The sequence below is a fragment of the Rhinolophus hipposideros genome (genome assembly GCF_964194185.1).
Source record: "Rhinolophus hipposideros genome assembly, chromosome: 2".
Lineage (NCBI taxonomy): Eukaryota > Metazoa > Chordata > Mammalia > Chiroptera > Rhinolophidae > Rhinolophus > Rhinolophus hipposideros.
In genome coordinates, this window is record NC_138048.1 from 94,708,230 (window position 1) to 95,284,945 (window position 576,716).

At 38.2% G+C, this 576,716-nt stretch overlaps 4 protein-coding genes across 36 annotated transcripts; 2 read left to right on the forward strand and 2 right to left on the reverse strand.

The window, feature by feature from the left end:
* Positions 1-5,161: 5,161 nt before the first annotated feature.
* JAM2 (junctional adhesion molecule 2) lies at positions 5,162-57,277 on the forward strand. Of its 16 annotated transcripts, XM_081073274.1 has the most exons (11): positions 5,162-5,976; positions 32,285-32,350; positions 37,825-37,932; positions 39,341-39,493; positions 41,709-41,911; positions 44,564-44,663; positions 48,520-48,627; positions 48,755-48,780; positions 50,408-50,423; positions 53,182-53,221; positions 54,835-57,277. In XM_081073274.1, the coding sequence occupies exons 1-11, from the start codon at positions 5,910-5,912 to the stop codon at positions 54,860-54,862; spliced, it is 915 nt and encodes a 304-aa protein (XP_080929400.1). In that variant the 5' UTR covers positions 5,162-5,909; the 3' UTR covers positions 54,863-57,277. The 16 variants fall into 16 exon arrangements, 12 of the variants coding, with proteins under 12 accessions (XP_080929400.1, XP_080929403.1, XP_080929401.1 ...); XR_013994926.1 differs by lacking the exons at positions 48,755-48,780; positions 50,408-50,423 and having other exon boundaries at positions 48,520-48,647; positions 54,835-54,959; positions 55,555-57,277; XR_013994928.1 differs by lacking the exons at positions 48,520-48,627; positions 48,755-48,780 and having other exon boundaries at positions 54,835-54,959; positions 55,555-57,277.
* Positions 57,278-59,856: 2,579 nt separating this feature from the next.
* On the reverse strand, positions 59,857-69,424 carry ATP5PF (ATP synthase peripheral stalk subunit F6). 6 transcript variants are annotated; one of them, XM_081073403.1, is made up of 6 exons: positions 68,877-68,943; positions 67,937-68,065; positions 67,529-67,609; positions 65,756-65,932; positions 60,589-60,713; positions 59,857-60,038 (listed from the first exon to the last, which is right to left on the reverse strand). In XM_081073403.1, the coding sequence occupies exons 4-6, from the start codon at positions 65,917-65,919 to the stop codon at positions 60,001-60,003; spliced, it is 327 nt and encodes a 108-aa protein (XP_080929529.1). In that variant the 5' UTR covers positions 65,920-65,932; positions 67,529-67,609; positions 67,937-68,065; positions 68,877-68,943; the 3' UTR covers positions 59,857-60,000. The 6 variants fall into 6 exon arrangements, with proteins under 6 accessions (XP_080929529.1, XP_080929531.1, XP_080929527.1 ...); XM_081073405.1 differs by having other exon boundaries at positions 68,800-68,885; XM_081073401.1 differs by lacking the exon at positions 67,529-67,609 and having other exon boundaries at positions 68,877-68,937.
* On the forward strand, positions 68,975-105,445 carry GABPA (GA binding protein transcription factor subunit alpha). 8 transcript variants are annotated; one of them, XM_081073180.1, is made up of 10 exons: positions 68,975-69,091; positions 74,481-74,583; positions 77,840-77,984; positions 81,082-81,166; positions 83,150-83,395; positions 91,550-91,744; positions 95,692-95,745; positions 96,685-96,825; positions 97,055-97,247; positions 101,580-105,445. In XM_081073180.1, the coding sequence occupies exons 2-10, from the start codon at positions 74,507-74,509 to the stop codon at positions 101,806-101,808; spliced, it is 1,365 nt and encodes a 454-aa protein (XP_080929306.1). In that variant the 5' UTR covers positions 68,975-69,091; positions 74,481-74,506; the 3' UTR covers positions 101,809-105,445. The 8 variants fall into 8 exon arrangements, with proteins under 8 accessions (XP_080929306.1, XP_080929312.1, XP_080929305.1 ...); XM_081073186.1 differs by lacking the exon at positions 101,580-105,445 and adding an exon at positions 100,828-100,975; XM_081073179.1 differs by lacking the exon at positions 68,975-69,091 and adding an exon at positions 69,202-69,585.
* Positions 105,446-180,443: 74,998 nt separating this feature from the next.
* Positions 180,444-431,515, reverse strand: APP (amyloid beta precursor protein). 6 transcript variants are annotated; one of them, XM_081064205.1, is made up of 18 exons: positions 431,097-431,515; positions 370,789-370,956; positions 351,218-351,347; positions 326,076-326,188; positions 323,968-324,161; positions 291,365-291,567; positions 275,921-276,088; positions 273,587-273,643; positions 261,642-261,775; positions 255,937-256,011; positions 255,068-255,226; positions 239,144-239,272; positions 238,191-238,290; positions 207,403-207,624; positions 199,979-200,032; positions 193,773-193,873; positions 190,842-190,988; positions 180,444-181,669 (listed from the first exon to the last, which is right to left on the reverse strand). In XM_081064205.1, exons 1-18 carry the CDS (start codon positions 431,151-431,153, stop codon positions 181,568-181,570), a joined length of 2,313 nt encoding a protein of 770 aa, XP_080920331.1. In that variant the 5' UTR covers positions 431,154-431,515; the 3' UTR covers positions 180,444-181,567. The 6 variants fall into 6 exon arrangements, with proteins under 6 accessions (XP_080920331.1, XP_080920332.1, XP_080920333.1 ...); XM_081064206.1 differs by lacking the exon at positions 199,979-200,032; XM_081064207.1 differs by lacking the exon at positions 273,587-273,643 and having other exon boundaries at positions 431,097-431,486.
* Positions 431,516-576,716: the final 145,201 nt, after the last annotated feature.

Below are 576,716 nucleotides of genomic sequence, written 5' to 3' on the forward strand. Positions count from 1 at the left end.
TCTGGTAACCACTGATCTTTTTACTGCCTCCATTGTTTTGAATTTTCTAGAATGTCCTATAGTTGGAATCCTACCACATGTAGCCTTTTCAGATAGACTTTTTTTCACTTAATAATATGCATTTAAGTTTCCTCCACATCTTTTCATGGCTTGATAGCTTTTCTTTCTTTCTTTTTTTTTTTTTAGCTCTGTATATTATTTCATTGTCCTGATATACCACAGTTTATTCACTAATCTACCGAAGGATATCTTAGTTGGTCCCAAGTTTGGGCAATTATGAATAAAACTGCTATAAGCATTTGTGTGTCAGTTTTTGTGTGAACAAAAGTTTTCAACTCCTCTGAGTAAATACCAAGAAGCACGATTGCTGGATCATATTGAAATCGGAGACCAAACGAATCCAGGGCTCATGCTGCCTGTGCCTCTCAGCCAATAGACCGACACAGAAGTTGGGTCATAGAATAAGCGTTTATTATCAGAGCACCGGTGGTTTGAGAAGGCAGCAGGTTAACACCTCCCAAAACTGCCTTCACATTCTCAGACTAGCCTGGGATATTTAAGGGAAAATCTGGACATTCCTCCAGAGGAATGTGCCTCCACACGTGATGTGCCAGGGGTCTGCATGACACCTTCCCTCAGGTGGTGTGACGTTCCATCATGGTCATCAACCAAGAACAGTGATGGCAGTAACCTGGAAAGAATGCTAGGCCATTGAGATTGTGATCAGTGGGTAAAGGGTATCATGACCATAAGCAAGCACAAGTTTCAGGGTAATTATCTAAAGCAAGGAACGGGGCAGGGGACATTTCAAGCTCAAACCACAAGGAGGGGGATTTTCAATTGTTAAGCTCTAATGCAGGGAGACGCGAGGCAGGGACATTGCAAGGCCTCTTTTCTGGGGGTCCAAACTGGGCCCTGTTTCATCAATAGGGCATTTTTGCAGAATGACCTCCCAAAATTCAGACCCGTGTGCCCGATGTACTAGCAAGCCAAAACAGTGAGACACAGGGGCTTGGAGATAGAGAAAGGTTTATTCGATTTGGCCAAAACCAGAGGATGGGAGAGCAAAATTTCTCAAATCCATCTCTCCCAAAAAGCAAAAGTAGGGAGTTTTTATGCAGCTAGGGAGTAGAGAAGAGAGAAGTTCCAGGGAACTGAGAGACAAGTCTGTGTTTCTTTAGTCATAAATAACACTTTTTCATATCAGACTTCTGGGCGCCAGCAGCCAATCGCAGCTACCTTGGAGATATTCTTTCCTTCTGCAAAACAAACTCATAAATTCTCCTCAAGACCCTGAAGTGATCTTCTCCCACCTGACAAAGAAACAGTATATCAGCAACACAAAATTATGAGAACAAAATGTATTGAGGATGAAGAGCAGTTAACATGTGAACAAAGGCCTAATTAAGAATTAAATTGTTTAATTATTCTAGCTGCCAAAAATACTAGAGGCATTAAAATCACACGGGGCTTGGCCACAATATGTTAAATTAATTAAACAAGGGGGACATTAGACTGAGGTGGCATGAATGCTGTGATGGCTTAGGTAAGCAAACCAAAATCGAAACCTGTAAATGCTTTCAAAGTTATGAAATCAAAAAACGCTAAGGACAACTAATCACAAATAGCCAATCAGGCTGCAGGCTACAGACAGTCAAATAATTTCCTTCCTTTTCTTCCACACCTCCTCCATAGAAGCCTTTTCCTTAGCTCCTGTCAGTGAAATGCCCCTCCTGTCAGTGAAATTCCAGTTTGATGCTGCCCTATTTGAATCTATTTTTGCTCAAATAAACTTCTCAAATTTTTAATATGTCTCTGATACTGTGATACAATAATATACATTTGGTCTTTCTCCTTGGTTCCTTTCACAGAGGTCCTAAAATCCCTGTAATTTACAGAGTAAGGTGGGTCTTTTGGTGGCTGAGGGCTAAACAAGTTCAGGATAGGGATCGGTCACCAGAAAGACTTAGGCATGATTAGAGGGTGTGACTTGCAGTCCCACTCCCAACCTCCAAGGAAGAGAGAGGGGCTGGAGTTTGAGTTAATCACCCATGGCTAATGATCTCATCAATCAAGTCCCTGTAATGAAACCTCCATAAAAACCCCTGAACTACAGGGTTCGGGGAACTTCCAGATTGGTGAACACATCCACAAGCTAGGAGGATGGCACATCCCTACTCAACGGGGACAGAAACTCCTGTGCTCAGTACCCTTACAGACCTCGCCCCATGGTATCTCTTCACCTGGCTCTTCATTTATGTTCTTTATAATGTCCTTCATAATAAACAGGTAATAGTAAGTAAAGGGTTTCCGTGAGTTCAGGGAGCCATTCTAGCAAATTTTCAAACCTAAGGAAGGATTTGTGGGAACTCACAACTCTGTAGTCAAGTTGGACAAAGGTGTGGGTATCCTGGGCACCTAATACTTGGCACTAGCATCTGAAGTGATGGCAGTGCCGTGGAACTGAGCCCTTAACCTGTGGGGTCTGCACTCATTCTGGGCCTTTAGTGTCAGAATTAAGTTGAATTGTAGGAACCCACTTGATTTCTGGAAAGTTGGAAAATTGGTTGGTGTGAGGGAAGCAACACCCACACATTTGGTGTCAGAAGTGCTGAGGGTAGAAAGAGATCATATATGCTACGAGTATGTTTGGTTTTGTAAAAAACTACCAAAGTGGCTATACCATTTTGCATTCCCACCAGCAATGAATGAGAGTTCCCTTTGCTCCACATTCTCATCTGAATTTGGTGTTGTCAGTGTTTTGGATTTTGGCCATTCTAATAGGTGTGTAGTGGTATCTCACTGTTATTTTAATTTTAATCTCCCTGATAACAAATGATGTGGAGCATCTTTTCATACGGTCATTTGCCATCTTCTTTGGTGAGGTGTTTGTTGAGGTCCTTGGCCCATTTTTTAATCAGGTTGCATCTTACTGTTGAGTTTTAAGAGTTCTTTGTATATATTTGAGAACAGTCCTTTATCAGATATGAGTTTTGCAAATACTTTCTTCTAGTCAATGGCTTGTCTTCTAATTCTCTTGAAATCGTCTTTTGCAGAGCAGAAGTTTTTAATTTTAGTGAAGCCCAGTTTGTCACTTCTTTCTTTAATTGGTGTGCCTTTGGTATACCTAAAAAGTCATCGAGAGGGTGAGGGGAAGGGTGGGCACAAAAAGTGAAGGGGATTATGAGGTGCAAACAGCCAGTTGTAAAAATAATCACAGGGATGTAAAGTACAGCATAGGGAATATGGTCAATAATATTGTAATAATGTTGTATGGGGCGAGATGAGTACAAGGCTTATCATGGTGATCACTTTGTTTGGGTACATAAATATCTAATCACTATGTTGTACACATAACATTAATATAATATTGTATGTCAGCTATAGTTAAAAAATAAATTACAAAAATGAAAAGTCATTGCCAAACCCAAGGTCATCTAGATTTTCTCCTGTGTTATCTTCTAGGAGTTTTATAGCCTGGCATTTTACATTTAGATCTGTGATCCATTGGAGTTAGTTTTTTTATGAAAAGTGTAAGGACCGTGTCTAGTTTATTATTTATTTATTTATTTATTTATTTATTTATTTATTTATTTATTGCGTGGGTCCTTGTATTGCATTTATTTCCATATATTATCTCTAGATAAATATTTACTTTTTTTTCTGATTGATCTCATTCATTCACAGTCACAGCTTCTCCTGTCTTCTAGAAAGGTATTCACATACCAGCCTGGACTAGTTGCATCAGCACCAACAAGGGTGCTTATGAGAAGTACAGCTTTCCAGCTGCCTGAAATTGAAACTTCTGGGACTCAGAATTAAGCAAAGAATCATATTTAAGGATTCTAGGGGAATCTGACGAGCAGACAATCTTGGTGATCACTGTTTTAGGAGATGCCGATGAAATTTATATTTATTTCTTTAGTTAATCCTGAGGGTTTCCTGAGCCCTGCCTGCACCCCCAACAGAGGAACATCCTCTTATCCTTGACCTTGAACAAGACATTTACTATCTCTCAGCCTAGTTTTCTCATCTGTAAAGTGAGAATGATAACATTTTCTCCCTTCCAGAGTTGTTGGGGGATTAAGTATTGCACAATTCAGAATCCACCACTGAGAAAGCACTCAATAAAAAGCAGCTATTATTTTCTGCCCTCCTGTAACACTTATCACGTGGTATTAGAGGTCTTTCCAGACGGGACTCACTCTCGCTCTCCTTAAGACTGTGAGCTGGTTAGCAGCAAAGACGCAATCTTGTTCATCATTGTTCGTCTGTATCTGGCACATTACAGCCATTTGACAAATGTCTTGACTGGGTGACAAATAAATAACTGAGTGAATCAATTATTCAGATGGGACGTCACAGAAAAATTTTAAAATATTCCTTTTGTGTGTGTGTATCTTTGGGGAGGAGCAAGAGACATATAGTTGTGGCAAGAATGAGAAAAGAGGATGTCAACAACTTCTCCTGTAAAGCATTACATCTTTCTTGTTACTGTCCAGAAAAACTGGCAGAAGTCTGTTAAATCTGTGCCCCTTTTCTTTGCTTGACTGGAGTATGAGCTCTAAAATTTTTGCCATTTTGACTTTCCTTTCTGGGCCCACTGGATCCTCTGCTCCTCTCCCCACCTTGGGTCCGGGTACTAAGCTTCCGTCACTGTCACCAAGGAAACAGCAGAGATGCCTCATTCCTCACAGCTCTGCATATCTAAACTCTGGTCGCCTTTGTCCACTGAGCTAGCTAAATTCTTTGTGTGCACACCACTAAATCAACTGTCTTCTATGCAGAACTTTATCCATTATTCTACCTAAAAAAAAAAAAATGTATAACAGTTTCTTTTCTTGGGAATGGCTTTTGTCCAGACCTGTCAGTACTCTTGAATGCAGCAGACATTTTTGGTCCCTAGGAGCAAATATAAAAATTGCCTGTTTAGCCTTTGCGGTGTGGGTCATGTAAGTGCGGGTCAATTTTAAAACAGGCAACAGAGCATGCATAATGGGTTTCCCATTTAAAAGCACGGTAGACCAAAAATAAACCTGACAAAGGGCAGCTGTAGAGTTTTAACATGTGGAAAACTCCACAGGCAGCAGTTACGTAACTAGAAAGAAACATGATAAATATTTCACACCGTTAGATGAACTTCCAACGCTGACACGTGAAAAGCAAAGAACACACCTTAGCTCTCCAAGGAGCAAAAAGCTTACAGTGAGAAGGGGCCAAGACTAAAATCTGAGACCTGCCTTCCAGCACGAGTCTTGATTGCTTCCCGCCTCCCCCCCCCCCCCACCTCCTGTCCAAGGCTGAGCGGCGAACCCCATCTCACCAGAGCGCCTCGCCGGTAGCTTCGCTCCACCGCCAGGAAAAAATTTCCCCAAATCTCCATCTCTAGGTTGAAAACCCAAAAAAGAAGTTTTGCACCAAGGAGGGGAAGAGAGAAGTTGGAGCAAGGCAGGCGGAGTTCCCCTCCACCGTGCCCCCCGCCCCCCGGCTCGGCGCCCTGGGAACAGCTGGCAGCTCCGCGCGGGACCAGACACAAAGCCGATTAATCCCGGCGGCTCAGGGGTGGAACGCCGTCCGCCAGGGCTTCCCTTCGGCTCCTCGCCTGCTGGGGCCCCTTCGTTAGGACCCAGCCAGCACCTTGTCCGACTTGCACACCCCTCCCCCCCCAAGGAAGGCCCAGACCCCCCCATTCCGCGGGTTGGGGGACCTGCCTCAGGCTGCCAGCTGAGAAAGCGCCCCAGGCCGGGGGAAACTGACGTAGCATCAGGGGCCGCCCCTCCCCTCCGTCGGCGGCACGAGTCTGCCCTGCGCTCCGGCGCCAGAAGTTCAGGGGCCCCTGCCCGGCCTCCCGCGCTCCGGCCGCGAGGACCCTCAGTCGCGGAGGAGCGGACAGCTCGGCCCCAGAGAAGATGGCGAGGAGGAGCCGCCACCGCCTCCTCTTGCTGTTGCTGCGCTACCTGGTGGTCGCCCTGGGCTGTAAGTGGCTCCGTTACCTCCCCCCTCCCTCCCGCTCCTGCTGGGACCAGCTTCCCCAAACCTCCGGCGCTCGGCGCGGCGCTGGCGCGGGGCTGCCTCCCGGCTCCGGGCGTTGGGGCGGCCGCGGGGCATCCAACTTGGCCCCCGGAGACCCGGGAAACGGCGGTGCGGACGGGCGCGGGGGCGCGGGGGCGCGGGGGCGGGGGGGGGGCGAGGGCTTCGGTTTCTTGCCCATAGCATCTGATTTTGTCAGTTCTAGTCAGAGAAAAATTAGGGGTCCACAGCAGCAGGTTCTCATCTTGCAAAGTTGGGTTAAGTTTTCCAAGACAGAGGGACGTGATTAGAATGCAAAACTCACTAACTCCTTGTAAGATGCTAACATCCCAAGATGGCATCACTCGGAGGCAGGCGCGGGCCACACAAAGTACAGGAGGAGGGGACAGTCATCACGTCTTCTGGGCTTCTGAGGGTCCCCATTGTGCCGGGAATATCAGTGCACTCGTGGGGCGGGGCGTGGGGGGAAGTGGTGGCAGCTGAGCCAGAATTACTTTGATCCTCTCCACCTGCACACCTTCATTCAGGTAAAGCCTGCTCTGGGGAATCTAGCCAAGCCGCTGTGTCCTCGGACGCCCAACAGAACGATTGTTAGAAAGATGCTTGCAGCTGAATGACTGAGTAGCGGGTGAAGGGAGGGACGTGTCCCAAAGCCAATTTCACCGGATGGTTCTAAATAGCATTTTCAAGGATTCTGGGCTCATAAATAAACCTGGAAACGCTTCCTATTGTTTTATTTTAACCACGTTAACTTTTTAGGAAAATGGAGAAAATTACACTAGATCTTAAGCACGTAAGCAGCGAAGTCCTCTTTCTTTTTGTCGCTTTTCTCTCTCGTTTATCTTTCCTTTTTTAATAGAGTGAGTTATTATTGTTGCTCTTCAAGTTCTGGTAATATAATACTCAAAATAACCCGCGGGATGAGTGTCTAATACCGTAATACAAGGACTTTTCCTCACGCCCTCATTGCGGAAGTGAGTATTGCTCAGCTCAACGTGATGAGAGAGCTTGGTTCCTTGGTTGAGGGAGGAAGGTGCAAGTTGTTGCCAGTGAAGGATAATGTGCTGACTGACCTATTTTATCGAAAATCAAACCAGGAAGGCAAAGCTTCACAATAAAACCATTGTACAATTTTGAAATATCAATTGGTATCATGTTAAACATGTGCTAATGCTGAAAAGCAACAAAGTGTCAGGCTAGAGGAATTGTAGCAGAACTGGTGGGAAAGTTACCTGTTCCACTGACAACCCTAAATTTAAAATAAAAAGACCATGACTTTAGTGTAGAGTTGTCACTAATTAAAAACAGAGAAAATAGGTTTACTCTGCTATTCATATTCAGTAATCAGAATAGAAACAATATACCCTACATTTGAAATTGTAGCCGAGAAACAACCAAGGGGCCAACACAGGCTTAGATAGATGGGCAGAATAACCTCTTCCTCAGGCTTTGGGTAAACAAATGTAACACATTGGCTCTTCTATCCCTGACTCCCATAGGGGATTAATTAGGAAGTGTATGGGGATCTTTTCTGTATTGTTCCTGGGATGCTAAATGTCTGGCATTACAAGAATGTTTTCTTTGTCTTTTTTAAAAATAAACTTTAAAAAAAATTATAACAGTTTAGATTTAAAGAAAAATAGCAAAGACAGTATAGAGAATTTCCAGATACACCACACCCACTTTCCCCTATTATTAATATTATAATTAGGATGATACATTTGTCACAATTAACTGACATTAATACGTTATTAACTAAAGTCCACGCCTTATTCACATTTGCTATATTCTTATCTAATGTCCTTTTTTTTCTTCCAGGATTTTATCTAAGACACTGCATTACATTTTAGTAGTGTTGTCTCCTTAAGCTCCTCTTAGCTGTGACAGTTTCTCAGATTTCCCTTATTTCCCTTGTGTTTTATTACCTTGACAGGTTTGAGGAGTATGGAGTACTGGTGAAATATTTTGTAGAATGTCCCTTAATTGGTATTTCTCTGATTTTTTTTTTCTCATGACTTGATGGGTTTGTGGGGTATTTTTGGAGGAAGATCACAGAGGTTAAGTACCATTTTCATCACATCATATTTAGGGTACATACTATGAACATGACTTGTCGCTGTTGATGTTAATCTTCATTACCTGGCTGACATAATGTATGTCAGGTGTCTCCATAGGTTGTCCCTTCTTTGCCCTTTCCACACTGTATTTTTTTGAAGGAAGTCACTATATACTACCAACACTTAAGGAAGAAGAGTTACTATCCACCTCCTTGTAGGTGGAGTATCTCCATAAATTATTTGGAATGCTTCTGCTTGGAAGATGTGTCTCTCTTCCTCATTCATTCATTCATTCATTTTTATGTCAGTATAGGCTCATGAATATTTATTTTATACTTTGGATTATACTCCAATACTATTTTATTTTAGTGCTCAGATTATTCCAGCTATGGCCATTGGGAGTTATTATTAGTGTGTGTGTGTGTGTTTTAGCACTTTTACCACTTCCTTATTTTCTGGCACCACAAAATGCTGATCTTGTATTTACGTTTCCTGCTCCAATCCTAGAATCAGCCATTTCTCCAAAAAACCATGGTTCCTTTTACTGGAGAATATTATTAGAAACCAAAATCTGGATAGTGGATAAGCTACTCATTGCTATTAGGGTTTGTTGAAAAACAAGAATGTTTTTCATTTTTTTGGGCTAAGGCTCACTTACAGTGCTATTTGTGATCTATCCACTCAGGTTTCATGTCCAGATTCAAACACAGTATACCGAAGGCTTTTGTATATATCAGACACTGTTCTAAGGACTTTCTTGTATATTATCTTTTTAGGGTTTCAATAAACGCATGAGATAGAACATATCTTCAACTTACAGATAATAACCCCAAGGCTGAGGAAAGCTGTTGCTTGTCCAAACTCACTTTTATAGGCTCAAAAGAGATAGAAGTAGGATTTGAAGATCTGAGAATTTGTTCCATAGATAGCTGGATTTTACTCCTCTCCTTATTTTTCTATCTGAGTGCTTTATCCTTTTGCTTGTCTTCATTCAAGAAGAGAATTAAATGGATTTAGTGGAATTAGTGGGTTTCTTATGCTCTAATTACATATTCTTCTTAATATTCATCCCAAATATAACTGTTCCAGTTTTTGTCCCAGGCCCATCATCTATAATCTCATGTGTATTCCGTTATTTCCTTTTATTTCTGTTTGTAGTCTGTTTCTTTTTGTTGTTGCTGCTGCTATTTAAACTGTGCTTTCAGTGTACCTGTTGATATATGGACATTTATTTGCATTAGTTGAATTATCTTTTTGTTTCTCACCAAAATGGAAACTCCATAAGGGAAGGGATTTCTTGATGTTTGCTCACCACTGTATGTTCAGTGCTGAGCAAAGAACCTGGTTAATAGTACGTATAAACCAGGTACATACCTGTTGATTAGATGGGAAGAGGATAAGGTAGAGTAGATGGAAGAAATGGATGGGTGGAATGAATGAGTACAATATAAATCATTAAGCCCTAAATAGGTGGGGTGTCAGATTTCTCTGACTTGACATTTAAGCTGATACCTCAAAAAACAATAGAAATGGATGTTCCTTATCGGGGCAGGGGAGGAAACTGTCATGCATTCTGGGATCTTTCAAAGCCAAGGAGTTGAATGTGAATGAAAGCAGGGTGCTGTTCTTGACACCACATGGCTGGTAGCCGCTGGTCCTCAGGTCTAGACTGGAACCCATGTGCTGACCTCGTCTGGTTAAAGCATTTCAAGAGTCTCACTCTTAGCTGTCTACTGTCTTGGCTCAAAAAGTCCTGAGCAAGAATCCTTATGAGCCTAACAGACAGAGGAGTTTTAGTTCTTAACTGAAGAACTCTCCTTCTTATGCCATTGGCATCAAGTTTTTATTTATTTTTTTAAGTTTTCTGTTTTGTTTTAGTTTTCAAAATTTCTCACAGCGACAGTTTGGGAAAGATTTGTGTCTCTGTACAAATAGGAGGAGTGGAAAAGCCTCGCCAAGTCTTTCTCCTTTGTGTGAGGCATTTCCACTTTGCTTGCTCTCATTTTGTCACAAGAGTCACCTGCTGTTTTTAATTTTAGCTCTGCTCACACTATCCAAACTTGGTAAATACCTTATTATGGACATAATTAAAGAGAAAAATCGATCATTTTAAAATGCCTTTCCTTACATGTTTAAAATAATATGTGTATATGGTAAATTCCGACTGTACAGAAAGGTTATAAAATAAACAATACATCTCCTTTCCAGCCCCCCTGACTTCTACTCCACTCCTTATAAGTAACCCATTCTTAAGTTTCTTGCATATAGTTTCAGAAAAACGGGGGGAAAATATAGTTGCATTTATGATATAGTTTCTTTAAAAATAAAAAGAACTAAAGGACTTTACCTGCAAACATCAAAGCCAAACCAGACAAGAACAGGAGTTTGCAGCAAAGAAAGAAAGGTTTATTTAGGGAACTGGCACCAAACCCAGAGAAACAACTCAGCGCTCAAAGACCTTGATCCCCAGTGGCGTGTAGGTTAGATATTATAAAGAGCAAACTCACAAGACAGGGTGGGTTAGGGGTTCAGGGTCGTGCTGGAAGCTGATTGGTCAGAGAAAGGTAAGGGTAATGAATCATTTCTTCAGGTCTTGAGGACAGTTCTGAGGTCTTTTCCAGTGTCCCTCTGTCTGGTCTCATAGGAAAGTAGCCAGGGGGTTGTTCCACCTGAGGGCTCAGGAGCTCAAACATAACTTAGGTAAGGATGTTATCTTTAGCCTGCCAGAGGTCTAGACAGTGTGACCATTTGAATCACATCCAGCTACACTGTTCTGCTGCCAGGTAAAATGGCATAGATGTTCACTCCCTTACACCCTTACACACACACACACACACACACACACACACACACGGAGCACAAAAGAACCTGACTTGTTCTGGAACTAAAAGCATTGGTGATTAGGCTAGGTCTCTGAGGGCCAGAGATAGAGAGATGGAGATAGAAATGAGAGAGAGAAAGAGAGAGATGATTTCTAGAGCTAGGATTCAAAACTAAATTTAATCAAAGTCAATGATCCTCGGTTTCATGCTTACTGTTCTGCACCTTCCAACAAATCAAATCATATCATATGCAGTGTTATGTGCCTCCTTACAAACATTTATGTTTGCTAGTGGTTGAGCCACAGCCCAAAGCCAGGTCTCACAAACAGTACTCATGATGATATCCTACAGAAGCCTTTAAAACCCTAGGCCAAAGTGCAGAGGGGCTGCTTTCTAGTTAAAACCACCAACAGTGAGGAGTGAAACAAAGTGGTAGAACAAAACAGAGAGAAATACACTCCCAAGCCAGTGACCAAATCTAGAAAGGGAAAAATTCCAACCCAGACCCAATGAACACATCTGGGGAAGGGGTAAGTGCCAGCACCCAGAAAGGAAAGAGACACCAGCACCAGCTAAGACTCACAGACAAGTGCAACCTGGTTCTATTTTTAAAGGAGACCAAAGAAGACCAAAAATGACCACAAATAAAAAAGGAACATGTTGAACTACTGGGGAAGTGCTAAATTTGAAAAGGGAGAATTGTGCTAATGTTTTAAAAACTGCTCTGTAGACACTTTAAAATAGCAAAGGATTCTAATCAGAAGTAGAACTGACACCGTGGAATAAAGAATAACTCCAGTGTAAATAGACCCTAATCTATTTAGTCCAATAATCTCCTATTAGTTAATGTATTATTTAATCCAATAATGTAAACATGCAGCCAGCCATATCATAAAAAATAGGACAAAAATTCTACAAGAGCTGATTGGAGCCATAGAATGAGTGTACTTTGGCCCTATAGAATGCTTTTGGTCCCAGAACAAGTCAGGTTCTTTTGTGCTCCGTGTGTGTGTGTGTGTGTGTGTGTGTGTGTGTGTGTGTGTGTAAGGGTGTAAGGAAGTGAACATCTATGCCATTTTACCTAGATACAATGTTTCTCCTTTCCAACCTCCATCTTTTCTGTGTTATTGTCATAGTTAAAATGTTCTCCATGTGGCCAAATGCAATTACTCTTTGAAGATCTAAATTCAAAATCCCTTACATCTTGTCTTAAGCCTTCCCAAGTCATCCATTCTTCAAAGCCAAAGTCTACTGCATATTGTGCTTCTGGTGCTCTTGGTATGTCCCTGGTTCTCTTAGGGCACTTTCTGGGTGGTCCTATTCTTTCTACCTGTACATCTCTCTGCGTGTGAGGTTGTTGAGAGACAACACACCTTTGTGTCCCTAACACCTAGTCTCGTGCCTGGCACATAAAGGTTCTTTAGTAATTAGTTCAATAGAAGTAAGTAACAAGGAATTTGCTTATTTGTTTCTTAGCTTCATAAAAATCACATTTTAATAACAAAAATCACAGGACACATGTAAACAGTCTCTTGTGAATGCATAATCTTACTGCTCTCAGAACTCCCTACCCCTTATTAACCATGGCCTCCCTAGAGTTATAAGGAACCATAGAGCGTGGTCTGCCTTTTAGAGTTTTGAGACATTTTACTGATTGCCTGATGCTTCCTTGTATCGGAAAAAACACATAAGCTCCTCTTGAGTTAGTAAGCATTGATTAAAAACTCAGGTGAATCAAACAATACCTCCTCACAAGTTACCTGAGATATAACACAACATAGGAGGTTAGAAAATTATAAAGTTACTCCCTGGAGCAGGGAACTGCAGACTTTCTCCTCAAGAGTCCAATCTCTTTTGACACTCAGTTGATAATCATAGTAATCTATGTCCCACAATAGGCAAAAATTGATTAAGAAAAATGAGAGGAGAGGGCCTGATAAAGTAATCTTTATTTCCAAACCAAAGGTGATTGTCCTAGGCATTCTTGTCTTCATAACATAACAACATCTTCTTGTGGGATTTTGACACCTGTTCATTGGCACTAAAAAAGTTTCCCTGGATTCAGGAGACTCATCATCTCATTCCAACGGTATCATCTCAGAGTTTAAAATTCCTCAACAACAAAAAGGATAAATAAAGTACGTGTGGCAAAATCTTTATAACCATTGAATTCGGATAATAAATACAGCATATAATCATTCTTTTCTTTATTTTGGTGAATATTTAAAACTTTTCATGATAAAAACTATTTAAATCCATAAAAACAGAAAAAAGAGCAGAGTGTGATAAATATAGTATAGAAATAATAATATTTCTTTACTTCACACCTCTGAGTTTTCTTGTAAATTCCATCTTAGAGTCCACTTGTTTGAAGAGAAAATAAATAGATCAAAGTGAGTCTACTTGAAATATGTGAAATATCTATTCTCTCAAACTCTGCACATTAACCCAGGTGGTCAGTATAAGAAACCCAAAACGCTGGGTTATACAACAAAGTCCGTCAGCAAATCCACTGTGTAACAGCTACATTCTTATTCATGATGTAGCGTAGACCTTTCAGTTCATTTCTTTGGAAAGGGACTTTAATATTTTATTTCCTAAAATGTATAAGTACATATTAGATGAATGCATGTCATATTCATAGCCTCATGGCAAGAAAAGGTAAATGTTAAAAGAGAGAGTTGATTAAATTCCTAAAAGTTAAAAGTTTTCTCTTGTACTTATTTAATGGAGGCTGATTCAGTCAACGCTCCGGCTCTTGTAAAGAACAAAAGAGAATACTTGCAGGCTTCTTATAGGGTAAGGACGTATCCAGCATTGAACATATCAACCAAAACATACTTCAGAACTGCTCATACTTTCTAAAATATTCATTTTTAGAAGCCTGAAGATCCTGAGGCTCTAAGGATTTTCTAGAGAGGACTGGTTGTTGGGACAAAATGGAAGAAGTAGAGGCATCTAGCTGCCCATTAGAAGCAGTCTGGAGTCTGCGTTAGCAGCTCATGCATACTATCAACGTAGACATTTATGTCAGAAGTTACTTCCATGCTGGATAACACTTCCCCCAAATATACCATGAATTTATGAGCAAGAGAATATAGATGTTAATAGAGGAAAGAGTTTCACTTCTCCTCCCATTCCATTATCTCTTAGTTTTAGAGCAGAAGAAAGATTGTACCCTAGCCCTGTAATAGAAATTACATTTAGAGTCCTAATGTTTGAACAAACAAGTTAGAGCTCTCTTGCACCATTTCATACTTTCAACTATTTATCTTTAGCAGCAAGATAACTAAATCTGCTGAGTAATGATGAGACCAGTTAGACCAGCCTTTTTCATTATGTGGACTAGAATGTCGGAGGAAATTTGTTTCTAATAATTAGAAGATTATAGGACAAGTAGTTTTGGAAGCAGGATACAGAAATATTTTCTTTATAGATCAAAGTTATCTCACCAGTGATTGTGTTGAATGCAAATGTTTCTTTTCAGAAAACAATAGATTCTCATCTTTTACCTGAAAGAATATTAGTTACATCTTCCCCGACAGGGTGACTCAGGGACATGTTCACGCTGACTGGGATGGTGGGCAGAATCACCCTCTCTTTTTAAATTGATTACTTTTATAAGTTATGCTTCTAAGTAGATTTGATAGTGGTACATTATTAAATTCATAAGTTAAATGTCCAGGCGAAATACCTTTACTGGACGTTTAAAGGACCTCCTTATGCTTTAAAGCATAAATGTCAAGTTTATTCACAAATCAACAAAAAGTATGATATAAATAAAACGGAGCTTGGGAACCAAAGAACTAAGATTATACCAGTTCCGCTCTTAGTAATGTGGCTTTAGAAAATTTTACTTTATGACAGTCTTGTTTTCCTTATTTGTAAAATGAGGGGGTTTGAGTTAATGATGATTAGAGTTCTTCATTATTTAACACTTTATGTTTTCAAACAGGAGAAAAATGTACCATACTTAGATGATAAAATTATTTTATATGGAGTTGAGAACATGTTCTACTGTTAAATTGCTGATTAGAACACAGAGTTCTTACTGATTAGAGTTCTTACTGATTAAAACACAGAATTTATTTTGAAAAGGAATAAAATATGGGCTCCAAAAATGGTTTGGTATTCGTGGACTTGGTTGTATATTATGTATAAAGTTTCTATTTGATGCAGCAGGCATCAGGAAGTTGCTGGAAGTTTTAAGTGTGAAGCAACCTGCCAACAAAATGGCATTTGGGTAAACAATAATTTTGACCTTTACATACAGGGTAGACTTAGGAGAAAAGAGGTGACTAGAGCCCAGGTGGTAGGTAATTGGGTCCAGGTTTAAGGTGGCAGCTGTCAAAATTGTTTAGGAAGAGTTAAATCCTGAAGACACTGAAAATAGAAATTGGTGAGGTTTAGTGGTTGATTAAATATGGGCGATGACAAATCGATCAAAACAGTAATTCCAAGGTTGTAAACTTGAAGAACCAGAGAAATCATAGTATTTAAATTGAGAAGGAATGATTAGTTTCTATAATCCAGGAGGCAACAGACTATCCAACTAAAAATGTCTCTATAGACCATTGGAAAGGGGATGAAATGCGTAAATGATTTGTAGCTATCCCCTGTACTTAAGTGGTAAGTAAAAATAGAAAGATAGGTTTACTCTGGGAGGAACCATGGAGGTAGATTAGTAGAGGGGCAAAGGACTGAACTCTGGAGAATATGCTCTGTTAAAGAATATGAAAGAGCAGAGACAATGGAGAAAAAGTGCCCAGAGAAATAATAGACAAATAACAGAACCAGTGCCATGGAAGTGGGTAGGAATTTTGCCAAGTCAGTGGTTAACTAGTGGCCTGAAAGAATGAAAGGAAAAAGTGAAGTCATGAGCCAGCTAAGGGGTTAGAAAGTAAAGAAAAATAAAATGAGTATTTGAATAGAACTTTAGGATTGACATTCACGGAATTGTATTACTTAACTCTCATGTTAATATCCTGGTGTGGTACCTAGAACTATTTTTATTACAGTCTCATAAATGAGAAACAGGCTTAGCATATTTTTAGGGATGTACAGAGACAGACAGGATTTAAAGATGTTAGAACTGCTGACTCCAAATCCTGTTTCTCTCCTGTATGGGAGATGAGGATACTAGAAAGAGTAAGGGAAGGTAGAAGGCTGGGATTTTAGGACAAACGAAGGTGCTTTTTGCTGGTGTTCACTTCAGCCTCTGAAGGCCCAAGAAGAGGAGAGAGGGCACCTCTGTCCTGTTACATGTAGATTTAGAATTGACATGCTGTATCCCTCAGGAATACTGAAAGGATGACTAATGTTTTCTGGCATAATGAGAGAATCATTTGAGTGTTCTGTTTAGAATGTGGTTAACAGTTTAAATATCTTAATGTGGTATTAAAATACTTTTTGACATTTAGGATATTTGTAGTGTGGTTGTCTCAACATATATAAATGTCTTCCACATTCACAACTCAAATTGAATTCAGAGCAATATTAATCTGAAGGTAAGCTGTAAGTAAGCCTCTAATAAATAGTGCATGATCTGAAAATATTGTTTAACTAAGTGGGGAAAATATCCAAACATGAGCAGATCCACTACCGTGAGGAATTCACTATCAAATGTGGTCGCTATCACGGCATCCCATCAAAGATCATTGAAAAGGGAACTAGAAAAAGTTTCCCATAATTGTCTGGCCTTTTTTCTAGAAGTTAATATTAAAAGAAAAACATTAATTTGTTTTAAGCAGAAGTAAAGGTTGCTATTTATTGTGCATTTCCTAGATTTTGTATATGCATTATTTTTTAAGTTACTATGTGCTATGTGATAGTGGGACACAGGATTTGTTTTGTTTTGTTTTAGCTAATTTCTTTGGTATCATTTTGTAATTTCTTTTGTCTTTTCCTACTTCCCAACTTCAGTTTCCATGGGAACAGGATCATTCATTCAGAAAGTTATTTGGGACTTTTTCAGATTGCTGAGTCCAGGATTCCTAATTAGGCTTCAGGCACTTATAGATTAATTAATATGAGTCTGTGTGTTATATCTTTTGTCGGCGTGAGAAACATCCAAACCTGTAGAGAATTTGTATGAGTTTATTTGAGCCACACTGACGATAATTGCCGGGAAGCAAAATCTCAATGGATTGAGAAAATGTTCCAGAGAATGGCAGTTTTTTGCAGCTTATTTTATACATTAAAAAAAAGGAGGACACACAAGGGAGGAGTTACATGAAATTTATTTGTGGTAGATTAGGGAGGTGGGAGAAAGCGAAGCAGGGAAATCTTTGGGATTGGATGAAAAGCAAAATGGAGAGACATGTGCTTCTTTTATATTGGTGGGTACAAGAGGTTACGTGGGCAACGAGGTAACAATGTGGGGCTCTGTGGTAACCTGCTCTGGGGCGGTGGGAGTCTGGAAAAAGAGATTACTATGATATTTCAAAGGTATGTTATCTTAGATGCAAAATGACAATAGACAGGCTCACCGAAGGTAAAGACTGACCTTTGTCAAGGAAGCTACAGGCCTAGGACGTGACTACCCACCATGACCCACTTTCAGTTAGGAATTTTTATGTCCCGAGCATTCTGTGTGGTTCCTTTCAGTCTCTGTAGGAGCCACCATCTAGGCCTCCCCTAAGCTTCTCAGGTTTAATATGTGGCCCCTTTTTTATCTACACTTTGAAGGTGGAGAAAACTGGGGTATGATTTCACGATAGGTTTGCGTTTTCAGATATTTTTTTTAAAGATTTAGATCAAAGAGCTTTAAAATCACTTAAAAATGTGATAGAACATGCCTGAAAAAAATTAAATATGAGTATTTTTACACATACTATTCTCTTAAGGAAACTTAAGAGACACCAGTTATCCCACTTAAACTCATCAACATTCGTTCAATTTTTCTTAGCTGAAAATGTTATCCTTTGAACGACAGTATAATATTGTGAGTGAGAACAATTATATTGGCCTACGATTTAGAGCAGTGAGTCAGTAAAAGTCAAGAAAGGTCAGAGAAAATAACAGAATTGAAATGCCTCCAAATTATACAAAAACATTCTTGAATGAATCCTGTGTCCTCTCCAATTCCTCTTTGGTAGTTGTGTTGTCACCAATGGAATATAAGGCAGAACAGAGGTTTTACTCTTAAAAAATTAACTTTATGTATAAGTGGAGAACATCCTCAATTTATAAACAAAGCTTTCAGGTATGTGTTAACTGAGAGTAAATTCAAGGAATTCAACAGGGAATGCCCAGCAGTGCTCCAAGGGGTGTCGTGGAGTTATAGCCAACCTATTTGATACAGTGATGGCTGGGTGCTATGCATTGGCTGGGCCGGGTCCAGGCTTGATAAATATCTGTGTGCCAGATGATGGGGAAAACAGAGTATGTAAAAGATAGTTGTAATGATAATAAAAAAAAAGGCTTATAAAGAGTGCTATGTCAGATAGAGGAAGGACTGACTATGTATGGATGGACATAGCAGCCGGGGAAGGCTCTACCTTTTTTGACATTTGAGTCGGGCATTGAATTATACAGAGAAGCTCACTATTCGTCAGGGATTGTTGGAGGGAAGGGATTCTGGACAGAGAGAATGGAGAATGCAAAGGCCTGTGGAGTGCAACGAACAGCGGGAGCCCATGGTGGGTGAGCATAGGGTTTAGAGAGGGCAGTGATTGAGGGGGAGGCTGGAAAGATAGGAGCTAGTTCTGAAAGGCCATTTGAAGGAATTTGGAATTCGTCCTGAAGGCAAAGGGGAAGCCTCTGAAGAAAGCCACCATAAGATGATAATTTAAGAAGCTAACTCCCGTGGGAGAGTGGCAGATGAATTACAAACTGGTCCACGTCTACATTCATCCTTAGCTGTCTCTCTTCCGAATTAAAGGAAGAGGAGTCTCTCCTATTGAAAGCTGATTTCTCACCTGTGTTTGTGATGTTCTTCCAGTTTCCCCGGGTCTTTTGCTTCAGCAGCTTATCCCCTCTCTCATAGATCTTCATCTTATCTGCATGACTAGCTGTCTTATCACAGGCTGCAGACATGCTCAACTCTCTACAATTGTGAGAGGGAAAAAGAAAAAGCCCACCCTGATTATTTAGCCTACCTTCTTGAATCAGTGATCTATATTTATTTTCTCCATTTTTTTGCTGACCATCCAGCCCACTTCAGACTGCTCCTCCCCATGCCATTGCTATCATTGTATCACCAATAATTTACTAGTTTCTAAATTCACAGCCTTCTTTGACTCAAAACCTTACTTGACTTCTCTGGGACATCAGACATTGTTGATGCTTCCTTCTTGAAAGTCTGCCCATCCTCGACTTCCATGACATCATTCTGTCCTAGTTTCTCTTATTTCTCTGATTGCCTCTTCTCAGTCTTATCTTGGACTTCTCTTGATGTTCTCTTGGACTTTTTCTCTCTTATTCTAGAGTTCTAACCATGGTTGGAACTATGGAACTCTAGTGCTTCATGCGCTAAATTATATTTCCCGCTTGGAAAGTCACAATGCTTAGCATGTTAAAGACTCTAAAAAGTCCTAAAATAGAGAACTTTGTTTAACTTGTAAACCCAGGGTTTCTCACTTATTTACAACCATGGAACCCCTCATCCTTCTAGGAAATGCTGAAAGTCAAAGGACAATATGAGGGAGAAGAGGCAGAAAAGGAGTATCAGAGAAGAGAAACAGGAGGGAATGGTGTCACAAAAGCCACCAACTGTGACAAATCATAAATGCTATTTAACTTTATCAAAGTGGGTTGGAAAGGAACGTTCCATGGGTAGTTAAGATATTATTTAGAGTTTTGACAGAAGAATATCCTAGAGATAGTGAGAGTTAAGAGGGGCCTTGAAGATTTTTCTAGGAAAGAATTTTAATGGAGGGAAGACAGAGCTTATTCTTCTGCCCACACTTCCCCTCCAAGTGAAGACTGTGTACAAAAGGATAAGGAAGATTAAATAAACATGTCTTTGTTCTTGAAGCTATAGACATGCCTCTGAGAAGGGTGTTTGTTAAGGTTTAAAGGGAAGTAATTAACTATGTAAGGTTGTTCTAGATCAGCTGTCTTAGAACATAATAGACTATGGAACATTTTTTAAAAATTACAGTGTATTGTTGAATCCCCAAAAGGAACTCCTAAGATATAAAGCACACTTGTATTAGACTCCCCAAATTTGATGTATTACTGTAATTCATTATAATGATTACATTAGTCAGAGTTCTCCAGAGAAATAGAACCAATAGGATGTGTACACAGTATATAAAAAAAGATTTATTTTAAGGCATTGGCTAATGTGATTAAGGAGGCAGGCAAGTCCAAAATCTGCAGTCTTCTAGCAGGATGGAGATCCAGAAAAATCCAGTGCTGCAATTCAAGTTCATAGGCTGTCTGCTGGCAGGACCCTCTCCTGTTCCAGAGAGATCAGCCTTTTATTCTCCTCAGGTCTTCTGATTGCATGAAGTCCACCCACAGTATGGAGGGTAATCCCATTTACTCAAAGTCCACCAATTTAAATGTTCATCTCATTCAAAAATACTCATAGAAACATCTGGAATAATGTTTGACCACATATCTGGACAATGTGGCCCACTCAGGTTGCCACAAAATTAACCACTGCAATGCTATTTTAACTTGTATATCAAAACTTTTAAAAAGCAAATGATTTTATTTAAAAAAATACAACTTCTCACTTTGTTACTAAGATTAGAATTTCTATTAAATGTATTTTTAATTTTAGATGACAAAGATATTTTTAAAACAAGAAGACTGATTTATGGCACTTAAAATCATGTTTTAGGTATCTATGCAGCAAGATATTTTAGGAGTTCACTCGTATTATTTTTTAACATCAAGTGTATTCATATGTTTAATTTTTTATTGAAGCATAATATGAAAATTGATTCTGCATAGCAGTGTTGTGACAAACTACATATTTATAATTGCAAATTGGCTGCTTCACAATCTTTCCTTGTTTAATTTTGTGCAGCTCATCTCTTAATTATAAAAATTAAGCATAGCTCTTTATATTCTATTTCATTTGCTCCATAATTCACTTCCATGCATTTGGAAAATGTCTACTGACTATTATACACCTAGCATTATTCTTGGCCATTGGGAGATTGGTAAGGAAAATCAAAGCCCCTGCACTCGATGCGTAAATACCTAGTATATAGTATGTTAGAAGCTATAGAAAGGAGAAAAATCAAGGTAACATTAGGGAATCAGGCGTTTGGAAGGGAAAAGGTCAGATGAAGGTAGGGTTGCGATACGAAATAGAGCAATTGGAATGGACTTCAGTAAGGAGGTGTCTTTTGAGCAAAAATGTAAAGAAAAGAGGGAGTTAATAGACATCTGGAGGAAGAGTCTTCTAAGCAGAGGAAATACAGCATGGCCAGCTTTGAGGATAAACATGGAGGCTAGTGTCCCTGGAGCAGAAGGATGGAATAATTGAGGATGGGAGGTCTGAAAGGCAATGAGGCGAGATTGTATCGGGCTTTTGATGCCGAGCTAAGGACTTTTACCTTTACTCTGGGGGAAACAGAACTAATCCAAGGCTGTGAGCAAAAGAGTGCCATGATCTGATTTAGCATTTTAAAGGATCACTCTAGTGGATGTGTTCAGATTCAAGTTTAGAAGTGCTGGATAGAGTAGAAGATCAGTCAGGAGTGATCCAAGCAACAGATTATGGTACTCAGACCAGGTGGCAGCAATGGAAGTAGTGGGCAGTGGTCGGATTCTGGATGCGTTTTGAAGGTAGAGCTAATAGGATTTGCTGATGAATTGGATATGGGCTATGATTAAGTGGAATCATTAAGGATAACTACAAGGTTTTGGGCCAGAGAAACTAGAATAATCATTTGAGGTGGAGGAAGGTGGAGCAGATAAGGAAAGAAATATGAGTTTTGGGCATAATGTTTGAATGTCTGTTAAACCTTCAGGTGGTTAGGTTGAATAAGCATTTTGATATGAGTCCATATTCAACAGAGCCATCTAGATTGGAGATATATATTTGAGAGCTGTTAGCATCAGAAAGTGTTTAATGCCATGAGTGTGGATCATTAAGGAAGGAAGTATAGATAGAGAAGAGAAGATGACCCAAGATAAGACCCATCCTGGGAAAGTACGTGGGTGTAGTGAATTGTGTCAAATTAAGGCAGTTAGGGAAGGCTTCATTGTCATAAACCATATTTTACATTAGATGATGAAACACAGCTCAAGAGGTTGTAACATTCCCAAACATGTCATAGCGAGGACGAACGAAGAAATAGGGATTCGCACTCTAAGCAGCCACTATAATGAAATCCCATTAACCATTTTTAAAAGGAAGAAACAGATGTAACCCTAACTAGTCATTTTCTATTTTGATGATCCATCTTAATACGTGATTATTGTAATCATTTATGAAGCCTAATTTGCAGCACCACATTGCATACATGTGGAGTGAGTAGAAAAGGATGAAAAATAAATACTTGTAGAGAACCTACTATGTGCAAAGAACTAGGCTAAGCAATCATGTACTTTATTCACTTTAATCTTTACAACCAATAAGGAAGGCATTATTAGCTTCATCTTACCTAAATGAAAACTAAAGTTTAGAAGATTAAGGCTGTAGCTGGCCCCTGGCTGTGTGACTAGTTATTCATAGCGCAAGGTTTTAAACCTTGCTAGGTCTCATTTCTGCTTTATTAATTATGACTTCCTGAAGATGAACAATGAGTCTGTTTTCATCTATAATAGACTTAGGCCACATTTATAACAGATTCTCCTTTCCTCACCATCTGTACTTTAATGTGTGTGTGTGTGTGTGTGTGTGTGTGTGTTTTATTTTAGATAATAATTAGTCAAAAAGCCAAGCTGTTGAAAATGGTGCTTGTGGTACAATACTATCTAGTTCTTTATCCCAATAGGTGAGAAGTCAATTCTGATACCGCCTCATCACCAACTGAAGTGCTAAGACTGACTACATAATATCAAAATATCTGGTTGATTCTGTCATAAGTCCAGTCATCCTACTGCTATACAGGATAGCAAACAGCCATTTTGCCTGAATTATGCTATGACAGTTAGACTTTTGCATGCGAAATTTGGACACAGATAACTTTGTCCATCAGAAGCTGGATCTCTAATAGTACATACTCATTTTCTGACCATTTTACGGTCAGCTCTGAAGGTCCCACTGATTTGAATGCATGCAGATTATCTTACGCAGTTCAAGGTGCTGTAACAAAAATAACATAGACTAGGTGGCTAAAACTACAAACACTTATTTCTCACAGTTCTGGAGGCTGGAAGCCTGAGATCAAGGTGCTGGCAGATTTGCTGTCCGCTGAATCTGCCAACTTCTCATTGTGTCCTCACATGGCTCATAGAGCTAGCTAGCTCTCTGGAGTCCTTTTTATGAGGTTATAAGGGCACTAATCCCATTCGTGAGGGTTCCATCCTCATGACCCAATCACCTCCCAAAGGCCCTGCCTCCTAATACTATCACAGTGGGGTTAGGATTTCAACATACGAATTAACGGGGGACACAAACATCTAGCCCACAATACAGGTGTTCATTAAACCATTTCTTTTACTGGTCTGGTTGACTGACCCTAAAAGTTGCATTTTGATGTTAGCTTGCAGTTGGTTGTAGTAAAACCAGTTTTGAAGTAAAAAAAGTGAGTCAGAGACTTGTCTTTACCAAAAGAAAAGGGAAATTATAGTACTTGGATTTAGAGCATCAGAGAAATCAGAGTAATTAATAAGAGAACAATCTTGCCCGACAGTTGTAAAGTGCTACAGTTAAAGCATGCCAAACCATTGTTTCCATGTTCTGCACTTCAAAATAAATGGTTCTGTTCCTTTGGCTTCCTGAAGACTAATCAAAGGAAACATGAAGCAACAATAAGCTGGGAAGGTTGCCCTTAGTTTTCAAATCTCTTCTGGAAGCATTCATGGTAATAGAATTTAATTAACAACATGTATGAAAGGTAAGGGCTAAAGTTTTTATGAATTATCCATCAGGAGAGTTGAAAAATAAAATTCATACAATTCTCATATTTCAAGGATTGACATTTGAGAGAGAGCGAGTGAGTGTACATGAGCAGAAGAGTGCTAAGTTGTTGGTCATATAAAATCCTTAGTATTTTAAAGGTTGAACTATCAGGTAATGGACTCTGGAGACCACTTTATTGTGGGTGGTCAAATCTTAAAAGCTAAATAAACTCATTAATAAGGAGAAGTCCATAATTGTGTGCAGGGATGGATTATTGGTGCCCCCACTAAGAAAAATTGAACAAAAATTTTTATTTTTTCAAATTTTACAAAATGTACTTATATTGGCAGTCTCTCGCCACCCCTCACCCCAGGGCCTTGTGAGGTGCCCATGCACGTGAGAGCCCTAAAGCTTTTAAATTCCTGGTCATTCTGCATCCCTTTATGTGTTTATTCATTATATTTTATAAAACTTCTAATTTGGAGAAGGATTGAAAACATTAGTAGTGCACAGTCTTCATTTGAGAAATGATGACTGCATTTGCAGATAATAAATTTAACAAATTGGTGATGTTAGAGAATCTTTTTGACACTTTATACTAATCTCTGTAAAACACTATTTGTATTCAAATAGTGAACATGCTGTACTTTCAAAAAATAGCATGCTGTACTTTCAAAAAATAAAAACTTGACTCCCAAAATTCACTTAGTAAGGCCAAGAAAAAAATACTCTGAAGGTATTAAGAAAATCTAAAACAAACACCTGTGTCGTGTAGGAGGTGGAGAATGCTTAGTAGATGGTAGAGTGCTATCTTCTCACATACGTTGCTTAAGTGGGTTTATAAATATCAAATAACTGCAGAATAACCATTGCACTCTCCCCTGACCCCAATAGCCACTGAGTAATCTGTTAGAGGACACTTTGTGCAAGAATTCTCAGATTGCCACACCTGGGTGATTCAAGAACCAGAGTTGAGAACACAGGGTCAGAAACTCTGTTTTAGCTATTTGCCCACAGCTGATCAAAACTCTGCAGAAATGATTTACATTGCCTGCTCTCAAAAATTACTTATTTGGCAATTACCTTAGCATGTTCATTTCTGCTGAGAAACATAACTATTAAATACTGGACCTTTAACCTTGAGAAACCATATTGAGGTTTAGGAGTTACTAACTATAATTTCAGATTGAAAGGCAATGAATGAATGATTTTTAATTGAAATGTCACCAAACTTTCAAAGCTTGATGCACCATCTCCACTGTAAGGACGTGTCAGAGACACAACCCAGACCACATGAGACAGTGAGTGGGGAGAGACCCTCAGGTTTGTCATTCTTCACCTCTCCCATTTTAGTGCTCTTTACATTATGTGTCTACGAGTATTCTGATATCTGACATCTTTAGTAATGATTTCTTATTTTACACTAATAAAAGTTTAGGGCCATTGTTTCTTGGCACCTCAATCTTAGGGAGCACCAATGAGAACATAGAGTGGTCAACAACCATGCCTTCCATTGAATATTTGATATTTATTGGCATCGATTTTAGAAAATGACATTTCTTCATCTTGTCTTGAAAGTCTGCTGGATTTGAGTTAACTGTTGTCATCTATTTAACATCTATAGTTAATACCACTGGTAAATGAGTTGTATTTGGCTGAGATTGTCACTTGGATAATATCACAGAAAGATCTCAGAATCCTAAAATGGCTTCTTTTATTTCCTCCTGAGCAGTCCATGGTAAGAAATATAGCCATTGATGGCTTTCTGATGCTATCAGCCACCATTGAACACTTGAAGATGTGCTGAAGGCCATGTCTTTGACATTTTTGAGAATTTATTTTACTGTAAGAAGTTAATTTATCTACTTCATATCTAAAATCACCTGAAAAATTTTATTGTCTAGTTGTTTGGGTAACAGAATGCCTTAGAAATTTCCCGAAATTTACCAATGCATATAACGTATATGAAAACAACTTTATATTCAGTCCTGAAACACCAGTTGTCCTTCTTGTATGCAGATGATTTAAAAAGCAGATATGGAGAGGGGGCATAAAATTTTGAGCAGTATATAATAAACATAAAAGGTTTATTCAAATTAGTTCATTCATCATAAACAGTTGCCCATTAACGCTTGTTCTGTTAAAAATGGCAACTGATTAGATACTCTCTGAATAATATCTTTACAATCCTAAGGCTTGAAAATGGATGTGAAGCCATCTGCAGAGTGTCTGGCCTTACTGGGTTTGACACTACTTTCTCACAAAGCCTTGCACCGGTTGAGAATGGCAGCAGGGGCAAGGGGTCTGTGGAGCCACACTAACTAGATGTAGATGAACATCTTGTCTTCCGTGCCTTCTAGGGCTGTGACCTTGAGCGAGCTACTTAACCTCTCTCAATGCTCACATCTGTCAAAAAGGATATTAACACAGTGGAGTCACATTTTGCTCAGATGCTAGGTTCTTAAGGGGAAAATTTATTCATAGTCAAATCACCCTTAAATTCTTTAGGTCATCATTAACTCACCAGGACATCAGCCAGGGTAGCTCTAAAGCTAAATAGTCTTTTATTTTTCCTTGCAGTTTATGTAGCTTCCTTTTCTCTGAAAATAGGTATGAAAATCTCATTAAGAGGAAGGGCCAGAATATCCTGTTTGAGAGGCTAGAAGGACATGTCTGTCTGTCTCTCTGTCTGTCTCCCTTGTCCTCCTCCTGCACCTCCCTCCTCCTTCCCTCCCCACCCCTCTCCTTACTCTAGACTTACTATGGTTGAATGATAGTGAGATAGATGGGTATATTATCTAACTTCTAATTCCTACCTCACTGGGTTACTTTCTATCCATATAAAATGTATCCGTAATAAATAGTGGGTGGTATTATTTTATTTGCTACTTCTAGCCTTGTGCATAGTTGTTAGTGTAATAATTGTATATCAGTGATTATAAAAACCACATGGCTATTCATTTTTAGTTTTGAAAATGTATGAAATAATGTATGTCCAGTTTTTATAACTAGCTTTTGTGCATGGTAGTCTCTGTAATGTATTTAAAAAACAAACCAACCTCTATAACCTGTCAATTTTTCCTACTCATGTTTTTAATTAAAAGTGTTCATTTAAACAACACTCTTCTAGTAAGTTTGTTTTTTAAAGAAAAAAGTATTTATTTTTAGTCAAATCAGATTGTTTTAGATAAGTGAGACAATATAAGAACTTTTATTCTTACAGTTGGAGGGGAAAGGAACACAAAGGTTTCATGTGACTTGACTGGGAGTTGTTAACAGTTATGGAAATAATCATCTCTTAGCCTCCTATTATGAACTTCTGCCAGTGACTCTGGCACATGTCCATACTATTAAAGATGTTTTGTAACTCATTTTAAAACAATTGTTGACCTCAACCAGTGGACCTACATGACAATTGTTTGTTTTCGTATTTAACTGATTCTGGAACAGTGAAGACAAAATAAAAGTCAGTTCAAGAAAGCAGCCAACAGAGACTATTCCTAACATCTGTTAGTGAAATATTGATACAAAAGCCAACGTTTTGTTTTCATAAAAGGAGTTATTGGGTGCAAGTTAAGAAAAAATAAAGCTGATTTCCAAGACTAGAAAGGCTGAAACAAGGTAGAAATCTTATAATAAGGAAATGTTTTTTTAGAAGATTTAGAACTAGCTGTTTAAATAAGTTCAAAATAAGGACCATGCATTTTAATTATTTTTACCTTATTAACAGCAAACCTTGAAGTAAATAGAATTAGAGGAAGCAAGGTAGCTAGGAGGACACTTAAAGTGACAGAAATAATTATTCAGCTACCAAGAAATAGTATCTATTTATTAATTCTTTAAAACTATTCCTTATTAGAATTTTTTTACCTTTATTGTTTTGCCAGTTCAACCAATCAATCCTCACTTTTTTAGTGTCTGGGACACACTTTTTTTTTCCTATTCAAATATATACATATAAAATTTATGAAGAACTTAATAAAATCTGGTTAATAGCTGTTGACACTTTTAAAGTGATTTTTGAAAATTTAAGAAATTTTTCTCAAAGGAAGTTTAAACAAGTAGAAAAATTAAAAAGGAAGGAAATGATTTAACCCAGGCCTAAATCTTCCAGTCTCAGATTGGCCTAACGTTTGCCTCTAATGAAAGAAGACCCAAGTGTCCTGAAGAAAATAAACACTGAGTAGGCAGCGCGGTGGGTGTTTGAAAAGTTCAAAGATAGCATGGTATGGTGGGAACAAAGATTGTCTTTTCCTATTTTGTCCAAGTTTTTTCCTCGACTGGTTTCTAGGGAATATGAGCTTTCACTGTTTTATCTAAAAAGTACTAAAATAGTTCAAAAATCACAAGAAATGCCAGTCCTAATTGGAAATTCTCCGAGGGCACTAATTTACACATTGCTGAAGGAGAAAAGAGACTTTCAAAGTGCGCTTTGAAAGTTTCACAGAATAATGGTTTGAAATGAGACTCATTGGTAAAAACATTCATATCTTTTAAATTTAGGTCTAATATAACAACAAGAACACATGAAGCCCTGTCTTTTTGCCAGCTCACTTAGGAGGATTCTGGCTTGGCCAGCTTAGTCTCTTCCCTTCCTCTGCTCTCTGAGGATCTGGACCCTCCCTTTGGTCTCTACAAAACTAAATTGGGGAAGGAGTGGTGGGTGGAGAAGCTGGAAAAGAAAGGCATGAGGCAGTGAGGGTGGAGTTCAGAGGAACATGGGACATATTCTGCTATGTGACAGAGTGACTGAAAAGGAGAAAAAGGATATTTTAAAAGATTGTGTGGGCCCCTTCATGGTTTTTGAAATACACAAACCAAAGAGTTATTTTGAAATTACTCTTTGGTGGCCCTGACACCTCTCTACAACTGAACCACTTGGGTCGCTGTTTTATGCAAATAATATTTACAGCTGTCAATAAAAAGGATTAGTTCAATCCTACATTCTTCATGTACACAACAGGTTTGCCAATTTCTCTAATGAAGCTGTTTACGAATTAAAAGTATAGAACCTAAATAGTTAAATAATGTTCCACATGGCAGCTAGATATTCGAGGCCTGTAGATTTTTGAGCTTTCCGTTTCACAATGTGCTGTCCAGGCTTCTAAGTGAGAGAAAAGAAAAAAATATATATTCACAATAGCGGGTTCCTTAGGAGTGATAAAGTCTAGTACAGTGAAAGACTAATTTCCATCTTAATGTACATATAGATAAATAAATCAAAAAAAAGATGCTATCTTGTGTGAAAGATTTTTCTCTCCTTCCCAGAAGTGGAATAGATTATTTCATAGTTCAAAAAATCTGATAGGAATTCCTCATAGGAACTTTCAAAGTCCTTAAACTCATGGTTCTTTGCCTTCCTTTAGTCTATTTGTTTATTTTTATTGCTGGTTCTTCAAACCAACCTAGCTGTAAGTCCAGAGCAGTGGTTTTTCAGCCAGGTATGATTTTCCCACCTCTATCCTTAGCATTTGGCAATATCTAGAGACATTTTCGGTTGTGATGACTCGGGGTGCCATAGGTGGGGGATGTTCCTGGCATCTAGTGGGTAGAAACGAGGGATTCTGCAAAATATCCTACAGTGCACAGGGCAGCCCCCACAGCAAACAATGATCCCGCCCCAACGTCAATAGTGTCACACCCGGAGCCTTGGCTCTGAGATTACCTTGTTGTCCTAGTTCTCCCGTCACAGCCTCTTAGTTTCCACCTTCTGTTGTGCGTCAGAGGCAGTTCCTTGCCTTCATTATAACCACTATTTTCTCAATGGTGCTTTCATCTTCATTAGACCAATGGACCTTTCCACCTTTCATGTGCAATCTTTGTTAATATGCAACTTTGCTCATCGTTTAGCGTGCAGGGACATGATGTGTGGCCCAGTACAGTACAGTAATAAACTCAGTGGGCTTTAGGTAGAGATGGGCTAAGGTCAAATCCCACCTCCACTGCTTACTACTTGTATAACCTTGGCCAAGTTTCTTACCCTCTCTGTGCCTCAGTTTCCCCACCTGAAGAAAGTGTGGATTAAACAATGGTACCCTAACCACAAAAAAATTGTTGTGAGAATTAAATAAGTTAATCCTGGTAAAGCACTGGGAACTTTGCCTAAGATCTAAATGCTTACTAAGTGCTAGCTATTGTTACTCTTTCTCAAGAGCCTACTAATATCTATCCAAGTTCTCCAACTCACTTCCTCCTCTCTACCCTTTCGCTGGGGAGAAGGTATATTTTCCTGAGGACGATTTTTCTTAAAATTTTGTGTAAACTGTGAGACATTTCCATTTCCCTTGTGGCTAGGGTTTCTAAATGTGGAAAGGCAGGAAGTATCCTCCTCTTCTTTCTCTGGTTTTAGCCACCTACATTCCCTCCTGAGGCATGAAGGTGGGGGTGGGGGGCGGGATATCCCAAAACATCATGCTGGATGACACACAGCTGTCAGTGTATAGATGGAAACTGACGAGTACATGGATGGGAAGATGGATGCATCATGGGCAACACCTGACATGAGTGACCGTGTGGTATGTGGTGCCTTTCACTGTGATGGGATTTGTAGAAAGGAAACAAAGTTTGGGGGTAAACCTATGAGGTTATTTTTGCCCATGAGTTTGTGGTGCTTATAGGAAATGAAGATATAGATATTCTGTAGAAAGAAGAGTTTATGGATTTATTCTCAGGAGAGAAATTAGCTGGAGGTATAGATTTAGGAATTTTGAGCAAATAAATGGTAGTCGAGTAAATGAGATCATAAGAGATTATATAGAAAGGAGTTAGTTGAGTCAGAAAAGCAGTTCCTGGAAGGAAGGATGGATGGATGGAAAGAACAAGAAAGAACCCACAAGGGAGACAGAGGGAAAACTAGAATAGAGTCATGTCACACAATCTAAGGAAGTCAACAGAGTCAGATGTCATAGAGAGATCAAGTAAGAAAAACTGAAAAGTGTCCATTGGATATAGTGGCAAAGATTTCTGCCTTGGTAAAAACAAAGTCTGTAGATCATATGAAGACAGAAAATAGAGAGTAGCATGAGCAGAGAAACAGCATTTCCAGTAAATTGTAGAAATGTGTCTTCAAGAATAACCACCTATAAATTTTTATGATCAGTTTAATTTAGTCAGATTATTTCATGTATGTTTTTTTTGTGAATAATGAGAGACAACAGCTGGATTGTTTTGCCTACATTGTTTACTCAAGGTAATCAATAAGAACACTTTGCATTATGCTTATTTTGAAATAATTAATACCAATCAAATATTATATACTTACAATACCTTCCAAAAAGAATTACTTGCCTTCAGGAACCCTTCATCAGTGTCATTTTGTTCTGACCCCCTTTTACTGGATTCTTCTCATTAATATACAATAAGAGTGGTATAATTTATTTGTTCAACACATATTTATTGTGCCTTGCTTTATGTCAGGCAGTGTTCTAGGTATTCAGGCTGTATCCGAGAATGCAACACGCAAACTCTGGTAAAACACGCAAAATCTGGTAGGATTTGCATTTTAGAGATAAATACTTATAGGAGTGATATAAATTGTTATAAAACATGGTCATTCAACTGGACTATAGAATGATATCCATAACACAAAGTGAAACATATCAAATATTGAATTAGAAAGTTTTAATTCCTGGTTCTGCTACTTTTGTTGCTTAAGTCTTAGTAATGTCTATTCATAAGGTATGTGAATGTATGTGCTGTACTGTGCTGTACACCTGAAACTAATATAATATTGTATGCCAATTGTAATTGAAAAATAAATTTAAAAAACTGTAAAAGAAACTAATATCTAGCCTGAATATTGAATTTCATAGAATAAAAAAGTATGTATAAGCACTTTTTAAAATGCAAATTTTATAAAAGATTATGGGAATGATATCACCTCCACCATCATCATCATCATCATCATCATCACTATATAACTATCAGATCACATTAGCCATCATAATCACCATAGTGACTCCTTTCTATACGATCTAGGTATAATCAGGGATAAATTTGTAAACAACTTATACCCTTGAATGAGGTGCTAAAAATTATTAGCTTTTATTTGGGGTACAGTACCCGGTGACATTCGATTGTATATTAGCTGATTTAAGGACATAAACTCTTGTTTAACAATTGGGCTTGGGAGAATGTGTTGCCTGCGGTGGGTCCTTAATAGATTCAGGGGTTCTCCTTTGGGAAAGGCTTAAAGGGCAAAACCACGATGCAGAAGATGGAAGAGACAAGTAACGGTTTGGATTCGCTTTTCTTATTTTGATACTTTAAAACTTATGTGTCATGAATTGTGTGAAACTGTCACCAAACTTGAGGCCAGTTTTCTTTAATGTTGCATCCCATTCACACATTTAAAAATGGCCTTTTGTACTATTTTAATTATCCTATCTGTTTTAATCTTCCAGATCATAAGGCCTATGGATTCTCTGCCCCAAAAGACCCTAAAGTAGTCACAGCAATAGAGTATCAAGGTAGAGTACCTTACTGATTTTCACAGACTGTATTGTTTAAATGACTTATGAGAATGACACATGTGATATTGTCTTTCTATTTGTCCGGACCCTCTGCCTCACCTCACACTAATTCTACACCTACAATGCTGCTCCCTGCTCTTTCTGCCTTGAGAACTCTTTCTCAGTGGAAATTTTGGACATTTGCTGAAAGACCTGATGTACAAAGAGGGCCTCTTACTACGTAAATTATCTGCAACAAAGCAAATCTAATTTGTGAAACTGGGAGATGGAGATTTTGCAAAGTTTCCAGCCAGCTAGACAGGGTAAATGGAAATTAACACTGCGAATACTTAACGTATTTAAGATGGCATTAATGTAACCTATTTTGGGATGCCATTTTGTTATTTATTTTAGCTTCTTAAAATATTTATGAGAGTTAGTACTGAATGTGTGTAAAGTTTCAGTTTTTGCAAGATGGAAAAGTTCTGGATATTGGTTGCCCACCAATGTGAATACACTTAACACTACTGAACTGTACAGCTAAAAATTGTTAAGGTGGTACATTTTAAGTTATGAGTATATTACCGCAACTTAAAAAAAATGTAAAGGCTCTGATAAGCAAGAAAAAATTTATAAGCGCTTTTATAAGTTTACTTCAAATATTGTGTCAAATACTTTTTCAAAGGATCTTTTACCTAGAACGCAATTAATAATGCTAGGCAAGGAGGAGAATGACTGTTTCTTGAATGTGGTGCAATGGTTAGGCCAGAGTTTGTAAACATTTAAGAAACAAGTCCTGAATGCCTGATCCCTCTTTTCAGGCATGTCTTAGGTTCCTGGGTTTGGAGAGAGAGAGGCTTGAAGGAAAGAGACAAAGATTAAAGAAGAAGACCACGATGGGTAGGAATTAAATGAATTAGTATTTAACCAGCATTTACAATAGCACATAATAAGTGTTACATGTGCTTATTCAGTAAAAATATGCTATAATAAAAATCAGCCCATCATTTACAAATAATAAATCACTTAAATAATTATTTAAGTTAATCAGATTCTTTTAAGTCCTAATATTTTACATGATTAAGCTAATAAAACACTCACTCTTTATCATGACTTAGTTTTAAATGGAGAGAGGTAGGAAAAGGAAATTAATGATTGGGAATAATTTGGAACTATAGAGCGCACTTATAGGACAGATAAGCAGGGCTGGACAAGGTGCCAAAGAGACTGGAAAGCCCAAAAGAGTGAGCGTAGTGAGGAAAAGATGGGTCAGGATGTCTATGAGGGACAAATGAAATGAAGTTAATTTCACTTACTTTTTACTTTTCTGGAGGTTCTTCCTGTTGGGTCCATCCAATTAGATACCATGGATGTAAATCACTGTCTTCGCAGGCCCTATGGCATGATATCTAAATTAGGATGCCAAAATTATATTCTATAGTCTTACATTAAGTTTTAAAAACTGTATTGAGGTGAAATTCACATAATGTTAAAGTGAACAATTCAGTGGCATTTAGTACATTCACAATGCTGTGCAACCCCCACTTCTGTCTAGTTCCAAAACATTTCTATCACTCCAAACTAAAATCCTGTACCATTTACATTACTTTTCATTGTGTGCTTTGTTTTTAGTGTAGAAAATCCTTTCTATTTTATTGCAAATGTTAGTTTTATTTATCCCCAAGTATTTTCTATTTTTCAATTTTATCTCTGCTCCTTTTAATCAGGGATTACATTTTGATTCTATTTTATATGTGCCCCAGACACCCCAACTTGGCTCTCCATAAAGCAAAAATAAATATCCTCTTCCATATTTTGGTTTTAGGATATTTTATTCAGTAACTTAATTTTAGTTAAAGTCTAAAATATTTTATGATTTGTGTATATGTGTCTTCCACCCAATTCATTCATTTTCTTTTGTCTCTTGTCTCTCTGATGTCAATAAATCGTGAATTAATTCCTTCTTTTTAGTGCACTGTTCTGTCACTTCCGATAGTGGTGCCAAAAACAGAATGAGACTGAAATGAAGGCAGTTCTGCCAGCCCCATAAATTATATAAGCAGTCTTACACAGAGTGTCCAGCCTCGAGAGCTACAAATCAGAGCCTGCTTTTCTCCAAGAAGTAATTTCTGGTAATTCTTTAGAACTACTTTGGTAGCATCAGTTCTCTCCTTGTAAGATTTTGATTAATTATTTATTTATTTATTTATTTATTTATTTATTTATTTACTTATTTATTTAAGGAGAGTGCAGCTCACAGTGGCCCATGCGGGGATTGAACCCGCAACTTTGGTGTTATTAGCACCACGCTCTAACCAACTGAGCTAACCGGGCACCCCAGATTTCGATGACTTTTAACTTGAGCACAGAGAATAAAATAAAAAGGTACAGTCCAGAATCCTAAAAGATTTAAAATTCACAATGAGTCTACATGATTCCTAAAAGTGACTATTTTGCTACATGCAAAATAGTTGTTGCTAATGCTTTTTCTAAACAAAAAATTATTTTTTTCTCAATTGAAATGAAACATATTTTTGGCAATTCATCTTACTGGAACAACTTGATGCATATTTCTGTTTCAATATGCATTACTTTGAGAAAATACGATTTATCTCTATTATTTTCTTTGCTGTCTCAAACAGAAGTAACATTTTAGTTCAAATTTGAATGATTTTTAGGTAAGTGTGTGACTCTGTAAAGTGTGGAGTTTTATTATGTCAAGGCAAGTTTACAACTGCAACTAAGAGAAGTTTCTCATGGATGAAATGAATAATGACCATTTATGGAATACATGCTATAGGCAAAGTACCATGTGTACTCAAGTATATAAAGCACCATCTCTCAATCCTTACAACAACTTGGCGAGATAAGTACTGTTATTTTTTTTTCTTTTCATTTTACAGATGTGAATATACTCTTCAAAAAAAAAGTTATTTGCCCCAAATCACACACTTAGTATATGGCACAGGTCCGACTCCAAAGCCTGTGCTTTAAGCTACCGTATTACGGCAGAATAACCCTAGGGCTAGGTGCAGAGTTATGCTGGCCCCAAGGGTTGTCTTTTGGCTGAGAAGAGAGAGGAGAGTCCATGTTAGTTAGCTTCTAAGTTCACGAACTTTGTCCCCATGATTCCAGTAGATCTACTGTTTCCCATAGTTCTGAAGGTCAAGATATTTTCACCTTACGATCTTGGCACTGGCTAGTCCCTTGCTTGGAACACTCCCAAAAAACCACATGGCAAATTCTAAATTCAAATTTTAGGGTGTTCTAATTTGAATTCTAAGGAATTCGAATTCCCTCTTTTAAGTCTTTGGTCAAATGTCACCTTCTAAATGAGGTGAACTCTGACTACCCTAATGTTTTAAATTGCACCCCCTCCCCCAGCACTCTCAAACCTCCTGTGCTCTGATCTACTCTAGTTCCATAGCACTCATCACCTCCTAACATACTATATAATTCACTTTATGATGTTTCTTATGTGCCTGACCCCCCACGTAAATTGTAAGACCAAAAGGGCAGAGATCTTTGTTTTGCTTATTGATGTAGCTCAAGAACAATGCTGGACATGAAGTAAGTACTAAATATATTTTGGACAAAATGGATAGAACATTTCTCCACATTTTACATGGTTAGTGTGAGTGAGGCAGGAGTGGAGTCACTGCATTTACGAAAATCATGGATTATATTTTTGAATATACTATCTATAGAAGTTTTTCACAGAGCAATGAGGACACAAATTAGGAAGAATTGCCAAGAGATGTGTTTGTGTGTGTGTGTGTGTGTGTGTGTGTGTGTGTTTAAATAAATGAAACAATATGATTATTTGCATATAAATTTATTCCTAAGAAGGAGTATGGTCTAAAAATGAGTGTGGGTGTGTGTTTAATTGTTGGAAACTCAACAAAATACGGGAAGGAAACCTATCTAAAACTCAAGACTCCGGAAAGTCACCACCCATTTTCCTTAATCAACAGAACAGAACTGTGTTTCCTCAGACAAGTCCCTCAGCACACATTTGTCTTTGGAGCATAACTGTAAACACATCTATAAAATGTTGTCTCCTTGTAATGTAAAACCTGCCTTTAAAACTTTAGACATTCTTAAAAACAACTTTTGGGGTTTTTGTGCATGCCTTTCTTTGTCCTACTTTCAATTTTCTGTTATCTTTTATTCTATTTCTATATTTCTAGCAATATCTGTAACTAAACAACTACAAACTACATATAACAAAGGGAAAGATCATAATTATATTATACAGAAATCATCAATGGGTTAATATTTTCATACACATTATACAGACTTTTTGTCCATACCTTTGTGTACATTTTTAATAAAATATGGGATAATATTTAAGTATCACTCTCTAATCTACCATATCACGTAATATCCTGAAGACTTTTTGAAAATGTCATTAAATCTGTTTAACATCAAAATCAGAAATTATATTTGAAAAAATTTTAACATAATTCCTCTTCCAGTAAAACATACTGTGCTTTTTGGTCAAACTATGTATATGCATAGTTCCTGTATATGCAGGAACAACAACAACAAAAATCTCAGAAATATGAAGTTGAAACTCTGGAGAAACTGGCTAAAATATACTTTAAAAATATTTAGACCTGGAAGTTTTCATTTGGCAACTTGAAGCAGCTGGCAGTCAGGCACTGGGTTTTACCCCCTCAATCATCCTGTTTAGACAGTTAAAAAGAGGAGGTTCCAGGAATTCTTTAATGATGTAACTGGAGTAAATTTCTTGTAATAAAGTGACCTTAGTGAGCTACACTGAGGAAGTTAAGCTTGATGCCAAGATTAAATATTTCAATACCTTATCTGGATTGAGGTAAGCGATAGGAATCAACAATTTATTAGTAGACCACATTGGATTTGTAGGCATGTATTCGTAGATGGTTATCAAAGAAGGGATCTGAGTGAGAATGTAGCATGTTGAGGGAACGTTTGTGGGTTTCCACAGTATGGCCTGGGCTGGCCTAACATGCTTTTCTTAGGCACTAGGTGGGAAGCACCCTCTTCTTATCTCCATCCTTGCACTCATCACATTGGACTGAACTTATGTTATCTTTTTGCCTCTTTCCCAGCCTATAAAATCCTTGAAGACTGATACTGGTAAGAATAAGATAATTAATCATAGCCGCCATTTTAAAGTACTTACTATGCATATATTATTGTATTTGAAGATTCACAAGAATTCTATGAGATACTCTCTTATTTTACAGATGGTAACTGAGGCTCAAGAATTAGGGAAAGTAGCATAGTGTCACACAGTTATTACGTGGAAGAGCTATGATGCTTTCAGTTCAAATTTGGGTTAAGCCAACATGATACCTGTTGAGGTAATTTATGAATGAATGAATGAATGGATGAATTGAAATATAAAGGAATAACTTAAGGATGTTAAACATTCATTGCTTAATTAAGTAAAATATAATTTCAGAGGATAATTAGCAAATAAGTATTTTTGTTGTTGTTTCTAGAGGTTATTTTAGCCTGTAAGTACCCAAAAAAGACCATTGCCTTCAGATTAGAGTGGAAGAAACTGGGGCCCAGTGTCTCCTTTGTCTACTATCAACAGGCTCTTCAAGGTAAGAAGCTGTGGACTTGAGGAAGCCAGAGTGAGAGAACAAACACCAAGTACAGCCCAGATGCTTTAATTTTCAAATGAGAACAGGACATCGCTGATAACTGAAAATGTGTTTTTCTAAGTGTGAGATGAAACCAACAGGGAGTGACTGAGACCTAGAACACAACCCCAAAACCAGAGAACAGAAAACAGAAGTAGGTGAACCAATGAGGTCCTGGATCTTTCATGTCTCAGCTCAGTCCTAGAAGCTATAAAATGCAATTGTTCTTACTGGCCCAGTACATTAAACTCTCGAGAGAAAAGATAATGCAGGTTTGGGATGGAGTGTCACTACTCAGTTATAATAACTTGCCATATTTCCAGTTCTCCATCTAGAAAGCTAGGCCCTTACTGGGTGGCTTAGGGAGGGTAAATACAACTACCTTTATCCATTACTTTCTTTTTTAAATTTGTTCTACCTTTCTTTTTACTCCCTATTCTTCCCATTGAATATATGATGAGCTTTTTAATTTGAAGTATTGATAATGATGAATGAAAAGCTATGCTGTCTGGGATTTGCTTCAAAATAATTCAGTGGTGAGAAGTATGGGTGAAATAAACAGGCCATGCATTGATTACTGTTAGCTGGATGATGGGTACATTGAGGTGCATCTTACTATACTCTCTAATTTTGTGGATGCTTGAAATTCTCCATTACTAACATTTTAGAAGTTGGAAATATAGTTTAACAAGTATCAGAAACATGTCATTATTTAAAAATACTATGTATTACTTTAATTTTAAAGAATTAAACAAGCAAACAAATGTTTAAAGTTCATATCAAATGTAAAATATCCCTCTGATTCTTATCCATGAAGATAAGGCTATAGACTTCAAGGTGCTCATGGCACAGCTATCTTTACTTGAATTTTCTACAGTTGCCAATTCTGGTATCTGAACATTACACAAAACACTATTTTAATTCTGTGCATATTAATATCAAAAACTAACCAAATGAGTGTTTTTAGGACCCCCCTCACATTTTCTTTCTGGCAGTGTCATGTGGGTCACACAGCACATAAAGTTACTATCCCAGCTAGTGAAACTAGGCTCTCCAGTATCCTTGGAAGACAGGAATATTTTTATAAGCATGTTAGAAAGGAAGTAAGGCAGGAATGAGGATTGAACTCTTTCAAATAAAATATGGGAAGATGGGAAGATGAAACTGAATATTCTTTGGTGAACAGTATGTCATTCTAAAAGAAAGAAATTTGAAGTAGCAGCACCCATATACAAGTTCTAAGTTTTGACATCGAGTTTGTTAATAGGAAAAGAAATGCTTTGGTTACTGAATGAAGCGACTTGAGGAAGGCAGTATACAGAAGGTTACGTGCATTATTAATAACATCATTGTCTTCTTTTTCTAAAAGGTGATTTTAAAGATCGAGCTGAGTTGATAGATTTCAGTATACGGATCAAAAATGTTACAAGAAACGATGCCGGGAACTATCGTTGTGAAATTAGTGCCCCGTCTGAGCAAGGCCAAAACCTGGAAGAGGATACAGTCACTCTAGAAGTATTAGGTGATGTGCTTGTATCTGTGTGAACACTGTTCCCCACCCCACCCCCATCACCCAGTCCCAGGGGCAATGAGGCAACTCAGGGGCCCCAGTCAGTCAAGTTACGGAGACCACCAGAAGCACCTCTCCTGCAAAGTCTTGGCCATTTCTCACTTCACCTCATTGGCTGCTGAAATTTTACTAGTACTAATTCACTATCACAAAATCTCTTTTTGTTTAAGATTGAGGTAAATCTTAATGGTCCTACTCTGTACATAGGAGCATGCTCCCCAAGAGTTTACTTTGCAATAGCATTCAGCATATGTAATATTTCTCCTACCACATAAAATAATATCACATGAGATGATAGAAAAGCAATAACACAAAACAGTAGATGAGGGGGAGTATTAGGAATAATTTGGTAAAGAAAGGAGATCAGCATTTTATTGTGTGGCTGGTATGTGTTAGGCCCTTTCACATGGGTAATTTTACTTAATCTTCACAGACAACCTGATTGTCACAGATGAGGAAATAGAAGTTAAATGATTTTCCAAGGCTAAATAGCTAACAAGTGTTTGGACCAGGATTAGGATCTCGATGGAGTTAATTCTAAAGCCAGTATGTATAGTGTTTATAAGCACCATTGGTAGATATTAACAGCTCATGATGACAATTAGAGGGACATGTTCTTTTTCCTTCATAGATGTTAGTATAAATTACCCACTAAAAGGAATGAAATAACTCCTCTTCCTTTTCTTATATAGTCCAGGCTCTTTTTAAAATAATAGTAATGTGTTAATATAGAAGAAATTCAGAAAATCTTGCAGGAGACTCAGCCGGTGTGTTAGTCTTCTGTTAGTTGACATAACAGATGATCGCAAACTTAGCAGCATAAATCACCACCCATTTATTAGTTCACAATTCTGCAAATCAGAAGCCCAGCATGACATGATGGGGTTCTCTGCCCAGGGTTTCACAAGGCTGAAATCAAGGTGTCCTCTGGGGAAAGGTGGCTCGGGGGAAAAAATCCCCTGCCAAGCTCATTCTTGTCATTCATTGGCAGGTTTCAGTTCTTTGTGGCAGTAGAACTAAGGTCCCTGTTCCCTATTGGCTATGAGCTGGGTGCCACGTTCAACTGCTAGTGCCACTGCATTCCTTGCCACGTAGCCCTCTCCATCGTCCATCCATCAAAAGAATGTCTAATCCTTTTGTGCTTTGAATTTCTCATTTTCCCTTTTGTGACCAGCCAGGGAAAACCACTTTTAAAGGGATCATTGTTTATGTCAGTCTATCTATTTAATTTCCCTATCATACAGACAGTGGATTTGAGGTCTTAATTACATCTCAAAAATCCCTTCAGAGTAGTACCTAGATTACTGTTTGGTGGAATGAGAGAAGCTGTATATATAGCAGGGCTGGGAAACTTAGAGGACCATCTTAGAATTTTGCCTACCACTTTAGAATTCTGGGTTTTCCTGGAGTTAACTCACCTGGTAAAGTCTGGTTTACTTTACAAATCCCTGGGATCAAAATAACCCTAACTCAGGTATTCTCTAATTTGGCAGAGTCTAGGCAGAATAGGATTTTAGTTTAAGTATTGGGTCTGAAAAATATGCTCAGGTTTGACTTTTTTCCAATGTAGTTGGTAATGTAACATTAAAACCACTGGTGAGGAAAAAAAGTAGAGATTGTTTATCTAAAAAAGAATTGTTGTTCTATAAGCTAACATGATGCTTTATATTATAACAAAAGCACTCTCAGTGAGTGGCTTAACATAAAGAAGTTTCTTGTATACGTAAAGTCTGAATAGTTGGGGCTGAGATCGTAATGGAGCTATGTTATTGTACTTCATGAAATCATTGCAAACCCAAACTAATGTAGGTCTGATACCTTCAATACATGGCTTTCTGAAGTCACTATGGGTGTTGACACCTACTTGGTAGTGGGAGGAGGTGGGGAAGGAATGAAGGGTGAATTATGCAGGAGGCTTTTTTGTATCAGCCTGGAAATGGCATATATCACTTTTCCCCACATTCCATTGGCCAGAACCATGCATATGACTACATCTGGCAGCCCAGGAGCTGCCAAATGAGCTGTGTGCTCATGAAAAAAGGAAATGGGGCTCTTGAACAAATAGCCAGTCTCTATCACAGGTGTCTGATAAGTCAGTCTTTACCTGGCTGTTAAAATCCTTGTTGAGCTTATAAATAACCAGTACCGTTTGACTGCCATCCCTCAGTGGCTCCAGCAGTTCCATCATGTGAAGTACCCAATTCTGCTCTGAGTGGAACTGTGGTAGAGCTGCGGTGTCAAGACAAAGAAGGAAATCCACCTCCTGAATACACGTGGTTTAAGGATGGCATCCCCTTATTATGGAATACAAAATTTGGCTCTCAAAGCATCAACAGCTCATACACAATGAATACAAAATCGGGAACTCTGGTAAGGTCATTTCGAACATTGGCCTAGTAACTGTTCTGCATTGAGAGGAAAAATAAAATATTGGAACTGAATTGAAGGCTAATAGAGGGCTGAAACCATTGCTTGTTAAGTGGAGAGAGAAGGGGGCGGAAGGAAAGATGGTGGTCCATGCACAGTGAAGTGATGGAAAGCGATGCTACAGGAGATGGGAAGGCAAGAGAGAAGCAGGGAGCTGAGTCTCTATTGAGTCTCAGGGAGAGGTCTGCACATGCACCTAAAGCCGCCCAAGGCTGATTCACGTTGGTGGATCAGGCAGTTCACTACAGCGGCCTTCCTGGCCTGGAAAGGTACTCAGTGCAGTCTCATAGTGAGAGTATCAGGGAAATGCATAAAAACTTTCTTGGGGATGCCCAGCCCCCAGTGCCAGCCATGTGAGAATAGTGACTGTCACCAAACTATGGTAAGTTGTTCGTGCCGTGAAACCTTTCCATGACTAGATCAACAATTGACTCTGTGACTTGAGTGTTTACTCCAAATTTTCTGACTGCTTACCCCTTAAAATACTCTGATTGAAAAGTTTTCTAGGGATACTGATGGAAACCTATAAATAAGTTCTTTAAGGTTAATGACATTTAAAAAAAAAAGTATCTTTTACTTCTTTGCCTCTGGCTTTTCAAAGATCATTAAGCTTGAAGCCTTTTTTTGTTGTTGTGCAAGATAAAATAATGGGTCAGTTTAAAAATGTCTGGTGTCCATTAATACCGAATCACCACACCATTATCAAAAAATCTTAAAGGCATGTTAATAATAATCATTTTAATGAATTTGCAAAGGAGGTATAATGTTTCCGTTCATTTCTTCAGTCTACAAGCACACAAGAACATTGAAAACAACTAGATCCTCTGGTAAATAACAAGGCATATTGATTAAGGTGTTAAATAATAAAGCACATCAATGGATGCGACTACTCCCTGAGAAATGCCCGCTCCGGCCTCTCGGCTTCAGCAGGCTCTGTCATTAGGTCCCAGTGAATTTACACTGAGTAATTGGGCAGAAGACCTGCTGTCACACTTTGCTATATTTACTTTTCAAATTTATGTTTTCTTGGAGCATGTGTTACAAGCCTGAAGGCAAGTCTGAAATTATATAGGTTCTCCTTACTCAGCCTCAACCTTTGAAGTATCTTGTGATGTCAAAGGGATTCACAGGGCAGAACTAGGATGGGTTATTTTCTAAGAAATGAGCAATGGACAAAGGCTCCAGTGTATATAGATGACAATGATGTCCTTTTAATGACCCCGTATAATGTTCTGGAAGATCATTGTTGGTTTTAGTCTAACTTATTGTTTACACATAACTTTGGCCTTGAGCTCATGGTGAGTAATTTAAAAGTAGTCTGTTTGGAGCTTGAATCCCATCATGTTGAAGTATACAGAAAGGAGAAGTATGTGGGTAGTGGGTAAAGAAAAGTGAGCGAGGAAAGGGAGTTAATGAAACAACACCTTGCTTATTTTTAGGAACATATCTTGCATGAGGATCAAAGACAGTGAGGAGGTGGTCCTCAGAGGTTCTTGGCTCTCATGGATGCCGTCAGCACTGACCACTGTGGGGGTGTGACACGAGGGTACTGAAAGAATGATTCTGAGCACCCCTCTTATGCTCTGTGCTGGTCCTGGCAGGGTCCTTTAAGGTGTCAGGGCCCACTGCTTTCATCCCTTCCTCCCTCCCTCCCTTCCTTCCTCCTTCCCTCCCTCTCTCTTTCTTTTTCTGTCTTCCTTCTGTCTTCCTTTTAGGCCTGTCTGCCTGCCCTTCTGCCTTCCTTTCAGTCTTCTTTTCTGTCTTTTCAGTATTTTCATTTTCATCCCCGTCTTCTTTCTTTCCTTCTTTCCTCCCTCCTTCCCTCCCTCCCTCCCTCCCTCCCTCCCTCCCTCCCTCCCTCCCTCCTTCCTTCCTTCCTTCCTTCCTTCCTTCCTTCCTTCCTTCCTTCCTTCCAGAAATTCCCCCAAGAGTTTAAAACTACTAGTAACAAATATGAAACCTAATATATCAAAGTCTTACCTTTCATTTGCTTACCTTTCAGCAGGGAGTGGCAGGAGCAAAGGTTGGACTTTATGTTTTCAGAATTTTCAAAAGTTTTACAACCGATAGAATTTATAATCCTACGAACTACATTGATTACGATTTTCCTAGGCACTGCATTACTTCCTGGCAGTAACTCTGGTCTTTTGAGGAAGTGGTAATGTTTGCTGCTGCAGAGAACTCATTTGTGACTTAGGAAAGTGGATCAGCCCTTTGAGGCCAAGAAGGCCTTCACTTAGAAATGGCATTTTTTAGGAGAATAAGAAATACCTAAAATACTTACTACTACAATATGCTATAAACTTAAAAAAATGCCCACTGTCTTCCTGACTATACCACTTTCATAGTATCACACACAAAAAAGACACTTCTCCACAAGTCGTTTTCTGTCAAATTAAATAGGAAACTTAGCTAGCTATTTAGTCTTTAAAGGCATGGAAGATGTTAAACTTCATAGTAAAGATATAAAGTTTTAAGTCATTGAAAAGGAAAGACCAACTTACTGCTAAAATTCAAGGGACATGGTTATTTTAGGAGTCTACTTTTAGATTTATTGTTCAAAAAAATGCATTTCTTTTTTTCTTCCCCAAATAGCAATTTAACACTGTTTCAAAACTGGACAGTGGAGAATATTCTTGCGAAGCCCGTAATGCTGTTGGACATCGCAGGTGTCCTGGGAAACGAATGCAAGTAGGTAAGCATGAACTTTTGGGAGGAACAAATGGTTTGCAATTACAACGTGCAAGTATTTACGGGTAGAAGGAGTAAGGGTTAGAAAAGATGAGTGATTGGAAGGATAAACTGGAGGGAATCTTTAAAACTAGCTTGACATAATGTGTTGCAAGGAGCAAATGTTGTTTCTAATCTAGCTCCCAAACAAGCCAAGAATATTTAGCATTATACTTTACAAATTTTTGAATTTTTCAAATAATTGTTTTGAAATGACGCTCGACTGAACAATCTTCTTTCAAACAAAAGCCAACAGTCTTATAAATTAGTCAGGGTCAAGAACTCAGTATGGGGGTTCGAATTCCATCTCTGCCACTTACTAGCTACATACTCTTGGGCAAATTATTTAACATCTATGCCTCAGTCTCTCCAAAATGGAAATACTAATATACCATCCTATAGGGTTGTTATGAGGATGAAAATAATATCTGAAAGTGTTAGAATAGCGCTGGCATGCTGTGAGCACTACGTAAGTATTGACTATTTTATTTGTTATCAGGTTGTTGTTAATTTTCTTGATCCCCTAAAATACTATACTTAGACTTATTGCAGAGTAGGCACTCAAAAAAGACATGTTGAATATAGTTATGGATCTAGGTTACTGTAAATGATAGCTGCCATATATTATGTTATACAAAATAAAATCAGTAAAATCAGTGCTCAAGAACCTTTTCAGATTATGTGAGTTCAGAGCAAACATATTATTTTCTTCATTTTATTTTTAATAATTTGGTTTAATTCTTTCTTGTGTGAAAGCATGTGTTTTGAAAATGGTTGTGTAATAGAGAGGGATGAGCTTAGATGGTACCCAATGGGTTTAACGGTCACTCAGGAGGGCTGCACCCCAAAGGAGAATACTGAGGGCTCCCTCAGTTCAGGAGTTTCTCCTCAGCTTTGTGGGGTCAGAAACTCATTTTTCCAGTGTGCTTAGAGGTATGCAGATACATCTGCAATAATATATATTGTCTATGTGCAGTTAAACTCAGCATTTCTTTTTAAAGAAAATATAATTTTATTAGACTTCAGGATGTTCTTAGAATAAAATATTCAATAGTATATTCTAATTTCCACAAGTAAGTTTGAATTTCTGGTCTCTTTTAAGTTCAGAGGTACATATCATCCACCAAATTAATTCAAGTGTTGACATTTATAGTCAAACATAAGCATTTGCTTAAATTATCAGAAACTATCTCCTTCAATGCCGCTTTGGAGTTATTGGAAAAATTCATTAGAACCTGTTTAAAAATTAATGCATTCATCCAGTGTTTTCCTAACTTCATTCATTCACATACCATCCTCATGGTTTTCACCATAACCTTGTACTCCCTACATTATTACTATTATTTTTTCTCTAAATGGTCATGTTTAATTTTAAGGCCTAATTTAGCCTCATCTTAAGAAATAGTATCTGTGATATCATGGTTTTGACATCCTACTTACATGCATTTTTCCTAGCACACAGTAAATAAATATATAACGAATAAAATTTATGGTTTGTATTTTGCTGATAGTACTACTTTAATTTGAATATGATTTCTACATATCTACTCTTTCTGCATATAAGTTAGCTTAAAAGTTAAAATTAGTTTGCTTAATGCTCATCACTGATCTTAGGTGTCTCACGCCCTTGGTTTGGAATTTACATCTTTTGAAACACGTAAGAATTCATGAAATCTCATGTTCAGTTTTCTTTGTGAATTATCACTAATAATTTGTAAGCAAAAGCAGAATCTGTTAACTGTCTTTAAGAACTTCTTTTTGAAGTATAGAAAGAAAGTAAATCTTGGGTTTGTTAATTATCACAAGAAAACCCCACTCACACATAGCATTTTAGCAGTTTGGTTCCTTTCCATTTGGTTATAATAAGGATGCCTTCTTTTTATGGTGGCTTTTCTTTTCTTCTAAAGAAAGAATGCAAAATGTTTTCATACGTGTTGCTACATTTTTCTCTTGAGCGAGGTGTAAGATGGTTATGTGACTTTGTCAATATCTCACAGTATATGGCAAATGGGATGAAACAACTTACCTCTAACTTACAGGTCTTCTAGCTTCCATTTCATTGAAGAAAATAAAATTTATATCATGACTTAGTACTTATAGGGCAAGACAGTTTTGGGTTGTTTTTTTTTTTCTGTCAGAAGTTGCCTCTAGGTTGAATCCTTCATAGATGTCACATTCATTGACAAAGTACAGTACAGTTTTTTGTCATATAATAGCTCTTGGGTTGAACCCTTCATAAATGTCAAATTCACTGACTACTAGAAATAAAATAGCAGGCACAATTCGGTTCTCAGGAGTTTCATTTAGTTACTAATTTAATTTGCCTTAGATTGTGATTATTGTGGATTTTTTCCCTCTATTCTATTTTTTATTCAAATAAATAAAAAGCTGATCTCATTGACCGCCCAATGCTCAAGCAATTATGAACTGAGTTTGTACTAAGCAACAGTTATTGTTTTCTACTCTGGTCAAATTACTAAGCCTTTCAAAAAATTTGTCATGGTTCCTTAAAAAAAAGTCAGTTAATATTTCAGTGGTATCTGAGAAAATTAATAACACACTTGAATTAGGGAAAAACTTGCAGACCAGACATGTTTATGAAAAGCAGACTCACTTAAATAATATTTCTAAAAATAAATATTTCCCAAAATATACTGTGCTTTAAAAATATCTAAAATTACTATTGAGAAAAATAATAGCTAATATTCTCTCCACATTATTAAGTAAGATACTAATTAATACTTACTTTAAAAATTGAGACCCCCTTGAGGAACTGCTCTTTTAAAAAGCACTAACATACACTTTAATCAGTACATAGGAAGCATCTAAATGACGGAAGGGTGTGGCTCATGAAATCCTTGTAGAGAAGATTGAGAAATGTGATCCAAATTAAATATTTACATGGACTCACACATAGTGGGATCTCACACCCAGAGCATGCTAATCAATTGCATTGTATGAAGGGAGGTCATATATACATTTAATAGCCTGTTACATAGTTCTTTCCCTAACAAAGTTATGTTCATCATTTTATTAGTGACTTGAATGAGAGTATTTTTGATGCAGTTCCCAACTGCAGAACTATTAACCTTGGAAGATGAATAATCTAATTCTTGGGCAACAATCCGTATCTGAAAAAAAACTTCACAAGTTGGTAACATAGTGATTTCAAACTTGGGCCCAAAACATCCATTTGTATGAGTTTAGAGACTATTTAATAGCAACAGGCAAAATCTTGGGGTAATTTAATTCACTTAAAATTCAATGGAATGACAGTTTAATGACATATACATAGTGGCATATATGTACACTCACACACAAGGCCATATAAATTCAAGAAGGAAGATGTTTCTGACAGCTTTATAGAACAGTGCCATGGGGTTTCTTTGAGGCTGAATGAGTTTCCATGATTTGTGAAATTGACACAGATGATCATATAGAAGAATTTTAAATAAAATTTTTGGGGGTAGTAGTGGAATACTTGAACTCACTGAACTTCAAAGATCTCTTCCTATATGATATTCAATCCAATGAATAATTACATCTCCAAATGAATGCAAGAGAATACCATACGTTTTATTTCTGGACCATAGAACTTTTTAAAATTTAAGAGTCTTGCAAAACTTAGTTCTGTTAACATTTTCAATCAATTGTGACCCATGTTCTGGAAGTGAGTTAGTTGAACAGGCTTCAAAAGCATGAAACTCTCCATGTTTATTGTATAGCTGCAAATGGGATCTTTGTTGAATTTTTCCCATTTAATGGCTACATCTGTCCGTCTATTTGACATGAATTCATGCATAGTGTATTTTGCATTCTAGATGATCGCAATGTAAGTGGCATCATAACAGCTGTAGTAATTGTGGCCTTAGTTATTTCCATTTGTGGCTTTGGTGTGTGCTATGCTCAGAGGAAAGGCTACTTTTCAAGTAAGTGACTTTCACCTTTCGTTGTTAGACAATTTCCTGTGGATACAGAGTTTTCTTAGTGAGATACTGTTTCTCTTAAGAAGTTCTAACAAACTCTGGAGAATATTTTTCATTGCTTTTTCTGCAGTAGAAAATATCCAAGATGACATGCAGGTGAGTCATGGAGCAAACGGGGAGGAAAAGCAGAGCTTCCTCAGCCTAGTATTCCAGGAGACACCACAGAATATGCAAGAGGAACCCTGGAGTGGCATAGAGCAGTGATACTGAGATAGTCAATATAGATGGATATTTATCGTACATGTACATGTACTTAAGATCCTTTTAATTTAGGAATTGTATATCTCAAGTGGTAAACTGATTTCTAGTTTTATGACAAAAAATTTTATTGAAATAAATCTATGAAATGTTTTATCAGTATAGAACAGTTGAATATTGAATGTCAAATTTAGCACAACTGTATTTAAAAAAGAATTGTTCAATAAAAACTAGAATTGTTCAATAAAAACTAGATAACTATTATATTAGAGTTCTTTCTGAAGGTTTTTAGATCTTTAGATTCAGACCTCTTGTCACTCTAAATCCCCGTTTGGCAACAGGTTTGATGTAAATGAGTGAGATTAAAAAATAATGTTTTATTGTCTTAATGCATGTCTTTTCTCCCAGTATTTAAAATTATCTGAAAGTTCAAAAGCTGCAGAACTCCATCAACTCTATTGGGAATAATGTATGAAGTAGAATTTGTTAATGGGATAATAAATTTATGACATGAACAAGTTTTAGACCCACTGTTTTTACAGTGAACATTGATTTTGCAATTTAGGTTTAAAATTTTTTTATACCAAAATAAAACTTAAATTTAAAACGGGTTTCTAAAATACCTATAATTAGGTATTAAGTGTCATAAAATGTTTCCGTGAACATGGTTTCAAGGATATTCCCTATAATTAAGAAAATGGCTCTGTGAATTAATAATAGTTGTTCTTTCATATGGCACTCCAATCTAGTCCAGGGTAATTTTTATGAATGAAACCAGTTGAGACCCCCTGCTGGTCACAAGTGGAAGTACCAGACAGATAAGATGGCTCACTCAAAATTCTTATCATCTGTATCTTTATTTGCAAAGAATATCAGTATTTTTATTGAAGATGCGGTAAACAAGTTTTCCTTAAAATGCTGAGTTAAAGATCTGACTTGGGTATTAATAGTTCACTAGCTAAGAATGTTATTCCCATGTTTATCTGACAGAAAATCTATCCAAGAGAATCATTTTCTTGAACTTGCATTTTGAACAGGGGTTGGCAGAGTACAACCTGTCGACCAAATCCAGTCTGCCACCTGTTTTTTATGACGCATGAGTTAAGAATCATTTTTACAGATGAGCATTTGCAATCTATCTGGTAACAGGGAATACAAACTTTGAATCCCAATTAACAGAAATGTTATCCCGCAAATAATAATTCCATTCTAATTAGTAGACCGGTACTTTGATGATTGTTATATTTTGAATTTTATCAATAAAAATTTTGGAAGTTTGTTCTCTCTTATTACATAATAACCTACATAATATCCTCAATTTTATCTCTTGGCCCACAAAGCCTGAAATATTTGCCACATGGCCCTTTTCCGAAAGAAAATATGCCAACCCTTGATTTAGAAGGTACAAATGCCAACCAGTGAGAACCAAGATTGAGAAAGAAAATTAAGCTTAAATTCAGTTTTATATGAATCTGTCATACCATATGAACTCTTGTATTAATGATATATACTCATTCTTTTGTAGAAGAAGCCTCCTTCCAGTAAGTATGCTTTCTTAAAATGCATGCCTTTATCCCCCAGCAACTAATTTTCTGTTACTCATCTGTTTAAAGTCCAAAGTGGGAAGTTGAGTTATTTGTGAAGGCTTTTAATCTATGGAAGATGACTCAAATTCATCAAGAAGTACATCCCACCTCATGCCTGCCTACTTGTCAATGCTATTTAATTATCTGGAGGACAAATACAGCATTAATTTGACTTCATAGGCATTTCCATAGTACCACTTTAAAAAAAATATTTGCTGTAATTTGCTAAATTGAAAATTTTCAAATAAAATTTTACTTAACAGTCATTTTTCCATTTAATGAAACACCGATTCTGTGCCCAACACTGTCCTATGGACTGGCAATACAGCAGTGAACAAAACCAGTCAAAAACCCTTCTGCTTTATGGAGCTTACCTTCTAGTAGAGAAAGACGGGAAGGTAAACAAATGTATAAACTCCACAGTACATCAGATTGTGAGAAGTATCATGGAGAAAAAGAAAGCAGGTTAGAGAAGAGAGAATGCATGGGGGAGGAGTGGAGACTGCCCTTGTACCTGGGCTGTCTAGGATGCCTCACTAATGAGGTGATGTTTGAGAAGGAGCCGAGGGAGCAAGTCATGTAGATATCCATGAGAAGAGTGTGCAAGCCCAGGGGAGAGACCTCGAGGCCAGGCATGTCTGGAGTATTTGAGGAATATCAAAGGGACCAGTGTGACTGGAACAGAGTGACAACAATGAAAGAGAAGACAAGTGCACAGAACCAGCATGGGCCAGATTATACGGAGCCCCTTCTAGGCAGGTGTGAGGAGTTTGGCTTTGGTTCTGAGTAAGATGGGAAGTCATTGGAGGGCTTTGAGCCGAGGAGTAGCCTCAACTTACTTAATTCTAGAAGCTCACACTGGCTGCTCTGTTGAGAATAAACTATAAGGTGACAAAGGGTAGAGAAAGCAGGGTGACCAGTTAGGAGACTAGTCAATAATCTAAGATGAGAAAAACAGCAGCTGGTTCCAAAGCGGTGCTTTGGAGATGTTTAGAAATGATAGTATTCTGGATATGTTTTTAACAACTTGCTGATTGATTGAATGTGGGCTTTGACAGAAAAAGAGAGAAATCAAGGATGGCTCCAAAGCTGTGAGAAGGATGGAGTTACCTTTTCGTAGTGTACAAGATTTGAGGAGAAGCAGGTTTGAGAGTGGTGATGGGGGTAGGTGGGGGAGCTCTGGAGTGTTTTGGAATTTTCCTATCTGAGTTGCCCATTACACTTCCAAGTATGTAGAGATAATCAGTAAGCAACTGAATACATGAATCTGGAGTTCAGGGAAACATCCTAAGTAGAGTTAGAATTTAGCAGTCATTGATGAATAAGATCACCAAAGTCCCCAGGTTATGCACACTTGACTTGTGACTGTCGTTCTTGTATGTATGGAATTGGCACACGCAATTTTGAGTCTATGGGCATTCCCTTCTACTCTCAGCTGCCGTGGCTTCAGATACTTTCTCATCTCCCAAGTCCTTTGAAAACTTAGCTGCCACTGGTTTCCTGTTCCCAGACTTGCTGCTCAGTGCTGATCTGGGATCCTCCTAATAGCTCAGTACAAGCCTAGGATGAGGTCCAAGTTCTCAGGACTAGCAGTCACAAAGTGGGTGAGTTCAGAAGAGCAGAGGAGCCTGACAGTGTAGCCCCACCCCCTTCCTGATCCAGGCAACTGTGAGGATTTCCACCTTTATTAAGATGGAAAGTAAATGGAGGGTTTTGAGCACAGAAGAGGAATCCTCTCATCTATGGAAAAAGGCTGGCATAGCTGTGGTGAGGAAGGTTATTCTTCCCTTCCTTCAGTGTCTGCTATTAACCCAGGCAGCAATCCGGGAGGCAATATCTTTATTCCTACGCATGTCTCCCCTTTGTCAAATCCATGGCTCTCAAAATATGTCAGACAATGAACTGGATGTTATGTTAGTTTGTCAGGCTGCCATAACAAAGTGCCGTAGAGCAGGTGGCTTAAAAACAGAAGTTTGTTTTCTCACAGTTCTGGGGGCTAGAAGGGCAGGATCAAGCTGTCGGCAGAATTGGTGCCTTTTGAGGGCTCTGTCTGGGCCTCTGTCCTTGGCTGATAGGTGGTCTTCTTATCTTCATTTCTTCTTCCTTCTGTCCACGTTTATGTCTAAATTTCTTTTGGCTCGTTATAAGGACACCAGTCAAATTGGATTAGAACCCATCCTAATTTCCTCTTTTTAATTTAATCACCTCTTTAAAGACCCTATCTCCAAATACGGTCATATTCTGAGGTACTGGGTGTTGGGACTTCAACATTTGAATTTGGCGGGGCGGGGAGGACACAAGTCAGCCCATAACAGATGATCGGAACCTTAGTCACCACATAGAACCTGTTTTCCATGGAAAAAGTGAAATTTGAGATTATAATCTCAAGCTTTCGAAATGTTAAATGTTACTAAATTGATAAAAGTTCCTAAATCTGTTTTGCATATTCCACAAAAATCTTTAGTATACTAGCCCTAGGCTCCAATTAGATACACAGGACTTCACACACACTGATACTTTGCTGCATGGCTTTCTCTGTGAACATTGTCTATAAGAAATTCAGTTAGGATTGCTGGCTTTTTTTGTACCTGGCTGAGATAAATGTTTTCTGCTGAGAAAAATCTATGGAGGTAACGTTGACTAAAAGAGGATATGTATTTCAGAATTGGAAGTGCTAATGTAGTAAACATTGTCTTTTATATTCCACAAACAGGAAGAGTAGTTCTGCATCTAAAGACTCTACGAGTGAAAATGTGAGTATTTTTAAAGCATATTTATAGAACGGATGTGTTTAGGGCATAGGGCAAGGAAATGTAGTAATTGTGTGGAATTGATGGATTTTCACTTTTAATATACTTTGTACTAGTGTCTACTGCTGGTCTTTAGAAGCTAAATAAATGTTAGCTTCCATCCCCTGTCTGGGATGGCATGATGAAGAAAGGAGGCTTTACCATACCATTATTTCTTCTCATGGTGTTTTCTATCATTAGTCAGCCTCTTAGTATCGTTGGGTCTGGCATTATCAGCTCCAGCTTACAGACGAGAACATTAAGACACAAATTCTCAAAGGATTACAGTGGCCAAGCTGAGAGCCAGATACCTTGACTTTGCCAGCTTGACCAAGCAGATGGCTTCTGCAGATCTGTGGTTCCAGGACCTTCCTCTGGTTATTCAGAGCACTTAGAAATTTTCAAGATATGGAATAGCCTCTATTGCCGAAGGAGTATCTCAGAAATCCTTGAACAGATGCAGCCATTCTCTCTCTCAGATGGTTAAGGGAATATTTAGACCTTTGGATCCTGGTGTGCTTTTGCGTTCATAAACACGACAGTGAAGCAGTAAATACCATCATTGCTCAGGTTATGTACTCTTTGGATGAATATTCAACCTTGTAGATTATTTTTCTGGACTGTAGTGTGTGGAGATGATAAGTTGTGCCATGTTTTTAGAAGCCTAAGTCTTTCTCATGAAATGGAGCACTGGTTCTCTGAATTCCTTGGGCTTTATGGCTGGAATTCTTACAGATTTCCTTTTTTTACTAGAGTGGGGTGGGGGCACAGACATCAGTATTTTAAACACTTAAGTGATTCTGATGGACACTAATAGTGAAGACCCATGAACTGCTCCATAGCGTTTTCTGTTAACTCTCTTTTTAATTGTCTACTCCAGAATCTGTCACAGAAGTCACTTATTTTGTAGTTTACTATACTGAAAGCATATTATTCTTTAATCAGCAAGCAAGCAATATATTAACTCCATATTTGTTCCTACAATTTGTGGAAAATATTCCTTGAATGAAATAAAATAATCACATCCCATCAAACAGGAAGAGATACTTTGTGGCCGAGGTGGAAGAAAAAAAGCCTTTTACTTTTTGTCTGCCTCTCAGTTGCTCTCATCAGCTGAGAGCTAGTCTCCAATTCTAGTCTTGCCCTAGAACAGGGTTTTTCAACCTAGACACTATTGACATTTTCTTATATTTCTCATATAAGAAATGACTATCATTCTTATATAATGAATTCTTATCATTTCACGTAATTCTTCATTGTGGGGGGCTGTCCTGAGCAACAGAGAACGCTTACCAGCACCCCTGACCTCTACCCACTAGAGGCCAGTAGCATACTCCTGGCAGACAAAACTTCTGCTCTAATTCCCACTCCTATTTCCTTATTCTTTAGGCAAAGTTTCAAAGACTGTCGCTCCTAGTATAATTACTTAATTTCCCATAAAACAGATTTAATTAAATATATGTTGGTTTGTACTTGTAAGATTCTTATAGGGGACGTAGCTTTATACTCACAGGATTTATATTTCTTTAATTATGAATTAATACATATTTAAACTTGGTATTTCTTTCTTTTCCTAGGATTTCAAGCACACAAAATCCTTTGTAATTTAAAAGAATTCCACCTTTGAGATACACCAAAACTACAGTGGTTATACAAGTTATTAAAAAATTATAAAACTGCTTTGTCTTACATTTGCAAAGAGGTACATGTAGAGATAAAATTGGTATCTCATTATACTTTTTGTGACCACTCAATCACTTGAAGTTGTTAAACAAATAGTCTGTCAGCACCTAAAATACGGTCTGGCTTCTTGTGTCTGGGCTAAGTTAAAAGAAACAAAATACTCTGTAATATTCTGAGGTTTGTGAAATGTTAAATGTCCTAATTTCTAGAGAAAGTTACTGAGATATGTCATATATTGTGAATTAATCCACGTAGCATGCAAATATAAATTGCATGCAACCTCTGTGTGAAAGTCTGATTTAGAAGGTTCAGAAAATACTCTGACAGATGCAAAAGGAACCTCTGGTCTCTTTCATACCTAAATCCTCTTTTCTCCCCTAATATAATCCTTCTTCTGCTGCTCATTTATCACTGACATATCCACAGAAGGGATGTGGCGGGAGTGGGTCTTAAACCCAAGGATTTGCACTGTTTACCTTCATTTCTGAGAACCAAAAGCAACATGGAGAGAAATACCTAATGACCAGAGCTGACTCACCTGGTGTGTGCCATTGATTTCTTCATTAAACATAATTTTGAGAGTCCAACCCAAGTGTCTTATTTCACCCCCATAGCTGCCTGTTGCTATTTCCTTCCCCCAAGAACCATCTGAAGAGGATCAGTGACCTTGACATCAGAATTTGCCAGTGGAGCCTACCCACAGCACCCTGCAGAGACCTTCCCTTCAGCATGGAAACTTCACATCTCTGTATAGGCCAAGTCCCCTGCTCTTATTTATGGTCAGTGGACTCCCAATCCTGCTTATCACAAAGCCAGGGGCACAGAGGGAAGAAGCGGTTGTGTGACAGATAAAATGAGTTGAGTTCATGGTGGCTCCCTGCACTTGGTGACCCTCTTGCTACATAGAGGGTACAGGAGAAATAGTGCGTGAAATGGAAAATGGATCTAATCATCTGGTTTCTCAGCTGATTCCCAGGCTTCCAAGAAGCTCGTGTTATAAAGTGTCAATTCCAACGATCCATTTAATAATAAGAGCAGCCAGACCATGTTAAAGGCATTATTATTTATAACTTATTTTGATTATGCATATTAAACACAAAATACGGTGAGGACATTTCCAGTTCTGGGCAAATTGGATGCAAAGGTCACTCGCTACCTTCGACAACTTTAAACATTGTTAAGCTGCTTTTCAAGGAGTCCATTCTTTTTGCCCAACAGGCAAAGCAAATCCTCAGGATTCACTGGACAATCAAACGCACTAAGCACTCACCAAGTATCTTGCATGTGCCTGGACACTGGGTCACTGGGAAGACACCTGTTGTTAGACTGTCCCCTCATGCTTGTCTGTTGCATTCACTACTTCTCACCAATCCCCTTCAAACATTTTTTGTAAAGGGCCAGATAGTAGGTATTTTAAGCCACCCAGGCAGTATGGCCCATTATAAGTACTCAGCTTTACCACTGTAGCACAAAAGCAGCCATAGACAATAATAAAGAAATGGTCATGTTTGTGTTCCAATTAAACTTGATTTATAAAAACAGCAAATATACAGAATTTGGCCCACACACAGTTTCCCAACCCCTGGTGGTGAAACATGAAAAAATACCAATCTATAAGCTTTTGTAAGATATTAGGCTAAATGTTGCCCATGCTTTGATTTGCTTTGGTTTGAGGAATGCTTTCCTCTTGCATTGCCAAGTGCCAAGGGGATATGTGAGTCTCTAAGATACCTTTTCAGGCATACCTACTAGCACACAAGACGAACTTCAATTTAAATGACAAATCCATTTTGTGGGGAAAAAATATGTAGTGCCTTAGCTTTACTAATAGATGAAAGCTTCTTAGCCATACAGGCTAGAGGATTCACCATAGGCAGTGTTAACATCTAACACGTCATATCAAATAACAGTAAACATTATCTTAAAATACTGTATACAGCTAAATAAAAATTGCTGTGTGAAAAATGTTTTCTCCCACACAAAGGATACAGTACTGAGCACTCATTTTCCAATTATTAAAAGTATATCTGCCTGTGTCTGGGCTTGTGTTTCCAATCGCTTTTATTTGAGGGACTTGAATAGTAACAATTGGTAAAATCCCATTATAATTCTTAGAACATTTTATTTTCATACAGTGAAATTGTTGTATAAGGAATAAGGCTCTAGAATCTTTAATAGCAAGTTTTGTTTTAATTATTATTGTGGTTATAACTAGGTTTATTTTTAGTTGGGGGTTTAACCTAACTAAATCTGGAACAATTGGTTGTTTTTCAATACAGCTTTGTAAAAAACTTCATCTCACATATGGTTTTATTAAAGTTTACATTAATAAAAATAGCTGAACTTTGTTACACTTTTTAGCCCCATTTAACAGTGCAGGGGAAGAGTCATCCACCAATTGTTAATAAAACCCAGGAAACTACACCCTCTTACCATCTGTAGCTACAAGGCTAGTTCTTTAGCTGCCTGAGATTAGCATCTCATTTCTCAGTCTGGATGCCTGCCAACCTCTCAAATGAGTGTAAAAAAATAAAAGAAAAAAATTCTGAAAATAAAAAGCCACAACTATTTATTGAACACTTTATGTTACAGGTAGGGGTAGATGGAGGAGAGGGTGTATAAAATCTCATTCATCTCGACGATATTATAAAGTGGACAGTGTCGCAATTTTACAGCTGAAGAAACAAGACTAAGGGTTCAAATAGACTGATTGCCAAGTTCACAGAGCTAAATGAAGAATCAGGATCTACGTGCCCCAGGTCCATCTGATAACAGGGTATTTCCCACTAGATGTTTTATCTCTGCGCTCAACTTTCCTTCTAGTAAATTCTCATTCTCTGTTACCACACCTTTCCCTCATCCTCAGTAATCTCTGGCCCATCTACCCCTTCCTAGTCTGTCTTCTCTTTGTCCCCTACCTAGTCTAACAGCCATGGTGGGCCATCCGCTCTCCCCTCACCACATATGCCCAACTTGAATCTTTTTGTTTTTAATACTGAAGCTAACATGATGAATACATTTAAATTATATCACTACCACTACTACCCTCCCTATCTCTAAATCTCCCCATCTTTAACCTCTCATTTATTCATTGGCTCCATCATTCATTGACACATTTGATGATCGTCACAACTTTTTATCTCAGGCATTTGTTACTATCTCACTTTTCTGGGAACTTCCTCCCTAAAGTACCCTCTCTCTTAGTCACTATTTCAATCTCTTCTGTTCTAAAGGCTTCTTTGCCCTCTCATCTCTCCCTTCCCCCACCCCATGAATCAGTTACTGCCAGATTACCCTCTAAAACAATGTCAACTCCTTTCTCTTTTCTCTCTTCCCCTTGCTAAAAAACCTTTCACTTTTTTCTTTACATAGTCTATTACTGAAGTCTAAACTCTTTAGCCTGGAATTCAAGGCCTCCCAATCAGTATCTAATAAATGCTGAGTTATTTCTTTAAAAGCACTTGTCAAAGGGCAATTTAAAAAGTATTGATAAAATTTCTCCATCGATTTAGTTGGAATATTAATACTGTATTCTGGTTACTACAATCCAGTTCATTTATTATGCAGTTAGACAAATTATTGCTCCATGAATTAAGGCTAGACAGAAATTATTCTTCTTATCCACCTCCTTTAGGTATTAGGTGTTCACTTCCACATAGTTCTTAAAAAGATCTTAAAATATTTTCCAAATTTTCATGTTTGAAAATTTAATTTTCTTGTTCTGTAAGTGTTTGGGACAATTTTAGTAGTAACAACTGACCAGGAAATTGGACACTTTTAGTTGTAACAACCGACCAGGAAATTCAAGGTAAACTATAAACTCTTATTTGTTGATACTTTCTATTTAATCTTGTTTATTTTTAATACATGCCATTATTTTTATTTGACCAAATTAAAAAAATATATACTAAGACATACTAGAGTATAAAATATCTACTTTCTATTAAGAAAATGCTGTCAAAACAAGTGAATACTTGTGTCAACAACGGACCTATTTAACTTCTTTAAGACTGAGGGTAGACTGTTTTACACCTACATTTTATGATGTTTTCAGCATTGATGTGCTTTAAGTGCTTCTTAAAGATGGTGTAAAAACTGAGATTTTTCTATGATCTGCAGTTAGATTAGCATCAGTAAATCAAACAAGGATGTGGCGAGGATGTGGAAAAAAAGGGAACCCTCATGCACTGCTGGTGGGATTGTAAATGGGTTGTAAATGGGTGCAGCCACAATGGAAAAATAAAACATTTTTAAAGAAAACCTTTAAAGGCTCCCTAAGACCCGTCTTCATTGACATACGTCAGAGAGATTGTCAGATATAAAAAGGCACAGATGTTTTTCCTTTTTCTTTTAATATGTGAGAACTATCTACAGTTACTAAAATTTTGACGTGCCTGCTATGTCACTCATACAGCATGTATATGCTGGATCTTCCTTCACTTGGGCAAAATATAGCTTAATCTTTTAAAGGGAAGTTCCTTAGGAGAACCTTCCTCTCCACCAGCCTCTAGCTTTCCCTCCTCTGTACAGCACTGTAACAGACTGCGACCATAAACTGTAAGGGAAGAAAGAGCAAAGACCTGGGTTACTGGGATAAAAGCACTTAATACTTGAGATGGAAGTTAAAACAAAATGGATATTCCTGTACATGTTCAAAATTACACTTGCGTTTCCTGAAAAAGCTATGAAAAGGATTTACTAACCCTTCCTATTCTGGTATAAAAATATTCCTTAGGTCAGGCTGGCTCCCCTCAGGCAGTAGGTCTCCACAATGAAAAGTATAACCTGCACGTTGAGAAGAATCTGGCAGTCAACATGCAAGTTGTACTTACTTTACCCAAGTTCCCCATCTGCTTTGTTATAACCAAATGGGAAGATTTAAAAACAATGCTAAAACACAATTCAACACACTCAAGCATATACCCAATATCACCAAATTTATTTGGAATCAGAATTAAACGAACAGTTGGCAGTTGTGAAATGTATGTTTATTCCGATACTTCTGATCAGTTGTACAACTTATTTAGGACAAATTACCAGATAAATTTTACATCATTTCTTCAGGCCTGGGGTTTATCAATGACTTCAAATTTGGGATCTAAGAAGAAAAAAAGGTTCAAGCTTAGCCATACTGCAATAAAACACATTAATCGAGAGGGCTTCAATATTTAACTCATCAATCTTCTGATTTTTTTTTTTTTTAGTGAATATCTACTGTTTCTAATCATCTATATGGAAATATAACGACTGCTAATGATGTATTCAGCACCTATGATGAGCCTGACTATTGACTTTACATAGGTCACTTAACTATAACCACCAGATGAGGAAGATCTTATGATTCTCCCCAAGTGCCAGATGGGAAACAGGCACCAATTAACTACCTAAGATCACACACTTCCTAAGTGGTATTGTCAGGATTCAAGATGAGGGAGTTTGATTTCACCATTTAACCTCTATGTTATGTGGTTTCCTATACCAATGGCAAATGTTTATCCCAGAGCTTCCAAGCACACGTAACTGTCCCAATAAATACACATGTAACTGTCATTTAATCCTGTAAACAACCCAAGTAAGTATAAAAATACAAACATTTTCCATTTAAAATGATCTCCCACAAGAATGAATCCGTGATTAAAGAGACATACCTTCAAATTTGAAGTCAGGGAACGTATTCATGTCTGCTTTACCATACATTTGCTTAAGCTTAAAAAGCTCCCTCTCCAAATCCTGCTGATATTCTGGACCAGTATCAACAGGTCCTCCAGACGACCTATGTATAAATGAGCAAGTAAAAACTCATTTTATGCACTACTTTACAAAACCCAAATTATTTTTCACCATGAAGTTTCAATAGATCTTTTAAAGAAATTCATGTAGGGAAATACCGTGTTTCCCCGAAAATAAGACCTAGCCGGACAATCGGCTCTAATGCATCTTTTGGAGTAAAAATTAATATAAGCCCGGTATTATATTATATTATACCTGGTCTTATTTTACTATAAGTAATTTTTTACTATATAGTAATTTTTGCTCCAAAAGACGCATTAGAGCTGATTGTCTGGCTAGGTCTTATTTTTGGGGAAACATGGCATAAACTTTTCCAGAAGAAAACAAGTATTTCCACTTGAATTTCAATTCAAACTATTTTAATATGACAAGGCTTCACATAAATGAGACAGCATCAAACAAACCTCTAACAGTCAAGGACTGTTAGCATGAAGGATATTATCAAGTCAGTTTCTCTCTCAGGGTCTAAGCTGCAATGAGGAGTAACGGCCAAGTCCATGGGCTCTGGAGTCTACAACTACTTCCACCTGAATGTCAGCTCAACTAACCGCGTAAACTGGAGCGAGGCAGGATGCACTCCGAACTTCAGTTTCCACATCTAAAACTCAAGGTCCTCCCTAATGGTGTTCAGAGCATTATAAAGATAACGCACATGTACCACTTGGCGCAGTGCCTGGCACACAGTGAGCACTCAGTGCTATTACTATTATCTGACTGAAATTAGCCACCACCCAATGGCTTTTTTAAAAAGATCTTCGTAACTTTAAGTCTCCATAATAGGGGCCTAACGTAACGAGGAAACAGATTATTTCCTACCCTTCAGAAATTTCGCCATTTAGAAGAAAAAAGCAACATGTTTATAAACATTTATGCTGTAAGGGAGTCATGAGCTTCAAAGACATAGTTTAACAAAAAGCTACTCAAGTTGAGAGCACTATTGCTGAGTTAATCAGAAAAAATTTCATTTTAAAAAAGTGGCATTTGTGACAAATCATGCATTTGGGTCCAATTTTAATTTGAGATAGCCTAAGTCTGAAAAAGCCAAGATGTGGAGGTGGGAAATTACTGGCTGTGTGTGGGGAATACTAAGTAGTCTGGATGGCAAAGTGAGAGGGATCCAGGTCACGAGAGGCCCAAAATGTTCAGCCGGGGAGTTTGTATTTCATTTGCCAAGCTATACAATGACAAAATTAGAGTTGTGCTCTGGGAAGATAAACATAGCACCATGGACCAGCAATGGAGCCAGTTAGTATACTTAATTCTTTGCACAAATTCTTCTGTGACTGTCATAATGTTATTGTCTGCCTATCATTGAACAATTAACAAAAATTTTACAACTGAAAATTCCATCAAGGGTAATAATATTTTCACACGTCTATGAAAAAGGCAAAGGGTCTTAGTTATGTGACAGAATTTCCACAAAAAAATACAAAGAGTTCTGATTTAAGAACTTAGTAATGATATTTCTTGGCATGAACTCAATTTCCTTCTAGATTAGCATATACGATGAAACTTCTGTGATCACAGAAATGCTCTGTATCTGTGCCGGCTAACATGGTAACCACTAGTCATAGTAGCTAGAGAGCACTAGAAACGTAGCTAAGGCGACTGAGAAACTGAATTTTTATATAAACTGAATTATAAGTAATCAGAATTTGAATAGTCATATGTGAAAAATAGCTCTACTGAAATAAACAGTGCAGTTCTTCATAGAGCCTTCAACAGACACTTTGATGACTGTCAAGCTCTGGGATCCACAAGCTTTACCAATTGCTTTGAGAGGACCCAAACAGTCTCACACTGGTTTCTAAAAGATGATGGCTGTGACTTTAGTATGTACTCTTATGACAGAAAGGGGGCAGAAATCATCTGCCTCTTCAGCTGACTCTAAGTCTCCCAGCCCATCTAGTTTATTATTATATCCCCAGGCTCTAGCATGGTGACTGGGACAAAGTAGTCACTCCAGGGAGACTTGTTTATTTCACTTAAAAAATACTAGGCTCGCTCATTTATTGAATCACTTAATCTTTATAACATCTTATGAAACAAGTACTGTTATCGTCATTTTATGTATGAGGAATCTGAGGCATGGAGGTTAAACACCTCCCAAGGTCATAGAGTTAATAAGTGGCAGAGCTGGGTTCCAGCCTAGCATCCACGCTCAGAGCACTTCTCCATGCTGTTGTTTGCACAAATGAAAGCAGCAGACTCCTTAGATGCTGGGTATACCTAAGTATTGACTTATATAACAGGCTTTTAAGGACAGTTAAAATGCAAACAGCATCAGTACCTCTGAACAGAAGACACTCAAATTCCTCAACCAGTCCTGCACACCTGCTTATTGCAGTGATTGTAGGCAAATTCTAATCCTTAGCCTACTTTTCTCATATATAAAATGGAGATAACATCAATAAGGTTGCTGTGAGTTCCATAACAATGTCTTCATTTTAATCCCTTTACTCTCCCTCCTTAGTTTTGAGTAATGACAAAACCTTGTTAGTCACCCAATCTCAAAAGTCTCAGTGTCTTGACTCTGTCACTTTTATATCCTCACTGCTATAAAGATAAGATTCTCATCAACCAACGCTTGGATTACTACATTTTTCTAACATGTTTGTTTTCTTTCTTTTTTCATCCCAATTTCCCCAATACACTATGATTAAAATTATCTTTCTAATACAGAGTACTTTTGTTCCACCCCACCATTCTACTCAAAAACTTTTAATTGATAAACGCCTTTGATATATCTTAATTGTCAAGTCTATAATCCAGGCCTTCCATAATCCCTCATTCTAACCCCATGTTAGCTTTACTGCTCCCTAACTCCTCATACACTCTACAGTCCTGGGAAATAGCACTACACAATTCCCCAAATATGCTCTCTAGTTTTCATGTCTTAGCCCATTCTTTGTTTTTTAAATTAAAGTTTATTAAGGTAACAATTGTTAGTAGATTTACATAGATCTCACATGATTGTTTCCTCCTAAAAGATACCCTCCTCCGACCCCCATTTATCTATCCAAGCTTCAAACAAATTGTAACTGGGGGTAGACCCCTGGGTTTATCTATTGATTTCCTTCTGTGGGTTTCAAGCTATAAGCAAAATTGTGAGTAAATTATTCACTTCTTTTTTTTTTCCAATTGGGTAATATTGGGGAACAGTGTTTCTCCAGGGCCCATCAGCTCCAAGTAATTGTCCTTCAATCTAGTTGTGGAGGGAGCAGCTCAGGTCCAAGTCTAGTCACCGTTTTCAATCTTCAGTTGCAGGGGGCGCAGCCCACCATCCCATGTGGGAATTGAATGGGCAACCTTGTTGTTTAGAGCTCGCACTCTAACCAATTGAGCCATCCGGCCTCCCCTGCGGCAGCTCAGCGGCAGCTTGTTGGCGTCAATCTAGTTGTGGAGGGTGCAGCTCACTGGCCCATGTGGGAATCGAACCGGCAACTCAGTAGTTCAGAACTCTCGCTCCAACCAACTGAGCCATCTGACCGCCATTTTGGTATATATATATATATATATATATTTTTTTTTAATTAGAACAATGACCCATAGATGTCCATGACATTCTCAACAGGGATGAATGACCTCAAACACTGCCTTCAAATTCAAAATAAAACATTCACTCTTATAACACACTCTCTAAAATGCCTCCAGCTAGAAAGGAGCAGTTCTTCCTGTGAACTACCCAAACATTCAAAGTGCCAATATCTCAGCATCTAACCCACTTTATCTTATAGCTTTCTAAACTTGCTTACAAGCTTTCCACAGCTATCAAATATTAAGAATATTGAAATGTAGTGTGGCTTCTTTCTTTGTAGCTCAGTGCTAAATATAACAAAACAAACAAGCAAATTTAACTATGAACTATAAACAAATTTATGTGTACTACTTTTCCAAAGATTTGGGGGTTGAATTTGATGATGGCTAAGGTCATTATTCATCTCTAAAACTGTATGGTTCTGTAATCACGTTTTTCCTGCACTTGCCTTATGCCACTTCAGAGTCTTCTGTCCTTTGATATTCCCAGAAATATATATGTATGAAAAAGGCATTAAAGAAAAAATGCTATGTTTAACATTTCCCCTAAATCATGATGCCACGGAAAGGGCACTAAATTGAGTTAGAATATTTTGATCATATATTTCCCCCCCAATTAGTTTAATGATTTAAAGCTAATCAATGTCTAAAAGACTTATAGTTTTTTCAAATAACAGTAGTCCCCCGTTATCTGTGGTGGATACATTCTGAGACCCCCGTGGATGCCTGAAACCGTGGATAGCACCAAACCTTATACATATTGTTTTTTCCTGTACATACATACCTATGATAAAGTTTAATTTATAAATTAGGCAAAGTAAGAGATTAACAATAATAAAGTAGAAAAATTACAATAATATACTGTAATAAAAATTATGTGAACGTGGTCTCTTTCTCTCTGATAACCGATCTGTAACTGAGATGGCTACTAAGTGACTGACTGGAAGGTAGCATATACATCATGGATACACTAAACAAAGGAATGATTCACACCCTGGAACTGATAGATCAGGGCAGCAAGAGATTTCATCATGTTACTCAGAAAAATGTGTTTAAATTTCTAGAATTTTCCATTTAATATTTTGGACCTAGGTTGACTGCAGGTAACTGAAATCACAGAAAGTGAAACCATGCATAAGGCGGAATTAATGTGTAACTCCTAAATGAGTTACAAAATCCTATGTACTTCTATGAATTGACTCTAGTTTATAATAAATGACATAAAGTAAGGATATATCTTAAATGACAATAAATTTAATGGGACTCTCCTTTGGAACCCACATAAAAAAAGATAAAATTTGGGACTTAAAAAAAAATCACGATCTTATTTCCTTTTTTTGGAGCACCTCATGAACCCTGTTAGGAATCATCAGCTCAGTGAAGGTCTTAGACACTTTCAAACACCAAGTAATTTTTTAATTACCATCTCAAAACTTACATACTTTTACTATTTACATTTACACCATGGTTGATTATCTACCCACTTACTGTCGCTTAGTTCTGTATTCTCTAATCTTGTCCACGAAGAGTTTCTGTACAGGATCAAGTTCCTTATTAAATGCCACTGCTGTAACACCAATATTCCTCCTCAAATGGACTGAGATTGCAGACTGAATGATAGAGGAGAACCTGAAGAGCCTCTGAAGAATCATGGTGATTCTGTTACTGAAAACAAGCACCAGAATGTTCATATTCTTTAATATGTATGTAATTGTAAAGTGCCTTTAAATACATTATAGTGGAAATGTAATTCTACTAATTGCAACAGAACTTAAAGCACATCAGAACTCAGTGAATGCTAAGAACACTCATGTGACCATAGCTCCATTCCCCCCTCCACTCCTCACTGCATGTTTTTAGTTCTTAACCAAAGGCTCTGGGACCTAGAAACAGTTAGGAACTCGGGCCTGTGTATGGCTCCACTATGGTGAGATGCAGAAAGAAAGCACAACATATAGGAGGGGTGTTTCTTCTCCATGAACTTAGTGTTGGACCAGAGGAAATAGTCAAGCTACGATGTTAGAAAACTGCCCATACCCAGCAGGAAAAGGACAACCCTGGCCCCAAAATAAAAGTGCTAGGTTTCCCGGACCCCCTCAAAAGGCCAAAAGAGGGCTGGGCAGGGACACTGGAGACAGTTGCCTCAACCAAGATCTCTGCAAGTTTCTACTTCACAGACCCACAGGGGAAGAAACTGCTGTGCCTGTTAAAATGGCAGGATTCAAGGCATTCTGTAACAACCAAATCTAAGTCCAAAAGAACCAGAAAGGAAAAATAGCAACCAGCCCAAGGGAACCCACCAACAAGAGAAAATCAAGGGGTACAACCTAATCAGTGAAAAAAGAATTTGTAAAGGAGGTGAAAATCTGATTTTTAAAAATAAGGACTTAAAGACTTCCTTGAACTCCTTGAAGCTAAAAGACATGAATTTCTAACTAAAAAATTTCAGGAGATAAATTAGAGGATGATCTCAGTTAAGACCGCATTTAGTGTTTTGAAAGATCAAAGGCAAAAAAAATTCCAAATTACAAGAAACACTATCTAAAAACAGGAATTCCAAAAGAAAAGGGATAAAGAGACCATAAGTAATTGGAAGAAATTTCCCTTGGATTAAGAAAGACAGTGCATTTAAGTGAAAAGGCTTACCAAACCCTATTTTTGAATGGTGGTAAGATTCATACCTCAATATAGCCTGATAAAATTTCTGAACCTTCACGTGACAATCTGACATGTCACCATGACTTCCATGCCCCCCCAAATTACCTAATAATCATAACAATACTCGTCATCATACCGATTCTGGACTTCCATTAAGTGATACCACTACAGCTCAACGTGTGGTCGTGGACCAGCGGTGGTACACAAATTGTGTTTCTGGTCTATAGTAATACAGAAACTGGGAATAAGCATTTGGAAACCTTTAAGCAATTTGACAGCATAACATATTACTGTTAAATTTAACAGCAATTAGAGTTTGTATTTCGTGTCTTCACTGTTTGGTCTTTCAGCTCATTTTTCTGATTATTTTTATTGTGTTCTTCAAAAGTATCCACAGGGTTGGGGGGCAAACGGCCCTCTTCCAGAGCTTGAGAAGCACTAAGCTGGAGGGCAGTAGCGGAGCACTGTGATTCTCAGAGCGGGGGTCTCCTCCAGGAGACACCCGACAAAGCCTGAAGACATTTTTGGTTGTACTGGATGGAGTGTCACTAGCTTCCAGCGGGCAATCACTAGGGATGCTGCCAAACATCTTATAACACTCACAGTAATAACAGCCGCTCACAACAAGAATGATCTGGTCCAAAATGTCAATCGGGCCAAGGTTGAGAAGCCCGGGAATAGCCACTGAAAACGATCCAAAGAAATCCCACAATCAACAAAATATCCTTTACCAGCCAGGGTGAAAGCACACTATTTGAAAAAAATTAAAGAATTCATCATGTATCATTCCTAAACCCCCGCCAGAGAAAAACACCCGACAAAAGACTCCAAGCCAAAAACAAATGACGCTAAGGTGCTACGTAGTATCATTCCCATTTTACATACAGAAACTGAGATTTAGCTGTAAATACCAGGTCAACGGTTACACAGCAGAATCTGCCTGACACAAATACATTTTAAAACTTGTGCAACCCGTTGTGTCTTTTCCCTTCTGGCAACGGAAGGACGTACTTAACACTCAGCAACAACGTCCTCTGACGTCTGTTCAGTCCTCCGTATTTCGCAAAGTACTTCCATATTCTCCTTGTACCCGACGGCACTACTACTGTTCAAAATCGGTGAAACGTGTTCTTATTTCTCCTGTGACATAACAAAACGATGTCTAAGGAAAGTGATTAACTTGCTCACGTTCCCGGTGAATCCGCCCTACGTCTGACTGCAAACCTCATGCTATTCCTACTGCAACATGGTGCAACGGCTGACCCAAGGGTCGTCCTTCCGCGGCCTCTTTCAAGCGCATCCCTAAAGTCAACCCACAGTCCACCTAACCGACCGGCCGCCTCTCCCCCCCGGAAACCCTGTGTCGCATGCGCACTCCGCTTCTCCCGCGGGTCAAGCCCGCACCCTCTCCGACCCCCCCGGGCAGTGTCCTGCTCCCGGGGGTTGGGGAGGTGTGAGCTTGTGCGGGGGAAGCAAAGGCGGTGCAACACCCGCTGCCTAACCAAGTGTTAGCGCTATCAACATCTGTGGGCTGCACACTTGGAGGCCATCACCCTTTTCCTCACGGTGTACATTCTGCTTTGCACGGTTCAGAACGACCTGCTGCGCGTCCCAGCTGGGCGGGCCTGGCGGCACAACTGCCCCGGGAGCGTGACCTTGGGCTGCCCCAGCCGGGTTGCGGGTCCAGGAACCTCCCGCCTCCCCGCAACTCGCGCCACCCTTGTTGGCCCTCAGAGCGGTATTATCAGGGTTATATTTTAAGTCTACCGCAAACTTCAAGGCCTAGAAACGCCGAGGTCCGCCGTGACCCCGGGCCAGGACACGAAGGTGCCTGGGACAGACAATTGCTCTCCCCTGAAGGGCTGAGGTCATACGCTGTCGAGGCCCCATGAAGAAACTCAGAATCTTAGTCCCAAGAGGCCAAGCTAGTCCAGTTACCCGCCCCAGTCACCTTGCACTCAGTCCCGAGCTGCCAGAGTCACCACCGCCGCCACCGTTCAACTTCCGGCCCTGGCTCCGCCCCCACCCGCCTACCCGCCATCGCAATGCACTATGGGTCGCCGTTTCAGTCGGTCGACACTCACCGGACAGGAAGCGTCTCGGAGACAGTCTGCGACCGGACGGCTCTAGGTGAGACAGAAAGCAAACAGGAGGAGGAAGTGGAGGGTAAGTGCTTCCGGGTCCCCTAGCGACGCCTCCGCCATCTTTCCTTCGCCAAACTTGACCTGCTTTTTCCCTCCTGGAAACCTTGCTATGTACGCATGCGCACTTGGAGTGGCCTTTCCATTAGTTCAATCCCTCCCGCCCCAAACCAGCGTCCTGTTCCTTGGGTTATCGAAGTGTATGAACATACAAAGTGACAGTGTAAAACAAAGGGGGACTGGGGCGTTGTTACTCCCTTGTGCGACTCCATTGCCTCGGGCGTTCGTATCGCACAACCTGCTGGGAGTTGTAGTCTTGAAACCGGAGGTGCCTGGCAGGCGGGAGGGGGGTTGGGAGTTTCGGCGCTGATTCCGCGGGAAGGGCCCAGGGGCCTCACACTTCGAGTCGCGGGAGCTGCACGTTTTACCGGGAGAGACGCTGCACGTGGAGCCCGCGTCGCTGCTGGTCTCAGCGGGCTGTGGAGTGCGGGCGGGGGCCACAGGGTCGACTCGGAGCGGGTGAGTGCGGCCGTAGGGGAGGAGGGGAGTGCGGGCCCGCGCAGGCCGGCGTCGTTCCGGGGCCTTCTCCCCCAAAGCAGCCCCCCCGCGGCCGCCTCTGTGTTTTGTTTCCGCTGGTCCCCGGCGCTGTGACTCCCATTTCCGTTCGTGGAGACTTGAGGGAGTCGGGTGGGGAGGGGCGGGGGAGGCCGTGCGGGGAGCGCAGGGGAGGGGCGGGGGGCGCGGGGCTGTGGGAAGCGCGCGCCCCCGGGCCCGGGCGGTGCCTGTCGCCTCGGGCGCCTCAGTTCCCTCACTGTCCCCCAGCGACTGTCGGCCGCGGTCCGCCGTCCCCGCGGTCGGGATTTCAAAGGAAGATGCCAGCCGTCTCGCCGACTCAGCGATTCGCTCTCGTTTCAAATCCAGTTGTCTTTCTAGAATTGTCCCATAGCGCCTCCAAGCCCTATACACACAAGTACATATGGTGTCTGTCCATTGGGTTTCTTTTAAAAAGAAGCAGTAAGACAAAGGGAAAGCGACGTGTCAGTGTAGCTTGCCAGCGTCTTTAGCTTTGTTGTGGGCTGGAGGACAAAAGGCGCGGGTTTGTAGTTAGGGATTCTAGTCTGATGAGGTTAACGGCAGGGAAGAAAATGCCTAATACTGACTGCATTGCAAGGTAAGGACTAGTAATTTAGAAACACACACAATAGGTCCGACTCGTGGGAGGAACAGATGTGGAACCGCTCACTTGAGGAAAGTGCAGACCTGGGCAGTCATCACATTCGCAGCTACCGTGTTGTCTCGTAAACTTCAGAAGAAACTGGCCAACTCTTCCCAAACTAAAGGAATAAACCCTCCCAGGCTTTGAGCCAGACTTTCCGAGCTTATTTAATTTTAGACGCATTCTGACTCTAGGTGAACTTCAGTCCATTTTACCTAGATTGCGTATACGGGACTGTATGTTATGAGGGATGTAGTCTTGAAATAATAAATACTGAGCTAGGTGTGAAATTAATACAAGTCATGAGCTCAGATATGGGGCTGAGTGCTAAATGAAAGCTGTTTAATATCCTCCCTCCAATTTCTATGTATAAAACTTCAAATCTACAGGAAAATTGAAAAATTACGCAATGAACACCTTTGCTGGCTCGGTAGAGGGGTGGGTACCCAGTGTTAATCTTTCTCCACACTTGCTTTCTCTCCCCCTCCACACATGCACACATTACTTTTCTTCACAGATGTATGTGCTTTATTTTCTCTTGACTGCTGGCTTTGTTTTTAAAAGAGAAAAATGTCTTTTAATTTTTTCAGGTATTTATAAGTATTTTTTAACTTGAGAAAATGCGCAGTTGATCAGGCAGGTACTTCCAGATTACACTTATATATAATATATTAAATACATATTTTGTGTATATTATATATTCAAATTTTGACAAAGAATCCTGAGGAATTGGTTCCAGAGAAAGAGGAGCTACCCACTTATGCAATGATACCAAAGATCTGGACAATTTCCAAAACCTCTCCTTTGCTTCTCTAGGCTAAATTTAGAGAACTGAGAAAGATCAACTTAAAGACTATGAATGTTTTTTCCAAAAGTATATGAAGTTCATTTTTTTTTTCTTTATTCTGCACCTCGGGACTAATCTATAACTTTTGGAAGATCACAGGGTAAGTTTCTTTTTTTAACAACCCCCTGTTTTAGTGCTTGTATTTTGGGGGACCACAGTTATCCTTGCTAGTAAGCCTTTTAGGGCCATTTCTCAGCCTCCGGTTACTTCCTCGTATACTTTTGTATTTTTTTCAAAGTTCCCAGAAAATTCACTTGTTTTCTAATGTTTGTGTTTTTTTTTTAAAAAAAAAGATTACGAAGATAGGAGTGGATCTTCTTCTAGGCCTAGAAAATTAACCAAAGATCTTCTAAAATTCTGTTCTGCTATAAACCTTACTGTTCCGCTATAAACCTTACTGTTCCTTACTTTTTTTTTTCAGTACGGAACAGTTTTTATGATTCTGTTTGTGTACATTATTTCCTTGTTTTTAACAGCTACCAAAATTCCATGGTGTATGCTTCTTTCCCTTTTTCTTGTATCGCAATACTTTCTTGCTATGGATACTTGTGTTGGCTCCAGCTTCCACCTATCACCAACAAAACTGCCATAAACATCATTATCAATCAATATGGTACTGTCTCTGGAATGCTTATCTAAGAGTCATAGGTATAAGCATACTTGATTTGGTCAGGTACTGCCAGAATATTTTCCCCAGAATAGCTAGACCTGTCTGTACTCCATCAAGAAAAGCGCAGAGGATTCTTATGCCCCCATGTCCCTGCTAAGTCTTCTCAGTATTTTACATTTTAATTTTTGACACACAGTATAAAGTGTTAGTTCCTTGTTTTAAATTGCATTTTTGAATGATTTGAATTTGAACATTTCTTTATATCCTTAGCCATTTTGGTTTCCCTTTATGTAAATTCCCCCCCCCCCTATATTTTACCTGCTTTTCTAATTTGTCCTCCTTTTGGGGGGTTGTTAACAACTTGTAGGAGTTCACTGTCTATTCCAGTTATTAGTCCCTTTTCACTTTGGGATATTGGAAATATCTTTTTCCACACTGTAGCCTATCTGTTGAACAGAAATCTTAATTTTCATGTAACCAAATCCATCAGTTTTTTCCTTATGGTTTATGTTTTTGGAATTTAAGAAATTCTTTTCTATCCTTAGACCACAAAAAAATCCTCACCATTTTCTTCTTTTAGCTTTATAGCTTTACCTTCCTTTCACGTTTAAGTCTTTAAGGCATCGAGTCAATTTTATATGGGGTGTAATAGTTCTTATAACATTTTCATTTTTTCAACACATTAATAGAGTGCCTAGTAAGGGTGAGGTATTGTTCAAAGTACTTTGTATACATCTGTAAACAACCTCGTCCTACAAGATTGATACCTACCTACTGGGTCACCACTGTTTTGCTGTAGTGCTCAGGATGACTTTCACAGCTTAAAACATAGTAATCTTAAGGAATAGACTTTACTGGTGAAAGGGAAGACTTACAGGCCAAGGTCAGAAGAAAAGAAAACCAAAGTCCTTCATTCTTATTATTCCAAACAAAAGTCTGCTGGTGTCTAGGCAGTCTGCTGGGGTCTAGGCGGCCTGCTGGGTGTGCATGATGTGTATCTATTCTAGTGGAGAATTCCACCTTATTGGTCTTCCTTCTTACACGGGAGGTGTGAGAGCGACCTTGATGTGAGAAACATCAGAACATTTTTGTACCAGGCAATCTAGATTTGGATGCCAGCTATTTATAGCTAATTTGGCAGAAAACCAGCTCCCCAGTAGTTGGAGATATTGGGACCTGAGGAGAGTTACAGCCCTTTCAAAAGTAGAAAAAAGACATATTAGTTTCCTAGTGCTACTATAATAAATTTCTACGATAATGTGCATATTAATAATGATTCTGTTACTTTATTTTGCTGTTTTAGAATACTATACTTGCACTTAGAAGATACGTAATTTGTAACACAAATCAAAGCTATGATAAACTTTAATTTTTTATCACTCTGTCAGTACAATGCTAATGAAGTACATTCTTTATTCTGCTAATAAAGTACAGCTTTTAGCTGAACAATTGTAGTTTATTTCCATGTTGATTTTATTTAAGGTGCAGGTTTGAATCTGTTATTAAGACTAAGTTGCTGTAACTTAGTCTTACATGCTGTAAAGGTATGTAACTTAACATACCTTTCACTTGATTTTGAAGTTATTTGAGTTAATTTATTGACTGAGATTGGGCTGAAAAATATCCCAACAAACCCAGTGGAATGATGAAGTCATATCAAGCTAATAAACATCATCTAAACAAAACTAGTTTATACAAGGTATGATAAAAAATACAGTGAATGTTTAAATTTTAAAAAATTATTACACTAAAAGACACATTACCATTAACCCCCCTCAAAATACTCCCTCTTACTTTGAACACACTTATCCATCGTCCTTGTTGCTTTCTGAAGCAGTTCTGGAAGTCCCCTTTCGTGAGTGTCTTTAGTTGCACTGTGGTGGCTGCCTCCATGTCCTGAATCGATTCAAAATGTTTGCCTTTCATAGTCATTTTGACTTTGGGGAAGAGCCAGAAGTTGCGTGGTGCTGGATACGGGGAATAAGGTGGATGAGGTTCTTATCTGATAGAAATTGCCATATACCAGAAGCGATGTGTGACACGGAGCATTGTCATGGGGGAGGATGATTTACAGCACACTTAAAACACACCTTCTCAACCATAGCTCACACCTGACTGACTGCACCAAACAAGTTGAAACTTGTCACACACTGTTACTAAGGTTCAACGCGCCACTTCCCATATTGAAGATCCCTGCCTTTCCATTGGATGGCACTCAGTGGCAGCATTCATCATTTTTTTCAGTCACAAGGCTCCATGTCACACATCGCTTCTGGTACAGCAATTTCTGTCAAATAAAAACATCACAGTGTGTCCTCATCCATCTTGTTCACTGGATCTGGCATCGTGCGACTTCTGGCTCTTCCTAAAGTCACAATTATTAATCAGGACATCGAGGCAGCCATGACAGTGCAACTAGACATGAAAGTAGACTTCTAGAACTGCTTCAGAAAGTGGCAAGAATGATGGGATAAATGTGTTAGAAGCAAGAGGGAGTAGTTTGAAGGGGATTAATGGCAATGTGTCTTTCACTGTAATAATTTTTTTTAAATTTAAATATTCACTGTATTGTTTGATCACACCTCATAAATATCATATGTGGGTTTTCTTTTTATATGTGAAGATTACTTCCTCTTCTTCTATTTACTCTCTGCTTTTATTTGAATTGGGTTTCTAGTTCTTGTGTATCATTTCTGTTTGTGCAAATAACTTCAAAATGTATTATACTTTAACTCTTACAGGACTGAGCTTTTGACATACTTCAACCATGACTAAAAGAGAAGCAGAGGAGCTAATAGAAATTGAGATTGATGGAACAGAGAAAGCAGAGTGCACAGAAGAAAGGTTGGTATTTTCTGAGTTTACCACCTTTTACGTTGTCAACATACCTAAATAAAATTAAGAATCAAGCCAGAGTTCTTGGGGGGGGGGGGTCTTGTTTTGTTTTGTTTTTTTCTCAACTGACCTCAGCATTTTGGGGCTTTTTCACCCCCTGACTTAATGAGTTTATAGCTGAGAGGGAAAACATTTTAAATTAAAGATAGTAATTAGCATAGCTGATAATGATTAAGCAATTGATTGTGATCATTTTTATCCCTTACAGCACTGTTTGACTGTTTTTGTTTTTGTTTTTTTCCTTTTGTCAGTTCTGGTTACTTTTATTTCAGAAAAAGCTTAATTCACAACCTGAACTAATTTAACAAATATCTATAAGTAACTGCTATGAACTAGTAACTATCAGGAGTATATGAGTATATAAAACAGTAACCTGTTCTTATAGAGGCCACATTGTATTTGAGGAGACATACAGGTGTATAAGTAATTATATAGACAGTACTAAGCATATGGAGTAGTAAAAAGTGTTAGTTCTTGGAATACTAATAGAATATTACTCCACTAAGGAAGGAGGGCAGTCGTAATAAGTTCAGAATCCAAGGGGAGAAAATGGGTAAAAATAGAGATTTGGGAGTCAAGAAGAAGGTTGAGGAAGGTTAGGGCTCTTGGTCCTACTTAATATGTTAAGCAGGAGATGAGATAATGTGCTGAAAATAAAACAGTACTATAGTAGCATATGTTTGGAATAGTTAGTGGGAATGGACAAGATTACTGAGGTTGAATAGGATGCTGAGAGTTAAGACTGCAGCTGAAATTTAAGGCCTTAATTTTTTTAAATTCATTTTATTGTGATAACAGCACTTAACATGAGATCTACCCTCAAAAGATTTTTAAATGTACATACAACAAAGTGTCATTAATTATAAGCACAGTGCACCACAGATCTCTAGAACTTATTTGTCTGGCATCACTGTGGTTTTATGCCAGTTGATTAGCAACTCCCCATTTTTCTGCCAGCAGGCTGTGGTTACTCACGTCACCTCCTCTTCTGCTCAGAGGAGAGGTCTGGTTCTAGCTCAGAAGACTGTGTGTGTGTGTGTGTGTGTGTGTGTGTGTGTGTGTGTGTGTGTGTGTATTTCATTCATTCATTCATGTAACAAATTACTCCCAAACTTAGTTCTGGCTTAGGTTATTTCATAAGCTTGCAGTTAAGCTGTCCGTCTGGCTGCAGTCATCTGAAGAGCTGAATGGGGTTATCATATCTGCTTCCAAGATCACTCATGAGACTGGTGGCAGAACCACTCACTTCCTCACCACATGGGCTTCTCCGTAGGACTGCTCTCATGACATGGCAGCTGGCTTGCCCTAAAGTAAATGGCCTGAGAGAGAATGCTCAATAAGATGGAAGCCGCAGTGTCTTTTAAATAACCTAACCTAAGAAGTGATATATCACTTCTGCCTTAGTCTTTTGGTGACACAGTCCAACCTTGGTAGAAAGTGGGAGGGAATTATAAAGAGGTGTGAGTATTAGGAGGTGAAGATCATTTTGTCCATTTTGGAGCCTGACATGCATATATTTATTTTTATTTTCCTCTCTTTCTCTCCCTCTCTCTCTCTACAAAGCGTAAAGTTTTTACTATTTGGCCCCTTATAAAAAAACTTTGCTCATATCTCCTGTAAGAGATAGTAGTGACCATGTTGACCTGGGGAGTAGCTGTGTAAAGGGAGCTGTTGTTACACAGCTGTAGCAGATTGTTGCTGTGCACCAATTTAGGTTGAGTGATTTGAGGCATCCAGATTTTTTCAAGAAAAATTGGTAATTCATATTTTTGTATTAAGTCTTCCAAGGCTTAAATGGTGTCAACAAATTGTTTTAAAATGTTTTAAATGTTGAGTTTATGTAAAATAGGTCTTTAAAAAAATCTCTTAAAGTTGCATCTGACTTAAAGAATCATTGTTAACAAAAAAAGAAAGATATAACCCACTGTGCTATAGCTGAAGAATTTGACAAAAACACAGAGAATGGCAAAAAAATATATTTTAAGAAAGGAAAAAACTTTTAAAATTTTAATACTTTTAAACTTTTAAACTTTTAAAATAATACTGTATATACCGATAACAAAAGATGAATACAAGTCATGTTTGACTTGTGCAATTATAAGAGGTGTTCAAAGTGGTTACCATCAGAAGCATCCAGACACTTCTGATTACAGTGAACTACTGCTTGAGCAACGTAGACCAAAGTGTGCACTTGTATACATTTTTTTGGCACCTCCGATATTTAGTCAAAGACCCAATTATTTTACTTTAACTAACAATAATAGTTTACTGTTACTTAAAAATAATGTGTTGTTAATCTGAAGTCATCTATTTTATAAATTTTAAAAATTTTAGAAGGAGTTTAATTTCTATACATTCATTGAATGTATATATACTTGGAATTTATGTAAAAATGGAACTTGACAAATTTTTAGGTATATACTGTTTTGGATAACTGCAAGTGAGATTTAAATCATATTTAAATTAAACATGTGAAACTTAATTGAATTTACCAATTCAACAAATAGTACTTGGTGTCTATCTTCTATTTGCTCCCAAATAAGGATTTACAAAAGATACATAGAATTACTTATGAAAGATTTTATCTTTAAGTACCTTAGAGTTTCATAGAATTCAAAGTATGAAATAACATGAAAGAGCCCTAACAGAGTTTTAAAGACAGAATGTAATTTTTTTAATGTGGAGCTATGCTGACTGTAACCAGTAATTTTCAGATTAAATTAAGTGGAAAGTATTTTATATAACTTCTATTTTCATCTTATAGTTTACATTTATTTATTTGTATTTATGTTGGGAAGGGAAATTGACTAGTACTGTTGGCTTACAAATTTTGAGAAGACTTTTAATCTTCCTTTCTGGGCCCAGGTTCTTCAGAATTACTTGAAAATATAACAAATGCAAACATTTCCCCTTAAATATTCTACATGCAATATTTCTATGTATATACATATGTATGTATATATGTAATGTAATACATTTGCAGGGGTGCTTTAAATTTCAAGTTAGCATTTCTTTGTGCAATTCAGTATTCAGTTTGGCAACATTAGTTGGTTGATGAGTCTACCACTGTGAATGGTATCTATGCAGAAATGAGTTTCAAAGACAAGCAATGTTTTTTGGTATTGAATTTTGTTTTGAGCAAATTATTATTTTAATACCCAGGGTAAAAATGTAATTGTTAACCATTATATCCTTTAACATTTAGCATTGTAGAACAAACCTACACACCAGCTGAATGTGTAAGCCAGGCCATAGACATCAATGAGCCAATAGGCAATTTAAAAAAAATGCTAGAACCAAGACTACAGTGTTCTTTGGATGCTCATGAAATTTGCCTTCAAGATATCCAGGTACTTGTTTTTTATATTTGTATTTCAGCATTTAAGTCTGTATCAGAAATATTTTTTTTGTTGGCTTTTAATCTCTATAGCTGTAGCTTTTCTCTCTCTAACTAGATTTGACCTGTATTATTATAAAATTTAAGCGTTTAGAAATAAAAACAATTCTTTCAGCACGATTTTCTCCATTTAAAGTTATATTTAAAAGATTGACTACTAAATCAAACATGTTGTTGTTTTTTTTTAATTCCATAAATTAAAATGAGAAGTTTAAATTTGAATCAGAGCTTAATGATAGAGTAATGGGAAGCACATTGACCTTGGAAGCTGAAGAAGCATGTCCTCACCCTATTTGTAAATAGCTTTTAACTTCTTTGTGCATTAGTTTCTCATCTTTAAAAGGAGATAATTTTACCAAATGATTTTTACATTACCTTCCATCTTTGTTTCCTCCAGCAATAAATTTTGGATAAGAATTTAAATACCAATGTTTATATTTATTGGAGTTTATTTGCAGCAATAGGATTTTACCTGTGGTAGTAGTATAAAAATGTATTATGTTTACAGAATATTTATAGTCTTTTTTTTTTTTTTAAATAAAAGGTAGTAGCTAGATTGGATTGCTGAAATAGTTTCTCCAGACCTTCCTTGATCATACACAAGAGTTTTATACTGTTTCTTAATACCAACTTGTACTAATGTATATTGTGTCATCTTTTTATTTTTCACTTCTTCCCCTCCTATATATTATAGAATTTTTGCTTTCATTTTTTTAAAAATTAAAATCTTATGTCTACTATTTTTATGTAAGATTTTAATGTACAATAAATTGAAATGTTTTAATGAAATGTGTGTATTTTAGTTGCCATTTAACCATACTTTTATATTTTCCTTTCAATAAGTATAGTAAATGTTGGGGGAGGTAGGAAATTGCTCTTCAAAATCGGGAGAATGTAGGTGGGTCGAATATAATAATTTCAGGATTTAAGGTTTTCTTCTGTCAACGGTGAAAGAATAAAGTAACGCACCTTTTTGGGAAAGTAATTTAGCATTTAGTGTCCATTAATCTTGAATGTGAAATAACTAGCAGTTCCCCTTCAGTGAATTGTTCGTACAGAAATGCTCACCTGCCTGAGCAAAGGTATATGTAGGAGATGTTCATTGGATGATTGTGCAGAAGCTAAAAATTCAAATTTGCCAAAAATAGCGAATTGGATAAATAAATTTTATAGATTGGAATCCGAGGCAGCCATTAAAAATTGATGAACTAGATCTATATGGGCAGTTTACATTGAATGAAAAAATAATTGCAGAACACTCCTAAATTGTCATATTTAATCTTCACATCAGTCTTTGAAGTCAGCATATTCTTAATCACATTCTGGTGATACAGAAACTGAGATTTAAAGAGGTTAAACAATTTTCCCAATCCAATGTGTAGCTACAAAGGGCTGCAGTGGAATTCGAACCCAGGCCTGTGTGACTCTGAAACTCTTCGCTTGTTTGAGGCAGATTTTTAAGAAAGTTCATATTGAATAATTCAGTGTCACTGGACTTTACCTGATTTTTCTCATATGTAAATTAAGGGGAATCTGAACTTCATCTCTTATTGTCTTTCAGCTTTAACATTTATTGGTTTTTATAATACCTGGCCTAACCAAAATGAAAGTATGACCTGCAAATACCCAACCTCTCATAGATTCTCAATAAATATTTGTTGAATAAATAGAAATATGCATAATTCATAGTATCATAAAATTCAGAGCTAACCTTAGGTCTAAGTCATTTTGCATACCGCCGTCCCCCTTCCTCTCCTCAGAAAGGACACGGAGAGTACCTTCTGTTCTCCATGTCAGTTCATGCAAACATAAACATACATTTGGAGTGAGAATACCTGCTGCTTGGGGTAATGTTTTTGTATTTTCAGATGAATCCTGACTTGAAAGCTGGTGGAACAGCTGAGTTGCACTTCTTTGAGGAGTATGACCCAAGATCAAATACCATGTTTGAGTTTTGTCCTCGTGCCAGGTCTTACTGAACTCGCTAGTGTTTTCAGTACTTGAAAGCTCACTTTCAGAGTTACACATGCCGTACTTCTACTGGATAATACCAGTGTGTACCAGAGAGGGGAGAAATCTTGATATTAAGAGAATTTTTAAAAATGTCAGGGAGAGACTATTACATTAAGGAGTGAAACTGCTACATTTGACCTGTCTCTGGGGGGGGGGGGGTTACACAGTTTGTCTGGTCCCTGATTAGGTTGGATGTGTTAGTCATCTTAGGGTTTTAGGCTTTATATGTATATATTTTTAATATTAGGAAATGTGTTTGTACTACTACTACAATATTGACTGAATTCTTGAGAGTGAGAGTGGGGGAGCCTTGTGACGCCAGCTGTATGATATTGCAGACACAGAGATACACATTTTTCAAGATAATTACAATGGAAGCCTGTTTTTAAACTGGCAACAGAAAATGTCTAGAAGTCAGAATTACTTTTTGTCATCAATTTGTCCCTGTGTGAAATGCATTCACTGTAAAGAAATATGAAGGAAAAAAAGCACTGATATTGAAAGGATATAGAATTATAATTAAAGATGTTCATAACTAGATCAGTAGTAAAGTCATAAGTCTTTTAACTTTATTAACTTTGTGATCAGAGATTTAGTTAACCCTGATCTTAAATGTGTCATGGTTTACAAGGGAGATAGGCAAATATTCTATTATTAAGTTTATATAAATTGTGCCCCACTAGTTAAACATGCTTGCTTTTTCATGACAGATAAATTGTATTATCTTCTACTTTAAATACTTTTACAGAATAAACAGTTGCCTTATGGCATTTTTTGAAATTCTAAACAAGACTTCAGAGCTAGAGAAAACCACCATTTTTAAAATAAATTCTGTTGTTTATATTGTCCTTAATTACCACCACAGTGGTTAAAATATTTTCAATTTTGGCAAATAATTAAATGATATGACAACTTGGATAATTAAATGTGTTCTTATTTAATCAGCATGCCTCAGTAATTAAGTCCTGTTTGGTACATCCATTTTTATTAAACCAGATGATTGTGTTAAAATAATCATTCATTTTACCTATATTTAGCTGGATCCAGAACGAAGTTTATTTGACCAAGGAGTAAAGACAGATGGAACTGTACAGCTAAGTGTACAGGTAATTTCTTACCAAGGTAAGTTAATTTTAGTGTAGTTATTTAAAAGTTTAATTCATATTTTTCTAATATGAGAACTCAATTTTATAAGTTTTAGGTGTTTTGGATGGTTGTCTAAATTACTTAATGTTACAAACAATGTTTTGATTTGATTATTTTCTCTGTCAAGGTGACGCAGACAGTTTAACATATTCTACCTAGTTTAATCAGGTAGGGATATATTGTAAGTTGGTAAATAACAGGATCACAGAGAGTGTTGAAAGAACAGGTTCTGACTTTACAAGAATGCCTGAGCCACATGGCAGAACTGGACTGCCAAGGAATTTGCTGCCCTGCCATGACTGGAACATGCCAAATCTGAAAGCCACCACTATAGCTATCACCTTGGAACCATGCTCTCTTTTTAGTAATCCACAGTAGCCAAAAAATAGATGTTATGTGCTTATTTATTCTCTGTTAACTCACTTCTAAGTAGGAGGCTCATGCCAGTGATTCTAGAGCCTAAATCACATCTGGAACTCTCACTGTAGGGAAATCTAGTCTCTGCAGTTTAGCAGAAAAAGAGGAATTTGAAAACGGTGTTGATTGACCCAGTCAGCCACATCCTCACAGCATTTCACTAATCTTTGCATAAGTACACAAGTTAGAAAGAAAATTAGGAAACTATTTTTGGTGGGTTGAATTTTAGTTTTTTTAAATGTGGCTTGTTGGGATTTCTAACCAGAGTTTCAGACTAATTCTCATCTCTGAACATGTATTGCTTACAACTATGTTTCACAAACCGGAGTTTTCTTCAGACTGAAAACAGTAGTTACCTACTTTCGATCCTTAATTTCCCTATGATTCACTATTGCAGGGAATAGGAAAAAAAAAATCTTTATTTTTATCTTTAAAAGCCTAGTGACCTCTCAGTGCAAGTATTCATCAAGAAGAGTTTACTTAATGAAATTTGAATAGAGGATTAAAGGATAAGTCTTAAGAAAAATATTTTTCAAAAATTCTGATTTTTTTATCATGTATATGTTTTAAAAAAGTGACTTCTGTTTACACCACCTAATGAATGATAGCTATATATTTTTTATAATACTGATTTTCACAGCAGTTTGAAAGTTTTTTTTATTTCAAATGCATTTTGATTACATTTTGATATAGATTGTAACAGAATCAGTGAGCAAACAGAAGCTGTTAAGCAGTATGATAGTTTCTTAAAGCTGTCGTTTTAACAGAAGTATCTGATATATCATCAAGGGCTAGTTTATTCTGTTTTGAATATCGTAAGGATTTGGGTTTTTCTTCCTTCAACTGACAGTGAATGTCAGAATTTAGTGATGTGAATTCCATTTAACGAACTGTGTTTTTAAAATATGTACTTTGTCCTTTAAAAAGAAAAGCAGTCAGTAAATAATTTGTTCAGAAGAGTGAATAGCTACTCATTTATACTCTCCCTAGTCTAATTTTTATTTTCTATTCCACGTTGGCACTTTTTCTCCTATGTTTGTAGGTAGGGGTGTGTGTGTGTGTGTGGCGGCAGAGGTGGTGGTGTTTATAAATCATTTCAGACTTACTGAAAAGTTGCAAGAGTAGTAAAACGCTTACTAGGTATCCTTCATCCAGGTTCCCCAAATGTTAACTTTCATTGCATTTGCTTATTCTCTTCCTCACCCCCACATTTATTTTGACCTGTTTACGAATAAGTTGCAGATGTGTTCCCCTTCTGTTCCTAAACACATAAGTCTGTTTTCGAAAAACAAGGAATTTTTTTTCAGTACAATTATCAAACTCAGGAAATATTGATTGACACAACACTGTTATCTAACCTACCAAAGTTGTGTTGAATTGTTTTTATCATTTAATAGGAATCTGTTGAATTCTCATACTGCTAAAAATATTTAAAGTGGAGTTTTGCTCTACCATTTGAGAATATATAAAATAAACTAAAGTTTATTTGTTAGTGCCTTTCATGTTTTCATTTAGATTTCTTTTTTTTAATTCACTGTTAAGGAATTGAACCAAAGCTCAACATCCTTGAAATTGTTAAACCTGCGGAAACAGTTGAAGTAGTTATCGATCCAGATGCCCACCATGCTGAAGCAGAAGCACATCTTGTTGAGGAAGCTCAAGTGATAACTCTTGATGGCACAAAACACATTACAACCATTTCAGATGAAACCTCAGAACAAGTGACAAGATGGGCTGCTGCACTGGAAGGTTATAGGAAAGAGCAAGAACGCCTTGGGATTCCCTATGGTAAGAAAATACATCATTCCATGTCAGGTAGAATTAATCTTGACATAGAGGATGCTGGGGTATCTGTTTTAGATGTAGAATTTTTAGGAAAAACACTGATTTTCTGTATTCTTTTTTGTGGGGGGGACTGAATACTGTCCATGATGGACAAATACTGTCCTGGGTTCTGGGGATAAAAAATACAGTCATGCGTTGTTTCACGATGGCGATGCATTCTGAGAAATGCATAATTAGGTGATTTCATTGTTGTGCGATCATCATAGAGCGCACTTAACACAAAGCTCGATGGGATTGCCTACACACCTCGGTTATATGGTACAGCCTATTGCTCCTAGGCTGTAAATCGGTATAGCTTGTTCCTATGCTAAATACTGCAGGCAGTTTTAGCACAATGGTAACTATTTGTGTATCTAAACATAAAGGTACAGTAAAAATACAGTATAAAAGGTAAAAATGGTGAACCCATATAGGGCACTTACCATGAATGGAGCTTGTAGGACCGGAAGTTGTGCTGGGTGAGTCAGTGAGTGAGTGGTGAGTGACTGGGGGAGTCTAGAACATTTCCGTAGTGTACCGTAGACTTTATAAACACCATACACTTAGGCTGCACTAAATGTACATTAAAATATTTTTGTTTCTTCAATAGTAAATTAACTTTAGCTTACTATAACTTTTTTATTTTATAAACTTAATTTTTTTTAACTTTTCAGCTCTTTTGTAATAACACTTAAAACACAAACATTGTACAGCTATACTAAAATACTTTCTTTTTTTAGGTCTTCTATAAACTTTTAAAATTAAAAAGTTTGTTTTACTTTTTAAACTTTTTTTGTTGAAAACTAAGACAAACACACAGGCCTAGCCAGGCCTACACAGGGTCAGGGGCATCAGGATCGCTGTCCTCCACCTCCACGTCTGGTCCCGTGGGAAGGTCTTCAGGGGCAGTGACACAGGGAGCTGTCCCCTCCTGTGATGATAATATCTTCTTCTGGGACCTGCCTGAGGGCCTTCTTGAGGATGCGTCACTCTTTTCAGAAACATGTCCATGGTGGTTTGCTTGGTTGGTTTCTTTTTTTCGTCATTGATTTGCTTTGGGCAGTTAATGCACCATGAACATTCCTCTTTGTTAATGTAAACCTTTCTGTGTTGGGGTCCATGTTTTCAAACTTTCTAAGGAGCTTGTTGAGGTCTGCAAAAGCTTCTGCCAAACCCTTCGCTGAATTTCTTGGGGGTTCTTTTTCCTCACCCGCAGTTACCTTTACTCTTGCCTCTTCTTCAGCTATGCTTTCCTGTTCCAGTTCCCTCAACTCCTCATTGGCCGGTTCCTCAGGCACCAGCTCTAGGAGCTGCTCCAAGTCATACTCACCCACACCCACGTTAAGTTGTTCGCCGTGTCAGCCACAGCCTTGTGGATTTTTCCAGTGTTTGTACTATGACATTATGATGGCTACAGCATCACTGGGTGATAGGAATTTTTCAGCTCCATAATTTTATGGAACCACCATCATAAATGTCCATTGTTGTCCAAAACATCACATATATGTAGTACACACATATGTAGTATGTGACTATAAAAAAAATTTTCTGCCCTTAGGGTGTTCTCAGTGTAGTTGAAGAGAGAGAAGATGGATGAAAAGAGATAATTGCCAGAAAGGTAACATGTTTTTAGCTGCCAGAAACTGGTATAAATGAAATATGCTGTTAGAATCTCAGAGGGCTCATAGTGTCCTGGGGGAAAATTGGGAAAGGGTTTATTATGGACAAAGAAATTGTTGGGCAGAGAAAGACATTGTAGACAAGAAATGTATGTACAAATCTAAGAAGTAGAAGTAGGAGTATACATGAGTAGTGAGAAGATTTAGTAGGCAAAGAGATATTTTGCAGCATTATAGAACTGTTTTTGATTGATGAAAATGACAATTGAAAATGAATGTGTTAGTGGTATGTGGCGTAATTTGGAGCAGGGAGAGACAGTGAGGGGAAAATGAGAATATTATTGTACTTGAGGTGTGACTACGTGATAAGGTGTCGGTTAGCCTAGACTAGGTGATTTCTGTGGGAATAGAAAGGAGGAGATACCAAAGTAGTGATAGGACTGAGCAACTGACTGATGGAGTTTTGTGAAGGTAGAGGGGAGTTTCAAGGATTAACCTAACGTCTCAATCTGGGATGGTAAAGATGGTATCTGGGACTCAGTCACATGAATTTACATTGAAGCCATAAAAGGCTATACAACCTCTGATGGAGAGAGAAAATGGAAAAGAACACAATGTTAAAGACTGGTTCCTGGACCTCCTCAATATTTAGGGTTGAAGAAAAGGAAGGGAGACGTGGAATAGCTAAAGAGAGAGAAGAAAAGTAAGAACCGTATATAGTGTCACTGAAATTAAGAGTTTTTAGATACTCAGAAGTCTTGATGCCACCAAGAAAGTCAGAGAATGCTAACAGAGTAATGGCTATTAAATTTGGTAATCAGAAGCTCATTGGTATTTTAGGTAAAAGTGACTATACAAGTGGAGAGATAAAGCTGAATTATAAAAAATAAACATCAGAAATGGAGAAAATTGAGTATTAACTTTTGATGGAGGGCAAGTGGGAAGAGTGCTGGGGGAATAAGTAAATAATATTGAAGGTTGAAGAGCTGGTGATGACCTGAGTATATTTATAGATAAATGGTGTGGAACTAGTAGGAGGAGAGATTAAAGCAAGGAGAGGGGTCATTAATTGGAGCATAACATAAAAAAGGACCAAGTTTGAAGAGTGAAATCTAGCCATTCCTTAGAGATAGGATGGTTGAAAATATTGTTATTTTTGATATGTGGAAGTTAGTATGGATGGTGTACTTGACCTTAGTGTTAGTAAGTTTTCTCTTGAGAGGAGAATGCTGAGAAGGAAAGAAGGTAGCATAAAAACATTTCAAATAATGTTTTATAGTTTGCTAGACCTTCAACAAGAACTCTTCAGTAGTAGAATCTTTTATAGAAAGTAATGTATAAAAATGAATTAGAAATAGCAGGATTATAAACTCTGACAAAGTTCCTACCAAGAATGTTATTTACTTAGAATGAAAGCTCTTTTAAGATTTTGAGATTTATTTAGTTATAGAAAGACTTTAAAATATCACTGGCGAGTTTTCTCATGAAATTGTTACCTATTAGAAAGTTTTAGAAATGATTAATATTTTCTTAGGGAACTACCATTTTAGGTTTCTATTTCTGTACCTAAGGGTAGTTTTTTTGCTAATTGCTTAATTCCGTGCAAAATTGAAATATGGTTAATTGGTCATAACTACATTAAATCTCTTTGAAACATTCATCCACATTGGAAAATTTCCTAAAGTTCACTTCACACACATCAATTTTATGTCTTGACAGGAGCTTAGAGTCATCCCTTCATATTTTCATATATATTTACATATATTCATTTTTTTCCCTTCAGTTTTAAATTTTTCAGGACTTTGCTTTTCCTGTTTATTTTACTTTTTTTTTTTTTACTATTTTACGTTAAACAACTGGACAAAACTCAAATTAATGAATTTATAGTAGTTAGAAGTCAAATTGATGAATTATAGAGAATGTTAAAACTTACTAAGAGTAAAATTAGAGTAAATATATTATTCTTGTTCTTTATTAAATAAAAATATTAAAAGATGAATATGCTGAGATTATTTTTATTTTTTCTTCCAGTTGTTTGAATAATTAAAAAGAAGGACAGATATTCATGTTTTTGGCTCGCAGCATTGTCAGATAGTGACATTTAAAAGTATTATATGTATATTCAAAAAATAAAACAGAGATATAGTTTGTTTGTATCTAACTAGCTACCTAGTTCCATAGCTCTCCCATCGCCATGGGTAAGCTCTGTCAATTATTATATATCTTTCAAGTTTGGTTTAAAGAAAGTCTTAGGAAAAACAGTAGTTCTCTAACATGTCTTTTCTTCAGTCCTACTCCCCAGTCACAACCACTTTTTGCTTTGCTACTTTTAATCATTAACTTCCTAGTATAGTAGATGAGGTAAAGTTCTTTTATACTTCTTTCCCCTGCAAAACAAAATTAAACCTTGTCTTTCCCCATTTTCTTAATTTTGTTATGTAACTTTTGTCATTAGTGATTGTGTGCAATATGAGAATTTATTTGTTGCATGACCATGATTACATTTGTACAGCTTTTAGTTTTCCGAAAGTTCAAAGTTCACTTGTCTTTTAGTTGCATAGGTTTCTATGTATACCAAGACTTACTTCTCCCATTTCCATCAGTCTGTTTTGTGCCTATCGTTAGTTTTTCCCAAATTCTCATCCATCTCTGGGTGGGATTTTTCTAGGTCTGCCACAAAGCTGTCACCCGAGGACATCGTGACTTTCCTGCAGGGCTGGGTCCCCCATTTTCCCTTGGATCTCCTGTTTTCCTTTTTCTTAGTTATATTCTCTCATTTACTCGTTATTCTCATTCCCTTTTAATAAGTTCATTAAGAAAGAGCACCTGGGAAATAAATAAATATATTTTTTTACTTTTTTTGGTGTGTGTGGGGGGGTGGAGACCACGCATATTTGAAAATGTCTTTTATTCTGCTCAGGTAGTTTGGGTGTAGACTATTAAATTGAAAACAGGGTTTTGAAGACCCTGTTCCATTTTGTTATACTGTAAGGTATTCAGTGGGGGCATTCTTTGCATACCCTATTTTTTTCTTTCTGGAAGCTGTTAGGATCGTCTCTTTATCTCTGGTCTTTAATGGGTTTAGTGGTATGTAGTTTTTTTTTATTTGCTATGGCTTTGTGGTGCATAGTGTAGCGTTTCAGTCTGGCCCTGCATTGTCCAATGCAGTAGCCACTCGTCTCACGTGACCACTTGAAATGTGCCTGGTCTGAATTAAAATGGGCCATAAGTATAAAATACCCAGTACAAAAAAAGAGAAGAATGTATAAAATCTTACTAACTTTTTAGATCAATTACATGTTAAAATGATAATATTTGGATGTGTTAAGTTAAATGAAATTATTATTAAAGTGAATTTCATCTTTCTTTTTTAAGGTAGCTTTTAGAAAATTTAAATACACAGTGGGCTGCATTATATTTCTATTGGACAGTGTAGTGCGGATCTAGACAATTGTATCCTTCACTCCTGGGAAATTTTTCTGAATTATTATTTTGAAAATTTATGTGTTTCTTGTTCTTTTTCTAGAACTCCTGTTGAATTTCCTGGGTTGATCCTACATCTGTTTTCTTCCGTTTTTTTCTCCTTATCTATTTCTACTGCCTCTGCCAATGTGTTTTATCTTTATATTACAACCTGTCTGGTTTTCAATTTATAAGGGCACTTTATTTTTGGTTGTTACTTTTCCATAGCATTGTGATCTTATGTTATGAATGTCATGCTTTCTCTTACCTCTCTGAGTATATCAATTATGGTGGGGGTAGAATTGTTTTTTGTGTGTTTTTTAAAGTTTGTTACTGCATTATTTCTGCTCTCTAGTTGTTCTGTTTTTCCGTTTATTTTTGTTTGTTTAATGGTTTGATGTTAGCCTCTCAACTAGCTGATTACTCTTGACCATACGTAAGAGGGAATAACTTTAAAGCTGATTAGTTTGAAGTTCTGGAAGGGATTTACTGACTACGTGCTGGTGAGGGTGGGGTATTGGTTTTTTCATTAAAAGATTTTCAAGTGTCATTATGTTTCGATATGTTTCCTGGGTCTCTAGCTTCTCTGGAGAATTGGCCAAACACTTGTCAGGAGTAGAAGGTTGAGGTGAGAATTTAGGATTAATGTGTATGTGAGTGCTGCGTTCTGGAAGTGGAACAGGACATGGAAGGAGGGAGGGGGAAGAAATGAAGGGGGTCTCACTCTTTAGTGTGTAGACTCTTCTTTTTGAGGTCAGTTCTCTCCGTACCTGCTTTGTGATTCTCCCTGATCTAAAGTGTTCCCGTGTCCCCACCTCATTTGTGGGGATGCTTTCATTCAGTTGGGTCCTGAGAATGAAGGAGAGGCCCTGGAGGTTCTAAACATACCATACTTTAAATCAGTCCCTCGTTTGTCACTGAAACCTCTCCTGCTACCTGGAAGCACCACGACCTGAGCCAATGAGGGGGCTCCGTCGGCAGGAATACTTCCACTTCTTATAGGCATCCTCCTTGATAGGTGTTTAGGTCACAGCTTCTCCTGCTCTGCTGGATTTTCACTCTGCTTACTGTCTTCAAAACAATATGTGGAAATCTCCCATCCTTTCTGTTGATTCTCACTCGTGTTCCTATGAGTTTACATCTTTTAAAAATTCCTTTACTATCATTTTACTAGGTTCTCAGAGAAAAGAGACAAGGAGAACATTCATGGCCAATTAGTAATGTTAGACCAGACGTCCTGATATTATTTAGGAAAACAAATCAGACTAATTCTGTTACCTCCTAACTTTTTTGATCTTGACACTTTTTGTTTATTATGTTTATGAAAAATGAGCTTTCTTGGATTTTTAAAAGGATGTGGTTTAGGATAGCTTCTCTAACTTTCCTGAATCCCTCTTCAGTTGTTTTCAAGTAGCATTAAAAAAAGAGAACCATTTGCTTTTTTGGTTCCTGCCTGTTCCCTTACACCACTTTTATCTGGACCTTCCTTATCTTTTCCTTCATGTTCTTGTGGTACTCAATTTCGATTACACTCCCACTCTCCTGGAAGTGGTCTTGGCTCAGTTTGAAAAACTCAGAGATGCTACACTGCTCCAGCCTCTTAAACCATCCCACAGACCTTTGTACTCAGCTGCTATCGGATGGGGCAAAACTCCTTTGAGCTGCTCCTTTCACCTTGGCCTGTTGTGCTTTTAATGACTGCTTCCTGGCTATGTTCAGGTTTTCCTGCACTCACAGTGGAGAACGGGTCAGATGTCCCTTTGCTTTAGCTGCAGATGCTGATACCATGGAGGTCTTGTGGCTATTATTGCTTTGTCTTCACCTGCATGTATTTCAGGGTCCGTGGGGGTACTTGTCACAGGATTTTGTTGTAAATGTTCACGGATTTTTGGTTTTGCTCTCTAGTTGCTTTTGGTGACTTTTTTTTTTTAATTCAGAGAAATTTAAAAACATTGTTGTCCTTTTCTCAGAATCCTCCTCCCTTAACTTCTCTGTGAAAAAATCAAATAAAAAAAATCAATTCTGTGGCTATCAGTCCTGTATTCTTATGTTGATTCGTCTTTACTGTAAACTGGCTCTTGATAACTACCCAAATGTTATTTTCCCCTGTGTTTTCTTACTGAATGGCATGCATCTTGGCAACATATAACTATGTTTGGGTAGATCATATTTTCCATGCATTAATACCTATATACAAAATCAATTCAGCTAGTATTTATTAAACTTCTCTGGGTAGAGTGCCCCGTTAGGGACCAGACATATAGCAATGAAGTATTTGTACATGTTGGCCATCCTTTTCATTTGTGAATTTAATTAGATAATTAAAAATGATGAGGAAATAAAATTATTTCTTACAAAAATCTTGACTTTTTGTAAGATTCCACAAATATTGCACAAGGCACTGTGGTAGATTTTGAAGATAGAATGATTTACAAGACACAGTCCTTGTATTTAAGACCTTGATGTATTATAGGGGAAGACAGCTGAGTAATAGGCAATTAACATGTTGTATTGTTAAGTGCCACCATAAGGGTAAACACAGGAGCAACCAGAATTGGACAAGAAGCAAAAGGGAGGAAAGAGTCTATTGTTCACATTTTGGAGACTAAATCTAGCTCCCTAGAATCCCCTTTTATTTTTTTCCCATGCACCACATCATACTCTGCTATGAAATAATTTTTAAAACTCAGATAACTTACTCATTCCTTCCAGGATAATCATATATTTTATGCCATCTGGCCCACTGGAGAGCATTTTGCATTTTGTTTTTCTTGGTACGGTTCCAGACTAATTGATGTAGAACCAAGTGAATCCATCAAAAATTGAGATTGAAAAGGAACTGAGGAGAAAATGTAGCATAAAAATCTTTTTACTTCATATACTGAGTTTACTTACTTGGGGAAAACAAGCTGTCTGGATTTTATCTGTGTATGCGTGTGTGTGCACGTGTGTATGGGTACGTGTGTTGATAAGTTAGCTGTAAATTTATATAATATCTAAGATGGAACTAGCCTAATGGTGATATTTTTCTTTTCAGATCCTATACAGTGGTCTACAGACCAAGTCTTGCATTGGGTAGTTTGGGTAATGAAAGAATTCAGCATGACTGATATAGACCTCACCACGCTCAACATTTCAGGACGAGAATTATGTAGTCTCAACCAAGAAGAGTTTTTTCAGCGCGTCCCTCGGGGAGAAATTCTCTGGAGTCACCTGGAGCTTCTCCGAAAATGTATAAAATCAGAATTATTTTCTGTTTACATTGTAACTTAAGTTTAATTTTATTTCTTTATAACTTTGTTATTGTGATTGTTAATTGATAATAGCAATAGTACTTAACGTTTATTAACTGTATAAGGCTGTGCTGAGAGCTTTATATGTAGTACCTTATTTAATCTCTGTATCAAGGCTGTAAATCATTACTTTCCTTATATTTTAGATAGGGAACTGAGGCTTAGGAGCCCCATAAAATCACAGAGCTAGGGAGTGGCAGAGCCCGGATCCAAACAGGCTAACACCAGTCTTACCTTAAATAAGATGCTGTGCCCTACTCTTTGCTCTCTCGTATGTTCTAGTTGTTGACTTCTGTTTCCCCTGTCACTTCTTCCAGGTACTGCTCATCTTCTAGAAATTTAAAATTTTTCACAGGTGACTTCCCTCTCATTCTCTTCATTATCAGTGAGATTAAATCATTTAAAATTTCTTTTAATTGAATGGGGTTTCAAGAGAGAAAGGAGAAGTGCAAGGTTGTAACCCACTGTCTTGATTTGGAAGCCACCGGTTATAAGTGTTTCCATGTTTTCCACAGACATTATTATTATGATTAGGTGACTATATACAGAAATTAGGAACCACTCAGTTGTCAAACACAAAGCTCAAATAAATGTAAATTTTTTTTTGGAATTTTAATCCATTTTATGTTTCAGTGACTATCTCTTAAAATATCTTAGCTAAGTAACCCATTCCCTAACAGTGTTTTGTAGATCACAAATGCTAGCCAGACCCACATATTTTTCAGAATGTATAAATAGGACAAACTCTGACTTTGTTTTTGTAATGGCTATGGATGAAATAGTAATTGGTAGCATTTTGTTCTATTTGCCCGGTAAGGGGAAAGCTTCGGTGGAGGGATTTTCCATAGTCATCTATCTACTGCTTAGGGTTTTCATCCAGGCTGCATTATCTACTATTGAATGAGAAGTGAGCTCTGGAGAGAAGCTTTCCTTCATTGTTTATATCTGTAGTTTCTCTCTTGTATTGATTCTCTTAAGTATAGGGGGAGAGGAATATCTATGACATTAGAAGACTTAGTACATTCATTACATTTATAGGGTTTATTTCCAGTTTCAGTTCTTATTAGATAAGTAAGTTGAACGTTCTGTTTGAAGGGTGGTCCTTGGCTTCACAGGTTTTCTCCTCTGCAGATGAATAAAATAAATTGTGAATCATTTCAGGTACTTAACATGCGAACCATGTTTACTTAACACATGTTCTTGGGGGATCTTTCAAGAATAGGAAAAGAACAGCACTTGGATTAGTTTAGTTTTTTGCAGATTCATGGTTTTCGCTGTCACTTCCAGGTCAGCACTTCGTTCTGGTTGTCTCTTCCTGGTTCTCCTAGGTAGGCTTTCTCAGACTTCAGAGCTCATTCAGAGACTATTCCTCGTACAGGGGGAGAGCGATGTGTATCTTTCCATTTTTTTGGTGGTACAGTGAGTCTTCTTCAGAAGAGCTCTGCTCTGCAATTGTTTTATTTTCAAAAGTAACAAAGCCCCACAGCTTAGGTAAGTGTTTCAGGGAGTTCCTTGCCTGTCCATCCATGATTCTTTGCTCTGCTCTGGCAAGGAAATCCCATCTGGTTTAGGAATCTAATGCTCAGTTCAGAATTTGGTGATGGGCAGAATGATACGTAAAGCTATTTCTGGCAGACTTTCCATAATTCACAAGCCTGACTTCTCAGAACAGGCTCCTTGGGGCAGTGTAGTACTCTGGCCCCTCTTGTAGAGTGAAGTCTACAGCATATCTCTGAAAGGTTCAGTCAGCCTGGCGTATCTTGTCTCTTCCTCCTTAATGGTCTGTCAAGGAGAAGTTAGATACTTGCATTAGACTACCCACCAAGCCACTGCCTTTTTGTGGTTCCCTTTGTGTTGAAACTTCATCCAAGCTCTGCTATATGTGGGGAGACAATTAGGAAATGTTCCCAGTACCACCAGCTCTGTGATGTGCTTCTTCCTGATGTGAATATCTTGTCTTCTGTCACCAAAGGAAAAGCTCAGTGTGCAGAGCGTTTCTTTTCTTTTTTTTCCTTTTTTTAAATTTTATTGGGGAACAGTGTGTTTCTCCAGGGCCCATCAGCTCCAAGTCATTGTCCTTCAGTCTAGTTGTGGAGGGCGCAGCTCAGCTCCAAGTCCAGTTGCCATTTTTTTCAATCTTTAGTTGCAGGGATCCCATGCACCATCCCATGCGGGAATTAAACCGGCAACCTTGTTGAGAGCTCGCGCTCTAACCCACTGAGCCATCCGGCTGCTCCCGGAGCATTTCTTTAGGAAAGGATTGCCTTACAACTTTAGTGTCCAAAGTTTCTTCATAAAATGGCTACGTATATCCTAGAGCTCTGCCTCCTAGGACTTTACTTCCTTTGTGCATAGCAAGAATGTGAGGGCTGCAGGGGAATAAGTTGGAGCTCCTAGATAGTCTTAGACCAAGCTTTCAAAAACCCTGTTGCTATATCGTACCTTCTGTCTTGAGAGTTCCCAGGAAACAGACCAAACTCTTTCTGTGAATCAGGACTTAAATGCAGCTCTTACAGGTTCGTCACATCTGTGCTGTGTGTTGTGACTCTCTGTTTTTCATCTTTTTAGGCTAGGGCTCCTTTGTTCATTTGCAGTCACCAGTGGAATAAATACAATTTCTATAGCACTTTGCCTCTTCAAGTTCCTTTTATAAAGTTTTGGGTTTTTTTTTTTTCTTTAAGAGAGACAACAGTTCTTGGGGAGAATGTTCAAAACTAAGAATCTGGATAAAACAGTGCTTCTTAAAAGCAATTTCCTATAATCCTCACCAACACATGAGGTGGTGTGGTTGGTGTGGGGGTATCTCACTTAAACGTGCGAAAATTAATTTTCAAGTTGGTCGAATAATTTACCAGTCACACAGCCAGTAACTGAATGCTCAGATCAGAACCCACCCAGATCTATCTGAGACTAGTCCCACATAATCATTTAAACCCACAAACTCAGGAACCCCAAAGAAAGCTCCCATCTGACAGGTAGGACTCACACCTCTTTTTAGTTCCCCAACTCTGTGTGTCTGGAACTAGATCCCGGCATGGTTACCAAAGTAGAACTGTGTTGGGAGCCGGGACACAGGTGACTGCTGGTGGGTACAGTTTCAATTTCAAGAGAGAAGCATCATGCAGTGATAGGCAGTAAATAGGCTAAAGCAATAGAGACTGGGAAGTGTGCCTCTTGTTTGACAAGTAAAGAGTGGCATTTAAGTAGGGAACAGCAATAGGTGAGTAATGAATGGTTGTCTAAAGGGTGATATTAGGGCCTTCTCCAATGTAACTCTTTTTTGAGAGCTATATTTGTAGACATATTGAATTATTTAGTTCAATTGTGACATTTAGGAAAGCTACAGTTTTATTGAAAATTTAGCTATGTTTAAGACGGAGTGTTAAAAATTAAAGCAGTATTATTCAAAGTGGATGTTAGATCATTAAATTATGAAGATTTTTCAGATCATCTTGAGGGAGCCTTTTTGGTGACGAATGTATATCTAAATACTTGCAGCATGGTGTATATTCCCATCTAACCTGACCCTGAAGATTTCCATCTTTTATGTGGTTTTATGTAGGTAGATTATTTGACTTAGATATAGGCATCTACATTTAGAAAACCATGGTTCCTTGAATAGTGAACTCTAAAAGAAATTGGGGTTTTCCCTTTGTCACTTCTCTTAAAAATATCTGTTCCTTATAAAGTGACTCAAATATTTTTTAGGTTATCATGTCAGTAAATTTCAATTGTTTGATGTTTTGCTTTTTTGTTTGGTTGATTTTGGTTTTAATTGTCGAGTTTCTTTTTAAAAAATCGTGTTCATGAAGTTCAGTTTTACTGGATTGGGGTTTGCATTTCTGGTTTTCAAATGAAAACAAAATTTTCTATGTGTGTTCTTCAGATGTGTTGGCAAGCCAAGAACAACAGATGAATGAGATAGTTACAATTGATCAACGTGAGTATACATGCCCATAATACATGGTCCATTTATCAATAAGAAATGTTTCCTTTATTCCATATTGCGAAGTAGTAAAAAGGAAAACTGATTTTTAAATTTTGTATGAAGTATTTGAAATATACAAAGAAACAATAAAGTATAACATCTGTGTACATTGTAACACCATACACTATTAAGAAATAAAACTTTATATATAAAATTTACCTGTTGTAGATCCTGAACTTGAAATTTGTCATTCTATGCATATTTTATATTTTTACCAACTGTGTAACTATAAACACTATAGCATTGTTTTGCACATTTAAATTTGGGGGGTAAAATAATAATATACTGTGCCTATCGTATTATAACTTGCTTTTTTGTTTAAAAGTTGAGACTTACCCATGTTGATACTTGCAGCTTGAGTATTATTCATTTTCACTACTGTATATTAGTTTTAAAACTTTGTGAACATCACTGAATTAGTATATATCAGAATGTATATGTGATTCTCTGGTTGTAATACCATGGGGTTTCTACCTTTTCAGTCTTACTAGGTATTAGCAAAGTTGTTATATCAGAGTGGTGGAATGAGGCTGTACTCTCATAAGTAGTGAAATACAAGTTCTCATTCATCCACATTTTCTCTCAACATTTGATAAACCATTTTTAATGAACTAATATTTTATAACTGTCTACTAAGTTATTTCAAAAATAAGACCAACTTTTATTCAGTAAGTTAAGATTCACAAACTGGAATGCAAACATACTATCTTATCCTCTGAACTTTTTTTGTAATTTTTTTCAAAATTGTAGATTAAGCCTTTTTGAAATGAGACCTTTTGTTGAGGTAATGAGAGGGACAGTAAACTAAGTGCATTTTATGTCGTTCAGTAGTTTTTTTCACTGTTTGTATTAGAAGGGAAAAAAAAACTTTCCCCTTGTGTTTCTCTGCAGCTGTGCAGATTATTCCAGCCTCAGTGCAGTCTGCTACCCCAACCACCATTAAAGGTATCAGCAGTAGTGCAAAGGCAGCTAAAGTACAAAGAGCTCCAAGGATTTCAGGAGAAGATAGAAGTTCACCTGGGAACAGAACAGGTATTTTTGCATTGTCATCTGATATTTAGAAAGTTTTGTCATATTATGTATATATTTTGTTTGATTTCAGTGTGAGTATGGACTACTTATCTGGCAGTGCTTAGACAGCATTTGGAAAAACATTTGTGTTCTTAGCGTGGCTGAAATAGGAACCAGAGAACCTGTTTGTTGCCTTTTGCCCTCTGTTAATTCATAGCGCTGTGGTCATTGCTTCTCCCTTTCAATTTAGGAAACAATGGCCAAATCCAACTGTGGCAGTTTTTGCTAGAACTTCTTACTGACAAAGATGCTCGAGACTGCATTTCTTGGGTTGGTGATGAAGGCGAGTTTAAACTAAATCAGCCTGAACTGGTTGCACAAAAATGGGGACAGCGTAAAAATAAACCTACGATGAACTATGAGAAACTCAGTCGTGCATTAAGGTAAGCATTTATTACCTTTTTTTCTTTTTAATATCAAGCCTTTCTAAAAATGCCTTCTTATTCTAGGTATAAACATTGTTATGTAATGATTTTAAAATGCTTGTTCATAAGATGATGTTTTCTTTATAATCTAAAAACTAAAATTTTCAAACTTATGTTAAAAAAGGCTTTTTCAAAAAATCTTTAGTAATAATTTTTAGTAGAATTTTGAGAGTTTTTTTAAATATTACTCTAACATTATTTTTTTGTTTGTCAGGGAAAGCTTTTATTTCTCCTTCATATCTGAAGGCTAAGTTTACTGGATAGATTATTCTTGACTGGCAGTTCTTATCTTTCAATATTTTGAATATTTCATCCCATTCTCTCCTGGCCTGTCACATTACTACTGAGAAATTTGCTGATAACCTACTGGGGAAAAGTTACTTGTTTTTAATCTGATTTAAAAGCATATACTACTCTGTTTAAAAACAACATGTTTTCTGTCATTTAAGTTACAGATAAAATCTATCGTTTGCATAGATGAACTGAGTGAAAACTTGAGCAGATATGCAGATATTTTCAACTTTTATGTTTAGATGCAAACTGTTGACCCATTTTCCTATTTTTCCTCCCCCTACAATCTGCCTAAATCTTAGTATTCATCAGTAACTAAAATTTTCAGTGTGCTTATCATTTAATCTCAAACACATGGCGAACTATCTAAAGATCTTTTTGGTATAATCAGAATTAAAACTGTCATTTTTGATAGTTGATGTGGCATACATACAAATCCCCTCAAAATTATTGATGAATTATTAGAATTAATAATTAAGATGTCGGTTCTCCCTAGATTGACCAAAGTTTCAATGCAGTAACCATCTGAATAAGATTTTCCATAGAACTTGGCAAGGTATTTGTAAAATTTATTTGGGAATAATAATGTACCACGATAATCTGAAGAAGGTTGAGTTTCACTATAAAGCTGCAACAGTAAGAACAGTGTGCTGTTTGTTTAAGACAGACAAATAGACCATAGATTAGCATAGATAGCTCAAGAAGAACCAAAAATATAAGAGCATTTGATTTAAAAATGGCAGTGGAAAGAGGACATGTGGAAAAGAAATACTTTTTAGTCAGTGGTGCTGGGACAATTGACTGTCCATTTGGGAAAATAAAACTTCCTCACATCATAGTAAAAATCAGTTCATATAACTTGTAACTCAAAATGTCAAAAGTAAAATAGGAATCTAGAAATACCTCCATGAGTTTGGTAGATGAGGAAAGACAAAACTAAAAGCACTAACCCTAATAGAAAAAAGATCAATAATTGGACCACATTAAAATTAAGACCATCTGCTCATCAGAAACCATCATCAAGAGAGTGAAAGGCAGGCCACACATAATCTGATGTAAGATGTGTATCTTGAATATCTAACGAACTCTTACAGATTAATAGGAAAATGAAAAATGGGCAAGAGACTTATACACTGTAGAGATTTTCCAAATGTCCGTTAAATGTATGCAGAGGTGTGCAACCTCGTTAGTAATTAAGGAAATGCAATTTAAAGCCACAGTTAAATGGTACAACACACACCCCAGAATGTCTAAAATTAAAATGATTACTAGTGCTAGGAGTGTTTGTGAGGATATGAAGCAGTGGGAATGCTTCTACACTTTTGGTAGGAATGTGAATTGTAGCCTGTAACCCAGCAGTTTCTCTCCTAAATATTTAACAAATGAAAATGTACTTATATGTCCACATGTGCTCATAACAGCATTATTTATAACATTCAAAACCAGAACCTACCCAAAAAACAGGTTTCCCCCACTATCCAAAAGTAGAGCGTTCCTGTGAAGTCTTTCATAAGCCAAAATGGCATAAAGCGAAGAAGCAGTTACCATTAATTTATATGGGAGTTTCTGAGCGTTGCCAGACCCTAAAAGTAACCTACCATATCATACCAAATGACACGTGAAATCTAAAACAACACATAACACATAGTAAAAACAGGAATGCACAGAATAAATCGAGATAAAGCACAGATGCTCCCAGACAGTTCAAAGCTTCGGCAGTTCCTCGGAAGGGGCTCGGAGAGTACACACTGCCTCTAAAACGGCTGCTGCAAAACAAATGCTAAGCACTATTTTGCTTTTCGCCTTTTCTTTGTAAAATGGAAAATACTCTGAATGTTTCTTGATTAGCAAAAGCAGGTAGTAACACAGGTCTTTCTTAAGTGAAGGGGCAGGATGCAAACTTTCAGAATGTACAGGATACTTGTAGATACAACGGTAGTGAATAAGTAAGTTGTGTCCGGAGAATATACTGTGTGTCCATAAGAATGAACTACTGCCAAAAGCACTGATATTGGTGAACCCAAACAGTGTATACACTGTAAGTTCGAAAAACAGGAAAACTAAATTACAGCATTTAGGATGCAAGTTTCGGTGATAATATAAATAAAAGCAATGAAATTACTATCATGAGACAGATTGGTGTTTACCCTTTAGGGGAACGGGTAATGACTGGAGGAGCCCTGGAGGGGGTTCTAGATAGGGGCGGTGTTTCTGTCTCTTGACCTGAGTCATAGCTATCCGGTGAATGTTCACTTTTGTGTCCTCTCTGTGTAATATATATCACAATTTAAAAGGTTTTTTAAAAAAAAGCTTCAAAGAAAGGGAAGAAATCATATCCATGAAAATACTGGTATTGTGTCCCTTTCCACTTTCTTAATTATAGAGAAGGAACAAACACAATGAATGCTATTATATATAGTTGTATGATTTATCTACTAGATGGAAGGAAGTATTAAGTAAAATTAAACTTAATGTGTATTTTTTATCACCTCTTCCCAAGAAACTGATAAGAGTAAACCAACTTCATTTTCCTGCTTGAAATATAACTACTTTCCTTCATTCTTTTTTCTCAAGTGTCTATTTATTACAGCCTTACATATTATGAAGAAATTTTTCTTAAGAAATTGAAATGCCAGTAGCATTTTAAACTGAATGACAAGTATTTGGTGGTTTATGGGCTGAGATCTAAACTCTATATTAACATAATTGGCACAAAAGGAAACACAGGACTGGCTAAAGCATGTGTGTTATCGCTCTTAATGGGAAAGTGAATGTAACTATTACAGTTTTGCTTTTCTGTAACTAGAGAAAGATTACATAATTTCCTGTGTATAGGTCACTCTTTTCATTAATACATTCGATTAAACTGAGGGACTTTTATGATAAATCCTGCTACGTGTGGTCATTTACACCACTGGTACTTTTGCCAATAATTGTTCCTTTTGTAATAGCTCTGTGTCAAATGGGTGCAAATGGGCAGTGTAATTTTAAAATACAGGCTTCACAGTCTGCCAGCCCAGGAAAGTCTTTACTTTTTTCCCCCATTACTGGAATTGGCAGTGTATAGTGATAAATAAAGTCTGTTTTCCAGAGTAAATATAAATCCTACTCTATTTCCATCTCCATAGAAAGCAGCAATAAACTAGACTTCTAGAGGGATTTCCCCAAATGGAAGCTGTGTAGGTTTAGGAACATTGTTCTTTATGATGTCCTGTTTCCTGTGTTTCTGTGTGTCTCTTTCTTCTAGCGCTTTTACTTATACTTCTGAGGCTCCCTATTGGATTTAGAGAATTTCTCTGAAAGGAAAGCCTGTCGTAGTAACATGATGTAAGTAAAGGCGTAGCTATATAATATAGGATTTTATACAAGACAGAAAAGAAGTGGCTATTCCAACAAGCCATAGCATATGTATATTAACAATTTCTTCATACCACTTGTATATGGTTAACATAGCTTATATTTTATAGAGGGTTCTGTGCCAGTCTTTGTGTGCTAAGCACTTTCCAAAGATAATCCTTTTAGTCCTCAACAGTTCTTTGAGGGTAAGTACTGTTTTTAACCTCATTTTATAGATGAGGAATAAAAGCTTAGAGAAAATGGCTTTCTTATGGTCACAAAGGTAATAAAGATACTGGATTTTGAATCTCTGCATTCTGACTCCAAGCCCTTGTTCTTAGGTTCTGTTACTGCTTCCAAGGTTTTTTGTTTTGTTTAATAATACCTATTTTTAAATCAGTGAATTTATCCTGATTGTGGAAAATATGCTTTGAAAATTTAGTACATAAAGTTTTAGAATTCTGAGCATTGAAATTTTAGTTAATAATGCTTGAAGTTTCCTTGGATAGTAACATCAAACATTTCTGTGTAACTTGTGTTAATTCCTATTATGGTGGATGCAATACTCTGCTAGCCTTCTCCTTTTAAAAGTGACTGTGAAATGTAGGAAGGCCAAAGTTTTTATTTTTCATATAGTATTGATGTGTTTCTCTCTCTCTAAAGGTATTATTATGATGGGGACATGATTTGTAAAGTTCAAGGCAAAAGATTTGTCTACAAATTTGTCTGTGACTTGAAGACTCTTATTGGATACAGTGCAGCAGAGTTGAACCGTTTGGTCACAGAATGTGAACAGAAGAAGCTTGCAAAGATGCAGCTCCATGGAATTGCCCAGCCAGTCACAGCAGTAGCCCTGGCTACAGCTTCTCTGCAAACAGAAAAGGATAACTGAGCCCAGGACCTTCTGGGAGTTCCAGGTCTTTCTTAAATATTGGAGCAAGTACTGCTCTTACCTTTATTACTGAATTGGAATCTTCTTTTATTTCTAGACTGTACAATCTGATGCATGATTTTTTTATAAATATTTCATACTCTTGTGAATTTGGATCTTTTTACTTTGAGCATATATTTTAGAATATGTATATGTTAAAGGATCACCACAATGGCTTCAGTGTGAAGGCGGGTTCATTGTGAACAGTCAGGAAAGCTGAACTGGTCAGTATTAACGTCTAGCCCGACCAAAAATAGCCAGTCGCTTCTGAAGATGAAAAGTAAATGAAGTATCTGCAGGGAACAGTCTGGCTTAACTATTTTTGAAAATGTTACTGTTTCCCCTCTGCTGCCCTAGATGTCACTTTACATAGAACCGCGACATGGAGATTTTACAGCTAAAGCATGTGTGCCTCTTTCATCTAATCAGGCAGAGCCAAAATAGTCATATCAAATAAAATTATATATTAATAACTAAAATAAGAGTATCAAGTTATTAAAGTAATTTATATATTCGCAGCAAAGGACAACAAGAAGCCGACTGGCAGAAGAGCAGTGCTGAGGAAGGAAGTACAGGTTTAAATCTGGCTTACCTCAAGCCACTTTTAAGGATTTTCTGTATAGATTATTCATAATGTCAGGCCAAGAATTTAAATTATTTTAAGAGAGAGGCATTTAATTCTAATAAACCAACTATTACAAAAATTCTGAAATGATCTCTGTTTTTCCAGTCAGAGATTTAAAAAACTGAAAAGTATACCTCAGCCAGAAAATTGGTTTGGTTTGGATTTCTACTTTTTTTCTTTTTTTCTTTTTTTTTTACCCTATAGTGCCGGTTTAGTGCGCAAAAGAACTTACATAGTCATTGTGTTTCTGATGAGATGAAGACTTTAAATCAGTCAGCAGTTCTTTGCCTTTCAAGACGTTAGTAAGTTACAAATACAGAGGGTGCCAAAAAAATGTATACACATTTTAAGAAGGAAAAAGCTATTAAAATTATAATACTCAATATATACCTGTAACAAAAGATGAATACAAATCACGTGTATACATTTTTTTGGCATCGCTGGTAGTTTAAAAAGGAAATTTTGACCTCCAGTACAGGCAGTCTTCTCTTAAAACAAAATTTCCCATTTATTTAATTTTCTCCTTTTGAATATTTGTATGTGTGAATATACAAATATCTGTATACATGTCCATTTGACCATTTCCTATATAAAGATACACACATAAATGAAGATAGTAATATTCAAAAGGAAAGATATTTCAAAAGGTAATAACTCATTTTTAAAATTCTTTAATAAAGTAGTTCTTATATATGAGCAACGTTTTACTTACCACAAGCTGACACTAAACAGAAATGGCTAGATATGTCTTTCTTTTTTGCTCGCTCGCTCACATGCTTTCCTTGTTTTTCGTTTGTTTGTTTTAAGGTATTATGTACAAATTATGATATGAGATGTTGGCAAATAGCTTCTAATCCTCTTATAACAGAAGATTCTCAAATATTACTTTATGTACTTTCTCCCTCATCAACTCCTTTAAATTCGTCCCCCTAAACAGCTTTATAAGAGGCAATGCTTTTGAGTAGGAGGAAAGGGCCAGGGTACTAGAGTCAGGGCAGCATTGTTAGCAGTTGTTGCTGCCAAGACTAACTAGTGGTGTGGCATGAACCACAGGAGGAGGCAAGGCTCTTAGGAACAAGGAGGAATCTACCATCTCCTTTTCGGACAACCTCAAATCATAATTTTAAGTGCTGTGCTGTAGGACTACAAAGTGCAGTATTGGCCCGTTTATATTACTGTATTAAGGCCTTTAAGACTCTGCTGTAAATATCTGAGGAAGAATAAAATTTGTAACTTTCATTTTTACCTTTTGATAAACACATACAAAATAGACCGACAAATTATTAGTATAATTTGGGCACAGGGATTCCAAGAGTATCTGAGTGGAATAGCAATTTGAAATAATCAACAGAAGCTCTAGTTTCAGGTAACAAATAACTGCAAAGGTTTTGCATCATCTGCTTTTGGCCTGGGGAGTTGACAAGTAACTTACAGTTTCAAGAAATAATAAAGTATACTATTCTGTTATATTATCAAAAGCTTAAATTCTTCACTTTTAGATATAAAATGCTTTTGGTGATACTGTTTTAAGTTTTAGCCAAGATTGCAGACTTCCTTTATGTCTCAATCATAGGTATATATTTTTTTAAGATAAGAAACACCCATATTTATGTTAGATTCCCTAAGACTATTACCCTGTTTCCCCAAAAATAAGACCAGGTCTTATATTAATTTTTGCTCCAAACGATGCATTAGGACTTTATGTTCAGGGGATGTCATCCTGAAAAATCATACTACGGCTTATTTTCCGGTTAGGTCTTATATTTGGGGAAACATGGTATTTCTTTTTTCCTTCAAGCATTCCTGAGATGCTTTAAAAATATAAATAAATAAACAAAACACACTTTCTATCTGTTTTTCTCCTTTGGCAGTTTTCATTTCTCATCATAATTTGAAAAGAGGTAGTTCTCATACATGATTAGGTGCTTTTGTTTTTTCTTCTTCGCCTCTCACTATCATTTATGCTCCATAACATAGGTAATGAGACCAGTTTACCAAATTGATTTAAGATGCTTTCGTTGCTTTGTCTCAACTTATATATAAACTATTTCCCATTGTCCTTACTAAGGTTACAATTACCAGAAAGTCAGGTAGTCTTTTATTAAAAGATAACTTAGGGAAGAAAATATTCATGCCATTCATGCTTGGCTATGTTTTTCTGAATGAATTTTCCATAGGAGAATTTACAGTATATTCAAAGGAAGAAATAAAATTATTGGTCATATTTTGTACCTTATAAGTACAAGAATAATGAAATTTTTACTTTTGTTTTAAAACTTGTTTTCCATGTGAGGTTTGTATTGAGCCAACTTTCATGGGTATCTTGCTATCCTAAAGTTTGGAAATTTGTGTCAGCATCAGAAAATCAAACAAATGAGTCAGAATTGCTATGTGTGGTTGATACTCATATGAATCAGCTCATCACATTCATTTTTGAATCAGTCTATGTCAATCAATGAGGAAAAACTGTTTAGTTGTTTTTTTCCCCCCGATTAATGATAAAAACTCAAGCATATTTCTTTAAAGGGCTGTACCTTCCAACATTTTTGTTGAGGTCTGAGGTCTGCTATTTTCCATCTTCATTCTTTTATCCTACTGCCTTCTAAAAAGAACTAGCATATCTTCGAAATAGCACAAATATGTTTTTAAATTCATAGTTGCAAAACACCTGTGACTAACTTAATGTCTTCATATCTAGAGGGTGTAAAAATATTGATATTTCAGTGATATTTCACTTGCCAGAAAAAAATATTCTCGGTCTTTTGTAAAAGGGAGGAGGATTTTTGCATACATTTTTACTCTTTAAATACAGACACTTATACTGTCATAATAACAATTATGTATTTCTTTGTGGTTTTTATTTTTTTTGTAATTTTACATAAAACAGTTATTTTCTATTTTTACTCAGATAAAAATATTTGTGCATAAAATGTAAAAATAGTAAAATGAGAAAAATAAAACTATTATACAGTATATTTCTGTGTTGTTAGAAGTTTTATTCCTGCAAACAAATAGTCTCAAATTCCAGGGGTATTTGCTTGGGTGAAAATATGACAGTCCACATATGATGTATACGAAGTCAAACAATTTAGTTTGTGAACTCATAGAAAAAGTTCTACATACCTCATTGCTGAAGTACTCCCCTGGTAAGCTATGCACCAACGCCAGCTCCTAGTCCACCCTTCAAAGCAATTTTGAAACTTTCTGGAATGGCCATGAGAGCTGTCGTCATATTACCCTTGATGTCCTGAAGGTCATCAAAATATCTTCCTTTCAATAAATCCTTTATCTGCAGATAAAGAAAGAAGTCATTAGGCAGGTCAGGTGGGTAGGGAGGGTGTTCCAATACAGTTATTTATTTACTGGCTAAAAACTCCCTCACAGAAAGTGCCGTGTGAGCTGGTGCATTGTTGTGATGCAAGAGCCATGAATTGTTGGAGAAATGTTCAGGTCGTCTAACTTTTTCACACAGCCTTTTCTGCACTTTCAAATAGTAAACTTGGTTAACTGTCCAGTTGGTACAAATTCATAATGAATAATCCCTTTGATATCAAAAATTAGTAACATCGTTGCAACAAGTTCGTGAAGTTAATTTTCAGGCCTTCGTATGTCATTCCCATATACTTCAAAACTATCAATTTGTGAAGAACAGATTTCATGAACAAAAATTAGGTGGTACAGTAGTCTTTTTTAAGAAAATAAATTAAATCCCATCCACAAACCCTAACTGTTTAAGAATAATAACAAGAAACGATAAGATAGTACTTGCCAAAAGGCGAGCTGGTGATTGGTAAACTAGATATTCTTAGTAAAGCTGTTCTTTTGTTTGTTAATTAAAAAGAAAACTACCTGTCCACGTTGGCTAAATAACAGGAAGAAGAATGAAAGGGGACGAGAAAATGAGACTGGTTTTGTTTGTGGTCCAGCCAGTGGTCACACTGCAATATAACTATAAAAAATTATGATTTGAATGAAATAAATTGCTTGAAAAACACAATCTAATTTTATCTAGTTTGAAATGATGAAAACCTTCATTTAGGAAACTAATGAGGTATATTTATCTTCTGTCACAAAAAAAGACACTGATTTTTTTGTGTGTAAGACTTAAAAGCTTAGTTTGCAAGCGAAGCACATGTTAAACATGCTTTTCCTACTAGCAAACCAACTGATTTAGAACACTGCTTTTAAAACTTTCTGAGGTAAAGGACTACTGTTTATTTCCAGTTGGTTACAGACTGAAATTATTATAAACTAAAAAATGAATTAAAAGGGGAAGGGGGAAATGGAGAGTTGTTTAATGGGTCCAGAGTTTCAGTTTTGCAAGGTGAAATAGTGGAGATATGTTGTACAATAGTGAATATACTTAATGATACTGAATTGGACACTAAAGCATGGTAAAATGGTACATTTTATGTTATGGGTATTTTAGCACAATTTAAAATTTTTTAAAAAGTGAATTAACAGAATTTTTAAAATCATGTAATTCACCAAATTAACACAGGGCTGGGGGAACATGGTCATATCAATACATGCAGAAAATAGTTACAATAAAATTCAATATCCATTCGTAATAAAAACCAAACAAACTAGAATTAGAAGGGCGCTTCCTTAATCTGATAAGGAGTATCTATGAAAAACCTACATCTAATATACATAATGTTTTTTCTCCTAAGATTTGGCGAAAAGCAAAGAGCTACCTATTGTCACCATTTCTGTTCAACACTTACTGAAGATCCAACCTGTGAGATCAGGCTAGAAAGAGAAAAATAAAATATTGAAAGAAATAAAACTCTGTAGAAGATATGATCAAATGTTGAAAATCCTAAAGAATAAACTACTAGAATTAATGAGTTTAGTAAGGTAAGGTACAAGGTTAATATACAAAATTCAATTTTATTTCTAGCAACATATTATTGGAAATATTGAAAAGCTACCATTTACAATTTAAAAACATGAAATAATTAGGGACAAATAAAATGTGTGCAAGACTAATCCAAGGGAAACTACACAAAATGCCAAGAGATGAAAGAAAATCTACATATTTTTCCCAACCCTACATATGATAAAACCCTTAACTTTTTGCAATGTGACAGGTCACAATTATATTTCATTATTTTGATTTCCATTTCGTTAAAATGGAGAAATGCCAAATGAGGTGAAGTGATTTAATTAGGATTATACAGAATGCCAGGGACAAGGCTGAGCTATAACCTGGTCACTTGGCTCTTAATCTAGGACCAATTCTATGTGATGTAAAAGGTTTTGGGTTTTGTTGTTCCAGTACTTGTGTGGAGAGGAGGGATGGAGCTGGTGGACCGCGAGGCGATTGAAGATTCTTAATCATAGGCAGTAGTACAAGGGAGGGTCATCTTTCAATGAATGGAAAATTGGGGCATAGTTCAAGCATAAATGAGAGAAGAACAAGCATGAAATATACCTCACTGTGTAAGAAATGCATAAGTTATGTGTGGCATTGGTTCTCCAAACACATGAGTTGCGTGTTATATCACAAAGAAAAATTAGTGTACTAGAGAACTGCCTTTTTTCTATGGTTATTTAGGATATAATTCCATAATTCCATTGAAACTCGATTCTGCCATTAATGGCAACATCAATATAGCATAGGGAAATAAACAGATTGAGAATTCCAGAAATAATCTTATTGATCACATACATTTATCCACTTGATAGGGAAATCATGTCCATTTGTTGATTTTAAAAATACATTTGTGTTAAGATGTTTTATTTTCCTGACACAAAATAATCAAATGTGTGTGGAATTTTTTTTTAGACTGCATGGTAAGGGAAGGCCTGCAGTGGCAGGCTTTACAAACTCAGACCACATCCTAAGTAACCACATAGGATGGTCTGAACAAAAAATTTCCTAACTAAAAGCGATTCATGGCAGGCAGCCATGTCCTAGGCCAGTAGCTTCCCTGACAGAGGTCAGTCTTTGAGTGAGCCTGTCTGTTGCCTTTTTGCGTGTAAGATAACAGACCTCTGGAATGACAGAGTCATCCCTTTTTATCAGACCCGTCAAGGCACACCCACCTCAGCAGAGCAGGAGACCACAGAACTTAAAAATGTTATCTTGTTCCCTGAATATAATTTCTGTGTGCTGTACATGTTAATCACTAACCATCCTGTACCCACCAATGGGAAAGAAGCATGTGTTGCTCCATTTTACTTTTTATCCAATCCCAGAGATTTCCCCACTTTGCTTTCTCCCATCTCCCCAATCTACCAAAGAATTTCATGTAACCCTCCTTACGTGTCCTCCTTTGATTCTAATGTATATTTAAAAAGCTGCAAAACTACCGTTCTCCAGAGCATTTTCTCAATCCGTTGAGATTTTGCTCTCCCGCAGTTGTCGCCAATTTGATTCAAATTAACTTACAAAAATTCCCTACAGCTTTAGACGCCTCCTATGTTGACATAGAACATGCTCAGTAGAGGGATTCTTATCTGGGTAAGGAGGGTAGACACAAGGGAAAACAGTCGTTCACCATTTTCATGCTTAATTCTTTACCAGAATATATTTGATTTTCTTATGACTTCTAAAATCAATCTGAGACGTAACTTTGTAGAAACTCTTTTGCATTCAAGTATTTTCTCCCAAATAGAATGTTTAGGTTGTTACATTGATTGATTCCCAAACCTCATTATGAAAACATCAATGGTTTAGGTTTGAAAAAGTGAAGGGGATCTGATGATCTGTGGTCTTTTAATTTTTAAGTCAAGATTTTTGGTGCAGAGTTCCAGAAATGGCAGGATTACCCTCCAGCTAAGATACTATTCAGGGACTCAAAAATTCATACTAACCTTTCTTGTTCCATAAGTTGATAAAAAGCAGCTGCCACGCAGAATTCTTATGACAAGTTCTTGTCAGATTCTCAGTATGGAAGCAAAGCAATGAACTATTTGAGAGCAGTAAGCTTCAGAAGAATTTAGCAAGCGGAAATCAGGAATCTTTCAGAGGAGAAAACATTCACCTGGGTGGGTTTAAGGGTTGAAATATTCTATGATATATATTGATAAACTTTCACGCTGCTGAAAAAACCATTCTCCCTCATATTTACTTCTGTAAATATTAGCTCATTGCATCGCTGTTGAGAAATAAATAATGCCACATATCTTTGCAAAGATAAATCAAAATAAGATTGTTTCCTACATTTTCACTTCTGCGTGAAGATAGCAGAATTTCCTGTGGCTATTTAGTTTTCAAGTCATTGGCAATATGTTTGAAACATAAATGATCCCAAGGGTTCTCTCTCAAATGAGAAATAGTTGAACTTGTATCAGCTGGGGGATATGTCGAGAGTAAATTAGATACATTGTGGAAGCTGGATATACTACTGAAAATCAGTAATTATCTCAGCTTGCCACACAGTCGTCCTAGGAATCTGAAGGAGTTCTTGTGTTTTGAAAAATCTTTAATCCAGGATACTTCAGGAGAAGTAAATCTTTCTATACATTTTTTTCCCATTCCCCCAAAAGTTGATAGCTAGAAGATCAATTTAGTGTCTCTTTTGGGGTGAAGCATGATTAAGAACTTATTTCTTCCTTCTTTTCCTTCTGATTGAAAAGCTTTTTCTCTTTATCCTTCCTTTTTCTCCCACTTCTCTGCCTGGCAAAAATCTTATCATCCTTTATAGTCCTAAATTGACCATCTCCTCCTTCTTGCACACACTGCCTTTGAAATTACACTCACCTGATGTTCCCACCTCAATGGTCCCTACTTTATTGGCTCAGTACTTCCTGGACCCGCTTGATTTTCAGAAGGCTAGCGACGAAAGGCTGCCTTGGTTCCACCTAACAAAGTTTAAAAAGCAAGTGTAGTTACAGAACAAAACTTAACATTACTTATGGGAATAAAGAATAACAAAGTATTGCTTATTTGCATTAGTTTAAAAAATCTTACTCCTTTAAATTCCAACTAAAATGCTAACTGGTTTTCTTTAAATTCTTGGAGAATTCTTTTATGACAGTTAGCACAGCCTATGTTTTATGGTTTTTATCCAATTATATTGTGAATGGTTTATCCAGTTGTATTATAAATTCCTAGGAGATAGAGAACACCCAAGATTCATGCATATTTCTAGTTCTCTTGCATTGTTGATGCCTTCCATACCTGATTTTATATATATATATATGTGTATATATATTTGCTTAATAAATGAATGACTATTCCAATAAAGTTTATCCAAAGTATTAAATATTAATTGTCTATTCATTTTTATAATAAATTTATTTAGGAATTTACTATTTGAATATGTGAAGGCCAACCTAAGAATCACTCATATTATTGCCAGCCTGTTTCTGAAGTATGAGTCAAAAAATATGGACTAGTTAGTTCCCACGGTTATTTCTATAATAATAAACAATTATTTTAATAATTTAAATAGGAATTTGAAATGTCCTTTTTCAAATCCAGCTGGGATTATTTCTGTGGTACTTACACAAGGATTATTTGAGTAGTACTTGTAAGTAATGTACCAAAAATATGTCATGCTGAGGGGGTTCCAGTTTCAACTTTTTCCAGTTGTGGACAGAAAAGGAGCCACATGTTAAACCTAACAAGCTCAGGAGACTGAAAATAACCATGTAGGATGGCGTGAACATAAAAATTCCTAACTAAGGTGGGCATGGCCGGAAATCACATCTTTGGCCTGTAGCTTCCTTGACAAAGGTCAGTCTTTACCTTAAGTGAACCTGTCTGTCTTCTTTTTGCGTCTAAGATAGCATAACCTTGGGATGTCAGAGTAATCGCTTTTTCCAGACCCCCCAGGGGGCACAACCCACCACACCAGAGCAAGAAACTACCAAATCCCTCACTGTTATCTTGTTCCCCAAATACCATCTCTATGTGCTGTAAAATGCTCTTAACTATTCTGTACCCACCAATGAAAAAGAAGTATGTCTCTCCATTTTGCTTTTTGTCCAATCCCAGAGATTTTCCCACTTTGCTTTCTCCCACCCCCTTAATCGACAACCAATGGATTTCATGTAACCCTCCTCCTTTGATTCCAATGTATAGAATACATTGCAAAACGGCCATTTCCCAGAGCATTTTCTCAATCCGTTGAGACTTTGCTTCCCAGCAATTGTCGTCAGTTTGACTCAAATAAACTCTTATAAGCTTTCTCTTAGGCTGAATGGTTTTTTCATTGACACAGTTGATGTCACTATGGCAAAGGTATCTTAAATATCTGGCATAAAGCAGTAAAAGGAAGAAGATATAAATCTAATAATGTGGCTGAATGGAGAGGCATATATTTTGGGGGATGCTGCTAAAATGGGGGTGGGACACAGGGAAAAACAGCTGAATGCAGTTCTTGGAATCAGAATGGCTGAGTGACTGCACCTACCTGATCTTATATTAGTCAGCAAACAAACACACGAACAAACCTATAATGAATTTGGAAGCTGCTGATATTGCTGCTCTTTGAGATGACACAGCAAGGAAATCCTCCGGCTCTGAACTGCCACAGTGCCATGATGGTAGCTTATGACAGCCTTTAGTCTTGCTTCTCTGCTCTTTAGAAAGTAGTAAATGGACCTCTTCGAACTGCATTTCTGGCAAGGGGCTGAGATACTGTCTCTCCCTCTGCAAGAAACCAGGACAGATAACAGAGGAAATCCAAAGGAGTGATAATAGTTCAGAGTGTCTGAAAAGTAACAGAAACTGGAATAAAAATGGCTCCAAAGTAAATAATATGTCCTTGCCTTTTAGCAGCTGTTTAGGGACTCCTGTATCTTTTCGTGTCAAGTTTACGTGGCAAGGTAAAGGCACTTACATAACTAAACACTGTTCTTCAACGAGTATTTCCTGGGTATTTTTCCAAAATGGGAAAACAGATCTGTTTTCAGATATTATTCAGCTGTGCAGGGAAGCAAACAGATGTATTCATTAACACTCCCTGCAGAGCATATTGTGATATTCAGAAGTGGAAAGTGCTCAAGCTGAGGGTTTTCTGTTGTGAAACCTGCCTCCACGGGACCACAATTTTCAAGGAGAATCTCAATTTAGACCATTTCCCGTTGTCACACTTGATATGAACAGCGATTTTCCTAAGATTATAAGTTGCATTTTACCTTGCTTTAAAGAATGACTGTTCTGTCTTGTTGTTGCTTTGCCTAAAAATAGGATACCTAACCTGTTTAAAATTTAATTTTCTGTATCAGATAGTGAAGAAAAGGGTTTTGTAAAGTTGAAGGTAATTCAATGTCATACTGTGAGATGTCACTGGTACTAACGCCAGAACTACGCACATGAACTAAGAATTACTGTTTGTGTTTTAAACCTACAAACTGGTGATAATGATGACCATGGAGGACAACATTTATCTGAAATTCTGCTCGAGAAAATTACAATTGTGCAACTGTCATGCAGGGATTCAGCTCCCGCTCCCCACACCAGAACACAGGACATGGCGAGGCCAAAAGAGAACACCAATGGAGCCATGGATAGGGGGTTCATACCATTATAGTCTCGTTGGCAGCTGGGTTGGAGACAGAGGAAGCAGGCTCCACAGGATGCGCAATCCACCAGCCACTTCTCTGCCAACCAACAAACCAACCCAACTTGCTACCTGCAATCCGCCATCTGCTTCTCTGCCAACCAACCAACCCCTTGCTAACTGCCATCCGCACTTGCTAGCTCAGCCACGGCAGCTATATCAGTGGCCAAATGGCTATCTGGTTACAGCTGATGGTCAACTAGTCACAGCTGATGGCCATCTACTACCCGAGCCCACACCTTTCCACGTGAGGTCGAGAACCTGGAAACTGCTCTCTGAGACTCTGTCCCCACAGCCACCCTTCACCACCCACAGCTTTGGGTGCTGATGTGTTATGTTGGTGAGGTCGTGGTGCCCAGAGAGAGGCCTGAGGCAGGCCTTACGGGGAAGGCACTCACGCCTGAGATGGGGAAGTCAGTCTCCCAGTTCTCTCTAGGTATTCCCCAAACAGGCATGGAAACAATGAAATGGGTTTGAAAGGCACAAATAGGACCTGGGTTTCCGTGGTCTTGACCAGAGCTTGGTTGCAAATGGGCCTCGAATGGGATTTCTTGATAAGGTGACAGGAAGACACAGTTGGTTCCTAGAAAGTATCTGCAAAGTAACTTCATGCCATGAAGGAGACAGAGAGAAAAATTCCCTGAATTGGGACAATACTAATGACAAAAGTGAAATGAAGAAAGGAAAAAAAAGAGGGAATGTTGATTCTGTTACCAGAGAGTGGGCTCTTTTCAGCGTAATGTCCAGGTTCTTGGCGTCTCGAGCAAAGATTTGAACGAGACACAGAAATAAAGTAGTGAAAGAATAGTTTATTAGAAGAGATAGTACGCTCCAAAGAAATAGGAGTGGACCTGAGCAGCAGAGAATGGCTCAAGGGCACATTATTAAAAGAAAAAATACACTCCAAAGGGTTTAGAGCGGGCCCCTAAGCAAAAGCAAGGTTCAAAAGGCCCAAAGGGCTCGGACTGGCAAGGACTTGGAATTTTTATCCCTTTTTTTCTCTAGAATGGGCTGTCCCTTTCTGGATGTGGGACCACTTGATTGACATTTGTGATTGAAAAGTGGCTATTACCTCATCGTTTTAGACTGCGCATGTTCCTTCTCAGAATTCAGTCAGTTATAATGATATTAATGAACTTCCGGGCATATGTATGATATTATGATGGTATAATGAGGCCAAGGTGAAATGAAGGTCATTGTGGCCTTTACTGCACAGGTGTGAGTGGCTGGTTTAATCTAGTTGGGTATTTTGTATCCATTTGTTCCTCATGGGGTAGATAATTACAACGAAAAGGGGAAGTTTTGGATAGAGAGGGGAGGTCTTTTGGGCGGTAATGCAGAGACCCGATGCCTATCTCTAACTGCCTGCCTTGTTTTCCCCTTGAGAGACATGATCCGCATAAAATTTATATGGGAAGTTGAGGAACAGGAGGTCTTTTCTTCTGTATCTGTTTCCTGCTGGACAGGGGCGTAGAGCTGTCCCTACCTACTGGGGGATTCGCAGAACTCTCGCCCTATCTGATCTTGGATGAGAAGAAGGGGTCCCGAGATCCACCTGGAAGACTGTGTTGGCTTCTTTGGTTGCAACTGGCAATCTTGCTGGGGTATCCTCTGTATTTCCAAATCCCCTAAATGAGGAAAACTAGATTTTAATTAATAAATCCATTAGCTCTATAGAGCCTGTGGACATTCAATCAGCCATTCAGGTGTTGTTAATTTTGCAGGAGTTAGGCCCGGAATGGGTAGGAGAGAACACTAGGCTTCAATGATTACAATCAACAAGTATGAATCACAAGTTTTAAGGTAGTTATCTAAAGCAGGGGGTGAAAAACTGGGGGAAAGGAAACTTGAGAAGGAAACTTAAAATTTCTATAGGAAAGAAAACTTAAAAATTTTCCAGGGAGCCGGGCGGGGTGGGGTGGGGGAAGTGACTTGTTGGCCCATATCAATTCCTGTTCACAAAATAAAGTCTACAAAGGAAAATGGTCCTTGTGAAACAGATTGTGTCAAAGTGAATCTTGGTTTTCAAATGTGGGTTTAATACTGACTGTTAAGACTGTTGCCAGTTTGTCTGCTGGGAGTGTGTTGAAGTATTTTCTTAATTAAACTTTCTGGGAATTTTTTCTGTATCCCAATTTTCAGCAAATATTGACTACATATCTACTTAGTACTAGGAGATACAAAAGAAGCATTTGTCACCCCTTTGCAAGGCAAAACTGTTTAGTCATTTGCAAGACAAAACTGATCCATGATAAACTGAGATGAGATCCTTAAAATTTTGGGATTTCATGGAAGGGAAAAAATTACGAAAACAATTCAAACGACAAAATATTGTTTTGCTAGGGCCACCATAACAAAGTACCACAGACTGGGTGATTTAAATAACAGAAATTAATTTTCCCACAGTTCTGGAGACGGGGAGTCCAAGATCAAGGTGTCAGCAGGGCTGGTTTCTTACGAGGACTCTCTGCTTGGCCATCCCCTCCCTTTGTCTTCCCCCTGGTGTGTCTGTGTTTTAATCTCTTCTTATAAAGACACCAGTCATATTGGGTTAGGGTCCAACCTAATGGACCCATTTTAACTTAATTACCTATTTAAAGATGCTGTCTCCAGATAGAGTCACATTTAGAGGAACTGGGGGGTTAGGACTCAAATATATAAATTTGGGGGGAATACAATTCAGCCCATAGCAAACAACAACCAACCCACAAAACAACTCTAGGTGGATAACACACAGTTTTAAACTTTTACTTTGCCGAATCAGGAAATTAAAAAAAAAAACAACAACACGTGATTTAATCATAATTTAATAAGACATAATTTATTAACAGAAGTAAAGAGGTAATCGGGATATAATCAAGGAATAAAGGAGTATTTTTTAAATTATATGCATTGACCTTTATAAACATCTCACAGATATGTCCTTATTTTTAGGACCAGTGAAATCTTGAAATCTTTATTAGTGACTGGTACTAATCTGCCAAAATAGAGGACAAAGTTACTGTGCCTTGGTGCCCTAACTAAAATTTGGTTCCAATATCTTCAAAACCTTAATCACAGTGGTGGAAACCTTGCAGGAAGTGAAGACCTGAATGTATCCTGAGGCCTCTGTTCTGCGGAAAGGAGCAGAAGAAATTATTTGGCTCTGCATGTATTAAACAGATGCCATAAACCGGAAAAGGAGCTCCTCAAGAGGTAGAATGGTCTGTGTAATAATAATTGAGAGAGAGAGAGAGAGAGAGAGAGACTTGTTCTTGTTGCTTCTGTTATGTGAGAAACTGTTGGTCAGTGTCAGGAGCTGAGACTTGATGTTGGTGAGAACTGTGTGAAGCCCGATCTTCATCTCACAGGAAGAGGGAACGACACTACCCAGATGGAGCTCAGTCGTCCCGTGCTGTTGATGTTCTGCTTTGTGGGGCTGTTCAAACAGAATCATATATATTGGGGGGAAATGTGCTGATGTTGTACTAAGGTGTTCTGATGTCATTTCTCGTGGAGGCCTTATTACAAACCCAAAGCCCTATAGCCAAGACTTTCATTGAACAAACAGGGTATTCTTACTATCAGTTACCCCAGAAAGGAATGCATTCTAAACTAGGAAAGGAGGGCTGATAATTCAGTCCTTAGGTTAGCTTGGAATCTAAGCCATTCTAGAGTAAGACTTGAGGGGGAAATGGATGGACCCTGGCTCTGTTGTGTAGATCTTCTGCTGGTAGGATGGGACATTAATATCAGGACATAAGCTCAAGGTTACTCAGTGCAGGTAAGACGCCGTCTCCTCCGGCAGTTTGGGCCAAACCACCTGATGAGGATGATTCTTGTCTGAATAGTTCTGAGAGCGGTGTACCTACGGACAGAGTAAAACTTATCTATTGCATTGCAATCACTTTCTGTAGCCCTTGAACCTTGAGTGAAGTCTTACTAAAGACTAACCTGTCTCAGCTGTGCTGTGAGCAATGAGAGTTGGTTCCATGCTTCTCCCATGTGTGAAGGATTGCAGTTTTAGACAAGATAGTGTATTGATTCTGATGTCATTTAAAACTTTTACATTTTATTTATCATCAATGTCTTAGCATTCATTTTAAAATTTTTGTATTAAAATACTATTTACCTCAAGCATTGGGGTTTCGGTGCCTCTGTAAACTTTGCACCATAGTATCAGTTCTGATTTTTTCAACTCGGAAATCCCAGGGTCTGTTTTACAATGAGTCAAGGAACTTTAAGATTCCAAATTCACAGAAAATGAAACAAGACATGTAAAAATAAGTTGTTTTTTTTTAAATCACAATAGGAAACAGCTTAACAAAACACATAAAAGTATTTCATGACCCTAAGAGCTGTCAGTGTGTGTGTGTGTGTGTGTGTGTGTGTGTGTGTGTGTGTGTGTTTCTTGGTAAATGATATTCAGCATTGGGCATGGAGGAAAGAAGAGAGAGAAAAGGAAAAACTACAGCATTTGGGGTGGAGATGGCAGTCTAAGTATGACAAGCACATCAACAAATCAAGGGCAGCATGAAATTTTTGGCCTAAAATTCCTCATTCTGATATGATGTGTTTATGATTATTTTTGGATATGGTATGGGGGCAAGTTGAAAATATTTCTACCCACACTTGGGATAAATCATTACTGTGGGAATATTAAGTCACATTCATGGCTTCTTCTTGAGTTTAGAAGAATAAAAAAATTACAATTAAATATCTGGAGAATTTCTGGTTCCAGCTTTGACATGTAGAACTTGGAAGTTGTCATTCCTGTCCTTACAATAACAAAAAACTGAACAAACTGAAGATCTATGCCTTTTCTTACACCCACCGAGAGCTGTAGTCACAGGGTGAACTGCCACCCCAAATCTAAACAGATGAGTGAATTCAGAGTCATAGCCAGTATCTGCTCAACTCCAACAGAAGATGGTGGAGCTATAAACTAATTAAAACACTTAACTGGTAATTTTAACTGCTAAAGGCTGCTGTGGACTAGCTGGAGAGTTAAAAACTTTCGGGGCCCAGTATAATGGAGACCCCCACTGTGTCATAGGTTTTATCTCCAGAAATCCCATCAGATTCTTATGATGAAGAGCCAAGAAAGAGACCCTCCTGACTCTGGAAGAGAGAGAGAGAAAGAGAGAGAGAGAAAGAGAGAGAGAGATTTATTTTTTTAAGATGGGGTAGCTCTATTAATTTCAGACAAAACAAACTTTAGAGTAAGGAAAATTATCAGAGGTAAAGAGGGGCATTATTTAAAGACAAAGAGGTCAATTTTCCAGGAAGACAATGTAATCTTTAATGTTTATATACCTAACAACACATTGTCAAAATACATGTGGCAAAAACTGAGAGAACTTCAAGGTTAAATAGACAAATCCACTAGTGTAGTTGGAGACTTCAACACTCCTCTTTTTGAGTAACTGGTAGTTCAAGCAGTCAGAATATCAGGAAGGGTGTAGTTGATCTGTACAGTACCATCAATCAAGTGGGCCTAATTGATAATTACAGAATTCTTCACCAAAACAGCAGAATACACATTCTTCTTAAGCTTACATGGAACATATGTCTATATCAGGTAGACCACAGAACACATGTGACAAATTAAAGAACAAAAATAAGAAACATACGAAGTATGTTCTCAGATCACAATGGAATTAAACTAGAAATAACGATAGAAAGACAGCTGGAAAATCCTCAACTGTTTGGAAATTGAGCAAAATGTTTCTAAATAAGTCATGGGTCAAAAAGGAAGTCTCAAGAGATACTCAAAATATTTTGAACTCAATGAAAATGAAAACACAATTTATCAAAATTCTCGGAGTGTAGTTATTAGAGGAAAATTTATAGCATTAAAGGCATATATTAGAAGAGAATTATATCTAAAAATGATCTAAGCTCCCACCTTAGGAAACTGGAGAAAGAAGAGCATTTTAGGCTAAACTAAGCAGGAAGACAAATTTAGAACAGAAGTCATTGAAGTTGAAAACAGAAGATCAATAGGGGAAATGAATGAAGCCATTTGAATGAACTAAATGAAAAACTGCACTTTAGTTAATAATGTGGTATCACCACAGGTTCGGTTCAATAGTTGTGACAAATTGCTATACTAATTAATGGAAGATGTTAATAAGGGGAAACTGAGTGTAGGGCATGTACTGAATACTCTATACTATTTTTGCAATTTTTCTGTAAATCCAAAACTGTTATAAAAATATAGTTTGGTTTTTTTTAAATTAAATATATGGCTCAAGAAGTTGACCTCATTACTAAGCAAGTTGGCAGGACCTGCTTTTTAAAAGAGCTGCGCGAGTAATACTGATACCCACACAGGGATAGCTCAGATGACACCTGGCCAAGACTCAGGCCAGGCATATTTTGGGTTCCTTGAGTATGAAGTTGTCTAAGATCTCTAAGCAGTCATCTCTCATCCATTTCCAAATGGGGCAGGATATAAATAAGTTTAGAGCTTTTTAAAAGATCAGGTGTACAAGAGACACCAAAGCAAGGGCGTAGGGAAAAGACAGAAAGGTTACCTCTGGAAATAGCATTTATAAAGTGAAAGTTCAGCATGACTGGAGACTTGCAAAAACTGCTTAGGTTAACGAAAGCTGGCCTCTCTATTTTTCTTTTTTTTAAATAAACTAATTTTGAAAGAAGGATAAGAGGAACATGGACCACATAAATCGGCTTTAGAAAAGATGAGGTATTATATTGCTGTATCTTCTAGTTTGGGCTTCTAGGAACAGGAATACCCCCACTTAACAGGAGCTTAAACAAAACAGAAAGCTCATTTTAGTCTCCTATTAAATTTGGACGTAGACTGACCAGGGCTGGGTTTCTTCACCTGCAAAATCGATGACATCAGTACCTGATTCATGGGCTGTTCTGATGATTACATCATCATTTTAACTGTTAGTCAGACTGAGTGGGGGATGGGTTGGCCATATACGCAATGGACAAAAATGAGTTTCATGACTCGGGCAGAACTTTCCTCTTGTGGGGACTGGGTTTATACCCCTGTGCCCTGGGATACTGGTTAAGGGTTGAGAGCAAGATAGTCGGGGAGGTGGTTCTGGGAGGTACCACCCGTGCTCCATGGGCTAGGACAGAGGGTGGACCACTGATTAATTTTCCTACTTCAACTTCATCTTTCTTACAAACTGTGGTATATCTTTGAGATTCAGGCAACTGGTTGTATGTCAGTCTTGGTTTTCAGTGTACTGTGAGTTTTTATCATTGTCAGTGATTTTTAATGCCAAGTTTTTCAGTAACTGCATTAGGAGTTGCTTTCCAGATGTAACTTTAAATTTGAAGTTCATTTTTAAATGACTTGCTGTAATTATTAAAGGGTTTTTCCACTGTAAAACGTGTTGACATGTTATGTTACCTAGCCCTTTGTCTAATGAACGTTGGGATAAGTGTCTTTTCCTGATGCCATGTCAGAGAGTGGTTAAATAGAGAGCTAATGATCTATAGGAGTTTTACTAGGTTACATCCAAGGGAAGTGGGAAACGATGGAAGAGTTCAGGAAACAAAATTTCTCGACCAATATCCACCAGCTACAGCTAAGTTACATTAGATAGGACTGCTTTTTCCAGACAGCCCAGACTTCTTCAGATATCCACTTTACACTGCAGGTCACTTATTTTCAAACTCATACATGCGCATATTTTCTTATTCTAGTGGTGTCCTCGTTTCTGGATGTGTTGTGGGCCAAAGAGCATTGACATCACGCAAATGTTCAGGCCAGAGATCATCGCTCGTTTACATGTAAGGAAACGCATGAAAGGAAGTCCACACAGTCAGAGTTGACACAGTGGGCCAGTGGCAGGGACAGGGTTCTGACTACAGAGACCTGGTTCCAAAGCCGGTGCTTTCTCCCTCAGAACATACGTCCTCCCGGAAGTGCTGCTATATTTTGGCTTTCAGTCTGAGAGGCTTATGGGTTTCACTGTTTCCCTTTATGTTAAGCAAGCAACTTTATAGCATTTTTTGCACAATTAGCAATCCAATAGCTAAAGACAGGGATGTGGGAAAAAAAATCTGTAAAGGATTTTTTAAGAGAAGCCGGTTTAGGATGTTTATTTTTTACAGAGCTCTCTCAGCCAATATATGTGTCATGTATGTGTGTGTTTGTGTCTATATTTAAACTCACATATATCCACACAACATCCACGAAACTCCCTTTGAAAAAAAGCACCAAAGTTCTTTTAATTGACAGCATCCAGAAGCATACGGCTCACTGCTTATAAAAGAAATAACTCTTGAACGCACTACAGGAAGATGGAAGAGTTGAAGATAATGGCAACCTTTTTATAACTGGGACCAATAGCCACGCAGGGATCTTATTCACATTCCATGTCTCCTGTCATATGAACAGCAGCTTGTTTAGTACAATTAGACTAAACTCATGCACCATCGTTGATATGCTAATAAGCTAGAAAAAGTATGATGACCTCTGAAAATTTCTCAAACATAAGGTTTTGAGTTATAACAAGACATTTCCATTGTATTAATGTTTTAAAATTTAGAATCTTAACATTTCATGAAATACAATGTAAGAAGTGCATACGTCAAGGAAAGTTTCCACCTTGGCATGATTTTTGTCGAAGAAACTGTCAGGAGCGTCATACCGAGACAGTTTTAAAAACAGCATGAAGCTAAAACTAAAAATATGTTTTTAGAAAAAAAAATCATTCCCTGTGACATGGATTTTTCTTTCTCCCCATAACCAATTGCTATAAGAAAATAAGGTGCCATTCTCCTAGCAACCTCCAAGGAATAAGATCATCCATTTGTCTTCTGATATATATATATATATATTTTTTTTTTTTGCTGCTTCTTTCTGTACCTGTTGCTGGTTTGATAAAATATTTGCCCTTTGAAGTTTTTATTTTCCTCATTGGTTGTTGCCATTCTTGAGAAAGTGAAAAGACTATGAGTCTGGATATAAATCCAGTTTTCACAAAGAAAAAAACCCACAAAATACGATAAGATGTTTAGTGGGCTATTCCTACACAGAATCTTTTAAGACACCAGCTGTTAGCCACTGTACACAATGTTGTTAAAAACTCTTATTTATCACAGCGCATAGTTACAATGCCTTTCAACACTTTTGAAAAGCAACAATAAAATATTCCAACCACATATTTCCACTTAAGTCCTTTGATCCTGAATTAATACAGAATTTGGATTTTCCAAGTGTGTGCTAACTTCACTCTTTTGGACATCCTCTGTTCCAAACACACAGCAGTGGTAGGTAAGGAGTGAAGCGGAAACGTAAAAAGACAGAGTTATGCTCAAAACCATAATCAGGATTACATGGGTATAGAGTAAGAACCGGCAAGAGGTACGTGAGCTGAAAACCCAAGATTGTGGTTCTGGAACCGGGAAGAGAGAACGGGGAGTTTGGTAAACTGTTCTACAAAAGACAGAGGCCCGAGTTAGCTCACTGTTAAAACAAAGGCTACTGTGGATCCTCTGCCTCTGAAATATAATTCAGAATTTCTGCTACTGACCGCTGCTTGACACCACGGGTTTCTGTGAGGACACAGGCTCATGCGAGGGAGCTGCACGAAAGAAGCCACCTAGTGGCCAGCGACTGAACTGCACTATGCCCGGTGGCATCTCCGTGAAATGATTGGCTGGAAGCAATGGCCAAACCACTGTATAGAGAGAGTGAAAAGAAAAATAAAAACAACCACCAAAGAGGGGACAAACCGAATATTCAGAATGCACGAAGAAGTACAATGCCAAGAAAAACAACAGAAAATCATCGTGAAGTGAATGTGGTCCAGATAAATTAAAAATAATAGGCTTTAAAAAAAGAAGGCTTTAAAATAAATATTTAAAGGTATTTAATGAAAAAATTAAGGGAAACATCAGAAAAAAATAGGCATAAATGAAGCATGAATGGATGGATATGTATCATAACTACCGTGTTTCCCCCAAAATAAGACCTAGTTGGACAATCAGCACTAAGGCGTCTTTTGCAGCAAAAATTAATATAAGACCCAGTCTTATTTTACTGTAATGTAAGACCAGGTCTTTAATATAATGTAATAAATATAATATAATATAATTAAAATAATATAATACCGGGTCTTATATTATTTTTTGCTCCAAAAGACGCATTAGAGCTGATTGTCCGGGTAGGCCTTATTTTCAGGGAAACAGGGTAATTAGAAATATTAGAAATGAAAAATGTAGTCATAAACGACCTTAAAAAATGGGATAAACTATTGGACATAATGGAAGAAAAAAATTAGTTAATGGAAATGTCCAGAAACAGTGATTAGGTCGAAAGACTTTCCCATATCCTTGTAAGAATGTATAAAGAAAGAATATGAGAGAATGGTGGAGAAATTATATTTAAACACAGATTAGCGAAAGTTTTCCTAGAATTGAATTCAAACATAAGTTTTAAATTAAAAGAGTAGTTCAAGTACCAGAAAGATGAATAAAAACAAACCCAATCAATATATATTATAACTCTCTAAGAAAACTTAAAAGTTACCAGTGAGAGAGGTTATCACATGTTAATAACCTAAGAGTTATTATCAACAAAGATAGATACTGAGAGACAGTGGAATAGTATCTTACATGTCCTAAAGGCAAATAATTATAAGCCTAGAGTTCTACATTCAGAAAATGAGGGGTATACTAAGAATTTATCATACACACATTTCCTTAAAAAAAAAAAAAGTATTAAAGGATGTACTTCAGTGGGAAGAAAACTGAATCCAGAGAAAAGGCATTGGGATACAAGAAATAACTGTTAAATTTGAAAATGTAATACTTTTGTGAGAGTAATACAAACTATAAAAGTAAAAATTTTCCCTATAAGCAACAAGAAAATGAAACAGCAGGAATAGGAAGCAAATAGAAATTGTGGTGAGCAGAAAAAATAAAGCAAGGAAAGAAAGACAATAAGAAACTACAAACAATTCCAGCTATATAAATAACCACTCAAAAGGTAAACAATTAAACTCACCTTTTAAAATGACCGAAATGATCAGATTGGATAAAGAAACAAAATCTAGCTGTATTTTGCTAATAAGAAGCATAGTTTAGAAATTTGAAATAAAGGGACGTATAGTTATGTAAGATGTGAACGTGGAGGAAGGCTGAGTGAAGGGTGCACAGGACCTCCCTATACATTTTTTTGTGTGTTGTTGCAAATTTCTGTGAATATGTAATTATTTCAAAGTAAAAAATTATTTAAAATAAGAGATGGAGAAAAGATATATCATTTAAATATCAACCTAAAAAGGGGGTGTAGCAATATCATCATACAAAATCAAGTATAAGACAAAAACAATAACAGTAAGAATCAATTCTTAATAACTGAAAGAACAATCCCAAGAAAATATAATACTTATGGGCTTGACTATACCTGTAACAAAATCCAGAAATGCGTAAAGGAGAGTCTGATAGAATTATCAGGAGACACGGACAAAATTACAAACATAGTGGTAGATTTTAATATATTTCCATCAGAGTCCAATAAATTAGACCTAAAAATAGTAAGGATCAGAAAATTTACAAAATAAACCTTAAATTATGTTTGTTTAAAATAAACAAGAATAATCGAAAAGAAATAAATTAAGAAGTTGTCTCAAGAGCTAGATAAATAAATAAGGGAAGTATAAGGACAGAAATAAAAGCAGAAATAGAAACGAATGAGATATAAAACAAGAAAAAACAGAGAGTCAAAAAACTGGAGCTGGATCAAATAAAAGAGAGAGAACAAAAATGAAAGGAATTTAGAAATCATGAATAAGTATTTTGAGCAATTTTGTGCCAATAAATTTGAAAAATTACACAACATTTGTAATTATCCAGAAAATATGCATGAAAATTAGCTCAAGAAAAGCAGAAAAACTCAAAAAATGGATAAGCATTTTAGATTCACTGATATCATCAAAACCTCCCTTGATAAGTATTTAAATGGTGTCAAATATGAGTCTCAAATCAAAGGTCACAAAAATGCTGAGAATTGCAGGTAGTTATTTGAGACACACACATTTCATGCATGGGCAATTATGTGTAGTTTGTTCCCCAGGAGAGAAGTAGAGCTACTTCATTTAAAGATGGTTAATTATTCTCTGATTTATCCTGGGGAATCCAGCTTGTTATAAATAATACTGGAACAAGCATTTTTTTGGTCAGTAATCTTTGTCTGCAGTACTGGTTATCTGTTTAGGAGAGATTTTCAGCTGTGAAAACGGGATGTACTGTCACCCTAATCATGACCCACGTTTCTCCATAAATCTAACTTGATCCTCTACTTCTCTCATCCTCACCTATATCCATAGTGTTTTGCTGTGCCCTCTAGGTCTGGAATCAGCAGATTCTCATACATTTAGTCTCTTTGATAAATATGTCTTCTATTTCCTGAATTTGCCTGAAATCTGGCTTTCCCTGTGAATACTCTTCTCCCTTCAAACCTCTCAAATGGAGACTAATTTTTGTTCTTATACTCTTTGTATCTCAGGGAAAGAATATGAGACTCAAAGGTCTCCTCTTTGCTTCTCGCTGCCATTCCCAAACCATTTCTCCACCTTTCCTGAAGGTGGCGTGGGGAGTGGGGGAGGGTGAGATTCACCTGTACCTTTGAGGCTTAGGCTACCTGACTTGATATTCTCCCCCCTTTTTATTGCTGTCATCTCTGTTGCTTGTCCTCATGTCTTGGAAACCAACCTCTGCCTGTCAACCTTTATCTCCACATCGACTCCTATCATAATGAACGGCAACTTCAACCATCAATGTGACTGACTGGATATTTAATGATATTATGTAGTTATTGTTATTTGTTTGAAATGTAATAATGTAACATGGATATGGTTTTTAACAGAGTCCTTATTTTGTACAGATGCATTCTGATATATGTACAGATATAAAGATAAGGTGTCTGGATTTGCTTCCAATGATAATAGAAGATTGGCCATGAGTTGAAAATTGTTGAAGATGGGTGACATATACATGGAGGTTTATTATACCCTCTCTCTGCTTTGTACATGCTAAAAGTTTTTCACAATAAAGCAAATGAAATCTCTGTAAATGTCCCAGCCAACACCATGGCCCCTCAGTTCCCGGACTTCTATCCCACTTGAACCACTCTGCAACATGGTCATACTTAACCTTGTCAACACAAATTACCACCTCCAAAATCTCCATTTCAAGCCCTTCACTCTCACACCACTCCTACCTGTATTTCAAGCTCACTTATTCTAGTAAATTCCAACATACTCAATCACGTTAAGTTCTCCATTTCACTGACAACAACTTTCTCCCTCGTCTTCCAGTCCCTTTCTGTATTTACTTTCCTCGTGGTCCCTTAGACGACATTATGGGAAATCCTTGAAGTGCCCTCAACTCTCTTGCTTTTTTTTTTTCTTACATACTTGACTAATGAAACCCCAGCACTGGCTGAAATCTACAATCTGCCATCTTTGGGCCAATTAAAAAATGGGCAAATGACTTGAATAGATGTTTCTTCAAAGAAGATACACAAATGCCCAACAAGTACATTAAAAGATGCTCAACATCACTAATCATTAGCGAGATAGCATGTTGTACCCATTAGGACGGCTACTATAAAAAAAAAAAAAAACCACCATAAAATAACAAGTGCTGACAAGGATGCGGAGAAATTGAAATTCTTGTGCACTGTCGATAGGAATGTAAAATGATACAGCCAACATAGAAAACAGTATGGTGGTTACTTAAAAAAGTTTACATAGTTTTATAATCTAGCAATTTCACTTCTGGACATATAGCCAAAAGATTTGAAATTGGGATTTTGAAGAAATATTTGTACACCCATGTGTTTTGGCAGCATTATTTACAATAGCCAAAAAGTAGAAACAAACACAAGTGTCCATTAATGGATGAATAGATGAAGAAATATGGTATATACATACAATGGAATATTATTATTATATTCAGTCTTAAAGATGAAGGTAACACGAATGATACTTGAGGACTTCATACGTGAAGCAAAGTAAAGCAATCACAAAAAGACAAATATTATATGATTCTACTTATATGAAGTACCTGGAGTTGTCAAATTCATAGAGACAGAAAGTAAAATCGTGGTTGCAGGGGCTGGGGAAGGGAGAAATAGGGAGTTGTTTAAGGGATACAGAGTTTCAGTTTTGGAGCTCGGTGGCACAACAATGTGAATGTACTTAAAACTATTAAACTGTACACTTAAATGATTCATATGGTAAATTGTATGTTATATGTATTTTACCACAACTAAAAATAAAGGAAAAAGTTTAAAAACGGTATGGTACAACCACTTTGGAAAACAATTTGGCACTTTCCTATAAAGTTAAACACATGTGTTACAAAAGACCCAACAGTTCCACTGCTACACTTTTATCCAAGAGAAGTGAAAATATGCCTTGTACACAAAGGTTCACAACAGCTTAATTAATAGCCCCAAACTGGAAAAGGCCCAGGTATCCATCAAGGAGTAAATGATTCAACAAATTGTGGTATTCATAACACTTTTTGGAGTCAAAAAGGAATAAACTATTGATACATCAACATGGATGAATTTTTAAAGCATCATGCTGAGTGAAAGAAGCCAGAATCAGAGAGTACTTACTATATGATTCACTTATATGAATTTCTAGAACAAACTTAATCTACAATAGTGGAAAGCAGATCACGCCAGAGGCAGGGGCCATACAACTGCCTGCACAGGACACTGTTTAGGATAATGGAAATGTTCTAGAGCTTCTTTTTGTTGGTGACCATATCTGCAATTAGCATTGGAGGAAGCAAGCAATGCTCTTTTTCCATCAAGTGGGTGAAAGCCAGTTTCCCAGATTCTGATAAAGGCAATGAGAGATAGTAAGAGATTTTCTTCCATTTTCTCCTACTAACTGCGTGGCTTTCTGTAGGAGTATTGATTTGTTCCCTGACATTTTCAGTGAGGTGCTTGTAGAATTCCCACTGAAACGGTTCACATATGTGAAACCTCAGGGTCGGTGTAAGGTCTTCCCAGGTACCATTTGCTGACATTTACCCTGGATCACGTTGTAAGAGTCCAGCATGATGCCAGCGTTCTCAGTAATCTTCAAGTCTTTTATTCCTTTTTTCCCCTTAACTTCCCATCAGCTCTGCACCGTGGGTCCCTGCCTCTGTCTTCAATCCCACTTCTGAGTCCAGAGGGACCAGAGACTGACATAATTCACCATCAAGCCCTGGTCCATTGACAACTGCCATTGCCTGGCTTAAAGTTCATCTTCCTGCATCTCAGAAAATTTTAGATTCATCTCTTTCCTCACGGTGACCCAGGTGGAGATTGTACCAGACATGCTCTCTCCCTACCCTTCCCACCGCTGGTCTTCCTGCCAGCAACTTTGTATCCAATGTGAGTCCATCCAGTGTGACTCCCTGGGTTACACACCTTCAATCCTTCACTCTTTCATGCTTCTGCAATGCCAGCTTTTCCAGCAGCCAGATCTTTCTCTGTGTTCACTCCTGATGCCATTGTTGCCAGTGGGGTCCATTCCACATTTATGCTATTCATTGTCATCAAGGCCTTCATCCCCCTTTAAAAAATTTTTTAATTCCATACAAAAATATTTCAGAACTTTTACCCAAAGCCACTGTTGCAATTTGCCAATTGTACCTGTTATAGCAATTATACCTAGTTTCTTGCCTGCCAACAATATGTGAGAGGGAATTTCATCGCACTACCAGTACTGTATTACTAAGTTCAGGCTGCTATAAGAGAGCACCATAGACTGGGTGGCTTATAAACAATAGACATTTATTTCTCACAGTTCTGGGGGCTGGAAATCAGGGTGCCAGCACAGTCAGGTTGTGATAAGGACCCTCTTCTGGATTGCAGACTGCTGACTCCTTGTTCTTTTCATGTCAGAAAGAAGGTCAGACAGCTTTCTGGGGTCCCATTTACAAAAACACTAATCCCATTTGTGAGGGCTCATGACCTAATTGTCTCCCTGAGGCATCTCCTAATACCATCATATTGGGGGTGAGAATTTCAACATATAAATTTGGTGGGTGGGGGGACACAAACATTCAGTCTATCGCAAGTACTTGGGAAAGCAGTACACCCTAATGGTTCAGACAGCTCAGCCAATTACTAGTCAGATGAACCTTAATTAAATTACTTACATTTCTGTGTCTAAGTTTCCTTATTTGTAAAATGGGGGATCATAATAATACCTACTAATATTGAATCGTTGCAAGTAGTAAATGACTGGCGGATGTAAAGTTTAGAGTAGTGCTTAATAAGTAACATAGGTACATTAAATCTGTGCCCATTGATAGATGAAAATGGTTTCTGTGATGGATGTCTGACAATAATGTTGAAAATTGATTCACGTTTTTGGTCTGTTTTCCCTTATGGAACATGCCTGTTCAAGTCATTTTGCCAAATTATAATGGCCCATCAATGTTTTCTCATTGACTTTAAGTTCTTTATGAACTAAGACTGTTAACTATTTCTATTATTCTGTACTTCATTATTTGAAAACACATGTTCATCTGTTACTGGTGTTTCAATTCATTTATAGCATCTTATTTTTCATCTGTGCTTAGAAAATTTTCCCCCATTATTATATGAGTTAAAGATTCTATTTTCTGTATTTTCTTCTTCCCACCCCCAATCTGGCAACTAATATCAGTGCTTTGAGCCCTTTGGAAGTGAGTACCAGTCTCAAGAGTGCTTGTTATTCTTTTGGCAGGGGCTGTTTAGCAAATAAAACTAATGTTTCTAAAGAGATAACTTGGAACTACACCTGGAAATCAAAGGATTTGTCTGTCATCTGGTCTTCTCAAACAGTGAGGATATTATTTAAAAAGTGCCATAACTGTCTGAGAAAGTTGTACGTTTGAAAAGCCAGATATAATGAATCTTAAAAAAGAAGCTTCCTTCTCACAATTGATTACTACTGTTTTCTGTAGACTTCCTTCAGGAACTCAACCATCAGGAATTGTTGCTGTTGGTCCCTTTGCTTCTCTTGCTGTTTGTAAAGCAGAGTAGAGCTTCTGTGTGGTGTCAATCTCACCTCTGACAGAAGCTTCCTTATTACCTACCTGGTCCTGTTGCAGACCAGTACCTGGAGACAGACGTGTTGGCCACCATTGCTTCTAGAGTTTTGCTGTAAGTTGTCTCTAGGAAGCCATGAAAATCTGGAATTTTCCCAACGGGCAAGCCTCAGATTTCCAGCCCTCTACCTTGAGCCTTCAACAGCTGGCAGTGGAGTAACAGCCATTATTCAAAAAGTCTGGAAGGAGTTCATGTCTACTCAGGGTCATCTGACATTTGGAAGATACGCTGGAGTTAGCCAAGATGTTTCTATCTGAAAATCATTTCTGTCTTGTCATTCTGCTTCTAGAGACTGTAAAAACAGCAAAAACTGATGAACTGTGTTTTTGTTGTGGTCTACTTTCCTATTTTTGGCTCCACGCAAGGCTCTATCTTTGCAGCTGTGTTCTTCAGTGCTGTTCCATCATGGTGTTTTGGGGTATGATATGGCCTTTGATACGCAATCCTTTTCCTAAGCTGCTTCACCATGACAAGTGTTCATTTTGTCCAGGGGTTCTTAGTCAGTTTGGGTGAATGTCAGGCAGAGACTCTGCTCTTTCAAAGAGAAATGTTAGAGCCGACTAAGAATGAGGAAAGCTACCTTGCCAGAGGCTTTCTAATAAAAGGAGTCTTTTGTGTTAATGTGGATGTTTGGTGGCCCTGAGAGTGAGTTGAGTGCCAAATATATTATTCAGAGGTTACCTTGGTTTTCAAATTAATAATCAGTCTGTTAAAGAAACACTTCCAAAGGGCTTGTTCTTAGTAGTCTTCAGATTACAAATCTTATTATTTTATTTATAAGTCTAGCAAACTTTAACAATGACTCTTAATGTCATGTCTCCCTCCGCAAATTCATGTGTACCTGGAACTTCGGAATGTGACCTTATTTGAAAATAGAAGCTTTGCAGGTGAAATTTAGGTAAGGATAAAGATGAGATTAGACTAAATTAGGACAGGCCCTGAATACGAGTGTCCTTAGCGAGACAGAAAAGATACAAGAGAAGAGTGTCATGTAAAGACGAGGCAGAGATTAGAGTATTGTGACCACAAGCCAAGGAAAGCCAGGAACCACCAGAGAAGCTGGAGGAGGCAAGGAAGGATTCTCTCCGAGAAACTTCAGAGGGAACGTGGCCCTGCTGAACACCTTTATTTCAGGCTTTCAGCCTCCTGAACTAAGACAATAAGTTTCTATTGTTTTCAGCCACTCAGCTTATGGTAAGTTGTTACAGCGGCCCTAGAAACTAATACAGGGGCGTTTGATCTTTTGTTTCATTTATAAACTTAAACTTCTTTAAACAATTGAAACTGCAATATACATATTTGATTATCTTTTTAAATACTTCAATTAGGTGACAAACACACCTTTCAAGATACTTAAATTTTTATAACTCCAATAGTTAAAATTTATTACTATGATATGATGTATCCTAGATCCTTTTATAACTTCAACATCATATGCTCAGTAAGACTTTTTGTCATTCTTTTGAATTCATTTATTCATTCTCATTTAACTCATTAAAATCATGACTTCAGATCAATGAGTCAATTATATGTTTTAAGTCAAAATCACAAGGCTGAACTGTGTCTGGAACAGGCCAAATTTTCTTAAGCATCCTAGTTTATAAGTACCAAAAACTATGTGTATTTTTCTTCAGCACAATACAAAAAAAATATTAATACCATGGGGCTTGATTTTCTTAAACATTTCTAGACTTAATTCTAAAACTTGCCCCCCCAAAAAACTGGTTGATGTGGCATGACAAGCAGAAATACTGGCCAGGATGCTGACTGCATTGATTCTTCCCCAATCCCAACCACTAAACCAGCTTTTTCAGTCACTACATCACGGTTTCCCAAGTCAAAGACTGGTTGTTATTTTCCCTGGTATACGAGGCAGGGTTCTCCAGAGAAACAGAAACTTAGGTTGGTTTCAAGTTGATATTCACTAGCTGGATTATGTAATTTTCATTTATAAACTCTCGATGCCTCAGTTTCCTTAGCTCTAAAGTGGAGGTAACAATAGTACTTACTTGATGGAGTTCATTAAATGAATTTAACGCAAAGCAATGCTTAGAACAACCCTGAAACTAGGAAGCAATATCTAAATGTTAGTTATCACTTCTTTAGGACTGTTAGTAGGGAACAAAGCTCTTTTGTATCCCCAGTATCAAACTACAGTGTCTAGTAAATAGTGGTGCTCATAAATGTTTGTGAGTGACTTAATAGCAGTTGAATGAATACAGGGAGTAACTGACGACAAGGCTTTCACCTTGCCTTCTTGCCCTGTTTATTTATTTCTCTCTCTCTTTTTTTTTTAAACTTTGGAGTTTAGGGATTAAGAGCAGCTGGCTGCTTCTGTTCATAACCCAAACACAAAAATAACTCAGCAGGTCCTAGAGGGAGATAGTAATGTCCTGTAACCACCACAGCTTAGACGGTGCAAGTTTGTTTCCACACTAGCTGTTTTCATCAATGGAAATTGCTTATAACATTATTTTTGAAGTATTGGACAATGAAAAGACTGACTGCAAATCCATAATTTTCACAACCATGCTCCTGACAATTCCCTTTACACTTATAACTAAAGAATGAAAATAAAAGTAGAAGTATATCCATGTGTGTATAGAAATCCCTCTGCATTTGGGAAGTCTCCAGTCAAGACTTCAATTAATTTGCTGCAATAACTTATGATTCCCTTCTCAGAGTTAACTTCCTGTTTCTCTTGAATTGCAGGCAGACATGCAAGGTGGACAAGGAGATCAGTGGAGTTGAGTTCACTCGGATCAATAGTCCTAGCTCTGATGGTTGCAATGGATCCACTTGGTTCCAAAAGCCCATCTGCAATCTGGTAGCTTAATTTGAAGTGTATTTTCCCAGAGTAATGATGTGAGGCATTAGGTTCCACAACCAGCCCAAGGAATCCTATTACTCTTACTACTTACGAAGGGTAATTTAGTATGAATAGTGCTAGAAAATCCAGCCAGCATTTGTAATGATCTTTGTATAGGATGTGTTTAGACTCTTCATTTAGGGAGCCAGCAATACATTTAGGGAATGAAATTAGGGACCACACTTCTCTCCAACCTTCACTTGCTGTCTATGAGAGTCATGATGCATTCATTCTCCACCTCAGCAGGAAGTGGCTCCTCTGGAGCAGACAGAGAATGAGAATGAAAATGAGAAATCAGGGGCAACAAGGAGCCCTGGAAGATAAGAACCATCTTCAGGGTAACTAACCTCTGAACTTAGTCTGGCTTTCTCGAGGTTCCCAGGGCTTCATCTACAGCATGCTACAAACTGCTGTTATTATTGTTTATTTCCAATTAGATCATGTGATACTTACCATGTTTCCCCGAAAATAAGACCTAGTTGGACCATAAGTCCTAATGCATCTTTTGGAGCAAAAATCAACATGAGACCCGGTCTTATTTTAATATAATATAAGACCCGGTCTTTATAATATAATATAATATAATATAATATAATATAATATAATATAATATAATATAATATAATATATGACAAGGCCTTATATTACTTTTTACTCCAAAAGATACATTAGAGCTGATGGTCCAGCTAGGTCTTATTTTCGGGGAAAGACAGTATTAAATGATGAGTTCCTAGAAGACTGATCCTTGATAAACCCTTTATCATGACTGTCTAGCCACATTGTCTGTCATGGACTAGAGGCTATATAATTCTTGAAATGAAATTTCTCCAATTTCTAACCACTCCTGACCCATGAAGGAGAATTGTGTAATTTGATAGATGCTCCTCTACCCCTTTTGTCTGTCACTGAAGGAAGAATTCAGCTTTTTTGATGCATCTTGTGAATTTCACTGCAAACCATTAAATAAAAATAGAACATTTAATTCAATCCATAACCTGTAGGGAAAGACAAGCCATAAATCTGATAGGTGCTTGTTTGTGTAGACCTTGGCCTTGTAAGGGGAGGGGCAACAATATTTAACAAGAAAATCTTCAGCCTGTGGTTGATTGAATCATAGACCAGTCAGTCAAGTGACTCACAATGGTGGATCCCTGTTGGGTTTCCAGAGTACACTCACTGTCAGACTGTGCACTCCATGCCTTGGTGTGTCTGAGATTCTGCTGTGTCTTTTCAGTTACTATCCCAACTCTTATTTCTTTTTTTGAGCTATGATGTCTGGGATTCAGTTTCTTGAGACAAAAATATCTTGACCAAGACAACCCTTGAGCTAGGGTTGTTGTTCAAGACAATGGGTCTTTAAAGATGGAAAGAAGTCCCAAAACAAAACAAACAAAAACACAGCGCTGTCTTCTACATTTCAGAGGAAAACCCTATACAGGCCTTTATAAGGATATGAGGAGGAGATCAGGGCTCTGAGGTCTGTTGGTACCTTTAAGAAGTAAGTAGTGGGGAGTGCTGAGGTAAAACAGAAAGAAACCTTAATTTGTAGTGTTTGCTGATTTTTCAAGTATAAATACTCCAACTATGATGATTTAAAGCTACTAATAGTTTAACAACCAATTTACAAAATTTCTGTAAATTTAACAACAGATTATTGCAAGTGTACTACAGATGGACTAGGGGTTGGAAAGAGAAAGATCCTCAAGGGTTTTCTCCCTTCTGTTTCTTCATTTCTCAGTTTGACCTGAGTGGTGAGAAGTAGGATCTCAGTCAGAGGAGAATGAGTTATCTAAAAAGTGAGTAGGAATGAAATAGCAGATAACTACTGGTAGAGAAAGACAGTGTCCTGTCAGTAGAGAAGGTGAATAGAATATTTATTCTAAGTAAAGAAGGTTAGTGGTATAAGGAGAAGAGACATTAGCTCTTTATCTTATTCTTGGTAGAGCCAAGAAATAAACTTGAGAAATAAACATGGCATACCAGTGGGCCCCTACTTAAAGTATTTATCCCTTTTGTACATTTTAGCCACTAGAGGCTTGATTGGGTTGATCATTTCTACTTGTAATGTGTTACAGGCCAGTAGTTAGAACAATTCCGGAAGTACTCATGTTGTGTTCTGAAGGAGTTCAGGACATACCACCCCCAAAATATGCTGCTTCGGTATATTAATTATTTTGAGCTGAAGGCATTTGAAAAATAGCAAATGTGGGGAGATGTTTCTCCAAACTCCCCTTATCTTCTTAAAGACAGAGCCTCCCAAAGGCTGTCATAAATCCCCTCTGGGAGTTTCACTGACCAGGGCAGATTGGCTCTTATCAGAAGAGAGGAGTTTAAGGGTGGCTGGTTAGTTCAGTTGGTTAGAGCATGGTGCTAATAACTCCAAGATTGTTGGTTCGATCCCTGCATGGGCCACTGAGCTGTACCCTCCTGGAGAGAGAGAGAGAGAGAGAGAGAGAGAGAGAGAGAGAGAGAGAGAGACAGACAGACTAAAGTGGATACCACACACAACAAACTTTGTCACAAACTACCAAACCTCCCATCTAGTCTTGTAAGGGTCCATTCATCTTTCCTAAAAATCATTTCCTGTCCTTTAAGTGGCCTCCATCACTCCCCTCTCGCTATTAAGACAGTGTACAAGCTCTCAGATATCACCGTTTGGGGGATATTCACTTTTTAACCCCTGTGATGCCTCTCTACACATAATACTAAAAGTTAATAAATCTGTAAGCTTTTTGCCCTGCTGATCTACCAGTTATCAGTTTATTTCATAGGCTCACCTTTGGGCCTTGGAGGGTGGAGGGAAAATACTCCCTCCCCTACAGTTCTGTAGGAATGATTTTCCCACTTGCCCACTTTGTGTGAATAGAACCCTCTGCAACTATACAACATGGGAGCCCTGTGTATAAATAACATAGAAGAATGACACCTATTGGTTGTCTACACCTTGATGTTACTCATCTGATCCATTTTCTCATCTTAACGATTTTAACCTGTGTGAAATGGAGTTTTCATTGATGGATGAGGAAGATGGTTTTTAGAAGGAATACAAAGAACACCAGCATAGATCAATTTCTTTGTCTTGACTTCCATTATTGAAAACATTCTAATTGAAGTTTTAGTTTTAGAACAGGTTTAGAGATACAGAAAAGCTGCCAAGGTATTGCAGAGAGTTTCCCTATATCCCACACCCAGCTTCGCCTATTCTTAGCATTTCACATTAATATGGTACATTTGTCAGAATTAGTGAACCATTGTTAATATATTATCAACTGAAGTCCATACTTTCTTTAGATTTCTTTAGTTTTTCCCTAATGTCTTTTCTTTTGTTTCAAGAACCCCATCCAGGGAACCACATTACATTCAATCATCATGTCTTACGACATGTCTTACGAGGCTTCTCTTGGCTGTGATAGTTCCCAAATTTTCCTCTTTTTTTTGATGATCTCGACAGTTTTGAGGAGTATTGGTCAGTTATTTTGTAGAATATCCCTCAATTGAGATTTGTCTCATGTTTTTCTCGTGACTGGACTAGAGTTATGGGTTTTGAGGGGAAGACTGCTGAGGGGAAGTGGCATGTTCGTTGTATCATATCAAGGTACTAACAACATAACTTGTCACTGTGCATGTTAACCTAGACCACCTGGCTGAGGAAGTATTCGTCAAGTTTCTCCACTATAATGTTACTCTTCATTTTGACTGCTACTTTTTTATTCTGGGGATCTCTGACTGCAAGGGATGCCATATGTTTCCTGATATGCTCAATAGTCTAACCTCTGTATTGAAGCTACTTTACTCGGGATAGAGTTCTTATGCCTGGCTGACCATAAAAGTGACATTGCAGTTTTAAAAACACACATTCCTGGGTCCCACTCCCTGAAAATTCTAATTCGTTTGGACAGGGTGGCCCTGGGCAGTAACACACATTATTAACAAGCACAGGTAATTCTAATCCACTGGTCTCAGAAAACAAAACCTAAACTGTAAAGGGAAATTAAGAACTTCTGGGTATACTCAAAAGTTGCCATTTCCATGTACATATGTGATGCTGAAGTAGAGGAAAATTTCCTTTGGAGTTGCCCTTTTCGGCATCATCCCAGGGCATAACATGCAATTAGTATCTAACCCAGTGCTTTCCTCTGGTTAAAAGTATTATACTTTCGTACCCTCACTGGATGGTCAGGGCCACTTTCCAATGTGCTGTGATAGCATTTTGTTAAAACCAACATCTTACATTCATGCAACTATTTGTGGGCTCATACAACAAAAATAGATGAAGAAATATATCCTATATTGCAGTGGGAAGAAAAATATTATTATTAAAGTAAAACCTCCACAAACTAGCCACATTTTTATCCTGTAAGGATAGCAGAATTCACCTCATGGAGTTTTATTCTTTGGTTTAGAAAAACTGTATACTGGGCCCTTTGGTTATAAAACAAAACGACTTGGGCCAGTCTGGATTAGAGAGAAAGTAACAAACGGAACTGAACTGCTCTTCATGACAAATTAAAATGTGTCGTCTCTGGGGATGGAGAGAATGACGTGAGATGGCAACTGCTATGTGGCTTTCCTTTGACCAGGCTCCAAAATGAGTAGGTTAGAGATTTCTGGAACTTAGGGAAGACAGGGAGAGAAGGGCTGAAGTGTCGGGATGGAAAAATGGGAGGTTAGAGGAGATAGCAAGACATTCCCTGGAGCAGGAAATAGTGGATTGACTTTAATATCCATTCTGTCTGATTCTGCCCATTGCAAATTACTCTTTTTAACAGATAAAAGATAAATTGAGACAGATTTAATAGTTTAAGAGTTGATTTGAGCAAAAATCGATTCATGTTGGGTGGCAACCAATCTAGCAGACAAAAAGGAGCTCTGAGGGACTGTACAAAATGAAAGACAGAACAAGGCGGTTACACTAGGCAAAACAAGTGGGTAGGTTATTGCAAGGTTACTTTCCTTTAGGGCATGATGGTAGGGGCCTATCAGACAGATTACCTCACTCGTGCTGATCAGGCGATTCCTGATTGACTGTTTCAAGTTTCCAGTTCTGGGAGAGTTGAAACTGTAACTAAGTTAAATCTCGATTTGGTGATGGAGGGCTTAGCACAAATGACTCTATTTGGGAGTTCGTGTCTTGTTTTTAACAGTTTAATCCTTCACACACTGCAGCCTTGTGTTAGTGGGTCACATTTTGGAGCTTAGGAACAAGGCAGATCAGACACCTCAAGCAACGTAAGGAGGTGGACTCAGAAGGCCAGACATGCTAGAGGAGCTGGTAGGAGCACGGTTTGGCCTGAGACTCCTCAGAACAAGAAGTGAACTGCTGGAATCACAACGCTTGTATACATGGGCTCTGTTATTTGATCTGTAGTCATTTAATGACTGAAAGACTTAAGGACTTACATTACTCAAAGATACCCTAAAGAGTCTCAAGTCTTCCTGCAGATCTGAAAGAGGAATCTCCAAGGAAACTTTGATAACAGATGGCTATCTCCTTACAATTTTCTCCCTGATTGTATTTGCCAAGTTCTCTGTGATTCTTATTGTCAACACAGTGTTGAATTTTCAAATGAAATGAATAGTATTTCATCATTTATGATTTTGTTCAACTTTATCTAATCTAAACACAAAGTAGATATTTCTTTTGTTTTCTATTGCTGACAGCAAATTTCTCTTGCACGGACATATTTCGTCACACAGACAAAAGAAGTTGAGGGAAGTGTGCTCATTTAAGTTGAGGAGGATGGATAGAACGCCTGCTGTAATGTAAGAAACCAAGAAAAATTGCAAGGCAACAGAAACCAATCTACAAGCTGGCAAAAATAAGACATAAGCATGAAAATATAGATAATTCTTCCTTTAACCTTAGTGCTATCTATTATTTGAAAATAGTGAACAGCAGGAGAGGAAAATTTGTTTTTTGATCCTCTGGGAAATTTTAATGAGGCCTTTTATGTGTGGGTTTGTGTGTTCATGGGGGAAAGGGACAATGGACAAAGGAGAACATTATATTAAAATAATTTCTTATAGACTGGTTGCTCTATTATTTCTAGCTTTGATAGCTGGAGTGGAGGCTGGTGAGAATTTTGCAAGGGTAAAGTGTTTTATGGATAGCGATATTCTAAAAAAATCAATGCTTTCATTATTGTTTTAATGTTTATCTCTCTGGGTTATATATTAGTTTTCTATTGCTGTTGGAACCAATTATCACAAACTTAGTGTCTTAAAACAACACAAATTCATTGTTTTACAGTTTGGAGGTTAGAAATGTGACATGACATGGGTCACACTGGGCAAAAATCAAGGTGGCCATAGGGCAGGGTTCCTTTCTGGAAACCATTGAGAAGAATCTATTTCCTTGTATTTTTTCAGCTTTGAGAGGACACACATTTTTTGGCTCATGGTCTTTTCCTCCATCTTCAAAGCAATCACCTGATTCCTTTTTCTGTAGTCAGAGCTCCCTCTGGTTCCATCTGGGAAAGGTTCTCCACTTTGCGTGGACCTATGAGATTAGATTGGGCCTACCCAAATAATCCAGAATAATCTCCTCATTTCAAAATCACTGATGTAATCATACCTGTAAAGTTTCTTTGCTAGATAAGGTAACATGTTAACAGGTTCTGGGGATTATGACATGGACATCATTGAATGGGTGTTATTCTTCCAACCACAGATAAACTATAGATTCCGTGTTTCAACTCATCCATTTTCTCACCAGAGTGGCGAAGAGTCACTGAATAAATTTTTTAATGTGAAGTTGTAGAGAAGCTTGTAGCAAATTAAAATTTTATGATTCCTTGTCTCCAATGAAAAAAAGTTAAGGATTAAGTCAAATTGACATCTACCTCCACTAGTTATTCAAATTGTCTCATTTGATAGCCTCAGGATGTAACTGATGTTGAATAATTTGATTCTTCATTTGAATCTTTTCCTTGATTTACTCATTTTTATAATTGTTCTTATCTACTTCAGTTTGAAATATACACAATGGTCATGACTAGTTTCCTGTGAAAAGAATTGGTTTGTTTTTTCAACCCATCACTGAAAGATACCTTGTTGAGCTATCAGACTAACAAATATCATAGAAGATGCATTTGTGGTAAGATCTTCCCAGATTTAGAAAATCATGACAGCCAGCAACCTCAGGAGAGGAAAAGTTGGTTTAGAGGCAGGAAATTAGGGACTCTCTTTAGAGAAAGAAAGGGTCAACTAATAATCTAGATCAACACTATCCAAATAGAAATATAATGTGAACACACATGTAATTTTAAAGTCTTCAGCTGCCACATTAAAGTAAAAAGGAACAGGTGAAATCACTGTTTAAAATATATCCAAAATTTTTAATATCTCATCAATAATTTCTTATGTTGAAATTACTGATATTTAAAAATAAAATTTTTTTGTATTACAGGTTTGGGATCTGGTGTGTATGTTACATGTGGAGAACATCTGATTTCAGACCAGCTACATTTCAAGTGCTCACTGGCCCCATGTCGCTGTTAGAGACTACTTCAGTGGACAGAGCCAAGATGCTTCTTTTACTTAAGCATCTACTTTTAGGGACCTTATCCATTGAGTCCTTCACAGCATCCTGTACTCTTATATTCAAAAGCGTGACTCCCTTACAGCATATGGTAGTCACTTCTGTCTATCTCAACAGCTTGGTCCATGGGACCCTTCTCCCTTAGCCAACATCCACTAGCGAGACAGGAAAACTAGCACTCACCTCCCCAGTCTTCTTTGCAATTGCGGGTGGCCATTTGACATTGTTCCAATCAATGAGAGATCAGAAGAATTATGATTAAGGGTCTTGGAGCTGGTGCTGTCCCTTCTTCCTTGTAGGGGCACTGAACGGAACCATAGCAGCCCAAAGAATCCCCAAGACACATGCCCTGACACCATTAAATAACCGAACCAATGCTCACAGCCACCTACGCCCAGGTTTTTTCTGATTAAAATAAAAAAATCAATCCTTATTTATTTAAGCCACTGGCATTGGATTTCTCTTTGACTGGCATTTTGTTTCATCCCCAAGTGATGCAAACTGCTTTCTGGATTCTGCTTTGCACAAATGGCAATCCTCCTTTACCTCCTGATGTCCTCCAGTTCTGACTACGAGGGGCACTAGAAAGAGAGTGAGAAGAGAAAGGAAAAAAGACTCCCCTTTTCTCTTTTTACTCCAAGCAAGATCGTCCTGAAATACCTAGCGGGGGTTTCTATTTTCTGACTGGACCGTGATGTATTAACCCCCCTGCAGTCTCTTCTCCACATGGCAGGCAGAATAATTTTAAAACATAGGTCCCATCATATCTGAAATGGCATCCGGTGTCAATACAGATAAAAGCCAAAGTCCTGCTCTAGCCTATGGGTCCTGCGTCCTGTGGCTTTGTGCTACTTATCTGACCTTTCATACTACCATTCTCTCCTTGCTCACTCAGTTGCAACCACTCCACTCCTTAGTCTTCCAAGTCAAACCAGCCTGACAGACTCTCCCCTCAGGAACTCTGTTCGGGCTTCTCCCTCTGCCTGGAATAGTCAGTCTTTTCCCAGATACTCACCTGGCTCCATCCCTCTCTTGCTTCAGCTCTCTGCTCAGATGTCATCTGATCAACAAGGACTTCCCTCAGTACTCATAAAAACACACATCTCTTTATCACTGTCGATCTGCTCCCTGTGCTCCATTTTTCCCCCCGGAACTTTTTTCCCACCTGATGTTTTACATGCTTGGTCTTTTATTTATTATTCACTCCCCCCAACTAGAATAAAACTCCATAGGGTAGGCACTTTGGCTATTTCATTCTTTGCCTTATCCCCATCACCTGGAACAGTTCCTGAGCTAGGAATCACAGGAAAAGGATCAGGTGGGAACTGCAGGCAGATGATATAGTTTTGAATGTGGTGATTTTTGAGTTGCATATTGAATATTCCTGTGGACGTGTCCAGCTGACCACTGGGGCCAGATTAGTCTGGAGCTAATGGGAGAGATGTAGTTAGTCGAATTAGATTTGATTAAAGCCATAGGTTGACAGGCTAACATCCAGGAAGAGTTTACAGAAAGAGGAAAGTCAGGATGAAATTGCACAAGACACAAATATCAAAGTGAGATACAAGATGAGCTTTGCAAGATATTTAGTGTCAGAATGGAGGGAATACTCCCTCTGGAAAGGTGAGGAAATGCCTTGGCAAAGTCAAAAGACATCCCAATTAAAACAGCCCTCTTGGTTTGGTAACTAAGGAAGCTTTGTCAATGTTGATGAGAGCTTTTGTGGAGTGATCAAACGAGCATTTTTTGGAAAGCCAGGTTGTCATGAATTGAGGAGTAAACAAGAGATGGGGGAGTATACACTTCTCTTTCAAGAAGAATCTCTTTGTAAGGAGGAGAGATGTCCTGACTAAAGGAGAGATTGAGCCAACAGAAAATTGCTTCTTTTAAAGATAAAATATTTGGATATGCCACACAGCACTGGAAATGAGCAATTGTCACTGAGGTCAGGGCTGACTCTGGATCATGCACTATACATGGGGACCATTTCCAGACTCAAAAAGCACATCTGGGTCCAGAGAGGTGTCTTTGCTGAATTATTGGCACCAGAGATGATAGGAAAAGCCTTTTGCTGAAGTGTTCTTTTGAGACAAGTGTTCAAAGTTCCTTTGGACCCTTTTGCTGTTCGAGGCAGGGCTGACCCCTGACCCACTTGTTGCTATTCAATTTTGCAAGCCTGGCACCTAAAGAACTTGCAAAAATTCATATCTTCCTCTTTTTGTGTCCTCCCTACACGCCCCAGGCCACATATTTAAACAAGATCTTTGGAATGAACAGGTTAGTATTACTCAGAGTCCTCCAAGATAAATAAGCAAACGAAGTTCTAATAATTACCAGAGTGAGGTTAATAACATTTTTAAAGGAATGAACTTTGTTTTGTTTTTAAATATTGGGTACCCTTATCCAATTTCAGCCTCGGTAACTGTTTAATTTTTTTTGAGGGTGTGTTGATATGCATTGATACATACTAGTACACCATGAGTGCATAATAATTTCACAGACCTCTGGTGGTAAGAAATGTCTCTGTATAATGTATTGTGTATTATATTATGTTGTGCATATAATGTGTAGTGATCTGAAGCCGGAGGACTTGTGAGTGTGGTTAAAATCAGTCTGAGTGTTTGGCCCACAGTTACTTCTTGGGTTCTAGCAACCACACCCTGTGTGTGTTGGCATAAGAATACAGAGTGTGTATTCACAATCTTACTGGTATGTCAGCAATTACATAACAGAGCTCTACTTTCACTGAAAGTAATAGCAATAATAATTCCTTCGGAGAGCTGTGCTAGAAATGACCAGAAACCAACTTTAAACAAATTCTGAAGCAATCCCTAGTAGAAAGTGTATTAGTTTCAGATGACTGCCGTAACAAATTACGGCAAATTAGGTGGCTTTAAACACCAGAAATATAGTCTCTTACAAGTTATGGAGGTCAGAAGTCTGAAATCAAGGTGTTAATGAGGTTGGTTCTTTCTGGAGGCTCTGAAGGAGAATCTGTTCCATGTCTCTCTCTTAGCTTCTGGTGTTTGCCAACAAGACTTAGCATTCCTTGGCTGGCAACTGGATCACTCCAGTCTCTGCCTCCATCATCTGCCGGTATTCTTCCTGGGTGTCTCTGAGTCCCCTATGTCTTCACATAGTCTTCTGATAAGGACAACAGTCATTGGAATTAGGGCCCATCCCAATCCAGTATGACCTCATCTTAATTCGATTACATCCACAAAGACCCTGTTTCCACTTGTGCCAGAGGTTAGGACTCTAACATACCTTTTGGGGGGACTCGATTCAACCAACAGAAGGTTATTGAGAAATAGGTATTTAGATGAGTTCAGCAGTAAAGTCCACACTTAGCATGCATGAAGTAAATCTGATGTACTGAGTAACAAATTATGACTTTTGTATATTCAAGCTTTGGTCAAAGCTGGGACCTCTCTGGGAAAATTAAAAATCCCACAGATTTCTTATATCCTGAATTTTTTGGTAGTGGAAAACAGATGAACTTACTCTGTCTAGCATCAATAGTACTTTCCCCCTCTTCAAAATTGGGCAACTCTGGCCTGTAAACTGGACAGCCCAGTGGAAACAACTCTTAAAATTCCTCAAACCCCAGAAAAGCTGTCAAAACTGTTGTAATTTTTAATATACTGTACCTTGGGAGGGCAGCATCTCTTTAATTAGAATATCCAACTCTCAGGCTGCTCTTTTATGTGCATCAAGGCTACAAAGGCATTTTCTTGATGACCCCCTTCCCCCGCCCCATGGTACCCGGACTCTCCAGAATTTGTATAGCTTATTTTAGGAAATTTGCCTGACCTCAGGCTTTTGTATTTATGGGACTTGCAGATGAATAGTATTAAGGTCTTTAAAAATAAACTGATTTTTGTTTTCTTTTCTCCCAATTAGAATGATTTGGCTCTCAGAGTTATACATTACATTAAGTTTCCTTTGGCTTCATTTTGTTTCAGAATTTTTAAAACTCTTGTATTATTGTACATCTGTGTTATTATTTTCTTTGGATTCAAAGAGGTCACAGCAGACAGAACTCTTTCCTGAACTGAATTTCTAACACTAGGGACTTGCATGTTTTGTAGCTGGCTAGAACTAATCATTTTCATTGTACCAGCTATCATAAATAATTCAGTCTGCTAAATTCCAGTACATTGTCAGAATGGGTGAGACGTCCCTTGAAAGGAGAATTTTCAATATCAGTCTTCTTCCCTCTATAGCAGTGTTCAGAAATCCTAATTAAAACATTTTGGGAAGCAGACAAAATTGGTAAGTAGTGGAATTAGACAGTGCTTTCCACATTCCCATTTCATACTGATCTGCATTTAGATGGAAGTGAAGACTCCGTTTGTATTTCCTGAAGTCCTGGTGTGTGCAGAGCAATGCATTGGAGACTGTGGAACTGACAGAGGATCTAGGCTCTGAAGTATCCCTGTCCTCTGGGATCTTATTGCTTCAACTCCCAAGAATTGGAAGTTGACCAATTATAGGAATAGCAGAACGCTGGGAATTGTATTAGTTTCCCTTTGCTGCTATAACAAAGTACCACACATTTAGAGGATTAAAACAACACAAATTTATTATCTTATGATTCTGGAGGTGAGAAGTCTCATTGGGCTTAACTGAGAGTATTGGCATGGCTGGATTCTTTTTGGATTCTATAGGAAAGTCTGTTTTCTTGCCCCTTTCCAATTTCGGGATCCTGCATTCCTTGGCTCATGTACCCCTTCCCTCTTCAAAGCCAGCAATGGCTGGCCAAGTCTTTCTCATAACTTATCACCTTGACATTGATTTCTTCTGGCTCCTTCTTCCACTTTTAATGACTCTTGTGATTACACTGGGCCAACCCAGATAATCCAGGGTAATCTTACTTTGAGACCAGATGATTAGCAACCTTAGTTCCATCTGAAACTTTAATTCCTCTTGCCATGTAATTGACATATTCACAGATTCCAAGGATAAGAAAGTGGACATCTTTGGGGGACCATTCTTCAGCCTACCACAGGGAACAAAACATACGCCAACGCTCAGTTATATGTCCTTTTCTGATCAAAAAGGTAGGAAGGTTTGTCTGGAATTGTCCTGCTAAGTAAACACACTGTACCGAATCATTCTAGCCCTGGGTAGAGTGAGGGACAACTCAAATATCAAACTAGGTCAGTTTTTGCTTTCTTTTCTCCACCATCCCTCCTACATCTGAACAGAGAATTGTACTAGTCTTTTCTTTCAGCTGGTCAACCTTTGATTTTACATAGAAAATCTAAAGATATTAAGAAGGGCATCAAGCAGACATCCGATTAATTCTTAGAAACAATTTTGACCCATTCAGACAGAAATGGACAGTGAAAGAAAAGTTCTTTCAAATGCATTCCAAGAGATTGCAGTGCGGTAATAACATCCTTTATACGCGTAATACTCTTCTTACAGAGACTGCCCATCTTTTTCTTACAGATAATTTGGTTTTTCTATTTCTAGTAGATGTCCTGTAGAAATGCCTGCCCAGCACCCCCCTACCTATCACATACACAACCATGGCCACACTCCCACCTCACAGAACCTGTTCTTAGCTGTACTGAGTGGGCAGCAGACCCAGTGGTCTCACCCCCGGTTGTAGTGAACACCTACTCAATGAAGTCCACTGGATTGTCCCATCTAGGAATTTGGAATTGAGACTCAAAAACTCTGTCTGTCCAACACAATGAGTGAGCCCTAGTGTAAACTATGGATTTTAGTTCATAATAATGTATCAATTTTTGGTTCATCAGTTGTAACCAATGTACCACTGCAAAATATTAATAATAGGGGGAAATCCTATGTGAGAGGAAAGGGAGGATGGGAACTTTCAGTACTTTTCTATACTGTCTAGCCATCTCCTTTTAGGTGCCAGGTATGGGGGCAACTTAAACGTAGGCTATGAAAGAAAAATGAAGCATGAAGCTATGGAAATACATGTTTCCTTTGGGAGCACATCCAGATTTGTGACGCATATACCATGTAGGGGGCCTCTTCAAGGAAACACACACACACACACACACACACACACAATGGAGTGTGAAATAAAATACATTTTTGGAAGAGGCCCTGCAAGTGAGAGATCCTTAAGGTTCATTAACTAGGTGACAAATCTACCATGGCTTGTGCATGCTGGAGCAAAGAAAGTGAGTCTTTCGAGGGAGGACGGAATGGAGTAAGCAAGTCAGAGAGATGGAGAAAAGTCATTTGTGCCCCTCATTTTCCAGTTCTGTTTTATTCTCTTGTGAAGCCTTGATTTGTTATTTGTGGATATTACCATCAACTTACCCTTTTTACTTTAAGTTAGTCTATTAGAAACAAGCAACCAGCAGACACAACATCCCCAGTGAGGAGGGGAGAAGGAAGTTAGAAGTGGTCCTAGTGCCTGGGGACCTCATTACTTAGTCCCTGCCCACATGACTCATTCGGAGAGCCCTTGAAATTCAATTCTGTCATCATTGGAGGTTGAGAAATAATGAACTATGAGTGAACAGGAGTAAGTGTCATCAGAAGATGACACTTTTTGACAGTATGTCCAGAGGCCACTGTTCATTACGGTTGCGTATTGAGACCCTCTCTTGCCTTCTACTGGAATGATTTACGATGAGGGTATTTTTGAAACTTTCCCTCCGGGAAGTTTCTTTCACTCTTTGATGTGGCAAAGGAAGCGAACAGCCTTAATTTAAGCAGAATTCAATTGTAGGTTCCTTAAGCCTCAGAGTTAGGAAACAATTGGACAATGTGGCAAAAGATGTATTAACACACATCGGAGACTTGTGAGAAAGAACGCACACAGCGAACATTGTCCAATTATTCTGGCGTTACCCTGGGTGGTGTTGTTTTATGCTGTCGCTCTATCGTTAGCCATGGCCACTGCATTTGCTATTTAAATCCAAGGAAGTAGTTTAATCCCTTTTTCCTGTGTGTATCTTGGCAGCTGCTAACTACAGCCTAAGAGCCTAATCTCTAAGGGCAGAGAGAGAAACACGTTGCATGAGCATTTTCTGTGTTCTCATGCATTGCACACAGCAGTAAAGAATAAAACCTCACCCTCTTTTTATTTTCTTTTATAGAATTTATAATACTTTCAGGTCAGTGTCGTGAACCTATACATTAGCACAAAAGTCCTGAAAACAGCCCTCCGAAGGAGGAGTGGTCCCTTTCTACACACAGGCAAGGGGAGATGGAAGCAAGGTGCATATGGTTGGGAAGTGGCAACTCTAGAACTTGAATCCAGGTTTCTCTGACTGTTGGGACCCATTGACCATCCTCTGCTCAATCCTCCATCATATTACCATCCAAATGCCTTCTCAAGTGGGGTCCTTGGGCACCTAGCTCATGTCATTCATCTTTGCATCTGTAACATTTATCTCAATGCCCAATTGCTCAATAAATGCTTCTTAAATGAACTGAAGGAATGACTGCATTTTTTTTAAGGGTGGCACAGCTCACAGTGGTCCATGAGGGGATTGAACCAGCAATCTTGGTGTCATCAGCACCATGCTCCAACTAAATGAGCTAACTGGCCACCCCAGGAATGACTGCATTTTAACCCCAGCTTTGACTAAGTTACTCAGACTGGAGTACAAGGTGGCCACTGGGCATTTGGGGTCCTTTCTTGTGCTAGAAGTGTTTCTTGAAAGTTAATGCCTCTCCGCAAAGTAATTCAAGTAGCTTTGTGAGTCGGTTCCTCCTTGACAAGGGTCCATCTGTAGGAATCAATGGTTGGCCTATCTAGAGGACATATTAGTCCAATGTCACTGTTCATTTTTGAGGGACAGGCTATTGCATCCTTGTCAAAAATCAGTAATTTGCATTTTAGCTTCCTTGCTTTAGTACAGAGGGATTTGAGTTTGTAAGTGAGTGATTCGGCACTTGGTTGATCAACCATTCCACATGACATCAATATTTTTAAATTTTTGAAGTAATTTTTGTGGATTCCTCTCTGCTTTTCTCTTGTTTAGCACCTCCTACTTGGTGACTCCATATCCTGCTGCTTGTTCTTCTTCAATTACTCCTCCACATTCTCCTTCTGCCATTTGATAAATCTCTGGGGAAAAACTGCCTCTCAAGGTTTCTATGTTAAATGTTCTCTGGAATGGAGCTGATTTTCCAGGTTCTTAGTCCGGAGAAAGTGTATTTCATTATTGCTCTATTATATTTGGGCATGTTCCTAGTCTAAAATATGAGGGTGGCACTAAATTTGCACTCCCTTTTTAGGTGTATTGACTCTCAATTATATAAGCAAGCTTAAGTGTGCTTTTTTAAGGCTGCATTTTTATCAGTTTTCATGTTCCCTTTTGGTTGTCCAGGGTAACAGGTGGCCTCACAACAGTGATTAGGGTAGAAGACCTAACTTCTCTCTTGCATCCATAACTTGTGAATTCTGCTGCCTTTTGTGTGGGGGAGATAACACTCAACTTTTAGATTTATTCACATAAGTAACACAGAAATGACCATAGAGGCAGCTAAAGGCTGCCCTCTGATTCTAAGTGGTCTTTATTTAGTAGCATTGAGTGTGTGGGCATTGATAGATTCTAGAACTTGACTTTTTATTTATTTATTTTTTTATAGCAGCAAAATCTTTTTCTCAATGAAAATCACATAGAAACCCAATAGGAAAAAAAAATAACTGAGGAAGGAAATGTTCTCCTTCCTTGTGGGGATCCCTCAGGGACACCCAGACAACCTCTTGGACTTGCAGACTTCAGTTGGAAACCCATTCGGCAAGGTCCCACAAAGATGAACAGACTACAGCCCCTTCCCTTTGGGAGCTCACAGTTAACTATGGGAAATGCTCTGTGCTTCCCACACAACCAGCTGTCACCCAAGGTGACAGTTGCTTTAATAATAGTAGACTCTGAGAAGCAGTGCAGTATGACAGATAAAACCGTGGGCATTGGTTCCCCGTGGAACCACAATCCTGCTTCTTCATCTCTCACTGGGACCTTGAGCAAATGAGTGACCCTCTCTAAATCCTAATTTCTGATCTCTGAAATAAAAATGATACTACCTACTCAATTTTTCCAGGGTTCTAGAAATGATTAGGGATAGAAGAAGCTATGATGACTGTAAAATACTTAACTCAGTGCCTGGCTTGTTGCAGACAACCATATCGATGAAGATCATGTACAGGAAAATAACAGCTACTGTTGAGTGATTTCTAAGTAGTAGTCACGGTGCTAGACAGAACTGGTTTTATGTTATCTCAGGGTCTTACTAAATTTCTTTGTGACTCAAAAATGTACTTAGTGTCTTATTCATTTGTGCTTTCACTCATTCATTGGACAAATATTTATTGGGGAACTCTTAAACACCAGGCACTGTCTAGTTTTGGGGGATACCTCCGTGATCTCTGCCCTCACAGAGCTTGCATTCTGATGGAGGAAACAGACCATAAACGGGCATGTTAGTTGGAGGATGGACCAAACAGAAGTAAATCTCCAGGAAAATAAATAATCATCTTGGCATCCAGAGGACAGAGAAGGAGTGATTCCTGGAGCCAAACCAGGCATCGATTATCAGGTGAAGCTATCAAAATTAAAACCTGATCATCCTCTCAGAGATTTGCTTCTGTGTTAGAGATTAGAAATCAAAATTTGTCTCCTCCAAAGAGTCCTTTCACATCTCCTATGAATGCAGTGCACTGACGATCTCTGTTTCAGACTGTAAGGGGCCAGAGAAGATGTAAACTCATTAGAGTTTACCCATCTCAATGTTTATAGTCGCCCTTAATGGCCTTAAAAAATGCCATTTGGCTGTGAAAACAAGCTACCACCCGTCAGAGCCAGATGGAGATGTGGGTGCCACAGGCAGAAGAATAAGTCTGGCAGTCTTTCAAACAAAAATTATTTAATCTTTTCCAACATAAATAAAGAGGGGAGGCCAAGTGCTATGAAGGAAAAGGAGGGGGACACAGCGGGTCCATGCTCAGTTTCTCTGCTACTGCTCCAAGCATCTCGGCTTTGGCCTCGAACTTGTCTAAACCATGTTGCTAAACAAACCGTGCAGGTTACCACATCCACCTGAAGGTGGCTCTGGGCCTTGTCTCACCCCTCAATCCATCAACAGCAGCTCCTCCAAGTATTCCTCCCCATCACGTGATGCATCCTCCGAGAGGTACACTAATTGGTACCTTCTTCTCCATCTCAGTTCATGTCTGGTAAGGTTTTCATTTCCCCAGGCATATTTTAGTGTCCCTGGTAGACTGAGGTCTTGGGGAGAGGTCTCAGGCCCACTTTTCAATCTTTCTGTGGATAAGAATCTCATTTATGTGACATATTTTATCTTTCAATTCTCTAAACCTATATATATTTTTTTACATTAAGCTTCTAGAAGGGTCCTTGGTGACTTTGTCCTGAAGTCCACTTCTACACTCTTGTTCTCAGTTGGCTCCTAGACACGTCCTCTTCCTCTGTTGATCCATCTATGTTCCACTGGGCTCTTGGCCTCACATCTTCACCATGCAGTACAGTCCCCAGGGCCTTGCAATCACACACTATATCCGTACTGCCCTGGGACGCCTGGTCCAGCCATGGTGCCGAGCGGCATAACCCCACACTTGTCACCTCCTCCAACAGCAGGGAAGCCTGTGCCACCCTCTCCTGTGGGGTTAGTATCCTCTGCAGCTGGGTGTGACTCTCATAGCCAGTTCTCATCTCTTTCAACTCATTCTCATCTACGTCGTATCCTTGATTTCCTCTCTCTAACATAGATTGTGTCCTTAGGATATTGCTTTATCTGCATCCCTCTCAAGTCCGGGATACATATTTTTCTCTATCCAAAACCTCAGTCTAGTCAGTGTTCAAGTTAGTGAGTGCCCTCCTGCTCTCAGGGCGGATCTCAGGCCATCACTCCACTGCCCCTTTATAAAACCGCAGCCCCCTTTCAGCCTGTGGCATCTGGATTTTCTATTGCCCACCCCTACTTTGTTCTCACTTCGGCTGTTCAGTAGATTTTTTGCCCTTGACCCCAAAACTTCTCATCCGACTCCTGTCATCATCCTTGGTAGAGCTGACATGCCATCCATCACTCTAACTTCTACGTTTCTTTGCCTATCCACTCCCAAACACTTTTTCACCCACTATTTTGTATCCACATGGCCAAGAATGATCACAGTCTGGACCTTGTCTTCAACAGAAACATTAATGTGAACATTGCACGTTCAAAGAGCAACTGCTGATTTTGATAGCTAACTTGCTTAAAAAACGCCATGGAAATAATTCTTTTCTTTCATTGGATGTAAAAGTTAGCTTTTGCTACATAACCAACTCTCCCAAAACTTAGCGGTTTAAAATGAGAACCCATTTATCCCAGCCATGAGTCTCTCTGTTGGCAATTGGGCTGGGCTCACCTGGGAAGTTCTTCAATTCTTGGCCCAGCTCAGTTATCTCTTGGCTATGTTTTCTCACGCACCTGTGGTCAGCAGTTGGGGTGGCTAGAACTGCCTGCTTTACGATGATCGCAACTGGATTGACTGGGACTGTTGGGATGACAGGAGTCTCTATGTGGCTTCTCCTAAGGCCAACTTGGGCTTGTTATGTGTAATTGAAGAGTTCCAAAAGCATCAAAAGAAAAAGCATTCAAGGCTCTTGAGGTGTAGGCTTGGAACTCGCACATCACTTCTGCCATGCTCTGTGTATCAAAGGAAGTCATAATGCTAGCACAGATTTACAGAGAGAGAAAATAAACCCCACCTCTTGATAGAAGGAGATGCAAAGAATTGTGACCAATTTTTCTATATACCATAAGGATTCCATTCACTGATGCTATCTGTTTCTCTTTATCACTTCCTGGTTTTACTTTCCCCCCTTACCCAGCTTAGATGTTTGAATTCCTCATTGTAATCACTCCTTTGAATCTACACCCAAATGACTTATCCTTCTTTCCATGCAGTACAACCAGTTTCATAAATCTACAGCCCTAGAAAACCATGCCTTTTTCCTGTGCCTATGTACATGCTACTGACTATTACTCAGGAGGGGATGGGGGCAGAGGAAATTGTGTAACAGAGCCAAATTTAATATTTGTGGATAGAGTTTTGAGTTGTTTTAATATTCACTCTTAATATTTTCTTAAATAATCCATGGTCCAGAGGGCCTTGACCTTTTGTTTTCTTTCTCTCCCTGTTCTTCTCTACTGTAATAAAAAACTTGGGCAGACTGAGAGGGAGATGAACTCACTTTTATATCACTTCAATATTGCCATACAGCTTTCTCCAGAGGCCATGCTGTAATTATGTTTGCTTGGTTGATAATTTCTGAAAGGCAAAATAAATTCGATAGCTGTCTAGATAAGCTTAAAAAATAAATCCAAAACTTGATATGTATGAGGCATGCCTTGAACCCATGACTTTCCTTGGAGCTAACCCAATGACAAATGATCCTAATGGTGTAGACAAATTCACCACCGTCAACAAGAAAATCATTCTTCTCTGTCCTGTGCCTACATTCTGACATTCCTTTCTACTAGAGAACGAGACTGTCTAGTCCCAAAGCGTATAGAAGAAGTTAGTGGTTGCCTGGCAACATTATTCCCAGCACAAGCTTGTGGCTCTCTACGCAGAAGAAGGGGGGAAAACTTCCTTGCTCACTCAGCAACCCTCGAGTCTCTTGTATTCTCTTATTATGTTGCTCTCTGGGCAATTAAAATCATATAAGTTGATATATGTAAAAACTTGCAGACAGTCAAGTGTGAATACAAAATGGGATTATTATCTCTCATTAAAACCCATTCTAATCCCCAACTTAATGCAGTATCTTGGCAGCCGGGATATGAATCACTGGTCTCCAATTTCTGGTATATTCTTCTGCTACAGACAGAACTACAAATGTCAGTCCCAACAAGCAAATGAATCATCCCCTAAATTCTTTTGTTCTTTCTTCTGGAGATAAGTGGCATCTGTTTTGCAGTCTGTTCTTGGCTCCTGGTCTTTCACTTCCCAAAGCCCTGCAAGGTTGGTTGGTTGGAATCCGCATTTGTGATTACTCTTCTATTTTCCAGTGAGTTTGATCTACTTTGTTTATTTATTTTAGCCATTACTACATGTATTTGTTGATCCACTTTAATTCTTACTCTGTATTTTTATGTTCTTAAAACTGTTGTGTCATGCACATGCCAAGTCAACGCCAAGAGTTCTCTAATGTCACTTGAAAATGGCAAAAGCATGTAATTGTTGGGAGATACATCTCCATAGGTCATTCTTGTTTCTACCTGTCTCGTGAGCAGAGCTGTCTTTGTTCCAGTCTGTCTTCTCTAGGATGTTTGTTTTGGTAGCTAGAGACATCGTTTCCCTCCAGAGCAAAGGGAAGGTTTGCTTAGCTTGGGAAGATACAACTAATAGCCCCCTCTGGAACAAAGGAACAAGTTTGCTTAACGCTCATTGTAAAATATATGGGTTCCGTAGGTTTGGGGCTCCTCTCCTTTAACACATTCCGTTGCTTATATAGGTGTCATCTGGCTCTCTTAACATTGTCCTGTGGGAATTGGGTTTTGGGGAACTGGCACAAATGTCAATGCTCTAGCTGCTGCTATTGCTATGAGTAATAGAGTACTTGGTCTCTGACCCAGATGCCATGTGTCTGCTGTCCACATGTCTAAAATTGTGGCAGGACAACTTGTTGGCTAGAAAGTAGGGTAAAGTAGGGTGCCGGACACTTCACAGTTCTCATCAGGATCTTTGTAGCTTGATGCTCCCTAGTTGAGCAGGCATGTGTATTGGAACATATTTTAAATTGGTCTCAAGATGCATTTCTTTGAAGGAACAGGTTAGAGATTTTAGAGTACCGAGGCACCATATGAGTTTCTACCAAGGGAGGAGCAAATTCGGGGTTCTTTTATAATAGTGCAGCTATGGTCATAGCATTTTATTGAAAAATTTTGCTTAAATCCTAATTTCCAGTAAAACTGAGTGAAAATTCCTTAGCCGGCAAGCAATAGCCAAGAAAATATGGATTTGGCTTACCTTACATTTCTATATACACTCAAAGATTCAGAAAGTGCAAATGTTGAAAGTAACTAATCGACTGCACTAGACTGTTCTTTTTATTTCTATCAGTGGATGGCACGCTAATCTACTGGCCATCCAAAAACTACCTAGCAGTCCATTATTCTTCCCTTTTGTTCATCATCCACATCCAATCACTCATGTTACATATATCTCTAGTGTCCTAAATATATTCCCTGTTCTCAACTCTTAGCATCACAACTCTATTCATTTGTCATTGAGTCATTCCCATAGCTTCCTAATTGGTTTCTCCGATTCCTGCTTGTGTATTTAAAATCCATTCTCCAAACTGGTCTCCGATCAGTGTGATCCATCCAAAATAAAAAAATGATGCTGTTTAAAATGCTTTGGCGGTCCCCCTTCCTACAGAGAATAAAATCTGCGCACCTTAGGATGGCCTCCATAACCTGACTATTCCATGTCTGCCCTTATGTTTATTTTCTGTTCTGTGGGAGGCAGTGTGGCTAGTGAGTAAGAACAAAGGCTCTGGAGTTGAATGTCTGTATTGTACTCTGGTTGTTTCATCTATGAGTTGAGAGACCTTGAATAAATATAATTAACCTGTGACTTAGTTTGTCCATCTGTAAAATGGAAATAAAAATAAAAATGAAAAATAAAACAATTTTTATGAAACACCTAGGAAAGTGTCTGGCACATAATAGATGTTCTATAACATTAGTTATATTAACACTGGACTGCTTGTTTCCATCATACAACATGTTATTTTTCAACTCTTTGTCGTGCTTTATTCTGTTTTCTTTTGCTTGAAATTTCCTCCTCTCTTCACCTATGATGTGGTGGTTGAGAGCGTCGGCTTTAGGGTGAGATTGAACTATGTTTAAATTTAGGTAAGACACTTCTATGTATTAACTATGTGACATTGTAAAGAGTTCAGCATGGTGCTCAAAAAGTGATTGTTATTATCCTACTTATCCTTCAAGATCCAACTCAGGGGAAATCACCTATGTGCCAGTTATCAGGCTATTATGTTTAGCTCCAAACTCACCCTTGTATAGTCGGCCTTATGATGCTGGGGCCAGGATTCTGTGACCTGCATTTTGGCTTTGCCTTCAGGCTCCCTGTTAGACTTTACCTATAGGGGTTGGTAGAGGGAGCCTGCAGGGCTGGAAGAAGAAGTAGGGACGCCCAGCCCCCCTTCCTGTTGGTTTCCTGGGTGTTGCCCTCTGGCTGTCAGCTCCTATGAGCCAGCAACATTTCTTCACCTGTGATAACTCAGAGTTCTCATTTTACCTTTTCATGGGGTAGGGACTAGGGTAAATTTAGTGAGGCACTCTCCTCAGGTACAAAATTTGAGGGACACCAAAATGCTCCGTATTCAGATTCTATTCTATTCTAATGCAATATTTTAAAAAAATCAAAATTAAATGCAACAAAGTGATGATGAACAAAATATCAAAATTTTAGAGACCAGTGCCATGCCAAGTCACACTGGAGCCTGAGGCAAAAAGAAAAATATGCTCCACTGGCTTTAATAGGAAAGAAGTCATAGAAGTATTTTCTTTTTGTTTTCCCCCTTCTTCTGTCACCACACCCCCCACTCCCAGTTCAAGTTGTGTGTCATGCGGGGTCTCAGCTCCCGCTCCCCACATAAGAACGCAGGATATGGTGAAGCCAAAAAGAAACACCCAAGGAGACAAAGATGGGGGAGTCATACCACTATATTCTCGCTGGCAGCCGGGCAAGACACACAAAGTAGGATCCACACGATCTGCATTTCACTGTCCACTTCTCTGCCTGCCTACCAACCAACCAACCAACCAACCAACCAACCAACCAACGCAGTCACGGCAGTTATATTAGTGCCTAATTGGCTAACTGGTTACAGCTGATGGCCATCTACTACCCAAGCCAGCACCCTCCCACGTGAGGCCGAGAGCCTGGAAACTACTCTCTGGGACTCTGTACCCATACTCCACCCCTCCAGGGTCTCACCTCACAATCTACGTGACAAGCATCTTCCACGAGGGGCCCGGTATCAGGAAACCAACTCATGAGAAAAAGTTTCAGTCCAGTTCAAGTAATGTCCCGGGGGAGTCCCTCGATGTCCACCTACTTCCTGGGCACAGCCAGGGTTCTCAGGGTACTGCCAGTCTTTCTGGGCACAGCCAGACTTCCTGGGCACAGCCAGGGTTTCTCATAAATAAGACTGCAGTCTGCGCCTGTGTCAACTAGGGCCAAAACCCTCTGCACATTAGAAGGGAACCAATGTATGGACAGTTCCATCTGGGGCCTCCAGTCTCTGCTCGTCCCCTCTGACAGAGTACCTTGGCCCCACCTCTAATCAAGCTGAAAAGAGTCGGCCTCAAGCGGCTGCATGAAGTCCTAGAGGGACACAGGTCGCGCTTTCCCAGACTTCTCCTTTAGGCTTTGCCGGAATTGCTGTTCCAGATGCAACTGTTTTCAAAGTTCCAACAAGAGTGTATTGGGGGGCTGGCCTGGTGGCTCAGGCAGTTGGAGCTCCATGCTCCTAATGCCTAAGGCTGCCGGTTCGATTTCCACATGGGCCAGTGGGCTCTCAACCACAAGTTTGCAGGTTCAACTACTCAACTCCCACAATAGATGGTGGGCGCTCTGCCCCCTGGAACTATTATTGAACGCCTGCAGCTGAGCTCCCGATGGCTCAGTTGGTTGGAGCGTGGGCTCTCAAACACAAGGCTGCCCGTTCGATTCCTCGACTCCTGCAAGGGATGGTGGGCTGTGCCCCCTGCAACTAACAACAGCAACTGAACCTGGAACTGAACGGCATCCTCCACAACTAAGATCGAAAGGACAACAACTTGACTTGGAAAAAGTCCTGGAAGTACACACTATTCCCCAATAAAGTCCTGTTCCCCCTTCCCCAATAAAAATCTTAAAAAAACAAAAACAGTACATTGGGTTGTCGGTCTATTTCTTCCCAATCAATCTCTGCTGCCACGAGATCATGCCACATCTGCATGCATGTTACTCTCTGAGGCCTGCAATCTAGCCCCCTTACTTTTGATCTGGGCTTCCAGGTCTTAACTTCTCGGACCTCCTGTCTTAACTTCCTTTGCCTCCGGCTTTCAACATCCTCTAGGGTGGCCATGGCAATTGTAACTTCATGGATCTGCTGCCCCACATAGGGTGTAAGAATGGCAACCAAGGGTCCAAAAGCACTCGCAGGTGCAGTACCCAAAACCAGACCTCTCACGCTGGTTGTAAAACGCTCGTTATCCAGCCCCCACATATTAGGGTTGAACATAGCATGTCTCATACCAATTTCATGGATGATTTGAGTGAGTTCAGTATATGACTGCCATTTACTCACAGTGTCTGGCAGCTTGCCAGCCTCTCCCCATACTCCGTGTACCACAGCAGTGAGACACTTCATTAGAGTGTGGTTGCCCTGGTCGTGGGCCAATCTATGGCAATTCTGTAACCTTTGTTGCAGGGATGGATGCCCCATCATGAAGGCTAGCTTTTCCATTTCGCCTGGGGAGCTGAGAATGCTGTCTGCCCCCTCATCCCATAAACACGGTAGCCAAACTGAGATCCGCCCTCTCATCCCATAAATGCGGTAGCCAAACTGAGATCGGCTCTCCAGGGCACTGTTGGCACCGCCTCCCCAGCTCCTGCAACTCAGTGGGAGTGTAAGGGGTGTAGGTTGTGAACTCAATCACAGCTGGGTTACCGGCAGCAATGTCCCCAGGGCCCAAAGGTTGCTCATGCTTTATCTTTTGCTTCACTAGGGGCATACTGTGGGGGTTGGAAGCTACATTGTCTCCACTCATGTCATCCGCCTCTGCCTCAGTCTCCACTGTGGGGCTCCTCCTCTAACAGGTGGACTGGGCTTCCAGCACCTCCTACCGGGACACCTGGTCCCACACCTGGGTTATCCCAGCAAGCACTTCCTCTGAGTTATGACACAACTTGGTGACGACCTCCTCTAACTGGCGGTCCCGAGCTTCCAGTGCCTCCTGCCGGGGCTACTGGTCCAAACCTGGGCTATTTAATTAAACATGTCCTCCATGTTATGACGCAAGGCGGCGAGGAACATCCAGCCCACACGGCCGACTGTACCCTTCTCTTTCTCCAGCACCCGCTCAGCTAGAACCTGCAGGGCTCTCTCCACACTGGCCAGAGCGCTATCCATGTCCTCCCACCCCCTCTTGGGGGTCCAACTCCTGAGGACCAGTGGCTACCGGGTACCACATATTGTGTGGGGGCCACACGTCCTCCTGCCCGGAGTCAGACTCCATTCCTACCTCATCGGAATCCTGCTCGCCATGCCAGGTGTCTGAGTGGGTGGAGTCCTCGGTGTAAGATGTCCACAACTCTAGGAGCCCACGGCAGCAGCAGACCACCAAGAGGAAGATGACGCTTGCTTTGGGCAACAGGGCGGCGTGCCATCCAGAGGCTTCAGAGGACCACCAATTCACCGAGGGGCCACATTTCTCCCAAGCAGATCGTGTTTTCTGTTCCCGGCGCTGCTCCTCAGGGGTTTCCCGAGACTGAGCGTTCATATGCACAAACTGCTCTACCATGCTTTGGAAAGTTCTGGCCGGCACTGTACCCTGCTCCCTGCACCTTGTGTCGTACGGGCTCTCTGCTCCCGCTCCCCACATAAGAATGCAGGATATAGTGAAACCAAAAAGGAACACCAATGGAGCCATAGATAGGAGAGTCATGCCACTATATTCTCGCTGGCGGCCCAGCAAGACAAACGAAGTAGGATCCACATGATCCGCAATCTACCGTCCACTTCTCTGCCTGCCAACCAACCAACCAACCAACCAACCAACCAACCAACCAACCAATGCATCAAGGCTGTTACATCAGTGGCTAGTTGGCTAACTGGTTACAGCTGATGGCCAACCAGTCACAGCTGATGGCCATCTACTACCCGAGCTAGCACCCTTCCACGTGAGGCCAAAAACCTGGAAACTGCTCTCTGGGACTCTGTCCCCATACAGTTGTTTCTCAGTCTAGTTGTGAAGGACACAGCTCCCTGGCCCATGCTGGTATTATGAGCCTTGCGGCAACCCCCGCTGAGGTAACTGGTCGCCGGTCAGCGGTCAGCCACTCACAACAGCTCACGGCAGCCCTCACCGGCTGCCAGCCTTTCATGCTGGCTGCTGGCCACTCACGCTGGCCACCAGCCACTCATGGAAGCACACGGTAGCCCACGGCTGCACACAGTAACCCACTGCAGCTCACGCTGGCTGTCTGCCGCTCATGCTGGCCACTGGCCACTCATAGCAGCCCACGCTGACCTCTGGCTGCTCACGGCAGCCCAGCTCCAGGGAGAGCTGTTGTTCACAATCTTAGTGTAGGAATCTAACTGGCGATCTTGGCGTTAGAATCACAGTGCTCCAACCACCTGAACCACCGGGCCAGCCCAGAAGTATTTTCAAAATCTACTTTTTTGCTTATTTCATTTTCTTTTTTTAAAAAGAGTATAATATCATTTTATTATATGGCTATGAAAATCTTGAAATGTAATATGTATTGGCATTGAAATACGTATTCAAAATATTGCTAGTTGAAAAAGCAGCTTAGTTCATTTTCAGTTGAGAAAATTAACCCGTTTGACCATTTCTCCTTTCTAAGGGATGATCTTGAATCATTTTGAATTACCTTAAGATTATGTTACAATTAATTAGGTTTGGGTATAAATAAATAATTTAAACTTAAAATAACATTGTGAATTTTAAAACATCTACTTCCCAATTTTTCAATATTTTTTCAACTACTTTAATGTTCTGGAAAAATTCACCATTTGAAAAATACAGGGTGGCCAGATGGTTCAGTTAGTTAGAGTGTGAGCTCTGAACAACAGAGTTGCCGGTTAGATTCCCACATGTGCCAGTGGGTTGCGCCCTCCACAACTAGATTGAAGACAATGAGCTTCTGCTGAGCTTCTGGAGGGGTGACTGATGACTCAGTTGGTTAGAGCGCAAACTCTCAGCAACAAGGTTGCCGGTTCAATTCCCGCATGGGGTGGTGAGCTGTGCCCCCGCAACGAAAGATTGAAAAAAAAAGCAACTGGACTTGGAGCTGAGCTGCGCCCTCCACGACTGGGTTGAAGGACAATGACTTGGAGCTGATGGGCCCTGGAGAAGCACACTGCTCCCCAATATTCCCCAATAAAAATCAACAACAAAAAACCCCACCTAAAATTGGGGTGGCCAGTTAGCTCAGTAGGTTAGAGCATGGTGCTAATAACACCAAGGTTCGATCCCTACATGTACAATGTGAGCTGCACCCTCCTTAAAAAAAAAAAAGAAAAGCCATAAATTCTTCCAATAAATAAACAAATAAATAAAAATACATAAAATTATGTTTATAGGGGTGCACATTTTTTCCTTTTGCCTCAGGCCTCAATATGGTTCAGTACAACACTGCCTTTTCACTTAACTAGTTCAGAGTTTTATATTAGTTAACTGTTTTTTTATATTAACTTCTCTTTGTCAAAATAGCTGATGTGGTTTTTCTCTCCTGAACAAATCCTGAATGATACAACCTCCAAGTAAGAAATGGACTTCTTCCTGTTCTCTTTGCCACTCCAGAGCACTTTCCTACATTTGTCATTTGTTCCTTTTCTGTTTCACAAGAAATACAGTCCTCCCTCCCCTACGCATACGTTCATCTCCTCCTGTGCAAATCTAATCCCTTCTTCAAGATCCATTTCACATGCCGTGAAGTCATTCATCTCCTACAAAATGAATATGTTTTCTCATCTCACTGGATCTTAGAGCAGTTTGGGCATTTATGCCATCATATTCTGCTTGATGTTATTCTTGCATATTTCTTATTTCTCCCTTACCAAACATCTAAATGTTAGATCTTTGAGGATCAGGAAGAGCTCTCCTCGTCTTACTCATCTTTGATCTTTGGGGCACAGAGAGAATGGGAGACTGGGCCGTGAAACCCTGGGCTTTTGCACAGAGGCAGAAGGCAGTAATATTAGATACTTAAATTATTTTTCTTTACTTTCCCAATGCTCTAAAATCTTTCTTCCTTTTTCTGCCATATCTGCTCAGTGCTCAATTTTGATCTTTAAAAGGGATAATTAACTAACTCCTCTTCTCTGCTTAACCTGCTGAGCATAGGGTGTCATTTAAAACAGTCATGAACAATCTCTCCCAAGTTCGAAAGATAGTGGTTTCCAAGAAGCAGAAGGTCCCTGTGGGATAATCATTGGTGGGAGCCAAACAGTCCTGGTGTGAGTGGCTTTTCCTCACAGAAGAAATAGGGTGTTGGTAGAACCCATTAATAAAGGAGGCATGGTAATTGGGACCAGTGGGGGATACTCTACTTACTTTTATAACAATAAAAGCACGCCCCACAAAATCAAAACATTAGGAATGGCCCATCTCTAGCCCCCCACAGTCTCCAACTTTGTTCTTTTAGAAAAACTCTAAGCCCACTTGACACTGGGGGTATTTTCTCAGAAGTTTGTTTGTTTATATAGTATAAAGATGATATCTTCAAGCTGGAAACTAACTGACTTCAGACTACAAAAAGAATTTTCCAAAAACAAATCTACAAGGTCAAGTTTCAGCATCACAGAAGGGGTGATTTAGGCAAACTTGGCCAACGACAATAGACGATGGCATATTAAATGACTGCTGTGGAAAAGGGATTTGTGTTTAGAGACCTCAGGCAGCCCCGGGCCCTTGAGTGCAGTCGGAGCTGAGAGCTTTTCCTGAGAAGCTTGCATCTTTGTCACACTGAATAATGACCCCCTTGAAACTCTTTTCCCAAAATGGTAGAGGGAAGGAACAGAGTAATGCAGGTTGTAGAAGAGATTCTTACACCTTGGTGTATTTATGGGCCTATTGGTGTGCATTCCTTCCCAGACTAAGGCCGTGGTTGATTTAATGCTCAGCCTAGCAGTATCATTTATTACAGAATGGATAAAAGACCCAAAGTATCACAGTGGTTTCTAGTCCTATAAATATCACTTCAGAAGCTCGGTGGGATTGTCTTTGAGAGACACATTAACTCTCCTGGATCACGAGGATGCTCTTTGCAGTATACTGACATAGGTAAAAGAGACCTGATACATACCTAGAGAAATCCAAAGAAAATAAATCCCTATCTCCCTAGGTGGATTTCTTTCTTAGTTTGCTTTTTCACTCATCCACCCATCCAACCAAGTACTAACTAAGAGCATACTATGTGCTAATACTATGCTAGGAGATGGTATGTAGCATAAATAGGAAATACATAATTGCTGCCCAGGAAACAGTCTCGCCTCTCCGAACATTCAAGCCTCATGTAATTAACGTATTCCCTGATATTTGGGAGGCTCTCTTAAAGTGATAGGGCCTCACATAAAAAGCTTTAGATGTCCTCCATGAGCTAAGTCAAAACATCAGAAATTTGGGCCTGCAAGTTTCACGCAAAAATTAAAGGTACTTTTAAAGTATTCTAAGTGGCTCCTTATCTTCAAAACAAAGACAAACCCAGTGGTTTCAACCAGGGGTGATTCTGCCCTCCAGGGGACATTTTCCAATGTAAAGAGACATTTTTGATTGTCATGACTGAGAAGGGGGTGGTATTAGCGTCTAGTGGGTAAGAGGTCAGGCATGCTGAACAAGCTACAGTGCACAGGACAGTACCTCCAACAAGGAATTATCTGGTCCCAAATGGTAGTAAGTGCTGTTTGAGAAACTGCGTTTTTAACCAATGTAGCCATACTAACTAATTTTTTCCTATGTTTAATTAAGATGGATAACTTTATTTTGAAAAACCATGTTATACTCGCTGAATTCAAACTTACATTTCACATTAACGATGATAAGCTGTAACTGGAATTTAGTCCTGCCTGATTCTATAGCTCGTAAGCAGGCAACCCCTTTTGATTTTCACCTTCCTGCCTCTAATGGCCTTAGCAGAAAAATTCTGCGCTTCTGCCCCAAGTCACCTCTCTGCCTCTTTTTTAGAAAAACTATCTACTTTAGAGGTATAGAATCTGAAAGCAAAGGTAAGGCTCACTCAAGGTCACCCAGCAGGGCTTCCACACCAGCTTTCTGCCTCTCCTCAACTGGCTCATTATTCACTCGCCCCTGAAGGAGAAATGTACAATTTAATCACAAAAGACCACAGCCTTTAGTCCACTAAGTGTGTGAGGGTTAAGTTTAATCAGGCAGGTGATTTATACTCACTTATTTCCTTTAAAACCTCTATGGAGAATTAAGAGAGCTTTCAGCTAAAATGACAAAGAAGGAAATCCAATATTTTAAAAGCGCTGCTGTTGTTATTCTTCTCCAAGTATGAAAATATTATTCATTTAAAAAGTCTGTGTGCCCAGAGAGGCTTGGATCAGAATAAATTTTTGTGGAGTCATTAACTCATCACAGTTTGATCAAACAGAAGAGTTTGGCATTGCATCTATAAGAATCTCATAAGTGTCAAACTATCCATCTAGACCAAAGAAACTGTTCTACAAAAACAAAGGTCAAGACGTCTAATGAGGATTGTAATATATCAATTGTTAGAGAGTTTCTAAAAAAAATGACATGAAAAGACTCGGTTTGGTTATAAGGATCATAAATTCAAGTGACAATCTTTATAAAAGTAATGGAATTGCCAGCTTAGTCAGGCTAGTCACTTCCTTTCCTGATTCAGGAGGGGAAAATTACAATTTACATTGTATATAAACCAGGAAGAATCCTCCCTGTGTCCTTTCCTCTCCCCACCCCTGCACCTCTCTTCTTTCTTCCTACTTGCCTTCTTTTCTTCTGAGTTTTCTTCTTTCCTTTCCTTATTTTTGTGACCACCACAGTTCAAACAATACTTGGGGTCAAAGACATTCTTAGTGTATTCAACATGTCCTAAAGCCTTCAAAACACGATCCAGGGAGCAGTAGCTTTTGTTAGTGATCTCATGGGGAAATGGAGATTGAGGTAGTTATATTTCAGTGCCATATTGTGTGGAGCGTGACAAAACACGTACTTGCAATTACTGCAGTGAAAGGTGAATTACTACAGACTGGTTTAGAAGTCAGTAGCTTAGTATTTGGTGATCTTCATTATCTTTACTTCTCCCCTCCTCCTCCCGTTGTCATCTAGGATTGATTTGTATTCTCATCACGGGAACCTGACTCAGGATTCAGTTACATAGTTCATGGAAAAGATCTCTAGTTTTTCTTAACATAAGTTTAAAATGTAAATGAATTTTTAGTGGTGAATAAATTTGATTTAGTGGTAAGTAAATTTCTTTTTCTTGGGTAATAGAAATCTGTGTGCCTAATTTCATGACAAGACAAATCAGCAACCAAGTGTGCTTAATTATCTTTCCATCTGAATGTTGCCTGCTCTAATTTCTTTAGCTAAAAATGACATATTTAGTAACCCAAAGATATGCCTTCTAAACGTGGTTTTCCTAAAAGCTAAATAACTTAATGATGCATTTTCTTCTTTTGGCTGAAACCAGTGTTCTCTCAGTGCAATTCATAATTGTTTTCTGTTACAAAGCATGACTTTGTGTATTAGAATAGAATTTAACCAAGTTTAATATGCCCACTTTAATAATTAACTGACTTTAATAATTGTTCAAGGCATGAACAATTAAATGGGATATACCCAATGATTCAACTATATGACTCAAAGAAAGCACAGGTTAGTGGATTTCTGTCAGAATTTATCATACATTAATATTAGCATTCCAGAAGACAGTTTAGTGATTCTTTGAAATAATCTGGAATTAACTAATGTAGCCCAATGTTTATCTGTCTGCATCCCGTTTTGATAAATTTATGAATTATAGGTCCACGGCTCAAAAACACAGAGCAAAAGCTCTGAAATCTCAAAAGGGGTGGCAACAATGGTCACAGCTGGTACTGAGATATACTAAATTGCATGGATATGTTCATAAATATTTCTTTTAGTTATTTCTTTTTTAGAGGGCGAAGGCCCACAGTTTTCAACACAGTCTCAGGTGTTTAATTTCACGAGCTGAAATTAAAAGCCACCTCTGAACAACTGTGTGATAACTGATATATACTGTACTAACACTGGAATGTAAAGTTTATGAAAGCAGGTATTCTGTTTTGTTCACTGTTCTATCCCCCGTACCTGGAACAGAGTAGGTACTCAATAAATATTTGTTAAATGAAGTAACGAATCATACAAAGGCATTGGAAGAACTCAGTGTTCTATTAAAGAGCTAAACAAGACTAAATTTTATTTAATAAGAATTAAGTGTCATTTATTTTTTAAAAAACTGTGAATCCAAATCTGATTAAGTTTAATTAAGCAGAATATTCAAATGGTTAGAAACTCTAATTTTGCAAATATTTGGCTGGTTGGCAATTTCTTCACTTTTAATTTCATCCATTGGCTCATGTTGACTAAGACCTGTACTTTTTGCTGTGTCTTGTAATATCTGCTCATTTATCAATTTTCTTCAAGACTGGACAAGATTAAGCAGTTCAGTTAGAACTTCCTCTTCCCATTGCCCTTGGAGTGACTCCTTGTGGCAAACCATTTGAAATTTCATTTATTCATCCATTTATTCATTTATCGCTAACATATTTTTCAATAAGAATGTCATGATACCCTTGCTGTTGAAGGATTTAGAAACTGTTGTAAAAGAAAATGTTGTTTTTTTCTCCAAACTCTACACTCACCTCTTTTCCAGTTCTCAGATGACTTATGGTACCTCAATTTGGGGCAACAGAACATGCATTTAGTGTTAGTTATAAATTTTTAATAATTAGAACATTAAGAATGCCAAGGAGCATAATATGTGTATAAAAGTATTTAGAATAACATGTATTTGTTTTGTTAACAAATACAATTTATTAATTTTTGATTTTAAACATCAAATGATAAAAGATGCAATAGTATAGATGATCAAAGACTAATGGTACTGAAAATTAAAAAATGTATGTTAAAATACTTCATGAAAATTGTTTAACATTGTTGCTGTTACAGAGATGGTAAACATTAATGGAAGTTCAAAATTAGTGAATTGAAGGGAAAATGGGCAGTTGCTTAAAAGTAAGCAAGTTGGTCAGAAGTGAACGACAAAGACCATGTAAAAAGTACAGGAGCCCAGGGGTGGGCGGTTTGCTCAGTTGGTTAGAGCGCAGTGCTGATAACACCAAGATTGGCGGTTTGATCCTCGAATGGACTACTGTGAGCTGTGCTCTCCTTAAAAAGAAAAAGAAAAGTAGTATAGGAGCCCAAAGATATCCATTTTGGGCCAATTCTTCCCCCTATAAGCCTGCTAATAAAATACATGCAACAGTGAATTTAACTTTTCTTTCTCAGTCTTTGTATTATCTTTGTTCTTGGAGAACTGCTTCTTTCTTAGTTTATGCTTTATGTCATCTCAATTGTTAATCTCAATGGATTTAAATTGTGACACCTTGAGGTTTTCATTGGCAATAGCAATTGAGTCCCTGTGAGAGTATTTAACTTTTTATAAACAATGATAGGGATTATCCACAAGTCTTACCTTGATAACTATCCAAAAAAACAGACAAGGTCCTACAGACTGAACTGTTATACATCTCTGCTAACTTCTTTTAAAAGTCTTGTACCATATAATTCTGGATTTTAATCTTTTGTGTTGAACAAAAATGTTCAAAGATAGAACAGAGCACTCCATATAACCTTCACCCAGCTTCCCTAATGCTAATACCTTACGTTTTATCATGACATGCTTATCAAAATCAGGTATATAATGCTATCTCAAATTTAAAATAATCTATCCTTGCTGAATGTGCCATGGCTATACTTTTCTTCTCTCATCTCATTAGATCTCCATTTCTCCACTTCAGAAAAAGTGAAAGAGAAAAAAAAAAGAGAGAGCAATCTGTTCCTAACAGGCAACCCTGGGGGATGAACTCATCCTTCAGCGCTCTGTTTTTAGCTAGATTCTCCCTTTTCAATAGCACTGGGCTTTTGGATGCCAAATGTCATCATTTTCTCCTGGGGCTCAGAATACTGGCTGGTTGTTTCTGCATTAAGAACTCTTAGAATCTTCTTGTCTGGGGCTCATATGAATAATCCAAATCTTGATCTCATGCCAGTGCATTTTATCTACTTAATACAAGATTTATCTCCTTTCCAGTTAATACCATTCATATATATATATATATATATATATACATACATACATACATACATGTATATATACGTACATATGTATACATACCAACATACTATATATATATATTTAGATCATGGAGATAATGTGTTCAGCTTTGACATTTATTTCAAGATGGTTCCAAACTCTAGCCTCCGGTTTGTTTTAGTGATTTTCATAATGCTTAGCTATGGTGACTATTTCTAAAAACACCCCAAAGTTTATTTGAAGAGTCACATTTCTAGCTCATGGGTTCTGTTGGTGTACTTCTTCAGCCTTGTTCGCTGTGTGTGTGTGTGTGTGTGTGTGTGTGTGTATGTGTGTGTTGAGAATGTGTGTGGCATCTTACAGGGAGCTGTTGGTTTGGCGTCAGTGCCATCCATCTCAGTTGTCTCCCACATCAATGGCAAACACAAGAGGGGCTTCGTGTTCTCCATGGCAACAGCCCAATCCCTCCTGAGAAGTCCTTCATCGTGGAGTACAAGAAAAATCCATTAGAAGTTTCGTGTTGACCTTTCATGCTTACAGAGGTTTGTTGGCAGGAAGTGCCTTGGTTTTCTTGATGGGAGAAATGAAGGAGAAAGCCAAATGTGAAAAGTTCAAGGATCAATTTGCTATTCAGTTTGGAAAAGATTTATTTACAAGAATCACATGTGGCCTCTCTAAGCTCTTTCTACTTACCTTACCATAGTACCCCCTACTTATTCCAAAAATAAAATAAAATAAAGGAAGAGAAAACCTTTGAGGTCTGTTGTCTGGGTTGTTTTAATACTCATCAGAGCCTCACTGCCAGCAAAATGATTAGAAATCACTGGGTTGTGTATGGTGGAGGCAACTTGAGCCTCTGGCCCATCTGAATTTAATCTAAAAGGGCTCCACACTGGTAGTTGAGAACAGATAATTACTTCATTGTCTTTTGTAATGTCTGTGGCACTCGCATTGCTTTCTGAAGGTGCCATTCTGCCACAGGGAGAGAAAAGGAAGGTCTAACAAGGCCATTCATGCCTTCCAAGTTTTCCTTTTTTTCCATGACAAGAAACATTATTCTGATTGTGTGGGTGAGATCCAATATTCTATCACACTAGGATAGAGAGACTCACCCGCTGAGCAGCCAGCGTAAATATTCTCCAAGTCTTGGCTGGTCTGCAAGCCCAGAACCTTCACTCTATTCTCCTTAAACCTTTGCCACCTTTAGCCAAGAATTATTTTTATTGTCATGTTCTTTTCTTTCCCTTATATGAACCCACTCTTATATATGAAAATTACATAGATTTGTGTGTAGTGAATTACATATGTTTGCCAGACTTGTCTGTATTCTTAGGGAATTTTAGGGAAGATGTAGGGGATGGTATAGAGAAAAATATTATGCAAGAGACATTGGATTGTTTAGGAAATGTCTCTGCGGAATTGAGGTCTATTATTGTTAAAATGGTGAAACCAGCAAAGGCAACACACATGAAAACAAAACTCATGTAGTTCTGTGTTTGAAACTGCAAGCAGCAGGGTGCTTTTCCATTCATTACCGTCATCATAATAGTTTCATCTTTTTGTCTCTGGGCATTAAAATGAAACTAATCCACCACTCCCCAAACCCATTAGCATAAACAGTGAAAAAATGAATGGTCGGATGACACAGTAATAGCACTGAAATTAGTTTAGTAAAGTGCAGATAAAATAATAATGCTGATGTCAGAGCAGTTGGCATTATAATAGAATAAACCATTTTTAAAGACCTTAAATCTGGGTTCTTTTATATATATGGCTATTGTGTGTGTGTGTGTGTGTGTGTGTGTGTGTGTGTTTAATAAAACATTTGTGTTCTGTTAATTTTTTATTTCTTTGGTATTTTTTTTTGTTTGTTTTTGGTTTTGCATTTTTCTCAAAGTTTCTGATGTTAGAATTTTGTTTGCTGTCAGAGTGAGAACATTCTAATTGTTTTTACTCTACAAAACCACGTGCTGCCATGAAAACGAGCATCCGACAGAGATGTCAGGCAGTCTGCTGCTGTGGTTGGGCCTCCATCCGAGACAACTGCCAACGTGCCCTTCCTTCCAGCCTTGAGGTCTGAAAGGCAAAGCTAAGAATGTAAGCCCCTCTCAGTAGTGCAGGGACAACCAAGGTGTCCTGCCCATGGCAGCTGAGACGCATGGTGCCCCTGCAGCTTTATTTTAACTAAGACAACAAAATGCTTCCTTTATCCTTCTCCAGGAAAAAAAAGGGGGGGGGGGGAGAATACCGCCATGATATGCATTTTCTTTCCTTACCTATTTGTTCCTGAGTTTTTGCCTTTTAGACAATAAAATTATTGGAAAGGTGTTTTTATTTTTATTTTTTTTTAAATTCCTTCTAGTAAATTATCATGAGCAATTTTGAGTCCCAAGCTAGCCTCTATGGCCCTTTCAACAATTTCACACCATGTTATATAATACATCACAGTAAAAAGTGGGTACATGAGCCAGTCTCCAGACCCACTGAAATCACATTTACGTAGCTAGCTATGTTGGGGATGGGGTGGGGAACTTCATAGCATGAAGCTAATAATGTAGGATGATTATTTCAGTGCCCTATCTGTGTGGTCTATTGAGAGGCGACTTTCTACTTTACCTTATTCGTACTTTGAAGTTAGTCTTTTTCTGCCATAATTTGAAAGCAATGCATAATGTACTTATACAACTGGGCTGTGGCATCTTTGATGAATTTGGCCTTGGCAGTCTGACATTTACCACTGTGAAATGTAGCACACACCTAGGAGAGAAATCAAATGATACTCTGGTTCTCTCTCCCACATGGGTCATTTCTCCTGGTGAGATTACCCTAGGTGTTGTTGGGTAAGTTTCCTGACCCAACTCGGGGCACCCCGCACAAACGACTGGGGAGGGATGAAGTAGCAGCTGGGAACTAGCTAGATGGAGGAGACAGGGCAGAGTTATGGTGGAACCAAGACTTCGTTTTAAGGGAAGGTATTATCAGCTGTGAGATTCTATATACATCTGCCCCTGGGTCCTGGCTCAGAGCTCCTGAAACTCTTGTGATTTCCTAAGTGAGAAGAGCACCAGCACCATCTTTTGTTCCATTGAAGTGACTCTGGGTGGCTCCTGGGTGGTGGCTGGATAGGGGATGCTCACCAGAAAGAGCAAGCCATGGCTAGAAGCTTGGAATTTTTAAATACCCTCAACCCTTCTCCAGAGAATGGAGAGAGGCTGGAAATGCAGTTAATAATTCATCTTGCCTACACGAGGCAGCCTCCCTAAAATCCCAATAGTATGGATGCTGAAGAGCTTCCAGGTAGGGGAACACATCAACACCAAGAGAACAGTGCACCCCAACTCTGTGGGGATAGTAGCTGCTGCACTCAGGATCCTCCCAGACCTCACCCTAATTATCTCTTCATTTGGCTGTTCATCTGTATCCTTAACATATCCTTTAATAAACTGGTAAACATAAATGAGTGTTGCCCTGAGGTCTGCAAGCTGCTTTAACAAATTATTCAAGCCCAGAGAGTGGGTTGTTGGAGCCTCTTACCTACAGCTGGTCGGTCAGAAGTAGGGTGATAATCTGGGTTTCTGACCGGCCTCTGAAGTGTGTGTATAGAACAGTCTTAGGAAACTGAGCCGTTAATCAGTGTGACATGATGCCAGCCCTGGTAGATAGTGTCAGAACTGTGTTAAAGTGTAGGACACCCAGCTGATGTCACAGAAAATTGTTTGGCTTGGGGAAAAACCTCCACATGTTTGGTGACCAGAAGTGTCAGAAGTAAGGTGTTCTGTGTGAGTAGTAAAGAAGACTCGCAGAAGAGAAACGCACAGCAGGGAAGGACTGTGTTTTTTCCCTACACAGCAGGTGGAAAACTGAAGTTTTTCTTATTTATAAGCCCTAATATGGAGACTTCGGGGGGGGGAAAAAGAAATGGGTGTCCTTGAGAGCTGGTGGTGAGAGAAGTGAAGAACGCAGCACAGTTCCATGAGCTGCAGGAAAGTCACCTCACATTGTTGAACCTTAGTTTCTTTTCAGTAAAATAAAGGAATCCATGTAAATGATTCCTAATGGCTCTTTACCTTTAATACTTTTTGATTTTACATATGTACCACTATGTTTACTGCAATGTTATTTGCAATAGCCAAGATGTGGAAGCCACCTAAGTGTCCATTGGTAGATGAATGGATAAAGAAAATATACATATACATATGTATATGTACATATTCATATGTATAAATATATACAATGGACTATTATTCAGTCATAAAAAAATGAAATCTTGCCATTTGTGACAACATGGATAGACATAGAAGAAATAATGCTAAGTGATATAAGTCAGACAGAGAAAGATAAATACCACATGATTTCACTTATATGTTGAATCTAAAAACAAAAACAAACAAGCAAAACAAAAACAGACTCATAGATACAGAGAATATTTTGATGGTTGCTGGATGGGAGGGGGATTGGGAGATGGGTGAAAAAGGGGACGGGATTAAGATGTACAAATTGCCAGTAATAAAACCAGTCACAGAAATGTAAAGTGCAGCATAGAGAATATAGTCAATAATATTGTAATAAAGATACATGGTGTCAGATGGGTACTAGACTTATGGGCTGATCACTTCATAAGTTATATAAATGTCTAATAATTACGTTGTGCACTTGAAACTAATATACTATTACATGTCAACTGTAACTGAAAAAGAAAACAATTACTAAAAAATATTTATTGGCCTTAAACATTTGGGCAAAATTTGTTCACTAGAGTGAGACAGGTAGCTTGAGGACCCAAGGAGTATTTTTTCATTCATGTTTTTAAGACAGCCATCAAGTTTAGTGTAATACACTCCTCTTGGAGACAAAGACACAAAATCTTTAGCTAGAAACATTTTCAGAGACCCTCGGAAGAGTCCCTTCGCTAGGCCCTGCATGCATTTTGGCCTCTGTCACGGAAAGCTCAGAGAGGACAGTGCTGAGGTCTCTGCTGAGAGTCCAGTGTTCTTAGATTATCTTTCTGTTTGAAGAAGAATCTGCCTACTATCTAGGCAGAGCACTTATGAGTAGCCAAAGCTGAAAATGAGCCAGAAGAGACCAGACATGTGATTATAAATATACTGAAATTGACAAGGTGTTGTTTTGGAACTCCGTTTCACTTAGGCCCATTGCTTTGCAGATAATTTTGCTTCCTCCATTCTTGGAGCTTATTAAAGATTCTATCCTGTACATGCCTTTGGATGAATACTCCTGAGGTGCTTCTCTTGCTCTGGGTTTGTCATTTTTCTCTCTCCTATCAAGTATCTATATTTCATGGTGCAATTCACCAAAGCTTTTATATAATTTCTAAGAGGAAGTAAAATTCTCCAGTAATAGGTGTAATTTTCATCAAACGATTGCTTTCCTTTTCTTATTGTTGGAGCTCTATCACTTGATGTGAAAGTGTAGCTGGCTATAGATAAAACCCTCTGGTTTGGAAGGATGAATAAAAACGATGAAGCAATTTTGGAGCTTGTTTTTTGCCACACCGGCTCATCAGAAGCCTGTTTTCTCTGCCAGGCCCTTCCAGCCCATTTCCCCCATACGGACATGGAGGAAACTGTCATAGGAAACAGATACAGGCACAGACATTTTATTTAGGCCCAGCCAACATACAATGAAGAATATTAAAAACTAGCTAGTCTACTCATATGACTGGATCTTGAGAAAATAAGATATATAGCTTTGTTGGTTCTCTCTTGCTTTTATATAATATTTGAATAAGTCATTCCCCTTCTTCCCATTTCTCCTCCTCTTTGATATTTTCTCTGTACTAGTTGTGACAAAATGTGACAACACGAATCTATTCATTGAGCAAATAGTTATTCAGCAATCATCATGTATGAAGCACTGTTCTAGGCACAAAGAGTTCATCAGTGAACAAGATAGACAAAAATAAAAAAATCCCGCCTTTATGGAATTACTGTAGTGAGAGGAGAGTAATAAGCAAATAAAAGTAAGGCGATGCCAAAGAGACAAAGGAAGGAGGAAAGGGGTGTAGGAAATGCTGGGGACAGGTAGGGAGTTTAGTTTTAACCAGAACGGTCAGGAACAACATCGTCAAAATGACATTTGATCAATGGCCTCAAGGTGACAAAGAAATAAAATGGATAACCAACCAGTGGGTTGTGATTTTTGGCCTAAACAACTGGAAGAATGGATTTGTCAGTTATTGAGAAGGGAAAAGCTAAAGGAGAAGCAAAACATCTGGTTTGATGTTGAACATGGTAAGTGTGTGAAGTCTGTTAAATATTTGAATGGTGATACCAGCAGGCAACCAGGAATGTGCTGTTCAGTAGAGAAGTCTAGAATGGAAAATATTAAAACAAAAACAAACAAACAAAAAAATCCGCCCTACCCGAGAGAATTAAGCCACATCCTTGTACATCCTAAGCAGTCTTTCATTACTAGTTAATTACGCTAGGCAGATAAAGAAAGGGGAATGTCACCTCTACTTATTCTAATAGAATATGTGTATTTTCCTAATGTGGTGGTTTTAAAACATGTCCACAAGTTCTTTGACATGCTTCTCATCAAGAGATGGCATCCATGTCCCATCCCCTTGACCTGGGCAGACTCTTGTGACTGTTCCAATGAATTGGGTATGACAGAAATGATGTCATGGAACTTTTGAAATTAGGGCATAAAAGGTGATACAGTTCTGCCCTCTCTTTCGGGACATTCACCTTTGGAACTCTGCCACCATGCCAGGGAAAGCCCAGGCCACATAAAGAAGCACAGGCGGAGAGGAACTGAGGCTCCCAGCTAAACTCCCAAGCTGACAGTTGGCACCACTCGCCAGCCATGTGAGGGTGCCATCTTGGAAACAGATCCTCCAGCCTTGAGTTGAGCTGCCCCAGTTCTATGTGGAGCAGTCATGAGCTTTCCCTACTGAACCCCACCCAAACTGCAAATATGTGGCAGAATAAAAACTGCTGGCATGCAATCATTATTTGGGATAGTAATGGTTACTTAGAGACTTGTAAGGTCTTGAGAGTAGAATGCCTATTAAAAAAAAACAACCCACTGTACCCCCTGGATGTTATCTAAATGCATACAGTAGGCACTCAATAACTGTTTTAAATGAACAAATGACACAGGATGAAGCTGCTGTGGCCATCTCACAAAATGAAGGAGGGAAGTTTGGGATCATTAAAAAAGGTTCCTAGTTTGAAGAAACAGTGCAGCTTAGGAAAACTCAGTTCAGGGTGGTTGAAAATTGTAGTATTCTCTAGAGCACATAAAACAGATTCTCCAAGAAAACTCACTGACAAATAAAGTTATTTGCTTTGGAAGTTCCTCTAAAACCTTGTCAAATAGAGCACTGTTCGAAATGAGGCATTGCCTGCTGGTTAGCCTCAGAGCCTATTAGTTGCTGGAGGAGATGGAGGAGAGTTTTTGTTGCTTTACTAGCCACAATGGAGCTTCGTATTTTGATTTGATCTGAAAATGTATTCCACAAAGTAAATATATATAATGAAAGCAAGGGAATTATGTAAGTTATTTGTGCTCCAATTTTTCCTATGTGCAGAAAATCACACCACTGCAGGGCCTTTGTTTGTGGATAAGGGAGAGGGAATAAAAGAGAACCGGGCTCAGAGATATTCCAAGAATCCTCTGCAGGAGAATTATCCCCGAATATGCAGCCTAATAGGAAAATAGCGTGTACAGTTCGGCCAAAATTAGTGTCTGTTTTTCACTTCATCTTGGTGATGCACGACATTACCCAGGTGTTTCTTTGTCTTGTGGTACTTTGGGAAGGCACTCACATATATAACTGATGGAAGTGGGACCTTTTTGTTCGAAATCAATTTGGGATTCTAAATAAAGAGATAAGAATTAAAAATACCCTTCTATTTTTTGGTCACTCTTCTGAGTAACTATTACCCTTATATACCATTTACTACATAGCAGACAATGTTCTAAACACTTTATGTATATTAACAAATTTAATCATCATGGCCACTGTATGAAGTACTATTATTATCGTATTTTACAAGCGAGAAAACCGAGGCCTAACTGAGTCCGAGCCTGGCTCAAATGCCTGCATTCTGGAAGCAGATGCTGAACCGCCTTTTATTAAAAAACAAAAACTAAACAGACCAATAGTAAAAAATTTACAAAAAAGATGAATATGTTTATGTTGTCATTAGAAATGATTAATCTAGGGAATTTTTAAGTGACATGAGAATATGCACATATTAGAACAAGTGCACATATTAAAGCAGGATATGGGCTACAGTATATGAGAAAAAATGGCAAGTAAGGTAAGTGCATATATACTTCCAGCATTTTGTGTTGTTAATACCTTTGTCTTAACACTTTTGTATTAACAATCTTTCTGAATGGTGGGATTATGAGTGAATCCTTTTTTTCTGCTACATTCTGTATTTTCTGCATTTGTAATCACAATGCATATTATTAAAACAAAAATGGAAATCTGAGCCTGCAACTCAGGGAAAAGATCTAGGTTTGAGCTTCTGCTTTGCATTGTAAACTTTCCACATGGCTGAGATTACCCAGAGACAGTGTACAGAAGAGAAACAGGAGGGCTGGAACCTTGGAGTCCACCAATGTCCAAAGCAGTGATTCTTATGACCTTTCATGGTTTATATAACCATGGGGGGAGAGGAGCTTACTAAAATTGCAGACTGCTAGGTCTCCCGTGATTATTTAATGAGGACCACAGATGGGATCCAGGAAACTGCATTTTTTTGGCAAGGCTTACAGGTAATTCTGTTGCAGGTGAATGAGAGAGACCTTTGGGAAATACAGATCTGAAAAACAGCACCCCATGAAGGACTCAGGTAGGAGGCAAACAACCCAGTCATGGCCAGAGGAAGCCAAGGGACTTTTGAGACAATATGTGTAAAACACATTAAAAGCACATTGTGATACAAGTGGTTGTCCACCCTGGCTGGATATTAGAATCACCTGGGGGAGCTTTTAGAACATACCAGTGTGGGGATTTGCTAGTACTGGTAGTTAAATCTCCCTCTTCGGCATTACTAAGAGGAAGAGCAACTGCAACCTGCAAATTATTTCTTAGAGGAAACACAAAATAACCAAACTCCAACAGAGTGCCCCCTGCTGGCCTGCTGCAGCCACCACAACCTGATGGGTGCAGAAATCCGGGAAGTGGAGGGGAGCAAGGCACTTGGGGAAAAATAATAGACAAAACCACTCGGAAGAGAAAAAGTGAAACAATATATACATATATATAAAAATAGTGAACACACTTGGGGCTTGGTAATTCAGTCCTGGCTACAGAGCGGCGGCCTGAAAGTGGGTAAGACCAGAGGTTCAGACTTGGAGAAGCCCTGAGCAGGATATATGGAGAGAAGGGAGTGTCGCGGGGGACAGGCAGTGAAAGAAAAGAAGGAAATAAGGAGCAATGAAGGAGCCTACCGAAAACAGGAACAAGACGCATCAACTCTTTTCGTCCTCTCCGTGTCCGAACGCCAGCCATGAAAGACGTTGCACAGAAGAACCGACAGAAGGACGTGCTCTTCCCTAGGCACCCTGCCCATGAAATGAACAGGAACAGGAAACAGCAGACCATTTCCATAAGAGCGACCGCAAAAAAGTCCCAGGTTGTGAATAAAAATTCTCTGCTGGTGAAGCCTCCCATCCCCACCCCAACAACCATAAAGTTGAGGAAAACTGTAACACAACACCCAATATTAAGTAAATATTCTCCATCATGCATTTGGATACATAAGGCAAATACTCTGAACAAGACATACAAAAACTGAAGAAGAGAAATGAAGAAAAAAATAACAGGAAGAAATGAAGCGAGAGCTGATGGAACTCAGAAAAGAAATAGGAGAAAATCACATAGTCGTATCAGTAATAAAGAACAGATAACAAGGTGCCCAAAGGGTTCAAATAAAAACTTAATAACGGGTACTGAATAATAGAAGGAAAACAACCAAGAGAATGAAAATGAGATAAAGAAAATAAAAAGGATCAGAAACAAAGAGTTTGAAATGGAAATGAAGCAAAGGAGGCTGAAAGTTTGTATTACTCGTGTCTCTGAAGAAGAAAATAAAAATAATGGAACAGAATATAAAACTAATTCAAGAGAAAGTTCCAGAAATGAATGAATCAAATCTACACATTGAAAGGGCTCAAGAAGGTACCTAGGAAAATTGACCATGAATAATCAACTCTGAGAAACAGCTTTGCAAAATTATTAGACTTTAAAGATTAAAAAAACTCTTAGGTCCTTCAGGCAAAAAATGAAAAAAAATTTTATAAAGGAAAGAATTTTAGATTGGCCTCAGATTTCTCAAAAATAACATGCAAGGCGAGGGGAGAGCATGGAGCAGCATTTTTCAAGAAATTTAAAGAAAAACAAGCTGCCCTTCAAGTTTTGAGGTGATAGAAAATCAGTTTTGAATCTGCCAGAAGTCCAGGAATTCTAAACACCTGGGCTTTTGCAGAGGAATTTACTGGAGGGTGAGCTTCATCCCTCCAAAAGGTGTCTGGGAATGAAGGACTGACAGAGAGCATTTCACTTATTCAATTGCATAGCTAAGACTAACATAGGGTAGGTTTGTGGGTTGAAGAAAAATATGTAAACATTCATGTAAAGTAGAACAAATGCAACTGAAAAAATGGGAGAGACAAAAGGGAGACAGTAGAGGAAGAGCATTGATTGTTTTATATGTGGTACCGTGTTTCTCCGAAAATAAGACTAGGTCTTATATTAAGTCATGCTCCAAAAGACGCATTAGGGCTTATGTTCAGGGGCTGTCATCCTGAAAAATCATGTTAGGGCTTCTTTTCCGGTTAGGTTTTATTTTCGGGGAAACACAGTAGATCGGAGTCAAAGAGTATCATTTAGAAAAGACAGGAAAAAGTTAAGAAGGAAAAAAGATTGAGCACTACAAAAAGCATTAGTACAAAAGTAACCACTAGAATAAAAATACAAAGCTTCCTATCACATACACACGCACACACGCGTGCATACCAAGAGCCCTACCCTGACAGAGACACAGTAAATATAAAAACGCTCAGTAATTACAACATGAGATATGACAGAATGGAGAGCAAACATAGCAGTCATATCATAGAACTGAACGGGCCTAACTTGCCTGTTGAAAGATTTTCAAATTGGCTCATATAGCAAGAACCAAACTGTGTGCTATATATAAGATACACACTTAAAATGCAAAGCCGAAAATAAAGTAGAGAAATATTAACCAGGCAAATGAAAACAGTAAGACAGCAGGGGGTTGCGATCCTGATGGCAAAGTAGACTTCAAGGGTCCTTGACCACATAAAAGAATATCCAACATCTAGACCATCTGGAGAATCCTTTCCAAATACCTCAATTCGAGAACCAAGGCTGTAAGCCATTATCTTTTCTTTTCATAATTCTTTTCATATCCGACATATATGTGCTTAACATGTTTTTTTTTTCATTCGCTCTAATCAGAGCTAAAGCTTGCAGTTACCGGGACTGAAGGCTGGCTTGGGATAATCCTATACTTTTGAGAAAGTTGGATTTCATTTCATTAGTGTCACTGGAAATGTACTGCTCTATCAGGGCTAATTTTTACCCCATTAGCTACTTCTCTTTGGATCAGGCAAAATCGAACTGTAGCTCATACATATAAATTGTCACGTGTTACACATCTTCATAGAACAGTCATGTCTAATTTGTTCTCATGAAGATAGGACACGCTCAGACGAGTTTTCACTGAGCCTGTTCATCTTGCATAGTGACATGATGAAATGATTTTGATCAATTTTCTGTGCTGTGTTTTTGTTTAAAAGGTTGCAATCCAAAGTGAAAACGTGCTGGCTGATTGTCACGGTCACCTGGTACCAAGCACAACACTGCAAAAACACGAGTCGATGTGTTCTTAGACCTTTGAAATAAGTTGTATAGGCTTCAAGTAAAAATCATGTACATATGACATTGTTTTAAAATATAGAGCAATGGTTCTTAAATAAGGGTGATTTTTGCCCCGAGGGGCATTTGGCAATATCTGGAGACATTTTCCATTATCATCACTGGGAAGTGTCACTCGCATTTAGTGAGTAGAGACCAGGAATGTTGCTCAACATCCTGTAATGCTCAGGACAGCCCCCTAATCCCCAGAAATTATTCCCTACATGTCAATAATGCAGGGTTCAGAAATCCTGCTTTATAGAAAACTACCAGCTGGTCTTAATATTTTTATTTCCCTGAAACTTTTCTCTTCATACCTTATTTGGGACTATCATGGTCTGTCTGAATATGTGCTCCCCTCCAATTCCCATATTTAAATCTTAATGCTCATTGTGATGGCATTAGGAGGTGGGGCCTTTGGGGGGGTGACTGGGTCATGGGGGGTGAAATCCTAGTGAATGGCATCGGTGCCTGATAAAAGAGGTTCCAGAGAGGTCTCTTACTCCTTCTATAATGTGAAGGTAGGGTATAAGAAGTCTGCGACCTGGAAGAGCCTTACCCAACCCTACTGGCACCCTGATCTGACTTCCAGTCTCCACAACTGTGAAAAATAAATTTCTGTTGTCTATAAGGCATCCAGTCAGGAGGATTTTGTTATAGTAGCAGCCAGAACGGACTAAGACACAAACCTGAGGACCAAGAAGATACATCAGCAAAGTACGTTGGACCCAATAAAACAGAATTAGGTCTACCAAGTATGTTATTAGCACTGGGAGATGCAGGTTGGCCCCAATTTCCTTCTCAAACTCGCAGCTTAGACACAATAAATATGGATGCCCACCATTAGATTCCATTAGGTTTCTCCCTATTGGAAGTTATTTAGATGACTAAATAACCACAATATTGTCACTATAAAATCATTCACACCAGAACAATGGCGCTCCTCCAAGAATGTATTTATTTACATGAAAACACCATTTGATACAAATTGAAGAGAAATCTTAAAAGAAGGATTTGTTCAGGCATGCCTTCCCCATTCCCTGATTTTGCCCCTTCCCCTTTCCACTTTTGGTGTCACGAATAAAACGTTTTAGACTGGTAAAGCAAAATGAATCTGCCTCTTTTCCCCCACCTAAAATTACTCTGAATATTTAATGTCCATTGTCATTCTTGAAAGAAAACTCTCGCCCAGGATTATTTTATTTAATTTATTTACGTAATACAGTGTAGAAAGCTATCATGGTCATAAGCAATGACTGTACAATCATCCTGCAGAAAATTTTGGGGGGGAATTCTTGGTAATTTGAGACCAGCAGAGCACTCCCTCCCCCCACCCCCCACCAAGAAAAGTGCTTACAATGAACAGGGATTCATTTCTTTATCAAAGATCCAAAGATCCATGGACCAAAAGAATTTCAATTCTGAGTGCCTGATGTGTGCACATAAAACAGGCACAAAGGAATAAACGTATATCCTCATAATTCCTATATCACAAATATAGCAGAAGCAGCAATCTGTACAGTAAAATGCAATCATGGAAAAAAATTCTCTAAATCATCTGGAATACTTAAAAATGTTTTAACTTTCAAATGCATAGTGATCAGAAAAAGAATACTTAGGCAAGAGAAGCAGCTACACTCCCACGTTCATCACATGAAGCATCCCCCATCGATTCTTAAAGCATATTTCAAGTAGGACTTAATTGGGTCACCAACCACAAGAATAATATACAACGGGCTAAAGGGCTACGTGATAAATAATCAGGAGAGAAACCTAATCATGCACTAGTTTGATACAGCTAACTTCTTTACAGTACACAAAACCCATTAATAATGTAGTGTAGAGACCAAAATGGAAAGAGAGAGAATACATTACTGATTTGTGTATTAATTCAAGTTCAGGCATCTACTTGTGTTACAGCACAGCTGTCAAAAGGCGATAATGAGTAAATAATAAAACGAAAGGGCTTGTTTTTTCCCCCCACATTATTCTATAAATGAACACCGATGGGTAGTGAAGCAATGGTTTTGCTGTCCAACTTCAGAGGCTGCTGCGGAGGTGGTCTAGTTCTGCATCTGCTCAAAGAACTTGTAAGTTGGGTTTTCGTAGCCGTTCTGCTGCATCTTCGAGAGGTGGCGCTCTTCTGGGGTCACAGCAGCGTCCACCTGAAAAGCAAGCACCAGGAAAACTGAGTTAAAAAAAAAAAAGAAAAGCAACCCAATCATTAAAGAGTGCACATGGAAAAGCTGTAAGAAGATATGGCGCACGGTGCTCTTCTTTTGCCAAGATTGCAGAACACCCACTATTTTCCTTTCGTCTGCACTTCGACATCTGGAGCCGAACGCCTGTGCCCAACAATTACGCAGATGCTCCAAATAGCCACGAGGTGGCGCTTAAAAACCTTGACGTGCTGGCTGGGCTTGCAAAGTGCTCATTGGTTGCTTCCCTAACTCAATAGTAGTAGTAACTGGATACATCTAGGGCGGAAAATATTTTTTTTTTCTTCCTTGTTGGCTCAATAAAAGACAAAAAAACCACGATGGAAGAAGACTGCTTTACTTGAAAGTGTGGTGGTAAACTAGGGGAAAAATCCAAAAGTATCATGAAGAAAAATTCATGCAAATTATATTGGGAGATACTCAAATCCAAATCTGGACTGTTTAATTTGTTTAATTTGGACACGTTTAGTTTAATTTGTCCCTGTTTTACTAATTTTAGTATGTTGATGACAGCTGAGAATCTTTCAACTAAAATAACGGTATCAAAGGTTCATTATTTGGCACAGAAAAAAGGCAAGATATAGGAAGGACATGCAGTTCTAGATTACAGATTTTTTTTTTTAAATGAGAACTAACATACTATGTAAGTATATTTGGCTAAAGGTTTAAAAATAGATCCTCACTGTGGATGTGGTGCTTTATCTTTAAGATCAGGACAGCAGTTGTAAACTTCTTGTGCCCATTCCCCTCTGCCTCCTGCCCCCCCACTGTCAAGGACAGAGCTGTGTGGGTCCATTTACTCTCTGCACATTGGGCAAGGTGTGTTTATCTTTATACTGCGGGGAGTGGCCCTTCAGGTTTCTAGTACATTTGTTGTACAGCTCACAGTGCATAGAAAACAGGAAGTACTTAATTCTGCTGAATGAATAAAAGCTTGGTTTTGTTCTTCTTTAAAAATTTCTCTTCTGAGAAACCATTAGAAGATGAAGAGAACACATATTTAATCAGAACAAAGTAGCATATATTTTCCAAAGAACAGTTAGGATGTAGTGCGCAGAAGATGGTTTTTCGAAGGGATACTTTCTATTCTGTACATGATAAATCTGAGGTTCCCATACAATTTCCAGGAGAAGAACGCAGGCCTGTTCCCCACTGCTGAGTGCTGCAAAGCGACCTTCAGCTCCTTATGCAGTCCCCCCTCACCGATAGCCAATCTAGGATGGTTCTGACCCCACACTGCTATTCCACTGCAACCCAAGGCACAAGAGCGGATGTGCCGGCACTAAGACACCAGGGGTAGGAATGGGACTGGATGTGGCACCATGACTAGACCACACTGTCTAATGAATAATTTAGACTAAAGGATTGGTGCAGTCACTATGGAAAACCGTATGAAGGTTTCACAATAAACTAAAATAGAACCACCATATGACCCAGCAACTCCACTTCTGGGTATATATCCAAAGAAATAAAACCATGACATCAAAAAGATATCTGCACTCCCATGGTCACTGCAGCATTATTCACCATAGCCAAGACATGAAAACCTAGGTGCCCATCGATGGATGAATGGATAAGGAAAATATGGCATGCCCATGTGCATGCACACACACAATATTGTTCAGCCATGAAAAATAAAAATAAAATCCTGTCATTTGAAACAACATGGATGAGCCTTGAGGGCATTATGCTTAGTGAAATTAGACAGAAAAGGACAAAACTATATGATACTAATTATGTGTGGAATCCAATAACTCCCAAACTCATAGATGCAGTTTGGTGGTTGTCAGAAACAGGAGGTGGGGATGGGTGAAGGTGGTCAAAAGATACAAACTTCCGGTTATACGATCATTAAGTCCTGGGGATGTAATGTACAGCATGGCGACTATTGTTAACAACACTGTATTGTGTATTTGAAAGCGGCTAAAAGAGCAGGTCCTAAAAGTGAGGTGATGGGTATTGACAAAACTTATTGTGGTAATCATTTCAAAATATATACATATATCAAGCCATCATGTTATACATCTAAAACTAATAACTAATACAATGTTATGTCTATTATATCTCAAAACTGCAAGAGAAAACATGATTTGTCAATATCATCTGGTTCCCCCATGGTCACTGAGTATGACCCCAAAGCTTAGGCAGATTGGTTCTTTTCTGTCTGGGCATGGGCTGGAATTACCGTCTTGGCTAATCCCAAGGCAGCAGGGACAGGAAAGGGTACAGCTGCCTCGTGCTATTGTGTCCTGATTCTTAAGTTCCCATCCACGGAACATTTTGTCTTGTTAGAGTTGCCTGCATTTTCCTGCAGCAAGTCCCCAATTCTTCCAGTGACAGGTCTGGGCATTTCCCTGTAGAACAAAGTCACCAACAATCTCTTGTCAAGAGTCAGTACTCAGAGGACACTGTTCAAAAGGATACTCAGCATCACTGTCCTTATGGGAATAATCAGAGGTTTTCCCCATCCTTTCCTCTGTTCTGCTCTGTTGTCAACAAATGAGGTCACCTAGCTTTAACTGGCCATTGTGTAATTAGCCACGGACTTATGAGTTAAACACCATCATTAAAGGTTAGCACCAGCAGAGAGATTTCACTCACTCTCCAAGTCGCTTGCCAGGACACAGCCTGTCTGCTGCAGTATGCTATTGAAACTTGGGCCTCTCTGCTCTGTGCCACCTCTTAACTGAGATTTCAAAGAACACTGAGGTTAAAAAAAAAGCTGCTGTTTGAGTGTAGGAAAAAAAACCATAATGATGCTTGATTGCTGACATATTATAGTTGTGTCTCCTCCAGGAGCCGCATCAACCCTCACACTGGCTGTCAACAGCCATCTGCATTCATCAAGGGCTGAGGAACACCTGGTAATTTAATAGTTTATCTCCTCTTCAAAGTCCAAAGCCAAACGCGTCTGAGAGCCCTGCCAGAAATGTGAGGCTCAGAGGCTGGCGTGCAATCCAGGCATCTAACGTTCTGCCTTTTCATGGCCTCTTTCCTACTTGTAATCCTCTACCTTTGGTCACTGGCAGGGCAGCCAGTGTTCCACCATTCCTGCAGTGGGTGGCTTGGCCCTCAGACCTCAGAGGGCTAGGAAGCTACAGGAGAAAGGATTCTCTTTACAAAAATGGCACCCAAGGAGTTTGGATTGTAGCTTTTTATCCCCAAACCCTTGAAAGTGGACAGTGAAACACTGAATACTCATGTCCACAGACAGACTGAGCACTAAAGGAAGAGGGAGCATCGGGGAAGGGGGAGCCTTCCTCGGCAGCAAGGCTCAGTGACCTGTCACTCGCGGCTAAGCGGCAGCACTGTGTGGGCCATCATGTGAGGGCCAGCCATTACAACCCCTTGCAGACTGGGCCTCTGCACTGGCACCTCAGTATTATTTCCCTTAAAGTAGAGCTGGGGGAAGATGGAGCCTTGTTTGGGGTGCTTGTTTGGAAGGAATAACAGAACAATTAAGTCAGGGTCAGAATCCCTACCTGCACATGGGGCAGGAACAGCTGTCCCCTACTGAGATGAAATCACACAGGCTCCTCTCCTCTGAATATTCCCTCTCCCAATAGCAGACGGAAGCAGTCACTACTTGGAAGTCTTCGACTGGCTCTTGGTGCTGTGTCTTCAGCAGAGTCTCCGGGGTCCCCTGCACTGCACCCTGGTGTCACACTGTTGAGACACTCATTGCTGAGCCCACATAGCCTGATCTGCCTTGTTCCAACGGCCGTGGGTAGAACTTTCGAACACTCTTTGGCTAATGTCCTCTTCCTACTCCTTTCTCTTTGACCTTGATTCTTTGGAGCCATTTGTCCCTTCACTAAATCCATAGGAATTTATAGCTCAACTATCACGCCATAGAGATAAAAATTCTATTTTGGTCTCCTCCGTTTCCAGTTTTCCCATGTCGTCTCTACTGTAGGTACTCTAAGCCAGCGAACACCACATTTTACTTTTATTCTGGATAGTACCCAGCAGGATGAGTGTTGATAGGTGTCCCTTTAATGAGTGGCACCGAGTTAGACCAAACCACAGAATCCCGACCCTGACGATTTTCCACGTCAGGTCATCGAGGTGGTAAGGAAAGGAGGATAAGATAAACTAAAATGTACATAATGACGACAGAGTGCAAGAACATCAAAGGAGCCAGTAATATGGGAAGGAAAATAAAAGCAAAGCAAAGAGCAACCAAGTGTTTCAGCCTCCATTCATCCCTCTTAGTGACCTGGTTTTCTGCTCAACTGCGTCCACCTTCATCTCCTTCATTATAACTCCATCTCTCTGTAAGCAGTTCAATTGTTTAATGCCTACATGGAGTATTTCTTCAGGCAGGCTCTGAACTCCTTTGCTATGCTTTTGTAATCATTTTTGATGCTTTCCTTTGACCTTCCAATTTCTCTTCCTGTCGTTTGCTTCAAGCCATGTGCGGTGTGAGTCCGCTGTCACATGTTCTAATGTTTGCCTCCCATTTCACCTGACCATTCTGTCCAACTGCGCTACAACCCCTATGTCAGCGGTCGGCACCTCCATCCTGGAGGGTCACCTTCTTGCCAGGCAAAAAGGACCCCTCAGGACAGAGTCTTTTTATGTCACCAGTGTGAGGGCACATTCATTAGAAAAAGTTATATACTGTAACTCCATTAAAAAGCTAAATAAGCAACTCTTTGCTAATATATTTAGATCATGCATGAGATGACCGGGGTGTGGGGAGACTTCTCGTATTCCAGTCATCAGACCTATGAAAGAAGTTTTTCCCACCCTATAATCAGGGAATTCGTTCCCTTTGCTCCCTTCAATTTTTAAAATGGAAATATATTTGACATATAATATTGTGTAAATTTAAGGTGTACAACATGCTAATTTGATACACTTATACCCTGTAATGTGATTGTCATTGTAGTGATCATTAGTACCTTTATCAGGTTAGAGAATTATCCTTTCTTTTTAGTGGTTGAAACAATTAAGTTCTAGTCTCTTAGCAAGTGTGATGATTATAATACAGCATTATTGTCTATCATCACTATACTGTGCATTAGATCTCTAGGACTTCTTACTACCTGTTGCAAGTTTGTACTCTTCAACATCTGTCCATTCCTTCTACTCCCCTCCCCTTATTAAAAGTGCGGTTTCCATTTAGGAGGAGGAGTGGAAAAAGCTACAATGTACACATTTTCAAATATCCAGTGTCAACTGAAAGCAGTGTGAACAAGTCCCACCAGCTACTAACCAGAATCTAGTTAGGGTCAGGGGGCTTTGCAGGACCCTAGTAAAGCAGGAGCAGTGGTGGATAATTTGGCTGGCGCCAGGCTCTGCTTCAGTCACCAGAGGGGGCGGGCACATTGGGGAAACCGTGTAACCAAGGGCGATGGTGTCACTGGTTAAGGCACAAATAAAGCATAGTCCTCTCCTTGGGAAAGTGTGGTTCATGGCTTACAGAACAAATCTCTGGCCTTATGGCTAAGCAAACCATCAAATCAGTGTTTATTGCTTATTTTTTTAAAAACCAAAACCAGCAACTGATCATTTCCAGCTGGCAACAATTCTATTAATAAAAACCCTAGGCTCGTTTTCATTTCTACATCTCTGTGATCTTCTATAGGCATCTTTCCCTCTAAGAACGAGACACTTCCTGGAGACCAGTGCCTCATCATTTCTTCTTCACGCACGGATGGTTACATTCTGTCTGGCAGACACAGGCCAGTACAATTGGAAATATGCATTTATACATTTTTGTTCTTAGTGAAGTAGGGTTACTCATTAATGAATCAGAGCTGGAAATAACCTTCTTCCGGGTACTTGAGTGTTGAGAGCCTGCTAACTAGGCAGAGAGTGTTTGTAGGAAGAACTTCCATTGAGTGTAGACTCTGGTAGGATCTGAGAGAAATGGGACTCTGAACCCCTACAACACTGTATCACCTGGGATGAGGGAGACAGCCTAGGTGCCTAGGCTGGGTTGCAGCTCTGTGTGCAAGTTTGAGCACCACAGCTAGAGTATAACCTTGAGGGCAGGGATGGTGAATAGCACCTTAGAGGAAGTTCTGGTCCAATACTGCTCTACACAGCTCAACACGGAGATGGACAAAGTGAAGCCTGAGAAACACAAAACGAGGCGGGACACTTACTCTAGAGATGTTTCTTGTTGCTCTCAAGTAGCTAGCAAAGGGAGTAGGAAAAGAAGAGCGGAATAATCTCTACAATTTTGCTCCTTCAAGGATGGTTTAAAAATTACTTCCTTTTTTTCAGAATCGGTGTTGAATTGTCAACTTCTTCTCTGATATTCTAAATCCAAAGAGGCTTTCCTTGGTAACCAAAAGAAATATTTAACCTAGGTAGCTATAAAAAAGGCCTAAAAGGCATAAACATAGATAACTAGTTATCTTGGAGACAAGAATGACCATTTTCTTTTCCCTGCGGTTTACTTAGACAGATAACTCAAAGGAAGGAGTGTTAATACCATGTATCAGTGAGTCTCAAAATTGACTGCACATCTGATTCAGTAAGGAAAATTTTCAACACTCAGCTTCCCAGTGTCCTACTTGGAAAATCTGGTGCCCTAGGTTTGGGGCAGGACCTGGGACGTGTCCTTTCAGATAAGTACCTGCTAAGTCTCAGGTACAACCATGGCAGACAGACCCCGCGAGAGCCTTCCTGTTCTGCCCAACATCACCGAGCTCCGTTATGGGCCAATTGTATCCCCTGAAATTCGTATGTTCGAGTCCTAACCACCTGTATTTAGAAACAGGGTCTTTACAGAGGTAATTAAAGTTCCATGAGGTCATTAAGGGTAAACCCAAATCCAATACTGGTGCCCGTCCTTACAAGGGGAGGAGATGAGGACACCGACATCCAGAGAATGAAGACCACGGGAAGGCACAGGGAGGCCATGTCCAGACCAAGAACAGAGGCCTCAGAAGAAACCAAACCTGCTGACACCTTGATCTCTGACTTCCAGCCTCCAGCACTGTGAGGAAATAAATGTCTGCTGTTTAAGCCGACCAATCTGTGGCTTTGTTACAGCGGCCCGAACAAACTAATACACCAGGTCTTCGAATAATGTAGTTTCCTTTAACGTGGTTTCATGATAATGTTGAGATGCTGTAGTAACTTAACTCTTGTTTATATTAACTAGCCAATTGTTAAAACTGGTTTTGTGATACGTTGTTTTGCTTAAAGTCGCCTATCAATGATGTTAAGTGAGGAGGGCTCACTGCACAGTCTATGGCTTTTGGCACTAAACCCAGGCACAATTAACTGCTGAAAAGGAAGCTGCCCCTTGATAGATTCTTCAGTCCAAGGCACATAAAACATACGATTGTATTACAGAAATTAAAAGGGGCTTTTGAATTATTCAAGTATGAAAACACTTTTAACTCCAAACATGGAATTAAAATGAAAATTAAAAAAAATCGTTTTGAGGAGAAATGAGATACACGGACGCTAATAATAATACATCTTATGCTGTTTCAAAGGACACAAGCTTAGAAATACAATTACGGAAAGTGCAATCCCCCCTCCCCCAAACTTGATGGCATTGTCATGGCTTATTTTAGGGCATCGCACTCTCGTCTGTCAATCACTCAGTTCTTTTACATCTTGCATCCTGTTTCCTGACTCATTCATTTCACTGCTCTTGAGCACACCCATGCCCATGCGGACAGGGAAAACAAGACAGAACCAGTTTCCATCAGCAGCTCCTGGAAACAAGTAGCCTGGAGATTTTAAGTGTTGAACAAAGCGAGGTTTATGGCTTCACTGCGAATTTAACATATTTAAACATCTCCTGCTCCCCTATAAGCAAGAATGGTTTGGAGTGCATTTCCTTGGGGTTAGTGAGAAGTGTAACTTGCTGGGAATATCTGAATTTTTCCTGATGGAAAAAAACAATGGAGAGGGTGTGGGGAAATGTGTACTTTGACCTTGGCCCTACTTAGTATGACATTGGGTGAACACTTCTGTCTGGGTCTCTCTTTTCACCTATAAAATGAGAAGATCAATTTGATTGACCACTGAGATCTCTTTCAGCCCTAAAAATCTGATACCTCTCAAGATGTATTAAGAAACTGCAGATACCATAAGATTCCCTCCCCACCAACTGTATACAGAGGGTGACAAAAAAAACATACACTTTAAGATAGGAAAAAACTGTATTAAAATCATAATACTCAATATATACCGATAACAAAATATGAATACAAGTTACGATTGACTTTTGCAATTACAAGAGGTGCTCAAAGTGCTTACCACCAGCGTAATTTTAATACAGTTTTTTCCTTTCTTAAAATGTGTATACATTTTTTGTGGCACCCTCTGTATTAAATGCATAAAAAAACCTTATTTGTACATTTTATTTTCCAATGTTTTGTCTCATGGGTTTCAGAAGTCATATTTGAACCTGGTCACTTACACTCTTGTTGGTGCGACCCACTGCTTCTGTGCTGTACACACTCTTGTCAGTCAGACTGGCCTCTGAGGAGAGTCTCAAGGAAGCAAAGCTATGCAATAACCATGACCATCACCAGTTGGTCTCTGCCTCTCTACTGCAACTACCCTAACAGCTTGAACAGTTTGAATAACCTTGTATTTTCTACTCAGCTGTTTTGTAGAATATGATTTTTTTGCAAAACTTGAAAGGTAAGACTCTTTGCTGAAAATTATTATTTTGTTTTTAGTTAGAGGTCAGATTATTTACGACATGCGCACACATGCACACACACACACAAATCCAGGAATAAATATGTTGAAGTTTAATTTTTGAAAAGGCAGCCTTCCACTTCCTTTTTCATTTTTAACTCCAGTTGTGTTTTTTTCTTCTTTTAAATGTTTGAAGGTCATCACAATATTTTAAGCCAGGCATTATCATTAATAGTATTTTGATATTTCAATACAAATTTAAGAATTTGGGGTAGCAGTGTACAACCTCAATGCCCTGATTATAGTATTTATAAGTCAGAATGAATAAACAACAAAGAAAAGAGCTGCAACTTGAGTTCCATGCAGGAATATGGATTTTGTTTTTTTCAAAGAAGAGATACTTGGATGGCCCTTTGTATAACGCCAAGCAAAAATATTCCCTGGTCACCTTTCTTTAACTCCCACTTGTAAACATGCTGCCAAGTTTACCTACCTCCACCACACCATGATGGATGGACGTGTACTGTTTCTTCTTCAGCATCACCAAGGTGATGACAATCACTGTTGCTATGACAACACCGCCCACCATGAGTCCAATGATTGCACCTTTGTTTGAACCCACATCTTCTGCAAAGAACACCTTGAAAACAAATCAAGAAAAGGGATTGTAAGTGTAGGAGTCATTTGCATGAGGTACGTGAAAAGTTTTAGTACAGTCAGGATGTATCTTACGCTGGTCACTCTATTATTTGATGCTTACCTGAAAAAAAGAATCACACATTCTGCTTACTAACAATGACATCTGTAGTCTATAGAACAGTGTACAATGTGTGGCTTCCCCAGTTCTTTCCCCCATGTGTCCCTAGAGAGGTAACAGAAGCCAAGAGGCCCCTGAAACACTTTGACAGGTGGGAAATTTGGTGAGAGGTGGGACGGTAGCCTTTGGATCTATCAAAAGTTGTAAAGACATGAATCATGGTTATAAAAGGAGGTCAGCATTTTCCCAGTCACAGCAGGTTTAAAAATGGGAGACCTGATGCATGGTAACTAAGCTTCAGGTGCTTTTCAAACCCACAGGTCCTCATTTCCTTAGAGGGGCATTAATAATACATAGGAACAAGCATTCTGAAACAAAGGAATTAAACAGAAGAAACGAGACGTCGTGTTACCTACTTTTATCCACAATAATTCAATAGGGCACTAATTAAGTTTGAAAAGCATAATGCATAAAAGCCAGTTATTTCAAAGGGAAGTAGTAGGCAACAAGGTAAGAATTTTAATAGTCACACATAACGCATGCATTCTTACTATGTTATCTCCAGAATCCCAACTAAAAATGTTGCTTGATTTTCGCTGTTTATTTACATTAATTATAAAAGAATTTGGAGGCCATTGTAAAGAAGAAATTTATTCAGTGTGATAAATATATTTGTACTATGTTCCTTCATATTGTTTATAAAAGCCAGTCATTATTTTTCAAATTTATCTACTTAAATGGAATTATAAAAGCACACTGCAACTTATGTCATCCTGTTATATAAAGAGATGATCTCATGCCAGCTCATTTGGCCAAAGACTACTAAACATATACCACATCTGCCATATAAATTAATGAAAATAATTCGCTAAAAATTCTTTTAACATAATCTTGATAGTAAAATTACCAATTTTCATAACTAAAACTAACATCCTAGCAATCTGAAAAGGCAATTATAATATAGAGCCAAAAAAAGCAAATTTCTAAGCGTTTTACTCATGGCATATTTGCAACAAAATTAGAAACTGTTCATCATGATTCCCCTTTCTAAACAAATATGCTAGCTCAACATATTTATAAAAAGCAAAATCATTAATTAGCTAATCATACAAGTGTGAGGTAATCAGGAACAAACGCAAGTCTGGACATCTTCCCACGTCTTTATGAAAATACTGTAATTTTGTAATATTCAATGCACTAATTATAGTGCATTATCTTATCAACTAGTTCAGCAGAGAGAGCTGATTCTCCTAATTGCTGCCACTGCCATTCGTCACTGTCGCATTACAGGAGTTCGTATAATTTCGGTGATGGACTTTTATGACACAGGCACCAGAAAACGCAAATCTGCACATTAATCTTCTTCAGGCCCAGGCCCCGCCAACCCCACCTCTGCAGCAGATACCCCAGCTTTCCTTTTAACCTCTTTAACACGGGCAAGTTAATCCAGCATCAGTTATTATAAAATCAGGGGCGCCCCTGATTTTATAATAACTGATACTGGATTAACCTGCACATGAAAAATCACGCTCCGAAAAGCTAAATGCCCTTTGACAAAAAAGATTATGGGAGTTGAAATGCAAATCTAAATCTCAAGTCAGTTTTTGATTTGTTCCAATTATTTAAAAGGAAAAAGGGGCATAACTCATACTTTGAAGGCATTTCTGTGGGAATTTAATACTTGGATATATAAATTGTATTTATATTTATAAATTTTGGAAAGACATGCCCCTTGAGAGAAGACACACACATACAAACAAAATAAATGAAAATAAGTCCGTGAGTGTGAGTACTTCTCAAGCATAATTATCATGAGGATTTTATTACCATTTCTTGTTCACCACTGAACATGCAATAAAACTGTCCTCTTAATTAGTTTAACCCCCTTTACTGTCCTTACTGATAAAATGGAGGGAACCCTAACATAATGCAGGATTTGATTTATCTGAAGCTTTTGGTAAAGGATTTTTATATAAGGACTAGAGTTGCCTGTAAAAGAGATGGTTTTTTATTTACTCCAGTTCTAACATTAGGGGGGAAAAACGGTGTGTGGGGGGTTGATTTAATCTGAAAAGTAAGCTGCCGCCTTCCTTGCCCAGCCTGTTAACAAACAGCACTGCTGGCAACATCCTGCTCACCTCCTGCCTCCACTCACCTGGGTAGAGACCCAAATATCCTACCCAAGATCCTACCCCTCCAGGAGAACTTAAAATGTGGGAGCTGGGGGAAGACCAGAAGGATGAAAGGGCGTGAGGAAGTAAAATGGAGAGTCACAAATGTGCACTTAAGTGAATGGTCATAAAAAGTGTTTTGTGAAACCAAGGAGTGTTCGCATGAATTTGAGATTTTGATCCTTCAAATAAATCTATTATAAACCTGTTTTCCTAAAAAAAGTAGAATGGAGGTTAATTTAAATGGCTCCTACAATCGACATTAATTCTACGTTAAGCCCTGTGTGGCCTTAGCTGCCTTCGAGACACAAAGAACTTCTATATAAAGAGCTTCTTTTGCTTTCCTTCATGGTTTCATGACAATTCTGTAAGCAGGCGTTTTATTTTTGTTTGTATCTTTTCCTTAACTTCTGGCACAAGATTTCTGGCACAGGATAGACAAGATTTAACAAGTAATTTAGCAAACAGTGGCAGAAGAGGTAAATTATTTACATACCAATTTTTGATGATGAACTTCATATCCTGAGTCATGTCGAAACTCTGCATCCATCTTCACTTCGGAAATCTCTTCTGTCTTAATATTTGTCAACCCTGAACCTGCATTGTACCATAAGCATTACACCATAATTAAAAGGCATTCCTTTTATTGACAAATGTTATAACACAAAGGTTACCAACAACTTCTTTCTAGGCCTGAAGTTAGATGAAAATAAATTTATGACATTCTTTAAGAAAAATGACACCCTATATTTAAATCTGAACCACTACCTATTTTAAACAAAAAAAGATTAAAGATTAAAGAAATTTGAAGTTAAGGCTTTTATTGTTTTTAAACACATGATATATGTATATCATGTGGGGAAAAACAGAAGTTAAATGCTAGCTGAAGGGTTGGCAAGGTTTGTTCCTGGAATATGCTGGCTTTGTTTAGAAACATATTGTTTAGTCTTTTTCATGCATTCTCATTCCTTTAGAAAAAATAATAAAAGCCTTTAAAAGTGAGCATTAATAATCTGGTAGAACAAAATTGCTACTTTGGGGCTTTGTTCCAATTACAAATAAATTATGTTCATGTATCGATGTAGTGAAGCATTGTAAAAATCCATTTATTAAGTGATTTAGTTGTAGATAGAGAATATCATTGGTTCAGTTGCTGAATAAAGAGCTGCAATACATAATTTTAAAAAATGCTTCTTTAGGACTTACCAACTCTTCCTTCTCTATAAATTGTTGTATGATTCTTACACTAATTGTTATAATGAATTTCATTTTCAAATAATAATATGAAGCTTAAAAACAAAATACAAAGTCATTTTTAAAACAAAAACTGAAAGTGTAAAGTGTAAGTTTCTACACTGCAGTATTTAAGTATCAAAAGTCAGAATTTTAGGATGAGAAGGGCTTTTAAAATCATTTTCTCTCCCGTGTTCCCAATCAAGGGTCAGCTTTCAACTGCTGCTTGAACAAAGAGGAATATAGCAGTTTGCCTCCATTTCTGGATATCTCTGCCTACTAGAATGGCCTTTCTTCCATGAAAACAAATCAGTTTCCCTGTAACCTGTTCAGCACAGAATAAGCCTAAACCCCCCACCCGCAAGGAGAGACATCGTGTTCCTGCCGATTCTCCTCTTACTCAGGCTCCACATTCCCAGTTCCTTCAGCTCCCATGGGACCCAATTTCTTGCTCTTTCAGTCACTTTTACCGTCTTGTCTATAAGGTGCTGTGAAACTTGTCACACACCTAGCTGAGACAGAAAAGCACCATGTCCACAGCATATCATATGTTGGTCTAACTGCACAGTCCACACAAAAACAAAAGGAGAATAACTGGACAAGACCTTGGGTAGCCATGCTGGTCGTGACATATCACTGATTCCTTGTCCAGTTGCTCACAAAGCTTCAATTTAATATCCTACCCCATGCTGTGGATACCTGATCATGGCATTGGACACCAGAGGCTGGACATTAATGAATGCCAACTATAATTTTATATATATAATGTGATGGTTCGGTGTGGGGTCAGAGGGATGGTGGATGGGGGGAGGGGGGTTCACAGTGTGAGGGATATGGATGATGAACGTCTAAGTATTACCTTGTTTTGTACACCTGAAACTAATAAATAAATAAATTTATGAAAAAAAAAATTTAATATCCTACCCCAAAAACAGACCCAAGGTCAGTATCAATCTACACCTGGCTGGTAGATTGTGATACTCTCTTCTCTCCCTCCTGCTTGTCAGAACTACATTTTCTTATCCCTATCTTCCCAGCACTTCTGCTCTGCAGCATTCCACAAAGATCATGGAGAGAGTTCTGATTTCACCCTCAAGTTCTCTTAGCTTGCCATTTATCTGGGTCATAAGGACTTGAACTTGGGTAGAGAGGGGTGACAGTTTTAAAACATATTCAAAAATTTGTTGACACTTCTCTCTTCAAGAGGTGCGACTTAATTCTCTTTCCTTGAGTGTGGACAGGATGTAGTGACTTGCTTCTTATGAATGGAATATGGCGAAAGTAATGCTGGATGACTTCTGAGACTCGGTCAGAAGAGGCATGGTAGCTTCCTTTTCATTTTTTCCCTTGGTCTGAGGAAAGCCAGCTGCCATGCTGTGAGGACACTCAAGCAGCCCGATAAAAAGGTTCACGTGGTGGGGTACTGCAGTCGCCTGCCAACAGCCGTGTATGTGAGCCATCTTGGAGACAGCCCCAGCAGCCCCAGTCAAGCTTCAAGTGCTCAGACGGCAGAGCTTTGGTTAATATGCCTTGACTGCAACCTGCTGACAGACCTTGAGCTGGACGCACCCAGCTGAACCATGCTTGAGAAATCCTGAGCATTACAGGAATTTTAAGAAACTTAAGTGCTTGTTGTTTGAAGTAGCTATGTTATGGGGTTATTTGTGACACGGCAATAGATAATACAGGAGGCTAGTGATTTCCTTTCTTGATTTATCTTGAGTTTTAATTTCCTTTTATTAGAAGGTCATTCTCTTGAATATAAATGCAAAAGACAGTTTCCCTTTTCTTTTAACTGGTCCTTTCACTGATTGATGTCCCCAAACCCCCACCCCACCGTGAGCTGGTTTCTCACCCTATCTTGAGAGTTGCCCGGCTCTCTATTTTTATTTATTTTCTTGTTTCAAATTATTAGCATTTTCTCCTAAGTTTTACCTCATTGGGCCTCTAATATTTCTGACACTAATTTTTATTAGGCCGTGACACTAACACGCCTTTATTTCTTACTGGTTGTTTATTTTTATCTTTCTACAAGCCCTTTTAAATCTGATATGCTTGTAGAACCACAGTGATTTCTTTATACTTCACCTCTTTTCTGTCATCAGGTTCTAGCAATGCAATACTTAAAATTACATTTCTGAGATTTTAAGAAAACTCTTTTGAGTAGTCCTTTCTTTTAGCTTTGTGAGACCACATAATCACATCAAAAAATAAGTAAAGAATGAGCTCTCCACTCAAAAGTGTAAACGCCCACACTATTTCTGAAAAAATACCAATAGTTTTGATCACCAAATAAAATTCAAATCCATGTATCCAGTCAGAACAACAGATAATTATAGCTTAATGGTTTATGAGACTCTCAGCAGAAAGAGTTCTTGCTATTTCCTTTTTGTACAGCATGTATAGTCCTTTAGTGAAAAGACTTTCTATACATTAAACCAATCTCACTAAAAGGGGAGAGAAATTAATAAGTTTGCACATAGGGATAATAAGCTGATATTGTATGTAATGAAATGTGATAGATTTAAATAAATCTCAGGGACTTTTGCTTATAGGCTCAGTAGATGCATTTTCTGAATTGTGCTAATTCCATTTTAAGCCCTGGTATGACTCAGTTCTTTTAGTCATGGTGAGGAGAGAGCCTGTTGTTCATCTGAGGGAGGAGGGAGGCACATCCTTCATGAAACCTTTCCCATGGCTTGGGGTCAAGGACCTGGTTTCTTTATTAGGACTGGAAAGGGTGGTAATAAATTATAGTGGAAAGGGTGAACACTGTGAAGAGCGTGCTAATGTATTTTTATTCTTTATTCTGGTCAAATGATGTAACTTGTCCTTCAGAGCCTATTTTGCTCTGGAAATAAGCTAAGGGGACAAGCGGTAGTAGCCAGTGTACTCAGAAATCACCCCTGATATTGCTGTGCTCCCTACCTGACTCTATCCTCGAGAAGTAACAGTGCTCTAGTATTTCAGATATGAAAATCAAGGAGAAGCCCTTTTCCTTAGTCGTGATTATACAAAAACCCTTTCTTTACTCGTTTCAGAATGACAACAGTGATTATTCAAAAACAATGCCATCACCTGAATGACATGATATGACAATCCTGGGAAGGGTTTCAAAGTTTGGGAAATCTAAAGATATCATTTGGCACATTATAGACTTCAACATGCAGTCTTAAAAAGAAATCCAAACTAACGCTACAAAATGGGAAGTTGGTCTAAACGCTCGACAGAGTCACTATAAGCACAAAAATATAGTCGTAAATCTCCCAGCAAATACAGAGATTCATAAACATACCTTAAATAGAATCTTCCTCACTTCGTGTCTGAGCATTCTTTCCCAGCTATGGCCTTCTTCTACTGTGGGAACCTAAGCCTCACAAGGAATCTTGGCCTAAGCCATTCCCTCCTCTGGACAGAATTATTCCCTGCTTCTTTGCCCACGCATGTGCTTTAAACTGTTCAAAGCCCTTCTCGAAGCTCATCTCAGGCAAATGCCCGGTTAACACACCCCTTTGTTAGTACCTATCAGCTCCCCTCACAGACATCCTGGTTTATACTCCCTGCCTTTCCAATTGCATCTCATCCTTCTAAATATGCAAATTGTGTATTCCTTTATCACATTTCAAGCTCCTGAGAGCAGGGAACTTATTTAATTTCTTTCTACTCTCCACAGCACTTAGTGCATCGATCTTCGTGAAGAATCAAAATGAAATATTGCTATTGTTACAACAAAGACTTTAGATAGTCCTTCCTTCCTTATGTACATTACCTCTAACTATTCTCTAGCTCTTCCCTTGGAACAGTATGCTTTTGTTTGGCAACATATGGAAAATTCCTTTTCATATTAGATTTTTTTTTAAAAAAAAGGAAGAAAAATCAGACAGTGGTGGTGTCCCCACTTCTTGGATATTTTGATAAGAACATATCTGCCCACAGTTTCCTATGTAGGAACTTAATAAAATCGGACAAATGAATACTTTGAATTCACATTTTATGCTTATAATTGAAAAGCATCTCCTTTTAAAAATAATGTAGGGAACGCCATGAAAAAAATGGCCTAAGGCAAATGACCACCCTGGGCTGGTCTTGGTTGCAGTTAGAATGAAACTGACCCTCAGCCTTAGGACCCACCTATGGGCCGAACAGGATGTGAGTGTCAACTGTTGGCTCCTTGAAATTCACTTGTGTGACACTGGCAATAAGGAAGACATTCAGAGAGTCAAAGCTGTGTCTGACTTACTATAATTTAAGTCCCTCTGAAAAGCCCTGCAGGCAGAGATTCATAAAGTCAACGAAATCAGCTGTCAAGATGTGTCACTCCACTGTCCCCGCTGGACTGTGAATCACAGCACAGAGGCATGAAGACACCACAAGTCAGACTCTGAGTTCTCATTAATGACTGTGATTGGGGACTGAAGTGGCCCGAGCCTGAATTGGCAGTTGAGAGCCAGGGTCTGCTCCTAGCCCCACAATGATTGTATCTGAACTAGAGGGCCTCCGTGTGTTAACATCTTCAAGTGCGATTAATTTCCTGTTCCTTGATTTATTGCAGGGGGACATTATGCGGATAAAGGAAATAAATATGGAAAGGTGTGCATTGTTAAGAGCAAAATCTCCCAAGAATACACAGATTTGTCAATTTAGTAACGTCTTTCCTCTTTTTGAATCAGTGAAAACATGGGCTATTGATTGTCAGCTGGATGAGGTGCATGGAGTCAAAATCTCACATGGATGTGCTTCTTGTGTGACACTATTCTCAAAGCGAAGTGTGAGACATGGACAACTATAGAAGAAAGAGTGAAAAAAATATTTCTGCTTAATGCTTGGGAAACTATAAAAAAAAAATAGAAGTATCCATTTTGGTGTTCATGGGAATTTTAAGCAGTATGAAAAATAAAGGACGTGTACACAAAATGGTGCACGTACATCTGTTGGGTCATTTTAGCCACTCATTGAGAATGAGTCTACACAACCCACAAAGAAAAAATGTAACTGTGGCTGGGCTATGGAGGTACTCCAAGTCTGATCTTTTTAGAAAGTCACATGTCCTTGAGGAACTGATGGAAGTCTGAGCCCAGTTCAGTTAGACAAGGAGATGTCCATCATAGTAACCAAATTGCCACTAGACAGTCTGCATCTGTGTGGGTTCCATTTCTGAGGACAGACAGCCTCTATATAATCCTTTCCACTAAAAAAAGAGATGGAGGAAAAAAAAGTTAGAAGGACTGTCTTTTATTGTTTGAAAAGGAAAACTCCAAAAGAAAAAAACAAACAAACAAACAAACCAAAAACCAAGAAAAGAAGTGTAAGGAAAAGCCAAGGGAATTCTAAAAAGGATGGTTTCCACGGTCATTTCAAATTCTATTTCTCAAAAGTTGAACTTCAGCGAGGCTAATAATGAAGAAAGGGGATGGCGTCTGCTCAAGCTCAAGCGAAGGTGCTAAGAGGTCAAAGGTAACCGGGTTATACCTGGTCGAGTGGTGAGTCCTCGGTCGGCAGCAGGGCGGGCATCAACAGGCTCAACTGGGCACAGGAAGCAAGAGACACAGAAAGCAAACAAGACAAATCAAGATGGTAAGTTGTGGCTCCTGAACAGAGCGGGGGGGGAAAAGCATGAGCAATACACAAGTTATAAAAAAGGAGCAGCTAGAGGAGAACCGCAGTGAGTTAATCCTGAGCATCAAGGAGTGGGAGGGGTACCACTTCAAAAGGCTTATCGCTATTGATGTGCCAATCCTACTCCTTAGTTTTCCCATAAAAGCATTCACCAGGATTCACAGCAACATCAAAGCAGAGGGGCTGCGGTGGGCGAGGGATTTTTCTCTCAGCGAGTTTAGAGATAGTTTCTTGGCTTTTGATTAGAAATAAAATATATTATACCCAGTCCAGAAGAAAAATCTTAAAGATATCTGCTTTTACCACTGTCCAACCTTGTCTTATTTTACAGTTAATTAACTACAAAAGGCCTCCGTTAAATCCTCAGGGGAAACGCAAATATGAATTTATCGGGCGAGGCAAGTTTCGCCACAGAATCTCCCAAATCAAATCAAGTCTGTCCCAAGTTTGAGGGTAAAAGAGGTAAACCAGCAAGTGAGTCAGTGAGTCTCTCTCCCCTCCTCCCCTGCCCCTGTTTGGTTTCTATTTAATAGGTGACATACAGGTGAAATGCGTGAAATGCGAATATTTCTTGTCACATTTGTTGACTTCCACACTTTTCCCTTTGTGAGTATTCTGGGTCTGGCCCCCAGAAAACAGTGCAAGCAGAACAATAGTGTGCCCTATTGTCTACCATTAGGTGCAATTTCCAAAATGCTTCCGCTTCTCAGAAAATATTAACTTGAATTTAAACACTGGTCTTCAAAGAAACAGGCAAGGGAGAAAAACAAAACTTTTACGCTTAAAAAATGGACACGAGGCAAATGAAGCCGAGAAAGGGGGAAAAGTCTCTTCAGTAAGGTCTGAGACATATGAAAGTGAGGAAAAGGAAGCAAAGGTGTCCACGGGAAGCTTACAAGGTGTGCTTGACGAGATGGCTTTTGGATCAGCAATTTCAGGAAGAGCATCCAGCTTGCTGATGCGCACAGCCCGGGCAGGCAAAGATGGGATTATAAACCCAGATCGATTCTGAACACCACACATTGACAGAACAGTGAGGGGAAAAGTGACAGCATGCCAAATCTTCAAAATACGAGAAAAGAATATTTCTGAGGATACTAAGGCATTTGGATGAATCAAAAGAGGAATGTGGTTTGCGCCTTTCTCTGGCAGACGGGTAGAAGCATATAAATCCATTTATAATGTTAAGTGACTGTGGACAAATGAGCACTCCTGAGGCCATTTCTTCATACGTAAAATAGGAATAATAACATCTGTATCTTCTAATTGTAGTGAGGAACAAAAAAAAAATTGTAGACTTGTTTCAGAAACTCTCAAATACTCTTAAGACTGCATTTATTAAATATCCTGTTTATAAAATATTCTATAACAAGTATTGCTGTGAGAACGACTAACCTCTAGTACTTTATTTGTGTATTAGATTATGACATACTCCCTTCTGCAACTCACAAACACATTTGAACACTATATTTTCTCTGTGTTTCATCTTTTTTCCCATCTACAACCACATACAATAAGGGACTGTATTACTCCTTGTAAAATGGAGTTAATTGAAAAATTATTGCACTTTTTGAGTTTCCTCACAAGGGCCGCACACAGTACTTCAGCTGAAAATAAAAACACACGAAAGCACATTTACAGAGCAAAAAGGTAACAAAGTGGTGACCACATTCATCAATGGTTAAACCATCAGAAACCGTATGGAACTCAGCGAAGCAGGTGAATCTGGGGTGTAAATACAGGCTGAAGAGCTGATCCAGTACCAGGGTCAACTGTAATTCCACCACTTATTTTCTGTCATCCTGGCAAGCCACATTCTTTTCTGATTATCAGGTTTTGTCACAAGTCAACAAACAGTTTTTCCAGTGCACACGTATGTGAAAAAACCTTGTAAATTATTAAGCACTATTCCACAATTACTTAAAGGAACACTGAAAAGTATCAAATGTGCATAGGAAAAAGTTTGAAAGATATCACCACAAAAAGCTGTCATTAGTCATTTCTGGATGAGGAGATTGTTCTTATAAATTTCTCTGCCTTCCCCTCCCCCCAGTGTTCATGTATTATTTGAAAACAGTAATAAAATAAAACCTTTTCTTGTTTTTAGGAAGATAGAACAATAATAGGTTTAGTGACTTAAACCCTAGCTTGCTTTAACAATTTGAGGCTGATTCAGTATGAATTAATACTTTTTTTTAAAAAAGGAACCCTTGTGTTCAGTAAGGTGACATCAATACATTTTTAAAAAGACAATTACAACATCATTGCAAAAAAAGAACACCCATGGACAAGACAAGGCAGTGCATTATTTCCCAATCTACCACAAATACTTTCTAATTTTTCTAATGGACAATTACTCATTAAACCAGAAGGTAACTTGAATACAGTGATCAAAGCATTTTACATTAGCTGTTTAGTAAATTAAAAATAAGAAAAGGATCATCTTAAAGAGTTAAATCTGTTATTTCCTTGCCTTCAGCAGCTTTGAATCACAACCTTCCCCACAAGAGGAGATAAACAGAATTAATGAAATTCTGGGGCTTTTGAGTTTGGTAATTCTGGCGTTCCTTGTAGTAGACCAATCTTAAGCTAAATGCTGCCTAGCACAACCTCCCCACCAGGCGTATGATGATGGAGGAATCAGCAGGAGATCAGTTTTACACATAGATGAGACAGGCCTAAAAAGGACTGGGTTTGCAGGTTTAATGAAAGACTTTATTTAATCTGTTTCACCACTGACAATGATCTGCTCATTGCTTTTTTATGACTAAGTAAAAACATACCAGAGGGCAACTTCGCGTTGCAATTACAGACATACAATCCTACAAGACCTGTCGTGCCTCTTCAAGAGTATTTTATGTATGTATTATATACAAAAAGCTGATTGCTGGCCATGGCATTCCATATTGATTTCCGTGGCTGGCTTGCTCAGGCAGTCATGAAAAATCAGAACACACAGAAGTGCTATTAACACAAACGCGTTCAGCCAGATGATTTCGTGATGCATGAGAAAAACCGTGTTATAAATAACAGCTTCACTTCAGTTTAGACCATTAGGTTTTGTGGATTGGAAAAAGAACCCCATAGAATAAAAATTTCTTCAGGGAAATCGCAGCTGGTCGAACAGCCTAAAATATTGGAAACTGTGTTTGTGATATGCTTATTTTTTCAAGGTAAATCAAAAGAATGCCTGGGTGTCTGACCCTCTCTCTGGACTTGACTGATTGTTCTTAAGAAAAACAACGCATGTTTGGTAAGTGTTTGAAGCTATGATGATAAGGACTGCAGGAAGAAGGCAAGGAAATCCTCTGAGAATTGTAGGTATTTTCAATCGCTCTGTATGTGAGGACATGTCTGGAATAGTAACAAGAAACTGGGCTCTCGGGAGAGGGAGGGAGAAAAGGGAGATGGGCAGGCGAGGAAGGCTAAGATTTTAGGACTGTCTCATCATATGGCGTGTGATAGTCATTAGTTTGAAGACTATACTGTTTGGGTCAGGGAATGACAGAGTAATTCTCCTTGAGACAAGCAGGCAAACACTCTCTAATAAAATCCTGGATCTGTTTGGAAAAAATAAAGAAAAGCTGAACATGGTACCACTGAACACGTAGCATGCTGGAGGCCTTTTGCGAAGAGCTTCATCTTACATCTATTTAATGCTTGCACCCTATTTCTGAGTTAGGAATTATCAGCATTACTTTCTACTTTCTAGGTTAGGAAACAGCCAGAGAGGCTCTGTAAGTTGCCTACCCAGCAGAGCTGGAATTTAAACTCTGATCCATCCACATCATTCAGATGGTGGTGGGGAATGTGGAGGTGATTTTGGATGTCACTGTGACTGCGGGCAGGAGTTGGGTGTGGGCGTGTGACTATTGGCTCCTAGTGGATGGGGATAGGGGATGTCAGATGCTGGGTACAGGATAATCTCACACAAATAAAAACTGTCCTGCACCCTCCATGATTAGGTGAGGCCAGAACCTAACTCAGTTTTATATACAAATGTACAGCATTGTTGCACAGTTATCTTATAACCAGGATATTCCCAGAGCTTACCACTGGATCAATGGAAGGAAGATCGTATTATTTAGGGCTCTCCTAAGAGTTATTCACTGGTTTAGAAAATCACGTCATTGCTGCTCATAGGCCCCGAATCATTGAGTCTACCATCCTATCCGTCTGCACCTGCCATTTGTCACATCCGTATAGGACAAGCACCTGACCATGCCAGGGTTTCCAGCGGCCCAGCCTGAACACTTATATTTTGAAACACTTACTGTAAATTACATTCCTTGTATTGATTCACCCCCTAAATGTTGTCAGTCCATTTTAAGATTCGTCATTAAGGAGGCTTTTCAAAATGTTATAACGAGGGTGTTTAGTCTGATAACTGGGAGAACCTGAACTCAAGCTCTGAGATCTCAGATTTTTTTCTCCTCCAATTCTTTTATGTAAGATTTTGCTATCTATCAGTAATAGGCCTTAATTATTTAACAACAATATCAGCTCTTTGGATGAGACCTCGGTAACGCAACAGCTGTATTGCATCTGGGTCAAGAATCAAGGACTTTGCCAAACCGGGCATCTTGGCAACACACAAGGGAAGGGTGTGTGTGCGCGTGTGTTCGCGTTCTCACACTTGTGCACAGGGACACTGTCTCCCAGGACAACTGCTACAATATGTGCTATCAGGAACCAACGTCCACGGGCCATTCTTGGAGCCCACTTCCGATCAGAGGTGTTTAGTTCACTGCTGCACGGGGGGACCTCCAAACTGGATTGTTCTTGGCCGTCCGAAATGTGATCACTTTGGGGAAATCCCACATAGTTAACCCAATCTTCTTTCTTTGGGTTATTTGGCAAGAGGAGGGAGAGGGGGAGATCACAGCTTGCTTCCCAATTTGGACCAAGACTTTTTTGTTTCTTATTTGATTTGGGGTGATTGTTAAGGGACAGAAGACCAGGAAAATAGTGGAGTGTTGATGATGGCATCAGGATTTGGATTTTAGTATGCTGCTTTGCTGACATGATTCCTCTCTATTATAAAAGGAACAATCAGTATCTTTCCATTTTTTTCCCCTACACAAAATGGATCAATTTGGCTACTACTTAAACTTTTTAATATATGCAGCATGCTTAAGACAATGCTTATAATTTTTAATGGAGATCACATAGATGCATATGAATTCATACAAGTCAAGATAAAATGCTTAGGGAATATCAAGGCAGATTTGTTTAACTGTTGGTGTTATTTATCCTACTAATATGATAAACGCCAAATTAAACCGACCTCATTAAAGACACCAACGAAATATGCAGGTTGATATTCATATATAAATAAGTTAAGCTCTCAATATCTGATAGAGTGATAAAGGGAAAATTTGAAATTCAGAATATGCAGCGCCTTCTAGGATGACATATAATATTTACCTATTCGATGTTACATATGCTATGTGGTACTAGGCTCACTGCATTTCACTGTATTCACTAAATTTGAAAAATTAACCTTAAACCAAACATACATAGTCATTTCTGTAAATTCATTTTCTCTGCTGCTTATTCAGATTCCTTTGGCTTTCTAAATCTCTTTCCATAAACTTTACCATAAACAAATGAGAATTTCTAGTCTATTATTTGTGTGTGTGTGTTCATAAAAATGATTTAGTTAGGCACTGAACTGTGTTTTATCTTACTTTTCCAAAAATCAATAAATAATGTAAAATATTCAATGGGAACATTTCATTTATAGAAACTACATATTTGAAAGACAAAAGGTTTTAAATTATGAGAAATTAATAAGGAATTCTTTATAAATATAACAGTATAAGCTATATAAATTTTTTCATAGAAAACTAAGCCTTGGACATAAATGACAAACACACATTTAACATTATTTGGTATAAAGGACATTAAGGGATGTATGTCATTTTCTACCAAAGAAAGTTTGTTTGGCTTCAGACATGTTATTTCTCCCTCAATTAAACAACCGAATATTCTAAAGGAAACAAGGAAATCTTGTGTAATTTACAAACGAGATTGGACATTTTTCAGAAACAATTCTCATTAGAGACTGAGTGATGAGGATTTTAAATGGCAAAAATGTATCTATCTATAAAAAAAAAATGACACAACACTCTGTTATAATTTAATAAGCAAGTCACCCTGGTCTCTGGTAACTGAAGTCCTTAATTATTTCCCCCTCTATGTAAGAATTATTTTTATCAATGGTAAAGTCTTAATTATTTTTATGTCATAAATGACACTGCTGTTCGTATCTGTATTATTACCAGAAGGTACCCTTTTTCAAATTAATAAAACAAATTAGGGGTGATTACTCCCCGTAGAGAAACAGTGTATATGAAGATATTCTGCAATGGTTCCTTAAAAAAAAAAAAAAGCTTCTTTAAAAAAAAAAAAAGCTTCTCCAGACTTAAAGTCTAATGTTGGAGTCAGATTTAGTTTGAGGAGGAGCTGACAGATTTTGAGTTACCCATATTACGAATATCCATTTTACAAATATTGCCACCATCAAAAGTTGCCACCATAACAAAGAAAAGCACAGGTAAAATCCTGTTGTATTCTTGAAAAACCTGCTATTAGTATCTCAAAATCAAGGTGGTCCTGTATTTGTAATTTTGTACTTCTGAACATGTAAAACTGACATGGAACGAAAAAAACCCTAAAAGATGCTCTCTCCTCGATAGATATTATTTGAAAGTTTCTGCTAAGAAATCCCTGTGAAAGAAAGTACATCATCCATTTAGCAAATCTGTTGACAAGAGAAAATCTTAACTATCATAGGAAAAAAACATTTAGACCAATGTGCGTCTTAATTTTGACAACTGCCTCATATATAACTTTTTAAGTACAAAATTGTGGAACTCTTAGGCAAAATTACTCTTCATTTGTAAGTGGCTCTCTATCTTTGCTTTTAACATTTAATGCAATCTGAAATTTAATGCACTAGAATAAATAACCAGGGAAGGCTATTTTAGTGCCTTTCAAATCTCCATTTATGCAGCATCCCCATCGAAATGTCTCCTTTCACTTTGGGAACTGTGATTTCTGTAATTTCGTCACCTGTCTATTGTTTTTGAAGGTGGGCATTCTAGGCCACTGTCTCATAAACACAAACTGAATATTGTGTTTGAATTCCAGCAGCACCAAACACCTCACAGTGAGACAGTAGTTTTAAAAATTTGTATTAAAAGTTCCCCCTTAAGAACATTAGAGAGCTGTATATGTACCAGAATGTTCTTGTTCCCCCTGGGGCCTCTTACCTTCGTTTTCTGTGTTGGCGGGCACAGAGTCGACCGCAAAAGGATGCCAGGGCTGGAGATCGTCCAGGCTGAACTCTCCATTCACAGGAAGAAGCTCCACCGTGGTTTTGGTTTCAGTCAAAGACGGCATGAGGGCATCGTTTCCATAACTGATTCTTGGCTCACTGATCATGTTGGCCAAGACATCGTCAGAGTAGTTTTGCTCTTTCTGCAGCAGCTCATCTAAAAGAAGACAAAAGCAGGCACGATTTCACCAAGAGCCACGAGGTGGGTTCCATCATCCTCTCATTCTTACAGGCGTGAAAACGGAGGCACATGGTAGCAAAGCCACTTGTGCAAAGTCATAGCAAGCAAGTGCCCGAGGTGGGATCTGAGCCCAGAGAGAATGGTTTAGACCCAGGCTGACACCCTGAACAGCGGTACTTCTCCTTCCAGTCGTGAAGGACCTGGAGAGTTAAATTGCCATTTCCTCTTCTGACACAGTTAGAATCGCCTAGTAAACTATGATCACAGGGGAATCAACACTGTGCTTTGGTGTTTACAGTGGAATGGTGGCAGTATGCAAGTAAGATTTCTTTCAAGCCGAAGGACATCCCAGTGAATCCCTAGTCTTTCTTTGAACATGTGTCAGGACAAGAGACACCAAACCGACGTGCAGCCTGCTCCGTTCTTGGACTATTCTCATTGCTTTGCCTTGAACAAGCCTGCCTTCCCCAGAGGCTCCCTGTTGCAGGATCTCTGTTCTGAGGTGACAAAGAAATAATTCCCTTGCTCTTCCAGTTGTAGCCTTCATACTGAAGCTCTGCTCCAGTCTCCTCTTCGGTGGGGTAAACGTCCCTGCCTCCCAACATTTCTCATGTGATCTCAAAGCAAATACCCTACCTTTCTCCTCTGCTGCTTCTCTTTTCAAAAAATGCTACCAGTTACCCCCTTTTAAAACCAATTAAGCAAAATCAACTTTATGGAACATAACTGACTTACTTAAAGTTCTTGCAGACTAGGAAAATTCCCAAATCAATCATTTCATTATTGAAATGTGTTTTTACAGGCAAGAGCATGGACTATAACCCCGTATCAAGTGTGATCATTGCTTCAAACACAAGGCCCCACAGATACGTAAACTTCCTGTTACGCTGCCAAAGATTCACCAGGTTTTTCTGTGTGATATATTTTTAAAAATTTGATATTCATAAATAGCATATGTGCTATTAACAATATTAGGCTAATCAGAATATCTCATTTTCCAACCATATACCTGTCAAGATTTTACTGTATTATATATTTCAAACCAATCATCGGTTAGTATTATTGCTATAGAAAAATGAAGAAAATAAAATCAGAATTTAAATTTGATCTGTAACATTTTATTATCATCCTTCACATTTTCTTTTAAATAGACAAAAAATTTACCTGAAAACTAAAATTCTGTTCAAATATATCTATTAAAACAATTTGACAGAATGGCATTAAAGCACGAGATTAATATCCCCCTATAGAGTCAGTTTTATTGCAAGATATTATTTTAAATGATGAAATCCCAAGCACATCAGTTTTTTGAAGTCTAGTTTGAGTTATATATCTATCCGTGGTGGCACCATTCTAAAATTCAATAGTTGATGCTTGCAGTGACCTTTCCCATACAGATAAAAGACCCTCATTAGATTTCTTCTGACTTTTTCATGTCTTACAGAGTCACAGGTAATGGCTAATAACATAGCAATACCTGCTTTAATAAATTAAATGGGCATTTCTTTTACATAAATCTTATTCCTGTGACTGTTAAGCACTTACTGTACTAAAGATGGGCCTTCTGGAATAATTATTGGTGCTTCTACGTTCATCTGAGAGGAAATAACCTTCACCATGATCCGGTCGTAGCCTCACTTGGTCCCATGGTGTTCTTGGTGCCGTTGTGGCATCATCATAACTTACCCTCCTCCTCCGTGGGGAAATGTTTTCTCTTTGTCCTACACACACTGTACTAAGCTTGTTCCCTGTGGCTTCTCTGAATAACTCTTCTTGTTCCTTTTTTTCTAATCTCTTCAAAACTATCATTTTCTTTTTATATCTCTTTTTCTTTCTGTAATTCTCCCTTTGGAAATCCTATCCACTGTCAAAGCGGAGGATCTCCTCCCTTTGGACGGACATGAAATGTATTTCCACAGCTCTGACGTCTCCCTCCCGCTGTAGTTTATGTACTTATAACAATTTGCTGGATCTATTAACTTAGATCTCCCATGAACTTAGTATGTATGAAAGTGCACTGAAGACCCCTTGATCTCCTGACGGCCTTTCCATCTTCTAATCATGGAAGAACTATTCTCCCAGCTACAGGTTTAAAACATGCAGAACCATCTATATTTCTCTGACAATATTTTTAAATTCCATTTCTGATTCTCTCTTACTCATGTCTCACTCCCCCTTTCCACTACCCACTTCCCTTGAACCATCATTACCTTTGCCTGGATAATTGGGATGGTGTCTTCATTGCTCTCCCTTCTCTAATTCTTAACCCTGTCTGTTCCCCATATCTCTTCCTGATACTGAGGAATGGCTCCACCCATGCCAGTGGCCCCTCAGTTCTTTGCTGTCCACACCTGTGATAGATACTGTGATTTGCAAGAAGGAATAATATGTTTGGTCTTCATTGGCAGAGTTCCTAAAACCGCTGGAATTTCTTACGTGATAAGAGCTGCAAAGGTTATCTTTTGTTAATGAGGTGACTATGGGAAAACCTGTAGGTCACTTTAGGATTGAGGCTGGTTGCTAGAAGAGCCAACCATGTGAGAAGAGGGTTGGAACTTTCAGTCCCACTCCCCAGACTCAGGGAGAGGAGAGAGGCTGAAGACTGAGTTCAATCATCAGTGGCCAACGATTTAATCAATCATGACTAGGTAATGAAGCCTCCATATAAACCCAAAAGGACAGGGTTCAGAGAACTTCCAGATTGAACTTTGGAGATGTGGGATGAGTGGCACCTGGGGAAACTGCGCCGTTCCCCATACCTGGACTCTATGCATTTCTTCCATCTGGAAGTTCCTGAGGTATATCCTTTCACAATAAACTGGCGATCTAGTAAGTAAAATGTTTCTCTCTGTTCTGTGAGATTCTAGCAAATTAATCCCAGGAGAAAGTTGGAACCTCCAATCTATAGCTGGTCATCAAAAGCCCAGGTGATAATTTAGACTTGAAATTAATTGGCTGGGGGTTAGGGGGAGAAGGACGGGCAGTCTTGTGGAACTGAGCCCTTAACCAGGGATCTGAAGCTATCTCCACGTAGATATTGACAAATTTGGTTAAATTATGGGATACCCAGCTGGTAGCGGAGAACTGCCCGTGGTGTGGGGAAATCACCTGTGCATCGGAATTGGCGTCAGAATCGGAACACATCTCTCACAGATTGAACAGCTTGGATGTCTTGGATTAACCCCCAACGGGAACATGCATTCCCATCAGGACACCTTTGCTCTCTGTTCCTGCTATCTGAGAAGTCCATCTCTGCTTACTCAAGTATACGAACTCTCTAAAGCCCACCTAGAATGCCCCCTTCCTCTGTAATTCTCCTCTCACTAGCTTTATAAGACAGGCATTATTATCTTCACGGGACAGGAGACGGAGGCTGGGACATGTGAACAAATCTCAAGGTCCCATGGCCTGTCAGTGTCAGTGTTGACCTCCACATCCTGGGCTGCACAATACCAACCTCCCCGCAGTGAACCCCTAGCTCTCCAGCCTCCACAGTACCCGAGGACGGGCTCACTCAGTCTCAGCACTGGACTGCTCATTTACTGAGGAAATGGAGAAACTAGGCAACAGAAGCATCACTGTTTCATAACGTCTCCACTCTTATAGGATTGCAAGCTGACAAACATCACTAGCTCTACGGAATGATGAGTGCTTTTGTCCCTCAAATAGGCATTTTCCAGGCATGAGAGCTGGAGGGAATCCTGTACCCATCGCAGCCCATGGTAGTAAAAAAGTAGAGTAGGGAACTGTCAGTGGAAAATCTTACATCTGTACCTCATAAAATATCCAAGGCATTTCAGGTTGTGGCAAATTGTAGTGCTGCCTTATCTCTTTTATCTCTTATATACTATTGGCAGGAAATTTCCTCTAAATGGCCATTCCAATGTTGAGCCCCATTGTGGTTAATTTTCCTGGTTTATTATATTCATTTTCAGAAAATGGGAGAATGAAATATTCAAGAAATGTTACCTTTTTTTTTTGGCAGAGTGTAAAGCACGTGTTTTTTTTTTGTGGGGGGGAGGGATTAAATAGCAGAAATCCATGTTTCCATGCCAATTAAATGCAGGAGGTTTAGATACCACCACCTCTGGTTATCTCATTTGGAACAATGAAGTCAGTGTGGATTTAGGGGACTAAAAGAGGGTGGAAATGAGGGATTTCCATTAGCTGGAGTAGGATTCAATTTTATGATCATGAACCATCTTGGGCAGCTAGCGACCTCTTGATGTTATTAAGGGCTCAGGATTTTACCAACAGCTAACACAATTGGCTCTGGGAAATTCTGCCTGTGATAAAAAATCCAGAGCCAAACATGATTACGTATGCTCATTCTGAGTGGAATTTTATCTTTGAATTCTGGGTGAGACTAATCACACAGAAACCACACTTCTATGTTGGGGGCCATGATGGATTATCCTTTTATTGTAATATTTTATTACAGTGATTTGATGGCATATATTGGGATTTCCAAAGCTTTTAAGCACCTGCATTTGCCAACTGCCATATTAAACAATAAGTCTAGGCACATTTTTTTCCTCTAAAAGCTAACTGTTATTGTCCAAAATTGTAGCAGTTACCTTTGGAGTCAAATATTTTCTTCTATAATATCCAGGCACATGAGCCTTGCAATTAAAAGTGGAAATATTTAACTGAGTTCCATGATGGTAATATTTAATCTACAGTTTCAATAATAACAGATATTTAATGTCAAATATTAAACATACAGCAAAACCTCCATCACGAGAACTGACTCTGGGTGTTGAACACACAATGTGACATATAGATGATGTAATACAGAATTGTACACTTGAAACCTATGTAACTTTATTAACCATTTTCACCCCAATAAACTTTAATTAAAAACAAAAACAAAAACCCTCCATCACCTTGCCCTTTAAAAAATGTGTTGAGGATATATATTAGGTATACTTAAGAGTAAATAGAACAAAACAAAAATACCTCATCACTTAGCTATCACTGAAAATATTTTAAAGAAAGTAAGATCAAAAGAAACACTCAATAGCAGTTTGATCTTCAAATGGCTAAAATATTTTGTTTTTGGAGAAGCAACAGACTTCCATGATTATTCAGAAAAATAGCCTCATAAAAGAACTGCTAAGTGGGAAACATGAGTTCTAGATAACTCATCTAATATTCTTCTTTAATTATTAATCCACTAGCCAAACTTTTTCTAAAATTTTAACTGCCACATTTTAGCTTTCAAGAAAATAAAGTTTAAAAACTGACTTTAAGTCAGTTTTCTTTGACAAGCTTTGGTTGTAATTACTGGGCTACCTCTTCCATCCTATAAACAAATTGGGGGTGGGAAGACAATTTCCTTCATATAAAGAAGGTTTCACCTCGACCTTGACCTGTGTAAAACACAGCAATTAAAGGTCTGATTTGGAGACTGGTGTCATCCTGAGGTCCCCTAGGCTTGCTGGTTTTTCTTTTGTGTAGGATTGAAGCAGCATTTCTGTATGGCTTTTCTATTTTCTGATTCTTCTGGTTCCTGGCATAAAAATACATATTATCGGCAGGCAGCCTTTCCTCCAAACAGAAATTTCCGTTCAACCTTATCTAACAGGGGATTCTCATATGAACAATTCTTATCTTTTAAATATATACTTACTTATGCATCTGAAAGGACCTAGGATCCCCACCTCCACACAAAGCAACCCATCCCCCTCAACTGTCACAGCTGCACTGAAGCAGTTATAAAAGGGATGTCATTTTTTTCCCTATCAAGAAGCACGACTATAAATCTGTCCATTCTAGGCATTTTGCCCACATCAGGGCTATGAGATCAGATTTAATTTTCCAATCACAGTTCTGTGCATGTCTGATTCACAGTTTAGGATATAACTGCCACACTGTTCATTATACTTAACGTGGCCATGGCCTCTGACACTCCCTAAGAAGCCACGCGCTCCTCATCCATAAAATTAGGGGAGGTTGGAAGTCGCTCATTGCAGTTCCTTCCCTTTGAATCCTGTTTGCTATACTCTTGCTTGCTATGTGGGTGTCCCCTGGGAGTGCGTTGACGTACAGACTCTCAGGCCCCACCCAGGGCTAGGGAAACAGAATCTGGAGGACAACGTGATCCGCAGGCGATTTGTAAGCACAATATGGTCTCACAACCACCATAAGCTGTACAAAGGCATCACTACATAATGGCTTCAGTGATTCCCTTCACAAAAGACAAACAGACCTCAGAACAATGTGGCAAAGATGCATGTGGCCAAGACACAACACTGCCAGAAGAAACCTTACTCCAGAACACCTCCAAGTCAGGTTCCTAGAACCCAACCCACTGTTTTGCCTGGAAGCTATTATTCCTGATAACAGTTCTACACCAGAAAGCCACAGGAAAGGAAAGACTACTTGTGAATTTCCTTTTTTGCCACACCATTTGTCAGGCAGGAAATGACATAGAAGCCAGGGAAGTGTTCAGGAAACAGGTCCGTGTTTTCAGACTTTGAGAAAGAGAATGTACTTAGAAGTGTAGAGGGCACCAGAGGGCACGCCTCAGTGCTGAACATGGGCGCGGAAGCTGCTTGAAATGCTGAACTGGGGGACAACCTCCGTCGTCCTCAAGTGGTTATTGTACATTAAGACATACATATTTTCTTTCTTCTTTTTTTTTTTTTTTAGTTTCAGGTGTACAAAACAATGTACTAGTTAGACATTTACACCGCTCACAAAGTGATAACCCCCCTCCCTAATCTACTACCCCTCTGACAGCATATATGGCTGTTACAATTCCATTGACTGTATTCCCTATGCTGTATTCCATGTTGCGTGACTATACATATATATTCAATTATAGTTGACATTCAACATTATTCAACTTCAGCCTCAGGTGTATAGAGCAGTGGTCAGGCATCTACACCGTCCAGGAAGTGGTCTCTCTAATAAGTCCAGTGCCCATCTGGCACCCTACATATTTTGATTAGTGTGGGACAGCCCTACTGTGATGGAATTGTGCCATGTTATGACATCTTGATACCATGAGATCTAGGTCACCAATGACAACCTCCACTTCTGTGTCCTATTGCTATCCCTTAGCTCATTTGATGTCCACTAATCTTTATAGTGGGATTACTACCCTCTGACAGTGGAGCAAACTGTAACATCCACCTTGAGAAATACATCTGAAGTTATCAAAGCGGCAGAACTGAGATCCGAACCTGAAAATCCTGATTCCTTGTGCAAGCGTCTCACTATTCCATGAATATGTCCATGTTAGGGAGAACATGGCTACTTAACTCTGATCAGTAACCAATATTATAGAAATATATATATACATCTATCATCACAAGCATGCTGCTTTACAAACATTATTTTTGATAGAGTTAGAAAGTGATGAATTCAGTGATACCTTTTTTCCACGAGGAAACCAAGGGAAGAGGTTTTAGCCATAGTCCAAAGTCAGAGCTTCCTGATGGTGGAGCACAGCTGGAAAGCCAGGTGGTTCCTAGCTAGACAACCATGTACTCCTCCCTCATCTAAGCGAGGCTTTACCTGTCACTTCCATTTGACAGCCCATCCTCAACAGCAGTTTCCCTTCTGAACACCTATCCTCCTTCTTTAGATTTCTCTTTCTCTGGAAGATGGGCATAAATGAAAACTCCATGAACTGTCATTAGGTTTCATGAAGTCTGAGTCAAATTTAAGATAATTTAGGTTCCTTTGGATCTTGAGCTGTTTAAAATGGTTGAACAGTGGATTGGTTCTGCATACTCAGTCACCCCAAACATACTTTTTCATCAAGGGTGCCAGGACTAGAATACTTCTTTGGCCAAAAGTAAAACAGCCTGGTATGATGCTGCCACATTTTCCAACTTGGAGAAAAATATTATCGGCATATTATCATAAAGCAATGCTGCTCTATAAATCTAGTTTTTATTTTGACCTCCAGAAAATTGGGTCAGTCCTCTTATTTTTAGGCACACTATCAATCTTGAGAAAATCTGTCACAGTATTAAAATTCAGACTCCATGTCTGAATGCAGGTTTACTTTTCTTCAGTAGTTTCTTGGGCACGGATTTTAAATGGAGCATACTTTGTCTACTTATGGCAACAAATTGTCCCTAGAGGGGATACAAACGTGGCTACACATCACTGGTGAGCATATTCCTTATTGCAAGTGACATGTTCCGTAAGTATGACTTGTCTGGCTTAAGACTGAGGGTACAGAAGAAGTCCCTTTCTTATGTAAGACACATTTCCTTTTGCCTTTTAAGCCACGTGGGTCAAACAACTTAGATCTACCAATGGCATCAGTCAGAAATCCAGATAAAAGTCAGCCAGGCCCCCTGGCATCTAAAAATAGAGGAGAGCTCCTTCTCCATGTCTACTTGTGGAGCTTGTGCCAATGTCTCAATCCTATTTCTAACTACATTAGGCATCTTGGTCGTGCCTGGATGGTCAGGAGCCTAAGCTATCCCGAGGGGAAAAACATTCTAAAGCTTACAAGAAAAACCAAGTTTCTTTATTATGGGAACAATCACTGAAAGTATGCCGTGTTGAGGTTATGATTCACACATATTAAAAAACGTCCTTGCTTTGAGGAAACACAGTGAAGAATTTAAGTGTAAACGGCTAATAAGTCTGCAAGTTACTTTCAAAAGCAGGAATTTGATGCAATATTTTCAGAACTTTTCTTTAAGTCTGGAATTATAATAAAATACAAAGTTCAGTACTGTGTCACTAAAACTTGTAGCAACTTTCACCTGTATATATCTGATGTTTTCCTCTGGTCCACATATATAATGTGAAACGCATATATGAAAACGCATATATGACCATTAAAGTAAGCAGATACAAACTAACATCCTATGCAAACTAAAATAAAAATCAATATGATTTTTATGCTTCATATCCCTTAAATATAAGTCAATTATTCATGTGGTCTTCAACCCAGGGAACAGTGGTCTCTTCAGATGCTAGAGGAAAAACTTGCTATCTCGGAGTAGTTGAGAGAGTGTACTCTTATGGCTAAGCATAAGGAGTTGCAAACTAATTATGATTTTATGTGGAATTCTCTCCTCAAACCTGTCTTTAGGAGCCCACCCTTGCGGCATAAGCGAGAACTTCACTGATTCCTCCTTTATATAAAAATGTAACAGTTGGTACTCATTGCAAGAGTAACATAAATTCAGTGCAAAAATTGTAGAAAACAGAGGAAATAACAATAATTCACTTGCAATCCCACCACCAGAAAAAACCAAGAGTAACGTTTTTTTTTAAACAGTTTTATCCTTTACATAATTAATTATTTCATCTCTTCCCATCATCACTTTATGACCTAATTTTTTCAACTGTGCTCAATGAGCATAAATTTTGAGAGGCTCCTAAAGCACGCAGAGGCCCTTGGGATTGCAAGTATCAGGTCTGAGGACAGAGATGGAATCACGAGGATGGATTTTTCTCCAGTTACATTCTATGGTACGTATTCCCCAATTTTCTGGTAGGTTGTTCTCCACAGTTGGTAGTTCTTTTTTCTCTTTTTTACTTCTGAGTAAGTTCTCAGATACCGAGTAAATTGGAAAAATGAAATAAAACCTGAGGTTTGCTCTATCTGGGTCAGGATCACATTTCATTTGTTAAAAGCTGCTGATGCTTTCAGTAAGCACAAGAAAGTACAATGAGGAAGATTAGTTTTTAAAAAAATACTCAAATAACAGTTTTACTGTTCTTGCTTACGTTTTTATAAAGGCAAAACCATTCGGGCGACGGTACACAATCTGAGCCCGTACGCCCTAGGAGCCTTCACTGCTGTGTTCGGGTGTTCTGAGAACCAATTCATAATGTCCTCCTTTCTCCACCTGAGCTTGGCAAGAATTAACAGAGAGCAGGTAGAGGTGAAAACGTCACCTTTACATCTGATCAAGGAGAGGCCCTTGCTAACCCACATGTTGTTTTCTTTGGGGAGTGAGTCACATACAAGGCACATGGCTTGTCAAACTGTGTGTAGACTGGATTTCAGCTCCAACTTGTACCCTCAACTGCACACGACAAGGGAGGGGGTCCGAGGGATGCCCCTAAAACTTGGTCCTGTCCAACCTGCACACCCTCCCAAACTTGTACAGTCTTTCTTATCTGAGTAAGAGATATCCTGGGGTAGAGCAAAGGAATGGGAAACTGCCCCTCTCAACAGCTAGCAATCATTCTCTGCTATGTTATGAAGAAAGCGCATTCTAATTGATTCCTCTCTGGTAAGTGCTTGATTGATAGAATTCTATCTTTAGAAGGATGGAAAGTATTGGCTAGCAGAGCGGGCTAGCTCATGGTAGAAAGTAAAATTTTCAGCATCCAAACTTAATTGCACTCAAAGAGTCTAAATATTTATGCTGATAATTATAAGGGGCAGGGCAATGTGGATAAGATCAGCACACATATAAATATACATATATATATATATATATATATATATATATATATATATATATATAAAGATGATCCTGCAGCCATCACGTTCTGTTTGTGTATGGGATTGCTTATTTGAAATGTTTATTTATGCAGATTAAAAAAACCCACACCGACCCTCTATGCTCTTCTGCACACTGGCCTGTCTGTGTTTTAACATAAAACTTGCTCTGCTGTGCACATTTCAAGAAGAGCAATGGTCCTTTCTCTTTTGCATTAGCCGATTCAAGCGATCCCTTAACAATGCATGGGGAGACCGAGCCTTGTGATGGAAAGCGCTTGGAGATGGATGGCAAGTGTCTTCCAGGAAGCAGACACTGTTAATCAGTGCAGAAAAGTGGGACAGGTTGAAAGGACTCTTGCTTTAAGGAAAATAATCTGGAGCCAAGAAAAATAAAACCGGTTTTTCATTAATGAGTCCGTTCATTCATTCATTCAACTGTTCAGCAATCCAACCACGTAGCATCGTCCAGACCAGTACAGGAAATATCTAAGGCCATTTCTTTTTACTCAGAGCTCACGGTCCAGAGGAAAGATGTGCATAAAAATAATTCCCATACAAGTGCTATGGTAAACAGTATAGACAGAGAGAGAAAAACACAAGCTGGGAGGTTTGGGCCGGGGACAGTGACATTACAGATTTGCTAAGGAAGAGAGACTGCTGTCCTGGTAGATGTCAGTGCATGTACCAAGGCACAGAGGATGAGTTTGAAGAGCGGTGCGATTCCTCTAGATGTTGAGACACAAGGGAGGTGAAAGGAAGCAGCTTCAAAAGAAGCCAGGCCTTTAAGTGTATGGGATACAGATAGCAGAGAAATACGCTGAGCTGCCCCAGGACCATGCAATTAACAAAATCCAGACTATGGGAATTCTATGGGTTAAGTGGCCAGCAGTTCGTTAATAGGTCAACTGTAAAGAAAAGCATATGGGGGGGTGGGAATGAAGGTGGAAATCTGGGGATTATAAGAGACTTAAGAGACAAGTCATCATTAAAGATCGGGGAAGAGGATATTGGGAAGGATGTCCACTAGAATGATCAAGCCAGAAAGACCTTTAAGGAAGGGATACAAAGAAGGATAGTGAATTTGATGGTGGTGGTGAAGATGGTGGGGGTGCAAGGGGAGGGTGTGACTGGGACAGGGGAAAGGTGTTATCGGGTGGCTGGTTACATTTTTATTCTTGACCTGAGTTTTGTCTGTCCGAAGAGCAAATATGGGGCAGAAGTTTAGGTTTTAATTATACATATTGAGTTTGCAATATTTCAACACATCATGGAGATATCCTGGAGCCACTGGAAATATGGGCCTGGAGAGCTCATGTCCATGCTGAAGCAGCCCCCAGAGAAGCACTGGAATAAAAATGGGAGTTTTCCAGTTTCTAGCAGAATTCTGCAGATGATTTGGGGAAAAAGCCCACGTGAGGTTCCCCCAAAGGGATTTGTTATATATATAATTTTGCTAGATAATGAGTAGTTCCACCCACAAAGAAATGCCATGTCCTTGTTGAAAATTCTTTATAATGTCTAACTGTGGAGCTTATTAACAATAACATTAGATTGGTGGTTACTGTTAAGAATACAAGGAGCAAGGTATTTCTTATCCAAATAAAGAGTTATGGGTCTTTTTTTCCCTTAAATCATTTCAACATTCACCTCTAAGAGATGATAAAAGAAACAACAACCTTATTTTTTATTCTGCAAGAACAAAGGAGAAAATCATACAGGAGATGAAAACATTAGCAGACCCAACCTTTTCACTGTTTTAACTGGAAATGCTCTCCCTTCAAACGATGATGAAATGGGGTGGTGTCACTGAGGCCAGCTCTTCTTCAAGTTACCTCGTGAACTATGGAGCCTGGTGCGAGGTGTGTTTCACTGAACATGCTGGAAACCGACCCCAGATGGCCCCTTCCTCACCAACAATGGGTAACCCATTTTGCTGCCTGAGGGAATTGCTTTCTACAATGAAGCACAGCTTCCAGCCTCATAGGGGAGATCTTGCTCCCATGTTTTCTTCCAAACTGTCTCTAAAATCTCCACACTTTACAGTCTCAGCACTAGACCTCATCCAAGCCCCCGATGCTGTTTTGAAAATTTACATGGAATTCCAGTAATTTCCTTTCTTTAAAATGTTATTTTCATCTCAGCACAGTTAACCTTTTCCCACCTCTACTACGCACTGAAAGGTCTTAAGTTAGAACTATTACATGGTTGGTGCAAAAGTAATTGTGGTTTAAATGGTTAAAAATAATTGTCAAAACCGCAATTACTTTTGCACCAACCTAATAAAAACAAAACAAACCCTGACTTCATCTCAAATTAGGAAATACTATATAGTGTTATCAATTTTGATTTGAGATGTCTACTCTGTTCTTTTTACATAATCAGACTACAATTATAACTGCCCTTCTCTGAATATCAAGTATTAAAACATGACCATCTTCAATGATACGTAATTAATTCACCTCAAAATGCAGAGCCCTTCCCACTAATTTACATAGTGCTCTAACAGCCTTTCTTTTTTTTAATGTGATGTAAGTGATCTTTATTTGAATATATTTTAAGCTGCGACATCAAATTAAAAAATGATTCACATTATGGTGCATTTACACATGTCTTTTCATCTTCCAAGTGCAGTAAACATTAATTAACCCTGGCTAATTAAAACAGCCACGGTTTACAAATCTACTCATTAATCAGCCGCAAGCAAATGCAACGCATTTAAAGCCTTTCACTATTTGTACCAATTAAGGATGGAAATGATTTTTTTTTCAAACGAAGAGGTCATCAATTCAAGACAAGCAGTCCTTTCACTTAAAGTTGATGTTTCAGCAAGAAACTTGGACAATATTTGAAATTTGTAGAAGTCAAAAGAAAGAAAACACAAAACCAAAAACTTCTTGTTATGGCTTGAATTGTATTCCCCAAAAAGATACGTTGAAATCCTAGCCCCCAATACCTGTGAATGTGACCTCATTTGGAAATAGGAACTTTGCAGATGTAATCAAGTAAAGATGAGATCATACTTGAATAAGGTAGGAGCTCAATCCAATATGGAGCAGGGTGGACCCTTCTGGAGTAAGATGGGCTCTTCTCCATACTGGAAAAAACACACACAGACAGACAGAGGGGAGAATACTATTTGAAGATGGAGGAAGAGATGGGAGTGACATATCTACAAGCCAAAGGAATGCCAAGGATTGTAGGCGGCACCAGAAATAAGAAAAAGGAATAGAATAGATTCTCCCTTAGACTCTTCAGAGGGAGCATGAGCCTGTTGAATCCCTTGATTTTGGACTTACAGCTTTCAGAATGATGAAGAAATAAACTATTGTTTTAGGCCACCCAGTATATAGTAATTTTTTATGGCAGCCCTAGGAAACTGCACACTGCCCATGAGTGAATATTAACAATTTGATGACAACCATTTCTGGCTATAATAAACACACTGGAGTAAAACGTAGTGTCTCAGTGAACTCTTTATTCAAGGCCAGGATGGGTAGATAGGGGAGAAGAATAAAGAGCTCTAACCTAAGAGTTTAATTTAGCCCCATTAGTGTCTTCCCTCTAAACGCCAGGAAGTGTTTAAGTGGAGAATAACTGGTTCCTTAGTTTCAGCTCTCAGCTCCTCTCTCTCCACGCAGTGAACGCCATTGATTCCCTTTGTTGACCATCAATGGCGGCATGTCTTATCCTGATAAAACCATGGGGATTTTAGATACCAGCATCAACTCTTAAGCTCAGCAAGGAAGTGGAAAGACCTGTTTCAAACACCTTGGAAACACAGAGGTTATGTCATGTCCTCTTTAAGAAGCCAGAAGCTGAGGTGTCCCTGGAAGCAAAATGCATGACTAATGCCTGGCTGGTTTAAGGTTTTACTAACTCCAGGGTGATGACAACTACTGTCTCTAATGCCAGAAGTGAGTCTTCTGTCATACCTACATCCAGCAACTCAAGGGGCTTAAGTTGTGACAGTGGAATCATCTATAAAATTCAGCACATCCGTTTCACTTTAGGGCTCAGATTTGAAAGTTGGTCTTAATAAAATAATTCTCCAATAGCCTAAGAGTATAGATAAATTAGTAAAAAGAGAAATTTAAAAAACCCACCAAATCTCTCCATGTCAAGTATATGCTTTCTATACCAAAAATGTCTTATGACTGAAGTTCATAAGAGCAGAGTGAAAGCTGCTGAAGCGAAACCTGATTTCAATGACTTATGGTGCATTAGTAGGAAAAACATCTTCCATGGCTTCCTCTGACTTTCTCATGATAAAGAAACCACGTAATCTAAATTGATGGTTGTTTTGGAATACCAAAGAGAGGGTACATTGGATCTATCCAAAAGCACGATGGAGCCAACTGTTACGGACACCCCTACCAATCCATATGTTGAAGCCCTAATGCCCTACATGACTGTATTTGGAGATACGACTTTTAAGGAGGTCATTAAAGTTAAATGAAGTCATAAGGATGGGGCACTAATCCAATAGGACTGAAGAGAAAGACACAACAAAACTCTAACTCAGGCACAGAGAAAAGGCCACAAGAGGACACAGTAAGAAGGTGGCCATCTGCAAACCAAGGAGAGAGGCCTCAGGAGAAACCAAACCTGTGAAGACCTTGATCCTGGACTTCCAGCCTCCAGAACTGTGAGAAAAAAAATATTTCTGTTGCTTAAGCCACCTGACCTGTGGTATTTTGTCATGGCAGCCCAGGCTAAGACACCCATCTCGTCATACCCAGATAAAAGGAAGAGCAAAGGTCAGAACAGCTTTCTGAAGGATTTTTGTTTTTCTTCTTTTTCTTTTTTGCTTTTTCTTTGAAAAAGAGATAGTTGAAGATGAGAAAAGGAGCGTAAATTACTGATGGGTCTGCAGGAACGTGCAGGGAAGTTCATGTACTGCCCCTTTCACAGAAATTACAAGGAAATGATCTATTTCAGTGAGGTTTAAAAGTGTGCTTTGAGGCTTTTCACTTTCTTTATATTTTATGGCCATTTGCCATGAAAGTCCTCACATGCTCTTCTCTGCTCCCTTCCTTCACTAGGCAGAAGGAAAACTCCAAATGACAGTTTTCCCATATCTAGGACATTTCCAGTTATGTGGGCTATTCGTTTTGAGGAAATAAAAAAGGAGATGATATATGATTTCTGTGCCAAGTCACTATATAACACAGTTTCAGAAGCAAAGGAATATAATTTTCTTTCCTTTAAAACCCATAAAATATGTATACTATTGCTTAACAGAATGAGTTTCCTCCCAAATCTGGCACGTGGCATTGGCACTCAGCATGCCTTTCCTTGTAAATTTTTTGGTCAATTCTCTAAGAAGACACATGCTTCCTGAGCTAACGTTAGGCTCTGTGACAGTCTCCAAGAGTAAGCTTTCAGTGTTTGTCATTTATAAGGCTGACAACTCCAGGCGTATTTTGTCCATTTTCCCTTTCAGCCCTTATTAAAATAGTATCATTTTGGAACGGAAGAGAGCCTAAATGGATAATTTCTTTAAGTGAAATTCCAGTATTAATAATACAAAGTGAAGAATTTAAAGAGGGAGGAAAAGATTTTGGTAAATAGCAGATTTACAATTGCTGAAAAAGCCAGTAAAATAGCAAATGGGGAAAATGTTAGGAAGGATGGCATTTTCTAACGGAAGCCTGCCCTGTACTTGTATCATTCATTCCTTTAAATATAGTTAATCAAAGTTAATAAGCAGTTTATGCCAATCCCTTTTCATAGCTAGTAAGTCTTAACTTGGCTAAATAAAATACAGCCATCAACTGTCACACCTAAATAAATTCTCCATGTAGTTGAACTTCAAGGCTAATAATGCTTCACTATAGTATTTTCTATAATCACAGCTTTGGTAATAAGCACCACTAGAAACCACATGGCTAATTTACCAGGATATATTCATTTTCAATGACAATGACTGCCAATCTTCTTTGTTCAAGGCCAACATTAAACATAATCTAAGTCTGTAAGAATCCTTGAATTTTTACAACTTTGGATAATCATGAGTTTTAAGACTTCTGAATATTGAAGAATCACATGAAGAGATAAGGAAAATGCAGATTTCCGTATGTCTGAGCTAGGGCCCAGGAATCTACTTTTAACAAGAATTTCTCCAAATGATTGTGCTTCACCTGGCCCCAAGAACACACTGAAAAACAAAAAATGGTTTCCAGAACAACAATGTTCACAGGGAGTTCTTTTTTCCTAGAATTTCAGAGGACTTCTCAGGGGCCTTTCACATCCAAGGGCTAATGCAAGCAAACGGAACACATAAACAAACGCCAGGTACTCTTCTCTGTCTATTGCCCGATCGCACAACAGTGCAGAGAGCACATAAGGCAGTGAAGAAGGCTCAAAGTATGACTGGAGTCAATTAAGTTCATCCCACCAGCCTCCCGTTAGCGGGTTCTAAGGACCTAAAGCCCATATTAACATGGCCTCACATAAAACTAAAATATTTTCAGCCTCCCACAATTCTGCTTTAATGACCCCCCCCCTTTTTTTAAAGAAAAAGCATGAAAAGCAAAGTATCTTCACACTCAAGTATTTGAAGACCTGCTTCAATTTCAGAAGGAGTTTGGCAAGCCGTGTTGACCATTTTGATAGCACATTCAGTCTCTGATTCTGATCAAGCCACGTGACCACCGAGAATCCGTAATGTGAAAGCCGAGAGGTCTGATTCCATTTCCCTGCACCCTTGAAGAGGTGTTGGCAGCAGCGTGATGCAGGTCCATAAAGAGGGAAGGAAAGGACCCATTCCGTCATTTCACATCAAAGAGATCTAGGAAGCACAGTCTGTCTTCTACTTTCCTATAATACTTCACTTAAACACGCATGCCACGTTAATCAACAGATAGATTATTTAGGCTTTTTTTAGGGGGAGGGAGGGAGATAACTATTTTCAAATATCCACAGATACTCTCACCTTAATTTCTCTTCTTATACCTGAAGGAAGTCCTTCAGGTGTAAGCAGCCTTCTCCTTTAAGATGGGAAAGGCACTCAAAGTGTCGAGAAATTGGTTTTCTGCCAAAAGGAATCAGAGACATAACCTATGAACTCTAAATACATTCTGGCAGGGCCTACAGCTGGATTAAAAAGATACTTCCCAGAGCCCCCACCTACCCCTACTATTCCTGAAACAGCTTTTTCCCGTTTTTCTCCTAATAACTGACATTGCCAATAACAATTTGGAAACTGTTCAAATTTGATTCTTAGCAGACATTTAAGGGGCTATTTCTATTAATGTCACTATTCCCAAAACACTTCACTTTGGTTGGCTTGCTCCAAATGTTCCTTCTCGGTATTAAACAAAAATTGCTAAGAACTTCTAGAACTTGTTTTTTACTAAAATTGACTCACGTAATAAATGTGGGGGGGAGGGGAGGACAGCAATAGTGTATTGCTGGGAAGTATATCCTCCCTTTTCACCACAATTACAGAGACATTGAGAGGTCTAGGGTTACGGGAGAGTGTAAAATCTTTGAAGAAGAAAATAGATGGGCTTACACTTTCACCAGTTACTTAGCTCTGGCAGCTTAGACCATTTCCACCTAAGTTTCTTGAAATGTTGCATTTCCAGCAATAACCCCAAACTGAGGGAAATATAAACTAGAGAGGAGGCTGAGGAGGGGAAGCTAGCCTGCTGTGCATCATTCATCCTTTCTTTATAGTTATTTTAAAGATAGTAAAATGCTTATCAAAAAAATATAAACAGTAGTGAGAATCAAGTGACAAGCAGAGGTGCTCTGCTCCACAGGTGTGCCAGTATATCCAAAGGAAGATGGTGCTAAATTATAAAAGACTGCACATTTTAATTTATCAGGTAGAGCCAAATAGTCCCATAAGACGGTTATACCCACACACTGATCAGTAGTTTCTGAAAGTTCCTTTTCACTTAGTCTTATCATGACAGAGTATGCCACATTTTTAAAAAACACCAAGTGGATACTTTAAAAAATATGTTGTGATTTGTACTATTTAATCACGAGAAGTTGTGCATGTTTTCATCTATGACTACAACAATTATGTATCTTTTGAGTGAATTGGAGCTGTTGTATTTTATAAATTAATTGAATACAACAATTTATTTAGGTTTGCACCTTAAAGATTTTGTGTGTGTGTGGCATATGGTTTTTATCATAACTGTAGAGGTACATCTAATTGGCTTATTGGGGTGCTAGACTAGATTCTCACCTTAACGTTTCATAAGTTAAATACACTCTAAATCAGTAATTCTTAAAGTTATCAGAGTCACCTGGACAGCTTGTTAAAAGAGTTGCTGATACCCTACCCCAATGCTGCTGATTCAGGTGGCCAAGGGTGGGGCCAGACAATTTCTAACAAGTTCACAGGGGATGGTGATACGGCTGGTCCAAGGAGAACCATTGCTCTAAGGGAAGAATTCCTTGAAGAAAGGTATTTGTAGTTACTTATACCTAATAATTTGTTTCAGGAGAAACAAATGCACATGAGATTTAAGTTATACCCTCAAGAGTTTATAATTTATTCTGTGGCAATTAGTTGACATGCACATACTGAAGTGACAGTAGACATGTGTAACGTATAAAATACATGATCAGAGGGCAGATGCTTTGTGCTACTCAAAGATTTAAAGGGGGGGAGGATTAAATTGCGAGTTGAGGTTTAGAACTCTGATAAATCGCAATAGGCCAAGACAGGGCATGGGCATTGTAGACAGACAGAACAACAAACATGAATGTATCTAGGGCTATGGATAAAATATCAGCTTTCCTAGAAAAGTCAGGCTCATGAAGAACAAGAAAAGGAGCAACTGTCTGTCCAGGGTTATTCTGAGGGTCAAATGAGTCTTAAAAAAAAAAAAAAGAAATAAAATCAGTCATTAAAAAGAAAACAATTGATCATAATATAAACTTAGAAAAAATAACCACAAAATCTTTCATTACATTCTTTTGATTTCCTCTTTTATTCCCTTTCCTAAATACAGTTGAGCGGCAACAAAGGAACTGCGCCTCTGAATCATGAAAATAGCTCCCCATCCTGACTTGGGAGATGATTTAATGATGTGTATGATTTGATGGGCTTCAGCCATTGACATGCACAGAGCTAAGCCTTTCATGTCTGATCCCTCGAAAATGGTGAAGACCTGGCTGAGGATTATTAGTACCTTATGCTTTCAGAGAAATCTCTGCTTGTCCCACACAGAAAAATGTAACAGCAATAATCATATAGAAGGCATATTGTTGTCATTTGATTTCTAAGAAAATATAGAACGTAAATGTAACACGCAGATCTTGCAAAATGCCCAGTGTTGCTGATAGTTACATCCTTCGTAAACACCTTCAAGCTGACTTAAGGATTCAAGGGAGTTGAGTCTTTGAGCTTATTAATGCTAAAAGAGGGACATTTCTTATACCCATAACATTTTCAAAGAAACGATGCTGAAGCTAAATAAATAGCTTCCAAAAACCCAGTCTTGTTTAACTTCACATCAGCAGTAAGGTAGAAGAGGAGCCGCTGAACACAGAGGCATCAGAACAGATTCAGTATTTAGTCTTCTTAACTAGATGTATGACCTTGGGCATATCACGTCTCTTTGTGCCTATGAAATGGCATGGCCTGAACCAGTCGGAACTAAGGTTCCTCCTTCTCCAGTGTTCTTCAGTAAGTAATGGTGGAAGTTAAGGAATGGTTGTCAGATGACACTATCCAATGTCAAGAGACGTGGCAGTCAACATTCCTCACCTTAATGAATGCAGCCCCTCTCTCAAGTGTGTTTATCCAATGTCTCCTCAAGCAGATTCTAAGTTATTTGAGTAGGAAAGACTGCTATACCTGCACTATATCTGGCAATGGGCACAGAATCTGCAATATGGGAGGTATTTAAGAAATACTTACTGAAGATTCACTGTCCTTGGTTAATTCTTGGGTCCCCTTACTATTCACAATGGCAAATGATAGGAATATACTACTTTCCTTTTATTTAGATAAATTATATAGAACATACACCTATTTTAACCATTTCTAAGTGTACAATTCACTGGCATTAAGTACATTCCCAATATTATGCAACCATTACTACCATCTATTTTGAGAACTTTTCTTATCTCCCAAATTGAAACTCTGTACCCAATAAACACACGAATTCCCCATTCCCTCCTGACCCCAGGCCTGACAACCACCATTCTACTTTCTGTCTCTATGAAGTTATTACTCTAGATACTTCATATAATCGGAATAAAAATTATGGGATGCTTCATGAATTGGCATCTCATACTTGTGCAGGAAACATGTTAATCTTTCCTGTATCATTTCAATTTTAGTATATGTGCTGCCAAAGCAAGCACTTACATATATATATATATATATATATATATATATATATATATGTATATACATATATATATATATATATATATATACACACACACACTTATATATATATATACACACACTTTTGAGACCCACTAGTTCTCCCTTACAAATTATTAGACTGGTGACTAAGAACTAAGGCATTTACTTAGTGATATCTTAGGGGCAATAATAAAGCTAGTTTTCTATTTATTTGACAAAAGCTGTTTGACATTAGAAAACAATACCAATTTAAAATTATAACTATTAACTATAACTATTAACAAAATTCCACACATAAAAATTTTAGAAAACTGCTTATTGGTATCATTTGGAAACTCACAAATAGCAAGAAGCATATATGATTTTGCTAGTCATTAGGCAAAAAAAAAGTTTTAATGGAATAAAGAAAGTTCACATAATGAATGATTAATGCTTCAAGTTCAGCCAAATATATGACATTTTTCTTACAGTGTATGTCACATCAAAAAGGATATGTTTGGCAACTTTCCTTTATATCAAATATATTGACCATTCATTTGAGAGTAAACTTATTTTAATTCCTTCAAGGTTCAGTCGTCATTAACAAAATGAAGACAGATATTTGCAAAAGAATAGAATTTCAAAGAGCAATCTCTCTTTCCACCTCCCCACTCTCTTCTGCCCAAAACCTAGAATATGAAATTTGGTTTGCTTCTAGAGTTTCCTAAATAAAAACGGTACAAAATGCTAATAAATGTAACCATATTAATAGGATATGTTCCCTTTTACACTCCCAGCTCTGCACTCCTCCTGCCCCAGACGGTTCCTTCATAACTCGGCAAAGCTTCAGACCTACAGCCTCAGAGCTTCGCTTCACTATGATCGCCTCGGAAAGAGAAAAAAATGAAGAGTTAGCCAAGGCCAGACAAGCTATTTCTTCTGAGAGGTATAAAACTTGCCCTTCTTCCTTCTTTAAGATGGCAATGTCTCCGGTCTCTACTGGCCTTAGGAGCAGCTTTAGCAAGTTCAATGTCAATGATGAAAATGAACACATAGTTCCTTCTCTTTGTTCTCAAGGGTTAGGCAGACTCATCTAAATGCCACCCAAACCAAAAGTAAAGATAGAAACACGCACAAGACAATATAAGGAGTCATCATTTGCTGCTTCAAAGGTATAAGATTGAACTCATGCATTCATGAGCACATGTAAACGCATGTATATAAAAAAAATTGAAATACATTAAATAGGCTATTTTAAATCCACTGTCTTAGGTCAACGATCTGTCAACAGTAGCTGAAATTAAGTAACACCCTCATCTTGGCCCTTTAACCATCTGTTTCTCGCTTCAAGTCCAAAGGACTCTCTGAGCAGTGTTTTGATTTATATCGAGTCAACATTCCTTTGGACATATGCCTCATTATTTGGAATAGGTTAACAGACTGATTACCTCTTGTTGATAGGTATTATACCGACCTGTCTATGACTTACTTCTTTACATAACCCATAGTATATATGATACGAGAGCAGTTAACAAAGAGTAACAGGGCTTACTTGGGGGAATACATTGCAAAATTTGTTTCTGAGTTGAACAGAAAGATGCAAATTAACATTCCTTTCCAAACTGTCTCACATGCAAACACATTCATATCGTTCCCCGTTAGTCCTTGTGGAAATATATTTCACAATTAATTTCAATCTGAATGCACCTCTATATTAAGGGTGGCAAATACTATTAGAATTTTCAGTCTCCTCTTTTAAAATATGAACCTTGAAGGCAGCTGCTGGGGGAAAAAAACTAACCAGCCCTTGTTCCAGTCTGAAATCATTGGTTGTTCCCAAGACTCTACCAAAATAAAATCAGGACACATCTGCTGCAGGGTTCCATGCCAGGAAGCAGTCTAGCAAGCCACCACGGTGGTCTGACTTCACTCCCCAATCATTTTAGTTAGGATTTCGATTCAAATTACAGGGCCATACATAAAAGCTGGAGCGTTAATAAAAAATAAAAAAAATCTAGAACCGCAATGAATCATCATAGAAGTTGGCAGATTTTGGTGTGGGAGGCACTGCCTCAGCCTTCACCCATTTGGCAGAAATGCACACACACACATATACACACACATATACAAATAAGAGAATGGCATGGAATCAGAAAAAAAAAAACTACTGATGTGTCACAGTCATGATTTAAGGAAAAACTCACAAAGAAATTTGCTGGCATCGCATCACAATTTAGAGTAAAAGGTGACAGTATGCTAAATCAATTTTTCCTGTTCCTTCTAAGCATTCACTCTCCTAAGTGGGGTCAAATGGAATCATCTCATCGTGGATATCCGTTCAAATGGTTAATATTTTTAAAATGTCATTTTAAAAATCACAGTAGCAATGCCCGCCAAATTGATCTGGATGACACATACAGTAGATTCAATATTTAAAGTCCTAAGAAAGAAAAAGACAGCTTACAGATCATACTGAAAAAAATATCGAGCGCTAAATATATACTGAGCACTAAACTAGCCACAAGGGCTAGTTAAATGCTTAAGGTTTGTAACTTCCTAAGACTGTTTATGGACCAGTTGCGTCTGAGGTATGAACTCACTAGTGTAGACAGGTCTATATGCTGCTGTTTAGAGACCTATCAACACTGCAGTCAAAGCATCAGAAAACTTGGGTGCTGCTGTCATAGTATATTTTCCTATTCTGAAGATTAAAATGCTTATATGTGGGTTCACTTGGCAATCTATTTTCATTTTCTCATTTATAAAATGAAGGGTTCTACAGAACCACAAAAGACCCTGAACAGCCACTGCAATCTTGAGAAATAAGAACAAAGTGAGAGGTATCACGCAACTTGACACCAAGCAATACTATAAAGCTGTAGCAATGAAAACAGCATGGTACTAGCATAAAAACAGACACATAGATCAATGGAACAGAACAGAGCCCAGAAGTAAACCCATGCATCTATATGGTCAATTAATTTACGACAAAGGAGACAAGAATATACGGTGGGTGTGAGGGGGAGGAGGGGTAGGACAGTCTCTTTGATAAATGACGTAGAGAAAACTGGAGTTACATGCAAAAGAAGGAAACTGTACCACTATCTTGCACAATACACAAAAATTAACTCAAAATGGATTGAAGACTTAAATGTAAGGCTTAACAATACCATAAAAGAAAATATAGGTGGTAAGCTCCTTGACATAGATCTTGGCGACGATTTTTAGGATCTGACTTTAAAAGCAAAGCCAACAAAAGCAAAAATAAGCAAATGAAACCACAACAAATGAAAAAGCTGCACAGCTAAAAAAACTCTCAACAAAATGCAAAGACTGAATGGGGAAAAATATTTGCAAATCATCTATGTGTCTGATGGGGGCTAACATCCAAAATATATAAAGAATTCATACAACTCAATAGCAAAAAAACCAAACAATCTGATTAAAAAATGGGAAGAAGATCTGAATAGACATTTTCCCAAAAAAGACATAGAAGTAGCCAACAGGCACTTCAGAGGAAGCTCCACATCCCTAATCATCAGGGAAATGCAAATCAAAATCACAAGGAACAAGTGCTGGCGAGGATGTGAAGAAAAGGGAACCTTGTGCATTGTGAGTGAGATTGAAGATTGGTACAGCCACTATGGAAAACAGTACAGAGGTTCCTCAAAAAATTAAAAATAGAATTAATGTATGTTCTGTCAATTCCACTTCTGTGTAATTAGCTGAAGAAAAGGAAAACACTAATTCCCAAAGATACCCCATGGTCCTTGCAGCATTATTTACAAAAGCCATGGTATCAAAACATTCTAAGTGTGCACTGATGGATCACTGGATAAAAAAAGATGTCATACACACACACTGGAATACTACTCAGCCAAAAAAAGAAAATATGCAATCTTGCCATTTGTGCTCTTGTGGATGGGCCTTGAGGGCATTATGCTAAGTAAATTAAATAAGTCAGACAGAGAAAGACAAACACCTTTTGATCCTACATGTCGAATCTAAAAAACAAAAACAAACAAAATCATGCTCACGGATACAGAGAACAGAATGGTGGTTGTCAGATGGGGAGAGTGGGCAAAATGGGTGAAAGGGGTTAAAAGGTACCAACTTCCAGCTATAAAATAAGTAACTCATGGGGATATACTGTACAGCAGGGTGACTATAATTAATAGTACCGTACTGCATATTTGACAGTTGCTAAGAGAGGCGATCTTAACTCTGAGTAGCAGTGAATGTTCCATTTTGTTGGTCTGGCAAGTGCTGTAAATATTCTATTTTAAGCCTAGACTACTTTGAATTCACTAAATCCCAAAATCAATAGGTTTATTAGGAACAGAGAATGGAAACACTGTCTTCGAAATCAGCATGCTGTGTTTTTCCCAAAGAGTAAGAATATTTTATCAAGAGGCCACAGTCAAACTGTAATAAGAAATTATAAGTATTCTTTCATTAGCACAAGTTTCTTGATCTCCTGCCACATTATTTCAATCCTACCCCATTGAACATGGATTTGATCTGCAAGAGATCCTTCCAACATCTGGTTTATAGTAATTCATATTTTTATAAATTTTGAATGCTAAAGGAACAAAAACAGGGTAGGAAACAATTATGCCTTCCTTCCCCATTTCCTTCCTACCGCCTTTCTCATAAATTGGTCATCATGGCAGTCTGTGAAACAGCAGCCTTCTCTGAATTGCGAGTTACAGTATTTTTAGCCTTGAGATAGCTTTAAAACGAAGCACTCTGATAAATAACCTCAGTGCCAATAGAAAGAGTAGAAGAGAATCCTTTTAGCATAGATTTAAGGACGATTACCAAGGGCAAAAAAATCCAATCATTTTGAAATAGCAATTTCATAAAGCAAAGGTTGAGTTGAACAATGGTAGAAAGGAGGGGATCCTGCCTTTTTGAAGGGTTAAAAGATGATTAAAACAGAACATGGAAACTGAAGAGGAGGCATATTTTCCTTAAAATAATGTTTCTATCATTTGCTGAATAAAAAAAATAAAGTCTTAAACAGCTATTTTAAAGGAATAAGGGGATTTTTCCTCCTCTACAAACAATGCCTTAAGCCTTTCTTTTCAAGAAAACTTCATAATTTGCATGCAAATAACTTTCTTTTAAAAAGGAAAACATTAAGTAATAAACAACTGTGCCTGGGAACTTGCACATACTAATTCAAACTGAACTGAAAAATGATTATAAAATAATAAAAGGCAAGCTTTTATAAAATGACTAATAGGGCAGTTTTGATAATTCACACTTATTAGTGATGCACATTGAATAAATAGCCTTAGACTGTGGTTGACAAGACAGTCAAACCAGACAACATACTTAATAATTCATTGTCAAAACATGTGATGGGCAGAAAACCAAATAGTGTCATGGATATGATATAGAACAATGTTATAAAATGTCATTAATTACAGTCCTTAGAACTCTGCTTTAGTCTTTATTTTGACAGCTGTACCAATTGCACCCATTTTGTCAGCTGGATCAACTACAGCTTTAGAGAAAGTTGCGTCCCACGAAAAAAATTTGTTTTGTGCAATGCTACACTGGGTGCTAAAGAAGGAACTCAGGGAGAGTCTTTTGGGTTATGAAGGAGTCTAACTGATCAACCTAAGTTAAGGAGCATCTACCATGCAACCTGGGAAATTGCACTTCAACCGTGTCTGATGACTGATACCTATAAAGTATCAGGTGCTCTGCTGAACCCGAGGATGCAGATAAGCACTCACAGGATCGGGGCGAGGGGGGAGGGTTGGTGGACATGTAAAAAAAAACCAATTAAGTACCAAGTAGAGTGAGGTATTAGAGGTGGATACATAGTGCTTTACACACTGAGGTTAAGGAGAAGAAAATTCTACCTGAGAGAGAAGAATAGGTAGGAATTTTGAATAGGTAAGAGCATGAATTTTGGATTTGTGCAGAGCTTGGCTCCAATTCACTTCCCGGGACCTCAAGGGTGAAGTTGCATAAACATCTTGGACCATCAACATCATCAGTAACAGATACTCATTACTTTGCTATATGGCTGTTACTCAAATGCCAGCTCTTCTCTCTCATTCTTTGTGTAAATTAGTCCAGAGTTTATAGGAGCATGGACGACCCACATGCAGGTTTTATTTGTATTTTAGCAGGGAACTCAGGCAGCTCTGAAGAGGAAGAATTTGGGTGTGAGGGGGCCATGGTGAGAAAAGAGGCAGAATGACTAGAATTGGGAGTCTAGTGCAACTCATGAAGGAGGGATACGGGTCTGAGCTGAGGCCGTGGATATACGGAGCAGGGATTCCACGTGAATACAAGTGGTAGAGAGCGCAGGATTTGAGACTGATAAGAAATTATGGAGGCGGGGGAGGAAGTGATCACAGATAAGCATAGGACAACTGGCAGAACCCAAAACCGAGATTGTACAATAAGTCAATTTCAAGAGGAACAAAAGAGGTCTTTATACATATTGACTGGAGTTGGAGAAATGTGTGAAAAATCAGTGGAACATGTCAGGAGACAGGCTGTTGTTAGACCTATGGATTTGGCATTTACTGGAGCTAACAGTAAAGTAGCACAAACAGATAGAATTCTACAAGAAAGCACAACGGGTGACAAGGCAGGGCCAGGATTCACTGGCGTGATGAATTCTGTGCTCTAGTTAGTTACACTTTACTGTTCTCACAAATTTGATGCCAATTCCCACTCTTGCTCTTCCTTCTTTCTAGCTAGCTGCTTCTTCATTTTCATCCATAATAGAGGATTCTACCCTAAGAGGAGCATAAATTAACTGAAGCATTAACTGAAGCATAATACCTGCATCACTGAAGATACTGGCAGTTCCTCAGATTGGTGAAAAGCCTTCATCTCAAGAGCACCTGTTACCCTCATTTAATTAAAAACTACTGTAGTTCTCTCCAGATGTTTTACTGCATTAAACACACCCTAATTGCCCACATTTACTGGCACAAATGTTTATTTAAAAGGCATGCATTTGTAGGTACTTTCGGATCTTGTCCTTTGGCCAGAGGCTGTTTTTCTTATTTGCACTGAACTGACTCCAAATTTAAAGTTTGATTGTATATAAAAAAGGAGGTAAGTGTACATCGGACTAATGACAAAGCATCCAATCAGAAGCTATAAAATGTACAACACACGAACTAGAAGAAATGTGCGAATATCCTATTTAGAAAGTAAGCTGAAAACCAAAAACATCTATATGGAATATTTCAAACATATACAAAAGTAAAAAAGAATACTACAAAGAACTTCCAAATATTTACCAGGCAGCTTAAACAACTGGCACCCATCCCCAATTTTGTCTCATCTGTATTCCTACCCTGAAAGTGAGTTATTTTTAAATGTCCTTTCAAATGAGAAACAACTACAGAAGACAAATAAACTCAATCCAGAAAAGCCATTCTCCCCAGGGAGCTCTCTTCTTTCGCTTTGGTGTTAGAAGCTCAAATGGTGCATATGTCTAATTAATGCAAGTTCACTAAGGCAATTGTCTCTTTCTATAAGAAACATCTCTTCCTATTAAAATGGAGGCAAGAAAGATTTTCAAAAAGATTATCTTTCAGGATTTGGTGTCTACGATACTTAGAATGACAAAAGTATTAAAAATCACGTGCTCTTAATCCAATTTAGGAGTTGAACTTTTCTTTTTAAGAAAAGATTCCATGATTCTAATTATCTGTCTACCCTCCCTGTTACTGGGATTTAAAATTTACTGTGCTGCCCTATTCTTGGGCATTTTGCAACACTCAAGCTATCTGAATCACCATCTGTTCTGTGGAAGTATGACTCATCAGTGGCCACTGTTTTCAATAGTATCTTTCTGAATAAAGTCCTGATAATTTAATTAGAGTCAACCACACCTTTCTAGTTCTCTATAATGGCTTATTCCTCTATAGTGTGGTATTACTGACAATACCTCAGTGTTGGTCACATATGAAAAGAAGCTTGTTAAGCTACAAGGTGAAACTACATTCACCTAGAAGATCTGAGCGTCAGTTCATGAAGAATGTGATAATTTCTTTGATTGTTGTCTCTTCTACAACTTCCTGGAAGACTTTCTTATACTTAACATCCAGCATTTTAAAGGTTCCTTACAAATGTCCATCCTACAAATACATCTCACAAGAGTTTCATTTCTTCAAGAAACTTAACAGTGAAAAATTAATTGAAAATCCTGGTTTTCAATCCATGATGTGGACTAAAAAGTCTACTGACTATCTTCCTACGATCTTGCTCAACACTGAGTTCCCTCTTTTGAACAAAACCTTAGGATGATATATTATCGTTTCTTTGCCAAGCGTGTACCTTGAAGTGCACTGATTTCATCTGTTAATATCCAGTACTGAACAGACCATCACCACCCGACACATGCCAAATACTGGATAGTAATACAAACAACATTTACAAGGCAGTATTAAGTCAGAAATGAAAGAGTAACACAGCTTTGGAACAAAATGTAAAAAGCAAGCCAAGTGGTATTTCAGGAAACTGAAAGGATGAATTCCTATAATGGGTCTACCAGCTACAACATCCTGGGTGTTCTGATTTCAGATAAACTGCATCTATTTCCACCCCAATTAACAAAGAGCAGGATTTGTTATGGAGAGGGATATTTCGCATACATATTGCTTATTTGCTGACACTGTATGTACCAAATCTCCAGGGTTACATACATTTCTTTTATGTTGAAAGATTGAAAGATTTATGTTGAATTATTTAGCATAATTGCCATCTATGTACTTGTGTTAGGTAAAGTTAAACAAATATGGGCATTTTGGGAATTTGCGAAGAATTATGTTATGGGATAACGTACTCCTTTTCCAAGAAAAATAGATGTGGGAGAACTTAGTTACCCTGTTTCTCCGAAAGTAAGACCATGCCGGACAATCAGCTCTAATGTGTCTTCTGGAGAAAAAGTTAATATAAGAACTGGTATTATTATATTATGCTATATTATATTATACCCAGTCTTATATTACAGTAATAAGACTGGGTCTTATATTAATTGTTGCTCCAAAAGATGCATTAGAGCTGATTGTCTGGCTAGGTCTTACTTTCGGGGAAACACGGTATATGAAATATTAAAGATGTCATTAGAAAAACTAGGGACATAAAAGATAGTGGGCACACATATCAATTTCCTGGTTTTGATAATGTATTATAGTTGTGTAAGATGTTATGTAAGACAATACTCATGGTTATTGTGGGGGGTGGGGAAGGTATCAAAGAAAGATGTGAGTTACTGAATATAACACTAAACCTCAAAGTCACAGTTTTGTGGTTTTGCTGTGCTACTTAGGATACGTGTGACATCAGGCTAGTGAGTGTTTTAACTAAGTTTGAGCTCCTTCTTCTGTAAAATGGGGATATCACGCGACTCATGGGTTACGATGATAAAGAATTAATAGATGAAGGGTTGTCTTTATAACACTGTGAGAGCCAATGCATCCTAAGGTGATATTTATATGACTGACAAACTTAGAAGAAAACTGGTGACAAGTATAATCCAGTAACAAGCAGCTCATTATTACACAAACATACGCTAAGTCAAGATATAGTCTCCCACTTTTATAAGTATGGATAGTTAAGACCTGACGCAATGGCTCAGGTGACAGCTGGTCCCATCCCCACAAGAGACTCACTGTCAAAGGGAATCTACTCTTTTTCCTCTCACATTATCAGAACACTGGTGATGAACTCACTTCCTTGATACTCTCCTCTAGGAGAAAAATGTTTCTCTGCACAGCATCAAAAGAACAGCTTACTTACCAACTTCATCTTGAATCTCCTCAGCCACGGCAGGTACATTGTAGAGCAGAGAGAGAGACTGGTTCATGCGTTCATAGATCACACGGAGATGGGTCATAACCTGCATCGAAAGATGACAGCTCCAGGTAAACCATCTCGGTAAACTGGAACAGTTATTTTCCTATCCATGCCCGGCAGACAGACACAAACTTCAAGACGAAACAGACAAAACAAAGCATGGCTGACGCTTTTAACCTGAAAGGCCATCCTTATTTTTATTTTTCCCTCATTTTCATTCTTTAACTTTGGAGCTGCTTTAAACTTCTCGTATAAAACCAATTAAAAAGATCATGTCATCCAACTCTGATTCCTAATATTGACGTCCCTCAATAACCTCTCATGTCGTAAATATATTTCTTTGCAAATTTGCAAATAGGAACATATTTTAACTTCACTGGACATTTCATGAAAAAAAAAAAAAGACATACTTTAAATTCCTCTGTTTAAAGCAATGTAAAATTTCAGATTTCCAAAGGTAGATACCAGTTGTCAACCTCTGGGAAAGGAGGAGTATAAAACCTATTATTACAGGGCTTCCTTTAGGCTCACATTATATGCAAACATTGTGAGTTTCTGATTGCCTACCACAATTGAGTTGAACCAATTTTAGAGGTTTTGGTTTATACATCTTTTGTTTTCCTCCTTTTAAGTCATCAGAGATTTAAATGGTTCCTTTGAGGATCAGTAGCAGTAGAAACGGAAGATTTTTACATTCCTTACTATTTTCATCACTCAGGAGCTACCAAACCACATGTTGCTCTAAAACAAGTCTTTAGAATTTACCAGGTATTAAAGAGCGGTTGCTATAGCAGTACGACTCCCAGAGCTAATCTGGGAAGATCTGAAGATCTGATTCAAAGTCAGAGAACACTGGATTGTCAAAGCTGCAGGTGATTACCCAACTTGGTGCTTACCTGAGACCGGATCTGAGCAGCTTTCTTTGGATCCACCATGCGTACATGCTCAAAATGCTTCAGGGTGTGCTGCCTGTCTTTCTGTTCAGCACGGACATACTTCTTTAGCATGTTGAACACATGACGAGGCTGTGGGGGACAAAAAAAGAAAAACAAAACAAAAAACAAAAAGCTTTCAGATTGGTGCAAAATATTGCTACTTCCAATGACTTTGGGTCAGAGGTCCCACTCATTCATCCCACGGTGTGAAAGCATTGTGAGTCATCTTATTTCAATTCTCCTTTCTAAAAATCAATCCCCATTCCTTTCTTAGTAGGTAATTACTTAGTCGATTAGTCACTCTTCATTTCTACAAGACCATTTAACATTTGACATATGATGACTGTCCTCTTTAATCAACATTTTAGACAGCAGCATTCTGCTATAATAGGAGACCTGATTTTGGATCTGTCAGATTTAAGTTAGGTCCTTATATCCAGGTGCATAGGACACCACATTTCTACAGGCAGAGTTTTTTTTTTTTTTTTTCACGTAACCAATCTTTACTACATGATCACTCTATTCAAGATACCACTAGTGTACCAAAATGCAATCACCACCTAAAACCAACTTTTCATTCATTCTTTGGCTATACAGCTTCGATGTAGGTGACCATAACTGGGTTTTTCAAAGTGAATCTTGAATCATGAAATTACAGAGGTGGCTAGAGCCCTCCAAATTTATAATACATGCAGAATCTTCATGGTTATTTCAGCAGTAATGATGCACAAACAATCCCACCAGAAGTAGCACATAACAGTATAACAATCAAAATGAGACAAATAATAGGCAACTTAACCACTACTAATTTGTAGGCCAAGAAATAACTGATAAGCTCTAAGAGACATTATATTTTCCTACGAGATAGGCCAATGTGAAACTGTAGTTATTTTACTTTCAAATTTAATTAAATTCTTTCTATGCCACCAGATTCTAATTCTTTCAGCAACAATTAAATTTCTTCTTAAGTGCTTCTATTTTTTTCTAATTGGTTCCATTTCATTTTTATTCCAATCTTATTTGAAAACATTCATTGTAATAAAAAAAAGGAAAAAAGCCTCCTTTTTCTTCAACAATTCCATTGCTATATGCATTCTACCACGTGATTTTATAAAATGATTTCCAAAGATGCACATTTGTTCTTCATTAAAAAAAAAAAAATGACCTATGGAAGTTCATGTCAGTAATAGGATTTTGGCCAGTTGGGTAAAACTCAGTTATTATTAACTTATGAGTCAGGGGCACCTTGAAAATCAATTGGAAGGTGCGGAATTTATTCCCAGACATGGGGGCGGGGATGGGGGTAGTGAGAGGTGGAGTTTGCAATATTTTATGGGATGTGCCTCCCCTCTTCTTTTGCTTAACTTACTGCCACCTCCCTGACATCTCAGGTGGAAGTGATACCCCTTCTCTGTGCCCCCATGAAATGCTATGCAAATCCCCATTATTGCGCTTAACCCAATCTGTTAAATTATTTGTTTCTGACTGTCCTCTTCAACTGTGAGATCTTTAATTAAGGACCAGATTTGGCCTTTCTTTATCAAGAATCATGCAGTACACAGTGCCTGGCTTCGAGAGGGTGCTCTGTACTTGGTAGCTTGCTTAGTGTCCTCCACAGGCACAGCTATACTTAAAAAAAACAGATAAATACAACGAAAAGAAAATAAACGTGCACTCCTCTGCCTTACTTATTTCTTTTATCCTAAAAGAAATGTGCTTCTCCATCACCTCAAAAAGAAGGCAGACATCACAGCTTGAAACATAGCTTTTGGCCACCCATCATTACAATTCTCATTTGCACCGTGAAATCTGATTGAATCTACCAATCAGAGAATGGTGTTTTCAATCTTAAAAGAAGAAAAGTAGTAAGAGATAACAATTGACAAACTACATCAATAATATATAGAGGGTGCCAAAAAAGTATACACATTTGAAGAAAGGAAAAAAACTATGAAAATTGTACTACTCAATATATACTGATAACAAAAGATGAATACAAGTCACGTTTGACTTCTGCAATTACAAGAGGTGCTCAAAGTGGTTACCATCAGAGTCCAGACACTTCTGATTAGGGCGAACTACTGCTTGAGCAACATTGACCAAAGTGTCCACTTGTATACATTTTTTTGGCACCCCTGGTATACATTTTAAAAATTATAGGTTTACGCACACTAATTTGAAAAAGGTAATTTCTAAAAGGTCAGAAGAGATAGGCTGACTTATTGATTGTGAATGATATTTTATATGCAGGATTGTACATTCAAGATATTACATACCCTTGATGCTCGCTTGTTATTCAAAACCAAGGCCTGAAAAACTCCCTCCAGTTCTACTGTAATTGTACTTCCCAAGTTGGAGATGAAAAGGGTTGCAACTCATTACATTTATCCATGATGTCCCTGCTCCTTACTTATGCAGCTGACTGGCTTAATGGGCTTTCTTAGTTGCTCTATTTCATTTTTTTTCTCTTGAAAAGGCTTTATTGTTTTGAAAACATTAAAAAGAGCTCCTATAAAAAAATAGTTCAATTAAACCTAAGAATTACTTTTCATCATAAGTCACTTTTCTATAAGGCATTTTCTGTTAGGCATTTTATCTTGAAAAGATTGTCACGACCAAGCATGTGTACCGCAAGGTAACAGCTCCAAATTGGCCACCACATTACTGCATTCAGTTAAATCTCAAATTAGAGAATAGGGAGGTAATTTCTCTTAACTCACACCTGGGTCTCCTTTGTCTTCCACTACCACCACAAACAACATCCGTACCCGTGGGCTAAGTATTAACATAAACATCAAGTTTAAAATGAATGAGAGTCTCCAAATTATGTAAGCCTCAATTTGCTCATCGGTGCAATTCAGACAACAGTAACTTTTATAGAGTATGTGAGCATTAAAAATGTTCTGTTAGTTACTGAGCATAATGCTTAGTCCACAGCAGGTTACGCCCTTATTTCTTCTACTAACTACTTGCCTCCAACCCATACCCTCTTTCTTTCTGACAAACAATAATAGTCCAAAACGTACTCACGGTTAATATGAATGAGACCATGTTGTAAGTGCTTTATATATAGTAACTCATCAGATCTTCCTATCAACCTTTTGAGAGGTACAGCTGCTCACCCCACTTCATAGATGAAGCAAGTGAGGCACAAATGAGGTGGAGGGCTACAAGGCTGGTTACACAGCCAGTTAAGAGCTAGGCAGTGATGGAGCAAGACTAGGCAGCCCGACTCTCTGGCTCCAGAGCCCATTTTCCTAATCACCAGTGATCCTGCCTTCCAAGAAAACTCAAAAATGCGCCAAGCTAAAGATAGTTCCACAAAGTATCTTACGGTCTTGGAAACCGAAATAATTGAATGGTTAGAAAAGGAGTCTGTGCTAGGGGGTCCTCGTCTGGATTTCCAGTTCTTATAAACTCTGAGAATATTCTGAGACATGCTAATTTCCACTCTCTTAATTGTACAGAAAACCACTCAGATTTAGCTTGTTCAATCTCTCAATTACTGTCCTTGGTTTTTGGCACACTCTGGTATGCTTTACCTAACGCATCAGATGGAGGGAGGAGAAATAGCAAGACAGGAAGGTCCCCTGTCAATGTGTTTAGGATTACTGGAAATGATTAGATTAGAGGTATTAGTTAAAAGCTAGGCTTTTGTGACTTCCACAGATTCGAGTTCTAAATCCAGCCTTATCTTTTTTAAAGAGGGATAATTAAATGATAAATGTGTTCACATGTTTCAAATTGCTTATCTCATTTAATACTGACATTTCTTTATGTGCTTCGGAAATCTATTCCTAACTTCCCCCACAAAAATCCCTACAGCGTGACAATGAAACAGAAGCACAACAGGCTCTCATGATTCCCCAGGCCTCAGCATGGCTTTTGCTCTGGGGAACAGAGAGCTCCGGCAAGGACAAAGAGCTGTAAGAGCTCAGACCTCACCATTGTTTACATGAGCTCAGATACACACTGTGAGTGCATCTACACTCACATAAGCCTTTTCTTCCTCATGCCTATGCCTCTGGACAAGAGATAATTCAAGAAGATATTATCATGCCCCTCAATAAATGAATTACAGGGTTCTGCCTGATTTATTTAATCACACTAACACATTGCTAAGACTTATGTTTAGAAATGAAAAATATGAAAATCAGATTAGCTCTTCTGTTGGAGTAGGCAGATAAATCATATGAAGTAAAATGGCGATGATGTCTACACCTCAGAAAAAATATACAATTTTTAGTTAAGAAAAACAGATACCATTTCCCTGTACTGTTAGATTTTCATTTTTTTTTAGGTTACACAAACAAACAGAGCCCTAGCTTTGGTATTTGACTTGTACACCGATTTCCTTCAAATAAAGAAATCATTGCCTTTACAACTTTTATTCAGAACACAGATTCCCAAGGCTTAAAACTAGTTATCTCTAGAGCTGTACCATGTATTGCCGAACAGGGAATCTTATTTGTTTAGGAAGTTTTATTTCTTCATGCTAGGACAAAGATGAATTGCTTAAGACTTTAATTAAAAATGCAGAAATACTCATATAGAAATGATATGAAAAAATACCTGGTATCATTATAGAACTAGATTCTATTAAAGTAACTTAGCTATCACCATTATTACAATCCTTACATTTATTACAATCCTTACATTAAGGATTATTCATGATTAGAAAAATAGGCATAAGAATTTAATGGCTCACCATAAAGATACTGATAGTAAGTTCAGTTTATGAAACATGTTTTTAACCTCTATATGTGTAATTTCAATCATCCTCAAGCCTTGAAATCTTCGTAACTAGCAATTATATTTTTTTGTTAAATTTTCCTTATTTCACAATTTAGATATTCTGCATATTAATACTAAAATCCGGTTATATTGGCATTCAGTGGCTAATCTTATTATTAAAATTTATAGCAAAAAACAGAGGTAAAAGGAAAAAATTTGCCCCAGGGTACTAATTTATCCAATCCTTTTTATTGCCATTATTGCTTCTGAAATAGTGTTTATGCGTAATTACGAAGTATCTATTTGCATCTGATGTGGCATTAAATTCACTTCACAATCACATTGCAATTGAAAATACCATTTCAAAAAGAAATTTCTTAAAGGACTAAGGGTAGGCATTACAAAAATGGATTAGACTTAACTTGAAAATAGACTTACCCTGAAGATTTCCATTTTGGAACATTAAACATTTTCCTATTTTGGAGCAAGACTATATATAATATATCTTTAGCAGTTGGCAGAGTTCCTGGCACAATTTGGTTCCTTAAAAATATTTAATTAAATTAACAAATAACCTAGACCTAAAATATAATTTCATAGGTAGTTCCAGTAGCAAACTATATCCTTCATGGTTATCTAAGTTTAAAATAACTCTCTCTCTACTAAGAAGAGATGCATTCTCAATTTTTATGGAACATACTGATTTCACAACCCCAACTGATACCTATCCAGTGATCCATTCCCTGTGCTGGGGTCCTTGAGGGAGCTGTTTGAATGGGGAACTCTTCCCAGAAAATATGTAATAGACTTTACAGCCTGTTCATGCTAGTGTCACTAAGATTTGTTTCATTCATTTCAGATGTCATAGTTTGTCTTCTTATGGCTTAGGCTTTGATGTCAGATTCATGTCGGTAATTTTGAAGGAAATTTCATGGGTTTTACCTATGAGAAGCAATTTAAAAAAAATCAATTTCCCCACTTCTCAGATGTATTGCCTTTTTCACTTGGTTCTTTTATGCAATTTCATAAATTTGTTGTCCCTGGACTTGGGATCAATCACACACACTTGACTGACTCAATGCCAATTATGCTTTTCATTCCACAGTTCACGCGGTAGGTATATTAAAACATGACGAGTGCAGCTCTACTGCCCCCCTCTGTAGTTTCCTGCTTGATCTAGAAATCTGGCATTTTATTCTAAGATTCTTGTGCCTTAAACCACTTCCTAATGAGAAGAAATGATCTGTCAAGAGCTTTTAAAAGCTCAGGGTGTACCCCTGCCAAGGAGGAGGAAGTAAATGAATTACTTTATGGGGAGCACCCTAACCGTTCTATGTCACTAGGGAGTTATTCAGAAAACGCTCTCCTGGAGCGTTAAATTGCACCCTCGTGGTTTCCACTAGGGACTGAGGAAGTTAATCATCTACCAAGAAGAAACAATTCTCTGTTTTCAAAAATAGGTTCAGGGCCATTATTTTCAGTTCTACACCTTGGAGTTCAAGAAATCTTGAGCCTATAAATACAATGTACATAGTCTCTGTGTGCAGGTTTAAAAAGCACACTTAAGAGAGGTAAGCCTCTTTCTACTTGAGACGGTCTCCATTGAGTTTATTTGCCATGTTGGCCCTCAATCTTTCACATGTGCCCTCACTTCTGCAAGAAAAAAATTCTGAAAACAAAGCAAAGCAATACCCCAAAAAACAAAAACACCTCAAATGCTCGAAACTTCCACAGGAAACTTGGGTTCACCTCTGTGTTCATTTTGAAATCTAGGAGGTGAGCTAAATTTTTCAAGTCCACTGCAAAATTCATCTATATTTCTTTCTTCAGAAGAGCACTGAAATGATTTTTGGTAGTTTAAATTGAGTATAAGAAGGCAAAGCACAATTCTATGCCAAGCTGAATATAGAATTCTTGAGGAAATGGCAGCAGATGCTTGCTCCCACTCCCATTAGTGTTTCTCAAGGTTTAAGAATATGGCGACATTAGTTCCATCCCTTCCGAAGCATATTCAGGTTACCGCTTGGCTCTGGCTTTGTCCTCTAAAAGAACATAGCGGCTCCCGGGGAAATCGTGTCATCTCCCACTCCTCCCCTCCTCCCTGTGGAAGCAGATGACTTCCTAATAGGAACATGGCACCAAAACCTACATATTTCCTTTTCCTTCCTTCCTTCCTCCCTCTCTCCTTCCCTCCCTCCCCTCTCCTTCTCTCTCTCTCTCTCTAGCATCAGTAATCTTTTATTTCATTTGGAGAAACTGTAGCATGACTTTGATTACGCCCAAAAGACAGAGAAAAGTGAAAAGTATTAGCAGATGTATACTTTGCAAGGCGGTGGGGAGAGGAGCCAGTGTGTCCTCTTGTGTAGCTAACGTAGACTTTTGGGGAAAATGCCAGCCACCAAAATCTTCCTCTTTGGGGATGGGTTCCCCACAGTGATGGCTCTCCATGCCCTGTCCTGATATGGAGCACTTTCACCAGGACTCGGAAAACTGCATGGGTGACCATTCAGGACTCACGGACCTTTCCCACAAATTTCCACGTAGACAACAATCACCTCCTATTACCAGAGGAGGTCTCACTGCCAAAGCTGCCATGGGGAAAATGCCGCGACAGTGACTAGGGAAAGATGTGTGTATCTTCAGGTGAGACTCTGGCATTATGTTGGAGTCACCTTTAACTTCTCTTACTAAATGGGAAGCTCTGCTCTTTCCTTCCTGGGCAAGTGTAGGGCAAATCTGGAGAAATTAAATTATGAAGAAACGAGGCGTCCCAGGAAAAGAGGTAGTGTCCTCGGTGTTCCACAGACATCTATGCAACACAATATTCTTCCAGAGAAGGAAGACTCCCCATCTGCAAAGCCTCCGTATGTCCTATCATAACAACATATTCTATTCTTTCTCTTCTTAAGAAGGAAGCTATCTTTCTACTTTACAATTTCAAGTCAACCTTCAATTAATCCTTTTTGCTTTTCTAATTATCGCTAACAGAAGCTAGAACACTGTTCACTGTAAAGAAGTAGAACGATTAGCCCCAGTTTGCAAATGGAGGAGGGAGAATCCTTCTAATTAAGTCACTTGTTCCAAGTGACAGATTACACAGATGGCAAGCCTGGGAATTAGACAGGTGCTTATAGTCTACCTTAAAATGTAGAAAATAGGGTGGTTCTAATCTCGTCACTCACAAATTAGTGCCCTTTTGTCAAAGCTGGCAAGTTTTGTAATTTTTTCCAGGATATTCTCGGAAAGAATTTCTTTTGGTTACTGTAACATAATAGCAAATATGATTTGGTCTTTGCCCCCAGCTCCTGACACAGAGTTCCAAAGACTCTTGTAATTTTCTGAGTGCTGTAAGTGACAGGAGTATCTTTTGTTATAAAACACGTATTTGTTGGTGAGTAGGGGGTGCCATTTCCATGTGCCCAGAGAGGGTATGCAAGATCCACATCCCTTTCCCCATTCCTTGCCTATGCACCTCTTCCCTCTGGCTGTTCCTGAGTTCTATCCTTTACAATAAATCACTAACAGTTAAGTAAAGCATTTATCTGAGTTCTGTGAGTTATTCTAGTAAATTATCAAACCCACAGAGGGGACGTGGGAACCCTGATTTATAACTTTTAGATCAGAAGTATAGGTGACAACCTGGGAGTTGTGATTGGCTTCTGAAACGGGGGGCAATTTTCTGAGGCTGAGCCCTAAAAGTATGGGGTCTATACTAATGCTAGCTCTGGGTACTATCAGAATTATTTAATGCGAGAGAAAAAAATCCCCACACATTTGGTGTCAGTGTTAAGAGTAGAGGTTAACAGTTTTTCCGTTAGGTACACACCACAGCTATAAATTACCGAAGACAGCATAAAGAACCAAAAGTTAGGACCAGACCCAAACCCCATGATTTATGCTTTTGAACCAACTTCAGCATACATTGGCTACAGAGCTGAGATCATCTGACCTGAGAGCAAAGAAGGGCCAGAAACTGCTTTGACTCATATGTCTTCAATTCTTGCTGAGTAGAGCAGTGAAACATACTGAAGCTCTTAACGATGTACAGGGTTATTAATGCAACCCAGAAGGCAAAGCCCACAGTCGCAGAAGAAATCGTAAACAAAAGATGTCTTAAAGTCCCACAGACCTTTGGAAAGATTTGTCAAATGGGGCTGAGCATCTGACAAATGCCAAATGTGACATATTCTTGACTTCTTAAGAGAGAGTTACAATAAGGTGCTTGAATTTTGCATATTCATACTTGGATTTTGGTATTTTTGCTTCACACATCCTCTAACCGGTTACCATGTTCCAAAATATGCACATTTATATTTCTTTTAATTTCACCCTCTCCTCATACTCTTCCTAACTACGGTGCCCTGACATATTAGAAATATTAATATAAGGAATCTCAAGATAAAGCTTATAAAAATCCAACTACTACCTAGGACCTTTAAATTGACCTGTGGATGAGCTTCAGAAAATGAGCAAAGTCTTGGAAATCCAGGCGTAATGCTGTGGGAAAAACATGTGCATACATGATTTTAGGGAGGCGATCCCATCCTTGCTGCTACCTGTTCTACAGGGCAAATATATGTAATGCCAGACAGCTAAGTAAACATTGGATCATTAAATAATGTACTGTGCATTTGTCTGAGAAAACTGAATATTTGTGTTTACATAATGGGTTTTCATTTTCGGAGTTGACATGAAAATAGCTCTCAACCTGTAAATACTATATCTACATGAAGCCTTCCGGGGAACACAATAGGGCATCACGGTGCTATGTTTTGACAGCATCAGAGGAAAAGCTGTTGTGACGTTGAAGGCAGTGGCTAAGTGGGGTTCTCCTCTGGAGGGACTCTGGGTGAGAAATACGGTCTCAGAGGCACAGGACAGCTTTCAGGCTAATGCCTTCGTTACACACTTCTTACTTTTCTATGTAACTTAGTTCAATTAAAAACAGAAAGTACTTGTGTGTCTGGTTACATCATTCCTGCTGGTGTTTAGCAAAATCTGTCTGTCAAGCTTGGTAAAAATTCAAGCAAGGAAAGGAGGTAATACCGAAAGGCATTACCAAAATAGCATGCAAACCACGCAGCATAGTTTATAGGATTTTGTTCAATAAATGTTACTCTGTTTCCCCGAAAATAAGACCTACCTAGACAATCAGCTCTAATATGTCTTTTGGAGCAAAAATTAATATAAGACCCTGTATTATAGTATATATATTATCATATCATATCATATATCATATCAAATCATATCATATCAGTCCCGGTCTTATAGTAACATTAAGACCAGGTCTTATATTAATTTTTGCTCCAAAAGACGCATTAGAGCTGATTGTCCGGCTAGGTCTTATTTTCGGGGAAACACGTTAATTCTCCTGTTTTTCTTTCTACCCACTGTTCGTTTCCGTTTGGCCCTTAAAAGGTCTGAAGTTAATGAGTCATTATGCACTCACCAATTTTCACAAGTCTCAACTTCAAAATAAACAACAGATGAATAAATGAATAGTAAATATATAAGGTATAATTATTTACATTTCTCAAAGATGATTTTCAACCTAGGTGTCTTTTAACTTTTAAATACATTCTGATTAGCTTTTCAAAATTTTGATTATGTTAAAAACTTGAGGGTAGAATGCCTTAAATATCTTAATGCTCACTCTCTTCGTATCTCCATATATTAAGAAAGCGGCATTTTGAAAGAAATTGAAGAAGACATAAAGAAATGGAAAGACATTCCGTGCTCATGGATTGGAAGAATCAACATAGTTAAAATGGCCATATTACCCAAAGCCATATACAGATTTAATGCAATCCCCATCAAAATCCCAATGGCATTTTTAAAAGAAATAGAACAAAAAATCATCAGATTTGTTTGGAACCACAAAAGACCCCGAATAGCCAAAGCAATATTAAAAAAAAAAGAACAATACTGGAGGTATCACACTCCCTGATTTTTGTTTGCACTACTGGGCTACAATAATCAAAACAGCTTGGTATTGGCGGAAAAACAGACACGTAGACCAATGGAATAGAATTGAGAACCCAGAAATAAAACCACATAAATATGGACAGATAATTTTTGACAAAGAAGCTAAAAACATACAATGGAGGAAAGACAGCCTCTTCAATAAATGGTGCTGGCAGAATTGGACAGCCACGTGCAAAAGAATGAAACTGGACTGCTATCTGTCACCATGTACCAAAATTAATTCAAAATGGATCAAAGACTTAAGCATAAGACCTGACACAATAAACTGCATTGAAGAAAACATAGGTACTAAACTTATGGACCTTGGGTTCAAAGAGCGTTTTATGAATTTGACTCCAAAGGCAATGGAAGTAAAAACTAAAATAAATGAATGGGATTATATGAAACTGAAAAGCTTCTGCACAGCAAAAGAAACCATTGACAAAATAAAGAGGCAACCAACTGAATGGGAGAAGATTTTTGCAAACAGTGCCTCTGATAAGGGGCTAATATCCAAAATATACAAGGAACTCATGAAACTCAACAACAAAAAAACAAACAACCCAATTGAAAAATGGACAGAGGACCTGAAGAGACATTTCTCCAAAGAGGATATACAAACGGCAAATAGACATATGAAAAAATGCTCAACATCGCTAATCATCAGAGAAATACAAATGAAAACCACAATGAGATATCACCTCACCCCAGTCAAAATGGCTTTCATCAACAAGACAAATAGTAACAAGTGTTGGAGAGGCTGTGGAGAAAAAGGAACCCTCATGCACTGTTGGTGGGAATGCAGACTGGTGCAGCCGCTATGGAAGGCAGTGTGGAGGTTCCTCAAAAAATTACAAATAGAATTACCATATGACCCAGCAATCGCTGTCCTGGGTATCTACCCAAAAAATCTGAAAACATTTCTATATAAAGACATGTGTACTCCAATGTTCATTGCAGCTTTGTTTACGGTGGCCAAGACATGGAAACAACCAAAATATCCTTCGATAGATGAATGGATAAAGAAGTTGTGGTATATATACACAATGGAATACTATTCGGCGTTAAGGAAAGATGATATAGGAGCATTTGTGACAACATGGATCGATCTTGAGAGTATAATGCTAAGTGAAATAAGTCAGACAGAAAAAGCAGAGAACCCTATGATTTCACTGATATGTGGTATATAAACCAAAAACAACAAAAGAACAAGACAAACAAATGAGAAAGAAAAACTCATAGACACTGACAATAATTTAGTGGTTACCAGAGGGTCAGGGGTTGGGGGGTGGGTGATGAGGGTAAAGGGGATCAAATATATGGTGATGGAAGGAGAACTGACTCTGGGTGGTGAACACACAATGGGATTTATAGATGATATAATACAGAATTGTACACCTGAAATCTATGTAAATTTACTAACAATTGTCACCCCAATAAATTTAATAAAAAAATTAAAAAATAAAAATAAAAAAAGAAAGCGGCAAATAATTTTTAACTTATTTACCATCCATTATATTGAGATGTAGTAGACCATGTTTACCTTGGAGATATGTGAGGTATGCTATCTACATATATTGTATAAATGCTTCCTATTTCTTTTGCAACCAAAAGTGATTAGCAGAAAATGAAGGGTTTTAGGGAGAAGGGCAGTTAGTAATATCATATAAAAATGAAAACAGCCAAGTTTAGCACCTCAATTTCCTTTCTGCTTTACAAAACGTACAACTACAGCAACTTTCATGTTGGCTAAAGACTAATTTAGTAGGAACCTCCCTACGCCATCACTAGTTTGCCTGTCAGAACACACCCCTTTAACAGCTGCCCTTTATTTTCTCCAGTGATTGCTTCTGATTGAACATTCATTGACCTGCTGTTAGAATTCACTAAGTAGTGTTGAGCAAAATCTCAACTTAGGGATAAAATCATGCTCCTTAATGGTAAGTCTCACACATCATCATTAATATTCTACCAAAGAATTCTAGGGAGACATTTTTAGAAATCTTGGGAAAATTGAACATTTGGCTGAATTAATCAGAAATGAGAGAGAAAAGGGTACAAGTGCTAAAGACACTGCCCCAAATTTTGTGTTTGCTCAATTAAATGTTGAGAGTCTGAGTGTGAAGCATCAGATATAAGCATGAAATTAATTTCAGTATAAATAAGATGGCTGCAATCATGAGAATCTGGAAGAAAACAAAACTACTGGCACACAGACACACATAGACAACAGATAGATACACGTGAACAGGGTGCCTCGTTCTGACTTCCACACAGAAAACACTTAAATTTGTTAAAGTCGGGGTGATAATTAGGATGTTGTCTAATGGTAGATTTAGGCTAAGTATCTGTAAAGACACCAGAAATCTGAGAATTACAAAGAAAGGTTTGGTTATTCATCTCTCATCTTTGAAACATTTCATTCTTACTAATTAGGAGCTCCTAAATTTTTCCAGACCTAGGCTTACTACGGAAAGTTTATTTCAAATGTAGAAATTCCTTTCCAGCCTTTAGTTTAACTGTACAGGATCCCACTTTAAGTCTAATTTCCCTTCAGATTACAGAGAATGTTGGACAGGCAGGCAACATCGTATCATCATCTTCTCTCCATTTGTGACGAAGACCCCTGACAGTTACAAGAGGGACGGCTCAGATAGGGCTCAGCTCATATACTTCGTGAGGCCACAAGTGCTGAATAGGAGCTCTGATCAATTAAGAAGCCAGAAACACAGGACTGTAGAGAGCTTGTTAAGTGATGATAATTTAGTTCTAAGTAAATTTAAATTTGGTAGCTTGAAGGTCTTCTAGGGCGATGGAAGTTTGGCCACGTGTGATGTAACTGAAGAGGATTTTAACTTTCCTGGGGAAAAAAAGTCTAACTCCTGCATTTTCCAAGGAAACTTTGAGAAAAGTGAATAAAGTGAAGGGGATGGTTCTTAGAAGAGTCACTAGCCCTCTAGAGATTTAAGAGTTTATCCTGGGCACAGACACACCTGTATTCTATTTTTATTCCTGGGGAAAATAAAACGGTTTTAATTATTGTAATATTTGAAATATACAGAGGGTGCCAAAAAATGTATATACATTTTAAGAAAGGAAAATCTATATTAAAATAGTAATACTCAACATATACCGATAACATAAGATGAATACAAGTCAGGTGCATACATTTTTTTGGCACCCCCGGTATATGTTAAGTAAAATTCTAAATACAATTCAAAACAATGCACTTTTGGACTGGCCATTCAGTCTACCAGCTGGCAGGCATGTAATTAATTAAAAAGGAAATTCAGAACATAAAGCACACACAGACACGGGGACTCAGGCAAGATATTCATGGTAGAAAAAGGAATTCTAGTTGAACCAAAACATCACCGTGTAATGCTTTCAAGGTTGGGTTAAAAAATACAGATGAAAGCATGGATTAAACCTGAGCTTCAAAGACACTGTGAAAAAAATCCATGTTGTTTCACATTCCCGTGATTGCAAAGTCTGGGACTACATTGTAGAATGTGAGGTTAAAAGGATAACTATTCTAAAGGTGATTTCAGCTCTAGAATCTACAGAAAAAACACTCCGACTAATTCATTTCCTTATATTCAATGAACATTTACTGAAGGAATATTTCATATCTTCCAGGCATTGTGTTAAAGTATGAGATCTCAGAAACAGTTATTTATGGCTCCAATACAAGATGTGACCTTCCACAGACAATAACTTGGCGAGCTTCCAATTTATGTGTTTCAATAATAATATATAAATGTCCTCAAAAAGGGATTGAGGATTTTCTTGCATTTTCCAAAGTGCAGAGCTAAGTGTCATGTCATACTGTATTTAAATAAAACACTCAGGCAGAGATGGTAACTTAACAAAAATGGCAGGTAATGCCACGATTGCAGGCCTGTGACTACCCAGCTTCAGTTTTAATTACACGGGAGAGTTTCATGCATTTGTAGATAAGAATTCAAACACTAAAAAAACAAGATAAAGAGTTATAGCTAAAAAGCCAACTAAGGACATAAAACAGGATTATAAAACTATTCAACTACTCTAAATGGTGGGGGGAAGAAAGAAAAAAGAAAAAAAGGAACGGATGGAACAAATAGAAAACAAATAGCTAGATGATAGATTTAGGCATAGTCATATCAATAACTTCTTTAAATGGTCTTCTCAGTCAAAAAGCAAGACCCAGTTACATGCTGCCTCTAAGAAATGTACTTCAAGTATAAAGACAAAAACGTGAAACAAAAGTACAAGGATGAAAAAATAATGCACTATAACATTAATCAAAAGGAAGCTATAGTAGCTTAATTAATACCAGATATAGTAATTTCATAGCAAAACATATTACCAGGGATAAAGAAGGTTGTTTCATAATGATAAGCAGGGTGAAAGAGAACCTAACAACTCTGAATGTTTATGCACCGAAAAACAGAATTTCAAAAACCACAAAGCAAAACCTGACAGCATCACACGAGAAATAGGCCTACTCACAGTTCCAGTTAAAAACGCCAATATCCCTCCCTCGGTCAGGGACAGACCAAGTAGACATAATGTACACACATACATGTTCAGCACATTCCTTATGTCCAAAGTCTCCTCTCCTTATGTCTCTTCTCCCTTGAAGCCTTATTGATGAAATCTATGCTTGCATTGCTTGGTAAGCCTTTATGAGCACAGACCACTGAAAACCACAAACAAGGCTCCTCGCTGCTGATGTCATGACTGACTAGGGCTACCCCCAGAGAATACAGCTGCTGCTCTGAGCAGGAAGTTCGAGGGCTACTTCCTCCCTAAAAATCCTTAGAGTGCAACCAAACCTCAGCTTTTCTTGACCTCAGTTACATCACATATAATAAGGGGGTTGGGCTAGGTTACATCTAAAGTCCTTCCAGCTTTTCTGGTTCCCTAATTTAACTCTACCATGAATGGTCATCATCCCAGGTCTATCAAAGCAAGTCAGGCCTTGCACTGGGAGTCCCTGGGAAGCCCGGCTGACTCCTCTGGGGAAAAATGTGTCTGTGGTGCTGTGATGGCCCTGTGACCCTTTAACCTTCAAGATGGACCGTGTGAGTCACATTGCTCACAGCGTATCTCCAGCTTCCTTTCTGATGGCTTTCAGTCCCCACTGCCCTGAAGCCTGCTGTCTGTGCTGGACCCTTCACCAAGCACTGATGGAAGTCCTACCCGAGGGGGGACGGCCTGCAGAGCGGTGATGTAGTTCTCCAGCGCCAGGCGGCGACGGTCGTTGAGCATGGCTTCCACTCTGGCCATGTGTGTCTCCACCAACTGCTGTCGCTCATTGGCTGCTTCCTGCTCCAGAGATTCCACTTTCTCCTGGAAATGCTGCCACCGCAAACACATGCTCGAGTCAATGGGGAAACGAAACAAGTAGGATGCAGAACACATTCACATCTTTAAAAAGGGATATCAAATTTTGTTTTCTTCAAAGATTTCAGTCCTTCCAACAGGTTGACTAATTTAGCATATTTCATGGGTTCCCTCCCTTTCCTGCTCTCTATCCTTAAACCTAATTTCTCATGGCAAATCATTATTTTTATAGGGTCCCTGAAAGCTGATTTGACTAGCCATAATGTAGGATAAATTTCTGTAGTCTTGAAACTCTAAATTACACTACATATTAAAAAAATGCCTCTCTTACTCAAAGTATTTTAATTTAAGAAAATGACCGTGATAATCTCACATTTACTTAAGGTGATTTTGAGAGGGGCTCCAGTCAAAAATTCTAATTATCACACAATTTTTGCCAGGGGAAGCAGCAGCAGAAGATTATGGCAACCAAAAAGATTTATTACTAATAAAAAGTAGATTGCAAGTAACAGGAGGCATTTTATGGAAATGAATTATAACTTGAGCTAATTGGGAGCAAATATAAGGCATGGTTTAAGCAATTTAATTACTAGACAATGATTAGCAATAGGCCAAGTTGATGAGAATATGAACAATCACACATGAGGTTCTAGCAGACGATGGGAAACTCATAGGCACTCAATTACTGGCATGTGCTGCCCAGTGGAGACGGGCTCAGGTGTTACCTGGATAACAGCTTTCTTATCAGCTTTAGGCAAGTTCTTTGCTTGACGTTCTGCCTCTTCCCATTCTCTCATGACCTAAAAAATAAGAAAATACTTAAATTTAAAGTTATCAGTTCTTTTTTCAACTATAATTAGATTTTGTTCTATATGACATTTTAAATAATTATCACGTTCCAGTCCTACCTCCCTCTAAGATATAAATAATCTATCATAACAGTATATTGAACATAAGTGTTCACATCTATTTCAGCAATATGGCCCTTTGAAACAAAGTTGGGTCTTTTTTCTTTTCCTGAGAAATGGCTGAAAGTCATTTTATTTGATGTGTACAAATGTTGACAATTCATAAAAGCCATCTATTTCCTGATAAAGGCTTTCCAACATTCAATTAAACACACTGGTTTTAGTCTTTTGTGAAAGCAAGTTATAAAATTTCAAAATGCATATTTGAAAAAAGCATATTTGAAAAAATATGCATTTTGAAAAGAGAGAAAAGCATATACAATAACACATATATAATAACATTTTATGCATGTGTATACATTCCACGAATACAGTGCCAAAAATTAAAACATACGAGAGGAAGGAAAAAACTTTAGGAAAAAAGACTTTTGTAATCAGAAATTCTGAGATCCACCTCAGTGTTATTAGAAGCCTTGGCTTGCCAACCCACATCACAAACAGCAAAGAATGACCTAGATCACCCTACGAATTCCAAGAGAGTACACGTTATATATATTCTGGATGTAGCAAAAGGTATTCTTGGTAAGTAACGCTAATTTGATGACCAGGCTAATTTGTTTTGTAGGAAAATGAAGTTTCCTCCCCTCATTCTGAATGTTCACCCAGGATTTCCCCGAGACAAGTTCACTCACTGATCTGAATGCAAAGAAAAAAATGTCTGCAGCTGTGCATGTTGTCAAAAGGAAATGATTTGACATTCTTACCACATACCTCAGCCTTTTCCTTTTCAAGTGTACTTGCAGTCAAGTAGCGTTGTTTATTTGTTTGTTTGTTTTAGATTGTTGTTTTAAAGCACAAATTATACCTGAGCTAGGTAAAATAAAGAACAGAAAGAGCAAGCGAGCAAAATACCTGTCTGTAGACAGATGTTTACTTGCATACTTTGTGGACTTCCAAACCATGAGACCACTTGATTTTTGTACTATAAGAGCCTGTTATTTATAGGTATTTATCTAAGGACTTGATTTTTCTGATGTCCCTCAAAATTAGGGGGGTGGGGAGGATGGAAAAAAAGACTTGGAATAAATAACTATTGATAGAGAAGTTCTATGGGATAACACAACACCAAATCACCAGTGGGTTTTTAATTAGATACTTTACTGTTCATTAATGCATTAATTTGCTGTATAAGATACAAGACAGCCTTCCCCATGTTGTTTTCATGAAATTATGGAGAAAACAAGATGGAAGGAATTCTCTACTACTCTTGATGAGCATATTAAAAAAATGACCTAAAAAGTTCACAGTAAAATTGGGGGAAATGCCCCATGGCTAAGAAGAACAGAACACAGAAGAAACGAACAGACTGTCCCAGATTTTCTGGTGTCTCTAAGAGTTGATTAAGTGCACCTCTGGGTGCACCTGTGTAGCTCCTGTGGGGAGGGAGCTATTGAAGACTATTTTTGCTTTATGGATGAGAGAAGCCTTGCAATCAAAATATTTAAATTTCGTGCTTTGAGAACGTTCACAGTGGTGGCATTCTACCATGAATTCTTTAGGCAGGAACCTCAAAAAATTAGGTTGAGAGAGAAGTCAAATGTTTTACTGGGATGGGAAAAACTGATTTCCCACATTACATTAAAATTTTTACCATCTCATTTTGAATATTGAGAACCTGAACTTTCAGCCTTGGGCAGAGAATTAAAAATAAGCATTCAGTAGAAATAAAATAAAATTTTGATTTTCAGAGAAGGAAGGCTATAAACCAAGATCTTTGTGATTCTAAAGACCACATTTTTGTCCCTTTGGCCCAACCGGCCATTACAAAATGGTAAATCTAGCTGGTGAGCAACTTCTACTTCTATTTGGTGAGAGGAAGAAGGACTGTTCCTAAGATCTTGATGCTTATCTTAAATTAAGGATGATAAATTTAGAGAAAGGTCAACTTTCATTTTGAAGAACTTCACTTTAAGGATACATTAAAACTGCTAAATTCATAAGTAATAAGAGTACTTATAAACTAGTTGGCGTCTTATATTTACTAGGCACTATTCATAACATACAGCAACAGAAATCTACAAGTTCACAGTTACCATGAGCCACAAAAAAACGCCACATACCAAGAAAAACCCCACCCCAAAACCCAAATCCTCTGTATGTCTCAGAAAATAACAAAAACTAAAGCAACAAAAATATCAATTAAAAGGATGAATGTTTTAAAATTAATAGATGATGTATTACAGAATTGCACACCTGACATCTATATAACTTTACTAACAATTGTCACCCCAATAAACTTTAATTAAAAAAAAAATTCTCAGGACCTGGACTTTGTAGTTGGACTATATATATATATATATATATATATTTAGTTTCAGGTGTATAAAACAATGCAATAGACGTTTATACCCCTCACAAAGTGATAACTTCCCCCCCAATCTACTACCCCTCTGACATCGCACACAGCCGATACATTTCCACTGTCTCTATTCCTTATGCCTGTACCCTTCTTCCTGTGACTATATATATGTATAGTCATATATATAAAATTCTTATAAAGCAATTTTCCACTGCATGCACAAAAGTATCCTATCGTCTGGATTTGTGGGTCTTCAAAGACTTGGCAGATTCATGCAGAAAAAATAACAACCAATACGTAGAGATTTAAGGGGCAGGCAAGTTCAAAGTCACAGTCCCCAGGATTCAGCACCACAGACTGTGAAGACAAATGTTGATCTCAGGCATCTCACTCTCCTATGACAGCTCCAGGGTAACATCTCTTAAGTTACCTCAGATACAGCTAATGACTAAAAGATGAAGAAAACCTATCAAAACCTATATGAACTAAGTCATGGGTTAAACGGATGCACTAAAATAAAATTAAGTTACTATTCCAGGAGAGAGCAATATTTGAAACCAGTAGAGTATCTGAAATCAGTTATCTAAATTAAGATCAAAACGACCAAGTATACTGGGAAAAACAATTCAGGATTTGTACTTTTTTTTCCCCTTAAATAATGACTATTTCAGTGCATTCAAGAAAGAAATGTAAGGTTAGTAAGGTGACTTATATAAACCTATAGAGACTAAACGTTTACAATCCAGCTGGAGAGATAAGATATACATGTATATTTAAAAAAATCACTCATAAAATTGGGGAGCAAATATCTATGTAGCATAGAATGAAAAGTAAGAGCGTTGACTGCTTGCCCCATTCTGAGGACTAGATGGGGTATGAGGGATGGGTGTGACTTGCCAATGTAAAGAAGGGCATTTCCAGAAGTCAGTGCTGAGAGCAACGGGAAGTCCGAGGTGAGCTGAGCATGTGTTGAGTAGAGAGGCCAAACCAGCACAGCAGTTTAATGCTGCTAGTAAGACGATGGGAGCAGCTGATGTGAAAAGGAAGTAGGACGACTGGAGTTGGGGTGCAAGGAGTTGGGGGATGAGGGAAGGCACTGGAAATACCAAGTTGAGCAGTCAGTATTTATTCTTGGTATTGTTCCTTTTTTTTTTTTTTTGGACTTCATTATCTCAGATATGGATTTTGAAAGCTTTAGAAACAAGACATGAGATAACGTTTAAGTTGAAAGGATGTCATCTCAGTGGCAATAAGTATGACTCGTAGTCATCCGATGTTTTTAAAACAGTTATTACATATCAGCTTGTGTCTTTCCTAAAGAAAAATCCTATTTTCCCAAAGAATTGGCTTTAGGTGAAACCTCACGATTCCAGTCCAACTAGCTTTGTTCAATTCACTTTTAAGTTTTCATCATGGGCAGCGACTAGAACTGCACAAGTATTGGGATTATGTTTCTTTTTTTCCTTAATGTTATTATTCCTAAGTAGTTCCAAGTATTGTAATCATTCATCTTAAAAAAAAAAAAAGAAATTGTGTTGTACCTTTCTAGATACATTAGTGGTTCTGTGCTTTAAAACTTAGGCTCTATTAGTATTCAGGTTTAGTGAGGCCAACACCTCAGGAGAAAACTACCACCGAAAAGAAGTTTATAGCTCACAGTTCCCAAGGCACATGTGGAAGCACGAGGGTGGCAGAGGAGGCAGAGACACTGAGGGGAAAACGCGGAAAGAAGCCTGTATAGTAGTTGTAGCAGGAAGGAATGAAGTGAAGCAGGGAAAGCAGGCTAAGTGGGTTTAGGATTGGCTAGCTTGGGAAACTTGCTCTGGAGTACAGGGGCTGTCCCCAGTTGTCTGGTACCTGGCCTTGGGATATGTAGGGCAGGTGAACAAGGGTCTAGGGTAAACAAACCAGATGAAAGAAAGTAGATGGAGGTATTGATTTCGTTTGTGTATAAGAGATAGGCTTGTAGGCCAGCCATTTGCCATCTCTAGGAATTGGCTAACCTTGGGTGGGGCAGTCTTCCTGGGGTTAGTAAGGTGCCAGATGTTAATTCATCAGAAAACACAAAAAATAAAAGGCACGTTGACGATAGTCTACTAATGATTTATCAGAATCTTAGAAAATACATAGCAGACTATTTCATGAATCTTGTTTCATGTTTACATTGAGACCTTTTAAGTATTTGTGCCAAATATGACAAAAATTTGTCACACCTGATATTTACCACAGATTACTAACACCAAAAAAAGAATGGCTGACTTCAACCTAAGATCTGTCTCCATTCATTCATTTACTTTCCTGAAATCTGACTTGTAAATAAGTGCCAGATACATATATGGTGAATGAACAAATGAATGAATGAAGACTCTGGGAAAGGGCTAAAATTCTCAGTATTATCTAACTCTAATACAACATCCAGCACCCGGCAGTAGGCATAGCTTATATAAATTATAGTTGATGTTATATATAAATTAGCTATGTTTTGGACACAAGTTATTTTCAATTTGTTTCACAAAGAATCTACTAAAAAAATAGGATTTGAAGCACAATGTAGTGACAAGAGCACTGCCCAAAAAGCCAGAAAAGCTTCTCTGTGTTACTTATGTTGCTCTGTACTAGAGTGGGAAACCACTTTTTTGAACTCTTATTACATTATCTATCACATCTAGGACTAGATGAAACCATAATTATAGTTCACTTTAGTTTTAAGTTTCTATGATCCTATGAATTAGTTTTCTAAGAAATGAAAAGTTTAAATTTATAATAATCAGGTATTTAACAAAAAAAATTCTTCCTCTACTAAAGAACATTTTAAGGGATTGTAACGAACAACACGGTGATTCATAGGCACTACATATACACTGAGTAACAAAACCATCGAGAATGTTGTACACAGACATTTGTGTTTACAAAATCCCATTATACTAGCTATACCTGGATCTTTCTTAGGTGGCATGCTTGAGGATACAAGACCCCAAATCAGTACCCTATGACAAACACTTAAAATGAAGATGTTATATCTTGAAGGATCCGATAAAATTAAAGGCTCCCACCCACCCCTGGACATTCATCTACCTTCGGGACCCTGCAGAGACTCCGTGGCAGAGGCAAATCCAGATTTCCCCTTTATTGCAGGGCTGAAGTACGGAAGAGTCACATTTACCTGGGACATTCGCTCCCGATGCTTGGCCTCCAGCCTCTCTTTGGCTTTCTGGAAATGGGCGTGTTCATTCTCGTCTCCAGGTGTCTCGAGATACTTGTCAACGGCGTCGGGTGTGCTGGCTGCTGTTGTCGGAACTATAAAGTAAAAGGGAAGGAGATGTGAGAAGAGAAACAGAATATCCAATCATTTCAAAGAAAGCCCCATTTTCCGTTTATTCCAGAACCAAGAATTTAGTAAAGAAGCACATACAAGATGTTAATGCTGTTTAAGAAAATACCACGAGACAATTCGCAGCAAGGTTAAGGATGTGTTTTACCCCTTTCAAGTACAGGGTGAAGGAAAATCTTGAAAACAGTCCATTTTGTGATTATAATATTATATTTAAAATTCTTTGCAAAACAAGGAGCCACAGAGCAAGAACAGTTGCTGTTTAATAGACACATTGTCCCAAATCCCTATGCTTTGCTGGATTAGTCTTTGTAATCTTAAAAATAAGTATCATCAATATCACACCTTAATATTCCTACAAAAACCAAAGAAATGTCAAAATTAGCCTACTGCAGAATAACTGCACTTCAGAGGAAAGGTAAATCCTACATTATGTATTTTTGATAGCTTGATTAAAAAGCCATATTTTGTGAGAAAACACGTGAAACACTACCAGAACACTCAGAAACGTCAATAAATGCATTTTTGAAATCACAAAATGATCTTTCTACCTTCACCAATTTGGCAATAGTCAACTGATTCGTTAAGGCTACTTGTCAAAAAGAAAATGATTTCTATTTTGCTTTCCACTGATACCGCTGAGCTACATTACTGAATTTACATACTGAAGTAACATATACTGTCATATCATGTGGAAACAGAAATACCCATAAAGTTGAAGGGTGTATAATAAAACAAAAATGTCTTAACTCAAGAGCTGACGTAATTACAATGCTTATACTACCAGTTTTCCAAAAGATTAGTAATGAGTAATGAGAATTCATAGCATTTGAGCTTATTTTAAAAAAATAAAGATTTTGCTTTAAAGAAACCATGTCAACCAAAAAACAAACAAAAAAAATTAGGTGTTTGCACTACGTTTTCAGGTCAAATCAGTTTGAGTGTTTCATTCAAAAGACAATTCAAATTTAACTATTCTTCATTAATCTTCTCAAATTATATTTGAGATATAATATCCCAAAGAGGACTTAAATGAAAAGAATTTATGGCTAGGTCATTTTGAAACTAAATTCTAAGATAAATGTCGTCAAGAAAACAGCTTTTGAAATGCTAACAATCCAGTGGTCCCAAGATTTGAACTCAAACCAGAGGCTTTTCTGTTATATAATTAAAGACTATCTTTACTTTGAAAGATAAATATTTGTTCTGATTATTCCCCTTCTACTTCAATCACTGTTTAATAACTATTTTTTTAAAAAAAGGGGGAAAAAAGCAATTTAGGTGTCTATCCAGATGTTGCTTTCAAGGGCAAGGTAGGGCTATTTCTGGCATTTTTTTCAAGATACTGTGTCCACCCCTCCCCCTGCCACGAGGGTATTTTGAGTCTGTTGGTCTGGGATTGGCACAGGCAGACATGCTGAAAAACATCTGTCCCCAGCTTCTGTGTAGTAGGTGTAGGAGAGAGTTCTTCAGCAGCAAAAGGGAGAAGGAATGAAAGAACATGAGCTTTAGCTATCAGGCACACCTCAGTTTCAATCACATCTTGATTTTAGTCTTTATTAGACTAGTTGTTACCCAGGGCAAGTCACTTGAGTACTCCATGCGCCAGTTTCTTCATCTATCATACCAACATCTAGGAGTGTTGGGAAAATTAGATGTCATACCACGTGTTAGTCACCCTGCAGAGAGCGTAGCACACCGGGCACTTCTGGGTTAGTGTCTCCCCTTCCTCCTTTGGTCATTACTTAGAGTTTATGCCATAAGCTCCAGAAAATGAGCTACGTTTAATTCAAACCATAGAAAATGAGCTACTTTTAATTCAAAGCCCCTGAAAGTGAATTACACACAGGATCATGAAGCGCTATCTACAGAAAAAAATTTTTTTTTTCTAAAAAATCTTCAGTCTCACACACATAAAAGGCTGAGACTTTTGAAAAGAAGTCCTTATTTTTTAAGATCTAAGTATACATTTCAATTTAAAATCCTTTGTGTAAAAAAAAAAAAAATCAAAGGTAAATGTTTTCCTGCATAAACTCACTCTGCAAGTATTTTTAACTTAATCATTCCCCCAACTTGAAATGGAAATGATATTTAGCATTTTAAATTTGTTTCCCACGGTTTTAATCATTTTCTCATCATTACCGGTACAGCTCAAATGAGAACAAGTTAAAGTTCTCTTGGCATAGTACAACCTGGCAGAATGACAAATAGGCAAACCACATTTTACATTCTGAACAAATGAAAATGTATAAAAATGTTTGGGGTTCTAGTCTCTGATTAGAATAGCCATCAGCTGTTAAGTGTCTTCACTACAGCATGGCACCCTCTTTGGAAAAATGGAATTATAAAAGTTATTATATAAGTAGAAAGTTTCTCTAATTCTTACAGTTTGCAAATATTATCTACTATGTTATGGAAAGGAAGTAAACACGAAAATAGTAGTCTCATTAGCCTGTAGTCTCATTAGCCTAAATTGAAACAGCTTTGCAATACTAAGAATAAAAGAATAAAGAAATGAGCATGGGAGGTACATTTAACAGGATAAGAAGATTTCAAGTATTAAAACTTTTGTAGGCACATGGAAAGAAACACACACCGTGTTACATATTTATTCCATTTAATGAAGAAATATTTCTCTTCAAGTAAATCCTTGTTACCGATCTCTGTTACTTACTCTAGCTGAGGACTTCAAGGGGAGGTCTCTTTTAATCTTTAATTCAAACTTTTTAGCCACTCATACTAACAATCCATCTCAATTAGTGTGACTGAAGTTTTCCTGTATTCATACCAACCAGCAAACCGAATCTCTGTCTAGTCAAAAAAAAGAATGATGATACATCTTGATATTTTAAAATGAACTTAGGATTTCATTATCAATACCCTGCAGCTGGTGAGGAGGAAAGGGAGAACATTTGAAAGAGTTTGGACAGACAGCTCATCTTCCATTTCTCTAATATTCCTACATCCTAAAAGACACTGTCATACAGGACTGACTGCCATTTTGTGATAAAGTCCATGGCTGGCCAGAGACATCATAACAAGGACGGCAGCAGGGGCAGGAAAACCTGTGCTCTCTAGCTCTACCCTTCCAAGGTGCTTCCTTTTGGGAAAGGAGAGGCTCAAGGAATAGCAGAGTATTTTCCAGGGCACATCCGAATAGAAAGCTGTATATCATGTCTACTTAAAACACTGGTCTCTTTAACCACTTAGAGAGTGGAAATAAACTGGTTTTAGGAGGGTTTATTTGTGTGTGTGTGTGTGTGTGTGTGTGTGTGTTTTTAAACTACCAAAAGTAGTTTATATTGTTCAGACACCTCTGAGTTCCCTTAGGTACTGTGATATGGACTCAGATTTCCAAGTTGGCCAAATAATAAAGCTTCCATTCATTAGCTAGGTCTACAGTGCAAGGCACTTCAAATGTGTTCCCATTTAATACGTGGGGGGAAGGGAAAATTACCCTATTACATATATTGCACAGAGGGGAAATACCATCATTTAACATACTCACTCGCATTCCCAGACACACACAGATAAACCTGAATTTAGGATTAGGTAAACCATGGAAAGGCTAGAAAGTTAATCTTTAGAGTAGCAAAGGGCTAATCCGTCGACACGTCCGGGACACTGGAAAGGGTTTGTTTGGTTAATGAACAATACGAATTGGCCCAAAATATGCTTTGCTATGACATCTGTCGGTCCATTTTCTATCAAGCAGCTGTCCCCGCCCTGCATGCTATCTAGTGAATGACCTCCAACCAGTGTTCAGCAGAAGCAGGATTATGAAACAGGGTCCAGAGAAAGATCCCCAGATCTTACTCTGAGTAGTTTCTGAGCCCTAGGCCCCTGCTCAAATATGCTCATTCATACTTTCTCCAAGCGAGCTTGCTAGGGACAGTCCTCTTTCCATAGAAAACTAGACTTAAAACTCAGGGTTAAACACCTTTAGCTCTAGGTTTTGACCTCTAGCTGCTAAATCATAAGCAGCACTCCCATCATCATATACACGGGTTTTTGACTTTCAAATGACCCTCACACCGATTTTCTTAGTCTCTCAACAGCCTCGTAGAATGTGGTAGGGTATTTACCTTTCAGTACTGAGCATGGACGTCTCCACATCAAGACCAAACGAAAAAAAATACAACAAGAACGCAGTTCCCATGACAGCATGTTACTGCCTCAAGGGGAACATCCTGCTTCCAAATGCTTTCGATATAATCCTCATCCCGTTTTCCTTTTGCAACCCTGGGAGGTCAGCGGTGACCTGAGACAGTCATTGGGATGTAGCCTATGCTGTCCTGAAAGTCCTTGTTCGTTCCCGTAACCCTGCGTTCAACAGATACGACAGCTTCTACTCTGTGTGAGGCCAATGGGAGAAACCCATGAGAAAAACCAAGACCCTCGCCCTCGTGGAACTATGTTCTAGGGAGAGAAACAGCAACCTTAAAAAAAAAAAAAAAATCACTGTTAAAATGTGATTTGTATTATGCAGAAAAAGGAAAAATAGAGCAGGGTTGAGAAGAATCAGGACTGCTGGGGGGAAAGGGGGTGGGATGGGGGAGACACCGCAGCAGGAGGTAAGTGCCCAAGCCGGATCTGACTGAGATGGTGATGTTCATAGAGGAGCTGATGCCACACTTTCTAATTATTTGCTGGAAGAACATGGCAGGCACATGAAGAAACTAGTATAAAGTCCCTAAAAGAGGTGAGTGTGTCTGGAAATTTCCAGGACGAGCCAGGTCAATGGGGCCAGAGCTGAAGCAAAGGAGAGAGTAGTAAGACAGGAAGAAGAAATGGGTGCAGATCATGTAGGGCCTTGGGGCCACGGTCAGAACTGTGCGGAGCCAACTGTAGGTTCTTCAGAGGAGGGGAAAAATGGGGTGTGATCTCTCTGCCTGCTGAGGGACAAATCAGAAGGAAAGAGATCTTCAAAGAATAAAAGGTAAAAAGGAGGGTGGTTTGGAAAAGTAGCAGGGAAGTGGTGAGAGGCTCTCATGGACGGTCCCCACCCCACCCCCAACAGACAGGATCAGATTCACTTTTCCCTCTTACCACAAAACGCTATTACCTAAACTACAGGTAACCAAACACTGAGGGAGAGACTGTTTTCACATGTCTGTGAAGGTTCATTTCAGTTTTAAAAATGATGCACCAAGGCTTGTCACAACATTTCCACTTCACATTGTAATCTATTTCTTTTTTTCGGGGAGGGGCAGTGGGGAGGAGCAGATTTGTTCCCAGTTTATGAATGAATCCTGGTGCTATACCCAGTGTTCCTGTCACAAAACATACCACCATCATCGGGGAAACGGTGCCAATGAAACATTTCCATTCCTCTGCTTCCCCTGAGAAAACTTGATGATTATAGGGGAAATGACTTCAAAAGGAGGTGAAAACGGGTATATTACCTTCAGAATGTGGTAGAAATCACTCTCCTTTGTCCATTTGGAGGACCTCTGCATCAGACACACCATCCAATTTAGCAGCTCATGCTCCAAGGACTCCTTTTAGTTATGAGGTTGGTGCAAAAATAATGGTGGTTTTTGCAATTATTTTTAACTATTTAACCCGAAATTACTTTTGCACCAACCTAATATTTTATCATCACCACACAGCACTCCATTTCATATGCATACTAAAGACAGCAAGCACGCGGAGTCAAAATGAGACATGAAAAACTGCCCCAATCATTTTGGTATTTGTTTCCTCAATCTCTAGGGTAACACATAATCTTAGTCATAATGGGCTCAGGATGCAAAAATAGGAATAAGTCCACTTTCAAACAGTAACAACTGTGACCATCTATACCAGGCCACGAAGTGAATGTTTCTCTAAACAGAGGCCCATAAATGGCATTTAGTCAATATACTAACATTAGATTCTACCAAGAAAATTTGATTAGTCTACTTTTGTCAGCAGAAAGGCAGTTTATCTCTATAGCACTGACAACAGAAGATGAAAGTAAATTAACACCTATATAAGTCATTGCCTTATCACTGCAAATGCTATTTTATACAGAGTTAGCAATGCTGTCATTTGAAATGGCTATGATTTATATGAGAGGTAGCAATGAGGATAATTTATATATAGGTGAAATATAAACCTGTAAAGAAAGATTTTATGTGAAAACTTAATCTCAAAACATGGCAGAGCTTTGCAGCCTGCCACCTGAACTTAAAAAACTGAAAACGGGGCTCCATTTCTCTAATTCCAAAATAGGTAAAATCCCTAACACACGCTAAACTCAACTACTTATCACCCCTACCAGGTCTGAGTTAGAGAAACCATTTATAAAGTGAAAATAAAGTGTGTGATCCTTAAATGTGGTACTAGCCTCTCTGAAAAAACGAACAAAGGCACTTTCCCCTGACATGCCCTTGCATGACACTTACTTTATAGTCAGTGCAATCATAGTTGGCAGGCTATCAACGCATCGTGTGGGCATAAAGTAATAAAAATGTAATCTATGCTGTGTTTACTCGAGTCAAGCTACATTTCTTTTTTATGCCTTATAGGCACGTACCGACGTGACAATTTTGTCAAATATGTGAAATGAGAATGAAAATGAATGCTGGTGCTATTTTTATTAATAGCTATATACTACTCAACATCATGCACCAAAATTTAAAAGCATCCTCAAGTCTGAATCTAAAATATGTGAAGCAACAGTGATAAGAACTGGCATTGACAATTTCTTAACTTCCGCTTAAGTTTTTCTGTCAATCTGTTGGAAGCGATTTTCAACATCACTGATGGTGGTTCATAAAGGGATGCCCTGTCACATTTGTTCAACACTCAACAGATGAGTTCAAAAGTCAAAATCTTCAATATTGTCCATTTTCATAGAAATGGTGGCAATAAAAGCCAACTAGAACTGTTGACCTCTATGGAGGTCTTAAGGATAAAACCAATTTCATTTTATTGCAGCCTTCCATAGCAAGCTTTCCCGACACATGTGTATTTTGCTTTATATTGTCATTTAATTACATCATGTACTTGGTCCCATCACATCAATAAAACTGTTAAGTTATTGAAAGCAGGGTATTTCGTTTACTTTACTGGAATCCCTCAAAATACCCAGCTCGCTGCCAGCACATCCTGGGGTTAAACCAGGGCTTGGCCAACTGGTCTCTTTTTGTAAATAATGTTTTATGGGACACAGCTGTATCTATTTATTTACCTATTATCTGTGGCTGCTTTCACGCTAGAACTGCTGAGTTAGGTACCGTACTTATAACAGAGACCATCCTGTGGCCCACAAAAAGCAAAAATGCTATTTGGTCTTTTACAGAAAATTTTTGCTGAGCCTTTATTGAATTCTTTACTAGTGTTTGGAAATAGCTAAATACTAGGGCACATTCATACCGTGTTTCCCCGAAAATAAGACCTAGCCGGACCATAAGCTATAATGTGTCTTTTGGAGCAAAAATTAATATAAGACCCTATCTTGTTTTACTATTGTCTCCTATTAATTTTTGCTCCAAAAGACGCATTAGAGCTGATGGTCGGGCTAGGTCTTATTTTCGGAGAAATAGGGTATATACACAATGAGCATTTTTTACTGCTCTGAGTAAATGAGCTTTTAAAATTTTAAATGATGGTTGGCTGAGCAAATCAATTCTCTACAATGTTAGGGCTTCTCCCTATGATAGCTTGAAAGAAAAAGGCATTCTTTTTATCCTGATCATTTCTGGACACCAAAGACGTAGCTTCTGATACTTGTCAACCTAACATTTTTATTGGCACTGATGTGACATAATTTAACGCACCACCACACCTTTGATGTAATTCAGTTGTCCTTAATACTGCATGGCAGTTTTATAAAAACATCATAGTTCTGTTAGTATTAGGGAATGTGGTAATGGGAAGTAATAGTTGCTTTTTCACCATTGGAAGAACAAATACAGCTTAAGAACAATATACGGATTAAAAACGGTCCAAGTCTGGCCAAAGACTAAATGGCCTTGATGTTCTGACAGGATATGACAGCTCTGGGGCTATGGTGGTACATTCCATTCAAAGACCGCATGGTGAGTTATCTACAGTTTGCAAATTGTGTACTTCTGAGACAACAGTCTTAGAACTCGGGGCGGGGGGTGGTTTGGGCTGATTTAATATGTTCCAGCTCTTCTTCTGTTCTCTGGAAGTGGACTAGTCTATTCTATTAAACATGGGCCATTTAGAAATCACTCTTTACCCCTTCCCCAATCTGGCACGAGACCAGACCGACACTTATGCAGAGATCCTCTAGCCATAAACGTCATCCCAAGGTATATCCTAGATGCCGAGTAACCTGTGTAGCAAGGCTAGGTGGCCTCTCTACAGATGGTTCCCTAGAATATGCCGGTACTCTGGGAAACAAGGATGACACAGAGAGAGGAGGTCGGGGCGTATATGGTGACCGTGTACCTCCAACGAAGGGTTTGGTTTGCTGGTTTATTCTCTGTTTCACCAGGAGAGTTTACATTAGAGCGAAAATACGGAGACTTTTAACGAATACTACAGTCAGAACAGCAACTTCTACCTCAACTTGCAAATATCGAGAGCGAGGAGAATGGTCTAACACATTCAATTTTGTAAACATCTGTTGAGAATTGGAGGCTTCTGACATTCTAACACTTCAACATGCCTTCATGTTGATGGAAAGCAGACCTTTTACACGAGCCTAGTCATATGTCTGAATCAGATGTGGACACGCTACTCGTCTAGATTAGAGGTTCTCAACTGGGGGTGATCATGGCCGCCGCAGGGCACATTGGGCAAATTCTAGAGATATTTTTAGTAATCACAGTTGGGGTGGTGTTACCAGCATCTAGTGGGCAGAGGCCAGGGATGCTGTTAAATATCCTCCACATACAGGACAGCATCCACAGCAGTGAGTTATCTGGCCCAAAGTGTCACTAGCGTTGAGGCTAAGAGACCTTGGTTTAGATACTGTTTGCACCAAAACTCATTGCAGGAAAAGCAACCAGAATGGGTCATTTGTCATTCTCTTTGGTCCAACCCCTTGGTGCAGTCAACTGACGAAAAACTGGCGTGGTGCTCTCTGTGAGATTAAATGACATTGAAGAGTCAGTTTGTTTGCCTTTTGAGATGCAATCTGATGGGGGAATACTAGGGGAGAAAATGATCATACTTTCTGCTTGAAATGTAAACTAATCAATAAATATGTAAGTAATGTTACTGTTCACAAACACTGGACTGAGCAGGCTGAATGTAAAACTTTATCATTGTCCGAAACCCAAATAGGCGGACACAAAAGTAATATCACAAACAACTCAGATCTCACAAGATACTTTATCCCAAATGGGAAAAGGATGTTTAAAAGGATTCAAATCCGTAAGTTTATGAGTAAAATGAAAGCCTTACATCTCTATCCCTTCTATCTCTAGCTTAGATTCTTATTTATCTATAACAACAAAACCAAAAAAAAATCAGTATCCCTTAAAACAAACATCTGTTTGTTGCTCAAAATTTGATTTTATGACAAACACTTAAAATCTAGAAATGTCTAATTATAATCTTGACAAGACACTTACTATATTTATAATGTAGACCATCACACATTTTCTGCATATGTACTACCTTGTATCATTTTAACTGACGAGCTTTTTCTATCTCAGCTCCCATTTATTATTTGACTAGAAGCCAATTCAGACTGAGAAACCTGCAAAACCAACCACCTTTGTGAAAAGAGATACCCTCCAGTTAGCCCAAGGCTGGTAAAGGAGCCAAGTGCAAGCCCAAGCTGCCAAATCAAGTGGGCTTTCTCAACTTCCTAGTTCTAGCTCATTTTCTCCAACTCCAGTATACAACCTGCATTTGACATCCAGATGACCATGACTTTTTCAATTCAAATGTGCAGCTTTGCTATAAATAAGATAGCAGAGCTACACAAGCTATAAATACCTAGAAATTACATGCTTTCTGTAGTCTGTTCCTACTAGCACTGCAAAACCCTTCACTTGCTGTGACTGAACAGTCTCTGTAAGTAGATAAGAAAATATCACTGCTCATATCACACTTCATCCTCCTAGAAGAGAAAGGTGGCAGGATCCCAAACCCACTACAAGTAGGTGGAGAAAATCACTGGGAAACAGATGATTACAAAAGATTTTCAACATCTGTTTGTAAGAGTTGAGGACGCAAGGATTTTGAAAATAAATTTATTCAAATGGTAATGCTCACTACCATTAACTAATTAAAATGGGAAAACACAATTATGTCACACGTTAAAATGAAATTAGCATGTAGGAAAGACATTTAATTTATTGACGTGTGCTACGTTCATGGAATTTACAAAAAAAGAACGTTTTTAATATTCTTCATCCACTATCCACTATCTTTTATTCTTAAAATGTGCTTCTGAACCTCAAATATAATTTTTCTAATCTAGAAAACAATGTCAGAACCAAATACTTGGCCATTTGGAGTATGGGGCACAGCCACGGCATCCTTTAGGTTTCAAACTTGCCATGTTTGATGGATGAGAACAAGTCACTAAACTCTTTAAATCTCATTTTTTCATGTGCACAAAGGAAATGAGGAAAACACTCACAAAATGTTCCTGAGAAAAAATAAACGATCCATGAAAATGCCTGGTAAAATGCAACATGCCATGCAGATCAATGCATTATCAATCTTACAGTATAATTTTTACAGTTTTCCTTCATCCTTCTATGTCTACTCCTTGCCAAACTTTCGATGTTCTTAAAAAAAAAAAAAAAGTGCTTTTTCACAATCATAGGAAATATCTTTAGAGTGGTAGTAAAAAACACATCCTTTAAAAGTTATGCACACTTTGAATACATTTGAATTTATGGAGGCCATTAAAAAACTTTATGTTCTTTGATAAAATCTTTTCTAAATTACATTATTCTCTAAATATAACTTATCTTAAAAAAAAAGATAATTGATTTCATCAATTTTGAGACTAGATTTTTTTTTAGGATAATATAGATACATGTTAATTACATTTAAGCTACAACTGAAATTGGTTCGCTTCTTTCAGCAACAACCACAAGTATCAGTAGTATATACCATCCTTAATTTAACTCTGGATAAATTTATTTCTGGATACAACCCAAATTTTAAAATGAGTAACTGTGTGTTTGACACCATATTTTTAAACTAAGCTAGACTGATAGTCTAAGTGAAATCATCACAAAGCAGAGACATTGTAAGGTAGGCTGATGTAACGTTTCTTTAAACTCATTCTCTACATCTTAATGATAAAATCACAAGTTGGGCACCTCTGTCCCACTGGTTACATTCAGGGAGAGGAGGAAGAGATAGTTCTTTCACTTCCTAAAGTGTAACAGCTGTCTTACAACACACACAATTGAAGCTAGTACATATGTATCAGACCCGTAGTTAGTACAATGCATGCATATTGAATATTTTTCAGGGAAGCAAGTCCCTTATTAACATGGCCTCTTGTTAAATTGTGCCATCTTGTTAGCTTTAGAAAATAAAACAGTGATGCCAAATAAAACACAATAGTAATGCTGCATATATGACATTTTATAGAATCACGCTAAATAAAAAGGAAACTAGAAATAAAAGCAGCTTAGTCAATGCCCTTGGCCCGACATCTGAAGTTACCTGGCAAAATCAGATATAATTAATTATGAGCAAGGCAATGGAAATAAACATTTTATGAAAACATAGGTGTTTAAGAAACAGAACCATGCAAAGAAGGTGATGATGCTGGAGTTATAATCCAGCCATGCAATGTCCTCCTCCCCTCCTCCCCTCTGCTCAAGTGCATGACGACATACGTTTAACAGGATCTTGGGGAAGAGGCTCCTGGGTAGTCTTGAGTAAACTTTGGGACACTATGGAAAAAATAAAAGAACATAACTAAAAACAAAAATGGAAACATGGGAATCATGGCTGAAACTCACAGGATTCCACTAACCAAAGGAGAAAACAAAATCACTGAATTAAAAATAAAAACTAAACAGATACCCTAGTTTTGGCTCCGGAAACCAAAGTAAACATATAAACCTAAGACATAGTTAGTTCCACAATAACATCTTAGAATGCTGGATATTTTTGCCTCTGATAGTACACCCAAGTACCCGATTGAAGGCTTTCTTGCTTCCATCCTTCCTCTTTAGTGCCAAGCACCATCAATTCCTTTCTATCCATTCTTCATGGCTTCTCTGTTTGTTTCATTCCTTCACAGGGCAGCCTCCGCCTCTTGGTTCTAGCTAGGTGTTGAGGCTTTATTTACACTACATGTCTATCTTTCTGACCTTCAGCCTCTCATTTGCTTTCTTGATAAATTATTCTATAACCCACCTGCCTTGAAACAAAGTACTGATTGGCTTATCCATCACATCTTTGTTGGGAGCACCTACTTTTTACAAATCTCAGCAAAACATGTGCCATCCAGGGCACCTTCAGAGGCTCCATCTGACCTGTGGTACCTGCTGCTTGCTCCCAGCCTGACTGAGTCAAGTCAAACTGATCAAGGGAAGAGGGTGTGTGCAGGGGCTGCTGTTGGGTTTTTTGGGGGAGGGAAAACTTCAATTGAGGCAAATCCATCACTGCTAATAATTCTTAAAAACTCTTTCTTATATATTATATACATATATATTTATACTCCAAAAAATAAATCCACCTCAGAGAAAGTGAGAAAAAAGTTGGAAATCAGCCGGAAAATCTTTGCCAGCAGCTAAACCAATAAGAATCACTTTAACAAAAGCCCTTTGTTCAAAAGGCTCTAGGCAGGAGAATCCCCCATTGTGTTCCATGGTACCTGACCTAATTAAATTCTTTGTTTGAAACTGAAGAAAGGAGTCTTTTGAGCTAGAAGCTGCAATAGTCCAATCAGAACCAGGAAAGATGCCCGTGGGGTTACCAGCGCTTCCACCTGTTCTCACTTCTCCTGACAGAAGTGGAGCCATCTCCTACAGAAAAGACCAACAGGAACTATTCCATCCGCTTCCACGGGAGATAGGGGGCTTCACAAACAGATGGTCTTCACGGTGCAGGTCCTGTTGTTGTTTAGCTTAATCCTGTGATCTCACAGGAAAACCATTTAGATCATCTCTGGGAATCCCATGCAGGACAAGGTGACTATCACCCTCTCAAGAAAAAGGGAGACGAGGCAGGAGTCTCCCACAACAAAACAAAACAAAGCAAAATTATTGGATTTAATCTTTAATTGATCACGTTGAAGAATTATTTCTTGAATCCTTAAAACTTCCTCCTCATGAACAAAAACTAAATGAAACAAAATTGGGAACTTAATGGGAAAGGCTGTTAAGAATAAAAGTCCCATATATCTGGTGTATTACTACAAACTGAGAACTATTTTTGTGAAAAAAGGTTCAAGTCCCATTTAAGTCATTGTGACTTCATTTCTTTATCTCCCAGAGTTATGAAAAGCTTCAAATTCAAGAGAAAAGGCTTTGAAAATTATATTCCCCTTGCTTTCTGTCATTGAAGGTTTCTAAGGTTAAGAGTTTTCTTCTCTCTATTTCCAAGAGAAGACATGAAAACTTGGCATTGCAAATGTCCAAGTGTAAGCTCAGGGCCACAGGGACATATCCGCCCTCTGGCATTTGAAGGGCACGTGCTCAGTTAGGTCACATTGCCTGGCCACCACAATCCAAATCCCAGGTTGTGAAATAACTTCAAGATACTCATCACAGCAAACATGCTTACCAACGCAAGTGAAGCTTCATCAGCCAGGCTTCCAGTGGTAAACCTTATTTGCACATGAAGTGTACATGCACAGACCTAAACACACATGTACACAGACAAACATACGTATATGTTTGCAGAAAACAGCTGAGAAGACAAAACAGAGACTCCAGCTGGGCTTACAGGAAGCACTCACAAGTCCCTAGAGATGCAAGACGTATGCACCACAGGTAGTCAAAGAACACATCCATGGCCATGCTTTATTAGAGAGAGACGGAGATGTGTGCTCATGACTGAACATACTGGAGGAGATGCCTGGCGATTAGAGAGGTTGACAGAAATGGGGTTAGTGGTAGCAACAGACCCATCCCCAAGAGCCAGGAAAACCAATCTGTTACAAGGAGCAGTCAGTGGCGAGAAAGACGAAAGGTGGCCGGGCTTGAGGAAGATCCACTTACTGACGCTGCCACACACGGCCATGCAGTACTCCTCTGTGTCAAAGTTGTTCCTGTTGCCGCCACATCCGCCGTAAAAGAAAGGGGCGCACTTCCCTTCTGTCACATCAAAGTACCAGCGGGAGATCATTGCTCGGCATGGCCCCGTCTCGGCTTGTTCAGAGCACACCTCTAATCAGACGAGATGTGGGGAACCACATTTAGCATGAAAAGGTACCGGCTCACCGTTCATGTACACGTTTACTTTGCTAACACCATTAGTCCTCCCAGTGGTAACTGGCGCTCCATAAATTAGGCAGCGTCTGTGCCAAACATTTACGGAGGAATTTAATGACCTAACAGAATTACCTCGGAAACAAAGAAGGGAATTCCTATCTGGTTTAATGAATGTTGCTCTCAGCAGTAATGAAAGGATTCCAGCTAGAGGTGAAGAGATCTTTTGCTTTTAGAATAATATTAAATGCCTCAAGGGGTCTGCACATCAAAACATTGCTTCACCATAAAAAATAAACTCTTCTTTTAAAATAACTTCGAATTAACTTTAAAGGTCAAAGGATTGTGTCTGGTTAGGATGCAAATAATTGAACCTCTCACAAATATCTCATTATCTTTAATAAATGATTTTCTTGATTTGAAGTATAAAATAATTACACATAGTTTGCACGTGATCCAGTTTTCAGAGACAGCCAGTCCGTCTCCACTGTCGGACTATATTTGAAAGCATATGTAATATCTGTGAATGTGACTTAAAGTTGCTTATCTCCAATTAATAACAAATTTTATCTATATATTTATCTGTCCCTTGGACAATAATGTCCCAAACAATAAAACATAGTCAACCAACTCTAATTTGTTAATTCATACCATGTATTGTTTTACATTAAAACACACCTTACCTGTCAACGTTCTTTGCCACCCTCCCCACGATCAGTTTCACAACCCTTGACTGACTCAAGGTGTAGTAACCTGTCCGATTCCATTTTACAGTGATTAGAAAAAGAAATCTACCTCGCATGTCTATTCCATTTTTGTTAGAAGTAACAATTCTCCAACTTGATTTGTGCCCTGCCTAGGCTTACAGAGTCTGTTGATGCCATAGCACACACAAACGTCTGGCTTATTGTTAGTTTTACTAACACGCCAGGGGGAAGTGCTCTTCATTCAAAAGATAAAAGCCAGGTGAAACCCAGAACTTCCAAATTAGGAATAACCAACAGACTGACCCCAATCACTCCAAGACAAAGATCCACAATGTCGATGTAAAAGAAAACTACTATTTTACTTCCCTATACACATGACTTACTGCTGTTTCCAACCAAGGTCAAGAGATGATGGCAAACCCAGAAGCTGCTGCCCTCATGATGATGCCAACAGAGTTCGAGGGGCAGTCAGCACTGAGCCCCAGAAGGTGAGTGTCAGACTCTCTGCAGGAGAAATGCCCAGTTTAACAGATATCTAAGATCATTTTGGCTCTCTTTAGATGGTTTTCAGATGGAAACATTTGGTTCCAGGAGCATGAAGTTCAATGTCACCCATAATTAAAATCATCTCATTCAATACCGTTGCTTTGAAAGTCCTTGCTTGCCAAGCTACAATGTGTGTTGTGTTTAGTTTGCTTTCTGCAAAGAATCCTCCAGTATGATGAAAATCTGCCAACCAGTTGACATCTACTAGGCAATTCAATTTATCCCTCCAAATGTAAGAACTAGCATTCTAACTTATATAAAGTAAGATAGTTTTGGGGGGTCTGATCACCTCTGAGTTACTGACAAGGCAGCTTCTGGGCTGCAGAGCTAAAAACAAGCCCAGATGTGGAGTATATGACAATCACAACTACCAGCTACCTCCATTCCTAGACCTTGTCTTCTGTAGTAGTAAGTACCCACAGGTTGGCTTTTCCCTCCTTTTCTGTATCTCCTTCACCAATTTGTACACGTTCATGTAACGTGCGATTTCTTTTCTCTAAGACATGATAACACTTCTCATTCATCTCTTCCTCAGGCTTACTATTCCAACAAGACTGCAAGGCAACGATGCCTTCTGAGCTTCCACTGGTGCTCACAATTCATACCACTTATGGCACCAAATACATGTGGTCTGACACTTGTCTGCCACAGGCCCCGCAGTATACATCACAGCTCTGCAGGGGCAGAAAACATGACTGTGTGATATCTCCCATGTACTAAGTAAAAGTGGTAGAATTCCAGGTGGGTGCAAGTTAAGTAATGGGATGAAAGAATGATGATCAAAGGATATAATCCATAACAGATCTTTGCCCTTGTATATCCCAGTCACAATTTCTTACTCCTCCCAGTCCACAACTTAAATGAAGTTACAATATATTGCTGTTTTCTTATACCAAGAGTGGAACATAATGGCACATTTGTTTTTTAAAATTATATTCTTTTTTCTTCTGCCTCAATCTAAATGGCTATGAAACCTTTTGTTACAGCTAATTTATAGAGCCCCAATCAACAAGAAAAGCATGCAGGACTCAAAATCCATTTATAAATCAACAAATAGAAAGAACTACATGAGACACACACGATTTTTGTTGGAGTCTCCAGTAAGAGCCTTTATCCATCAATCTGAAAAGGCAAAGAAAAGAGTGATGCATTGTCTATTTGCAGAATGTTTTGTTGGCTCTCCTGACATTATCGGGGCTGCTGGACTGACTTAGAATAGCCCCAAATAATTTCATGACTTTGATGTGTGTGGACATGGTAGGGCATAGCGATCAATCCCATGTTACTCACATACAAAAGGATATTTAACCTGATATGGTCACAGCTGGTATAACAGTATATGATAACGTAATGTCAAATACATAACGTATTGGGGAGTAGACATACGTGAGCCTAGAAGAACAGGGGTAAGAATGTGTCTCTGTCACTTTGGAACCTGTCAGAGACAATCACCCTATCCAGCTGGTTCTGATCTGCTGCCCCATACCAGAGCCAGCCTGGACAGGCAAGAATGGGTATCTCATTATAATCCCTCCAATTACCAGCATTGCGAATCAACCATCAACCTGGCCCTGCCCATCACTCTCCTTCTCTGACTAGAGGAGCAAAGCAGATTTCAGAGGAGACTCTGAGTGGAATGGATCATTGTTCATCTCTCACTCACAACTATATTCTTACTCTATGGAAGGGCATGCGGTGTTTGACCTCACTGAGGTCAAACTGACCTTTTCTCTAATCTTTCATCATTTCAGAAAAAAATATCCATGTAGTTGAAAGGAGAGCCTCTGCTTTGTCTGGGAGAGATTGAGCACTGGAGAAGTCTTTCGCTAATGCTTTTATACAGGTATTACTAAGTATTAAGGAGGTGGCTGAGCACTCTCTGAAGAAAGGAGAAGCAGCACATACATGAGTTGAACAAGTGTTAAGGGGTCAATGTCAGCTTCATAGTTGTGATATTACACTATAGACGGGGAAAACTGGGTGAGGACTACCCAAGATATCTTTGTACTAATTCTTTCACTGTATATGAATCTATAAGCATCTCCAAAAAATGGGGGGTGGGGGGAATCACACATTAAAAAACATATAAGAGGAATGCTGGGAGTTCAATTTGCCTTCGATTTCTAACCTTGTCTCTTTCCTTGAATCTCTTATCATTTCAGAGTAATTCCATAAAAGGGCTATAAATCTCAGTTTGAGAAATTTTCCTTTAAATTCCTCCCTAGTAATGGAAAATGACCAGGCAATCTACCTAATCAACATTCCAATCAAGTAGAAGTGTTTCAAAGCATTGAGTCCTGAAATATATAATTTATAAGCTGCGCGACTAGATTCAGAAAAAAAGAAACCTCAAGAGACTTTAAAAGCTTATGTTTACATTATCTTTTTGAATAGAAAAATCTCTTCCTTCCTAACCTATGGAAATCTCTAAAAAATTCAGTGAAAAACGTTTTATTTTGATTACTATAACCACTCAGTGGAAAATTGTAACATTATCCATTAAAATGTAGAACATGTACAATTAGACCTTTTATTACTGTAACCTCACACAGAATTCATGTGAAAATCAAAACTGTATTTTCCTTTTCTCATCTTCATTCTTTTCTCAAAACCTAAAATAATAATATATGAAAAACTCACATTTTGATATCATTTGTTAAACTGGTCTTTTGAATTCCAATTCACCTTTCTTTCTATTCAAAGTAAGTGTTACATATAATAATGAGGGAGAAAATCTGCCTAGAATCATAGAAGCAGAAATATTTCTCGAATGTTTAAAGTTAGCCAGAAACATAGGCACAGACTTACATGGACATCTATGTAACGATCAACTTTATTCATATTTAATTCTTAAATGTTTAACATCACAAATTGGTTTCCTATTCATCTAGCTGAATTCTGCTGTCAGGGAAGGCTTATCTCTTCTTTTATAACAGCTCTATTCACCCTTGAAGACAAAAGACCATTGAATAAACTGAAATCTGAGTGTATACAAAGCAGTCTGAAAGTTTATATGATGAAATAAAGGCTCCATATGTCTTTCATCTTCGTAAGGGAGATCCTTGCTGAGATTTGTGCTGGTTTCAACACTAAATTCCATTTTCTATAAATCAAAATTGTACAAACACAAGATAGCAGCAGAGCTAGAGCTCCCTACATTATATAAGCGATTATGTAATTCACTGTTTGAAAAATAATGCTTCATCACAAAAAAATTAATTCTAAATAATTTGAAATTGGAGCACTTTTTTTTTGGTGGACTATCAAAGTTAGAATGCTAATTTTACACCTTTTAAAAAAAATCAGCGTAAAGACAGCTGTGAAAGTGGCAACTAGGATGGGGAGAAAATCTCACTTTCAAATGTGCAATAATTATAATGCCTTCTTAAAAAGCTAAGTAGCTCAATAGATCTACTTTCCTTGAGTTAAAAATTACATATTTTGCAATTTTAAAGTAGAGTAGAAAGGGCAAATGAAAGAAGACAAATATTGTTTGACCTCACAGTGAATCAGTTGTTTAATATTAACAGTAAAATAAAATGAAAACAATGAGTGTTCAAATCTATTAAATATGCTTATCTTTAATATGTCAAATAAATGACATATGTGCCTAAACATTCACTCCATTAAAAATGAAAACAAATGACTTCAATGCCATTTATATAACGTTAGCTTTCAGCCTGATTAAGTTATTGCTACAATTCTAAATATGACAATAAGGTGATACTTCATGAGCCTAAGTTATTAGAAGTTATCTTACATTCCGTTAAGGAATTAAGTAGACAAATTTGTGCTTTATTCCTATGGATGAAAAATTTAAAAAGTCAATATACTAGATATCTAATTATTTTTTAACAATGTATTTTTCACAACCACAGATATATGTACTTTTTATGCAAAAGAGAATTTATAATACGCTTGCAAATAGCAGCAAGTAGTCACTGAAAAACATCTAATAGAAAATTACTCTGATCACGGCAACAAACGATCAGATATTTATTACCTACTAATCATATTTTACTACATAGAGGCATGTAAAATTAGGCAAGGAAGCTTCAACTAAAGTCTAATGACAAATCTCATGTCAACCTCCAATATGAGTTGAAATACATAAACAAATGATGGGAACAGCTGTGTTAGTAATGAAATCACTGACTCAGTATGAAATGGCAGGTGCTAATTTGTTACGGAAATCTCTAGAAGATATCTGCAGTTTACTTGCCTTTTACTGAATTGTGTTGATTCTCTAAAACTATCCAAATTATCTCTAATTCCAATTATACCTGACCCTATTCTCACATCCCTCCAGGATGAAACATTATTTATAAAATGGCATGTAAAGGAGATGTACTTGTAAAGCATTTAGAGCAGGAGTGTCCAAACTTTTTTCAACATTTTTCACCAAGGGCCATATGCGGTAAAATACACAAACAGCAGGGCCACTCACTCGATGTGAAGTACGTATTGCCAAACCTGGTTTATTTAAGTAAACTAAATATATTTTTGGAATTTGCTGTGGGCCAATTAAAAGTGGATTGCGGGCCTCAGTTGGCCTGTGGGCCTCAGTTGGCCTGCGGGCCTCAGTTGGCCTGCGGGCTGCAGTTTGGACACCTCTGATTAAAGTAATCAGTACTCTTATGTTGGTGGTGTTGCCCAGCATTCACAAAAGGGCACCACTATGACTTTTCTTGATACTTTGTTTCTTGTTTGTTATAGGAATAAACTTGTTTTTCTCTAAGCTATGTGGCTAGTCTAAAGCACAACACAATATTACAAGAAGCCCAAAACACTGAACAAGACAAGATGTCATGTCCTTGGGTGGAAGTAAGAGGAAGTAATTTTTTTCATTGTCTCTGAGGCGGGGTGTGCTGGGAAACTGGATGTCTCCACAAAAACCAAAACAACAAAACAAAACAAAAAAAACCAAACATTCCAATTTATAGAGTTTGCTGATTTCCACGGTGCCAATACTTCCACCATTGGTATTTCAAGCTACCTATGGTCGTGGCTCACCAAATTCCTCAAAACTTTAATAATCAGCTTTTACTGGCTAACTGGAGTCGGCTGGGTATACCACACAAACGAGAGGAAATGGGCACAAGTAAAACTAGCAACAATAAGAGAGGTAGGTAAATTCTAAGAGTTTTCTAATTTGCTTGGTCTTAACAGTTGAACTTTTACAAAATGGCTTGATGGGTAGACATATCAGGATTCTTTTCCACTTGGTGACATCTGATATTATATTAAGAACACCATAGAGAAGGATGGTTTGCCCTTTCAGTTTCTTATTCCCTGCCTCAACCTCCTACATCTGCACAGAATGGAGGTCACGAAACACTAGGAGACCACTGCTGAAAGTGCCGTCCAAGGACCAATAGGGCCTGCATCACCCAGGGCTCAGGACCCACTCCAGACCTGCGGGCTCAGAATCCGTATGTAGCAAGTGCCTTGGGTGACATGCATGAACATTACCGTTTGAGAAGAACTGTGATCAACCATGTTTTATGTGCTGCTGAAATGTCAAAAGGAGATATATGAGATTCAATCACTTTCTTTAGAAAGTGATTTTAAGGACCAGAGGAAAAGGATTAGGAAAAGGTTGCATAGACTTTGGCTTATTAAGAGGAATGTACATATGAGTTCTGACAATTAAGTTCATGAACTTATCCCCATGTGCTTACATTGGCAGCACTGTACAAACAGCTCAGTAAGGTTTCATAACCTTGGTATATCAGTGTCTCACAGCTGTGTTTGTGTTGATGTGTGGTAGTTGTCTTGCTGAGTGGCGTTCATTATTGTTGTTGAGTGTTTTTGTGTGCCGTCGTGAGAATGTCTGAGTTTGAATTAGAGCAACGAACAAACATTACATTTCTTGTTTAACTTGGTAAGATTGGAAGTGAAATCAGGGACATGTGAGTCCAAGTTTAGGGGGATAAAGTCATGAAGAAAATGTCAGTGTACAAATGGATTAAACGTTTTTCTGAGGGAAGAGAACGTGTCAGTGATGAAGAGAGGTCAGGGCAGCCAGTAATGAGCAGAACTGATGAAAATATTGCAAAAATACATTGAATTGTATGTCAAAATTGTCGGCTAACTGTGAGAAGCATAGCAGACCAAGTAAACATTGATAGAGAAACAGGAAAATCTTAACTGAAAATCTTTGCATGAGAAAAGTGTGTGCAAAAATGGTCCCAAAGGAGTTCACTGATGAACAAAAGCAAAGGAGAGTTGAAGTTTGCTAAGACCTTTGGGAAAGTCAAGACGATGTTTTGGGCTGCGTTATCACTGGTGATAAGACATGGGTGTACCAATACGACCCTAAAACAAAGTGTCAAAGTGCACAATGGAAGTCAGCCAGTTTTTCACGACCAAAAAAGTTCCATCAGTCCAAATCAAGAGTCAAAACGATGTTGCTAATGTTTTTTGATATCAGAGGGATTATTCATTATGAATTTGTACCAACTGGACAAACAGTTAACCAAGTTTACTATTTGGAAGTGCTGAAAAGGCTGCATGAAAAAGTTAGACGAAAATGACCTGAACTTTTCACCTACAATTCACAGCTCTTGCATCACAACAATGCACCAGCTCACACAGCACTATCTGTGAGGCAGTTTTTAGCCTGTAAACAAATAACTGTATTGGAACATCCTCCCTACTCACCTGATCTGGCCCCCAATGACTTCTTTCTTTACCCGAAGATACAGGAGATATTGAAAGGAAGACATTTTTATGACATTCAGGACATCAAGGGTAATACTACGACAGCTCTGATGGACATTCCAGAAAAAAAGAGTTCCAAAATTGCTTTGAAGGGTGGACTAGGCGCTGGCGATGGTACACAGCTTCGCAAGGGGAGTACTTTGAAGGTGACCGTAGTGATATTCAGAAATGAGGTATGTAGCACTTTTTCTGGGATGACTTTGTGAACATTAATTGTCAGACCTTGTAAATACATAGTAAAAAGGTATGCCTATGACAGTGACATGCATGTTTCAATGAACAGCTCTCTTATTATTTGCTAGATTTCTTTTCTTAGGTTTGATCTCTTTTCCCTAATTGCCAACTCTTCATTGTGTACATACATGCAATTGTTGTGTCTGAGACATTTGCATATTTTTTGAGCAGCCAACTGATTGGGAAAAGACATGAGAAAGACTAATCTTTAAAAATCCAGTTTCTGGCTTTTAATCGATTTGGACTGAAAATGTTTATTTTTAATAAATGCCGGCATAATTGCTTAAAAATGTCTTTGGCATTTTATTTCCACTACTCCATTGATTTTGAGGTCTTTGGTAGAGGCCAAGTGAAGCATGGCACGGAGACACTTATTTCCATTATTCTAACATTACATTAAAGTACCTTGACACAACTAAAACAATATAGAAATGGAAGAGGAAAAGTAACTAAGCACTCCTAGTCATGGAATATTTCAAGCAAAATGAAGTTGAAAACTAACTTTTGTATGTGACAAAGCAGATCTTTGCAAACATATTAAACCACTGATTCTCCACTGTATGGTATGCAAATCGCATCTCGATAAATTTCCTACTAAACATAGAAAATTATAAATGTATAAACACACACAACTTTTTACATGGCTCTGTTCCTCACTCTCAACTTTTAAATAACCTAAGTATCTGAGTGGGCTTTCTAAATTGGGACTACTAAACTACGTAGAAAGAAGCGTCTCTGTGCCATGCTTCACTTGGCCTCTACCAAAGAGTACACCTCAAGATCAATGATGCCGTGCCATCGGATACGAAGTAACAGGCCGCCACCTGCTACATCTAGGCCTGGTGTCGACACTAGTCCTCTCAGCATCATTAGAAAGGATGCTGCTTTCTGGTCCAGGAACAGGAGTGGCCCTTAGAACACAGAGGTGAAGTCTTCCTCGAAAGGGGACCCATTATCCTCTTACCGTGTTTCCAAACATACCATGGAGTTTTGAATACGTCTTGTGGCGGAGGGCTGCACTGAGGCCTCCAACACAAGAATGTGAGTATATGTTCATGTTCGTAGCAAGTCACGTTCACAGTTTCCCCCCAAAGCTGTGAAATGTTAAATATGAATGATAAGCAAGATCTTATTAGTGAATGACAGGATACCTGTGTCACATCCATTACAGACAGGTAACATCAGAGACGTGCGAATTAGACTAAGCTTTGTTTCCTCTATCCTTGAGGTCAATGCCAGCCACTGATTTATGAGTCTTTCTATTTGGTGCCCCATTAACTGGCAAATCCCTATTCTCCTTTAAAAATCACTCAAATGCCAACTTCTCAGCAATGCCTTAGTGGAAGGCCAAGCACTTCCCTCTGGCGTGTTGCCAGAATTCCTTCCTAGTCCGGTTGGAGAGTCTTGTTTTTCCTTAGGAGTGAGTGTGCAGGTATGGCTGGCAGCAACTGAAGTGTGCCCGCCGTGTCCATATGCCTGTGTGCCCAGCAACCAGTGCAATGGCCAGTGCAATGGCCAGTACCTAGGAGTGTCTAGTCGGCACTGGTGCAAGGTCCAATAGAAAATCCCATAGTCTTTCTCCCAGATTGATGGTTACCAGAGGGAGAAAAACAATAATTTCATTCTGTGGCGTTCTGTCCTAGCCCAAGGCAAGGAACATTTAGATCAGACTTTTAAATGTCATCATCATACTTAAAGAGTCACCTACCTCAGTGTCTCTGTCCACTTAATAGATGAAGTTCCAAGAGGTTCAAATAACCCGTAAGAAATGATACACACTTTTGAAATGCAGTGGCATTTAATACTATCTTGGTTCAATTTTCAGCAGGACATAAAATTTAACTGCAGATATCCTACTACACAATATACATCCATAAAAAACATTTTGACCCAGAAACATATTTTAAGCTGGTTTTCACTCTTAATAGTTCTAGGAACATCACCTGTATTATACCAGTAGGTACAGATATGTCACAGTGATGCTTTTTATAATTAAGATGGCAATCTGTTATCTTTAGCATTCCTAATTGGTAGTAAGCTTTAGTTCTCTGGAGGATCAGAATGACGCCTGTAACCATGACAACCAAAGCACCTGTTAATTGAGTACTTACCAGTAACTCTACTGTTTCCCAGTAAATTACTTGATTTAATCTTCACAAAATGATTAAAATGAGGAAGTTATTATTAAACCCCATTTTACAGTGGGAAGCGATGAGGCTAAAGGTTGTCTGATTGATACAAATCTACCCAGTTGGTAGGTTATAGAACCAGGATTGAACTGTGGGCAGCCTATTCTTGTAAAACAAACTAAAATAGCATGTGTCAGGCACTACATCAAGTACCTAACATGGACCATCTAAAATAATTTGTGCAATAAACTCGCAACATCCTATTAGCCTCTATACCATTCATATGAAACAAACAGTCTTACCACGGTTACTTAACTGGACCAACGCCATACAATTATTAAAAATTCTCTCTTAAATGCTATCTATACTAGTCTGCCTCTAACCATAATAAAGCTACCTTAATGACATTAACTTGGTATGATAGTATCTGAAACATAAAGAACTTCATAGTTTCTCCCTAATAGTTAGTAGCAGAGGTTTTCTATAGAGGCCCAGATAGTACATGTTTTCAGCTTTGTAGGCCATGTGGTGTCTTCTGCCATTACTCCACTCTGCCTCTGTAGCAGGAAAGCAGCCATAGATAACATGTAGACAAATGGGGTTTGCTGATTCCGGATGATTATTTAAATAATAATTCTAAAGTTTAGTAAATGCTCAGTGTGAAACATAGTAACATGAATATATGCCTGTAGCAAAGGACTATACATTTATAAGGAAGCACAGGTCAAACGGAAATAGTGTGTATTTATAAACAAAAGGACAAAGACAAGAAAGATTTTGACATTAGTGTCACAGAAATACCCTGGCCCTTCTGGGTCCAAATCCTCACCACTACCAGCTTTGGGGCTTTGGGCAATTTAAACAAAATCTCTCTAGGCCTTAGATGTCTTGGCTTTACATGGGGAAGTAAACTTTCTACTACACAACACAGTTACAAGGATTAAAAAAATAGAACTACTACCCTAAAGAGTAAAGGAAGTGGTGATTCTGAAAACCCAGAAATTCCAGCCCAATCTGCCACAACGCAACACTAGCTAACCCCGCCCCCCATTACATCTGCCACAGCAGCAGAGAGCCTAGCGATCGATCAGCAGGGGCATAAGGAACATTTGCTGAAGAAATGAACATAAGCCGAAAAACAGAGTTCCTTACTCTGGATGGACCAAATTGACTAGATTAAATCAAAGATTATGTCACTTACTACAATACTCATGTATTATTAGCTTAGACCACATGGTTGAGTCAGAAATTATCTTGATGTCTTGGGTTTATGAAGAGTATTCACTACCCAAAACACAGAAATTAGGAGCAAGGGTCTAAATAAACTATTGCATTCAAATTAGTATTGGCTTATCCCATTAGAGTCATATCCAAGTTTTTCTTAACAACCGAATACAATGAACAAGCCAGATGGATGCTTCAGTGAGCTCACTTTCAAGTAACACCTTTCTCTAGGAATCAGTAACACCGTTAAAACTGACTTCTTCCACTTTGGTGTCACTGACGCTAATACAAAATGGCTGGAAATTTTATGACCCGACTGAAATGTCCTACATTTTTCTTCCCTCTGCTGATTTCTCTTAAATTTCAGAAAAGTATTGCGTTTTCTCTTGTGAAGTACATTAAAGACTCGTATTAGTAGCAATATATTGGTAATGAAAAAACAATTTTCTTATTAAGTATGGTTGAAAATCACATTTTCTCTCTGGCACTGAAACATTAACATTGAAAACTAGATTACAAGTCTTTTTTCATTATCTCTTCCTCGGAAGTCACTTCTGATTTTTATTTTCAGTGCAGAGGGAGGCTACTTGAAATTAGAGTTTTACAAAGTTAGCATTGCCTTTGCTCTTCATCAGGGAAGGCCCATAACTCACCTTCTATACCAAAGAAGGAAGGAAAGGGGGCTTCGTGGAGGGAAAGGGCTCTATGTACCTGGTCCCTTTAATGGTGGCATCTACTTCTTTATTAGAACTAGCTGGGAATACAGAACGCTCTCTGATATGTTATGGTATACCTTAACATGTTTCCCTTCTTAGGCCTCTTTTCCCAGAAAGACTTGCCTCAATTGTAGCTTTTGCCCATTTCAGGAGTCTTAGATGAGAGTGGCTGAATTTCCACTAAAAGCTCTTCTATTTCTGGCATTAACATGTGGGACCTCTAAATGGCTGCCAGGTATATACTTTTAGAAAGTCGCTTTCATCCTCTTCTTGCCATCAACATCATTAATTTGTTATCTTTTAAGGCTATTTCTTTTTCGTGTCTCTAGCCTGGAGATTTTTATAATAATGAAATTCTCTTTTAAGGTCCTTTGTCTTTCTATAGAATATACTGTCACATATATATGTCCCTCAAGTTCTATCTTACTGTCTAATAATAGTACATTTACAGAAAACTGAAGCAAAAAGGACGGGACTTAATTTAGAACATAACAAGACCTTAGTAGCGCCAAGAGAATTCTGTCTTGGTCTGAACTATGGGCTTAAGTTTATACGGCATCCTCTCATTGAAATACATGTTACCTCACTTTCTGTTCACCTCCCCCCAATAGCAGTAACATCAACACAAAAGGTCTTCATTGTTTCTACCAGAAAAATCTCAACACATAGTAGGTCTTGAATTCATCACCCTGAGTCAACGTCCATACTTGCCAGCCTGCCTTAAAGGTCTCCACATTTTAGTCCCAACCTGATTTCTTGAAACTACTCTGCAAGATGTCTGCTTACTTTATATTGGACTGACGCTGTCTGTCAAGCATGCCGCATGCCATGTATATTCTGGTAGCATCATACTGGGTTTGCTCTTCTTACCGACTCCAAAATACCCTATCACAAAATCCAGCAATAGACATGACACAGCCCTTCCAGTTACTTCAAATGCCTTCTCCAATCAATCTCTTACTCTTTGAAGTAGGCTATCGGCCCATTGTTCTTACTGTGCAGATGACTTTGTATTTATTTGACTTCTCTTTCCTCCTACATTTTCACATCCATGAGGATCAGCCATCCTGTGTGTTCTCATCGTACAATCCACTGAGCCTAGTAAATGGCTTAAACCAACATTAAAAGCTAATGTTGAAAAGTGGACATTGATTATTGTGTAAACAGCTGTCTTGATGGAAATCACAAGAATGTCAACCCCACTGCAGATTATTAGATGTTGTAATTTGCATTCACATGCCTTTTAGATTTCAAAAGGAAAAGTCCTGAAAAATGTCTTTCCCTGCTAGGAAAATTGAAGCTAACAAGTTCATTTGGCCAGATCTATCACAGATGGCCCTATATGGCATATGAAAAACACCCTGGGAAAGGATTCCATAGGTATTTAAAAACTGCCTCAAAGTGTGCATTTACTTACATGTATATCTACTTACACAAGCACTTATGTGCTAAATTGAATAAGAAATTGTTACTAAGTAGGGAATGATAAACCATCTATCATGTACCGTATCTTTTTCTTAAAGACTATGTGATACAATGGATTGTGAATTCTGAGCATTCGATTCAGAATAATCTCAGTTTTAAAAGTAAGTTAAAGAAATGCAGAACCTCAAACACACTATGTTAAGTGAAAGAAGACAGACACCAAAACACCACATATGACCTCACTTATATTAAATGTCTAGAAAAGGCAAATCTGTAGTGACATAAAGTAGATAGTTGTTGCTTGGGGCTGGTGGTGAGAACAAGGATTAACGGTGAATGGGTTGTGTTATTGGGATGACGAAAATGTTCTAGGACTGGATTATGGTGATGGCTGCACAATTTGGTAAATTTATTAAAGCTACTGAATTACACGCTTATACACTTAAAATAAGTGAACTTTATATGTAAATTGTACATCAATAAAGTTGTAAAAATGCAATGAAGAGAAGATACCGCAGTGATCATTAGGTATCTCAAGGCAGAGAAAGCATCCCATTTTAAGCTCCAGTTTAACAACAGAGCTGCAATAATTTTACTGTAATAAAAAGTGAAAGAAAGACCTACACTGTTAGAACATTTGTGAGTAGACTTTAAAAGTATTTGTAGTACACTGAAATTCACCAAATGCCTCCATATTCATTCAATCTAATCCTAGGACTATCTTTTTCTTTCCCTGTAAAACATACAAATACCCTTTAAGAAAGTCCACCCAGGAATTCACTAGTTGTTACCATAACACTTGGTTGTAAAGTGTAAACTCAAATGCTTGCCTTCGTTTCATTGAGAAAAAAGGGAAGTCTTTAAGTTCATTCAGTTCACAACATTCCCACGGGGAGCATTCATTAAACAGAAAAAGAAAGTTTAAGGTATTAACACTACATCTACCTCTCGAAGAAGGCACTGTCACTTCCCCCAATAAAATAAAGGCAATACAAATCGACCAAGTTAAATCTTACAGCAAAAAAATAATGTGATACTCATCAAATATCCGTCTTCTTTAATGAAATCTAATTGCAACTACGTCCTCAACTAAGACTTAATTAAACTTTCTCTAAGGCACAATACTAACTAAAATCCAGTCCTTGCCCTCCAGGAACTCATAGCGTACGTGGTGGAAGAGGCAACAGGCGATGGAGTGTAAGACAGCCCCACCGCCAGGGGAATGACAACCCAGGTCACCTACCTAATTCAGCCTTTGTCAAAGGACGGGACACCTGGTTTGGTGGCGCGTAGCAGAACAAGTTGCCATTTGCTAAGCAGCCCGCACAAGGTACAGAACAGGACTTCACATCGTGTGAAATGAATTGTTGGACTGCTTGTTAACCAAAGAATTCAACAAGCATTAAGAATTGTTTTGAATTTTATTTTTGGTTGGGAAGGCAGTGGTGGTGGGCTAGATAGAAACTTCAAACTCTGCTATGATGGTTTCGTTTCCCCTGAGAAAGACGATCCCAGCCCACAGTGGGTTACCTCGGACCACCTCTTCCACAGACTCTGTGGTGGTGGTGGTGGTGGTGGCAATGCTGGTGGTTCGCTCCGTGGCCTCTTCATAGGGTTCCTCAGCCTCTTCCTCTACCTCCTCACCATCCTCGTCATCCTCATCATCCTCAGCTTCTTCTTCCTCCCCGTCAGTCACTTCTTCCTCCTCCGCTACCTCCACGACTTTGTCTTCACTGGAGCAGGAAAGAGAAGTAACAGTAATAGTCATTTCAACCAATTTCAGGAAAGGAGAAAAAAGCAACCATAAGGAATTTTGAACGAGAACGTGGAAATCTGAATGGGAACATGGCACTGAATTGAACACACACCCAAGCCGTGAAAAGCCAGTGGGTCAGAGTATGATCCCAGCTCAGTTGGTCCGCAACTTTCTACCCTTGTGCACAGCTCTTCTTAGTTTATACAGTTGCAAAAAGAGGATACCATGATTCCAAGTATATAACATTCTGGAAAAAGTCAAAATTATGCAAATCGTAAAAAGTTCAGTGGTTGCTAGGGGTTCAGGGTGAGAAGGGACAGATGAAGAGGCAAACCTCAGGGGATTTTTTTAGGGCAGTAAAGTTACTCTGTAAAACACTGGAACTGTGGATACACAACATTATACATTTGTCAAAACCAATAGAACACACAACAAAGTGAACTCTAACAAAAACTATGAACTTTAGTTAGTGTATCAATTGGGTCAAATGTACCATACTAGTGCAAAATGTTAACAACAGAGGAAATGGAGGGTGGGGGCCATAGAAGATGGGGTAGTGGGGAGGTCTCTGTACTTCTTGCTCAAATTGTCTATAAAGCGAAAACTTCTGTCAAAAGTAAAGTCTATTAAATAGGGGAAATGGGGGACAACAATACAAGTTGGAGCTTACTGTATTACAGGGATGACCTCTCATAATGTACATGAAAATACCATGAAGCATCTGCATAGTAAATACTCAAGAAGAGTAGGTGGAAATTGGTTCAGATGTTGCTATTGAAAGTTTAAACTGGAAACGGAGGGGGAAGAAGAAACTGGCTTAAATAAAACTGTAGTACCCAGTGGTCAGTGATGCCTACTAAAACCATAGTTCTGTGGGTCTTACCAGTTGTGTAAGTTTTGCAGAATATCAGGTATTTCAGTGGTTCTTAAATTTCACAGTATCAGAATCACCTGGAAAGCTTATTAAAACAGAGATTGCTCGGCACCAGGCCCAGAGTTTCTGACTTGGTGGGTCTGGGATGGGACCTGAGGATTTGCATTTCTACAAGTTCCCAAACAATGCTGATGCTGGTGGTCAGGGAACAATATTCAGAGAACCAGTTAAACACTATGCAATGCTCAGACTACTGGTAACAGATAGCCAGTAAGGCACAGTGTAACTGGAGAGGGGGATCAGAAAAAGGGACGCACGGTGGTAAAAAAATCGGCAAATTTGGATGGGAAAAAAAGGGCATGTCTGGAACTTAAGAACGTTCTAGTAAAATATCCCTTATGACAATTATGTACCTGCCAGTACAGACGTCACCGAGGGCATTTGAAAAATGATAAATGAAAACTGGAAAAGTGTTAAGTCATGAAAGTATATCCCATTCCACTATATTACAGGGATGACCTCTCACAATGGTCATCTGGCCAGGATGACCTCTCCTGGCCAGACAGGAGAAATAGATGATTCTTACTTGATTGGATGACAAAACCAAGACAGGAAAAAGAGCTAGATGTGGAAGAATATTTCAACATATCAGGAGTATCTGCTCTGGCAGATGCAAGAAGCACCATAGCAATAGGACTGAACGCAGTGGTTTGACATTTACGTTTGTCCTGAAAAAAGAGACAGCACAGGAGTACTCCTCCCCAATGCTGATTCTTGCCCACCAGAGGCTTATTGAGGAAGAAGGGAGGGGAACCTGGAGAGCTTGTGTCAGACACAACCTCCATGGAATGCTGGTGTGAGTTAGGCAGGGTCTAGGAAATCGGATTTGTAACCTATGAGGGAAACAGGCAGATTTCCATCATCTAGGAAGACAGAAAAGAAGATGGCAAAAGGCTTTCAAAAACTGACCGTCCCACAGCACAGCCACAACTAACTTTGCTGAGGGCGAAAAAGGGAAAGATATTTGGCGAGATGCATACAGCACAAGACACAATTTCCTTGTTAACTCAGAATTGAAAGAACTTGAATATATGAAGGATCTATAAATATATGAGAGATATGTATGACCCCCAGTGGAAAGCCTTCAGATTCCGATTCAATATGATGCAAGGGATAATGAGTGAAAACACACAAAGAGGGTGAAGCACGTGGCTCAAGAAAAGAAAAAGGAGAAACGTATTAAACAAAAACATTGAGAATAATTAATTATTGGTGTGTTAATAAATGAAGAGTTAATACAGAAAACCTTATTTGGTTATTTTAACATTTTCGACACCACAGAAATCTATTCTCTTTCCCGACTATGTTTGAAAGCTGATTTCCACAAGAAGTAGGTAAGAAGAAGAGGAAGAGAAAAACGTTGGTATTGATAATCAGATGGTAGGTATAGCCTTCATCTGCTCAGAGATAACTGGGGTACAAGCATTGATTTCTTGATTGCCTGAATTCTTGCACCAAAATCGACCACCTGAGTCAACATCGCAAAAGAATCCTAAACTTAACAGGTGCTCTGATGCCCCAAATTTTGCCCAGTATGCTTCTGTCTCATTTTTCTATAGAGTCTCAATGTCATACCACTTGTGAAAAAAATAAAGATGACTCGATGTATGTCATCAGACAATTTATTGTGTGCGAGCTCTCTTCTGTAGTCAATAAAATCATAGGTACCGATGCTATTTAGTTCTCTAAGTTAAGTGGAAAATTCAGATAAAACCAGGGAGAAAAATCAAATCAAAGGAGTATTCTCCTGAAACCATGAACGTGCATGCTGTCACGAGGCATGTATGGAGTGACAGGATCCAAGTACGTGATCCAGGGTTCAGACAGCATTGTGCTTCCAGGTGGGGCAGTGCAAACACGACCCTGGGTACCCCCAGGAACTTCCCTACACCTCCTGTTATGACTAGAATGTTGCACTTACAGCTCCAAACAGAAAATGTGCTTCCAAAAACAGCTGTGTTTAAAGTCATCTGCATTCTGGTATGCGTCTAGCCACGAACAAGAGCAAAATAGTTTTACGCCCGTCATCCATCACTACATCTGTCTGAGCAATTTACTGGCATAATAACAAGGAACAGAGACACATAATAGTTCAGCTGGAGGAGGAATTAAATTACTAGGCCTAAGAGAACTCGGGTCCTGATTACCATAGCTTTGATTTCGAGAATTAAATTTAAATGTCCATGAATCCAATTATTTATGTGAACACTATTAAAACAGTAGCAGACAGTTGTTTTAATGATGTTGCCTCTTCCTAAAGAATGCCAAACATGCCAACATTACAACTTCCAATATCAGTTTTCATAAACAGCAGGAAAGACAGAAAGGGGGAAAATTACTTTTCCACCTCTGCTTCAGTTCCTGGCAAGTTTTGTTCTGTGACATGACTAAGGTGACCAGGTTTTGCAAAGCGGATCACAGGGAAAGAAGACGCAAGCAGGGGCCAGTTTAGGGAAGTGTCATAAGCATCATAAAGTGATTTCCTTATAAAAATAAACAATCAAACAACTCACAACAAAATAATACCTTGGGAACATGGTAAAATATTCATGTCACCTTCACACATTTTAGCGTCTGTCAATTTATGGTAGATGGACTTCACAGCTTTTAAATTCCACTCATGAGCAACACTTCTAAAGAATGAGGGAACTATCTGAAAATGCTGAGCACCTCAGAAGTATGTGAATTTAATAAGGAGGTTAAAGGGTCAAAGGGACATTACTATGAGGAAATAAATCACTGCTGATAACATTTTGTGTCAGCATGCAAGACTTTAGGAGGTGAAGGATATACTAGCTCATGAAGGTGATTCTCCTTGTATTTCTAAATAAAATCTGACCTGGATAGAATTCACTTGCATTGGCCTTCCCTGACATTCTCTTTAGATAGTGAAACATTTTGATTCACGTACCAGTGTTAACTGCTTTTGTTTTAAGTCATGCAAAACAATTCACCATTTGCATTCTCTAAACAAGCTGTCTCCTTCCATAGTCTCTCTTAAGACTGATTTTTTTCTTACCCTTTGTAGGACAAAGGAGAGGAAATGGCAGAGAGAAAGCTGATTCCCATGGTTTATGTGAATTGGACAATCAGGAGACCTGAACTACTGCAGTGATGAGGGGCGAGTGAAAACAGAACAGCTGTGAGTTCCCAAAAGGCTACAAACAACCAGGGGAAACCAGAGGGGCAAGTGTCAGCAGGAAGATGCTCAGACACTTATGTGCTGATCTAGAAAGGGGAAGAAAGAGTCACCCAGAGTTGGGAATAGTGAGAGAAAATAAAAGAAATAAAAAAAAAAAAAAAAAAAGAAAAAAACCAGGAAAGAAAGGCAGACAGTTCTTCCCCTCTGTGTCCCAGCTTACAGTTGCCAGTTTAACATAGAGGGTACAATGACTGGGTAAGACAGTGTGTCCCAGAGCAAAACAATGTTTGGAATTACTGCTGTTAAATGAAGAAACTAGAAGTTGCCAGAAAAATGAGAGAAAATATATAAGAAGCTTATTTGCTGTGATTCCAAATAAACGTTTCAAGATGAGGAGAGCTAAGGAAAACAAAACAAAACAAAACAGAACCCACCATCTGATTCTATTTATATCACCTATGCAAATGTATTCCTCAGCACTGACAAAACTCAGGGGTGTTCCACTATGGCAAGTGGGGAAGGTTAGTGACGGAGGGAAAGGGTAGGGCAGTCTGGGGGCTGGCAAGGCTGTGTTTCAGCCTGATTGTCAGCTATCTGGCTGTGTTCCATTTTGAAAATTCATCCAGCTGTACACCTGTGTAGGGGTTCAGAACGAGTCACCCCAAGATGTGTCTCTGTGGTATGTGGATTGTTTTGAGCTAAAGGCAATTGAGACCCTGCAGCTCAAGAGAAACACCCGCTCCCTTTTCCTCCACCCACCATGGTAAGAGCACCAAAAATGACTTTTTACACATCCCTAGGGCAGGGCAAAGTTCTAATTAGTGAACATCTGTTATCTGTTCTTCTTATTGTCCTGCGATGACCTCCCCCACCTCTGAAGCCCCAAGGTGACACTAAGCTCAGAATGTCATATATACCCATTTTCCTTTTCTGTCATGAATGTGGAGCCTCTGACTCTCTCAAATATTATAAGTGGGGTTTCCATGCCTACCTGTGTTACATTTAGTTATTTTCTCTTGTTAATCTGTCTCGTCTATTTGGTCATTAGATCAGCCGAAAGAACCTTGAAGAGAGAGCGAAGTTTCTTCCTCCCCCACACCTGTGATATGTACATTTCTGTTCATGTACCTTACACAGTTCAGTAAAAAGGACTGAAAGGGAGAGTAGACTGCTGGTATAATGTCTCACTTCTCTGAAACATGCTAATAAACGCTCGAGAGTAAGACCTCTTTCAGTTGATAAAATTGTATTTTCAGGGCCTCCAAATCTGAAAAAAATATACCTCTTCTCCAAACTCTCCATTCCATAAGGACACAAAGATGAGGGGCTTGAGGGAAAAAATGATTATGAAGTGTGTTTGTGTGTGTACTGATATTTTAATCTACAGCTCTTTCAGTCATGGCCTCACTAATTATGGTTAGTTAAGTAACTGATTTTCTAAATTAATTCAATCATTAATTCAGATATTCTGTAAATGAATTTTTATGCTCAATCATGATATGTTTTGATGATTACTAAAAAAGAAGTTATCTACTTTTAATGTTGTAGTATTAGAATCTGTTAACTATAGTAAAACTGATCCTCATAGCTTTCTCTTTTGCAGTCTACTGAGTTTCAGTATAGTTGTTTTGACAATTCTTAGGTAGTGGGTATTATTATTATCATCATCTAAATGTAAAATTTAAACTTTATTATAGAGAAATCATAGATCCTAAAACATTAAGTGAGGATTCTAACTTGGAAATCCTGAGAGAGAGGGAATAGTGCCTCTCAGGTCCCTTCCAACTCTGAAATTCGTAGAGGTGCCTAGATTCCAGAATTTTGGACTTGTACTTGCATTCTGAGCTTGGCCATGACAGTTACATTGCCTGCTTACCTCCCAGAAAGGCTCTCCACTGAGCAAAAACTGCTCAGTTTGCAGTAAAATACAAGGCAGAGTGTCTTATTGTTTGAACTATAAGAATGACAGGATCCACAGGCACCAGTACCTTTATTCCCCATAATCACTCTTTCTTGGTCATGTTTTATTGGCCTTCATTTAACTTGTGTATCCAGCCAGGAATGGGAACAGTCTTTAATAGCAGCCAACATCAGCTCATCTGTGGCCCAAGCTAGCAAGGGCAGGCTGAGGTCAAACCATGGATTTTGGAGCCTCCATGCCTACCACCTTTGGTAGTAGGTATTAATTTTTCAGTTAAAGGATCTCTAAGAATTTGATTAACTTTCTCTTCTGACAGATATCCTATAGCAGAAATTGTCCATAAGCTACCCCAAAGCCATTCCCAACTCCCCATCCCTTCCTTGACCAGAGAAAGAAAGAAGCCCTATTCTGTGTCATGACTCCTTTGCAGCTAGTGAAGGTCATGTGAACGACACATTTCCAATAATCAGAAGTCCAGAGGACACCTGCTTGTTATTCCAGGGCGTCTTCTAAGGAATGTGTTTACTTTACGGATGAGAAAGTTTATATTCAGTGGTCAGAGAACTTTAGTTCATTTTATTTTCTTGCTACCTGGAAGGGCAATAGCCATCTCTCAATATTGAGATTATAAACTTTAAACAGCAGAAGCTGATAAGGATGGCACGGTGAGGTGGCATCTTTTCATCTCTACACCATCCTAGGGCTCCCTACCACCAATGGTGGATATTCTGTCATTTGTAGCTAAAGGCATTCCTTGCAGTTTACAAACCAAACTTGGGCCTGGGTTACAGGCTCCTACTTTAGAATGGTAAGGACAAAACTGTGACAGTGAAAATTCATGACTCAGGCAAGTAAGGGTGAGCTATAGATCACAATCTTAATCTAAAATTAAGATGTATCTTAATTCTTATACATTTAATCAATGCCTATCCTGAGGGGGAAAATCTACACTAATTACTGTATGAGTAACAGACATACTGTATACTAAAAGCTTTAGAAAATCAAAGGAGAAAGTGATTCTGGCGAGCTAGAGGTGTCTGAGCTGGAAGGATGTGAAACATGGGTGTGAGGATGAGGCAGACATATCCATATAATACAAAATCAGGAATAACAAGTGCATAAGCTTGACTCCACGAAAATTTCACACAGGCACTGAGTTTTAACAGTGAGGTAGACTAAATTGCAGAGGCCAGGTATTCAGATATTTTTTCTTTAGTCAATGGATAGTTATATATTTGAGTTGAAAGGATATACAACGATTGATAACGGGCAAAACATGGTAATTCCCTCCTTTATCAAACCATTCTATTTATCTAACCATTCTATTAAGTGCTTCTCTATACCATATACCAGTCAGTCAATTAACAGGTGCCACAGTAGGCACTAGGGTAGACAAGTGAGCATGACAAAGTGTCTGATCTTTTTAAACATACATTTTAGTGAGGAAGGCACAATAGGCGCAAATACGAAAGAAAATAGATGTGTGTGTGGGACAGAGGTAGCATTTCAAATAGGGTGGACAGGGAAGGCCACTTAGAAGGGGACATGTGAACTGAAACATGAAATCCTGCAAGTCTGTGTGGGTGGATGGTTAAAGCAGGAGTAAGAGCAAATGCAAAGGCCCTGGCATAAGGACAAGACAAGCTTAGCAAGACCAAGATAAAAACCACGACAAAGAGCCAGTAAGCTTAGGAGGGAGCGAATAAGGGGGACAAGTTAAGGTGGCGGAGGCAGGCAGGGCATACATGTTTACATAATGTGCCACAGGAATCACTCAATCAGACTTAACGTGTAAATTGTTAGGTGTGGTTGTGGTTGCTGAATGAAGAGTGGACCCTAGGGAGACAAGAGTGGAAGCTGGGAAGCTCGTTAGGGACATTGTGCCAGCAGCTAGAGACACCGTAGGGAGTGAGGGTAGTTCAGGAGGCTAACAGCCAAAAAGACAGTGACATCATCACCCACATACATGTAAAATTACGACCATGATAACAATTATCAATTGCTAGGAGATAAGAATGAGATCTGACCAGATCTGGGGTGTACGGTGAAGCATCTATGAGGAAGTAAGGGACGACAGTGCTGTAACCTTAAAGAGGCCCAAAGGTAATGAAGTCTGGGAGCTGAAGACAGCTCTGCACCAAGCTGAGCAGAGAGAACACGTGCAAAGGTCCTGTGGCAGGAGGGAGGAAAACCCAAGTATCTGAAATGGATTCAGCTGACAAGAACACAAAGAGTGCTCAACGAAGGTTAAATGAGCAACGGCATTGACGAGGCGTGGCAAGCTATGGCCTCTGATTCGTGTTTGTAAATCCCGTGACCTAAGGGTGGTTTTTATATTTTTAAAAAATTGTAAAAAGAAAAGATTTCACAGAAATGGCATGTGGACCACAGAACCTAAAATGTTTACTATCTGGTCCTTTACAGAAAATTCGCTGACCCCTGGCAAAGAGGACGGACTATGGGGTAGGGTAGTTATGGGAAGAGTGTGAGACTGTGCTTTGTTCTGATTTGAAATAAAAAAGATACAACAAAACCAAGTGAAAGGCCTCTAGGCTGCCCACATTCTCAAATTCTAGAGCAGAAACAACAGTGATCCCTGCCTCTTGCCTCTGTCAGAGCCAGTAGAATGCAGGGTCCGAGGAGGCGGGGTTCCTACAACATGGTGGAGTGGTTAGAAGTATGAACTCTGGGGCCACACTGCCTGGATTTGAATCCTAGCTCCTTGACATTGTGCAAGTTACTTAACCTCTCTGTGCCTCTCTGTAAATGAAGAGGCACCTTCATTTACAGTGGTGTGATGAGGGAGAAAAGGGTTTATATTTGTAATGCGCTTAGAACAGTACCTGACACACAGTAAGTACCATGTAAGAGAGAAAACAAAGGCCACACACATAGTACTTGGTACGACACCTGACAGAATATGCTCAAAAAGAGCGTTAAATAAATGAATGGCATCATGACTATATACTATTAAACTATTCCTCCAGAACACTCCAAATTGATGTATTCTATGACAATTACATACAGTCTGGTTTTCTTCATTAGAAAACATGAAAAATTCAGATTGTAGGTAGCCCTAGGAAAGATCTTAAGACAATATAAAATTCCTTCATCTCTAAAGTAAAACCAAACAAAAAAACAGAACGGTATTATAGATTATATTTTCAGAATCCTTGTATCACAGGGCACAATATGTTAACAGAATATTAACAGATATTAACAGAACACTACAGAATCCAGTATTAATTTCATCTGTGCATTGGTTGCTAAGATTCTTGCCCATTCCAAGAATCAAATTAATTGTATTCACTAAAAAGTGCTAGGCATGAAAAAAACTTAAAAAAGATTATAAAACTGACAGTTTAGTATAAAATGAACTTCCCTTCACAACAACTTGTAAACAAACTCTGCTCTGTTTAATTGAGTGAACTTCTAAAGTATAGGAGTGACATAAAAAAAGGTAAGAGAAGCATCACCAAGCTTTTGTGTAAACCTGTAGTACGTGGACAGAACATCTGAAAAATAATTTCTCTTTTCTCCACGATGTGAGTACATGCTTATAGGTAGAAGAATATTCCAACAAATAGAGAAAAACATTGGAAATATAAATAATATCAAAGCATGGGTCAGTTTATAGGAAAACTGGCACAACTTCTTCAGCACACCGGTGTTGGGATATAAAAAGGTCTGTTCTGAATCTTAAGCTTTAAGGATGATACGTAGAGTCCGGTGGGAAAAAACAAGCCATGAAGGTCATTTCTGGAGCTCAGGGAAAATCTGACTATGAATCCAGTATCTGCTACTGAAAAAAATACTGTTAATTTTATGGGTGAGATGGTGTCACTTGAGCTTTACAGAAAAACGTCCTTAGGTGTTAGAGATAGAAACTAAAGTACTTAGTATACTTTCTTTCTAAACTTTACTTTAAATCATAAGAAGTTTATTGAAAGGAGGAAAAAGATATTCTGGCAAGACTTAAGAAATACTGTGTGTGGAATATAATTATAGTAAAAAGTTAAATTGCTTTTTTTAAAGACTATCTTGGAAGCAAGAAAAGCCATATATAATCCAAAGCAGGTTCTTTCCCTGACAGCTTTATGGACCATCTAGGATTAAGGAGAAGCACCAAAATAAAAAGTTTCAGAGTCACTTTAAACTCTTGATACATGAAATAAAATCTTGCTGCATCAGATGCTATGTCAGAAAACTATGAATGAGCGAATTCCTCATATCTAAAGATTTGACTGTTGCTACCGTGTTTTCCCGAAAATAAGACCTAGCTGGACCATCAGCTCTAATGCGTCTTTTGGAGCATAAATTAATATAAGACCCGGTTTATTTAATGTAATGTAATGTAATACTGGTTATAATGTAATATAACATAATATCAGGTCTTATATTAATTTTTGCTCCAAAAGACGCATTAGAACTGATGACCCAGCTAAGTCTTATTTTGGGGGAAACACGTAAATACAGGTGATCTGTATACATGTTGGAGGGAGAGTTGAAAATATATGATTTTTAGCCACTTAACATATTTGAATGTGTTCTGGGTTTCAGAGAGTCTGTTCTACACACTAAAGTTTTTGCTGGGAATAAAACAAAAAATTCCCTGCCCTCTTGGTACTTATATTCTATTAGAAGGAAGGGGCAGAGATAATAAGAAACCAAAGCAAAGACATTATACTATCACATTACGTGCGACAAATGCCATGGAGAAAACGAATGCAGGAAAGCTAGGTAAGGCAAAATAAGTTACGCTGGAGGGGGGGAGTTGGAGAACTGTTATAATTTTTAAAAAGAGTGTAAGATAAGATGCCCTGAAAAAGGAAATTTCAGCAAAAGCTTTGTGCCTAACATCTTTCCCACTGTGTCTATACACATGGTGGCACCTTACGGACACTGTAGAGATATCTGGTCTCAGGTAGTGCCCCATTCGCAGGAAGAAATAAATACAAATGCCCCCATCCTCAGGTGGTTCCAAGTACCATTTATCCCTAAAGGCAAACAAGCCATAGGCTCCCTTGCCTCTTTGTGCTGAGAGCTTGAAATAAGTATTTTTCAATTGCATGGTAAAGGTTAAGACATAAGCAGGGGAAGGACAAATGCGAACAGTCTTGAGTTAGCCACAATATTTTGGGAAAGCATGTTTGGAGAGGAGAGGTGAAACTTTCAGTTCATTTTCCTTCAGTGAACTAAACGTTTCCCTCTTCCAATATGCCTACTTCCTTGCCTTGGTAAGTATATTTTTATAAAAGCATCGGTAGTTGACTCCTGAGAAATCTGTAGAGTCAAATATCATGTATGGACACTCCTTGTACAATATGACAAATGTAGAAGGAAATAACAATAAAGTACATGATTTTTTTTAGGCCAAACGGCTGGTAACAGCTGTTTCTGTGAATTCTTTTCCTTTTCTCAAGATAAAAATGACACTGCGATATACTGCAGTTAACTGGATGTTCTAGCTTTCTGGGTCCTAGAGAGGGGGTTACGGTGTGGTATTTAAAGGCACATTTTCAGAAGACACCTATCATCTCTGATGTGACTGGGCAAGTGACTTCCTCTGCTGTGACTTAGTTTCTTCATCTTTAAAATGGGATGATAACATTACCTACCTCAGTAGAGGCTGTGTCAATGTGTGTCAAGCACAAGTTAAGAGCTAAATACTGTACCTATTTGCTATTAGACTATGGCTTAATTTATAACATAAATGTTTTCTTTTTCCTTTTCAATGTCATTAGGTTTTGAAAATTGTATAAGTATCATTTGCTTTTCATATACAATGTTTCCCTTGGAGTTTATTATTTCAGAAAAACAAATCTACGAAGAACTACTGTTTCTTAGCACTATGCCTAGCAAAATTCTAGTCGCTGACCACAGACTCAGAGTCCTGCAGAAACGAACATGTAAACACACATAAAGTGGGATTGTGAGAGAGATACGCACATTAACGGTAAAGGATTAAAAAAAGGAAGTCTGCTAAGAGAGCCTGGGAGGGACCGGCCGAGGAGCTAACAGGTAAACTGGAAACTGACGAATGAATAAAGCGTCCCTGGAGAAACAGGGCACAGCACCTATGAAAACATGAAGTGTCTGCAGGATCTGCAAATAGCTCCATATGGCTAGAGGTGGGGCACCGGGAAGTGAGTAGACTGTGGCCATGGACATATTGTAAGGGCTCAGTTTATCCTTCATCTACTAGTGACTCAGAACCTACCAGTAAAGCTCGAAGCAGAGGAGTGGCACGATCAGTTGTATTTCAACAAGTATGAGCTGGCAGAAGCAGGACAGATAGGTGGGGGAGTGACAGGTGGGAGGGGCAGAAGGCTCTCCAGAAGCCTGGCCAAGGAGCATGAGGGAAGGGAGCGCTCTGAGAAAATTAAATGACAGAACTGGTGACAGTCTGGATGAAAGGGGTTAGTGACAGGAGGAAGCTGATGTTTTGAGATGGGGTGGCGAATGGTTACTAATGGTAACAGAGGATACAGCAGGAAGAACGGATGGTGAGGAATGGAGTTAAGGGCTTCAGCTCCAACAGATTTCAGATGTTGTTAAGATACTGCTAGAGAGGCCTCCAGCTCACAGCTGGAAATGAAGGACTAGATATTTGGGCCACACATACACAGATCTGGGAGGCACTGTTTTTCTATTTCCATTAAGTAAACAGCACTGCACATTTTTGCTGTTGTTTTTCAAAACTGAAGAGCTACAGTTCTTGAAAGACCACAGACAATGGGCCAGATGAGCCACTCACTTTCTGCATTGCTAATACGTACCATTATGAAACCATATGTAGCTAGAAACAGAATCCAGCCTCCTGAAGGTTAGTTATGCCATTCCTCCCTGCTTCCCCTTTTCCTCCATAAGTACAATTCAGGCTCATTTCCAAATTCAGAGTTTGATGTAAAAAATTCCCCGAGTAGATATTTTCTAGTATCGACTAGAGTGTAATCGGGAACATTCTACTATATTTAAAATAACAGTATAAGAAAAGTCATTCAACATATGTTAGTGGGTATCGACTATGCAGCAGACATTGTGCTAGATCTGAGGCTTTAAATCAGGAAAGGATGAGGCCCTGCCCTCAGGGAGCTTACATCCTTTTGGGGGAGAGAAATAAGGTAAGCAAAGAAAATACTAGAAGGACTAGTTTCAGGACCAACTAAATAGGCTGCTAAAATTGAGAATATTAGGAGGAGGCTAATTCTTTTTGAAAAGAATCATCAAGGGGAATTCATTTTGAGAATTTAACAGCAAAGGTGAGGGTGAATATGGAAAAAAAAAACAAAAACAAACAAACAAACAAAAAAATCCAAAATGCACCAGATGCTGGGGAAAACAGTTATAGCGAGAGATTCATCAGTCTCGGGGTGTGGAACGCTTGTATGGTATGGAAGTTACTTGAGGGATGGGGGGAACAGGTGACTGGAAAGGTAGAGAGGAGCTGGGTCAAATCCATTAATATCGTTAAACAGAAAACCACAGGCCCCAAAGACAAGTCACTTGTGCTAAAGCCTATGACAAGAAACCTAGGCTTACTACCTGACCCAAATGCAATTTCAACCTTCTCCAGGGGTGTAATCTTAGGTCAGCCTGAAATTTCCTGGTCTGTACCAATGAGGTTATCTGTCCAACAGGCCCTCTCCATCCTCCACTAGTGTCCCCATCCCCCTAAGGAAGCTGAGGAGATCTTTGTGATAAGATCCCTGTGTTCCCCTAAGGGAAGGTAACCTTGCCTGAAACAATCCTTTCTCTCCTTTTGCTAATAATTTTCTTGTCCAGCCCCATTTCTATCTGTAAAAGCCTTCCATAGTGTATAGCTTCTCAGACCACCTCTCTACTTACTAGATGGCACACTGCCTGATCCATGAATCCATCAATAAAGCCAATTAGAGCTTCACATTTACTTGACTGCATTTTTGTTCTTTAACAACACCTACACAGAATGTAGACAAGCGCCTGGAGCACAAAGCACATGTTCGATAACTGTTCCTGTTAACAACATCCCCACCCTCCCAACAAAGGGCGTCGTTGCTTTTTCTCTGTGTATTTGGTACTAGAAGCCACCAGCACATTTTAATCTGAGGAGCTCTACAATCAACTTGATGTAGATATGTTCATTCCACACACTGGCTGCTGTACAGAGAATGGCTTAAGGTGTGTATGAGGGAAAGGTCGGTGTATAGCGGAGAGACAATCACAGAAATTAGAAGGATACTGCACTAACTCCAGCAAGAAATAATGGTAGTTTAGAATAGGCTTATACAGCAGTCTCTGCTATACATTCCAAGACCCCCAGTGGATGCCTGAAACAGTGGATATTGCCAAAACCTATGTATACTATGGGTTTTTCCTATGTATACCTATCTACAATAAAGTTTAACTTGTAAGTTAGTAAGAGACTAACGACAATAATAAAACAGAACAATTATAAGAATTATAATAATGAAAAAGAACAATTATAAGAATAGATTGTAACAAAAGTTACGTGGATGTGGTCTCTCAAAATGTCTTATTGTACTCCCCTTTTTTCTTGTGATGATTTATTACTGTTTTATTATTGTTGTTTTATTATTGTTGTGAAACGGTACAATGACTACGTTATGAGATGAAGTGAGGTACTCAGAAGAGCACACAACTTAAAACTTAAGAGTTGTTTAGTTCTGGAATTTTCCATTTAACATATTTGGCCACTGTTGACCATAGGTAACTGAAACCATGGATATAGGGGGACTACTGTCCTGGAAAAGACGGAGAAAAGTGCGTGAGTCCAGAACTGGCAGGATTTGTGGAATCAGGATTTGTGACAGGATTTGTGGACAGTATGAGTCTCAGGTGCTTAGCTCTAACTCCTAAGAGGGTGTAGGGCCATTTCTGAGACAGAACAGCTTTGAAAAATCCAAGATGTGAACCAGGGAGTGTGGGAATTAAGGACTCTCTCGTGGACATGTTAGGATTCAAATGCCTATTAAATAACCAAGCAGAGTCTGGCCTGGAAAACTAACCTTGGCCTACTTGACTTAAAATTAGTATTTAAAGTCAAGGGAATAGATTACAGCAACCTGGGGCGGGGGCGGGGGGGAGTCGAATAAGGAAAATACTATAATAATCCGAAAGAGATAACCAGAGTTAGGAATTTAAGCAACAATATTAAAAACAAAACAAAACAGTGATGGCACGATAGTTGAAAACAGAAGAACAAAAAACCCCAAAGCCTTGTGCAAAGAAGGTACAGGAAAGACAGGCTGGAAATGTTACATAAGATCCAGGTCTTCTGAGAAACAGCAAAGGTAATGGGTTCTAAGGGCTTATTCACTCTCAGGTGCCGTCTATGGACATTTCTATCCTAGGAATGTTTAGCTCACTGAGCTCCAGGCCCTCTGGGCCTGTCTGTACTAGAACCTTGATTAGGCAGGTAAAGACGTTAGGAGGAAAAGCACTACCTTATTTGTTTGTCAACCAATAACAATGACAGAGCATAAGCACATTCAGTCCTATTAGAGGTCAGGGCTAAAGATCACAGATGTTCTAAACAGTACAGTATTTGAGACAGAGGTGGGGGCCATACAGAGTCTATTTACCAACGTGCACGTGGGCAGAATATTCCCAAATGGAAGTCAGAAAGGCTACCGTGTTACGAACGGTCTATGCACTGGTGCTGATAAGTGTGTTTGAGCACCGGCAGTGAGGTGTAGATGAGGCTGGACTCGAGGTGGATCAGGGACATAGAGACGCCATCAAAGGGTGGCCTCGGCATTCTGGTCCTTTATGATCGGTTCTACCCTCATTAAATTTAAATGCAACGCTGCTATCCTGGGATTCCCTTGTACACATTTTCATAAAACCAAAGTGCTTCCACATGTATACAACTCCGTGGCTCCAATTTTCCAATAATAGTAACTATAAAATTCTCCTGAGAACTCCTTGAGGCTAACCAACCAACACCCAAAAGATGTACAATCACTAAAAGGGAAACAAACGAACAGCATGTTCCAGGAGGTAAAAGATGAAAACTTTGAGATATATTCCTTTATTAGTAAAGTTGAAGATACCATAATTCTCCTACAACCGTTTCTGAAATAGACTTTGAATATAAAATGGAAGGTCTTCAAACATATAGAACTTGAAAGTAGAATGACTGTACTGGATTTGAATACCTACTGAATTTCTATTCAAAATGTCCAAAAGAGCTCACATCGATTGCACAGTAATTTTCTAATCCTGGGAAATCATATTTCCTAATATCTTTTGCTTACCTAACATAAAAAAGACTCCTACTTACTTAAATTTGTAACATAAGAATATCAACAGTTGTTTAAGATGAAAGCTTATTTTAATAACGTTCTCAACCTCATCTAGGACAGAAAGTGTTTACGGAGTCATTAGCTATTATTATTGATGATAATGATTACAAGTCCTATGACAAGGCCTTCCCTCTTAAAGACCTAATCAAGAGGGAACATGTAATGATAGCCATGATTATCTAACCAGAGATGCGAGACTCGTCATTATGCCAAAAGGAGAGCTTTTCTATCTCACCGTGGTGGTAATGGGTGGGAGAGGGACTCCACAAAGGAAACATTCAGTCCTGCTCTGGCCTGCTCTCACTTAACAATTCCAGTGTGTGCATTATAAACAAGTCCACTGTACTTTTTAGTGCAGCAGGCTTCCATTTCTATTATTTAACTTAGTTCTGAAAGTGAGTACTGCTGTAAGTTCTGCCATTTTTCCCATGTTAGAGGTAAAGAAACAGACTCAAAAAAATCTTAGGTTCAAACCATACTTGAAACCTTTGTGAAGACATTTTTTGAAGCAAGAATCATCTTATTACGAACAAGTCCTTTGTTTCCTAAAATACTTTGGGTACATCTGTTACACTAGATTCCTGTTTCTACAGAAATGTCTTTCTATACAGATAAGCACTATCATTAAATGATCATAAATGCAATACTGCACTTTCCTTTACGATGATCTCTTTTCCAATTTGGTAGCTAACGTGTTAACTTTTTTAGTGCCCAACAACATAAATCTCCTGACTAGTGGTACTGGAGCAGCTGGCAAAAAGAGGCAGTATATATCTGCCACATACTTTGATAACGCAGTAACAGCTCTTCTCATCAGACTGCCAATGGGTCCTAAGAAAACTATGGAAGACCAAATTCACCCAACAGTAAACAATGGTCTCCAATGCGAAAGAAAACTTCAATTATACGGTAGAAGGCGATACAACAGCAAATCATTTATGTAGTGTGAATTACTATGGCTCTCAATAAAATGGTGATATCCTATAAATATATTTTCAAGTAACTTCAAATACCACAGTATACTTCTGAATATCCTTGGGTAGTCCATTCCAAAATTACACATTATGTTTTACTAAAACAATACCGTCAATGCATAAACATATATAGCCTATTATGTTCTCAATACTCGGTTCTCTTTATCACTATTTATATGGTACAACATGTTTGATAGAAACAGTACTAAACGACAACAATGAACACCCATTCATCCGTTGTATCTCCAAAAGCGTGAAGATAACCAGATTTTCTGTGCCCTTCTTATTTTTTAACTTGATGACAAATGCATAGAGAATAATAAAATGTAGAGCTGAAGAAACCACTACTTCTGGGATTATTTAAAAACATACAAATATTCCCAATTCGTACTTTCAGTTACCTTCACAAAGTATATCAAGATGATATTAAATAGTATGATATTGGTTTATGTACATACCATTAGGGAAAGAGGTTGGGGACAATAAAAAATTACAGGCATAATGTTCTTATTTTCTACAATAATTTTATTAATTAAAGGTAATCATAGCATCCGATACAAGTAAAATCATGCCCATTTAAAGTTGCTTCAATATGACCAGTGATAAAGTTTAACAAAAAGAAAATATGCCTGTCTTTATGCTATGTTGTGTGCAGGAGAGAGGGAGAGAAAAGGAGTAGGAGAGAGTTTAAATAAATAATGTCATCAATACCAAGGGTATGTTTAATATGCTCATATTGTTTTCCTCAATTACAAAAAAATAATTTATTTATATAACATAAAACAAACGTATAAAAAATGATTGAAAAAATATTACTAATAGTAACTTCAATACTTTACAAAATATTTAGTTTGAACTACTGTATTTATTTAATAGCAATAAACTAAAGATATTATAGATTTACGTTTGTTATTAGTTGTTATTTGTACATTAGTTATTGTATATTTTAATTAAGATTGTTACTGTTAATGACTCATTTCATATAGGAAACATGCTATGGGTTAAGTAAGGAAACAATTTCATTTTCAGGTAAGTGAGCCTATCTTTGAAGGAAGGAAAGGCTACTAAAGTACAGAAAACCAGTGAGGACCATTTCAAAACAAACAAAACATCAATGGATCATGATGATGGGGAATATATAAAAGTCAACATATATAAAATTCAGCTTTAGCTAAGTGAAATAATACCACCATCTATAATTTCACATGCAAACAATGCAAATGGAGGGTGGAGAAAGAAGCTAAAGTTTGCTCCTACTTAGGAAAAGTTTATGTTTATTCTCTACTCAAAGGAAAGTTTTGAATATCTCTATATTATTTTCTATATGATTGACTTCATTCCAATACAAACACTGCCTATTAAAACTTTGCTGAGTTCTCTGTGATAAGTTCTGGGTACTAGTTTAGACTGAGAGGGAGACGTCACGTACTACAGCTTGACTTCTGATTTTAGGACTCCTGGAAACCAACTTATATAAAACTAACTTCCAAATAAAGACCCAGCATGCAACTGATTGTTACCAAGGATTTGATAAGCCACATAGCTCAAGTAAAGGACACCTCTTTAGGCACAACATGCTGAATCTTGAGGCCAAAGGAAAAAAACAAAACAAAAAACAAAGAGGAGAGGCTTCCAATGAAGATAATCCCCAGATACTGGTTTGAACAAGGAGTTTGTGTTTGAGCATACGACTGTCAGAAACCAGTTAAAATCAGAAGGACATGTATTTTCTTCCTCTTTTCCTACTATTTTTATAATCTAGGAAATTCGAACAGTTTAATTAAAAGATATTAGAGGGATAAAGAGAGACCTTTTATGCCTCAGTGGCATAAAATTCTCAGCACCAAATGATCCAATTCTCCAAATAACTCTTACAGAGGAATTGCTCCCCAGTACTTCTCATCCAGCCATATCCTGTTACTAGGGCAGCTTGTGCTATTAGGTGCTTAGCAAGCATGTGATCACTGCACCTGCCACATGTAGCTCAGATGGCAGCAACCCAGCCCTGCACTTCAAAGGCATTTGCATTTCCAGTCGTCACCTGCCTGCAAACCAAAACACACCCCACTGGTTTGGCCATACATCTGTAATCTGGTTAAGGCTATTAAAGTGTTTTGTGTTTCTTATTGACATACATGCGGTCCAAGCTTATTAAATACAGAAACTCAGCATTTTTTATTAAAGCTGGCAGCCAGTTCCCTCAAGAGAAAATGCAAGCTTCTGCTACTCTCCTATTCATCATTTTCAAATTAGTTTCCTTATTTCAGTACAAGACTCAGTGATACAGTTACAGCCTCAACCAGTACTAGAAGCTGCCAATTCAGCATCGTGACCATTATGTCTCAAAGCCACAAAGGGTTTCATCAAATCTTGCAAAGAGTCAAGTTTCTTACTTGACTCTTCCACTGGCAAAGACTAACGGATGTCATTTATCGTTTGTATAATTCACTTGTAATCCTCTAAAGTTGTTATTTTCTCCCTTGACCAGGGGATACCACTTGCTCAAAATGCAAGAAGAAAAGCAGCTGATGATTATTATATATTCAAAGAATTTTGACTCCAGAGATCCAAGTAAGATGTAAAGTCAAATAACGCTCTCTCTAAAAGAGCAAACAAACTCTCTCACAACCAACTTTAAAGACAAAGTACTGACCCACTAACAGTCATACATTCTCACAACAGCCTCAGCTCACATCCCAGACTCACGGGAAGACAACATGTGTGTAACTTATCACGTGATTCAATCATAGGCTTTCACATGGGACAAAGAATGCATTCGTAAAATGCACCCTCCATACTACCAACTGGTGATTATTTTCTGAGAAAAGTTCTTGGAGCACTCAGACCACTGTTAAATTGGCTTTCAACTATACCTAGCAGTGTGCCACTCACAAATGAAATGTCAACAAGAGCTTTTTATGCTGATTGCAATAATGACCATGATCAAGATTTCACCCTGTGTGCTGAACACCAATCAGTATGTGTGGGTCTCTGCCCAAGTTTCTGGGAAATGACAAGTCATGGGCTGCATCCAGCATTACTATCAACCCTCCTTGTTTCTGGAACAAAGTGGAGACACGAATCCCCAGAGGGCTTAATAAAAGAATTTAAAAACAAAGCCTCATAATCGTGCTCATGTAGGATGCAAAATATTATGTGAAGCCAGAGACTGAATCTGCAAAAATCCTAATAGGAATATATCAGCAAATATGGAAAACAAAACAATGGTGTACAGACTGGGAATGTTCAGTATACACCCCAATCTTCAAGAAAGGAGATGCCAAGGAGGGCATTAACTGAAGGACCACTGGTCTAATTTCCCATGTAAGAGAAGTGATGCTCAAGGTGATACAATAAAGGCTCCTACCTTATATGGAGCAAGACATGGAATATGTTCCACCTGGATTCAGAAAAGGAAGAGACACTCGAGATGGAACTGTGAGCATTCTTTGGATACTGCAGTGCTCCAGAGGATTTCAGGTCAGTCTATGTTTCACAGACTACAGTAAAGCCCTGACTGCTTCAGCTGTGAAAACCTGTGGGTTGCTCTGAAGAAAATGGTGGTACCTCAGCATTTGACTGTCCTGATCTGTATAACCTGTATTGTGCACAGGAAACCACTGTCAGAACAGAATAGGGAGAGACATGGATTCCTACAGACAAAGCTGCCAGACAAGGGTGCATTTTATCTCCCCATTTGTCTAATCTGTACACAGAATATACACGAATGACTGGGCTAGACAGAGGAAGGAGTGAAAATTGATGGATGAAATATCAATATCTTAAGATATGCAGATGACACCATCTGATGGGCAGAAAACAACAATGATATAAAAAAGATTTCTGATGAAAGTGAAAGAAGAAAGTGCCAAAGCAGGACTGCATTTGAACATCAACAAGACAAAAGTCATGACTACAGAAAAAATACACAACTTTAACAAAGACAATGAAGACACTGGAATGGATAGATTTTGCTTATTTTGTTTCAGTCATCAATTCAAATAGAGATTGTAGCCAAGAAGTCAAGAGAAGCCTGAGATTCAGAAAGGCAGCAATGGAAGGATGAGGAAAGATCACCAAGAACAAAGACGTGTCGTTAGAGAGACCGAGGCTAAGAGCCTTCATACCCTCGTATTTCCAATTACTATGTACGGATGTAAACACTGGACAGTGAAGAAGTCTGATAGGGGGGAAAAATGATTCCTTTGAAATATGGAGGAGAGCTTTATGGCTACCTGGACCGCCAGCAAGATGAACAAGTGGGTTCTAGATACACTAAACCGAAAATATTGCTGGAGGCAAAAATAACAAAACGGAAGCTGTCCCACTTCAGACACATCATGAGAAGGCAGCGTTCTTTGGAAAAGACAAGAACGCTGGGAAAAATAGAAGGCAGTAGGAAAAGAGGAAGACCAAATATGAGATGGAGTGATTCCATAAAAACAGCACACGCATACATCTCCAGGAGCTGAGCAGGGCTGAGGACAGGACATTGTAGACATCACTCATTCACACGGTCACCAGGAGTTGGAGTCGACTCAACGACACAAAGCACACACTTGATGTTATGTTTAGAAGGTCTGTTTTGTCAGACATTCCCATCAGGACAAAAGCTCTATTCCAGATCCTTATTTTTGGGTTGTTTCCATTTTTGTCCATAGGAGATCAGGGTGAGGCAAAAGCTTGGAATGGAAGACTTTTTTTTTTTTTTTTTTGAAAGAATCATCTCCCTAGCTGACCAGTACTGAGGAAACCTCTAAACCAGTTTCTCAACCTTGGCTCTATTGACATTTCTTTGTTGTGGGGCTGTCCTACGATATTTGGATGTTTAGCAGTGTTCTTGATCTCTACGCATCAAATGCCTGGAGCGCGTCCCAGCTATGACCACTAAACATATCTGTATACATTTCCAAAGGTTCCTTGGACAGCAACATCACCCAAAGTGGAGAACTATTGCTCTAAACTGATGTTTATTTATTCATTTATAAATCACACAATGTCTGCCAACAGCTGATGGAGTTGCGCTACTAGTCTCATGACGGTAACTTGTACTTCCTGAAATTTTTGCCTACTGTTACTTTTACTAAAGCTCCAATTTCACACGAGGGAACAAAACATGCTTGCTAGTACAAAGAGGAAAGCCAACTTAAGAATGAACTTTTATCCAAAAGCTCAACTAGAGATGAATCACTTATAACTGTAATTTCAATTCATTTTATTCTATTTCATTACATGTTTTTAAGCAATGACAAGATATTTAAGAAGTAGTAACTACAGTAAAAGGGTTAAGCAGTTGTAATAAATATTCCAGAGCTCCCAGCATTCCCCTCCCCCAAAGTTCCTAGTTTTAGAGACTCGTGATATAATTTCACTTAATTATTGCTTGTCTGGAATGATATTCCTTAGCTTTTGTTTTAAAGCCCCATCAATTTAACCTTGAGTTACAATTCCGTCTGTGTATGCATTTGACATGGATGTCAATTCAATTCAGCTCAAATATTTTTTGAGTACCTACCTTGTAGAAAAGTACGCTAAGTATTTTAATGTATAAAGTCACACAAGACACAAGTCTCATAACAAATATAAACTCCTGATAAGCAGGATACACTATTTACCCTCAAAGCACCATCAGCGTCCACTGGACATAATTTTACCTTTTGAATTTCATTTTGAATGTGTTTATCAACTTGCAACCACATTTAGCTGGTATTTCTGATTTTTATACTGTTAGTGTAAAATCTGTTACTGTTATTTTTTAAAAATCGAATAAAACTCGATCCTGTAATTACCATCTCAATCCACTGGAACTTTTCATATCTCTAAGGGTTTTTCAAACAACATTTTCTTATTTATATCACCCCACAAGAATTATTTCATCATTATTCATTAACTATGTCCAACTATGCTAAGGAAGATTAAATAATATGACAATGAAACATTAAAGGAATTGTCTAAAAGGATGATGTAATAGGGAAGTTATTGCAGTTTTATTACTGTGTTCCCCAAATATTCCATCATCTTTCAAGAAAGTATATAAGAAACCTAGAGATTTTCATTGAATATAACTGAAAACCAAAGAAGTTCATTTTCCACATTGGCAAACAGGAGAAAATTGACAGGGGATATTTCACAAGTATTAGACAAATCCGAAGATGGATGAAATTGATCACATAAGCAAAACCTTATACCATGAGTCTTCAGATGATACCCTGGTTGAATTTTCTCAAGCTCAGGAAGTAAAAATTGAGCAATGATTTTTCTAAGAACAAAGGAAACAGTATTCTCATTCACTTAGCCGTTCAACAGGAAAGATGACATCATTCAATATTTTGCAGAAAAAAACAGGAACCAACCACTGACAATAGCCTCTCCTCTTTTATGATGCTTGTGCAACAAATTGTATTGTTTGTGGAACAAAATTTTTTGATACAGTTCAGAAGTAGACAAACATCAAAGGCAGCAATGTGTATAAAAAATATTAGAAGTAAAGAATCAATGCAGACATGAAAAAAAAAGGTCTAGATTTACGATTCTGATAGGTCCTTATAATCTAAACTTGAAACTATTTTGTAATTATTATAGAAAATGAATGTCCTCTCTTCAACAAAATTAGGAGCTCTCAAAGTTTTAAAAGTATTGACATTTTACAATTATCAAGTGAAAATGGAAATGCAAGAAAAAGATCAAGAAATGCAACAGGCTAGAACCTAAAAAAGATGTATTTGAAATCTAAAATCAGTATTTATAAGATTGATATATTCCAGGTTCATGCATAACAGGTTGATTAGCAGCTAGTCGCATTCATTTCAGAAATCCCTACCTTAAAAACCAGAAAAAGATGGAATAAAAATCTGAGTTTATTATATTTAATTTTTAATTCAAATTAAAACATTTATTATATTAATTCTTATTAAAATTTCTAAATGAAGTTATTTCTCACTATCTCTTTATTCTTCTATAAATCATTTGTAAAATAATTTAAACACACAAAATAATAATAATAATATAAAGGGGCCACTGTACCCGGACGGTCATTGGTATGGGGCTGGCTTTTCTGGTACAGTGATGGGCAATGTGATTATCACAACAGATTCAGCTGACTGGACGTTGTAGGAGACACACACACACACACACACACACACACACACACACACACTCTCTGTCTCTCTCTGTCTCTAAGAAAACTTCAATCAACTCAAGAAAATGCCCCTGTCCTGAATAGACATTTCTTTTCTTTTTCTATTATTAGTTTCAGGTGTACAAAAGAATGTACTAGTTAGACATTTATACCCCTCACCAAGTGATAACCCCCCGCCCCCAATCTACTACCCCTCTGACATGGTATGTAGCTGTTACAGTTCCACTGATTCTGTTCCCTATGCTGTCCTCCACATCCTGTGACATTCATTATTATTCAGCTTCAGCTTCAGGTGTACACTGCAGTGGTCAGGCACCTACACCGTCCATGAAGTGGTAATTTCTCCAAAGAGGACATAGAAATGGCCAATAGACATATTGAAAAATGTTCAACATCATTAATCATCAGAGAAATGCAAATAAAAACCTCGATGACATATCATCACCTCACACCAGTCAGAATGGCTTTCATCAACAAGACAAATAAGTGCTGGAGAGGCTGTGGAGTAAAAGGAAACCTCATACACTGTTGGTGGGAATCCAGACTGGTGTAGCCGTTATGCAAGGCAGTGTGGAGGTTCCTCAAAAAATTACGAATAGAATTACCATATGACCCAGCAATCCCTCTCTTGGATATATACCCAAAAATCTGAAAACATTGATTTATAAAGATATATGTGCTCCGATGTTCCCTACAGCTTTATTTATGGTGGCCAAGACATGGAAACAACCAAAGTGACCTTTGATAGATGACTGGATAAAGAAGATGTGGTACATATACACAGTGGAATACTATTCTGTCATTAGAAAAGATGAAATAGTGCCCTTTGTGACTACATGGATGGATCTTGAGATTATTATGCTAAGTGAAATAAGTCAGACAGAGAAAGTCAAGAACCGTATGATTTCACTGACATGTGGTATATAAAATTGAAAACAACAAAGGAACAAGAAAAACAAATAAATGAAAACTCAGGCACAGACAATAGTTTAGTGGTTACCATAGGGGAGGGGGCAAGGGACTGGTAGATGAGGGCAAATGGGATCAAATATATGGTGATGGAAGGAGAACTGACTGAGTGGTGAACACACAATGTGATATATAGATGATGTATTACAGAATTGCACACCTGAAACCTACGTAACTTTACTAATAATTGTCACCCCAATAAACTTAAAAAAAAAGAAAGAAAATGCTCCTGAGCTATAAAATACAACACACACACACACACACACACACACAAATCTTCAAAGAAGGGCATGATGAGATACAATCAAAAACAACCATTCACCTGGATCTATCTTAAACGGCTTTATTTTTCTTTAATTTAAAGGAAAAGAAAAAAAGATCACCTAATTATCTAGGAATATACACTATTTTACTTCTCAGCACTTTCCAATAATGACTGCAACCCTAAAAACAAGAAAATATATCATTCAAGATTCTGTTTTGAAAAAAATGTCACGACCTACTCCCAACAGAAAAAATGCTAATTATAAGAATTCAAGAAACTCCTGCAGACTGTGTGCTGTCAGTAGGATTCTGCAGTTCCAGGAGGGGAAAAACTCACCCTCCAAGTCCTCACTCCCAAGGCTTGGCTGGTCTGACAGTTACAAGTTAGTTTTCCAAATGAACTCTCCTATAGAAAAATTCTTACCCATCATGGCTGGACACTGTGTATATTAACATAAATAAGCTACACTGATCGCATAAATAGATATTCGGAGGTGGTCTGAGAACTTAATCACTACAACATTGGAGAGAGAAATACTGAGTTATTTACAAATGACTTTGGGAACACTAAATGCTTTGTCTATACTTAATCCTTTAAAAGACACACATCGTTTTCAAAGAAGTCATAAAACTGAGCTCATCTCACAAAGAATGTTTCTCTAAATGCCTCATTAGCAGTAGGAAAACACTCACCTCCTACCGAAAAAAATCTCATTAGCTACCAACCAACAAAGTGTATTAAAATGTGGATCAAATTTCTTTTCAGACTTCCCCTTCTTTTTCCCTTTCTCAAAGAATCCTCCCGTAGCATCCCCTGAGGATATTTTAAGCAAGTGTGTTAAACACCTATTCTGATTCTGTATTTTAAGTGTCACAAGAGGGCTGTTTCCTAGAAGTGGGAAGCCATCAGCTGGCAGGAGCCCAGCTTGTGTGCGGGTCAGTGATACAACGTCTCTCTCACTTTGTCCATTGACTTTCACGGTTGAGAATGAAGGACACACCTGCCCATAGGACTAACAGAAAAACGAGTTCAAAAATGAAGTGATGAAAGTGACCTGATATCCTAGTTATATTACATTCAAACCAATTCCTTTAAACCTTAGAAAGGATGAACAGTTACAAAACTTAGTAAAAATTTAGAGTTCAACCTTAGAACATAATGCTGGGTACAGCCACCATTTGTCTTAATGGAAAATAAAGAGTAATTAGAAATTTCAAGTATTTAGAAGTACATTGTCCAATACATGAAGCACTTCAAAGATGGCTAGTGTAAAATGAGATGTTCTGTAACTGGAAAATATGATCTAGGTTTTTCAGACCTCATATGAAACAAACAAAAAAATGTGAACTATCGCAACAACTTTTTCATATTGGTTGCATGTTAAAATTATAATATTTTGAATATATTAGATTAAATATAGATACTATTAAAATTTAATTTACCCGTTTCTTTTTGGAAAATGTAAAAGTACATATGTGGGTCACATTATATTTCTATTAAACAGCTTTGAGTTAAACACTAGAGGTCCTATAACATGCACTATGGATCACAAAGTCCTTTCCAAAAGCTATGAAAAAAAATTAAAAGCGAGCAACTCAATTTGGCTAGTATTTCTTGAAGGCCAATGTGCAAGACATACCTGGTACATAAGGTATAATTTAGATTCTAGTACATAAAAAGAGATACGACTATAATTAATTACAAGAGCAGTCACAGTACTAACACGTGTTTTAAGGATACAAAGGAAAAGGGTAGCCTAGCAAGAAAAGTAATACTACAAGGGGTAATCATTAAAAAATTGTATCTTTTTTGGGTGAACACTAACAAACATACAGGATTTTACAGGTCATGGTTAAGATGTAGCACTTTAGAATTGAAAATTATCTTTCTGGTACGTTAACAGTATTTAATGAAATAGGAAAAACATTTCAGAAGGGCCAGAAAGGTGAGAACAAAAGCCCAGAGAAAGAAAAGGCCAAGGGCTTTGGGGTGACAGTAGATAAAGTGAGGTATGTGTGTAAGGCTGAAAATGCAAGCCGAGGTCAATTCATGAAAGTTTTGAAGGGCCAGCTAGAGAACTTGGATTTTATTATAGGCCTCAGGAACGGTCAAGTATTTCCTACCAAGTGTCAATAGCAGCCAGAACATGTAACAGGCATATTGCTACGGCACGGAGAATTATCTCGGCATGGAGAATTATCTCGGGAGAGAGTAAACAAAGGCTTGGGGGACAGGTGAAATGAATTCCAAGTAACAGGAATATAAGTCAGCGTATGAATGAGTCCTACAAGAATATAAACAAGTACAGGGGTAACAGAAGAAAGTGAGGCATTGATGTAGTAAGGAGTAATCAAAGAAGGTAGTCTCGTAGGAAGTATATGATGACCTCAACTCAGGCCATGGCAGTGCAGGAAACAGCAGGTTTGTAGGTAGAGGTGAAGGAGCAAATGATAACGGAGACTGGAAATGCAAGAATGGTTGTATGGATTGCAAATAAGCATATGAAAAGATACTACACATCATATCCCATTAGGGAAACACAAATTAGAACAGTGAGATACCACCACACACCTATTAGAATGGCCAAAATTCAGAACACTGATGACACCAAATGCTGGTGAGAATATGGAGCAGCAGGAACTCTCATCCATGGCTGGTGGGATGGCAAAATGGTACAGCCACTTTGGAAGACAAGTTTGTCGGTTTCTTATAAAACTAACATATTCTTACCATACAATTCAGCAGTCATGCTCCTTGGTATTCAACCAAAGGAACTAAAAACTTCAGTTCACACAAAAATCTACACACAGTTGTTTATAGAGCTTTATTCATAACTGCCCAAACTTGGAAGCAACCAAGATGTACTTTAGTAAGTGAATGGATAAATGGTGGTACATCCACAATGGAATATTATTCAGCACTAAAGAAAAAAGAGAGAGAGAGAGGAGAGAGAGAGAGAGAGAGAGAGAGAGAGAGAGAGAGAGAGAGGAGAGAGAAAGAGAGAGAGAGAGACAGAGAGAGAGAGAGAGAGAGAGAGAGAGAGAGAGAGAGAGAGAGAGAAAGCGCGCGCGCGCTATCAAGCTATGGAAGAACCTTGAATTCATATTACCAAGTGAAAGAACCCAATTGGAAAAGACCAAAAATTGTATGATCCTAACTATATGATATTCTGGAAAAGGTAAAACTCTGAAGACAATAAACTCTGAAGACAACAGAAACATCAGTAGATGCCAGGGGTTGGGAGTGTGCAAAAGATGAAAAGGTGGAGGAGAGAGGATTTCTAGTGAAAATGTCTGTATGGCACTATGATTGATACATGTCATTACCCATCTGTCTAGACCCACAGAATCCACAACACTAAGGGTGAACCATAATGTCAACTCTGGACTGTGGGTGACAACTATGTGTCAATACAGGTTCATCAACTGTAACAAATGTACCACTTGGGTGAGGGATAGGGATAATGGGGGAGGCTGTGCATGTGTGGAGGCAGGAGCAGTATGGGAACTCTCTGTACCTTCTCTTCAATTTCGCTGTGAACCTAAAACTGTACTTAAAAATATAGTCTTAAATAAATAAAAAATAGAAAGATAAAGGAGGTAATCAAGTTAAACACAACCGGATCATAAAAGGAAAGGTAAGAAACAAGGGATGGGAGAAGGTACCGAGACAATGAGGCATGTGAAAAATGACTAATTTATTCAACAAACATGTACTAAGCAACTACCCAATGCCAAGTGCCATGATGCAGAAATTCACCACAAATGAGTGCGAAGTGGTCATCTGCAGAGCATGAGGGAGAGGGATGCTGAGATCCAAGGGAAATGGAGTTGGCTTGCATCAACTGCTTTGTGGAAGGTGATAGGTCACAGATATTAGGTGCGTCCAGAAACATTAAGATCCCAGCTGATGTTACAGCATGAATAAAAAATAAACTGGTAGGGTTACATGACTTGATACATCAACCTTAGAAAAGTCAGAAGCAATTAAAAAGAGAAATTAATTTTTCCCAGATATGGAGCATTGACAAAAATATGTTTAGAAAATGTGAAAGGTATCAAGTCCAGGATATATGAATAAGCATGTAACAATGGTTAGCCATTGAGTCCATATTGATTATAAATGACAAAAAAAAAAAAGTGATAATGGTAAAAGCCTTGTTTAGGTGATTATGAGGGAAGGATAAAATTCAGTAGGATCTGATGAGCTACATTTTAGGTTTAAGATCAGAAAGATCATGGTCAGAGAGGAATGTCAAAGCTGGAAATCCTAAGTGATTACAGAGTCCAAGGGATGGCTGTGTAGTATACACAGCAGAAATGGAATATAAATAAGAGCGACTAGGAAGGAGCTGGCTAGCATTTCAACTGGTATCAACTTGGAGAGTGATATAACTAAAGACAGAAATAGGTAGTGCGACTACATGACCTAGTTTGTGTGGGTCCTTTTGTTTATGACTACGGTCCTTGTTGTGAAATCTGGTTGGGATAATAAATTGTCTAGTTGCCCTAGTAGTAAGTAATACAGTAAAGGAAAAGGGAAAAAACAGTGGTAAAGAATAACATACTAGTGTCTTATAATTTGGTGACTGTAACAAAGAGGAAAGATAGTGGTATAAAAAGAGATAGATATCAAAGAAGGGAGTTCCTGAATGACAGTCATACATAAATGAGGGACTCAGGGCTAGAACCGGAAGCTCTGTGGATCTCTTTCCAGGACTGGTAAGAAGGAGTATAGAAAAAGAAAAGGCCACTGAGAGGATTTCATAAGATATGATGTTAGCAATGCTTTCAATTAGCTCAGTAAGTTGTAAGGGGTGTAGGACAAAAAGATGAACACACATTGAAATCTATTCCCAATAAAAAAGGTTTTCATAAGACATAAAAAATGAAATTACAATAGAAAGAGAACGGTAAAAGCCCGTCTCTCTCAAGATAAAGCAATAATACTTATTTTTAATTACAAAAGTCCCTTGTGTATGAATGGTCACCAATGGCGGGTCACCAAACTTGACTCAGGGCTACAAATACACAGCCAGCTAGCTCTGCATATTTTTAACAGCAGCCATAGAACTTGCTTGGTTTATTCACTATTTTTGGTTTGCTTGCTAAGTATACAGTCAATTCAATAATGGGAAGTGACCAAGTTTCCAATAGACTTGAAACAAAGAAAATGGCTGTCCAACTTCAAATTTCCCTGTGTAACACTGGTTGCACTGGCATGCAAGAACTTTCAGTACAATAAAACTAAAGTTTCAGTACAATAAGTCACTGAAACTTTCAAATCTAGATGTGACTGAGGAAGAATCTGAAACAGCTACAAAAACAGTTAAGAACTAGGCAACTCTAACTTTCAGACAAAGTGGCGATTAAACCCAAACCAATGGACTTTCCTACCTCTGGCACATGGAACACAGGTGAGGGGACTGGCCATGGCCCAGACCACAACCAATTATTCCATGGGGAAAAGCTCAGAAGCTTTCCCACTGGCAAATTCTGTTCTCACTGATGCTTCCTCCCCTGGGAGAAGAGGAGTTTATACTACCTAACTTTCAAACTTTTATATCTATAAAGAAGTATTATTGTAAGCATACAGCTGACTTTTCATTATTTCTTTCTTTTCTTTTTAATAATTTATTTCTTTGTTTTAGGTAGTTTTGTGCCTGGAACGTGATTTTTCTAAACTTAGTAAGGAACACAAAAGAGCTTAATTAACAAAAAGAGAGTCATGATGAAATTGGGCAATAGCCACTAAAATGAAGCCTGGCTGACAAGGGCTGATAAGGAATGGCAACTAGGGCTCCTCAACGTACCTAGATCCTTATATGTTTGTAAAATATATTTGAATTTTTGTAGAATTATTTTTTAAATTCTACAAAATAGATTATAAAATATATGGACCTGACTACATAAAAGTCAGAAAATTTTATATTAATAGCTATAAGTCTCACGATTCAGATTTACTCTTCTATTTGGAGATCTGTGATACTGATGACTGAAACAGACGGCCTTTCTAAACCAAAGGTTCTGGTTTTATTGTTCTATTATCTGAATGTAGGTGTTGGCCTTATAATTAAAAATAAGAATCTCTAAATTATAGTATTACGATCCCCAAGAAAAAGAGGTGAAAATCTATTTCTTAACAATAATGAAATCAAAGGCAGTTAAAAAACTTTATCTAACATTTACGGATGCCTCTGACTTCATTCCAAAGGAAAAGATGATAAAAGGCCAAAAACAAAAACAAAACAAAAAAAAAACACACCCTCAAATATCCACAAAAACAGAAAAAGACAACCAAACCCAAACCCTTCTTAACAATATTTCAGATTGAGGTAATGAGTGATGAAACAATCCCAAAATACTGTTTAAAAAAATATTTCTGACTTATAGATCAAAACAGAATGTCATGTCACTGAGATTTCAATTTTCTGGAGAATTACAACTGAACCTACTATAAAATCAGTATAATTTTGATCCCAACTCTCGAGATTAAAATAGTTAAAATTAACTCAGCGATGGCGGATCAATTCTATTAAAATTAAACAGTAGGCCATAGCCATAACAGGACCACATGGTTAGATTTTTTTTCCGTAAAAGCAAACTTTGGTGGGAGTGGGCAGAGATCCATTTAATGAGAAGGAGAAAGATACATTTATAGGAAAAAACAAACCCCTATGCTGGATATTTTAGCATCTGTGAGGGCCGGAACACAAAGGTCACCTTACCTCCCATCTGGATAGTCTGTATCTGCTCCACCCCACCAGACATCGGAGTCATCCTCTTCAGCGTCAGCTGAATCGATATTGTCACTTTCCTCGGCCAGCGGGCAACATACAAACTCCACCCCTCGGAACTTGTCAATCCCACAGGGCAGCAGCATGCCGTAGTCATGCAAGTTGGTACTCTTCTCACTACAGGTCTAGACAAGGGAAAGGGAAAACCGTGAGGGTGGTAGAGAAGACGTGTTTCTTTGTGAGAAAATCTCGAATATAAAAATCAACACAGAGACCCAATCTACCAAGAACCAATTTTATAATACAAAAAATCATTTGCTTTTGGAAATTTCCAACAGTTTCTTTAGCATAGGCTACTTGGTATTCTTAGTGTTTAACTGGATTCCTTATAAGGATATGTTGTTATACTATAGAAATTAAGAAAAAGAACGGGAACTGAAAGTAATTGGGAAATAGGATGTAGGAAAAGCCTGCACTGGTGAATACATATCAGAGAATCGATGCTTTCTGGCTGCATTAGTGTATCAGGAAACAGTGATGGATGGTTCCTGGTATCTCCCCAACTCACTTCCACCTCCATTACAGATGGAAGTTTCTCTCACTTGGACCTGACTTGTTCTAGAAATTCTAACTCTTGGCTCACTTCCAGAATAACAGTCCTGGGAAGAGAAGAAATTATTCTCTGCTATAAATCAGAAAATATAGTCATTAGAGATTTCTCATTCAATATCTTTTTGCTTTCCTGGGATTTCCTACATTTGCACAAACCTAGATTACCATAAAGCTTTGAAAGCATCCACTGGTAACAGAGGAATCATTAATAATTCAACACATACATGTAAACAATGAAAATATTACAGAATGTATTTTTGACCTCATAGGAATTAGAGTCATTTTGTTTCTTTGTAACAAAAATTTATTTTTTGAAAACTCAAGAAGAAATGAAAAATAAGGTTATCAGATGGGTAGCTAGACTTTAAACTGCCTGGTGGTTTTCTTAAGATCAATAAGCTGAAAGAAAACATTATTTTATAAAGCAACTTATATTATTATATAAAAGTCAAAATTAATGCTAAAACTTAAGTGGTGTTTTTTGCCCAACAGCTTTAAGTCTGTGATACAACTTACAGTGAGCTAGATCAGAGTTTCTCAACCACAGTAGTACTGATATTTTAGACCACATAATTCTTGAGTGGGGGTGACTGTCCTGTTCACTAAAGAATGTTTAGCCGAATCTCTGGCCTCTAGACACCCAATGCCCATAGCACCACTCCTTCCAATTGTGACATCCAAAAATGTCTCTAGACACTGTCACATGTTCCTGGGGATGGATAGGGAGCGAAATTGACCCGATTTGAGAACCTCTGTGCTAGGGAAAGAAACCTAACTCTAGGAGATTGATCTCACCACACAGGCACACACACAAACCCAAAAAACAAAACAAACAAACAAAAAACTACTTATACTAGAAAAACTTCACAATATATCAAAAAGAACAAAGAAATTTTGAAGGTGGTAATCCAAAGTGACATTTTATGCTGATTATCTTATGTCTTTCATCAGCGTTGCCAAATTCAGGGGTAAGCCAAGGCTCGGGTTGATGCCATATACTCACCACTATGGAAAAATGAAGTTGGTAGCCTGGTCTGGTTAATGCAAAATTAGATAACCTAACTTACACACTGAATACTACCTGCAGCCTTCATGTTGGTATTGGAGAAGTTACTCCTGTTCTACCACTGGATTTCCCAGTAGATCATAGGAAATAAAGGTTAAAGTATTAAAACTTTGTATGTGACAAAGAAAACAATAGGTAAATAAAAAATAATTTGAAGAAAAAGTACATTTTAAAGTTTACAGAGTATAAGATTATAGTTTCTGATTTATAAAACATGGCACAGACATATAAGTCGTCTAATTAAATAGTCCTTATTTTTGACTCCTTAAAAATACTCATGGATAGGTTTCTAAAATTTTTTTTAAACAACAATAATAATAATAATAATAAATTTATTTATCAGCACAGCTGTTGCCTTGAAATACCCTCTAAAATGTCCCTAGGAAAACTTCCCTTTAAGAAAGAACCTATGGGCTCGTACCTCTTTGGCGACGGTGTGCCAGTGAAGGTGGGTTTCACAAACATCCATCCTCTCCTGGTGTAAGAATTTGCACTTGTCGGGAACGAGGAGGGCATCGCTGACAAACTCGCCAACTGCAAGAAAGGAGATGGCTTTCTGTCATTATGTCTGCAACACAGTGATTTTTTTTTTTTTTTAAGATTTTTATTGGGAACGGGGAACAGGACTTTATTGGGGCACAGTGATCTTATCACAGGGATGGTATCAAGGAAGGATGAGCTAAAAGGACTCAGAAGATAATCAGCGTTTTGAATGACCAAGTAATCAACACAAGAAAGACGAGTCACCTTGGAATGTTGAGTCCTGTGTCCTTAAGCAGCCCAGTTCTTTGCCACATCAATCTGGATAGTGAAAACACTTCCTACACGTTTTAAGTGAAATTTTTAATTAATAGGGGTGCCTGACTGGAAAGTTAATCGTACAAAGAGCTGCCATTCAATTACAACAAGGATAAAAAAAAAAAATACAGATTGACATTGCCTAGGCAATCACTTGAGAAGAATCAATGTAAGTAATTGCGCACCCCTCTTTGTTCGACACTTCAATCAGTTTATAAACTAATAGAAAATGTAGCATTTTTCTACTTTCTAAACAAACAAAATCTGTATATTCATTAAACATGTTTATATTTCTCACACATACACACGTAGTTTAGTTCAATTATGAAAACGGTTCCTTAGACTTTTATGATATTTTTAAACAAAATGTGTATCGTGCCAATTATTTCTAGCTTTGCTTGTACTGCAGATGTACAGATATACATGGCGTCCAATAAGAACTCCTATTCTTATGAGGGTGGAAGTTGGATAATTACAATGTAATATGTAAGCTGTGGGCCTAATTTTTATTTGTTGTGTTCACTACACTATCCCGAGTTTTAGTACAGATTCTGCACATAGTAGGCAATAAATATCTAGATGAATGAAGAAGTTAAATACTGATAACAGAAATGAAGAAAGGGCGGGGCCAATATAGTGAACAAATCTGCTTGGGTGCACTGGGAAAAATCTCAAAATAGAAGTAACACTTGAGGTAAGTCTAAGTGGATGAGTAGGAGTATGCCAAGTAAGACATGCATGGGAGCTCTAAAATATAAGGATAATATCTGTCTTGTTTAACATTCTACTCTCAATCCCTGGCCCAGTTCTGGCAAACATGACCTTACTGGATGGATGGATGGATGGATGGATGGATGGATGGATGGATGGATGGATGGATGGCAAAAGGTACTGCAAAATGAAGGAATCTTCTGTGCAAAGAGAGACAAAAGAAAGGGCAAAGCATATTTGTAGAAGCAGAAGTCTACTGTGGCTGGAGCACAGAGCAAGGGAAAAAGGGCGTCCAGAAGTAAATGAGACTGAAGAAATATGCTGGCCTCCAATTTCAGAGTCTAAGGTTTTGGATACCATTTTGGAGGCAACATGGGCCAAAAGATATTTTAAACAGGAACTACATGCTCAAGTTTGTTTTTTAGATAAACACTTTAATCAACTGAAGGATGGAATAGCATAGTGAGACCATGAAAAGTGGGGCGGCCAACTGAGGTAGGCACTGCAATCCTTCGCAAAACATGCAAGACCAGATTTCAACCAGTGACTGCAAGTAAACACGGAAGAGAAGTTGTCCACTCTCGAGCGAAAACAAGAATCTTTTTTCTTTCAATGTGCTACATGAAATTTCCTGAAATATAACATAAAAAGCGATAAAGGGCCTGAGAAAGGGGGGAAAAAAATTTCATTCTCTTTATATAACAGGGTTCTTTAAAACTCTTTTCCCATAAAGGCATTTAAGCTTTAGTTTGTTTGTACCTCACACACGCAAGATGTCTCATGATACGTAAGTACGTATTTTAATAAATAATATTTAGATAAAAATCTAAGCAAATCATAGGGGATAAAGAACCTCTCATCTTGTGATTGATTCCTTAAGTCTTTAAGACAAGCGCATATAACCACAGTACTGTACTGTAAGTTCCAGAGAATGCAAGATTTCTGACAAACAGCGCCCCCAGAAGTTGTGGGTGGTTCTTGTTGGGGAAGGAACCCAGGATTCTGGACACCTACTCCATGGTGGTGGCGGGCGCTCCAAGTGCATCACTGCATCTCATCTCCACAACCGTTGTGTGATTTATAATATAAAACTCACTTCCTAGGTGAGAAATGCCTGCCAATAAACCTGTCTAAGGCCACCCCCCCTCAGGAGATAATGACCAAATGACCCAGAGATAAACATTAAGATATAAACCATAAGGAAAGACATAACATCATAACGCAAGGATGTCACAGTTGTTTCTTTTACATCGAAAACTATAAAACAACAAAAAATTAAAACCCAGATGAGATGGACAATGGACAATAAAAATAATCTCATGCAAAACCAATACACATTCCCCAGGTGGACTGTGCATAGTTTCTCAGGACAGACAATCCACTGGAGCTATTAGCAGGAATACCAGATACTTGAAGCATCCCAATTTTCCAAGCCACAAGAGGCCAGAAGTCACCTATGGCATGAAGACGCCCGCCTCATTTCTTAGCACTGCTCCGTCAAACCATATTGCCCTAGTTACACATGTTTGAAATACTCATGATGTTTTTCTATTTTACAAGTAATTATTGGAAAGATTACAGGCCTGGCCTGAGGCTATTACATCAAATCATGAGATTATCAGAAGCAGATGTAGGATACTCTCAACCTTGGCCTGAAAGAGTTCTTATGGCAAAACTGGGCATTAGCTGCCACACAATATGGGTCTTATTTTATTGTCCCTTAGGCTAATCTTCTGAGGACTAGAGTTCAATGCAAAGCTAAAGTCACTGAAAGATATTCGCCTCAGTAAAATCTAATGTTCATCAAAAGAACACATAATGCATTAATTTATAAAAGGATACTTAAATTTTTTTAAATTTGCAAAATAACAGACATTCCATTTAGTATTGTAAAGATGCTCTTAGGTTTCTAATATTCCACATAGCCAAGAAATATATACCCCTGCAAAGGAGATTGCTTTTATAAAGGATTAATACTGGTTATTTAATAAGCCCTCAGGACTAATGGCAAAATAGAAAACTCATTACATTAAATAGAAAACTCTAATATTAAAATAAAATTTAGTAATGACTGGCTTTTACAGCCTTGCTTACATTACTTCAAAATTGATAAAACATACTAGAATGTTACATCAGAAATTTTAAGCAATTAAACCACAAAAATGTGTTAAAATTTTTTTAATAAAGAATTAAAGAGTAGTGGTAAAAAATATAATGGACCCTTTCTCACAAACTGGCTTGCCTTAATATGATTTATGTTTTCTCTCTTTTTAATTTTAAAAGAATTATTCTTAAAAATCTATGATACAACAGGGAATATATGGGAACTCTCTGTACGTTCCAATTTTTTCATGAACCTAATATTGCTCTAAAAATAGTTTCATTAAAAAAAAATTTGATAGTATGCACCTGGAGTTTCCATACGAAATTGTGTACTTTTATTTTTAAAACAATCCTTCTGTTTATTTGGTTTGATCCTTCAGGTAATAAAAATTCTTAACAGAATTCAAGTGAAGAAAACAAACAAAAAAACTAAAATAAATTAAGTATCATACTGAGAAATTATGTTCCTGTTCATGCCAAACTTTAGAAAATTTGGCTCCGTTTAATCCTAGTGGATAAAGTCATCGATATACACTGTGCATATTTACCAATAACCATACAACCTGGTTTCTTGTTTTAAAAATTCACAGTTTATCGCTCTTTCTCACTGTGTGTGTGTGCGTGCGTGTTTGTGTGTGTGTGTGTGTGTGTGTGTGTGTGTCTCCAATTGAATGAAAATGTTCAAAGCTAATGAACAAGAACTGTGTTTGGCTTCTAGACTAAACTGTCTTGGCAAGGTCAACAATGATTTTGAATTCAGTGGGGCCTCTGCAGGCCTCAATCCAATGGCTCTTTGGAGGTTCTGAGAGGACTGTCTCGTTCCAATAACCTCCTTTTGCAGACGGGAGGAAAAGAGTCCAGGTCAGCAGCTCACCCACAGAGCCGACTGGTGGTGGAACTGGCTTGAAACTCCAGGCCCTCCACCCAAGAATGGTAACTCAACTCACTGTCATTTATACTTTGGCCAAAATGGTTTCTTTGGCAATTCCCTTTGGTTTTCTTTTTAAAGTAGACTCACTTTCAGTTTATGAAGTACTTTAATGTTATAATCTATAATGCAGTTGTTTTGACAATAAAACTAGACTTAAGTTAGCTAGCAAGCCATATAAAACAGCTGGGAATCCATTCCGCTGTATAGACTAGACCACACGATGTACAGTGGCTTCAAGACAGGATGGGATTCTTTCTTTCCGGTAAGAAGTCTGGCATTGCGGCTGCGGTGGGTGCAGATATTCGATAATGCTCTCGGGGACAAGGCTGTTCCTATCTTTCTGTACTGCCATCATTAGCAAGTTGGCTTTTGTCCTCCTGTTATGTGCTCACAAAATGACCACAGAAACTTAAGACGTCACGTCCAAGTTCCAGGCAGGACACAGGAGGAACACACCAAGAGATGAGGGTTTTTTCGGCCCTAATGAAGCTTTGCTGTTTTACATGGTTGGCACAGTATGCCCATTATCTACATCCTCTGTGCCGTTACCATGTTACCTGACCACATTGAGCTGCAAGGGAATCCCCACAAGTCTTTCCGTCTGAACACACTGTCACCGTGAACAGAAAACGTGGGATTGTTTCAGAAAAGCAGAAGTGGGGATGAATATTAAACAGGCAAGTAGCAGAGTCTCTCATACAAGAAAAATTCAAAGATGGGAATGTAGTTTTTAATTTCCTCATGTTGCCTTTTCAAAGGACAGATAATGCCAGCAGGAAAGTAGAAATAAGAGTAGAAGGCCCTACAACTAAAGCCAAAGGGACCATGAATCCATGCACAGGAGAAATGGGAAGGGGAAAGGGTGTCAGGGGACAGAGAAAATTTCTCACCACGGAGACTGCTCAAATCACGAGAGTCAGAGTGGTAGTGACCAGACTGATGAGAAGATTCCAGAACCATGCATAGGTGCTTTAAGGCACAGAGATCTCAGATGAATAAACATGGTTTCTATGAATTCACCAGGACTGTAATGTGTTGACTAGAAATGTCTGAGGTCTTTGGGTTAGGTGCATCTTCCCTTCCTTGTCTTTAAAGAGTTAAAGGCGATTCAGGAAGAGGGGTGGGGAGGGAGCAGGGTTAAGAATGTTCTAGCAATGGAATTCCTGAAAAATAGCAAAGCCTCAGTTTCCTTCATGTTGTGTTCCAGGCCCAGATCTCGCTCTCGAAGATAAGATGTCTGATAATTTTGGACTCCGTGCCTGGCAATGCCTTACATACTTTGCGTGAGTCATTTCCCACAGCGTGCTCAGAACCAAACAGTGGGCCAGCCACAATGATCTCACTGTGTAAGAGAGGAATGTGAGACTGAGAAGTTGTAAAATCAATTCAGGTCACAAGCACCGTACGTAAATGGCAGAGTTGGGAGAATTCAACGAGTTAATATTTATAAAGCACTTGATTCAGTGCCCATAACAAAAGTGCTGAATAAATTAGTATTATCATCTTTTATGCCCTGTATCCATTCATCAACCACTACGGTTTCACAGATTATGTGCTTATTAACGCATACTACTACACACGTGCATAGCAGAACGAGAACTGTCGGCGAATGTTTGCTCGGGCAACTTTTTTATTTTACTATTTCAGAGTCTTATTTCACAAACATTCTTTTCCTTCAGTTTACTGATTACATACTAATATTTTGTAACTTCCACATGTTAATAAATAAAATTTTTCTGGGAAGAATTTGTGCTCAAGAGATGGAATGAATACTTACAGAAACAGCCAAAATATTTCTCAACAAACTTTCCGAGTCATAAAAGTTATGATTTTTCCTTCAGAAAGTGGGTGGGTAGTTACTGGGTTCTTAAAGAGGAGGTGAGGGTGAATGAGTCGTCTTAAGAAGTGATGAAGTTATCACCAACATTTCACGGTAACTGTTATCGGATAACAGCGAAAACAGACAGATGGCGTTCTTAAGATCAGAACTATCTGCCAAAATGACAGAAACTAAGCGGATCCAGATAAAGTAAAGGCAAAAGAAGTGAAAACTGAAAGTTTCACTTAAATCCTCTCTAATTTATTAGAGAATGGAGCCCAGCCTCACATACATACATACATACACAAATGGCAGGTTGAATACAAGGCATAAAGAGCGTTTGAGCAAGGCTTTGAATAACATTGTTCTTAAAATGATACATATAGTGCAAAGGGGAGATTATATATACACACATATCTCCTTTGCTCTATCTATCTATCTATCTATCTATCTATCTATCTATCTATCTATCTATCTTATCTATCTAGAGATAGGAACAAAATAAATGTCTGTAAGCAATCTTACAGCTTTCAAAAAGCTTCACATAGGTATGAGTTAATTTTGATACTGCTTGCAAATGTACGGAAATTGAACAATTAAGTAAATGGATGGTACCTTGGAGGGAGCCAGGTTTCCCATTCACTGTTGGAGTGGGAATTTACAGATAAGCAAGGGGAGGAGTTAGAATGATCCACAGGGTGATACATGTGAGTTGGAGACAAAATGAACTCATTTGGCTTAATATAGATACAGATAATTAGCTATAGAAATATGTAATGTATAATACAAGCATGAGTGTACACAAATATATTGCTTCATGCTGTCAGTTGAGAGGGCTTAAGAGCAAAGCAGAAAGGAGCACGCCAGGAGACCAGACCTTAGTTTTTAAAATTATTCTCCAATTAAAGGAATCAGGGTTCTGTGGAGAAGTAGCTGATTCTAGGACAATTGGGGCAGAAAATATACAAGATGAGTCTGGAGCATCTTGTTAGAAGAAGGGAAAAAAAAAAAAAGATATGTCAAATGAGCACAGGAACCCACTGAAAGCACTCCCAATGGCCAAAGCTGGAATACTTTCATTTGAGTCGTATCAGACACAAAATAGTATTGGATTAGAACTCCAAGTATAAAATAAATATCCATAAATCCAAATGACTGAATAAGTAAATAAATAAATTGGTGGAAAAGAGGCAAATCGCCTGTGCAGAAGAATTCTAAATAGTTTATGTAGATACTCTGCCTTTGAGGAGGTGAAACTTAACTGTCTGCTCCTTCACTACGGGCTATGCATAATGACTTCCTTCCAGCGAGTACAGTATGAATGGGGTAAAAAGTGTAACTTCACAGTGGAGAAACCTGAGAAACCAACCCCAGCTGGGTCATCAAGGTCAACATCGACGCTGACATATCACATTGGTAACATGTGCCCTTGATATATGATGAAAAGAGTGCTTTACCTCTATGGTCTTCCTTCCAAATGTACCATATTAATGTAAGATGTGAATAACAGGAAACTCAGTGTGTATGTATATTAAGGATGATGGTGGTGGTGGTGGTGGTGGTGGGCTGGGTATATGGGAACTCTGAAGTATCCTCTCAATTTTTCTATAAATCTGAAACGTAAAAAAAGCAGTCTACTTTAAAAAAATGTAGCCTCCATATGGAAGCGTCCATGTAAAATTTTATGTAATAGGGACATAAGTATTTGCGTCCACATCAACATCCTGGCCTTCAAAAGGATGTCCATGAAATAAATGACTGAAGCTGAAAAGAACTAGGGTTAAAAAAGCCTACTAACCTGGGCTTCTCTTCTATGGCATCTAGACAAAGCTTGGTTTTAGATTTTCTTGGCAAGTCTTTTACCCTGATTTGTGTGATGTGTGGCACTTAAATTCTTTTAAAAACTTCAAGAATTTCAGCATAATCACACATATTTTGATAGTAAAGTAAATTCTTTGCTTTCCAAGTTTAACCTTGCCTTAGCAACTGAAATGCTTTCAATTTCCTTTTGACTATGGAGGCATCTCTGGCCTGATAGGATTACTGCATGGCTGATAACAAAACCAGACTGGTCCATTGTAATGCTCACTACTCCAGTAAAGTGCTACAATAGTCCACAAATTCTGAATTATAGTTTCCTCACCCACCAACACAAGATTACTTAAGTTCTAGGTACTTTTACTGTTGCCTTTTCTTACTGCGTTATTACTCATGTTCTTGCTTTGATCAATAATGGGCCTTTTCTGTTACTCATATTTGTAATAGTTCCAACGTCAGTTACAAGGTGTAATTATGACAATAATGGTTGTTAAATCTCCCCAGCTCAGGGGGTTCTCAAACTTTAATGTGCTTCAGAGTCACCTGGGGTGCTTCATCCGACTGCAGACACTACCTTCCTCCAGCATCCTCCAGCACGGGACCTGATCTAAGGGTGCTGGGATGGGCCTGAAAACAGACCTCCTCAGGGGACTCTTGATTCAGGTGGTTCATGGACCACACTTTGAGAGACGATGTTTACAGCAGGGCTTCTCAAGCTTTAACGTGTACTCGAACCACCTGGGGATCTTGTTAAAACGTAGTCTCTAATTGGACACGTCTAAGGTGGGACCGATGCTGCCTTTCTAACAAGCTCCCAAGCGACTCCATTCAACTGTTCCTTCAGGTAGCAAGGGTCTGCTTAGCATAATCCACTATAACTAATGTTACTAAGGGTTTTTTTGGATTTTATTTTTTTAAGTTACAGGTTGTTGCATTATGAAACACTTTTCAGATGGCTTCTTTTTTTCTTTTGTGGTAAAACAATTTACCACATAACACAATTTACCGTCTTAACCATTTTTAAGTATACGGTTCAGTAGTGTTAAGTACATTCATAATGTTGTGCAACCGGTCTCTTTTCATCTTGCAAAACTGAAACTCTAAACCCATTAAACAAGTCCCCATTTCCCTCTCCTCCAATCCCCTGGCAACCGGCATCCTACTCTCTGTCTTCATGAACTTGACTAACCTAAGTACTTTGAGTGGCTTGTACTTTTTAAAAATCAAAATCAAATCTTTCATGCCTTCCTTCCATAAATGTGTGCCCTGTCCCATAGATTTGTCACTCTGGTACCATCTTAAGGATTGAGCGCCTTTTCACACATCCCTAAGAGCCAAGGTGGTCCTGTTTTGTCTTTTCTTTCTTTAATCATAGAATATTTAAATAAACAAAAACGAAAACAAACAAACAAAAAAACCGGGGGAGTGGGGAGGGTAGAAAGAGTTTGAAGCCAGAGAGGAGAAAACAAGATGATGACTCGGGAGAATATAGTGATTTCCCTCTATGACAAGGTGAGGCTAACAAGGCCTTCTGGTCACAGAGGTTGACATAAGGATGAGGGACAGGACTAAAAATCAAAACATAACACAATGTGGTCAGATTTTAAGAGATCATTTTTGCTACCACTCGGTGTTGCTGAACACCACTCTGTACCCACTTCCATAAAGGATACAAAAGAACTGAGACAGAGAGTTCCACACCACAAGAGCACACAGTCCAATGGAACTAGAATGCAGGCCACAAAGGTAGTTTTAAATTCCTGGCAGCCCCATTAGAAGAATGAAAGGAAATGGGTAAAATTAATTTTAGTAATATAATTTATTTAACCCAGTGTATCCTAAATTTTATCATTTCAACCTATAATCAAGGTGAAAAAAAATACTGCTGAGATAGTCTAGATTCTTTTTCCCTCCAGACCAACTCTGATATCTGGAGTGTATTTTCTAGTTATAGCACATGTCAGTTTGGAATAGCCAAATTTCAAGCGCTCATGGGGGCTAGCAAGAGGCCGCCATTGGGCAGTACTAGCTTAATATTAAATTTTAGAGATCAGGAATATCTTTCAAGGAGAGATGAGTTGAATGTGGATAGGTCGAGGTTATGGGGGGAAATCTAAATCCCAAGATGCAGGCCTAAACAGAGAAATAAACAGTAATTTTGAATAGCCTGAGAAGATTGTATCCATAGTTCTATATGCTATCAGCATACCATATATTGTAATCATTGAGAGGAATATCCCTAGCATTCAAATAGCCATTGTTCCCCCATTTCTCTTTTTGTAGATCTCGTATTACAATTTGTATTTACAAGTGTGTGATTAATTTGGGTGTGGATTATTAAGGAAGGTCTCCTTTAAGTCTAAACCTACTTGTCTTTAGCCTAGTTCAGTCTTCTATATTCTGAGATGAGCTGAAAGGCAGACATGGTAGGGCTATCATCCTAAATTTTCTGTTTTGTCTCTTGAAAATATAAGTATCCTCACTGGCTGCTTTCTCTTAACAGTTTTTTTAATTTTATTTCTGAGTTATTAAAAAATTCATAACCTGATAGAATTGAAAGATGCAATTAATGAGGGTTACACATGGGCTTGTGAAAAGCCACATAATTGCTAACAAAATACCAATCAGGCTGATGTACTGTGAGGCAAAAGAACCACCCATTATTACCAAAACCATAAATTATACGGAGGGGTAAAAATATACAGCATGTGTTTTCCACATACTATTCCCATAAACTTATGTGTGAGGTAGGCTGTCGTCAAGGAAGGAAGAGGCACTTTCACAGATAAACGTCTCAACAGAGTTGTGGACCTTCACTTGCAAATCCCCGACTGTTCTTTTCAACTCATTACCATCTGACCTTGCTCCAGCAATCTTTTGCAACTCCTCTTTCAAGATCAATAGCACCAAAAAGCATTAATATCTTCTTAGTCCTCGTGTTCACTGTTCCCTCTACCATAACACATTCTTCCTTTCTTAAAATAAAAAAAAATATGTATTTAGTTTTTTCAGTTACAGTCGACATTCCATATTTTATATTAGTTTCAGGTGTACAGCATAGTGGTTAAACATTTATGTAATTTATGCAGTGATCTTAATCTTACCCACCTGGCACTATATATAGATCTCACTTATATGCAGAATCTACACAAAATAAATGAACAACAAAAACAGAAACAGACTCATGGATAAAGAGAACAAACTGACGGTTGCTAGTGGGGAGGAAAGGTGGAAGTAGGGTGAAAAAAGGTGAAGGGATTAAGAAGTAGAAATTGGTAGTTACAAAATAGTCACGGGATGTAAAGAACAACACAGAGAACATAGTTAATAAGGGTGGCCAGTTAGCTCAGTTGGTTAAAGCGTGGTGCTGATAACACCACAGACACTGGTTCCATCCCTGCATGGGCCACTGTGAGCTGTGCCCTCCTTAAATAGAAAGAATATAGTCAATAATGTCACTGCCTTCCTTAAATTCAGTCTTCTCTAGCTTTCCAGCTCTAGCTGAGATAGCACTTGTTGTCCCACTCATTCTCTGTCTTAAACTGATTGTTCTTTCCCTCTCACTGATTTACCTTTTAATCATTTTGATTATAAAGTCAGACTATCCTCTCTACCCTCTGCTCTTACGTTCTCATTCAGATATATCACCCATGCCTAAGTATTGAACAACCTTCTCTACTCTCGGTGATGACCTTTCAGTTGACTTTTCCCATTCCTCTGCTGGACACCCACTTAAGAAAGTATTGTTTTCAGCAAATATACTAGATTAGTATTATGTGCCAAGGGTTAGCACTCCTGAGAGAGCTGAAAGAATTAAATTTCTGGACTTCTAAAGAAGAGGATTTGGGGCAGGAAATTACTACATTAAGGCTTCCAAAAGGTGCTATCACAAACTATTTATTAGAAAATTCCTCCTGGAAAATTCTGATCCCACTTTTCTAACCTGGTGTCTTAGGATGGCTTCCAACTGAAGTATCGGTCTACACCTGCTGATACCCATAAGTAAAAGCTAAGAAATTACTGTGAATCTCTGTAGTAATGAAACAGAAAGCCCACATTATAACAAACAAATAATGGACTTGATAATAAACAACATACTGGAAATCTATTTAAAGATACTCAAAAAACCCTAGGAAAACCTAAGGTCCGTTCAGAGCCTTCCTCAATACATATTAAAAATTATTTCTGTATTGACAAAATCCCCTGTGTCATACAACAGAATGAAAACGCAGCTACTCTTGAACCTAGTAATTTTCTTTTATCGCTGCAACTTCAATCATGGATGTCAATGAAAATTTCTGTTCACTTTGCTACTTTTCTGCTTCACTGGATTTTATAATGAAAACGTCTGTTCCTTTCCCACAGAGAACAAGGGTCCTTCAAATTTAACACACCAGGCAAAGAGTGAATGTGTTTGTTTAGATGCAAAAGCATTCAAATGTGTCACTACAAGCCACAGCACATTTCTGGATGCTGCAGTTTAAAATTCTCTTCAGGCATTCAATGAAGGTGCACTCAGGCTTCAACCCTCTACAGGCTAGTTCTCCACCTCTGAACACAGTGAGCCCCACCCATCTTTCCTGGCCCCCCTCACCCAGAAAGCGGGGGACTCTGCTAACGCCCATCCCATTACCTAAGCGCCCACCAAAGTCACTGAAAAAACTCCATCTTCAGCTGACCTTTCAAGGGAGCAAATATTTTGAAGAACAAGAATCCCAGGCATGGATTAGCTGAGACTTTAAATAAAACTAAATCTTCACTAGTTTTTTTCAAACACAGAAAGTGTTTGAAGAAGGCAAATTCTTATTTTAGATTTAACATATATAAATGAGGAAACTGTGTGTGATTAAGGTTTATAATTATGGGGTCATTCTAGGGTAGCCTCCCATTCCAAATAATAGTTTCTGTCTTTTACCCAGAATTATAAAGATGACCTAAATGTAGATTAGAGGAAAACTATACTTAGGGACTCAGTTGTTTTAACCTAGAAATACTATGTTTTATGGAAAATGCTGAGGAAAGACTTTGATTTTTGGTAAGAAAAAAAATACTTGGCTATCGGAATCATCTAAGAAAAGTGTAAGTGATTTGCTATTTTTCTGGCCAAAACCAGACTTTCTAATAATGCAATCAGGCTAACAGGTCATGGGATGTCCATTATGTAAGCCGAAGGTGACCCATTTAATGGTTTCATGAAGTGTTTACTCAAGGTTGCCCACAAGGAAGGCATGCCTGCCTTTCAGTCAAAAGAAGAAAGGCATTTCGCTTACCTGACCTGACACCCTTCCCACTCATGCCATTAGGTGATAATTCCAGATGTTTCATGAGAGTCAGCAGAGAGAAAAACAGAAGTGGCAGTGTAATTATGTTGTGAGAAGGCAGTGGTGAACAGGCTTAGATAGCACTGAGAGATTAAGGAGAACAGAAAAGTGTCAGATGGATTTGACAATGTAGCAAAGAGCGCATTCACCGGAGTTGAAGGGATGGATGCCTGATCACAGCTGGCTGTGTCGAGAGTTGGAGGTGAGAAAGATAAAATAGGAACAGCTGACTACCATGTCAAGAAGCACAGTTGTGAATGGGTAGAGCAACAGTGGGAGTTAAAGATACAGGGACAAGTGACTGACATGAGGGCCCAGTGGTCTCTGATAAACAGAGAAACACGAGGAAGCTAAAAATTACTTATGTTTAAAATGAATAAAGGGTCTACTGACCCAAGGTATTTATGATGTCAGAGATGAGATACAATGAGGTCAGAGAATGTACTGTAGAAAATATGTGCATTGGAACCCAGGCACCTAGACTCAGTGGAGAATTCTGACTAGAACAAAGGTGGAAAAGAAAAACAAGCTCAAATTATTTAAATGGAAAAACATAGAATAATACCTAAGCATACTGAACATGAGCTTATTATATGAAATAAGCTTACAGAATATTGAATAAGCGTCTGACAATTAATTCCAAGATTTCAAAAAAGAGGGAAGAGTCATATGTCCCCACTTACAGGAATCTTCTAACCCAGAGCTGATACATGTATCATACAATAAAAAAGGGGTCTTCAGTGACATCCAAACCTTGAAGAAATAAAGAAAAACCTGATACCATATTCTGGCAAAGTAGTTAACACTGAAGGAGAAGAGGGAGGGGACTCCAATTGGGTAGCATTTTCGAAATCACATGTGCCTAATCAATGAATCAATAGAATGGCCTCCAAATTTAATGTCCTGCAAAGAGTTAAACCTCTAGAATAAGAGTAAAACCTACTAATCAAGTAGTTACTAAACACCACATTCATCTCATCGTTTAATAAAGGCATTTAAATACGACAGGAATTAATGGTTAGCATACATAAATATTACCCTAACTCTTAATGTACAACATAAAAATCTGAAACACGTTTCTAAACTCCATTACCACTATAAATAATATTTAGAAGTGGGTTTCTGTTAAAACAATTCTTTATCATTAGAATTAAAAGCTGCGTATAATGAAACTATCATAAACTAATCAAATTGTATGTTTTACCTCTAAATACAGATGCCTCTGGTATATACTGGCTTTAAACTAGGCACACACGTAGGGTAGGGTAGATCCTATTTCCTAGAGAAAAGAGTTTAATGTTCTTTTATTCAGATCCCAAAAACCTTGGGTTTCTTCCTAATCTGAGATTCCTGTTACTTCTTGGTTGTTAAATGAAATCTGCCCTTCCTCTCTTGATCAATGTTGGCATATGTAAATAACATTTATGGCAATCTTAGAGATTCTTTTAGGCACGTGCAACTGCTGCTTTACGACCTTTGTCTTCCTAGTATTTAGGCTATTCCTTCTTTTAATTTTCCTTGCTTTTTACAATATTCAGCTAAGGCCTCACTTCATTCATTTGATATGCACTTATTAAGTACCTGCTATGTGCTATGACACCCTCAAAGCTCTGGGGATATTGTCAGTGAATGAAACAAAAGTCCCAATTTTCATAGATCTCACCTTTCAGGAAAAAAAAAAAGAAAAGAAAAGAAAAAAAGAAAAATTCCAAATTTACAAAGCACTGCGGGAATGCATTCTTGGCATTCAGCACTGTTTAATCCCAATACAGCTCTCCAATTATTTTCTCCCCTTCTCAGGCCCCCAGATCCACTAATTGTACATACAACTTCCTGCCAATCTATTAACCCTCTTAGGGTTTGCTATTAAAATTCAAAGATGATGAGGAGCTACATTGTCAGGTTACTATAGTTTATGGAAATGTTCCTCCAGAGTATAAACAGTTTTTTCTCTAATCCAACTGTACCATCTATTAAAAGAAATGACACAATGAAAAGATTTATCCTCATACACAGAATATACCCTGTAACAAGGAATAACAAGGTGGGTGTGTATGTCTTAAATTTGATTTTAGCATATTTGTTACATGTTCAAGAAAAATAAAACCATACTGAACAGTCAGATATTTTTCTGGACACCACATAAAAGAAATAAGTGAATGTAAGTTCCTTCCAAACAAAAATATGATTCTAATACTACTCCCAATTTATATAATCAACCATCTTAGTTCTATTCTAATTTTTCAACATTATGTAAAAACACAAACTACTGTCCCCGGCTCATCCCCATACATATTTTCTAATTCATATCTTTTCAATTTCTCTGTATATGTCTTAGGATACATATCATGACTCTTTTAAAAAGCTTCTACCATATGCTCCAGCTCACACTACCATCTTCCTAACTCTTATTCTTACATCAATACCACATTTTACTTACTATCTGGTGATAAAGTGGAGGATTAATTAGGGTTGTAAATTTAAACAAATTTATGGTTGAGAGGAAATTCTGGAGAAGAGGAGCCTAGTTTTAACCATGTTGAGTTTGGGTCACTGAACAAATACCTCTCACTAAATTAGTAGGAATGTTCCCAGAGGAACAAGAATCACAACTACAAACCTCTACAATATCAATAGTGAAAGTCTGCCCTCAATTCTGGAAAATAGGTATAAAGGTAATTTTGTATATGCATAGTCATAAATTATCCGGAAGGAAAAACAAGTATCGTGTAAAGTTGATCTATAATACACAGAAAGCTCAGCTCTATTAAATCACAGTTTAACTTTATCCAGCTCAACAAGGACACCGCTTCAACAGCAACTGGACTTGCAAATTTAATTTTGAAAGAAATTTTCTACATTAAAAAAATGCTTAGAAGCCTTAAACTTATATACCTACCTGATAAATTTCTCTGCAGCAAGAAGAGGTAATAAAAATCATTCATTGCCATCTCATTTAGCTGTCTTTTCTGCTTTATAGCACCATATTCCTAAAATTAAAGAGCTTAAACAGCTATTCCTTGATTTTTCCACTTTGGGTATTCCTAGAAAGGAAAGTAAAATTTCACAATTGTCCCTGCCCCCTTCACACCATTGGCCCAGTATAATTTTATTATATCAATGGTATTTGCATCATGACTAGGCCAATAGTGCTCATACCTGGGCAATGACGTTTTCTTTCTTTTTATCTTGTGACTTTTTTTTTAACTTTTGATTATTTTCCTAAAGTTAACACTTGCCTCATTTTAAAATTTGCTTCATTTCCTATGTATCCATCAGTATTGCTTCTTTCCTAAATTCCGCAACAGAACTCTACAACCACTCTAAGTACAGGCAGGACCATCAGGTAATAATGTATCAGTGCCATTTTTTTCCTGGAGATGGTCCTCCCGGGACCCTCACCATTCTCTTCTAATCTGGACTGGCTGCTCTCCAGACTGCTGTACAGCTGTTGCTTTGGGATGTCCCTTCACCATCGGGTTTCAAAGCTAAAGCTTGAGACTCAACTGACAGGAAAAACAAAACAACAGAAAAACAAAACAAAACAAAAAAAAAAACAGACTCCTGGGACACATCACCAAAAAGAACTGAAATTTATCAAGGGAACTGGAAGAGAGGGAAAGTTTAATGAAGCCTCTCAGTGACTGCTGTGATAAAAGAAGAAGGGGAACAGAATTTATAGACTCTACAGTAAAACCAATATTGAGACCGTTCTGTGTCAAGTACTAAAATGTGAGCATTTCATTACATCCTTTGATACTGGAATTGAAATACAACATAAGTCACGCTTTACATTCAGTGTCAGCTTTATGCTACTTCTTACATTTATGATGCTTTTTTTGTGCATACGTTTTTCCTTAGTGCATTTCAGTCAATTATTTTATTAATTACAAACATTAAATTACTTTTTTTGAAAAAAAAATTATATTCCCTAACTCCTCTTCAGTATTCTTAATATAATTAACTCTTTCCTTCATCATAAACAGTTACACTTTAATAAATATTACCTGGAGGTATTATAAGGATATGCTGTACCTAACTCACAATACTAAAAGTGAAAAATTTTAAGTCCACAAAAAATTATTTCTTAGTTTTTTTCCAAAGAAAGACACATATCAAAAATGTTCTGTATTTTGTGATGGCATTAAAATATGTTAACATATTTTACGTTATTTACAATAATTTTTAAATGTAGTTCACTCATTAAAATATAATGACAACAAGGGGTTCATGGCAAAAGCCTAAGTTAATTCCGTGAATTCCATTTTTCATGTGGGGTTTAAGCCACTCGTCTGCCCCAAGAACCATAATAACAGTTGCCTGTACCACTCTAAGTTTTTCCCTTACATTTTATATTCTTCATCTGGTTATAATTATTCATGTGGCATAAAACACAACTTTCCTTATACACAAACCGAATTATCGACTATAGCTCATTGGAAAATTATTTCCTAACTAGAAAGGTAAACAAAATCAAGACAGGATCTCAAGTGTGTTACTCATTTTGGAAAGATGAGAATTTAATTCTAAAGACAAAAGGGGAAATCTGTTTCTCTGCTGGGGGTAGGAAGTAATGGCCAGTGACACATAACCAGAAAAAGGTGCTCAACAGTTGCCAGAGTAAAACGGTAACTTTGATGCAAGTCAATTACTTTCTTGAGTCCCCACCATACTCACTTACAATCATTTACATCAGGAAAAGAGAGAAAAATCCAGGACAAAAGACACAGGTTGAGGTTAGCTGCACATGTTATGGTTCTTCATATTAAATTTATGTTATAACAGCAATCTAATGATTTCCAAAAGTGAAAATAACGTGTATTCATCATATTCAGCTGATGTGTTACTAAACTGAAAGGCATTTCTGACTATCGTTAATAAAGTAGATGACAATGTAACCATGTGACATGAAATCTAAGTTACACATGACTTTAAATTCAGAATATGCTTTTCATGAGTTCAGATAACAGTAAATATGGAGGTCATAACTCACTTGTGTGAATAGCCTACAATAATCTCAATCTTTTTTGATTTTCATATTTGTTTCTCTTGGAGAGAGCCACTGTACACATAGAATCAGTAGTCCAACGCAAACAGTGATGGTATTTCATACAAAAATGGCAAAACTGAATAACCAGAGCAGCAGGTAATTCCTGAATTTCTACTCAACTTTTTTTTAATGATTGAATTATTAGCATAAAAAAAGACCTACCCTCAAAAATTCTAACCTTACTTGCCAAATAGCAAAAGTTAAGTACCATGGGTATACATAAAAGAGGTACCCCGTTTCCCCGAAAATAAGATCTATCCAGACAATCAGCTCTAATACATTTTTTGGAGCAAAAATTAATATAAGACCGGGTCTTAATAGTAAAATAAGACCGGGTCTAATATTAATTTTTGCTACAAAAGATGCATTAGAGCTGAAGGTCTGGCTAGGTCTTATTTTCGGGAAAACACAGTATATGTTCAATACCAGCCTGAAAATAATATAAATTTAGACATAAATTTAAATTAAAAATAACATAATAGTATCTATCATCAATAAAAACAACAAGGCTTTTTAAATACTACTACCTTATTATGACCAATGACCTTTTCTTCCCAAAAACAATGAACCATGTTCCATACATACCGTTTAAGTTCATACCTTCGGGTATAACTTTGCTCATCCTTTGTCTAAGTACCTAAAATTTAGACAGTCTCCATTCTTGCCCTAGTCCTTGAAATCTTGGCTCAAATGATACTTCCTGCTAAGTCTTCCTTAGCTAGAATTCCTCAGCTAGAATTCTTCCTTACCCACTCCTATATTACAGACTCTGAAAGAGGAGGGAGCTTATTTCACCTATCTCTACAGCCACACACAGAGGTAGTCAATAAATACTTACACAATAAATAAATTATCAGTTATTTTGTAGCATTTAATTCTCTACGAACAGCCAATCCAGTATTTCCCCAAGATGAAAATTTAGAAAAAAAAAAAGTTATTTTAACTAGTCCCTTCATTACTAACAAATAATAGGAATTATGGTATTTTTATTTTTTTATTTTTTTATTTTTTTCTCTATCAGTAAAGAAGAAAAACATAGCTAAATATAGATGTATGTGTAAACTCAGGATCACAAGTCAGTACTGAAAATTTCCTCCATATTTTCATATGTAAATAAATAGCACATTTATTTTATTAAAGCAACTAGAAGATTTGCAGTTAATAAATGATTACAGAAAAAGAAATGAATGCGAAAAAGAAACATCTACCATGATGTTTATCAGCATCATTTATAATGAAGGGGACCAAAAGTATTGCGTTTTGGGATACTGATTTTTAAGCCCGTATTAAGAAAAGACTCAGAAAGAACATCTGACCCTCCCCCCTTTCCTGCCTAAGAAACTCAGAAAGACCTACACAGGAAGGAAATCAGGATGTTCACCTTAGAAACCTAATTTGAACTGAGAAGGGTGGATGGGAGAGCATCAAACAGGGGCCTATTTACTAGATTACCTCTTGTCTCACTGTTTCTGAGTTGCCTAGCAAAAATTTATCTGCCACATATGCACTCTTCCTCAACTACCGTGAATTACCCCATTCTCTGTTTTGAAACATACCCACCTTTTCTCTTTCATCCAAAATGACACACGCGTATATATGCCCAGTTTAACCTCACTATCTTTGGAATTCTAATTTTCATGGTTATGTGAGTTCCCCATGTATTAAAATTTAATTTTCTCCTGCTCATCTGTCTCTGGTAATTTGATTATTAGCCCAGCTAGAAGAACTTAGAAGGTGAGAGGAAAAGTATTATTTGTAGCCCCCACAATAACCACGACCACAACAAAATAAAGGAAACTATCCAAATAACCAAAAATAAGGGATAGTGCTGGGTGTAATGCTAGTTTAAAAATTGTGTTTTCCAAGAATATTTAATTTCATGAACAAAGTATTATAAAAATGATAGGTGAAAAAAAGCAGGTCACAAAAATAGGAAATAAGAATTATACAATGTTAAAATAATGAAAACAAAAAATATGTGTAAAACAAAATATAGACTGAAAGGAAGCCAAATGATTTGGATTATTTCTTGGTTGTGGTTACAATTTCTTAACATCTTGCAATGAGCATGTATTACTTTTGTAATCAGAGAGATTTATTTTAAGTACGCCATGGCAATTCTTAGCATGTACTACAAATGAGATGCCCATTAACTTCACTATTCACTTTTCAGTGTATTACTGAGGAGCACTGGAACACTGTAATATCAAATAAACTGAGATTTCTTTTTTATACCTATCATCTGGGACCTGCAGATGTATTTTGTGTTTTAATAAAACACTAACAACAGGGAACACCCATATGGCATAACGGCAAATTTTCAAAAAGTGCTGTTTTTCTTTATAATGACTCATGTTACTTAATGACTCTTGAATCTATCTCCAGTTGAAAAAAAAAGTCAAAATTAAACAGTTAACTAAGTAAATCATTCATGCCATGATGACTCTTATCCCAGGCAACACATAAGTTGTTAAAAGTCCCAGAAAGAAGACATAATAGCAGGCATAATAATTAAAATAAGAAAATGAAACTAAATTGGAGCCAACAAAAACCACTAAAGTTTTCTTTTCAAAATCTGATTTATGGAAAAAAAAAATCTTTTCAACTTTAGAAAGCAAATCAAACTAAAGCCTATTAATTAAAGCCAATGGGAGCTGGGAGAAGGAGGTTTATTCATTGGTTTTGATGGATTATCCCCATAGAAGGAAATAATTTCTATAGGTTTTCCTGCTTAACCAAATGGAAGGGGGCTTCACTTTATAAGTCCTACACCACCCAGAAGGAATCTGCAAGATCAATGCAATTTCTTCCCATTCAACAATCCACTCTGAAATATATTTTGAAAAAAAATAATTAAGCAAAGTTCAGGATTTTTCTGAAAAATTAGTGATAATTAATGGTGCTTAAATTTGGTTGAAAATAAGACTGGTGATATTTTTTTTAATTTAGCAGCATAGTGTTTTTTAAAATAAATATTTTTACATATTTTCCCATATAAAGTTATTCTTACTGTATAAAGCTCATAACACACAACTACCAATAGATAAAAACAATGACCATTTTGTGTGTCTTTCAAGTCGTTTGACTTTTTTTCAACTATCACAATCTGATGACTGACACAAAATTTTACATACTAGTTACATACGTATAGTCCATCTTTTTTTGATGGCAAAAGCTACTTGTTTGTTATAGAAATTAATAGAAAAATGCTTAAATAAAAAAATCACCTGTAATCCTACTGTTTGGAGATAAACACTGGGAAGATCTCTTTTCTGTGCCAGAAATCAGATTCTATACATCAGTTTTGAGGTATGACTAATTTGGAATATTCAAAATCCCATGTGGAAGACCACATAAAAAGGGATCTGGTGATTAGTTGTCCCTGATAAAGAAATGTCCAGGATTTCTGGTCATTCCTTGTAAGAGCATGACACAGACAACTTGGGCTAGTGGGCTCTCAACCACAAGGTTGCCGGTTAAACTCCTCAAGTCCTGCAAGGGATGGTGGGCTCCGCCCCCTGTAACTAAGATTGAACATGGCACCTTGAGCTGAGCTGCCTCCTGGATGGCTCAGTTGGTTGGAGCACGTCCTGTCAACCTCAAGGTTGCCGGGATGGTGGGCTGCGCCCCCTGCAACTAGCAACAGCAACGGGACCTGGAGCTAAGCTGCGCCCTCCACAACTAAGATTGAAAGGACAACAACTTGACTTGGAAAAAAGGTCTGGAGGTACACACTGTTCCCCCAATAAAGTCCTGTTCCCCTTCCCCAATAAAATCTTTAAAGCAAAAAATTAAGATGAACTGAATACCTTCAATTTCTCATCTGACCATATCTAAATAGTTTCGTGGTCATTATTACTTATATGTTTGGAAAGTCTTGACAAAAATAAAATCAAATGACATTTAAGACAGTAATAATTTAACTTCTAATTCTTCTGGATTAATCTATTAATTAACCAGACTTTGCCCCCATAAACCAACAGTAATTTATGCAATGCACCTTGCCTATACCGGACAGAGATAAGCGCAGGAGGGTCTCCATTTCAATACTGGATCTATTACACCATAAAGAGTATTCATTCAAATGGAAGGGGGTTCAAAGTGTTGCAAAGAAAATATTATCCTTGAGTAATGACAATGATATGCTTGAATCCCACATGGAATAATTAATGAAATGTTCGTATGATTAAGACAGATCTTATAGGCTGGGTCCAGAGGCACAATCAAAAGCAAAGGGTGAAATGAGAAAGCCAACTCACTCTCAAGGGAAATCATCCACTCCATGGGAAGAAAATGGCAATAGCAACATAATACACTTTCTCCATCTAGACAAGGAATGCAAGATATTGTACAGCAAGTATGCCCAGGGCAAATGCATGGATTAGAGAAAAATAACCCAGAGAAACACTGGATCCTACATCTGACAGAAAGGTCAGGAAAGTTGCATGCTACACATAACAGGCATTTTTCTCTCTTCAAGCTCTCTTGTGAATTTTGATATGCTTCATGTTTAAAACAATTTTATTTTGTGTTCTAGGTAGCGCCTTTCTGAGAATTAACCTCAGTTAAATGATCTCTCTTGTCTAAAGGATATGTTTGGGTACAGCCAGAGAGTTTAGAGGGTACTTATGCTAATGCTGAACAGTAATTCTTAGTTCAAGCAGCAAGTAACATATCAGACTGTTTGTTGCCTATTACAACCGTAACGTGGAAAACATTACTGTGTGGAGATTTATCCCATTCCAGGGTCACGGTTGTCTTCTTTATAAACACAACATCTGTTGTTGAGTTTTTTAAAAAATGCTATTTATTGCCTCTAACTCGCAGCCTTTTCTCTGTGATTTCATTTTGTAAATCAGGTGGATATTCGCTCTAATACAACTTTGTGTTACAACTGTAAGAAACACTGGGTTAAGAATTGAAACATCTTGGATGCTGGTTGCGATTCTACCACTAACAAGCCGTGTGAGTTACGGGAAGAGTTGCAATCTCACTGACTCTCAATATTTGTCCCTGTGAAGTGAGACTACTTTGGATGAAGTTTCCCTCCATGCTGCATAACACAGTTTATCATGAAGAAAATAAATATTTTGACAGTTAATGATAGCATTATCATAAAATGTTCTGATTTCATATTTAGATCTGAAGACATTTTACACATTTCTTGTTCCTTTTCAGTGTTTTCTTCCCTTGAGCTTCGAGGAACTCTTGCCACAGGAGTAGAGTTTTTCAGCGATGGGGAGGTGTCTGGGGTCAGGGCAGGGAGACGGGCTGGTAGAGGGTCAAAGTGGGGCCAAAGGATATTTGCCGCAACTCAGTGGCTCTAGGTAGTGAATTATAATCTTCACGCGGATTCCACCTTTTAGTCAAGTCTAATAATTCTGAATAAAATTATGAAGCAGAATGTTTTAAGCGAAACGATATGCATTCACGTCTAAAACGAAACTCCAGTCATCAGTGTCACATCAGGGGCCATAAGCAATAATGCTTAGCCAACGACCTGGCATCTCTTCCCAGTGAGCTTAGAGTCCATAGAGAATGTCTGTGAAACATTTCATAGACTGGATAAGTGAGAACCAACAGAAACAAATCATTAACAAGGCTTGCCCCACTCAAGTAACTGCTTCGTGATCTGCTTCCTAACTTGTGCTGAATTATATGGTCTCTTGGTGTAAAATTAAGTTAGTTTGAAATATATAATTCCTAGAGACAACTGACCTCCATATTTTCTTGAAGTAAGAGTTCTGTATCTAGTATTTAAACATTACTTATTTTCATATTATTAAATCACTTCTTGATTAGTCAGACAGAAAAGGTTGGGAGGCCTTGTAAATTATTTAGGAACAAGGAAACTTGAATTATCAAATGTTTAAGAATTAGCTTTTCCAACTCTTTTCATCAATCTAATGACAGTGTGAGTATTAAATCTACCAGATGAAATGTTCATTCTAATGCCCAGTGTTTTCTATTGTCTCCAATTACACGCATGCATAAGTAACCCATAAGTAACTGGTACATTCTTATGACGTTCATGTTTGATGCTCATGTTTGACCGAGTATTATACAGAGCCCCAGAATCTTCCGTAGCTCTCCTTACTTTCTAAGTGTGCTGTTGGGACTTTTTAAAAGATCCCTTGTAGTCGTTACAAGCAGCCATCAGAATGTACATCAATATTTGTCCTCATTCTCCATATAAAAATCTCTATGTCCTTATTTACCACCATCCTACTAATGAGTAAATTCGTAGCAAACATATAGATGCCAGCTATCAGATCAGCGACTGGTGATTTCCACAGTGCTTACATAAAAATATCAACAAGTAAGAGACTAATAACCAAGAGAGATTAAACATGGAGTATGACAGTGTTTCTATAGGGAAAAAGTATAATATCACAAAAAACAACTCGATTCTTAAAATAAAAAGTTAAAGTAAAATTTCTGGTCAATGAGAGAAACACACATTTAAACCTTGGCGATCAAACTGTTTCCTCTATTTTGACATGAGCAAAAAAAAAATTCCCTAGCTATGTCCAAACAAGAAGAGTAGTCAGTTGTAGGGAAGAGATTCAGGAATTAGCAAACTGCTAGAGCTTCACATTTGTTTCTTTCTTCCATGAAGAAATTACTGTTCTTGTCTATGTGAAGAAACACACAAGGCCTTAATTCTACATGTCTAGATAGTCAGTGTACACGAGAATCACCTATGGGATTGGTAAAATTAAGATTCCTGTGCTCTACCACCAAGCGCTTTCATTCAGCCGTCCTGGGATCGGTCCAAGAACTTGTAATTTTGAAAAACACACGGTAAATTCATTCTGTGCCAGGAAATTCAGAAACACGTCTCCTGTACTGCCAGAACACAGGCTACTCGAACAGTCCAAAGTGCTACACAGAGAGGCAATATGCTGAACGAAGAGTCTGTACATTTGAGCTAATCAGAGCTTCCTTCTTTCTCATCCCCAAATATTAATCTCAGGTCCATCGACCCCAGCTCCGTGGCTGGCCAGCTCACCTAAGCAGCGGTAGGGAATCACGATGTGGCCGTGGGTCTTGCACTGCTTACGGCCCCTCTTGCACCAGTTCTGGATGGTCACTGGCTGATTGGCTTCTACCACATTGGTGATCTGCAGTTCAGGGTAGACCTAGGGGAGCACACAAAAAGGGTACATTGTTACCTGAGTCCAGGGCTAGGCTGGCATGAGCAAGCACTTGATAACCACCAATGCTGTTATTTGAAGGTATCCCCAACACTCAAGCCTGCTCTGAGGCTGATACAGCTTAAGAAATTCAGGGTAAAGAAAAAGACGTCAGTGACAAGCACTTCATTATTCCACTAGAAACATTAAGCAATGTGACTTTATTTTATTGCGCCCACGCAGGCTTAAAATATTATTTTTCCAGGGGCGATAAAAGATAAATAGGGGGAAAGGGACCTGTTCGAAGCATGGGGCAATTTTCAATGCTGAGTAGACTGGTGTGAGGATGATAATCTGAAATGTCCTAAATAAATGTTGTAGTAGATATACCTGGGGATATTACCTTTACAGAAATTCAACCCACTCCTATCTTAGTAATTAGGAAAATATTTTACACATAGGATATGTCACATAACAAGCTTTGTAGATAAAAAGCCTTTTCTTTATTCAAAGTAATTTACATAAGAATAATTTATCAACCGGTTATCAGAGCTGTCATTTAGATAAAAAATGTATTCATGACTCTCTTCCCTTGAGAACTAACCACAACCCTTTGCTTTGATTACTGTTCTCAGTAAATCATGGTGTTTGCTGAGCACTTGGAATAACACATGAAATTAGGATCAACTAAGAGGTATTTGTGAAATATCAAGTCATTTCTATTTATTAATAACCGGTAGAGATTTGAAAGAAAATATAATCATAAAAATATCTAAAGTGAGCGTTCTTTTGCATAAATCTTGCTTTTCACCAGAGATTCTGGTTTGCTAGAGAAGTACAATGAAGAGAGAGAAGCCTGAGGCTTGAGGGTATAAGCAATGTAATGGTTATAGCGATGGGTCATGAACTCTAAAGAGAAAGGAAGTGAGAACATGAAGAGAGTGAAACACAGCAAACAGGCTGTCATATGAGTCGTGGTGTGAGCTACACAATTTTGGCAAAAAGGTTCCAAGGAAAGCGAAGAGATGAAAAGTAGTACCTGGAGAGTCACAGAGTTGAAATTAAGACTTTAAAGGAGGAGTTACAGTTATTGGTCATTGCAAAGAGTGTATGTAATACGACCACCAGAGGGAACGGCTGATGAAGAATGATGAAGGCAAGATGGCTGAAGGAATGAAAATCACGGACCTGAGAAACTGGAATAGAAGACGGATCATGGAGGTTGATAGAAAAATCACTTAAAAAGCATGAAAGGAGCAGCTGTTTGGATGACAGAAAGCCAGGAGCTAACACCATGAAAGAGAAGGGAGAGTGTCCATGAGGACCAAAGATAGCTAGATGACAAGTAGAGGAGAGGGGTGATGTAGCTAGGGGGGGGGGTGTACACCACAGCTGGTGTGGGGGTTGTTTTAGGGAGCAGGGGGAGAACAGTTTGGATGTAAAAATGTAGAGGAAGGAGGAGCTTTCTAGGCATCATGCCCTGAGGATTGAGAGAAAAGACGCCTAGTGCCTGAGAAGGACACAGGCAACAGTGGCTCTGGGAGAGAACCAGGTTTCAGAGCAAGAAGATGGTGTCCACAGTGTGGGGAAGTTTGCTGCTCATGGTCAGTGACATTCAGAGAGCTTGCTGCGACCCTGTCTTTATTTAAAATGTTGATGTTTGTTGTTGTTCACTGTGAATTTTTTGCACTAATGTTTACTTTTTTTAAAGACAGCATTAAAATATTATCTAATCTTGATTCCTGAGTGCCTCACACTCGTGCCTCACCCTAGTCCCTGACCTGAGATAAATCAGTAGGGAAAAAAAAGGCAATGAGAACAGATAAAAACTGTGGGACATTCAGACAATTTAGCGCTGAAAATAAATGACCAATCCAACCAGGAAAAGATGTGGAGGAACTTTAAATATGTTGGGGCCCAAAGCAGGCCGCCCCCAAATATCCCACAATGGCACATTAATTATTCCGAATTAAAATCGCTTGAGAATCAAGCAGGAGTGGGAGAAGTTGTCTGACTCTCCTCTAGCTAAGTGCAGAAAATTAATCTCCATGTAAAAAGTCCCTCCCTGCTATACTCGTAAGAGAGCTAAGGAGCAGACTAAGGAAGAGAAAGCCTTGTCTCCAGAGAGGATCCAGAGCTGAGAAGCTTATATAAACAAACACTTGTGAGTTTTATTAATTTACTGCCCCAAGCCTACTTTCTACTTAAATTCCTTACTAACTATGTACTCCCAAACCTATGCTCCTTGTCATGCCAAATCTCCACTAATTTATTTTTTTTTTCTGTGAAGGATGTATAAACAGCCTGCTCCACTTCTCTCACACAGAGTTATCCTTTTAATTCTCCCCTTGTACACGTGATAAAATGTGGGATTTTCTCCTGTTGTTCCACCTGGGGTCAATTTTATTCGTAGCCTAGTCAGAAGTACTCAAGAAGGGAGGGCAGAAGGGGGAATTCCCTCTCCCCTGCAAATGACTATTACTAAGCGAAAGAAGCCAATCTAAAAAGGCTCCATACTGTATGATTCCAACTACATGACATTCTGGAAAAGGCAAACTTTCGAGACAGTAAAATGACCAGTGGTTGACAAGGATGGGGGGTGGGGAGTGGCAGGAGGGGAGGGATGAATATAAAGAGCACAAATGATTTTTTTAGGGCAGTGAAATAATTTTACATGATACTACAGCATACATGTGTCCAAACTCATAGACTGTAGAACACCAAGCGTAGACCCTAATGTAAACTGTGAACTTTGGTGATGATGTGAACGTACCACTCCGGTGGGGGTGCTGATAATGTGTGTGTGGGGGGGGACGGGGGCAGGTGTATATGGGCAGTCTCTTGTACTTTCCTCTTAGTTTTGCTGTCAACCTAAAACTGCAGTGAAAAACAGTCTATTTTTTTAAATAATTAAAAATAAAAATAAGGCACTGATGATCAGTGTAGCGTGGGATAAATTCCGTGTTGAAAGTATATGCCATGAGAACATAAAAAAAAGATATCTAAATCAGAATCCTGGGGTGGGGGGAAGGGTGTTAAGAAACTTATTCTTCACAAACAATTCCCCGTAACTTAGCTTCCAATGGAAACAGCTGCCTTCTCTTTATTTTATTTTGTAGTTAAGTATCTCAACACTACCATGCATGCATTTCAGTCACAGAGAATGCTCAACTTGAAAATGCCACTAAAAATTTAATATCTTCATGGCTTTTTTTCTACAGGATGAAAGGTGAAGTGGTCCTTTGCATAGGAATAGAATTCTCCCACCACCTTTCTTTGTTTATTATATCACAAAAGTACAACACTCATGAGTCATCAACTCTGTGACACCAGAGAGCTTGCCCTGAGGGACATGGCTTACTGTGCAGTAAAGTGTGAGCTACTGCATTCTTCAAAAGGGGTTCCAGCTGCCACTTCACAGAAATACCACCCTGCTGAGAATTTTCCCAGGAGCTTTCCGTTTTCTATAAATCCTGAGGCAGGCAGTCAAGTCACATTGTCTTCTTTTCAACTCAAAACCAAAAATCTGTTTGCAAGGTACCAATTGAGAAATTGGAAAAAAGGGTCACTGGTTCAACTGCACACCATCTTCAGTTCCCTATGGTACTATTTGGGGCAACAAAGCAGTCATTTATTCTGTGGCAGATTTTCTAGCAACAGGGATTCTCCCCCAAAGATCACTGGAGTTTCACGGAGGGGATCAGCCAAAGATAGAATTTACTTAAGTTCTCGCCACAAAAATCTAGGGCATATATATGTGTTATTTCCTGTGTTTCAACTTCTCTCTCCAGAACGCGGACGACGATTGTTAATATGCAGATTGATGAGATTATGAAATTTGAGCTGCAAATCCCATGCATAGTTTACCTACTGCCCTATGATGAAACGGCAGCAGTAAAGTAACATCAACCCGATTCACCTACTTTTATTCAGAAACAAGGACGTATTCATTTGGACCTGCCAAAGATAATAACATTTTGCTGTCCTAAAGTCAGGTTTATTGAAAAAGGGGGAGGAACATCAGCAATTAAGGTGACAAAATGTCTTCTGAACACAGCAAGTCCCCGTTAGCCAAAGTGATGACCACGTGGCACAAGCAACCTGCAACTCAGAAAACATAATGAGAAAAACGTACGAAGGGTTCTGACAAAAATTCCAAGTACTACACACCTTAAGAAGATTCAGTATATGACCAGGGACAAGTAAACAGTTTATGTGGAAATGGTCGCATAGCTCAGAGTTTTTGGCAAGGGTGAAAATGAACTAGACACGCAAAAGTGTTCGTGGCTAATTAAGTCCCTGACTTTTCGCCATAATTAATGACAAGCATCCGTTCAACGGGTTATGTTTTCTTTGCTGCATCTCAAATCATAACATAGGAAATAAAAAGATCTGAGTTCCTTCAGCTATTTAATTTGCATATTTTCCAACACACGCAATCGATTTATTGCTAACACAAGAAGCACTGCTAATAATTTGCTCATACAGCAAATCTCCTCTTTTAGATGGCCCTCTTTTCTAAAATGTTTCCTCTGTAAACCCCAATTATGAGTAACTGTTTTCTTTACCGTTAAAATAAGACGTTAGATAACTATAAGCTATGTTAATAAAAACTTAAAGCAGAAGCAAATCCAGGCCTATGTCAGTTACTTGAAAAGCAAACTGTCCTCAGTTCCTACAAATTTTCCTGGATGACAGCTGCATAGAGCAATTACTGAATAAATACATACACTATGCTTCTAATACACTCTCACCTAAGACCCTTACACCACACTGCACATCCCAAGCCCTTTAGGGGCCCCCGCGTGGACAAACCTCCTGCACTCCGAGTATAATATGATGACAATCCCTCTCTGCTACTTCAGGAATGCTTTCTGGTATTTATCACACTGTGCCTCATGTATCTCCACCATCTTCCCAGTGAAAATGCGCTTTCCTAAAGGGCAGGAAACAATAATTTGGCTCCCTGTCACCTCCCTATGGCATCCCACATCCATTATCTTTGCTTTAAGGCTATCATAAGGCTGCCAAGCCCATACCCCTTCCCTGGGGTGCCCCAGCACCCAGCCCTCTGAAGGAGTACTCATCACTCATCAGTGAGTACTTGAGCTCTGCAGCTCCATCCATAGAGCTGATTAGAGCTAGAAGGCGGCAAATTGTAAACAGCATTCTCTTCCTCAAGAGTTTTGAACTGGCACATACAAGCTCTAGTTAAATGAGGAGAATACCTGACTGGCAGGCAGGGTAAGTCATGGCCAGAGCTGGTGCTTATCAAAACCAGCAGGTGAAAGGGAACTAGGTACCTGGAAGCAGCAGCTGGGTTCAAGGAGGAGAATAGGAAGATGGGCAGTGAGAGTGGCGCTAAGGTGAGTGAGACGGACCAACAAGATCAGGGGGAACTGCCTGAGTTACCCACTCCTCCAGTTGGCACGGCATGTCCTTTTCAATAGCCCCTGTTTAAACAGAAGCTACTTTGGTAGCTTTATTGTGAACAAAACCCAAGGAAATGGCTTAACTCCTATGTTGGTTTACTAATGCTGTCTCCCGAATCCCTTCAATCTCTGAGTCAAAGCATTTTATCCAACTACTTTTATCTGATCACCGGCCACTTTCCACCTTCCACAACCACTTTCTACCTCCTATGTCACTTCTGTGCCCTCCTGCCCTGTCAGACGATGCACTCCTTGAAGGCAGAGACAATGGTTCACTTTTGTGTTCTCTCAACAGCAGCCAACGCCGTGATAGCCCAAGAAGTGTCTGACAAATATTGAATGAATATTTCTGGTTAAGTTCAGAATCCATTATTGGAGGGAAGTTAGGTATATATTAACCTCCCACTGGGCATTATTAATGTATCTCTTAAATCATCTAAATAATATATATAGTTAGATTCTGAGTTTTTGAGAAAAATGAGCATCTCAGCGCCTTCCAATATTATTCTTTCAAGTGTGATGTCATACAAATAATAGAGTTATACAAATAATAGAATCTTATATCAGAAGCAGTAGATTAATGTTAATAAATATACATCTGAGAAAGATGCTTAGGAATAATTAAAAGTCAGGCTCTCACTTAGGCTATGAGGGCCCATCCAGCTGGTCCAGAAATCTGAAAAGCAGCCTCCTCTTTTGGTCATAGAAACACGCTTTATCTTTGAAAGCTAATGTTCTCGGTGCATAAAATTTTTTTTAAAAAGGAGAGCTGAAGTAAATCCAAGCATTAACAGCCAGGAGAACGGTAAAGTAGAAACAATTTTAGATCCTTAGTCAAAGAATGTATTTGGTAGCCTAGGTGGTTTTTGCTCACTACAGAAAAATACTTTAAAACTTGGTTACCACCAGGGTGCTTTCATTCTAAATTTTAAAAATCTGGAAAACTCTCTCTCTCTCTCACTCAGGCTATCCAAATTAGAAATACATTAATCTCAGACAAGATGACATTTAAGTTGTTAAATATGCAAAGCAAGAAAAACACTGATGATATTTAAGAAAGCCAACCAAAATGTAGTAATATATATAGAAATATAAAAATATGTCTTTAAGACATATTGTTAGAGTCTTATAGAAATTTTCCTCTGTCCCTAATATTAAGAGCAAATAGGGAAACCCTCTTAGTCCTTTTTGCAAACAAGATACCTGGGACAAAGGGTTAATGCCAAAAGTCTTACTTACACATAACTAAATTACAAAAGACCAAAGATATTTCAAGAACACAAAGTCAAATGTGGTTAGGAAAAGGCCTGAAACAGTTAATGTGAAGGCCAATGGGACTGTTACTAATTCTGAAAATAATGTGCTAATTATGGTTCTTTCTAGTCATTCAACTTTTGAAATCAATTTTAAGCAAAGTCTCAAGGATATTTCTTTTTTGAAAAAAGTGCTAACAATTATGTAGTGTTAATAAAATGGCAGTTTAAACATGTAAGTCAGAAGTTAATAAATAACATTCATCTTAGTCAATTCACAGCTCTGCAAATGGAATGAGCAACACCTCTCCACAAGGGGTTTTCCAAAAATAATGCAGACCTTGCAGGAGGCAAAATAAAGAACTTGCCTTCTGGACTTATCCAGGAACAAGAGTGACTAGATTTGATAATTACTGAAGATGAGTGATAGGTACAGGGTGCATTCATTATACCATTCTTTCCACTTTTCATATATGCTTGAATTTTTTAATTAGAAAGAATGAAAAGTAAAAAATTAGCCCAGCAGAAACAGAGTCAAATTTCTAAATTTACATTGCATTAAAAAAAAAAAAAAAGTACAAAAACAAAACAAGATCCCAATTGTATATTCTGATTGCCACTGGCATTTAAGAACGTATACCTAAAACAAAGAATCAAAAACTCTACAGCAGGGGCGTACACCTAAAACAAAGAATCAAAAACTCTACAGCAGGGGCGGCCAGTTAGCTCAGTTGGTTAGAGCTCCTGCTCTTAACAAGGTTGCCAGTTCAAATCCCACATGGGATGGTGGGCTGCGCCCCTTGCAACCAGATTGAAAATGGCAACTGGCCTTGGTGCTGAGCTGCGCCCTCCACAACTAGACTGATGGACAACGACTTGACTTAGAGCTGATGGGTCCTAGAAAAAACACACTGTTACCTAATAAATTTTTTAAAAATAAACAAAAAAACTCTACAGCAAAATGGTACAGAGGTAGCCTAATCATGGGATATCTTCATCTGAAAGCTTTCACATATCCGTTTTTTTCTCAAAGAACATATCCAAGAGGAGAATAAGGAAAATATATAATAACTGAGGATTTGCTATGTGTCAGAGTGTTTTATTGCAAGTGTTTTATATGTAGCAAGTCATGTAATTCTCTATCAGTTAGCAATCGTTCCATTTCCTAGAAGATGAAATCGATGGAGCTGGAACATACCGAAAGTAGCTGCCATTTCTGAACAGTCAAAGTGGACATGAATTATAAGTGTAACACTACTAACACGTTAGCATACAAACCCAAACAAAGTCTGTCCTAAACAATACATTTCTGTTTCTGGATTTAAATGATGAACTTCCTCCTTTAAACATGTCTGGAATACAAAGAAAAAGCCTATCAAACTGTTTTCAACATAAATTCTTTTAATAATAGTTAGAGATATTGGAAACATAGTAACTAATTTAATTGAGAAACAGAACTAGAAACCAACTGAAAATGTTCTCTGCTTACAATTTAACGAGGTGCTGAGAGGGAAGGTGCAGCTGATGAAACACTACTGCAATAATGGGAAGTGTGAGCGGTGCTGTTTGTACAATGACGGCCTCCTGGAAAAGCAAGGGACATGTAAGGCTGTGGGGCATTGCCTATTTCCCAATAATGTGGCCAAAGTCTGTTTTTCCGCACTGTGTATAAATACATTGTTATATATGTACAATTATATTCAGAGCTGGAAAATATTGTCCAAGAACCTTGTTTGATCTCACGCTTATTCCGAAGTGCTGAATGTAAAAACAAATGGTGGGGGGGGAGTGTGGGGGGGGGAGTGCGGGGGGGGGGGGGTGGAGAGCGAAGCACACCAAAATAGACAGAACACAAATGAGAGAACACAAACAGATGTGTACACATATACATATAAGCCTAGATTCTCATTCTTGCCCAATTTATGGCCGATTTTCTTATTTTTAAAATATCCAAACACTACAGTTTTATTTGCTAAGTATACCTCAATAGAGCTAAAAAGCAAAAGAAAATTTACTCCAGGAAAAAAAAAATTTAATACACAAAATGTCAAATATAAAAGTCTGAAGAATATTACTGCAAATATGTAATAATAGAGTATGCATATAGGCAGTAACAAGACGAAATGTTGAATCAAACATTAATTTGATAACATGATAATTGTGTGAAGAAAAATCCAAACTGGTTTCATCCCTTTTACCTCTAAATCCTAGGATTTGTGAAAGCAACCCCTATATTTATACCAGCCATTAAAGCATATGATATATCAATTCTCATATATAGGTAGCTGGATTCCTTGAATTGAAAATTGTTTCACCGAATAGGAATTTTTGGATCTTTTCCAAACCACAACACAATGTATATGGGCTTGTGATTTGTGGATCAATTGAAAGACTACAAAGCTGGACAGCACACAGCAAAATCAAAATGGCCAAATGTGTGCAACAGATTCTGCCACAGCACCGTGTACAGTAGACCCTCGAAGTTGGTTAGATTAAAAAGATCGCATGTGTTGTTTGTTTGTTAAAATTAATTTTAATTCCACATTGATGGAATGAAAACAACAAGGCTGAGAACCAACTCTTGTCTGGGAATCCCACGTTCGGTTACAGGTTTTAGAGGAGAAAGTTGGGCAAAATTAATGGCTTTCTTCAACTCAGAAAAAAGGTCGTTTTTGTTTTGTTTGGGTGCTGGCCTGCTCTGTTCGGTGGTCCTACTAATTCACAGACAAAACAATGGTTCATTTAGAGAAAGAACATTAAAGAAACAGAAAACCATATCGTTAGCTGTGGAAAAGAAAACACTCCGGGAAAAGCGAGTATACCCATAATCTAATAGAAGAGATGACACACAAAGCCGCATTCACCTGTCTGACTTTCCCAGCTGGAAATCTCTGCCACTGCTTGAGGCTCCACCTGTTCCAAACTCCCTCCAGAGACCTGCCCCCAGGGTGAGTTGGCAGAGCCACTGACACCTGCTCCAAGCCCCTACCTCACACCAGGTGCTCTGGATGTTAGGGATACCGAGGGCAGGCGGCAGGACCTACATTGTTTTACGTTCTCTCCTTAAGAGGAGAAAGAACGGTGCTGAGACTCATACTTGTCATTTAATTTGACAGTGTTTAACTTTTATAACACACATCTGCATATTCTTATCATAAAGGGAGACTTGCTCTAAGACTGGTGAAGCAGCTTGCCTGGGCTGCTCAGGTATCAAAGAGCAAAGGCTGGATTTGAATGGAGGTCTGTCCAACGGCAAAGGCCGTGTTCCCCCCATTGCACTTGACCCCAAAAGTTCCCTTTTCACAGCATCTCGTATACAGTGAGGTGGATGAGCAGGGTGATCTTGCATGTTCCTTTCTGTGCTAACATCTTGAAATTTGAATTCCTTGCTCTCCCCAATCCAACCTACCCTTGGACACTGGCTAATACTTCAAAAAAGTGTCTTGCCCAGAAAACAATCCCATAGCTCATTCTTATCTCTAGGATCACACTCCAAATCGCCAGACTTACAACCAAGATTCCTCTACTTTACAGCCTGTTCCACCTTTCCACTCTTCTCACTTCTTTTTTCAATTTATCTAATTGAATATTTACAATGTGTGATCGAAAAATTAGGTGAATGCTGCTACCGAGTGCCATCCAACAGAAAGGCAAGGTTCTTCAATCCGGGAAGTGGTGCATTGAACCTTAGGTCACAGTGTGTGACAAGTTTCAACTTGTTGGGTGGAGTCAGTCTGGTGTGAGCTACGGTTGAGAAGGTGTGTTTTAAAGCGCACTGTAAATCATCCCCGTGTCACACAGTTCTTCTGGTATAATGGCAATTTCTGCCAAATAAAAACATTACAGTGTGTCCTCATCTACCTTATTCAGCAGATTTGGCACCATGCAACTTCTGGCTCTTCCCCAAAGTAAAAATGATTCAGAACATGGAGGCAGCCACGACAGGGAAACTAAAGACACTCACAAAAGAGGATTTCCAGAACTGCTTCATAAAGTGGCAAGAATGATGGGATAAGTTGTTTGAAGTGAGGGGGAGTATTCTGAGGGGTATTAATGGTAATATGTCTTTTACTGTAATACATTTTTGAAAATTTAAATATTCACCGTATTTTTTGATCACATCTCGTATATAAGCTTCTTAAGAGCCAAAAGTGGTGTCTTGTCGCCACTCAGCAACACATGGCACAACATCCTCTCCTGAACATATTCAATAAATATTTGCTAAATTTGGGAAGGAACAAGATCCTTCAGATGAAAAAAATCAAAAGACACTTCCAATGTTTTCTTCTCCCATCCCCAAGCCTTTGGTCTAAATAAAACAATGTTTTAAAAAATGTTTTCATTTCATTTATGAGGACAGTAAAATCTAAAACTTCTCATTTTTGTTCCTAGGCTTTAATACATTTCAAGGAGAATATTATCCTAGTTTTGTTCTATTTATATTTATAAGACTTCTGGTTCCTTAGGCCAATGTTTGGGTACTGTAACTGTTCATTAAGGCAAGCGGCCACTTTAGGCTGTTAAATGATGAATAATTTATATAGTTATTTTCAAGTTGTTTCAGTGATGGCAGCACTTTCTGCATCTAGTATAGAATGTAGGGAAGAAGCTGCTATTAAAAGGACCAGTGAGGAAAATAATAATTGAGGGAACGTCTGTTGTGATCATTTATGATTGTACACAAACTATCCCAAAACTTAGTGGCTTCGAACAATAACTATTTCTTATCTCACAGTTTCTGTGGGGTTAGGAACCTGGAAGTGGCTTAGCTGAGGGTTCAGAATGTCAGCTGTGGTCACATGAAGGCTTGATTAGGTTACACTTGGCAGGAGGCTTCAGTTCCTTGCCATGCCCATGCCACAGTGATCCTTAGTGTCCTTATGACATGGCAGCTGACTTCCGCCATGGCAAAAGTATGCAAGATAGAAGCCACAGGTCTTTAATGACCTAGCCTCAAAAGTCACACACCATGATTTCTGTAATACTTTGTTGGTTTTACGAGCTTGGACAATTAAGTTTGCAAACTCATCCTAGAAAAAGTGCTACATACCTCATTGCTGAATATCACTATGGTCACCTGCGAAGTACTCCCCTTGGGAAGCTATGCACTGATGCCAGCACCTAGTCCACCCTTCAAAGCAATTTTGGAACTCTTTTTCTGAAATGGCCATCAGAGCTGTCATCATATTACCCTTGATGTTCTGAATGTCAAAAAAAAAAAAAAATCTTCCTTTCAATATTTCCTTTATCTTCTGGTAAAGAAAGAAGTCACTGGGGGCCAGGTCAGGTGAATAGGGAGGGTGTTCCAATACAGTTATTTGTTTACTGGCTAAAAACTCCCTCACAGACAGTGCCCTGTGAGCTGGTGCACTGTCGTGATGCAAGAGCCATGAATTGTTGGTGAAAAGTTCAGGTCGTCTAACTTTTTCACGCAGCCTTTTCAGCACTTCCAAATAGTACACTTGGTTAACTGTCCAGTTGGTGCAAATTCATAATGAATAACCCGTTTGGTATCAAAAACGGTTAGCAATATTATTGCAACAAGTTCGCGAACTTAATTGTCCAAACTCGTTCGTATATGTCAGCCCTGCACAGTGTGAAAGGACTGCACATGTAGACACGGCTCAGAGGAGGGAGGCAAGTATCACTGGGAGTCATCTTGAAAACTAACTACTATGTAATAATTTAGACTATCTCACAATTCTGTGGGTTGACTGGGCAATTCTTTTTCACATGGTGGTGTCAGCTAGAGTACTTTCAGGGAAGACTGCAAGGTCCAACGTAGCCTTGCACACATGGCTGGTGCAGGCAGCTGGCTGGGAACTCAGGTAGGGCTACTGACTGAACGCCTCCATTCTCTCCCATTTGCACTTGTCCACATGGCTGCCTTCCCAGAGCACAAAAGAAAATTTCTTTGCCTTCTTAAGGCTTAGACCCAGAACTGAACCTGTGTCACTTCCACTCCATTCTACTGGTTAAAGCAAGTCTTACGTCCAACCAATATTCCAGGGGAGAGTATAACTTCTGGAAGGCATAATTCCTCAGAAGCAAACCTCGTGTGAGCATATAGAGAGGGCAAACTCTGCAAGCTCTCTGGTCTCTTCTTATCAGGACGCTAATCCCATCACGAAGTTCCCACCCTCATGATCTCATCTAACCCCAATTACCTCCCAAAGTTCCCACTTTCAAATACCATCACATTAGAGGTTATGGCTTCAATATATGAAATGGGGTTGGGAGGACACAAGCATTCGTATTACAGCAGTCCTCAATACATATTTGATGAAGAAATGAAAGAAAATCCTCAAATTGTGCTGACTGTGCTGATAAAAGAAAAATACAAAGAAAGGCAAATATTTGAACGAAGACTGGGCAGAAGAAGTATAACTATGATGACCAGAAAACGGAAGGAAATATATGGGCACCTAGAATTTGGAGGATTTGGGATAAAAATGCAGATTAAACAAATAATTGATTTAAACCATAAGTTTATCTTCCCAATAAAACTTTATAAGGGCTTATAACCAGGAACAAAGGTAAAAGACTCAATTTTTACTTTTCTCCTTAATTTTCCCCTTGACCCATGATAGGACAGAAGAAATCAGGGAGTAAAAATGATAGTATTTATAATAATAACAACAAAACTAACAGCAACACATGCAAATTGAGAGGAACCTGAGATTAAGACAGACTAGATAATTCACCAAAATAATAATATTTCACACATCATATTAAGCTAAGTGTCAACAAATACAACGTGCAGCTTATTTGGGGAAATCCTCTGAAAAAACAAATTTTACAAGTGAGTTACACTGCTTCGCAAAAAGTCAAAATGAGGTCATGGTCATGCGTTCCATTGATTTCCTTCTGTCCTAGGTCCAGAGAATGCTAACAGCTGCCTCTCTCACTCTGCCAGCTGTCTCTAAAACATCTGTGTTTTGGTCACAAGAGGGACTGAGTAAGCACAAAAAGAAAAAAACTATTCACCACTATTGGGAGAAAAATAATCAGTAAATGAGTAGCGCTGTAAATGGTAACTAATAGTAATGGTTTCTGTTTTTTTTTTTAAAGGAATTTGCACAATGATAGATGACAAAATATAGTGGATAAATATCTTCATCATGCTGAACAAAAATGCTCATTAACCTGGAATTCTATACCTAATTAAGTCATTGTTCAATAAGAACAACAACTTCTGGAAATAACTAAGGTGACAGATACACAAAAAAAAAATAAAAGGAGGAATCACAATAAATAAGAATAGAGATGCTCTGGTAAAAGGGTTGGCTGTAAACAATGAATTCACTTAAAGAGAGAACTTCCAACTACGGGAATTATGCCAAAAGAACAGACTGTCAAATTACAATGTTAAAAATACAGAAGAAACATAATTCACAAAACCTGTGAGAAGGGGAGGTAGAAAAATCATGAATATTATTCCCTGTGGCTTTCAAGGAATCAATCAATACTGTCAAAAATAAAAACATGGAATTAAAAAGGAAAAGAATAAAGGAAAACTAACGTTTTCCAATAACAAAAAAATTCAATCCGACAAATTATTCGTTATTCTAATTATAGAAGAGAAAAATATCAAAATACCTACAAAGTGGGAAGTAGCAAGAAGACCCTAAAATATCAATAAGGAATATTCTATGTAGTTCACGATGCATCATTCAATAGAAAATGTCCAACTCTGTTTAAAAGTTCTGAGGAAATATTCACCCCCATCCATATTCTCCCCAAAGCTGGTTCAAGTTAGGATGTACCATGAATTCCCTCAGCCACCCACTCTTCAACCTATAAAACTTTGCTAATCCACGGTATTTCTAAACCCCGCATGTTGGACTGCGACTATTTCTATAGTCTATATAGAAATATAGTCTATATAGAAATATAGAATATAGTCTATATTTCTATTTTGCCCCCTGCCACCTTCATCCCCTCTCCCCACTCCATGCGGCTCAGGTCTATCTGTCAAACAGCGCACACACTCACATGGCCAGTGAAGGCCAGTCCCAGCACTGAGTCCCTGTGCCAAAGGTAGATGTATGACCGAAAGCAGGGCCTAGCAGAATCTCTCCTTGAAATTACAATGCACACTGGCAAAACATACTTGGGAAGACAAGCTACTTCCAGAGCTACTGACTGCCATCTTTCCTAGCCTCCTAGAGGAAGCCCATCTTAGCAGGAGAAAATGAGATGAACATAAAGAATAGGCAGAAAACAAGAGGGACCCCAATAGAGAAATTCCAGGCAGCACTGAGTTTTAGTTCCAGTATTTGAAGACTGTTTCTGGATGCCTTCGTTAAAATTCTATACTCTACCCCACCCCAAGATCTTTCCCATCTGTGGGAGAAAATATCCTCCATGTGTAAGATGTTTGGTGGGTTCCGTCATCTGGTAACAGAAACTGGCTAACTAACCCACCCTTACTACTTCCCCATCTTTTCATTTCCTTTCCCTTTTTCCCTCTCCTTTCTGAGACTCAGCCACCCACTTGTCCACTGGATCTCATTTCTCCCAATATACCTTAGCCTTGTTTTCATATGATAGACACCCACCCTTCCCACAGTTTAGCTTAAAGCTTCCTTTAGGCCAAATTCCTTTCTTTCAAAAAAAAACCACAAAGACACAACAAAAAACAAAGCCTTTCCCTTTTCCTAGAACTGCCCTCAAGCTCTAGGTCTACTCTCAGAGTCCACAGATGTCTTCACCATCCATTCATGTAACCTACTGCAATTTCACTTCTAGTTCATCGAAATTGCTATCCCAAGATCAACAATGACCTTTTATTTGCCAAATTAGAACATTTTGTTATACAACAATGTCCAAAACTTAGAAATAAGAAAAAAAGATTAGTGGGTGTCTGTCTTAGCAGTAAAATGCAGGTGTTGTCTTCCAGAGCTTGGGGGTGGTGGGGAAAGAGGCTCAGATTCTACAGGGTGTGTTCTTCTGATTCACTGGCTATTGACTATGCTATTTTAGGGCTCCATAAGGGTAGGTACTATAGAAACAAATAGCAAGAGCAAGTGTTTCCTGCCGCATGCAATACAGAGCAGATGATCTCTAGTTAGTTGTAAAATGAAGTTTGTTGGAGAAAGAATTTAAATCTCTCCAAATCAAACTGGACTAGTTAGAACACCTTTCAAGTTACCTCATAAAACAATGAATTGAATAAAATTTTCGATGGGTGCTCACTTTGCAAGAGAGTGACGATTTTGCCTTGTCAAAATCTATACTTCGACCACTTTTGGTGCAACACCACGCTGGACGTGTCATCACCTTCCACGTTCAGAAACCAATCTGGCTTGACTTCCAACACATAACATCTCCTAGTTCTGATCCTAGGTCTCTGGCCACTGCTCCTCCACTGATGCCATTCTTTCTCTTTGCTCCCCTGAAATGCTGCCAATTCCCCAAGGCTCCTTCCCAGGACTCTTTCCCAAAGGCATCATGAGAGTGAAATGCAAGGTAGCTGGCACTTTGTTAATGCTCAATAAAAGCGATTTGGTAGTAGCACTGTGATCATTGTCACCATGTGCCATCCTCACATCGCCCGTTTTTATCTTGCTAACATTATTTGACAAGCCTTTCTCTCCCCTAGATCCCACTTTAGGAACAGGTCCTGTGTTCTACTCATCATTGCATCCTTAGCACCCAGAGATATATACTGTTTGGTGAAGAGAGAAGCATTGGGCTCTGAAAAGGTATTCATTACCTTGCATTAAAATATTTTTCATGAAAGATGTATTAAAAAGGACCACATAATCCTGACTCCCAACCACCAGTAAAGTTCTGGAGAACTCTTCACTGCACCTTCCCTCTCCCTCTTGTTAGATCGTGGGGTCTGAGACCTTTAGAGCCCAGTCATTGGTGGCATGTGGTAAAGGGGGACGGCAGCACAGGTCCATGAAAATGCAACCTACTGGAAATGTAATGCCTATGTAATTTTAAATTCCATAGAAGCCACATTAAAAAATAAAAAGAAATGGGTAAAATTCATTTTAATAACATATATTTACAATTGAGTAACAGATACCTGTTTATAACAGTATACACAAAAGGTCATTATTTTACTATGGAATCCATATCAAAATTATTGATGTGACATTTTACATCGCTTCTTTCCTGTAAATCTTCGAAATATGGTATCTGTCTTTTGCGTACAGCATGCACCAGTTTGTATGGTCTCAACAGCCACATGCTGCTAGCGGCTCCTGTCTGGAGAGTGCAGCAGTGGAGTCTCCAGCAGGGTAGGCCCTGATGGCAATGAAGACTTGGGGAGACAGTGACAAAGCAAGAGCATAGCTTTTAGAAACACAAATCTCTTGTCATTCCCTTCCTTTGAAAAATAAATAAATACCTTCAATGACTTCCTGTTGTTACAGTTCAGGACCAAATTCATGAGAAGGGCTCACAAGGCCTGATGTTTGGGCCCTTTCTTACATCTCCAGTCTAATTTCTGTCTAATTCATCTTAAGACTTGGCCTGTGTGCATCATCCTCCAAGACCTCTGTGGGTGGTGAGCTGATGCAGGCAGATAATACCAGACTTCCAAGACAAAGGAGAAACAACCAAGGGGCTTACTCTCCTCCCCTTCCACTCCACAGCCACTAACAATCTGGCAAAGAGAGACTGAGAAGAACCACTCTGTGGCTTAGCCCTGAGACAAACAACAGACTGAAACAGGAAGTGAAGCTACCCAGGCACTCTTGGGATTTCTAAGTGCCGTAGAAATCAGGGTCATTCCCAAGGTCAAGGAGAGTAATTTGTATAGCGCCGTCATGCAAATGCAAAAATATTGCATTATTCCTAAGTAAAACAAAGGGAGGAAAAATTTAGATGCAAACTCTGATACACACATGAAAAGAACCATTCAACAGAAAATGACGATGTGGTCAAAGTCACCGACTAAATTTGAGTTCTAGCCTTTTTTTTAAAAAAAAATTTATTTCACATTCAAAATGTATAATTTGTATGTATATCCAGAAGCATGCACACACAGTTTCAATTTACCAAAGTCATAATTTATGTACAAAATTGTACTAGAGGAACTCTTTCATTGAATGTGAATTTTATTTCTAAAGAGTATATTTTAGAAATGTCATAAATGGGCAAAAGTGAATTATCAATCCCTAGTTAATAAATAAGCAGGCAGAATGTTTTGAAAAAGATATTAAATAGCACTTAAATACTAATGATTTCTACTTAAACATAATTACTTTTCACATCATGATTCATACTCCTTAAAGATAAAAATCACTAGCTATATAATATTTTGATATGTACATGCTGTTTTGCTTCTCAAAACATAAAAGTTAATATTTAGAGACTGTCCTTTCTTAGAGTACTACCAAAAATTATATACTTGTATATACATCATGTGTGTGTGCGTGTATGTGTACAGAGGGTGCCAAAAAAATGTGTACACATTTTGAGAAAGGAAAAAACTGTATTAAAATTGTAATAATCAATATACACTGATAACAAGTCACGTTTGACTTCTGCAATTACAAGAGGTGCTCAAAGTGGTTACCATCAGCGTCCAAACACTTCTCATTATGGTGAACTACTGCTTGAGCAACGTGGACCAAAGCGTTAATATCTCTTAAAATGTCTGTGTGTGTGTGTGTGTGTGTGTGTGTATTTCATTACACACTTATTTTTGAGCCAAGAAGACTACAGGAAATTTTCAAGTATATAAAAGATTACAACAACAAAAAAATGTTTCCAGGCTATCTTGCTGTTTATATGATGGGTAAGGAATCTTCCTTTTCCAAAATGCGTAAGACTAATTCCTTTAAATGTTATTAAAACATAAATAGCCACATGTCCTAAAATAGATAAGTGTCTAGTGAGTGAGGGATAAAATGCCTGGGACTCCAGTGATTTTAAACTGCATTAATAAGGAAGGAATACCCTGCATGCAACAGCAAGAAAACTAGGAAGAATTATGCAAAAGACAGATCTCTACATATGGAGAAGCTGTGATTTCCAGCATATAAAAGTTATGTCAAAAGAGCAAAGTGGGGTTGGGGGGGTTCTAGAAGAGGATAAATAGGGTCAAATATACGGTGATGGAAGGAGAACTGACTCTGGGTGATGAACACACAATGTGAGATATAGATGATGTATAACAGAATTGTACACCTGAAATCTATGTAACTTAATTAACAATTGTCACCCCAATAAACTTCAATAAAAAAAAGGGCAAAGTGCACAACAGTGCATACAGAAAAAAAAATAAACATTCCCTTTTGCAAAAAGGATAACTCAGGAACAATGAAAATGTTTATCAACAGAGGATGGGTGGCAAGTGAGATTTCTGAGTGTAACTGTTTATAGTTTCAATGTTTTAACAATGTGAACATTTTACTTTTTCATAAAGTAAAATTAATAAGGAGGGAAAACCTAGAATGGAATACAAACAGAAATAAATGAACTAAAATATATCAAATTGGTAATATAAAAAGAGGAAATTTAATTCTAGTCACTTTTGAACACAATACCTTGTTTGTATAGCGTCAAAGATAACAGAAAAGTGCCAACATAGCTTATATTTTACTCAGTTGGTTTATTGATGGTCATAACATAATTTTAAAAAAACACTTATGCAGGGAGTAAAGCAACTAAATATATCAATGGTATAGTGAATCACGAGGAACAAAGATTTTCACTATAAGCCATAAAACACAAATATTTAAGAAGTTACAAAAAAATAAATAAATGCACGTGATCCCACATGAACCCGAGGGGACTTACTTCTTGGCAGTACTGTAGGATGCCCTCCTTGGTGCCAATGCAGGTTTTCGTCCCTGATGGATCTGACTCCCACTTCCCATTCTGCACATTCATATGCATGTTCAGTTTGCCACAGAACATGGCGACCTGGGGTTCCGCAAGAAGACCAGCATTGCCATCAGTGGGCACCTGAAAAAACAAAGGTTCAGTTAGTTGTAGAAATCCATAGTTCTGGGGCACAGATCAGGGGAAGGGCTGTAAAATGGAGTGTGGAACTAGACAACAATACCAAAAAGAGTTCTATTCTTGCTAATTCTCAATTACGACAAGCCTGCCTTCCGCATTCCTTTAAGTATTATGGATGCTACATACACCTCCCACAACCTCGATGTCTTTTTTTTTTTAACATTGAAATGAAAACATTAGTAATATTAAGAGGCATGCATTCATTGAAAAGTTTATCCATTTTCACATGGCAGATTTTTGTGGTGTCTACTGGAAGGTTCTGACAATAAAATGTTTTTCTGCAATAGATATAATCACTCTGGAGGAAACCACATTCTCATAGTAACCTCCAACTGACTGACACAAAGAACAAGACCATGTCCTGCGTTGATGATCAGGTCTGGGGGTCACGTGTGTCACCTCTCAGAGCTGAAGGCACAGTCCTAGTATGCATTATAACTTAGCAAGTGACTCCATTATAATTTTTTGAGCAGAAAAACTACTGTACAATTTACCATGCTCAAATATAACAATACGTTGGCCATTAACTGGTTTTCCCCAGAGCATTTCCTGGTTATCACACTCTCGGCTTAAGAGTACATTAAGGGTGCTGGGTGCTGATGTCCCATCTTCCCAACCACAGCGCAAGGAGGCAACAAGGTCTCCTGCAGGGCCCAGCAGAGAGAGTGCCGCCCTGCTGTACGGGAAGCTTTCAATAGGTCTGAGCAATTCCCACCGCAGGCAATGCACCATTTAACAAAAATAACTTGGAAAGGAGTGCCCTCCTGTATTTCCAAACCATCCTGTGCATAGGTATCACCTTAATGTAAATGCCAGGAGTGCCAAAAATGTATATAAGTGGACACTTTAGTCAACGTTACTCAAGCAGTAGTTCGCCATAATCAGAAGTGTCTGGACAGTGATGGTAACCACTTTGAGCACCTCTTGTAACTGCAGAAGTCAACTCTGTTCATCTTTTGTAATCGGTGTATATAGAATATTACAATTTTAATAGTTTTCCTTTCTTAAAATGTGTATATGGCACCCTTTGTATATTTTCTAAATATAAAGATTAGCTTTATTAAATGATTCGTTCACGTACATATTTTTAAAGGGGAATATGGAAGTCCTGAAATATCTGTACTACCTCATTTAATGGGTTCTGATATCGACACACACATAAAAAAATCAGCAAGGGATGAAAACTAAATTCACAGGAGTAAAAGTGTTATTTGAAACCAAGACATCAACAGACATATTAAGCAAAATAATTTCTCCTTTGTTAAATTGAGCTGCTGAGGAAATCAACGTGTGATATCCATGCCAAGAAGAGTTAACTTCCAACAGAAGCCATTTATGGAGTAGGGAACTGAATGATTCAATAATAACTTGTATCATTTAAAAAATTGTTCATAGGAGGAAAAAAGAAAAACAACTAAAACTGCACTGAGAGTTTTCACTTAAAGCAACATCTTCCTGACATTTCTCCCCATGGAGAGGTAAAAATAGATCAAACATCTGTCCATTCTAGTCATCTTCACATGTGCTTTGTTCAACCACAAGAGAGGATTTACGTCTTTAAAAAATAAATAAATAAAACTTGCACTGAACCCAGCTGAGATCTGTCACACGCCTGAGTGCAAACTCTTGGCAAAACCTTTAAAACCATGTTTCAGGCAACCTCTTCTACATTTTCAGTTCTACTTTGCATATAATTACCCTGTTTCCCTGAAAATAAGACCTAGTCGGACAATCAGCTCTAATGCGTCTTTTGGAGCAAAAATTAATATAAGACCGGGTATTATATTTTATATTGTATTATATTATATAAGACCCGGTCTTATTTTACTATAAATGTTAAGACCCGGTGTCGTGCGGGGTGGCCTGCAGGGTCTCTGGTCCCGCTCCCCACATAAGAACGCAGGACATGGTGAGGCCAGAAAGGAACACCCACGGAGCCATAAGTAGGGGAGTCATATCACCATATTCTCACCGGCGGCATTCCCCTCTCTGCAATCCACTCTTGCTAGCCCCCATTTTTTTTTTCGCTAGAGTAGCCACGCAGTTATATTAGTGGCCAATGGCTTACAGGTTACAGCTGACGGCCAACTAGCCACAGCTGATGGCCATCTGATCACAGTTGATGGCCATTTACTACCAGAGCCAGCACCTTTCTATGTGAGGCCGAAGGCCTGGAAATTGCTTTCTGGGGTTCTGTCCGCATACCTGGTCTTATTTTACTATAAGACCGGGTCTTACATTCATTTTTGTTCCAAAAGACATATTAGAGATGATTGTCGGGCTAGGTCTTATTTTCGGGGAAACACAGTAACAAAATTCTGTCTCTATATGGCCAGAGGAGGCCACAGTATCACACTGTCAGGAACAATAGGTGGGACCCTTCAACACCCCAATTTGGGTCCCTTGCCACCTCCAACGACTTCTAAGCCAGAAACTGAGAGGCTCAATCTCCAAAGGATGCCGAGAAGCAGCCTAAGCAGAATGCTCTACACACTTATGTTTCAACAGCTTTCCTGAGGGAATAAGAGGAAATCCACATGTCTTGATCCTAAATATGAGAATACAAATTCTGCCAATTTTATTGAAATAAGTAGCAAGATAGTAACACTGTGGAAAACTCAAATAACAGATACCTATAGATAAGGCCCTAAATTAGATGCTATGGAGGATATAAAATATATTTGTAATATATATATAATATATGAATTTATATATAAAGTAAGGACTGTGCCCTGAAGGAATTTATAATCCAGACTGAAATCACCACGCTTTTTTTGTCAGTGCCTGCCCCTCATGTATCAGGGTTTGTCTGTGCAACGAATAGAATAGGGGAAAAATGATGTGTGACCTCCAAGGCAAGGTCATAAAGGGAACCACGGCTTCTTCCCATCCCATCACGGGATGACTCGTTGTGGGGGAGGTTAGGTGCCATGGTGTGACGACACAGCCCTGTGGAGAGGCCCCTGTGCCCCAGTGAGGAGGAAACAATGTCTTCTGTGTACAGCCATGTGAGTGAGCCTGGAAACCAACTCCAACTCCAGTCAAGCCCTCACATGACTGTAGGGCTGGCTGACATGACTGAAACCTCAAGAGAGACCTGCAGCCAGAAACACCCCAAAGACACTCCCAAATTCCTGACCCACAGAAACCGAGATAATAAATGTTTGTTGTTTTAAACCAGTAAGTCTGGGGAACCTGTTAACACAGCAATAGATATCTAATATGCTCCTCCTTTTCTCCGGCTCCATAATACATCCATGAATAGCCTTTGATCTACTCTGAAAAAACGAACAATAAACACTTTCCTCCATTCTACTTAACCTCTGAAGCAGGAGGTGTGCAAATTTTTTCTGCAAACGGCCAGACAATACGTAAATATTTCATTAGGTTGGGTGCAAAAGTAACTGCAGTTTAAAAAAGTTAAAAGTAATTGCAAAAACCGTAATTGCTTTTGCACCAACCTAATAGGTTTTTGTGAGCCATACAGTCTCTGTTGTAACAATGCAAAAGCAGCCTGCGACAATATGCAGAATGGGTATGGCTGTTTTCCAATAAATTATTTACAAAACAGGCAGTATTGGTTAATAGGCCAGATTTGGCCAGTGGAAACTTCTTCCAGTTTCTTTCAATTAAATCAGCTGGTGATTTGAACACTCCTTGTTACCACCTTCTTAACCTGCTTCTTATACCCCCTGACATCTGGTTTACATTCCCACTGGTCAACTCAAACTGCTTTCTCAAAAGTTACTATGACTTCCTAGCTGAGAAACCAAACAGGCTTTTTCTTCAGGACCTGTCACTTTTCCCCTTCTTGGCCATACATGAACTCGTCCTCGGATGTCTTTTCCCCTGGCATCTGTCCCAGTGAACTATCCTGGCTTTCCCTACTTAGTTCTGATTATGCCATCATGAACTAGCAGTCCTCCAATCACAGCACAGGACAGTCCTAAAGATTGGGCCACAGCTTTCATCTACTTCAAAAGGTCTTGGTGATCTCACTTTCTCAGCTCCTCATTGCAGAGAGGCAACCCCAATATAACAACAATAACAATAAAATATGGCAGCGGCTAACATTTCTTTCTTTATTCAGTAAGTTTGAATATGTAACACATACTAGGCACTGATGTACTTCTGAGGACAAAGCAATAACTCAGGCCACGTCCTTGACCTAACAATAAGGATGACCAACCATCCCAGTGTGTCTAGGAAGAAGCGGTTTCCAGTTGAGACTTTTAGTGCCCAAACCAGGAAAGTCCCTGGCAAGCTCAGACACCTGATCACCCAAACTGACAAACACATCAAATAAATGCTTCTTCATTTTCTCCTACCTTGACTTCTAACTTCTTTTTGTTTCTTCTATTTCCTTCTCATCCTTTCCTCTTCTTGACTTTACAGTTATTTAAACACCACCTGTTTGCATATTTGTAATGCTGACTACCGAATGGTAATCCTTTTCAATTCTCTTCAAATGAATTGATTATGGCTGTCATACTACTAAAGAACATCTTTAATTGTGCCCTCTTCATTTTTCCCAAAGGAAGTCAAGACCAGAAAATATATGCTTCAGTTCCTTTTGGCTTTTCAGCAAGATGAGATCTAATATTAAGTAGTGATCATTAACATGCTCTATTTTCTAAAGTGGAGATTGTTTAATAGTTAAAATTTTGATCCCACAATAATTAGGGCAAATTATTATACCAGAAATTTAAAAATTGGCTGTATGTACACATCTGTTACATTTGACCTTACAAGAGGCCGTTCACAAATAAATACTTAAACCACACAATAAAACATGTTTATCAGGCAAAAATTCTTTCACAAACCAACACCAAGTGTATACAAGATGATCAGAGCAATTTTGGGGGAGATACAAATTAAACCAGAGCTCTTCTATTCTTACTGAAGACCACGTGCAAAGAATTCCATGTTTTAAGTAACAAAACCCTTCTCAGTTAATTAAAACAAGACAAGTAACCCACAGGATCCTAACTCCTTTAAGGAAAAAGCCTGCTTGCTAGGAACAGTTCACTATTTGGCAGTCAGCCAGAAGGAAACTATCATCAGCCAAGGTGGTCAGTCATATAGGAGATAATACTTAGCCATCCATGGGCCCAAAGGTTTACTCAAATCCCTTTTTCTGAATGAAGCCTCAATGAAATGGCTTAATATGTACACAGGGTCCTCTGGAGGCCCGTAGTATAGACACTTTTAAAAGTGAAACCTTTGAGTCTTACAAGATATTTACTGCCAGTGAAAATGCATCCTGTCCACGTCATCGTAAAGATAGTTATTCTTAACTTTCTAAAAACATTTCTCTTTTTCATAGAAAAGAAATGAAAACGCTTTGGTGGATGGGAAATGTAACCACTTAAATAACTCTTACATTTTAATGCTGTTTTCATCTTTTAACAGTATCTCAGATAACTCAAGGTGACTTTGCAGAAACCCAAGACAACACCTAAAAGCTTCGAACCCTGGAAGAACTGGCCATTCATGGTCCTCTCATTTCTGAGAAACTGAAGATGAAGGTAATTATTGTCAATTGAATGACTTTCCACTGACATCATGGGCCTCGAGATGCTTTCCCATGGGAAAAGTGTCCAATGATAATGAACAAAATAACTGGCTAAAACAATGGAGCATCAACACACACTGCCTCAAAATCAAGAGGCTATTTACAGAACGCTCTGCACTACAGAGCTATAAATATTCCATGTAAAAATGCTGCAACTCTTCTGAAAACAATCATTTGCTACCAGAAAAATATTTAAAGGTCACAATATAGAGAATACTGAAGTGAACATAGACTTTCCAAAGCAAGTTCACTTAAAAAAAAGAAAAGGCTTTTAAAGGGCTGAAGGGAAATTAAAATAAACAAATATAATCATATACACCTCACTCTGGGACAGTCTACATAAATGAACTAGGAAACCTACAGCTAGAATCGCTGCCATTTACAAGTGCAAAACCAGTTTCTCCAGCTGTTGTTCAAACTGGGTGTTCCCTCTCCCTCCCAAGTTTCTCTCTTTATTATCATCAAGGAGATCAAAATTCCTTATAGAGCAGGCTTGGCGGCATTCCTCCCCACACAGTCCCCACTAAAAGGGAAAGGGAACAAGGAGCTCTGTGTTTCACTGGCTGCAAAGTCTCGCTTGGCGAGGATAAGGCATAGATCCATAGCTTAGCTGCATCCATGGATTTATGTAATTTTAAGGTTTGTAGCTAATAAAAACCATCTGGTCTCTGCATTTAAACAGACTCCTCACCAGCCTGAATAGTTGGCCTCATGTAGTGGAGAACTTGGTACTTTTTAATCAGTTCACAATTTCCTCGGGATTGGATTCTTGTACGTATAGCATCTTTTAAAAAGCACAGTGATACTATTTCTATAACATCCATGGTTTCCTCCCATAGTTTTTCCTTAACCTGGACGTAATTTAACTATACCCCAGAAAAATGCTTTTAAATTTTTCGTTTGTTTATTTACGTTCTACCCTCTTAGCAAATTTCAGTTATACAATACAGTGTTGGCCACTATAGTCACCAAGTCTAAATTTAATTTTAAAACAAATTTTGCATTTTCAGTATAATCAACTGTCCTCTAGAATCACAATCTAGAAGATTTGAGAGTGAATCCCTTTCAAGAGGGAAGTAAGCATCACTTAATACTTAACATAAATTCATTTTCATTCTGCAAAGACTGTCCAATTTTCCTTTAAATGCAAAAAAAATCTTAAACAGAACATCTGCAATTGCCCATTTTATCTCTAACAGAGGGGAACTAAATTTAAAATTAGAACCACAGAACTAGAGGAATTTGTAAAATCATCCATCCCAACTCTAAAGAGAAGGAAAAGGCTGGTTAGAATTTGTTCAAGGCCACACAATTAAGAAGCAGAGATGGGAGCTGGACTGATTCCATCAAGGGTTTTGTTGACGTGACCAGGCTAACTGTTAAATTAAAACAGAAAATTGCAATTTTCCAAGGTTTTGCCCGAGTGTGTGTGTGTGTGTGTGTGTGTGTGTGTGTGTGTGTGTGTGTGTGTTGAGGAAAAATGGAGAAGCTAGTCACAGCATACAGAAAAATGAAATGCGGTTACTGAAACTGTCTATACACAGCTTCAATTTACCTGTGCACAATCAGCCAGGCTCATCACATCCACTCTGCTGCACAACTATTTCAGAGCTCAAATTTCAGGCTGAAAACAATTTGCCACCAAAGTGAGTAAAGAAAGAAAAAACATTCCTTTCAGAGACCTAATCCACATTATTTCACTCCTTGAAATTTGACATTGGGGGCACTGCTGACCTGGCTTCAAATGACAAGTTATTGCTTCTTGATGAATACATGGCCTCTGTTGATACTGATAAAGTTAATTCTTATGTAGGGACCCATAAAATGGAGGCAGCCCCAGTGGCCAGGCCCACATCACAAATCTAAACCCAAGTCAGCCGGCACTTAAGGGAAAGACCCGTCAAGGAAACCTGACATACACCAATCACAATTCTCCAACTCAGAAAGTAGAACCTGTTAGCCTTATAAGAAAATCCATGACTCCGTACATAGCCAAACATGCCTGTTTCCACGTTGCCTGTCCTAACACTCTTTATAAAACTCGCTCTTGCCCCAAATCCCTCAGAACAATCCTCCACTGCTTGTGAGACACTACTCCCCCAACCCGTGGATTATTTACCCCTGAACAAAGGAGTGACTCATTAATGAATTGTTTAGTTTTGTCATTTAACAATATCAATTTTTTTGTTTCTGCTCTACAGGTAGATGTTCTAAAATTGACCCAAAACTTCTTCCATCTCCTTCCTCTCTTTTTACAACGCTGGTAAAAAATTCTTGTTGCTGATGCTCAGTAAGAAATCCAGAGTTCTCTAAACAGAAATTTTTGTTATTCAACACCCACAAAATTACCAATGTTAAAAGCATAAATTTTAGGCAGGCCCAAGAAAAAGTGATGCCCACTGGCCAGAACAGCCACAAACCTGGAATTTTTTTTTAAAAAAGACTTCATGTATAGCAACCAAACGATTTGCCTAAAAAACAGTTTTTGATCCAATTAACGTCTATTTACTCCTCAACACTAAATGTTCTGTATTTTAACTGCATGCATATATGCATGATATATATTTACATATATAAATCATATGTATACTATATATAATTGTGTCTAATGTGCCCTTACATGGATACAAATTCTTTTCAACATCATCGATGTCGAAATGGTTTCTCTCTTTAGTTCTGTCTTTAATTGGAAGTTTTACTAGCATGTTTCATATAGCCACCATACAAGCCATACAATATCATAACACATACTATTTTGACTATCTCAATACTGCTATATCTCCATCAGCCTTGACCTTCTGTACACGGAGATAGGAAAAGTGTTAACGGTAAAAATCGAAGAGTCTGCCTAGGCCTTTCCCTTCATGGTCTCATTTGACTCCCAGACTCTCAGAAGAACCAAGATAAGGCACCTCCACGTCTCTAGATAATCAGAAAGGCTCAAAACCTACCTAGGCTGTTATTTCAATGTCTACACCTGCTTTTTTCATAAGAGGCCAGTTAGCATTCCAGCTACTAGTTCTCACGCGTTGTTATTTTTAAATCTTGAATACTATTTTCAAATAACTTTTCTCCTATGGTAGTATTTTGTAGTTCTTTGCTACTGGCTTTTAAAAAAGTATTTTTAGAGCAAGTGAAACGGGAAGCAAATCCACAGTTTAAATGTTTAACCTGCATTTTTTAAATGTAAATCACTAGATGTTAACATCTAGTAACTTGGTAGCTTCCTCTTTAAGAAATCTCCCCTGAAATGAACATACAAAACTTTCTACTAAATTAGTTCTTTCCTTAAATCAGAAGCAGCCAATTGAATATGCAAAGTAGGGGTCTGGAATCCTCAACATTTCAATTGTCAATGCAATTGACATATATATATATCCCTGCATATATGACTACTGTAGAATTACATTATAGTATGTAGTGGTAGTGCTGATAGTAGTACTGAACACACACACACACACACACACACACACACACACACACACACACACACAGAGTTTACTGGTTGAGATCAATTACAGCAAATCTTAAATGACAGTGCTTTCCTAAAAATCTCATTCTACAGCTTTTGCACTTAAGTCATGTTGCTAACAAGCTGGAGGATTCAGAAACTGGGCTCCTCAGAGAGGCTAGTTTGAATGGCATTCATTGTAAAGAAATTTGATGGTAGCAAATGAACAATTTTCCAGTATGATTTTCACTAGTTCTGACAGCTCTTGCATGTAGCACATAATACAACACAGAAAAATCCAATTCTATTACTCCTCTCCATTTTAGATACAAGAGATATTCTATATATGTTCAATTTCTGAAGTTCTATTGTTTTCTAGCATATCTGGCCAAGTTCAGCTAACCTACAGGCTTGTAAGCGATAATAAACGGTTATTACTTTAAGGCAGGGAATTTGGGGTTGGTTCTGGCTATGTAGCATTACCACAGCAAGAGAAACTTCTACAGGCATGGATTTGATATGAATAACTGACATTAAGTGATAGAATCAGCGCTGAAAATTATTTCAGAAAGTAGAAACATTTTCAAATTGAGTTTTTAAAGTATATAGAAGTCTATTTTGTTTGAAGTAATTTTTTGAAGTAGTACAGGACAAGAAGGGCACAGCTGGGTAGGATAAATTTCCAAAGGTTTCATGAGATAAAAATGAGAAAGAAAAGAGAGAGAGAAAGAGAGAGAGAGAGAGAGAGAGAGAGAGAGAGAGAGAGAGAGAGAGAGAGAGAAAGAGAGAGAGAGAGAAAGAAAGGAAAGAAAGCTAATGCATCCTTATTCTTTACAAATAGGGAACCCCAGATGATTATAAGAAATCTTGCTCTGTCAAATCACATCTAGAATAATGTAGTACTCACATTTTTAGATAAATACTCAATAATTACCTTGGAAGGAAACAAAATTTTACCAGGACAAATTTTATTAAGTGTTAATTTTATCAAACTTTATCAAATTGTATCCTCTTTTTTGGCTTGAACAACAGGAATTCATTTCCTCACTGTTCTGAAAGTTAGGAGTCCAAGTTCAAGCAGGGTTGGGTTCTTCTGAGGGCTTCTCTCCTTGGCTAAAGTATTATCTAAAGTAAATCTCCACCTTTTTTTCAAATTTTAAAGAAAATAGGAGAAAAATAAGGGTAGAAGACATCTGAAGGAAAATCCCAAGGAAGAGTCTGAAATGTAAACGGCAATCAATGATGGAGACTGGTTGCAAGGAACCTCCTGAGATGGTGAGTCCCAAGAGTAGCCACTTAAATAGATGGCTAACCATCTATCAGGGTTTCAGAAGTGGTCCCGCAATTGGGTGGGAAGTTCGATGAGGTTAACAGTTTCCAAAGTAACAGCTTTCCAAAGTAGTTTTAAGCAGTAGGACCTAGTGCTCGAATAAAATTGTGTGAAACCCTCACAGCTGGGATCAATTCAGAGACACACAGCTTGTGAAGCACTGGTCTCCCTGAAAATTGATTTTTCAGTCTTTTCTATCATTCACCTATGGGACTTCATGCTCAAAAATCTCTGCTCCCTTCTGCATTTGTGCAGAGCTCTGTATTCTGGAAACCTCTCCTCCCTTACCTAGTTTAAGAAAATGACTATACTGTTGAGCACCCCGGACCTGTACTGTCTGATAGAGCGAGCAATAGTCATACGTGCTTTCTTAGCCCTTGAAATGTAGCCAGTTCACATGAGGAATTGAATTTTTCATTTAATTTAAAAGTAATTAATGCACATGTAAAACTTTAAATTTTGAAAATTTATTACAGAAAAACTTTTAAGCACGTTTAAAACAACTTGGGTAAGTAAATCTATTTTTTTGACTATAATTTAATGAACCTTAAACGTCAATTTTTTCCAATGAAAATTTAGTGTCCCAATTGAGACTGTGATAACTTAGTACGAAAGATATGTTGTAAAATACCTTATTAATAATTTTTATGCTGCAATGATTATCGTTGGGTTAAATAAAATACATCACTAAAATTAATTTTAATTCTTTATTTTTACTTTTTCTGATGTGGCTCCTAGAAAGCTTGTAATTACACATGTGGCTTATATTTCTATCAAACAGGGCTGTCCTAAACATGGCAGACAGAAGCCAGCACAAAATTTACAACACAATAAATTGTGTTCATGTCAACATACTCCCCATTTGCCTTTTATTAATCTTATTGTACACTTGTCACTACCTCTTCGTCTTTATAAACCCTTAAGAAGTCAGCACTTCAGTTAGTTTGACTGCCACAGACCACACTTATATCCAGAAACAGGATAAATATTTGATATTTAATGTATTATAGGAGATACAGATCAGATAAGAAAATGGATCATCTACGACACATGAGTCATATCTCTTGCTTTCATCTTCTAGAACTAGAGACAAAGGATAGGGGGAAATAAGACACTACTCCAAACACATGCAGTGATGCTTTTAAATGGATGGCAATCAATTATTTGCTCTCTAAATCTGACTGATATTGTAGGCTTCTGAACGTTCCTTTTTTTATACACCTGTAAATAATAACCACTTTGTTTAGGTGCACAGGTTTTCTTTTTCTTTTTTATTAAATATATTTTTGTTTTCACTCAATAAGCATTTAAAAGGAAATATTTAAAATCTGAAAAGTTTAATGCTATTAATGAGACCATGCCCCTTTCACAGTTTACATGTGGTTGTGAGACTACAAAATCTTTTTCTAATTACGTTTCTTCCAGCAAAGGACATGAAATTTCATCACCAAACACTCACGCCACTAACATCACAGTTCACCAAGCGGTATTCTGTCCTTGTATCACATAGCAGTAACGGTTCTTGCCACACACAGCCCCAGCCAGCCCAGCCTGCTCTAGAAGGCAGATGTGTGTGCAGAGAAGCGGGTGGGGTGAGAAATGGGGGAGCACGGAGTTCTGGAATGCTGGGTCAAGCACTTCAGGCATTTGATACCGCACACTGAGATCATACCAGATTTCTCCCATGTGGCACTAAACAAGTCCTGAAATTAAAGCCTCAATGTCACCTGGGTTTAGTGCCCAGACACAGCCAAGTAAGTGGAATTGTTATACGCTAAAGATGTAATTTATTTTATTGCCTGGGAATATACTATCTCCACATAATTTGCAAGCTAAATCGTTATCACTGTTCCTCTTCTCAGTATAAGACTATGGGAGTTGCCATGACATTGCGATACCTCCCTCATGCCCCGGCAAATGCACTTATCATTTATGCAAAATCATATTTATTATTATCTGATGACATGGCTCTAAAAGGGACTTTTACTTTATCAATAGCACTTATAATGACTTGCTAGAGCAAGTCAACATATTGTCAATGACTTGCTTAGGCTGACATGCCTAAGATACAAATAAGTACAAATTCAAGTTTTTCAGTTCTATTTTTTTCCTCTTTATTTCTTCTCAACATATCCACTGCAGTGTTGACTGCAATGTATAGAATAGAAGAAACAAAGAACCAAGGGGTCATTACATGGAGAACAGAACAAGAAGTCTTTGAATAAGCTGCAGGTGGGGAAAAAACTGGAAAACAACCTTCCAAGAGAGGTAGGGGGTTTATAAAGGGAGCCACTTTATCATTTAGTTAGAACAGGTACAGTGGGACCATACTCACAGAGCTGCCATCTTTGAGTTACCCATACTAATTGGACAAGGGAAAAAGGGGCATATTTCTCTGCCCGTTGTCAGCTCAAAAATTCCGTGTTTCCAACAAAATAAGACCTAGCCAGACAATCAGCTCCAATGCACCTCTTGGAGCAAAAATTAATATGAGACCCGGTCTTATTTTACTACAAGACCGGGTCTTATATATTATATATATTATATATAATATAATATTAATATAATATATAATATAATTAATATAATTAATATATATATAATATAATATATATTTTATATTATATTATATTATATATTATATAATATTACATTAATATTATATATAAGACCCGGTCTTGCAGTAAAATAAGACCGGGTCTTATATTAATTTTTGTATTAATTTTTGCTCCAAAAGAAGCATTAGAGCTGATTGTCCGGCTACGTCTTACTTTCGGGGAAACACAGTATTTTCCTTTATACCCTCTACCAGCCTATCAGGCTTCAGGTCATTGTGGAACCAAGTAGGTGAAAAGACAATTAGGACTAGAATGGGTAGAGTTGGCTACTGGGATTCCTAGTCTTGAGCTGCAGTGAGGAAGCCAGTATACATATCTGGGCCTGGTTCATTCCAGACTGTCCATATCCTTTCATATCTCTACAATTTCTAGTACTAAAATGGTATGAAAATACTAATAAGGTTGAAGACCTTTATAGAGATGCTCATTTTCCAGGTAAGTTAAGATACAATACTGTCTTTCAGTGTACATTAAAATCTCAGAGCAGCTCTCAGGGAGATGAAGGGCAGACACATGAACCCCAGCCTTACGAAATGCTCTGAGAAGTCACTTCCCTCTGATTGCCTCCTAGCCTGAGGCAGAGCAGTTAGTTCAGCAGTTAGAGAGTCAGTAGGCTGATTATTAGTGCCAAATTTAAGGCACTTGTGTGTTTCAGCATGGGCCTGTGAGCTTCTGCTTTGTCAAAAGGTACTAACCTGTCCTCACCATTAGATTGTTTTCCATTAACAGTGGAAGAATAATAATTAACAAAATGTATAAAAAAGTTCCTGAAAAGTCTTTAAAGCAAGTCACATGAGAGGAGATCAGTCAAGTGGGAAGGGTAAAAAGAGGGCATAAAAAATTTACTGCACGAAAGCTAATTGAAAAAAAATAAAAAGAAAGCTAATTGAGACGAAGAATTCAGATATGTACCATTTACTTCTTGTTCTTACCCTTACACACATATACACGTGTTCACATTTATATATAGATAGTAAGAAGTCACAGTCTGTCGGAACAAGAAAGATTATAAATAAGTACATTATATGGAAAAGAGTTCAAATATTTATATGTGAAGTAGCATCAAAGAATTCATGGTCGTAGAACTTTTTCCTTTTCAGAATATTTATAGAACGATTTCTGGAAGAAAATATGAAGTATTTATTTTTGATAAGGAGAAAGGCTATTTACATTATGTCCTTTGGTTTATTTCCTTTCAAATTTGCATTAATATTTACATATCTACTTTTCCCATCAGCTTATTGTGTTTTTTTTTTTTATTAGTTTCAGGTGTACAAGATAAGGTAATACTTAGACGTTCATCATTTATATCCCTCACACTGTGAACCCCCTTTCCCCCATCCATTATCCCTCCGACCTCACACCCAGCCATCACATTATATATATAAAATTATAGTTGGCATTCATTAATGTTTAGCTTCTGGTGTACAATGCTATGATCAGGCATCCACAGTATCCCTGAGGTGGTCTCCCAAATAAGACGCATGTCCATCGGATACCCAACAAAATCTTATTGTGTTTTAATTACCAGGACTTTTGGGATAGGAGAAAATTGCTATACAAACATAAATTCAGAGAGAATATTACATTGATGTGAAACAATCTACAGTAACTTTCCAATAGCATGCCTGCTCACTGTTCGAACCGTATTGTTAACTTGTCCCTTTTCACGTAAGCCAGAATTGTTTCCTTCCCTCCAGGGTTATGACACTGAAGAATGCTCATGGTTCAAGTTTCAGGGTATTTGCTTGATAAGCACAGGTAGATTATCCTTCTTAAGTAAGGCACCAAGGCGCTTCTCAAAGAATCTTTCCCTCTCTATAGCCTTAAGACAATCAGAATTTTTAAAATTGCCTTTCCTATCAGAATAAACACTACTGGGAACTATAACACACAGGACAAAATAATTCTGAAGGGGGGGTAATAGTGAAGACTCTATTTCTGCTTTCTTTGCTACGTAAAAGAACTGGTACAGACACAATAGAAGACCAGGAGCCAAAAAAACATGTTGCAGTCTTACTCTTCCATTCACTTCTAATGTCAATTTCAGTGACAAAACTCCTGAGTCTTAGTTTCTTTATCGCTAAGTGAGGAGAGAACTCAAGGGCCAGTTTGGGGGCCCAGATGTGATCTACATGAAGGCAATTTGAAAGTGACAATGGTCAAAGTCTGTGGGATGCTCTCACTATGAGCATGAAGTTTATGGTGGTTACTACCTGTGAGTATTCACCTAAGTCTTAGCTATTAGAAGAAAAGAATATCTAAACACTTCACGTAAGTGCAACAACAGTTAATAGTCATTTTTTTTTAAGTAAATGCAAATAAGATGGAAGATACTGCTTCACTGTCCACCTGAGGTCCTTCTTGTTCTTTATCACTTCTGTCTCTGTCTCTCCCCCACATACAAGCACTCAATATTTATGGAACATATTAAGGAATGCCTGGCATGAATAAAAGAAAACAATAAACTAGAATGTAGAAAATGTGATTATTGAAAAAGGCGTGGAACGATACAAAATAAATTCCAACTTACATACCTGCGGGATTGTTTTCTTGTGGCACCAGGAGTAACTTCCTAACGTGAAGAAAAGAATATGCAAAACTGCAGCACCCACACCCGTTTTTACCAATTCCCAAAAATAAAACCTAGCCGGACCATCAGGTCTAATGCGTCTTTTGGAGCAAAAATTATTATAAGACCCGGTATTATATTATACCCGGTATCATATCATATCATATCATATTCGGTCTTATATTATATTAAAATAAGACCAGGTCTTATATTAATTTTTGCTCCAAAAGACACATTAGAGCTGATGGTCCTGCTAAGTCTTTATTTTCAGGGAAACACGATAGTGACAGCTCAACTTGTTCAAGAACCTCAGGCTTCTCTTGGTGGGGTAAGGGAAGAAACAACAGGGTGGAAAAAGCAAGGTGGCTTATGATTGATGTGGTTCAACAAGGTTCAGTGTTCATTTCCTGACTCTCTGATAACACATTCCTGAGAGGAGCATCATTTTGCAATTCAGGCAGCATTAAAAATAATCAGATTATCTCACTAGACTCCAAGAATGGCACAAACAGCATGGACAGCCAGACTTCTTTAATACGGCATCCAATCGACTATTTAAAAAATTCCTGCAGCTAAGAGCGCTCAGCAACACAAAACTAATTCTCAGAGATTTCAGCGTAACCTAACACCTAAAGTGAAGGCTAGTGTAAAAAAATACACCTGAACATACAAGGAGGAAGAGACAGGAAATAACTGTTGAGCAGCTAAGCCAAACAGAATATGCTGATGGTTATCAAACACTTGTCCTTCCCACTTCAAATGGACAAGGTTTCATAGTTGTTTGATTCCTAAGTTTCAGGAAAGTTCTGGCTTGATATCTTATATTAAGATAAAACATTTTCCAGGTACTGAACACATTCAAGACTGGAGATGTAGGTGTTACGCAAACATCCCTGACTTCAGTGGACATACAATGACACAGACAAAAACAAGGAGGCCCCACTCACTAGTAACAGCTGTTGAAGTGATTAAGCAGTGACTGGTTTGATTTGGAGGAGGAGGAAGATGGAGTTTACATAAAGTAGGCAGACAAAACACTGAAGCAGAAAATGTACGTATGGTGAGCGTGAGGAGAGGAAAAGTGAAAGGTAGGACAGGGTTAGGTGTGAATTACTTTGAATTTGTAATAAACGTCCAAAGCCATGGGAGCCACATTTCAAAGAGAGAGCAAGAGCAGCTTCCCATCTGTGCACGAGGGGAATGCATGGGCGCCTGACGTCTTTCGTGGGCTCTTCCCTCTTGAAAAAAAATATTAAAAGTTGTATTTTGATATAAAGATGGCGATGATTCAGGCTGGCTTCGTTACTATATGTTCATTATTACTGTCATTTTTTTTCTTCTGATTTTAAAAGAAATTAAAATGGAAACATTTCCTTGGCTCCCAAAAGATATTGTAGACAATAAATAGTGAAGTCAGCCCTGGAGGGCAGGGAAAAGGGAGATGTGCCCTGACCATACCAGACTATACTTTGATCTTGACCATGCCTGGACCATACCAGAAAAAGAACAAGGGCAGTGAGGGCAGAGAATACAAGTGGCGAAGATTCTGAGGCTTGTAAATGTTGAGCGTGGGGACACATGGGATGGTGGTATCTGGGAATAAGTGTACAGTACTTTCCAGCTAACACCAGAGGTCAGAATACATCGTGCTAGAGAACTGAAGTTCATCCCGATGGGATGCAAGAAGGAAGGAAATAATCATACTAGTCACCACTTCCCTGATATATTTGCAAATATCCCATTCTGCCAAGATTGCTGTGTGCCCCATGTCACACCAGGAGTTCTCGTAGGCAATACAGTAGTTCGATCCATCTACCTTTCATTGTCTTGAGTGATGGAAAATTATTAAAATTTTCAAAGCTAGCAGATGTTTAATGGAGCTGTGCAGGGCTGTTCTTCTGTCATGGCACACTGGGCTAATGTCATTTGGGGAAAGAATGATCTGGAATCTTGCATTGCTAATCCATTCCTGAACTGCAGGGATGTATTTATGACATGTCTACATTGGAATAAGCCCTAAAACAGGGAAAGAGCTTGTAATACACTCTGTATCCTGCTCTTGAGGAAGAGAGGCATTATATTGTGTTGAAAAGATTTCAGTTCTACGAAGAACTCTAACCATGGAGTGTTCACACAAGGAAAACTTTTTAAACAAATCTGTTCAAATAAAACAAGAGAACTACTCAGGTGTGAACACACACACACACACACACACACACACACACACGACAGCAGGTGGATTCAGGCATCCTACCTTACTGCAGTTGCTTTTGGTATATAATTCTAAGTAATAAGAATTTTAAGTAATTAAAATAAAGGTAACTTTTTAGATTTGCTAAAAGGTGTTTTACAGGCACAGTTTTTTTCTAGAGGGAATGACATGGGTGTACACCTAACATTGAACTCTTCTGGCCTAATGACGGTAAATTCTCAAGTATCCACACGCATTCACTTTCTTTTATAAGCATGGCCAATCTTCAGTCAAGAGTAGCTTTTACCAGCACTAGTCTTTTGTATTGTTCAGCTATGTAATGGTTCTCCACTGGGGAAAGCTTGCTAACTCATATGGATTGTAAGCCACCTTGCTTTATGAACCCTACAATTTGCTTCTAGGTGGAGGCTCAAGGTTCTTGGGAAAGTTAATTGTCACAACTTGGGTGGTGCTTTTGGTGGGCAGAGGTGGGGGAGGTTACTAAATATCCTATAAGCACAGGACGGCCTTCCCCCAGACTTCCCCCAATTAAAAACTATCTGGTTCAAAATGTCCATAGGGCTTAGGTTGAAATCCCTGACCTAAGCTATTTCCTTAGGGCGAAAAAGTCATGTTTTACTCATCTCTATGTTGCTAGGATAATACTCAGAGCAATATTGGCACTCAAATAAATACTGCTTGAACAAAAGAGATTTCCTTCCAGAACCTACTGTAATAGTTAATTCAACTGAAACAATGTAAAAATTATAACTATATGAATTCTATAAAATATATAGCTCTCCTTCCACAGATGCAAACATGTATATATGTTAATTTTTAAAAGATATGCGGGATATCAAAAGTTATTAACCTTAAGCAGGATAAACCAACCTCCCCTCAAGATTGGCCTATAATTATTTGGTATACAATAATAAAAAAATAATTTTATTGTATTAACTGCCTGTGGGTCAATCTATAATACTAATATGTCAATGAAGAAGTCTTGATGATTAATTATCCAACCTGCACACACACACACACACAAAGGTGTGGCCACTGTGTCTGATGAAAATTCACAAGAAAGCAGAAAAACATACTCATAACTATGGCTCCAAGACCAAGGAACCTAGCCAGATCTTCTCTCGCTGGGTAAAGACTTTCTCATTTCAGCCAATCAAGTCATAATGAATGACTTAGACAAAGGGAAAAAGGGCTAAACCACTAGAATCCCTTTGAATAATTTATTAACTCTATTGGAAAAACAAGTGTATGCTAACAAATTACATACCTCAAAAGACCTAGGAAAAGACACAACTAAAAAAATTGTTTCTAAAAGTTTCTTCATGTCCTGTATCACTAACTTTGAACCTGGTCGAATCCATCACTTGTCTATAGTCTACAGGCCTCAGGGGACTTACAGATGGTTCAGGGTACCTGTAGAAGGTAATGGCTGAGGGAACCCACACCTGAGGTACTAACATGAACCCTGGCATTAAAAGGAAAAGGTCATATTCTGTGTCAGGCATTTACTGGCAGTGTAGGGGAACCCCAGCTTGAACATTTGGTTTTTCTTTTTTAATCTCTACAATGGATACAGTAACACTCCACCTCACTAGTTATTAAGAGGATTAAAATTCAATAACATACATACAAAGGATAGAAAGCAATTTGTTTTAAAAAGAGCTAACCATATTGAATGAGCTTGTACCTAGCAGGAAGAAAGAAAGAAAAGGAATTCCAATCTGAGAAACTTCCTGAGTCATCCGGAGGGACTGAACTAATGAATATACAGCACTTGAAATCTCCTGAGTGCTAGCCTCACAAAGATGTCTGCTGTTCATGCAGGAATCCTGAGAGAGGATTTTCTGCTTGAAAGAAAACGCTGACTATATAACCAGCTATGACACACTGTTTTATATAATGTCTTATGCCACATGAAACAGACAGTCTTTCCTTATTTATCTGCAAGATGTCTGCCTGCCAAGTTGTTTCCAAGAGAGACAAACTAGGAATGACACTACAGCCCATGTGTCCTCAATCCCAGCCACAATCTTCAAGCTCACTGTGGCAGATCTGACTAAGTCTATGCAGTATTTTTAAACCATCTAAGCTATTTCAGCTCCTTTCAAAACGTCCACTGTAAGGTTCGTGATGTCCACTCTGAAAGTTTACTATCAGTGAATCACAACTGGGTTAACAACATGTAGCAAATTTCAAGATGTAAGATGTCAAGAATTCTTTGGTTTGTCTGCTTAGCCACAGGAAAAATTCATTTTTTATAGTGAGCTTCTCTGATATAGGGAAATTCTGTTACAAGCTCATACCAATAAATTATTAAATATATCACTGAGTATATAAGAAATACATACTCAAAATGGCCCAGTGGAATTTAAGAAATTAGTGTTCTCAATAACAGTTTCCAAAAGATGTTAACAGTTATTTCTTGGTAATGGGGAGAATTCTGTTGTCAAACACATATGGTGAATAGATCCTTCAAGATGGATATTTATGGAGGCTTTGGAAAATCCTATAATAATGAAGCCAGTTTTTTTTTTTTGGTTTTTTTTTTTTGGTTTTTTTTAATACCAAAGTTTCCAAAACATATTTTGGCCATGGGACCCTTCCTATTGTGGCACATTTAGTGTAGGTGGAAAATAATTTGAAAAATGTTGTAAGATATTTGAAATGGATGATCAAGTACAATTTAACTTGGTTATTTTAAGTGAAACAAAATAAATAAAACCAAAAAGAAGTCTTGAAGGAAATAAGAGCAGTGAGTGTCACCAGGTATCCACTGAACTGATTGTAATAAAGCATCAGATTTGGCTCTAGGCAAAATATTATATGACGTGACGTGTAGAATATAGAACAAGAAAAGATATAGTAAGAATGAAGATGTGTTCCCAAATACCTAAAATATTTCAAAAACAAATCATAAGCATTCAGAAATACACAAAAAGTAAAACCAAGAACTTTATAAGGTCCCAGTTATAATGAAAAACTCCAGGTCTTTTGCCTTTTTAATTATACAGGTAAAATCAATCAAGATGGTCTGCTAAAAGAAAACAGCCTTTCATTTAGGAAAATAAATGTGAGGAAGTTGGTGACAGGTGCCTGTACTTAAATCACATCCTGGATTCAAAAACCACATTTGTAAACTTCAATCAAGTGATATTAAATAAAAACAATGAGTAAATAAGAATAAGAAAAGGCAGAAGACCGGAATGTCATAACTCTGAACAGAAGCACATACCTAAGGAGAGAAAACAACCAGTGCTTTTGTTTGCACAACATAGAGCATACGTTACTGCTACTGCTTTTTCAATAGAAAATACACATTACTTCTGATTTTCCCATTTTTTTCACACAAGTGAGAGAGAAGTCAGCCGAACTCCTAAACTAAATTTCCTTTTCTATAAAAGGAAGGTCCTTGGAGGACCTTTACAGACTTTTACACATTTTGTGATATTGGGGAGCTCTTCTGGTGATAAATAAAAAGCACAAGGTAAGTGAAAGATAATTAATATCATACCTAAAACCCCCCTATTTCTTAAGTACTGTTTTCCTCAAATAATGTATTAAAATGTTATATTAATTTTCTCTCCAAAGAAGCTATGAAGCATTCAACATCATACAAAAACCAGAGTGGTTATACCGCCAAATACAAATGAATAGACTGTAATTCATATGAAAGGTACATCTGCCAACCAAACTAGAAAGAGCATATGATTCAATAATGTTTAAGACCACAGAATTTGTACTGTTGTTTTGAAAACCAAATGCTATAATTGGGCCCTAACAGATTAGATTCAGCAAAAAGTTTTCAAACACGAGAGAAAACTTTGTTTTAAGTTTCTGTTTGAAGATCACCATATTTCTTAATGTGTTTCTGGAGGTAGCATCACACTAACTTTTCAAGGAATAAGACTGCAGAAAAAAAACAAAGAATTTCTTCATAAGGAGATATGCTTTATTATGACAATAATGGCTTATAACTGAGAAGCGCACCTTAACAATTGTCTCTGAATTTTACATATAGGCTCTGAGCAAGTATCTCTCCATATTTTATATAACTCAAAAAAGTCCTCAAGAAAACCTGTTTTGGATATTCATAATATTCTGTGAGACATTTTGTAACATTAAAAAAACTTAGAAATGACTCAATAGTTTGGCTAAGATTATGCTACAGGCAAGTTCCTGTTTCTAAATATGTCAGGTCTGGACAGCACAAATATGAAGGCTTTAACACCCAAAGACTTTACTTCTTAGCAACTGGTATTTTTAGCAGTAAGTCTTCCCTTCCTTCCTCCTTTACCACCACAGAAAAGAACAAAGCAGGGGAAAAAAATTCTAGTTAAACTGTCTTTTAGATGGGAATTCACTACTAAGAATAAATTCTATTATTTTCCTTTGAGTATATCTATTCCTGGGTAATATAAATTTATATTATCAATAAAGTACTGAAAAGGTCCATAAAATAAAACACTTCATTATTTATCCAAGAAGCACCACGGTTTCTAGCAAACTGAAACCATTTTATAGTTCACAGTGGTTCTATAAACTTTCTTTGCTGTTAAAAAAATGAGTCTAGAGCAATCTAGTCAGCCAGTCACTCAAAATATTTGTTGGCTCCTTTTACCATGCCAAAATAAAGATTATTAAACTCTTAACAGAGACATCAACTGTGTAATGGAGGCATGCTTAAATAGAAAGGGAAATAAGAAAATGTCCACTATACTAAGTAAAACTGAAGCATGAAAGGACAATATATTACAGCAAAAATGAGTTACTCAGTAATAATTGAAAAAATACCCAATCATAACAAGCTCCTCTGAATATAAAGCCTAATTTATTCACAACCTTCTTAAACTAATACCTAATTCAGGTCATCGGAGAGATGCAACTAACTGTGCTCATCAGTGAAAAATATTAGTATATAATATAAATGTTATATGTAACACGATATGGTTGAAAGAAAGAAGGCATAGTCTGGCATCTCTAACCTTCAGAATGAGAAACGATGAAATTCAAATTTGACATCCAGTTTATACAAATGGGTTTCTACTTCACAAGGTATAGTAAGAGTCAGGTTTTTCCACCCTGATCTTGCTTTATGAAACAAGAAAAAGCACTACAAAAACTCCTGACCATATTAAGCAGCTATAAATAAACAAGCTATCCAGCTAATCTTTATGTGACCACTAATGGATGTATCTCTGCCACTAGGTAAAGGATTAATTTTGTAAACAGGGACAACCATAAACAATAAAATTGCTTTGCCATGGTAAGAATTTATGCCTCCTACCTAGCATTAGAGGCTCACCTGAAATGACTCAGTTTTAAGGGGAAAAATTAAATCGATATTATTATATATGACATATGCTTGAGTTCTGGCTTTAGATCAGCCTTACAATTAAATCTACACCTTGGGCCCATTAGGTAATTCAGTAACTAAAACTCATTCAAACTAAAATTTACAAAGAGGCCCCACTATACTGAATTACAGTTGTAAAATCGAAGATATAAAACACACTCCTTTTTAAGAAATTAATTAAAGTTCTCTCCTATATTAAAAAAACACACGGTGGTGGACGGAAAAAAATGGCGGCGTGAGGTGAGGCTCTGTAACGCTCCCCTGGAATTTACAACGAATCGGACAACAATAATTCCACAAAGGACTCCTTGCACAGCAGACAGGCAAGACGAAGAGGCCGACTACTGAATTCACCTCCAGGTGGGTGAATCGCGCGAGCGGGGGAGGAGGGAGAGGAGAAGTGCGGAGACGGAGCCGCGCGGGCGCAGGACACAGACCTAGCTCAGTGCTCGGAGCTCGCTGCTCCCGGAACTACCGCCGTTGCGGGAGAGGGAAGGACTCGGACTGCTAGGGCTCCGCTTACGGCCCACAGGGCTGAGGGGGCAGCATACAAAACCGCTGAACCCAACGCTCGCTCACGGCAGACCTCGGAGCAAAGACTGAGGGAAGAGGGCTGAAATCGGTGGTTTAAGCCCTCACTGCCGAGCGGAAAACGGAAGCCTTAGGCACTGAGTCTAGCCGCCCCCTCCCTACCCTCCCAGAACTCGCCCCGCCCCCACCTGCCCGGTGCTAGAAGCGATAAAGTAGCAGTGTCCGATCAAAGGACAGAATATTTGCTGCTCTGAGAACTGTGGACCGAAGACACAGATTCGCAGCTCAACTAGTTCCGGCAAAGGGGAGGGAGCTGTGGAAGCAGGACTGGCTGTGGTGGTGGTCGCCGCCATTGCTCTGGGCCACCTCTCACAACTCACCCCGCCCCTGGCCCCACCTATCTGGGCGGATCCCTGCAGGAGTAAACAGAACTGCTGAAACAAACGGGCTCTGAATCTGGTGCAGAAAGAGCTTTGGAACTCCAAAAGCTCTTCGCATACCTATCAACCTGTTGCAGAAGACACTCCTGTAGATGTCTAGGAAGAGAAATAGTAAATCAGTGATTGCCATGAATAACCAAGGCAACAAGATAGCTCAGAAAGAAAGTGAAAAGTCTCCAGAAAAGGAACTTAGAGATATGGACCTTTGTGATTTAAATGACAGAGAATTCAAGATCGCAATTCTGAAAAAACTGAACGAGATGCAAGAAAACACAGAAAGGCAGTTTAATGAACTCAGAAACACAATCAAAGAACACCATGAGCATTTTACAAAAGAGATTGAAATCTTGAAAAAGAACCAAATAGAATTTCTGGAGATTAAGAACTCAATAGAAGAAATTAACAATAAAATATCCAGCTTAGGTAGTAGAGTTGACCAGATGGAGGAAAGAATCAGTGACATCGAAGATAGGAACCTGGAATTTACACAGAGGGAAGAAGAAAGAGACTTGAGACTTAAAAGAAATGAAAGAACTCTACAAGAACTTTCTGACTCCATCAGAAAGAGCAATATAAGAATAATGGGTATACCAGAAGGAGAAGAAAGAGGGAAGGGAACAGAGAATATATTCAAACAAATCGTCGATGAGAACTTCCCAAACTTGTGGACAGAACTGGATCCTCGAATCCAAGAAGCAAATAGAACACCTAATTACCTCAATCCCAACAGGCCTTCACCAAGGCACATTGTATTGAAGCTGTCTAAAATCAATGATAAAGAAAGAATCCTCAAGGCAGCCAGGGAAAAGAAGACGGTAACTTACAAAGGAAAGCCCATTAGATTATCATCAGATTTTTCAGCAGAAACTCTACAAGCCAGGAGGGAATGGAACCAAATATTCAAACTATTGAAAGAGAGAAATCATGAGCCAAGAATAATATATCCAGCAAAGATCTCCTTTAGATATGAAGGAGGAATAAAGACCTTTCCAGACATCCAGAAGCTGAGGGAATTTTCTAATACACGAACTGCACTACAAGAAATACTAAAGGAGGCTATTAGACCACCATCAACAGGGACAACTTGTGGCAACCGAAACATAAAAAGGGGGAGCGTAAAGGCCTGAACTGGAATATGGGAATAGAGAAAGTAAGCGTACTGAAGAAACTGGAATACTCTAAATATCAAACTTTCTTTTATATAAACTCAAGGGTAACCACTCAAAAAACATCCAAATCTGAAATATATACTGTAATAAAAGAAGAAACAGAGGGAAACATCATAGAATACTACCACACAGAAATAACAGACAACAACAAAAAGGCAAAGAAACAATGGAGATACAGCCTTACCAGAAAACTAAAGACAGAATGACAGGAAATCCTCACATATCAATAATCACCCTGAATGTAAATGGACTGAACTCACCAATAAAGAGACACAGAGTAGCAGATTGGATCAAAAAACTAAACCCAACCATATGCTGCCTACAAGAGACACATCTCAGCTACAAGGACAAGCATAGACTCAAAGTGAAAGGGTGGAAATTGACACTTCAAGCAAATGGTACCCAGAAAAAATCAGGTGTAGCCATAATGATTTCCGATGAAACAGACTTCAGGGTGAAAAAGATAACAAGAGACAAAGATGGACATTTCATAATGGTAAAGGGGACTATACAACAAGAAGACATAACAGTCATCAATATTTATGCCCCCAATCAGGGAGCACCGAAATATACCAAGCAACTACTAACAGAACTAAAGGGAGAAATTGACCAAAACACAATTATACTAGGGGACTTAAATACATCATTGACAGCTATGGATAGATCATCCAAACAGAAGATAAATAACGAAATCGCAGCCCTAAATGACACATTAGAGGAATTGGACATAATTGACATATATAGAGCACTTCATCCTAAAACATCAGACTATACATTCTTTTCTAGTGTACATGGAACATTCTCAAGGATAGACCATATATTGGGACACAAAATCAGCCTCAGCAAATTTAAGAAGATTGAAATCATACCAAGCATATTCTCTGATCACAAAGCTTTGAAATTGGATATCAACTGCAAAAAGAAAGCAGGAAAAAACACAAATACATGGAGATTAAACAACATACTTTTAAAGAACGACTGGGTCAAAGAAGAAATTAGAGGAGAGCTCAAAAGATACATAGAAACAAATGACAATGAAAATACATCCTACCAAAATTTTTGGGATGCCGCGAAAGCAGTTTTAAGAGGGAAATTTATATCATTACAGGCCCATCTCAAGAAACAAGAAAAATCCCAAATAAATAACCTCATGTTACACCTTAAAAAACTAGAAAAAGAAGAACAAGCGAAACCCAAGGTCAGCAGAAGAAAGGAAATAACAAAAATCAGAGCAGAACTAAATGAAATAGAGAACAAAAAGACAATAGAAAAAATTAATGTGACAAAAAGCTGGTTCTTTGAAAAGATTAACAAAATCGACAAACCCTTGGCTAGACTCACTAAGATAAAAAGAGAGAAGACACTAATTAACAAAATCAGAAATGAAAAAGGGGAAGTTATCACGGACAACACAGAAATACAAAGGATTATCCAAGAATACTATGAAGGACTATATGCCACCAAATTTAATAACTTAGAAGAAATGGACAAGTTCTTAGAAACATATAGCCTTCCAAGGCTGAACCAAGAAGAAGTGGAAAATCTAAACAGGCCAATCACCAGTAACGAAATTGAATCAGTCATCAAAAACCTTCCCAAAAGCAAAACTCCTGGACCAGATGGCTTCACTAGTGAATTCTACCAAACCTTCAAAGAGGATCTAATACCAATCCTGCTCAAACTCTTCCAAAAAATTGAAGAAGAGTCAGTACTCCCTAACTCATTTTATGAGGCCAACATTACCCTGATACCAAAACCTGGTAAGGACAACACAAAAAAAGAAAACTACAGACCTATATCTCTGATGAATACAGATGCTAAAATCCTAAACAAAATTCTAGCAAATCGAATACAACAATGCATTAAAAAGATTATTCATCACGACCAAGTGGGGTTCATCCCCGGGGCACAAGGATGGTTCAACATTCGCAAATCCATCAATGTGATACATCACATAAACAAAATAAAGGACAAAAATCATATGATTCTATCAATTGATGCAGAAAAAGCATTTGATAAGATACAACATTTATGATTAAAACACTTACTAAAATTGGTATAGAAGGAAAATACCTCAACATAATAAAGGCCATATACGACAAGCCCTCAGCTAATCTCATAATTAATGGTGAAAAGCTGAAGCCCTTTGCTCTACGTTCAGGAACACGACAAGGTTGTCCCCTATCACCTCTGCTTTTCAACATAGTGTTGGAAGTCCTTGCCAGAGCCATCAGGCAAGAGAAAGAAATAAAAGGCATCCAAATTGGGAATGAAGAAGTTAAATTGTCACTCTTTGCAGATGACATGATGCTATATATAGAAAACCCTAAAGACTCCACCAAAAAGCTATTAGAAACAATCAATGAATACAGTAAAGTTGCTGGCTACAAAATCAACGTACAAAAGTCCATTGCTTTCTTATATACCAACAATGAAATCTCAGAAAAAGAGATAGAAAAAACAATTCCTTTTGCAATTGCAGCAAAAAGAATAAAATACCTAGGAATAAACTTAACCAAGGATGTGAAGGATTTATATGCTGAAAACTATAAGACATTTTTGAAAGAAATTGAAGAAGACACAAAGAAATGGAAAGACATTCCGTGCTCATGGATTGGAAGAATCAATATAGTTAAAATGGCCATATTACCCAAAGCCATATACAGATTTAATGCAATCCCCATTAAAATCCCAATGGCATTTTTTAAAGAAATAGAACAAAAAATCATCAGATTTGTTTGGAACCACAAAAGACCCCGAATAGCCAAAGCAATATTAAAAAAAAAGAACAATACTGGAGGTATCACACTCCCTGATTTTTCCTTGTACTACAGGGCTACAATAATCAAAACAGCTTGGTATTGGCGGAAAAACAGACACATAGACCAATGGAACAGAATTGAGAACCCAGAAATAAAACCACATAAATATGGACAGATAATTTTTGACAAAGAAGCTAAAAACATACAATGGAGGAAAGACAGCCTCTTCAATAAATGGTGCTGGCAGAATTGGATAGCTACGTGCAAAAGAATGAAACTGGACTGCTATCTGTCACCATGTACCAAAATTAATTCAAAATGGATCAAAGACTTAAGCATAAGACCTGACACAATAAACTGCATTGAAGAAAACATAGGTACTAAACTTATGGACCTTGGGTTCAAAGAGCATTTTATGAATTTGACTCCAAAGGCAATGGAAGTAAAAACTAAAATAAACAAATGGGATTATATGAAACTGAAAAGCTTCTGCACAGCAAAAGAAACTATTGACAAAATAATGAGGCAACCAACTGAATGGGAGAAGATTTTCGCAAACAGTTCCTCTGATAAGGGGCTAATATCCAAAATATACAAGGAACTCATGAAACTCAACAACAAAAAAACAAACAACCCAATTGAAAAATGGACAGAGGACCTGAAGAGACATTTCTCCAAAGAGGATATACAAATGGCAAATAGACATATGAAAAAATGCTCAACATCGCTAATCATCAGAGAAATGCAAATGAAAACCACAATGAGATATCACCTCACCCCAGTCAGAATGGCTTTCATCAACAAAACAAATAGTAACAAGTGTTGGAGAGGCTGTGGAGAAAAAGGAACTCTCATACACTGTTGGTGGGAATGCACTCTGGTGCAGCCGCTATGGAAGGCAGTGTGGAGGTTCCTCAAGAAATTACGAATAGAATTACCATATGACCCAGCAATCGCTCTCCTGGGTATCTACCCCAAAAATATAAAAGCATTTCTCTATAGAGACACGTGTACTCCAATGTTCATTGCAGCTTTGTTTACGGTGGCCAAGACATGGAAACAACCAAAATGTCCTTCGATAGATGAATGGATAAAGAAGTTGTGGTACATATACACAATGGAATACTATTCGGCGTTAAGGAAAGATGATATAGGAGCATTTGTGACAACATGGATGGATCTCGAGAGAATAATGCTAAGTGAAATAAGTCAGACAGAAAAAGCAGAGAACCCTATGATTTCACTGATATGTGGTATATAAACCAAAAAGAACAAGACAAACAAATGAGAAACAAAAACTCATAGACACAGACAATAATTTAGTGGTTACCAGAGGGTAAGGGGGTGGGGGGTGGGTGATGAGGGTAAAGGGGATCAAATATATGGTGATGGAAGGAAAACTGACTATGGGTGGTGAACACGCAATGGGATTTATAGACGATGTAATACAGAATTGTACACCTGAAATCTATGTAAATTTACTAACAATTGTCACCCCAATAAAATTAATTTAAAAAAAAAAAAAAAAAAAAAAAAAAAAAAAAAAAAAAAAAACACACAAAAACTCGCCTGCTCCTGAACTACCACATAACTTACATTTGCATTATGTAGATGATATCTGCCTTATTACCTAAATATTTGTTTTAATGTCCACAGGATATATTTATCTCCATAAGTCCTGAAATCCACTGACATAAGTGCTTGCCCAAAGAATACACAACTATTTGGTTACTTCAACTTAGTTGAAAAAAAACAGTCAATTATGTTACAGACTATAGTGTTTTGAGATTTAAAACCATTTCTAAGGAAAATAATTTGTGCTGCTTCACAACAGAACCCTCCTTCTGTGCTAGGTTAAATTCTAAGTGCAAAGACCCCAAAAGTCAAAGTGAATTGAGAATTGGCTTTATTTGATACAAGAAAGAGAATAAATGGATAAGTGATCTTTCTAGTTCATGTACTCTTCATGAGTTCACTATCTATAGGTTCTTCATTTCTGAAAGTCAATGTCAAAGAGAAGCTGATAAAAAAGCTGATAGTTCCTGAATAATCGGAAGGCATCTATTAAGACTACATATGCAGTTTTTATTAACACGCTTGCCACAACATCTTGATTTTAGGACTAGCTGAGTGTTTGTGTGATGCTAGTTCCAGATTAAGTTTGAATGTCTTAATTATTCACTACAATTAGTAGGAAGATTAATCATTAGACTATGGGTTAGGTGTACAAACTTGTTCCACATCATTTTGGCCGTTAAGTGATTAACAATAAGAATAATGAAAAATGCTCCCCTTTTCAATATCAAACTAATGAGAACCAATGTATGAAAATTTTCCTCCATCAAAATAAAGATCTGTTATGGGTGACTAGATACTAAATCTCTCTTCCTGGCTCTGATCTAGAACTTGATTGATTTTAGACATCTATCTACAAAATGACATTCAACCTTTTATACAGACTTTACTGATGTTGGAAGTCCTTTGTAGGAATTTCCAAAGGTGTTAAAGTACAGTATTTAGAGGGAAAGCAATGTTTGCACGTTTATGATTATTTACATATCTCCTTCAGTTTCTAGCCCATATTTTACACCCTCTAAAAAGTACCATTCTAACACACACTCATAAAGAAAAATTAGTGAGAATAATAAATATGAAACCATCACTATTATTAATATTTACAAATAAGATGACCCTGGCTGCAAATCAATTGAAAGACAGCTTAGAAGAGCACATAATTTAAACAGGCAATCAAGCAAAGTGGCAAGTAAGATCAAGGCCATTTTCTGAAGCAGAATTATAAAAATCATCCAGTCTTGAAATTCTTCCAACAGGAATTTTCAGCCCTTGTTAGTTAACACAAAGTCTGCATGCTTTTCTTTTAAAAACAATTTGCTTTAAAGCAATTTGCTTTTCACAGCAATTTTCTAAGTGTAATTCTAGGAGAAAATACAGAGCCACTCGTGTTCCCTTCAGTTCCCTACGACTTATCCCAGAAAAATGATAGTAATAATTTTGCATAATTACTTTATAAAAATATCTTGTGAATAAGTCAAAATTCAGAAAGAGATGACATGTTTTTAAAATAAGATTTACCAAGACTTTCCCCCAAAAAACTGCTGAGTGTTTCCTTTGAGTAAAGATATTTGATATTTCTTAGAACCTAAATGTTTCCAAATATCTAAGGTATACACAAGATTAAAAATAAGATTTTCACCCCTCCACTTTCAATAAAATTCTAACTCAAAATCATCCACCATCTTTAACATTTCATCACGTCTCTGTACACACAACAGTGCCCATCTCCTAACACTATTAAAGAGCCTTGGTCTCTGATGAATAGGCAGCAAGAGACATTATCGCTTATTATAATTATGCTGTATGCATAATCAGATAGCAAGCCAAAGAGGAAGCCAGGATTAGGATAACCTTCTTAAATTCTTAGTTTATCAAGAAGGTAAGGCAGGTGGATGATTACTCACAGCAACACTTCACTCAAGACCTTCCCAATCTATCAGAAAAGGAATAGGGATTCACAACAGCTACCTTAGATACCTAATTTCTGTAATTTAGACCTTCAAGTACATATTAAACATAAATAATGTAATTTTATACCTTTTCCTAACAAGGAATCATAGAACCATGAAAAAACATGCAACATCCACAAGAGTTTTTTTTCCCTTAATGCAATGCAAATTTAATCCAATTACTTCATAGAGATCTCTTGTATTTTAACCACCGCAAATTTTCATTTTCGATTTTCTTAGTCATATCAGGAAACATGCACACTACTTAGAGACATCAACACCCTCAGCTATTAACTCAACTCATGCTTATGTAAGTAAGTATCTTCATTTGCCAAATGATGAGTCCTCCATTGGAGGTTAAATGCAAGCCTTACCCAGAAGACAACGGGAGTACAAGAGCCCTACCTGCCTTTCCCTCTTTCTCACCCCACGACTTCTAACCTCCCAACTTCACCAAACCAAGAATGTTTTCCTATTACTCAAGAGGAAGCAAAAAAAAAAAAAAAAGAGGAATATCTGGAATTGTCTTTTAAAAATAGTTTTATCACATATACATCTGCGATCCTCTCATCCTGCATCCCGTTTCCTCTCTGAATGAAAACATACACACACACACAACACAACACAGCCCTCCCACACATACACCATACACACACATACACACACAAAATGCAATCATCAGGTAATCACGATAAATCTTTAAGAAATAAAAAAAAAAATCTTAAAAAAAATAGTTTGATGATTCTTCTCCATCCTGAAGCCATCAGGCTCTAGAGAATGTTACATTTTAGAGTGCACAAGCGTTTTTAAGTCTCTCAGTAAGGTTACTGCAATGTTGTGTCCCGTGAGAAAAATGGAAATTTGATTATAAGACAAAAGTCTTACTTCTATAATTCACCTTCAGCATCTAGACCAATTTAATTCATAAATCATTTTAAAATATGGATTATCAAAGAGCAATTTATTTCCCTCAGTCCATTTAATCTATTATTTCAGAAATGCTATTGTAAAAATGTGTGCTGATTACTTCCTTTCATCTAAGTTTTGAGCAACCAATAAGACAGAGACATTGGATCCAGAACACAGGCTGGTCATTTGCCAAAAATAAAATAAAGCTAGGTTCAAGGCTTGGCCCACTCCAAGGCAAATGTGTCTTCCGCTGTTACCTTTTAGAGAGTAGACTGACCTTCCCACTGAGAAGCCACAAACTAGCCCTCTTAGACCACTGGTTTTCAAACTGTATTCTCAGGAACCCTGTGTTCCTGAGAGAGGTCTCAGTATTTGAGATGCCAAATAAGGAAATTGGTTTTCAAGGATTCAACGAAAGCAAATGGGGTTTTGAATCTATTTATAGATTGAGGTCCTATCTACTCTATATTTTTGTTAGAACAAAGTGAGTTATGCTGCCCTTCTTTTTAACTCAAGTGAAAACCTGTGCCTTAAACTTTTGACTGAAAGTGTTACAACTAGAAGTAGAAATCACACTCCAATGTTTTCAAGTCGCAATAAGATAATTTTCACTGTCACGAAGTAAGTAGGTGGCAATGGACTGGGGAGACCGAGGCTTGCTCATCATAACCAGGAAATATTCCCCACAGGACCCCTTCCCTGCTGGGAATCCCAGAACATTGCAGATGGTAAGGCCAGAAACCAAGACACCAAAACCAGACAAGTTGTAGGAGCTGCAAACTCTCATTTGGAAACTCTAGACAGAAAATATATATTACAAATAATATAAGTCAGAGCTTTAAAAAAATTACTTAGCAACAGCATAAAAATATTCTGGTCACCCATTCCCAGGATAAATAAAAAGATAGGGGGATCCTATTTCTGTTCCTTGTTTTAGAGGATATGAGTCATGGTTATCTCTAGAATTTTACTAACGAAATGAAACAGATATTTGTTTTATAAACAAAGAGCTTCCCCTAGGGAACTCATCTTCCTCTTTAGTGAGAGTTGTCTGATAGGCCTTTTAGGTACTTTTTGTGGCTCTAATCAATATCTAGAAGACTTGTAAGAGCTTTCATGTATTTTACAAAGATTATCTAAATACATACCAAAACACATACTAATGCTTGCTGGCTGTTTTCCGGTCTATACTGTTTTAATTATGAAATTTTGCATCAAATTGTTTTAGAAACCTATGCACAGAAGGTTAATTATGAAATTCTGCATCAAATTGTTTTAGAAACCTATGCACAGAAGGTTAATTATGAAATTCTGCATCAAATTGTTTTAGAAACCTATGCACAGAAGTAACATGATATATGATGCTTTGAACTTGCTTTTAAAATACTACAGAAAACAAAAAGAGTGTGTATGCGCTCGCACATGCCCTGAAACAAGAACAAAATGTTGGGTCAATTGCTGAAGATAGATGAACAGGGGTGCCAAAAAAAAAATGTATACACATGACTTGTATTCATCGTTTGTTATCGATATATATTGAGTATTACAATTTTAACACAGTTTTTTCCTTTCTTAAAATGTATATACATTTTTGGCATCCTCTGTATGTTTGAAATTTTCCATAATTAAAGTTTGTTAAAATCCCTTTTGAGAGATCTCAGATTATGTAAACTATACCCAATTATTATCTATGTTACAGGATCAAGATATCGGATTAAGCCAAAGGATTAAAAGAATTTATGAAATAACATTCTCTCAATTTCACAAATAATGTTAGTGGATAGTTTCAGTGATTACAACAATACAGTATGTGTTATTAAATATTTATCAACTGCAAACACAAAAAAGAAGTGACTCAAAAAGCAAACGGACTATCTGGTTAAAGGAAAGGAAAAGGAAGGGTTCTTTTTTTCTTTTTCTTTTTTGTTGGCAAGAAATAAAGTGTTTGTAATTTTATGTAGACTAAGGGAAATGCTGTGATCCTTATACTTTTTTATGTATCATATTACAGACTCCATGACTGTACATTTTAAAATGATATAAAAGGCTGATCAATATTCTACTGCAGGGGCTATAAGAACCACCAGCGTGCAAGGTAAGACTGAAAGATAAGTAAAGGGAAAAGGTACGTAAATGTACAAAACCAAATAACTAGAAAAGAAAAAGAATCAAAGGTGACTCTTCCTTGACCTTGAGAAAGAATGCATTTTATCCTGTAGACCTATCTTCATTTCAAATGTAACTCATTATCAAATACGGTGTAAAAAGATCGTATTTTAGTTTCTGTAGGCTACAAAGGATTGTTTCTTCTAGAAGCTCAAAACTTGGTCAACATTTTAGTGATTCTCAAACTGTAGTTTCCGTCAGAATCAACTAGAGGGATTGTTAAATGGATTGCGGGGCTCACCCCCAGACCACACTGAGAACTACAGGCTTATTCCATGATCAGTTCCTGGAAACGATCAGATTTTAAAGTCAGTCAGTTTTTAAAAACTCCATACACGTTCTATGAGAATCATTCTACTAAACGGAATTTACAGGCAGAGCAAGAATGTTTTAGGAAGAGAATTACCACTTGGTTAGAGAACTGCATTTCACAGACTAACAAATTAAATAGGTATCAAATAATGTGGAAACCTCATTAGTATTTTGGTAGTTATAAGCTTTCATAATGTTGTAACTTACAAAAAGACGCTATACTATCTGAGAACAGAGTTTCACCTTACCTAAACACAGACTTAAAACAATGCCTCCTTCACAGAACTCAAACAGCTGATATACTCTGTGCCAAGCCTCTAACCCGGTCCGTTTGAGCCAAGTCCTCTAACTTGTCCGTTTGAATCTGGGGAGAGCTGGCTCCAAACAGCTTCAGTTACATCAGCAGCTGTGGAATGCTCCCTACCATCAACAAACTGTTGCTGCAGTGACCACAACGGCCCCAGGTCAGCGCTTCCACCCTTGGCTGGATGAGTCAACAGTCAGAACTCACCCAACTACCACCAGGTACAGCAAGGCCATGCTATTTAGGCGTGGATCATAGGCACCCGCCAAGTTAGAAGCAACAATGGGCAACCACAGCCTGGGGATGGCAAATCAATTTCCCTTTGTAAATTTCTTAACACAAAGCCCAGTGTCAGGGTGCCAGGCGAGGGATAGATCCTAAAGAACTGCTGGTCAAATTCCACCTAAGGTTTACCAGTGATTTAATCCCCACTAACTGCTTCCTCCAAATGAGGCCTCCGAAAAACAGCTAACGTCAAGATGGCAGCTCAGATTTCAATAAATTCGAAGTCTACTGCAGAATGAGAACAGTTTTAAATTAATCAATGATAGGAAACTGTTAGGCAGATGATAGCTGACATGGTTGTTAATAAGTGAGCGGGTAGCATAACACCTTTAAAAATGTAGTGTTAAAAAAAATACTGGGAGTGCCAAAACAATGTATACAAGTAGACACTTTGGTCAGTGTTGCTCAAGCAGTAGTTTGCCATCATCAGAAGTGTCTGGACGGTGATGGTAAGTAAACACTTGAGCACCTCTTGTAATTGCAGAAGTCAAACGTGATTTGTATTCTTCTTTTGTTAGCGGTATATATTGAGTATTACAATTTCAATACAGTTTTCCTTTCTTAAAATGTGTATACCTTTTTTTGGCACCCGCTGTAGCACAAGACTGCATTACCTTTTGACGGGTTTTCGCTGCTGGTGTCAATTCATAGACTCTCCTTTAGTTTATACTCAAATTATCTATTGAAAGAATGGCAATAGATATTGCAAACATGGGTGTGACTGGGCTAAAGGTTCTTAAGTTTCTTTCTAGCTTTCACACTAAAAGTCTTAGAACACAACCGATATACACAGGCATTTTAGAGTAGAAATGAGAGGGGATTTGGAATCAGACTGCAATGCACAGACTTTAATTCTAACACCTAATTGTGATTCTGGGCAAAACGCTATGATACGGGTTCCTCACCTGTAAATTAGGGGATTAAATAGTAGTATCTACCTCTTAGGAATACTGTGGGAATTAAATGAGCATGTAAACTGTTTAAGGAGCACAAGCAGAGATGTTAATGATGACATGTAAATCTGAAGTTGAAAATACCACCAGAGTCAAATGAAAACTTGAAGAAAATTGCCTATCATTTGTCCATTGTATAAGCCTTGGAAGTGTGTATTAATAGAAGCCACAAATTAACTTAATGTTTTATGAATAGCCTGACTGTATTTTACTATTTCCTGATTTTTGGCCTACTTTGGGCACAGCCACATTACAAGAAAGAAAACCACAAAACCAAGAAAAAGAAAATAGACTATTGAATCTTCTATTGAAAAATAGATCTGCAAGAGAGGGTTATGGATGATGCCGTTCTTTTACTTTGGGGACAAGGCAGAGGGTTAAGAAGGTTACATGGTGTCACTTACAAACATCGGTGTGTACATGGCCAGAGCCACTGAAAATGTTTGACAAATGTTATGAGCCAATCACTAATGCTGGCTTACAGCAACAGTAATAGTATTTACTGAGCATATAGTATGTCCTAAGGGCCGTATTATTTCTTTTAATCCTCTCAACAACCCTAGAACTTAGGTATTTTACTAGTAAGTCCCACTTTACAGATAAAGAAACGGAGAAGTTTCCAAAAAGAATATACACAGTTACAACATGAAGAATTTCACAAAGCAAGAATTCAGAAAGGCAATGAACTGCTTCCCTGGATCTGTGAAAGGCCTTGGACCTACAGAAGGCTGACACCTCACAGATAAGCAATTATGTGTGCCCAGATAGGTAACCTCCATCTGGCTGCTAGAGCATAGTGTGACACCTTGTCACACTGTATAACCTATCGGCAAAGTTGCAAGATGGAAGGACAAGAAATGGGATCAGATGTTAGGTCCGAATGATAGGGTACACCAAAGGAATTTTGGCAACCATTAACATGATTATGGTGATGTTTCATTATATATTTGGGAGTGTAAGTAGCTTGAGAAATACCCCCTGGGGCTTCCTTAAAGCTGACAGGATCCATGTTGAACAGGAGAAATATCGTGGTGGCCAAGCTGAGCATGTTGGAGACCTAGGGAAATTGTAAAAGCTGCACCACCAACACCCCTAACCAATGCCTCCGATGGGCTCTGCTAAGAATGTCGCTGCTAGTTTACTGTAGTTAACTAACACTGCTCTAACCTGGACATAGCATGTGCTCATTTGCACCAATTGTCTTACTCACTTTTCTGCAGATACATTTCAATCCCATTAGATGTTTCCCCAGTCAAAATTTAGATACTGTCACTCAGCATCAGAAAGAAAAATAGAAATAATAATAAAAATAAAGAAAAATAAGGAAAAGAATATGAAAAATAAGAAAAACATACCCTACCTGTATTTCAGTAACAGGAAAACTTATGGTAAAATAGTCAATACTGGAATCTTACAAAAAGAGGTCGATAGCTTTTTAAAAATATCACTCAAGTTAAAAGAAATTTAAAAATATTCACGGTCAAAGACAGCTTTAGAAAAATTCATATCACTTTACTTGCCATAATACTGCCAAGTAAATTCTTATAACCAATAGGAAATGGGAATGAATTACGAAAGAAGTTTTGATCCATAAAATGGGCCGGGAAATTAATTTTAAAATAGAAGAAAATGCTTAAATGTTATTTAAACAAACAAACAAAGAAAACAACAAATAATAAAGATGCCTTAAAAAATAATGGAGTTTTGAAAGTCAAAAGTTATTGATTATTGTCCTTTTGACTTTTCATAAAAGCTACAGAGAGACACTCTGGTTAGGTCACTTCTAAATTAAGTATCAGAAACCTGCGTTCCAAATTCAGCTTTATTGTTTACTATGATTTGGGGCAAATTATGCAGCCTCGCTGAACCTAATTTTGTTCATATTTTATTATGAGATAGTATTTGCCCTGTCTTTCTTATGAAGCTATAAAGAACATCAAATTAGTAAATGAGTTTGTACTAAAAACACCTTTGTAAAGGATGCTCTCCAGGTTTCATATTTGGTTTACAATATGATGTACAGATGATACCATCTCACTTTACTATCTTAATTCAGTATGATAACTGCACAGATGTTTTCTATCTTAGGCAATCTGTACTTTATTATAATCTCCCATACCCCAAAACAGTCATTAAAACATTCATTATTAACTTAGGAGTGTCTCTGATTAAACCTTAAATACTTACAATTTTCTATTTGTCAGGAAAACATAAAGACAAATATTTTATCATGGTAAATTTTCAATAACTTTCTGGGTTAAAATGCAGAAAATATAACAAATCTCAGTATAAAATTCAGTGGGAGAAAGAATATTTCCATTACAATAGTTTCCTCTAGCTTAGCATGTGAATTCCATAGCTGGCATCAGTGTCAATCTGAGAAGCAATATTACAAGCACCAACACTAGAAATTTTGGATTGAAGGAGTTACTTCTTGATATTCAGTGTAGGGCAAATGAGCCTCAAGTAATCATTCTCGTTTCCATTGCTTCCAAAGCAAGTTTTGTATGAAAATCAGTTACCCATGAAAATAGATGAAATGACCTAGTTTTCTGATACAATAAAAACTTGCTATTTTCAACTTTATAAAACTAATGTTCCTTAGAAGAACAACTGGGAGAATTCTAGATATCACATCAAAATACAGTTAGGTAACCCAGTTACCTAACCCAGTCTTCTTAGAGATTATTTTAAATGGAATGGCATGGTTTGTGTGGGGAAAAAAGTCTCTGGGGTCAACTGTTAGAAGCTGGTTGATCACCTACCAGGAATAACAGGACTAAGGAGTAATATACATCCCAAGATGAGGTGGGACAATGTGACGGGACAACTCTCAAGTGTCTCCTTACAGTTAAGAAGATTCAAATGCAGAAAGTGACAATGTAAAGTGTATACTAGCTTCTCCTCCTACAACCACAATCTCACTATCCACAGGCAAATTTTGTTAGATTCACTTGAATCTTTCAGATGTTCTACGCACACAGATTTTGTTTTATACATAAACATTTCCTTAATGTAATTTATTATGCCTGCTTTCTGCAAATTCCTTTTGTCACTTAACACTATTTTAAATTTTTGATGGCATAATACTCCTGTTTGGCACAAACAGTGAAAAAAAACCTGTTTAATTGATAAAAGTAGTGCTCTAATGAGGTCCTCTCCTGTGGACACTTATACAGTATACCACGATATTAACTCCTAGAATTGCTAAATTGATCTATGCACATTAAGTTTTGAATGACAGCTCTTGAAACTTTTTGTGCCACTGGCAGTAGAAGAAAATGTGTTTCTTCACATTCTTGCCAACTCTGGCATGACTGTTTAGTCTCTGCCAATCAATGCTTAAAAAATGTTATCTCACTGTTTTAATTTTTATTTCCCTGATTACTAATGAGATTGAGCATCTTCATAAATTTACTGGCTATGTCTATTTTTTTCTTAATACTACCTGTTAAGTTATTTGCGCTTTTTTTGGTTCATTTCTTTTCTTTTAGAGGCTCATAATGAAATACTGTGTTTCCCCGAAAATAAGACCTAACCGGACAATCAGCTCTAATGTGTCTTTTGGAGCAAAAATTAATATAAGACCCAGATTTACATTATATTATATTATATTTTACCCAGTATTATATTGTACTATACCCAGTATTATATCGCATTATATTCTATTACATATTATATAAGACCCGGTCTTATATAATATTATACAAGACCCAGTATATTATATTATTATATTACCTTATATTACATTACATTACATTATATTACATAAGACCAGGTCTTATATTACTTTTTGCTCCAAAAGGCATATTAGAGCTGATTATCTGGTGAGGTCTTATTTTCGGGGAAACACGGTACATTTGGATAAAATTGTAAGACTGAATTTATTTCAAAATAACCCAGGAGGAAAAAGAGAATGGGGGGAGGAGTATTTACAGATACAGCAAGATAATGATAGATAACAAAGTTGTTATAAATTTATAATTTCTGTGACTGGGTAATAGGTACCTGGGGATTCATCATACTATGGTGTTTTGTGTGTGTTTTAATTATTTTCATGATAAAAGATTTTTTAAATACGTCACTCATTTTTCTCTTAAGATGTTCACATTTAGTATTTTTAATTGATTTGTAAGAACACTTTGTAGAATAAAGAAATTTGTCCTTTGTTACAGACTCATTACAAATAATCATCCAGCTTTTTTCTCTCTATGGACAGAGAGCCTAACACTATTCAGTGATATTCCATTTCTTCCCTCTCTAATGTGGAAAACCACCTTTATCCTGCACTCTTGTTCAATATAGGTACAAGTTGATTTCAAGACTTGCCTTTTCTCCCATCGAGTTGTCTTTACATGTGTTACGCAGTTTTAGTTTCCATATCATTACATTTGGTTCAAGTTTTTTTTCCTGGCTATTCTCACCTAAGGATTTTCTCAGATGACTTTAAATAATTGTGTTATTATAATTTTCCTGAGTGTCTGTTCCTCTTATAAACATTCTTCCCTGTAGCGCTGCCTCCCTAAGATATCAGTACGATGCCATGTTTCTACCTGGAGCTCATCTGTTGCATCTGGATTCTGAATTCTCTTGACATCCTGCTAGCACAGAAATGTTAAATAATTCTTTTTCGGTGTAAAAAATATTTATTGAGCTACTGTGAAAGGTCAAACTGCCAAAAGACTGTGATAACATTTGAACACTACCCTTTAGCTAAGCCTTATTTTTATAAATAAGCGCCTGACTACAAATTCAATAAAGGAGCATGTCATAATAAGTCTGAGGCAAAGGGTTTTAAATATAAAACACTGATTTTTAGTCATAAGCATTTTCGTTTTACTTTACCAGTCTACAGCTTCACAGGAAGATGTGACCTCTTAAAGAAGACAAATAACTGTTATATGGCTTGATTAATTTATCAGAAATAACCAGCAGAGAGCATCTGTTTTCACAGAGCAACTGTTAAATTAATCCGTGTTAAGTCGGCCTCAAAGCATTTGGATGCAGCTACAGGATGTAGGGATGTAACAGGATCACAAAGAGTAACACCTGATAGGCCCTCCACATGCCAGGTCAGAGGGAAGAAATGGAGAAGAGGGAAAGTCTATCCTTCTACAATCAAAACATCAAAAACCCCAGCCGTCTCTTGGGTTTGTCTTGAAAAATTCAATTCCTCCCTTATCCAGTCTAACTCCCCACCCCAAAGTAAAATCTCCCCAAAACAAAAAACAGACAGCTCCATTCAATTCACACTTTGTGAATTAATGAAATGTAACAGTCACTGAAAACCACCAAACGTACATGGTGACTTTCTCCTGCATGTCATGTCTGAATGAGCAGAAAAACTGATAAAATTTCTAGTCACACTGATAAACTGTAACTAGAAATGAACTGATAAAATGTAAATAGTCAATGCCATATGAGCAGGTCCAGGACAGGTAAGTCCAGGGTACTACCCTTTCAGGAAGCTTCTGTCTGTGATGCTAGAAGCCAGGCATCCCTTCAGAAAAGATCTCAGTTACCTCCGTCCCACTCCCCTTTGAAATACAGTAAACAATCTCTTTGTTTTCGAAGAGGTTAGCAGAGGTCTTTGAAAGATAGCAGCCAGGAATTTTGTAGCTGTCTCCAGCTGGTGCAAACAGCCAAGGCTGTCACTTGTGCAGGGTCACTGCTGAAAATGCCAAGGAGGGGCAGGAAAGTGAAGGAACTGGAGAGCTGCATCCTGGATCCGCATTCTTTAGATTCCTTTCCAAGTGGTTTTGCTTCTGGTTCCAAAGACATGTTCAACTCTTAACAACCAGACCACAAAGTTTATGCAGAACTTTTTTTAAAAATAAGTCATTCCTGTTTTCAGATTATCAAAAGTGTTATCGATGAAATGTTGAGATGCTAAAGCCTTTTGGCCATCTGATAGCACTGAAATGTGAAGTTAGGTAGTGCAGTGCCATAGGCCACGAGGCCTCTTCCCCAGCCTTAGCATTTTCCCAGCGGTAAGGTGGAGTCCACTTAAACATCAAGGACGGTTCTGAAGGGCCCAAGAGGGAATGTTACAAAGAGGCTTCAAATGAAAAGCAGAGCCATTATTCATTCAGGGCCAGGTTCTGGGCTTTGTGCCTTATTAATTCAATTTTTCTCCTGATGAACCTATTTACAAACATTTTGTAGATGTGGACATTTAGGTTTAGAGAAGTTAAGTCATTTTCCTGTGGTCATACCTCTAGTAATTGAAAGAGTTGTAACTCAAATCAAAGATCTGAATGACTCCAACATCTACAGTCTGGATTCTTTTATTTGGGGTTGAAAGGGAAGGAATGGGATTGGATGGCAGGAGTGGGGGTATACGCGGGGGTATAAGTATAGAGAGAAACATCAGTGATCTGGAAGTTCCTGCCGATGAGTCTGGAGGGAGGGGGAGCAGTCAGAACTGAAGCCCTAATATTTACTCTTATTTCTTATCAAGCAGCCACTGTAATTAATGGCTTGCTTCCTCAAGGAGCTAATTACCCAGGCCAAGAGGAAACACTGGCCAAACTCCACCCATCATTCCATTTTGCTAAAGCCAGGGGAGATAAGTCGTTGAGTGTATGGACATGGAAAACAACAGTTTAAAGCTGGTTTGCGAGCTCCCTCCCAGCTGATACTCTTTACCAGGTTTTTTGGGACCAAAAAAACCATAATAAATGAAATGAGGTAACAGTAGCTACCATAAGGGCTGCTCTTGATACAGGAAAAACACTTCACACAGTGCCTGGCTCTTAGAAAGAGTTTTATACTTGTTTTAAAATTATTGTTGTTGTTGTTACAAAAGCCACGAAAGCCTCTCTTTTTACATATGCCAGAAATAGAGGTGTTTATTCCAGAACTAATAAATCACAATATGACATGATGGACTGCCAAGTGTCTAATCCAAGTTTTTTTGGTTGGGACCAAGAAAACCACAACAAACCTACAATAACTGTAAGTCAGTAATTCTCCGTCTAAACAATTTCAAAATACAGAGGCAAAAATGAATTATTATATACCCTCAGAGTTCTTTTAAATGTTTAGACTACAGAATGCCTTCCATAAATTCCTCTTGATTACAACATACGTTCTTCTCTCAGACTGAGTAAATTCAGTATGGAAGACACTTAGCATTAGTTTTTATAAATGATTCATCAAGGTGAACAGTCATTGATAAATTATGTACACGGATGACGGGATGATTGTAACAGTTCAAGTACTTCCTCAGACACCCTACCATGCTCCCACCTCATAGCCTTTGCACGTACAATTCCTTCCAGCTTGAACACTTACAAGAGAGGACAAAAAGTTTTTCCTCTAATATTCGGAACAGTTCAGAACTGGGGCCATGCAAATTAACAAAAGACAGATCAACAGGAGAAAAGACATAAAATTTTATGTTAATATTTTACCTGGGGGTGTAGGGAGCTTCACAAAAAAGAAGTGAAAGCCCCTCAAAAAGCAACATAGGCCTGAGAGCTTATATTCTATTTGAATAAAGAACAGTAAATTGTGGAGATGAGAGAAGACAAAGGGGAAAAAAAAGGAGGCTTCTGAGCATGGCATTTCTTATCTATGTAGTTACAGTATTGTAATTATTTAAAGTATGTAAAGAATAAATAATCAACATACTGTTTGCTCCCAAAACCTGTAATAGGAAATAGAGTAATAGAAAACTGGTTATCTGATCATGTAAAGGGCAGTTAATAATCAAAGATGATGTGGGCCTGGCTGAATGGGCTCTACAACCCTACAAAGGGATCTATGCAAGTGGCATCTCATCACACATTGTGAAATTTAAAGATAAATCTTGTTCTTTTTGTGAACTAACGTTTCTTACCTTTGGGAACTTCCTGTTTCTGACTTCTGTTTTTATCACATAAAATCAGGAGTGACGTTAACAGCAGGGAAAGGAGGGTGCTTTATCGGTATCTGGGTAATCACATAACCGAATTAATGCTCCAATGGGATGTCTCTAGTCAACTAAAATCACAATTTCACTGATGTCCACAGTCAAGCCTGGCTACATGTGCCCATCAAGTCTAACCACGTCTTACACTCAAACTTCTTTCGACACAGGTGATCATGGAACTATACTAAATAAGAGGCCAGATTGTTTGAATTACTAAATCAGGTTTTCCTTATTTATCTTTGCTCATCTCCATGGTTTCTGTTCATCTCGTTTTCTTTAAATACTACATTATAGTTGAAGGGCTGCCATGTTAAACACTAACTTGAGAGCAGCAATTTTGATCACTCAATAAATACTTAACATAGTAACAGGCATTTGTCACACTATCCTTCTCTACATCACTACTTCCAGTCTAACACAGGTTGGAAATGCCAAATAAATAAAAATCACATGTCAACAATTATATACCGTGTTTCCTCGAAAATAAGACCTAAGGGGAAAACAAGCCCTAGCATGATTTTTCAGGATGGCATCCCCTGAACATAAGCCCTAATGCGTCTTTTGGAGCAAAAATTAATATAAGACCCAGTCTTATTTTTGGGGAAACATAGTAACTCCCATTGCCCTAAACAGATTCAAACTTCCACTAAACATTATATTTACAAAGAGCTTAGAATGGCATGAGATTTAGTGTTAAGAAGTAAAATGCAGGCTATAAAATGGAACCTACAGATTTCAAAAACCCTTTTAAAAATGACATAAAACAGATAGATATTCATGGGTGGTAGTATTATGGATGTTTTCATATTTTCTCTAGGCTACCTACAAAGCGTGTATGATATTTTTCTAATTCAAAAAAATGTAACTTAAATATAATCTAACTTAAATATAATTTAAAAAATGACACTCCCAAACATTTTAAAGCTCTAAATTTCTGTTTCTCTTAGTTATATTAACTATGAAAAATATAGGGAAACTGCTGAAAAAATTACAGTGGACTTTTTAAGTTTAAAGGTGATTTCTTTTTTAAGTATAATACACAACTGTCAAAGGAAATACCGACATCCCTGTACTTTTAACTCATTCCTGCAAGCTGTGAATCCTCCAACTATTGTCCCACACGTCAGCACTTGCAAAATGCAATTATTTTCATCATAGAATATAAAATACATGCTTAATTAAAAATCAATAGTGACTTGGTTGGTAAAGCCCAGCCACAGAAGAGTAGCCCTAAGGTTTAAATAGAAACATTAAGTTTAACAATAAATCTAAAATCACTAAAGCCCAAGCCATATGATTCAACTTACACTCACTTCAAAGTGTTCTTACACAATCTACAACATCCAGGCTGATAAATATTTTAGGAATGAACTGAAAAACAACGTGCCACGATAAAAGTTCACCCATCGTGCATTTTTATATGGTAAAACAAATACTTTACAGCAGCAGTGATCCCTGGAGCACACCAATCCCTGCCTTTTCCAATCTACCAGGACAGGAGGAAAGTTTTCCACATTTGCTTCCATTCTGAAAATAACATGCTGGAAGCGCACTAGGCTTAAGCTGTCAGAAAGTATCATACTTTAAGTATAATTGGGTAAGAACTATGGGCACACTCGGGCTGCCTTCTGAAAACAAAAACAAAAACAAAGCTTAAAGGCAATGTTCCCAAAATAGATCTCATACACACAACAAAATGTGCACAGTAAGTTCCTATCGATCTTTTCTTTCAGTGGGCCGCTGACATTTCAACCAGTGTTCAAAGTCACATACCCTGGGTCCCAAAGGGAGACCCTCAACTCCTACTCCAATAGTGCCCACACCAAAAAGAGATAAATTGATCACTGGACCCAGTATCATCTCCTATTACTATTCCACGGAGAGATTCTATAATAGATATGCCCGGTAATCTTACCCTGCCCCAGAGTTTTGTGCAGATCAGGCCATGCCTTCTCCAGTGGGCCCCATTTTGTTAAGGCAGCTGTCTCAACACTTAACTGAGAGCAACCACCTAGAATTAGTACATATGGAAAAGGACACAGCAACATGGAACTGAAAAAGGAAGAATGAGGGTGATGAAGGAAGAGACTGGAGGTCAGAGGACAGTGACTGGGCTTTGACCCTTAATATTCTAGTGATACCGGGCAACTCAACGTCTCTAAATCCTAGTTAGTTCATCTGCAAAATGAGGGGGCTTAGAAGGGTCTCACGGATGCTACCTTCTCCAAAACCTTGATTGTTTTCATAGACAGTAGTAGGCTGAGTTGGCCCTTCCACAGCCACACTGTCCAATATGGTACCCACTGGCCACATGCGGTGACTGGGTACTTGAAATGTAGCTCATCCAAATTAAAATATGCTCTGTGGGTAAGATTTTGAAGACATAAAATAGAGGGGGAAAAAAAGAACACAATATATTTCACTAACCATTTTTATACTGACCACACGCTGAAATAATATTTTGGAATTATTTTGGATTTACTGGGTACAATAAAGCATAGGTAATTAATTTCACTGGTTTCTTTTACTCTTTTATGTGGCTACTAGAAAATGTTACATTACATTCCTGGTCCCATTATACTTTTATTGGACAACAATTGCTTTAGAGTCAGGCCTGGGCATTAAGCGAAGCCCAGAGGAATTCTGTGATGAAATGACACTGAAAGAGCATCTGAATGGAACACTGCCATTCCCTAGCTCTCCTCCATTAGGGCTTAGAGCTCATCATTTCTTTCAAAGCCGTGCCTTTGTTCTCTTATTTCACTCGCCAATAACGAATCAATAGCAAATAACATTGAACCTAAAAATAATCAATGTCACTTCATTTACTCTGGGACTAAAAGCTAATTATCAACGTGGGTTTTAAACATAATCTTAAATGTATGTACCATTATACAGGCACTTGTATCCTGTTTCCGGTTTCCTTTAAATTGAATATACATTTAAAATAATAATATAGTTTACTTTATAAAGATGACTGCAATCCTTTTTTATTTAAAAAACCTCATTTTGTATTTAATAGGGACAACTAAAATGAACTTGCGTGAATGAACTACAATTCACTGATTTCTAATTAGAAATTATTCTACTAATTATTGCAGTCTATATCAATTTATTTAATGTATTTTAAATGATCCGAGAAGCAGAGATGGTTTCTGGAGAGCCTGTTTACCTAGAAATACTAAAGACTGTGAATAGAACCAATAAAACATTTATAAGATCCAGGTAAGTCAAGAGTGAATACTCAGGTATTCTTCCCTGAACATATTCTTGAACTGCCAACTTTTTCAATTAGGTATTCTTAAATAAAGGCGTACATCTAATTGCCTACAAAATCAACTACCAAAGTCAATAAAGCAAGCTAACTCTGCAATCCAAAGCGAACTAAAGGCACACCCATTTCAAATTGGTCTTCAATTATGGCCAGTAATTATGTCAAACATTTCAGAAATATGAAAGCAGAACAAAATTTAAAATAAAATATGTGTTCTTAGGAATTTTTTAAAAAGCTTATCAAATTAGATAAACTATATGACTATCAGAAAATTATGCAGAAATTAAAGAACACAATTTTCTTATATTTTCAAATTCTAATATAATTTTTAATCTCTTTAAACTTACATGATATATTTACCACTTACTCTTTTTAGGGGGAAAATTATAATTTCAAAATATGACCAAGTAATAGAAATACAGATTCAAACAAACATTGGCTACGCTTTCTCATTATCAACCAACAACTATTCCATAAATCGTCCTGTTTTTCTGAAGACAGTATCTAGAAGAGAGAAGATTAAATATTTTCTTGACAGATAGTTCAAAATATTTTTAAAAACAGGAAAAAAAGAAATGCCAAGATTTAAGATGATCAAACTTGAACCAAACTTTTGATTATTCTTAAAGAGAATGAAGGATTCAAAAAGAAATAATTCAGATAATAAAACCAACAGCAGTCTTTGAGCAACCATGATATTTTAGACATTTTCTTTTGACAGAATTATGTGCAATATGTCAAACTACTGAGATACATTCTAAATAAATCTTGAGATACTATAAACTCCAAACACTCCCTAATGTTGATTTTATATCAAGCCTGCTCAGGATTCCAGGTTTTTCCCACATCTTTATTTCATCACATACTTTCTGATAAATACCTTTATTTGACCATTTCTAGAATAACTGAAATGAATAAGAAAATAGACAAGCAATGAATTTCTAAATGGCAGTCCCATTTTTACTGATGTAAATATATTGTTTATTTTTCTCTTTCCCATATTTCTTTCCATTCTGTTTTAATAACACAAGTGCACATAAACATATTTGAAAGACTATGTGGCAACAGAAAGGAAGTTGAACATGGTAGGCAAATCTAGCTCACAAGAGGTTCTCAATACCATGCTTTTCTAAAAACCTCAAAGCTTGTTTTATCTGCTATTCCTTTCAAAGGACAAGCACAACAGAGCTGCTTTAGGGAAGTCTCAAGATCAAATGAAAGATAAGTTTAAAAGCAGGGAGAGAAAACTGACACTGCCATTACTGTCCACAGAGCCAGTAGAATGATCCCTTTTTCCATCATTCTAATTGGAAGCATTTGCCAGGACACAAGTCTAAACCATCTTGGGTACAATGGGCCAGAGTAAAGGCTCAGCTCTTGGGTGTTCCTGCCATAAAAATTAAAAAAGCATTCCCCATCTCCTCCTCTACCACACTACAAAGAAGTGCTTCATACATACTTAGCTAGCAGAAAAGGAGAAGTGGGCAAATCCCAAAAACCTACTCTAATTACTCATGGGGAATTTTTCCTTTGGTTGGTTCAGAATGGTTATCAATCTACCCATTTTCCTCTACATCCCAGAATGCCAGTTGTCACCCAATATCTTAACCTCTTCTTTATCCTTCAGAACAGTACCTGGAATGTATTACTGGTGGCAATATTCCCAGCAAATACCCCACATGTACCAGCCTCCCTTGCAGCTATGTAATATCATCCTGCTAATGAAAATAAGAAGACATTGAGAAGTACTTCTGCAGTTTCTTAAACCTAACTGATTGAACCATTGTCATCAATGGCTAACCCCACTGTAGGAACATTGAAAAGTATCCCATTGCTGAGAAAGTGAAGTTCAAACTCATCAAGGCATCCAAAGCACTTAATCTCCTACAGTCTCCACACCATCTCTCCCACCCACATTCCCATGGATTCCCCTTTTGAATATACCTTCACTGTTCTGTCAGGAAAGCTCCAGTTAAGCTCTACTCATCCTTGAAAACTAGTTTAAATGCTGCCTGCCTTCTCTATGAAGATTTTGTACATTCTTCCATTGTAGCCTTCGGCACAGTATGCTTAATTATTTCTGCATTTCTTTCTTCCCCTAACAGGCTACAAAATCCTTTAAGGCACAAACTGAGTTACTTCTCTATTTACTCAAAGCCCCACCGATATAGCAAGACTCCTGAAATTGAAATACAGAAGGCATACAGCATGTGTCAATAAAATAAATGAGGTTTTTAAAAATTCAAAGTAAGGGGGAGAAAAATACAGTGAGATAATAAATTAACAATAATAAAAAAAAAAAACATGCAATGGAGTATACAGATGTTGTATTATAAAGTTGTACACCTGAAATTTAGGTTATTAACCAATGTTACCCAAATAAATTTAATTAAAAATACATAATTCCAAATCAGTGTCAATACCACAGAAATCAATCATAAATGCCCTGAGAAAACTTGAAATAAAGGCAGAACAGAGGAACACATAATTCAAATACCCAATTAAACATCCTTCATTAAACTTTCCCCTCATCTGCTAACAGAAGAATTGATCTCTGGGCTTGGGTTTATGTTATGTTGTGTGCCACTCAGATGAATGAGCAAACAAGCAATAGGGTCATGTGTCAAATTTTTTAAAAAGTATAAATAATGTAATAAAATTTTAGAAGGCTATTGTAACCAGTATCTTTTTTTTTCCTCCAGAAAAAAAACAAAAAAACTTACACTATTTTTTTTTTTTTTTTTGCTCATCTCTTTATTGGCTACTTATGAAATTAGTAAATACAACTAAAAACACATACACACAAGAAATACTCCCAGTTACCAGAGGGTAAGAGGAGGTGCGGGGTGGGAGATGAGGGTAAGGGGGATCAAATATATGATGATGGAAGGAGAACTGACTCTGGGTGGTGAACACACAATGGGATTTATAGATGATGTAATACAGAATTGTACACCTGAAATCTATGTAAATTTACTAACAATTGTCACCCCAATAAATTTAATTAAAAAAAAAATACTCCCAAAAAACTGAATACTTCCCATCTGTGCCCTTACAACAGAGAAAATTTGCATTGATACAAATTTGACCTTTGAATCCAGCTCCCAAAAGTGAAGTGAATTATTCAAATGGCAAAGGCAGTCAAGGAAAAGAATTGCCTGGAAACAAGATAGGTCTGCATCCTATCTTGTTGATTAAGGATGCTCTCCCTGCAACCAAATTCATTATCTTTGTCCTGGTTCTCTCTGAATGGCCATGCTGACAAATTACTCTGTCCCCAGTTCCTGGGACTTGGGCTGTCTTAGCGACACTCTTTCTAGCAGCCTTTGCTTCTACTTTGTTCCAGCCATCCAGTCACATGACTAGTCTCAGAGGATTTCCTCCTCGTATACTTCACTGAACAAGTATGCAGTGATCCCAAAACTGCAATTTTGTCACAAATGTACTCTTGAAAGCAGATCCCTTCACTTGACTGCTCAAACTAACAGCAATATTGTAAATTGCCTTTATAGTCAAACATCCTATCAGTTAGCTAAGAACCTCCCCAACACAAAACAACTCCATGATTTTAAAAATTGACTTCTTTTTATTGGATTTAAATTTTCTGGATTCTATGGTATAAGAGAATTTAACAACAGAAAACATTAAAAAGAAGCCTGAGAAAACACTAGATTTTCAATACCTATCAAGTTAATAGCATATAGTGGTACTGGCTTCAAACCTTTGAACTTGAAAAGTACAATTCTTTTAGAGAATAGAAGTAACAGAATTTAATTTTTTTCTTAGAGGGCCAATTTTGATCCTGGCTCATGCTAAAGTAAAAAGTAAATATTGGCTGTAAAAAGGCAAAAAAAGCAGCAAACTAAAAAATGACGATGATGAAATTTTCATTTTGACAGCCATTCAATTTAAGTCCAATACAGTGTTTCTTTCTAAACTCCACTATCTTATTCAAACAAAATCATTTCCAGGCACCCTCAATTGAAAGTGTCTCAAACAATCAGAGGATTGATGAACTATTTCAAGGAGGCATTTCTGAAATAAAGAGCTGCAAATGACTGATTATTAAGTTATTGACAGAATTTATGAAATCTCACAATGTTCTAGAAAAGGCTGAAAAAATTAATCATATTTAAAAGGCATTAATCTTCTCTCTAGGCTTGGAGTTAGAAGTCATTCATAATTTGTAAAGAGAAGTTTACTCAACTGTCAAGAATCAAACACATAATTCTTTATCAGTATAAAATTTCTAACATAGTCACCAAAAATATTTATCAAATATGTTGTAAATGTAAGGCATTGTGGTAATACAACAAATTATAGGAAACAGCTTGTGATCAATATTAACTTCTCTCCCTTCTCTCCCTCACATTTGGTTTCACTATTTAACCATTCCATAGACCCCCATCTCAGTTATGTTTTCATATCACAGTGAATATAGGGTTCTCTCCTCCAGATATCTAAGTTTACATTTGGGAATTGACCAAATCAGGGGAAATATCACATAAAATATCACACCCACAACAAACTTGCACATAGCATACCCCTTACCCAACTTAACATTTTCCAAGTCCCCCCTTACTTCCTATTCATTCTGTCTGTCCCTCACTATACTAGAAGCTCCCAGGAGGGCAGGGAATCTCAGAAATATTTGTTAAATGAAGGAGTGAACTTCTTTTCTGGGTGTGCCCATAAAAATCTAGGTTTCTCTGTGTATGAAAGTAAGCTAGTAACTTTTCTATAGAAATTTGATTTTAATTTTAAATTGCTAAATCATTTAATATATAAGTTCCCTGTGAATAAATTATTCTTAGAATGATTAGTCTGCATATTTGCAAGTTTTTATGAGTTTCTTAAGACCTCATCACTTACATCTTCAAACCAATATATGTACTGCAATGACAGAACTATTTGTTTTAAACAAACCCTAATAAGCAATTAAGAGAATCAGTATTGAGAACATTTGTTTTCAAATACCACTTTTCACATGATAGGTTTTAATGTTAGTCTCTGAAGAGTTAAGCTAATTTTTTAAAAAATTACCTCATTTTAAAGGCTCAATCTTCAAAGTAAATGCAGATTTTTTTGAAAGATGAAAAAAAAAATCAACAAATATGGTTAAGAAATAGTGCCTACCTATCTTTATCATGTGTGCCTATTAATTCCATTACACAATAACTGAGTGGTGTTATTTATAAAAACATTAATTAAGCTTTTGAAAATCCATTCAATAGTAAGAGCAGATATAGAAAGTCCTTTTTTGGAATAATCAAGCATGAAGAGACAATACTATTTTATTTTTTATTAGAAATAAAGAATTATGTTGCCCAATTAATTTTACTGTAATCTAGCATGTACAGACATGGAAAAACTGAACAAATGAGTTTGTGGTAACTGCGGGGGAAGAGGTCAAGTCTAAAGCACACAAATCTAGCTCAAGGGTGGGATTAAACCTATTATTATTTTTCTGCTGGTAAAATGTCTCCACAGGGTCAAACTGTATTACAGTCATTAAAGCTTTGAAATTTAACAAAGCAACAAGAGGAATAATGCATTTCTTCACTTAACACAAATGACTTTTCCTGATATAGCAGATCACTTATTCTCGTAAGTATCCTTTAAGGCTGCAAAGTAATGTATTAATCTCTAAGGATGCCTTACATTCTTCAATGAAGATAGTATGAGGGTTTCTATGGAAGTGAATTGAGTGTACAGGACAAATTAGTAGATTCTCTAAGAAAGAGAATCAGGCAAAGAACAATTTCATATCATCAAACTAAATCACCAAAACAAAAAAACAAACAAACAAAAAACGTAACTTTTCTTGCTCAATCGAATTTCTCAGCTAAAAAATCATCTCAAGTTGGGAAGAAAAAAATAAAGAGACCATCTGGAAATTAACAGATACAAACACTGTTTGGGGCCCATCACTAACAAGACCTTCAGAATTCTAGAATTTATTTGTTCATCTACAAAACAAGCTTACTGTTTTTCCCCTTTTGTAACATATTTGTCTTGCTTATTCCTTGCCCCTGCTCATTGACCCTTATACATGTAGTTGTTATACCATGTCATTCATTCTCACTGTATCTACTCTGAGCAAGATGCTTATTCCAAACATAGCCAAAATACTAATTACATCCTCCCACTTGAACCCTGTTTTTTTGATTCAGCAGGACAGTGACAAATACATAAACTGGTGTAACAAAAGCCCATACAGATTCCTTGGGATTTTGTTTATTGATTCTTCAATGTGTCACATACTTCAACCACAGTAGCACCAATTTTGTGTGCTCTCAAATATCCTTAGCCTAATTTTGAAGTTGAGATTGAAAATCTCTTCTTTTATAATGAGAAAAATATGCTGATTTTTAAAAGTAGGCTTTTAATTAAGCAGTAGATCACTACCAAGTTTTAAAAATGTGATAGCCATCATCTGACTGGTAGTATCATTCATTTTTTTTTGGAAACAGATTTCTTACACAAATGCTGCATTCTCAAGCAGTCTGCTTTTTGGTTTCCTCGTACTCTGATGAAGATCATTTCAAGCTTCCATTCGAAGACCAAACATCTTTTTGCTGGCATTTGAAATCTTCCATCTCTGCCCAGATTGGCAAAACTTGTTTTCATTTTTCTAGAAAAGGTTTTGCTGAAAACTGAACCAAGCTTGTTCACAGCTCCTTGCACAGAGCTGACAGTGAACTAATAGCTGAGTTAATCATCGAGCCAGCAAATAAACTAGCTCAATATTAGACATTGTGGCAAGCTGCCAGTATGCACACATTTAAAACAGATCTTTCTCATTTGCGTAAAAAAAAAAAACTACTTATGCTTTTTACACATTTCTCTGCTGTTCAAATTTTTCAATAAGGACAAATTACTTTGTTTTACAAAAAGCCAATTGAAATATAAAAATATGTATTTAATAAATAAAATTTTATAACACATTCTAAAAAATTACATCTTTGGTATGTCATTTTAAATTTAAAATCAAATTCATTTGTTCTTACAGAGAACAAACTGCTAATTTCCTGTAAGAGTCTTAGCTAGTCAAGTGAAAAATCATAGATTTTTAACTTTCAACTATGTGTGAGACTTAAATATATTCATTTTACATCATAAACACCATATATAGTGCAGTAACTAATACACAGTGCTTACAAGGTGCCACTATGTAATGTATATGTAGTTTCCAGCATTTTACATATTCATATATTAACTCAATTGTCCTCAACAACCAGAAACATTGTCCCCATTTTACATAAGAAAAAACTGAGGCACAGAGGTAGCCCAGTCAACAGCTTAAAAGGGTTAGAGCCAAGATTTAAGCCCAAGCAATCTTGGCCTAATTCAGGTTCTTGATCAGGATGGGATGCTATCTTCCTGGAGCATGTGAGAAACTCACATCACCCTGGTAGTGAAATCAACATAACAAATGTGGGAACAATTCCACCACTTTCCACAGAGCTGAGCTTCTAAAAAAACCTCTCATCTTCCCCATTTCAACCACTGCCTTCTTTCATAAAATACTATAATCCTAGCAAAGTTCAAGCTAAATCTGTGCAGCATGTTTTTTCAAAACGTAGCCACACAAACTAAATTTAAATAAAATGACCTCATAGCTCCCTATTGCAAGATTTCACACATATGAACCTGAGTCCTCTGTAGCCATCTCACTTCGAAGAGTTAGCAAACTAATTTAACAAGCATCACTTTTTCACTGAACTATAATTGATGAATGTGCCCAGGCTTTTCTTTTTTTAAATGAAATTACTTTATTCCTAGAGTAGTCATTCTAATCCAGTTTTTGGTGGATGTCTGCTTCTTAAAGGATACAAGTAAAGCCTAACTATTAACCAGGATTAATCTGAAGAGGAAAAGTCACCAGATTTTTTTCCCAAAGAAAAACATTAGTGTCCTCACCGAAATGGTTATTTCTTAAGTTATCCACATTAAACTGAAGAAACAGTTACATAACATTTTTCTCTTCATTATGGTTTTCATTTGCAAGTCAGTTTGAGGGTTTAGGTACTGTTTGCTTTTTATTTTTATAACAAAAAAATTAAATAGACATTGTATTGCTTTAATTTGCTATTTACTCAGGGGTCATGCTTATTACTTCACCTTAGCTTCCTCTACCTGCCACCCCTCGGGCTTCCTCCAGCCACTCAGGAGGGTGTACCTGTATATTAGCTGTGACACACAGCGTGACAGCATGACAGTACTTCCAAGGGTTTGCATAAAATGGTCTTTAGCATCAACCCACACGCCATACATTTGTATGTGGGATCCCACTAGGAGAACATTTCATGGTGGAGTCCAACACAGAGAGGCTGAAAACTACCAGCAAAAAACAAACGAAAAAACCAAATGAAAGTTTATTTTCCCCATTCGCCTCGTTGCTGCCCAGTGAACCACTTTTTTCATCATGTCCTCCCTCAATCATGGTCTTACGGAAGAAGACACAGGGCTCTCAGATCCTGCTTTCATTTCAGCCCCTTCCCTTCAGCCCCTCAACTCCTTATTCTGAATTCCCTACTCCTTTCCAAAATGTACCCTGCACCTTTCCTGTCTGCCTCAGCATTTGTTCATGAACATACGTTTATAATGATTTCTTTATAGTCTGTCTTCCCCACTAGACTGGAAGCTTCAGGAAGGAAAAGTCTTTGTTCACCACAAGATCTTCAGAGCTGCTGGACAGAGGTCGGCCCAAAGAGAGGATCAATAAAAATGTCCCTAATGAGTAGATGGAGAGATTAATTACATCAGATTCCACACTTGCTCATCTTCCATTGTTTAAGAACCTCATCTGCACCTGGCTCTAAACCAGGGGATGGAAAGATGAAGACCATGCCCACTCCCTCAGGCGAGTGAGAGTGTGTCTGGGAGGAAAAAGGTGGAGAAAGGCGTGTAAACAAATACTGTAAAATGACTTACAAACCTGGCTGAAAATGAACTACCAGGAAATTTTCCAGGATTATCTCATCTTATTGTTCCTTTATTCCTTAAATATAGATGTTTAGACTGTTAACTTCAACTCAGAATCCCACTTAATCTGTACTTTCCTCTTGGTACTTAACACTTTCTATTTTCTTTTATAATCATGTGCCCGTCTTATTTACTCTGCAAACTTCCTGGGAGCTGGAGAGTGAGGACGGAAAGCAATTAGGTGTATAGGAACTAAAACTTACATCCTGGAGCTTTCCATTTAAAGTACATTTATAAGATTTATCTTTGTATTCCTAACTGACATAACAAGGCAGAGATCAAAGAAATATGTTAACGATAGATGCTTTGTAAGTCTCTTAAGGTAATACATTTCCCCATCTAGATCAAATTTGCAGAAACAATGCGCATTTCTACTGAATCTGATTATGCTTCCTAAGTGATAGGTCAGCGGTCACATAAAAGCATAAAAGGCACATAATAGATATGCTTATTTCTAGAATGACTGCCAACCTTATCTTCATACAAATATCCGTATAGAAGTCTCTAGTAAGCCATAAACAGTAACATAACATAGGGATCCTCTAGCAACAGGGAGAAAGTCTTACAAACCTGTTTTCCTTCAAACCGGTATTCAATAGATCACGTTATTTATTTTTCATGTTTTTCAATTAGACATTCCTAAATTAACTTTGTGATCTATTTAGTTGCATGTTCCTTTTCATTTTCTTAATCAGAACCACAGATCTTTATTTTCTCTGGAGTTGTTCTGTGTAGTAGTACGTAATAGCATCATAAGTACCATCAGGCGCCTCTGCTGGTTCGAGTGACAAGAGAGAAGCTTTTGTGCCCTGCTGGTTATCATGGCTTCCCATTGATCAGCAAGAAACTCCTTAGAGAACACCATCAAATCTGAGCTTCACTATTCTGTGTGCAGGTGTCTGCCTTTAGGGCAGTACCAGTCAGTATGGGTACGATTCTACAACCTGTGAATTAGCACCACTGTCTAAGCAGATAATTGTGATTAGGTTAAACCCCCAACATAGGAAAATAAAACTTAAGAGGAATCAGAATTAAATAAATAAATGGCAGGGCTTTTTAAACTCATACTCTTATCAGCACACCAAGCAAAATCATCAACCCAGGTAATAAGGCTTCCCTCCCTCAAAAGCTGAGGCCCCATTAGCACAGCCATATTGGTTTCTTTTTTAGAGTCTGCTTTTAAAGCAGACCTATTTCTAAACCTGACAAAAGACAGTTAACTCATGATTACATCTTTTCAGTGAACAGATACTGCTGGATAAATACCCCTCAAACCTCATTAAAGTGAATTACCCACTATTCCACCAGCGCATTACAAAATGGACTAATGTAAATCTCACCTCAGCCCTTTGAAAATGTCCAAAAGGATGGCAGAAAGAGTAAAGCAATGCACTCAAAAGGCCAAAAAATAATCTGAAAAATGCCTACACGCTGCCTTTTTATACAAAAAAAAAAAATAATTGCTCAAAAAAGTTAAATATTAACGTTTTGACAAAAGCTTCAAATATTAAGGTTATGATGATTTTAATTACTTAATTTGTTTAATGTGTAATTAGGAAGACAAATAATTGTAGGTGTAAATTTAAGTTATCAGAGAAATGAGGGTTCCCTTAATTAATGCATTTTTTAAAATGTGGAAAGTCTTCTTCAAACTCTTAAAAACAATTTCTCTTAACTAGCTTAGCCCTAAGGTGATTCCCGAGCCACGTGCAGGTAAAAAAAAAAAAAAAAAAAAAAAAAAAGCACCAAAAAAGAAAAAAAAGCAGAAGGGAAGAAAGTTCAATGACCTTGTAAATTAGGGAACAAAAACCTGTAATGGTGTGATAGTCTGTATAGCCTCAATGGAATTACAGGAAAACACTTGTCCGGAAATTGCTTTTTTGAAAAACTACCATGAGGTAGGGGAACCGGAGGGGAATAACATTGGGGAGGGGAGGTTGCAAATGGTAAAATAGCGGACGGGAACCCACCGATGCAAAATACAACCTCCTCTGTCCCGACTGTCACGCAGACTTCTACGCATCTTTAGATAAAAAGGAAAACAGTCATTATGCACAGGTGTTAGCTCCATGTTCGAGAGTTGAACGGGGAAGACTTGTTATACACCTAGCGGTGGGTGGATTTCACCAGGCTGCAGCCTCCATACAGCTTTTCTTTGCTGCACTGCAGAGGCGCCATCTTCTCCGTCTTAATCTTCACTCAATTCAATCCTTTTATCTGCACCCTTAAAAAAAAGACTCTGAGGACCCTCCTCAACAGCCCGCGTCCCCGGTGGAAGACTAAACCAGAGTGCCCAGCGCTGCCAGTGAGGAGGCCGCGCCTCAATCAGACAAACGCCTCCTTTGATGCACAGAGGGGGAGAGCTCGTGCCTCCCCACCGCCCGCCACTGCCCTTTCCATTGCACATCCCGCTCTCCGCGTATTTCTCGCCAAGGACTTCACAGCCCAACACAGGATTAGCAAGCGTCGGAGGTGAAAGGGGTGGAAAGCGGAGGAGCCCCGAGGCTCCTCCAGAGGGGCCCAAGCCGCCCCCTCCCCCCGGGACAGACGCCCCGCGCCAGGAAGGGAGTCGGGCGGGAGCCTCGGGGGCCCTTCGCGTCCCGGGCTGGCAAGGGCGGGGTCCCGCGGCTTTTGTTCCCGGAGCCCTTCTTCCTCTCCTGGAAGCTGAAGGTGCGAGCGAAGGCCCGGGACGTCCAGGGTTGGGGAAGATACCAGGTGGCTGTGGGTCTCCGATCCCTCCCATCTCTCGAACTTACACGAAAGGGAGTCGCAGAAACAGACAAAGTTTGTGTGCGGAAGGTGGTGCGCGACCCTCGTAGGGGTCGCACTCGGAAGGCCGCCGCGAGCAGCCGGGAAGAGGAAGGCGGAGGAGATCGGGCCGGGAAGTGCTGGGGGGGCTGCCAAGGGAAGGTGAAATGCGGCGGAAAAGGCTCCGGGAAGCGGGGGATGGGGGCAGTTCGCCGAGTTATCCCGACTCCTCTTCCCCAGGGCCCGAGAGAAAGGGGAAGGGAGCGATTAAGATTCGGGGACAGGATCCAGGGACGCTGCGCCTTCCTTTTCCCCACGTGCTCCCTTCACCTCCCCCCATCTGGATGTCTTTCACCTCCCCCGGTTCTCAGCCCCCGGCCGCGAGGCACGGACTGAGGCAGGGTCTGAGCTCAGGATTGCCCCCTCGCCTCCTCGCCCCTGACTGTCGCTGACCCCGGCGCCCGACGCCTCGCCAGCTCCCTCTCCGAGGGCCGGAGCGCGCGTCCCCAGGGCAGGGCAGGGCCGGAGGCGCTGATGCGCAGAGCGCCCGCAAGCGGGGGCGTTGGGTGCGGAGAGGACAGGATTCCCCTCCATTGCCCCCGGCTTCTCTAGATTAGGTGAAAGACTTGGTAACCGGGTCGGCTGCACACCTGCCCTCCCACCCCCCACCCCTTCCGAAGCGCGGCACCCACCTCCAGCGCCCGAGCCGTCCAGGCGGCCAGTAGGACCAGTGCCAAACCGGACAGCATCGCGACCCTGCGCGGGGCACCGAATGCGCTGCTGTGCGAGTGGAATCCGCCGCGCCCTGGCACTGCCGGTGTCACCGTCGCCGTCTCTGGTGGTCGCCGCGATCGCGCTGCTCCGGGTGGTAGCTCTCACCGCTGCCGAAGAAACTGACCGAGCAGAAGCGCGGCGGCGGGGCTCCGAGCCCGGCAAGTCAGCTGATCCGGCCCACCCCGCTCGGCGCCCGAGAGAGACCCCTAGCGGCGCCGCCGGGGAGCTGCGCGCGCGCCCCGGCCGTCTGGGGCCCGCGCCCCGGCGCCCACAGGTGCAGCGCCTCGAGCTCCTCCAGAATCCCGCACGCCTCCCAGGCAGCCAGCCAGCTCGGTCCGGGGAACAGTAGGAGGGAGAGTGTGGGGCCAGGAGAGGGATGGTGCAGGAGCAGGGAAAGGTGAGTCATAGGACGTTTGGGCTTCAGAAAAGTTGGGAGCGCTCCCTGCCTGTTCCCGTGAGCTTGACTCATCCAGGGATGTTGTGTAAAGGGCTGCTGCTGGGGTGCGTTTGTAGCTGCATTTCGGGTTTCGTTTGGTTTGGAGAGGTGGGGGAGGTGTTTCTGAAAGAGAAAGGGAACAAGATGAAAGAAAATCGAATTTCTTTGCTTAGTGAGAGAGCAAAAGCCTTCCCCCCCCCCCCCCCCCCGTCAAAAGCAGCTAGGAGCAACTTGGAATTTCTATCTTTAGAATGAACCAAAGGAGAAAGGAGCTGGACCTAGCGAAGGGGGAGAAGGGGCTTGTCAGCGGGGATTTTTCTTCTTCTTTAAATCAGGTAGGAATGTAACATCCATTTGAGATGAGAGTAAAGGGAAAGCTAAGAGAGAAAGGGTCTGGAGGGGTGATTCTTATTCGACCCCCATAACTAAGAACTTCTGACCTCAAACTTCGTCCTTGTTATTCATTGTATCCAGGATGATCTAGAACTGCGCTGATGTGTCCCCTCCTCTTGATCTTAAGGAGCATAGGTCACCAAGCCTCAGGCCACAGTGGGGCTACGAACGAAGGGGAGGGAACCAAGGCAGGGACTCCAGTCATGGAGTCGTGGCTCAGCCGGGGCGCTGGCGACTTCCTTCCGGAGAAGTCAGCATTTATCTGTCACTTTCCTTAATGCTCTCTTCATCCCCCTCACTACCCCCAGGCATCCAGTCCTGTCCCTGGATTACTTTTTCCTCTGAGTGTCCTTTGAAAGTCCTCAACAAATAATAACAAAATGTGTTATCATGCAGTTATTTCTTTACATGCCTTATGTCATTAATTCCTACAAAAGCCAATGAGGCCCTTGCTATTATGATTCCCATTTATAAGTCAAGAAGCTGAAGCTAAGGAACGTCTCCCAAATATGACAGCAAATTAAGCGACATGAATTTGCGACGGCAGGGGAAAGCCTAAGTGACAGCAAAACCCAGTTGCTTCCTATTTACCCACCACCATAATTTCCTGTCTGTCGCAGGTGTGTATGAACCTTGAAGGAATCTGAATGCAAAGAGGAGTATGACTACAAGATGGGAAGGGAGCAGGACCAGCTAACCTGTTTACCCGAAAATAAGACCTAGCCGGACAATCAGTTCTAATGCGTCTTTTGGAGCAAAAATTAATATAAGACCCGGTGCCATTTTACAATAAGACCGGGTCTAATATAAGACAGGGTCTTACATTAATTTTTGCTCCAAAAGATGCATTAGAACTAATTGTCCGGGTAGGTCTTATTTTCGGGGAAACACGGTATAAATTTTGCAGGGTCCAGTATGAAATGAAAAAGGCCAGACCCATTTTTCCAAAAATTAAGAATTTTACGTTGGTGATGCAGAATGTTAAACCTAACATGGGGCTCTTCTGAGCACCGGGCCCTGCGTGACTGCATAGGTTGCATTCCCATGAAGGCAGTCCTGGGAGGCAAAAAGCAATTTTTAAGAATAAGAAACTTTTATTGAGCACATAATTCAAAAAATACAGAAGTGAGGTTATAATCTATAAAAATGAAAGTACTGAGATTTAGCAGTTTCCCTTTCCACTGTTGAAATTCACCACACTCACACATTCCCTGGACAAGATGTTCTCCCGGGGAAGATGATTAGCAGCTGACAATATCAGATTGATGGACAGTCCTGACATTTTCTCCAGTTCCATTACCACTCAGAGATCCTGATGGCTTTTGCTTCTCAGCCACTATCTCTGTTCTGCCATTTAATACCATTTCTTGCCAAAGGTATCTTCCAGATCCCCTGAGCAGGAAATAAAGGAATATCCCTAGTTAGAACCCTACTAGGCTGGAGAGAGGACCAATGACTATTGGTGGAATCTCCACAACAAGCCCAGCCTAGACTTAAATGCGTCAATTTCTGAGATGTTCACTATCCCTTCGGACAGTGCATTCTGTCTTTGCGTGGTTCTGGTTTCTATAAAGTTCTTAACCCCATTCCCTTTATTTAACCCTTCCACTCAGATGTCCTTCTTGTCTCACTGTGACCAAGCAGAATGTCTTATCCACACCACTGATCTTCATATATTTGCCAGCAGTTTTCATACAGCTTCTACCTCCAGAGTCCTCTCTTTGCAAATAAACACAGGTGCTTCCTTCAACAGTTGTGCAAATGGCATGGTTTCTGGTTACTTCCATACCCTGGCCATTCTCCACTAAATGTGTTCTGGTTTGTTTCTCTTACTCCATGAGTGCTCTGACCACTGCAGGGTGGAGTAGGCTATTTCCCCACCTCAGTGTGCAGTCTAATGTGCACCTGATTTTGTTAACTCAGATTGGTTACAGTCCATTGGTTCTCCCAAATCTTTTTTATGTATAGTGCTGTGAGCCACATCTCTGTTATCCTATGTTTAGGATGTTATCTGTGCCTCCCAAATATCACCCCAAACGATCTTTTTTTAAAATTAGTTTCAAGTGTACAAAGCAACGTAATAGTTACACATTTAAACCCCTCATAAAGTGATAACCCACCCCGCAAGCTACTACCCCTCTGACATTTTATATAGCTGTTACAGTACCATCGACTATCTTTCCTATGTTGTACTCCATATCCCATGACTATATGTACCTATATATTTAGAGTTGACATTCAATATTATTCTATTTCAGCTCTTCTGGTCTATGGCACATAGGTCAGGCATGTACACAGTCTACGTTGTGATCCCTCTGATAAGTCCAGTGTCCGTCTGGCACCTTACATGATCTTTACAACATTGTTGATTATATTCCCCATATCATATTAACTATCAATTTATATTTCTTAATGCCTTCATCTTTTTCACCCTGACCCCAACCCCATTCCCACCTATCATGCTGATAGATCTAGTACCTATCTGGCACCATACCTAGTTATTACTATATTCCTTATGCTATAACCTACATCCCCATGACTACTGTATAACACCCAATTTGTTCTTCTTAATCCTTTCCCCTTTCACCTGTTCTTAACCCCCCTCACATCTTAAAGAAGTCCCTCTAAGAGTCCTTGTATTACTGGTTTGGTGGTGATGAACTCCTTCAGCTTTATCTTGTCTGGGAAGCTCCTTATCTGTCCTTCAATTCTAAATGACAGCCTTGCTGGGTAGAGCAATCTTCGTTGTATGCCGTTGCTTTTCATCACTTGGAATATTTCCTGCCACGCCCTTCCTGCCTGCAAAGTTTTTGTTGAGAAATCAGCTGACAGTCTTATGGGGCACCCCTTGTAGGTAACTAACTGTTTTTCTCTTGCTGCTTTTAAGATTCTCTCTTCGATTTAACCTTTGGCGTTTTAACTATGATGTGTCTTGGTGTGGGCCTCTCTGGGTTTATCTTTGGGACTCTCTGGGCTTCCTGGTTTTGTATGTCCATTTCCTTCACCAGGTTAGGGAAGTTTTCTGTCATTATTTCTTTACATAGGTTTTCAATTCCTTGCTCTCTCTTTTCTTTTTCTGGTACCCCTATAATGCAAAGTTTGGGACTCTTGACATTGTCCCAGAGGCCCCTTAAATTCTCCTCAATTTTTCGGATTCTTTTTTCTTTTTGCTGTTCTGATTGGGTGTTTTCAGCTACCTTATCGTCTACATTGCTGGTTGGATCCTCTGCTTCATCTAATCTGTTGATTCCCTGTAATATGTTCTTCCTTTCCGTTATTATATCATTTATTTCTGCCTGGCTCTTTTTTGTGGTTTCCAACTCCATTTTTATGAGATCATTGAGCATTCTTGTAACTAGTGTTTGGAACTCTGAGTCTGATAGATTGCTTATTTCCATTTCACGTAGTTCTTTTTCTGGAGCTTTGTTCTGTTCTTTCATTGGGACATGTTTCTTTGTCTCCCCATTTTGGCTTCCTCCGTGTGTTTGTTTCTATGTATTAGATAGGACTGCTATGTTTTCCAGTCTTAGTAGAGTGGCCTTATGTAGTAGGTGTGGTATGTGTTTCAGTGGCTCAGTCTTTCTGGTCACCTGAACCATGCGCTCCAGGGACATCCCTTGTGTGGGTTGTGTGTGCCCTCCTTTTGTAGTTGAGCCTAGGTTGAAAATTGGGAGGGACTGACCTTTGGACTCACGGGTTGTGAGGACTGGCCTTAACTACAGTGGAAGAGTTGTTGTGCAGGGGCTGACCCTACAGAGCAGGCTCTGCCTCAGCAGGATTCTAGTGGCTGCCTAATCAGCACCTTGGGTGTAATGTACTTGGAGATGGCTAGGTGATGCTCCAGCTCATTTTGAAGCTGGCCACTGGGGGCCACAGCCCCAGGACCACCTTGGAAGGCATCCACTGTATGTCTACTTCAGCCTCCGCCTGTGCCCCACCCGGGGCCTCCTAGCGGGAGCCAAAAAGAAATCCGCAGATGTCTGCCACCTGTGCTGTGCTTGGAAGTGCCTTTGAGAGGCCAAGCCACAAACCAAGACTGGCTGCTTGCTTAGGGCTGCTCAAGCCAGATGCTGCGTGTCTGGGTTGTATGAACCTTTAATGACCCTAGGAAAGTGCAGCTTGAGCCAAGACAGGCGGTCTGTATGAAAAAGCCCTGGAAGCAGCCTGGGTGAGCCCAAAAGTTGGGTGGGTCCAGATCTCAAATCACCAGGGCCCAGTGAACAAAAGGCGGAGACTCAGAAATGGCGGCCACCTGTGTTCGCATACCAGGAAGGGGGAGGGCTCAACAAAGAAACAATGGCCTCTGCCAGCCAGCCCCCCCACCCCTTGAAGGAGAAAGCCACCTCTCCAGCCCCCCCATCCCAAGCCAGACAACTCAATTCCCCATCATTTCTCCCTGCCGTCTTTCCAGCTGCTGCCCCAGCACTGGAGCTCAGGGCCAGTGATTCCATTGGTGGGTAAGTCCGAGCACAGTCCCTTTAAGAGGAGCACCTGTGAGTGCAGCCACACTGTCTCACTCCATCACAATCTCTGCTGTTTTTCACAACCAAAAATTATGGGGACTTCTCTCCCCAGCACTGGAACCCTGGGCTGGGGTGGGGCTGGGATCTCTCGCTCCTCTAAGGGTTGGGGGGACCCCCACAGCCGAAATAGTCCTCCTGATCTTTAATGATCACGTAAGGGTGTGGGACCATCCTGTTCCACGTCTCTGACCTTCCTACCAGTCTGGAGGTGGTTTCTTCTGCAAGTCCTTAGTTGAAAGGCTTCAGTTCAGCTTGATGTTAGACAATTCTCAATAATATTTTGTAGATTAGTTGTAATTTTGATGTGGTTAAAGAAGAAGGTAAACACAGTGTTTACTACTGAGCCATCTTGGTTGTCCCCCCAAATAATCTTAATCGAAGCCGGAAGATGGGCCCTGTATTAGTTTACTAGGGCTGCCGTAGCAAAGTACCACAGTCTGGGTGGCTTAAACAGCAGAAATTTATTTTTTCACAGTTCAAGAAACTGGAAGTCCAAGATCAAGGTGTCAGCAGGGTTGGTTTCTTCTGAGGCTTCCCTCCTCGGTTTGCAGATGGCTGTCTTCTCCCTGTGTCTTCACCTGGTCTTCCCTCTGTGTCCTAATCTCCTTGTCTTATAAGGACACCAGTCATATTGAATTAGGCTCCACTCTAATGACCTCATTTTAATTCTCTTTAAAGACCCTATCTCCAAATATAGTCATATTCTGAGGTATTAGGGGTTAGGGTTTCAACATATGAATCTAGAGAAGGACATAATTCAGCTCGTAACAGGCCCTCATTGGGAGCAGCTAGGACTTGTCCTGTAATCCTGTCACTAATCTTTGGCCTTTATTACCAGTGACCAATGGTTCTGCCCTTTGCAGTTGGAAGATGACTACGTTCAACAGGAAAAAAAAGTAGAAATGGAAGAGTTATCTCCATGTTGCATCAACATTGCATCATGATCCCCAGCAGCTAGCATTCCTCCCAAGATCACCCAGCTCTGAAAACAAATTGAAAAAAAACCTGTTACATTGTTTTTTCTTGGAAAATTTTATCAAAACCTAAATGAGTGTGGACATTTACAATCTGTATTAGTGTTCTAGAGCTGCTGTAACAAAATACCACAGACTGGGTGACTTAAGCAACACAAATTTATTTTCTCACAGTTCTAGAAGGTAGAAGTCCAAGATCAAGGTGCTACAAGGGTTGGAGTCCTCCAAGGCCTCTCTCCTTGGCTTACAGATGGCCATCTTCTTGCTGTGTCTTCCTCTGTGCATGCAAACCCATGGCATCTCTTTCTGTACTAAACTCCTCTCATAAAGACACTGGATAGATGGGAATTGGGTCCACCCTAATGACCTTATTTTAACTTAATGATCTCTTTAAAAGTCCTGTTCCCAAATACAGTCATATTCTGAGATAGTGAAAGTTAGACTTCAACATAGGGGTTTTGGAGGAACACAATTCAGTTCACAATAGAACCCCTAAAATTATTCTTACATTTTAAATTACTCTCATCGTTGAGAGTGGATTCTTTTTACTTTTTATTCATATCCTCTTGTAACCAGAATGCTTCTTGGGTAAGCAGAGTGCTTTCTTTAGCAGCGTCCTGGTTGCATATTTGGATTCCATGGCTACTCCCGACTTCCAATAGCGTTAAGAATTATGGGACCTTCTATAAAACTGCTTCCTTACTGGGTATTAGCTGGGATGGCAGACACTGTGACATATTCGAGAGTTTCACATGTTTCCTAACCTGTCTTCCGTTCTAGAACCTCATGCTGGTTCTTCCTTTGTAGGTCAGAAGTAGATCCTGAGTTGGATTCTCTCTCATCTCTTTCTACCTTTTGTAAGACACAACAGTGTTATTAATTTCTTTATCTCAACTGCAGCCTTCAATATCTACAGAAGTCTAAACTGTAAATAGCAATCAACCGTTTCATAAAATCCTTTCTCTCAGTCATGGGGGCATTTTTACACATTATAAGATTAGTTTTTTTCTTTTTAATGAATAGACAATGACATTATAAGTGAATAATTAGCACCTTAACATATCTACATTTAACCACCCCTATCTCACAGACCTGCATGTAAACAGAGGGTGTGAAGTAAAGATCCATCCATGGGTCTTTCCTTCAGTGGTGCATCTATGCTTTGAAAACTAGTCCTTCTCTGCAGTCACTACACAAAACTACTTCAGAGACAGCCTTCAGAGTCACAAAAGTGATCATGTACAAATAGGTTTAGTGTATTTCAGTAGTAATTCTACGGGACAACAAAATTAAATGTTTAACCAGGGACCACAATTGGCAGCTGGTTTATAGAACTTGTTTGAAGAATGATGGTAAATCCAAGGTTGCCACGAAGACTAATGTAAAAGAATATTCTTATTTTATGGAAGAACAAGAGAGGAGAAAGAAATAGGCCACACATCCCTATCCCAGAGATTGGAAGTGTGAAAATCAATCCAATAGTAGGATTTGCTTCTTCAGACATCTTTGGTGATAAGGCAGAAACATACAATATTTCTCAGGCTTTGAGAAACTTGACTGCTACATATCAGCTTGGGAGGTAGTTATGGAAACTACTGCAGCCTCCCATTGCCAAAATTCCCCCCTCATCAGGTGGTGTGACAGTGCCTGGTTTACAATAGAAATTGCTTCTCCTTCCTTGAGAGAACAGAAATTCACAGTAGCTGTCACTGAAGTGATTGGGATAGTCCTGGCTTTGACATTGCATTGACCTTGCCAGGGGCTACCAGTTTGCACAGTGACTCTCAACTCAGTGATACTTGGGTGGGTCCCTAAGTAATGTATTGCTAATAAAAGTTCCAAATTGGTGAGTGATTTACTTTTTTTAGAACCTCAATGAAAGCAGACTCATGGTTACCCTTACATCAGGCTGTCCATTTCTACTCCAATATGCTATCTAGAGTGGGAGAGAAAAGGATGGAGCTGTATAATTGGGCAATATGCTAAGAATTAGACAGAAATTTGACCAGTCCCAAGGGCATGTGCCAGATATGTGAAAGATATATATCCTGTTTGCAGATGGCACGGTGTTTGGAAAGACTGCTTGCCAGAGGCGCTGAGAGGATTAGATGGGGCTGACCACTTCACATGGGACAACATCACATGGTCACAGAGTGTCACTCCCCATTGCAGCTGCAGGAAACCATAGCTCACACTAGGAGTTGCCATGCCCTGGGGCCATTGCCAACACTTGGCACTGATGACAAACATCCTGGCTGAGGGATTTTACATTCCAAGGTAACTAGACCTCATTATCGCTACACCATACCAAGCATTGTCCTTCATGTTCTCTTTAAGAAAAAAAAAAAGTTCTAGAGACTTTGATAAGTGACTCAACTTTCAAAATCCAAGTGGAGGCTCAGGCACAGAAGTGCTACCCAATCCTAAAATAAATGACAAGATTCCAGCAGGTAAGCCTTGAGTATTCATGAACACGTTTTGTGAATAAACAGAATCCTGAATGACAGAACAAACACACAAACCAAAAAATAAATAAAAACTTCATAGTTGTTCAGTATATAACTTTTGTCCCTGGGCAAACACCCAACTTTGCCATATCCCTTGGGTAACATTGTTCTGTCCATGTGAATTTATTCCAGTTAAAGTAAATATTAGCCTTGGGAATGAAAGTGTTTAGTATGGGTGGATCAATCAAATGTTTTACACTTCCATTGTGGGCATGGTAAAAAACAGATACGTTTTCTCCCCTTAAAGAGCTCATGCTTATGTGAGAAAAATATCTGGGGGGAAAAAGGCTTAGTGAAGAAAGGTACATCAGTAAGTACAATTTGGTGTAAAGTATTTGTGTTTGTATATAAATTCATCAGAAGAAAATTAGAGTTACAGACGTATAGCACTGCGATGGGTAAATTAGTGATGTGAGGAAGAGGTGTGATTTTTTTTCCCCCAGAGGATTTGATACTACCTCAAAGAGAAAAGAAAAAGGAGCAAGAAGGAAGATGTTCTAAGGAAGCACCATGTAAATGCACTAGAGTGTTCTTGATGGGGCTGGTCGTGGGAGTGAGCGGTGGGGGAACCTGTTAATATTAGAGATGCTGAGGAATTAGGTCAGATGGATTGGGCAGCCGTGGGCTGCTACTCATTCCAGGTTTCCTCATCAGTCTGACATACTCTAAGATTTCTAGAGAAAGGCCTGTCATTGGAGAAAGTGTAGGGAAATTCAGAGGATGAAAAGGTTGGGATCAGGAAGAACAGGGAGAAGACTCTGCCAGAGATTCCAGGTATGACCATACATGGGATCTGTAAACAGTTTGTGCAAAAATCATGGTTACTTGTGATCTGTTGTCGGGACAGAGCCCCAGAGAGCAGTTTCCAGGCTCTCGGCCTCATGTGGAGAGGTGCTGGCTCAGATAGTAGATGGCCGTCAGCTGTAGCCACTGGCCACTGATATAACTGCCGTGGCTACGGAGGGGAGCTGAGGAGAGTGAAGGAGGAGACTGGAGGGGAGTCAAGGAGAGTCAAGGAGAGTCGGTCGGTTGGCAGCAAAGTGGACAGCAGGTCACACGTCATGTGAACCCAGCCTCCACTGAGACCACAGTGGTATGACTTTCCTACCTATGGCTCCGTGGGTGTTCCTTTTTGGCCTCACCATGTCCTGCGTTCTTATGTGGGGAGCGGGACCTGACACCCCACAGGGTGTCGCGCTCTGCGTGACACACGGTGTAGTGGGTAGGATACATTGCCGGCCAAAGCTTTCCGAAGGGCAGTGGAGCAGTTTGTGCGTATGAAAGCTCAGTCACAGGAAGACCAGGAGGAGCAGCTGCCGCAGAGCTGGACCCCGTGGAGGGGTGGGAAGACGTGGATGGTTCTCCAACCAGCAGAGGCTGGAGAAAGTGAAGGTTGTTGCAGCCCTGTGGCCTGGAAAGTGCTTGCTGACGCACCCTGGATGCAGGACTTGTAGTCCCAGGAGGAAACGCTTGCTGAGTCCTCCATGGAGATGAGGGTGAGGTCAAGGTCGTCCCTCACCCCCAGGACAGCCCTGGCAAATGACTGTGGACTATGGGGAATTGCCTTCTATCCCTGATTTAATGGACCACTTGACTGTTTGGGAACATACCACCATGTAGTGGAACTGGCGGATGTTTGCTTTTGTGTCTTGACTGGCCGCCATCGAGAATATGTAAGTATCTTGACTATGAGCCGCTGTTGTTCCAGCATGGTACCGAGAGGCCCAGAGAGAGTAGCAGTGCCCTGAGAGGCCCTGGCTGTGTCCAGGAAGTCTGGCTGTGTCCAGAGAGAGTGGCAGTGCCCTGAGAAACCAGGGCCATGCCCGGGGAGACTGGTGGTACCCTAAGAAGCCCAGGAAGTCTGGCTGTGCCCAGAAGTACTGGTGGTGCCCTGTGAAACCCTGGCTGTGCCCTGTGAAACCCAGGTGGTACCCTAAGAAGCCCAGGAAGTCTGGCTGTGCCCAGAAGTACTGGTGGTGCCCTGAGAAACCCTGGCTGTGCTCAGAGAGCCTGACTGTGTCCAGGATATTGCATTCACCTCCAGGCTTCTCGCAGAAGACGCTTGTCATGTAGATTATGAGGCGAGAACCTGTAGGGTTGGATTGTGGGGACAGAGCCCCGGAGAGCAGTTTCCAGGCTCTCGGCCTCATGTGGAGAGGTGCTGGCTCAGATAGTAGATGGCCATCAGCTGTGGCTGGTTGGCCATCAGCTGTAGCCATTGGCCATTGGCCACTGATATAACTGCCGCGGCTACGGAGGGGAGCTGAGGAGAGTGAAGGAGGAGATTGGAGGAGAGTGAAGGAGAGTCAAGGAGAGTCAGTCGGTTGACAGCAAAGCGGACAGCAGGTCACACGTCGTGTGAACCCAGCCTCCATTGAGACCATAGTGGTATGACTTCCCTACCTATGGCTCCGTGGGTGTTCCTTTTTGGCCTAGCCACACTCTGCGTTTTTATGTGGGGAGCGGGACCTGACACCCCGCAGGCCGCCCTGCACGCCATGTGTGTTGTGTTAATCTTCCATGACACACATGAGGAGATGAGAGAGGTTAACTCAGCCAGAAAGGGCCAGAGGAGGGGGCGATTTGTACCCGGTTCTGTCTCACCGGCCACCACTAATTATGATTTTTTTTTAAATGAGGAAAATAATACGTTTTATTTTTAGTTTGTTTGTATTTAGGAATAGGAAGTATATGCAATAGGAAGTAACTTGAATATGGTGAATGGAGACTGAAGGGAAGGTGAATGAGATGATGTTGGAGGTGTGGTTGTGGTAGTTTTCTGTGCTAATTGATGATTCATTCCTAACAGATGGGTTAAAAACTATTCAGGTGACATTAACATCATGTTACAAAAAAGGAAATATGTTTTGTGGTTACTTATGAGAACCAAATAGTCACTTGGAGAGTCAATATTTGTGAAATGAACCCTAAGTAGCCCTCTAAATACAGTGTAAGAAAGAAGTGAGTTGTAGTTATTACTCAAGGTTATTTTCCAATATGTACTGCATTAGAATGATAATTTTTGCAAAACAAAGGACGTCATTCTCTAGCACAATTTCTAAACTGTGTACCATAAAACCCTCGCTCAGCAGAGCCCTATGTGTAAGTGTTATATGCATACGTAAAAAGGGTTTTGTAATCAAATATGTTTAAGAAATAAGCAGTGAAACAAATATCTTTACCTTGGAATGCCTACAACCCTTTAAAATGCTATCATGGTTTTTGAATTTTAAAGATTGCTCTTTATGTAGCATCCCTTTCTGTCTCCCATTTTTGTTTTGTTTTTGTGTTTTTGTGTTTTTTTTGTATCAAATCCGGGACTAGAGTTGCATAAAGCATGTTTTAGGGAACTCTGCGTTGGAAGCATTCTGTGGACTCTTGGATTTCTTTAAGACCTTTGTAGAAATGAAGGTTTATAATATACATTTTTTGTCAAAGCAGATGGGTACTTTCCACTGAGAGGTATTTCCATGCATGACCTTGAAGATAAATTAATAAAGGATGAAAGTAGGAATATTAGGCTGACAGATATTTTAAAGTAGGGCATAACAGATGCCCTAAAAAGCATTCTGCAAGTTTAAAGTAGGAGTTAAAATGTGTGTTAGGTGGAAGATACTGGAGTAGAGTCTTTGAATATTTATAGTACAAATGTGCAAGTACATGACCAGCTTCTTCCCAGTTTCAGGGAGAAATGGGACAGAATCCACTTCACATTTGGGACTGCTTCTCTTTAAGTTTTCTGATGTTAAAAGGAGAAAGTATTGCTAAGTTTACAAAAATAAACCTTGGGATAAGACTTGAGCTCACAGCCCTGCCTTTAGTCTTCCGGGACAGGGATCCTCAAGAAACACTCAGGACCTTTACAAAGACGAGTGAGGAGTTCTAGGAAGGAGAATTGAAGGAGACAGTTATTGGATTAATTTGAAGAAGGCTTTGCTGAAATGTCTCATAAAGTATACATAGAGAGCGAAGGCATAGGTAATACAGAATTCTCTGGGTCAAAAAAAGAAATCTGAATTTCTATAGTTTTTTTGGGTTAGTCCTTATTGAAAAATTCATTTACCACTAATGGTGTCAAGTGGCCCTGTCAGCCCTCATTATTGTACCAAAAAGAAAAAGAAGGAAAGATTTAGGGAGACTTGCCTCCAAAGAAATGTTGTTATTTTTGTTTTCCAACTATCAGTGAAAACACATTCTGTTATCTAAATGTGGCAGGGCCAAAAGTCCAAATAACCTCCCTGTTCTGATGAGTTTGTGAAGTCTGGAAAGAGATACTGACTAAATAAAAAGGGCCAAGCGGGCTCACTTCCTTTTGCAAAGGAAGGGTAAAATGAGATGGAAATAAACTAGGAAAAATGGCGAAAGCACAAATCTGGTTTTCAGATAATTCTAGAGCCCTGGCATCGACCCTGGCTTAAATCTTGGAAAATATCAAATTCAGTTTTAATTTTGGCCTACATTAGAAAATAGGTCATAGATTTGCTTAAACTCAGTTATGCCATTTTGGCCTCAACTGCTTGGGAACTGCTAGGAAACTTTATTTAAAAAAAGAAAATCAGATTCTACCAACATCGTTTGGTGCTTTTCCACCCAAAATCTCTAAAACGACTCCAAAATCCTTGTGCAGGCTATGTCTAGAAGAACATAGACCAAAATATTAGAAACTGAGCTGGAATAACTCAAATCTGTAATTCTGTCTTTTGAGTCTCAATAATTCAAACACCTACAAAACGTCCACGAGAGATATTTTTCAATCAAGATGAAGAAACTCAGACAAGTACAGGGATATGCATTAACTCATAGGCTTACTTCTTTTTGGAATTAATCTTCAGTGAAAGATTTAGTCTCCATGAACCAAAGCACAGCACAACCTACAGCTTTCCTGGTCCCTTGGGAGTGAGAAGCAGTTCTCAGTAGAAGTAGTAGTTTCATCCTGATTTTTCAAGCGTGGAGCTCTCTTATCTTTCACACACTTGAAGAGAAGATGTTGGATGGCTAGCCCAGAGGACTTTGTCTTTCACTTCAGAACTCCTCTGGTAAGGAAGGATTTGATTTCACACAGTTTTCCTTCAGTCTGTACATGTCAGAGTGCTTCCCCCACCATCCCATAATCCCCTGTGACTGACCGTTTCATTTCCAACTCTCTTCCACTTCTTATGAGTTGAAAAAGAACCTAGAATTACAGTGTATAGAACTGAAGCAAATATAGTGCCCATCTAGGCTCAGCCTTTTATTTGATGAGGACTCATCGATTGAACACCTAGAGAAATGGAGTGACTTGCATTCAGTCATGTGACTACTTATTGGCCAAGGATGGCCCTAGTCCCCCTGACTTCCTGTTCTTGTTTTAGCTTGTGAAACTTTCCAGACCTGGTGATTTCACCAGATATGAGTAATGAAAACAGTGGGATACAGAGATCACTCATACTTTATGAAGTGGTGATATTTTTCCTCATCTAAACATTGGTTTATCTTTCTAGAAATTTAGAGTTGGAATGAACTCAGAAATCACCTGTTTGATCCTTCCACAAACACAGGTGTCTTGCCGGCAGTATTCTTGAAATAATTATTTGGCTTCAGCTTCCTTATTATCTCTTATTGAGAGACATCCTCAGGAAAAGAAATATTTCAGTAGAATTTTTTTGTTGTTCTCTTGAGCTAAATTTTACCTTTTCTTCACTTCTATCCTTTACCCCAATTCTGCCATGTGGAATAAGGCTAAGTGCAAAGAGTGACTTCCCATTCACCCACAGGATACTACTTCAGAAGTTTTAAAACATTTATTCTGTGTTCCCCCAGGCCTCTCTTTCCTTTCTTCTCAAACCTAAACATCTGACTTTCTAAACTGCGGGTTATAGGATATATTTGCCAGATCCCTCATGATGGTGAACTCTGTATGGATTCCTTTCTGCAAATGAATATATTCTCTTTATCCACTCATTTAACAGATATTTAATGATCAACAACTAAGTAGAGGAGATTTAAGAAGCCAAACAAGTAAATAAGAAAATATATAGTGTGGTACACAATGCTACAGGCTATGGAGAAAAACTTAAGCAGAATATGGGGGAGATGGAGAATATGTGTATGGTCAGGAGGCCAAAGGCTTGCTATTGTACTATTCAGAGTGGTCCGGAATAAACTCACTGGTAAGTTGACATTCATCCAACCATATAAAGGAAATGAGAGAGGAAGACTTGCAAATGCTTGGGGCAAGAGGTTGCGGACGTACAGGCAGGAATAAGCCTGACTGAACAACAGCAAGATGGGCTTTGAGGCTCCAATAGAGGGAATGAGGTGGGTAATTGCAGTAGGTAAGGTCAGGGAGGTTGTTATGGGCTGAATTGTGTCTCCCACCCCTGAAAAAAAAGATTTATATATTGAAGTCCTAATCCTCATTACCTCCGAAAGTGAATGTGCTTGGAGACGGAGCCTTTGAAGAGGTAATTAAATTAAGATGCCATCATTAGGGTGGGCCCTAATCCATTATGACTGGTGTCCTTATAAGAAGAGGAGATTAGGGAAGACCATGTGACGAGACAAGGAGAAAGTGGCCATCTGCAAGCCAAGGAGCAAGGCCTGAGAAGAAATCAACCCTACCAACACTTTGATCTTGGACTTCGGGCTTCCAGAATTGTGAGAAAATACATTTCTGTTGTTTAAGTCACTCTGTCTGTGATACTCTGTTGTGGCAGCCCTCACAAAATAATACGGAGATGAAAAGAATGAAATAATGTAGGACCTTGAAGGCCATTGCAAGTACTGTCAGTACATCAGGAACCAATTGTAGGGCTTTGAGAAGAGCCCAAGGGTATTTGGAAACTTCAAGGTTGGTAAGATGAGCAGGAAATAGGAAACAAACAAAGAAGGAAGAGCAAGTGAAGTAGGCTGAGAAAGTGGGGAGTGGTTTCCAACAACCCAAGTCAGGAAAGTGTTTCTTGAGGAGAGAATGATAACTGGGATAAATGCTGCACATACGTCAAATAAGATAAGGACCTTAATGGATTTAGAGATTCTTGGAGGATGTCATTGAGAGGATGTGACCATGGGTTGACCTGCAAGCTGGACCCGGGCAATCATAGGCTTCTCCCCCACTTGGAATGTAGTTCTGCTTGCTATTCCCACACTAGCAGCCATTCCAGGGACACAGCCTAGAGAGAACTGTGTTGTTGAGATCATCTGGCCTGAATATGTGACTGAACTCCATTAAGGACTCTATATTAACCTTTAAGATTTTGGTGGTGGGGGGGTGCAGATCTACCCATCTTGCTGGTGCCCAGGACGAGCCTCGTAAGTCAGTTCCCTGGCTTGTTAAAACTGCCACCTAACAGTCTGGAGTGGTCTGCCTCTTTCTTCCGTCTCTCCTTCCTTTCCATGTATGGGGGCCAGTTTCAGATTTTACCCGGGAAGCTCCTGAGCTAAGGAATCAACAGCGTTGAAGAGGTGACTGTGACATTGACAAAGCTGGGTCAGGGAGTGGTGGAGACAGAAGTATGATTGGCATGGGTTCAAGAAAGAGTTGGGGTGAGGAATTGAAGTCAGCATTTTTAAAAATATTCTTCTGAGGACTCTTGCTGTAAAACAGGCAAAGAAATTGTGTGGTAGCTAATGGGGAATGCATAAGAGGTGTTTTTTAATGGAAGATATTACAATATATTATTATGCTGAGGGTAATGATCCAGTAACAAAAGAAAACTGATGAAGCTGCAGAGCGGGGATAATTGCTGAAACGATGTCCTAGAGTAGATAAGAGGGAATGGCACACAGAATACAAGTGGAGCAGCTGGTCTTAGATGGAACCAACATCCATGGCTCTATTGACCTGTATAGTAGCCACGAGCCACATGTAGCTATTTACATTTAAATTAATTCAAAATTAAATAAATTAAAATTTCCTTTCTTAGTTGTGCTAGTCTTATTTCAAGTGCTTATTAGCCACGTGTGACTAGTGACAACAGTAAAGGACAGCACCAACTTAAAGCATTTTGATTGTCACAGAAAATCCTTAGGACAGCTTACATGATAATAATGGGGAAAGCAGACATACGCACAGACTCATATGCAGGCAGCTGGGCAGAAGTGGTGCAGAGAGCTTATGGAAGGTCTTCACAAATGTCTTCTATTTTCTCAAATAGGGAGCAAAGTCGGAGGCTGAGAGGGAGGATGGGAAAAGATATTTCTCTAGGAGATAAAGAGAGTGAATGGACAAGGGGAAATGAAAGGATTGCTGGTCAGCTTTAAAGATCCACTTTAGGTAAGCAGTCTTTAAGGAGACCAGTTTGCTCCCTGTATGTTTTTCTCCAGCCACGATCACTAGCACGAATGCAGGGCTGAAGTAGGTGGAAAGTTGAAGCTGGTTTAATGAGTGGTTCGTCCATCCCAGCTGTACATTAGAATCACCTAGGGGAGCTATTAAAAAATATAGAAGCCTTATCCCCACAGCAGAGGTTCTGATTGAACATTCCGAAAATGGGCTTCGGTTTTGATCTACTTAGAACTCCCAAGGTGATTTTAATGCACAGACATGTTTGGAAACCACTGAGTTAGAGCAAGAAGGTGAAGGAAATACATAGAGGAGAGGTGAGGGATGGGGACCTTGGCTAATGATGGGCCAAGGCCTGCTCCACAAGGTGCAATGAAAGGGATTCAGGATTTGTGCAGGATAGGAGATGGGATCAGATCGAGGGTGTCCAAGACTGATGGGTGATGAAGGATGAGCTGGGAATCCAGGTTTCTTGGGTGACTAATACAGATCGGGTAGAGGGCACAATAAGGTTTGTCATGCTGGTTTAAATCAGTGCAGTTGACAGAGAACGCAATGACAACCACATCGATGATTTAAACTTATTGGTATCCCCATTTAAAAAACAAACAAGTGAACTTAATTTTAGTAGCATATTTTCTGTTACTTAATATATGCAAAATATTGCCATTTCAACATGTAATCATTGTCAAAGTTATTAATGAGATATTTGACATCCTTTTTGTGTACTTTGTCTTTGAAGTTTGGTGTGAATTTTACATTTACAGCACATCTCCATTCAGAACAGATGCATTTCAAGTGCCCAGCAACCACGTGTGCCGGTGGCTACCGTAGTGGACAGTGTGGGTTAGGAGGTAGGGTAAGAATGTACATGTATGATTTCCGTGGGACTTTTTTTTAGACTACAAACAGACTATAATACATTCCACTTAAATATGTATACCTATTTTTAACCCTTTGATAACTTGCCAGACAGCAGATGACCATTCTAAAATTATTTTGACGATAACATTACATTATCATTCACTCCACTGAGATACTTTGAAAATCTTACTTCATGGACAATATTCCTGGCAGTCACCCCCAAATTTGACATGCTTGCCTTGGGCTTCTCTATATAAATTTGTGAAGACAGGATTATTAAGTGCCCTTCAGTTGTAATGTTTTTATTATGATTGTCCAGCTAGGTATGACTATATCCAATTATGTCCTTCTCGAACCCAATATAACTTGTTGATAAAAGTGTCATGAGAGTCTGAGTCATTTGCTCTGTTAAAATCCCAAAATGCCATGCCAGCCACACTTATCTAACAGAGGTTAGCCTGGCATGTGTTTCCTGGTGAATCTGCGTCAGCAGCAGCTTCCAGTGCTCCCTGCTTCTTTTACTGTGTGTCCTTATGCAAATATTTTAACAATGTAGTCTACAAGTTTTCTGTCATTTGTGTGGAGGTAATCTTTTCTGATTTTCTGATTGTTGAAGTTACTGACTTTGGAGGAGAAAGGAAGATGGGAGAGTCAATGACCAGTTGCCATTACAGGTGATAGCAAAGCTGGATTTGATTTATTGGACCTGAATTTAGTATTCTAGAACATTCCAAATAAGAAGGAGCTTACATTTCATGGAGGAGCAAATGACAAGAAATTGACCAATCTACTTTCAAAATTGCCAAAGGGGGCTGGATGGAGGACCGTGTCTAGATAGAAGTGCACCAAGGAAGATGAGAGAGAGATGTGACACAGAGAGGGAAGCAGCAGAAAAAAAAGGGTATCTTCAGACATCCTCCCATAAAAATAACAGGATGTAGGCTAGGGAACAAACCTTGAGTAATGCCTCTGATGTCTGTGTACCAATGTTTTAGTGCATGGCATAAGCAATCTTACATTTTAACACTGTGAACTAAGCATGGCTTTACAGATGGCACCAAGTCTTGGTGGATTAGGACTGACAATTAGAATTAGGAGCAAAAGCATATATCTTTTTCAAAAGAAACTGACTTTGGAGTATGCTATTATTGCTTGCTCAGCTAGAACAAGATTGAAAAGCTCCCTCTTCAGACACACAACTTGAATCATCCCAGACCCAGGAAAAATCTTTGTCATTGCCAAGGCTATTAAGGCAAGATTTTTAAAACAGAATTTTCGCATCACTGTCTCATGCTGGAACTCTGAAGCAGGTTATTTGCCTTTCTCAGACATTCCATTCTCTTCTTCTTTCTTCCCGCCGTACTGGTGTTATGCATTTCTCCACCACACTAGACTGTGTGGACACAGATTGTGAATAGAGCACAGATGCTGTAAATCACACATGTACCTCAAACCTGGGTCTGTCAGTGCCCACGGAGTGTCACCACGGCGATTAGCTAAGCCCCATCTCTGTAAGGTCCGATTAGCTAAGCTCTTTCTCTGTAAAATACAATCATAAACCTACTTCCTGGGGTTATTAGGAAACTTAGAGATGACATATACTGAGTGCTTGGCACATACTTTAATGGGCATTCAATAAATGCTAATTTGGTATTGAAACTGTGGACATGGGTTGGACAAGGACTTTTTATCTGGTTCAGCTGGTTATTGTACACACACACGCACACGCACAGAATTCACTATACAATAGTTGGCTAAAACAGGCTAAATATTAGTGAGCTCTGGTCAGGGCCTGGGGAAACTGGACACGTGAAGTAAGGGCCCAACTGGGAAAGCTTTGGCAAATGCCATGTTAACACACTGGGAGGATTCTGATGGGTAGCCTTTAGTCTGAGATGTATTCAACTCTCTCTCTTTTAACAGATTTATTGAGGTATATTGCATACTATACACTTCACCCATTTAAAATGTACCCCAGTCCATTTTAGACCATTTCATCGCCTCTTAAACTAACCCTATATCTTTAACTATCATCTCCTTTTCTTCCCTCTCCCTAGCCCTAAGCTACTTTCTGTCTCTATAGATTTGCCTGTTCTGGACATTTCATATGAATGGAATAATAAAATTGTTATTTTGTAACAATATTTTTGTAACTGACTTTTTTGTAACAATTTTTTGTGTTTTTTTGTAACTGACTTTTTTCACCCAGCATAATATTTTCAAGGTTCATCGATATGGTAGCATCTATGAGTACTTTAATCCATTCTATGGCCAAATAACGTTAGTATAGATATACCACATTTTATTATTTGTCAGTTGGTGGACATTTGGTTGCCTCCTCCTTTTCGTCCATTATGATAACACTGCAATGAATATTCACATACACGTTTTTGTGTGGACACATGTTTTTATTTCACTTGGGTATATACCTAGGAGTAGAATTGCTAGATTTCAGAGTTCTTTGGATGTTCTTATCATGGCAAAGGTCAAGAGTTAGTGACTCTACCCTCATGTCTCTAAAACACTCTTTTGTGATAATCCTAAATTTCTGGTTGTTTACTCACTCAGTTAATAATCACTGAGCAATTGCTGCAAATCTGATAATGTTCCGGACACTAGGCAGCTGTGGTGGGCACTTTGGGTTCCAGTCTCTTCAGGGTCTAAATGGAACCTGACAGTAGGGTAACTACTTTTATCTGTAGCCAGCGTAATTGTAGACTACCTTATGCAGGAAAACAAATACAATCCTTAACATGCATCTTTCTTGGTTATCTAAATAAATTACCATCATTTCTTAGAACTCTCTTAGAACCTTCTTGTTCACACTGCTTATTTACATTCATTTCGTATGTATTAATTTCCTAATACATTCATTCAACGCAAATTTATTAAGCACCTGTACTCTGTCAATCACTGTGCTAGGCTTGGTGGATATAATGACATTCCTTTCTTGTCAGAGAGAAATATACATAAATAGGTTGTTGCAGTGTAAGTAGACACAGAAGCAAGAAATGCAGTACAAGTAGTTTAGTACTGCTGAATCATAAAGTGCTTCTGGGATAAGAGAGAAATATAATTGCTTAATATGAAGGCTGCCAGGGGGAATTAAGAGAAAAAACATTATGAAATAATTTACAACTACCCACTAAATAGCTGTGTGACATCAGACAAGCCATTAACTTCTCTGTGCCTTGTTTAATCATAAAATGTTAAGTAGGAAATAGACTTCATGAATATGTCTTTTCTAAAGTACACATGAAGTGCTTAAAAAAAAATTAAAGCCCTAAAGAACTTTGTCATATTGCCCCAAATATAGCCAAGTCTTAGACAGATAAAACTGTATAAAATGAAGGAACTCTGTCATAGATTTCAGGTTAAACAGACTGCAGTGAAGAACTCTCAAAAAAGGAAGCAGATGAATTTCAAACCTGGCTTGGTGCCCCAGTGATGCTGACTGCCTGGAGGAGAAAATTCTCAAGCCTGAAGTTCAAGTCTACACTTATCCTTCCCCAACTCCACCCTCCATGATTCATAAAAAGGGCACACCTTTTATCTGACCTCAAATCCTGCCCTAATACTTGTTTGGAACATTTGATGTGTCTCTACAGATTGTGGATTGTGAGCCTACATAGCTGTTCCATAGTTGTAGTTGTTTCACTCATCTCTTCACAGATAAAGTGGTCGCTATGTTCTGCAAAACTTGGGTATTTCCAGGTTTTTAAGATCATATCGGAGGCTCTATCAGCAGCTACATCAATTTTATTCACTAGTTCCCATCTTCCTTTTTAAAGACTCTACATCTTTACCCTTGACCTTCATGTATTGCCTCTAGGACAAGGCAGCCATACACCAAGATATGCCAAGTTCCACATCAGCCCTTTAACTGGGCATGTGATAACCTTCAGAGCCTTTGCTTTCATCCATTACTCCACCATGATAGAGTCACAAGAAAGATCAGAGAGTAGCCTTGATGTCTCTGCATAACTGTCCCAAAATGATGGACTCCGTCACAAATGTATAGAAGCACAAGGGGGAAAAACGAGACAGAGATGTTTCTGATTCTCCCACCCAGTTGATCCACCTGAGAGATTGTCCTGCTTGTTTAATAGTCATCCCTGTGAAAGAGGAATGAGGAGTCTATTGGCGTGGGAAATGAGCAGGGTACAAGTGGTGATGGAACCTGCGAGACACTCAATGTAAGGGGGAAGAATGAAAAAAATGGAGGCACCCTCTGTCAGAGAACAGGTTTAAATTAAGTAACTGAAGCTTGTGTTCCCAAGTTGCTCTAACATCATACAGTAGTGCGCTCTCCATTACAGTGTTCTTTGAGAAGGGCCATTGCTAATACAGGCTGGTTACTAGGAGTGAAGGGACACCTTACCCAGGTGAAAGCAGAACCGTCACTCATGCTGGTTTACTTACATGATGCATAAGTTTCCTAACATACCACTAGTTGTCACATCACATCAGTTGCAAACCCTACTGATATTCGCAGTGGCTATCATTCATGGATTGCAATTTCCAGAATTGGGTTCCTAAGATAAGGCTGTATTTGGAATTTAGGATTTTGTGACAAGCACCCATTAAGTGTTCTGGTTTCATCTGCTTCATAATTCTGTGGTTGTCTAGTGGTGGGTTACTAAATCACTGCAGTTTTATCATTTTAAGTAAAATGTTTATGTGTTGCAAACGTGACTCTTAAATATATTACTAATAAAACTCAAGTATCAGTTCATAGGAACTTCTATTTTTCTTTTGTAAAATTAAATATCAGAAAAGAAACTCTCTGGGAGGCCTGTGAGCCACAGCTGCTCATCCTGACCCTTTACCTCAAGGTGGGACAATTTTTGTAGTGTCACTCTTGTTCCAAAGCTCCCTATAGGACCAGGCTGAGACCAGACTTCAGCTGAAACCACCTTTTAACTTCACTGCATCCCCACCCTATCCGGTGTCCTTCACGTTCATACAAGTTTCCTCTGAAACACTCCCTTGACAAATCACTTGCATAAAGGTCCTTATGTCAGGCTCAGCCTCTAAGAATTCCCACCTAAGAATGTATGTGAAGACACTCATGAGTCCCACATGAGAGTAAATATTGAAAAATGTTAACATGCTATGAACCATTTTCAGGAGAAGGACATTTACAAAGTAATAAAAAAATCTACTTCAGTATGTAAAAGTATGATAGATGTTTGAAAATTCTGGCATACAGTGAAAGAATAATGTGAAAATTGTGTACAGTTATTGACATTCAAGTAATTGAGGCATAAAAAGTCAGAGGTTATCGATAGATGACTTCTGTCAAGAACAAATGTGTACATCGTGAACTTGTATTTCATGATCATGACCTTGCTGGCTACGTCCTGTTTGACATTTACAGAAAGATGTGTGATAATGGGATTGATGAATTCATTAGCATTATGAATCATGTAAAAACAGAATCTTTAACACATTTTATTAAGTGTTGACTAAAAACTTTTGGTTTGGTGAGGGCAAAGATTACACCGATTTTAAATTGGGTTCCCAAAGGGCAGTGGAATTGAAACAATCATATTTTACCCTAAATGATCAAGGCGTGGAATATATATCTTTCCATCACATTGTGTTATGTGGCCAGTATGGCCAGAGGAGATTATGTAAGTCCAGAAATGCACAAAGCAGGGAATGGAGATGCCAAATGCTGAGTCAGACATAGGACAAGAAGTTCTGTTCTGATTTTTCAAAAGAAAAAGAGGACAGATTTGAGATTGAGCCTCATTCATTGATTCAACCAATATTTAAAGAGCACCTCTTCTGTGCTGGAGTCCTATGCTTGTTGCTGTGGTTACAGACATGAAAGGGCAGAAATGAGCTCCCAAGCCAAGTTTGCTGTATTGTAATCATTCCTGGTCTGACTTCCATGCTTTTGGCAAATGATTTCTGGAGTCTATAGGCTGTCTACATTTGTGTGGTTTCCTAGGGCTTTCAAATATTTAACAATGTCTGAGCTTTTCTCAATAGCTTTAAACTCTTCAACGAATTTATATTCTAGAACTGTTACAGGGAAAGATTGATCCCCCAACCTCCAACAATCCTACACTTATAATTTAATGGGTAAATAGTCTTCCTAAATATTCTGTATCTTAATTGTTTTTCCCTAAATAAAATTAAAATGCTACTTCTGTCTCTGGATAACTGATGCTGAGTGTTAGCTTCCAGGTTGTAAAATTCTTTAAGACTTTCGGACACAAGAACTCCCATGTGTGAGAGATTAGGCCTGTTTGTATCATTCATTAGGATTTAGTGTCTTGATGTATTTTTTCTGTTCAGTCTCTAACCCATCTTATTTCAGTAATCATAGAATTACTCTTTGTGACTATCTTTCCATTACATCTGATTTGTCACAACTTGGAGGATTTTATTGCAGTAAATTAAATATGTTAATAGTGTTCGTAGTTTTGCTGAGTATACCATGTTTCCACGAAAATAAGACCTAGCTGGACCATCAGCTCTAATACGTCTTTTGAAGCAAAAATTAATATAAGACCCGGTCTTATTTTAATATAAGGACCCGGTATTGTATTGTATTGTATTGTATTATATTGTATTATATCATACCCAGTATTATATTACATATTATATATATTATATAAGACTTGGTCTAATATAATATTATATAATATATATAATATGTAATATAATACTGGGTATGATATAATATAATATGACATAATATAATATAATACAATACAATACCGGGTCCTATATTAATTTTTGCTCCAAAAGATGCATTAGGACTGATGGTCCGGCTTGGTCTTATTTTCGGGGAAACACGGTAGTAATTAGGATTCTGAATAAGTAGCTAGAATGTAATCTCCTAGAGAACAGGAATTTTGTTCTGTTGTGCTAACCTAGCGGCTTACATTTTGATGGATATTTTGACTAAATTCTGAGATAAATCAATACGAATAAATTTCCCAAGTACTTAAGAGAAAATAATGTTATGTTACGTTATTAGAGCCATCGTAAGTTCTTTCATCTCTTAATGGAAGAGTGTTGTTTTCTTTTAATAATTGTAAGGATTTTGTGTCTTTTTTTAAATAGAAATATGTAAATAAAATTTGGACTTTGGGAACCAAGTATTTTGAATTTCCTTTTTATAGAACCACACTGTCTGAGAAGAACTCTCACACTATTATGCCTTAATTTAGTGTAGAAGCAAATTCTTCATAGAAATTATTGTCATAACTGGAATCTTACCAGTGTGTTTGTGCCTATGTCAACGTAATGCTCATAGAAACACTTGGGATTTAGGGGATGTTGGATTTTTAAAAATCCATTTGTATCAATTGGATTCTCTAAAGAAGAGTAGATACCTACTTTTTTTTTTTTAGAAAAAGCAATTTTTATCTGATGTTACGAAGACCTCTTCATTTTTGACATTCAATCTCTGAGAAAGTTAACTTACGTGGAATAAATTATATTACTTAACAAATTTCTATCGATCTTACCACATTGCTAAAAGCTCATATTCTACAAATAATTCACATAATGAAACAGAACATAAATTATATACTTTAAGAAATATTAGAAATTCAAATAATTATAACAGGAGTCATAGCTCATTTGTTCTAAATCAATACTTAAATTGTTCATTTCTAACAAAATTGTTATTTCTAAAAAAAGCCTTAATAAGCAAAATAATTTAGGTGTATATTGAAGTAACAAAGATATGTTTTCTAGAAATTCTGCATTTCATGGATTCTACTTACTGCTTCTACAATACATACATTTCTATTGCTTCTTGATTCATTGGTATCCTACAAATAGCTTGAATTTCTAACATGATTTATATTACTGGGTTAGTCCTCAGGTGTGCATATCAGAAGACAAATACAGAGATGGTTGAAATTTAGCAGGCTTTTATCACTCCTAATAAAGAATACATTTACTTAGCAGGTGCAAAATTGGAACCATAAACTGAGACACTGAAATAACATGTTTGCTTAGAGTAGATCATTTCTGCACTCTTCTGTAAAATGTTTCTACAAATTTAAGACAGGATACTGACAGTTTGTTGACATGTAGGAGGCCCTGTGATAAGCAAAAAAAACCCAAAATCACAAACCCCAAAATAAACAAAGGACTATACTAGACACTGTAAGAAAATGAAAAAGAAATTAGAGTTGGTCATTCACAATTTAATTAAGATAATGTCTTGAATACAAAAGAAGAAGACAGAAGACAAGTTCAAAGGAACATTGGATGGCTTGGTGTTTTCATTTTAGAAACTAAGACGTACTGAGGTTAAGTGATTTATCCAAAGTCATGGTTAGCTAGTGGCAGAGCTGGCTCTTGACTCTTGTCCCTTTTTCATTGCACAGCATTTCTCCTATGACCTAAGGACGCGTGCCAGTTAAGTGTAAATGCTTCAGGAAAACAACTGAAAAAACGGTGAACTGTAATCACATATGGGCTGAAATAGCATAAGTATATTTAAGACTGTTTGAGAGAGGAAACACCAGCCTAGAATATCCATCTCAGACTTGGCAAGCTGGAATGACAGTCTGCAACTTTATTTTTACAATTATCAATCAACTGGTATAACGAGGCAAATGCTACCAGTTCAATTTAATTATTGAATCGAATTTTTAAAAATTATAAACATGCTTAAATCTTGTACAAAAGAAAAGAGTTGTATTTTCTTCAGCCATAAAATTCTCTCCTTCTTCCTTTTGAGTAGATGTGAGACTAATTTGTTTTATAGTCAAATCTGTGTAAAAATGACCCAAAAAGGTCAAAACAAGGACTTTAACAGATCTCATTTTGCAGAGCTGTGAAGCTAAATAGAACTGTAAATTGAATGATTTCCTCAACTTCTCCTTAGGTATAGGTGGGGCATAGATAATAGCTAAGTCAAATTTAATTGTTCAATTCCTCCCCATTCTCTTCATTATGTATATCATATAATAAATTAATCAATTTTTAAATTATTTTAATCAGTTTGCTTTAATCTAAGCTCAGGATAGTGTTTAGAATATCATTAAAGTTTTGGAGACTCTTCCAGGTTATACCTATTTGTTTTATTTTATAAGAATTAAAGTTCATGTATTGTTTACTCTCCTTAGTATATACCAAATATTTATAACCACTTGCCAGGCTTAGTTTTTTTTGGAAACAATCATGCAATTACAGGAAATTGGAAGAATAGTACAAAGAATTTTTTATTTTAAGATTTTTTTTTTTAATTGGGGAAGGGGAACAGTACTTTATTGGGGAATAGTGTGTACTTCCAGGACTTTTTTTTTTTTCCCCAAGTCAAGTTGTCCTTTCAGTCTTAGTTGTGGAGGGCGCAACTCAGCTCCAGGTCCCTTTGCCGTAGCTAGTTGCAGGGGGCGCTGCCCACCATCCCTTGTGGGACTCGAAGAGTTGAACTGGCAACCTTGTGGTTGAGAGTCCACTGGCCCATGTAGGAATTGAACCGGCAGCCTTCGGAGTTAGGAGCATGGAGCTCTAATCACTGGAGCCACCGGGCTGGCCCAAAACAAAAAAAATTTTGACCAATCCATTTGAAAGCAAGTTGCCAGCCTTATGCCTCATGACTCCAGAATGTCCTGATGGATTACAAACCAAGCCACACTACCGCAGAACCACAATATAGCCATCAAAATCAGAAAATTAACATTGATGTATTACAATCATCTCACCCTCCATCTCCCTCAAGTTTCACCAGTTGTTCCAATTAAGTCTTTTATAACAGAAAAATCCAGTTAAGAATAATGTGCTGCGTTTAGCTGCCATGTTTCTTTAGCCTCTCTAAGTTTAGGGAAGTTCTCAGTCTTTCCTTGAGTTTCATAAATTTGACTTTTGACGCTTATGAGCCAGCTATTTTGTGGAATGTCTTTCAATCTGGATTTGTCTAATTTTACCTCATGATTAAATTTATGCACCTTTGGAAGGAATATCACAAAAGTAATGCTGCTTTCTTCTCTTGCATCCTACCCTGTCTGTGGTACAGAATTGCGACTTGTCCAATTACTGATGATATTCACTTTCATAACTAGATAAAGGTGATGTCTGCCAGGCTTCTTCATAGTAAAGTTACTCTTTCTTCCTAAGTAAATAAGTAACATTTCATGGTGAGGTACCTTAAAACAATGCAAATATCTCATTCCTCTTCAGACTTTCAAGTTATTTATTTATTTATCTCTCTGTAGACTACTACATGGCCTACTATTTTGTTTAATGGGCTAAAATCTCTACTATCATTATTTATTTTGATGTGGAAATTGTTGTGGGAGCCACTTTGATTGTTTTTATATTCTTTTGATGTGTCTCTGTTATGCTTTGAACGTTTCATTACTTTGTAGCACAATCAGTCATTCTAGGCTCATCTTATACTTTCCCTGTCCCGTTCTAGAGCTGGTCATTTCCCCAAAGAGTCTTATTTCCATTTAGTGAGAATAGTATTTAGAAGCCAGGATTTAGTGCTTAATGTGCTCATTGCTTTTGGGGTGTCACTGCTCCTAGAATGTCTGAAGGCAAAACTAGGCAATATACCATAATATGCGCACATACACACATATATTCATTTCTTATGTTATCTGTGTGTATATCCATGAGTTCAAAGTTCATACCAATACCTTCAAATTCAATCCAGCACCACTGAGTCCTTTCTATTATTTTTCCATTTCAATATTTGTATCTTCCTTTACTGACAGTGGATCCAGTTATACTGAATATATGTACTTATTTGGTCACCCCCTATATGTAACCAAACTTCCATTGCCTTGCTACTCCTTGGTCTACATGGATGCTCTCCTCACTCTGCCTGGGCTGTGACATCCTGTGCAGACCTCCCTTGCAGGAGGATGACATCTCTCTTCTAGGCTCTGTCACCCCACCATGGTAGCCTTCCTACACAGATGTCCGTCTCACTCCCCTCAGTGTTCTGAGCTGGGCCCTTCAGCCCTCCCTACCCCCAGCTCTTCTGGCCTGCTTGCTTCATTTGCTGTGCCCTACTTATTAGACTTATGATTAAATTGTTCAGGAAGGAAAAGAAGGGAAAGGAGCATCAAGTCATTCGATTTTAAAATTAAATACCCAACCTCTAAAATATTTCAACAACTCAGGATATTATTAAAGAAGAGGTATGAGGTGTATTTTTGGAAACTTGTGTATTTGTTTATAAAAATAATAAGCTTTGCTAGCAAAGTTAATCACAGCCCCATGAACGAGACAGCCTTGATCAACGACTTACAGGTGGTGGAGGGGAGACACCAACGTAATTTCAACCAAAGACAAAGCTTTAGGACACATTTCTCTTCCTTCAGTCAAGATTCATTTGACCATACCTTTTTTTTTTTTTTGTAATTGTTCTATTTTAATGTCTTTGCTACTAAGAAATGGGCCTGGATTTTGTGATTGCAAGGGACATATCTCTCTGTACCATCAATAATAAGGCTCTTAAATAATATTTTCTTGGAAATGTTAAGTCATTTTAAGTCATTTATTACTTTATAGGTCACAGAGTACCAAGCCCATTTTACATGAGGGGCGGGTATCTGCTTCCTCAAAATGTAACTGCTAGTGAGTGAGACAGGAGCATAGCAAAGTTAACATCTTCACACAGAAGCAGGTCATGGTGGAACTCTGGGTGGAACTACAGGGGGCGTCTGTCTAGGATTCCAGCGTTAACATGTCACTGCATCATGTCATTGATCCATGAGCACGTCTTTCCTGAGCAGCATGTCTCTAAGATTTGCTCTAGTCTGTTGGGCAGATGCAGAATGCCATTAGCTTGATAAGCCCTTACAGCTCCCACAGAATTGTTAATAGTCTATCATGAAAGTTCTACTTTAGAAAGATTTTTGGCTTTATGGATCGTTGAGTTGATAAATCAAAATGAGTCCTTTAAAGCTCTCTCATGTTTTATCAGGTTGCTGCAGTTGCCTTGCATTCTCAATGAAACCATCTTTCCTGGAGTCCAGACACTGGGGAGGTGACCAGTGCCTCTTCCTGATGAAATGGCCGAGGCACTACAAGTGTCTGCTATAAGGAAGAAAGCGCATAGTGTGAGAAGTCATTTTGTAATTATTTATAATAGAGTTGAGGTAATGTAGCTGTAGGGTCCCAGGCTAAATGAGCGTTACAGGAATTTCTCTAGCATTCATCAGAAGACAGCGTGCTGTGATTCTCTTGATTCATGTTGAGTATCCACATTGATATATTTCTGTAATGCCTGAAATCGAAGAAGCCATTTTAGTTGAAGGAAGCAGGTTTTCCCAAACACAATGGCATGTGTTCTGATCCTAAGTTCATTAAACCATGTTTGGTCTGTAATTTGGTGTTCTCAATGGAGCTAACCTCAGGAAGGGAATGTTCTGTGCAAATAGCCATTTTTTTCCAGGTAAAACTCCCAGTACATGGGATAGCATATTGGAGTTCTGTTTTGAGGCAGTCTCTTGGAGGTGAAGGGGAGCAGAGTTTGCCACCCTGAAATTTGTCTTTTCTGGGATATTGATTATTTTAAGCTGGATATTTTTAAGAAAAATAATGATTCAGAGAAAAACCTTTGATGTTCCCCTTAACTAAAAGAATTTTAGCAGAGGCCTGCTCCAGGATGAGAACTATCATCACAGATATCTATAGTTTAATATGGACTAAGTGTGATAGACAGGGAGGAACCTAGCAAGACCCATTTGATCAAAGTGCACTCTGTGTCCTATTGTTAAAGATGGTCCAGCAAACATTTATTTACCAAACATTTGTGTTCAGTTGCCAATGTGAATTGTCTTCCTGCCCTTGAAGTTCCAAATCACAACCACCCTCCCTTCTCCTTAGCTCAAGATGGCAGATAGGCTTTAACTGCCCTATCTGTCCTGGGGTGTCATATTCTTAGGGAATCCCCATCTGTACAAATGTAATAAATTTGGTCATTTTCTCTTGTTTATCTGTCTCGTGTTAATTTGATTATTAGTGCAGCCAGAAGAACTTAAGGGTAAGAGGAAAAATTAGTTTTCCTTCCCCACAAAGGCTTCATATCACGTTTGAATTTTTTTTCCAAACAAAACCAAATAATTGTAAGTTGAAGGGTTATTAAGGTAATAAGCAGTTCATTGAATCTGAGATTTTGAATGACCATCAACAATCATCTAATTTGCATCCCTTATTTTACAGAGGCTCATAGGCATTTGATAATTTACCTTACATCAAATGGTTTCTGAGTGGACAGGATGAGACCAGAACCTGCTTCTCCTGGAATTCAGTTGAATATTCTGCGACAGAATCATAGATAATATGCCCTTGTCAATTTGCATAATCAGTATTTCACTTTTGTACCTTGCAGGGTCATTGTTTAAGTATGCAGTGATACACTTCCTGACCTTCAGAATTTTAAATCACTGGGCTTTAATGAAATTCCCCAGACACCTTTCAAAACTTGGGCAAAGGCCGATGGATGCCGGCATTTGGAATGTTTTGAATACCAAAAGCCAGAACTGCACAAGTAAATGACAAGAGTTTAAAAAGAATGCCTTAACAGCTAGCTGAATAAATCAACTGAAGTTGAACTGTTCATTTAACTTGTCTGTGGAAATTTTCTTCCTCGAAGTGAGAGATTCCTTGAGGGAAGGAGGGTGAGAGGTAAGCATATTCACCTCTTGCCATCTCTGGAAACAGTGTGCTGCATATTTATTCATATGTGCTATATATAACACAAAACTACACTTTTTAATCCAAGGAGGCCCATGGTGTGAGCTCCAAACTGTTGTGAGTAGGCCATGTCTGGGCAGGCCTAGGGCGTGACTGTCAGGGAAATTTCTGCACGAAAGAATGTACCAGCCTCTAAAGCTGGATTCCATGAAGGTGCTTCCTGATTTTGGCTTGTACTTTTTCTTTTGTGGAAATAGAATTTCCACTGTTTTCTCCTGATTGTCATCAGCTCCAAACCAATATATCTCTGTGGCTAGACAAGGGTTTTCCTCCTTTGTTTGGGAAGGAAGTAGGACCTCATTTTCCTTTATACATCTCCTGTGAATCCCTTAGAGTCCTTGCAATCATCCTTCCCAGGTATCACAAGTGAAGAACTACCATCCAAACTCAGGGAGGATGGCACAGACTCTCTTCAGATGCCCTGGATCACGTAGGTCCAAGGCTGGGTGTCTGCGGCAGTGAGTGACACCCAGGGTGGGGGACACTTGTGACTGTATTCAGAGCAGCCACAGGCAGCCTTGAATTCATTCTGGTCGCTTAAGGGGGAAACATCAACAGGTAATGGTGCCCCTTGGATTTGTTCCTTCTGCCAGGGATGCCCTTTTCTGGCCAGAGGTGTTGGAAAGAAATGAGTAATGAGAGAGCCTGGACAGAGAGGGACAACGGAAGAAGTGAAGATTGATGTGAGCTGTTTCCTGAAAGGTAAACAGAAACAAAAGGGCATGATTTATTAAAACAATCAGAGTGAAAATGATTATATGCGGTACTCTTATGTTTTAATTTCAATTCTTATTTTTATCATTAATATTTGTATCTATATTTAATGGAAACAAGGCACAAGCTTAGATTACTGCTAGAACTCATGCTGGATAATAAACTTAAAAAAAACCCATTTATAATGGAAAATTTCAAATGTATTCAGAGGGAGAATAGTGTAATGAACCCCATGTACCCATCACTCTGCTCCGACAATTATACAATTATCTCTTCCCAGCCAATTTTAATTTGACCTATACCCGCTCTCTATCCCTCTTCAAATCGCTCTGAAGCAAACCCCAGACACAATACTTCATCTCTGTTAGGTTTGCCTTAATCATGTTGATGAAAGAACATCCAGACTAAGAAAAAGTCTTAGAAGAGTTTATTTGAGCCAAACTGATGACATTTGCTGGGAAGCAAAATCTCAATGGATTAAGAAAATCTTCCAGAGAATGGTGGTTTTGCAGATTATTTTATACATTAGAATCAAAGGAGGGGATGTAAGGAGGTTACAGGAAGTCCATTGGTGGTAGGTTAAGGGGGAGGGAGAAAGCAAAGCAGAGAAATCTCTGGGATTGGATAAAAAGCAAAATGGAGAGATACGTGTTTCTTTTATGGATGTGGGTATAGGATAGTTAATAATTAACATTTACAGCACACAGAGATGATATGTGGGCAACAAGATAACAATGAGTGGTTCTGTGGTCTCATGCTCTGGTGCCTGTGGTTGAGTCTTTGAAGGTTTTGGAATGAAAATTACTCTGACATTTCAAAGGTATGTTATCTGAGGTGCACAAAGACAACAGACAATTTCAAAGGTAAAGACTGACCTGTGTGAAGGAAGCCACAGACCTAGGACATGACTACCCATATTACCTGCTTTTAGAAATTAGGAATTTTTACTTTCAGACCACTCTGTGGGATAAGTGTGGTCTCTGGGGTTGTAAGGCCTGCCATGTGGCCTCTCCTGAGCGTTTCAGGTTTAGTATGTGTCCTTTTTGGTCTACAATAGTTTTCTTTGTTTAAATAAACATCTATATGAATCTCACATTGCATTAGGCTGATAGGCCCCTTAAGTCTCTTTTAATCTGTCATCATTCCCAGTTTCTCTTTTTTTATGATCTTTTTGTGTTATTATTAAAAAAAATAGTTTAGTTTTAAAGCAAAATATTGCCGTTTAAGTTTGTTCATTAGTGTTATCGTGATTAGTTTATTTGTGTTACAAATGATTAAAGAAGATAATTAGGTTATATTAAACAAACTTTATTTAACACTTCATGAAACAGACAGTCTCCCATTGGAGAACTGCAAAATGGGGCAGAAGACAGCAAGTTTTTACAGGATGAAAACAAAGAGAAAAATAGACAATGTCTGACTGACTGGGCCATATATTCAACCTTGTTTGGGGTGAGAAGGCCCACAGTTGGCTTGGTGTTTGGGGACTGGCTTTGTGTATATACTGTATTTCTGGTCAAAGGGAGCTTTTACAAGGAAAAAGAAATTATTGAAGTTTTAGTTTGCTGATGTGGTACCCTGGGCTAGAATGGCTCCATCTTGGGCCTAGAAAGTTATTTCAAAATTCAAAACATGATTTTGTGCTGAAGCCATCGTGCTATTACTCACCAGACCTGGGTTTCCACCATTCCATGCTCCTGGAGGCCGTGTTTGTTTTGATGTGTGTGTGTGTGTGTGTGTGTACGTGCATGCACACCTGTCTTATTTGCATATGTTGCTTGATGGTGCAAATCTTTTCTACTGATCCTGCGTTAAAATAGTCTAATCATTTTGGCTTCTAGTTATTGATTAAACTCCATAGTAGCTCACTTGTTTTGTGCAAAGGCAACTACAAGTAAGTGCATCGACGCAGGTTCCTACAGGTGGTGAACATATGGACTTGGGGGTGGACTGGACCCGAGTTTGAAACCTGGTGACACTTGTTGGTTGTGTCCCCTTGGGCAAGGGCTTAAGTGCGCTTCTTCTCAGTGCCCTCTTAACCCTCAAGCAGTGTCATCAGGGTTAAATGAGGCGATGTCTGAAAATTCTTAGTGGGGTGCCCCTCGCTCAGTGTGCACTAGGTGAATATGAATGTGGTGATTGCTGCTGCACTCCACTCCTAGCCATTTTCTTTTCTATGTTTTGATTTTTTTTTTTTTGGCTTTTAAAAGAATCCAGTTTTAGATTTATAGAATAGTTGAGCAAATAATACATAGAGTTCCTTATACCTTCTCCACTCCCACCCTCCCACTTCCCCTAGTATTTCCCCTGTTATTAACATCTTGCATTATTGTGGTTCTTTTGTTACAATTATTGAATCAAATTGCTACATTATTATTAACAACAGTGCACAGCTTACATTAGGGCTCAGTCTTTGTGTTGCATAGTTCTCTGGGTTGAGGAGAAACAGAGTTTTTTATCCCAAAATATGCCTTTTGGGGTATTGACTATTTTAAGCTGGTTATTTTTAAGAAACAAAGAAACTCAGAAAGAATCTTTGACCTTCCCCCTAACTGCCTAAAAGAATTTAGATAGAGGCCCTGCTCCAGGAAGGGAGCTATCATCATAGATAACTATAGCTTAATATGGACTAAGTGTGACAGACAAAAAGGAACCTAGCAAGGCCCATTTGATCAAAGTCCTCTCAGTGCCCCACTGTTAAAGATGGTCCAGCCAACATTTATTTGCCAAACATTTAATCATTTTGGCTTCTAGTTATTGATTAAACTCCATAGTAGCTCACTTGTTTTGTGCAAAGGCAACTACAAGTAAGTGCCCGATTTCTGTCCCGATTGCCCGTTGAAGTCCCAAACCACAACCTCCACCAATCCTTCTCCTTAGCTCGGGATGGCATATAAGCCTCAATTGCCCAACGTGTCCTTGGATCCAATATTCTTATGACACTCTTCATAGATACATATGTATTAAATTTGATCACCTTCTCCTGTTTATTTGTCTCATGTTAATTTGATTATTAGTGCAGCCAGAAGAACTTAGAAGGGTAGGAGGAAATTCATTTTCTTGCCCCCACAGGGTTCTGACAGATGTATGATGTCATGTATCCACCATTGCACTTTCCAACAGAACAATTTCACCCCCTGAAAAGTCCCCTGTGCGCCACTCCTGTTCATCACTCTCTCCTTGTTCCCCAGGCCCTGGCAGCCACAAGTCCTTACTGTCTCTGTAAGTTTTGCCTTTTCCCAAATGTCATACAGTTGGAACCATATAGTATTTAGCCTTTTCAGACTGGCGTCTTTCCCTTAGCAGTTTACTTCAAGTTTTGTTTTTTAAAAATACATATGATTTATAGTTAATGGAAAGGATTCCACACTGCATATTCTATGTGGAGATGTGGGAACTGCTTTTGATATTTGTCTGCTTCCTTCACCATATGGGGCAGATTGGAGAGCTTTTCTTTCCAGCAGTGAGCAGAGGGTAGGAAGAGAAAACCCTGGATTCTGGACCCTCTATTTGCAAGCACATTGTTTGGGAGTGTAGCAGATACATGTGTGGACGTAGTGCAAAGGTTCGTACTGTGGGTCCACAGACTGGTTGCAACCTGAAAATGCACATTCTTTCAGCCCTGGGAATTTCTGATTCTACAGGATTCTTTATTTACTGGGCTCCCCAGGTAATCTTTAGATAGAGCCATTTTTTTGTTGTTGTTGTAAAATGAACTCTGGCTTTCGTGTCAGAGGATTTGGTTTTAAGTCCTCACTCCCCATTAAAGCACCAAATATTTATTTAGCTCCTCCTGTGTCCCAGACTCTGTAACGAGGTTCTCAGTTGATAGAATGGGAGTTCAGCGTCATGCTTTCTACTCTAATAAGCTTATACTTGAGAAGAGGTTGCTGACATTAATTAAATGATCACACAAATCATTGTTATTCATCGATGATACTTGGTACCAAGAAAGAAAATACAAAATTCTATGGAAGAGTGTATCACAAGGGTCTGACTTTGTCTGGAATGGGCTCAGGGGTTCATTTCCCCCTGAGAAAATGACCATAAACTGAAATGTTACTTAGGTGACGTGAGGGAAGGTCAACACCAGGAGAGAAGAAGGGTGGTGGGGAATTAACCACTTAACATCTGTTCTGCAGATAAACAGTCAGGGCTGTTTGCTTTCCAGCCATCCTCCTACCAATTGCTCAAGTCTGTAAAACATGTTTAATAATTCTGCCAATTATATTTACCAGAAGCTGAAACAATCAGGTTGCTAATAGGCCTCTCTTAAAGAGCATTAGAATTTTTGTTGTTAGTGATTCTAAAGCCTTCTCTGTATTTGGGTAGAGCCAATTACTTATTTACTAAAAGATCTGCACAGAAGAGAAGAGCCTGTGATTATTTTTTTGGTCACAGATGCTTAAGAATTGTACAGTGCTTGAGCGTTTGTCAAGTGTGTTTTACTTGTAGTCTCATTTCATTTTCACCATAGCCTTGTAGATATGCATTATCATCATATCTGTTGTCCAAATGGGTAAGCAAAGGCTGAGAGAAATGCAGAGTTATTCTGCATGGACACAGTGAAGAACTGAGTGCAGCAGTTGGCTGTAAGGAAATAGTCAATGGCAGCTAGCACCATATTATTATCACCATAGTGTCCGTTTTGAGCCCCAGTATATGTGTTCATGTATAGAAGACATAATCCAGATATACTGACTTCCTTGGACCTCATTTCAAGCTGGAAATCAGGTCCCATAGAGGACTCCCTCTGTTTCTTCTCTTATTCTCCAAAGCCAACCAAGGTCTCTCTCTTCAGAAATCTGCAGCTCAGCCCAAGGCAAAGCAAAAGGAATTGTCCTGCAGGTATGATGATGTTAAGAATTCTACCCATTTGAGCTGGGATGATGCTTTATCTCCCTATTGATCTTTTTCCCACATGAACCATATTTCTACTCTTTACCTTAGAGACGGTTAAGGCAATTGTTGTTGAAATTGGACCGTGTGGTAAGCCCTGCATTAAAACAAGGGTTTATTCTATTCATTGGGGACAGTAGGTGACTACGTAGAGTTATGTATTTTAGAGGTTACAAAACCCCTTATTTTTCTCCCTGATATCTTTCCTCCTTTCTTATTATTGTGCCTGTAGTTTCTACTGTTAGAGTTATTTCTTGGGATATGTAAGGCCTTGTGTATAAAAAGACCCTGTTAAAATTACATGCTACCTAAAAAAAGTAACCCATCAGCATCCATTAAGGCTGAAGTGTTAATTAGAATCATGAAGTTTGAAAGCTATAGCTAAGTGAGTTATTACTAAGAAGCCAAAGGCTTCCAGATATGTCTGAATCCAAGGATAGAGCTGAAGTTCGAACGATTCTAATGTTGCAAAAATATCAATAAATCATGGGATGTTCCCTTCCTCCCCTTTATCTTATTCTAAACTGCTGCTATTTCATGATATATTTAAGTGTTAATCATATTGGATACTGTGAGGTCATCAAAGATGGTCTAAAATGTAGTAAATCTGTGCTTCCTTTTTAGAGCTTTATTTAGAGCTGGGTTTTCTCTGTTTTCCCCTGAGAATTTTGCTTGGCTGTGGCATCTATCCTAACGGTACAGTAGTTGGTCTCAGGTTGAAAGTGTGATTTTGTATACTGCCGTGGAAGCTCATGTTTAATCAAGCTATTTTTCATATGATCCTTATCTTTGATTTTGATTGTATTTTGTATTCTAATAAGTTATCTTGAGTTTTTCTTCCAAGAGTTAAAACATACTTAGAGTCCAGGTTACTCCATGTTGAATTCAATGTCCTTTTAGTTGGCTAAGTCTTTCTATGACCTTGTTAAATCGCGACCAAAGGTAGTGGATTACTGATAAATCATGTTTTTGTTTGCTTTTCCACATACTTGACACCATCATTCTAACTTTATCCAATAACTTTATTTTGCAATGTGTGAGACTCAAGACAAAAATCTGCTTCTCTTAGCTCTAGTCTGGCTCCTCGATAAAGTAATAATCTGTTAGCTTATTTATTTATTATTTAAATATATCATATGAAACTCTTGTCACTGTGTTGATGCTAGGATCCTAACTAAATGGGAAATGGATGAAGTACATTTTGACGGAGGAAATAGAGAGAAATCCAGAGCAGGGGGAAGAGGACCAAGCTGCATTTGTTGGGTACTTCAGTTCATGAAGCTTTAGTTTCCCATGTGTGGTTTGGATATTGAAGCTGGAAGTGATGAAGGCGTAGGAAGTCGGATACAAATACTGAATTCTTCTAGTTCACAGCTTTATTTTGAGAAGCCCAGAGCAGATAAAAGGAAGCAAATTTGTGTCTGACAGAACTTCAACAATCTTGCTTGTAAAGGACAGTCTCATGAAGGTGTGACTTAGGGATTTGTCCTACGTAGACGTAATTCAGTTTAGGCAATACTCCAACAAGTAGAGAATCTGGGAAAACCTCCAACACCTTAGACCCAGCTGCAAAGCCTTGTGATAGTTCTACTGTGGATACAGGCATGAACCTGAGGGACTCATTCCAAACTGGAGTGAAGGATCCTCTGGAAGGATCCTCTGTTTTCAAACAATAGGCATTAGACCGCCTGTGTCAGAAACTGACATATGTTAAAATGCAGATCCCTGAGCCCCATCTGAAGCCTGCTAGAGCAGAAGTTCTATGAGGTAAGGTTTAAGATTATCTGTATGTTCACCAACATGGATTCTTAGTAGGTTCTTGTTCACACCTAGGGCAGGTATTTATGCCTGGGGATATGTCAAACTCACCACTTGGGAAGGAAGGTAGAACTTTGAGCCTGCAGCTCAAATGGCCTGGGATATTTTTGGTAAGGCTTCCTGTTACAGATAAACTAGTCACATCAGTGACAAAGGCCTTCATAAAATATTCCGACCTCCATGGTGGCATAATTTCCTGTTGTTCTCAAACCCTGATATGTTCTAGAGAAATTTCATTTTTTATCAAGTTCTCTCATAAATAAATGTGCTGAGGCTCAGAGTGTATTTGTAGTTCTTGCGTTGGAATGTAATCAGTTAGAATAAAATTTCATAAAGCTGTTTGGATAACACCTCTTTGGATAATAGGACGAATGGCTTTGTGTCTGTGTACTTACCGTGTTTCCCCGAAAATAAGACTGGGTCTTATATTAATTTTTGCTTCATTAGAGCTTATTTTCAAGGAATGTCTCATTTTTTTTATGTACAACAATCTACATTTATTCAAATACAGTCATGTCATCTTCTTCTGGAACATCGTCATAATGTACTAAATGCATCCGTCTGGTTGACGATCTTAACTGGGGCTTATTTTTGGGGTCGGTCTTATTTTGGGGGAAACACGGTGTATACTGTAAGTTCAAGTTTTGTATATTATTTCTATGTTGTATTATTTAACCGACATGGGCTGGGCACTATCCTAGTGTTTTAATTATAAGCTAATATAATATGAATTCACACTGTTACTTAATTTTGGAAGAGTTGTAGAATTCAGCTAGCAATGATGTGCAGTGATCTGATATATCTGACATCTGCTTTGCTGTGGTAATTTGTACATGGATGATGGGCTTTGAATTCAGATACACATTGCTCCCAACTTTCCCTGGTTTGGAAAAGGTGTTTGTATGACCTTGGACATATTATTTCATTTCTCTAAATCTCTGCTTTCTCCACTATAAAAAGAGGGCAATAGAATATTACTTCTATATAACAGAAAATCAGCTTAATACAGTGTTTGGAACATACCAACTGCTTAAGAAATATGGTGCCTTTCATTTTACTACTGGAAAGAATTAGGTGATATTTTGTAGCTTCTGTATGCTCAGCTATGGTCTGCTATATAAGCTGGGAATATTTCATACTTCACATTTTCTTTCTTTCTTCTTATAATTGTCCTTTATTCATTATGCAGCCATCCCCTCCCATAGAACAGTGAAACATGATACCATCCACATTATGTTATTAATTTTGCACGGAAGCTGCTAACAGTGACCTCTCCAGCAGGAGCAGTCACTCCTTTGTCCTAAAACATTTCTCACAAAAGTTCTCCACTAGGCATGAGCATTATTTTTAGTCCTCCCACCACTTCGGTGAGGCACCTCATCAGTAATGTGCACATTTGCAGTTTGGCTGAGGTCTAGTTCTCTGCTTTGCTCAAAAGGCACCGCTGACCTTTCTAATTAGCTGGGCTGCAGATGACTGAGTTTGCCCATATGAGGTCTGTCAGAAAATAAATCTCCCTGTTTCTGTCTAGCCAGTCACCAAGAGTCAGGAAAAATTCCATGGAAAGTCCATATATCTTCCATCTTCCTTCCTGAAGGGATGAAAGAGAACAACTCTCCTGTCTTTGCATATGGCAGTATTCCTGAATGCGTGGGGAGGGTTTCTGGTGACAAATTTTTGTACCAAGATTGATGAGGGTGGCAAGAGTTAGCTAGCATTATGCAGTTTGGAATGAAATTTGATTTGGACTGGTGAAGGACAGCATCGATGTTTCTGGGGTATGTAAATCTCCTAAGCTCTTCAGGTGAGCTGTGGATAATGTAAACCAAAATTCCGCAAAAGAGTGTTGGAAAATGGAGAGCCTTTATTCATGTGAAACAGTTTGCAAACCAGGGAAACGCAGTCGCTGGTAGAAACCGGAAGTGTGCTCCACAGAGACAAAGGGGAGGCCATCTTGTAAATAGCAAGTTCCTGCCCAGATTCCCATTTAGGTCAGTTTTATGTAAATGAGGTATCCAAATTCACAGGGTTCTGATTTTTTCTAATCACACACCTGATTGGTCAGTATTACACTTTCTGATTGGTTGTTATGGAGAAGTTCTGATTGGATAGGGCAGGTCTCATGCCATTGGTCGAAAGACTAAATCAGGGTTTCCCTGCAGCGGTTGGCTCAGAGGGTGTAAACAAGTGGGACATAGTGTGGGAAACCAAGGGTTCAGTCTGAGGTTCTTCCTGGTATAGTACTTCAGAAGGCCCTGTCAGTAAATGGACACTAGACTCTTAATTTTATTAAATCTGGACCCTCAATTGACCATGGAGAGTCCATTTCAGCAGATAAGTTCCTTCTTGGGGTTCACCTCAAATGAATCTTTCTTCTCAGGGTCCACAATAGGTTGCATTTTTCAGACTGAAAACTCCTAGTGAGTAGAAGGATCGAAGTGGGCCTGGGAACAAGCTTTTGGATACATCTAAAGCATACGGAAGAGGGAGGAATTAAGATCAGGGAATCCATGACCTTATTCCACATAAAATGGGCATTTCAGCATGCCCAAAAGCATAGAGAAAGAAGTGGAGCTTTTCCAAGCAGTTAAATCAGCTGTTAACAGACAAAGTACGTATTTTAGGAAGGTGCACCAGCCAGGAGGTGAGAACACACCAGGCTCCAGGACCATAGAGGTATCTAGATGAGTGCAAGAGAGGATGGCAAAGATTGGGAGAGGTTTTTCTCATCTGAGAATCCGCATCTCCAGAGGGCCGGAGCAGCTGCAAAGCTGAAGTCCAGCAATCTGAGCAAAGAAGTTGCTATCTGGGGGCCATAGCGTCCAAAAGACTGAAAACTCAGCTCCCCAAGTTTTACCAGATCTATTATACCATCAGGTGAACAGGAAATATCTGCCGGTGTCACTGGTGAGGTGAGGCAGTCAGCCTGTGAACTGCTTCTTAGGTGCTAGGTTGAATAAGTGAGAGTAAACACTGAGAGAACTTGAAAGCAATTTGACATTGCTATGACATCCAACTGTGGAATCAGTGGGCTTATACTGCGTATGTCTTGGACTTTGGGGATTTTATTTTATTTTAAAATATGAATGGGAAGAAACATCGCCCTTCATCACAGATTGTTTTCATGCCCACCCATGTTTTGTTTTTCCCCAGGCCCTCCCACCACCTTATATCCATCCTCCACTACTCACATCCCCACACAGAAAGGCTCACAACTTTAAGGTCTCAGGGTCTTATCCCCTTGAAGTGCATCTCCAATTCTGCACCCTATTTTAAGGTTTATGTGTATGTGTGTGGAAGTTCCCCACACCACCGAGCAAGTCTTTGATACCAGCCGGAGTTCTACAATTCAATTCAATTCTGACACTATCTACCTAAAGAAAGTGTGAGATTCCACAGGTTAAGGGCTCAGTTCTACAGGACTGCCACCCCCCACACCCCTACTCAGATGCCAATTGCAAGTCTAGTGTATCACCTGTGCTGCTGACTGATCGTATAGTTGGAGGTTCCAACGACCCTCTTCTTGGGTTTGTTTAATTTTCGAGAGCGGCTCACAGAACTGAGAGAAACATTTTACCTGCTGGATTACAGATTTATTTTAAAAGGATATAACTCAGCAACAGCTAGATGGAAGAGTGGCATAGAACAAGGCATGGGGAAGGGGCAAGAAGCTTCCATGCCATCTCCGAGTATGATACTCCCCACAACTCTCCATGTGTTCAACCTGGAAGCTCTCCCAGCTCTCTCCTTTTGGGTTTTTATGGGTGCTTTATTACCTAAGCATGATTGATGAAATCATTGACCACTGGTGATTGAGCTCAATCTCCAACCCCTGTCCTTTCCCTGGAGATCAGGAGTTGGCGGGTGGGGAGGTGTGAGACTGAAAGTTCCAATGACATCCTGGTTGGTTTCCCTGGCAACAAACTCCCATCTTTAGGTGCTTTCCAAAAGTTACTCCATTCACATAACAAAAACTATCTTTAAGAAATTCCAAAAGTTTTAGTTCTGTGCCAGAAACCAGGTGAAGACCAAATACATATATTCCTTATTATAAATCATAATATCACAGCATCACTTACACTAATACTGAGCACTAACTTGACAGCAATGACATCTTTTGAAATTTTCAAGAATATGACCCTTAATGAAGCAACAACTAGAAAAATAAAAAAAAGTTCATGTTACTGTCAGGGAAAAGGTGGCAGAATTGCAGCAGTCCTGACTGAAAACCCCAGCGAGGAACTGATTAGCTTGAGGAGGTTAGTGAGACAATCTTTGGTGGAGAAAATGATTTTGCAAGCAGTCCCTCGATTACTATTTAGTAACTCAGATGGCTCTATTGAGTTATTTAAAATATGTGAGGTAGATGCAGGCAAGTTCAATAGCTTACCATTGTAAGCTGTATAGTTTTTAAAGATACTAGTTTTCAAAGGCAGTTTTCAAAGGCAAATGCAATCAGTGTTCTATGTCTTAGACATTTTCTGGAATATGATCCAAATGTAAAATTTTCAATCAGAATTGGAAGCTGTGGCTGATATGGCAGCACTGTAGCTGAAGTGGGCTGATTTTTGTACAATCACTAATTTCTTCATGACATTTCATCTAGCCAGTCTTGGGTTGTACATTGAGCAAGTTTCCACCCTTTGCTTGGCCATTTAATGTCTCAGGAAGTGACACTGAGAGGACTGAGGAGTTTGACACACCTGGAGATGAGCCGTCTGTTTACAGAGCTAACAATGAATTGACACATCCCAGGAAACTCTCCTCCCTACAGGAATGATTTCCCATCACATCTCAAACTTTTCTCCATTCACTAGTGAAGACGAATAATGCTATCCTCCTCTGAGGTAGTAGAGGACACTCACATTGCTGCCAAAAGACAGCCTTTCACAGTCTCGACTTCCTCAAGAGACTGTAAAACTAATTGGTGTGCAGCATGAGAGGACGAAATTTGGCAGAATTGGCAGGTGGGAACATCCTTTGTTCACATTTTGCAGTCATCTAGGAGGAAATGGTGGAGATGTCCTGATATGAGCCGTTTCCCATTGCACAGTGCTGGCCACTGCATGACACTCTGTACCAACAGTGAAGACGTATGCTACTGTGAATAGAACTGACAGATATGATTTGGTTCTGGAAACTGAGCCTCATGAGACCATGCTGGAAACTAACTCATTAGCTGTGATCTTGTAAAAATTCTGTCATTTTGAGATGAAGTGGTTTGATCACCAATATGTCAGATAAAGAGGCTTTGGAGTAGCTTTAAAAGACACCATAGATCAATATGAAAATAAAACGTTTCCATCTAGTGAAAAAGTTCCACTTGGAGGAGAGTATATTCAATCTCTTAAAGTACACATGCATATACGTACATGTGTGCATGTGTGGTGGACGTAAAAAAAATCAAAGGAAGTGAGCGTCTGTGTGAATGAAAAATGAGAACCAGAAAATATCAATGTGACTTATGATATCAGTAGACCAATGAATTGTCAGTGATGCAGCGTTGCTTTATGGTCCTTGGCAGACAATTAGGTAAGAGTCGTTTCTCCTGGCAAACCAATTTCAAGTGGTTATTAACCATGTACATATACTGAAATTTGATGGACTAAGAAAATCAGTTTTTAAAAAATAACTTTCACATTGAATTGTTCTTTCCACTATGCTTAAAAAAACAACAACAAAAAACCCACAATAAGCTGAAGTAAGAGATTTTTATGCCAAACAAGGATGACTAAACTGAAAGTATGGAAGTGCCTATTTTTAGTGGATCCTGACATTTTTTACTGCTTGCATTCCCGGTTTCCAGATAATATGTTCTCCAGTTGGCTGGTTATTGTGCTGTAAATCACATTTCACTATGTCAGCAAACAATGTCATGAACTTAAAGGGTAAAACAAATTCAACTCGGGGAAAAAACTAACAAAAGCACTGAAGTCTAGAAGTAGAAAATGAGGGACAATAAAGAGGAGGTAAAATAAAAAGAATACGATAAGTTGTTTTTTGGCTATGTAAGTATACTATTAGTATCTACATAATTAGGAAAACACATGACCAATCAGTTAATTAAATGGGAAAAAGAAGGTGTCAGCGTTGTTTGTGTGTGTGTGTGTGTCTATATGTATATGTATAAAAAATTGACATGTATTTATACATATAATATACAATTATTTCAGTACATGTATCTGTATGTCTATACAGAATTATATTTTGAACTCTCCAATTGATTCCAATTGCATTATAGTCTCAAATAATATATATTCAATGTAAGTATATTACTTAACAATATTATGTATTATATAAATATGTTAGAGACATATAATTTAAATATTGATTGTTAAGTCTGACCATGATACTCATTAAACAAGCAGTGAAGCAGGATTCTACATTGCTATGTAAATGTGCTGCAGACTTTAACAATAAGTACTTTTCTTACATTTTAAATGTGCTTATGTTGAGTTGCCTGCAACTGTGGCACAGAGTTGGCTGATACCAAAATACCTCTGAAATATATTTTTTTAAAGTTAAGTGAACACTTTCTGCCTTTTAAAGCAAACTATTCTATTGTCCTAGACCATACATAAGGGTCAAAAAATATATTTACAGTTATTGAACTAGGTTTGTCCCATGTAATATCCTATCTACTTGAAAAATTAATTTATATGAATTTCTGAGCATAACCATTTATGGAAGTATTTTAAAAAATAAATTACATGAAAACAAATTCCAAGTGAAGGAAAACAGAGATAAAATGGAAGATGTTAAAAGACAAGTGTTTCTTTTTTTTTTTTTTTTAAGACAAGTGTTTCTTGATCTCCATTTGTAGATTTGTTTTCCTTTTCTTTGCTGAATCATACTATGATAAAATTACATTTACAATTAATTAAAAAAAATAAATGTCTAATTTTGGAATATTAGAAAGTGGAGGCCAAAGGGAAGCACTCTCACCTTAACCACCAGGAAAAGTGGAATCTTCCTCAGTGCAATGTAGTAACTAACATTCATATCTCGTCACTAGCAGTTTCTCATTATCAGCCTAAGATTTTTGCCAATGGATATAAATCTGCTTCCTTGTTTTTACTGTCAATCAGAAATAGCATCCTGGCATTTCATTTTGTGTTTCACAGACTAGAAATTTTTAGTAACCTGAGGACATGTGACTTGAAAATATGAGCAGTGTTGAGAATGCTATTCTCCTCCAGTATTCATAACTGAAGGGAGTTAGGGTTGAACAATTCCTTTGGCAGCACAGAGAGCTAGAGAATATTAAATTTACAGTTTTTAAAGGTTTTCCCATTGGAAATTGACTCTGGGGGTTTTTCCGAGCAAGAAGGAAGGGCAACAAATATAGGAGTTTGGAATCAGCAGAAATCATGCTGCCTCTCCTCACTGAGATTTTTCTAAGTATAAAATATTAATTAAAATCTCAGATCTCAGTTTCCGCAGCTGTAAAGTAAGAAGTTTGAATAGATAAACTCTGAGGTTCCTTTCAAATAAAAAAAATTGATCTTTGTATGATTCTATCCATAATTACAGATTAATCTAATCCTATGGAATCTACAAATTAATTTCCCAAGTATGATATTTATTAGCTCTTTCGACGGCTGTGTCGTTCATTGTGTAACTGACACTTCCTGGTCTGTGTGACATCTGACCTATTACGGCTACATCTTGAATCAGGACTTTGGCTGAGCTGAGATGTCCAAGGAGAATCCTTATGACCCAGAGAGTTTCATAATTCCCCACAGGGACATTTGAGGGACTTTGAAAATTTTATATATTTGTTGGTAAATTTCTCTGCGTGGCTTTCCTGGGAGCAATAGAGGAAATGTATTTTCTGACAGTTCCCACTTCTTAATGTCAGCAGCTGCTCAGCGTCATTCCATTCTTAGGTGTCTGAAACTCAGAAGTACAGAGGGCATCGTCACAGCTTCCTATTATTGGTCATGTGTACGTGATCAATACTCTTCAGAGGACATTGAAGATGGGCTAGAACTTTGGAGGCAAAGAGAAGTGAGTTCAAATCCCAGTTGCAACAGCTGGCTGTGTGACCATGGGATACTTGACCTCTCTTCTTTGTAAATAGGCATGATGGATTGCATGAGGTCATACTTGTACACTGCCTAGTATAGTACTGAAGATTCAAAGAGTATTCTCCTTCTGCTGCCCTTCCATGCTATGTTTACTCTGTTAAACATAAAATTAATAAAATCTGTTAGCCTCCTAACAACCTGTTAGAAGATGTCAGTATCTTCAGAACTGGTCTTCTCTTTTGACTTGAGGTATGCCACCTGCAGTATTTTGCACCAACTTCAAGAACATAATGTACTTACAAACTACATATTAATGTGGACTCTCAGAGGATCTTTTCATTATTAAAAACTAAACCAAACAACAACCAGACCAAAAAACACGAACAAGCCACTTACAGCAGGATAAACACAAATGGCCAATAAATATGAAAAATGGTTTGACTCATCCAGCATCATAGAAATCCACAATTAAAAAAAATAACAGCTTTCTTGAGATATTCTTCACATACTATACAATTCACCTATTTATAATGTATATTTCAATGGTGTTTAGTATAGCGATAGAGTTGTCCATCCATCACCACAATTAATTTTAGAACATTTTCACCTTCCCCCCCATAAAAACTGTATACCTATTAATAGTCACTCCTTTTTTCACCCCATCTTGTCCCCAGCCTCCACTAATCTACTTTCTGTCTGTACAGATTTGCCAATTCTGGACATTTTATATAGATTGGAATCATACAATATGCTGTCTTTTGTGACTGGCTTATTTTACTTAGCAAAATGCTTATCCCTATTGTAGTCTGTACCTGTACTGCATTCTTCTTTTTTTTTAACTTTAGAACTTACTATTTGTTTCATTTTTATTATGTGGTAGAATATATACAACAAAATTTGCCACGTTAACCATGTTTAAATACACAATTCAGTGGCATTAATTACCCTCACAACATCATGCAACAATCACTACTCTCTATTTCCGAAACATTTTATCAATCCAAACAGAAACTGTAACAATTACGCAGTAACTTGCCTTTCCTCCTTTCCTCAGCCCCTGATAACTTCTAATCTACTTTCTGTCTCTGGAATTGCCTCTTCTATTTCATAGAAGAGCAATATTTCATGGAAGGCAATATTTGTCCTTTTGTTGTGGGGCTTATTTCACTTAGCAAAATGTTTTCAGGGTTCATCCTTGTTCCAACTTCATTCCTTTGTATGGATGAATAATATTCCATTGTATGGATGCACCATATTTTGTCTATCCATTCTTCTATTGATAGAGGCCTGGGCTAGTGTGAATAATGCTGCAATGAACATGGGCATACAAATATCTGTTTATGTCCCTGATTTCAATTTTTTTGGGTATATACCCAGGAGTGGAGTTTCTGGGTCATATGATAACTCTGAAGAACTGCCAGACTTTTTCCCGAAGTATATGTACCAGTTTAAATTCCCATCAGTAGTGTATGAAGGTTTCAATTTTCCTATAACTTCAGTAATATTTATTATCTGTCTTTTTGATTATAGCCAAGTTAGTGAGTATGAAGTGATATCTCATTGTGGTTTAGGCTAATGAAATTGATGGCTAATGAAATTGAAAATCTTTTCATTGGCCATTTGTATATTGTTATACTATTAATGGAAGTGTAAATTGATTAAAAATAACCAACTCTGGAGGGCAGACATCTTGCAATTTGTTCTTTTTGATCCAGCAAACCCAATTATACTAGTACTTTACCTTAAGGAGATAACTACAGAAGTCTGAAAAGTCTGTTCACCATTTCCTCTTTGTATTTATGTGCAAAGAGAGATGTCCAGTACGATTACTGGTAAAAGTAAATGAATAGTGTTTATCTCGAAGTGGTGGGATTTAGGATTACTGTTTTTTTTTTCCTTTGAGATTTTCTTTACTGTTAGAACTTTAAGAAAAAAACCCCATCATGTATAAAAACAGTAATAAACAGACTTTCAAAGGAAAAATAATTCTGCTCTGAACTCTCCCTTTACTATTAGGGAGCATACCCTTTGATCCTGAATTCCTACTTTCAAGCCACAAGATAATTCTAATAAACTAGAGCAACATGGAGAGCTGGAGTAACAGAAACGTCTGAACCTGTTTTCATCGACTTTCCTTACGATAATTACACAAGTTTAATTACAGCAAATAAATTAAAATCGATACGCTGGAATCAATATACACAAAACAGAATGTGCTTTTTTTACAAGCCCTAATAGGATCCCAAATAAAAACTGTTTACTAGAATATATTTCTAGCATATCTGCTTTTGAATGGAAATTAGTGGGGGATGATGGGAGAGGATTCTAGACCATTTCCCCATTCTGGCACTCATCACCAGCTGAGAGGATTCAGTTCGTCCAGGCTTGTTCCTAATTGTTTGAGCTGTGTCATCTTTGTGTGTGTATTGTGTATTTAGCCAGAAGGCCTCCATCCATCTCGAATTTCTAGAAAAGTCCTAGGGTTCTACCAAGTTTGTTCTACTGGTGTTGATTCACATTTATGTTTCCCGAGACTGTGTAACTACCTGGAGGTCAGTTTCTCGCTTGTCTGTCTCCATAGTTCCAGGGCACAGTGACTTTCATCTTGCAGCAAGTTTGTGCTAAAATATTGACATTTGCTAGAAATAGATTCGTCTGCAAAGTTATTTTAACTGGATCCATCATTAATTCTTTCATGTACTTTTCCCAAGAAGTGGAAATGTCCTCTCAATATATTAAAATACATCGGGTGATCTCTCTATTTCATTATTTTCCTTGAAGCTATCCTTTGTGGAACACTCCATTTTCTGCCTCCAGTGTGGGCTGGTGATTGCCTAGATTCCCCGCACAGCTCTGGCCCTGGGATCACCCTTCACCATCATCCTGGGGATTTCCTCATCCGTCTCCTGGGTTGGATCCAGGAGAATCTGAGCGTCATGAGGTCTGCATACTGTGCACTTGTAGTTATGAGGTGTGATCAACAAATATGGTGAATGCTGCTGCCGAGTGCCATCCAACCGAAAGGCAGGGATCTTCAATATGGGAAGTGGCGCACCAAACCTTAGGAACAGTGTGTGACAAGTTTCAACTTGTTGGTGCAGCCAGTCGGGTGTGAGCTACAGTTGAGAGAAGGTGTGTTTTAAAGTGTGCTGTAAATCATCCTCCATCATGACAACGCTCCATATCACTTATCGCTTCTGATATATGGCAATTTCTGTCAAATAAAAACATTGTGGTGTGTCCTCATCCACCTTATTCATCGGATCTGGCACCGGGCGACTTCTAGCTCTTCCCCAAAGTCAAAATTATTTAGGACATGGAGGCAGCCACGAGAGCGCAACTAAAGACACTCACGAAAGAGGACTTCCAGAACTGCTTCAGAAAGTGGCAAGAACGATGAGATAAGTGTGTTCAAAGTGAGGAGGAGTGTTTTGAGGGGGATTAATGGCAATGTGTCTTTTACTGTAATACATTTTTTAAAATTTAAACATTCACCATATTGTTTGATCACACCTTATACAAGGGCTCCGCATATGGTTTAGTGCTCTAAACCACCTTCTGTTGCCACCTTGAAGTTCTTCAATTGTGAATAAGAGGCATTGTGTTTTCATTTCGTACTGGGTCCTCCAAATTATGTAGCTGGTTCTGCATGGACCCTACATTTATGTTTTTCACCTTTTTTGTAAACTATGAGTATGTATGTATTGTGAAATGATTACCACAATAAACTTAATTAACATCCATTACATCACATAATTACAATTTTTTTCCTTGTGCTAAGAACGTTTAAGATTTGCTCTCTTAGCAACTTTCAAAAATACAATACAGTATTGTCAACTATGGTCATCATGTTATACATTAGATCCCTAGACCTTAATTATCTTATAAATGGATGTTTGTAATTTTGGACCACATTCACCAAACCTCCCCACTTCCCCTCAAACACATATCTGATCTTTGTTTCTGTGAGTTTGCTTTTTTCTGATTCCACATAAAAGTGAAGTCATATGGTATTTGTCTTTCTCTGTCTCACTTAGCATAATAATACCAGGTTTATTGTCATTCAGAGGCATGTTAGCATGTGTCATGCTTTTATCTACTATGCAGTGTATTTAGACTGTGGATAATTTCAGTGTCCAGACTGTCAAAAGACATTGACTTTAATGTATGCCAAAAGATTGGACTGCAAAGGCATTGTGCTCTTCTCTGTTGTCCTACATGGCTCTGTCTGTCTGTACGTCCTCCATGAGCATCCTTGGTGTTTACATACATGTGCACCTGAGAAGGATACACTTTCTCAGACTGCACAGTTTGCTATGCAAATCCTCTTCAATGTGACTATTGAGTTCCTCTCAGATGCAAGGGAAGAACAATATATAAACAACAGCATTTTTACCAAATTATTTTTAATTAAAAATATATCACAAGTAGCACCACACTGTTTAAAACATTTTTTAAGGAATGCAATTTTTTCCAAATAGCCTGGAAGATACCTTCATCTTCACTCATTCCTTCACTTTCTCTAATGTCCAGTGGGTCACCTGACCTAGCAATTCAGCTTCCAAAAATATCATTCAAGTCCGTTATCTCCTTTCCAGCCTAAGCTCCCATTGCCTTAATTAATGTGCTAACATGAACTCAAGATTCCAGCAGCTAGCTGATTAGAACCCCTGATTTCAGGGTCTTCTTATTTAATAACTCCCCACTCTGCACTCTTCTGCTTATTACTCTTCTGCTTAAAAATCTCAATGGAGAAATTATTTACCAAGGTTTAAGATAGTACAAAAGATGGTGAAGCTCTATGGGACTAGTAAAGGCAGCATCTTACCACACCTGGGCCTAAGGAAGCAAGTAATGGAACAGTGACCCAGAGTGACTTGGGACTTTAGGACAGGGGAGAGGAAGACAGTCACTGCCAAACTGTAACTGATCAGGAAGAGATCTGGGAAAGCAAACACCTAAACCTGTCTGTGTGCCCTCTGATCTCCTGCTGGGACTGTCCACTGCCAGAGCCTATCAAAAGCTAAAGGACAAGGAAGGGAGCATGGTGATACTCTCCACAGTGGTTACCTCTGTGGGGTACAGAGCAGGTAACGAGAAGATGGGGGGGGGGCACAAATGAAGACAGTTCAGCACAGTAGCATTTTCTTATTTCCCCAAGCTGAACTCATTTCTCCCTCATTGATATTCCAAGAACATTTTATTCATACTCTAACTGAGGCACTTGTGATACTAGATGTGTAAATAATTTTCATGTTTAGACCATAAGCTCTTTCATTGAAGGACTATCTAAATTATCTCCATACACTTAGTACTTAGCATTGTCTTGCACTCAGTGGTGAATGTTTGCTGATTGGAACAAAAGATGGTGTTGACATTTTTTCTCTCTATAATGACATGAGTGGCTGAAAGAAGTCCCATTCTCCTTACTGTAGTTCTTATATGGTGTCTTTCGATAATTTCGAGTCAGCTTGAATCAGGGATTGAAGAAGTGAAGAATGCAGAGATGGGGTTGGCTTAATCAGAGGAGACTGTAAGTGTGAAAGTACTTGGCGAGATATGCTGCTGTTCAAATATTACTAGCATTATTTCCATTATTATGGAGTAAAAATAAGGAGGAACAAAACAAAACAAAACAAAAAACCCAACCAGCAGCAGTCAATAGGAAGAAGAGTAAACCTGTTGCTAATCTCTATTACATGGAGAAAGTTAAAACAGACAAACAAAGGTGCTTATTTACTAAGACTGTTGACTGCATCAGGGGCATCGAGGACTATTTTCTGTGCTAATGCTGACTCATTTTGTAATATTGGGTAAATCACTTGCGCTTGTTGCAGTGCAGTTTTTCCAATCCATGAAGTGACTATTATAGTACATTCTCCCTGCTGATGTGCAAGGAGGTTTGGGTGATTCATTTGATGATTGCTATGAAGCACTTTGACTTCCATAGAGAGAACCAGGAACACAAGATTTAAGTGGGATTACTAGTTAGAAAGTCTTTTTGCATCGGTTGAGTCTCTGAGTCCCATTTGTAGTTCAACTGCTTTTCCATGGCTTTCCCAATTCTTGGCTAGTTCCTTTTACACATTTACAAGGGTGTAAGAATACCCTATCACGTATCCTAAATGATGGTGCTATAATGAAATTAACTCATTGGATAGATTGGAAAAATCGGAAAAGTTAGAGGATTTCGAGCCTGTCCTAAGGTGACTAAGGAAAACACTTACGGTGTTTTGAGTAGGAAAAGATTATTAGTGAGTGACCAAAATCAATCAAAAATATAACCCAAATGTTATGTGGGTTGGCACTTGGCACAAGACGTATGAACACCCGATGTTTTGGGTCTATGAAGGCAAAAAGACAACTGGTGCCAGGGTGAAAGAAACTTATTTATATTGTATGATATACAAACTTTTGGGTCTGTTTTGATGTCGGTGATCCAGTTTTACAGAATTTTCCATCAAATGATCCTAAGTTTATGGAGAATATCAGAACCTGTTTATGGAGTAAGTAAGTCATTGCATTAGGGTCTTCTCCATATGCTTTTGTGAGAACAAGAACGTGTATGATTCTTCAGAATTAATAGTCTTATTTTTTTTTTTCAGGTTTAGAAATAATGTGGGATATTGCTCCATTTTGATTGTTTTGGACTTTTTTTATTTAAAAAAAATCCACAACAATGTAAATATCTATGTCATGGCTTAAGTTTTCATGTCTCTAACAACAAGTTTAGGATTGGATTGTACCTGTAGCCCTGCTCTCTCTCCCAAGTGCTGGCCTTATACCTTAGAGAAATAGGTTTGCATATTGAAATACCAGCTTGACCTAGCTGCCTGAAAGTCCTGAATGCCAGGTCCACAACAGAATTCATTAATTTCTCTTTAGAACTTGGTAATTTCCTGTTATTCTTATAAGTAATGCTAATTTCGGGTACACCCTTGACATGAAGGAGTGTAGCATATAAAAATATGCTATTTTAGCATATCCTGGCTTATATATTGTCACCATATCCTGGCATTAGGTGCTGGCATCATATACTGTCATCGCTGGAGTGTCTCTTTCCCAGAACTCATATAAATGGGGGCATCATGAAGTAGGCAGTTCAACTAATCATGGTTATTGAAGCAACTATTGAGTCAACAGGGAAACTGCAGATACGTAAGATAAACATTTACATTTCTGATTATATAATGATGCTAAATTTATTTCAAGACTTCAGAGAGAGAATTACAATGGGGACAAAGGACAGGGACAGGAGCTCAGGTCTACAGGGTCCCTCTCCAATTGGTGGGTACCTTATTTCTTTTCTATCTTATTTTTATATTTTTCATGAAGCATTGTTTTATTAATTATGCACAGTGATTAAAAGCTAGGCAAAATAATTGTTCCCAATTAGAGGCCCTGGAAAACCATCTATAATCAATAGATAAAAACGAACTTCATGACATTGTCGGTGTTAAGCTGGTTGCTTTTGCTTTGATTTTGAAAAGATGTTTTTTTTAAATAAATGTTACAAGGTATATGAGCTTGTTGTAAAATAATTCAAACAGGAAATTTTAAAAGTAAATATCCCCCTAGCCATGCCGTGTCACTGCTTTTGAGGCTCCAACTCCCTTTTCCTAGGCTAAGTCTGTTAGGAGTTTTTCAGAAACCTGTATATACACACACGTGTGCATACCCTGTATATATGTATGAGTTATATCTTTATATATAACACATTATAAATATGTCATATTTTATATGTCATAAGGTGTATCTGTTTAATTTTGAAAAAAATCTATCACACTCCATGTGGGAAGCATTGTGGGCATGTATTCATTTCAGTATGATAAATCTACTTCATTCGTCCTAACGGTTTCACGGTATTCCCTTGAGACGTACCCTAATTTATTTAAGTAATTCCCAATCGACTGACATTTAAGTTGTTTCCAGTTTTCAGCTATTATGAATATGCTACAATAAACATCTCTGTATGCATTATCTTTGTTAAGTTTTGGGGGGAGCACATATACAGGATAAATACCTAGAAATGGAATTTCTGAGTCAAGGATATACGCATGTGCATTTTGAGAAATATTACCAATGAAAAGGGCTGCGTACGTTGATTCTCTCACTAGCACTATGGGAAAGTATTTTATTATCTATATCTTTACCATTTGGTAAGCTAAGCCCAACCACAGATGGCTGGTTTGACTTTGAAGATTGGCAAGGAAGACTGTGACTCTGATTAATGCTTTTATTTCAGTTTACCATAGGGCAACAGGTATTTACCAGACCAGAGGTTCTCACTTGGTCCAGGAAGATGAGTATCACCTAGGGACTTGTTAGAAATGCAAGTTTTCAGGTCCCAACCTAAACCTCCTGAATCAGAAATTCTCATGGCGGGCAGGGCTCAATAACCTGTGTTTGAAAAAGCCCTCCAGGTAATTCTGATGCTCACGAAGTTTGAGAAACATGGCAGTAGAGCTTGATAAATGTGAGGAGACAATTTCCCAGTGCCTCCTTTATGCCTCTTGGAGGTACACCTGGAACTCTCTGGTTCAGGTTGAAGGTGCCCAGGGCTGCATATTCTCTGCATCTCATCCCATTTGCATGGGGCACTCAGTGGAGAATTACTCCATAAAAGGCAGCTCCTGCTTCCTCAGAATTGTAAAGCTCTGGGTCCTATCTCCTACTGGGTTAGGAAGCATACAGTGGGCATGGCCAAATAGTAACAAAATTTTGGCTTCTTGTCCAGCTGAAAAATGCATCTCATTCTTATTTAATGTTAATTCCTTTAATTTTAAGTTAAGCATATTTTCATTTTATAGGCCATTTGCACTTTCCCCCCCTTCAGTTATTTACCTGTTTATGTTCTTCGCAATGTTTTCCTATTGGTTGGTTGTCTTTTTTTTCTAACTTGTTAAGACAAGTTTTAATTTTAAGGAAATTAGCCCTCTGTCATTGGTGTTGCCAATTTCTTTTTACCCAGTTTGTCATTTATCACTTGAATTTAGTTACAGTAAATTTTTGCATAACAGATAAAATTTTTATGTAGTCAGATTTATTAGTTTTTATGTTTCTAATTTTTGAATTTTATGTAAGCTTAAATAGATCTTCCCAAACCTAACATAATAAAAAAGCTCATATTTTCTTCTAAACTTCATGATTTTATTTTTAACATATAAATCTTTGATGTAACAGAATTTATTGTTACTTAGGGAGTGAAGTATGCATGTAAATGTGTTTTCCAAAAGCTTAAAAGTTATTCCAATATTATTTATTAAATACATTTATTAAATAAATATCATTTATTAAATACATAATTTCCTCCAATGATTTGAAGTAATTCATTAATCACATACATGTATTAATCACATGCATGTATTTCTACATTATAATCCATTGACTGAGATTGTAATTAATTTATAGTTCAATTTAGGGAAGAAACACTTTCAATATAAAATTTTCCTAACCAAGAACAGAATACACCTTTATAATTACACTGGTAACTCAGTTTTTTAACATAATCTGTTCCGGAAGACCGTTCGAGTTCTGAAACGTTTGAAAACCGAGGCACGATTTCCCCATAGAAAGTAATGTAAAGTGGATTAATCCATTCCAGATCTTTAAAATCAACCCTTAAAACTGCAAATTTTGCATGAATTTTACTATCTAATGATACCATAGATGCACAAAATTTACGGCGTTTGTAAACCAAAATGGTTGTCAATGGAGACATTCAAAAACCTGGGCTCCGCCAGAGCCCAGGGTGAGTGCCCTGGGGTAAGAGAGTCTGTGTGCAGGCAGTTTAAGAGGACATCTGGGTTTCCTGCAGCCTTCTGTTTCACCAGAATGGCCAGAATCCCCACTGTTTCTCACAGCCAGATGCTGTGGGGGCTCCTTTTCCTAGCACCCGTACTCTGGGCTTGGGAGGCCAATACAGGGCAGGGGTCTCTCTTTCCTACAGGGGAAACTTTGTGACTGAGATATCCCTCCATATATATCATTGATTACCGACAAAGGTACCAATGTATTTCAATGTGGAAAGGACATTGCTTTCAACAAACGATGCTGAAAAGTAGTATATTCAGACAGAAAACGAAAAAAGGGAACTTCAACTTTCAGCTCCATACCACATCCAAAATTTAACTCAAAAAGGATTATAAATCTTTTTGAGTAAGAGTCAAAACTTCTTGGAGAAAACATAGGATAAATTTTTTGTTACCTTTGGTTACAGTAGATTTTTATAAAAACACAAACCATAAAAGCAAAAAAAAAATGATAATAAACTGACCTTCAAAAGATACTGTTAAGAAAGAGACCCAAGATGGTGGAGTAGATAAACACTGTGCCTGCTTCCTCCCGTGAACATATTAAAATTACAACTAAATTATAGAACAATCAACCTAGAGAACCGTCTGAAGTCTGGCTGAACATATATATATATATATATATATACATATATATATATATATGTATATATATATATATATATACATATATATATATACACACATATCTATATCTATATCTATCTATAGATATATCTATATCTATCTATCTATCTATCTATCTATCTATACACATATACATATTTCTGGACTCACTATTCTGTTCCATTAATTTACATGTCAACACCAGATTGACTTGATTACTGTAGCTTTATACCAAGTCTAAGTGTAAGCTTTATAGTAAGCAGGAGTTTAACTTCCAAATTTATTTTTATTTTTCAAAAGGCTTCCAACCTTTTATTTTGGCTATTCTAGGTGTTTTGCATTTCTATATAAATTTTAGAATCTGCTTCTAATTTTTACAAATGACTGTTGTGATTTTGGAATTGTGTCAAACCTGTAGGTCAGTTTGAGGAGAATTGATATTGACAATTTTGAATTTTTTAATTCATAACACTGTGTATCTCTCCATTTATCTAGTCTTCTTTAATTCCTCTCAGCAATATTTAGTAGTTTTCTGTCTTTAGGTTTTTTAATAGATGCCTTTTTATTGGATTGAGAAAGTTCTGTTTTATTTTTAATTTGCTACCTGGTGTTTCTATCACAAATAAGTGTTGAAGTTTGTAAAATATTTTTCCTGCATTTATTGAGATGATTGTTCACTTTTAGTCTATCAATCTATGAAGACACATTTTTTAAAATGTTAAACCAATGTTACATTGCTGCTAAAGAATTCCTGAAGGAACTTTTTCAGATAGAAGGGCAATGATATCAGAATGAAACTTTATGAATCAATAATATCTTTTAACTCCTTGATATGAAAGATTAGGAATTAGCACATTTGTATTTTTTCCAATCCCCTTTTTCCACCATTGTTATTGTCTCTTAGCTATACTCATGTATTTCAATGTTTGGAAATTTGCATAATTGTTCATTCAACCTTTTTCACTCTAATCCATTCAGTGCAAACCACAAATATTTTTATGCCACAAAGTTTTCCTTTCTGAGTTCTTTCAGTTATAGCACTTGTTTGACAAGACTTTATCATCAAGTAGTTTTTTATTTCCTAAGGAAGGCCCTCTAAAAACTTTTTGGCTCAAGTTTTTTTGGAATACTAAATGCTGCTATGAAGAAATCTGAGGCCACTCTGATTTTCTTCCTTGGTAGGTGAATTGCTTTTTCTGACTGAATGCTCATATAAATTTGTTTCATTCTTATAGGTAAGCAGCCTCACCAGAATATATCTTTTTTCAAAAAATTTTTTATTGGGGAATGTTGGGGAACAGTGTTTTTCTCCAGGGCCCATCAGCTCCAAGTTAAATTGTTGTACTTTAATCTAGTTATTGAAGGTGCAGCTCAGTCAGCTCCAAGTTCAGTCGCCGTTTTCAATTTTTAATTGCAGGGGGCACAGCCCACCATCCCATGTGGGAATTGAACTGGCAATCTTGTTGTTAAGAGCTCACGCTCTAACCAACTGAGCCATCCGGCTGCACCAGAATGTATCATGTTGATTACTGGAATAAATTGCTTTTCCCTGGAACATGATATGCTCTTTCATCCTCAGATTCAGTTCTCTCTTTATTTCAGAAACGTGATCTATTTAATTTTTGAATATTATTTTTGGATCTATTTGAATCCCTTTGTTGATCAAACTTATGTTGGTTTTATCTGGTCTCTCTCCATAGCTGTCTTTCTAATCACCTTTGTTTCTTTGTCCTTTTCCATTTAAATATTTGGATTTTTGTAATCCTTTCTCCCATGTTCCCAATCCTTTTCAAAAATGGTATTGTATTGTTTTTGTGGTTGTGTCATTTTATTTCTGTGGTATTTGTATTATTAACTTTGATATCTTTTGAACTTTGCCAACTCACATTTAACACCTTCATTATTTCTTTTTTAATTTCAGATCCTTCCTCACAAAGTTCTCCTTTTCAGAGTTCTTTACCCTTGTTAATTTCTTTGAGTGTGTAGAGAATTATTTGTGTCTTTTTTTTTGGCTTTGTTTTGTTTCCTGTGGCAATTCTTCTGATCCATATTCTTTGTAAGCTTTACACCCCTTTGTTCAAAAGAATTACAAGTGTACATTTGTTAAATTATACTTGTATGGTATACTATGACCAGTTATGCTTGGAAAGTCTTTATGCAATATTGAGAGCAATCCCTAGAGAAGAGAGCTATAAATGTAACATCAGTAATAGGAAGATTGGATCTAGATGGCTGGAGAGACACAGGGCAGTGCATCATTGTGTAAGGTAGGAATTGGCTCTAGGATGTGACTTCTTGGCTGGCAGGAAGAAGAGCCCGAATGTGAAGAGAGGAACAAGTCTGGTCTAAGTGTCAGAATCCCTATCTTACCTTACTCAAATTAGTTCACTCACACAAAGAAGGCTCTGGTGAATCATCACCAAACCACCATCAAATACAACTTTGCTTTAAATGACAAATGACATATTTCTTTTACTCTGGTTAAGTAAACACTTGTCATTACTGTAAAAGCTTTTTGGAGTATATATCATTTCTGCTGTTCTCCACATATGCTCAGTAAAACAACAAACAAGCAAAAAAACACAATCAAACAATAAGAAAATACAGATAGTAAAAGTAAAATTTAGTCTTTACTTCCTCCTAATCCTTCAACCCTTCCCTAAAAAGTAAGTACTGTTTAATGCTTTGATATTTCACATTTTCCTGTGTTGCTTGCACATATGAATTTTGTTTTCCTAATATATTTTGGTAATCTTTGTATGTCAGTCTCTATTTTTTTATTACATTTTCATAGTATTGTACACTATGGCTGTTCTATTGTTTATTTAACCATCTACTGTAATTGGCCATACATGTACCCTAAATTGCTACAATGAAGAGTCTCCTATGTGGATACTGTGAGTGCTGTCGATCACATATAAACCTAGGAGTGGACTTTGTAGTTATCAGAAAATGCACAAGTAAAATTTTCATAAGTACTGAAAACTTATACTTCAAAAAGTCTGTTCCAGTTTAGTGTCTCACTAATGAGAATCTGGTTCCCTAAACACACTCTTGTCAAAATAGAATATTACTGCTTTTTTGTTTTCGCCTATAAATTAAATATTTTAACTCATTATTAAAATAATTTACATATTCCAAATGGAATTTCAGCATATTTTAAAAATACTCTATAGACACATATTTCTTCTGTGACTTCCTTTGTCTATTGCTAGTAGGATTTTTGACAGTCCTTATTGATTTCTAGGGGCCATTTATATTGGTTGTTAAACTTATCTGTTATAGTTATTAGAAATATTTCTCCAGTCAGTATCTCATCTTTGCATTTTATTTATAATCTTTACATTAGTAAAAATATTTGAATTTTTACATAGCCAAATCTTTGAACTTTGTATTTTTTGTTTCTTTGCTTATGAGAGTATTATATTCTCCATTTTAAGATGAAAACATAAAGTTCTATATGTTTCCTAACACATATCATTTTTAATGTTTTATTGAGCTTAGTGTTTAATCTGTCTGTAAATAATTAACCTGTTATTTCAATATCATTTATTGAATTGTTGGTCTATTCTCTCCTGATTTGAAATATCACATGTTTTATCTTTTCATATTGATCTATGTGTCTCTTCTTGGACCAATGCCATTCTGTTCTTCGCATTTAGAATGGTCCAGCAAATCCCTCCTCATTATTCTCCCTTTCAAAATTATACTGGCTGTTTCATTTCATTTGATAAGACATCCTTTTAGAATTTTGATTGGGAATTGTATCAAATTTATATATAAATATGGACAGATCTGGTATCTTTTAATATTGAGTCTTCCCATCCTGAAACTTGGTTTGCCCTGCTATTAATTTAGAGCTTTTCACTTTCTTCAATAAAATTTTATACCATTCTTGATAAATATATTGTATATCTCTTGTTGGATTTAATTAGGAATCTGTTATCACTTTGTCATTATGATGAGATCTTTAAAGGCATTTTAATTGGTTATTTCAGGTGTAAAAAAGCTACTATGAATTCTCATCTGTTGATCCTGTATCCACCTAACTAAATTCTCTGTTCTAAAAGTTTAGTAGTAGAATCTCTTGGGTGGTCTAGATGGACATTCACGTTGTTTGTTAGTAGTAATAGTTTCATCTTTTTCTTTCTAGTATTTACACCTAATTTTTTCTGCTGATATTTTAGAGTTTTCTTTTTTTTCTTTTTTTTTTTTTCAGTAAGAAGCTTTTTTCCAGTAATGGATATTATTGAGTTCAGAGTGTGTCTTCTGTGGCGTTCAATTCCTTAAAAACTTAGTGTTTCTTATTTGCTGTTATTTGTGGTTGAGGTTCTAGATTAAACAATTCATTGCTGTGTGTATTTTCTCAGTCCAAATGAGGATCCCATTTTATCTGGCAGTTGATGCAAGCTCTAATCACCTCTGGTGAGTGTGCAGGAAAAAAGGACCAAAGTGTGGCTAGGAGGGTGTGAAGGAGGCTATTCTTCTGAGAATGAGATTCCCTCTTTCTTTTACTCAAAAGCCACCCAGGTGTCTTGCATGTCAGAGTTCTTAGGAGGGGGTAGTCATAAGCCTAATCTGATGACAAATACAGTAGGGGAAATAGGGGATTGCTCTCTTGTCTGTGCCACTCTTCGGTTACCTACAACACTCTCACATTCTCTTTCCTGTTTCCCTTGCCTCTGACTGTGGCATTATTCTGCAGTTCTGTTGTGAAAGAGCACTATTTGGGGATATTTGTCTATTGAGGGGGGTTCTTTATCTCTTTTGGAGCACGGTACCAATTAATTTGCTATTACTATATCACTTCTAGAAACCCCACATTGTTTGCTGGTAAACCTTGTTTTTAATATTATTATGAATTCACTAACTGGTTTCCTTTTGGCAGAGGATTGGATTGCATTTATGCACAGACTTCATCTTAGATCCTTTTTGATTAATTCTTAATTAGGGATGGTACCATCCAGGTCTGCTTTTTGGTCAAGAACTGAGTCATGAGAGGACAGGGAGTGATTAGGAAGTGCACCTTGTTCACTATTTAAAAAACAAAAAGAAAAAGTTATTTTCTATTGTAATAAGGGTCACTGAATAACATAGAAAATGCCAAAAAGTAAAAGGAAGAAAAGAAGATAGATTAACTTTCAGTCGTGTCCTTATGCATATTTTAACATTCTTGTGATTATATTCTCTATAGCATTTTGTATTTATTTTTTAATTTACATCTTAATGCATGTTTTCTATATTATTAGAAACATTCATGATTATAATAATGTCATAAGATAAAATCAAAGGGATCCTCCAGGGGTAATATGTGTTGGGCCATTTGGGTTAATTTAATATTTGGCTGTTTTATTTTTAAGAAGGAAATTATATATACAGAGGTGCCCAAAAAAATGTATACACATTTTAAGAGATGTTATCTATGCTCAAGCAGTAGTTCACCATAATCAGAAGTGTCTGGACACTGATACCACTTTGAACATCTTTTGTAATTGCAGAAGTCAAACGTGACTTGTATTCATCTTTTGTTATCAGTATATATCGAGTAGTACAATTAATACAGTTTTTTCCTTTCTTAAAATGTGTATACATTTTTTGGCGCCCTCTGAGTGTGTGTATATTTGTATATATGTATGTATATAAATGTATATGTATATGTATATATACATATATATATATACAGTTTAATCTTTTGAGATACAATTTATAGTGAAATGTATAGATCCTAAGTGAATAATTTGATGAGTTTTGATCAATGTTTACATGCAAGTAATCATGATCCCAACCAGATATAGAATGCTTAGTTGACTCATTTTAATAATGCTGTAATGAATACCTTCAAGAAGCTTTGCCATATTGGGATTACTTATTTAGGCTATTATTGTAGAAGTGAAATACTGTGTCCTCATTTTATGAACTTTTTAACGGATATTTTACCAAAATGCTTTCCAAAGGGTTGGATCAATATACGTGCCCACCAGGCAGTGGAGGGCACCAGTTTCTCAGTCTTTTCTCTGTGATCTCCTTGACACCTTTTGATTAGCCTCCAGCAGGAAAACTCCACTGTTTCTTCCCGAAAGCAAATTGTGACTCTGTCATGTCAATACCTATCTCCACCCGACCATGGCTCTGTGTGTATGTGTGTGCGTATTTATGTGTGAAGACTTGCTATTTCTGCTCTCAGAGGCCTCATAACATTCTCCCCAGAGGCAATCGTCACCGTAGCCTGGCAGTGGTTATCACTGGCAGTGGTTACCACTTATTCATGCCAGTGTCTTCCTGATGGAATCATGACTCAGGGGCATTTCTCAGTCTTCTATCAAAGACATCACATGGACTCTAAAACTCACCACGCCCTGTTAACTTCTCTCTTGCTCTAATTAATGCCAACTCCTGCCCATTCTGTTTTCCTAGCTCTCACGTCTCCTTCCTTCTTTCCAGTTCCATCCTCACGGCCTTATTTTGGCCCTTTTATCACTGCTTACTTAAACAATTTCTATTGCTTCTTTCTTCCTTACACAAATTGGTGTGAGCTATGGCTGCCAAATCAGTCATCCCAAGGCATTTAATTACACTGCTGCTCAAAAAAAGATTCCTGTGTGTGTGTGTGTGTGTGTGTGTGTGTGTGTGTGTGTGTGGGGAGAGAGAGAGAGAGAGAGAGAGAGAGAGAGAGAGAGAGAGAGAGAGAGAGAGAGAAAGAGAGACATCTATATATCACATTTTCTTTATCAGTTATCCATGGAAGGAAAGAATAGGTTGTTTCTATACCATGGCTATTGTGAATAATGCTGCAATGAAAATGGGAGTGCAGATATCTCTTTAAGATGATGATTTTATTTCCTTTGGGTGTATACGTGAATATGGAATTGTTGGATCATATCGTAGCTCTCTGTTTAATTTTTTGAGGAGCCTCTATACTGTTTTCCATAGTGGCTGCACCAATTTACATTTCCACCAACAGTACACACGATTCCCTTTTCTTCACATCCTTGCCAACACTTGTTAATGCTTGTCTTTTTGATGATAGAAATCCTAACAGGTGTGAGGTGATACCTTATTGAGGTTTTCATTTGTATTTCTCTGATGATGCAGGCTGCTTAGAAGCTCGACCCTCAGGCAGCAGCTGGGAAAGTACAGTATACAGTCAGTCTCTTTCCAGGAGGAAGATGAGCACTTCTGCCTGCCTTCTCTACACTGAGCCTGGGTGTATCGCTGCAGGGGTGGGGGTGTGTGTGCTCCTGCTCAAACTGTTTAAAAACTGCTTCTTTGTTTGCTGCAGTCCTGTGGGACTTGTGAGTGCAAGCCTTGTTGGCTGTCATCAGAAATAGGTCCTTTTGAGGCCAGTCCCTCAGGTGGCTACTGTAAAACTTGGAGCACTAGATATGTGGACAAGCTCCTTCCAGGGAGATCCTGGAGACTTGGTTTTATTGTTGGAGGGAGGCAGAGGGGAAGTGCGCATCAGCTCACTCAGGCTCTGGGGAGGATCATAGCCATCACCTAGACACATGCTCATTAGAAGCTGAACTGTCAGGCAGCAGCTTAAGGATACTTAAAGGAGAGATGGGAAATGGGCATTTTTGCCTTCTCCCTCTGCCCTGGGCCCTGAAGAGATAGCTGTGGTGAGTTTTCATGTGCCCATGTGAACAGCCACTTCTGTGTTTGCTAGAATCCTGTGACTTGTGAGTGAAAGCCCCACTGACTATCAGAGCTATGTGATTTGGGGGCCATCACTCCAGTGGAAGCTGTAAAAGTTAGGAAGCTTGATAGGGGGTTTAAACCCCTTTCTCCTCAGGGAGAAGCTGGACTTTTGGGGTTCCCTCCCAACTGTATGTCCTGTGCTGAGGGTGGGGTATGTGGTGAGGATGTATGTCAGCCTTTCTCACCTGTTTCAATGTGGGTGTTTTCTCAGTGTTCCGACGTGTAGAAGTCACTCAGCGAGTTTCTGAATTTTTCTTGGAGGGAATTGCTCCATGTGCAGCTGTACACTTGGTGTGTCTCTGGGAGGAGGGAAATCCAGGAACCTTCTACTTCACCATTTTGGATTGGAATAGTAAATCAATATTTATTGACTAAGTGAGCCATATAGGGAAAAGAATTGGGATTTGGCTTGACAGATGTAACTTATTTTTATTTATCAGGAAAACACCTCAGTCAAGCATTTGTCCTTTTAAGAAAAGAGTTACCATTTGAGACATATAGCAAGCTGTTTAAGATGTTCAAGGACTGAGACATTTCTGTAGGATATTCTAGTTCAACTTCCAAATCATCTCTGAGTCAAGACAGTGGAAGTGGTTTAGAGCTTAAAATAGAAACACATAGGTCAGTGAGAGGTATGTCTTCTGTTATTGCTGCAAACGTACAGGAAACTGGAATTAGCACCTGCCTGTAGTATTTTAGCCATGTCTGAAAGCAAACTTCCTGTCCCTTTAACCTTTTTTGATTGTGGATACCCATATTAAGTAAATATTTGTTAAAATATCTCAGTGCTCTCCAGCTGCTAAAATGTAGATTTTTAAGGATAGGATTCCTTTTTGATGGTGGTCTAATAAAACTGTGTGTGTGTGTGTGTGTGTGTGTGTGTGTGTGTGTGTGTACTTCACATCTTATACAATCATCTCAGGAACACTTGTTATGTAGTTTTTGTTTATTTATTTTTAACATTTCTCTTTATTCCCTTCCACTATCACAATTTAAGTATACAAAACTTTCTCATATCCCTGAAGCTAATATAATATTGTATGTCAACTGTAATTACAAGTACATTTTTAAAAAGAACATATTAGAAAAATAAAATGATTGATCTGGAAAATCAATACGTGAAACTCACTGTGCAAGAGATGGCCATTATGTGGCTAGCTCTTCTATGATGTTTATACAATATATCAACATCCTATAGTGAATTTGGCATTGTTTTGCTATCCTACTTACTATAAAAGAAAAAAACACACCTCAATAACAATGAATCTAACTCATTGCCTCTTAATAGCATTTCAGAGATGGAAAATTTATAAATTATAAGAGCTGTGCATAAGGGTAAGATGTGCCATCTTACCCAAAAGCCTGGGCACTCATCCTGGGACACAGTGGAGATGTGCTCCCATCTTCTGCTCATCCCCTCCCTCTCCACCTGCACCATTCATCGGAATAAATTAGCCTTCCAGAAAGGGGGATGACAGCAGATAGTGCACCTGCAATGTAGTGTGACTGTCTCAGCTTAGTAAAGGGTTGCCAGGGAAGCAGTTTTTAGAAAACAGGGGAGGAGAATTGTCAAGGTTTGGCTCCTTGTGACATTTGCCTGTCAGAACAGATGATGCATTGGGGCATAACAGGCTCCTACTTTCTTCTTCTGGCCATTTTCTCCCTCATTTTCAAGGCTTTCAGAATTTTGCTGAAACTTATCCTTTTAAGGGACTTTTCCTCTCACATGTTTCTCTATTGAACATTAGTGCTGAGAAGGGAGAGATTATGTTTAAAATGTCTGCTTGGGACTGATTCATTTAGAATCAGGCCAGTCAGGACAGCAAGGCTTTCTAGCATCTTCTCTCACTCTCCCCTCCCTTGTTTTGAAGGCACCATTCCACCTGTCCTTCAGTTTGTTTCAAATTGGAAGAGGGCGTGACATTGTTGAACAAGGTTTGGTCAGACTAGCTCAGAGGGCTGCTTGCTGTGGAGTGACAGGAATTTTGAAGGTGCAGAGAGGACAAGAAAATGTGATATGGAAGTACTCGTGGTGTGCTGTCTGTGAAATTAGCTTGCCTGCTAGAATCTTGGGGAGGTTTCTGGTTTGAATAGCAGGTTAGAATTTAAGGCTAGCAAATGAAGTATTCACCCAGATGAGTTCATCTGCAGATACCAGCATACTGACTTTCACTGTGTAGGGCTTTTTAATCCTTAGCACTTCCTTGAGGAAATAAATATTATTATGCTGATTTTATGGATGATGCGATGAAATTCAGAGAAATCACACACGTGATAAGTGATGGCATCTGAATGAAATCTGGAGCGCTCATTCTGGTCGACAGATTTTTCTGTTATAGTATCTAATCTCCCAGGCAGGAAAAAACAATTCCATGTGTTAAGTACACGGCTTTGCTTTTTCTTAAATAGTAGATAGTAAGGAGGTGCGGTGGAGGTGGGCAATGGCAGTATTTATATATACAGAGAGAGAGAATACTTCTTTAGGTTTGGAATCTCTGGGGTAAATAGAGCCTCCTCTTTGATTTTATTTCATAGCCATGTAAATGATACTGGTGAGTGGAATACAGGCCCTAATCGCATCCCATTTCTAATTTCCTGCTGTAAGCTATAGAACAAAGGTGACTTATCATTTGCCTTATTAGACTGTTCTATGTATGTACCCAGAGACAGCACAATTCCAATTAAAGGAGTATTGATTGCTCATAAATTAATGCCATCCATTTAAAATCAATGGTCACTGAACTTCTTTCAGTGATTTTTCTTGTAAGCCCTCTTGGCCTGCGTACTTTTGCTTAGGAAATTGTATGCCCAATCCACATGGATGATTCTTTCGCTATCAACATACAGTTTTCAATTTTAGTCTAGTTAGCACTATTAGTCGTTGCAGACGAAAGTCAGTGGAGTGTTACAAACTCGAATGCCTTCCCTCACCTGTTTCCAGAGGTAATTTATATGCCCTCATTCCTTTGATTCCGAAGAAGGTAAACATCTTCAGTTAAGCTATACAGAGAAATGGAAATTCTCTGGAATAGCAAAAACAAAACAAACAAAATCGAAACCAAAAAACCTCAAAACTGGTAAAATAAAGCAGAGAGCATGAACTATGACATAAGGAAGTTATGACTGGATCAACAAAGGATATAATTTCATTGCTTGCCTATGAGGCAAAAAACATGATGAAATGATTACTACTGTACCTTTGTGAGAGGCTCCCCTAGAGGGTTATGCTAATTAAATCTGAAAGGGAGACAAATTGGGAAAACTACCAGATGTCAGGCTGAAGTCTGGCAGCATAGAAAGAGAATCACTTAAGTACAGGGCACTCACATTTCAGAAGACAAATGTGAGCCCTGTGTGAGGTTCAGGTGAAATTGATCTTCCAGTTCAGGGGCTGGCCTGGGACTGTGAAATAACCCGTGGCCAATCAAGATATTTTTGTGACTCATGCTAATCCTTCAGACTCCTGGGATTTCATCCCTTCTTCCCATTGATGTCACAGCTAAAGGCCATTAAGGATAAGCAATCGCGCAGTTTCTTCCCACTCTGGCACTTCTATTCTGAAGAGAATTGCTCATTTGTTTAACGTCTGTTTCCTGCATTAGGGCTCCTAGATGGCCCAGCGGGGGTGGGCTAAAGAGGAGAATTCCAGGAGAGAAATGTAGAAATAACTTGATGTGGAAACATTTCTTAGGGACAAGGAAACTCAGATTCTACTCCGAGCTCTGTCACAGATTGGATGTAGGTCATTTAATTTATCTGTGTTTATTTCTCTATAAAGAAAATTGTATCAAATAACCATATTCCTTCCAGATCTAGAATTTGTTCTATAAGATGTAGTAGTATCCTCCAACTGTTTTGCTCATGTACTCCTTCTAAAAGAGTTTTTAAAAGTATGTACCCCTCATTTTTAAGGCCATGTGTCATAGTTATTATAGTTACAAAGGATGTAGTTTCCAGCATATTGCATGCATGTTTTTAAATATATTTTCATCAAAACTGTGTAGCTGTGGATTTAGTTCCCTCAGTTTGTCGCCACATCATCTGATTAACAAAGCTAGTTCTTATGGTCAGATCAGTCAGTCAAATCAGGCTTATTTTTCATCAGAACCGTCTGACTGTGTTTTTTCATTCAAATAAATTTGTTAACATGCGTCCTGGTGAAAAACATCCAATTTTGGAACACTAATTCTAGGATGATCAACTAATTAAGTACTCAGAAAACTACCATGTTTCCCCTAAAATAAGACCTAGCCAGACCATCAGCTCTAATGTGTCTTCTGGAGCAAAAATTCATATAAAACCTGGTACATTATATTATATTATATTATGCTATACATATTATATTATATTATATTATATTATATTATATTATATTATATTATATTATATTATATTATATGGCCTGGTCTTATATTAAAATAAGAACAGGTCTTATATTAATTTTTGTTCTAAAAGATGCATTAGAGCTTATGGTCTGGCATAGTCTTATTTTCGGGGAAACATGGTAGTTTGCTTAGCTGGCTAAAGCAGGGAGCCTTTCCACAACTATCTCTTAATTTGCATTTAGAGGACTGGCCCTCAAGAGTAATGTATTCTTTTATTCGGTGTCAGGGAGGCTAGTAAACTATGGGGCAAGGTACCATGGTAGGTTTCAGGATGCCTTTGTTTGGAAAGTGAGAGAACAGTGATTATGAGATGGGAGGTGGTAAAGGAAAACTATCAGCCTGCAGGAACATTGTTGAGCAAATTTATTGTAGAGAAGGTATGGAAGTTGAGTATCTGGACATGCGTTCGCTTAAAACCCCCATGATGCATATCTGTTGGGAAGTCTTCGTATATATCTGCCAAGGAGTACGCAGCCCAGATGCACAGATAGATATAAAATAAATGTGTATATTTTATATTAAAATATTCGTATAATATTTTCATTGTTATTTTATGTCAAGCTAGTCAGTAGGGATAGTATGGCAAGGACTGTCCTTTGCAGGGGTCAGCAACCCCTAAACATTGTGCATAATCCCCTTTGAAATGAGTTGGCCATTTCATAACATTCTACGATCAAATTCCTAGGTATGTCATTAGGGTCTTACCACCTTATTAGTTAACATTTACTGCGACTCTCATTTGTGGAGGCTTGTGGGAGTAGAAAATATAATTTATGCAATCTATGCAGATTCAAGTTCTCCAGAAATCAGAATGCCTGGAGTCAAAATCAGGTACAAATGATTTTGGAATCACTTGCCCTGGGTATAAAGACTGTCTCTGCAGTTTCACTAGCCTCAGTTTTCTCATCTGTTACAATGGGACAGAAGATACCTCTCTCAAAGTGTTTACTCTGTTTTCTCCATTTGCCCTGTTTCCTCCACTCCCACATCTATTGTTTCATCTCTGCTATGATCGATTCTTTGGGAGGCAGATTCCTGCAGACCACATTACCAGAGTTTCCTTGCCAGTTAGTTGGCTTCTGGTTGTTACCAAAGAGAGACACTGGTGGAGACCAGAGGGTGAAGAAAGAGAGAGGTAACAATTCCAGGCTTTCTTCCTGTGGAGGGCTACATTTTATGCAATGGCTGGGTCCCTCAACTACAGCCCTTGTTGATGGTCCTGGCTTCATATTTATAAATCTAACTCTCTAAAACCATCCCCACCTATTGTGCCTTCAGGCCTGGGGTGCAAAGGGTTCCCACTATTTCTGGTCTTTGACCATATATCTGAGCAATATTTTTTAGCCATTTGAATTGGATTCTCATTTCTAGCAGGACCCTGGATGATAAAAAGTTATTCTTTCATTCTTCAACAGACATTTATCGAATCTACTATAATACGATAAATTCTGTTGTGTTTGGTGCTGTATCCCTATTACACAGCACAAGACCTGGTACATTATGGGATCAAGAAATATTTGTTGAAAGAATATCTACCATATGAATACTGTACTGGGCCCTGGTGATAAAATAGGCACCAGGCAACAAGACAAGCAAACGTTCTGACTTCATGTAGCTTCCCATCTAGCCATGAGGACTGACTGGGATCATACCTATGCACTGAATAGACCAATCTAAGACCTGTCACATGGTCATAAAGAACACTTCCATGTGGCAAAAAGTGTGAGCTAAGTGAGAGGTGATGGAAAAACCATCACGGATTACATAGGTCCCCTGATTAGGCAGCTTACTTATGTTCACTGGCTTTGCTTACATATAATCCTGGATTTACTATTTTCCTTTTATGATGGACTGCAGCTGGACCTGCCCAACCTTTTAACTTAGTGGCTATGACAGAACCCAGCTCTTGATGGTCCCTCTCCACAATCACTTGTGGTCCTATATCAGACAATACTGGGAACCAAGGGCAGGCTAGAAGCTGCTGTTTGAATGGTGTATAGTTCTTCCCAGAAGACTGCATGGCCTTATTCTAGAACCATATGGGCCTACATTGTGATTCTCCTATTTGGAACTGCTGTGATCCCCACACGGTGTCTTTTCCCACTACGCATACCTCTCTAGGATCATGGGGTCTACCCTAAGAGACAAGGCTGTGTGAATCACATACTGGACTTGCTCCTGGCTTCTCTCAAAGCTACCAGCCTTCCTTGTCATCTGCCAATCAGGTCAACATAGAGTTCCCGAAAGGGGAGATATTCTGCCTGTAGAAACTGAAAAGGCTTATAAAAACAACATGCTTCTGTTTTAGGAGGTTCAGCCAACCATAATTTGCCCTTAACTTCAGAGGAGATGTTCTGGCAAACCCCGGACTTCTGGAAACATCACTGATGTGGTGGCCTCCTGAGACATCCTAGGATTTGGGTTCGATACTCTGGCACACACATATCTTACCAAGGCCTCCACTGTGTGTACCATTTCCTGTTCATCTGGTTTGATTAATATAATGTCATTAATATAGTGGACCAATGTGATGTGTTGCAGAAAGATAATCCAGGTCCTTTAGACCATATTATAACAAGGGAGAAGGAGTTAATATATCCTCTGGGTAAGACCATAGGTGTATACTATTTTCTGAATGAAAAATGCTTCAGAAATTCTTTATGATAGGGAGAGGAAAAAATGCAAAATTGCCAGGTTAATGGTACCATACCCTTTGCTAGGAGCTGTGTGAACCTGTTATAGCAAAGATACCATATCTAGCCCAGCAGCTGCAGTTGAGCTATTATTTGGTTAAGTTGGTGGCAGTTCACTATCAACCCCCATAATCCATTTGATATTTGAGGAACCTACAGGTGATTACATTGGGAAATCATGGAGACCACATCCCTGTTTTCTTTAAGTCTGTGAAAGTGGCCTTACCACCCCACCCGCATCTGCTTTTGTTTTGATTTAGTATCTTGGTCAAAGAGGAAGCAATTTCAGAGTTTTCAAAAAGCTAATGTGAGGATTTTGTCAGCTATTCAGTATGTCTATTCCAATGATATATTTGGAGTCTAATGGAAAAGAACACTGGGTGGGTTCTTGGACCCACTGAATGAACTGTGAAATGGACCTAGGCTAGGATTCCACGTATTGTTGGTTTCCATGTGCTCCAACAGGGGGTCGTAGTGGTGCTTTGACTCCCTGGGTGTCAATGCTACTTTAGATTTTCTCAGTTTTTGAAAGGGCTAGGCACTTTTCTTTAACACATGATTACTTAGGTCCCTTTGAAGAAGGACTTGGGAACTTACTGCTGAATATACTTACTGTGGTGTTTCAGACTCTTTCTTCAAAGGAAACTGGTCTCTCCGTTAGTCAATGGGTCTGAATCTGAGAACAGGCTCATGTCTGAAAATGGGGCAAGAGATACCTATTTTTATAGAGATGGCTGCTCTCAGTTTCCCGATCCTCTTGATTATTTAAGAACTACTCTCATTTGCTGTCCATCTATTTTGCCTCAAGGAACACTGTCTCATATTGACTGTCTCCATAGTTCTATGAGTGTCAGGCTCCTCTGGCTATTATTCCACCTTTGCCTCTTGTGATAATTATGCTCACTTGCTTCTGAGGGTTAAGTGCTGCCACTTGGTCCCTGTTATTTCAAGATTCTGTCATCCCCATTGCCACGAGGGAGCCCAGTTCTGTAACAATAAGTGTTACCATCAGCCCTACTCTTGGCTGGCTTTGCAGACACATCCTGTACTTTGCACTGAGCCTTACACTTAGAAGTCCACACACTTTGTTTAATACTCTGCTGTTGCAGTCTTGACATTAACAAGAGACTCCACATTTTCATTTTGCACTGTGCCCTGCAAATTATGCTGCCGATCCTGGCCCAGCTCTCAGAAGATGGCCACTCCTGAGCTTCTCAGCGACGCTAGTGCCCTTCTCACCAGTGCATTCTTATTGTGTCAGCAGTGGGAGGGTTCTGAGTGCCTTCTTGCAGAAAAGCACAGGCTTCACCTAGTAGACCCACTGTACCATGCCCACCTTTCTGAATCTTTTCATTCCTCACCTAACTCACTATTGTATTGGTTCTGGCATTTCTGCTTCACTTAGTGTGGGCTGTTGTTCTGTCTTAAGCTTCCAAGAGCCATCCTCGTAGTGTATAAGCATTGTTTTCCAGGGTCCTTGCCAGAGTGTTAAATCTGTATTTTGAGTGTGCTCTCATATAAATAAACTCCCCCTGCCCCAGTTTCATATTCCTCTCCTTTCCTCCTTGAGCCAACATTGTCTTGGAATCCAAATCCACAGGCGTACTTTCCAAATTCCTCCTGGCATGTTAGCCAGATCCTGCAGCTCCATAGCTGCTTTCACTTTTGCGTTGGATTGGTACTTCGTCACCCCGAATCAGTCATTACTTCTTTTTATGAATCCATGGCACTCAACAGCCACCCTATTCCATCCTTACCATTGCTTTTCCCCTTATGTCTCTCAGACACTAGACACATTGCCTTAGCTAGCACTTACCCTTGCACTGGCATTACATCCATCATACCATCAGGGAACGTTTTAAAAACTGCCCTGCGATAGCATGCCAGATTCTATTTATACTCCACCTTCCACTAGTGGTAGGATCCTTATCACCAGCCAGCTGGCAGGTGATCCAGCTCGGAAATCCCAATTTAGGGTCTTCTTCCTGGAACCACTCCCGGGCATCAACTTGCTTAGATTAGGATCCTTGGAAAGAGATTCTGAGAGAAAGAGTTTCAGGCACAAGTAAGTGTATTTGGGAGTGTTCTTGGGAAATACATTGCTAAAGAAGCCAGGGTGGTAGCATTGCGAAGACCGAGAAGCTGACCTTCAATCCAGTGCAAGCGAAGCTTCAGCTGATCCCAAAGGTTAGTTGTTGAGCTCATATGGTCCTTCGTGTTCTCCCGAATTGAAGCAAGGGGCCTTGGCCTTTGTATACCTGTAGCAGCCAGTTATTAGCTGGTGGGCCACACTCTCCAGGAGGTACAACATTGGGCAGGGCAGTTCTCTGTGGCAGAGGCAATTCCTAGTGCAGAATGCAGCTCTGGGCCCTTAGCAACTGGGAGTTGGGGGCATCCACCCTAAAAAAAGGATCTGGACAGAGAATCACAGAGCTACAGCCAAACTGCAGTGCAGATAATAACGTCCTACTGAGAATACATAAGGTGAGCCAGGAGGGACATATCTGAACACGAGCGTTTGAACACATTTTCTTGCATATCGATTTTCAGTTCACAGATACTTCCAATGCGGCAACACAGACTTTCCAACAATGGTCACAGCAATGGTAACATCAGACATTTAAATAAATATTGAAAGTTTTGATAGCTTTAGCTACATTTAACTTAACATTTTGTTTATGCTTATTATTTGGCATAGCTCCTGATGTTTCTGAGTGTACTTCAGAATATGCTTATTTAATTTCCTTTCTTTGCCATTTTCGCTTCATTTGTTCTATTACATTTACTTTCCTGCAGTTAGCTGACAATATAAGTAGAAGCAAAAGAGCTCAGAATCCTACCCCAAATGGTACCCTAAGCATGGGTTAGTGATTTCAAATACCATGACTTCTGCATTACATTTTCTCTTCCTTATATTCCTAATGAGGCTTACCTACTTTGGTTCTCAGGAAAGAGGCTAAGTGGAAAATTTTAGCAATTCTCGCCCTAGAGAGTCTTGAAGCAAAAAACTAATATCTACTGTTGAGCACATAGAAAATCTAGTAGATAAGCCAGAGAAGCTGTTAAGCTTCATCCCAAATGAAAGCTTTAGTTGAGCTGGCTTAGAATCAGCTCTGCAGATTGGCTACGCAGTTTTGATAACATTTTATTATTATTTTTCCTAGAAAATTATGCTAAGATCATGGTCTGTTACAAACTTTCATTTTTAATATATTTTTTCTTTTTATGAATCAAAGAATGCTATTGCCTGAAATAATTTTCCCATTGGATTGGGATTTTAATTGGCTGAGAGAAATAATTGCAAGTATGAATGAACATTCTTTTCCTGCTCAAAGCTGATGAGCCTGATACTGTTTACGATACAGGCAGTTGATAAACTCTATTGGCTGGTGACTTGTGACTCCCCATTCACTTGTCCCCTTTGGGAAGGAACAGGGTGCTTTTCTTATTTGAGGCTTTGCTCTGCTGTGTCACCCTCTGAAGCACGTGCTCTGCATCCCAAGTACGTCGCTGACAGTTCCCTTATTATCAAGGGCAGGTAGGTCAGAGTCATTGGCATCTATGTGAATGATGAGTTCTGTTTCATCATAAATAACCTGAATATTCATGTCCTAGACTATTTGAAGTTCTAGAACCTTCCTCTTCATGGATAGAACAAAAATAACAGCACATCTACCTATTTTGCCATATTGGAAAATAACCTCAAATCTCACTCTTAATATTGTAGTTGCCAAAAAAAATGATTTCCTATGCTGGATCACTCCATAGAAGGTAAAGAGTTCTCTCAACTTCTAAACACATAAAATAATTTTCAGACATTGGACACAGCAACTGAAGCAAGAGGTGGTGATTCAGTTGGTTTTGGAAGACACCCTTAATTTCATCTCCAGAGCATTGGGCAATATTGAGAAGGAAGATAGATTCTCCTCATTGTAACTTTTCAAACATCGGTGAGAATATTTACAACAGTAAGCTTTAAAACCACAGACGGTGGCCACCACGTGTTTCCTGGCAGTCTGTATACCCTGCACGAGCATCCCTGCTTATTAAAGGGAACTATGTGGGGGTTGGGTCACAGCTGCACCACTTCCATTAAACCAGAACTCTTCAGAGTCCTGAAACACAAGAGGGAATGAGCACAACAGTATCTCTGAGGCTGCTCTCAAAACACATCATTACCCGGCTCTTCTGTTTTAATAATTTGTAAGCAGGCTGCCTCCTCTATAACAGACCGGCAGGAAAGGAGACAGCCATGTGAATTATTGCATCTCTCCTGCCTGGACTCCGGAGACAACATCGATTTTAATGCATTGAAATGGGGAACTGTCTTTGAGGGAATGTGATTTGGAATATGACCGTTGGAAAAGCCTGGGCCACTCTGAGGAATGTGGAGAGGTACTCATTTCATGACACTTGCCTGGTATCCCCATGAGTGAACATCAGTGTTAACAAAGCAAATGTTAGCTAATAGTTATTAGCTAATGTTTCCAGCAAGATTTGGAAATAGAAATGTGAACAAAAGCTCAGTATAGGAATTTACTGCTCTGTCCCGCTGTGAGTGTTACTTGTCTCATCTGTGATTAGAGAGGAGGCCCCCGGCTGAGTGTCAGCCATGCTCGTCCTTGGATTCCTACATGTGTGGGTACATCTTGAATCCTGAAGGAGACTTTTGGGAGGGTAGCGAGGGTCCTGAGTATAGCATGTATCTCACTTCTACTCTGGATGGGCCATTGGGCTTCATCCTGGACCCTATGAAGAAGGATTACAATAAAAGATAGAATACATTTAAAGGGTTGTCTAAACATCTGAGTGGTGTTTAATGCACAAAGCATTGCTTTGAGGTTTTTACTGCATAGTGTAACTTTACAGGAGGGTGATAAGTACTTGTCTTCTGAGGGTCAGTGGGCACACAGGTCCCATATAGAACAAAGTGTGATGTTGTAGGATCAGGCCAGACCCGCCTGGACCTGGCTATTAGGGGAAGCAGGAAGGACCACCAGTCACACCATTTGCACACGAACACCCTACGTGTCGACATGAATGGCACTATGCCCCTAAGACAGCCACCTGATGCCTGCTGGCAGCTGTTCTGTGTCTTCTCTGTGACTCGTGGTTCTAAACTAGTGGCAAATTTTCCTGCCAGAGGACATCTGGCAACGTCTGGAGACATTTTTAGTTATCACAGCTGGGGGTGTCACGAATGTTGTTATCGTGTCTCCCCGAAAATGAGACCTAGCCAGACAATCTGCTCTAATGCGTCTTTTGGAGCAAAAGTTAATATAAGACCCGGTCTTATTTTACGATAATATAAGCCCAGGTATAATATAATATGATATAGTAGAATAGAATAATACCAGTCTTTTTGCTCCAAAAGACACATTAGAACTGATTGTCTGGCTAGGTCTTAGTTTTGGGGAAACGGGGTACTGCGATCTGGTGGGTAGGGGCCAGGGAGGTTGCTATACATCCCACGATGCTCAGGACAGTCCCCTCCAACGTGAATTGTCACGTCCGAAATGTCAGTAGTGCTCAGATCTACTCGCATCTATGATTATATCACTGCAGTGGTTTTAAACAAGAAAGGAGGGCTATGGAGGTGTTTCTGCCTAAATGAGATGATCCATCCCGCAGGCACATGTAAAACGTTCTGGTGGGGACTCCAGAGCTTTACAAGAGGACTTCAAAGGGAAGGTACACCTGCCACAAAGGGGCATCGAGCCAGGTAACTGTGATCCCGGAAGACATGGGGTGCTCATCAGTATCTCCTGTATGTCCAGCTTTGTCCAGATTTAAGCTTTACCAGCATTTAATTTTCAGTACCATAGTCGTGGTCCTTTTGTAGGCTTTCAAATCATCTGAAAGAATTGTACATCATCCTTAAGGTCATCTATGTGATGGGAGGTATTGCCAGTTGCTGGCAGTTTTATTCCTTCTTTAATTCAGTTGACACTTGGTGACTGTCTATTACACAGCAGGCATTGTAAACATAAAGGAGATAAGAATAAGACAGACTCAGTTGATGTTCTCCTGCAAGGAAATTCTAGTGGGAGAAGATGTCTTTACGTGAATAAATATTCAAGTAATTAATGAATTACTATTATTTTAATGGATCTGTAAGAAAAATAAAGACTATTCTGAAAGTGTTTCGGCAGACTGTAACCCAATTTGGGCTTCAAAGAGAGTTTTCCCTGATGAAGGGAAACCTTTGCTCTGCTTGCTCGGGCTTCCTGCTAACAGAGCAACTGGGTTTCAACAGCCAAATGCTGAAGCACATGGCATTTTGTCACCCAGCCTGGAAAGTCATATTGCCTCACTTCTGCCATCGTCTTGGAAAAGGCAGTCATGGGAGTCCAATAGGTTTCAAAGAAAGGGTGACATAGGCACTCCAACTTTATGGGAAGGATGTCGAGATCACACTGGAAGAACAACAAATAGGATGGGAGCTATTATTGCAGCCATCTTTGGAAAATACAGTTGGCCTTAAGTAAAACAAGAGTAAATGAGTAAAAAGTTGGGTTTAAATTGCTTCTTTTTTGGAACCAGAGATAAAACTCTAAAGAAATATTGATGTAATATAAAGATCCCTCTAAGTATAGAGATAATGTTAAACCAATAAAAAATAATCAGTGAGTGAAAAGTTACAGATTCTAGGAAATTTGGCTAGTGAAGACATTAATAATTTAGTAGTCTTGGTTGTAGGTTCAGATTTTAGATTCTTTGGAAAATTGTTTAGGTTCATGTAGGCCCCAAATATGTAGGTCAGTTTAAGATCTCATAGTTGCAATCAGGGTCTGTAAGCCCAGAGTAGTTTTGTAAAAACAAAAGGCTTTGTTGTTAGTGAGATGCTATTTTTTTTTCTTTTGACTGTTTTAAGTTGTAGTCTAACAGAACTTCCTTTTTTTTTTCTTTTTTAATGAAGTTCTATTTCTCTTGAGAAAAAAAAAAGGGCAATATCAATGAATATAAGGGGGATACTCTGGTATTTGTTGATAATTGAAAAAAGCTCGATGCTAGGGAACGCACCTTGCTTTGATGTCATCTCTCTCACTTTATTAGAATGAAAACTTCTCAATCTCAAGCAAACAAAATGGATAACTCTGGAAAGATGCATGATCCTCCTGAAAAGAGCAGTGTTTTCCAAAAGAATATTCTCCCTATTTTGCATGAGATAAGGGTTTATAAAATTTTACAATCATTGAAATCAAAATTTTCAATTAGATGCTTAGCCACTGTTAAGAGATTTGATTTCACAGGTTGAATCAATGGCCGGTGAAGTTATTGCTGCTTAGTTTGCTGACGGTGCTATCTGTTTCAACATTATATTTTAGGGATTTCTTAGGTGATGTTATGGGATTCACTTGTGTGTTGAGTTTACAATAAAGTCCTTCAATGACAGCCCTGGATTGAAGCAATTTTCATGATTATATTGGCCTAAGAAAATGTACTTGTCAGAAACACTGTGCCAGTAAATCACAGAATACAAATATTGCTCATCATGTGAAAGCAGGCGACAAGGCCTGTGTGGTCTGCAGAAAGTAGGAAATATTTGCCCCCAAAGACCTGCCGACTTCTTTTATGAAGCGACTGTTGTCTGTTCCCCAGGAAAAAGACACTGAAATAGGTTTGTGGTAGGAGGTTTACTGGGGAGTGCTCTTGGGATCAGAGCTCTGGGAGATAAAGTAGGACTGAGAAGAGGGTGGAGTTAAACTTAGATGCAGTTCCAACAAAGGCCCTGGGAGTTGTGATGGCCCTAGAGTATAAAAAAAGGGGCAAAGGGGCCAGGGCCTTACATCCTCAGATTAACCATCATGAGATGTGGATAGACCCAGAAGAAAGGGCAGAACTTGGGCGGAAATGACTGTCTTTAGACACCAGCAATTCCTGGAGAGAGTCTCAGCTGAGAACTCTCAGCAATCAATGCTTATGGCAGTGAGGCAAATAAGTGTCTCAGTTTCGAAGGGGGTGTGTGTACCAAAGCATCCACCACAAAGTCTTTTTGAGTTACTGAGGGACACACCATGATTACCATAGAACCTAGGTTATCAAATATAGAGGACGGAGAAAGTTTTATTTCGAGCGAATAAATTGCCTTTCAAAACCCATCAGAATCAAGCCCAAGAGTCATCATACTAGTTCTCATCGCCAGGTGATTTTGATTAATTACATGGCAGTGAAATATTAGATTTGTACCATTTCCAGAAGTTTCCGAGTCAGATGTTTCAAGTCTATGCAGATTTACAACAGTTCTTGTGCTTAATTTTGAGTGCAAGAGTAAAATGAATACATTCTGGATGATTTTATTAAAAATCGTAAAGATAGTGTGAATCATCAAAGATGATTATTTTCAAGGCCTTTTGTCCTGATGCTTAAGGCCAAATTGATAAGGGCTAGAGCTAAAGGGCTGTGTTGTAAGTGTGTTGTTTTACCTCTGAAGAGAAAGTTGCAGCTTGCTATCTCAAGAGGGGATCACAGATGTCTCCTAGGAAAGAACTGGTTCTCATCGTGTAGGAACCAAATGTTAGCATTAATGACATCAGAATGGCCAAATCACAGAATCCTACCCATGGAGGGAGGCAGTACATAGTCGTTGAAAAGCATAGATTCTGCTTGGTTCAGAGCACAGCTCCACCGTTCTTCTGCTTGGTGCCCTAGGGAAAAGTAAGTTCTGTTACTCAATTTCCTCATCTCTAAAATGGATATAATAATAATAGTACTAGGATTTTAAAGATTAAATGACTAATATGTGTGCATGGCAGAGAGTTAAGCACTTTATAGATGCTTGTTATTATAATGTTCAGTTGTGGTTTTTTGAAGAAAAACATAAGAGGGAACCAGCTTTCTCTGTAATTGCACCATTATTTTCATGCTGGAAATGCACCTTTTCCTGTATGGAAAAAACAAATCAAATTATGTAGATTGCAATGAATCAGTATCTTTGAATGACATTGGGCTTTTCCTTTGAATTTTTCTCAACTCTATCCATATGGAGAAGACTTCAAGGAAAAATGGTCTTACTCTAGATCTTTGCTGAAAGAAGGTGAGATTGAGAATGTACTTTCAAGAAAAATCTATGTGTCATACATCTTCAATATATTATCTCATTTAATGGTCACACCTATGAGATTTGGGCTGTAATTTCATCCTGCAGATGGAGGAAAACAAGACATGACGTTAGGAGTAGGAACAAGAGCAGAATTTGGGACTTGAAAACAAGTCAGTGTGACATCATGGCAGTGCTAGGAGGGGGGTGGAGTGGGGTAATGGCCCCCTGCAGTGTAGTAGAGGTTGGACAATGTGTGTGCAAAATATCAATGGCCAGAGTCCTTGCCTCACTGTGACTAGCTGGGGTGAATTCATGACAGCAGAAAGATTAGCTTTGCCTTCCTGGGGACCATTTGTCTTTGGATTGTTTTCTTCTTTCTCCCTCTCTCTCTTTCTCTTTTTTTTTTTTTTTTTTTTTTTTTGCTGGTTAAAGATTAAGTTACATATGTAAGGAGAGGCCCCTGTTTACCAGAGGCCACTGGGAGTCAATATGTTTTTGTTTCAAGACACCTTGCATTGTACTTCTCTCTTGGATATTTGGAGAAAGAAGAGGAAAGAGCAAAAGGAAATAGTTTTGGTGGTGAAAATTATCTTCTTGAAACTGTTTTTTGCTGCAGAACATTATGTTAATTTAGGAAATTAGCTTTGCATTTTTGAAAACTATAATTTAGAATAAAAGTACATTTAGATCAAGAGGAAAAGATAAATGTATATTTTTGAAATTTCTAAAATCTTACTTTTGGATAGTTCTTATAGTTGCTCAGTCAACATATTTTCTTTTACTATTAACAAAACGGCTTGGGGCAGCCAAATGGTTAGAGTGGGAGCTCTGAGCAACAGGGTTGCTAGTTCAATTCGCACATGGGCCAGTGAGCTGCACCTTCCACAACTAGATTGAAGATGACGAGCTGCCGCTGAGCTTCCGGAGGGGCAGCTGGATTGCTCAGTTGGTTAGAGTGTGAGCTCTCAACAACAAGGTTGCAGGTTCGATGGCCTGTGCCCCCTGAAAATGGTGACTGGACTTGGAGCTGAGCTGCGCCCTCCACAACTAGATTGAAGGACAACAACTGATGGGTCCTGGAAAAACACACTGTTGCCCAATATTCCACAATTAAAAAAAAAGAATAATAATAATAAAAAAAGGCTTGAAATCTTTTTTTGGTTCCAGACATCTTAAAGCTGTCCCTGAGGACTGAATCTTGAAAGTAGGAGAGGAGCAAAATTTCTCTTTGTCATTTTGTGAAGAACATTCAATTATTTAAAAAAATATACTGGTTTAGAAATCCTGGGAGATATAATGTTTATATTACATTTTAAAACTAAAAGACTCAGTGGAGATGCATGGTCACTGGTACTTAATAGTCTAAAGAAGATCAGGTAGAGGTTGACACAGAAAAATTAAAATAAAAGAGGGGGATAACAGGAATCAGTCAGGATAAGAAGATACATCAAAAGACTCAAGGAATGAAAATATTTTTTTGTATATGTAAAAACATTTAAAAAAAAAAGAACTGTGTGGCTAGAATAGAATAACAGTGAAACGTGAAGTGGGAGTATGTGGAAAAGAACAATTCTAGAAGATCAAAAACAGTATATATGCACAGAAGGTACCTGAGCTTTACATAGTATCTAGACTAACATCAGAGCCTCTGTACTGTTTCTTTACAATAGCTTCCATACAAGATTAATAGAAGATATTAAAAACAAAAATTTACCCTCTCTTATACCAGTGAGTCTGAGACAATTTTCCTAAGTCATTTACCACAGTGACCAGATGGTTAAAGAAGATACATTTTAAGAGTTGATTTTTAAATCTTAGAGGAAACTGCTGTTGGTTTCCAGTTTGGTGCACTTCATAGTACATATTTGCGTATGAAAAATGCTTCCATACTATTGTAGTTCATTTGTTGGGCAAACAGCTTGAATATATATTGTGGCTTTATGGTGCCAAAACAACCAGTTGATCTGATAAAGTTAGAAGTAAATTTGGAGATTGAGGAGAAAAGAATAATAAATCGGTTATATGTCAGTTTGCAAAAGAAAGGAAATATTAGCCTACTCCCCAATGTTCCCAACTTTTTAAGTGGTTGAATTTATATTGTGCAGGCAAAATGTGATTGTGTTAGTACTTGGTTATTGATTAATTCTCTTAAAAAAGAGAGTAAGTTACTGATTGCTTTAATTAATTTTTAAAATTGGCAATAAAATCCTTGAAATACACTAGACCCAAGTAAAGGCAGTCTAAATACACATTCATACAAAATTTAACCAATATTTGGATACCGCACTATATCAAGGCATCTTGTTAAAGTAGTGAAACAATGATTCAATTCTCTAATTATTAAAAAAATGGTTGGCTGATTAATTAAGCAAAAAATATCATTCACACCGCATACTTGATTAAATGGTTTTAATCATTAAAACCATTTAATGATTGAACACTAAATGAAGAAACAAATCTTTCTGGTTAATACCACCCAAATGGTTGTTAGGCTGGCACAGCTCTGTTATTTACATGTGAGTTTGTCTGCAGTGGTCATTATTGTTCCTTCTCCAGGATCAATCCCATCCCTCCTGTGTTATAGAGAAACCATCAATCCAGAGAGTTAACATGAGCTACAAGTTCAGAAGAGAACCCTAACTGGCTTAGCCCATAGCACAATAATTCCATCTCCCTGGTCAACAGTAATTGGTTCAGAAGTATCACATGACATAAATTGTTCCAATCAGAGTGAAGCCCATGGTATTTATTCAAAACTTGAGAGAAGAGAAGTTATCTCTCCTTCTGGATGATGTGCATATTGATGTGAGGCCTGGAACTGCTACACATACTTGGTTATCATACGGAAAGCCAGTCTCAGGATAAAGCTGATGCAGCAGGATGAGAAGAGCACAGTTTATTATAGAGAAGCAGACATGGAATCTTTTTTTACCAAACCATACCAGAAGCCTAAATGTTTTCTGGACTGCATGAGCCTGTGCATTCCAGTTTAAGCCAGTTTATGTTGAGTCCTCTCTTACTTGCAAATGAAATGATCCCATGAAATCCAACAACTCAATAGCACCAAGGCCAAAGATCCATACTGGTCTTTGATCTACTCTTTCCCTAGCACACAAACACTCATATGAGACTTCTTTTCTCTTCCCAAACTATTTCTAAGTTGTGTTTTGGGATATAGATTGGATTAAGGGTGAGGCAAATACTCCATACTTTCATATCTTAGCTTTGAAAAGTTTTCAAATATTTGGATGTAGCAAAGTTTATTTTAACATTTTATTTTGAAATGGTTATAGACATATAGGAAGTTGCAAAATGATACATAGAATTCTTTAAGCCTTTTACCCAGCTTCCTATGGTGAGTGATAGCTTATATAACTGTAGTACAATATCAAAACAAGGAAATTGATATAATGTAATATGATACTGAGCAGTGTTTATTTTTACCTTAAGAGAAGCTTTGAGATAAACACTTCCACTTGCCTCAGAAAATTTTACTGGAAAATTCATATAAAATAAGGGATTGATTGTAATTTTACTGGATAACTGTTGATATGAGCCATCCAAATCATCATAAGAAAATTATTACAAGTTTAAAGAAAAGCTAAATTATTGGTAGTTAAATGGTTCACTAATTGTCATTATAGCTGATGTTTATTTTAGTAGGATAAATGAATAATGTAATATAGTAATATTTGCTCTACGTCCTTATCATAGAACTGTCTAGTTGTTTGGCCTTGGACAAAACAATTGGCTTTGCTCAGCCCTTGGATTTTATCATATGTAAAGTGGTAATATAATAATATATTTTTTCAAGATGAAAAAAGAAAATGAGTACAAAGCAGTTAGCTCAATGCCTAGTACACAGCATGTACTTAATACCTGAAATCTATTATTCTTATCAATATCATTTATCAACATCAAAGCCAGGTTTTCATTTGGTGATCTTTCCTATTGTTTTTCTGGTCTCTATTTTATTTTTTTTTTCTTCTCTGATCATTATATTTCCTTCCTTCTGCTAACATTGGGCTTAGTTTGTTCTTTTTCTAGCTCCTCAAGGCATAACATTAGGTTGTTTATTTGAGATACTTTTATTTCATTAATATAGATATTTATTACTATAAACTTTCCTCTTGGAACTACTTTTACAGCATCCCATAGGTTTTGGTGTGTTGTGTTTCCATTTTCATTTGTTTTAAGATTTTTTTTATCTCTTTTGATTTCTTCTTTGACTCATTCATTGGTTGTTCAGGAGTGTATTGTTTAGTTTCCAAATGCTTGTAAATCTTCCAGCTTCCTTCTGTTGTTGATTCCTAATTTCAATTATATTTCTTTATATAGTTTATTTAGTAGTTGCTCTAGAGAATTATAATATACATGCTGAACTTTTCACATTCTATTTAGAACCAATATTTTCTACTTCAAATAGAATTTAGACAACTTACCACTATATAGATGTTAAAATAATTAATTTTTAAAAGAAAAAACTGTATCATTGATTACCTATGTAATGCCTACTCATCCCTGTAACTTTTTCTATGTCTTAGAAAGACATTAACCAACATATGAATAACTGGTAAGTTATGAAGGAGAGATACCATATTTTATTCTGAAGTTTAACAAATCAATTATAATGCAGCTGTTTAGAAATGATAGGTTATGTTTTAAAAGAATTTTATGTATGAAGCATAGAGATTTATTAACATCAAATATATTTATGAGGATAAAATTAAATCTTTATTTGCAGAGATATTCCCCCTTCAAATAGCTAAATGAATGAATGAATTAGCAAACACTGAATGTAGAAAATAAGTAACAAAACTGTTCACAGAAAACCTTTCACTTGTGATAATGCTTATAATTAGATTTTGGTGAAAGAAAATAATGACATTTTGGCTTTTTAATATAATTAATGTAATAATTTTCTACTTTTTAATTTCTAACAATATTTTAGAAATAAAGGGGAAATAAAAAAGGACCTTGGGACCACTGAAATTGAAAACATAGTCTATCTAAACTTACTCATATGAGAAGAAGTAAAAGCAGTTCTGATAGGAAATAAATATCTATAATACCAAACAACAAAGATCTTAAATAAACAATCTAACTCTATGCTTCAAGGAACTAAAAAAAGAACAAACTAAGCCCAAAGTTAGCAAAAGAAAGTAATAAAGATTAAAGGTAAAATAAATGAAATAAAAAACAGGAAAATGATAGAAAAGATTAACAAAACTGAGAGTTAGTTCTTTGAAAACATGAACAAAATTGATAAATCTTTGGCTGCACTAACCAAGGGAAAACGAGAGAGGATGCAAATCAACAAAATTATAAATGAAAAAGGAGACATAACAATGGATATGACAGAAATACAAAAGATTATAAGAGGCTACTATGAACAACTATATGCCAACAAACTGGACAACCTAGAATAAATGGAAAATTTCTTAGGAATACACAAACTATCAAGACTGAATCAGGAAGTAATAGGAAATCTGAACAGACCAATTACTAGTAAGAAGATTGAATTATTGATCAAAAATATTCCAGTGAAGAAAAGCCTAGTACCAGATAGCTTTACTAGAGAATTTTACCAAATATTTAAAGAAGAATTAATACAAATCCTTCTCAAAGTTTTCCATAAAATTGAAGAGGAAGGAACACTCCTAATCTCATTTTGTGAGACCAGCATTTCTGTAATCCCAAAGCTCCAAAAGGATAATAAAAGAAAAGAAAACCTCCGCCAATATCTCTCATAACTATAGATGCAAAACTTCTCAATATAATATCGGCAAACTTAATTCAGCAGCACATTAAAATCATTCACCATGATCAAGTGGGATTTATTTCTGGGATGCAAGGATGGTTCAATGGATACAAATCAATAAATTTGATACATCATATTAATAGAGTGGAAGAAGAAAACAATTTGATCATCTCAAGATATACAAAAAAACCATCTAACAAAATTCAACATCTGTTCATGATAAAAAAAAACTCTTAACAAATTAGGTACAGAAGGAGAGTACCTCAACATAATAAGGGCCATATATAACCAGCCCACAGATTACCTCATACTCAGTGAGAAAGGTTGAAAGCTTTTTTTTCTAAGATCAAAAATTAGGCAAGTGTACCCACTCTTACTACTTCTATTCAGCATAGTTCTGGAAGTCCTAGCCAGAGCAATCAAGCAAGAGAAAGAAATAAAATGCATTGGAATTAGAAAAGAAGTAAGATTGTCTCTATTTGTAGATGGCATGATTTTATATATAGAAAATCCTAAAGACTTCACCAAAAACCTCTTAGATCTAATCAATGAATTCAGCAGTTGCATGGTACAAAATTAATATACAACAATGAGTAATGTTTCTATACTCTAACACTGAATTATCTGAAAAAGAAATAAAGAAAACAACCCCATTTATAATAGCATCAAAAATAATAAAATACTTAGGAATAAATTTAACTACCATGTTTCCCCGAAAATAAGACCTAGCTGGATAATCAGCTCTAATGTGTCTTTTGGAGGAAAAATAATATAAGACCCAGTCTTATTTTACTATAATATAAGACCAGGTCTTATATCATATCATATCATATCATTCATATCACATCGTATCATATCATACCTGGTCTTATATTAATTTTTGCTCAAAAAGATGCCTTAGATCTGATTGTCCGGCTAGGTCTTATTTTCAGGGAAACACGGTAAGTAGGTTATAGATATCTACACTGAAAACTTCAAGACATCGATGAATGAAATTGAAGAAGATACAAATAAATGGAAAGTATCCTGTGTTCATAGATTGGAAGAATTTAGGTTGTTAAAATGTACATTCCACCCAAAGCCATCTATAGATTCAATGCAATCCTTATCAAAATATCAATGGCATTTTTCACAGAACTAGAACAAACAATCTTAAAATTTGTATGGAACAACAAAAGACCCCCTAATAGCCAAAGCAATACTGAGAAAGAAAAACAAAGGACCTGAATAGTCCTTTGTTTAGAAGGACTATTTTAGAAGTCCTTCTTTAGAAGAAGGACTATTTAGTCCTTTGTTTAGAAGTCCTTTGTTTAGAAGGATAGAAATCATCACACTGCTTGATTTCAAGTTATATCATAAAGCTTTAGTAATCGAAACAGTGTGATACTGGAATAACACCAAACATGTAGATCAATGGAATGGAATCGAGAGCCCAGAAGTAAACCCATGCATGTAGATATTCAACTAATATTTGGCAAGGGAGCCAAGAGTACTCAATGGAGAAAAGACAGTCTTTTCAATAAATGGTGCTGGAAAAATTGGATATTCACATGTAAAAGAATGAAACTAAACCCGTTTTTACTACTGACAAAAATTAACCTGAAATGGATTGAAGACTTAAATGTAAGACTGGAAACCATAAGACTCCTAGGAAAAAACATAGAAATAAATGTTTCTTGACATGCGTCTTGGCAATGATTTTTTTGGACATGACACCTAACGCACAAGCAACAAAACGAAAATCAATGAGTGGGACTACATCAAATTAAAAAGCTGCTGCACAGCAAAAGAGATGATTAACACAATGCAAGACAAGCTATGGCATGGGAAAAAATAATTGCAAACTGTATGGCTGATCAGAGGTTAATACCCCAAATATACGAGGAACTCATACAACTCAATAGCAAAAATCCAAATAATCCAATTAAAAACGGACAAAGGACCTGAATGGACAGTTTTCCAAAGAAGATATACAAATGGTCAACAGGTACATGGAGAGCTGCTCAACATCACTGAAAATTAGGGAAATACAAATCAAAACCACAATGAAATATCACAACTGTTAGAATGGCTGTCCTCAAAAAGAAAACAAATACTGTTGAGTTTGTTAAGAGAACCTTTGTGCACTGTTGGTGGGATTGTAAATTGGTACAGTAGCTATGGAAAATAGTATGGAGATTACTCAAAAAATAAAAACAATACAGCTACCATATGATCTAGCAATCCCACTTTTGGGAATATATCCAAAGGACACGAAAAGACTATGTTGAAGAGGTATCTGCATCTGATGGTAACAGAAGCATTAGTCACAGTAGCCGAGACACAGACACAACCTAATTGTCTATTGATGGGTGAATGGATAAAGAATATATGATATATAAAAATATAAATATAAATATATATATTTGCTCTATGTGCTACATGTCAATTTTATTAGGTTGGTGCAAAAGTAATTGTGGATTAAAAGGTTAAAAACAATTGCAAAAACCACAATTACTTTTGCACCAACCTAATATATCAGTAAAACTGTAAAACAAACAAAAAAACAAACCAAAAACGCCCAATATTTTGAACAGGAACTAAAGGGATTACTTTTATTACAACAATATTAACATTTACGTGCTGCTTTTTTCATATTTCTAGTACTTCTCAACAACCAAATGAAGTAGATAGTATCCTCATTTTATATATGAGAAAACTGAGAAATGTAGAGGTTAAGTAGGTTTCCCAAGATCATACACGATTAATGGAAGAGGCAAGATTTAAACCTGAGTAGTCTGGTTTTAGAATTCACACTCTGCACTGCCATATTATCTGGTCTGAAGAGGAGAGGGAAGTAGTATTATAGTATTTTCATCTTGAAAATCTTTGCATTATTAAACTATTTTAAAACTATTTTTAAAAGAGAAGCAGTATATTATGTGTGTGTGTGTGTGCACGCATATGTGTTTGTCAGTGTGTGTATGTATATGCCCACATCTGTATAATTTTTACACAAAGTAACTCCCTATTTTGTTAAAGGATTTTGTGTTGGTTCCATAATGGGAAAAACATTCTGTCAGGCGTTAGTGTATTCTAATGCTTCCCTGTTTACTTTCAGACTTCCCTTTGATCTCATTACACATTGATGTGTGTACAAATAGCATGAAACAACCATTGAGTGTTGAATGCTGCCTCTGAGAAAGACCACAAGATTATAGTCTTAAAACTTTAATGAGCAGAATCCAAGTTGATAACAGTTTGAGTGTTATTATAAACTCCCTAAAGTGGATTTTTTTCTCGTGTCATTTTTCATTTTGTTGAGAGCTTAAGAATACTGTACACCAGCAGTTAAAATTGTTACCTTATTGGTTCATGCCTTATTTCTTTCCCAGTATTCTCAAATGTTGTTTTCTATAAAAACTGGTCTGAAAAGAAGGTTGGGCAAAACAAATTATTGACTTTTTACAATGAAAATGAAAGCCATTTTTTTCTGGTATAGAATACACAATTTCCCATTATAGAAATACGCTTTCCTTATCCTGCAAAGTATTAGCTGCTTCATTCTTCAAATAATTTGAAAAATCTTATTCTTTTCATACATGATGTGAAATGTCTTAAGCAATTAAGCAAAGTTTCAATTTGCAGAAGTTGCATTCCTAAAAACATCACTGTTTTTATTAAGTTTGGAACAAGATTAAATAAACTGTAAGACTTATAAATTTTTTTTGATAGAACAACCAAATCCTCTCTCTAAACAAAAAATAAAACAACAACAACAACAACAAAACCCCAAAAAGGGAAAAAAAAGTTTGGATATATCAGACGAAATAAACCAAAGCCAAAGAATTATATGTGTGCAAATGGAAAATCTTTAGCATTCTTTTGCATCTGGGTACCGTTTGGCGGGTAGAGCTTTAACAAAAATTTGGATTTTTGCCAATGGGCTTGCCATGGTGCACAGGTGCCCAGGTGCCAGCATGAATAGGCTGGTACCATTCATACTGTTGTGTCAAGTGTCACACCTCACAGACCTAACAGGGGAGTGCAAACCTAGCATGAAAACAAAAACATTCACACTCAGAAACTACTGCCTTCCTATCTGGTATTTCTTAATTGGTTTTCCTGGACAGAAAGCTCCAATACAGAAACTCTGCTGTCAACCCAAACCTGATATCCTCCTTTCAACAACAATCTGAGTGCCTTCTATGTTCTACGTGTTGAGGAGGAAGCTCTAAGCAGCACATTAAAGGCTCTTGCTCTCAGATAATTTATTAGACAGACATTAATGAAAAAATACAGAAAGAAATAAGATAATTATAGATTATGACCATGGCTCTGAAGCATCAATAAGGTGATGCCTAAGACGGTAACTGGGGCCAAGGCTTGCTTTAGAATCAATAAAAGTGACAGTTGAGTAAAAACCCAAGGATAAAACTGTGCTGAAATCCAAAAAGCTGTGGGCAAAGGATTCAGAGGAAGGGCAAAGCCCTGAAGGGGGAAAAGACCTTTCATTCATTTAACAGATGTTATTGATCATTTTCTGAATGCCAAGCTCAGTGTCAAATGTTAAAGTCATACCCTTGATATAACAACAAATTTTGGAGAAGTAGGGGAAACACTTATATGAATGTTATTAATTATGCTGCAAATGAGTCATTGGTGGTTGAGGGGGGTGACATTTGGATTGAGAGATTCAAGAAAATGATCATTTTATTGGGGTTGAGGGGAGGGAGGAGAGAGGGGAAAGGCAGGAAGGGGTTAAAAATATTTGTGTGCTACCAGATGATGCTGTTTGTTTGAACAAGCCAACAAGTAGTCAGGTTGAGTGATTGTTTTCTGTAGCTTTGCTATGAACATGAAGGAGCAACGTAATGACCAGTTGTACTTTCAAATTATTGAAGGTATCCTTAACAAGTACTAATCACCATGGATTCACCATTTCTGGGAAACTTTTGCCCAGATACATCTTGGTAGAGGTTCTAGTCTGGGAAAACCTAAGTGAAGTGACAGGCAGCAAAGAAACTCATGCCATGATAGATTTGTTCAGTAATTTTCATGGGAAATACTGGTCCATTGAGAACCCATTATCTTGGCAAGGTTCTGAGACTGTGGGGTGGCACTGATGTCGCTTACGTTTTAACTTAGCTTCTGTAGCTCACATGTCATTTGAGACAGATTGACCTTTGAGAATCAGATCAAACTGGCTAGAGCTCCTTCTCAATGGCAGTGGCAGACCAGGAGACTCAGCAGCACATAGGGCTCCCAGGGAAGGCGTGGCTCACATTGTTGTTTTTTTGTTTGTTTTTTGTCTTAGAGACTCTGGTTTTGTTGAAGAAATTCAGGAAATGGCTCATTTAGTCATTCTGAGAGGAATTCTGATCCTTGTCCTCATCTAGTTGCTCCCAGAGAGGATAATGGAAACGGAGGTCACTTTCAGCTTTATAGCAGACGACTTGCTGATCTGAATATTCGACCTTCTGTTTCTGTGGGGTCCCTTTGGCATTTTCATTAACTCGGATTCTAAGCTTCTGCTCCATTTCTTGTCTCTCTTCTTTCCTTTTTATTTCTCCCACTAACTGCAACAAAACCCTACAAAGATACTTGCCAACCTTTACTACGTGGATTGGGGCTTGTCACTACCAGTATGGGTGGCTGTCGGTATGGTGCAACCCAAAAGGTTTGCCTGCCCCAGAGTATTCCATCACTGGTCAGACAGCAGTCTGGAGTCCTCACCATCACAGCCATTCTTATGTCCTACTCATGACCTCTTCGGAATGGCTTTGTTCATCTCAGTCTGCTACTTGAAAGAAGAAAACCCCATAACCAATTTCATGCCCCGTCACCCATTAAAATATTCCCCCCCTGAAGGCAAAGTAGTTCTCCATATTGGTTGGAGATTGGGTACAGATAAGCAGAAAAGTAAGAAAAGTAGCATGGCTTGAGCTGCTACTAGGAAAACAGCATGACCTACAATGGGCCAACCCTGATAGCTGGAGTGAGAGTGAGAGGGCGTTCAGGGACAGGACAGGGGGGTTTGCAGGTATAGAGTGAAAAGAGGAACTCCAAAGAAGGTTAGATTTGTGTACGTGTGTGGCACATACAGTGCAGAAGACAAATTTGTTAACTTGCCAATTTTGCTCAAGGCTGGCTCTTATTCTATAGCCCAGACTGAGTCAGTGACCCTGCCTGACCGGAGAGGAATTTTGCACACAGACTTCCCTGTGATCTTGCCAATGTGAAGCATTTTGGATAACTATATTATAGCTAGAGGCGAGAATTTGTACTAGATATAAAATTTGTTGCCTTCCTTTTCATTTGCCCTTAAGACTTTTCACAATCAATATAATCTATGGTAGCTTTTCCCCCAAAGGACTCAGTAGATCACTTTACCTCCTTTTTATTGATTTATTTAAAAATTCTACTTTTAGTAGAGAGATGTTAGTTCTTAGGCTTTCCAAATACAGCAAAAACAGTTAATTAAAAATGTAAGGGGTCCAAATTAAAGGAAGATGAATTACTTGGTATTTTGTTTATCTTCACTACATTTATCAATCTTCTTTCTTTAAACAAGCAAACAAAAAAACCCCAAGAATCATTAAGATTTAGGTGTAATTATTTATGTATAAATTTCTGTTACTGCTTTTAGGATTTTGAAAGTTATGATACTTCTATCTTGATTTTCCCATTAGGTTGTACATTTTGGGAAAACTGGTACTGATTCTCTTATATATTAAAAGACAAACAATCATTTCTGAATTTATGTCTAAAAATTTAAAACATACAGAACAGTATTAAATAAAGAAAAAAGTGCCTTGAATTATCTCCCACTACTCAAATAGCTAATTTGATAACTACTCAGAATGATCCACTCTTAATACATTGTTGTACTTCCTTCTAATGTTTTTCTGTTATATTCTGATATATTAATGCATATATGTGCGTAAATATACACACTACCATACTTCTATATGTGTATATGTTTATACCTAAGCCAAATTTGTAATATGAGGAATAAATAGTTTTAAATGATGCTTTGCCACCTAACAACTTGGCATCGAGTATTCTGTTGTAAAGAATGGGGGATACACACTCAGATTCTGGCCATCCTGGGCTATATTCTGGTGTGACAGGGAGAAAATGAACACAGTAAGACATTAGACTTCATTAAGTACCAAGGAGAAAAAAGTTAAGGAAGATAAGAAATGTTTGGGGGAAGGAGTGGGTTGTAATTTTAGATAGTATGCCCAAAAGACCTTAGGGAGAAGGTCTCATTTGAATAAACATCTGAAGATGAGGGAATGAACCATGTCAATATCTGTAAGAGAAACATTCCATCGGAGGAAACAGCAAATACATGGTCCCTAAGGTCAGAGCATGCCTGGAACATGTAGGAGTATTGGGAAGGCCAGTGTGGCAAGGTGAGGGAGGAAAAGAGGAGCAGAAATATGGTTAGAGCAGTGTCATGGTGCTAGATCACATAGGAACTGGAAGGTCTTTGGTATTTCCTTTGAGTTTGATGGGAAATTACAGGAGAATTTTGAAAAGAAAAATTTCATGGTCAAAAAGATTCTTCTGGCTGCTGTACTGAGAACACAGTCTTTAGGAGGACAAGGTGAAAATAGATACTAGTGAGAAGTTATTGCAATCATCCAGGAGAAAGATGATTATGGTTTGGACTTGAGTCTTACTAGTAGAGGTGGGGAGAAATGTTTAATTTGGGGTCTGAAGCTGGAGTTCACAAAATTTGCTGATGGGTGGGAGAGGTGAGGAGTTAGAGACAGTTCCAATGTGTTTGGGTTGAGAAACTGTAAGAACTGCGTTTGCCATTTACTGAGTTGGGGAAATGAGCGAGTGAGATGGGAAGGTTTGAGGAGGTCTATCAGGAGCTCAATTTTTCACATGTTAAATATGAGATTCCAATTTATTACTCCCCATGGGTAATGTCAAGTAAAGTAGGTGGTTCTATATATGAATCAGGGTTTAAGAAACAAGATCAGAGCTGGAGGTAACAATTAGGGAGTCACTAGAATATAGATGATATTTTGAAACCTTGGGACTGCATGAGATTTCTAAGGGAGTGTGTACAGGCAGAAAAGAGAAGAGATCCAAGGGTGGTATATTAGTCTTCTAGGGCTGCCATAACAAAATACAACAGACTGGGTCACTTAAGCAATAGAAATTTATTTTGTCACACTAAAATTTATTTTTGCTAGAGGACGGAAGTCCAAGTTCTAGGTGCCAGTGGGGTTGGTTTCTTCTGAGGCCTCTCTCCTTGGCTTGTAGATGGCTTCTCTCCATGTCCTCACATGGCCCTTTCTGTCTTCATGTGCATTGCTGGTGCTGCCTCCTCCTCCTCCTCCTCCCTTCCTTCTCCTCCTCTTCCCCTTCCTCCTCCTCTTCTTTTTTTTATTAGTTTCAGTGTACAAAGCAATGTGACAGTTAGACATTTACACCCCTCACAAAGTGACAACCCCCCTCCCCAGTCTACTACCTCTCTGATATGGAGCTATTACAGTTCCACTGTCTCTGTTCCCTATGCTGTACTCCACATCCTGAAAAAAATATATATATATATATATATATCCCATTGCGTGTATATATATTAGGTTGGTGCAAAAGTAATTGCAATTTAAAAGGTTAAATAATTGCCAAAACTGTGATTACTTTTGCACTAATCTAATATAGTTGAAATTCAATGCCATTTTACTTCAGCTTCAGGTGTATAGCACAGTGGTCAGGCATCTAAGACAGTCTATGAAATGATCCCCGTGATAAGTCCAGTGTCCATCTGGCACCCTACCTAATCTTTACAACATTATTGATTATATGCACCATACTCTATTTCATATCCCTGTGACTATATTGTGACTACCAATTTGTGCTTTCTAATCCCCTCACCTTCTCTCCCATCCTCATCCCCTTCCTGTCTAACAACTATCAGCTTTTCTCTATATCTCTGAGTCTATTTTTGCTTTGTTTGCTTGTTTATTCTGTTCTTTAGATTCCACATATAAATGAGATCATATGGTATTTGTCTTTCTCCATCTGACTTATTTCACTTAGCATAATACTCTCTAGGCCCATCCATGTTATTGCAAATGGTAAGATTTCATTCTTTTTTATAGCTGAGTAGTACACCATTGTATAATGACATACAAGCCCAGGAAAGGCAGAGTCCCAAACAAGATGAACACAATGGGACACACACCAAGACACATCATAGCTAAAATGGCGAGGTTAAAGACAAAAAGAGAATCCTAAAAGCAGCAAGAGAAAAACAGCTAGTTGCTTACAAAGGAGTTCCCATAAGACTGTCAGCTGACTTTTCTACAGAAACTTGCAGACTAAAAGGGAGGGGCAGGAAATATTCAAAGTGATGAAAAACAAAGGCCTACAGTCAACATTGCTCTACCGAGCAAGGCTATCATTTAAAATTGAAGGAGAAATAGAGAGCTTCTCAGAAAAGAATAAGTTAAAAGAAAGTATTACCTATATTTCTGCGAGTGTTGCAGAAAATGTTAAAAGGGATTTTTTTAAGCAGAAGAAATGTGAAAACAAACTAACTAATGAAGACCAAAATATGAATAATAAAATGGCAAGAACTATGTACCTATCAATAATCACTCTAAGTGTGAATCAATTAAATGTTCCAATCAAAAGACATAGCGTAGCTGAGTGGATAAAAAAACAAGAGCCATGGATATACTGTTTTAAAAAGAACTACCTCAGATCAAAAGACACATACAGACTGAAAGTAAAGGGATGGAATAAGATATTTCACATAAATGGAAACCAGAAAAAAGCTGGGGTAGCAATAATTATATCAGACGGAATAGACTTTAAAACAAAGACTATAATAAAAGACAAAGAAGGGCACTACATAATAATAAAGGAATCACGCCAACAAGAGGACATAACCCTAGTAAACATCTATGCACCAAACATAGGAGCACCTAAATATATAAAACAAATACTGACAGATATAAAGATAGAGATCAACAGTAACACAATCATAGTAGGGGACTTCAATACCCCACTGACACCAATGGACAGATCCTCTAGACAGAAAGTCAATATAGAAACAGTCGCTTTAAATGACACTTTAAACCAGACGGATTTAGTTGATATTTTTAGAGCATTTCACCCCAAAGCTGCAGAATATACATTCTTCCAAGTGCATGTGGAACATTTTCCAAGGTAGACCACATGCTAGGCCACAAAATAAGTTTCAATAAACTTAAGAAGATTGAAATCATATCAAGCATCTTCTGTGACCACAGTGCTATGAAACTAGAAACCAATTACAAGAAGAAAACTGGAAAACAGACAAACACATGAAGACTGAATAACATGCTACTAAATAAGGAATGAGTCAACAATGAGATCATGGAATACTACTATTCAGCCATAAGAAAAGACGAAATAGTACCATTTGTGACAACATGGATAGATCTTGAGATTATAATGCTAAGCAAAATAATTCAGATAGAAAAAGTTGAGAACCATATGATTTCACTGATATGTGTATATAAAACTGAAACAACAAAAGAATGAGACCAACAAATGAAGAAACAAAAACTCATAGACATAGACAATAGTTTAGTGGTTACCAGAGGGTAAAGGGGGAGGGGAGTTGTAGAAAAGGGTAAATGGGGTCAAATGTATAGTGATGGAAGGAGAACTGAATCTGGGTGGTGAGCACACAATGTGGATACAGATGATGTATTACACAATAGTACATCTGAAATCTATATCCAAAATATACAAGGAACTCATGAAGCTCAACAACAAAAAAACAAACAACCCAATTGAAAAATGGGCAGAGGACATGAAGACATATTTATCTAAAGGGGACATAAAGATGGCCGACAGACATACAAAAAGATGCTCAACATCACTAATCATTAGAGAAATAAAAACCACAATGAGATACCACCTCACTCTGGTCAGAATGGCCATCATCAATAAATCAACAAACTAGTGTTGGCCAGGATGTGGAGAAAAGGGAAACTTTGTGCACTGTTGGTGGCGTTGCAAATTGGTGCAGCCACTGTGGAAAACAGTATGGGGTTCCTCAGAAAATTGAAAATGGAACTACCTTATGACCCAGGAATTCCACTCCTGGGTATCTATCCAAAGAAACCCAAAACACTAATTTGAAAAAAAAATATATGTATTCCTCTTTATTGCAACCCTTTTGACAATAGCCAAGATATGGAAACAACTGAAATGCCCATCAATAAGACAACTGTATAAAAAAAACTCTGGTATATTTATACAATGTTAATGTAGATTCAGATCTTATGCCAGTCCCTGGCCTGTGACCACCTTGTACAGCACCCAAGGACACTGCATCCAGCCTCTACCTCAGGCTTTCAAATTCCTGAGAGCTGCTCCCGAATGGTTGTGGTGCAGTTTTTGGGTCACTGTTCACCTCTAAAATCTCCCCAGGTCATTGTGGATGGCTTACTGCTGTAAGAAACCTCTGTGGTTTGTGGATGTGGGGCCAGTCTCCCAGGTGCCCAGAGTGCCCCTGGCAATGCAGCTCTAGGTGGGCAGTGTGGGATTACAAGGGGCTAAAGGATGTCGTCCGTGGTTTTCACCAGTTTAATGTAGTCTTTGCTCCCGGACCAGTGCGGGGTCTGCGACCACCCTGCAAAACAAAACAAAACAAACAAACAACAACAACAAACCAAACACACCGACAAAACAACAAACAACAAACAAAACAAACAAAAACACAAAACACAAAAACAAAATCCAAAAACAAACCCAGAAAAAAACAAACAAACAAAAAAAAACAAAGTGAAAATATGAAAAGTAAAACAAAAACAGAAAAAAGAAACAGAAAAAAATGAAAGAAAAAGAAAGGCGAAAAACCCCGCCAAGTCCAGACACCTATTGTCCTGGTACCGGTCTTGGCTTAAGGTCCTCCAGCAATCTCCCAGGCTGGTTCAGATGTCCTCCTGCTATAAAAAACCTCTGTACCTTGCAGAGGTGGGGCTGGCCACCAGGTGCTTAGAGTAGCCCTGGCAATGCAGCTCTAGGTGGGCAAGGCAGGTTCACAGGGTGCTATGGGCTGCGGTCAGTGGTTTCTACAAAGTCAGTGCAGATTCTGCTTCAGCCTGTAAAAACACATTGAGAACACCATGGCCAGCCACCACCTGTCTGCACTGCGGCAGTTCTTGGCCTAACGTCCTCCACCAAACACTTTCCGGGCTGCCACAGGCCCTCTGCCCACCCACGCCAATCCTCAGCCTGGGGGGCTGGGTCAGCAGCACATCAGTGTTTTCCAGCCAATACAGCACCAGCTTTGCCGAGGGTAGGGACCCAGGGCATCACCAAAGCCGTGTGCTGGTGCACGGATTCCACCAGACAAATGAGGTCCCAGACTTGGCCTTTTGGGTGAGGGCTTCACCCTGAAAAGATGGCGCTCCCCTGTAAGCCACATATGTGCTGGCTCCACACAGGGAGAAGATGGCTGCAGAACCTCCAGCTCCCATGCCAAAGGCACTCAGTTCAGTCCTTCCCTGCAGTCCCTGGCACCCTCGAGCTGCCACTCCCTCTGCCAGAGACCAGGTGAGTGCCCACCAGCAGGCAAGTCTATGTGCCAGCCCTACAAGAGGGCATCTTGTAGAGCTTCCAGCTACTTTCCACCCCATTGGGAAGGGCAGACAGAGTCCTCTGAGTTTTACTAACAGGTGTCATGGGAACTCCTCTTCCTGGCACAGGACTCCTGGACTGGGGAGCCTATTGTGGGGCTAGGGGGACCCTCCCTCTTTAGGGGGGACCTCTGCCACCGAGGTGTCCCTCCCGGCTTTCACCCTCTCTCTGTGGGTTTGGGTTCAGCCTGTTTCACGTCTCAGCCCCTTCTACCAGTTTTTACTTGGCCTCTTCTTTTAATCTTTAGTTATAGTGGTTCTGTTCAGCTAGTCTTCAGATGAATCCTGAGGCTTGATTGTTCTATAATTTATTTGTCATTTTGGTGTGATCCTGGGAGGCAGTAGGCAGTGTTTACCTAATTCATCATCTTGCTTCTTTCTCTCTTCCTCTTCTCATAAGGACATCACTCATGTTGAACTAGGGCTCCACCCTTATGACTTCATTTAACCTTAATTACCTCTTGAATGACACTATCCAAATATAGTCTCATTCTTAGGTATTAGGAGTTAGGGCTCCACCATATGAATTTTGAGGGGATGGAATTCAGGCCATAATAGATGGATATCTGGGATGTTCTGAAATTAGGATTGTGAGGAGATAAGATGGAATGGTCAAACAAGACTGAGATGGAGATGATAGGGAGATAAGAGAAAAAAATAGAAGATATATGACATAAAGAAAGCAGGAAGAGAGAAAGGAAGGAAGGAAGGAAGGAAGGAAGGAAGGAAGGAAGGAAGGAAGGAAGGAAAGAAGGAAGGAAGGAAGGAGAGACGGAAGGAAGGAAGAAAGAAAGGAGAGAGCGATCAATTATGTCAAAAACTGTTGATATGTCAAATAAGATGAGGACCGCACACAAATATTGAATTTAGAAATGTGGAGAGCATTGTTACCTTAATGAGATTAGAAGTGGTAGAGTGATGAGGATGAGCATCTGACTAGAGTGAGTTCAACATTAATTAAAGGAAGGGAAATCAGAGGCAGGAGATAAAGATAACTTTTCCAAGGACACTTATGAAACCAGTTATCTAAGGTCATCATGCTGTAGTCTTGTGAATGGAGATGGGCAAGATCCTGGCAGGTTTCCTGATGTGTTGAAACATGGACTAAATCTCACCAAATTAGCTCAAATTTAGACTTCCCACTCTAAGATGGTGTGATAGGCAGAATAACGTCTTCCCCAAATTGTCCATGTCCTAATCCCCAAAACCTGTGAGTACGTTATAGTACATCGCAAACAGGAATTTGTAGATGTGAATTAAGGATTTTGAAATAGGGAGATTATCCTGGTTTTATGGGTGGGCCCTAAATGTAATCACAAGTGTCCTTCTAAGAGAGAGGCAGGAGTGTCAGAGTCAGACAGAGATTTGAAGAGCCTACACTTCTGGTTTTGAAGTTGGAGGAGGGGACCCATAAGCCAAGAAAGGCAAAACCTCCAGAATCTGGAAAAGGCAACGGAATAATTCTCCCCTAGAGCTTCCAGAAAGAGGGCGGCCTTGTTGATACTTTGATTTTAGCATAAGACCATCAGAACTGTAAGATAATACATTTGTGTTGTTTTAAACAATTAAGTTTGTGACAATTTATTACAGCAGCCATAGAAAAGTAATACGATGGCATAAGGGAACAACTTTTAAAAAGCAGTATAGCTGAGTAGTGCTGCTCTATGTCCAGTCCAGAGGACCCCTGACCTACGCCCCACTCTGGAGGACCTCTCACCATTGGATGAAGGGCCCATGAGGTGAAGGGAATGTACACACCTGAGCCTGTGCCCTGCTTTTCTTGGACCACAGCTGCCTGGAGTTTCTGCTCATACAGCACGGGAGCTGCTTCCAGTGTTTCTGTGGATGCACAGATTGAGTTCCCCAGAAAGCAGACTGAGGAGTTCAGCATGTAGCATGTTTAGAAAGCAATAGCTTTGCGGTGGTCAGCGGGGAAGCAGAGGAAAGGAAGCAGGACTGGGCAGAGGGAGAAGTTGACCTGTCTTGCAGGTCCGGTGAATGACTTGCTGACTGCATGGGAGCTATGGAGCTAGAATGACCTTTCTGAGTTGTCCTGACTTGGCCCAGGGTGGGCAGGCCTTTTTAGTCTCACATCAATCAGTCATGGAATGTGGGTTGGCCCTGGAAGCGATCCTAAACGGACTAATAACTAAAAAGTGTCTATCTGCCTGCAGCACTCCCATAAGAAGGGACATCTTTCATTGAGATGGGATCTTGGTGTCACATTACAGGGCTCACTTCAGCACACTCCTTCCTAATATCTGTCATCATAAGAGAAACCAACTGCACATACCATACCATTGCTCCCAAGTGTGACCGAGGGGAGGCTTATTGTAAGGCGTGGGGCATTGAAGATGAGCTTAAATTTGTGAGCTAGGATTTCTGCGTGTATGTTCATGAAGGGCTTTAAGGTGGGGGATGAACCTGGGGTAGGAAGAAAAGTGGAGCAGTCCTCAGGCCAAAGGCTGGGGCTGGCTCTCCCTGCACTCCATGTTCTGACACAGTAACCCAAAGAGTTGGAAAAGTCTAAGTTTGTACCTGGCCTCCCCGGTTGTTATGCAGGGATATTTGTCAAAGCAGAACAGTAGAACCTATTTCATTTAACAGTTTGTTATCTTGGTTTAAATCTTTAAAAATCTCTAGACAGATGGAATATGGGTTTTCGTTTGTATTCTCGCCCTGAGCCCTGCAAAGATGGTAGGGGGCTATAGCTGGTCATCTATCCCTGTTGGATCATTTCTGGTAAATTCTGCAGTGGAACTTTGTGTGGCACAAGGGTCACTTTGGCCCACCCTGTGAAGTAGCATTTTTCCCAACTGAAGTCATGAAATTTATTTATGTTTCATGTTATACTTAAGTCTGCTTGGTTTAGAAAACAATATCGGGCCTTACAGAATTTCTACTTTGGAATCATGGTCATGTTTATTTCTACCCATGCAAGTAGTTTATTTCTACCCATGCAAGTAGTTTATTTCTACTCATATGGCCCCCATCGCCTGTACTTGGCAGGAGCTATTTTTCCTGGGTTGTTTTCCAGTACCCTGTGGGCTAGCGGGAGCCCTACTGGGATGCAATCACATTTTCCCAGCAAGGACACACCTCCCACCTGCTAAGCTCCTTTAAAGTAATAAAGGAGCAGCCCTCTCTTAGAGGGAGGATCTTCCAGGAGACATCTGTCTTTTGATGCAAGTGGAACATTTCCCTTCTCAGCTGGCAGCCAATCTAAAGGAGGTGGATTACTCCCCTTCGTTGTCTCACATCAACTAGAACACATGCTCTTGTTTCTAGTAGATATGTATTGCTTTTGCCTCTCGTGAAACGCTTCTCCCTTGCATTATAGATATTCCTCCTCTTCATTCCCTAAATCTGGGGTAGCCGTCAATCACAGCGCGTTGCCTTCCTTCCCTGCTTACTAAGGTCAGGGGAGGGGAGCATATGTGACCCTCAACCATTTAGGTAATCTTTGCCAGGTCTTTGAGCAGAGGAACGATTTAGGCTCAAGGTGGTTAAAACTGAATCATTTTAGAGGAAGCATCCAAAAGAGACATGTTATTGCTACTGAGCTCTCTAGAGATACCCTTTTTTTATCCTTAAGCTTGCTAGGTTGGCTTTCTTTTTGATTCTGTGAGCTAGTCAGGCTCTTTCCAATGTGTTATTTTCTTTAGCTAAGTTGGCGAGAGTTGCTTGCAAGGAAAGAGCCCTAAGCCTCACATTGTTCCTTCCATGTGGAATGTCTACCCCCAACCCAACACTACTTCCAGCTTCACTCCCTACATCTAGCCTATTTTACTTTCCTGACTTGGTGGGTGAATCCCCTCCCCCAACCCTCCCCTGCTTGCTGATTGTCTGGATGGCAAACCAGAAATTGCTCTAGTGATCTTTCATTATGAGAACTACACCTTGACTTTTATGCTGATGTAAATAGCTATCTTTCACCTTTCAAAAGTCCACAAATTGTGTAAAAAGCTAAAGTAAAATTAGAGCACTGTTAAATTGTTCTGTTTCAGGATGATGTGCATATCAGACATTGATTGTCACAATAGTTGCTCCTAATAAACAACCACAATCTCAATGGGATACAACGATAAGTGTTTGTGTAGCTTTGGAGTCTGCAGGGTTCAGCTGATCAGGCCTGGATTTAGCTCATCTAATGTGTTCACAGTCAGGTGTAGGTTGGATCGGTGGCTCTGCTGATCTTGGATAGGCTCTCTTACGAGTGTGGGTGGTTTCTCGGAGGGTCTGGACCAGGATGAGTGAGGCAACTCAGTTCTGGTGCTGAGTCTCTCATTCTTCTCCTGGCACAATAGGACTAGCCTGGGAATGGCCTTATGGCAGTGGCAGAGGAGAAGAGCAAGGAAGCTCAATCATGTAAGTGCCTTTCATGCCTCTGCCTATGTCGTACTCATCAGAATTTCACTGGCCATGTCGTACTCATCAGAATTTCACTGGCCTAAAGGAAGTCAAATGGTTGTGCAGAGTGGGAGAGTACTATGGCATTAAGACAAAGGTCATATAAGTATAGGGAGGAATGACAGACTGCTGTGTTATCACCTTTAATCTACCACACAGGTAATTTTTCTTTCTTTCTTTCTTTCTTTCTTTCTTTCTTTCTTTCTTTCTTTCTTTCTTTCTTTCTTTCTTTCTTTCTTTCTTTCTTTCTTTCTTTCTCTCTCTCCCTCTCTCTCTCTCTCTCTCTCTCTCTCTCTCTCTCTCTCTCTCTCGCTTTTCTACATTTAAAGATTTCTCTACAATGCACACCTGCAGCTTGTTTAATAAAGGAACGTTTATCAACTAAAGCATATTGAAATTGTTGAAAACCTAAAAAGAACTATGTATTATATACATTTGGCTATTCCATTGGCTGGAATACTTAGTGATTCATTAAAACTTAGCAAAGCAGCTCTCCTACTTGAGTACTCAGGTTACTCTCACACTGCTTAAGTACATCTTTCCATTTTTTTTATGAACTGTGACTAGAGCTAATAATTGAGTGCTGAAATGTATTTCTCTTGTAGATCTGAATGTGTAAGTAGTGCTTTGGCTGGGATTACTTGCTGTGTGCTAAGTCTTGCCCGGGACTGAACCCAAAGAACTGCCTATTTTTGTAAGCTGTTTACAGTGAGTTTGGAATTTCATAAAACTAGAAGACAATGCACTGGAATCTACTACTCCATTATCTTCTTTTTACATGAAATTTTGTGTCCAAGGGATCTTCATGCTTTCAGAGGGACATTAGTTAGGCAGGTAACTTTGGTTGGTTGAAGAAGTTTATTTTTGCACTGTACCTTATGCCTAATATGTTCAGATTCTGATCATGGAACAGGATTTACTGTAGTTATGGTCCAATTGTCCAGACTGAAAGAAATGCCACCTTACGGAGAAGTTTTTCCAGAATATTCTCTAAAGTAGCTACTCTCCCCTATCATTCTCTAGCTCACTCTCTTGTTAGTTTCTGTCCTATGGCTACCACCATTCATAGCTATTTAATTATTTGGCTGTTTGAATATTTGTTTATTTATTTTTCTATCAACTTCATCTGAATATAAGCTCCTTAACAGCAGGGCCACAGCTGTCCTGTTTATCGTGGCAGTTCTAGTACCCAGCACCATGTCTGAAATAACGTGTATTATATGAGAGAAGAGCCATCATAATTTAAACACTTACATTTAAGAACTGTATCTGTGAACTACCCAACGTTCCATTTTTTTAAAAAAATTATTGTGGTTGTAAGATAAAAGAAACAAGCAACACCATTTTGTTTTTTTCTTTCTTGCTAAAAATAGTTGCATCTCTGCTGGAGGCCCACGCAAAAGCACCTTCAATATACACCTGGTTAATGAGAAGTAGTAACTTCTTGAAGTGATGGAGGTTCTAGTGTCAGAATCAGAAGTGTGGGTAGTGCTAGAACATTCAAGGCAAAGCAGCTGTTGCCACCCAGGGTCACTGCTGTCCAGACACAGTCAACTCTCCTGGTTGTGAGGAAAATCTGGGACTCGGAATCTACTCAGAATTCTGCTCCATTGTGTGGGCTCACATGGAGGATGTGTTTGCATGGTGAAGATCACGTGAATACAGATGAAAAGGTCACAATCAGAAAACATTAAAAAAAACTCACAAGGGAAAAAACATGTCAAAAGCACCTTGATATTGTTTAAAGCAAATCCATTTTAGGTCCTGGCATCTCCTACGTAAGGATGCAGATAACTGTCAAGAAGGAACTTAGGCAAGATTTTTTCTTGATCATGAATTGGTGAAATTTTCTGGTCAACAGTGCCTGAATAATACCAGGTGCTGGGTGGCAGCTCCAAAACACCTCTCAGGAGGGCCGGGAAGAAGAGTGTCCAGCAGCCTCGGCGACTAGAGACTGTTATTCTGCTTCACACTTTCTCCTGGAATTTCCACTTTTGTGAGTTCGTTTGTCTCATTTAGTTTTTAAGATTTTAAATTTTTTATTTCTATCTAGAACTCATGAACAGAAATTATGAATCTTTTCCCTTTTCTCTGCCTGTCAGTCTCTCTTGTGCCCACAAATCTCTGTGTATTTGTTTATTAGGACTACCAGAACAGAATACCATATGCTGGGTGGCTTGAACACAGAAATTCATTTTCTCACAGTTTAAGATCAAGGTGCCTGTAGGATTAGTTTCTTCTGAAGGGCCATAAAAGAAGAATCTGTTCCTGGCCTCTCTCCTTGACTAGTTGATGTCTGTCTTCCCTTTGTGTCTTCACATTATCTTTCCTCTGTATGTGTCTGTGGCCAGATGTCCTCTTCTTATAAGGACACCTGTCATATTGGACTAGGGCCTCCCCAAATGGCCCCATTTTAACTTAATTACCTCTTTAAAGACACTATCTCCAAATATGGTCACATTCTGAAGTATGGGGGGGTTAGGACTTCGACTTCAATATATGAATTTTGTGTGAGGAAGTGCAATTCAGCTCATAATAGCCTGTCCCCAATGAAGTCTGTCCCTTTTATACTGTGGAACCAATTCTAAATAAGCCTTGCGATATTAGCATGAGGGGTTTGACTAAGCAAGTGGATCTGGGCTGGGACTCTTAAGTTTCATAAGTCCACAGAGATGAGATCTTTTTCAATTCCTATTGAATTTTCCAAATATGCATATCTGGTCCTCCCCATGGGTTCCTGAATGCACATTCCAGTTGCCCGATATCTTAGTTTGCGTGGGTAGTAATTGGATATTCTGCTTTGTTCTTGAAAAAATTCTGTCTTTTGGGTGGAAGCTCTCGCATGGGGTGGAGCTACTTCAGAAAAGAAGGAAAAGATGTATTTTATTCAAACAAACAAAACCCACTACAGATAAGATTCTGATACACATTTCTCATTAAATACCAATGTCTTCCCACTCTTACGTGTTGTCTGAGGTCTCACACCAAAAAGAGTGACCAGCCCTGCCGTTGATGTGGTAACAAGCAGCACCACCTTCCAGAAACTACTGTTTGAACAACAGAATCACTACTCAGATAGTAAATACTAATGACAATTAAAATTGAGTCTTACTTCACCACTTCCCTATGCAATAATCAGTATTAATGATTTATTAATTTTTAATAAATATTAATGATCCATGCATGTATTGACTCTTCACTAATGCCAATATAATGCTACAAGGTAGATACTACTTCTATCTCTGTTTTTCAGATAAGAAAATGAAGTCTGAGGATGTCAGAGCAGTTATTTGCTGGTCATAAAACTAGTACATGCTTCCCATTGTATTTGCACTTGGGTATGCCCTCTCCTGAAGCACACCTTTGACCATTGCTATATTGTTAGCTATACTTGCCTACCTTGGATCTACAACAAAGTGCTTCCTCCTAACCCAGGTAGCCTGATTTCTGGCATTCTTCCCAATCTGTCAGACCGGTTAGAATCCCAGACCGGTCTGAAGAAAATGCCTCCATTAACAAGACACAGCTTCTGGCTCCTGTAAAAGTCTAACCCTCAGCCTCTGCTCTTCTCCCTTCTGTTTTGTATTTGACTTGCTCCATCTTGTCTTACTGCCTATGCTTTCCATTTTAAAGGCCATCGTTTAAAACACATACAAAATTGTCAGGGAGACTAAAGTTTTCATTTGCAAAATAATCAAGGAGTATTTCGTGCTGTCGTCTAAAATGCTTACAATAGTTAAGTCTTAGGAAAATCTGGCTCTTAATGAAGACATGGTATATTCAGTAGACATCTGCCCAATTACCGTATTGGCAATAGAAAAGCCTTTTTTAAGTCCACAGCTTATAATATGCTTTTGCAGGGAAATGCTTCTTAGTAGTTTTCACAGAATCTTATGTTTTGCATGGCAACAAAAGGCAATTCTCCATTTCTATGCAGCTATTTAGAAAATTGAAATTCTCTTTTGAAGTTTGAGAGGACAAAAGAATAGTTAAGAATATTTGGTTTGAGATAATCACTTACACTGTTGGTGAGAGCCAAAGTTGTTTTTTATAATGCAATAATCATTGCATTTTAAATAAGTAACACAGATGAGGCTCATTCTATGCATAGATAAATAATTGTATGAAAATCAAATTTTTGTAAGTAAAATTATATTTTAAACATACAATACCCATAACTTACAGGATTTTGTTTTGTTAGTAAAATGTTTGTCTTATATAAATAATTACTCAATATTCACAAATATAAATTTAGCTATTTAATTATAGTAGTGAATTTATTTTAAAAATAAACATGTAGTATGCATATAAAATACACACACAACGTAATTGCAGGAAGAAACAAAACAATGTATCTTTGTAAAAGACTAGTATTTCTAAAATGTAACTTTTGATAGTTGAAAAATAATGTATTGAAATGCAGGAGATAATATATCATTAGGCTTAATGTGGGCAAAGTTAGTAACCATAAAAGAAGAAAATAGAAAAAGAACTTCCCAGCTTTAGTTAAGGACCAATTTTATATTTTTAAGTCAAACATTTCTATGTAGTGTTCAACTTGTTTCTTAAAAAGTTTTACCTGAAAAATGTTGCCCTCTATCCAACATACCATCATATTCCATAGGTGTTACTGTTGAGGTCATTTCAAACCCTTTCCTTAGTGAATTAGTAGTTAAATGTCATACTCCCCCTCTTTAAAATGGACACAAACCAATCCTCCCTTATGAACTAAGACTAAAACTTTCAACACTGTCTCCCTCTAGTAGAGTTCTCATGGGTTAAATAAAGGACGAAGTGATGAGTAAATATATCCTGGTTACCACAGTAAATCTATCTTTTTATTATATGGAGTCTGATTATGAAGGTCAAATCTGATTTAAAAAAATAAAAACCTCTTCTACATCTGGAAAATACAATGCAAATATACATTTTTATTGTCCTTATCTGGCTAGAGGTTACATATTATAGTATCTTAAATTTATTGCAATAGGCAGTTGCATTCATTTTAATCTCTACATGTTGTAATGGGTTGAATGGTGGCCCCCAAAAGATACGTCCATGTTTTAATACCAAGAACCTGTATGTGGAAGATGACCTTATTTGGAAGAAGGGTCTTTGCAGAAGTAATTAAGTTAAAAGTCTCTGGATGAGCTCGTCTTGGATTATCTGGGTGAGCCCTAACACAATGACAAATGTCCTTGTAACAGAAGAAAAGGCACAGAGACGCAGAAGGCCACGTGAAAACAAATGCAGAGACTGGAGTGATGCAGCCACAAGTCAAGCCACTTGGAGCCACCAGAAGTTGGGAGAGACCGGGAAGGATTCCCCCCAGAGCCTTCTGAGGGAGTGCAACCCTGCTGACATCCCGACTGCAGACTTCTGGCCTCTAAACTGTGAGGAAATAAATTTCTCTCTGTTGTTTCAAGTCACCAAGTTTGCGATAATTTATTATGGCAGCCCCAGGAAAATAAGACACACATCATACAGGCAGACACCAATAGGCTGCAGAAAACAAATGACCCACTGTTACTGGTTTTACTTGCTGGCCAATGAGGAAGAAAACAAGTCATCAGGAATGTTCATTTCTTGTGTTCTCACTGGAAGGAGAACTCTGACAAGTCTTTCACCTACCTCTACTACCAAGATGCAAAGTATTTACATGTGAACTTTTATTGAGGTAGAGCACGTATCCTATAAAGTACACAGATCTCAACTGATGACTTTTTATATGTATGTTTGTGTAATACACACATGCACACACAACTGTGTAGTTGTAACCATCACCAAGATGAAGATATATAATGTTTTCAGGTTGACAGAAGGTCCGTTTTGCCTCTATTCTGTGAAAACCTATGTGTCCGTAATTCCCTCCCAAGACAAATTTCTGACTTTTTTCAGGAGAGATTAGTTTTACTAGTTGTTAAACTTTATAAAAATGGGATCGCACAGGTTGTACTCCCTTGAGTTGTTTTGATCATGATTATGTCTGTAAAGATCATTCATGTTCATTGTGTTAAGCAATAATTCTTGTTCTTTTTAACTGCTAAGCAGGTGAGTATTTCACAAAACGTTTAGTCTACTGTTAATGGACATTTGGGTTATCAGTTTTTGGTGATTTTGAAAAAAGTTGCTAAGAATTTTGTCTTGTTTTTTAGTGGACATATGCATTCATTTCTCTTGGGTATATATGTAACAGTGGAACCCTTTGGTCATAGTAAGCACATGTTTAGTTTTAATAGGTACTATCAAGTATATTCCTAAGTTATATCATTTCACACTCCCACCAATGATGTATATGGGAGTTTCATTTGATACTCATCCTTGTCAACACAGAATTGTTAACCTTTTCAATTTTAGCCATTCAGGTAGGTGTTTAGTGGTATCTTATTTTGGGTTTTAATTTGCACTTCCCTGTGAAATAATAATGTTAAGCATCTTTTCATATACTTGTTGACTATTTTGATAGCCTCTTTCATACAATGCCTGTGCTTATTGAAAATTCTTTTCTCGTTTTATTCATGCAAATCAGGGGCAGAGATAGTCAATCACTCCTTCACGAACAGAATTTAATTTTTCTGTGCATTGATATATTCCCAGAGACCTTTAAACCTTGCTATATTTTATGCTCACCTTTATGTATAATACATTGTAGATTTTGACTCTGGTTCTTCAATTTTCCTATCTTAATTTTAGTTCCCCAAATGCTTTTGAATACCAAGCTGTTATCTTGTCTGCTTTCAGAATACACAATCCTTTGGACTGGTACATAAATTATATAGCCCTAAAGATCAATTACTAAATATTAATTTGCTTTAATTATTATAATATTAATGTTGTAGTAATGATATTATTAATAATAGTAATTAATGAGAGAATAAATGACTAATATGAAGTTGGACACCCAAGATTAGTGTTAGAACCCCTCAGCTACTCAGATTTCCATTTTCATTTAGCTGTATTTTGTGATCTCTCTAGAGACTAGTCCTTATTTTTCTCCTTTTAAATTGTTCTTGATTAATTTTATTAATGAATTGTGTTATTAGGAAATAAACCCATTGTAAGTTATTAAGTGAATAAACTGTTTCTTGGTTGTTAGAATATCATGGTGTGTATTTATGCCCTGGAGCCAAGAGATCCATCTACTATTTAAAATAATGTGTTCAGGACATTTGGCATTATATATCATGGAAAAATAAACCCCTGAGGAATAAACAGTTTGCTTTTAATATTAAAACACTTTATCTTCTTAATTAAAAAGGTTGCCACTAAAAATCCAAAGCTGAGATTTACTTAGCTTCTGGATATTTTTTTTGTGTGTGTTGTTTTATTGTTGTAATGGGGAGAAAAAGAGAAATTGCCTAAGTTGGTTTAAGCATATGGCCTTATCTTGGGAACAGTCATAAGGTTTAATAGAAAGTGTGGAACATTAAAAATAGGATTTTAGGTGTTACTTTCTTGGGCTTGGTTAGAGGACAAAACAATTAAACAGTAGTTTTATGAGCATTCCTGACGTATAATATTTATTTTTATTTGCTGTTCATTTAAATTTAGTGCATATCATAAAACTGCATAAGGCTATCAAGTAACTAGAAGTTATAATGGGAAACAGCTCTTAATGAAGATTGTTTTTGTAAGATTCACTTTGAAGTGTATTAAACCCATATTCGGCTGAGTAAAGCAACCTCTATGCATCATAGATTTAATTCATGCACATAATATAACCTTTCTTTGCGCTTGCAGAAATAACACAAAGATCAATAACATGAAAGGAGCCAAAGGGATGAAAATACATGGTAGATGAGGCTTATTTTGTACGAGACAAGAGAAGGAATAAAGCTTGGTTATAGATTAGCATGGTCTGCTTTACATTTTGCTTGCTATATTACAAGAAAGTTGAATCTATTTCCAGAATTTTAATCAAAGCCACTGAAGGAGAAAAGTAGGCATTCAGAAAAATGAACCCAGAGGATGAATAAGGACCTTCAGCAAAACATTATATTCTCAAAGGACTGTTATCTCTCTTTGTTTAATAAGGACCTCAGCTACATACCTAGCCTACGAAAGTATGATAAATAATGGTAACATCATGATACTAAGAAAGCACCTTTAGTTTTTGCCTTGAAAAATATTGGATTGTTAAACAATAGGATAACTGGTTCTCAGTATATTTGGCACTTTAAAAATACATAATGGAAACGACTCTAGACATTTAAAAGTAACATATTGACTTCATGGATATTTGCCCATGAAACTCGAAAAAGGATGATCTTAAGTGTAATAGTTGTTCCCATTGGTAGGGTGGATTGTAACAGTTGGTCTGGCTGGCTATGTGAGTGACCCTGCTTTCATCACAGCTCCACATTTTCCCAAAGCTTTGCAAGAAATATGAGAGACATCAAGATCTATGAGAGGACACTTGTAAAACAAAGTAGGATCTTTCCTGGGTCAAAGCTTAACAAACTCAAATATCCTATGAGGACTGGGCAGCCTGAATTTAACAACGCAAATTGAATGATAAATAGCAAATAACGTAGACCTCAGAATTAAGAGCTGGTTGTGAGTGAGAAATCAGAGAGCTCATGCGTGGTTAACATAACCCAACTCCAGTCGATTGCATTAAGGTCTATTGCTGCAGTTGGCTAATTGTATTGTAGAGCTATAATCACCATTACTTTCTTGGAAGTTTTTCTTTTATAGACAAAATCAAAATTGAATTCATGAAACCCCAGGAAGTTTTGTACTTGTAATATTATTATGGCTTTATTGATCAACCATGTGAGTAGAATAGCCATAGTTTTCAGTACGGTAAACCTGCCCTCAAAGTTGAGACCATAAAGCTAATGTTTTCTAGCAATGTCACAGCCTTGGTATGAATTTATTCTTTCAGAGAACATTATTTGAAGGAGTACCTACTAGGAGTCATGGCACTGGAAGAATTATAAAGATGAATGTTATGTACTATCTATTTTCACAGTCCAGTGAAGGCACTGGTGGATACAATTTAAATGCAGTCAGAAGATAAAGGTCATGTAATATAAGATTTTTATACAATGATAAATTATTTTACACTTTGAGCAAACTGATTTCAATATTTGTTTTGGTTTCTAACGATGTGACAATTATAAACAACTGAGTATTTTCTCTTAATTTTAACATTTGAATTTGTAATTTCATATGTACTGTCATTGTGAAATTATAATTTATACCCAGCCTGGAGGGCTTATGTATCAAATAGTATTTGGATTAGGAGATTATGTTAGTACTTCCAAGGAAAGTATAGAAGCATTTTTTTAAAATGTAAAGTAAACAAAAAATTTTTCATTGTTTAAAGCTATTCTTTGTATTTTTTTTCAGTCATTGCTGTCCCTGACTCTGGAGTAAGTAGCAACAAATACCCCTTACTCCTGGTCTTGCCCCCAGCTCTGACTTAGGGTGAAAAGTAAATCAGGAGATTTAATTCCACCTGGAGATAGAATGTGATACAATTACTACAGACACGGTCCCGGTAGTCTCTGTGCTCAGACAACCTGTGAATCCCAGGTCGTGGGGTTGGGTTTGGGCCTCTGTGTCTTCAGCACTCCAGTTTGCTGTGGTGACTGGAACCCAACCCTGAATTCCAGTCTAGGAGGCCAAGGCCCTGATGTTTCCGTCGTGATGCTCTATCATCTTTCCTGTACTACCAGCTACTTGACTGTCATCCCTCTCTGACCATCATCAGGAACCAGTCTTGTTACTTACGTTCCAGTTGATCTATCCCATTCTTTTGATTGATCTTTTTGAGCAGTCATACCTGTGTGAATCACGCTGACTTTTCTACATGACCCTGAACAAAATTTGTTGGGTACTCTTACAACAGAGTTGAGTATCCAGTAGTCTCACATGTGGGCTTTTCCTCTTCCCTTTTCTCCATGATACTGACATCCTAGTGCGTTGTGGTAGAAACTGTCTGAGACGCTGCCATACTTGCATAACAGTCTGGAGTTTTTAAAGTTCATTTTTAAAATCTTTATTACATTTATTGGGGTGATATTGGTTAGTAAAATTATATAGGTTTCAAGTGTACATTTCTAGAATACATCATTTATATATTGCATTGTTTGTTTACCACCCAGAGTCAGTTCTTTAGTCATAATCTGAATCCCAGAACTACCAGTCAAGTGTCCTTCCCAGAACATCATACAGCCTCATTTCCACAGTACCAGATTAGAGAAATGAGCAACATCACAAGGACACAATTATTTGACAGGGAATTTTTTCCTTTTGCTTACATCAAAATGGTCTCTAGCTATGAGCTATGCTCACATCGAGTTCATTTTAAAATGATATATTGCTTTTATGAGTCTGGTTTTAATTGCCTCCTTGGTAGTAAAATATTTCCATCGGGGAAATCGGAAGTTAAATTCACAGTTGCTGCAGGTATCGCCATTGTCCGTATTTTGCTCAATGGCATCCCCACAGTGGGACTCACATTTCTTATTTCTTTTTTTTCCCTCTTTCAAACAACTTTATGCCTCATGATAGATGGTGAAGACTTCGAAGCATGAATTGAAAGCTGTACAAATTATTATTATGCTTCTAACTGAGAAGGGGAAAAAATGGAATGTATAAAAAAATAGGTAACTCTTTTCTTTAAGTGAAAATTTTGAGGGCCTTACAATTATAGCACTTCTCTTGGATAATTTAAATAATCTATAGTAAAAGTGAATTCAAAGGTGAACCCTTCTATGGTACATAGAAGGAGGAGTGATTAGGGTGATTAACTAAAGGCATGTTTTCCAGATTTTACTTTTGACTCCAGCATGGATTTTATGGGATTCCCTTCCTGAGTCATCATCCACTGTGTTTTGAATATATATCGCTTGCTGTAGGTAGGCAGCTGTGAAATGAAGCCTAGTATCTACTCTGTTGAAGGAAAAAATCATTTTCAAACCTCTTATTTTACATTCTTACGACTTTGGGACAAAAACGTTCTATACCTCCTAGAAGTTTTCCTTTCTCATTTTCAGTTCTGGGCGATCTCTTCTCACACACATATAATTATGTTCTACATTCTGAAGATTGTTGAAGGTACTGCCAACTGCTCTTTAAAACGCATTCTTCAAATCCTGGTTTTTCTTCAGAAATGTCATCTCTATCTTCATCAGATATTGATGACTGGAATAGTCAAAGATATTTGCCTAAAAAATTAGTTATTTGTGAACACTACTTGATCCTCTGCAGGTGACATGAGCTGGCCTTTAAAAGTGAAAATTTGTTAAAATAGCTATATTGGTAAGGTTAGGAGAGATTATGCTGCAGCAACAAGTTAGCCCTGAAATTTGATTTAAGACATGCAACAAAGATTAAAGATGACAAAAGATTATGTCATGATTGCTAAGACAGTTTAGGCTCAAGAACTCTCCTTTCTATGTGATGACTCAGAAAGGCAGGCCATGTGCTTCTTGTGGTACTTTCATTTCAACACATGGCTTCCACAGCCACTTCCTAAAGAGGAGATCGTCTCTTGAAGGCCACAGCACGAAAATGGAAGTGACATTACTTCCAATTGCATTTCATTGCCTAGAAAAGGGTTTTCCAACCTTGGCACTATTGGCATTTTGGGCGGAATGATCCTTTGTTCCTGGCTGACTGTCCTCTACGTGGTAGTATGTGTAGCAGCATGTCTGGCCTCTTCACACTAGATGCCAGTGCACCACCTACAGCTGTGATAATCAAAGATATCTCTAGATGTTACTAAATGTTCCCTGGTGGTGGGGGGCTGGTGGGGGTGGCAAAATTGCTCTCAATTGAAAAACCACTGAACTAGAATTGGTCATTTATCTCTAAATGAAAGATGGTTAGGGGAAAATGGTTTTCTTGTGTTTACAGGAAAGAGGAGAACCAGATGTGGATATGTTCTAGTAATCTGAAATGTATTAGCTAATGGAAAAAGAGAAAGTTCATCATTTTACTATATATCTAACCACATATGAAATTGTTAATGTTTCAGTTTTAACACAAAACACATATATGTTACATGTCCAAAGTAAATTGAACAATTCTTAAGTGCTAATTAAATTTTATTAAACTGTAAAGAGAAATACTTATAGGGAAAATACATTGAAAGAATTATTAAAGGAAGGTGAAATTATAATTATTGTATTTGATGATCAGAGGCGTAAGACAAACATTAGCTATATTATAAATATGAGTGTTAGAAAGAACAAATTAGTGTTACTGTGAAAACTTGTTTAGCATCTCTGAACATGTGTTTAATGTTGGATATAATTTTTTATTAGACACTGAAAGAACCATTTCTGGGCTAGATTAGTTCAATGTGTACTTGTTCACACATGTTGACTATGGTAATTTGTTTTGTAAATGTGTTGCTAAACTGTATGCATTTGTCATAGAATAAAGAATATGTATTAGTCATACGATAATTAGTCAGAATTCTTCCAGTTACAAGCATAGAAACCTGGTGGAGCCATCTTCTGGGAAAGAGAGAGAAGGAGGAGAGGGAAGGAGAGGAAAGGAGAAGAGAAATAGATGGATTTATTAGAAGGCGCTTCTGTTGTACAGTCACAAAGCTTGTTCCTTGTTCCTGTCATAGTCTGGTTGTGGCTCTATTTCACACATATTCTCATTCTGGGACCTGGTCTGAAGGAGCAGCCCGTATCTCAGTCTTGTGGAAAAAGAAAAAAAAATTAAGACAACTAGGTGGTAGCTCTTAAAGGTTCTGCTTGGATGTATCATAAAAACGTAGGCCACATGGCCAAGCCTGATGTCACTGGGTGAGGGAAGTATCACCTCCCACAGGCATGTACTGCAAGTGACATGACCATTGGAGGGACGTGAGGTCCTCTTACAGAGAGGGCAACAGATCATTGTAAACAATAATGGAATCTACCACAGATGTAGAGGTCGATCACTGAAGATGGGGACAGGCCTTGAATGGGGAGCAGAATTGTAACCATCTCTGCTTCTTTCTGTTTTAGCTGCATTCTTTCCAGCTATGGAAAGTAAGATGAAGTCAACAGCAGTCTAGGTTTACACTCCTCTTAGTAGGAACAAAAAGGAGAAGGACTTCTCTCTAGGGATCAATCTGACCATCCCTGATGGGCTGATTTGCGAGAAGGAGATTTTGCTATATAATAATAAGTGATTGGCCATGCCCATGTGTCCGCTCTATGTGGTTAAGAGTAGAGCACTGAGACTCGATCAAGCCTGTCCATAATCATATTCTTGAGTGGGGTGGGGAGAGTATTTCCATAAAGGAGGCAGGAATGTTGTTGCCAGAAGTAGATATAGGTGCTGGGAAGACCAGGAAAGATGCCCACTGTGTACAGATGACATCACTAAAATTCAGTAGACCAGAATATAAAGAGACGATCTTAAATGTCTTTCAAGTTTTTGCTCCACCAGTCCCATAGTTACGCAAAAAAATTTGCCACAACCAAGAGGTAATGGTTGCAGAAAAGCTCAAAAATCAATTTGGAGCAAAATGAATTCCCTGAATGCACCTTATAAACCTTTGAGTAGGGACCCAGAACAATAAAAGCTTATTACTCCATAATGTAATATTGTTAACTTGGCATAGAAGATAACTTAAACTTGCTTTATTCTTCTTCCCAATTATTATTGATTTTTTTTCAAAAATTCTTTTGATGTACTGAGATTCCTTAATGTGGAGAGTTGAAAAAGGATCAGTGAACCAACAATTATGTATTGTAGCCATTTCTAGACAGGCTGGAAATAAAGAGGAGCTCAGATTATAGTCATTGACTTTGAAGTGTTTGCAGGTTAGATGTAGGGATAGAAGCATTCACTAGAAAAGATAATAACACAAGGTTCTATATGACAAATACCAAAGGACAGTGACACTGAGCTGTTCACAGCCAGGGCTCATTTAGTCATTGGTCAAGATAATGCAGGAAAATGAGAATCCTGAGATCACAAGAGATGTTGTGTGGTAGGCTCCATTCCTAGGGAACATGTCTGTCCAAACAGGCAGGTGACTGTGGTGTCAGAATTTGGCAGCAGGTTCTGAAAATGTAACTTTCCACATTAAGTCACTGGTTCTCAACCCATGGTAAGCTGGCCCCTTAGAGAACAATTTGTCAATGTCTGGAAGTAATTTTGGTTGTCACACCAAAAGAGGTGGTGATGCTATTTGCAACTAGTGTGTAGACATCACGCATGCCCCTCCTGCATCGCCCAGGACAGTCTCTCACAACAAAGAATGATCCAGCTCAAACTGTAAATAGTGTGAAGATTGAGAAATCCTGCATTAGCAAGTTCTGGGAGATGAGGTAGATCTGGACCGGGGTGAAATATAAGTAAAAGAAGAAATACATATCAGAGTCATCATAATAAATGAATCCATGGGAGTACGTGTCTGAAAAACTTGTCTTGAAATTTCCCCATCTTCATTTTTCACATTTCAATTTGGGCCCACATCTGGCCATCCTTTCCTTGACTGATGGAATCCTAACAAGGCTATTAGAGTTAGAAGGAACTCTAGAGGCAATCTAGATCCTGGGTCAAAAAACCTCAAATTATCTTGAATGGCTAGGTTAATAACCAAATATATGATTCAGGTCAGATGTAAAATTAAAGGGAGGCTCTATCAGCTGAGAAGACCTAAGAAACAACATCTCAGTAGCAATGAGCATATCTAGTACCCGGATCTTAGTTTCTAATACCGTTCACCAATAGAAGGCACCGAGCTTTTGGAGAGGTGGATGATTCTAGAACTGGGGCAGGAAATATAAATATAAATCTTGAGCATTTTACATTGCCAGAAAGTAAGAACGTGTGACTCCCTTTGCCTAAACCAGGTACCCATATTGGGTAAGTCAAAGAAGAACAGGATCCAACAGAAAAAAAGCTTCAAATAGCAAATCCTAGAACAATTTGTGCCATAACATAAACAAAGTATTATTGGGTTAAAACCCAAACTATAAAACTAATATTCATGAGTCTATGCTGATATAAACAAGCAATTGAATAATAAAAGAGACAAATGTCCCATGTAGAAGAATTTCAAATAACTGATGTACTTGACCTCCAGGAGGAGCATAATGACTCACTCTTTCAGGGTGGGCTATACACAGTTAGTTACTTCCTTTTAAAACATACTGTGTGGGAAGGAGGAAAAAGCATAACTTTATAGTGGAAAAGCCTGACAAACTCTACTTGTCAACTGATCAGGTCAATATGAACAGACATACATCATGTTGATAGTATGCACCCTTGCTGTGATGTGATGAGAATGGAACTTTACTGTTGTGCTCTTCCTCCCCAAAACCCATAACCCCAGGTTATTTATTTAAAAAAAAAACAACCCAAAACGTCAGACACATTCCAACAGATGAACATTCTACAAAATACATGGCCATACTCCTCAAAGCTGTGAAGGTCATCAAAAACAAGGAAAAGTCTAGAAACTGTCATACCCCAGAGGAGACTAATGAGACATGATGACTAAATAAATTCTTGACCCAGGATCTAGTCATATGCGTGGGATTCTGGAACAGAAAAAGGACATTAGGCAGCAAGTAAGGAAATTAAAATAAATCAACGAACTTAGTTAATAATAATGTATCAATATTGGTTCATAAAAAATGTGCCATACTAATATAAGATGTTAACAACATAGGAAATTGTATGCAGGGGATATATGAGAACTGTGTTCTATCTTGTCAGTTTTTCAGTAAATCTAAAACTGTTCAAAAATGAAGTCTACTAACTTAAAAATAGATTAAAGGGCGAGGGTAGAAAATGAATGTCCTACCTATATAGCATTTGCAGGATGAAAAAATAATGGATTTGGCTTGCAATGAAACTTGATCCATAGATGCCCAATTTGTCACCCCAATCTGGTTAACCTTTATTTTGCAGATAATAGGACCAGAGTCCCATCATCCGTGAAAGGTTTACCGAAGCTGTACAGCTATCAATTGCAAAGCCAGGCTCTTGGAAGCCAACTACCTCCACTGCTGGGGTAGTTCTCTTTCCTGAGTAGCCTCTGCTATGGGTGAGTGGCAGATAGCAGTGATTGGAGCAGTTAATCTTTTCTCTTCATTTTAGATACAGTGTATGTGACTAGACCAACACTGAAATTTATTACACAAGAAAAAGAAAATTAAGGAAACAGAATTCTAAACACAGCTTTCAGAAGAGCAATTTTAACATTTGTCAAGTATTTTTTAAGAAATAAAGAAGTAACATAATTATCTTGCCATGAAGATTACAGCAGCTAAAATTGGTGAACAAAGAACGGTAGACTTGTGGGGTTAAAAAAACTTTCTTTTTTTCATTTTTACAGTGGTAATAAAGAGAGAAGAAGTGAATAATCTGGGGATTTATAAAAATCCAAAATTGTTTGAATGACACCAGATGAGATATTTAAATAGGAGTCAACATGCAGGCTAATTCCTAATTTAGCTAAGCTGTAATTTTATGACTATGGACATGATAGAACCTGATGATGAATTTACAAAAATTTTGCTGTGGTTGAATACTTTGATGTTATTAATGCACTTTAGATAAATTGATATTCTTGTAAATGAACAATGAGCATAGCATATGAACATAAAATAGATTATTTACAAGTGTTATTAACCTTTTAACCTGGGGATATTCTACATTAATCAGCATTTTGAAAAGTGACTATGTTTATTTTGAAAAATTGGTTATCATTTTACAGACTTTCAAAAGTCAATTATTGGTTTTTAAAAAGGCATACTTAATGGAAATGAAATGGAGTTTTTCTTTCATCATTAAATCAAACTCTTGGAATTTCCCAGATTGGTTCAAGTTCTCATCTTCTTTCTCTTGTGTTAAAAATTGACAATATTCTTGAGCACTTGCTATGGATTATCTCATTTAATACTTAATGTAATCCTCAGAAGAGGAATTATTGTTTTACTGCTTTAAAAATGTGGACACTGTGAAGATGACATAGGTTGTAAGTGGCAAAACTGGGATTTTTAAGTCGTAGTTCTCAGAATTTAAGTAAGATCATGTACTTACCCTCTGTATTCTATGACATACTTCAGTTGTTTACAAAAATGAAAAACTGACCATGTCATATCTACTTAAAATCTTGCAATGGTTTTCCATCCCTGTTAGGAGCAAGACTCAGGGAAGTCTTCCTCTATGAACCCCTTGCTACTCATCACTATCCCCAAAGGAGATCAGATGGTCTTGTTATATGTTCCCAGTACATCTTGTGATATTTACTTTAGAGCCCTTATCCCAAATCCAGTTACATATTTGTTTATCTGTTCAATAACTTTTATTCCATAGTCTGTAAACTCCCTCATGGCAGAGACCATATAATTCATCATTATCTCCCCAGGACCAAGAACAGTCTCTGGGACATAGTAGACTGTGAAGAATATTCATTGTAAGAATGATGGCAATGGGAAATTGATTAAAATATGACAGCAAAACATTTGAATAGATTACCTTAGACTTTACTCTACTTGCAGTCCACGTGGGGGACTGTCTTAATATGAGATTCTTGTTACTTTCATAATAAAATAAATAGAGTTCTAAATAGAAGTGTTCTGGACTGAAGTCCATTCTTTATGTGATACTATGAAAGTGGGGCATAAGTATATCAAAGTCTGTTATACACATTTTTGTATGTATTATTTTCTTCTGGCATTACTACATCAAGAAATATCTAACTCTAATAATTGGCCTTACCGCAATCTGTTCTTTTATTTCTCTTTTTGTTATTTTCTCTTCTACTTATACATATTTGAAAATTACCCCAATAAAAAATTATACAAACATATACTACTTATCTGTATAATGTATGTATGTATGTGTGTATTATCTATCTATCTATCTATCTATCTATCTATCTATCTATCATCTATCTATCTATCTATCTATCTATCTATCTATCTATCTATCTATCTTCTATCTATCATCTATCTATCCAGATAGAGAGAGTAAGAGAGAATTAAAATAAAACCTATATACTCATTAGATAGCTTCAGCACTTATTAATATATGGACATTCTTGTTTAATCAATACCCCAATCCATTCTCACTTCTAGATTGTTTGGAAGAAATTCCTAGACATAATATCTCATGAATATTTCAGTATGTATCTCTATAAGAAAAGGATTTTTAAAATATGATACAACCATAGTACTATGACAACACAAAAATAATTGATAATATTTCTTTAATGTCATCAAATATCTTGTCAGTATTCACATTTCCCCAATTATCTTACAGAATTTTATAATTATTTTTCAGTTTATTTGAATTGGGTTCTAAATAAGACCCTATATTGATATTAGTTACCTGTTTTAAACTATAGGATTACTTTCTATTTCCTTTATTTGATTATCACCTAGAGCCAAATAAATCATTCTCACTTCAGAAATAGTTTGGCCAATAATATTTAACTCGAAGTTAAATCCACATTTGTATTCACCCCAAAGAATTGTTGGTTTTATTAAATAACCCGTGTTCCTTGTTGTTACTTGCAGCACTTTAATGATTTAGAAATCAGACACAATGATCCTTGTCAAAATCCATATGACTTGACATCAGGCATTTGTAACTAGGAGGGAACAGAATTTTGTGAAGAAAAGAAAAGTTTCCCCTCCAATAAGTTGTATAAATCTTTTCAACCAGCTTATTGTTTTGGCTATTCTGTGGCTGATGGGGAAGGACTAAAGAAAAATGTGGATTACCCAAAGGGAGAATCATGGCTGTCTTTTAGAGTGTCAGGAGTTGATAGGATTTGTAATATTTTCTCTAATACTGGCTGAAGCAGAGTGTGCGTGGGTGATGGGTAACTTACAAAATGCAGAAATAAATCCAGCTAGTCCAGGAAGCTCAATGAAGGGCAACATATAATCATTGTGAATATTTCTTCCTCTGAGAACGGCTTGAGAAGTTTATTGATTGAGAGAAGGCAAAGTAAAATAAATATTTTCAAGGATATTTTCAAAAGATTTCACATTATGGTGATTTTGGAAATTGGTATTTACTTTGTCTGGATAGCTGCCATCTCCCATTTTTCAAAATCTGTGTATGGCGTGGTTTGTGTCTTGGTGTAGAATTAACTCCTGGTCATTCGCAGAATGTAAAAGAATTTATGAGACTCTATAAGAGTATCCAGAGAAAAGATTTATTGAAAGTGAGAGAGATAGATCGGTAGATAGATAGATAGGTAGGTAGATAGATAGATAGATAGATAGATAGATAGATAGATAGATAGATAGATGATAGATAGATAGATACAGTTCTGTTTGGAACTGGCAGAAGTCTTGCCAGGGCAGTCTGAGAGGAAGAGCTGTGGAGACAGTGGGGTAAGAGAGACATACTGGCAAATGGAGTTGTGCCAGGGTAGAGTCCAATAGGCAACAGCTGCACCAATAAGAAAGAATGCTGGGGTTTTATATCTTTCCATGCAGGATGTAGGGTGCTTGTCAGCTCGTAGGGGGGCTGCTGTCCCAATTGTCTTCTCCTGGGAACTGTCCTGTTCCCATCTATGATGGATGTCAGCTTGCAGGGGGTTGCTGTTGCGATTGGGAAGTGTCCTGTTCCCAGCTATTACGCGTGTTTGTTAGTTTGTAGGGGGTTACCATTGTGATTGAGAACTATTTTGTTTTCACCTATGAGAATATAAGGTGCTTGTCAGCCTGCAGGTGCCGTGCTAGCCAGGGGAGTCAGAGTCAAGAGATTAACGTTTAGCTCATTCCTGTTAGCCCACAAGCTTGCTCCTGTTAACTCTTTGCTTGTCCCATCCTGCCAGCTCTCAACCCTCATGTTAACTCTTGTCTCATCAGTTTGTACTAACCAATTCCCTTATCATACCCATTTATTTGTCAGGTACAAGATTGTTTATTTTCAGATTTCCCAAGGATTTCCTTTACTTTTTGTGGTTCCATAATGCACTGCCCTTAGTAAATAGAGGATCTGCTGCTGACCACTGTGTGTAGCTTTTCTAGTAGTGGCAAAGGGATGAGACTTAAATTAAAAGCCATAATTTCCAAGGCATCTATTTAGGGTTACAGCTGTTGCTTTGAAACTAAGCAAGGGGATGTTTCCTATATAAAAATCAGGTACTGAGCAATGAGCTCTGGGTTCTAGTCAATTGTGTTTTTATTCGTTCACTCAGTCATTTAACAGAGGTCCTCGAACTTGGCTACACATTACAATTACTTGCCAATCTTAAAACAAGATGAAATAGTGATGCTTGAGTCTCTTGCTCCAGAGAGTCTAATTTAATTGTTCTGTATCGGGCCTGGATGTCTATCTGTTTAAAAACTCCCGTGTTTCAAATATAGAACAAGTTTGAGCATAGTAGTTGTATTAGACACTGGATACAACAGCCAACCACACAAGTGATGGTCTTGCCCACAGGAAACTGAATGTCTGGAGTGGAATAAGGTAGACCATAAACACCTGGATCAGATGGATTCATCTAGTGCAAAGTTCGCTGGAGAGGATAGAAATAGAGGGTAAGGAGAGAGAGGTACCAAGGGGGAGCTGCTTGAGAAAAAGTGGTCAGGGAAACTATCTTGGAGGAGCTGAGAATTGAACAGAAACTTGAATGAGTTTATTATGCTCAAGAGAAGTGGAGAAGAGAAGAAAAGTTATTGCTTCAAAGATGGATCGAGTTAACGTAAATCTCATCTATGTTAGGATTAAGTCCTTTATTTTCCTTAGCAAGTTAAGTGTCAGGACTTGAAATTTTAGTAATTTAATTTTATTGAACACCTACCTCTCATGTCAGGCACTGTGCTAGGCATTGGGTGTGAGAGGATGGATAAAGCACAAGACACTTTTAATCTAAAGCAGTACAAATGAACGTAACCGATCTAAAATGGAGCATACTACGTAGCATACAGGTAACGGCAGGAAGGAGCTCCTGACCCATCATTGCGTTTCAGGTTCCCTTTAGCAGATAAAAGGGACTACTCAGCCTATTTTCTATTTAGCAATTCTTCTCACTTTAGTTTTGATTTTTGCCTTTCATGTTTTAGAAAAGTGGTTTTAAACGAAAGATAGAGCTGATATTATGTTAGGCAATTGTACTGATCTTTGGGTAGAATAGAGCAATTGAATAATTTAGTATAAGAACATTTACTCTCTTGTGAACTCTGCTAGGTAAGGTAGGGATTCAAAATGAACACAATGTAGTTAGTTACTTGGATGAGTTTAAGGAAAAGTGAGTAAAACATAAAAGTATAAGTGCTATAATAAGATATGCAAACAGTGTGTGGGTGAGTGGAGGTGGGCGTGAAGGACTTAAACTGAATAAACCTTGTTGAGATCCAGATACCTCAGTCAGCTAGTGCTGGCTCTGTTTATACTTATTTTACAAGATGGTGCAACCAAGATGGAGTGGTTTTTGATGGAACCTCACTATCAAGGTGATAAATAGGCAAGTATTTAATTATTTAAGAACATCTTGGAAGATGGTTAAAGGAATGCTTATCTTTAGTAAATGTATGCATTCTGATTGTCTTTCTAGATGGTCTTTTTTCTTTTTGCTGATCTTTTCTTTCACCTCGGAAGCAATTCTGTGTAATTTTTAATGGCTCATTAACACCCCAAGGTAACACTGTTTGGCTTTTACAGAAACCACAAATAGGACTTAGAGAAATAAATACAGATGAAAACAGGATTGGATAATAATAGGAATTGCACAACACCTTTCCCCCCTTGAAGTTTAAAGCATCCTGTGAAAAATAAACAAGGATATTGAGAATTCCCAGTGGGAAGGTGACAAAAATCATAACCTCCTTTTAGAAAGGGAGTTTTCCTTGAGAATCTCTGCAGAAAAGTGAGGTGTTATGATCATTTTATAGCTACCCTAAAAATATCCTTCAGGAGAGAGTCTTCTTGTGATAAACGCAATTTTCTACACAGTGACTGATGGTTATGAACACATTCATTACTTATTATAACAATGGCAAACCTTCAATAAATATTTGCTATTATCAGTATTATTCAGCATTTAGTTAAGTGATAAACCTCCAGATTAGATCTTATCTAACTGTGCATACCAAAAGATTTACCTGTCTTACTTGGAGTGATTCTGTAATATTTGCTTCTACTCTTCTATCAATTGATTTTACCCTACCAAAGTGATTATAAGATTGATGTGGGCAGGGAGCTCTAACCAAATAGACGTCTTGCTCTGGTTTTCACCTTCCTGACATACAGGAATTCTATGTATTTAAGGCGTTCAACTTGATATTTTGATATATGTGTACATTGTGATATGATCACCACAATCAAGCTAATTAGCATATTCATCACTGCCCATAATTCGTTCATCCTTTCTTTCCTTCCTTCTGTTCTTTCTTCCTACCATCCTTCCTTCCTCCCATCCTTCCATCCTTACTTTTCTTTTTTTGTGTGTGTGCTGAGAACATTTAAAATTTACCCACTTAGCAAATTTCAAGTAACAATAGAATTGGTAACTGTAGTTACCATGCTGTACAATAGACCTCTAGAACTCATTTGTTGTATATAACTGAAATTTTATACACTTCAATAGACGTCTCTTCATTTGCTCCTCTGCTCCCTGCCCCTGGCAACAACCATTGTAGTCACTGCTTTTCTGAGTTCGACTATTTTAGATTCCACATATAAGTGAGATCGTGGAGTTTTTGTTTTTCCATCTCTGGCTTATTTTACTTTGCATAATGTTTTTCAGGTTCACCCATGTTGTCACAAATGGCAAGATTTCCTTCTTTTTTAATGACTGAATAATATTCCATTATACAGTAAGTCCTCACTTAACATCATTGATAAATTCTTGGAACTGTGGCAGAATGATATATATCAAAACCAGTTTTACCATGGGCTAATCGATGTAAACAAGAGTTAAGTTTCTACAGCATCTCATCAACATTATAATGAAATGATGTTCAACAAAACAATTTTATTTGAGGACCTGTTGTATATATGTATATACCACATATTACACTTTCTTTATCCATTTATTTATAATATTTAGGTTGTTTCCATATCTTGGCTGTTGTGAATAATGCTACAATGAATGTGGCATTGCAGATATCTTTTCGAGATCCAGATTTCATTTTCTTTGGATAAATACCCAGAAGTGGAATTGCTGTGTCATAAGGTATTTTTATTTTTACTTTTTGAAGAATTTCCATACTGTTTTCCATAATGGCTTCACCAATTTGTATTCCCAATAACAGTACACAAGGGTTTCCTTTTTTGCACATCTTTACCAACACTTATTATCTTTTGTCTTTTTGATAATAGCCGTTCTAACGGGTATGAAATGATAATCTCATTGGGGTTTTGGATTGCATTTCTCTGATGATTAGTTATGTTTAGACCCTTTTCAGGTACTTTTGATCATTTGAATATCTTCTTTTGAGAAATGTCTATTCAGCTTTTTTGCCTGTTTTTTAATAGATTTATTTATTTATTTATTTATTTATTTATTTATTTATTTTTGCTATTGAGTTGTGTGAATTATATGCATTGTATATTATATGTATGATTGCATATATTTTCTCCCATTTTTTAGGGGATCCTTTTCATTTTGTTGATTGTTTTCTTTGCTATGCAGAAGCTTTTCAGTGATGCAATCCTTTTTGTCTATATCTGCTTTTGTTGTCTGTGCTTTGGGTGTCATAACTAGAAAATCATAGCTAAGACCAATGTCAAGAAGACTTTTCCCTATGTTTTTATAGTAGTTTTACAGTTTTAGGTCTTATCTTTAAGTCTTTTATCCATTTTGAGTTGAGTTTTTTATATGGTGTGCAATAACACTACATTTTCATTCTTCTGCATGTGAAGTCAAGTTTTCTGAACACCATTTATTAAAGAGACTATGCTTTCCACATTGTGCATTCTTGGTATCCTTTTCAAAGACCAGTTGATTATAAATGTGTGTATTTATTTCTGGGCTTTCTGTTCTGTTCCTTTAATCTGTATGTTTGTTTTTATGCCAGTACCACACTGTTTTGATTTCTGTAGCTTTATAGTATATTTTGAAATTTGAAAGTGTGATGCTTCCAGCTTATTCTTCTAACTATCACTTTGGCTATTTGTTCTATCAAGAATTCCATTGGGATTTTAATAGAGATTGCATTGAATCTGTTGATCAATCTTTGTGTAGTATAGACCTTTTAACAATATTAATTGTTATAATCCATGAGCATGGGATATTTTTTCATTTATCTGTGTCTCCCTTAAATTCCTTCATCAATACTTTATAGTTTTAAGTGTACAAGTCTCTCACCTCTTTGGTTAAGTATATTCCTAAGTATTTTATTATTTTAGCTTCTATTATAAATAAATTTGTTTCTTCATATTTTTTTCAGACAGTTTGTTGTCAGTGTATAGAAACATTACTGATTATTGTATGTTGATTTTGGATACTGCAAGTTTGCTGAACTCATTTGTTATTCTAGAAGTATTTTTTATTGTTGAGTGTTTTTATTGTTTATTTTTATTGTTGAGAAGCATTTTTTATTATATAATTTTTTTCTCTATATATAAAATCATGTAATCTTCAGAGATATTTTACTTCTTCCTCTCTAATTTTCATGCCTTTTATTTCTTTTTCTTATCTTATTGCTCTGGCTAGGACTTTCAGAACTCTGTTGAATAGAAGTGATAAGAATAAGAATCCTAGCCTTGCACTGGATATTAGAGAAAAAGCTTTCAGTTTTTCCCCATTAAGTCTGATATTAATCTGTGAGCTTTTCGTATATGGCCTTTATTGTGTTGAGTGAAGTTCCATGTATACCTATTTTGTTGACAGATTTTATCATGGATTAATGTTAAATTTTCTTAGATGCTTCCTCTATATCTACTGAGATATTAGTGTGATTTTTATCTTTCATTTTGTTCATATGGTGTATCACATTGATTGGTTTGCATGTATTGGACCATCCTTTCATCCCATGGATACATCCCACTTGGGCAGGGTGTATGACCATTTGAATGTAATATTGAAATTGGTTTGCTAGTATTCTATTGAAGATTTTTGTATCTATGTTCAATGGGGATATTGGCCTGTAGTTTTTTTTTCTTATGATCTCTTTATCTGGCATTGGTATCAGGGCAATGCTGGTTTGATAAAATGAGTTTGGAAGTTTTTTTCTTTTTTGGAAGAATTTAAGAAGGGTTTATATTCTTTGGCTGTTTGGTATGATTCACTAGTGAAGAATCTGGTTTTGGGTTTTTATTAGAGGTTTTTGATTACTTATTCAATATTCTTATTTGCTATTGGGTAGTTCAGACTTTCAGTTTCTTAATTTTGTGTTTGTAGATTATATGTTTCTATGAATTTATCCATTTCTTGTCAATTATTTAATTTATTGATGTGTAATTCTTCAAAATAATACTTTATGATATGAATATTTTTTATTTCTGAGGCATCTATTGTAATGTCTTCTCTTTCATTTATGATTTAATTTAAATCTTATCTCATTTTTCCTTGGTTAGTATAGCTAAAGATTTTTCTAATTTTGTTTCTTTTCAAAAATCCAACTGTTAGTTTTCTGGATATTTTGTATTGTTTTTCTATTTTCTGTCTGATTTATTTTTAATCTTTATTATTTCCTTCCTTCTGATAATTTTGGGCTTAGTTTCTTTATTCTTTTCAGTTTTTTGAGGTTTAAAGCTGGGCTGTTTATTTGAGATCTTTCTTCCTTTGAAATATGTTGTTTATTGCTGTATGTACATGCTGTATGTACAGCATGTTTATTTCTGTAAAGTTTTCTTCTTTTGCTTCATCCCCTACATTTTGGTATGTTCTTGATGATTATTATTGCCACTACTTAGAAGCTTCTATTGCTTCCCAGTTTACAGTGAAAAAACTCTAACTTCTCATCTAGTGCTCAACAAATGCCTATCTCTTTCCTAGCCTCATCTCCTGCCCTGCCACCCCACATATCTGTGCTACTGCATTTTGATTCTCTCATCATTTCCTAAACACATCATGTTTTTTCACATCTCTGTGCCGTTGCATATTCTGTTTCTTATTCATAGATGTTTTACTACTCCTCTACTTAGTCCATTCCAGTTGATTCATTACCTGTATTACCTATCTATTGTGGCATAGCAAATTAACCCTCAAATTAGTGACATAAAATACTAATAAATATTTATCTCACACATAGTTCAGGAATTTGGGTTTGGCTTAGCCAGGTCGTTCTGGTTCAGGGTTTCTCATGCAATTTTAGTTAAGATGTAGTCAATCTGAATGGTTGGAGGTGGAGGTTCTACTTCAAGTATTGCTTACTCACATAGCTAGCAAATTGGTGTTTGCAGGAGTCCTCAGTGCTTTGTCTTGTAAACTACTCTTTAGGGTGCTTTGAGTATTCTTACAACATGGAGGTTGGCTTCCTCCAGAGTAAGTGATTCAAGAAAGAGAAAGGACGAAATGGAAATATCTTTTATGACCTAGGCTTGGACTCTACACACTATCACTTCCTCAGTAGAGTAGTCTGTTGGTCGCCAAGGCTAACTATGAGTCAATGTGGGAGGGGCCAATACAAGAGTTTGAATGCCAAGGACCCAGATTGTTGGGGCCATCAACTTTCCTATGATCTTCTCCCATCAGCTGCATGCAGATTTGTTTATATTTATCTTTTGGATGCCTCTGTGGAAACCCTTACAGCATTTGTTTGTGTGTTTGTTGTTTATATCTTCCTTTCTCATAAGATTATAAATAATGTAAAAACAGAGGCCATGTGGATTCATGTCTGTTTCTCCTGGGCCTTTGAAAATTTGTAGCCATAAAGTGGGGAACCAATAGATGCAGATTACATGGAAATGAATCATTACATATTCCCGTTCAGTATTCAGAATCTATCTTCGAGGCCAATAGTTTCCTGAAGTGAAGAATGTTATGTAGTTAGTGTTGTTTTCTTTGCCTTGAGAACTAAATTATATTATGTACTCACCATTTGTCTTTCTTATTTTTTAGCAAGAAAATGTTCCATTTTGTTCAAGTTGTTATTTGAGCTCAAATCTATAATTCTCCTTTCCTGTGAAAAAGGGTGAATCTCTGTCATATGCTTTATTATTGTCTACCTTCATTTTCTACAGCTCAAGTGAGATCAGTTGAGTGAGGTCTGTACCCCAAAAAATAGCTGTTTTGTCCAGTTCATTGCAAAAACTCAATGTTACTTTTTTACTTGATACATTATAAAGTTGCTGTCTCATTTGTTTTAAAGGAGATTAAAAGCAAAGTGAAGCGTGATGCAAATAATGGAGATTTTGTGGCCTTGTATTTTCTAGAAATTTTTCATCAGGAAATAAAACAAACAAAAAATGTGTTCTCTCTAAACTTCAAATGCTAAAACTAATGGCTTATATAAGAATAGGTTTCAGATTTAATTCTAGTGAATAGTATTGAAAGTGTACTATCAAGCTTTTACCTTTCACCAAAGTGAGTTGAACTCAAAGAATTCATTTTCAAATATGAACAACATAACAAAAGCTTGACTTAAGCAATAGACATTTGTAAAAGAAGAAGCAAGACTACATTTCATCCATTCAGTTGTTAATAAATATTTATCAAGGACATAATATGCACTCAGATTGGTTTGTTGGAGATTTCTTGACTATGGATATTACTTGGGTCCATTTTAACTTACAACATTTTGCAGTGTCAAAGAGAAAAACACCACTCACCCTGCAGAATTTTCATTGTGTGCTTTTCTGTTTCTTGATGTCCCTTCTTTCACTATATTCTAGACTTATTTTATGATTTGCTTCAAAGCTTTCCTCTTCTCGAAATACCTACAGTCTAACATTCTGTGGCAGAGACTGTAGGTTGACTCATTCAACAGGAACCTCCTCCATTGCCTTTCTGGGCTAAAGAGACCTTAGAGAGGAATGAATGCTTGAATAGCCAGTCTCTCTTGCAGCTAGAAGTGGTCATGTGACATAGTGAGGACTAATGGGATATAGAAGAGAAGCTGTCTGCCTTCTGTTCCTCCTCTTTGTTCCTGCCTGGAATGTGCAAATGATACTAGCAGGTCAAGAAGCCACTTGGTGACCCTGGGGACAACAGTTACACACTAGGCATATAGAAGGAGTCTAGTTCCTTGATAACATTATTTAACAAATACACCAGCCTTTGACCATCTCTTTCTGGATTTTTTCTGTGAGATAAAAATAAATTATTTAGGCAACTGCATATGGTTTTTCTGCTATTCACAGTCTAATACATTTAACCAACCCACACAATCCATCCATACCAGACTGGGTTGAATTCAGACTTCAACTTTCTCTAAGATTGGGATGTTGGAAAAAGTACAGTGGGTTAGATATTATTCTTTCTCCCTCCTCTTCCTTCCTTCCTTTCTTACAGTACAAATTCTACTATTAGTACTACCAGTAGAACTTAATGTAATGCATTTCTCTGAATTTCTTGATTTAAATAGGTGTTACATATTTTAAAAGATGTTTATAATTATATATAATATTTTCAAGAAGCCTATGCAATCCTTAAAAATAAGGATGCTCACCAAAAAAGTATGTCTCGATGGTTAATATTATATAATCTAATAAAAATGAATCTCCAAGTCTTTAGTTAAAGGTCTCACAGAAGAAATATGAATAAATATATGAACATGTACATTTTAAAAATACTTTGTGTGTACAGGAACCACATTAGCTGTTGTTTTCTCTAGAGATGTTAATATTTGTTAAATATTCGTCCAAATAACAATGAATCTTGATGGTATAGAATAAACATTTCAGGGACCAACTCACCAGGTTCTAATTTTATTCTAGTAAGAACTTGAGAGAACTTACAAAAGTTATTTGAACTTCTAATTTATAAATAGAAATGTTCTTTAGTACATTGTTAGAATAAATCAAGAAATAGATTGGAATAATACAATGTACTACATAAATGCAAAATATAAAACTATTAATTATTAATAACAATTCTAGAGTATGAATGCCAGTATTGTTTCAAATCAAGGTATGAAGATGGAATTTAATGTTTCTTCTGCACTTTCCTTTTTTGGGGGATCATATCAATGAAGACATTAAAGTGTGAAGAAAAACCCATTTTCTTTCTTAACTCCATTTCCAACTCCAGTTTTGGAGTGATTTTCCTACTAAAATCAATCTGTGTAATGTTGTGTGAGGTAGGTAAAGTATGATGAAAACATTAAAATATTTCTTCGCAAGCTGCAATTAGGCTACTAAGAAAACCTACTTCTTATGCATTTTCCAGCTCCAGGAAAGTTGCCAGCAGAATAATTGTTCTGGGGAGGAGAAGTTCTCTCACAAATGAATATACTGAACATATTTACTTCTTAGGAAATAAGGAAACACGAATGTTACTTCAAAAGAAATGGAACCAGCTATGTCACATGAAGAAGCCAAAACACCAGAATAAAAACTTCCTTGCTAACTTTTTATTGTCTCAGTATTCATTCTAGCAAGAGATGTGGGGGAGACAAAGAGTCTGGAGGTGGCAATTTCCCCAGCTCCGGTTTTGCTAAGTAGACTATAAAAGACAAGTATAGTCAAGATGGAAGTCCTAGATGTTGACCTTAAATGCATATAAATACAAGTGCTTCTTTGGGAATAGGGAAAGCCAGCATGTGACCTGACTCACATCCCTCTTAAATCTGGAGAAGAATAGAATTTTTGCTTTGGAATGTGTTCAAAGCTGTATGACCACTGCCTAAAAAATCTGCTTTTATATCTGGTCTGTCTGGCCTGAAGCTATTCTTTCCTAAGATATGAATAATTTTATTCTTGTTTTTTTCTGGATAAAGTAAAAATTTTTGACATTAGCCATGCTTATTTTTGTGTTAAACATATATGGATTTCTTAGAATATGTCATACTGGGATATCTAGCTGGGCTTTTAGGAGAATATATTTAACTAGGTCATCACAAATATTTCCCATGAACAGTCTATTCCATTTAATAATAAAATGTCAAATTATATTTTATTTCATGAGTTACATTTTAAAAACATATCATCTCTTAAAACAGTAATATTCATAAAGATTGCTTTACTCTAAATCACTATATGTAAATGGCATAAGTTATGTCATTTTTAATTAAATGAAGCCCATCCACTTTAAACTCCAATATATTTAAATTTAAGTTTCAGTATGGGAAAAAATGAAAAGGACCGTCTGAATAACAATACATTATAAGAGAAGATGATTTTAAAATGTCAAAATATTTTACTTACTTTTTTCTCCCAAATTCCATTTATTACAACTGATCTTTTCACTGATTTGGACACTTTAACATCTTGCTTTTCACGTAGACCTCATATCAGAGTATGGGTGTTCTTGCTCAAAATAAGAATTGCAACATTTGTTACCCATAATATGATATTTGGGGCAGCTTCACAGTTGGTCTGTGCATTTCTTGTCAGGATGTCTAAGTATTTGGTAGTTACTGAGGAATGTTCCATAGGTCTTTATGTGCAGGCCTACACCACCAAAATTGGAGCGAACCAATTTCATTTCAATTATTATTATAATTTCTGCATGTAGAAGATTGTGTCTTTATTTAACTAATGTTTTTCCTATATAGTCACTATAAAGTTTGCATTTGTTGTCCTCAATTTTCTCAGCTGGTGGCTGGTAAAGAAGCAATAGGCCATAGAAGATAATAAGTTATGATGGGGGTGGTGAATAAAATTCTTCCTAAATTATACTACATAAAAATAAAACCATTATGACTGAATTCATTCAAACAACTCATTATAATTGATAACTGGTTCTTAACAAATTGACTAGATTCAGTTGGCTACTAAAATAATCAGTTGTTGGACTAATACAATCAATTCTTTTTCTTCCCAAAATGACTTGAGATAGTTGGGTATGATTTTTATAACTGACATGAAGGATGGATTTGGGCTTAGGAGAGAGAGAGAGAGAGAGAGAGAGAGAGAGAGAGAGAGAGAGAGAGAGAGAGAGAAAATAGAAATTCTATGAGTTACACACTGTGCTCTTTTGGCAACTTCAGATCTCTTGTTTTATTCTTAGTGGCAATGTTATTTTTCACAGACACCTAAATGGCTGCCTATAACGTACAGTAATAAGTGTTGTCAGTTGTATGAATAAGTTTCTAGTAACAGCCGTGAGTAATGCATTTTGCTATGAGGCTACTTACAACAGCTACAACCTCACTAGGTGATAGGAATTTTTCAGCTCCACTTATAATCTTATGCAACCACCATCACATATGTGGTTCATCACTGACCGAAATGACTGTGCATGACTGTATTGTCCAGATTCTAGAATGTTAAAGTAAAATAGTTATGAGACTAAAGCAATGAGAAAAAGAACAGAGAAGTCTCTAATTTGGAAGAGGTGGGGGTAAGATAAAGGTAACTAAAGAGACAGCGTTTTAAGTGGCCATGTGGATGAAACCTTCTAGTCAATGGCAAGTGAAAGACAAAGACTATTCATCTGGGTAGGGAAGCTGCAGTCATGGTGAATCTGATGGTCTTGCCCAGAGTTACAATTTCATGGCTCAGTGGGATTAGTTGAGCAGGAGAGTTTGAAGATACATGTATAAACCGTTAGAAGACAGGAAGTTAGACATTTTTTGAAGATAGTAGATGAGTAATAATAGGACATTTAAGCAGATTGTAACATTTCCTGTAGACTGTTGAACTTTTCCCTTTCTGCACTGAATTGATTTTTTCTTCTTCAAAATATGCTGTGACATCTAATCCTTAAATAAAACATGGACAACCCTTTGCAAAATATCAGCAGTTGCTTCACACTGTCCTTAAAGACAATGCATAAATAATGCTTTTGTTAACAGCTTTGATAAACATCTAAAAAAAATACAGAACCCTAAAAACAAAGTCTCCTCAATGACCATGATGTGGAGGGTAAAATGAGGTGGAAAGGGAGCTGCTATGAGGGCATCCTAGCTCTCAGGTGTGTCCCATAGACTGTGATTTTAATTAAAGACTAATTTCTTTGTTCTCTGTGTAGCAAGAAAGTCACATTTTCATCAGTGAAATAGAAATAACCTCCTCCTAATTTTTTGAATTTGGGGAAAAAGATTAAAGAGGGAGGTGTGGGCAGTTACTAAGAAAATTCATCTATCTATTCATTTATTCAACAAATACTTATTTGGAAGATTTAGTGGCATGTAGTGGCATGTAGAAATGGGCACAAACATTTTTGGATTCAGATAACAAGAGAAAGGAGGCTAGAACAATGGAAGATAGTGATTGGGGAAAACATCATTATTGAAGTAAGGTTGCAAATGGGATGCAGTTATTGGTAACACTAAGATGCAGGAAAGTGCCTTTTAGCATTTTTTTTCCGTTGTGCTACATATAGGAAATGATAAAAGTCTATAGCAGGGGTGTCCAAACTGCGGCCCGCGATCCATTTTTTATTGGCCCGCAGTAAATTCCAAAAATATAGTTAAACCAGGTGAGGCAATACGTACTTCACCTCGAGTGAGTGGCCTGACTGTTTGTGTATTTTACCGCATATGGCCCTTGATGAAAAACATTGAAAAAAGTTTGGACACCCCTGGTCTATAGCATGCATATCTGTATAGTAATTACAGGAGACTGGCTGCAGCCAGGAGTGCTTGGCGGGGGCTTTGGGTGCTTGCATCTGGCTCAGTTTCTGTGGGGGCCACGTAACTCACTACTCAGGAGCTATGATAATCTATAATGACCATGGGAGTGTGTGAACCAAAGTGAAGAACAGGAATTGAGAGGCTAAGATGATAAAAGGTGATGCACATAGTATAGAACTCACCAAGGATAATAACAGAGGTTGTATAAGAGAAAGGAATAGGACTAAACCAAGAATGAGACAGCGTTTTAAGTGGCCATGTGTAAATTGGCCCGCAGTAACACTTCAAAGAGTGTTGTAGATAACAGCAGCAAGGAAGGTGGGTTTCTGATTGTATTAGTCTGCTATTGTGTGGTTTAAGCAGACATGTATTTTCTCACAGTTCTGGGGGCTAAATATCTGAGATCAAGGTGTTGGCAGAGTTGATTTCTTCTGAGGCTTCTCTCCTTGGCTTGCAGATGGCTATCTTTTTTCTTTGTCTTCACATGGTCTTTCCTCTTTTTGTGTCTGTGTGCAAATTTCCTCTTCTTGTAAGTACACCAGTCATACTAGATTAGTGCCCACCCCAATGACCTCATTTTAACCTAATTACCTCTCTAAAGACCCTCTGTCCAAATACATTCACTTTCTGAGGTACTGAGAATTTGGGAGTGGGTGAGAAACAACGTAGTCCATAACACTGATGATATGAGCTTTGAAGCTGGAGAGGAAGGTTAGGCAACAGGGAGTGAGAATTGTCTTAAAGGGGCAACAAAGAACTATTCGGGCATCTATTGTACCTCTAGACCCTATATTATCAAGGCCACCACTAGACAGGGCAGCAGAGAACGGTATCCTCACGGGTACAAAACGATGAAGGGACAATTCAAAGACAAGGATGAAGTTCTAGGGGATGTTATGACTGGTGATATGATAACATATTCTCATGCTTTAGGTATTAACTTAATTCCCTGTTCTCTTGTAGACCCCAAATACTTCTAGGAGTCAGGATATATGTATTTGTGGACAGTCTTCTCATATACTCATCCACCCTAGCTCATTTGGGGTGTCTCCTCTTTCCCAGGGTTCCTTGACAGTGGTGGTGCCCTCTGTGAATATGCTGATATCTCCACCTTCTGCAACTGGCAAGGTGTCAACATGGCATTGTTTTCCCTTTTGTCCACAATGAGCGTGAATCACATGGGGCTTCCTAAAGAGATAGGAGCTATGCTCATCCTTTACTCTGGAATGTGCTTTGTGCCCTGGATACTGGTTCCTTTGTGTCTCATGAACTCCTTGTGAAAACAACACCTTCCTGTATCTTTGGCTTGAGAAGCTCTTCATTCATCTCAGCTGTAGTCTCTGGACCCAGACTGGATAACAGACACTGTCTGGTCTCTTTTTAGACAAACACCAAGGCCTATGGACAAATTAAATCATAGAAACGGAGATCTCTTGGTCCTGATAGAGTGTAAATAGAATTCATCAAATGTGCCCAGATGTATTTGATCCCTAGTAGTAGACGCCTTTTGGCTCTCTGTTCCCCTGTGAGACCTTTCCACCATTCAGATTTCAATGAAAAACTACCTATTCTGGGACAGGACTTTGCTGGTCACTCTCTTTAAAGAAGTCTTCTAACTTCCCTTCCAAAGTCAATCTCTACCATATGAACCCACTATTTTCTTACTGTGACAATCATTATCTAGAATTATTTTATATTTTTCCTGTTAAAGTTCTTACAGCGCTTACCCCACTAGAATAGCTCTGTGTATCTTATCCACCGGTACTTAAAACAATGCCTACTATGTGCTATTTGTTCAACAAATGTTTGCTCAATGAATAAATTAATGAATTCATACATCAGAGCTGTAATGGCGTCACCTCTGGTTTTATCCTTCAACATTTTTAATTTAAAATTTTTGTCTTTTCAAGTCTGATTTGAATCTGGTTTAATTATATTGAAAGCTAATTTTTCATTTGAAAACTTGGGCTTGATGGAGTGCAAATATGCTCTAGAACTGATCTGATTTATTAATAGTACACAAAAATTAGTAAGTCCTGAGACTTTGCATTATTCCCTTTACCATCCTTTTCATTCCCCTTTCTAACTTATTTCTCATACATATCTTTTGGCTGTATCCTCAGTCAGTAGCATAGAGGGTGTGGATATATTTGGGCACTGCCATTCCTGATGGTCCAGTGCCCAGGTGTAAATGGAACCTTACATGCTAGACAAGAGCATGGCAACTCCATGAGTGATGGTCCTTCCTGTGTGACCCAACTGGGGTTTGGGTGGGGCGCAGGCTACAGTGCTAACTCTGATGTCTCAGCTGGGAGGCTAGAGCTCTTACTATTGCCATTTCGTTCTAATCCATGTACCAGGTTTCTGGGTGTTTGCTCTTGGCCAGCTGTGCCTTGCCTCCAATTTGAATCCACCTTGTCTCACATGACTAGTTGACAGCTAGGATGGCAGACAACTCCCAGTGCTTCATTCCATCCTAATTCTTCAGTTGAGATCCCTTCCACAATGGGGCTAACAGGATTGGGCATGAGTTTACTCTCTATCTCTTTCACTTAAATGCTTTTTTCTTTCTTCATGGAGCCACTTCTCCTTCTGTGAATTAGTATTTCCCAACTTTACCTTCTTCAGTGCTGTCCGAGACTTTCATTCAAAGCTCATCTCTTTATAACTGTTCCTAGCGTATTTTCCAGCTTATGCGTTTTTCCAGTGGCAAATTCATCCAGCCATCTCCTATAGAAACAGATGTTCATAAAAATCAAATGCAGAGAGATTCCAAAGATAGAATACATCAAAAGAATTTAAACTCATGGCTTATTTTCAGAGGAATGGCCATAACAAAATGTTAAGCTTCCATTGGGTATTCAAACAAAAGCTAATATTATGCAAACACATATCATAAAGAATAACAACCATCAAATTAAGCCCCTGAATGAGAAGACCAGCATACTCTAATATTCTGTAGTGACATGACTAAATTATGGTCATTCAATCTGTTTCCTGAAACTATCATAAAAATGAGCTTTCCTGTGCAGTGGAAAACTAAATAATTTATTTTGGTAATTGATAAGGTAGGCCACTATGTATCTTCATGGATCTGTATTAAATATTAACTCATTGTGAAAATTATTAATGCCACTGTAGCAAAGAAACACTCTAAGATAAAGAGGATGAAAATCTATAGCCACGTTGGAGTTAAAGTAACAGGATATAGATGGTGCATTGCACTGAAAGTCAAGATAGTCATTCTATCTATGAAAGCACCATTTGGAGAAGGAGAACGATCAGGAAGGCAGTCGTTAAAGTTAGAGCTCACTTGTTTCTGATACTGTATGCTCATGAGAGCACCTTTGGGTGGGTGTTTCATGATAACAAGCATAACCATTATTAATTCTCAAGATTGATTAAAATCATATTGAAGTGCATGTTTTATATTGAATCATTGTGGGGGTATCAAATATTTAAACCAAATCAAATATATAAACTATATATTTAAAATATAAAGAAAATTTAGTTGCTTAGATTCTTCTAAATTAGGACGTTTTTGGAATCACTAAACCACTTTAAGACTTCTAAAATGCAAAAATGTGTGCTCGTTGTCCATGATGGGCACTGTCTATGGAATAAGATGTGTTTTTTCTTTCTGCTTTATTACCTGCTAGTGGTTTATGGTTTAATTTTCTTCAAGAGGGATACATGAAAAACAATGGGAGCCAGTGATGTGCTGGAGTTAGGACAAGCTGAATGTTTTGATTTTAGCTTCCACAGTAATTTTAAATAATTGGATCAAGAGGCATCTCTTACAATAATATACATCAAGCAACATACAACTTGATATAGATCAGGAAATTTCATCCCTTGTGTCTATTAACTGGAAGTTATTTATAAAGAATGGGGTAAAAGAAAAGTCTTCATGTCCCCAAGTGTTTGTCTCTAGTAACCAGTCAGGGGGCCTGCAATGCTTTCTCTGGATGCTGAATCCACAGGGTCCATGGCACCACGAGAGGAAATGGCACTAGAGTCTATCCTAGAGGCACAGGGATCTATACACGCCCAGAAGTCAGAAATCTCATCTTATTCTTTCTGCTATTCCTTATAATACCTAACATCATGATAAGTGTACACACTATGCTCAATATTGAAAATATGCAGTTATGAAATTCTTCACAGACTTTATAAAGACACTATGATGGTGGCAATGGTCTCAAAAATATTTTTAGAGATTGTGAGAAAGAACTAAAGGGCTCCCTGCATTAGACAAAATTCATTCATTCATTCATTCACTCATTCATTCCTCCATTCGTTCATTCATTAGGCATCTGTTGAACACATACTATGCTTTCTTAAATAGTTAATATGCAAATACATAACTGCAATACAAGAGTGATAGGTGCTACTCTAGCTGCAGTCTCGTGGAGGGCTGATATTGTGGTGGTCGCAGGAAAGCCTGCAGCAGTTATTAAAACATTAAGATGCTTCTTTACTGGTTGAAAACCACTCTCTCAAGTCACCCAAAGAACCCTTCACTGCTCTGGCTTCTCTGACCCCTTCTTAGGATCCCCTATGGTGAATCTGGGTCCAGCAATTAAGATTTGACATTTGTCCAAGTTAGGGGTCTCTCTAACTCCCTATCCCCCACCCCAGCACAACTGCCATTGAACATTTTGATTGGTTGCCCTCCTGTTTTCAATTATTTTAAATATTACTCCAGTACCCCTGGTGGAAGAGCAGTGGCCCTCAAACTTCAGTACTGTTTAAATAAGCAGATGTGATGAGCCCACCCCAGAACTCTCATGTTAAAATACCTCAGGGGGATTCTGTTGGCAGGTTAAGAATAAGTGTGCTAGAGGAACAGCTGAAGGGTATTGCCTGTTACTTGGAAAGAAATGTACTAGTTAAATAATATGACTTGTCAAAGCTAAGGAAGAAACTTTAAGCCAGTGGGTCTCAATCTTGGCTGCACGTTGGAATCACCTGCACATGAGGAAAAAAGACAAAACAAAACAAAACAAAACAAAAACAAAAATAAAACAAAAAACACAAAAGCTGATGATATAAGACTTTTACTCCAGAGATTCTGATTTAATTGGTTTTGGGTATGGCCTAGATACTAAGCTTTCTTTTCCTTAATGCTTTTTACAGGGTTTTAATGTGCAGTCATAGTTGAGAACCATTGCTTTAAGTAGAGAATAAAACAAGGTATAACATCTACCTTTGGGAATAAGAATAAAAGGCTTGGAAATAGAAAAAAAATTAAGATATGAAGTGGTAGTTCGGTTTTTGAATGTAATCCATGCTGGAAGACCATTTGAGTTCTGAAACGTTTGAAAACAGCTGACAGCTAGGCCTCAGAATCTTGCATGCAGCGGAAGCCGTATGACATATTCAACTTCCAAGGAGTGTTCAAAAACCGAAGCATTGATATAAATGATGAACGTCTAAGTATTACCTTGTCTTCTGCACCTGAAACTAAAAAAAAAAACAAACAAAAACAAAAAAAACCAAAGCATTTACTTCTGGGTTTACGACATTCGTAAACCGAAACGTCCATCAACCGAGAAGTTCGAAAACCAAGGTACTACTGTGTATATATTTGTCTCAAAGAAATCCCTCTAAGATTCCATGTAGTACTGATTTGGTGGTGATGAACTCCTTGAGCTTTTTCTTGTCTTGGAAACTCTATCTGTCCTTTGATTCCAAATGACAGCTTTGCTGGGTAGAGTTATCTTGGTTATAGGTTCTTGCTTTTCATCACTTTGAACATTTTTTGTCAATCTCTTCTGGCCTGCAAAGTTTCTATTGAGAAATCAGCTGATAGTCTTATGGGAGCTCACTTGTAGGTAACTAATTGCTTTTGCTGCTTTTAAAATTCTTCCTTTGTCTTTAATCTTTGGCATTTTAATTATAGTATTCCTTGGTGTGGGCCTGTTTGGTTTCATATTGTTTGGGACTCTCTGTGCTTCCTGAGCTTGAATATCCATTTCTTTCCAGGTTAGGGAAGTTTTCAGTTATTTCATCAACTTGATTTTCAATTCCTGGCTGTCTTTCTTCTCCTTCTTGTACCCCTATGATGCTAATATTGGTATGATCGATATTGTCCCAGAGGCCCCTTAAACAGTTTTCATTATTTTGGATTCCTTTTTTCTTCTTGCTTTTCTGATTGGATGTTTTCTGCTACCTTATCTTCCAAATCCCTAATTCAGTCATCTGCTTCATCTAATCTACTACTTATTCCCTCTAATGTATTTTTCATTTCACTTATTATATTCTCTATTTCTGAGTGGTTCTATTTTATGTTTTCTATCTCCAGTTTTTATGTTTCCTATCTCTTGGTTGAAGTCTTCCTTGAGATCACTGAGCATCCTTATAGTCAGTGTTTTGAACTCTGCATTGGGTAGATTGCTTTTCTCCATTTTGTTTAGTTCTTTTTCTGGAACTTTGTTCTGTCCTTTTATTTGGGACATGTTTTTTTGTCTCCCCATTTTGGTTCCTCCTTGTGTTGTTTCTGTGTATTAGGTAGAGCTGCTATGCCTCCTGGTCTTAGTAGAGTGGCCTTATGCGGTGTAGTCTCCTTAGTCATCAGATCTTGGTGTTCCAGGTGTGCCCCTTGTGTGGGCTGTGTGTGTGTCTTCCTGATGTAGTTGAGCCCCGGTTGCTGTTTGCACATCAGTGGGAGGGATTGACTCTTGGGTTGATTGGTTGTGAGGACTGGCTGTGACTACAGTGGAGGAATTGTGATGCAGGGGCTGCCCTACAGAGCAGGATTCACTTTAGCAGGGCTCTGCTGCCTTCCCACCCTGTCCTTTGGCTGTGTCAACTTTGGGGGTAGCTGGGTGATGCTCTGACTGAGTCTGAAGCTGGCTACTATGTGTGCCAGCCACAAAGCCACTTGGGAGGGGACTGACTGCAGGCTACATTCAACCACAGCCTGTGCCCTGCCTGGGTCCACATGGCATGAGCCACAGAGCAATGTGTAGATGGCTGCTGCCTGCCCTGTACTTTGAAGTGTACAAACTATGTACCAAACTATGTACCAAGGCTGGCTGTTACCAGTGCTGGTCTTAGAGCTGCTCAGCCAGAAAATGGGACATGCTGAAATCAGATACTGGTTGTTTGGGTTTTGTGAATCTTTGAGAGATTGTATGAACATCTGCAGCATGAGCCAAAGCAGGCCGTTTGTATGAAAAATCCATTGGAAACAGCTTGGGTGGGTCTGAAAATTGGGAGGGGTGGGGTCTTAGTATCTCCAGGGTGGGGAGAACAAACAGTGTTAGCCAGGTTGATGGAGACTCAGATATGGCAGGCTCCTGCATCTGCAGGCTAGGAGGGTGAGGTTTCAACTAAGAAATAATGGCTTCCACCAGCTCCTCCCTCTGGAAGAAAGCTACCCCTGCAGCCCTTGCCTGGAAGCGAGAAAACTCAGTTCCACCCCTTCTGTCCCTAGCACCTTTCCTGCTGTTGCCCCAATGCTGGAGCTCAGAGCAAGTGAGCCCATCAGCAAGGAAGTCCATGTGCAGGCCCTTTAAATGGATTTTCTGTGACTGCAGCTTCCCTCTGTCTCATTGAGCCACAATCTCCATTGCTTTACACAATTGAAAGTTATGGGGACTTCTCTCCCTGGCACTGAAACCCTGGGATGGGGAGCCTGGTGTGGTGCTGGGACCCCTCACTCCTCTGAGGGGACCTCTGCAGCCAAGATAGTCCTACCAATTTTTAATGGTCACATGCAGTTGTGGGACCAGGCCATCTCTACCCCTCTTTTCAGTCTTGAGGCAATTTCTTTTATATGTCCTTAGTTGAAGGTTCAGTTCAGCTTGACTTCAGAAGAGTCTCAATGATGGTTGTTCTATAGTTTAGTTGTAATTTGATGTGGTTTTAAGAGGAGGTAAGTACAAAGTCTACCTACTCTGCCACCATCTTGACCAGAAATCTTATTGCTGCTTTAATAAATGCTCATCCTCTAAATGTTGGCTCTTTCCTTAGAACTGGGCTTCTGTCTTGAATCCAACTGTGCAATGTCACTGCACTCCAGCTGAAGACCACAAATTGGACAAGTTAGGTTATTACTTGTTTCACTGAGGAAGAGCATACACTGGAAAACCATGTGGTGTCTCAGTAGAAGGTATTAGAACGACCCTCTTATAAGATTTTAGCTTTGGTTGAGTGATATGGGGGAGAATCTCAGAAACTGAGTGTTCATGCTTGATTGGATGCTGTCAGAAAGTAGGGGCAAATTTATGATTGGGTATCAATAAATCTTATCTATGGAGAAGGCAGACTAGTGAAAAAGGAACGATCACTCATTTTGGCTAAAAGAAGGAGTGTTTGGTATTTTGTGTGTTACACAGTGACCTTGGTTTTATCTGTGATTAGAAGAAATTACGAAGTAGACTTATTTGTCTTACTTTGTCATTGTGTTTCAGCATAACCTGTCTGATGTTGGTATTCCAAGATTGTTTATGTCTAACAGAATAACATGGTTTAGCTATGTGTGCACGGCCACCATCTGGATGTCAGGTGCTGTTTTTTTTTTTTTTTTCTTTTTCCTTTCTCAATAGGCTGTATGCTCTTACTGTCCAGAATCTTAGCTTCTTTCTAAAATGAGGACATTAAAACCAAAACCCAGGTGTGTTGAGTCTAATACTATGACCTTTTCTAGGCTGTCCCTTTTACTGAGAGTGAGGGTGGTGGTAGTTCTCTAATCACTGGTTAGAGTGCTACTGAGGATGAGATAACGTTCTGAAACCTTGAAACTTGACCACATCATAGCCTGCTACCTTAGTTTCTCTTTGTTATACCTTTTCCCCAATAA

Bases quoted from the DNA above. Each gene is read 5' to 3' on its own strand.
- JAM2 (XM_081073266.1), top strand. From the start codon at position 5,910: ATGGCGAGGAGGAGCCGCCACCGCCTCCTCTTGCTGTTGCTGCGCTAC. The intron at 32,351-37,824 runs GTAGAGTACCTT...TGTTGTTTCTAG, and splicing joins CACAGCAATAGAGTATCAAG to AGGTTATTTTAGCCTGTAAG. The intron at 39,494-41,708 runs GTGATGTGCTTG...GCCATCCCTCAG, and splicing joins AGTCACTCTAGAAGTATTAG to TGGCTCCAGCAGTTCCATCA.
- ATP5PF (XM_081073404.1), bottom strand. From the start codon at position 65,919: ATGATTCTTCAGAGGCTCTTCAGGTTCTCCTCTATCATTCAGTCTGCA. The intron at 60,714-65,755 runs GTAAGTGGGTAG...ATTTATACATAG, and splicing joins GAATACAGAACTAAGCGACA to GTCGTCTGGAGGACCTGTTG. The intron at 60,039-60,588 runs GTATGTCTCTTT...TTTTCTTCTTAG, and splicing joins CCCTGACTTCAAATTTGAAG to ATCCCAAATTTGAAGTCATT.
- GABPA (XM_081073180.1), top strand. From the start codon at position 74,507: ATGACTAAAAGAGAAGCAGAGGAGCTAATAGAAATTGAGATTGATGGA. The intron at 83,396-91,549 runs GTAAGAAAATAC...TTTTCTTTTCAG, and splicing joins ACGCCTTGGGATTCCCTATG to ATCCTATACAGTGGTCTACA. The intron at 95,746-96,684 runs GTGAGTATACAT...GTTTCTCTGCAG, and splicing joins GATAGTTACAATTGATCAAC to CTGTGCAGATTATTCCAGCC.
- APP (XM_081064205.1), bottom strand. From the start codon at position 431,153: ATGCTGTCCGGTTTGGCACTGGTCCTACTGGCCGCCTGGACGGCTCGG. The intron at 324,162-326,075 runs GTACGAGCCCAT...TCCCTTGTCTAG, and splicing joins GGCACACCGTCGCCAAAGAG to ACCTGTAGTGAGAAGAGTAC. The intron at 256,012-261,641 runs GTAAATGTGACT...CTTATTTTTTAG, and splicing joins ATCGGGAGCGAATGTCCCAG to GTCATGAGAGAATGGGAAGA.